At 35.5% G+C, this 554,152-nt stretch overlaps 1 long non-coding RNA gene across 1 annotated transcript; it reads right to left on the bottom strand.

Moving 5' to 3' along the window:
• Nucleotides 1–164,210: 164,210 nt before the first annotated feature.
• Nucleotides 164,211–494,956, bottom strand: LOC147916430 (uncharacterized). Its single transcript, XR_015552908.1, has 4 exons — nt 494,836–494,956; nt 171,956–172,049; nt 165,948–165,981; nt 164,211–164,615 (listed from the first exon to the last, which is right to left on the bottom strand). It is a non-coding gene; the product is annotated as an uncharacterized LOC147916430 (long non-coding RNA).
• Nucleotides 494,957–554,152: the final 59,196 nt, after the last annotated feature.

Genomic DNA, 554,152 nt, shown 5'->3' with positions numbered 1-554,152 from the left:
TGGTTGCATATATGAAAACAGCTTTCTTATCATAAGCCACACAATTTTTGCCTCACTATCTATACAGAAAGAAATACATAATATCATGAAATCTCGCTAAAGAATAGGCTGGGAGAGGATAAAAATATCTTCAAGAATTATAAAGCTTAATCTCCTCTGTGGTTAGTTGAAATAGAAATTGAGCAGCACTTGTGGTATCATTTCTTTCAGAATAATATAGGGAGATAAGCATTATTAACTCAAAGTTTAAAAATCTATGTTTATTTTTGGATGTACTATTATATAAAATACCATCTACAGTGGAGTACTAAAAAAAACCCAGATATATGATTTACCTTGAATTATCTATCCAGCTTTAGGAAAGAGCTATTTTCAAGTTCTGCATGTCATTTTAGGAAGGTTGGCAGTCCCAACATGGCTTGATGTAGCTGCAACACACTGGTTAAATGAATAGAGCTTGCTCATTAAATCCCGCTTCTTTCACTTACCACTTGTTTGATCCTAGGGATAATGGGGATAATAATAACATCATAGAGAAGATTTAAATGAGACAATTGAAATAAAGATTCACCACAACTCCGGGAGATGGAAGAAAAAAGGGAAGTGGTGGCCTACCAGAATCCAGGAACCAGGGCTATCAGATGGGGAATTTGGACTAGAAAGGGACAAGCTGTCCAGTAAGAGCTATGGCCACTAAGGAGTCATAGTTATTTCCAAAGATGCCTCCCAATGCAAAGAGAGAGGGGAAAAATTATCCTAGCTTCCTACATTCCAATTTCCCACCAATGCTTTCCATTGTCCCACTATAAATGGAAGCCAAGTGGCAAAGAAGCCTAGGAAATGTAATTTTTAGAGATGATCCCCCTGTGGTACAAAGCCCAGCAGTGAAGGGCAAGAGTTAGATCTGAAAAATATCTCACACCCTACTCTATTTTTTTCCCAACACAAAACTTCAAATAGAATCACAATGGCAAGAATTTGGTAAATGAGGACTATTTCAGATCTTCATATCTCTACACCATAAAAGAAGTGTTGCCAGTGAGAATGTCTATCTTTACAGTCCTTCTTAGTAAATTAGAATCATTTCAATAATAGTCTATTGAGCATTTACCATACACCAAGCATTTGGCTCAAAGATTAATAGCATGTTCAAGAAATACAAATTACCAGCTATTGCCCTTCGGAAGACTTTTGGTCTGACCGTCCCAAGCCATTATGCTTTCGCTAGAGGCTAGGACCTGGCTGGCCCCAATTGGGATTCCACAGGGATCGGGGAGGTAGCTAGAAAGGGGACTCTTTGGGGACACCAAAATTTAAATATGAGTTGGGCTAAAACTGGTATATAAAACTCCTTTTCCAAAGAATCAGGAAATAAAATCTGGAGGGTCATCAACAGTCAAAAGAGCTGGAAGCAGCCACTGAAGTTGAGCATTTATTCTCCTTCACATGGTTTACCTTTTGTTTGGTATACAGTAAACACTCGACTTGAGATCTGATGTGTTATTCTTGTTAGCTCAAGTGGAAACACATTGAGTACTAATGAAGATGAGAAAAGATAATAAAAGTCAATTGTGAGATTTTTCAATTTTGGAACAATGGAGTAGAAATACTTCTCATTTCTCCCACTAAGTGTAACTAAAAACCCTAGACATTGTATGTAAACACTCTTAAGAAGGCTCCAAAGAGCTGAGAGAAAAAGGAAGGCTGGCTGCAGACATTGGAACCCAAAGAACCACATGGTGGTGAGGTTCCTGGGTTTTCTCTTTGCCTCGGATATCTCAGACTTGGAACTGAAGAAGCTAGTAACCTGGAAACACTAACAGGTGCAGACAAAACAAGCCCCAACAAAAAAAGACCAGGAAAAGGGCGGCTTAGCAAACTAGCAAGATAAAAACTTTTAGATAATAACTGCTCTGCTGTGTCAGGTTACAGGTAGTTGGACACAATTGTATTACATAGTCATTTTATGCACTTTTTTTAAAGATTTTTTATTTTTAGAGCAGTTTTAGGTTCACAGCAAAATCGAGAGGAAGGTACAGAGATTTCCCATATAGTCCCTTCCCCACACATGCATAACCTTCCCGTTATCAACATTCCTCCACCAGAGTGGCACATTTGTTAGAATTGATGAATCTACATTATACACATCATCATCACTCAAAGTCCATGGTTTACATTATTATTTTCTCTTGGTGTTGTACATTCTATGGGTTTGGACAAATCTATCATTATGGTATCATACGGAGCATTTTCACTGCCCCAAAATCCTCTGTCCTCCACTTATTTATTCCTCTCCCCCTCCCCCAACCACTGGCAAGCACTGATTTTTGTTTTGCTGTCTCCATAGTTTTGCCTTTTCCAGACTGTTACAGAGGTGGAATCATACAGTACCTAACCTTTTCAGATTGGCTTCTTTCACTTAGTAATATGTATTTAAGCTTCTTCCGTGTCTTTTCATGGCTTTATATCTCGTCTCTTTTTAGTGCTGAATAATATCCCATTGTCTGGATATACCACAGTTAATTTATCCATTCACCTAATGAAGGACACCTCGGTTGCTTCCAAGTTTTGGCAATTGTGAATAAAGCTGCTATAAACATCCATGTACAGGTTTTGGGTAGACACAAGTTTTCAATTCCTCTACTCAAATACCAAGGAGCACAACTGCTGCATCGTACGGTAAAAGTATGTTTAATTTTGTAAGAACCCCTCAAACTGTCTTCCAAAGTGGCTGTACCATTTTTCATTCTCACCAGAAATGAATAACCAGCTTTTGCTTTTGTCAATGTTTCACATTTTAACCATTCTAACAGGTTTGTAGTGGTATCTTGTTGTCATTTTAATTTACATTTCCCTGATGTGTGATGTGGGGCATCTTTTCATATGCTTATTTGCTATCTGTATATCTTCTTTGGTGAGATGTCTGATGTCTTTGGCCCATTTTTTAATTGGGTTGTTTCTTTTCTTGTTCTTGAGTTTTAAGAGATCTTTGTATATTTTTGACAACAGTCCTTTATCAAATATGTCTTTTGCAAATATTTTCTCCCACTCTGTGGCTTATTTTCTCATTCTCTTGACATTGTCTTTCACAGAGTAGAAGTTTTTAATTTTTATGAAGTCCATCTTATCAATTATTTCTTTCATGGATCATGTCTTTGGTGATGTATCTAAAATGTCATTGCCACATCCAAGGTCATCAGGTTGTCTCCTATGTTATCTTCTAAGAGATTTATAATTTTGTATTCTACCCCTAGGTCTGTGACTCATTTTGAGTTAATTGTTTTCAAGGGTGTGAGGTCTGTGTCTAGGTTCATTTTTTTGCATATGGATGTCCAGTTGTTTCAGTACCATTTGTTGAAAAGATTGTCTTTGCTCCATTGCATTGTCTTTGCTCCTTTGTCCCAGATCAGTTGACTATATTTAGATAGGTCTATTTCTGGGCAGTCTGTTCTTATAGTTGTCTATTCTTTCACCAATACCACACTGTCTTTGTTACTGTGGTTTTATGGTAAGTCTTGAAGTCAAGTAGTGTCAGTCCTCCAACTTTGATCTTCAATATTGTGTTGGCTATTCTGGGTCTTTTTCCTCTCCATATAAACTTTAGAATCAGTTTGTCAATATCCACAAAATAACTTGCTTGGATTTTGATTGGGATTGCATTGCATCTATAGATCGAGTTGGGAAGTACTGACATCTTGACAATATTGAATCTACCTACCAATGAACATGGAAGATCTCTTCATTTACTTAGTTCTTCCTTGATTTAATTCATCAGAGTCTTGTAGTTTTCCTCACATAGATCTTATATGTATTTTGTTAGGTTTATACCTAAGCATTTCATTTTAGGGGGTGCTAATGTAAATGGTACTGTGTTTTTAATTTCTATTTAATTTGTTCTTTGCTATTATGTCAGAGCCCCCCCACTCTTTGAAGAATTAAATCCAGACACTTTAGTATCACAGTATAGGCCCTTGATAAAGTGGTTCCATATCAGTTTTCCTTTATTGGGCAACAAATCACTTCCAAAATTTTTTGGCTTAAAAAAAACCATTTATCAGCTCATGATTCTGAGGACTGGTAATTTTAGCTGAGATCAACTGAGCTGTTCTTCCACTGATCTCACCTGGGCTTACTCACTTACTGATAATTTGTCAGTGCCTGAATAATCTATAATGGCCTCACTGCATATTTGGCCATTGGTAGGCTTTAGTTGGGGTGCCTCAGTTCTCTGTATATCCTCTCAAGCAGTCTAGCTCAATTTATTCATGTGTTGGCAGTGTTCTAAGAGTGTGAGACCAGAGGTTGCAACACCTCTGGAGGCCCCGCTCCAAACTCATACTACATCATTTCCCCTGCATTCTGTTCGTCAAAGCAAGTCATTTCAAATTCAAGGGTTATGGAAATACACTCAACCTCTTCATGGGAGGAGCAACAAAGAATTTGGAGCCATTTGTAACCTATGATGGATCCAACCCATCCTTTCCAGACTCACATCTAGAAGCAAACTGTGCACATCAATTATCAGTGGTTTGCTGAGACTCTACCTGTGCCCTGAGATCATCACCTCCCACACACACACATGTGCACATACAAACTTCCTCATTCACATTTGAAATGTTACCCATACTGCATGCTTCAGTTCAAATGACACCTACTCTCCAAAGCTGTCTTTAATCCCTCAGGACAGAATTATTTATCATTCTATTCCCAGATACATCAGAGCACTTTAAAAACATCTTCTATTGCTGTGCATATTGTTTATATTTTACAATATATAAGAGTAGTAATGTGCATTTGTATTTCCCACTAGTTTGAAAGATTTTCCATATAGGTTAAGATCTTATTTTTCTTTGAATGCGAGGGAAAATTTAGTAGACACTTTCTGGCACACGGTAGGTATTAACGATTTGGGCAAATATATAAATAGACTTTTCCATACAAGAATCTCCTCAACAGTCCTTGATTGAAACTTTTCTTGCCTAACTAGCCTTGCTAAACTTATTTTACAAGGTTTTAGGCCAAATCCCACTCATTGGTCCTACATTGTTAATCAATCACAGGGAGATTACTCAAATGAGTATTTTAAAAATATTTCACAGTTTGTTCCAATTTGGCTGAATGTGATTTTGGCTTCTTCTGCTGGAGATGCAGTGACTAGGCCTTAAAATTATTTCTTCTCCTCCACAGCATTAACACCTTTTGTTTGGCATACAATAAACATAACCTGTGACCTCGTGTATTAGTGTTTTATGGTTTAGGTTAATTAAGCAAATTTTGCCAAAGAATAGTTATGTTCATTAAAAAGGAAACAATTTGGGGGCCAGCCTGGTGGCGCAAGCGGTTAAGTGCTCAGGCTCCGCTTTGGCGGCCCGGGGTTCGCGGGTTTGGATCCCAGGAGCGCACCGAGGCACTGCTTGTCATGCCATGCTGTGGTGGTGTCCCATATAAAGTAGAGGAAGATGGGCATAGACATTAGCTCAGGGCCAATCTTCCTCAGTGAAAAAGAGGATCAGCATAGGATGTTAGCTCAGGGCTGATCTCCCTCACAAAAAAACAAAGGAAACAATTTGGAAGAGTTTCCTATAAAGCACTTAAACATCAAATCTATTTTCCTCAAATCTAGTCTCCCACTCTGTTCCATAGTCCTAAAAACAGTCACTTTGAAGCATAACATACAGAGGTTAAAAGAATCACACAACTGCAGGGTTGAAAGAATCTTAAAAGTCATGTGCATTTTCTATACAAATGAATTCAAAGTAATCTATGCCTCTTTCTGGAGTGTCGACCATGGCAAGGCTCATTACCATATGTATCGAAGGTACAGCAGTGAATAAGCAATAATAAAAATGCCTAAGAGCTTGTAGATTTAATTTCAACCATACGATGTATACACAATGACTGTGAGAAAGCCTAGGCAGTGGGGTGGACTATAATAAAAGTACAAACATTGCTACATAGATTTACAGAAAAGAGACAGCTTTATGGTAGAAGTGGCATTTGAGTTGGGACGTGAAAGAAGGGGGATTTGGATTTGTATGGTTGTTGAAAAGGGAACTCTACAAGGAAAGAGACAAATCTATAAGTTTAAATATGTAAGAAGACTGTAGTAGATGAAGATATTCCAGAAAAATTTTCACAAAAATACTATTATGTTTTGAATACAAAGTTTTCTATGAACATATCATTCTTATGTTGAAGAATATATTAATGAAAACTATGTTAATAACAATCCGCATATTCAAGATTATATTCTCATAAGTAAATTCTTCTTATACCCACTCAGTCTCCTTTGCTTTCTGGCCCTCAGGCTCCAATCGCAGCAGCAGGGCACTAAGGTAGAAGCAAATTAAGTTTTCTTTAAAATGCTGTTAAGAGATTAAATGGAAACTGATTAGTTAAACCTAATGGAAAGAAACTAGTGAATTAGACCAATAAAATATTTTTTGTGGGGGAGGAGTATTTTAATAGGAATATTGTTTAGAATTGCCAGTGCATGGTGATAATAAAAAGCAGATTAATTTATAGTAGGTTTTATTGGCATTTTAAAATTATCTACTTTTATTGGCTGCACCAGGGGCAAATTGGTCCCATCACCTATGCTTGATTTGCATTGCAGCTCAATGCAGAAGACAGACTAGAAACTGTAGTATAGTCTAACAGGTGCTAAGCTAGCTGCATATAAAAGGACTATTGCGACTGCAACTACAAGTTCATAGCTTCATCCTTTTCCACTTCAGCTACAGTAATAAGGACTACACTGGTCTGCCTTCAATCTTTTTCCTTCCAGCCCATCTTTCATGATGCTAGAAATGTGTTCTTCTTACAACACAAACTTTTTATATTATTCTTGTGCTTAAAACCCTTCATTTCACTGCCTGTTGGGAAAAAATTTACAAAGTACTTTTATAATTAATAAAGCCTTCTATTTTCTGCCTCCTCTCTTTCTCCAGTCTTATCACCATGTACCCATGTGTACACCTGCACATACACACACACATACACACATGCACACAAGCACAGTTGTATCCTTTTCTCCAGCTATTTCCAGCTACTTCCAATTCCCAAGTAGAATTTACCATTCCTTTCTTTGTGTCCACCAATATAATATTTATTACGACAGGGACAAAATTTATTAACATGTGTGTATGTTCCTCCCTCCGCTTCTCCCAAACTAATGATGAGGATTTGCCAACTCAATCCTCACCTGTCTGGCGATATAGAATAAAAAGAGATTAAGAATGCAAGAAATTTAGTACATATCCCATTCCACCACATTTTCTCTCTTTCCTCTTAGCTTTGTCTTCATGGCAGAATAAGTAATAAAAATAGAATATCACCATTTTGCAAACCCTAGTGAAATAATGGATCTAAGCAATAGTCATCCATGACTGCTAAAATTATTATGTGAAAAGATAATGGGAAACTTTATAATGGGTGGATCAGGCTGATAGTATCTGATCCCACCACCAAATCTTAGCATCATACATAGGGAGACACCAGGCATTAGTGCCTCTTGATGTGAAGTGAGAGGCACTAGGAAACTCACAGCACTAGCCATGATGTATTCTTACCAGAAACATTAGATCTGAATCTGGTAGGTCGCTGTATCTAACCGCAAGTTTGCTGGAAAAACAGGGGATAAAGAAACCTTTTAAATGATAACAAAATGAGGCAGTCAGTAATTTCTAAAAAGTCGGTGATTCTACATAACAAATTACCTGATTTCTTCAACAACAAAATGGCAAGGAAAAAACAAAGAGGAAGGTGGAAGGACCCACAGTCAAAAGACATATCCTATACATGCTATGTGGGGATATTGTTTGTATCCTGATTCCAACCAAATCAGCTGTAAAAATCATCACCATTATCATCATTGTCATCATCAACATTATCAACATCAAGGAGTTTTAAGACAGATGTTTGATGATGATAAGAAATTATCATTATTTTTTAACAGTGATGTTGTGGATATATTGAAAAACATCCATATCTTTTAGAGATACTCTCTGAGGTATTAATGGATAAAAACAATAAGGTATCCAAGTTTACCTTTAAAATGACACACGGAGTAGGAGAAGTGTGTTGACATAGATGAAGCAACTTTGGCCACCTTGGTAATTGTTGAAGCAAATGAGAGATACTCACGGTTTCTTTCCACTTTTGCATATATTTGAAGACATAATAAAAAAAACTTTAGTTTTTAAAAGCGTTTTGAGAAGAAGGAGATTGTTGACTCCACAAATGGATAGGAATTTTGGGTAAATTTGAGAGCACTTTTAAGGTTAGTGAACAAGAATTCATAGTGACATACATTTATCTTTTTGTGTGACTCTCTGAAGCGGTACTAGACTCTGGGAGTGGGAGGTTGGGATGGGGGCACAAAGAAATTATACAAAAATAATTATGTATTTTTTTTTTATCCATTAGAGATATGTGATGAAATATAGAGCGGCAAAGGAGATGAGTATTGGTGAGGGTGTTAGTGAAATGATGGACCTTACAAATTCAAATAGATTTTTAAAAATGAAGTGATTAAAGAAGAAATCAATAGATTGGGGAGTGGGTAATGGAGTGACTACTAGGCTGGAAATCTTGTGAAACCAAAGTATGACCTCAGAAAGAGTGGTTGCATATACAATCTGGAGAGAGTGGAGAGTGTGGTCACAGAAAGAGATTCTTTCAACTGGTGATTTTAATAGTTTAGGTGTTAAAGGGAATCCAGAAGAGCCAAAATCATTTGAATCTATTTATCCCAACTTTCATTTCTAGGGATTTGACTTCCATAATTCTGCCCTTATTACGTGATCGATTAATCACTCCCTAATAGCTGTCCCTATATCCTCCCAAGCAAATAATCCATAGCAGGCGAGATCACTCTTCATAAAACATTGCTTTCATAATTTCACCCTGTTTTAACCGGGGGAAAGGGGTCGGATCAGTCAAAGAATAGCGTCTTTCCTGCCCAGAGGACCACTCAGAGCAAATATCTAATAAGTAAGCAATGATTGTTTATTAATAGAGGTGTACAAAATTAGGCTGAAACAGCTACAGTGAAAGAAAATCAGTAAAATGCGAGAATACAAGAACGGGAAAATGAAAGTAACGTCAAACCGGGTACTCACAACATCCACGCCTTTTGGCCGGGGGCGTCCCAATAGCACGGCCATGCCGGGAGTGCTGGTTGAGAGAAAGGATCCTGGGCGATGCGTCCCCTCCGCAGGTGAGGCTCCCGCCCAGGCAATGCTAAGCAAGGGTGTTTATTTAGGATTTCCCCGAGATCCCATATGGCAACATCTGGTATTTCTTTTCTTTAGATGTTAGGTGTTATCTAGTGTGTACCTGCGCTGTGACTGCCGGTAATATTCCGGAGCCGACACAGATGGCCAGTCTGTGCCTGCTCCCCACGCTCCTAGTCTTGAGACAAACAACTGCAGTTTGTATTGTGAGAGAAGGGCCGGTTCCCGTCACAAGCAACTGCTTTGTATTTTTTTAGTGCAGATGGTTTCTGAGGGTCATGGATCTGCCATCATGGCTTCACTCGTGTCAATTCACACCCCCTCATAAAAACTCTCAGTGGCTCCCTACGTCCAGATTATATTCATAATTCCCAGTCTATCATTCCCAGTACTCTCTCAACTGCCCATACTTTGTTCATTTTACCATCTTAGTTGCTAATTCCCATTAGCCTCAGTTCCAATCAGACATATACTCTTCTCATTTCTTCTTTTCTGTTCTTTTTCTTTGCGAGGAAGACTGGCCCTAAGCTAACATCCGCCGGCCAATCCTCCTCTTTTTTGCTGAGGAAGATTGGCCCTGGGCTAACATCCGTGCCCATCTTCCTCTACTTTCTATGGGACACTGCCACAGCATGGCTTGACAAGTGGTGCGTTGGTCCACACCCAGGATCCAAACCTACGAACCCCGGGCTGCTGAAGCAGAGCGCGTGAACTTAACCACTACAATACGGGGCCAGCCTCCTTTTCTGTTCTTTTTATTCTCCAAATTTGGAATTCCCTTTTTCCCTAATACCAAATCAATAACCCCATCAAAGCCCAAATAAACACATCATAACAAAGGCTGCCTGGGTTCAACTCCTATCTTCAGCACATGGTAGCTGTATATAACATGGTGATAATTATAGTGCCTATCCTAAGGGTTGCTGTGAGGATTTAATATGTGTAAGGCACTTTAAACAATGTTCAGCATTGCTCAAAAACTTTTTCAACTACTTACGAAAAGACCTCCTTCTGGTGATATTTCCTTATTTGACTTTCTTTAGTAGAGATATGTAATTGTGATACCTCTAAATGTTTTCACATATTGCCTTATATTTGTTTTATAATTACATGAAAGAAGAGTTGTAATCTCTGCTATTATTGTATTTATTGTATTTAAGTAGTATTTTGCACCATTAGCCACTTAATAAATGCTTATGATTAATTGAATACCAAATATGTAAATTGAATAGAAGGAGAACAAATAAATATATTAATGAATCAGTGAATGAATGAGAGATTAAACAAAGTAGCATGAATTGTAAAGTAAAACTTCAGCAGAAATGAATGATCTCAAATTCCCAACTTGTTCCACTATAGAATGCTAATTTTTCACTCAGGTTTCAACCTTAGGACTCCTGAGTTATGGCCTCCCGTTAACTACTCATTACTTTTCTGATTCAGAAAACCAAATCATATCTATTTTTCATCATTATAGTTGCTGTTTGTTTGCTAGTGAAGTTAATTTGCTATGAAAACTTTCAAGAAAATATACCATTTTATAGAGGTTTCAAAAGCATAGCTAAATTGCACAGAGCTCTTCTACGTACTGAGGATATTTTTAAAAGTAAACTCTGACGCAAATCAATGTTGACATTTTAAATGCTTAGCCATGTAAATATTTGCTCTACCTAAGATTCCAATCTATCTATATCAATGTAGTAAAACTGAATTATCTGAATGCAAACATACTTTGAGATTCTGCTAAAGAGTTTTTTGGGGAGTTGCTATTGTTCCAAAAGTAATATTTCCTCTAAACTTATGTTTAATATTACAATATCTCATTATCTGATTATTTTAGATATATATAAAGATTGACATCAAGGTGAAGTTCTTCTCTCTCTTTTCTTCTTTAGTGAAAAAATGTTATCAGTTTTTTTATTAAGATATAATTCAAAATCATAAAATTCACCTTTTTAGAGTATGCAATTCAGTGATCATTAATATATTCAGAAAGTAACACGACCATCACCACTATCTAATTCAAGAACATTTTTATCATCCTGTAAGAAAGCTCGTACCCACTAGCAGTCATTTCTCTATGGTCTTTCTCTGCCACCAGCTCCTTGGCAATCATTAATCTACTTTTGGTCTCTATGCGTTTGCCTATTCTGGACATTTCATATGTATGGAATCATACAATATGTGTCCTTTTGTATGGAGCTTCTTTTATTTAGCATAATGTTTTCAAGATTTATGAGTACTGTATCATGAATCTGTACTTCATCTCTTTTGAAGGCTAAATAATATTCTTATTGTATGAATACAGTACATTTTGTTTATTCCACTCACCAGTTGATAGACAGGTTGCTTCCAGTCTTAGGCTGTTATAAATAATGCTGTTATGAACATTTGCATACAAGTTTTTGAGCAAATGTATGTTTTAAATTCTCTTGGGTATATACTTAGGAGTAGAATTACTGGGTCATATGGTAACTCGATGTTTAACTTTTTGAGGAACTACCAAATTCTTTTTCAAAGTGGCTGCAACATTTTATATTCCTACAAGCAGTCTACAAGGGCTCCAATCTCCACATCTTCAACAAACCCAGCGGCATAGCGGTTAAGTTTGTGTGCTCCTCTTTGGCAACCCAGGATTCACAGGTTCAGATCCTGGGCAGGGACCTACACACTGCTTATCAAGCCATGGTGCGGCAGTTGTCTCACATGTAAAATAGAGAGAGATGGACACAGCTGTTAGCTCAGGGCTAATCTTCCTCACCAAAACAAACAAACAAACAAAAAACAATACTTTTTATTGTCTGTCTTTTTGATTATAGGCATCTTAGTAGGTGTGAAGTGGTATTAAGTCATGGTTTTGATTTGCATTTCCCTAATGATTAAGGATGTTGAGCACTTTTTAAAGAGCTTATTGGCCTTTTCTGTATCTTCTTTGGAAAAGAAAGCAAATCCTTTACTCATTTTTAAATTGGATTGTTTGTCTTTTTATTGTTAAGTTGTAAGAGTTTTAATATATTCTGGATACTAGAGCCTTATCAGATAAAGGATTTGCAAGTATTTTTTAAAATATTGGACCAATAAGTCTTCTAGTCATTGCCAAGAGCCTTTATGTGCATGTTAGGGCGTACCTTCAACACTCAGACAGATTATTATTCCATTTTGGCCTTCACTTACTCCTTGGACAGGGCCTGAAGGTCAGCTAGCAGTGAGACCTTAGGGCATTCTCAGGTCTTTCCCAGGCATTGTAGGGGTGGAAGACAATACCTCTACCCTCTAGGTCCATCTGACTGGTCTAAGAATTAAATTGACATGAGACAGAATAACAGGAGAAAAATCAAACAAAATTTAATAACATGTATACATGGGAGAAACCCAGGAAACTTGAGTAGCTTGCAGAATTGCCAAACGTGCCACCTTAAATATCATCTTCAGCTAAAGGCAAAGGAGGTTGTTGGGGGAAGTGGTTTGGGTCTCCAAAAGGGGAGGAAGGCAATTCACATGGATATGGAAAAGAAAATGTTTGGTAGACAGAGCTTTGATAAGAGTGGGCTTAGCAACGACCCTCACAGTCCACCAATACCCAGAGTTATCTATGGTGATGGCCTGTCCTGGGAATGGCTTTTTATCTTAAATTCTTTTAGTCAGTTAAGGGGGAAGGTCCAAGTTTCCTTCAGAGTCTTTTGTTCATAAAAATAATCAAGGCAAAGAGACACATTCTAGGGTGGCCAACTTTGAAGTTTCATAGTTTAGAAGCTGAGTTGGTAGATTGTTTCATCTCACTGAACATGTCTCTTAGTCCTGATAATAGATTAGTCCAGTTAAATTTATTTCAGGAGGCGGTGATGCAAGTGGGCTCCCAATGTTAGACCTATATTGTTTAAGCAAGTAATCAGGTATTTAATAAGAAGCATTTCTATGGAAACAAAAAGAAAAACAAGGTTAATGGTTGGAGCAAATTATAAACCAGTTTTTGAGTCCAGGGGGCAGCCATTCAAGAAGATTTCTAAATGTCAGGGTTGAAGCATCTTTTGCAGTTTGAAATGTCAGATGATGTCATCGGGTGTTTAGGTATCTTTTTGAGTGGCTTATGTAGCAATAGGAATGTTATCTTGGTAATTTTTACAGAGTTTATATCAAATTATTCACCTCTGGTTTACAGAGCTTCAGGAAAATAGGTGGTCTCAGTTCTCAGTGATTCCAAATGAAAATGATGGAAAGAATTGAAAATGTTAGTTTGGAGATTTTTAGCCAGATATTTCAAGAGACTAGAAGAATTCAGGATCCAGTTCAGTTTACAGCTAGAAAACCTCAAAGACAATGAACAGAAATAGAATCCAATATCCACAAATGTGTATTATATTTTTTACTGAAACATAATTTTTCTCTCTAAAATCACCCTCATTTTTACCAAAGATAGCCAAATTAAGACTAATTGGTTTGTAAAATAAGTCTAGGGGCCGGCCCGGTGGCATAGCAGTTAAGTTCACTCGTTCCACTTCAGCAGCCCAGGGTTCGGTGGTTTGGATCCTAAGTGTGGAACTACTAACCACTGATCAAGCCATGTTGAGGCGGCATCCCACATAGAGGAACCAGAAGGACCCAGAACTAGGATATACAACTATGTACTGGGGCTTTGGGGAGAAAAAAGAAAAAGAGGAAGATTGGCAACAGAGGTTAGCTCAGGGTCAACCTTACTCAAAAATAAAAAGTCTAGTTTCAATACACTTGGCCAAATTACTTACATAAAAAGAATAGCAATTGATCATATAGGTTCCTTTAAACCTGCTTTGCTGGAATTTTTTATAAAGAATCTCAGATTGAACTTTAAAGGGGTCCAGGCCCAGCCAAGGACTTGTCATCAGACAAGGCCTGTAATACCTGTAGATTTGGGTGAATTCCTCTCTTCTCTTAAGGTTCCCCAAAATATTTTGAGGTTCCTTGCACCTGCCAGAGAAATGGTCTTCTTTACTTACCTGGTATGGTTGCAGGGAACCCTGTAAACAAGGTACCAGTTCACTATTTCCAAGTGTCTTTATTCCATAAAGTCCAATCTTTGGTTGTTAAAGCTCAGTCATATCTGAGTTTATGTATGTTTCTCTTGAATATGATATTTCAGTCAAAGCCTTGATAGTATAACCAATGTTTCCAATTATGTCCTGTTATCAGGACATCAGATTCTTATTGAACTTATGCAAACAACTATATTGCCATGAAAATATGGCTCCAAAACTCACTAAGAGTTTCTAAATTCTGGAGAGATCAGGTAGAGAGAAAAAGACAAACGTTTCAATTCTGCTTACAAAGGTATAATTTACCAAATTGTTATCAGTCATAGTTAGCTTAAGAGAAAAGAGAAAAAGGTTTTCTTAAATATGAAAAAGAAAACATTTAAAAAATCAGCAATATTTCAAATGAAGAGTCATAAAAATTATAATCATCCTCATCAGTTCATTCAGTCCCTGTAATCAACTCTTGATCTTGATCTTTTGTTAGCAATTTCATGAAGTCATCAGTTTCTCTGTCAGAGTTCTGTAATTTTTTTTCCTAATTCAGTTTGATGATCTGAAAGTTTATTGGAAACCTGTCTTCTAGAGTGTCAGGGTCCTTTCCATGAATCTGTCTAAAGATGAAAACACTTGTAAAAGCAGAGTAAAACAAAACTTCTGTAAATGACAAAAGACTTAAAAATGGTAATTGACAAAGTAATTTGATTATTTATGTGACATACAACATTCCAAAATAATAACTAGAATTATGACTGACAACCAGGACACATCAGAATTTTAAAAATGTTATATAAAATGTAATTTTTAAAACACTTATATGAATAAGATTTACCCATATAATATCATAGGTCCCTATGAAACAATGTTTAGTTATCCATTTAACCATAGTGGCAATTAAAGATTTTCCTTGAATGCAGAGAATTAAATAGCTGTGAGAAAAACCTTAGCACCTGTGATTAACGACCTGATAAAAACAACATGGGAAACTTATTTTGATAAAACCATAAAATCCCTACCCTTCTGGTAAAATACTTAAAGAAAAAACCTTTCATAATCTCATTATCAAGAGTAGACTAAAAGTTCAAGAAAATTATCCTTTTAAGAGGGGAAAAAGCCAAATTCTAAAGTTGTGCCAGCTTACTTTTGATATTAAAACTTACTTAATTAAATTTATTTTAATCTTAGCCAACTTGACAATGTACAAAACTTTTTTCAGAATTCCCCTTTCATAAACTTTCTATAACTTTCTTTTTACATTTAGAATTTGTCCCAATCCTTCTTTTTTCCTTTCTAGTACTTTAGGATAAATTTACCTTTCCTAATAAAACAAAATATTTCCATTATTTATACCTTCTTTACTGAAAACATACATTTTAGTTTCAATACAAAGATGTTTCCCTTATTAATTTTTAGTAGCTTTAATCACAGTAGAATTTTAAACTCTTGGAAACCTTAGTTTTTAGTGAAAACTAAGTAAGCAAGCAATTGTGAACTGTCATTTACATTAGCATTCTCTGCTTTGGCAGATTTATAAATACTTTTTATAATTTCTAGAAACATGTTACTTTATAGTACAATCTTTTAATAAAACAAGACATGTTTACCAATAGACCCAAACAATTTTTAGTTTCTCTGTAATGAGAAGCCAAAAGTAGGTAAACCTATATTTAATAATTAATATCTAATATTTTATCTAATTTAGAAATGATATAGATCTTTAATGAATTTTCTATTATTTAAATTAACCTAGTAAAACTTCCAAGTTTCAAGTTACCAAAGAGATTTTGGAAGTTATTTTAAGTACACATGTGATAAACTGTAATTATTGCTGAAAGTTTATCTATAAACTCTTATCTCACTTACATCTAAATCATTTGCTCCCAATAGTTATGTTTAGATTACCCAGGAAAACTTCAGGAGACATTAGACAAAATCAACTATTATTTAAAGCTATTATTTTTGATGACAAATTTGTAACAGGGATAACATGAGCTTATTTGACTAGTAAACCCAGGTTTCATGTTTTCATCGTATCAGTGTTGTTAACTCTGAGGACATGCTTATTTTAATCAAACCAACAAAATTAAACAAGCTTTTATTCACCAAATATTATTTCATATCACATTGACTTGAAAAACATTTGGATTAGTTTCTTTTACACTTAGAAATAATTTGTGTAAGCATTTACTTTAAGCCAATTAAATAAAGCTCTTAATTTTGGCCATACCATCCAGAGGTAAAATATCACATGTATATAACATACATATAGACACACGCAGACAAAGACTTCACAGCTATTGTTTTAAAACTTTTGGACAATGTATCACACCCTTAAAAGTCTACACAAAGTGTTTAACAAAGACCCTCTTTGTAAGTGTGCAATTTAACCCTAGACCAATTTACCTTGGGGAGGGGTCTTTTATTAGCACCTGATATTAACCTCTAGTTTTTATCTCATATAGTGTGGACTCAGGCAATCCTGTTGACTTCTCTTTAGTATGTTTAATTAACACTGTGTGAAGGGCAGATTTATATGCTGTCTTACAATCAGGCAGGGGAAACATTCCCCAGTGAGACACAACGTCTATTCCCACGATATAATTTATAATATGATCATGTAAAAGAGATGCAATCACTTCATAAGAAGCCTGTAAATATATCAATTCTCCTATAAATTTCATCTTAATTCCATCAACTTTTATACCTCTAATCTTAGCTTTCATTAGGACTTTATTAATAGGTCTTGGTCTTATAATTTTGGAGAGGGAAAGCATTCCCAACCAGAGAGAATGTCCATTTTCAAAACACATTCAGGCCAGAGTTGATATAATCTCTTTATATAAAATTAGATCAAACATTCCAATCTTTATAATCTTGTAAACACTTATACTTTTACATTTTTATCTCAATTTAATTGTAGCCTGAGTCAGGGTCTTCAGGCTAGTCATTTTTTTTTTGCATTTCTTTTTTAATTTGGCCTTTTCATAGGTACCAATAAAACAATTACGATGAGAGCTCTCAAAAAAAACTTTTTCCCCCTGTTTAGAAGTTTTTCGAATTTAAATGATCCGTCATCTAGCAGTTGACGAGTAGGATCTTAATAGTGACTCAAACCAATAAGACTTCAACCATGGACGCAAGGGGCATCCCCAAAAGAGAGTGCAAAAGAAGCAGCTCTCACAAGATCCGGAAAACTCACTCCCAAAAATAGTCTAAGAAAGCAAAGGCCTTTGTTGCCCTGGCAGAGTGAACAAGCAACAAAAGTTGAAATGACAGAGGCCCTAGTGAAAGCAATTGGGACCCCTTATGACAAACTCCCCTGAGAGCTGACACAGCTGGACAAAGAGAGAGCATCTTGGAACCCCAGTCTATTCCACTGACTACCAGGATGCGTGCCAGTACATGCGTCCTCTAGGTGGCAGAGACTGGAGAGGTCACAGAGCCAAGCTCTCAAGACAGAACAAGACAAGAGAAAAAAACCTCATCTTATACGCACATTAACAGCTTTAGTTAAGCCTTGGGTCTCTCAGAGCCAAATACCTAGGAGGGAGGTACCATGAGGTTGGGGTTGTGTGTGCTTTACAGAGTACCTCATTGTTGCACAGACATTTTCTTGAAGATGGGGGGGGGACCTGTGTCATCTACCTCGTTCTGTAACCAACTTATCCTATCATGGGAGTCTTCTTGAGGTGGTGAGCACCCTAATGACTCTTAATTGCTCCACCCAAGCCCACCAAATATGTATCCTTTTTGGCTCCCAAGATGCCCTTAGCAACAGGTTTCACCTCATGCACATATTCCCAGACAACAGGCTTATAGATGCCTGCATCTTGCCCTATGATTTTTCCTTTTTGTGACAAATGACGTAGAAGACAGAACAAGGGAAAACAGTGACCATCTCTGGGAGGAAAAGTGTCCATAAACCAATGAGTACTCAAACCAAATTTCCCAGAGATGCTGACTCCAAGAAGCTAGCTTCACCAATATTTTCTCCTACTAATCTAAATTTAGAAAAGGAAACAAAAGTCACCACTCTTCCTTCCATTGGGCACTGCAGGCAGAGATCCAGGAGACTGATGTGATAAGAACTCTTACTTCTTGCTGGCTCTTGTCAGGGATCCAGGATCTCTCAGCTGCAGTAGTCCAGGAGTGAGCAGTGTCCAGCCAGTGAAGTTTTATCTCGTCCTTTTTGCCAAACTGTAAGTGAGGAAAACAATTCCTCTACCATCTAGTTCCTTCTGGCTGGTCTAAGAATTAAATTGACATGAGACAGAATAACAGGAGAAAAATCAAGCTAAGTTTAATAACGTGTACATCTAGGGGAAACCCAGGAAAACTGAGTAACTTGCAGAATGGCCAAAGCCACCATCTTAAATATCATCTTCAGCTATAGACAAAGGAGGATGTTGGGGGAAGTTGTTTGGGTCTTCAAAGGGGAGGAAGGCAATTCACATGGAAATGGAAAAGCAAATGTTTGGTAGACAGAACTTTGATAAGAAAGGGCTTAACAAGGACCCTCACAGTCTACCAATACCCAGTTATCTATGGTGATGGACCATCCTGGGGACAGCCTTTTATCTTAAAATCTTTTAGGCAGTTAGAGGGAAGGTCAAAGTTTCTTTCAAAGTCTTTTTTTCTTAAAAATAATCAAGGAAAAGAGACACATTTTGTGGTGGCCAATTCTGATCCCTCATAGCATGTACAGAGCCCTGCGATTACACACAGCCCTACACATGCATGTGGCTTTGTAGGTTCCCAGAAATACATTGGCGCTTTTCAAAGTTCTCTATGGACATCTCATTCCTCAGCTTTTCCTTTTAATTATTTTGGTCAGTTTTTTGTTTGCCCCAAGTATTATTGCCTCAGGTAGTGGTGATGATAAACAATTGCCACTGATTATTTTCAACAACATTGTCAAGGAAAAGATGGTTCGCACCATGAGAAGTCTGAGTCAGGTCAAATAAAAACAAGCCTTGCCAGTGGGATTTTCCAGGAAACCCCAGGAAATGCACTTGGGAAAAATTCCAGCTCCATTTAATTCCCTCTAAAAGATTCTAGGCTGATGGTTTTCACTTTGATAATGGACTGTTAGTTTTCTAGGCTACCACAGAGCAAAGAGAAAGGGGCCTGGGACTAGGCCATGTTAAAATGCCACAAAACTCACTTTTCTCACTGAGATTCAGTAAAATCTTGAATAAAGACTCCCCAAATTGTTGCAAGTCTTTGGTTAATTTCCAGAGTTTTTAAAAAGTTGATTTTGACCACTTTTGCCAGTGTTCTCATTGCTTTTATGGAAGAGACGGCTTTGGAGATTTTTATCCATTCCTACTCTACCCGTGTTTTGAAATTTAATATAATCTTAATGTTTATCCTTTTCTGAGGAAATTTTTACACAAGTGGGAAATCACATATTTCCTATGCACAGAATGTCTGTGCCCATTCAGTGGTATTATATGGAATCTTACGGGATCAAGCCATTCCCTTCATTGTCTTCTCAGAAGTCCCATTTCATATTTAGCATAATTTGAATTCCATGCAACAGAGACTGCAGGAACAATCATTTTCCTCTTTAGTTATATTTTTGCTTCTCGATTTTATCAGTCTGAGATTGTGTTATAATCCTGTGATGAATTCCGCACCATGAAAAATAAGACTGCAGTGGAATAACATAAATCAAAGAACATGTGATATGTTGAAAGTTGTATTTCTTATAACTGAAAATGCTGGCAGTTCTGATCTAATGATAATAAAAACACTGACTGCTGTATCTAGATTTCCTTTCCTGTGCAAAGAATGATAGTGATCAGCAAAAAATCCATTTTTCATAACTGCCTCTGTTGTTCTAGAGTTCCCTGCATTCTAAACAGCATAATAATCACTTCCCTCCGTATCTAGAAATCAGGTGCCGCGTGAGAGGGGTCAAACTGGAATGTGCCACACTAAGCAATAAATCCAATCACTTGCAAAGAGCTCATATCTTAGTTTTGATTAGATCAGGCTACAGTAATAAGTTTGCTGTTAGGAATATTCACCTTTCGCAAAACATTTGTCAGTGGAGGAATTATTTAGCTTGGAAAGTTCTATTAAGGAAACAAAATCACCAGTCATCAAGGAGGAGTAAGATCAAAGCATTGGTTTTACTGGTGGGAATATAGTTCACCTTGAACAGGGCGTGTATGGCTATGCATGAACTGGCTTGTAACAAGATAGTATAATGTCCTTTTAGAACCTTTTTACTTTTAAATAGTCCTTTTCAATTTGAAGCCCAAACAAAATATTTTTGATATTACAGTAATAAACCCTCGATCCAATTAAATCATTAGCATGTTTGATAGGCTGCCTTCTCATTTCCCCCTCATTACTTCAACAACTTCAGACTTCTTCTTGTTTTAACTGGAGATGGTACAAATGCAAGGATAAAGCAGTCATTTCGTAATCACACAGAACTTCTCATATATAGTATTAGCAATATTTCAGGATAAAATTCCGAATCTACCTATACTCAAAACATGCTTGATTAAATCGATCCAATCTCAAATTAGAATCTTCCTAATGGTAAATAAATCGTCACTGAAAAAGCTATTTCTTGCCACCCGGGACATGAAGAAAATGAAGTGTGCCGTAAATACATTACTTTATATTCAGCAATCTTGCTTTGAACAATCATCACTGCAGTCCTATATAAAGAATATTTATTATCTCAAGGAAATGTGTAGGTCATTATTCCTAGAATTGAAAAGAACAAAATAAAGTATCATTAAATCATTTCATGCTCTAAATGTTACCCGAAAAACCTTAAACTGCTTTGTTTTATTTTTAAAGCAGAGCTTCCTCAATTCCTCCATTTGATAGTTCAAATCATGTATAGACAGAGAGCAGACAGGATCTGTCTTCAACTTAAGATGAAATTTCCATTTTACATGTGCTGTTGTCAATGTCTAGATACTGAAACACATGCATCTATAGCACAAAGATATATTTGAAATTTTGACGACAAATAATCCATTTTCTATACTGCTACAGTGTGCCTTTTCACTACATCCATCACTATGTCTGCCTGTCTGTTCTCTATTTGCAAAGTGTCATATCTCTCATATGTTGAATAGTCATTCCACAGAGCACGATTAGTGTAGAAAATACCCCGTAGGTTGGCATTACACACTTGACATATTGGTTTCTGAAGTATTTATTTTTTAATTGAATAATTAAAAAAAGCTAAATGGAACCCTGGCTAGAGAACCATTAATGTTTTATTCATATCAGTACTCATCATTTTATTTGCACATCCATCCATTCATTCATTATTGCTATTTGTTTAATTTTTCTTGTTTTTGTTTTTTTATTTGACTACCAAATTAAACATTGATGCTACAGTCACAAGTAAGAAAGACATAGTGGCCTCACAGACTTTTTCATCAATAAATAATTCTGGGTGTAAATAAAGCCAACGAAAACAGAAGCACAGGTGTCACAGGAGCACATGCAGATCTCGAGTGATCTGGGAGGAAAAAAGGAGGTCTTCCAGAAGACATCTGGCCTGCATCTGAAGAGTTAGTTGAAATTTTCTAGACGGGATGTGAAGGGGATAACACACTGCTTTTGTAAAGGCAATTCGAGAGAAAGGCTTGCATGAATGAGAAAGAACAGAAATCCAGAAGGCAGAATATAAAAAGACGGAGCTGTAGAAGTTGGTATAGACCTGAGCCTTTTAAGCCATGTCAAAGACTACAGATTTTTCTTAGGGACGATGAGAAGCCAATGAAAGTTTGGAAATGAGAGTACATGAGCAAAAAGTGTTTAGACTATCACTGTGGTTGCAGAGGAAGGAGGTAAGAGTTTATGTATGACCAATTGGAATTCTATCATGATAATCCAGGGAAGAGATTATATATGAAAACAGTGTGGTAAATACTGGGTATGGAAAGAAGTGAAGTAATTGGAAACACCTAGGGCTGTTAGGAATATATTCTTTTCTTAGGATATCCCGGCACATTTGGTACAAATGCCTCTGGTGGGCTTAACCCTTTTATAAGCCTTTTATAACGATTATACCTTAACTTTTAGTGGGAATTAAAGCTGTAAGTAAAAGAGCAGCAGATGCAAATGGAATTCCAGCTCCGTTATTTGCTACCTACTGGCAAGTCCCTTAGCCTTTTGGAAGTAGTTCTTCCTTGGCTATATAGGAGGGGATCCACATCATCCAGCAGATCATACATACACAAAGGACTTTATAAACTGCAAATAGAATTATCACTATTATTAGCAGAAAGTAAGTTCAAGTAGGTTAACAGCAGTAATTACGCACCTGGAGGAAGATACGAGTGTAGAGATGGGGAATAAACTATGCTTAAAGAGACATTTGGGAAGGGGAAGTTTAATACTCCATTACACATTCTAAGTCACAGCCTGTTTACTGCTTCATATATTTGTCACATCAAACATCTGCAGAAATCCCGTTAGCCTGTATAAACCAGTGTAGAGGCTAGCCTTGCAACTATAATGCCAATATCTCTTCCTATCACATATTATGTGAACATCACAACATTTTCTTCCCCTCCTGTGAACACCAGAAAGCTGACCCAGCACTGTCCAGCTGCTGTATCTATAACATATATATTGTTTATGTCATGTGTCTAGGGCCAGAAAAATGCGTGTTCAGTGCCTCAAGTGTTCCAAGGTTAGTGAGCATACTTCTCATATTTTTATTTCCTGGCAACATTCATATATCTTTGATAATAGCAAAAAAAAACCCCTACAATTATCTCTAAATTAAATGACTGCAATTTCCTGGCATGAGTCCATATTTTCTGAGTTCCCAATTATGAAATAACCTAAGTAATTATGGATTGACTTTGAATCTTTTCATTTAAATCATTCTTTGCTGCAAGAGTAATTCTAAATGGCCACATACAGATATCCTCCTATTATTTGAGAAGATGAGGCCATTGGACTGTTCCTTTGGATTTAGATAAATTAAATCTATTCATTGGATAGATTTCAAAAGTAGCAGTGTTTAAATATGAGATGTCAGGCTGTGCATGGAAAGCAACTCTTTATTTTATTGCCAAAACCTTTATATCTTTTTTGATGGAGGTTTGTGTGTTTGCTTTGACCAGCAATTCTGTAAATCACAGGCTACAGGCAAATATGCCTTTGATCCAAAAAATATGCCAGTTAATGTCACTGGAGGTAGTTTGTTTTTCCTTCCCTGTTTGACTTTGCTACATTATTCATGGTCACCTTTAGTCCATCTGGCAACACTTTTCTTTTTTCTTTATTCCTGGCTGTACATACATGAGATATCATCACCAAGCCTGACTGTGGTTGACTAACATCCTCTAGTGCAAAAAGAACTACTGGTAGCTATTTGGTAGAGTCTCACTCTCTTGTCTCCTGACCACCCTGATAGCAGTGACAGGTTGCTTGGACAGCAGTGCCAATAAATCTACTCTACTTTGTGCTGATTTGGTTTGTCCTTAAATGTGATTTCTGTTTTTATTCCCAGACAACCATAGCTATTTAGTTTCCATAGAACTTTTCTCCAGATTATCATAACTAAATAAAGCTGAATCTTGCTATGTAAATGGTAGTATATAGATAAGAATTCTGGGCCATGTATTATGGCAATGTTTCCTGATCTTGCATCCCTGAAGAATTTGAGGTGTTTATTAACCGAGCTAATTTAAATGTCCTTTTCATTTTAGACTTTATTGCTAATGGGTTTTTTTTTGATTTTTAAATAAGTCATAAGAATCTATTTTTCTGTCTTAGTAAGTATGTTAGAATATTATTGACACACTTGCTCATGAATGAGGAGCTTGCTTCAGCTTTAACACTCTTACAATCTTATCTACTTATATAGATCTATGTAGACAGGCTAGGATGGTCAGTTGAACATTTATGGGCCTGCCGGCACATGTTGAAAGGAATGATTAATTTGCTATAATTTTTTCGTTATGTTTGTTAGTCAAATAGGTTACCATCAAAGTCTTCATGTAGTTACCAATTTGTCCTCTTTGCCGTAAGCACACAATGAAGCCTGAATCCCTCAGCTGTGAAGAACAAAAGTACTTTGTTTTTTGTATAGCATGATTTGTGGGGCATGGAGAGGCCCCATGCACTGCCATGATATGTCAATAATCACTATTCCGTTGCCAGTGTCTGGAATTTTCCCACTAGGAATTTATTCTCATTTCTTTTAACTTTATTAGTTCTTCTTTTCTCTTTAAATGTGCAAATAATTCTAGAGTAAATAAAGGAAATTAAACTGTTTTAAAATAAGGTGTGAGTGACCTGGGTCAATTTTCTTTCCCAAAGGAAAGGACAGTTAGAATGTTGGACATGTGTTATGGTGGTTGAGGGCTGAAATGAAGAAATAGGGGTTGAAGTGTCCCTAAAGGTCACTTGATTTATTCTACAATGTTTCCTGGCATCAGTCTGATTTCAACACCTCATCATCTTTCCATAAAACGAATGTCTATCAGTTGGACCCAATGAAATCAGTCTAGGTCTGCACTAGACTAAAAAAGTGAAAAGAAAAAAAAAAAAAGGTCCCAATGAAAGAGCTTGCCCTCAGCCTTTTTCGGTCTTCCCTGTATAATCTCCAATCCCCCCGGTGAAGATTTAATAGCTTCTTCCGTTAATCTATCATCTTAAAATTGAGTACAGTCATGGCCTGCATTGCCCTTGTTTCATTTCAGAGAATATTTATAGATTAGATCTTGTGCCAGAGGGTCCTCAAGCAATCTAGCCTGGGCAGACAGAGAGAGATTCTTGGGCATTGGCCATGAGGCAATGTTTCCTTCAACTGTGAACACATGGACTCAGCAAACTGCTCCTATGAGTCCAAGTGACTGTACAGCCCAGGCTATTCCATTTCCAGGAAACAATTTATGTAATTTATAACAAGGGGAGAAGAACAAAGTAAAGCATAATATTTCTTCAGTGTTTCCATCTTTCACTGTCAAGAGACAATTATGTTTGCTTGCAACTCTGTAATATCTCTGTTAGCAAATAGAAGAATCCCACTTCTTCAGGCATATCTTCAAATGATAAAGGAAAAGATGTAAGTAGACATTATCATTGTCATTTTGGAAATAAAAGAAGGAAGCAAGTCACTGAAAAGGAAAGAATAGTGACTAGGGCGTGGCCTCTGACCTTGCACGTGGATGGTTTGCTTGAGCTTTTGTAGTTGATTAAAAGACAACTCTCTGGCAGAAATCTGAAAAAGCAGTAGGTAATAGTTGATTACTACTTAATGTTATTGCAAATAGAAGGTTAAGGCACTTGGTTGAAAAGTTTCTTAAACTGATGTCTGTTGCTTGCATAAGTCAACCTCCCGTTCAGTGCCTTATTAAAAATGAATTAATTTGAGGCCTCATCACCACAAGAAAGTCTTCCTTGATCTTGGGAAAAAAATTCTAAAATAATTACTGTGTGCTAAGCAAGTACATTTATTGCATATTTCTTTCAACACTTCTGTTTATTTTCTTTCAGCATTTTCATCCAAACAAATTGTATGCTACTCCATTTCAGAAATTTACTTGATTTCCTTATATTTCTACAACATGATCAGTTTCATCTCTAGTGAGTTAATCATTAGTAATTTTGCCACAGAGTATTTTTGAGGACATTCATTATCACTCCTAGGCCAAAACCACCTGCTCTTTTCTCAGAAAATCTATGAAAAGATCTTTGTCCAGTTTTGCGCACTTTGGAGAAATTAAAGTCCAAATAGCCACAGACATAGGATTAATCTCTACACTGTTGGCTTTATACGTTAATTTTTATCTATGTGTATATAATATTGCCATTGGTCTGGGAGAATCACAGATTATGATTGACAAAGCAAGACCTAATCTTCCCTAATGTGAATGCCCACAAAACAGTTTGTACCTCTGTAATTACAGATTTGTAATGCTTCATATTAATAGTCATTTATGTACTTATCTCATTTCTCTCCTGATATGTAAAGTTTCTAGAAGACTAGAATGGGCTTCTTTATTAACTCTGTATCCATGTAGCACCGACTATGTGTGTGTGTGTATGCGTGTGGTGTGTGTATATGCATATTTATATATATTTATCTTTGATATAATAAAACTGTTAATAAACTGGAGTGAAGGATGAACAAGTTGGAACTCAGAAAACAAATATCTTTAAGAGGAAATGAAATATAAAAGCAAAAGCAGCAATTATACATCACCACCATTAACAAACTTAGTTCATAGTATCAGAAATTAATTTGAGTTTGGAAGAAACCTAAGGTTACGTAAATTTAAACAAGTCCAATACACATTTATTGAGTTCCTCTAGGGGTACACCTTTCCACACTTTTTATGTTTATATAAATATCTATAGATGCACATATATGCATGCTTATGTATTTTATTTTTACTAAATTGAAATCACATATATATATTTTGCAACTTACTTTGTTCTTTTAGCAATTAATAGCTGTCTTTCCACATCAGTAAATAAAGAGCCAACTATTCTTCTTAATGACCGTCATTTTCCATAATTTGTGGTATATCATAGACTATTGATGAACATTTAACCTGCCTCCAGAGTTATTGTTATGAATAAGACTGATGAGAATATCCTTTTGTGTATATAACAATATTCTCAAATTTTAGTTCTTTCGGATAGTTTCTTAGATGTGGGATTTCTGGGTATATGCAATACAATTTTAATATATCATGATAAATTAATTTCCATGGAGGCTATAGTTGTGCTTAATCATATGTTTCCCCATTGCTTATCAATATTTGGTATTGCTAATATTTTAAATTTTGTTTCTAATCTGATGGTAAATATATTCCATAGCATTCTAATTTGCATAACTATTACTGTATTAATTAAAATTTGTCCTTAACATAGTAACTCTCAGCACACGTTTCCCTTTCCCCACCCTTTTTCCCCAGGCAATAAGTAATGTTCTTTATATCTCAGCAATTATTTCTTCAATATTTGGCCGTGTCTATGTGAGTAAGGCTTTATGATCTTTTGCCTAATATATAAATGAATAAAGAATACATTTACATAATTAGTTAGTGACATGATAATTTCACTCTTTCCATCTTGTCTTCAAAGAGATGGTGGGAGTGGGAGAAGATGCTTGCTTTGTGTTTTTCTCATATATCAAAAAGTCTAAAGCATAATTCTGTGTACATGATTTCTATGAAATTGGAGGCTTGTTTACCTAACTTAGACAATAATCTCTTGGAATATCATTATTTCTGTCATAACTAATCTGCCCTAACTAGTCAAGAATATAGGAAAATAAATAACTGATAAAGTATAGTTTCCAAAGTGTAATCTATGTACATCTAAAACATACTTATGCATTATATTTCTATTGTGTATATTTTGTATGACCTATATTTTGTAAAATTGTACTTTTATTTTTCAGTTGTGTTGCAATTTTTAAATTATATATATGTGTGTGTGTATATATGTATATAGCAATATAAGCATTCAGTGTCGTTTTAATAAGGTTACACATTTTAGATAGTATTCATTTTATCTCCAGTATTTACGCACAAACACATTAAATGTAGACAACTACATTATATATCATTAATGCTCTCCATATAATTTTATTTTAATCTGTCTTCTGTGCTTTGCATCTCAGAATCAATAACTCTTTCCTCCCACATCACATGCCCTGTCAACGATCTTGTGCCTGAGTAATTTTAAATGAAATCCTATTTATCATGTCATGGTTGGTTTCATATACCCTTGCTGACACCAGGATTATTAAACTTTATTTTGTATGTATAAAATAAGAAAAAAACCTTTGAATGGCTACCTATTAAAATCAGCATTGTACCTATATTATCTTTTATTCTTTAAAAATTGTCTAACGAAAGTTCCTAAAACTGTTGGTACTGTTCTTCTTTTCTGCTGCAACTGATAGATCTTAGTTTTTAAAGTTACTTTTATAGAATGTGACTGTGGAGAGGATAAATTTTATGAGACAAATCAAGGGTGTGTCCAGGGATGATAGCAAACTGCCATTAGGAGCCCCCAACAGCTGGAAGGAACACTGGTACTGATGCTGGCTGGCGGCATAGAACCTCTGGTGGCATCTGTCCAATTTTAAATTGCAGTCATGGTTAAAATGTGAAAAATCCAGTCAAACAATGAGTGATTTTATAAACATAGTGTTAAATAATATCTTTAATAATGTGTTTTACCTAAATTCTTTCCACTCTATCTTCCCTCCATTGGATCATATGCACATTGTAAGTTTCCAAAATTCATCAAGCAAGGCTAAATTATCATTTCCATCTAATCTGCTTATACATCAGTCACTAATGTCTGAAACTGCATTTAGCAAACATGAAAAGTGCAAAAAAAGACTCCTAGTGGGAGCTGTTACCTCAAAATCTTGCTAGAAAATCTAGATTATGTAATAAAATGTAGAGGAATTTCCAAATGCTTCTGACCAGCAGATGTGAACTCAAAAAGACAAAACCATATAAACCATCTTTGAGAAGAAAATCTTCGATTACCTAGAGCCAATAAGCACAGAGTCTCTACCTATCCTTTCTTTTAGGATTCTTAGTTAGATTTTCTATTTCAACCTGATCTTCCTTTTTTCTTTAGAGATTTTTATCTTCCATGAAAATATGCCTAAACCTCCATTTTCATATCACATGTAATATAGAAAAAAGAAGCTATATCTTAATCAAGTAGACTTTTAATTTCTTTCTTCTAATAACTGGAAAATTTTCATATTATGTATCCTATACTGTTGAAGTTTCTGATATTTATTTTAATTAAGTCTTGATATTGTTATATAATTTTGTTATGTCATTTACATGATCTATTTGGGTATTTTTTAGGGGATGCTCTATTTTCTTTAATTGTCTATCTTGTTTTTATCTATGCATAAGAAATTTGGAAGTTTTTCCATTTTACTAATTGTTAACAGTGATCTTGTACCCAGTGGTGGAATGTCATATGAGAGGACTATAATCCAAATTCAGATCATGGAAAGTGTGACCAAAATAAATTGTAACAATTAAGTAATTTACAAACATTGATTTAGTACCTACCTTCTATCTACCGCAGAGATCACTTCCCTTGGCCTCCTCTTCTGCCCACCTCTTAAATGGCAGCATTACCTGAATTTCCTTGACATTCTAGTTCTATTCGCTCCACACATACTCTCTCTTTTATACTTTCCTGGCTTGTTCTCTCAAGCGGACACTACCATGGCTTCCATCCTTCTGCCAGCCTCCATGCCCCTTCATGTGAATCCATTGGAACCACCAGTACTCTGCTCTGCACTGTACAACTTCTTAAGAACGGTGTAGCATGAGATTGCTCCCATATTCCTTGCATGCTGATGACACCAGACTGGTGTTTGCTCTGCTATTGTGGGCAACAGCATCTGGCAGGCTTCCTACCATTAGAAATCTCTAGATGAGGAATGGTAGTCTGTGAGTTCAAGTATGTCTACAAACTTCTCACCTAGGCTTTTATACCACTTTCCCGAGAATTCTCTGCTTGTTTATTTTAATAGAGGCACAAGGGGAATGTGGCTTCTACAGCTCATATTCAGCTAGAGAAAGAGGTTTTGATCTCTCCTTTTGCCAGAATCCCAAATGTTTATGAGTGATTCTTTTCAAGTCCTCATCACATACTTTTACTTTAGGGAGAAGAAAGAGAAAGAGGAGAATAGGTTGTTTTCATGATGCTGTATTTCTCGGAGGCCTAAACGTCTCCCTTGCAGTCCCATTTTTAGGTTAACTGAACGGGTGAGGGTGAACAGGTGTCTGTCCTGTGCCCGTGCATCCCAGAAAGTTCTGCAGTGCTTAGAATATGGGAATATTTGTAGCCTTTTGTCATCAGATTTCAGCCTTCACTGAAATTTTGATACCAGAGGAGCATTCCATTTACCTCCTGTTATAGATAGGACACCGTCTTCCACACATGTTCAGAATCCTAAACGTCACAGTACCTGACTCCTCATAACTTTGTCAGTTAAGACACACTGCCATGGCTGTATTTCGCGGAGGTGTGTTTTAATATTATTTAATGCAAGTGCTTTTGGTGGCTTCCACTACATTCAACCTAGCATTATTGTACACATCAACAGTCTCTGAGAAGACTAAGGTGCTATTCAGAGAGATACTAGGAACACAGACTTAGCCTTCCTACACATTCCATTATTTTGACCTCATCTGGTTCCTATTGGCCACAATCTATCTAGCAGTAACATTTAATAACCGTGCATATTTATAAGAAGAGGACTTATTTCCCTAATTCAGAAGTGTCTGTGTATAAATATTTCAATCTTAACAAAGAATGTAATTATTCATTACCACATCGACACTGATTTCTCTTCCTTCCTCCCTCCCTCCCTCTCTTTCTTTCTTTCATTTATAAAAGTGACTTCCTTGTTTTGCAGAAAAGCTAGTGCCTGAGTTGTAAGAAGCTCTTCTGTGGTTTTCTTTTTGTTATTACATGGTTCATGGAGCAGAGAAAAGAGAAGTCTGAAAATAAAAGAATTTTAGAAGACCTGGTCCCAAAGTGCTTAACTGAATATGGCTTTTAAAATGAAGCCTAGAAAATATATTTCAAGTAAACTTATCTTTTGCTGTGATTGGTGGTTGTGGTGGGGGGGGTGGATAGTTCCCTTGCTAAATGGTTCAAAATTTATTCTCCACTCATGACACTCTGAACATTACACAGACTTTACTAATGATGCTATCCTTGCCTATTAGAATTTTATATTCTTAGGCAACGAATTGTAAAATCCAGTACAAATATAATCATTTAAGGGCTGAGAGAGAGAGATAGGGCAGTATTAAGCATTATAGTAAGACCAGAGCAAAAACATCCCATGGTATCATTTTATATTATAGGGTGATGTACAGAAATGAGAGAATGAGAGGTACAGTCAGCAAAATGCAGAAAGCATTAGGAAAAAAAGAAAGATGTTGAGAAAAGACAATAAAACAGAGGAAGTGCAAATGGGAGAAATGAAAACAAGGTAAATGCTAAGGATAATAGTTTAAGAAGGAGAATGAGAAAAGAAGGAAAAAAGAAAAGGTAAAAAAGTGAAGGAACAATAAACAAATAATAAACGGTAGAAAGAGTAGAGAGGAAAAATAGGAAGGAGAAAAGAAGGAAAGAACAGATGAAATATTGAATTTATCAAATCAAAGATGTTTTAATGAGATACAAATGGAAAGAGTGATATAATGTCTAACCTTTTTTATTTGGATTTATATCAAAACTGAATGATTCGGTATACTTGAAACCATTTCACATGGCAAAAATAAACAAAATGCAAACTATTCCAATTACACTTTTTATAAAGAAAAAAGTCTGTTTTCATCTTTTCCGATTCTCTTAGTATTTCATTTGTGTGTGTATATAGTGTGTGTATGTATATCTGTATTTATAGATTCGAAGCTGCTTCCAATAGTAATGTTCAGTTTTGTCTTTATATTCGACAAAATGGTTATTTAATTGGAATTTTCCCAGGGAATTAACATAGAAGAAGGCATAGATTAATATTCATTTTATTTCTATAATCTGAAGTTTTGAAAAGAGGGACCTGCCTGATTTGAAACAATTAAATGATTGATTAAGTTTTCCCAATAGAATGTAACCTCTGCTGTTAAAACTAAAATTTGCTTTATCAGGGAACAGCTGTCTGTAACCTCTATAATATTAATAGCCAAAGTGCAAAAGGAAATCACGAGAGAAAATAGCCTACAGGAGAAATAGAAACCTTTTATTTCAGTGAAGGCTGAGATCTATAGCTTAAATTATTTCACAAATGCAATCTAAGACATCTACATAATGACAGAAACAAAGCAAATTTCAAATGGTCAGAGAAAGTGTTGCAGAGGTTTTATGATTAGTTATAGGATGCATTTAAGGAGTTTGTTTTGTTATGTAATTAACACTTGCTAATGACTTCAAATCAATGTAATTAATGGGCCATTCTCTCTGCAAATTTGTTTTCTGTGCTGCAGAAAGAAAAACTAAGCCTCAGTGGTGAAAAAAGTAATTAAGGCGAGAACAATGACTATATAAAGGATAAAAGCAAAATTTGTCAAAATATCTCTAGAGCAAGTCCAGAAGGGGCCCAGCTCTCTTTCTGGATGTTGCCTTTGACAAGAAAAAAGGGAGAAAAGTTTTGCCCACACTCACTGGAGATTTTAATTTATTTCAGCAGAAGCACTTCCAAGATCACTGATTTGTAAAATGTGCCCAGAGCTGAGCCCTTAGGAGCACTTCCCAAGAACAACGTATCGTTTTCCCCTTTGCCAAATCTCTTTATTTATTATTGACTTCACACAATGCACTCATCCCCGTGGCCTCAGGACAGATTCCTTTTTTTTTAAGCCGTTAAAAGGAATCCCAGCTATTCTGTCTTAACACTGGAAACTGTAAGGAAGATAGTGTAAGGAAGGAAGATAAATCCATACACACAAACACAAAAGCCTACATTTTCGAGGAAAAACCAGGACTCCTCCTGGTGCTAATGTGGGAGGTGATGCATGTATACCCGCACTGTGTCTGACATCAGGGTTGGTGAACACAGGGGATGCAAATTTAAATTCTGCCTCCCAGACACCTGGTCCTCTGAATTAGCAGGTGTTGGTTGAGACGAGAAGAGGTGATTGACCAAATCCTCTTCCTCTGCCTGCCACAAGAACCAGCTGTCACAGCCACACCACCAGGCTGCCTGTTCCCATTGGGCCAGTGGGAATGGCTGTTGGGCAGAAGGAAGAACCATGAGAACGGAGATACGGTTTCTGTTTTGCTTTTCCATCTTAGTCCTTCAGATATTTGAGGAGAGTGAGTTCATGCCTATTGGTTCAGCATAGATCACTTCATTGAGCCCCACACTAACTTTGCCAGTTTTCTCTGGTCTCTAAATGCATCACTGGATCAACAGAGACTTCTAAAATTTTATCAGTGAAAAGGAAATTAATAAAATAAAGCAAACTGCAGGTTTAGGAAATCACACCATTCATGAACACTTGAAAATGAGGAGCTCCTAGGTCAAGAAAAGCAGCTCAGAAATGCAGCCGACTATGCTTGTCTACTATCTTGCTATCTCCCTGGGGATCTCTTGAGGACTGACCTAAATCCTAGATCAAAGGGAGTCAGAAGAAGAGAAGGAAGGGAGCCCCAAAGTTTAAGCCTTTGCCATCAGTTTTGAAATCAGGGCCCAGATGCAGCACACAAATGCATTGTGTTATGGGCTAGATTGTGTCCCCCCAAATTCATATGTTGGAGTCCTAACCCCCCAGTATCACAGAAGATAACTGATAGGATCTTTAAAGAGGAAATTAAGTTCAATTGATGTCATTGTAGGGAGGAGGTGTTAGTGGATGGAAAATTTCCAATAGGAAACATCAGGGATAAGAGAGGATTCTGGCTAAACCAACCTAACAGGATTCTTGCTGAAGGCAGGCCAGGGTGATCAGACATTACCTGGGGGTGATAAATGATGAGGAACCTCATCAGATATCCAGGGTGATCAGATATCGAAGTTGGGGATTTTTGCTAAACTGACTTAGCAGGATGCAGGATTTTTGCTAAAATTGGACAATGCAGAGACAAACACAGAAGCCCAAAAGTCATGGGCTAGTTGAGAGGAGAGGTAGGGAGTTAATTAGAGTTTGGTTAAGAAGAGAATCTTTGTCAGCCCTAATCCAATGTCCTTATAAGTAGAGGATGCCTAACTCCACTTGTAAACTATACATCGGCAAATTCTTGTTCAAGTCTGTTTTAGAAGCATTGCCCAGACACTATGCTTCACAGACAGTCAGTTCCTTTCATCATCAGGATAAATTTTCATTCCTTGGGACTGTGGGTGGGGAAATATTTGTAAAAGGGCTAAATGTGCCCCAGAGTAAGTTAAGAAAAACCAACACCGCAGGAACAGGAAACTTTGATTTAGGGATATAAGAACACGTGAATTTGGGGTTTAAATATGACCCAAACTTAGCTATCTCTGGTTTGGGTCCATAAGTGGAGCAAAGTGGGCTAGGTTTTAGCAATGCCAAAGATAGAAAGGACAATTCGAATGAAGGAAAATAAAGATTAGCCAGTGGGAAGCCACACATTGTTTGCAGCAAATTCAGGAAGAATTCACCCTTCCTGCCAATCACATTCTATTCTAAAGACCAGTAAAAATGCCTTAGGGTTAAGAAGTTTAGTGCCCCAGTTTTTTGTTTGTTTGCTTGTTTTTGTTTGTCTGTTTACTGTTGCCCGGTTTCTCCTGGGCACTGATACACTTAGCCAGTATTTATCTCTACACACGCTCATTAGTGGTCTTGGGAGTTCTCTGTCCTAAAACTATCTGGGAGTGACTCATGGTGTGAATCACTAAAGAAAATGGAGGAAGAACAAGTTCTGAGAGCTTCCTCCTGCTCCCTCCTTTATCCTGCCACCTCCATAAAATTCTGAGTGTAGGGACTTGCCCTGGGCACATCTAGCGTAGCACTTACTCTCCGACCTTGTCTGTGCCAAAAAGTTTAACATGCCTTCTTTTATTTAATCCCTAGCTTGGATGAATGGACAGGTTTTGAATTTAGACACACCTCAGTTACAATCTAGGTTTTGCTTCTTTCTAGCCGCGTGACTTTGAGCAGAAGATATAACCTTTCTGGGTCTCAATTTCCTCATCTATAAAACACACTTTATGGTATTGCTCTGAGGGTTGGATGAGATGATGTAGAGAAAATGTTTAGTACTGTCCTTGGCACATACTAAGACGGGCAAAGCTCAAAAGATATTAGTTGTGATGATGAATATGATGAAGATAATAAGGATGTATTAGTGTCCTCATTTTATGGATATAAATATGGATGCTCAGAAGACTTAGATAATTTGTCCAAGGTCACACAACTAGTAGGTTATATTACTAGAATTTTAACCTCGGTCTGCAAACTTTACTTTCTTATATTGCCTCTTAACTCATGGTTATTGGACTTCCACTATAGAGTAGTGATGATGCTAGCTCTGGAATTACAAAATAAATAGCTATATGAATCTCAAAACTAAAGGAACTTATATCTTGTGACTTATCCTTCTAAATACTTTGGCCACTCATGTGGAGATGCATATTACACTTTGATTTTTACTGTAAATGGGTACAATCATTTCTTAAGAAAGCTATACAATCATATTTTTATTTTACATTACTTATTTATTTTTGCTTTTATGAGAGGGTATGCCCTAAGGTATCATGTGAATTGTTTCTAGACTAAGCACTATATTTAATAGTACTGGGTCTCATTTTAAGCTTTCAGAGTTCCATAGCAATATTTATTTTGTTTTTCATAGGATGGCTTATTTACTTGATATCTTCAAGGATGCATTTAGTGGTATGAACCAACAGTAAGCACAACTATTGTAAACTCTACTTAGAAAAGCCAGGCAGCTATCCAAAGAGAATGAGCAAAAAGAAAAAGAAGAAGAAACTTTCCTATTGTTAAATATTAAAAACATAAAAATTCTAGCAACATTGTAACAAATGAATTAAAGGAAGGCAACTGAGAATTAAAACTGCAAGCTTGCCACTAACTCACCCACAGACACATTGCGGTAGTCTCCACAAACTGAGCAATGAGACATAATGCAATTGCTTCACTTTCAAGGCACAGGGAGTTAAGAGAAGCTCCAACCCAAAGTTATAAAAATAGCTGTTTTGTTGTTTTATTTTTTTCTTTTTTTTAACGAAGTATAGAAAAAAGTGTAACTTTATACTCACATTGTATTACTTTTATAAACTGAAATTTAAGAAGTATTATTTTGAGTGGAATAAATATATCTGGTGCCAATTTGATACTGCACTATAAGAGTCTTTGTTTAGTAACAAATTGGTGGTCACATGCATAGCAAAATGTGAAGCTCAGGACTGAACAGCTCTTTAGATAATTTAGCAAATAAAAAACAGAACTGCTCTTTAGTTGTCTTGATGATATAGGAAAACAATTGGGGAAATGTTGGGCTTAGATAATCTAGACACTTTGTGTCTCTGTGAGGATTACTCTACCATTTTCTTTCCAAAAAAAAAGAAGTGTAGAGAAATGAAATTTTCTAAAAAAAAGAAATGTAGTGAAATGAAAGTGGCTTTTTTTTTTTTTTTTGGTGAGGAAGATCAGCCCTGAGCTAGCATCTGATGCCAATCCTCCTCTTTTTGCTGAGGAAGATTGGCCCTGGGCTAACATCTGTGCCCATCTTCCTCTACTTTATATGGGACGCCACCACAGCATGGCTTGACAAGTGGTGTATTGGTGCACGCCTGGGATCCGAACCTGTGAACCAGGGGCTGCCGAAGCAGAGCGTGTGCACTTAACCGCTACACCACCGGGCGGACCCTGAAAGTGGCATTTTAGAATAGAAAGGATCTCAAAGCTGTTCAAATTTACTTAAGTAACAAAGCAGAGGTAAATCCCAGTTCTTTATTATTAGTAATAATTAGCCTGCAAATGTCCACCATAGATTGTACCTCAGTATCTCAAGAGTCAGTGGGAGAGAACCACTTGACAATAAGAAGTATTTGCACATATAAACGTGTAACCCTAGGTGCTCTGACAGATGTCTGTATAAGGTACAATGCAGGCACCAATGTGGGGTAGTCATTAATCCCAAAGATACTCAGGAAAGTATGACATGAGGAAATGACATTCCACTTCAGTCCTGAAAGAAGAAAAGATACATACCAAGTAGAAATTGGAGGATGCCAGAAGGAGTGGGATGTCAAAATATCTTCCAGGGAAAGGAGACAAAGACATTGAGAGACATAAAGAGGCGTGATGCACTGGGGAATCTCCAAATAGTTTAGAATGCTGATACTCCTTTAGGAATGGGTAGCAAAATACTGTGGGAGATAAAATTGAGCTGCATCACTATTGTTGGGAGGCAATTCTCCGTAGGTCTCTTGTGTTTCTGCACATCTTTCAGACAAAGGCACTGACTGTCTTTTCAAGGATGTTACCAAACAGACTTGGAGCAGAGATAAGTTTTGTTTGTTGCCCAGTGTACTAAAGATAATATCTTTCTCCAGGGCAAAGGTTTAGCACGTTTGATTGCAGTCCATTTTAAAAGAATGGATTTCTTTAATCTTGGGGTTCCTCGGGTCTGATACAAACCCACCAGGTGTACAACACCCACCTAGACCCACCTCAGTATTGGTTCCATGGGACTTGGGGAGCAAGGGAAACCATTATGCAAATAAGGCTCAAACTGTTTGCTACGCCACAAGGAATAAAATCCTTTGTCTCTGATCCAGAAGTCTAATGTCTTCTGCCAGTATCCATGAAACTACGGTAGACTAACTTGTCAGCCTCTAAGTAGGGTAAAATCTTAGACCCTTCACAATGCCTAACAATTTATGATCTTGAATTTATTCATTTGTTCAACAATATATTTTTAAATGGCCCTTGTGATCTTGCTGGTGTTCTAGGCTTCAGCGACAGAACATTTAAAGAAAAAAGTAGGAAAACATTTCCCACTTTCATGGATTTTATACTCTAATGGTATCAGATGGGGAAAAATCAGAGGGGACACCTCAATAAGTAAGATATATGATATGTTACATAGTGATTAGTGCTTTGAAGTAAGGGCTATGGGTAGAGAATTTCAAGGTCATGGTCGAGGGACATTAGCTTGCAACTTTAGATAAGATCCTTATGGAAGGCCTGACTGAGAAGGTGATATTTGAATAAAGACCTTGAAAAGTTAAGGAAAACTTTGGAAGGCTATTTGACAATTTCTTAGAAAACTAAACATACTCTTACCATATGATCTAGCAATTGTATCTTTGTTATTTATCCAATTGAGTTGAGAAGTTATGTCTGCATAAGAGCCTGCAAACAAATGTTTATAGCAGTTTTATTTATAATTGCCAAAACTTGGAAGTAATAAAGATGTCTTTCAATAGGCAAATGGATAAACAAACTGTGGTGCATTCATGCAAGGGAATATTACTGATAAAAGGAAATGATATATCAAGCCACAAAAGGACGTGGAGGAACCTTAAATGCATATCGGTAAGTGAGAGAGGTTAATCTGCAAAGTCTACATATATACTATGTGATTCCAAGTAGATGACATCTACAAAAGGTAAAATCATGGAGACAGTAAAAAGATAAGTGGTTGCCAGGAGTTCGGGGGAGGGAGGGATGAATACGTGGAGTACAGGAGATTTTGAGGGAAGTGAAAGTATTCTGTATGACATATAATGGTGGATTCATGTCATGACACATTTTTCAAAACAAGTAGAATTTACAACACAGAGTAAACCTGAATGTGAACATGTCACCTGTGGATTTTAGTTAATAATATTGTATGAATACTATTCATCGATTGTAACTAATACACCACACTAATGCAAAATGCTAATAATAGAGGAAACTGGGGGTAGGGGGGCTGAGGAGCTATATGAGGACTCTGTGTACATTCCACTTAATTTTTATGGAAACCTAAAACTGCTTTAAAAAATAAAGTCTAGGGGCCGGCCCAGTGGCACAGCGGTTAAGTGCGCACACTCCGCTTCGGTGGCCGGAGGGTTCGCAGGTTCGGATCCCAGGCACACACCAACACACCACTTGTCAAACCATGCCGTGGCGGCATCCCATATAAAATTAAAGGAAGATGGGCATGGATATTAGCCCAGGGCTGTTCTTCCTCGGCAAAAGGAAGAAGATTGGCATGGATGTTAACTCAGGGCTGATCTTCCTCACACACACCCACACACAAAAATAAAAATAAAAAAAATAAAGTCTATTAATTATTTTTTTAAAGGTAAGGAAAAAGCCGTTTGGACAGATAGGACAAGAGACTTCTAGTCAGAGTGGATGCAAAGACCCTGAAGCAGGAACATGCCAACATGTCAAGAAAGAGTGAGGAGGCCAATGTGACCAGAGCAAAGTGTAGGAGGAAAAGACCGGTAGCAAATGAGGTCAGGGCAGTAACGGCATCACATTGTGTAGATGGGTATGGAGATCTTGGCTTTTTTGAGTAAGAGGGGGAGACATTAAAGGTTTTTAGCAGAAGAGTGACGTAATCAGCATTAAATTTTAAATGGATCATGTTCGCTTCAGTGTTGAATATGATGTAGAGGAAGACAAGGGTAGAAGCAGGTGGGCTAATTAAAGTACACTGAAAGAGTCTTGGAGAAAAATGATAGTCATTTGGACATTTGGACCAGGATTTTTGGCCTGAGCAACTAGAAGAATGGAGTGAAACTTTACAGAGATTGAGAAGATGTGAAGATAGCACACTGGAGGGCAAGAGAAAGAATTCTGTTTTGATTGTGATAAACTTGAGATACCTAATAGACATCACAGGAGACATATTGAGTCGACACTTATATATTCAATTCTAAGTAGAACTCTGGCAAGAGATATAAATTTGGAAGTTGTCCAGTGTAGTAAGTATTTAAAGTCCTGAGACTGGAAGAGTATAGACAGAAAAGAGATTTAAGAACTAAACCCAAGGGCACATCAACATTTAGAGTCAGGTAGAAAAGAAAAATCAGCAAAATGTACTGAGACGGAGCTAATGAGATACGAGAAAAATCAGAAGTGTTCCAGGAACTAAATAAAGAAATTATTTCAAGGAGAATGAATAATTGAGTATTTATTTGAAATGCTGCTGCTGGGTCAAGGAGAGGATGGAGTGTTGTTATTGGTTTTAGTTACACGGAAGTCATCAATGACCTTGAAAATGGATAGTTTTGCAGATGTGTTGGGAAGAAATTTTGATTGTTTTGAGTTAAAGAAAGAATGAGAAATGAAAGAAATAAGGATATTGTGGATACTCAACATTTCAAAGGAGTTTTGCTATAATGAGATATGCAGAAATGGGATAGTAGGCGTAGAGTGATGTGGAGTCAGGAGAGGTTTTTGGTTTTTTGTTTTTTAGATTGGAGAAGAGAAAAACGACTAAAATGAAGTGATTGAGCAGGTTCAAGATTACTAGTGCACAAGTGGAAGGGTTGATCTTTGCTATGGTCAATTACCTGTAGTAATAGGAAGGAATACTAAACATATAGTGATGAATATAGCTAGATGGAGAAATGTCATAGTGGGAGCTTGTGAAAGTTATATTCTGGTTGCTTTTATTTTTTCAATGAAACAGGAAGCAAAGTTATTAAGGATGAAGTAGTAGTAGTTGTAAGTTTGAAGAGAAGGGATAAAGTAGGAAACATTTGTCTAGGAGAATGGGGGTATAAATGAGTATATATAGAATAATGCAGGACAGCATTAATGACCCATTCAAAATTTGTGATCATAAGCAGAAGTGAGACCAGTCATCATGGATAAATGCTTTCTTCTACAACATTCAACTACTTAGGTATAGGAATAGAGAATCCAAAGAATTAGATTTAATTTGGGTTGGAATTTTTTTCAGATAACTTGGAGAAATGAGAGAGGCACATGAATACTGCATGAATATGCAAGAGAGTGATTATAAGGATGGACCATGTATTAAACAGTAAACTAGAAATTGAGCATATATCAGTGATGAGGGACAGAGAAAAATGGTACAGTCAACTGATTTTAGGTCCTGGTGAAGTTAAGATATTTTTGGAGTTGGTGTATTAGAAAAAACTGGAAAGAAAAGAAGTGGTGATCTGAAATGGAATACTTTATATTGAGATTTTTATTATTGGCAAATAATTGACTTAGACTATTGGCGAAGTCTAAGATAAGCTATGGAGGTAACTGGCTGAGGTGAGATGGAGAACAAGTCATCAAAGAGGTCAAAGAAATGATGGGAAGTTTTTGGCCTGGCATTTAAGGAGCTTGGAAGTTGTCACTCCATCCTAATAACAAGTAAAAAGTTGAACAAACTGAAAATGAACAACTCTTCTTCAATCTCTTGGAGAATTGAGGTCATAGGGCAAATCACTGCCCTCAAAATTGGAGAGACAGACAGGTAGATACAGAGAATCACAAATTACTAGACCAGAGACCCACTATCAGAAATCTCCACAGGAACCAATACCCAGATAGGAAATCCTGAATTGTAATTGGTGAATTTTTAGAAGCTCAGTGTGGGCAAATCTGCAAGTTCGAAAACTCAAAGGGGGTCTAGGCTTAGGGAGATACACCCACACTGGTGTGAATTTTACCTCGAGGAGCTCTACCAGATTCTCACGGTGAAAACTGGAGAAAAATATCCTCATGCTTCCAGCCGAGGGAGGAGAAAAGTAGGCCTGGCATCAAGAGAAACTATTTTACTACAGCCTAACCTATTGGGGTTTTATCAGAGCCTAATTGACCTGGGGGAAGGGCAATATCCAATTCCAGCCTCCTCTAGCCATTGTGTCCCACCTAAGGGAGGGATGAGAATCTGAGAAGCACTTGTGAAGTTCACAATCCAAGGGTGCAGGCTTACTAAAAGACTGAGACTGAATCATAGGACTAAAGAATGCTTCTCCTCTCCCCACACTCTACCATCACATTACTAAAGACCTACTTACCACAGTTGCTTTTACCCAGTGCATCATGTATGATTTCAATAACAAAATTACAAGGCATACTAAAAGTAAAAAACACAGTTTTAAGAGACAAAACAAGCATCAAAACCAGACTCAGATAGGGCAGGAATGTTGGAATTATCAGATTGGGAAGTTAAAATAACTATGATTAATAAGCTAAGGGTTCTAATGGAAAAAGCAGACAACATGCGAGCACAGATGGGTGACATAAGCAGAGATTCTAAGAAAGAATCAAAAAGAAATGCTAGAGATAAAATAAACCGTAACAGAAATCAGGAATATCTTTGATGGACTTATTAGCAGACTGAATGCCTCTGAAGAAAGTTTTCTGAGCTTGAGGACATGTCAACAGAAACTTTCAAAACTGGAAAGCAAAGAGAAAAAAGATTGAAAAAAATGGAATAAAATATCCAAGAACTGTGGAACAACTACAAAAGGTGCAACATATGCATAATGGGAATACCAGAAAGAGATGAAAGAGAAAGGAACAGAAAAATATTTGAAGCAATAATGACTGAGAATTTTCTCAAATTAATGTTGGACACCAAACCACAGTTCCGGGAAAGTCAGAGAACATCAAGCAGGATAAATGACAAACAAAACAAAACAAAACTACACGTAGGCATAGTACATATACACTTGCCTTAAAAATGTAAACTTTGTAGTTGAAAGAAAAAACCACCAGTCTAGAATTCTATGTCCTGTGAAATTACCTTTCGAAAGTAAAAGAGAAATAATGACTTTTTCAGACAAACAAAAATTGAAAGAAGTTGTTGCCAGTAGATCTATCAGGCAAGAAATGTTAAAAGAAGTTCTTCGGGGGGAAGGAAAATGATAGAGGTCAGAAATTCAGATCTACGTAAAGAATGGAAGTTCATTAGGGAAAGAATAAGTGAAGGTAAAATAAAAACTTTTATTTTTTTATTCTTAATTGATCTAACAGATAGCAGTGTGTTGAAAATTATAATAGCAACAATGTATTTGATGATTATAGCTTATATATAAATGAATGACAGCAATGATATAGGAGGCGAGAGGAAAGAATTAGGAATACTTTTTTATTATAAGGTACTTGCACTATCTGTGAAACAGATTTGAAAGTGCATTTGGATTAGTTGTATTAGAGTATAACAAACTCTACGGCAATCACTAAAAAAAGTTAAAAGTATAATTGATATGCTAAGAACTGATGGGCTTGGATATTAGAAGTGACATCCACATGAATATTGAAATCTTCAAGAACAAAGACAGAAATTATGCTGGGAAAATAACTTTGAGCCAAAAACTTAAATACTCAACAAATGAAAGAAAATTATCTTAAAATCTGTTGGATTTACAAAACGGTAGTTGGTGGTGTAGTTTGATGACATGAGATTAAAGCTAGGAGATATTAGGAAGGAGCGAGAGAACATGATCTGGATGTAAACAAAATGTCTGTATTTTAGACAATAGGCAGAAATTGAGTATATGATTAAATTCGTATTTTAGGAAGATCACTCTGACAACACAAAACAGTGAGGGTTGGATTGGTGGAGCCTAATTCATAATGCATTATCTCTATTCTTCCAAAACAACACATACTCACCAATCTTAGGGATCTGTTGGAATTTCTAATGCTTTTTCAACTACAATAGCACATCTAGAAACAAATGTTGGCATATGTCGTACTTCACAGAATGGCCACATTTTAATAATCTCTGTCTGTTATGCCGTATCTGTTATAAGAAAGCAAAATGATTTCTATTTATGAAAGTTTTGCGTATATACGGTTTAAGCTTCAAGGTTAGCAGAAAACCTATAATAACTAAAAAATTATCTGATTATGAAATTAAAATAATTGAGATATTATATGTATTAATAAAATCAACATCATTAAGAAGTTGTCACTTAGAAATTGCTTAAAGAGAGAATTGGTTCAGAATAATTGGAGATATTTGAGGAAAAACAACAATTTAAAATTTGTTGGAAATCAACAAGAAAATTCTAATTCATTTTAAGACAAAAGTATTCATTCATTCATTCATTCATTTACCCATTTTTTTTATTTATTCAGCACACATTTGAGTGCCTTCTTTATACCACATATTGAAGCTGTGGAATAATGGTTTTTAACTAAAGATAGTAGCACCCACTTAACGGACATTTGGAAATTTGACTTGGGTCTTACAAACATTTGGTTGGGGAAATAAATGCAAAATATTTTATAATGCTAAGAGCATGTCACATAAAGAAGAACTATCCTGCCCCAAATGTTAATAGCACTTACATTGAGAAACACTGTGTGTACAATAAAGACCTTAACTTCAAGGGATTCATAGCTTAGTGAAAGAGATATAGAAATAGACCAAAACTTGTTATCCTAGATGGCAAGTGCTCTTATGTAGCCATTTATAGGCTGTTACAGGAGCACAGCCCAGCAGAGAAGCAAGAGAGACATGGAAGCTTTCTCAGGAAGATAATCTGTGAAGAACCATAAGGAGTCAGCCAAGAGAAGAAAAGTGACAAGTATTCTAGGCAGAAGACCTGCTATGGCAAAGGCCAGGAAGCATGAAAGAGAATGGTGAGTGTGTTCTGGAAAGCAAAAGTGGTTGGTTGACTTTTCATAGGGTAAGTGCAGAAATGGTAGGATGATAAAGTCTGAAGAGACAAAGTACAGGTCACAAAGTGACTTGTGTGTCACAGAAAGCCTTTAAACTATTTTAAGCTGGAAAGTGGCATGATTAAGTTACGAATTTTTGATAGGCAAGATTGTGGTGGCTAAATTTTAGGAGGTGAATATTAGTGATGGGGAGGCCAGTTAAGAGGATGTGACAGTAATCTGGTGAGGGTTTACCTAAAGCAATTGCAGAGAGGAAGGAGTGAAGGGAATGGATTTATGAAAACACCATAGATTTCCTTGCCTTATGCTTATATACCAATATACAACCAAATATACCAAAGCAATGCTTTTTCAAGGACATCGGGAAGGTCCATTTCCCCCAAATACATGTTTTACCGTTTCTTGATGTCTGAAATACCAGTAACACCAGATAAGTATGCTCATTCCAGCAAGTCTGTTTGGAATAGAAATCTATTGACTTGGATGAAGACAGTATATCAAGTTTAGCTAGTAGAAATAGGAAGTAGTAAATCACTGAATTTAGGGAAGTATGTACAGATCACCACAACCATATGGAAAACCAGGCAAGATAAAAAGGAGAAGACTACAGAATGCTTGCATTCTTGTGATTACAAAAATGAGATGAGCCAATATCAAAGTGGTCATTTGAACAAATGAAAGAGCAGGTCTAACTGAACCCGAGCTGCCCATTACTGTACTTGTAGTGACTCCAACCACAGGTTAAGAACATTATGGTAAAAAAATATATATATACATATATAAATTAATTTAACAGAAAACATGGGAAAATCTACACTGAAGGATTTTTTTCAGTGAAAAAAGAATAAGATCATTCTAGGATAGTCTTGGATGTGTTCTGTGTGTAGATTAGACAGATAGGGAGATAAAATGCACCCTTCTCTGACACCTTTGCCCATAGGAAACCATTCTGTGTCTGCATATTGGTCCACTATACCAGTTACCCATCAGGACAATCAAGTGCTGAGCCATGCCCATTTCTTTCAGAGTAACTCAGAGCTTTTTATGATCCGTGCAGTCAAGGGCTTTACTGTAGTCTGTAAAATATAGACTAACCTTCTTCCGAAATTCTTTGGAGCACTCCAGGAGCTGGCAAATAACTGCAGTTAGATCTCGTGTGCCTCTCCTTTTTTGAAATCCAGCTTGGAGATCAGGTATTTCTTGCTCCACGTAAGGTAAAAGCCTTTGTTGCAGCACATTGAGCATCACTTTACTTGCATAAGAAATTAGAACAATGGTCTTATAGCTACCGCACTCCTTGGCATCTCCTTTCTTAGAGATTGTAATATGTATTGAGCATTTCCAGTCCGTAGATCATTGTTTTGTTTTCCATATTTGTTGGCATACTCTTGTTAGGATGTTGACAGAAATGCAGAACGTATCATACAAAAAGTTGGGCTAGGTTCAGATGAAGGAGGGGTGAAAATTGGTGGAAGAAATATCAACAATCTAAGATATGCAGATGACACCATCTTACTGGCAGAGAGCAGCAATGACTTGAAACAACTTCTGACAAAAGTGAAAGAAGAAAGTGCCAAAGCAGGACTGCATCTGAACATCAAGAAGACAAAAATCATGACTATGGAAGAACTACATAACTTTAATGTAGACATTGAAGACATTGAAATTGTTAAAGATTTTGTTTACCTTGGTTCGGTCATCAATTTAAATGGATACTGTAGCCAAGAAATAAAAAGAAGACTGAGACTTGGAAGGGCAGCAATGAAAGAATTAGGAAAGATCATCAGGTATAAGGAAGTGTCATTAGAGACTAAGGCCAAGATCATCCACACCCTCATATTCCCAATTACTATGAGTGGGTGAAAAGTTGAACAGTGAAGAAGGCTGACAGGAAAAAAATTGATTCATTTGAAATTTGGCATTGGAGGAAAGCTCTGAGGATAACCTGGACTGCCAGAAAGATGAACAAGTGGGTCCCAGAGCAAATTAAGCCTTAACTATCGCTGGAGGCCAAAATGATAAACTGAGACTGTCCTACTATGGGTACATCATGAAGAGGCAGAATCCTTGGAAAAGACAATAATGCTGGGAAAAGTAGAAGACAGCAGGTAAAGAGGAAGACCAAATATGGAATGGATTGACTCCACAAAGGAAGCCGTAGGTATGAATCTACAGAAGCTGATTGGGGCAGTTGAAGACAGGGCACTGTGGACATCACTCATTCACAGGGTCCAGCAGGAACTGGAGCTGACTTGACAGCAAGTAACAACAGGATTGGGTTGGATCAGCGGAATTGTATGGGGCCTAAGTTTGGGGGAACTTCTTGGGACATGCAGACCTAATGAATTGCCTACTGACTTGATAATCATTCAAATAAATAAATTAATGCTTTAAGGATGTTGTAATACCTAACTTACCCTATATTGTTGGAGAATGAAGGAAAACCTGAAGGATACAGTGTACATAATTCAACCACTTAAATGCAATTACCAAAAAAAATAAAAAATGAATGCAATTACCTTTAGAGGAGGCAAGAAATTAATTAAATGTATACTCAAATGTAAATTATTAGTATCAGAGTCTTTTATGAGGAAATATTTTGATAATGGTAGATAAAAGGCCAGGATTGTTTTTGTTTCTTAAGATGAGCAAAAAAAAAAAAAAAAAAAAGTAAAGAAAATGAATAGGATTCAATCCTCACCTATATAATATTCTTAAATTACTGCTTATGAGAGAGAAATCCTAAGTTATTAGATAAAGCATTGATAGTAAGTCCTATCTAAGATTTGCTTGAGATGTAAAAATAATAATAACATGAAGAATACAGCAAATATTTGAGTGTGGTTTCTCTTTCTTATTTTTGGTGAAGAAGATTTGCTCTGAGCTAACATCTGTTGACAATCTTCCTCTACTTTTTTTTTTTTTGCTTGAGGAAGATTAACCCTGAGCTGACATCTGTGCCAATCTTTCTCTCTTTTGTATGTGGGCCTCTGCCACAGCATGGCTTGATGAGTGGTGTAGGTTCGTGCCCAGGAGCCAAACCTGTGAAAAACGGAAGCTGAAGCGGAGCACGCCGGACTTAACCACTACTTCACGGGGCTAGCCCCCTCTTATTTTTTATTACATGTAAAACCAGAGGGATTTTAATAACTGAAAATAGACATTTCATAATATTTTATGTAAATAATTCTAATATTGTTGAAACACACCAAAAAGATTGTTTAATATGTCTTGATAAGACATAGAGACATAGACAATATAATATATATTATGTATTTCATGCATATTTTGTATTTACATAAAAAGATTTTCTGCAAGAGTATTTTCTATAAGTCAGACAATATCTCTAGCTCATTTCTCTCCTTTCAAAATAGTCTTATATTTTGAATTATTGTAAATCTTAAATTGAAAAAAAAAATGCAGTTAATTCTTCTTATATATGGGTAATCAGCAGCCATTCCAACACATCAACTGAAATAAATGTCAAGGCTGCAGATTAATCATACAGTCAATATATGTTTGATTGATAAAATATTAAAGAAAGTTTTCCCTTTTGCACTTTTGAAATCAAAAATCTTTCAACATGTTCTATGTTTTCCATGGTTTCTCAAAGGTTATTAGAATAGCTATTGCAATCCCAGTCACAAGATTTCCAGGCCTCTTAGATATGTTAAACAGTTGAGCTTTAAGATCTCTTCTGGGGAATCTGGGCCTGAATACTTAAATTTATTTTAAATGTCTGGGTACTATTGCTATAATTTTTCTTATTGAGCCTTAACTTCCTTCTAATGATGTTTGGTTTAGCGTTTCTTATTTTAAAATCAATCTCCTTGGTTAAGAATTCTGAGGTTAGATGGGCCTGTCTTCTTTCTACTAACAGTATAAAACCTGACTCAAATAGTTGCTCTTTCACTTTCTTTTATTATCTTATTTTAAAAAAATGTATCTTGGGCCGGCCCCGTGGCTTAGAGGTTAAGTGCGCGCGCTCTGCTGCTGGTGGCCCGGGTTCGGATCCTGGGCACGCACCGATGCACCGCTTCTCCGGCCATGCTGAGGCCACGTCCCACATACAGCAACTAGAAGGATGTGCAACTATGACATGCAACTATCTACTGGGGCTTTGGGGAAGAAAAAAAAAGGAGGAGGATTGGCAATGGATGTTAGCTCAGAGCCGGTCTTCCTCAGCAAAAAGAGGAGGATTAGGACTGATGTTAGCTCAGGGCTGATCTTCAAAAAAGAAAAAAAACAAAAAAAAGTGTATCATAAGTTTTTTTATTATTATAAAATTGTAGGTAGGGAGAAATATTAGTACCAAGTCAAGGCTTGATGAATCATTGTTGATTTTCATACCTTGGGCAATATTTTATAATATCATTCTTTTATTGCTCAGTCTTGGCTATATACCTCATGATTTTTTCATGTATATGTTCTCTATAAACCTGTGCTCTTCAGAAAAGCTCACTGAACAGCCACATTTCTCTGCCGGCCAATTCCTCTTTATACCTTATTTGAATCATTAGCATTTGTTTAATCAGATTTTTTTTAAATGTTCTCTATCCCTTTTTAAAATTGATGTTTATGATATTGACCAAGACAGGCTTTAACATTCCCCTCAGCTGGACTCAACTTTAGACAGGCTTTTTCCTGAGTGGACCCCTGGTCTCCCTTTTCCTAGAGCATTTACTTTAGAACACCTATAATTGTAAATTCTTTTTCTGCCTCTTTGAGTTGTAAATATTTTTAAAACCTGTCAGTTTACAGCCCAGAAGTGTCTCTCTCAAGGACCAGGAAACTATCTCTTTGAGATGTAACCATCAAGGAAGATACGCCCCTATCTCCCAGTTTCCGTGGGTGGGTAGGAGACTAACTTCACGGTGAGCCTTGCTCCAAGTTGTAAAACTATCTCCTATCTACATTTACCTTGCCTTTGAGTAAGGACCCTTAAACACAGATAGCCTACAATCTCTCCCATCCCAGTTCTTAAAACTCTCCAGCCCTTTATGTCAGAAGAGTTGAGTTCAGACTGAGTTCTGGCCTCTCTTCCCTATTGCAATAGCCTCATGTAATATCTTCCTTGCTTGTTTAACTTTGTCCAGTGAAATTTTTGCTTTGACAATATCTTATTGATTTTTTAAAAAAATTAATAAATAATCTTCTTTAATGCTTAAATGGATGGACTAAATCTCTGACTACTCTTTGAATTCTCTGTTTTCCTGTTATGAAATTATAGAAATCATTTTTTCGTGATTTATCCCCCTTTTTTCTCCCTCACTCCCTTTTCCTTTCCTTCCCTCCTTCCATTATTCCCTCCTTCCTTCCTCCTTTGGACAAAGAATATTAAGTCCCATAATATTCTTTGTCCAAAGCTGTGCTATTAAAGCAGTAATAGGTTTGGGTGCAAAGTTCTTGTCTTTTGTGAATCCACTTCAGTCATTTCCCTTATTGGTCCACTTTGAGATGAAAGTAGTAATACCTACCATCTATTCTTTAGAAGGAAAGGGGCTTTTTCTGCCTCATCCTAGTATTTTGCTAAAGAATTTCTTTCCACTCCCAGAGGAAGCAGTGTTAGAATATTTGCAAACCATTTCTGAATTCCTCAGACTCATCCTCCTCACAGGAAGAGGAGGTCCTCACCAGACTGGTGCTATGGGACACATTAAGGTGAGCAATTGTTTGAGGAAGCAGTGCTCCTTTGTCTCTTTCCTCTTACTGTGTTGCATTTCTTGCACTTGGAACGTGAAACAGGTTCACTCTTGCATTTAGTTGGCTATATATATATACAGAGTTTGCTCTGCAAACTTGGCCTTTTGCCAGATAGAATCCTCCTAAATCTAGGCTTTCCTCAGACTCTAGATTAGGGACATTTTTGGAGAGATGGGGAAGGAAAGGCAGAAGTTCCACATTGGATCTAGACTTAAACAATGTCTTTACTATATGTTGGGATAACAAAACTTATACTATTCTTTAATTTTTGCATTCATTTTTGTGCTATTTCTTAAACTGGTTAAACACCATAGGGGAGAAGGTGTAGATATGTGAAATCACTGAGAGATGAAACAAATACCTCCATTTTCTAGGTAATGAAACTATCATCAAGGCAGGAAGTTATAAGATGAACTGCTTTTAGTAGAATTAGTAGCATTATTCTAGATCTAGATCATTTCATACCTAGAGTTGGATATACAGTGGTATGCATATTATTTTTACTCACTCTATCAGTGTTGAATATATTCCAATTCTAAGTCCAGATACTAGAATTTAAGTATTTCTATCATTAAGGTCCCTCTGCTCCAGGAGAAAAGAAAAAGACAAGAAAGAAGTAATAAAAAAGTGCTAACCTCATCCTTTATTTTCTTAGATATGTTGCTCCAAACTTCTGTAATAATATGGTGTCTAGTTCTCTTCTATTCTCATCTTCCTGCTTCTACCCATAGGTTTCTGGATTTCTTAGTATACAAGAGAGTCCAATGCAAATTAACACATACCTGCCTTGTGTAATGTGCAACTTCTAAAATTAAGTTTGACCCAGAGTAGCACAGATTCTGTCTGGAGTGTGAAGGCTTCTTGTACCAGAAATCTTTTAAACTATTATAGTTATACTATTAATTTGCTTCCTACTTTTTATCAAGTTTGACAGTGAACACACTTTGCTAAATCGACAACCCCCTTTCTTGTCTTCATCTTCCCGAAAGACACAGCTGTGGGAGGAAAGAGAAGAGGAAGGAAGAACAGCACAGTTATATTTATATTTTCTGTTTGGTACATCCTCTCTGCTTAAATAGATTTTGCCTTCCTGATGGGTATTTGCATTGGTTCTTAAAGTTCAGCCTCCTGGGGCTGGCATTAACGATTCTCACATAAGCCCTATTTTCCTAAGGCAATGGACAGAAGATTTCAATGAGACATTAGCATCTGAATAGGTCAGGAGTCCTGATATTTAGTGTGCCAAGGATTTGTGATATTTATTCATTTAATTATAAATTAAAAGTGTGTAGGCTGTTATCATCACTTGAGGTTCACGCGTAACCCAAAGTTTGCTGTCTTAAATAAAATACCTACCATATGTGTTAGCCATGCAGTAAAGATATATATATTTATCTTTTTATGGGAATGTAGTGAAGAGCTCATAACTTTGCTCTCTAGAGGTCAAATCAATGATTTTACAGACTGGTTGCCCACTATATAACCTCCCTTTCCTGCCATATATTTATGACAAAAACCTGTTGTCCCTGGATTTATGGCCTATCATTTTGTCTATATGCCTTTTACCAGCCTATCTGCTCCTTTCAGAAGCTGTCACATTTTAAGGTAATTGTCACCCGAAGTCCCTAGGTACTGAATTGAAACATGTAGGAGACAGCAAGAAGAGAGATTCATTTCTCCCTGGGTATCATTACATTATTGTCATCACTCCTGATGCCAAAGAGGGCTGTTCTTTGTCATATTTTGTGGCATATGGAATCTGCAATGAAGAAATATAAAAAAGAAACATGAGTGACCTCTTTTGCAAAAGAAAGGGGAAGATAAATTAAGCAAGGGTTAAATAATGTGCCCCCATTGCATTCATTCATGGTAAATATTTATTGAAAATTTGCTTCATGCAAGACACTCTAATGTGCACACCTTGAGGTAAAACTTGGTACCTGTGCATTAGATAATGTGTATAAAAAGGAGAACATATTTTAGATTCTACCCTCTTACTACTTGTGTAACTTTGGGCATTATACTTAAACTTGTTGACCTAAAACAAAGAGACAGCTAGTTATTTTACCACCAGAGTGAATTTATTTAAGAACAGCAAAGACTTGCAATTTGGGACATGCAGTCTATGGCTAACCACATCCAGAGAAACAAAATTGTTTTGTGAAGTTAGGAGGGGCTGTTATAAATGAAGAGCCCATTGGAGGAGACTGGGAGTTCAAAGTGTAGTGGCTTTTCCTTGGTTGAGTTAAGGCAGTCTCTCATTGGCTGAGCTATTGCTGGGCTAGGAGGAATTTCTTTCTTTCTTCCGTTCCAATAGTAAGTAGTATCACTTCCTGTTGGAGATGCAAGGTACATCTTCCTGTTGGAGTCAGTAGTGTGCGTTGAGTGACATGTGCATCAGAGTTCTCTCTTCTTGTTTCCTGACTCCATTTTAAATGAGGTTTCCACTTATTAATTTTGACAACCTCTAGGAGTCTCTGTCTCAAATCTATAACATGAAAATGTTGACCCTTGGCCTGCCGACCTCAGGGGATAGTTGGGAGATTCAAACAAAATAATGCATATGAGAATATCATAGAACCTCTGGTCCTTAATGAGGACAAGGATGCTTCATAAGTGTGTGTGTAATTGAAGAGACTATAAAACGGAATATGAGTTTACGGAAGTCAGCTTAGTGTGATGGTTAAAACCACAGATTCTGGGTTTGAATCTTGGGTTTGCCATGCACTAGCTTTGTACTCTTGAACAATTTATTTAGTTTGCCTCAACTTCCTCATTTGTAAAATTGGAATGGTAGTATATCTAGTTCATATTAATATTATGGGGAGTTTATCAGTTAGCCTTCGCTGCAAAACAAACTTCTCCAAATTTAGTGGCTGGAATCTGCTGGATGATTCTCCTGCTGCTCTTGCTTGGGTCACTCATATAGCTACAGTCATCTGGTGATTTCACTGGGGATATTTGATCTAAGAACTTCACTCAGCTATCTGGTAGGTGGTCTAGTCGTTGGCTGGCCTGTCTCTCCACGTGGTTGCTTATCCTCAAGGAGGCTGCTGTGGGTCCCTTTACCTGGCAATCTCAGGACAGCAAGAAAGTGAGAGCAGAAGCTGCAAGACTTCTTTCAGCCTAGGCACTCAACTCACAAGGTGTCACTTCTGCTGCATTCTACTGTCAAAACAAATCACAAGAGCAATGCAGCTCCGAGGAGATGGAGAAGTACACACGAGAGGTGTGACAAAGTCACATTACAAACAGGTGTGCAAACACAGATGGGAGGAATCATAGCTATGTTCTGCAATCTCCCACAAGGCTTAAATGAGATAATATTTGCAAAGTGCTTAGAGCAGAGCTTGGAACATAGTAAGCACTATATAAACATTTATTGAATAAATTATTAATACATTTTACTGGAGAATAAACATTTACACTTTCATATGAAAAAAGATTCTATAAAAAGTGTCATGTGGCTGCTAACATAAAGGATGACTTTAGAAGAGATGAAGAGCAATTCTATTTTTGATGAACAGAAAAACTTAACAGAGAAAATGGCATTTGAGCGTGGCCTTGAAGAGAAGGTAAAAATTAAATTGGCAAACCGGGTTATGTGCAGAATCTTTCCTCCTCTGAGCCAGAAACTCAGAGTTATTTTACCATCTTTAGCAATATGCCGACATAATTCCTCCTTTCTACTTTTCTAAAGGTAAAATATCAGGTTTTAGCGGAGAGGGAATCATGCAAATTAATGAGGTTGCTTTGACTGAGAAATTGTAGATATCCCTGCTCGCCCTGTTCTAATGCAGAATAAATTGCTCCAATCCCCTTGGGCTGATTTTCATTTGACTCCCTTTTTTCTTCCTATTTAAGCAGGTGAGGAAAATAATAATAAGCTAATATTTATTGAACATGTGCCAGACACTGTTCTAAGTGCTCTACATCTATTCATTGATTTAATTGTCATTCCAACCCTATGAGTTCAGCACTTATCCCTAGACGAGAAAATTGAAGCACAGAGAGGTTAAGTAACTTGTCTGAAGTTACACACGTAATATGTGTCAGCTACGTGATTCACTCATAGACAATCTGGCCCCAGTGCCCATGGCCTTGTCATGGCTATGATGGACTGTTTCTCTGCTGGCAACCCAGCTCCTTCATGATATAATAGATTCTAAGGCTGCATATTTTCAGATTATTTTTTTAAAACAAAATTAAGTTTCTAAACACCACCCAAATCTGAAAATCTATAAGAACTCTATACCAGTGAATCACAGAATATGGAACTATAGAAGCTTACAGCTGGAAGAGATCACAAAGCTCATCTGATCACCACTTTTTATTTTATTTTATTTATTTATGTATTTTATTTTATTTTTTTGGTGAGGAAGATTAGCCCTGAGCTAACGTCTGTTGGCAATCCTCCTCTTTTTGCTGAGGCAGATTGGCCCTGGCTAACATCCGTGCCAATCTTCCTCCACTTTATGTGGGATGTTGCCGCAGCATGGCTTGATAAGCAGTGCATCGGTCTGCACCTGGGATCTGAACCCGAGAACCCCAGGCTGCTGAAGCAGAGCATACGAACTTAACCGCTACACCACCAGGCTGGCCCCAGATCACCACTTTTTATAGTTAAGGAAACTGAGTAATGTTTCATTTATGATACATTAACTATAGGCATTGGCTAAGTGCCAAAGAATGTTCCTCTCTTTGCACATATCCCTATGTGAATTTAGAACCAGGGTATCTGGAAGGTGGAAGGATTCAACGATTGCATTTCGTTCGCTTTTTATAGACCACCTAGATAATTTCAAATTCTAATGTTTTTCTGTGAAGCTCAATTTCCCCAGCTTAACTCTTTCTGCTTCTAAAAATATTAAAGTTCATTTAAAATTTGCATACTAATGAACAACATAAACGTACATAAATGCAAAAAAAAATTATAAAATAAGATTACACATAATCCCAATGTCTAGAGCTAAGAGCTGGTAACACATTGGTTTATTTTTTTCGTATCTTCTGTCTGAAATGTTTTTTTAACAAAGTAGCTCTCAAACTAAGATCCTACTTTTCCGTTTAACCCACTACTCTTTTCTGAAGTCAGTAAATATTTTGAAGACAAAATTTGTAATAGGTCATAGTATTTTATTTTATGGATGTAACATCATAATGTACTGTCTTCATTTAATGACTTACTTGCCATATATTTTCCATGATCCTGGCTTGGGTGTGATCCTATTTCCGTCTACAATTTAATGCCTATGCAGATGTCACAGTCTCTATTAAATCTCAAGTTTTGATGCTTCTCAGAGCACCTTGATTGAGCCTCCAGAAATCAGAAGTCTTCAGAAACACATATAAGACAGCGAAGAAGTAGTATTTTGCATTTCAGCCTAGAGGTGAAATAACATTTTAAGATCAAATTTTTGGTCAAAATAGGGTGTTATTTTCTATATGAAAGCCTCATCAAGATCTCTGTACATTTGTCTTGTCAAGTAAAGTGAAGTTAACAAAATGTTGAGCATAGCTCAATTTGGATTTCAAACCAACTTCATATATTCATCCACTCTCTATTTTACTTGGGCTTTCTAGGAGGAATATTATATTCTTATATAGTCTCATGACTATTTTCTTTCTAGATAATTAAATTTACTCTTTCTTTTGTTAATGCTGTTTGGAAATTTTAGCATTTAGGCATTATATTGAGTGTCACTTATTAAGTAGCATTCTCCAAATGCCCATTTATAAATCGTCTTCTATTTACCATCTTTCAGAGCATCACGCACTGTTGATTTCCGAATTCCTCCTCCTCTAGGAAATCAGCCAGAAAGATTAGAAAACATCAATATGTTTTGTTTACTTCATGGCTCTAGGCTAGGGACCACTCTCAGCTCTCAGAGGCAGCATTTGGGTCCTTGCCATGTGGCCCCTTCCCTAATTCTTCTGACAGCCTGGTAGCTTACTCCTTCAAGGCCAGCAGGAGAGCACCTCTGTGCTTAAGGAAGGCATAAGTCTTCCATTTAAGGGCTCACCTTCAAAACTCAGAGAATCTCCTTTTAACCCAAAGTCAACCGATTAGAGCCTTAATTACATCCAAAAAGTCCCTTCATTTTTGCCATGTGAATTGAGATATCCCATCATATTCACAGATCCCACCCACACTCAAGGGGGGAGGGGTTATACAAGGGCATGGGTCATTGGGAGCCATCTTAGAATTTTAACTGCCACAGTACCCTTCTCAATCCTTTCCAATTTCTCTACCCTAGTCTCACTCATCTTTGGCCTTGACTGAAAATCAGGCATAAATTTGATCTGTGGTTGGTGTTGACAAATTTCAATGGCATATGGGAAAAGCATACACACGTGATTTTGAGTAAGCCCTGAATTTAAATCCTGCCTTCACTACTTATTGGCTACAGGGTAAGTTATTCAGCTTCTCTGAGCCTCCTGTTTCTCCTCTAAAAATGGAGATAATAACATCACCTCCATGGACTCTTAGGAGGACTAAGTAAGATCACCAATGTAGTATTTGTTACGTAGCAAAAGCTCCAGGAATCATGGCTATTATCAACAGTGCTATTATTATCATTATGCTTTTATTTTGTCATACATGAGTATTTTACTTATTAGTCTGTGATAACGGTGCTTACTTTACAATATAAATCTTAGAGGACGAGGATGGGATATCTATCTGTTAGTTTGTTCTGCTTGTATGTACTTTTGACTCTGAGAATTGATACTTTCTTTAAATCAGACTTAAAATATTAACAAACTAAATCAGTGGTTCTCAACCTGTTTTATTTCTAGAAACACATAACAGATGACATTCGCAAATGAGACATACTGATTATACCTAGGATTATAAACAATTCTGGGTACGGTAGCTGTAACACTTTGTCTCCTACTCTGAATTTGCATTTCAGAAAGCAAATGTCTGAGTGTAATATTATTGTAGGGCTACCTGGAACCCATGCTAATTAATGCAAAAAATAGTAAAGTAATAAAATACCAGTGATATTTCTCACATGTGATCCGGAGACATTCTTGTGGTGGAAATCTGTTGAGCTAGAAGATCAATTTTGGTGAACAAAATGTTTTAATTTGTGATCTTTTGCTTCAAATTAATGAGGATTTACTTTACGTATTGTTTAGAACTAAAGGCTACCCAAAGGCTAAATGCCCCAGCAGGGAAGAGTAGTTAGTAAATTCATTCATTATCTGTTTACGTTTTAATAATGAGTAAGCCTCTCTGCTTTTATCACAAATGTGAGTTAAGGGAGAATTGTTCATTTAGGCTGAGTTAGGCTTCCCACTGTAAAATGCAAGATTTGTGAAATTTTAAGAGAGTTTCCTGTATTATTAAACCAATGAGCCAAGGAGAGTCTATTCCCTAAACAATTAGCTTTCTTAAATGAAGTATAGAAAGAAAGGCAATCCATTAATTCATTACTTGTTCTTCCTGGGTGCAGACATTAGCTGGCATTAAGACTCTTTGAGTTGTGACATATGAGGTGTGATTCAAAAGGAAGAGACTGATTGCTATTAGTCACCTGGGAAATCAATCACAACCCTTTATAGTGACATCCTCATGTTCATGTCTCTTTATGGGGGAACACATTTTACCTTGAGAGTAGACAACTGTGGACTCAGTGGGTTTTTTTCTCCCTACCGTTCTTGACAATTTATAGCTTCCATTTGGAGTTCTCAATTATCAATATCTTTTATTAGCCATTGTTTGAGATATTTTACAGGAATATCCAGATGCCACACAAATGAAAACTGGCAATCTCTCAAATGGTGCAATTCTATTTCAGTGACTGTAAATCAGAACCTACGGCTACAATCACAGTTCATTCTGCTGTTGGTACATTGCTGCAGGTGTTATATGTGGCGGACCTGCTTTCAGATTACATTTATGGCCTCGGCCAGACAAATTAACTTGAGTAAAGAAAATGAAATACTTTTACCAGCTTAAAATTAATTAAACAGTGAGAGCCAAAAAATCTTATAAAATGTTCAATGTAATACTGAGACCTGTTGCCTAGAACACAGGATTTGGAGTCCAAAGTGAAAATGCTGTGTCTGTCACTTCTTGGGAGCTTGACTTTTAAATCATTAAACATCTGTGTGTCTTATCCCACAAAACTGGAATAGGAATCCTATCTGTGCATTAATGTTACATGATAAATAAAAGAACTTGTCAAAGTTTCTAGCACATGGAAATGCATATGGGAAAAGTGGTGAAGTTGTCAAGCACTTGGACTCTGGAATCAGACAACTTCGCTTCAAGACCCAGCTCTAGCACTTACTAGGGATACGATCTTGTCAAATGTCTTGACCTTTGTTCCTCAGTTTCCTTATCTATAAAGTGGCAACAATGATAATAACTACCCCATAGTCCGGACTAAATAAGTTAATATGTGGAAATCACTTAAAACAATGTCTGGAACATGTAATTAACTACATAGATGCTTGCTATTAGTATTATTAGTATTCCTATTTTTATCATCATCATTATTCAGTAAATCTTTGCAAAATATTTATTCCCTAAGTCAATCAAACACTAAGTCATAATAATGGAACTCTGATTTTTATTTTTATTTCTTGTGATATCTCATAGTGTCTGGCTCTTCTTAAGCAATTAAGCACCGTGTGGAAAAAATTATTCAAAGGAGAAAGCAATCAATATCTTCACATCTTTTAGAATTGTCTATTCTCTCCTATTCTTAGTCACCCCAAAGTATTCTTTTTGAAATAATAAATTCCAAATCAAATGAGAAAACATTTGGGAAACTTCTAATGTACCTGCTTGCAAACATATATGTGCACTCTACACTTGCTTGTGTGTTGAGAGCTTGATAGATATCATCTTGTTTAATTATCTATTAATTCTACAACAATCCCATGAAGTAGGCAGTACTATTTTCATGATACAGGACACAGAAAGAAAATGAAACGAAACAGTGGTTCAAAGAGTTTAATGACTTTCTGAAAGTCACACAGCAAGTTGACTATTTGAAGCCACATCTGCCAGAATTCTAAGCAGACATAATAGTTGGTATGCGCCAGGAAGGTTATCTCATTTGTTTTTGACGTGAGCCAGCTGTGTCTGGTTACTAGATGCCCAGGCCTGATTGGCTAATGTCCATGTTGTACTCATTGTTAATTGTTTCTATATTCACTCTGCTCTTAGTGGACAATCCTGCTAAACAGTTTTTGAGTGCCTGGTGTTGACTCCTGAGGGGGTCAGATAGTCAACTGTTCATTTCTCATAAATTTCTAAAAGGAGATTTCTGTAAGTTCTAAGATTTTGAGGGGATCACCCATTCTTATCCTATTTTTCAGGATTCAGAATGAAGGATCTCAAAAATCCTGTACATGAATTCTCTGAACTGGTGGCCAGAATATGTAGGGAAACATTGGAGACAAAAGAGTGGGGCAAATTAGCTCCAGGATCATTCATCATCGACTTGACATTAGAAACCTGTCATGACCAGAATCTCATCATAACAGTGATTCCCCAGTAGGCAGGCTTAGAAATGATTATAATTTACTTGTAGTGAAGTTGTCTAATTTCTGGGTAAACCCAATGAACCAATTGTTGGAAAACACAGAATATTTAAAACTCCCAGTTTCTTATCTTGAACTTTTTAAAAAGTTAATTATTTGAACTAAACTCATTTCCAAGAGAAGTATTGTAGTTGAGAATTGAGGATTTAAAATAACAAAAAACCTAACAATAACCTATTTTCTGCATACAACAGGTTTAAGTCTCCTAAGTGGCCTTATAAAAAGATCAGTTGTTAAACAAATACAACAGCAATGTTTTTTGTGGGTTTTTCTGTTTGTTTTTTTTGGTTTGTTTGTTCGTTTATTTTTTGTGCTCTCAAGCATTTATTCAGCTTTCAGTGGCCTGGAAAAATCAAAAAGCCTAAGGCCCACAAGATGAATAACCAAGATAACACTTTCTTTTTTTTTTTTTTTTTGTGAGGAAGATCAGCCCTGAGCTAACATCCATGCCAATCCTCCTCTTTTTGCTGAGGAAGACTGGCCCTGAGCTAACATCTGTTGCCAATCCTCCTCCTTTTTTTTTCCCTTTTTCTCCCCAAAGCCCCAGTAGATAGTTGTATGTCATAATTGCACATCCTTCTAGTTGCTGTAAGTGGGATGGCGCCTCAGCATGGCCAGAGAAGCAGTGCGCCAGTGCGCGCCCGGATCCGAACCCAGGCCACTGGTAGCGAGGCACGCACTTAACCGCTAAGCCACGAGCCCGACCCCAGGATAACACTTTCAATTTAGCATTTTTGCAGCTGATTTCATTTACAAAATAGCAAGGGTAAGAGCCTACATGCAACTAAGTACAACTCAAATGGCTCTAACTTTCAATGCATAGAAATCAATTGTAAGTTTGTTCTAGGTCTAAGTCACAAGTTAGGCATCCTTTGAAGACGTACATGACATTTTGTTTTAACAATATTCTATACGGTAGATCAGGCTAGCAGTGCTTGTGAAAATCTCTCAGGACCTGAATAGTGAGTGAATATCTAAACTAGTGCATTTTATTTATCAATCTACTCTTTCGTGCTTTCTCCTCTCCCTCCCACCAGTAGACACTCATTCACAATATCTGTAGTTTAATCAGAATTAGTTATATTTCAGATTCATGATATTGAATATGAATTAGTGGCTGTTATGGGCTGAATTTTGTCCCCTCCCTCCCTAAATTCATATGTTGAAGTTCTAATCTCCAGTACCTCAGAATGTGACCATATTCAGAGATAAGATCTTAACAGAGGTCATTTAGTATAAATGAGGTAGATAATGTGGGTCCTAATCCAGTATAACTGGTATCTTTATAAGAAGAGGAAATTTGGAAACAGATATGGACAGAGAGAAGATGATGTAAAGACACAAGGAGAAGATGGCCATCTAAAAGCCAAGGAGAGAGGCCTGGAACAGATCCTTCCCTCATAGGCTGTAGAAGAAACCAACCCTGCTGACACCTAGGTCTTAGACTTCTAGCCTACAGAACTATTAGAAAATAAATTTCTATTGTTTAAGCCACGTAATATGTATCACTTGATTATGGCAGTGTAGCAAACGAATACAGTGGCCTAGTCTTATAAATCCCTTAGTATTTATAAATCTTGGAAAAGAGAAATTCTAAATGCATATTTATTCTCATAAAAATTAAAATTCATCTTCTGTGTGCAACACAAATGAAGTCTAAAGTTATAAAATTGAATTGAAAACCAACACCATTGATTTTAGAATCTAACGACCTTTGCCAGCTGCACAGTGTATCAGATAATCATGAGTGCTACATAGAGAAATAAAGCAGGAAAGTTGAATAGGAAAGGTTAGGGGGAAGGGTTGTAATTTTAAATCTGAAGTAGGGAAGGCTTCATTGAGAATGTAACTTGAAGAAGGTAGGACACTAGCCATCCATAAATCTGGGGGAAAAGTGTTCTAAGAAGAATGAGCCACAAGAGTATGCATGGAGTGTACATGTCTTAGTAAAGTGTTCAGTGTGGGTCTGGGGAAGAATTGTAAATATAATGGCACTAGAGCATGAGGAAAGAGACATAGCAAGGTGAAGAATCTTTTGAGAGCCTTGTAGTTCATTGCAAAAATTATGGATTTAACTATTTGTAAGATGAGATCCCACTGGAGAGTTACAAGCAGAAGAGAGACACAATTGCATTTATATGTTAAAGGGATCAATCACTTTTGCTACATATTTGAAAACAGACTTACAGGGACAAGAGTGTAAGCAGAAGACCTGGTGAGGGATGAGGGAGGCTGGGACCAGGGCAGTAGAAAAAAGGTGGTCATAAATAGTCACATTCTGAATATCTTTTGAAGGACCCAACATTGTTTTATGGTATGTGGGGAAGAGAGAAGTCAAGAGTGACTCATATATTTGACCTGAGAAAGTAAAATGATGGAGTCGCCATTATTGAGGATGCGTAATACTGGGGATGGGGAAGGTTCAGGGGGACATTCAAGACATTGGTTTTGATGGGTCCAACAAGTAGGAAAATATAAATATGAACCTGAAGTTCAAACAAGAGAATGGTTTAAAGGAGCAATCAGCATATATGTATAATATTTAAAGCCTTGCAACTAATGAAGCTATCTAGAGAGTTGATGAAGTTAGAAAATAGAAGAGTTCCAAGGATGAGTTCTGGGACACAACAAAATTTACAAGTCAAGTCGACGAATTGGAATGAGCAAAGGAGACTGGGGAGGAATGGGCAGTGAGATAAGAGGAGAAACAAGAAAAAGAGTGGCCTGGATGAAAAGTTAGTGAGGCCAGAATGTCAAAAAGGTCTGATGATCAAAGGTATAAAATGCTAAGATGTGTCCCTCTTAGAATGAATTCTGTTATAATGTGTTTTTATCTCTATAACACTTTCATATTCACAGAATCTGGATTGTGGACATTTGTTCATTCATTCATTCATTCATTCATTCATTCATTTAGAACTGCAATGTAAGCTATCTCATCTGAATTGTCTCTGCTATTATCCACCTCAAACTGGAAACTCTGGTTATTGAGTGAGACACTCTGAAGAAGCATTTTAACTAGCTATTGCTGCATAATAGCCACAAAATCTCAGTGGCATACTCATTTAGGTAATTTATGCATCAGCTAGGCATTGACTGATCAATCATGTTCTGCTGGGGCTGATTCTCATGGGACACCTGTAAATAAACCTCGTTAAACCTGTGAGTTCAACCAGAGCGGGTTCTTCTCTTGGCAATAGCAGAGACACAAGAGAGCTAGCCCAACCATCAAGCAATTTTCAAATCTCTGCCTGTGTTACATATAATAACATCCATTGGCTAAAACAAGTCATAAGGCTATGACCAAGTTCAGGATCAATATGTGGAAAAAATGGAAAAAAGAGAATCAATATTTTTGAACAATAATTTGATGATAAGCAACACAACAGAAGCCAAGGAAACAGTCTTCCTGATGGACTAACGATTTTTTAATTCTGTTGAAGACAATATTACAATTTTAAGGAAATTTAATGTAACAAGTTAGGAAAAGAGAAAAACAGAATTAGAATAATTTCAGAATTGGGTAATTTCATAGAATTAAAATGTATTAGTGATAGCTAATTCTTTTTAAGTAAGTCATTTAATCTGGCCACACTCAAGCTGAGGGGAACTAGGCTCCAACTTTTAGGGAGAGGAATGTCAAACAATTTATAAGCATATTTAAAAACATCCACCGCCCATAATCATCATCATAAAAGAATTAAATTATTTACCTGCAAAATGATCATATTTTAAATGTTGCTTCTCCTGATGTTAGGAACTATGTCTCTTTCTTGACCATATTTGCCAATAATATAAGTCTATTGAGGAAATAACTACTGTAATATATATGTTAGTTTCCTTTTCTGAAGTTAAATTAGAGACAGTAGTCCTCAAAATTGCTGTAGATTTTCTTGGATATTCACTTCAATGATTAATTAGAAATTATATCAAATGAATACATTTAGGAAGCAAGCATTTTTTAATTTGTTTTTCAAGTGATAGAATATTTGTATCCATATAAACAAAAAAATGCAATTTCTTTTTTCAGGTTCAGGTAGAAGCTAAACTGTATATTTTGTCTTACATTAATTGTTGACCTGACTGAGATGTGGCTAAAGGATCTAGTAGTCTTAAAACCTTCCCTTTCTGTTCCTCTTGTAAGATCTCCTGAATTTCCTTCCTTTTGCCATCCTCATCTTTGCTCAGATCCTCTCTGACTGTGTGTTGTCCTCAATTCTACTCAGTTTAATTTTCATTTTATCCCTGTGACATTTTCCAGGATTAGTTTGGCTGCAATTGGACTGGTATATATGTAAAAGGAAAGAAAAATATGAGAGCAAATCTAAAACATAACTAATACTTACATTTTAAATCTTAAAATTAATTAGGAAATTCATAGAGGAATTTTGTAAACGATACCCACTTAATTCTCTCCATAATAAATTGTTTAGTAATGTAATCAAGACAGACACAATTACCTTAAGAAATTAAGAACCAACTTTTCCCAAGTTACTAAATAGATTGCAGTAAAAGTGGAAAATAAAATCCATATATTGTTAGCAATTTATTTTTATGCATTTCAGTGGAATATCTGTAATTTAAAGTGATGTTAAAATAAGTGCATTGATTTTATGCAAAAAAGAACCTAATTAAGTCTAATGTTAAATTTTTACCGGGATAATTTATGGGAGTAGTTAATCCATGTTTAAAAAAGAAAATCTTAAAAAGAAAAAAATCGATTTTTTATTGAATCTCCAAATTATTTGGGGAATCACATTTCCTATGCTCCTTCCATAGTGGTTTTTGTATCCTTGCTTTTTCGTGACACGCTATTGTTTCTTCAGAATTTTTCTCAAACATTGATTTAATCTCTTCACATTATGTGAACTGAGCTACAAAACACTCATTTCCCTCAGACCCCTCCTCTAATCAATGTGCACCTTCTCGTCCTATAGCCAGGAAAGGGCATCAGCATTCTGCTACTACTTCTAACCAAGGCTTCCATGCCATCCTTCAATAAGTGGTCTCTCCCTCTCTCCCTCTCTCTCAATCTTTTTCAATCTCTCCCCCTCTTTCTCTCTAGTTTATACCATAATTTGTCCTTCCTCAATGAAGGATATAAATAAAATAAATTCATCATCTTCTCAAAACTGTCACTCCTTCAACCACCTGAACTCAGTAACATCCATGTCTCCTCTATTTCTGCTGTCCAATCCTTAAATCAATTGGTCTCAAACTCTAGTATACTTGAAGGTTGCATGGGGAACTTGATGAAAATAATTCAGCCAACACAGGTAGGGACCTAGGTATCTGTCTTTTTTTTAAGCATCCAGGGTGATGTTCTATATACATATTACTTCTGTAATCCGTGCTATGTCACAGATCTCATGCTTTGAATCCTGTGTCTATACCAATAAACTTCTGCTCGCCTGCCATTCTTATTTCTTCTTTCCATATATCCTCTTTTCTAGCCTCACTATGACTTCAAGCCTTCTACCCATTCTCTGTTTCCTCTCATTCTTCCCTACTATCTCACGTGCATATTTTGGTGTCACTAAGTCTCATGGACCTGCTGGCTGATTATCTACGCTCCATGATCAATCATCTAATGATGACTGTAATGGTATCTTAGAAACTTTCACTTATCAGAACTTTTCTCTTGTTTTTTACTTGCCAAGCCACAGCTTTGAGTTATTATCTTGTCTACTAAAGGAAAATGTTTTTTTCTCATTATAATGTTATCAAATTTTGTAACGAAAATTTGGAAAATATATAATATAAAAAACAATATTTGTAAAAATTGCTTATACTCTCAGTAATAATTTCCTATTACTGATTTTCTAGTATAAAATGGGTAATAATTTCTTTAAACATTTTTGTTTTCTGAAAGGAAGTATGTTTTAGAAAAAGACCAAATACTCTTACTCTCATGGACTAAACATTTGTGTCCCCCCAAAATTCCTATGTTGAAATCTTAACCCCCAGTGTGATGGTATTGAGAGATGGGGCCTTGCAGGTGATTAGGTCATGAAGGTGGAGCTCTTATGAATGAGATTAGTGTCCTTACTAATCTTATTAATTAAAGCTTTCTTGTTCTTTCTGCCATGTGGGGACACAGCAGGCCCTCATTAGACACCAGAATTGCTGGTGCCTTGGTCTTAGCCTTCCCAGGCTCTAGAGCTATGAGAAATAAATATTTGTTATTTAAGCCATTCAGTTTATGGTACTTGTTACGGCAGCCCAAACTGACTAAGACATGTATGGAATGTTGACGTGGAATTTTGCTAACATGCAGAAGATCTTAAAAATGTACATAGATTTTTACCCAGTAATTTGTATCTGAGAATTTATCCTACCAATAATTAGTGGTCAAAATCATATAGCTCTGATGACCGGGTCCACTAAACAATTCTGTTATATATCCATCTGATCTACTGAAGTTGTATAGCAATCTTTTCATTCATCTTCACAGACTTTTGGATTCATGGCCTAAACGATTTTCACACTCTTTGCTCTCCTCAAGCCTGTAGTCTCAATCACATTTCCTCATTCTCTTTTCCAACTTTATTATGAAAATCAAGTCAATCCAATATGCACTCTGCCAAGCTCTCTAAAATCTATTAAACTTCTGCCTCTATCTTTGGAAATTTGCTGTGCTCGTCCCATATTGACCCTTCTGGGACCTTGAACTATTAACTCTTTATCTATTCTTGTTTTTATCTTTTTTTCAAAACTCCTAGAAGCACGCATAGGGAAAAATCTTCTTGACGTTGGCCCTGGCAATGATTTCTTGGATGTGACACCAAAAGCACAGACAACAAAAGCAAAAACAGACAAATAGGAATGAAAAGCATCCTTGTGTCAGTTTTGCCAATATTAAAAAAAATAGTACATGATATAACATATAATAAAGCTACTCAACTTTACAGCTTACCAAAATGAATACAAGAAGAAAAGAAGAATTATTTTTTAAACTATTAAAGAAGGTAAAATTATAATTTAAAATTTTCCTACAATGAAAATTTCAGTTTCATTTGGCTTCACCAGCCCCTTCAATCAGTTAAGAAGTGATGTCAATCTTATACAAATTCTTTCAGAGAATAATAAAACTGAAAGATTTCCCAACTCATTTTGTGAAGCTAGCATAACTGAGAACTAAAATAATAAAACTCCTATAAGAAACAGGCATAAATATTTGTGACCCTGGTTTAGGCAATGGTTTCTTAGACGTGACATCAAAAGTCCAAGTAACCAAAGAAAACAAATAGAAAAATTAGATTCCATTGAAATTAAAAACTTTTGTGCTTCAAAGGACACCATCAAGAAACAACCCACAAAATGGGAAGAAATATTTTCAAAACGTATATCCAATAAGAAACTTGTATGTAGAATATATAAAGAATTCATACAATAAAAAGGCAAATAACCCAATTAATAAGTGGGCAAATGATCCAATAGACATTTCTCCAAAGAAGATACAAATGGCAAACAAGCACATAAAAAGTTGCTCAGCATAATTAGCCATCAGGGAAATGCAAATCAAAACCACAATAATACCCACTTAACACTCTTTAGAATGGCTATAATAAAAAAAGATGTACAATAACAATATTGATGAGGATATGGGGAAATTGGAATCCTCATACATCTCTGGTGGGAATGCTTAGGAAAATAGTTTGGTAATTCCTCAAAAAAGTTATGATAGGATTATCATATGACCTTGAGATTCTACCTCTAGGTATATATCCAAGAGAATTGAAAACTTATGTCCACACAAAAACTTGTGCACAAATGTTCATATCAATGTTATTCATAATAGCCAAAAAGTGGAGACACTCAAACATCCATCAACTGAAGAATGAATAAACAAAATGTGGTATACCCATACAATGGGAAATCACTCAGCAACAAAAATGAACAAAGTATTAGTACATATTACAACTTAAACGAACCTTGAAAACATTATACTAAGTGAAAGAAGCCAGTCACAAAAGCCCACACGCTGTATGATTCCATTTAAATGAAATTTCCAGAATAGGCAAGTCTACAGAGACATAAAGTAAATTAGTGGCTACCTGGAACTGGGTCTAGGGATGTGAGGATGGTGGAAGGGAAACCACTGCTAATGATTACAGAGTTTCTTTTGGGGATGATGAAAATGTTCTAAACATACATAATAGCGATGGCTGCATAACTTTGTGAATATACTGAAAACCAAATTGTGCACTTATAAGCGTGAATTTTATGATATGTGATTTATATCTCAATAAAGCTTTTAAAAAATGAGAACTATTTGAATTGGCCCGTTAGAGGCCATTTACTTTGAAGAAAGATTTTTAAAAAAGTTTGGAGTGTAATTATAAACAAATTATTTGTATTTTTTTAATGCTGGTCCTAATATATACAAAAATAAGAATAATATTAATATTCCTTTGGGGATTTGTTATTTAAAGGCAGCTCATTATTCTTCAGAAAAAGCAATTCACAACATCGTCTTAAACAAATAGTGGAAAAAAGTCTTTTTTCATAATTAAAAAAATTATAGCTTAAGTTTATATCTTGCTAATTATTACTTGTGAAATTCTTTCACTCATCTCTCTGAAACCTAGACAACTAGTTAGAAACTAGACTTTGCTGAAGTGACACCTGTTCATTCCCAGTAATATTCGCTGCATTAAAAAAAGAAGAGACAGAGAGAGAGAGAGGCATTTTTTAAGGTAGATAGCAAGCACAAATTTTTATATTTGGGATCTTCTCTCCTAGAGCATTCCCAATTCACTTCTCAAGCCTTGTTCTTTTACCGCCCTCAATTCATATACCTCTGAGGTCTCATACCTGAAGAAAGCAAAATCTGTCAAGAAGAGGTATCTGCAGACTCAGATGCACAACCCTAATATGTGTTCTTCAATCCTGACTAGAACTTTCTCCCTATAGTAAACACCTCTCTAGTCTATGACAATCCTTTTCTAAGAATTCTCATCCCACTCACGCAGCCATATGTATATAGTGTGACCCCATCCTCCTGATCATAGGTGATTGTCGTGGATTAGACACATGATATGAGCTGAGCCAATTGCATTATCCATATCGGTTCCATGGAGAATTCCAATAAAGTGTGTTATATGATATTTCATGATTATTGCATGGTTCTCTGAAAACATATAGTATAGGTTCTTAACCCAAGCTCAGAGATTGCATAATCAGGGCCAAAGAACACTGGAGAAAGAAAGAAAAGAAATCTGCAATGTTGGACTATTCCAGGGTCTTCTTTTTCCAAAATATCTGATATTCACAGAATCCCTTCACTCTTTCTGGAAGTTTCTGTTCTCCCTACAGTGATACCTAGAGATAACTACTGATACCTAGAGAAGACTTCTCATCTTAAAAAAAAAAAATTCTCTCCACATTTTTTTGTCACCTAATTTTACCTTTTATCTCACCTTTTCTTCACTCCCTCTACATGATTACCTCTGTTCATTAGCCGAAACAAAGAAATCTTTTTTCAGACATAATAAGTTTTTCTGAAGTATTTGATGAAGCCATTACTTCACTGGTTTCCTTAACACCAATCTCTCCTAGTTTTCAGTTGTTCTTTTTTTTTTTTTTAGTCTTGGCATGTTCCATATTATTTCACTTCACTTTAATTCAATTTAATTTATATTCTGGAGAACTAGTATATTATGTGCTAAGCAACGTGCTAGGTGTCGAGAATATTATGATCAGTAAATAGGTCTTTCCCATCAAGAAATTCATTATCTAAATCGGAAAGATAATCTGTCTATAGGCAATTGGTTATGAGAGCACGTAAGAGGGATGCTTCACCACAACTGGTGGGGCCAGGAAAGATATTTCAGGCAGAGTTCTTAAAGACAAATAAGAGTAAACCATATGTGGCAAATCTGTCCACTATTATCCATATTTTTTCTTCCATGGCAATGGTGTTGTATCTGGAGTACTGTTGCCCAGCCAAAGGCTATAAATCTAAGCCCTTTGGAGAGCGATGCCATCATGTGATTAAGCTCCTGTCAAAGGATGATGAGTAGAAGTCATGCATCCTTCTTCCGGGAATTGTTCATGAAATTTGGAAGTATACTCTTCTGCAACTTTCTATCTCCCATGGACTGAAATGGTAATGATGACAGCAACCTTGGAAGCTATGTATCAACAGCAGAGCCACCATCAGCCTTGGACTCTGAATAATTGTGCAGAGAAGAGCTCCATCCCTCCATCTATCTGTGTTGAAACACTCTTCCTGGACTATTGCACGAAAATGAAAAGATTTTATCGTGTTTGAGTCACTACATTATATTTTTGGATCTATTTGATCTAGTAGTTTAGTTTATTCCAACTAATACATCACGCTATAGAATTAGGAAAGGCATTCCTGTCAAAGAGGATACCTAAGTTTTCCACTTAAGCAGAGAACATGAAGGAAAATATGGCAAGATATGAGGTTGAATTGAGAAGAAAGCCCAAAGCATGATGGACCTTATTGACTCTGAAAAGAGATAAACTCTACACATTAAGAAATGTGAAGGCATTGCAGGATTTTAGGAGGTAGAGTGATATGATTTAGATTTGACTGCAGTATATATAAAAGTTTGGAGGGTGTCAATGCAAGAGGAAGAAGGCAGTCAAAGAGCCACTACAGAAATTGAGGAGAAAATTGATGATAGCCTAAAGCGTTTGAGAATAAAGGTTCTGTTGTTGAAATCTTGAGCTACAATCCTGGCTGTACCATGTACTAGATGAATGACATTCTATAAAATGAAGATAATTCAGAACCTATTTTACAAGATTAATATGTGGACTACATATGGTAGTCTACGTAAAGTGATTAGACACAACTCTAGACAAATAGTAAGCACTACTGATGCACTGATATGATACTACTACTATTTTTAAGGCAGCAAAGATGGATAGGAGGACATTTTAAAGAAAAATTTACCTGGTAGCATTCACAGGACTTGGAAACCAACTGGCTTAGTAAGTGAGAGGGAAGAAATCAACAATTCTTCGCAGAATTCTAACTTAAGGATTGAAATAGATGTGGTGTGATTCTAAAACATAAGGGAAACTTAAGGAGGGAAATGGTTATCAACATTCCATTGTTGATACAAGGAGTTACAGTTATCAGTTATCAGTTAGATAAAAGGAAGTGAGAATTTGTTCCATGACTGCACAACACATTTCAGAATGGACTCTACATTATGGAAGGGGGAGGGGACGTGCCCCATATTTTGGTGACTGATTTGCAATCTCTGCTATAGTCTTCCTCATTGGCCAAGAAAATATCCAGGCACTTGCTTATTTTTTACCCATAGAACCAATTCATCCATCCCCAGGAGAGAGAACTCAAAATCACATCAGGTCACTATATGACCTAATCTTCAGGTGATGTGAAGTCTTCTCCATCAGGTCTGGTTACGGCTCATAGGCTGCAGTCTGTCAACTAAAATACTGGTTATCTTCCCACTCTTTGCGTGTACACCCACTACACAAAGATGGAGAAAAAAATAATATCCATTTACAAATTTGGAATAATGAGCAATATAATGTTTTATAGCAATGATGCAATCCTCCAGGGTAGGCACTTTGAAGGCCAAGCACCTGGAAGTGAGGAAGTTCGTTGTTTCTGTAGTCTGGGTAAATCTTCCTTGTTCATAGTCATTCATGCTGTTGGTTCCACTATCTGGAAAGTTCTTTGTCCATTATTCTCCTTAGGCATTTATGAAGTGGGTTTTGTGAAGTATGATTTTTTTCTCCTTATTTGTGGAATGTTTTCTGCCTGGAAAGTGAGTGTGCTATGGGTTATTTTACAACCATGCGCTATTTTGGACCAAGCCCACGGTTTTTCCCTCAACAAAAACTTAGTAGATTCTTGATTATTTGTTCTGTGTGTGAGTCACCATACTTAAAATTCTTTACTATACACAACTATCTGCCTTATTTCTTTGTTAACTGATCCATATGCCCTTCCTCACAACACACTTTAATGGGTGTTTATCTTGAGGTCATCTGAAATGAGAGATTTCTGTGATACGATGGTCAGTTTTATGTGTCAGTTTGCCCAATTATTCAATCAAACATTAATCTAGGTGTGGCTATGAAGAAATTGTGAAGATGTGATTCACATCTATAGTAAATTTGCTTTACGTGAATAAGATTATCCTAGATAATCTGGGTGGGCCTGATTAGAAGGAATTATTCTTAGATGTTCTTTGCTGTAGATCTAATATCCTCTATTTAAGTGACTCGATGGCGCTAAGCTTTCTTACAGTTTGAGGTCTACAAGTAGTGGACTGCTTAGGCTATGTATTCCCACATAACAAAATACCCAAAACTGTAATGCCTTAAAAGAACGATTTTATTTTGCTCAGGATTTTATAGGTCAGAAATTCCTGAAGTGCTGAGCTGGTGGTTCTGTCTCTGATACACATACCGTCAGCAGAGGTGTCTGGGGCTAGGGAATCCGCTTTCAAGGTGATTTCTTCACTTACGTAGCTGGCACCTTGGTGCTCCATCTTCTCACTGTCTTCCCATGTGAGATCTTAGCCTCCAGGTCTCTGTATGTGGATTGGGCTTCTGATGACTTGGTGGTCTCAGGGTAATTGCCTTTTTTACAACGCAGTTGTTAACAGCAGGCAAAGAAAACTGCCAAGTCATTTAAGACCTGAGTCAGGAAGAGGCAGGGTCACCTCTGCTTTATTTTGTTGGTCAAAGAAGTCTCAACGCCCATCTAGATTCAAGAAGGTGGAGAAATAATCTCCACATCGTAATAAGGAGTGGCAAAGTCACACTGCAGAAGAGCATATGAGATGGGAGATACTGTTGGTGACATCTTCGTAAAGTATAATCTTCTACATCTGCTTTTCCACACTTATAAGTTCCCAGACTTTGGACTTACTTTATTTTCCTTCATTTCTACTTTTTTTTTTATTTTTTGGTGAGGAAGATCAGCACTGAGCTAACATCCATGCCAATCCTCCTCTTTTTGCTGAGGAAGACTGGCCCTGGGCTAACATCTGTGCCCATCTTCCTCCACTTTATATGGGACGCCGCTGCAGCATGGCCTGACAGGCGGTGCCTCAGTGAGCGCCTGGGATCCAAACCCCGGGGCCGCCAGCAGCAGAGCGTGCACACTTAACCACTACGCCACAGGGCCGGCCCCCTCATTTCTACTTTTAAACTAATTATCTTTTATAACATGCTATTTACAGTTGTACCAACCAATTCAGGTTAATAACAAAATGGCTTTCCCATTTCTTCCCCATGAGCCACTGACTCTGAGTTGTCATTTATAAGTCAGCAAGAAAAGGATAAGATATTCACTAAATGGTAATGGAATCATTGGCTCTTCATATAAAATTGACAAAATTAGGTATAATTATTCATGTTACACACATAAAGTTCACAGAATATTAAAATTATTAAAAGAAAATGTACAAAAGTAGCTCTATCACCTGCAGGAGGGGAAGGGTTTTAAAAAAGCACAAATTATAAAAATAATGGATTAGACTCTATTAAAACTAGCAAAAGAGAAAATATATGTGAAACATAAAAATAGATTAAAAAACCTGTGACAAACTGGAAGAATATATTTGCAACAGACAAAGGAATTGTATCCAGAATTTCTTAAAATTATTATATATGAATGAAAAAGAGACTAATAACTCAAAAAATAATTTGGAAAAACATAGAACTAGGAAAATTCAGGAAATAAATCAAAATATTCCATCTTTCTCATAGTAAGGGGAATGGAAAAAATTTCTAAAAATTACCATTTCACATGTCTGAATGGAAAAAAAATGTCTGACAGTACGAGTGTTGGAAAGAATCTGAGATAAATGAAAAATTATGAAATCTGATGGAGGTGTAAACATAATCATAGTGGATAATAATTTAATAATCTTTTCTGAAAATAGAACTATATATTCACTAGATCTAGAAATTACTATTAGATACATGTATAAATAATTTCTTGTAAATATTTACAAAGATATGCTTGTTTTGCCAAAACAAAAAACAAAAAAGGAATGTAACTCAAAAATAAAATGTTGAGTAAAAAACAAGTATTAAAACATAAAAAATGATACCAAAAGCATAATTAAAAGATATATATCTGTAGATGTGGTAGAATGGCTGGGTTTATATTCTGGTTCCAGAACTTATGATCTGTGTGACCTTGTGCAATTTATTTAAACTCTCTGTGCCTTAGTTTCTTCATCGATAAAATCAGTTGTGTTGATGGTTAAGTGAGTTAATATGTGAAAAGCACTCAGGAGCGCTAGAAGAGTCCCTGCTTCGTAGTGAATGCTCGACAAATATAAAGAGTCAATACTTTTTAATCTTTCTCCTTCTGCTCCTCCTCCTCCTCCTTCTTCTACTTATTAAAATATGGACTAAAGAATATATAACAATTTATGATAGTGCTTGTCTCCAGAGATAGCGGTAAGTGAGACCAGGACTAATGTCTCAATGGACTTCAACTTAATCAGTAATATTTCATTTCATTTATTTAAAGATATAAAACAAATATTTGTTAATATTTACTTATTCCATGTAGTGGGCACAAGGATATTTATATATTATTCTGCGAACTTGTTTCCAAAAAAAAAAAATTTCAAAATATGATGAGGCATCTGAAAATTTTAAATATTTGTTTCATCATCAACTCTATTCTACAATAGTGGATATTTTATAAAAGAAACTTAAGCAAATAACTCATTAGAGAGCTTAGAAACAGAGTGTTCATATTTCCAAGTGCACAGGGCTGTGAGGCTACAAATACAGTATTATCTATGGCATTCTATATGTTCTGTTGAAGCAAGTATGGGAGTATCTAGCCAAGCTTGAAAATGGAAAGGGCCTGAAGTTAGCAGTTTTAGGAAAAACACAGTGTAACATTTGTTCCCTATTATCCTTTAAAGAATTAAAATAGCACAGAGAGAGGAACCTGCTCACGTCAGCAGGAAAGGCAGAGCCAAGCCAGCTGTGCCTGCCAGTCCTGCCAGAAACATTTATTCATTCTACTTGGTGAGCTTTCTCTAGGGTGAGGTGCCCTTCCATTCCAGAATTTAAGACACAACCCTGATTTTGATGATCTAGTCCTATTCTCTCTGTAAATACAATTTTATTTGTCAGACTTAGATTTCTTGTTTCAAATTTTAGTTTCAAAACTATCAACAATGTGTCTGTTGTAAAAAAAGTTTGCAATAATGAAATGGTTTGTTAAGATTATGTAGTAAGCAGATTAATTTCTCAAGCCTTAAAGAATGAATTTTGATGTGATTATTCTTTTAAAAAGATAAATCATATAGCTTAGTAGTTGAAAAAATATAGCCCCCACTCTCTCCTTCTATGTTATCTTACTTTATATATTAGAGTGACCCTGAGGCATTCTAAGTACTTTCACTGTTGCCAGAATGGAAAATGAGTATGTGGTATAAATGTTACCAGTGTTAATCTAAGGGGGGGTAGTGGTGGTTGAGTTTGTTTTTGTTAGGCATTTCTTACAACCTTTATTATCAAACATTTGATCAACTATAATTATAGAGTGCATTTACTCCCTCAACCAGAAAGAAGAACTCTAACTTGCTAAATAGAATAAAAAATTAATACTCTTAAACTGAATCTAAATGAGGTAAACAAGAGTATGTGTGTTCTGGAAAGGTAAGGTAAAAGAAAACAAATATGGCTAAAGTGGGCTTCCAAACCAACCAAGCCAGCGCTTAGAAAGAAACTAGGGGTAGAGACTACATCATGTTTTATGAGTTAAAGCTTTCAAGAAAAAAAGGCAAATGATTTTTAAAAAAATAAAACTAAAAGTAGCAATTGTAGCCATGGAAATTACACAAAATAAGTAGGGCTTTTACAACAATATTAAGCAAAGAGAAATACTAGAGAGAAAATAAATGAGAAACATAAAAATAATAGTGGCTCTAAAATGTTTAAGAGCTCCTAACTGTTTAATTCTCTTTTATAATTGTCTTTAAAAGACATAAGAAGAGATTTTGGCAAAAGATAACCATGTTAAAATAATAAATATATATGAAAAATAGGAAGATGCTTTAAAGGAAAGTACACATAAATCTTGAAGTTTATCCAAATAAAAGCTTCACAGTGAAAGGGTCAATGCACTTTTAAAAAGTTGAATGTCTCGTAAATAGTTCAGACTTATGATTTATGAATTGAAGTAGGTAAGAAGAATTATACTAGTAGGAAAAAATGAAAGCTTGAAGAAGATAGTGAAATAAATATATTGTAATGGGAAAACTTACAAATTGTGGAGACCAATAGAAATACGATAATTTACGACCAAAATGCTAAAAAAAAACTTTCAAAAATCCAAACTTATTAAACATTGCATAATTAATAGAGTAAAATCACACAATATTTGGATTTTTTAAATTTTTTGGATACAAGAAGCCATGAGATTTTGGTTTAAGTCTAATGAGTTTGTAACATAGGCTATAAACGTAGTCGAAGGCTGCAAGTTCAAAAATAAAGTGAGTAATGAGAGAAGAATCTAGTTATGTTTTAAGGCCCCAAATTGCTTAGAACCGATTAATTTGCATGAGACTAGAAAGTCTTACTTGGCAAAGTGATAAATAAGAGTTGGTTCACAATTCTTGAATAACTATTTGGTAATTCAAAATTAAGGGGGTGAAGCTCTTCTGTCCTAGATAATGAGGAAGAACAGCAGATATACAGCTGGAGTTACTTTATGATGACATTATTTCTTTTCTTTCTCATTTAAGATGAATCATATTCTGGTTTGAGAGATTGAGAGCTACTGGCTTCAGCAGGAGACTTCAGAGGAAATGAAATACCTGAGAGGAGACAACTGTAATAAGCGCTAGGTAGAGATGAGGTTAGGAGCACAGGTACAAAATAAAAGTGCTATTTGATATTGAGAGTGGGAAATGAAGGAAGAATGAATAAAAAGACACAGTACTGTCTCTAGTGGAAATTAATATGGAAATCAGTGTGAGTCATTTGATGAGACTTCTACTCTGTACTCAATTCATTTCAGCCCAAATAACTTTTATGGTGGATTTGATCCTGTGCTAGGCACTGGATTTGCCTTAGAGTTTGAAGTCTAAATTCGAATAAAATGATCATAGGGGCTAGAGCAGGTTAAAAAAAATGAAGTGGGCCAGATGTTAAATAATATAGAAAAGAGAATTATAACAAACTTAGAGTAGAAATGCCTTCTTAAGGGAATATTTGCTACTCAGAAGGAGCCGTTGTTACCAAGAGGCAATGTTGGCCCAGAGGTGCTAATAGTTCTACTCCTATCTTCTCCTCTCCTTTCTGCTCCTTTGCTCTCCTTTCCTCTTCCCTTCCTTTTCGTTGCCTTCCCTCTTCCCTAACCCTCTCCTACTTTTTCCTCATTTTATCTTCTCTTCTTTTTTGTTTCCATTTTTTCAGTGGAAGTCAGAAAGCTAGATTTTATGCAGTCTCCCAATTTTCAATGCTGCTAATTAATTACAAGTAAAGAAACCCTGGAAGGCCGTAGAAAACATGTCTGTCGGGGTAGATATAGTCCACGAACTGTCATTTTTAAAACCTGGTCTAAAGAGTTTAGTTGCCACAGTTTAAATTATGTAGTTAGTTCTGAATGGAGGACAATCCAAAACACTGCTGGTGATTTTCTTATTCCATTAAGACAAATCTTAATTAAATGGAGTGAAGATAATTCATGGGAGTGAATTTCTCTCTTCATTCTCTGATGACAGATTTAGAGAATGGTGCTTATGGTGGGTGCACCTGTTAATAATGTTTTACTCTCCTGACTATTAACAAAAGAGCATGGTCTTTTGTTATTCTCTTTGTTTAAATTACTGTGTGGCTCTAAATTGGGAATTGTCACAGACATATGATTAAAAGAATGAAGAAGTTATTCAGAATATCTTCAAAGATTTCCTGACAGTAAGATCAATTGTGCCAAAATTGCCTTTTGCAAAGGACATTGTGGAAACCCCACTGCTAGAAGCATCTGGAGTTAGACTGCACAAAATCAAAGACATTAAATTGTAAAGAAAAATCTAGCTTGTCCCCCAGGGTATGGCCTAGATAAAGCAATAGTTAGTTTTCATCTTTAATTTAGGTATTTCCAAGACAGGGTGATATTCATTATTAAAATCTTCATTTTAATTCAATCTATTTTAAACTGTACATTTAACCAAGCTGGTTACTCTAAGTGTGGACATATAATTTTATCCATTGTTATGAACGCCCTTTGAAATCTTTACCCTTTTGATTCATCTCATATTATGAAAAATAATTAATCATATTCTCAGTCGTTACATATCTGCTTCATGTCTAGAAATACAAAGAGTTTTATAATTTAACTTGATGTTTGCTCTTCACAAGGCTAGTTTTCATCATCTTTCTTTGGGTCCCTCAGTCCAGTACAGAACGTAAAGCATCTAGGGACTTAATAAATCTTTATCAAATTGAATTAATTAAAACTTAGCTTGTGAAGCAATCAGATGCCACTAGAAGCCATGTGAGTCTAAGGGTAGATCAGAGATGAAATAGAAATAAAGATACTTATATTTATGTTTAAATAAATGAAGTTTATAGAAATTAAACAATGATAAGCATATTTAATTTCTATTTACAAGTTGAAATTTCATAGCTCCTATTTTTAACTGCTGTATTACACTATTTATAATAAGAAAATAAAAATGTATGTTTAATTTCATAGCTTTTGGGAAACGGACACATCTCTGGTGATAAAGTACTACGTTTTTTGTTGTTTTCTTTGAATGGATCTTCCATTGTAAGCTCCACTTCTTAAAGAGGCATAAGGATATAGTAAAAAAAATTTAAAAAAAATAGTTGAAAAATGTGGGTTCTGATCCTTGTTTTATCGTGCTCTCTTGATGTGGCCTGGCCATGTCAGTCTCCTTTCTGAGAATTAATTTCCTAGCTGCCTAGAAAAATAATATTTACCATTTCTCAAATGGTTGGGATGTGGATCAAATGAAGAATTCATACAAAAGCAGTTTTACTATGCAAATATAAGGTGGTAGCTTTCCTCCAGAGCCTTATCATAAATATAATTGTGTACTTTTTAAGAATATCCATTAACTTGAACGATCTTTGAGTTCAGACGTGTAGCAGTCACAATAGACTAGGTTGTGCTATTATACGTACACTCTCCAAATTCCTGTGGCTTGAACAAAAAGAGGCTTTGTTTTTTGCTCATATCAATGCAAGTCATTGGGATTATATTCTGCATCATACTCCGTCTAGGCCCGAGGCTGATGGATCAGCCACTATCTGGAACACTGCCAGTATTCCTGATGTACTAGAACACTGCCTCCATGGCAAGACTGGACAGATTGGCAATTTAATGCTCAAGGTTCACAGGGCCTGAATTAGTTTTCAAGGGCTGCCATCACAAAGTGCCACAGACCGTATGGCTTAAACAACAGAAATCTATTTTCTCACAGTTCTTCCGGCTGGAATCCCGAGATCAAGGTGTCAGCAGGGTTGGCTTCTTCTGAAGCCTCTCTCCTCAGCTCGTAGATGCCTGTCTTCTCCCTGTGTCTTCAAGTGGTCTTCCCTCTGTGTGTGTCAGTGTCCTAATTTCCAATTCTTTCAAGGATGCCAGTCATATTGGATTAGGGTCTGCCCTAATGATCTCATTTTAACTTAATTACCCAGTTAAGACCCTGTCTCCAAATACAGTCCCATTCTGAGGTATTGAACGTTAGGACTTCAATACATGGACTTTGAGGGCACGTAATTCAGCCCACAACAGGGCCTCATCAAATGATGGGGGCCAGAAAGGAGGTGAACAGCATCAATGACTCAACAACTATCTTTTCACTGCTGTATTAAAGTGTCTGCCACACAGTTGGTATGTAATATAAAATAAGTTAATAAAGTATTAATATACCAGGCATCTTTCTTTCTGAAAATATATAATTTCACATATAATATATAAGTATAATTTTATATGTAATATACTTTGTCATCTACTTTAATCAAAGTATATTATATAAAGCTTTAAACAAAGACATGCAATAATTTTTCCCCCTTTGGACTAAAAGTGCTAAAATTTATCCTGTTTTTTTCCTCCAGTTGCGTGTTTCTCTCTTTCTTATTAACTGAACTTCTACCCACCTCTTCTCAAGTTCAATAGAACTTAAGCTCTCCATGTGTATGATTTCAGTAATTCAGCATTGATAACAAGTAATCTACTTATTTCAGAGAGAGCCCAGAACACAGAAACCATCAGCGAATCAATCTTACAGGGCTCACATGTTATCTGACTCATTAGAATGTGTGCTCACTCAACTTAGCGATGAAATGAAACTTCCTCAGTGAGGTTAGTTCCAGACACAGTAGCAGGGAGTTGTTCTGTATACTCACTATTCTATCTCAAATGTTAATATAATGTTGCATAAGACAGAGGATGTTAAAACACATTTTCTCATCTACGTGGAGAACTTTGTTGATAATTTGTACCATTCCTTAAAGAAATTAGAAACTTCAGGAAATTTCTTCAAATATATCTGTTGGAGGAGGTCATTGAGAGGATATGACTTCCAGTTAATTGGTTAGCTGGACCCTGAAGCCCCACCCTCTCCCTTGTCCTTGGAATCTATGTTCTGCCCACCATTCCCCCACTAGGAGCTGTTTCAAAGATGTAGCCCTGAGAGGGTAAGATGTTGTTGAGAACATCCGGATAGTATATGGGACTGAACCTGGTTAAGACCTCTATATAAACTTTTAAGATTCTGGTGGGCGGGTGCAGAGATCTACTTGTCTTGTGGCCCCCAAGACAAGTTTCATATGTAAGTTCCATTGCTTATTAAAACTGCCACCTACCAATCTGAAGTGATCTGCGTCTTTCTTCAGTCTTTCCTTGCCCATCATGTACAGGAGCCAGTTTCAGATTTCACCTGGGAAGCTCCCGAGTGTATGAACCAACAATATCAATGCAAAAGGCTCATTACCTGTCTGCAGCTCATTTACAATGATATCATTTTGGCTCCAACCATCAGAGGATGGAAATGGATATAGATCGGTTATTTTAGTAGTGGAATAAAAACTTGAATTTAATGGTTGTGTAATAACATTACAATGGCAAAGGCTGCAAACAAGACGTTCATTATTTCACATGTAAGACAAATAGCCTTGGCTTCTTTATATTACTAATTTTTATATAATTTAATTATTATACTCTCTTCAATGTGAATGAGAATGAATGAAACTCTATTAGGTTGTTTTATTTGAAATATTAGTCCTTTAATTTTATTATTTATTGTTGTGTATTTTCAAAGTTACAAACAAAGGTATACCAAGAAAGGAAAGTTTCTTTATTTCTATAAAACAATGTATTTTCTATCTCAAAATGGCACTCTGCATGCTGGCAGAAAAAGTAATCCAGTAAATGTCAAATTTTATAAGTCAGTTTTGAGTTTTGTAAATGATTTCAGATTTAAACTAAGTCAAATCTGGAATCCCCAGAAGGCATGAGAAAGTTTCACCTGCTCTGTTTTCAGGGGGCTTGCAGCTCTCATCAGGCCTTCTTTCCCTCGTTATGCCTCACATAGACTTCTTCCTCTTATTCAGAGGATAGATGTCAGAGTTAGGATTGGCATGAGACTAGCTACCTCCCTGGAGTTCCAGCAGTGTATACCGCAGACAGGACTTGTCTACACGGCTTGATATTTCCTTGACCTGAACCTACAAAGCTAGGCAAATATTATCCATTCTCTCAGAAGCATCCATTAACTTAAAAGGATTTCAGATTAGGCCTTGATTTGAGGTAGGAGTCAGGGTGTATGGCCCTCAACTACATTCGCTTTTCATGTAACTGACTTTACAACACTTTTCTCCTTCTCCTCAAAGAATCTTATTTAGTCTGGAGTGAGGTTGGGTAGACAATCTAGTAAAACCAGTACATCCCTCGTTTTTCTGTCTCAATGTAAGTTGAGGCTTTTGAATATAAATGTAAAAATGTGGTGTCATTGTTTTCCAGTTATGCTGTATTGTCCCTTCCTTGGGACAGTGGCTATCTCTGAATGAATGGAAGGTAGGAGAAGCGCCTCTGGCAACAAAGAGACTCTCAGGATTGAAAAGCAAAAGCAATACCGTAATACTGCTCCTCTACTCCTTCACAGGCTAGGGATTGAGGAGGGGGTATTTCTTTTCTACTTGGCAGCAAGAATTTTGTGATAGATGGATGATGGGCTTCAGAATCAGAGTTTGCATCTGAGTTTGCCACTTCTAAAATTCTTTGTCACATTTTTCTATATTTGAACCTACTGAAAGATTACAAAAATATTTACCTTTAAGTTTATACATAAATTAGTAACACAGTGGTTAACATATAATCTTTGAGTAATATATAGTTGCTGTTATTATCATGATCATCAGAACTATTTGCTATACAAAGTAGCTTTTAATATTTTTTCTACTTAAGTCAACTTTGTCTTCTATATCTACAACTTTAAAATGCTATTTCCAATGTCCTCATTTTACTGTTGTGAAGTCTATGTTTTTTTATTATCATGAAGCAGACAGAGTTAAGTAGATTTTCTTGAACTCAATTTCTTTTACATTAATTTTCTTCTCTTATTCTCATTTCATTTTCTGAAAGCTATGCTCTTATGGTTTAGATAGTTAAGTAGATTTCAAAAGCCCAATTTTCTTTTTATCAACATAGTACACTTGAATTCTATAGTAATGTTCTTTCGTCACTATTTTGTTTTAATTCTTTCCTTTTCTGTTTGACGTAAAATACTTTACACAGATGCTTTTGTATGGAATTTGAAAATAGTTTTTCCTCTGGTTGAAATGGTATGAAGCAGTGGGTAAAGGCTACGCTGAAATAAGATGATGTAGGATCCAGTCTCTGCTCTGTCTCAATACATTGTGTAACTTTGAGCAAATCACTTCACTTCTCTGGCTTCAATTACCTTATCTGTTAAACAATCAAGTTAAAGTAGATTATCTCCAAGACTTCCCTTGCAGAATCCAATTGTGTTCCATAAGGCAAACACTATGAACCACCTCTGTTTTAGGCAGTGTACTAGGCTTTATACATTTCATACATGATACCTCCTTTAATACTTACTCTAAGATATATGTGTTATTGTCTGCATTTTACAGATTAGTTAACTAAAGATCAGAGAAGTTAAGTGACTTGCACACAGTCATGCAACTAGTAAGCAACAGGGTTTTTGACTTGAAACAAGATGTTTCTGACTCCAAATGTTTTCGTTTTTATCTACTATTGCCATAGTGCTCCTAAAGGGAGAGAAATAAATGTCAAAAGACCAAGTAAATTGTCTGATTCAGTCATAAAAATTGGGAAACTAATATTTTATGAAAATAATTTCAGTTAGTGCTAGCTAAATGATAGATTTTTAAAAATCTTTTTCATGTGCCATAAATTCATATCAGTGGTACAATTATAATTTTGACAGAATTAAAAAATTATGTTCTATAATAATCTGTCCTAGAAAACCCAATTTTATTTACTACTAACAAACTACACTTAAGAAAGCTGAATGAAACTAAGAATGACTGTAAAACTATTTGTTCATACTGTGCTATGTGTTTGGAGTGAAGTTGGAAACTGGTGCAGGGAACGTTAAAGAAGCAGAGGACTTTAAAAGATGTGCAATTCCACAAATCTTACAAAATCCGGAAAGCGATCTTCACTCAAAATGCTCTGGTTCAGGTAGACTGCATGCCTGCATATGAATTGTCCTTTTTATATGTTATGCTAATATCTTATTTCAAGAAGAAACAAACTTAGTTTGAGTTAATATAAACTTCCATTCTTTAGGAAGATGAATAGAATTCCTTCTTGGTAAATCTTCTTGATACGCAGAGAAGTGGAAGAAGTGACACATGGTACAACAAAAACAACAACCACATGTACACACACACACACACACACAGTGAGCAAGGCACTAATAAATGATAAGCTTATCCAAAATGCTTGTAAATAGAATAGGCTGACGTCTGTGTGTTATTCATTAGAAAATAAACAAAACATCTACATTGAAGACAGACTTATCTACTTGTTATGCATAGACTTGGTTTTGTATCTAAGCTCCACTACTTATCAACTGGGTACCTTTGGAAAAGTTATTTAATCTCTATTAATAATAATACTTGCCTCATAGGCAGGTATTTATAGGTAAAGTGAGGATAAAATAAAATAAATTATGTGTAGCTCTTGATATAGTGCCTTGCACGTAATTAGTTTTGATAACTTCCAGTTGTGGAAGCTATTGTTGTTGTAAGCAAAAAAAAAAAAAAAAAAAGACAGAAGGGGCAATACTACTTTTTTAGAGCAAATGGAGTAACAAATGATAGAAAAATTGGAAAACTACATAACATCTATTTAGTCTCTGTCCTCCCATAAAAAAGAATGATTGCGAAACTGGAAGGAACAAAGGAAACGGTAAAGAAGACTTTGAAGCCAGTCATAAACGAGGAGCTAATAAGAGAGTCAGTGATCTCTTCGAGAGTCATCTTCTCCCTTTGCCACACTTGGAGTCTCATCATCTTTCATTTGAATTATTGATTGGTGCAATAGCCACTTAGCCTCTAGTCTCTCACGGGTTCCAATATTCCATTCATGCTGCCAACATTCACCAAAAATGAAATTCCACAGATCATATCATATCAGTCTCTATTTAAAGTCTTTAATGCCCTTTATTCCTACAGGATAGATATGGAGTGGTATTCACAGCACTTACCAAATCTCACTGTATTTAAATCTCCAGCTTCATTTCTCTCCACCCCATTTCTATTAGTCATTCATTGTACTTACGTCTAATTGGGCACTGTTCCTCTAACAGCATGATTCTTTTTTTGCTTATTTATGCCTTAGCATATATTATTATCTTGACCCAGAGTACTTTTCCCACTCCCATTTTTTCCTGATGAAAAATTCATTTTTCCTTCAAAATTCAGTTTAATATTACCTTTTGAAGCCTTTCTCAAATCTCCAAAGTTTAATTTAACCTTACTCTTCTCCCAGGTTCTTCTGTATATAATTCTGTTGTGAAACTTATTTTATTGTATTTGTTCAAAAGTCTATCTCCTTCACAATATTTTGAATTCCTCAAGGAGGGGGACCATGTCTTGTATTGATTCTTGAAATATCAATGTCTAGTGTGGTGTCTGGTCCACTTTATTAATGCCTGTTGACTGAATGAATAAATTAATAAATGAGTGTGTTAAAACAGAGCATTTGTAGACATATTTAAAGCAATACAAAAAGTTCACATTTTAGGAATCAGTGGGGTTCGCTAAAAACAAGTTTATAAAACTGAACTTGTTTCTTTTATATTTATAGTGGGTTTGTAACAGAGACTCACAGTTATCTTTCCAAATCCATTTTCTTTATTCCATAGTAATAGAATACCTAATTTTTAACTGGGCACATGGGCATACAGAATTAAAAAATGTACTTTCTAGCTTTCTTTGCAGTGAGATATGGAAACATGGCTAGCTTTTAGACAATGAGATATGTGGAAGTGTCATGTAGCAGATGCCAGAAGTCTTTCTTAAAACAAATTTGCATTGTACATTCTTCTTTGCCCTTTTTCTTTTCTCTGCCTGGAATGTAGGTGTAATAACTGGAGTTTGGAGTAGCCGTCATGAACAGTGAGTTGATCTGGAGATTGGAGGCCATGCATGATGAAGAAACAAGTTGGAAAAAACCTGGGATCTTGAGAACTGTATAGAGCAACCATAGATAACAGAGCAACCATACTAGCTTTGGACTGCCTCTCTCAAACTTTTATGTGACCAACAGATAAATTTCTATTATATTTTAAGCACTTTTATTGTGATTCTTTAGTACATATACTGTGAATTAACTGATAAAATTCAGGGCATAACCAAATATTCAGAGCTGAGTATACATTTTGAAATATGTGTATTGCAGAAATATTAAAGAGACTTGCTTAGTGCCACAGGGCTGGTAAGTGGTGAGATACAAAAGAGCATTTGGACTACTTGCCCTCTAGTTTTGTGACAACATGAACTTATATAACTGACCTAGGCCTTTGTGTCCTTATTTGTGGGGGATAAAAAGGCCATCTCAGAAGGTGGTCATAAATGAGATGATGAATTTTGAAGGTTTAAATGCTCAGTAAATGTTCCATTGCTTTCCCCACCAGAACTGTCTCTGCTAGATCTGTGAGAGTAGAGAAATATTATTGACACAGTTTATCAGAATTCCAGTAAGGCATTTGGTAAATTCTCTTGGATATGACATGCTTGTAGATAAGACAGAGAAATGTGTGTTAAGTGATGGAGCAGTTCAATACACACATAGCTACCCTTAAATGTGTTGTTTAACAAATGATTGTCACTTTGAAGGGAGGTATCTTGTGGCATGTCATAAGATTCTCTATTTAGCCTTATAAATTTTCATCAGTGACTTGAATGAAGAGAAGTTTATCAAATCTGTAAGTGATGGAGTGTTGGCAAGGGAAACAAACGTTTTAGGTGACAGAATCAAGGTTCAATACTTTTACCCAACAGCCTTCACTAGTAGACCCAAATTACCCAGAATCTTAAGATAAAAAATAGAAATTCTGAATTTAAAATAAAAACATCAGTTGCAGAAGTACAGGATTGGGACACCTGGCTTAACAGAAGCTCAAATTGTGTTTATTTTAGGCTTAATGGGAGCCAGTAGTAAATAGATAATGTTGTTATTTTTGTTGATGAATGTCTATATTAGGGCTTCTCCAAGTGTGGCTTATAGATAATTAAGGTCAGAATTCTTTGGAATGTTTCTTAAACATTCATATTCAATCCAGACCTATGAATTCTGAGGAAATGCATTTAAAATAAGTGTCCCAAACATTTCTTGGGAGATTGGGGCTTGAAATCTTGAAAATCATTGGTTTAGATGAGTAGAGTCCCACTTTTAGAATATTCTCTTCCATTCTGGAAACTGCATATTAAGAGAGACACAGTTAACCCTGGGTTCATCCAGAATCAGAACTCCATTTGTCAAAGTATTAAGAGGTCATGGCGCATAAGGAAACAAATGAGAAATTGGGAATATTTATACTGTGGAAGACTAGACCAGCAACGATCATAATGGTCTTCAAATATTGGAAGTGTTTTCATTTAGAAGCAGAAGGTAGAACTAATATTATGGAGTCAATGCTACAGTATTATCTGAGGAAGAGCTTGAATTCAATCAGATCAAATATATACAAATTTAAGACTACCATTTCCCTGAAATTATTCAGGGAGAGACTAGAAGAACATCTTTCAAGAGGACTTCTCATTTTGGCGAGATTTTATTTGAAGATATCTAGAGCTTCTCCTTTTTTGAATGACCTTGGTGGCTTCTTTTAGCTTTTTGTTTCTTCCAATTGCTCATTGATAGAAAACCCAGGATTTCTATGCTAGTGCTTAAAACAACAATGACAATATTTTGCTTCTAATTACCAGGTAATTTAGAATTGTTTGACCTAAAGAAACAAAACTGTGACCTTTTCAATTTACCTAGAAGATTTAGGTAATCACTAAATCCAAAGCATACATCCAATAAGAAACTTTATATATTGTTAATTTTTTAATTAACAAAAACACTAAATAGATATTTTAATTTGTCAATGAAAAGGTTATGAAATATGCCATATTTTCATGTGGAGTAGTTTTATACTGTTAAAACTATGTACTGTCCAGTGCACATATCGTTTGTATAGCCTTAAAACCTTCCTAAAATCTCAGTAAGAATACATATATCTAGATTTTGGAGGAAATGTGGTACTAGTGTTGACCTTAACATCTGTTCATAGAAAGACCCACTGCGAATGGATTTGGTCAGCATTTGCCAAGGAATTCTACATTGTGGGCCTTAGTGCTGAAAAGCGATATGCTGTGTCCACTTCCACAAGGGGTGAAATCATTGATTTGTGTAAGCTTTTTCCTCTTGGTAACTTCAGAACTGACTGAGCTAGCAAGAAATATAGAATCTATCTTACTATATCTTCATGTGATTGTGTTTATTGTCCTTGGAAGAAGATTAAAAATTAAGTGGGCACTGAGGTAAAATTTTTATCAACATTGTTTCAAAAATCAATTTAATTCTTAAAATACATTTCAACAGAACTCTTAATCTAATAACTTTTTACACTCTTAATGATACAAAGGAAATGATAGATCATAGATAATAAATCCCAAAGTTGTTTAATACTTCTTGCTGCCAATTTCATGTATTAAGCATTCAGCAGGTAACCATAAAAAATATATATTTTTAAACTGTCAATTAACTAACTGCTGCTCTGAACAGAGTGTGCATTGTTAAGAGTGTCCTAAATATACAGATGCTAAGTCCCTGCACTCATATTGCTTATAATATAGTTGAGAAGAGAAAACATTAAAGTGAAATAAATGGCACATGCCTCCAAAGAGAATAGATCTTTAAGCATAAATTAATGTGTTTAAAACAGGCTTTAAGAAGTAAGTAATAATGATAAGTAAGGATAAATTTTGAATCAGGGCTGGCAACTGTTTCTATTTTGAGGAAGTAGAAGGAAACATACTTCAGAAAGTTGAAATTAAGTAAATAAAAGCAGAAAGTTTAGGGGGCGGCTCCGTGGCGTAGCAGTTAAGTGTGTGCGCTCTGCTGCTGGCGGCCCGGGCTTGGATCCCGGGCGCGCACGGAGGCACCGCTTGTCAGGCCATGCTGTGGCGGTGTCCCATATAAAGTGGAGGAAGATAGGTACAGATGTTAGCCCCGGGCCAGTCTTCCTCAGCAAAAAGAGAAAGATTGGCATGGATGTTATCTCAGGGCTAATCTTCCTCACACACACACACACAAAAATGAGAAAGTTTAGTAACCGTCACATAGGGATTAGAGCACAAACTTGCAAAAATATTATGTTAGAGACAGAACAACTTCCTCACCTGGAAGATCTGCTGTAACATGATTAATGTCTTAATGTATCTGAAGAAAGATTATAACATTTAGGAGAAGTGCTGCTTGGCCATGGAGACGAGGAAAGGAAGGTCTCAGAAGCAAACGTTGCTGATGTATATACAAGCTCTCTCCATGGGTGAAAGGGAATGGGATCCATAGAATGATCCAGTCTGGGGCAGTCATGTGTATGTCCTAGGTCTGGAGAGGGACATGTTGGATTGTCTTAGCTTATACTTTTTATCATTTTACTAACTATTTTAAAATTTTTATTTTTATTAAAGTGTATATACACAAAGCCAGATGTCTATACAAGGTACTTTACAAAAGGCAAGTAGTCTGTTTTCCATCTTCCTTCCAGCCAGTTTTCAGCAAATCTTCCCTCTGCAGCCCCCTTCATCTCACTTTCTTAGCTGATTCCTTTGGCATTTACATCCACATTAGTTTATATTACTATTTCTTATTTACATCTTTATATGTAATCTGTTAACTTTCTATCAAGGATGATGTTGGTTAGCTCTCCTATACCTAACTTTGCCACATGCCTTTGCCTCACCCATTCTCCAGTGCAGTTATATTAGGATTTTTGTTTACATCATTACTCAGTCATTATTATGATATAGAAATATTAACAGCTGAGCAGTGTAACATAAGACAATCAACAACAGCAACACCACCACCAAACTCTTCTTTAGTGTTCACTCTGTGCAAAACAGTAATCTCATTATCTTTCTTCTACATTCTTATTCTTGGAGTTTAAAATTTATTTTTTCCTCTCTCTTCGTTAATTACTCAGCTATTTTTATATATCTATCATAAATGGCCTCCCAAGTATGTCTCCTCTTGGTACATTAAAAAACAAATACATCAAATACAGTACAATTTCATCTTTTTCTTGAATATCACTCCTGGAGTCTTCCCTCCTTCAGTTCCAATCTGGCTGTTGTCTGGGTCCACTGGGCAACATTATACTGGCAGCTACAAGCACCATCATCCTGTTGATTTCCTTCAGGTCTCTTCTTGGTAGCATCCCTCTTATGCTGGAGGTCCCATATTTTCCTTTTTCTTGATTTATTTCCTCATTTTGCTGGAACATATCTTCAAGTCACTTTCTGAGAAGTGATTTGAGGAATGATTTTTTGATACATCGATTGTCTGAAAATATCTTTACTCTCAAACTTCAGGGTTTGACAATGCCTAGAATTCTATGAAGAAATTAATTTTTCCCCCAAATTTGATGATGCTCTATTGTCTTCTCACTTCCACTGCTGCCGTTGAAAAGTCTAAAGCCAATCTTATTTCTGAACCTTGGTGTCTTTTTTTCTTCTCTTTGAGCCTAGTACTCTCAAATTCCAATTAGTGCTTTGATGTGGATCTTTTTCCATCTGTTGTGCTAGGCAGCAACTGTGCCTTTATATGTGGAAGCTTGGTTTCTTTGGTTCTGTAATATTTTGCTATATTAATTATTTGATAGTTCCTTTCTCTTTGCTTCTTTTATTTTAAAATTGCTATTATTTTAATATTGACCTCCTGTTATTCTTTTTATCTTTTATTTCCTACTTTGTCTTTTAATCTATTTTACAGAAGATGTATTCCAATTCACCTTTTGCCCTTGTAAACAATTTTCATTTTTACTATTATATTTTTTAATTCCCTAAATCACTTTTGTTCTCTGATGTTTCTCCATTTGTAGTTGTCTGTGCTTATTTCAGAGTAACAATATCTTCTCTTTGGTCCCTTAGGATATTAAATAAAACCTTTCAGAGTCTTCTTATCCTCTCTGCCCTCACTAGTTCCTCTGACTTTGCTTTTATTGTTTGTTTTAGTTTCTGTCTTTTACATCAAAGGATTTTCTGAAATGCCTATTGATCCTTGGTTAGATGTTTCTGTCTAGGACTGATACACTAAATCTTTGGAGTCTTTATTTGTGTTTTGGGGAAAAGGAGACTTGTTACCAGATAGCATTCATAGTAAGATGATCTTAACCTGGTGGAGATCCACATAACTCGGGGTTTGTTCTCTTGGGACCATTTTTCTTGATAGTGAAATCATCTTGTCTGCTACCTGGGAAATATACATCGGGCTACCAACATTTGTGAAGCTGACTAAGGGAAGCGAGCTAGATGCGACTGAATTTCAATATGGTACCTTCTACTCTCACCTGTACCTGGTTCCCCCCAAATTCCAGTCCTTCTAGATCAGCGTCATCAGAAATGGAATCCTGGAATAAAGTAACTACTTATATAGACTTTCAACCACTTCTCATATTTTTATACTTACTGCTCCTGCTTTCAGAGTTACGAGGTTCTTCCAACTTCTTAATATTTTTTGATTTCTAAAAGAGATCAGCTTGTTTCTTGGTTTCTGCATCTCATAATTGAGTTTCAACTTTATCAGAGCTGGCATGTTAGTCATCATTTGTCCATCTGCTTTATTTTTCTCATTTTTTTCTCTTTGCCTTGTGGGTTTTACCCTTCTTTGTAATTTAGTAGGGTTTTGGGATGGAGAAGATATAAATAAATCCTCAAAATCATGTAACAGAACGAGTTCTAAATAATTTTATTTCAAGTGTGACAAAATCAACTCCACCTCTTCCCAAGATATAATTTTAAGAAAAAATAGGAATCATTTCCTCTTCTCAGGTTATAAAGCAAGAGTCATTGACGTTTACTATCATTGCCCTGGTAAAGGTATAAACCAGGATTTGTACAAAGTCAAAGGCTAGCTTGTGAAATTATTCTATGGCTACGAATGTTCAAAGAGCTGGTTAAAGTTAAGAAACTATAATAATGATTTTCCTGATCATCCTTTATGTGAAAAGGGGATAAAGTCAAGTAGAAAATAAGGGCTCTTTGGTTTGAGTGCCCATGAGGGTCTTTCTTTAAGGCAGAAAAGGCATTGCCTGAGGACACATGTACGATAGCTTCAGAAATTATCATCATCATTGTAAACTAATTAATTTCTGTAGTTTTAGATAATTTTTATAAGCTTTCTACTTAAACCTACACTTAGAAACAGATGCACTCTTGGTGTACTGACAAATAAGGTTTTGCATATGTAACGTTCAAGGACAGACTGGGCTAACACAATTTCAACAAGGTAGATGTGGTGCTGAGTTGGAGAACAAGGTTCAGAAAAGAACTTTTAAAAGAGGGAAGTTGGGCAGCCAATATTTCAGACATATAAATGGTCCATAGAGGAAACAGAGCCATTGAAACGGAAACAGAGGCTCAAGTCAACATCTATTTCCACTATGGCTCCTGGAAGCTGAGTGTGTCAATCAGGAACCCTATGGCAAAATGGAGAGCCCATATGAAGATGTCTCATAAAATGTGTTCTACGTTACATATAGGGAACTTATTGCAAAGGTTTTAGAAGAGCCTGGAAGACAGACAGGGCTTCAATGAGGCAAACAGGAGTTAGCCACCACCATTCTTAGGGCATGGGGGACCCAGAGAAGGAGTGGCTGTTGGACTGTAAGAGCTGGGGCTGCCTGGCAGGAGCTGAAACTAAAAGAGGAGATGAATCTATTAATATAGATTCCACTGGAAGTGCAGAAGAGAGAGGGACAAATACTCTGGTATTTCCTTTCCTCCTGCTCTCCAATATACCACCAGTGCCTTCCATTGACTGATCCTAACTGGAAGCCAATTACCAGAGGATCCTAGAAAATATAATTTTCAGGACCAGGGCAGGGCATGCAATCAAGAGCAAATGAATTAAAATCTGGCACTCAGTAGATACTCAGAGTATCTATTCTCTTCATAGGTGTTGTACTTATAAGCCCAACAAATAAGCACTGGAGTGGCAGAGGACAGCCATGCTAACTTTCTGATTGGATCTTTTTGGACACCTAAATATCTACAGTCTTCTCTGCAGTGAGATCCTTAGTAAATGTTCATGTGCGACAGAATTATTCTCCCAGTTTGGACTCATTCTTGAGCTGTATATCTTTGAGCTTCTTCAATGCTTCTTGCCCTCAGAACTCCAATCTTGCTTCTCCCAAATTCCAGAAAATCCAGGTAATCTATTAGCAATTGACCAGAGATTAGTATATACCTTTACTTCAGGGTCTCTCTCCATAATGTAAAAGAGACAACAAGATATGCTACTGGAACTTCATTCTAGTGGGAAAATATCAACTTTTTTCTGCCCTTTTCTACTTACTTATTTGTTACAGTTCCACATCTGGAATACCAGCTGTAGTCAGATACCCCACCTAATTAAGCTTACAATAATTCAGTCGTTCTCAAAGACCCATCTGTCTTTCAAAGTGGTCGAATCTGAGAGTTAAATGGGCTGTGACATAAATCATTACTCTTACATCTTTAGTCTTTGATGGTGGTACTTATCCCTTTATTTTTCTACTGATATGTATTATTTTTTATTTACTGTTTTCTTAGATCGGATGAACTATAGTAGCTTGGCTTCACCTTCTATATCAATTCTTACTCAGGATTCTGCCAACTTCTTATATTATTTCCAGAAACCATACACTCTGGACCTGAGAGAGCCAAGCACAGATGTCCTCCTGGGTATATAGTGAGATGGACATAAGCCAAAATTGCATTTTTTATTCGATCTTCAACAATACATTTGTCTGTTTGCCCAAGAACTAGTATCAATTCAGAGTCAGTGTCCAATAGTAAATTTGGCAGGATCTTTTGGAGAAGGCCAGGAGATATACTCTTAGCATTTATTTGTGATTTCATTATAGGATCTTTCCTTGTGAGTACCTGACATCCTCTTACTTCAAAGACACCAAGTCTATTAAGGGATTTAATTCTGAAAATTCATTGAGAAGCTATGACTCTACTGAATAACTCACTCCAGATGTCCGCCCATCTCATTTGGAGATTTTTTTCAACTGTATAAATCAACTATGACCCTAGGGTACACTCTATTAATGTTATGGTCAAAGAGCTTGCCGTAAAGGTCACTGTACCTCTTAGCCTCCCTGGGCTGGCTTTTCAACTGCCTCCTTATCATTTAGGAGTGGGTACTGCCTCCTTATCATTCAGGAGTGGGCTGTGCCATGACTGTGATTATGGGTCTGGAGAGGAAGGAGCATGGAGAGAATTGGTTTCCTCTTGTATGGTGACAGGGTCTTCTGCAGGCGGGAATACACTCAGAGGAAACAAGAAACAGGACTCTATTGGTTGATTGGTTTTATGGGTACAGGGTATGCTGAATCCTCTGAATTCCTCTAAATAAATCTATCCCATTCTGATTTCCTCTTTCTCTGTCAGTACCATAGTCTTCACGTAATAATCCTAAAACAACTGTGAATTCACTTGATGTCAAACTTTGTCAATCTGTAAGATAAAACTGAGTATGCTTTCTAATTTTGAGATACATCTGTCCTTTGATATTGGAAGTTTGGAAGCTCTTTTAACATAATTATACTCTCAAGGCTTCCATCTGTACCTTGAGCCAAAATTATAGATATTTTGGAGGTTTTACCTTTTCTTTTCTTAAGATAGAGTTAAGATTTTCACTGCTCTAAAGACAGCTACCTCATCCCACAGTCCTTGACTTTCTGGTGAACTTTATGTTTTGGAAGTAGCAATGCAGCCCCTAAAATCTTGCCTTCATTTCAAGGAGATGATATAATCAACTGTTTTGTCACCATACACCATAGGGTTCCAGGTTACCATTCCCCACTATTGAATTTTCACTGTCTTGGGGTCAAATTAAGTACAATCAGTGTCGTAGGTTGAATAGTGTCCCCCAGAAATTCACATCCACCTGAAACCTCAGAATGTAACCTCATTTGGAAATAGGGCCTTTGCAGATGTAATTAAGGTAGGGATAGAGATTAGATCATATCGGATTAGAGGAAGCTCTAAATCCAACAAGTGTGTCCTTATAAGAGAGAGAAAAGGACACACAGAGACACAGAGGCCAAGTGAAGATGGAGCCAAGGATTGGAGTTATGCTGCCACAAGCCAAGAAATACCAGGAACCAGCAGAAACTGGAAGAGGCAAGGAAAGATTTTCCCTTAGAGCCTTTGGCGGGAGACTGACTCTGCCAACACCTTGATTTCAACCTTCTGGCCTCCAGAACTGTGAGAGAATAAATTTCTGTTGTTTTAAACAATGAAGTATGTGGTAATTTGTTACAGTAGCCCTAGGAAACTAATACAGTCACAAATTATGATTCTCTTTATTTGCCAGCGTTATATGTACTATTCTGATTTTATGTATTTCTGTACTAGTCAGGATTCTTAATTGCTAGCAAAACAAAACAAAATCACTTTCTACTGATTAAAAAAAGCAGTGATTTATTGAGGATGAAGACCACTCACAGAAACCTTATGAAGGCTTGGAGATGAAGCTCAGAAAGTAGGTAGAAAATGGGTGGGAGTCTAGGCAGTCAGAAACAGTCCAAATCGGTCCCCAGATCCAGTCTGGTGAGCCCAGCACTGTCACAACCACAGGACACCAGAGTGAAGAGCTGTCCCACTTCAGTGGCTCTGGATTCTCCATAACACCACTGACCCCACTGCCGCTGCTCCCCAGCCCCCAGACACTGTGGATGCTTCTGCCACTGCTGTAACGAAGTCTCCTCTCTCCTTGCTTCTTGGCATCCTTAGATGCAAATTCAGAGTCCTAGGGAGTCTTATTAGATTGGCCTAGCCTAGCTCACTTTCCATGACCTCGTTTGCAGTAAGGTAAAAAGAGACGCTGGACATGCAAACATCTGTCCTCAGTAATGGCTGAGGACTCTGCCTCCCACCAGATCTCATAAATGAGGGGGGCAGAGTGGGTTTGCACAGTCATAGAAAGGAGATCAAAGGTGGGGAGGTAAAATCAAAATAAAACAAAACCAAAACAGCAATAACAACAAAACCCCACAAATATGCATTACACATGTTTATCTAAGACCAATTCCATTTTCTCTGTAAAGAGAAGAAACTCCTTCCAGACTCTGTCAAAACTTGACATAATAGTCTTAATTATGTGGAGAAGGTGGGAAAAGTTGCATTAGGTTGTTACTCAAATGCATTCATTCCAGTAGAAGAAAGAAGAATGGTAATTATACAGTTTTTTGCATCTCATGAATTACAGGTTTATGAAACACTTGGAACAATAATATATTTACCTTTCTTGTTCATCCCCAAGAGATCTTTGTCAATATTTAAACATTATGGTATCTTTGTCAGTGTCACATTCAGAATTAAACTCAGGTGGTTAATTGGTAATTCTAATGAAAATGAAATTTTTATTTACATACACGTGAAAATATCAGGGAGAATATTAATGAAAATGAAGGGCTTGACACTACTATTTAAGAAAATTAAATGAGTAAAAAAGCCACTTTAAATGTCAATTCATTATACTATTTCAAAGGAAATTTATTTCGTATTGATAGAGCAATAAAAAGCAAATGCTGGGCCGGCCCCGAGGCTTAGCGGTTAAGTGCGCCCGCTCCGCTGCTGGGAGCCCGGGTTCGGATCCTGGGCGCGCACCGACATACCACTTCGCCGGCCATGCTGAGGCAGTGTCCCACATACAGCAACTAGAAGGATGTGCAGCTATGACATGCAACTATCTACTGGGGCTTTGGGGCAAAAAATAAATAAATAATAATAAAAAAAAAGGATTTCTTTAAAAAATACACAGTGTTAACATTGTAATAAAAATTACAAAACTCCTTTAAAAAAAAAAAAAGCAAATGCTAACAATGAGTTTAATAGATCATTTGAGATGAAGGAAAACGTACTATGGCAATTTCTTGTCATCTAAGAAAGTCAGGTTCACTGTTGTCACTGAAAGTACCCAAAAGAAACTTATTAACCAATTCAGAATAAAAATCAATTTCCGTGGTTTATGCTGTCTCCACTATTGAAGTTTGAGTACATATGACTAAATGGATTGTCTTCATGCTTGTCGTGTAAGTCACCAGTGTGGCATACATAATATTTATCAAAGATTTAGGAATTGGAAGAAACATAATATGTCATGTTACTTTACTCCATAATTCTGTTGTTGAATGAACTTCTGGTAAACTTTAGACAAGGTCAGGGATCTGGAGAGGTTTGGCAAATATTTTCAACATACGGGTTCACACAATTTAAAATTAAAGGAGTTCTCATATATTACCTTTATTTGAAATTAATCATTTCTGTTTTAAAATTGCATTTCTAGTAGGTAGTGCAGATCGCTTTGCTCTTCCTCCATTGTATCAAGCTTCTAGCATGTTTAATACAGGTGTTGAAAAACTATAAATTACATTTTCAATATTTCTTTATAGCTAAGGTTCTGGATGCTAAATGATTCCCACCAAAAGGATCTAAACAAAAGGAGATTTGGAAAACCTTAGTGAGAATGAGGCCATCTTCCTGCTCTGTTGACTGTTTTCTGCTGGTAGGCAAGGCCATGGAGGTATGGAATTTTTCTGCAGCAGTATTCCAGTTTCTCTTCTCCAGCTTCCTGGTTACAGAGAGGCCGTTATCATGTTCCAGGATCCAGCACAAGTTTGTATGTTGGGAGACATTTGCAATGGCTTCCTGATGTCTGGAAAGCAACCATGGCAGAATGGTCTTCATCTCCACAGCTTTAGTGGTGGCCTCGGGTAGGAGCTCCCTTGGCAGGCAAGTTCTCAGGGTTTGGGAGTCACTCCTGAAGTCCCAGACTAAACCGCATTCTTCCAACCCTTCCGGTGATTTTGTGGGCACTTATTTCCTTATTGAAATCCCTTTCTAAATAAATACATAGAGTAATTTAGTGTTTTCTATTTCCTGCCTAGAACCTTGACTGATAAAACATTTTGAAATAATCTCTCCAGATAATTTCATCTGTCTCCTAAAAATGAATTGTAGAACCAACAAAGTGTAGGCAGCTCAATTTGAAGGCCACGTCCTTGAGAGATAGCCAGTCAGATCTCCTCTCCCAGAAGAGTTTGATTTTAACTGAACCATAACTTCCTTACAGATGTAAAGACATAGAAAGGATGGAGAGCAGAACAAACTCTGTAAGTCTCACTTCAGCAGTGAGTTGGGGGAATCATCTCTCTGTGACCTTCATCCCGTACCTCCCAAAGCTAATCTTTCACTAATGCATTCATATTCCTGCTGCTCTTCCACCTTCGCTTGAAATCTGGGCAATAAGGAATCTGATATGTAATCACAGAATTGTTTAAAATTTCCAAAGACATACGAAAATCAGAGATGGAAAAAAATCTATTCTAGTCTAGTTTTCTTGTTAGACTTCATTATGTCTATCATGAAATGCTTTTTTTACTTTCTTTTGCTCCTCTCAAAATAAGGGAATATCTACTTTTCAGAGATGACTAGATTTTATTTAGAGATAAAGAAAATCATTGTGATAGCTTTCCTGTATACTTGTTTTCTGTTCCTTTGTGTTAATTTTTGTGGAGGTGATAATTAGTGAATTATTTACTCAACCAAAATATCTTCCCAGTAATCAGTTCAAATTTTACAATTATTACTAAGTTCTTCAACAATAAATGGTGGCAAAAAAGCATTTGGAGCCATGAAAAAATGTGCCATTTAATGAAATTAAAACTCTGGCTTTCCAGAGTATTATACATGATAACATGTTGCTTGAAGGAAGTCCATTTTACTGGGAATAAATAAACACTGGTGGGAAATAAATCTCTGTTTCAGATTTCGAATGCAGTTGTCTACAATATTGCACCTAAGGGTGAAAAACAAATGAGGTAAATGAATTTGTATGTACATTCCATGATTTTCCAGCAGTGTTATAATTAAGACTATAAAACATTGCCGTTAGCAAACAGCTATTGTGGGAATTCTTTCACACAGCCTTATGCACAGCAGCTGCGTTTTGTTTGTCTTGATTTCCTCTGACAATGATTGCAACTGTCTGCTGAGAGAAGGCAAAATGTATTTTTATATAGAATTGTTTACCAGAAAGACAAATGCTATCAGGATTAGCTCACCCGGATTAGTTTCTGAAAAATGGAGACACTACAGAGATTCAGAACTTGAGTTTCCTTCCCAGACAGAGAAAAACCATCCCTGTGTTTTGAAGGGAATCATTGAGGCTCTGATGGTCACTGGTCATGTATCTCAGAATGTCATAAATCATACACACAACTGCACAAATTCTGAGATAAGTGAGTGGGTTTAGTTGAATCTCTACATTGTCAATATCTCTGTCAATCTTTTGTATCTTATTCCTCATGTGACTGTATTTACCTCATTTTTAGCAAAAAAGCAGACAGCACCCACATCTTGTTCCAGCATTAACACTCCACATCCAACACTTGATGTGACAGTGGGAGGCAATTTCCCAAAGATCATTGACATATTTCCTACCAGATCTGTGTTTCCTCCTACCCTGCACACTGCTCCATCTCAATGTCTTTTATTGCCTCTTCCCTTTCTTTCTGACATTTAACTATCAGCATTTCCCAGTGCTCATTCTTTTTGTTTCTTTTCTTCTTCATCCACACTCTTACTTTGGGTAATTTTATCCAGTCCCATGGCCATAAATACCATTCCTATCCTTATAACCATCAAATTAATATTGCCAACCCGAGGCTCTCCCTTGGTTCTAGACTCCTCTATTTGATTGCCCAAGTATCATGGCACATAAATTTTAACATGTTCAAAAAAGAACTCCTGATTTTTATCTCCAAACTCACTCCCTTCCCCTGAGTCTTTGCTGTTACTTTTCACTGGTAGCTCAAGACAAAAGTCTAAGGTCATGTTTGTTTTTATTTTTCTTTCACAACCAAAATTCAATCCATCAACAAGTCCTGCTAAGATACTTCAAAGTATATCCAGAATCTAATCATTTCTCACTGCCTCCATCACTGCTACTCTGTTCAAGCTGCCGTTGTGTCTATCATGATCACTGTAGCATCTCACAACTGGTCTCATTCCTTCCATTTCCTCCCCCCACCCTCCTCACCACCCTCACTCACAAGACCATTCTCTGCATAGTTTTAAAATGTTTATCAGAGCACATTAAACTCAAATCCCTCCAATGATTTCCATAGCATTTTGAATAATCAGAAGTCTTCTTCATGGCCTAAAAGATTGTCTATGATCTGAACCATGACTACCTGAGTGACCTGGTCTCCTCTGAATTCTCCTGGTGCACTCACTCCCAGCCCCACTGTTTCTTGATCACTAAGCTTGCTTGGGAGTCTTTACATTTGCTATTCTTCTCTCGTGTCATCTCCTCTAAGAGATCATGCCTGATTATCCAGTCTAACTAGTGTAGGAAACATACATGCTTTGTTTCTAACTCTGCTTTCTTTGTCTTCATGTGTCTTAGGAATTCCTCTTCAGAATGACCTTTTTTTTTGCGTGTGTGTGAGGAAGATTAGCCCTAAGCTAACATCCGTTGCCAATCCTCCTCTTTTTGCTGAAGAAGATTGGCTCTGGGCTAACGTCTGTGCCCATCTTCCTCTACTTTATATAGGATGCCACCACAGCATGGTTTGACAAGCGGCATGTCGTCTGCACCTGGGGATCTGAACCCGCGAACCCTGGGCCACCGAGCAGAGTGTGCGCACTTAACTGCTACACCACCAGGCAGGCCCCCAGAAGGACTTTTTATTTTATATTTTCCTTTTTTTTGTGAATCTGCCTACTTCTCTCTCTCCCTCAATAGAATGTAAATTTCATAAGTACATATTCTTTTTATTGTTTGCCACTGTGTCTTCATGCCTAGACCACAGCCTGGCAACTAGTAGATGCTCAAACATTATTTATTAAATAGACAAAATTTCCTTTTACTGCCTTCTCTAAGCCAGCCTTCTCCTGAGTATACCAACATCAGTACCCAATTTAATCCCTTCTTGAAAAAGAGGATCGTTAATCCTTACTCACTTACCCTGAGCCACTGTCACTCCAAAGCCCCACACAGACACATCACCTGAACTTCACTCTCCTTTTGGTTATCTTCACTGTGCCAAATATTTCACTCTAAAGAAAAATTATAACTCTGAACAAGAAATTATTTTTAGTCGGATATTACAGATTTTGTTTGCATTATATATTGGTACCAGGAGGTGGAAAACAGAATATGTTCAACAAGCGTAACAGTTTCACAAACAAAAACATAGCTTTGGTTATAATAATTTTGTTTCAAAATGGTTCTCCTTTACTACTTTATTTTCTCTTTCTTCTTTGTGCTGAACATAAGCTTATGTTTGTCTTCATTTCAGTTACGTAGTGAAGTAAACAAAGGGAAAATCTATTACTATTATCAGTTTTAAGAATAATATATTGTTTTTACTTTCTTTTGTGTCCCTTGTCTTTTAATGTTTAGAATTTGGCATCTGCATAAATACTAAAATAAAGATGATGTGTTTTGTTCACATTTGCAGTCTTCAGAGCTGATCATGTTGTATTTGACTGTGCTCAATTAGTATTTTTGAATTGAATTAATTTGCCTTGCTCATAAATTTATGGACTCTTAAACATCACTAAATATTTATTACAATTCCACTATATTTATGACACAAGCTGTTTACTTGAGGTTACTTCTTAATACTTCTTTTCTATTGAATGATAGTTTTCATAATGATATAGATTAGCGTTCAAAGGACTTTGGACATTTTGTTTCTCTTTAGAAAGTGTATGATTCTGTCAAGTGTTTTCTTGCCAATGAGATGTCAAATATATGGAAAATTAGCATCTTTTTACTGTAGTTGAAACATAATCTCTATCATTTTTATAATGTTTTTCAGTTTACAAAGAATAGTTGCAAACATTATTTAACTTGTTGACAGTAGCACTTTGGGATTGGTTATGTTCTCTCCAAACAATCTCTAAAGAAATAGTCTCTGAGGAGCTAAGCAACTTCTCCAAGGTTAAACAGCTAAAGAGAGGCAGAATCAAAAGTTTAAGTTCAGTTCAATTGATTTTAAATCCCTAACTATATTTTTAAAAAATTTTTTAATTTTTTTGTGAGAAAGACTGGCTCTGAGCTAACTTCCATTGCCAATCCTCCTCTTTTTGCTGAGGGAGATTAGCTCTGGGGTAACATCTGTGCCCATCTTCCTCTATTTTTGTATGTGGGATGCCACCACAGCATGGCTTGATGAGCAGGGCGCTGGTCCATGCCTGGGATCCTAACCTGCAAACTCTGGGCCGCCAAAGCTAAGCATGTGAACTTAACCACCATCCCACTAGGCTGGCCCCCCAAACTATCTTTTTGTAAAATTCTAGAAGAAACTGTATTAACCATTTTTTCCCTTCATGATTGTCTCTCTGGTCTGGGACAGATTATAATGGGCTATTATTCTTCAAAATTCTCAGTATGATTAAAATTGAGCTCTCCATCAAACTCTTGCTCATAGGAGTATAGTTGGAAAACAAATGCCTAAGAGAATTAATATTTTTCTCCGCAGAAAACCCTAACCAGAAATATGAGAGAAAATCCCAATATGTAGATTTGCATCCAATTATAAACTTTTCTGACAGATGCTTAACTGTGTTCACCCTTATACTAAATGGAACGTGTGATATTCCTAGTCATCATAGCAGCACTTTATTTATTCTAAGATATGTCGGTATGGTAATTGATTCCCCAATAAATCAGAAGAAAATGAGAAATAAAAAAAATATTAAAGCATTTCACAGACATTATTGTACACTTCTATTCATATATATTTTAAATGGCAGAGATTAATTATAAAGCATACTTTCTCCCATCAAACAGCAACATGTGGGATCAAGTTCGCTGACATATCTGAGCTTTAATCAGAGGAAATAATTAGAAATTGCTCACTGTAATAACTTATTTCTAGTAATTTAGAGTTTGTCACAAATCAACAGAAACAGACCAAGAGAAAGGCAATGGAGATACATTATGTTCACAAAATGTTCATAATATTAGTAAAAGAGTAATGACTCTTTTAAGTACAGATGTAAAAGCAAAATTCTAATTATGGCTTAACTTTTCCACACGTTGTAAGGTGCTGAACCTCTACAACCTCTAAATAGTTTTCCAGGAAATGCTTCAATACACTAATTGGAGTTTTTGAAGGTTTTTAAGACACAAGGTTCTTACAGCATTACAGAAACTCTGGAAGGACAGAAGAGTTTCTTCATAAATCCACAGTATTGATTCTCAGTGTTTTGCTTGAACAGTTGAATGACAGGAAATATCATCTGTTATTTATAATTCCAGATGCCTTTCTCATGACGGTGTACTCCAAAGGGCTCTGCTGAGTGGTGTGATTAGTATGGAGCACAGCCGAAACTACTCGGCATAACAAATGAGAAAAATGTGTTATTGTGGTTTGGGAGGGGAAGTTATGAGATAAACAACAGCAGGAGCTTGAGAAAAGAGACACTGAGTGAGATTGTATGTGTGTATGGTAATACTCCTCCATGGTCTCCTCCAGAAAATCTTCAGTAAAATGACGGCCATGGCCAGGGTTGCTGCATTGAAATTACAAATAGACCTCATGCTTCTGTAAGAATTAGAGTAAAGAAATGTGTAACTGTGGTAGGACAAGAATTTGCTTCTATGGTAATAGTATGAGCCTTTGAATGCTGACATGCTCCAGTACCCTAGTTTACATAAAATTTCTGGGCTTTTCTGACCTGGACGATTCTTCCTTCCCTGCCACATACTGAGCCCATCCAATTACTGGTGTGCCTCCCTTAGAAACAATGAGAAGCACTGAGGGACTGTGTGCACTCTCTCTTTATTCTTAACTGTAGACACTTTGAATTGCTTTTCACAAAAAGTGAAAGTAATGAGTCAAATCTAAGTCACCTTGCTCCGTGATCATGATCCTCAAACCTGAACTCGCCTTTGTGGTCTGGCCTACTTTACCCTTAGATTGGACATTCTCTGGAGAAATATAAAAACGTGTGTCTCTGCTTCAGTTTTGGTAGGTGGGTAAAAACAGAGGCTACAGCTGGTGATAGCCAGAATCTGGAGTGGAGCTGCAAGTCAGATGAATAGAGCATATCGGTAGTGTTACCAAAGTCCATTGTAGAAGTGATAAAATTAGAACTATGGGAAGAAAGGAAGGCCTTATTGACTAAACTGTCATAAAGAAACTATAGAGAAACAAAGAAAAGTATATTTGCAATTTAACTGTCCCGTCTGATAGACACATACCAAAAAAGCAGGTGGAGAAGAAGAAGGAAGAGGAGGAGGAAGGGGCATAGGAGAGAAGGGGAAGGAGAGGAAGAGGAGATTGAGAAATCAGTGATGTTTAACTTTTAAATTTCACCGTGATCCATACCAAACTTGCTATGTGTTATATCATCTATAGGCTGATGACTCCCACATTTTATCTCCAACCGAAATTCTTCTCCTGAATTCTAGACTCATATACCCAGCTGCCTGCTCTACATCTCCTCTGGCATGTCTAAGTGGCATCTCATACTTAACAGTCCAAAGCTAAACCCTTGGTATTTTCTCCCCAATCCTTCTGGCCCACAGTCAATGAAGGATGTAAGCTGTGGGTTCCCCCCACCACTCAGATGTCCAAACAATATAAAGTGAATCACTGTGTTGTCGTGGACAGATATTGTATGCTTTTGTATGCTTTCCTTTCTTTCCCTTCCCTTTTCTCTTGTTATTCTTCTTTTCACTACTTTTATATTTCATTGAGAAATCGATTGACCTATGTGTAGAATCTTCTAAAATACCGGATGATTCCAGTGGAATGTAAACCATCTGAGGTCAGGGACTGGGTAAAATTTGTCCACTGCTGTATTTCTAATACCTAGAATAGTGACTCAAGGGCTCAATCAACATTTATTGATGGTTGAATGTCAGTTGAAGCCATATACTTTTATGTATATGTTTACAAATTGCTTTCCTTTGCCATTGGGAGATACACTGGATGAGGCCTGGATGACTATGTAAAATTTTCTAAGATGTCCTAAGTTTGGCATATTTTCAACGAAAAACATTTAAAATTCAAAGTAGTGTTATGAATATAAATTTTATATACTTTGATTAATGTGCATTTCTGACTTTAATTGCCAACTTCTTAACTAAAATACTATCCAAAATTATGTCAATACACTCTCTGAAAGAAGATGCAGCATAGAAAATAGGTTGAAAGGAATTTCATAGGTTTTTAAGATAAGAACACTGACATCTTACCTTTTATTTATGTATTTTAAAGTCACTAGCAGAACAACAATGAATAAATATTAATTCAGTTGCTCATCGCTTCCTTTTTTTTTTTCAAAATAAGACAGAAAAGTTAGTATTTTAAACATCCATGGCCCTGAATACTGGGGAACTAAATTCATAAAAGTTTGTAGCTAACCTGGAAAAAGGAGAAGTTACAGGATGTAAACCCAGGGTGAGCGATGCTCTTAGGGCAAGAATCAGTTGGGATATTAAGTTTGTCCTGGGTTCCAAAAATGCCATAGAGGATTCCCTCTGTACAGCATAGGGGTAGGAGAGTACGTAGATTGGAACTCCAGTGGAGGGTTACACCCTGTGAGTGTTCCTGTAATTCATGATTATTTTATTTTGGGACAAATTCGGGTAAGAAGTAAATTCCAGTTTCAGTGCATCAATCCATTTTTAACTTGATTTACATGTGAAGGCAATTTTCGCTGTCACTTAGACTACCCACACAAAGCTTTTTATGGTAATCAGTGAGAGTAGAGATAGTTGTTGATATTTGAAAATCAAAATTGAATTTTCTTATGATCTTCGAACAAGTGAAAAATGATGAAAAAGTCAACTTTATATTATTATGCATTAATCATTCTCTGTCTCTATTTTTGTTAGCTTTTCTTTGTATGTAAGTTATAAGTACAAGTAAAGGATTATCAAATAGTTCCATAAAGTTTATTAACCAAAACAGCAATTCCCTCTCTCCCATCCCACCAATACTATCCAGAGGCAATCATTTTCAACTCATGTAGACTAATATCCTTTACTTTTTAACTTTTCAGTTATAGGGCTTATCAAATTCCCACCATGGAAGACAAGGGAGAATTTAGCTTCCTTTTACCACTACTGCTCATGACTAATAATGCAGCTCTCAAATCTATAAGTTAAGCTACTTAACTTATAATTTTGATCAGATTAAGTTTTACCCTCTACATAAATATTACTATGTTAATGCTAGTAAGAGTTTATCTATGTAATACAATATAATTATTTTCCTCAACAGCTCTTTGTTAGCCCTGATATTAATATTTTTCTTGTTTTGTTTACTTATATTTTTAAAATACTTATCACTAATTCATCCATAGACTGTCCTCCAATTGTTTACAATCCCTCTCCTGTAACACAATCATAAGCTTCAGACATTCTACCAAGATTATCTTCTCTCTGGAATGCCTCTGAACCATGCCAGTTTGGGCTGGTTGTTCTCCAGGAATGCTGCACGGAACTTGCTCTTTTATTTTCTGTCACAATCAACTGGGGAATTCTCCTCAACTCTCTCTGCAGTTAGCTCACCTATTTCCTGGATCCCATGTCTTTTACTTTACTGGCTTATGGCATTTTTTTTTTTTCCTTAGAGCACCTGTTCCAGTAGATTCTTGAGGAAATGTGCAAGAGAAACAAGTTTTTAAACTTGATGTCCGAAAATGTTCCTACGCCACCCTTACATTTAAATTGAAAACATAGGTCTAGAATTTTAGATTCCTCAAAAATTAAAAGGCATTTTATTAATTCATTTTACCTTCTGATGTCATTATTATTAAATGCAATGCCTTTCTTATTTTTATCCCTTCAATAATATCTGCTTATTTATTTTATTTTTTATGTTATTTTTTGCTCTCTCATGAGGTATGCCCTTTCCACGATGTTTTGAAATTTCATGATAATATGCTTTGGGATGGATATATTTTCGTTCACATAGTGTTGGGCACTTTAAGGGAATTTTCCATATAGAATGCATTTACTTCATTTTTGGATGATGCCTTGAAATATTTATTTGATGTTTTCTTCTTTTCCATTTTACCTTGTTTCTTTTGGATTTCTTTGCTTTATCTTTCTTCTTTATTTTTTGAGATTTAAAAATATATATAATTTTATTAATTTCTTTGATATGTGTGTGTGTGTTTGTATCTTGAATGTGTGTATACATATACAATTTTTCCAAGAACTTTTGTTTGTTTCTTGATGATTCTTTTCTTCCCATTCTATTGAATAATTCATATATTTACCCATTTTAGAAAATCAATGATATAAAAAGGTTTACCATGAAAAGCATTGCTCCTTCACTTCTCACACATGTATCCAGTTTTCAACCATCAAAATTGGCACTTTTATGAATCCTACAGAGATTTTTATGCAAATTAACTTAAAATGTATTTTTCTCCTTTTTGTCACAAAAGGTAGAATATCACATCTCTCCTTGCTTTGCTCACTTAATAAAACTTGGATGCCTCATAGAAAGCTTCTTCATTCTTTTTTACGTGTAATCATTTATTTAATGAATTCTCTCTTAATGGACATTTGATTAATTCCCATCTCTCGTTCTGACAGTAATGCTAAAATGAATAACCCTGTTCATAGGCAATTTAATGTGTGGGCAAATATAAATATATGTTTAATGCATGAGCAAAGATAAATTCCCCAAAGTGCGATTTCTGGGTCAAATGTTATGCACATTTGCAATTTTGATAGATAGTCTCAAAGCTGCACATTGCAGTCAGTTTTGGATTTTGTCAATTTAACAGGTGAAAAGAAAAGCATCCCAGTGTATTTTTATTAAACGTAATTTTTCTTATGATGAATGAAGACTTTTTTTTTTAATGTTTGAGAGACATTCGTATTTCCTTTGCTATGATCTATCTGTTCATGCCCCCTGCCAAATTTTATTTTTGGTAATTGCTTATTTCTTTTACCAGTTTCTAGGTTTTTATAAATATACATTAAGTAAATTAGTTTTTGTCTCTGACATGATTTGCAGTTTTTTCTTATTTCTCGTAGTTTTGGAGGTTAGAAACCAGGATGCCAGTATGGTCAGTTCTAGTTTGACCCTAGGGCTCTAGAGAGCCCTTTTTCTGGCTTGTCGATGCTGCCTTCTCATTGTGTCCTCACATGGTGGAAAGAGTGAGAGAGTTCCCTGGGGTCTCTTTTATAAGGGCACTAATCTCCTTCATGAGGGCTCCATTTTTATGACCTAATCACCTCCCAAATATCCCACCTCCAAATAACGTTATATTGGGATTAGAGTTTCAATATAAGAATTTTGTGCAAGCACAAACATTCAGTCTATAACACTCCACCCTCAGCCCCCCAATTTCATGCCCTTCTCAAAAGCAAAATGCATTAATTCCGTACCAACAATCACAAAAGACTTTGCTCGTTCCAGCATCAATTCTAAAGTCCAAAGTTTCATCTAAATATCATCTAAATCAGACATGAGTGAGACTCAAGGTGGGCTTCATCTTGAGGTAAAATTCCTCTCCACTGTAAACCTGTGAAACCAGACAAGTTATGTGCTTCCAAAATACAGTGGTGGGACAGGCATAGGATAGACATTCCCATTCCAAAAGGGAGAAATAAGAAAGAAGCAAGGGATGACAGGTCCCAAATAAGTCTAAAATGTAGCAAGGCAAATTTCATTGGATCTTTAGGTTGGAAAATAATCCTTTTTCAACTGATGCTGTGCTCTCCAGGCCCTTAGGGTGCAATCTCACCTTCTGGACCCACTTGGGTGGAGCTTTTGCCCTTTGGACCCACTGAGGAGATGGTTCTACCCCTACAGCTCTGCCAGGCAGCGGTCACACCCCCAGGACTCTACTAGGTGACCCCTCTCTGACTTTGATCATCTGTTGAGATAGAGTCTGTCAGGTTTCACCACTGTAAAGTTACTCTTTTCCCCTCTTTCCATACTGTAGTCCTTGGAAGGATGTCCCTATACACAGCCCACACTTATGGAGTAGGGAGTTATTCTCCATCTGTCTTAGTTCAGGCTGCTATAATAAATTACCAAAGACTGGGTGGCTTAAGCAATGACGGAAACTTATTTCTTATGGCTCTAGAGCCTAGAAGTTGGAGATCAGGGTACCAGCATGGTCAAGTTCTCATGAGAGCCCTATTTCAGATTGCAGACTGCCAACTTCTCGTTGTATTCTCTAATGGCAGAAAAAGAGCCAGCTAGCTCTCTGGCTTCTTCTCATAAGGTCACTAACTCCATTCATGAAGCCTCCACCCTCATGATGTTGTTAACTCCCAAAGGCCCACCTCCAAATACCACCACATTGAGATTAGGGTGTCAACATATGAATTTGGGGAGAACACAAACATTCGGTCCATAGCACTACCTCCTTACAATTGTGTATCTATAAAAATTATGAAGATTTCTTTAGCATGAGAGACCTTTCATGATGCTTTTATCCACCTGCATAATTTTTGCTTTATCTGATTTGTTCTATTTCTTTTAGTTCTCTATTTTTAGATTAAGAGGCTTTCCTCTTAAATATAGTGATCTTTGGCTGTCTTTTCTAATAAGTAAGAGATGAGGAGAAAAACTAAAAACTAATTTTAAGGTTTGTATTTGGGAATGAAGTTTATTGACTATGGACTTCACTGTTTAGAGTTGCCTGGATAGGGAAACCCTGCATCAGTATCATTAGTTCTTTTTGTTTGCTTATTTATATGTTACTTTGGGATGACCAGACTCTGCACTCGGTAATACATTTACAATATCCTACCTAGAAGGTATGCGTAAGCTTGGCTACCAGCTTAGTGAATTTCTGAGCTGAGTATCTGAGGAAAGATGGGTAGAGTGATGACTCAGACTTCAATATACAACCAAGTTTTAATTAAATCCTATGAGATTCCAATCCTCAGTCTTTAAATGTGTGATCTCTACTGCAGAGATCTTTTACCCTGCTTTGCAGAAGGGGAATGAGACCTGGAGGTCTAGTTGCTTCTCCCCCCACCCTTTTTTTCCCATCTCATATTCAGAACTCAGGGACATGTCAATGTAACTATTAAGCAAATATCAACAAACCTATTTTTAAATCTGCCTTCACTCCTACATCCAAAATCTCCTGGCTCTGGAATCCGAAGGCTTTGGCTGCTTTGCTTTTCTTTTTTCTCTCATTTCTCCCAAACTGGCTTAGGATTCAACTTTCTTAGTTATATCAACCAGTTTTCTTTGTTTCTAGATTCTAAAACGTTGTTGCTGTGTGTTCTTGATTTCTTTGTCTTAGGGGGTTTGTGTCTTTAAAAATCCGTTACTGTTATTTTAGTGGAGCTTTGGGAACAGATGAAGGTAAATGCATGTATAAAATCTCTTACCTTTAATTAGCTAGGCTTTATCTTCATGTTGATATAATGGGGTTAAGAATATTATTCTCCATTAGCATCTTATAATATCTTTGTTTTAATGTCATCAGTAAAAGGGAGGAGAGGGAGCATGGGGCTGTCTTGTCCTGCAGCTAGCCTGGAGTGAGCTGGTGCTGCCAATCACCGGAAGCTGATATCTGGGAGTCTACATTCAGTCAGGAGGCAACGAGGTCTCTTTGGGGCCAGGAACAGGCTGGAACTTTCACGAGAGGGGAGAGTAGCAGGACTGGAGAAAGCAACAGGGAGGAAAGAAGCTTGAGACTAGAAAAAGTTGAGTGTAATTTTAGCAGTTGTCATGAGGAGGGACATTGGATGGAGGGTGCAGGTCAGTGTTTATGAGTAATTTCTGTGATTTTTTAGAGGTAAAGTTGCCTATTAGTGTCTCCAGTATTGCCTTTTTAATTAATCGACAGTAATGATCTTTATTATTCTTCAAGGTACTTGGAGTCATATTTATGTTTCTTTTTATGTGACTTTCTTGAAAATAGACTATGTGTTGTCCCATTTTCTAGTCAAGTAATGCCTATATTTTAATTATAATACACTTGCTTCTTCCAAAATTATTCTAGATAACATATTAAAAACGGTGTATATTTACATGTTATATCTGCAAATATAGTGTAAAATTCAAAACGGATAATAAATAGGTGGGAAAAACATCTGGCTGACATCATAAAACCTCATTTTGAGTAAAACATGATATATTGCAAGCTCTTATTTCCAAGAAAGGAAGCGTGATGTTCACGAAAATCTTATGGTGAAGAATGAGAAACAGACATGCTTTTGAAGGATATAGCGTTCACGGGCAGTATATTAGTTTCCAATTGCTGCTGTAACGAATTACCATAAGTGTAGTGGCGAACAACACAAATTTTTTATCTTAAGGAGGTCGGAGATCCTGACGTCAAGATGTCAGCAAGGCTGCATTCCTTCTGGAGCCTTCGTGGGAGAATCCATTTCTTCGACCTTTCAGCTTCTAGAGGCCACCTGCATTCCTTAGATTGTAGCCTCATCATCTTCAAAGCTGCAAAGTAGCATCTTCAATCTGTCTTTCTGACTCTGACCTCCTTCTTCCACTTATAAGGATCCTTGAGATGACATTGGCTCTACCCAATAATCCAAGATAATCTACCTATCTGAAGATTCCTAACTTAATGATATTTTCAAAGGCCCTTTTGCCATGTAAGATATGGCAGGTTTCAGGGCTTACAGCATCTTTGGTGGAGGGAGGAGGCATTATTCTACACATGATGGATACATGAAAGGTGAAAAAACTAATTCAGCCTAGGGAGTTGGAGAGTATATTTTATATGAATCTAGGTAAAAAATTCATGGCATAATATTCCATTTCATCCTTTCAGTCATCTGCTCATTTCTTTGCTCATTAGTTAAATCATAACAAAGAAGGGAGAAGAATATGCCAGGAAAAGGAAAAGGCATAAGAAAATATGACAGGGTAGCAGGAATGGGTGGTATATGATTGGATGAGTTGTGTACATGTGTGTTGTGTGTGTCTGTTGTGTTTTAGGCGTGGTGTTGTTAGAGATTTACAGAGGGTTATGATTTAGGAATATAGTATTCTGACTATATCTGGCTTTATAATAAGAAAGATAAAATTCTGCCAATTGTGGAGCAGAATTATTCTTAGTATTATTTTTTATTTACATACCCGGTTATAAAAATATTGGAAATATGTCAAAGCAATTTCCTTCTTCTCAGTACGAATTACAAAAAAGTAAACAAATGAGAAATTTTCCGAGATAACTCCTAGTCAAAGCATTAAATAAGACATTGTTGAGAAACCTTGACTAGGATCTGTTGATTCGATAGGAGTTGTAATTTTATGTATATTTTAACTTGATGTATGAGAGCATAAATGAATTAGAGGTAACAGTTACTCTTATAACAATCAATTTGAAGGCACTTATGGATTAATGTGCCTTCATTTCTAAAGCCAGTATAACATCTCACATTTAGGATGGGTAGCTGCTTATATTGTGCTATGACTTCGCAAATATGTGAGTGTGGACAGGATAAGATGAAAACAATATTCATCAGTAGTTATCTCTGATAAAGTCTTGCTTTCAAAATAAATATAGAATGTCTTTAATTAGGTTCAATAAAAACTCAATTATTGAAATGACTCTAAAGTTTGTTCCAATGCACAACAAGAAGTGGGAAATAATGGAGGAATGTTTACATTTCCATGTTTCCAATAGTGAGTAGTTTTATTGGGACTATTTTCCTCATGTTTATAGATAAATATGCATAAGTATAGAGCTTGCATATATATGCATATGCATAAATATAGCCATGTGTGCTTATAACATTAGTGGCGAAGAAGGAAGTCAGAAGTCACATTGGATGGAATCATGAAAATCTGCATGCAGAAAACTTGGGGCATCTCACCCTTTCTTAGTCATCTGTAGTCCCTGTTTATATTGCCAACGGCCAAACAGATGCAGACGTTTACTTTCTATTTTTCTTAAAACAGAGAGGACCTATAAATTATTGATGTTATTGTATAATGGTTGCATAACCAAAACAAAACATTTTTAGATTGACGTAGGTGTAAAATTCACTTTGTCACACTAACCAATAACGTTATATTTTGGCATTTTCTTCAGTATTCAGAAATGATACTTGATATTGCATACAAAATTGTTGTCAGTGTAAGGAGTTAATGAATCTATATTTGTCATCCTTGGAACATTTTTCATACGGTTAGTAAACAGTTGTGGGTGTTAACTTCCTCCTTTGGTTACATAAAGGTATTTAAAAATATTCTCTCATGTATATGATATTTCTCTCTCATTTTATTTTCCTCCCTAGTAATTAGGACAATGTTATCATCAGTTTACCTAAAGAATCTTTATTGTTGTATTTCTCTTTGCATTGTACTTTATTATATTACTGTATTACATTATTTTTCCTTTTTCCCTGACTTCATTCCATTTTTTTCTCTTCAATAACACAATATAAATGCATTATATATATAACATATTTCTTAAATATGTATGCAACCTTATAAAACATATAGTTTTCTTTATGCTGCTTTCTGCTTTTTTTACCATTTGAATTTATTTAAGAACATGAGTCTGTTCAAGATTTCCACTTTTTGAGATTTGGCATTTTATAGTGGTTCCAGCAGTTCATTTATATATAATATTAATAGTTATTTCTTATTTTTTTTAATATTAATTGTGTGTATTCTTTTCTTTTTTTCATTTTGGTTTATTTTTATCTTCCCTCTTCTTGTTTATTTATTCCATCCTAGAAGATTTTCTATGTTATTGATTTTTCCAGAGATTTCCATTTTTATCCTCTTCTAAAAATATATGCAATTAATTTCTGTTCATATTTATTATTTTCTTCCTTTCACTCTTCTGGCTTTTTTCATTGCTCTACACTTGTCTTCTTGAATTGAATATTCATTTGTTTTCAGTTATTTCATTTTTTTTTCTCATAAATGAGTTTAAAGCTACAAAAACACCTTTAAGGATTACTTTAGCTGCATTCTATACATTTAGTTTGAGTATTTTCATTGTAACGCATTTCTGAGTATTCTGTAATTTTCCTTTTGATTTCCTATTCAATATAAAGTTTACTTATTGATTAGTTTGTAAAGATGTAATTTTTTTATTATTATTTTTTGATTTTAAGTTTAATTACATAACGTTGGAATACAAAGTCTGTTCTGTTAGAGTTTTAGAATTCATGAAGGTTTCTTTTTGGACTAGATTATCACCAATTTTTGCTTATATTATGCACCTACTTGGAGTTCTCTGTTAATCAAGTGTAAAGTTTATATACATACATTCACACACATAAAATGTATTCATGTATGTGAGTTTATTCATTGTGATTTTAAAGTCTGGTATAATTTTGCTTAATATTTTTTTTCTGTATGATCTTTCAGCTTCTGAAAGGAATGCATTTAAAAATATCTAAATACAAATGTTGATTTATCTGTTTCTCCCTATGGATCAATAAGTTACTACTTTATTTTTGAAGCTCTATTAGTAGGTGCATATAATCATGGTCATTACATTCTATTAAGCTTAATATTCTTTTACTAGTTTAAGGTGTTTTTTATACTTTATGTTACTTTTGCCTTAAATTTTATTTGATATTGTGTGAAAGTTTTACTTGCTCTTTCTTGTGATTCATAATGGCCTGGTGTATCTTTTTCTGTTCCTTTACCTTCATCCTTTCTTCACCATTTTAAATGTCTTTTATTGCTCACAGTGCTGGATCTGTTTTAAAAGTTTTCTTCTAGTCTGAGACTCTGTGTTTTGATAAGTGAATTTAATCCACTTACAAAAATTGCAAACACGTTATAGCAGGTTATTTCTTCTGTCTTATTTTGTTTCTATTTACTATTTTTTAAAAATCTTATTTCGTCCTATCTTTCCTTCTATTGGTTAGATTAAAATTTCTTCTTCTGTTTTAAAGATAATACTGCCAAATTAAATTTTTTTGTGATTAGCTGTCACTTACTAAGACACATAGTCATGTTCACATTATCTTACATGTTTTTTGAAATTATCAACATCTTGACCTTCAGACAAAAACAAATGCATGTTTTAGAACACTCTGCCTTCTTTTGGTCCCTTAACCTGGGCCATGTTTTCTTCTGTAGTACCTCCACGGTCAGGCTAAATAATACAACTAGCATCCTGTGCTGGTTCGTCATCTTCCCAGCGCTGGAAGTCTATGAGGACTATGTCATTTGGGAGGTATTAGAAGTCTTTACACAAACAAACAAACCCAAGTAAATAAAATAATGTCTTTCATTAAAATTCTTAATTAGAAGTACATTTTGGATTTGACCAACAAATATAGGGACATATTTTCCAGAATATGTGTGTAAGAGATCACATGTGCTATTAGCAGAAGGAGGCCAGATGCTTAGAATTTTCATTCACAAATTTATTTTAATTATAATTTCAGTTTAGCATCTTATGTTATCCTTAACCAACTAAATAGAAAGAAACTGAAAATATGGACAAAAATGTGATAGGGCTTTGCCTAGGAAATCCATAACCTACTGGTCATACATATAATATACATACATACATATGGGTAGAAGAGAGTGCACAGGAAGGCAAACTTTACCTACCGTTCAACTGAGATAGGGGATTTCTGTGACAAAGAGTGCAATCATCATCTTATCACTCCTGTACCCACCATTGATTTATTTCATGCAATATGAATCATCGTAAGCATTAGAACTATTTATATAATGCTAGTATATAATATAAACACAGAATAAAATTATTAACATTTAGACCATCCAGACAATCTGTTGACTAGCATTAACAAACAATATCTCTAAATTGTTGTTAATGGTCCATAATAGTAGTGATTTTTCGTATTGATTAATATAAAAATCCACTAACCTGATCTTTTTAGATATATAAGAAAAAAAATATTCATCTAGCTTCCTTCCATTTATTGTTTTGTAGTGCATGAATTATTTTTATTGTATTTATTTAGTTTCTGTCTGACCAGCATTGCTTCCCTTCTCTTGTCCTCCCCCTTCCCTCTTAATTTGGGCACTGTTCCTTTTTCTTTTCCAGCAGCTCCAGGGAAAACTAATAGTCACATAATTCATTCTCTGGTCACAGTTGACTGGGGCTGAAGTGTATAGTTATAAAAAAACAATCATAGTTCTTCTCTGAGGTTGTAAATCTGGGAACTAGGAAAAGGAATCAACCTTCTGGTGGCAGAAACCATGGGATGTGAGGTTCTCAAACTATCTGTGCTCGTGTTTCCCACTGTGTAGCGAAACTGTGGAGAAACAAAACTGGCGTACTTTATTTTTTATTTTTTTAAATTTTTTGTTTATTGCAGTAACATTGGTTTATAACATTGTATAAATTTCAGGTGTACATCATTATACTTCTATTTCTGCATGGATTACATCATGTTCTCATGTTCACCACCCAAATACTAATTACAATCCAAAACTGGCATACTTTAAAGAGAGAGAAAAGGAGGGAGGGAGAGAGCGAATGAGAGAGAGATCTGCTGTCCTATCAAAGTTCTAGTCCCTGGTTCTAGTTATTCCCAAAACCCAGATATCTCTCTGCCATTCCTAGGGTTTATTTGTTCCTTCTTCTCATAGTCCGTGTAATAGAATAGTCTCTTTATTACCTAAGCTAGGTTAAATTCAGTTTCTGTTACTTGAAATCAACACTCTCTTGACTAGTATATGCTTAATCCTTATGCAGCAGAAATTTCAAACAGCAATCATGTGATGTTTCACAAAGGTAACACATGGTCATAGCTAAGGAGAAACAGGAAGTAGAGATTTTTGGTTAGCTAATTTGCGTAACAGACCAACTAAGTGGGCATCTATTTAATATAAGTGATCACCAATCTATAGGTTCAAAAGAAATCCCAAGGAAGGTAGGAAATCATAAAATAAATTCACAAGCACAACTGTGCTTGTGTGTGTGTGTGTGTAGTGCTTATGAGAGGCTTAATAATCTGCTAAATAATAATCGTTAGGGACTCATATTCTGACCTAGAATCATGAATGAAATCCTAACTTTCCATTTACCAGGAGAAAAACTTACTTCTTCTGTACCTCATTATCCTCAACCATTAAATAACAATTTGAGCACCTTTCTAGAATAGCTCTGTGGTTTAAATGACTAGATAGATAGATGGAGATGTGGATATGGATATAGATATGTATATCAATTAGAACAATGCCTTGGAAGAGAAAATGCTGTACAATATTACTTATTGTTTTCAATAACTGCTAAATGCTAGCTTCTGTATTTTCCTCTTATGTGAGAAGCTATATGAGTATCAAACAATTCCCATTCTGTTTTCCTAAAGCACACTTAGAAGTCCTATCAGTAATTCTTTTCTCAGCTACACCCTATCACCACCGTCTGAGGTGAACCTCTTTCACAACATTGGCAATAATCACCAAAATTGCTTTTTTATGAAGGTTACTACAGGGTATCTATTCATCTTATTTTTAACTTGGGTTTTTGTCATGACATTTTCTGCACTGCAGTGACTCGTGTGATTTATCCTTCTAAAATATATTAATGATGGGAGATATAGATATACACGTTTTGTGAAATTATAGAAGATAGAATCCGCACACTTAACTTTCAGTGTATGACGTCCAGGGCAGACAGAATTGATGGACGTGTAATAGGTTGTACTGAACGATGAAAACAGGCTAGTGCTAGTGATTACATTTCTCTAACCAAATTCAGAGTAAATAAATAGACTGGCAAATTCATTTAATAAATGTTATTTAAGGTGTACAATATATTTTGAATGCTCTAAACTTAAGTAACTTTATAATACAATTTTAGAAGGTCATCTTAGTTTCAGGGCATTCATTTTGTATTGATATATCGTTATATATTATTTTCTATCTAGTCAAAATATAGCAATAGGAAAAGATTTCAGCTTTATCACTGTACAGAATTTCCTTAATTTTACAAGAGTTGAAATAGAATATGAGTGTTTATGTGTGTGTTTGTATATAATCACATATATCCAAAATATGATTTTATGTCATTCCATGTGCACATTTATATATTAAGGACATGTATTTCTGTGAACTCATTTTAAGAAGTTTAACATAAATATGATTAAATTAAAAAAGCATTTAAATGGGCCGGTCTGGTGGCGTAGTGGTTAAGTGCATGTGCTCCGCTGCCGGCCAGGTTCGGATCCCAGGCACGCACTGACACACAGCTTGTCAGGCCATGCTGTGGCGGCGTCCCATCTAAAGTGGAGGAGGATGGGCACAGATGTTAGCCCAGGGTCAGTCTTCCTCAGCAAAAAGAGGAGGATTGGCATGGATTTTAACTCAGGGCTGATCTTCCTCACCAAAAAAAAAAAAAAAAAGAAGCATTAAAAGACTTTTTTTTAATGGAAGAAAATAAAAACTAAATAGAGAAAAAGAAACTAAGTAAAAAACTTAAGAATCTTTTGGGGAAGAAAAGGGAAGTAGAATCAAGGGGAATTCAACAAATCTATGAAAAAATGTAACATGATTAGTGTTACAATGTTTGGAGAAGGGGTTTATGGAGTCAAAAAATTAGAGCTTTCGTGGTCAGGATATTGATTGATCTGATTTATGTCATTCTCAATGTAAGATTTACAGTGAGTTTTGAATAAGGAAATTTGTGACTAGAGAAAATTTCATGAAAGGCCTGAGCAGATCAGATTAGCACCTCATAGATATAACGGTGGAGCCCCATTTGAGAGAGAGAGACTATTTTTAGCCCGGTGAAATGTGCACACGTCCCTACTTCATATTCTCAGAGTAAAACACTCCAAGACCCTTAGATCCTCTCCTTATAAGTAAGTAGTTTTCAAGTTTCCTCCTTTCAGCTACATACTCCCCATTAGTTTCCTTTAAGATTTCTTTTTTTTTTTAATGCTATATATAATCTGATTATTTTAGCTTGAAGTGATATTAGCACAGAAGAACTGCAAAATTTCCCTTTTCCTGTTAAAATCATGTAATTTTCAGTAAATTTTAAAACATTTAATTTAGAATATTCTTATTCAGCCAGATGTGTTTCTAACTTGCCCAATGTACTTGACATATCTGTATCACCTCACATGATAAGAAAGTGGAACAGTGTCTACAGACCTACATTTAAATACTGTCTGTCAACCTAATATACAGGCTGGGAGTGAGGAGAATTTGTGTGTGTAGGGCAACGAGAATAAGCCCAAATACTAAATTACGTATTTGTTGCTGCTGTGTCATAAAGCCTAAACTATCTGGTATGCTTATAAATTTTAAATTCTACTTGCAGGGAAGATGTGCTTCTAAGAACTCAGGCTTCACTGTGAAATTAGGCTTTAGAAACAGGATTCCACTATGTACTTACTTTTGATCCTACATAAGAAGATAATCTTTCTGTATCCTGGGCTAAATATTTCTTGAGTATTAAGTATTTAAAGCACTGTATTTCTGGGTAACAAGGAAGGATAGAAAATTGCTAACAGTTCTAGAATATTTTTATATGAATTTTTTGTCCCCTTTTCATCATTAAATTAGAAATTGACATGGGCATTGGTGATTTAAATTTTAACTGGCGAAGATATGAAGATGGTGAAGAAATAGACATAGGAACATAGGCTGAAAGGGAAAAAGAGAAGGTATAGTACATGACTTCAGGGTCTTTTAGCTCTAACTCTCCTTCTAGCATTTAAATTTTTAATTAGAAATATGGGGTAGAGAGAGCTAGAAGGGTGAAGAAGGTACTATTTAATTTGTTCGTCCCTAATAGCCACTACTGAAATCTCTTCAAAATGCATTCCTGTCAGTCTGCCCCCAGCATACCACCAGGCTAGATTCTCAAAGTTCATTTTGGTATGTTTGGGTGTTTTGAAATGCAAAACTCATTTTCCTATGAAAATATAGTGATGACATTATAATGTTGAAAGTGACTTAGTTTTCTAAGCCACATAATCTTATATACATAATCTGATATAGTTTAACAGTGGCCTAAAGAACACTATAGAACCTGGGTAAAATTTATAAAATTAATTCTATGGAAAGTGTATTCAAGTGCTGATCTGATCTTTGAAAAATATATCTTTGCCTCTGACTTGGCAGTGAGACATCTAGAATTGGCAGTTCCAATCAATAATCCATAGATTTGTATGATCTATAGATTTACATGTTTAAAGTGATTTAGAACCAGAAGTAACCATGAATGATTCAACTCAAAGGCAACTCATCATGTTGCTTCCTGCTACTGTGTCAAGGCAATGGCATTTTCAGTTGGCACCATTGTGTAACAGAAAACATAACTCATAGTTTCCAGGTGAAGAAACAAACTTAGAATGATTAAGTGACTTGCCAAAAATCATACAGGTAGAAAAGTGGTAGATCCAGGATCAGGGCCAGCTACATAATTTGAGGGGCCCAGCGGAAAATGAAAAGATGAGGCCCCACGTTCAAAAACCAGGAAAAAAAATTTTCCTTTCTTCCACAGTCTGTGTCTCTAACCTCCGTGGTGTTTTTTATTTGCTATTTGTTGTCATACTCCTTCCAGCACGGGGATGTTCATGGGGCAAGTGCGGCCTAGACGCACTCCCTCCTCCCCCTGCCACAGGCAGAGGATGGCAGAGGTTGCTCGGTAGGAGTGAATGGCAGAGATCCCACCTAAGAAAGGCAGGGAAGTGAGGTGAGAGGGAAGGCAGGACATGTGTGAGCCAAGGCTATAAGTCCCCAATACATACACGCTCTATTCTTCCATTCAACTTCACCTACAAAACACATATTCAAAGATCAAGTCACTAAGAATTGCAAGACAGCTACTGCAGAGCATTAACTCCCAGGTTTGGGGCCTCCTGCTGAGCGTGGGTCCCTTTGTGAAGGTTATATGCACGTGAAGCTGATCCTATCCAAGACACTAAAGGAGGTCATTTTATTTCAGAATGTTGTACTTCCCTCCACATTAACTGCCTTTTTCGGTGGAAGTATATTTGTGGAGTGGCCTTCTTACAGTGTAACATTTCCATGGAGAGGGCCTGAGGTTCGAGGTCTTAGGATAGAGAACTCTGGACAAACGGTTCATAGGTTTTGGCTTGTGAATTTACTCTGAAGTCGTGATCTTCATACCAAAGTGCATACACTTGACATTCTTGCCATCAGCTACAGTTGCCCCCTCTCAACAGAACAGCCCTTGTACTCTTGACGTCATAAAAGTCACCAGGCACAAAATATAGACCCACTGGGGACTTCCTGACAATTAGTTATTGAAAGTGTCAGAAGTAGTTTGAGTTTCATGTAGAATGCTTTTTTTCCCTCCACCAAGCGGACCTTGCCTCGTCTGGATTTGAGCACTTATTGGCTGGTTTGTTAAAATATATTAGATCCATCAGGCACCCAGTCCCTGCTGTAGATTTTAGTTATATTTGTACATGTGATGGGGCTTAGCTGCAAATTGGGAGGATGTGAAATGGAAATACTATTCTTATCAATCTTAATAGATGAACCAATTAACATACTTTCCCAAGAAGATACTAGTAAAATTTATATTGCTGTGTTTGTTTTATCAGTTAACATTCAAATTCTGACAGAAAGGATTAAGATAAGTCTGCTTGGTTCCATTGAGAAAAATAGGTATTTCTATTTTCTCTAGGAAACTTTTGGCTTTTGAAATATCAAGTATCTAAATATACTGTCAATTTACTTACCGATAGTTTCTCAGCTACCTAAGCAGTTTGTGCTCATCTTTGTTTTTATCATAAGGGTGACAGGCATTTTAATGGTGCTGGCTTGATCTAGACTGATAGTTAGAGCTTTTTTTCCTATCTCTCAAAAGCACTATAAATCTTTGTAAGTAAAGGAAGATAGTTAAGATTGACTGTGTTTTCCAAATTTGCTGGGATAGAATTTTCTAAATATTTTATGTGCTCAGGTATGTGTGAAAAGTTGCAGGACTGCAATATTTATTTTGGAATGAATTAAGGAGTCAGCTCCCTCTATGATTGATTCTAATTATTTCCATTTAATAGAGGTAATATAAATGTGGTACTGCTTTTTCATCCTTTCATCTTTTTTTCCTCTTAATTGCACAATTGATCAATCTTAGTTGTATAAAAGAGAAGGCTCCATTTTGAATGTCTGCTCTGTATTATCTTTGCAAATCCACCAAAAAATTAGAAGAATGGAAAATGAAGTGTAAATGATTCTCACTTCTTCAGATTTATTCAATCAGAATATTCAAGAGTAGGGAACCAATAATCTACAAACATAGTTCATTTCCTTGATGATTACTATGTAGTCAGCCCAAGTCTGGCATACCTTTTTATTCAAACACCCAGAATCTGTCTTCTTTTACTCTTCATCCCAAGATCATCACTTGATGGTTTTCTTACACCATTCGGGTATCATGTCAAATGACTCTTCTGTAAAAGAATTTTTCCTGAACAATCTAGCTAAATGGGTACCTTCATTCCATATCCTATCCAAGTCAAAATCCATTACCTTGTTAACTTCTTTTTTTGTATTAATTGGAAATTGTCTAATTTACTTATTTGTTAATGTGTTAATTGTAAAAATATTGCTGGAAGTTAAGCCTCATGGGAGATCTGTCTCTCATGTTCCTTGTTGCATTCCAATAACTAGAATGGATCTGATTTATAGTAGTTATTTAAGAAATAGTTAATGAAGAGGGTGATGTAAGCATCATGGTGGCATAAGACTCAACCAAAAACTGTCGAAATTAATCAATTAATTTAGTAAAGTTGCAGTATATAAATTCAACATACAGAATCAGTTGCATTTCTATATACTAATAACAAAATGCATAAAAAAGAAATAAAGAAATCAATCTCATTCACAATAACATCAAAAACAATAAAATACTTAGTAATAAATTTAATCAAGGAAGTAAAAGATCTGTACAATGAAAACTATAAGACTTGGATGAAAGAAATTGAAGAAGTCAATAATGGAAAGATATTTTGTGTTTCAGGGTCAGAAGAATTTGTTAAAGAATTGTTAAAACGTCAAACTACCCAAAGTCATCTATAGATTCAATGCAATCTCTATCAAAATTCCAATGGCATTTTTCACAGAAATAGAAAAAACAATCCTAAAATTGGTATGGAACCACAAAAGACCCTAAATAGCCAAAGCAATGCTCAGAAAGAACAAAACTGGAGCCATCACACTTCCTTATTTCAAACTATACTACAAAGCTATAGTATTCAAAAGAGTATGACACTGGCATAAGAATAGACACATAGACCAATGGAAGAGAATAAAAGCCCAGAAGTAAGCCCCACATATATGGGCAACTAATATTTGACAAGGAAGCCAAGAATACTCAGGGAGAAAGGATAGTCTCTTAACAAATGGTGTTGGGAAAATTGAACAACCACATGCAGACAAATGAAATTGGACCCCTACCTTACACCACTCACAAAAAATAACTTGAAATGAGTTAAAGACTTAAAGATAGGGCCTGAAACCATAAAACTCCTATAAGAAAATATAGGGGAAATGTTCCTTCACGTTGGTTTGGCAACAAGCTTTTGAAAATGACACCAAAAGCACAAGCAACAAAGCAAAATTCAGCACGTGGAATTACATCAAATAAAAAGTAAAAGAGGGGCCGGCCCCGTGGCTTAGCGGTTAAGTGTGCAGGCTCCATTACTGGTGGCCCGAGTTCGGATCCTGGGCACTTACGGATGCACCGCTTGTCCGGCCACACTGAGGCGGCATCCCACATACAGCAAGTAGAAGGATGTGCAACTATGACATACAACTATCTACTGGGGGGCTTTGGGGAGAAAAAGGGGAAAAAAAAAGGAGGATTCGCAATGGATGTTAGCTCAGGGCCGGTCTTCCTCAGCAAAAAGAGGAGGATTGGCATAGATGTTAGCTCAGGGCTGATCTTCCTCAAAAAAAAAAAAAAAGTGAAAGAAACAATCAACAAAATGAAAAGGCAACCCACGGAATGGAGAAATATTTGCAAGCCATGTATCAGATAAAGGGTTACTATCCAAAAAATACAAATAAATTATACAACTCAATAACAAAAAACAATCAAATAAAAAAATGGGCAGAGAAACTGAATAGATATTTCTCCAAAGAAGACATCCAAATAGCCAACAGGCACATAAAAAGATGCTTAGCATGGCTAATCATCAAGGAAATGCAAATTAAAACCACAATGAGATTATCACCTCACACCTATTTGAATGGCTATCATCAAAAAGACAAGAAATAACATGTTGACAAGGATGTGGAGAAAAGGGAACCCTTGAGCACTGTTGGCGGGAATGTAAATTTTTTCAGCCGCTATTGAGAAGAGTGGAGGTTTCTCAAAAAATTAAAAATAAAACTACCAGATGATCCAGTAATTCCACTACTGGGTGTATATCCAAAAGAAAGAAAAACAGGATATTGAAAAGATATCTACCTACTCCCACATTTATTGCAGCAGTATTTACAATAGCCAAGATTTGGAAACAACCTAAGTGTCTGTCAACAGATGAATGGATAAAGAAGATTTGGTATATATATATATATACACCAAATATGTGTTCATATATATATATATATAAAATGGTATATTTTTTAAGGAAATTTTATAAAGAAGATTCGATATATATACACCAAATATATATATATAAAATGGAGCATAATTCATCTATGAGAAAGAAGGACATCATGCAGTTTGGGACAACATGGATGGACCTTGAGGGCATTATGCTAAGTTTGATAAGTTCGACAGAGAAAGACAAACACTGTATGATATCACTTATATGTGGAATCCAAAAAAGCCAAACTTGTAGAAACAGAAAGTGGAATGGTGGTTATCAGGGGCTGGGGGTGAGGAAATTGTGGAGATATTGGTCAAAGGATACAAACTTGCAATTAGAAGATGAACAAGTTCAGGGGATCTAATCCACAGCGTTATGATTATAATTAACAATACCATATCATATACTTGAAAGCTGCTAAGATACTAGATCTTAAATACTCTCACCACAAAAAAGAAATGATAGTCATGTGATGGGCTGGAGGTGTTAGCTTACGCTATGTTGTTAATCATATTGCAATATATGTGTATCAAATTAACACACTTTACACCTTAAACTTACAAAATGTTATATACCAATATCTCAATAAAAAATAGTTACTGAATGAATGAGTGCATTGTATAGCTATATTACATTCTTGACAGTCACAAGCAATTTTTCAACATTCATCAAGGTAACTTCTTTGATTTCTCTGCCTTGAAAACAAATAGGGACAGCAAATGGTTTCTCTAACGTTTTCTCATCAACTTAGAGTTCTACATTTAATGTAAAATGAAAGCCAGATAAAACATGCCATTAAATGGAGATTGTTAGAACAAAAAGGGAAATTATATCATTTTATCACATTTCTTTATTTAATAGATTAAGAGATAGGTTCAGAATGAATAAATGCCTCATTTAAAGATACAAGAATCTATAGGAGAACTAAGCCCAAAACTTAGATTTACCAATTTGCCCACCTAGCAGTGTTTCCACAGCTTTCTCTTGTTCAACGAGAATTCTTAGCATTAGAAATCCAACTCAAACGAAGGGAACTTGCTTACCACACAAGAGAAAGACAGACTTCAGTCTCCTCTTGAGCCTAGACCTCTTACAGGGTTGTGCTTCCTTTCTCTCTCTCCATCCCTCTCTTCTCTGCTTCTCTCAATGTGTTGGCCTTAGTTTCTCAGACTGGAGATAAGCTTTTTTAATGTGGCTAAAGATAAGACCCATGCTCACCCTATTCCACAAGATCCCAGGCTGGTAATCCCAGTGAAAGACAGCCAACATTTTTCCCCGGGACTGTATCTACCTAACACCGTACAGGGTTGCTGACCGTCTCTGTTTGAGCGTATGCACTTCTCTGAACCCATCACTGTGGGAGATAGATTGGTTGATTAGCTCAGAGCTATAAACTCATTTTTGTGTCCAGGAGAACAAAGCGTATTAATAAAATTAGGAGAAGAAAAATTTATGTAAAGGGCATACAAAAATCATAGCTACCACAAGGAATTATACACAACTTATTTTTTTACATCCATGTGATTTTTTACATATATAAAGTTTATATAAAAGGAGTTTTCCAAATGCCTCCTGCTGGATTATTTATCTGCTCTAAACTCAGTTATTTCTTTGTATCTAAAATTTCTGATATTTCTTTCCAAGATTATCATATATTTTCTTGGTGATGTTTTCCAAGCTACGTCTCAAAAGAGAAAAAAGATTTGTATTATTTGAATATACATCATAATTTGAAAAGGGGAATTGAATACTTTGAAAGAAGACAAAATTGTAAAAACTAATGCTAGTCAACATTAATCAATTTTAGGAAAAGTTTTATCCATAGCTACTGTGAACATTTTTCCGTATTATTCTTAAAATATAACTTCTAGAGCAATTACCTAGCCTAAATATGTTTATGTTTACTTAAGACAAAAAAATTACTCTATGTGAAATGATAAACTTTTTGTTTGTTTGTTTTTGGTGAGGAAGATTCGCTCTGAGCTAACATCTGTTGCAAATCCTCTTCCTTTTTGGCTTGAGGAAGATTAGCCCTGAGCTAAGATCTGTGCCAGTCTTCCTCTATTTTGTATGTGGGTTGCTGCCACAATGTGGCTTGACAAGTGGTGTGAGTTCGCACCTGAGATCTGAACCTGGGAACCCGGGCTGCCGAAGCAAGTGACCCGGACTTAACCACTACCCCACGGGACTGACCCCAACTTTTTTTTAACTTTCTTGCCATGTCAGACCTCTATGCTTGATCCCTCTGCAAATATTGCCCTTCCCATAAGTAAAGGTATCCTCACTATTTATGGGGGAAGAAAATACTGATCTTCTCTCTCAACTATATCCCCAGCAAGGGATATGCAAGCTCATTAATTCTCCACAGGACAGTCAAGTCTAGTCATGACAGTTGATGAGAATCTGCTAAAGGTTTAGAATTCTGGAGGGAAGTAAATACAGCTTGTAGCTACTGCACAATTTCTGCTTTTAGGGATCCTTAATGTGTCACCTCCCTGCCTTGCTCCTTTGCCACAACCATGTGGCATTGGGAAGGATCTATACATTGCCATGTTTCAGAATCCAAAGAAAAAAATGACTCTAATACTTAGAAATGAAGTTCTGTCATGGAGGCCAGCCCAGTGGCACAAGCGGTTAGGTGCGAACACTCTGCTGCAGAGGCCTGGGGTTCCCTGGTTCTGATCCCGGGCGCGCACCTGCGCACCACTTGTCAAGCCATTTGTCTTTATTTCCCAGAAAATTTCCCAGATAATTCGCTATGGATAAATCTAGTCCTTTAGGGAAATCTCAACTCCCACTCACAAGGCTGAGGTCAGAGATTTTGCAAGTATATCCACAGCCCATGTTTGAATTTGAACAAGGCATCTCGTCCGGGCAAATAGAAAAAGGTGCCCCTCAGAAGACCAGATGCACAAGGCTCACAGCTCAGTGAGTAGATTCTACTCTGTACAACCAAAACAAAACAAAATCAAACAACCGAAAGGATGATCTTTCCTCTGTTGGGAGCCAGTCTTGTGCCAGGTTCAATTTCAACCTCTCTCTGTTCCCTGACAGGCTGCTTTTTTGCAGTGCACAAATTGCAGAGATGTACATAAGCAGCATGGGTATGGTTTTACAAAAGTTATCAGAACAATAGTTCAACATAGTACATTTTCCCACTATCTAAGAACTTTAATTAGAAATAATAGCACCTACTACATCATCATTCTGGTGTAGGAGCCCGGTCATGCTTTGCATCCCTAGTCCAGGTTGTTTTCATCAACTCTCCTGTGGTAGAAGGTGAAGAGCATATCAAGTCTGGAGATCTCTACATTCCAGATCCTCCAGGAGTTTGAACGGTAGCACGCACAACTCTGCAAGAATAAGCCACAGGATAGTCTAAATTCTTCTTTAGAAAAAAACATTGATCTAAGTGAAGCCCATGCAGGAATGTAAATCTGCTACTATAAACAGTAAATTGACAGTACTAAATATTACACTTAAATGTTTGATCCATGAATTCTTCTTTTTGGTTGTTTTCCTGTATTAAGGTCGTGCTTAACTCACAAAGATCTACTGAGTGATTTATCTTTCACTGTCCAAAGGGAAATGGCGCAAAGATCAATTAAAGTTTTAACACTTGTAAACAGAAATTTCTTTCAACTTTTAAATGACAGCCTTTATAACGTAAAACAACACCCACTTAGGCTCAGTTCCCACCTAGGGAATTTCCTATATTGGCAGAGAAAATCTTGATCAGAAACATGGTCAAGTAACATAGGAGTGGATTAACTAAGTTTCTTAAATGATCTTGAGAATAATAGAGCTCTGTTTCCTCTCTCCCTTTCTCTCTCTCCCCCACTTCTTCCAACGCCATTAGCTATGGAATAGTCTCTTCTAAATTTTGTCAGCTTTCATAATTGTACCCCTAAGGAAAAATATCCACTATAATCTTGAACCCAATAAGAAATAAGAGGGTGATCCCAATAGGTGGATTCAGTTGTTTCCGTATTTACAATATAATCAGAGCCCTGATTTATACTTGATCTCTTGGGAACTGATCCCCATAATGAGTGTGATTTGACATCAGTGGGATATAAAAGATTTTTTCCTAATGTGAATTCTGCAAATACTTTAGCAATAAAGCCCAATTTTGCCTTAGCGACATTTTGATTGATTAGAGTGCTAGAGGGTCCATGGAGAAAGGGATTCCAAATTCTCTAGCATGTTACTTTATGTATGACCTCTATCTGAAACTTAAAGAAAAATCTATTTGCGGATTTTGAATTTCCCTTAAAGTACAACTATTTTCTTCTCTTTAAACTGATGAATTCTGCTAACTACCAAATTTTAGCAATTTTATTTAGAATTTAATATTTTCAGCCATATTTTTCATATGGGTAAAATCTTGAGTAACAATTAGCTAGTTCTATGTTATGGATATCAAAGGAGGCCAAGTTGCTAGTATTTTAATCCACGCTTCAACTATTTAAAATGGGTATGTCACCTCTATTGGTATATCAATAGAAGTGAAGAATATACAGAACTTAAGAGACCCTTGATGACTGAATTAACGTTGGTGGTTGGATCCATATAAAATTACTAACCTACTTTTGTACAGAGAAGTCACTAGCTTGTTTTTTTTTCAATATTTATAAGACAAAGTGAATTATTATTTGTTAATGTAAAGCAATATTCAAAGAGCACCACCAAATTACATTTAACAAAACCAACTATTGAGGCTATGCCGGTTTCAGCAAATTGAATTGCAAGCAATTTTGGTAAACTCTTACTGATGTTTCCTCTGTTACAGTTATTTTCCTTGTCTATAGAATAACAATAGAAGAATTATTTTTAATTTGTTAAATAGAAATAAATAGAAATAGAAGTCCAAGCCTCAATTATTTTCTTGTATATCATCCACATTTGTTACTTACATAAATTTTTCATCAGCTGAGATTGTTTCATTTATTAATTTTGTATTTGTTTATATTCCGCTTTTATCAACTGGAATGTAAACTAACAGGTCACTTTTCTGCTCTATTTAACAAAGTATCTCTAGCATCTATTGCAACTTTGACACATACTAGACACCTCATAAATATTTTTTAAATGAAACAATGGATAATGAAGTATACTATATTCTGGATACAGAAAACATTCATTCATTAAATAAACTCATTTACACCTACTAGATGAAAACTATTCTTACAAAACATGAAAAATTATGTTATCTTGCAATAGACATGCAGAAAAAAATCAGACACACATGGGCTTAGTTTTCAACCATAACAGACTTATTTTACATGGATTAGAGTTTAGATTTCTGATCTAAGAATCAACAGAGGGCCGGCCCCATGGCTTAGCGGTTAAGTGCGCGCGCTCCGCTGCTGGTGGCCCGGGTTCGGATGCCAGGCGCGCACTGACGCACTGCTTCTCCGGCCATGCTGAGGCCGCGTCCCACATACAGCAACTAGAAGGATGTGCAACTACGACATACAACTATCTGCTGGGGCTTTGGGGGTAAAATAAATAAATAAAATCTTAAAAAAAAAAAATCAATAGAGGTCAGGGTGGGGGAAAAAAACCTGTTAGCGCTGGATAATCTGGTATTAACTCTGATTTGAGGAAATACAAACAGGATGAAAAATATCTTTTTTTTAAATTACAGAATGCTTTAAGAGACAATGAGAAAAGTATCACTACTTTGAAATGGTAAAATCACACCAAAAAAAAAAAAGGAATGTTATGACTTCCAACCTTTGAGAAAGGACTAAGAATTTATGTCTGCATTAAAATAAGGAAAAATAAAACAGTTTCAACTGAGATGTCTGGTTTACTTTCAATTCATTTCAAACCCCGCTGATTCAGTGAAACCACAGGTAATTCACATTCTCTTTATTAACCCACTAATGAACTAACTCTCCTATGAGTAACTGTTTGTATGTATATATTCATTCTCCTATCAGTAACAGTTTATATGTATATATCCACATAATCTCTTAACAGTAAATATCGGTCCTTCTACTTTCCAAATCTAGCAGTTTCATGCTAACTTGGTAGTATCATGAAAACAATGAATACATTTTAACATACATAATTATCCAAATAATCATTCACCATTCAGTCACTAATTGTCCATACGTTTATTGAGTGCCTGGTCTGTTGGTCATTGAAAAGTTGGCTATAAACAATAAATATAATAACCGTATCCTGCAACAAAATTCCAAATCTTACATATTGATAATTAAAATAAAACATTTCGTGTACTCTGAAATTTACTATATTCCTTAATGTGTTGAAATACAAATTAACTTACTTTAACTTTGAATATTTTGGATAAAACTGGCCAGTGAAATAATTTCTATGATCCTAAAAAAATTATTCTTCACTGCCTGCTCCTCAATTAATAAATATTTATTGAATATCCAGCAAAAACTACCTATCAGTACAACACAGATTTACATCAGTTATAAGTTACTTCATTGAGTGTAAACAAAAACTCTTTCCTTGAGGTTTATGATTTGCAGTGGGTTACTGAAAGGTATTATAAAAATGATGTCATTGGATATCATTACAAATAGGATTCTCAGGAGACACAGTTTGTATGTGATGCTCTAAGAGAGAGCGAGAAATCCACGGTATTTTCCAAGGTCATGTCTACTTTCTATGCATGGCAGGTACATTTGTAATATACCATAATTCTAAAAAGTGCTGGATCGAGGTTTCACCAGGTCACAATTTCATCACCCAAGTCAATAGCTGCTGTCTAAAGATTTGCAACTACAGCAGAGACACTGAAATTTGTTACAAATGTCTAATAGTTCCCATTCCAACTTCTGCCATATGAAAGGATTAATGCTGTGCCATTTAAAAAAAAAGTTTTATCTTGCATTAACTTTCTTGACGATTAGTGGAGCTTTAATCAAGCGGGATAGAAAGACCAACTATTCAAACTACTGAATCCTGAAAAGGTCACAGTATTGCAGCACACTCCCATAATTTACTGTCTCCTATTACACACTCTAAAAATGGTCACATTCTCTTCTCAAAGGCAAAACACTAACTATTTGACATAAAGTCACGATACTTACTGAATTCAGATCCAATTTAGGTCAAAGCTGATAACATTATGTTACCTGTATAAAAGCATTACTCTGAAGAATGTAGAACAGTAGAATTATATCAGAGCATATCAAATGTAGTTTACATCTATGTATCATTAGTGATGTGAAATTGAAAGTATTGTGTGTTTACAAATAATATAAAAAATGTTTTTAAAAATCCTAGATGGCACGTGTATAATGACTAGAATCTTTCACCATCCTGATGCAACAGCCATCCGAGAGATTCCCACATATGTCTCCTTGCTAAATTTGGCTTTTTCCAACCAAGACATTGGGGATTCTCCCTGGACCCCATTCTTGGGATAATGTCCCCTACTTTTTCTTACCACCATTGACTCTTCTCATAATGGTGTTCACAGCATACTCATACAATAGCGTAGTACAACTTGTGTGTAAGCGTTGTTAATTTCCACGTTCATAGGCATTTCTTAAGGACACACTATCTAGCCTTAAAAATTACCGTTTTATCTTTACTCCCAGAGTAGTTGATTTTTTTACTCTTCACTGGAGGATTTAGGCTGTTTCACCCTTCCATTCTCAGCGTGGCCTCTGATTGTAGCTGCCTTCTGTCTGCCACTTTGTAAACCCAAGATCAGAAGTTCAGTGCTTCCTTTACTACTTCCTAGAAACCTTTCATTTTAACTCTCTTTCTAAGAAATTATCATTCTGCAATTTAGTTGAGAAAAATACTTTTTCATATTTCAAATAATTTATGAAAAATATATTTGAAAAAGAATCATAAGTGTTCATCTTACATTGTAACCAGATTTTTGGTAGAGATAGATTTTGTTTTCAATTTTATCAGAGGGTCATGGGAAGGTTTACAATGAAAGGTTTCAGTTCCCTCTCACACCAAATCCTACTACTCTAAACAAACACTTTTAATCCTCTTAACTCTTATTTTTTTCACTGGCATATTTTTAAATAATATGCTGATATTGCTCTCTTTCTCCTTTCTTTCTCTTTTTTTTTCCCTTGTGGATCTGTCTCCCTCCAGTTTTCCATTCTCTTGCTTTAATCTGGAATATTTGATTTTTAGACTAGATGTACAACTACACTACTTTCTAAATCAGCTCATCTTTACTCTCTTTTGATGGATTCATTATTTTCTAGATCCCATGTTTCTTCTTTCCTACTTATCCCTGAATTTACTAGAACATATTTTAATATAACGTTTTAATGAAGAGGTGTATGTGATGATGCTTTTTTTCAAACTCTTTTCCTAACTGATAGTTTAGCTGAACATTGATCTGGCTCACTAAGTTTCCATGATGTTCATGCAAACCCTAAACATCACTAGGATTTGCCTAGCTGCACTAAGTCTTTTTCCATCATTTATCAGAGTGTGGTGGGGCCACTTCAAATTGGAGACTTGTATCTTTAAGCATTTTTTTTGTATTTACTCTGTTAATTATTTACATCTTAAATGTAAACTGTCTAAACTTAATATGCCACATTATATTTCTTCTGATTAGTTTTTCCATGCTACATATTTTCCTCATCTCTTTAAAACTTTCATATTATGTTTTAGGTGTGCATTTTATAAACAGCCTAGAGCTGGATTTTCATTTATTCCAATTTGAATCCTCTAACTTTAACAGGAAATCTTAATTCATATACATTTACTGGAATCACTAATATATTTTGACTTATTGCTATCTTTTTACTTTGTTATTGCTTATACGGTTAATTTTCTCTCACATGCATAGATACAAAAAATATGGCATGTGTGTTATTAGACTTCTAGTTCCATAACAAAATACAGACAGGGTGGCTTAAACAACAGAAATTTATTTTCTCACAGTTCTGGAGGCGGGAAGTCTAAGATCAAGGCGCCAGCAGAGATGGTTCTGGTGAGACCTCTCTTGGATTGCAGGTGGCTGCCTTTGTGTTGTATCTTCACATGGCTTTTCCTCTGTGCACAGGCACCCATGGTGTCTCTTCCTCTTCTTATAAGGACATCAGTCCTATTGGATTAGGATCTACCCTTATGACCTCATTTAACCTTAATTACATGCTTAAAGGCCATTTCTCCAATTACAGACACATAAGGGCCTTAATATAAGAATCTGAGGAGGGACACAATTCAGTCCATAACAGTGTGTATTATTTGTGATTTGCATTTCTCAATCAATATTATGTTTGCAACTTCTATCTATTGCTTATTGTGCTTTATAACTTTTTGTTATGAGAATATGCCTCAATTTATTTATCTGTTCCATGGTCGATGGATATTTGAGTTGTTTCTGGAATTTTACTATTACAAAGAAAATGCTATTAAGAACTTCCCTACGCATGTGCACAATGCACATGTGCAAAATTATCTCTGTGGTACATAGCTGCTGCTGGAATTTCTGAATCTTGGTGTATGTACACCTTCAATTTTCTTATAAATTGCCAAATGTCTTCCATATGATTTACCAACTTCACTCCAACCAGAAATATAGGAGACTTTTGGTTGTTCTATATTCAGTAAAACCCAATGATGTCAGGCTTTTAAAATATCATGACCATTATGGTGGGTGTATGATAGTATCTTATTGTGGTTTAATTTGCATTTTTTGGATTGCTAACATAGTTGAACCCCTTTTCATATTTATTGGCTCTTTGGATTTTCTGTCTTGTGAAGTCCTTGATTAAGTCTTTTGCCTATTTTTCTATTTTTTTTTCTTATTGACTTATAGAAGTTGTTTATTTAAAATATATTCTGCACATTAGTCCATTTTTGGTTAGGAGTTTGGAAAATATCTCCTCCCACTCTGGGGTTTGCCTGTTTACTCTCTTAATGGTGTATTTTAATCATGTGTGTAAATTCTTAAATTCAATTCAGTTGAATTTCTGATTCTTTTATTTTATGGCTAGTGTCTCTTTAATTACTCTGATGTCACAAAGTAGTTCTACAAGTTACCTTCTAAAAGCTTTATAATTTGGATTTTTATACTTAGGTATTCATATTGCCCAATGTTAATTTTTGTGAATGGTGGGAGGTAGGGGACCAATTTAATTTTTTTCCCAGTATGGATGCCAAGATATTTCAGCATCATTTATTAATAACTCTGTACTTTTGCCAGTAATCTTTAACCTGTAATGCCAAGTCTGCAATAAACCACATATTCATTCATGTGTGGTTCTGTTTCTGGGCTCTTTATTCTGTTTCATTGGTCTATTTTTCTATCTCAGAACCAATACTGTTTTGTTCTTTACAAACAATCCCGCAATCTGTTAGGTCAAGTTCTCCCAACATTTTGTTCTTCTTCAAGAGGGCTTTTGTTATTCCTGACAATTCATGTGTTAGAATACATATTAGAGTTGGCTTTATGCACACACACACATCCTGTTGGGATTTTGCTAAATTAATACATAACTTTAGGGAGAATTGAAAATTTTAGTGTATGGAGTCTTCCAATCCATAAACATTGTGGATAGCTAGAAATATTTGGATCTTCTTTACGTTCATTCAATGCACTTTAAAGTTTTCTTCAGACATGTCTTGCGTATTTGCGTTATATTTAGTCTGAGAAATTTTATGTTTTTGAGCTATTTAAAATGATATATTTTTAAAATTAGATTTTCTAGTTCTTTGATGCTGGCATGTAGACATACAATTGATTATTTAAAATATTGGTTCTGTAACAGCAATCAATAAGCTTGTTAATTCTGATAATTTACCTATATATTCTATTTGATTTTCTATGTATACACTCATATCATCTGTGAATAGTGAGAGTTGTGTGTCTTCATTTACAATTGTCGTATGTTATTTTCCTATTTACGTGTCTTACTGCTGGGGCTAGGACCTCTAGGGTAATATAGAATAGTAAGTGTTGGTACTGTACGTCCTTGTCTTTTTCCTGATTTCATAGAGAACACTGTCAAAGTTTCACTATTATAAAGTATAAAGTTTGCTCTATATTTTTCGTGGCTTCCCTAGAAGATAGAAAATGATAGCTGCCATATGGATAGTTGCAGCCCAAAACATATAAAAGAGAAACTGTCAGCAGCTATGGGTGTCACTCTTCTGCCAAAACAGTGATGTTGATATAATGTGATTTTCATTTCTGTATTCATAGTTTCTCTATATTTATTGCCATTGTTTCAAGAGTGAAGTATACTAGTTCATCAGTAGTGCAAATCCAAGTTGTATTAATTTTCACCCATATTTACTAATTTTCATGTTGAGTGATTTTCCTTAGTGTTGTAATGAAAATTATATAGAATCTCACATATGATAACATTTTTGCCTTTAAAAATCAATAAATAACTAGAGAACACACCAATCAATATCAAATTAATAAAAAAAATCTTTGGCTTTTAGAATGATGCCTTAAATTTTAAGCTAAAATATAAAATCAAATATTATTCCAAAGCAAATTGAGTAAAAGATATTAGTCCTGTAATACAGAAACCTACCACTAAGAAAGTGGTTCTCAACCCTGTCTATACATTTGGATCACCTAGAGAGTTTTAAAAAGTCCTAATGACTTGGTACAACAACATACCTATTTAAATCAGAATCTCTGGGCTTTGGAATCTGACATCAGTATTATTAAAAGTTCCCAAGTGATTGTAACACGCAGTTGTGGAGGGGAAACCCTGACCTAAGAGAATCACCCAGCTGGGACCAGGCCGACGCTGTCCATCCGGTGTCCCTAGTGGCTGGCCAGCACAATCAATCACCTTCCTGTCCTGTGCAGCCTGGTGCATTGATGCTGTAACACCATTACCTTTTGCTTCCCCATGACAGTGGTATGGAAAAGTCCTTCCCCTTTAATTTCATGTTCATCACAGATCAGTCTCCTTACCCTGCAGAAGATCTTCTCCTTTTAAAATCTTACATGAAATCCCTTTGTCCTATCTGAAGGACAATTCTGAATTAGTTCTTACTTAGAGCTAATGGCCAAGACCTGAGCACAATGATTATACACTCTGCCTACTTCTCTTGGGTGTCCTTTGAAGGCTTACCATTCAGATATTCTCAAGGCAAAGTTGAATATTTCAAATGATTTTTGGTGGTGATTTGAATAGACGTTATGTTATATAAGTGGCAGAAAAAAAAGCATTGCTTTTCAAATTGTGCAATAATATAAAATCATATACAGCTTAGTGTAAGGCCTTATTGGACATTTTTATTAGTTATCTGGAAGACAAAGCGAATAGAATCTGAGTAAAATCAGTAAATGAATTATGAAACATTATTATTCTTAAAGAGGACTAGTAACATCAAAGAGTTATAGAATTTAGTAAATGAACATGGTTGAATTCTCAAGTTAGGGTTCCTAACCAAAGGTTTTAAAATAAGAACAGAATGCTACAACAAAATAAACACTTTTGTTAAATGTTCAGTTGGGGAAAGAAATACTAAAAGATCTATTTTAAATATACATATTAATTTAATGGAAAAACCAGGATTGCAACAATAATGAACACCATTTTTTAGTTCTACATTAAAAACAAAACACTGTTTTGGAACCAACACATGATAAAAACTTTTGAATTAAATCATCAGTAAGACTATAGTGGAAATAATTTATTCCATTTTGGGTACCTCATTAAGAGAAATATTCAAATGAACCAAGGACACTATATTATAAGAAGATGGTAAAAAGTGTAATACATCGCTGTACAGTCAAATCTATAAATCTGTTTATAGCATAAAATCTACTTGCAAGGAATGGGTTGATTCAGTGTGGTCAATGTAAATGCAATTTGGATTTGGTCAAGAATGTCAGATATCAAGACAAAGAAAATTAAAATAAGATAAAGCCTTTCCAAATTTGATGTCAGACGTGAAAAGAAGTTAGTTTTTTTAAATACTATTAGTTCTTTGAAAAATATTTTTTCAAAATATATACGACTCTATATTACAGAATTTACACAAAGAGCAAAGTCAGAAGGTGTCCGATGACCTGACTAAAGACATTCCAAAATGACATTCCCAAAAGATATTCCAAAGATATTCTAAAATCCAGAAGTGGTCACTCCCAAAATTGCCCCTGGCTATCCCTCTGACTTCACCTCATGCTCCTCTTCCCATTACTTACCCCTTTTCAGCCATACTGGCTGTCTCAAACTCAACTAACCTGCTTGTTCTCTGTCTGTTTTTATTGACTTATTTTCCTAAAAACTTTATTGAGGTATAGTTTGCATACCATAAAATAGACCCATTTGTGTGTACAATTCAATTATTTTTAGTAAACTTGCAAAGTTGTGCATACATCGCCACAATTCAGATTTAGAATGTATCTTCCTCCCGAATAAAATCTCTTATGTTCTCTGCAGTCAATGGTGGCTCCCACCTCTAGTCCCAGGCAACCATTAATCTGCTCTCTATCTTTATAGATTTGCTTTTTCTGGACATTTCATAGAAATGGAATCGTATAATGTGTAATGTTTTGCAATTTTGTCTGTTTTATTTACTGCTGAACCTTACTTAAAACAGGGCCTGGCACATAAATGGCCCTCAATAAACATTTGTTTCGTAAATACAAGAATGAATCAAGGCAGATTTTGGGCTAAAATTCGTAAGGCTGCAATATCTAGTTTAGATATAACTTTTCTTGATTAACAGTTTTAATAGTTTAAAATTTCTTTACAAAAGGAATAAGAGAATGAGAAGAAGGTGAAAAGAAGAAGCCATAATTTAGAGTAATAAGAAGTACTGTATGGGGATAAATTTACGAATCTTGAATATTCATTAAAATATGCAGATTCAAGAAATCTTAAAGTTATCAATGCATCTATTTTGACTAAAAATTTGAGACTCTATAGCAGTTGACTTTTTATTACAACAACAGGGAAAGCTAAGGGCTGCAGGTATAAAAATGAATGTTCCCTTGTTTCACTAGATAATATATAGCCTAGATAAATAATTTCTATACTTCTGCTGATAAATATCTCAAAAAAATCAGCACATCTTCATAATAAGCCAATTCAAAGACCAGTAGTTTATTTTTGTCTTTTTCTCTCACTGATCATAGTTATAAACTGTAATTATAAATTATTCGCTATGCGGGATGGGTAAAACAATCCTTTGAGCTCTATTCTAAATCTCTTTCAATTAAATATGCCTCTTAAAAATGATCTTTTGTGTCCAAGATTGTTTCCAAAGTGTCAAAATTTAGTTCATACATTGGGGAGCTTTTTTCCTAAAAAAAAATCCAGGATAGTATTTTTTTTTTAATTTTTTCCAGTTTTACTGAGAAATAATTGACATATATCACCATGTGTTTAAGGTGTATAGTGTGATGGTTTGATTTACATATGTTGTGAGATGATTACCACAATAGGTTTAGCTAACATCCGTCTTCTCATATAGATACATAAAAAAAAAAGAAAGAAGAAAAGAATAAAGGAAAAAGATTTTTCACCTTGTGATGAGAACTCTTAGGATTTGCTCTCTTAACAACTTTTTTATATATCACACAGTAGTATTAGCTATAGTCATCATGTTGTACATTTGAAAAACGAAATTACATTCAGAACAAGACCAGTCACTGTGATGTTATTTTTAATACCTCCTGAACAATATTTTAGTTGTGTACAGTTCAGCTATTTTTCTGCTTTAACTTCTTATCATGAAGCCACTGGGCGAACAACTGGCCCATGGCTCTGATGAGCTAGAATTTGAATTCAAGTGAGCAGTTCACTGTCGTTTTCAGCAAATCCCTTGTATCACTTGAGAGAGATTAACAAATGAAATTTTTTTATTTATAATTTTTATTTTCTTTTTCAAATTCCGGACACTTCTTTTTTTCTTCCAAGCAGCTTGTCTATGAGGAAGACTGTGAGGTGAAAAAAGTTCATTTACTTTTACTATCATCTGAGGATTCTAGTTATTTGAACATGTTAGATACTTTGCTGTGTTATCTGATTTGAAAATATTTCTGTTTACAAAAAGTTGCTAAAATATTGCTACCCATGAGAGTTTTTGATAGACCTTTGAGAGTCTATTTCAGGGAAGGTAGCTGAGTGGTAAAGTGAGATAAACAATGGACGGGAGATTTGACTGCTTATGAGCTATAACTTAACTCATCTCTTCTAATATTGGTCGGACCACATAACTGCTTCAAGTTTTGTTGATTTTTTCACATTTTCTCTAGCTGTAATATACAGAATGCATTGACTATTGAATGTCGTAATCAATAGAGGAAGGTGACTATCATGATTACAACGAAAAGACTTGTTAGTAGGACATTGTAGAGGACAGAAACTAGAATTTTTTTTTTTTTTTTTTTTTTTTTTGTGAGGAGATCAGCCCTGTGCTAACATCCGCCAATCCTCCTCTTTTTTTTTTTTTTTTGCTGAGGAAGACGGCCCTGGGCTAACATCTGTGCCCATCTTCCTCCACCTTATATGGCCGCCACAGCATGGCTTGCCAAGCAGTGCGTCGGTGCGCACCCGGGATCTGAACCAGCGAACCCCAGGCCGCCGCAGCGGAGCGCGCGCACCCAACCGCTTGCGCCACCGGGCCGGCCCCAGAAACTAGAATTTTTGAGCAGCTACTAGGCACCAGGTACTCTCATGGATTTTTAATAAATGTTATTTTAATCAAATAATCTTATAAGTATTATTTCTAATATAAGATATGAAGAAAAAAAACAATCGATAGGTAAACTTACTGACATGGATAGACTAGTAAATAGGAGCTTTATCAATATTATTGATATCTTCAAAGAATTAGTTTTTGGTTTCATTTTCTTCACGAAATAACTGTTTTTAATGTATTGTATCTGTTCTTTATTTTTTCTTTCCTTTTGCTTGCTTTGTATTTAACTCGTTTTTTATTTTTCTAATTACTTAAGGTGGAAATGGAGCTCATTGATTTTAAACCAGGGGTTGAAACACTGTGGCCAGCAGGCCAAATTTGAGCCGTGATTTGTTTTTCTATGACCCGTGTGCTAAGAATGGATTTTATATTTTTAAAGAATTATTAAAAAAACATAAACAACTAAACGAAGAAGAATATGTGACAGAGACTGTAGGTGGCCCAGAAGCCTAAAATATTTACTATCCAACATTCTACAGAAAAAGTTTGCCAATCATTGGCAAAATTTAAGTAATTTTATTGTAAATTTTATGTAATTATCAATATTGCTGATGTTAAATCTACTATCTTGCTATTTGTTTTCTATGTGACTCATCTGCACTTAGTTCTTTTTATCCTTTTTCCCTGGCATCTTTTGGAGTATTTTTCTGTTTCTGTTTTGTCTTTATAATAGGATTATAACTGTAAGCTATATCTGTAACTCTCGGTTTTAATTTTTCGTAATTGCCCTTAGGTTAATAATATTTATCACTATTCCCTTGGAAATAGTATTTTATACTCACAAATATTGTAAAAGTCTTACAAAAGTCCATTTCGCCCCTCCCACCCTTTGTCCTATTGTGGTGATATATTATGTTTCATCATACTAAGAACCACACAATATATTATTTTTGCTTTAAACCATCAGTTAATTTTATTAATTAATTTCTAAGTTAATTTTAAACACTTTAAAAATTAAAAAGTATTTTATGTTTGCTCATATGTTTACCAATTCTGTCACTCTTCGTTATTTGTACTGATCTAAATTTTCATCTGGTATTATTTTTCTTATTCCTGAAGAACTTTCTTTAACATTTCCTGTAATAAAGTTCTGCTTTCAGTGACTTCTCTTTGCTTTTTTCTTGTGTTTAAATTGTCTCTCTGCATTCCATTTTTGGAATATTTTTGCTAACCCAAAATTCTAGGTTGACATTTATTTCCTTGTAGTACTTTAAAGATGTTGTTCCATTGTCTTCTGGATTGCATTGTTTCCAATGAGAAATTAGCTATAATTCTTAGTTTCTTGTAAAAGAAACAAAAACATGTTTTGTTTCTTTTACAGTGCGTGTTTTAAACTTTTCTCTTTATCAGTGCTTTTTAACAATTTTATTATGATGTGCCTAGATGTTATTGTTTTATATTACTTTTACTTTGGTTTCATTGAACTTTGTGTGTCTGTGGATTTATAGTTATTAAATTTGGACAAATGTTTTTCTATCTCTAATATTTTTTCTATCCACACATGTTCTCTTCTGTCTTCCTGGGGCTACTTGGTACTTTTCCAGAAGTTATTGAGTCACTACTCATGTTATTTTTACTCTTTTTTCTCTCTGTGCTTCGTTTTGGAATGTTTCAAAAGCTATGACTTCATTATCAGGTTGACTTCACAAAGTCAAGTTCACTGATTTTTTACCTTCTTCTACACTGTCTCATGTGATTTTAAACATTTCCAGTGTATTTTTTATTGCAGATATTTTTTTATCCCTAAATGTTTCATAGTTTCTTCTAGTTCAATCTTTATTTCTGAAATAATTTTCATCTTTGTAATTTATTACTGAGATCTGTCAGTTTTTATTCTATATGCTCTTATTGCCTAATCATAAGATTTTAAAGATTTTTAAGTTAATTTATGTTAATATCTGTATTTTTTGTTATTCCTTTTATTTTGTTTATCTTTCATAAAGTGTGTCTTGCTTTCATGTTTGTTTGATTTTTTATTTTGATGTTTAAAAATTTTTTATTAACTTTTATTTCAAAGGTTTCATCTTTTCTAAACATTTCTTTAATCATATTTTAAAATTCTAGATCACATTTTTCATTTGCTTTGTGAATATGGCTTATTATTATTGCTGTTCAGAATATCAATATGTTAAGTTTTTAAAAAATATTTATAAAGATTTAAATTTGTGCATTTTAAGATCTCATGTTTAGATTATACAGCTCTTGTAGGCTATTAAGAAGGAGATTTCTGAAGTAACTTTCCCAGCTTCCTAGCTCAAGGTGCTACCTAACCCCATATCTGTGGCCAACTATTTGTTTCTCAGGGCTATTCTGGTTCAGGAATATTTTCTACCTGTAGACCCATGCTCCAGGATGAGATAGTGTTCCTGTCCTCAAAACTGGGTTCTTTCCTTCCACGGGTATGGAAGCCTGGGGAGTGCAATACTGAGATATTCTGAAAGGAGTATAGTTAGTGAGCATCATCCAACTGCAATACCTTTGGGATATACTTCAATGTCCACACCAAAGGCAGGATCTTTCAGTGCCGCTGCCAGCTAATGATTGAGGATAGTAGGATTAATAGAGCTGACCCATTTCAGCCCAATGTAGGACTTATCTAATGTGCAATCTTTGTCAATCTCTAATGGTCTAATCCTTGCAAGTCTAAATCCATTGATTTATGAGGCTTTCTCAGAAGTACACAGCACCACTAATTTTCTAACCATTACTTATCCATGTCTGAATTTTTACCTCTCATTCTTTAGTGTTGGCATTTTATCTCTAAATAGTCTTTTCAAGGTCCTGATCTTCTTCATGGGTTTTATCTCAGAGAGTTGCACACTTTGCTCAAGCAATTTTTGGCTTGAAAATTGTCCTAGTCTTATCATAGGAGCTTCTTTATACATATGTTGTTTGGTTAAAATCTACCATTAAATACTTTTTTTCTCCATTTCATTTGCCATTTTAAAGTATTCATTTCCTATACCTTTTGTATTTTTCCAGTTTGAAAATGTCTATTTATTGACTTTATATTTGAATGATGATGTTTTTGAGAAAAATATTTTTGGATACTTTCTTTCCTCAAACTTGTCTTCCAAGTTTGAATAATTCTGTTCTATCAACAGTGTTTTATCAACAATATTTTTCAAAATTTTCTTGTAATTCATGTCACTTTAAATTTGAATATTAATATCTTCACTTATGCTGTGGTGGAATCATGTAATTTGGTTTAAAATCTTATTTGGATACGTGCTACTGTTTTAACTAAGAAATTTTATTTTCTAACTATGATGATTGGTTTTGAAAGCAAGCTTTTGAGAGCAATTCCTCTCAAATTTGATTAAAGAATTTAGTGTGCAAATATTAACAAGAATTCTCAGAGGCAAGAGGCTAAGGTAAAACAGATATTATAATCTAAGTTAGCAATCGTGTTTAAATCTGCCCTCTTGGGTTGGCTTGAAGAGGAAAGACTCATATGAGATTTACTCTTAAGATCCAAGGGATGTGGAAGGAAATCTGTTTAGTTAACATTTTGACAGGCTTTACCTAGAAATTTTCCAATTTTGTACACAGGCTATTATGCTTAATTATGCTGACTCTTTTTCACTTTTATCCTCTTTGTGCCTTCTAAAATCACATACAATCTTTCCTTCCTTTCCCAGACCCTTTGAAAATGTGCTAAATGGTAAATATTTTAATTGGCAAAAAAATATTATTGAGAAAAATCCCACCAGATAATTATTTACCAAATACCTACTAAAAAAAAAAAAACCCACGGCAATTTATTGATTTTTGGGCAGTCCTGGTGGCTAGGATTTTGACATACTTTATTTTATTTAATCTTCATACAAATTGATATCTCCAGTCTAAGAAGAGAAAACTGGTTCACGTAATTAAGTAACTTGCAAAGCCTCTTACATCTAATGAATAGCTGGCTTTGTATTCAAAATCAAATTTACCTGGTTGCAAATATTATGCTCTTTCCGTTATGCAATGTTACCTTCAAAGAAGAATAGGACATGGTTCTTGTCTTCAAAGAGGTTTCAGTCAATGGAACATTGCCAAAGCAATAAAAATCATTATTATATTTGAAAATGTACAAAGGCATAAAATATTAGCCTTACACACTTCACCTTTCAGTATGCTGACCCTTGATTTTGACTCACTTTTTCTCATTCTATTGCTGAAGTTCTTAATAAATGTCATACTTATGACTTATTTCTAATATTTTCCTCTCTAGAGCATCATATCATTCCCCTGAGGATACTTCTTTTACGACACCTATAAATGATAACTCATGAATAGCACACTATACACAATTGAATGGGGTTCTTGGGCAGTTCACAGATTGATTGATAGAAAATACATCATTTTTCACGGGATAAGTGAAGCAGCATAATGGATAGTTGTCTGGTGAAAAACATTTTATTTTACTTTTTATTTTTTAAACACTTAAATCAGTGCTATGGAGTCATAAGGAGTGTAGTGAAAAAATCACCATGGAGTCAATGAAGGTTTTAAACAAGGAAGTGACTTGATTGGATCTGAATTTTAGAAAGGTAGGTGGAGAGAAGGGACTAGAGGAAGGGAAGACTATACGCAGAGAAGCTATTTCAGCAACAATTGTTATCTTCTGGAGAGAGATGAAGAATGCCCAAGGTAAAGCAATAGTGAGGATTAAGAGGAGAGGGCAAATGGGATGAACAATAAGAACGTAGAAATGATAGCACATGGTGACAAATTAGATCGGTAGTTCTCAATGTGTGTGTGTGTGTGTTTGGTGAATTTTTTAGAAAGAAACTGGTTAAGAAGCAAGTAAAAATTGTACGTTGTACATAACTTGAAGTCAACTTTGTTCCTATTGTGTAGCCTAAAATAATTGAAGCTGCCCATAAGAGTGCTAGCATACTATGTAACAGAAGTGCCTGCCGTGAGAGGGAGGAAAGGTTGATAACAGCTTGATGGTGTCTAGTGGGAGATTGAAAGTCAGATATCCAGAATGATTCTGTGGTTTCCAACTTCAGTGTCCAGATTATACGGCTCACACGTACTAATAATAGGAAGATTAGAGGAGAAATAGGTTGGTGGGAGGATTAGCAACTTGAGTAATTAATGGATTTAATGAATGAAAACAAAGAGCCAATTATTATAGAACTCTTCCAGCTGTTAGATTTTCTTCTGGCAAGCAGGATGCTCACTTTCACATAATAGAAGAGGCTTCTGAGGAGATGATATTTTAAAATCTTTGTGATTCTTTCCTAAGCCCGTTATCATCAGGCTTGTAAAGCTATTTTATGACGTCATTTTCCTTCGGAAATATATACTTTTGTCAATTACATTATATATAATTCTTCCACACTGTTCCTTCAGCAGTATAGTGCTATAATTCTTAAATTATAATTGCAAATTGCCTAATTTTTCTGATTACTTTTTTTGTGTGTTTGTGAGGAGGACCAGCCCTGAGCTAACATCCAATGCCAATCCTCCTCTTTTTTTGCTGAGGAAGACTGGCCCTGGACTAACATCTGTGCCCATCTTCCTGTACTTTATATGGAATGCCGCCACAGCATGGCTTAACAAGCCATGCATTGGTGCACACCTGGGATCCGAACCAGCGAACCCCGGGCCGCCACAGAGGAGCGTGTTCACCCAACCGCTTGAGCCACCAGGCTGGCCCCTCTGATTACTTTTTAAAGTAATATTTCCTATTCCATATGGTGTGTTGAAGTAGTCCTTCTTCTGGGTGTAAGGAACAAGTAGGTTTTTTTCTCTAGAACTTTGTAAAATTTGGAAAGGTGTACCAAGGAATATTTTCAAGTATCTTTATAATACTATTTAAAAATGATACTTCACATCATTTTTTCGTTAAGACTGAGTTCTGTTTTAATATGGATTTTCAAAATACATAGGGAAGGCAATGGACAATAACAACTAATGATGAAGCCTGAAATCCATTATGTGAGCTATGGTGTTATTTATTGACTTGATTAGCTGGGATTGACTTCCTTTCATGTACACCCTTGCGTTTTCTATAATCTCAACCATCAGGATATAAAAGAAGCATTCATTCAGATTTTTAAACATAATACAAATTATACCTAAGGGAGTGTAGACATAGAATGTAAGAAAGTGAGATGTGATAATTTTGATTATTGAAGAGAAGACAAAGAAAAAAGTACATGTTTTTCTGCTGAAGCCACATCAACTACATTTCTCAGAATTCAAAGACACCTTAGAAACCTTCCAGTCTTTTTCCATTTAAGAGAACAGAAAATTTAGATAAGGAAATTTATGCTGAGAAGTAATCATTTCTAGCTAAAATCTTTCACTCGATGCAGAGATGTCCTGCTTAGAGTAGATGTTCTGGAATCACAGAGAGCAGAGTCGGAACCCATCTCTGCTACTTACTTGGTCCCCGGACCAAGAACCTTAGTACTCTACTCCAAATTTATAATGTTTTTGAAGTTTTTTTTTTTCCTGAGAAATAAGTGAAAAATGTACACAGAGCACCTATAAGGAGGGTATAGTAATACCTTGGCTCTAGAGAGCTATAACTATTATTACTGTTTTTTTTCCCCCCCCAGAATTTGGGAAAGTTAGAAGTTAAAAGAAAGTGATTTTGAAGTAAATTCCATAATTGGATCAAAGAAACATACATTTTTGCAGATTAAAGAATTGCCTACGTCTGGATCATCTGGAGACTTTCGAGAAGGGTTATAGATAGATACCATTTGGTACCTATCTAGATTTTAAATTATCATAATCATTTTTATTGACTTATTTGCTGCTCTAATTTATTAAAACATCCTTGAAGACAGGGACTATGTCTTAGTCCTCTTTAGAAGGTAACACTGTGTAGTGGACATAACATAGAATTTGCAAGTAGTTGGCATCCCTCTCCCCAGATCATTGATAGGGGTGCATGTCCCTTTTGATAGTGACAAAATCTACTACTAAGGGAGAATGTGTTTTCAGACACATACTTTGAAATTTTGGTTTCTTTTATCAGCTCAGTATCCAATATAAAAATTCATCATATTTTCTGACTTTCTGCATTGTATCAGCTATTTTTGAAGTGATTCAGTAAACTCTGGTCACAGCCTTTATGTACACTAACATGGATATTGAGGGTATGTCTCTGTTACCAAGGAGCTCAATAATTTACTAACTCTCCTACCTACACAGGAATCAGGAGTGAGCAGGGAGTGCTGGAGAGAAGACTGGATAGACTCTGGGACATCTTCATTTAAAATAAAGCCAATTATAGGAAAATTACAGCCACTCTTAAAATTTTCCTTAGAGTGGATTTGTGTTTTTCAGAGGGTAAGAGATACAGCAGTGACCTACAGCTTTTAAAAACTTCAAAAAAATAGCAAAAATCAATAGTAATAGTTTATTCATAAGGCAAACAGTGTAATTAGTTGAATCTGACACTTTCTGTGCATCACAAATTTCATGTTCCAATGAGGACTGGCAGATTAATTGCACAGAAACTTGATTCAACAGATTCTCTTTCCGGGAAAAATTGTTAAAGAGACAAACACCTCTTAAATGCTTTTTTTGTTGATTACTTTTAAAATTAAATTGTTGATAAAATGTCAATATAAATGCATTATTAATTCATTTTTTATGTATTTTTCTGACTATGCTTTTCAAAATATCTCTCCTGGTTACGTATTTTCGTATTCATTTTCCTACTTCTCAGGGAAACTCGTACTAAAGAGTATTTTCAGCCAATTTTCAAGTATCTATTAGCCCATAGTGTGCACTTCATTCAATTTACCCTTTTTTTAAAAAAATAAGTCACAGATTAAATGAAGCTGTAAACATCTTTGAAGTATAAATGATACTTGGAAAGTAAATGAAACGGAGAACACTTGAAGTAAAATATGGGAAGCCTAAGAGGTTAAAAGGTGAAAATTAGAAATTATTTATGGCCATTGTCCTGGGTAAGCCTCAGAATCACATCCTAGAAGCATCAAGCTCTTGTTACCATCTGGCCCTGCCTCTAAAAAGTCTTTCCTGGCTTGATGTAGTCTGCAGACCTATCATCATCAAAACCTGAAAGCACTTTCAGCACTAAGTTACCGCCTTTGCAGATCATAAAAGAAGATGGACTCCTACTTAGCATCTAGATTACATTTGCTCTAGTTTCAGAAGGTCTTACTGCAGGGTTACAGGAGGAATAAGGATCTAGTTACATCCAATAAACTTCATACGTTATGGCTGATTCTAAACGCATCTGGCTCTGTTATACTCACTTAAAGCTCTGTTTTATTTTCAACAAGCGATTGTTTATACTGGTCCCCTTGTAGCCCATGGTGATGTTTTATAAGGTGTTATGTTACTTTTGTTTATTTGAGTGGATATTTATACATATACTCTTTGGCTTCAGGTATTTTCATTTTGTTGTCAGAAATTTGGCATGCATATACAGAGAAGTGCTGACGAGTCACTGAACTCATCTATTGCTCAGAAAGATGATGATGGGTCATAAACCCAGACATTAACACAAACAGCTAGAAGAGTTCATTCCTTTCAGGCTTGATCCATGAATGTTTTTCTTATCTGCAAATGAAACAGGCTGCAGAAAGGAGTCAGATTAATAAGCCCTTGCACATCATATTTACTTGTATCATTGTTATGCCACTGAGTAGAACAAAAATCAATACAATTGCTTATATTTACTGAGTACTCACTCTATGCAGACAGTCCTTTAAATGCTGTGCGTGAATCAATGCATTTAACCCTCAACACCACCCTATCAGGTAGATGCTAGTATTATGCTGATTTTGCAGATAAGGTAACTGAAGCATACCAAGTGAAATAATGTGCTCAACATCACACAGTTGGTCAGTGGAAGAGCTGAGATTCACGCCGAGAAAGTCTGGCTCTGGAATCCATACGTTAACTCCTGTGCTGTATTGTCTCTCAATATAAGCTGACCTCAAAGTACAGAATGATTTAATTTTGAAAGGATGAATGCTCAGCTTAAGAAATTTGTGAGCATTGTCCATCCATATCAAGTATTACAAACTTCATCTGATTTATAAAACATCATAAAATTCAGGGATTGGTAAATCTGAGAACTAGTTCTGGGAAAAATGAGAAAAGAAGCCATACAAATTAAAAGAAAAAGGATGTAAAAATTGATAATAAATACTACAATCATATACATCAATCGAGATAGATTGTTTTATAAAAAGTTCCATGCCAAATTGACATAGAATTATAAAAAGTAGTAGACAATAAATCACGGAAAATTTTTCAAAAATATTAAAATACTACATTAAAAGCCACAATGCCTTTACACGTTCACTGGTGAAATCTTTCAAAGTTTGAAGAGAAATATAGTTATCAAGTTACATTATCTGTTCTACATCACAAAAACAATGTGAAATGAGCAAATTCGTCATATGAAGTTAATATTATCTTAATCCCAAGCTTGGTGATAATTTATGTAAAAATAGAAAACTCTAGGGCCAGCCCAGTAGTGTAGTGGTTAAGTTCCTGTGCTCCACTGCGGCGGCCTGGGGTTTGTGGGTTCAGAATCTGGGCACGGCCCTGCATACCACTTGTTGGGCCATGCTGTGGCGGCCTTCCATTTGCAAAGTGGAGGAAGATTGGCACAGATGTTGGCTCAGGGACAATCTTCCTCACAAAAAAAAAAAAAAAAAGAAAACTCTATTCTAATTTCACATATGTACATAACAAAAAATTTAAACAGAAATGCTAACAACTACAAGTAAACATGACTCAACATTACCAAAAAGAATTTGATCCAAGAATGCAAGCAAAGGTGATATAATGAACTATATTAGTTACTAAGTTCAAAAAAACATAGTATCAATTTAATATATGCCAAAACTAAAATCTTGAATGACTCATCTCAAGTTTTAAAATTGAATTTAATAGTATTAGACAATGATGCTTATTTAACAAAATATTTAAAATCAAAATTTTTACATTCCCTTTATATTCAGGAAAAATAATTTCTGCTTCACCATTATTGTTTAATATAATCTGGAAATTTTGGTCTGGTCAATGATATAAGTCAGAAAATAAAATCAGAAGTAATAAATAGTACAAGAGAAGAGATAACTATATTATGTAGAGATGAGGTTATTTTGTATCCCTAGTAACTCCGAAAAGCATCGGATTAAAATTAACCCGAATTTAGTAATATAGTGGATAATTTTATCAAATTCAATATGCTAGCAACTACCATGGATCGTGGGCAAGCAGAGATGTGAGAAATCCACATCATATCACAATGGACAGAGAAGGCTTCTTGGAGGAGAGTACCCTGGAGCCGAAACTGGAAGAGAAAAGAATGAGCTAGTTGAACCAGGAAAGGAGGGCTTTCTCAGTAAAGGGAATGTAAGTGAAACTTGGTGTTTGACTGGATCTCTCTTTTTTTGTTGTGAGGTTTTTGTAATAGTGCTGTCATTTCTCTGACTTTCCTTTGGTATTCTTTCCTGTTTGTTCTTACACATGACATTTTATCAAGTTCTGCACATGACTCCTATACCAATATTCTAAATTATTTGGATTTAATAAATATATTTACTTTGTAATTAAGTACTTTGAGACATTGTGAATTTCTCCAAATGTAAGTTCAAACAAGATTTTTCACTTTCATTTTCATCAGGGTCCTGGATGAATGTATGACAATCACGACCATGAGTGAACAAGGGCAACCCAGTTATTCTAAGAATAGTTTCAATTCAATTCTGTTACTCACGGGTAAAATTTCTCCATTTTGCTTCCTATTTGTGACAGAGTTAGGAGTGAAGGGACTGAAGACAGCTTCACCATTCTTGTTTCTATTTTTCCCACTTCATGTATTTGAATCATGAGCAACACGATTTTTCCCCCATCACATTCAGGCAAAGAGCAATTTATGAAATAACAGAAAACTCTACCATTTAAAGTAAAAAGTATGTGCACACACGTGTGTGTGTGTGCGTGTGTGTGCATGTATGTGTGTATTTTAGCCAAGAAAGTGAATGACAGTCCAATTCAATTCCAGAAAGGAGACAGTTCTGGGAACCATTAAAAGAAATCCAAGTACCAAGGAAAGCCTGCAGCACAGTCACAAGTTTCTACCTCTATTATATTTGTTTTGGGCCAAATGGAGGTGTTATGGACTGAATATTTGCATCCTTCATAAATTCATGTGTTGAAACCCTAATCTCCCACTGTAACTGTATTTGGAGATAGAGCCTGTGAGGAGGTGATGAAGGTTAAATGAGGTCATAAGGATGGGGCTCTAATCTTAAAAGAAGAGGAAGAGACACCAGAACTCTCTTTTTCCACAACATAAAGACATAGTGAGAAGGCAGCCTTACACAAGGCAGGAAGAAAGCTCTCTCCAGGAACCAAATTGGCAGGCACTTTGATCTTGGATTTCTTAGACTTCAGAACTGTGATAAATAAATTTCTGTTTTGTAAGCCACCCCATCTATGGTATTTTGTTATGGCAGCCCAAGCACTCTTATAGAGATTGTAGTACTTGTGAAGCAGGGTGCTACTGTAACAAATACCTAAAAATGTGGAAATTGTTTTGGAACTGGGTGATCAGTAGAGGCTGAAAAGTTCTGAGATGCATAGTAGGGAAAGCCAAGATTGTCATAAAAGGACTATTGGTAGAAATATGGATGTTAAAGGAGATTCTGGTGAGGGCTCAGAAAGCAAAGAGGAGTGCTAGAGTGATAGCCTTCTTCTTGGAGAATACATAAATAATCATGCGCAGAATGTTGGTAGAAATATGGATGTTAAAGCCCAGTCTGGTGAGGTTTCAGATGTAAATGAGGAACAGGTCATTGGAAACTGGTGGAAAGGTGATCCCTGTTATAAAGTGGCAAAGAAGTTGGCTGAATTGCGTTCATGCTCTACTGTTTTGTGAAAGGAAGAACTTGTGAATGATGAAACTGAATGTTTAGCAGAGGAGATTTTTAAGCAAATTACTGAAGGTGTAGCTTGGTCCTCCTTACTACTTATAACAAAATGCAGGGGATAGAGATGAATTGAAGAGGGATTTGCTAAGCAAAAAGGAATAAGAACTTGAAGATTTGGGAAATTCTCAGCTTATCCTTACTGCAAAAAAATGAGAAAACTTCTTCTATAGAGAATACTAAGGGTGTGACTGAATAACAATTTGATAAAGAGATCATAGATAAAACTCATGGGCTTAATCAGCCATCTCAGCAGAAGCCAGGAATAGAGATAGGATTACATCATCTCTGCCAGTTGGGAAGTTCTCTTCTTCCAGAGAAGATGGAAGGGAATCAAGGAAAACTACGAACATGCATTTCCCTTCAAGAGTGACCCTGAAGTCCGTTTACAGATTGTCAGAACTGCCACTCCCACCACAGGCCCAGAGGACAAGGCCGCTTCCTCCTCAGTTTCAGAAGGCAGATCCCTTGCAGAGACCAGTGGGACTGCTTCACAGAGCCAAAGCGGCAAGGCCACCGGGTCAAGCCGGAGAGGTGATGCTACCACGCCAGTGGGCTTGGAGAGCAGAGCATTGGTCCAAAGAAGATTATTCCCCAGCCTTGGTATCTTATGGAATTTGCCATGCTTTTGAACTTGCTTGGAACCCATAACCCCTTCCTTCATTTCTATTTCTCCTTTTTGGAATAGAAGTGTCTATCCTATGCCTGTCACACGGTTGTATAGCACATAATTTGTTTGGTTTCACAGATTCGCAAATGAAGAGAAATTTTCCCTCAGGAAGAATTGTATCTCACCCGTATTTGATTTAGATGATATTTAGATAAAACTTTGAACTTTAAGGTTGATGCTGGAACAAGTTAAGTCTTTGGGGATTTATTGGGATGGAATGAATGCATTTGGTGTGTGAGAAGGACATGAATTTAGGGGGGCCAGGGGTGGAATGTTATGGACTGGATGTATCCCACCAAATTCCTATGTTTGAAGCCCTAGCCCAGAATGTGATGGTATTCGGAGGTGGAGACTTTGGAAGATAATTAGGGTTAGACGAGGTCATGAGAGTGGAGCCCTCTCCACTAACGATGAGATTAGTGCCCTTATAAGAAAAAGAGACACCGGAGTTTCCTCTCTCTGCAATGTGAGGATGTAGCAAGAAGGCAGCAGTCTGCAACCCAGGAAGAGGGCCCTCACCAAGAACTGAATTTGCTGGCACCTTCATCTCAGACTTTCCAGCCTCCAGAACTGTTAGAAATAAGTGTCAGTTGTTTAAGTCTTTTGTATTTTTTTATAGCAGCCTGAGCTGACTAAGATACCCCCCTACAAACTCAATGGACAGAAATGATTGCACTGATGGACAGACCTGAGATCATAGAAAAGATAAGGCTTAGGCTATAATGAGGAGTCACCAAGATTTCAAATCCATAAATATTTGTCTCTAGAGTCACTTCTAAACTGATTAATTTACCTTAATTTCTTTTTTTGTTAGTTCTCATAGATACAGCACAGACACATACACACACACACAGAGAAAGGAGAGAGATAGAGAGAATATTATTTAATTCTTCAGAGAACAGTGTGTGTGTGTGTATGTATGTGTATACTATATATATATACAGTATGTCAAACATTGTACATTATAATCAAACAGATACCATAATGTAATAGCATTATCTTCTTTTTTTGTAGATAATAAACCAAGGCACAAATATAAAATTTACACAAGATTCTACTATTTGTGAGTTAAATAACAAGAACTCATATCTAGTTACAATACCAAAGCCTACAACACTGAATGAAATTACACCATATTGCGGCCGTCACATCACAAAAATCTGGGTCTACAGAAATTCTGAAGAATACATTTGGATAAGTAGTGGATTATTCCCCGTGAATTCTCTAATAAGGCTCACTTGGCATTTATAATTATTATTAATAGTAATTTTGGAAAAGTTGGTTTACAGCCTTCTTTTTTTAAATTTTTTTTTTTGTGTAGGAAGGAAGCATCTCATTGAGTTAACCAGAAAAGAATGAATATTTGCTTAATGGTATTGTGTATGGATACCAAAATATTTGTTTGATTGTATTGCGCATGGAACTGAAAACACACGAGGAATGGAAGCATTATAAGGACAAGATGCGTGTATGTCTTTCATTTGTGATGTGTGCTCATGGCTCTCAGCTTATCTTCAGCTCTGCTCATGACTTCTGCTTCTTCACCACATTGGCTCTCTATGACCCCACATAGTCCCCATTGTACTTCAACCCTCTCAAAGCATCTCTCCAGCTTTCTCCCCTAATACTAATTGCCTGGTTGTCTTGATATTTGCTAGGTCAAATTTTAAAATTAGATAGAATACAACTAGACTATGTGAGTTTTATGTGTTCTGTCCTATCTAGGACTCTGACTGTCCTATGGATTGGCCACCTTTGATTACATAGCTCCTCGTCTCATCAATGATGTTCAGAGAGGGGAGGGTTAGTGTGGAAAAAAGGCTGGGATAATATCTATTCATTCAGTTATTTGTCCAATAAAAATTGTTGTGTCTTAAGCTGGGTTTAAATCTATTCATTCTGTTATTTGTCCAATAAAAATTATTAAGTGCCTATTATATACCAGATACTATTCCAGACTCTGAGTTGCAGCTGTGGTCAAAACAGACAAAATCTTGCCCTAATGTTGGTCATATTTAAGAGGGAAGAGACACACAACAAACAAATGGACACATAAATATTCAATATGTCAGGAGGGAATAGGTCCTCTGGAAAAGAAATAAAACAGGATACAGGTATTAAAAGTGATAAGGTTGCCACTACTGTTAAGGTAATCAGAGAAGACTTCTCTGATAAAATGACATTTGGAAAGAGACATTAAGGATGAGATGAAAGTCATATAACTATCTGGGGGAATGGCGTTCTAGGTGTCCTGTGAAGTGAGCGTGCAAGCAAAGTTTGAGAGTCAGTAAGGGACACCAGTGTTGGAGCAGAGAGTAGCAGAAAATTGATAAAAAATGAGCTCTGAAAGGTAGAGGGGCCTTTCGGCTGTGGAAAGGACTTTGGTTCTTACTTGTTTTAGATGGAAACTCATTTGAGCATTTGAACAAAGAAGTGGCATCAACTGATTTATGCTTTTCTTTAGAAATATTACGATGGCTGGTTGTGGGAATATTTAGCAGAGTGGCAAGAATGAGAACAGGGAATTGTTCTCTAAAGTAGTTGTGGACAATGCAGGCACCAGGACTGGTATATGCCTATTTCAATTACATAGAAAGTTTGATCAAATCCAGCATACCAGGTGAAACAACCTACTACACTTAATATTTATAGAGTAAACAAAAGAGTTCCTGATTTTTAGAAATGTATATTTTAAGAGGCTATTAACAGTATCAGGAAACTTGTGTATTCACGGAGAACACTTCTGTATATTTATAAAGTTCAAAAATTACCAATGCTATTTTTGGTTAGTTCCTTTTACAAAGAGTTCTGTGTGCACTAAAAGTATGACCTATTCATTTCCTACTCATTAAGAAATCAATTTTTTAGAGCAAATGTTACAAATGAATATTTAATTTAGTTGCAATTAAGAATGTGTATTTACAGAACATTTCTTGTTAATTAACACAAGCTAGAATGGCTAAACACAGAAAAATTTGACCTTCTACTCTAACCATTCACTTGGCTCTGCATTATTTTCAAAAGCACCAGAACTTGATCCAGACTGGTCATGTCTCCCTCTGTAAACGCATCTCTTCCTAATGAGGTTTCACTCACCAGGTGGTGTGCCGCAGGTTCAGTTCTTCACATTTCTCTCCGAAGAGTCAATTACCTAAATTTCCAGCTGATGCTGAGGGAGGTTTAGTATCAGAAGCCATTCTGATAACATGCTACTAACAGTGCCTTCCTATTCCTACTCAAAATCAGGAAAAATGAGTGACTTTCCTCCGAGTGAGGTGTTTAGTACAAATATATAAACACAATATGTTTCAATACATGCTTGAGCACTAGCCTTTGGAATAACAAATCAGAGGAAAACTGCATCCTAATTTAACTAGCCCTTTCTCACTTTTTTCTCTTTGGGCTTTTCTTCTTATTAAAAGCCAAGATTGACATCATAGATGCAAATTGTGTTGTACAAACTTTACTAACTAGTCAACTAATTTCTGTATGCATATGTTTGCTAAAGCCAGGTGAATACAGAACAGATATGCCATGCTCCTGGAAGCTTAAGGAAATCACTTGTGTTCTTTTTCCTGATCATAATTCCCCAAAGAAGAGGTTGTAAACATATTCTGTCCGTGTTACATTTCATCAAACAATACCTAAGCTGCCAAGTCCCAACTGTAGACTGTGATGGTTTCCCAGGTGACTTCAACTCTTTAGAAATAAATAACCTGCCATTTAAGCCACTAGCATTGCTTATAATTTTTTTTTAAATTGAAGTCATTTTGCTAAATATAGAGTCATGAAGAAATAAGATATAGTTTCATCTACTGTTTTATCACCACCGAACAACGTTTTTGGGATTTAGAAATTAGTCTTATACGCTAACCGTGTATAAGAGTATTAATAGGGCCATAGTTATATTCTTAGTAATATTATACATTAATGTCTTGAAGAGGTTGGCAGAGGATTGGTACCTAACATCGTTAGAACTAGTAAGTAATTATTCATTGCAGATTTATGCCATAATGTACTTAGCTGACAACAAGCTGTTTTCTTAAATGTTAATTAAAGACCTTCTTAATTTATGAAACTTTGTGCTGTTTATGTACAACAATGAACTAGATCACTTATATTACCAAATAAGTTTCTCTGAATAAATCAGGTCTCAGTAATGATTATTTGCATTTTTGTTAGTGCAGGATAATTTAGGGAACACCATGACTGAAGACACTGAGTAGACGGTCCAGAAGATCACTTTCAACCTGATGATTATTGAGAAGCTTTAGTAATAGTGTCTCAGGGTATGAGAAAACTTGTATTTCTGCTGGAAATTATTTTTTGTGAGAATCAGTAATGATTTATATCTTTCATTAATCCTAATTACCCAAGGCATACACATTTTCAAATATATGAATGAATTACGTAAAAGGGACCTTTTTTGGAATGTTATATAAGCATTTTAGGAATATAAACTTGGTGGACACTAATATGAATCTTTAGCAAGAAATAAAGAGTTCAATCAATTTCCTATCTTGGAAGACTCAAACAGGAACAATGGTTAATTATTTTCTATAGGATTCTGGTTTAAAATTATAGTAGGAAACACTTTTCCAATGTCACAACATGCAAGCACTATCTGTCTGGTGTGGTGTGTGTGTGTGTGGGTGTGGGTAACATAAATTGACTCAATGATGTATCTTTGTTCCTAGTTTTCACCCTCGTATAGAAGGTGTGATGATTACACATGGGACAAATGGAAGTGAAATCACATTTCACAACTTAGAAAATGCTTTACGCTCTTATGTTCTATGGTCTATCAGATTTAAGATAGCTGTATTTCCTTATGTTCATATTTATTTTGTTAGTGAAAAGACTTTGGGGTTTCATTGTACAGTCTCTGTGATCCAAGTGCCATGCTTCTGTCACACAGCTTTGCACAGCAGCATAGACAGTCTGTGATTCTTCATTTTAATCAGCACCTAATGAAGACTAGAAAGGTATTAATGGTACGTTAAAACAAGACTTGGTTTTCTTTGGTTCCAAATTAGTCAATTTTTAATCTTTTGTGATTTTTTTTTTTTTTTTTTTTTTGCTGAGGAAGATTCGCCCTGAGCTAACACCTGTTGCCAATCTTCCTCTATTTTGTATGTGGGATGTTGCCACAGCATGGCCACTGACGAGCGCTGTAGGTCCAGGCCCAAGAACCAGACCCGGGCTGCCGAAGCAGAACACGCCAAACCTAACCATTAGGCCACTGGGCTGGCCCCTCTTTTGTGAATATTTTGATGCTCTATTTTGAATTGCCCTTGTAATTCTTGGAATTATTTTCATCTTTTTTTTTTTTTATTGCAGTAACATTGGTTTATAACATTGCAAAAATTTCAGGTGTACATCATTGTACTTCTATTTCTGCATGGACTACATCATGTTCACCACCAAAATACTAATTACAACCCATCACCACACACATGTACCGAATTATCCCTTTCACCCTCCACCCTCCCCTTCCCCTCTGGTAACCACCAATCCAATCTCTGTCCCTATGTGTTTGTTTATTGTTGTTATTATCTACTACTTAATGAAGGAAATCATACGGTATTTGGCCTTCTCCCTCTGACTTATTTCACTTTGCATTATACCCTCAATGTCCATCCATGTTGTCACAAATGGCTGGATTTCGTCGTTTCTTATGGCTGAGTAGTATTCCATTGTGTATATATACCACAGCTTCTTTATCCATTCGTCCCTTGATGGGCACTTAGGTTGCTTCCAAGTCTTGGCTATTGTGAATAAGGCTGCAATGAACACAGGGGTGCATGTACCTTTGCAAATTGGTGTTTTCAAGTTCTTTGGATAAATACCCAACAGTGGAATAGCTGGATCATATGGTAGTTCTATCCTTGATTTTTTGAGGAATCTCCATACTGTTTTCCATAGTGGCTGCACCAGTTTGCACTCCCACCAGCAGTGGATGAGAGTTCCCTTCTCTCCACATCCTCTCCAACACATGTTGTTTCCTGTCTTGTTAATTATAGCCATTCTGACAGGCGTGAGGTGATATCTCATTGTAGTTTTGATTTGCATTTCCCTGATAGTTAGTGATTTTGAACATCTTTTCATGTGTCTGTTGGCCATCTGTATATCTTCTTTGGAGAAATGTCTGTTCAGGTCTTTTGCCCATTTTTTAATTGGGTTGGTAGTTTTTTTGTTGTTGAGATGCATGAGTTCTTTATATATTTTGGAGATTAAGCCCTTATCAGATGTATGGTTTGCAAATATCTTCTCCCAATTGTTAGGTTGTCTTTTCGTTTTGTTGATGGTTTCCTTTGCTGTGCAGAAGCTTTTTAGTTTGATGTAGTCCCATTTGTTTATTTTTTCTATTGTTTCTCTTGCCCAGTCAGATGTGGTGTTAGAAAAGATGTTGCTAAGACCGATGTCGAAGAGCGTACTGCCTATGTTTTCTTCTAGAACTTTCACAGTTTCAGGTCTTACATTCAAGTCTTTAATCCATTTGGAGTTAATTTTTGTGTATGGTGTAAGGTAAGGATCTACTTTCATTTTTTTGCATATGGCTATCCAGTTTTCCCAACACCATTTGTTGAAGAGACTTTCTTTTCCCCATTGTATGTTCTTGGCTCCTTTGTCAAAGATTAGCTGTCCATAGATGTGTGGGTTTATTTCTGGGCTTTCGATTCTATTCCATTGATCTGTGTGTCTGTTTTTGTGCCAGTACCATGCTGTTTTGGTTACTATAGCTTTGTAGTATATTTTGATATCAGGGAGTGTGATACCTCCAGCTTTGTTCTTTTTCTCAGGATTCCTTTAGCTATTCAGGGTCTTTTGTTGTTCCATATGAATTTTAGGATTCTTTGTTCTATTTCTGTGAAAAATGTTGTTGGAACTTTGATAGGGATTGCATTGAATCTATAGATGGCTTTAGGAAGTATGGACATCTTAACTATGTTAATTCTTCCAATCCAAGAGCACGGAATATCTTTCCATTTCTTTGTGTCTTCTTCAATTTCTTTCAGAAATGTTTTATAGTTTTCGGTGTACAGATCTTTCACCTCTTTGGTTAAATTTATTCCTAGGTATTTTATTCTTTTTGTTGCAATTGTAAATGGGATGGTATTCTTAATTTCTCTTTCTGCTACTTCGTTGTTAGTTCTTGGAATTATTTTCAATCCATTACAAAGTTTTACCACGCATTTCTGCATGAAGTATATTTTCCCCTATAAAATAAGGTCACGTAATTGCCCACTGGCCAGTTTCAAAATCCCATCATATTTGCCAATATTTGCACTATCCATGAAATCTTCATCTAATAATATGAATTCTTTTTTTAAAAACCATGTTATTGAGGTTTGATTGACATATAAAAGCTGAACGTATTTGATGTATACAACTCGATAAGTTTGTATGAAACTATCACCACCATCAAGGCTGTAAACATATCCATCACCTCCCAAAGTTTCCTGATGTGCCCTTTATTATTATTTTTATCCTTATTGTTGTTATTGTTGTGGTAAGAACACTTAACATGAGATCTTAGCAAATTTTAAGTATATAATATAGTATTGTTACCTACAGGCACTATGCTATATGGTAGTTCTCTTAAATATAGAGGCTTTTAAAATTATTTTTGTCGGAAGATTTTGGACATTTTTAGGGGAAAATTTTTACATTACAGATGAGGCAAATGAGTTTTCCTATCTTTGGATATATCAAGGCATTTTTGTTGGGGGAGGTGAATTCTGTTTATTTATTTGATTGCACATTTTGTGTTCTATTTGGTTACACAGTACAGTACTTTAAAATATAATGTGGTCGTGGTGAAGATTCTATAAGCAAGTTTGGTTTGGATATGTTTAAACAGCAACAGCAGCAGCAATAACAATATCAACTAGCATTTATTGAGAGATTACTAGTAGTCCATTAAAAATATTAACATTTAGTTCTCCAAGCCCTGGGAGATGAAGTGCAGTTATCATCTGTTTCACAGATGAAGTTATCATGACAGAGAGAAGTTGAGTGATATGACCAAACTGACCCAGCAAGTGATAGAGCCCCAATCCGAACCAGGACCCATCCGCACTCTAACCTTTATAGAATATTTTTTCCTATTTCATTATAAACTTCTGGATTGTCATATTATTTTATACAACAAGGATGTGTAGACTCCAAACTTTTATTGCTTTTTTTAAAAGTAAAAAAAGGAATAAAAAAAGATGGAAAACATTACAGAGCGGGAACGTGCTAACTTTACAAACAGCCAGCTATGGTGTAGTAAGCAAATACCTGACCTAGAGTTGAAAGACGTAATTTAAATGTTTACTATAACTCTTATTATATGAAATCTTGAGATTTCTGAGAGTGCTAAAGAAAGGGTAATAATCACCCCTTTATGGGATTTTTGTAAATACATATATAATATATACTTTAAATGGAAGCTTTTTATAAATGTGAGAATACATGACATATGAACATAACCATTGTCTTACGTTATCTATGTCTTATCTAAGACTGATATCAGACAATTTACTTGACATATTTTCGCCATCCTCCTGTTACACATGGGTACTTGAGTGATACACACATTGGGTTAGAAATGTGATCTGGGTGATTTTGCCAGAAGAGCTGCATGCTCTGCCATCATCTCCCCTCCTGTGTCCCCTGATATTAGTGGCATGCATTTGGAAGAACCTGCAACAGATTTTAGTGAAAGTCTAGTTAAAATAGTCTATGATACATGAAGAAATAGTTCTTAGGGGAAAAAAAAGTTACTTGCAGCAAATTTGATTAGTGCCAGAGTGAAGATTGAGCCTTGGTCTGACAACTAGTCCAAGGGTTCTCTCTAAGTGCCCTCTTCTTGGTTGGAGCATTATCAGGCTATGAACAAGAAAGACATTAATTGGCCTTTATAAGATAATAATAATGAGTTACTTGACAGGTTTTCTACAGAAGAAAGCTATTATCATTTATGAGTTAAAAGTTGGCTTGAGATTATTGAAAATATCATAGAATCCTTCCAAGGGCTTCCTTGCTTAAATACCATTATAAACTGGTATGGCAGAATCATTCATTTCTCTTGAATCGTTACTCTATAAATGCATTCAATGAATATAATTATGTCAGACATTATTTTAGATGCTTTACTAGATGAGAGAGAATGACAGTACAGGGCATTAACTCAAGGTGGACTTTCATTTTTAAATCAGATCTGTGTTTTTGGTCTATTTCTACCACCAACTACCTGTGCAAACTTGAGAATTATAATTAACTCCTATAAGTGGATCCAACTTATTGCATCTGTACATAATTTACTGAGGGCCTATTGTATGTCAGGCATGTTTTCAGCATTCTTTATGTAAAAATTCATTTAATCCTATAACTGCCCAGCGTGGCAAGTATTTTTACCTCTGCTTTACGGATGAGAAAACTGAGAAAAAGACAGTTAAAGTAACTTACTCAAAATCACACAGCTAACACATGGAAGACCTGGGATTTTAACTCATGTATCTGTCTCTAGGATAGGTTTTTAATCATTACATTATACTCTAGCCTCCCTACATTGTACAGTTCTACCATTTAAAGATTGACTGAGATAATGCTTGCAAAGCACATTACACAACACATGTCTCATTTTAAGGGCTGTATAAGGGTTATTATTATTATAAACTAAGGCAATCTCACTAAGTCCTATGCATCATCGGAAGCCAGATGAAAAACGTATAGGACGAGATGCGTTCTATGCCTTAGTTTTTATTATAACAGTGTTAATAATCTATGTTTAAAGAGCAAATAGAGTAAGCAAAACATGATCTTTTGTCCCAATCAGCTTATTTATTCCCTCTGCTGCTTTTTCTATCACCATTTCATTGTTCATTAACACTTTCACCATAGGGTGAGCGAAGTCAGGGCGTCTTTGTGGAAACCAATCATTTAATTTGGCAGCACTTATAAAAGACATAGATTTAAAAGAAGGAGAACATGGACATGAAACATATTGTTTAAAGTTAACCTCAGGAGTTTAAAGATTCCCATTATCTATACTACCTGTTTCCCCGGTGGCCATATTTGACAGAATCTCTGTCAGTCTCCATTCCACTTCATTATTCTCAGCCAACTTTGACTATAACCTGTCAAAGATATCATATTATTTTGATGGTTTCATGAATAGAAAATTCGGATTCAGAAGATGCAAAAATCACCAAACCCATCTAAGCATTTTAGAAGTTCAGAAAACATTTATCTTTTGATCTGTTTTATAGCTTTTCATCTTTGCAGCAGTAGTTCTTTATACATGGCCACAATTGCTGCAGAATATTAATTACCTCTAGTTTGTGGTGCATTCAAAAAGTGCCATGATGCCCATATTATGGGCTGGAAATACATATCTGCATTTTGCTGATGATTGCAGCCTGCTATATTCCAAGTGGGTGATGGGAGTGTTTTAGGGTTTCAGTGTTCTGTTTATTGAAGATCAGTCTGCTTGGAATGGGAGAAAAAGTGAGTTAAATGTATCTTCTTTAGTTTATTCCCCAGACTAAATATTTGTCAAGAATGGCTTATCTTACTAACAGCAAAGCCAGTCTCATCTCTATATATGCATTTGCAAATAAATGAATAAATAAAGTTTTATAATATTCTCAACAGGGGTTCCCTATGGTTTCTATTGAAAACTAATTAGCTGAATTTAGATTTTCAATTAAGGCTAGACTAGAACTATGCAGGAAGCCACAAAATGTTTTAAAAATTACATGATATTCATATAAAAGTTATTATTTCTTTTTTATGTTGGTTTCTGGGGTAAGCTTGCTATAATATGGTTTTAAAAATTATGTTATAGTTAAAAACCAGCTACTGCATTCTGCAATGGTTTCAATGGGGAGAGAGGAATCATGGTACAACTTACCTCTCTTCCTATATAGGGTTCTAACCTTTGTAATATTATTAGTAAAAATCATTAGTAAAGCAGAAAATAGATATCGGTTTGTGCATCTAAATCTTGAGGCCACTATGCTCAGATGTGCCTGCTGAAATATGACTGAGAGCAGACATTGTTCTCTCTTACCCGAGTGGTTACATGTGAAAGGATTTCAGCCCTGATATATACTCCCATTTACAAGTGAAACAGAGTGACTGTGTGGGTCTTTCTGCTAGGAAGAGTGGAGACGTCATGCGTGGATATGCCTCCCAGAGGGGAGAAAAGGTCAAGAGAGTTAGTTGTGCCTAAGCCAGAAGAGTAAAGAATTGACTAGAAAACAAAAAATTAAATCAGAGGACTTATAATACTGCTTTCAAGACTTACCATAAACCTGTAATAAGCAGTGTTCTATTGGATTAAATGTAACAAATAGATCAATAAAAGAAAACAGGGAGTGTAGAATAGATCCCAATTACATGATCAATTTATTTTTTTACTAAAGTTGCTAAAGTGATTTAGTGAGAATAGGAAAGTTCTTTGAACATATGGTACAGAAAAATTTAATATCTGCATAAAAATAAAGCTTGACCGTATTTCATATCAAAGACAAAAATTAATTTGAGATGGATCACAGATCTAAATGTAAAAGCTAAAAGAAGCAAGCTTCTAGAAGGAAAGAAGGGAATATCTTCATGATCTTAGAGTAGGCACAAATTTTTTTGACAGAACATGACTGTAGTACATAGATCTGACAAGAGGTTTCTATTCTGAATATATAAATAACTCCTACAATGCAATGATAAAAAAGACAGCAATTGAATAAAAAAGGCAATAGATATATTTAGGCACTACACAAATAAAGACATATAAATGATTCAAAAGTACATGCAAAGATGCTCAATATGATTAATCAACAGAGAAATGCAAATTGAAACCACAATAAGATACTCCTTTCCATCCACAAAAATGGCTAAAATTGAAAAGCCTGACAACACTATGTGTTTGTGTATGTGGAGCAACTGGAACTCTCATACGTTGTTAGTGAATGATAAATTGCACAACCACTTGGGAAATCATTCTGGTAGTTTCTCATATGGTTAAACATACATCTGACCTATGACCTACTAATTCCATATCTAGGTATTTGCAAAAGAAAAATTTACATATATCCAAGAAAAGACTTATACAAAATGTTTATAACATCTTTATTCATAAAAGCACCAAACTGGAAACTACTCAAATGTTTGTCAAGGAAAGAATGGATAAACACATTGTGTTAAGTCCATACAACATAATTATATTCAGGATCTTCTTGGGTAGCTCCAGTTGCTATAATAAAATTGACATTGACTAAGTAGCTTAAATAACAGACATTTACTTCTCACAGTTCTGGAGTCTGGGAAATCCAAGATCAAGGTGCCAGCAGATTTGGTTCTTGGTGAAGGCCTTCTTCCTGGCTTGCAGATGGCCGACTTCTTGCTGTGTCTTCACACGGCAGAGAGAGGAAGCTCTGCTGTCTCCTCCTCTTCTTATAAGAGCACTAATCCCATCATGGAGTCTCCATCCTCATGACCTCACCTAATTACTTCTGAAAGGCCTCACCTCCAAATATCATAAGATTGGGGGTTAGGGCTTCAACATATGAATTTTGGAAGATTCAGTCCATAACACTCAGCAACAAAACAAAATATGCTACTAAAACATGCAACAATATGGATGAATCTCAAAAACATTATACTGAGTAAAAAGAAACATGTACAAAGAGTATGTACTTTATGATTCAATTTATATGAAGTCCTAGGACAGGCAAAGCTAAGATATGGTAAAAGAAATTAGAACAGTGGTCTATTAGGTTTAGGGGTTTGGGAAGAAAAGGGGCACAAAGCAACATTCAAGGGTGGTGGGAATGGTCTATATATTGATAAGAGTGTGAGTTACAGGTCTATTTATTTGTCAAAACTCATCAAAGTCTACTCTTAAGATCTGCATATTTAATTATATGCAAATTATACTTTAATACAAATATTATCCATTCAGTGAAAAATTTCTATGGACAATGAAAATAGTTAGGTAAAAAAATAAAAGCACTAACATTCCTGATACAATCCATCACCCACGGTAACCACAGTTTGCCTTCAAAATACAGCAAGATTTAGCCACTTCTCACCACTTGTACTGTTATAACTCTACCAATACAATATCTTAGACTACTTCATTAATCTCTTGATTTGTCTCACTATTTCAATTCTTACTCCCCTACAGTTATTTTACTCTTCAAGCAGTGTCAAAGATAAACAAAGCCAGATACTAGTTAAAGCGGTAAGGACAGATTTATTCAATAATAACTATTGCAACAGGGTAGAGGGTCCAGCGTGAACTAGACGCCAATTTGTGTAGAGATGACTGGGCATTTTAAAGGGAGAGTGAAGGAATAGGGAGGGGGATCAGCAGGAGCCTGAGCAGAATCAGGGAAGTGGAAATTCTCCAAAAGCAGGAAGGGGGATTGGTTAATGTGATTAGGCCATTTGGGCTCGCTACCTAGCATTTACCGAAGTTAGGCTATTACCCTCCCAAAGAGACTGGGAGACAGAGGCCCTATCTTCAGGTGTTGGCTGGAACAAACAGTAAATTCTTTTGGCAGCCTTGAGCTTTCCCAGACAGGAAGTTAAGGGGGCTGGAGTCATGCTTCTAGGGAAGCAGCTTTGAGCTGTTAGAAACTATGGTAGTGTTTGCTCAAGTCGCTTAACCTTTGTGTATGTGTGTGTGTTGGGGGATGGAATGGAATCATTTGTGCTGAGAGTCTGTGCTTTTTACAGGCCAAGGTTGAGGTCTAGGTGAGAAGATGGATCAGAGCAGTCTGCCCAGAGTCTGATTAAGTCTTTGTCAGCAGCCAGAGAAATCTTTTTTAAAAAAGGAAATCACTTTCTGTCTTACCTTACAAAAAATTCTCCAGTGGCTTGCCATAACCCTAAGAAGAAGAATTAAACTCCTTAAAGTGATCTGCAAGGATTTAAACGATCTTCCCCAGTCTGTCCATCTGAAATCATATCCAATATTCTCTCTTTGATTATTCTGTTCCAGCCAGCTGAACTTCTTTATATTTAGTGAAGATACCAAATATTTTACTATCTTAGGGCTTTTGAATTTGTTATTCTCATTTCCTGCAACCTTCTAATCCATATCTTTACATGGCTGGCTCATTCACATTCTTTAGGAATACTCAAATATCTTTCAGAGAACCTTCCATGAACTCCCTATGTAAAATTGCACCCCACCCTAAATCACTGTCTATTTGATTTTATACATGGCACTTTTCATTCTCTGGCAATGTTTCATATATTATTCACATATTTATTATTTAGTCCATTTTCCCCTCACAATGATAGACACTCCTAAGGACAGGAATGTGTCTTTCTTTCTCACAGCTCTATTCTCTGTATTTTGAAGTGTGCCTGGTACTAGTAGGTACTCAGTAGACACATGTTGAATAAAAGAAAGAATTAATTAATTTTCCATATGTGGTTTTATACTTTTACCTGAAAATATTAGCGTTGCTACATAAAAGTTTGATTTCACCTCTAATTTCAGGACAGCAACTTGCTAGCCATTCAGAAAAAGGGACTATTATTGGAGAAGTTGGCTTAAACCTACTCCCAAAGTTTCCGCTGGCAATTTGAAGACATTTTGGATAAGACATATTGAATCTGATAAAATCTAATAAAGAATTAAAGCACTTTTTGATTAATAACACATTGATTAGGAAAATAAGCAGTGATCCAAACATATAAGAATGGCTGGCGATGGAGAACATTTAACTTAGCTTTGCTCAGAATTTCAAACTCCTTTCCATTGAGTCAAATTTATACCACCTGCCCAGGGTTTTTTTTATTATCTGATATTTCCTTGTTTAGTAAGTTAATAGAGCTCTTTTGCCTACAGAATGCCCATGTTGGACCTTTCATCAACTTGAAATAAGGTAAGCACTTACTTGAAAGAAAAAAGAATTGCCATTTGATGGTGGTGATAATGACTTTTATATGTTATATTTCTGTAGGATTAATGATTAGATGTTCATCCCAGGGACATGGATGCCTCCTGAATGATCATTAATCTCCAGGATATCACCTGCACTTTGATTGTTACCCTTAAATTAAATCTTTGGGTCAACACAGAGGACAAGGCAACTGATCATGATTCTCTCAAATTCAAGCATCAGATTATGTTCTGATAAACAATTCTAGTCATAGAATCTCATAATAAATGATGGCAGAAAAATAAATGGATGCATTTTTTTACAGCCCTGGACCAAATGATTGAGAAGTCTTGGTACACTTAAATACCTAAGTGGTAACACGATACGTAAGCCAGCCCTGGTGGTCTAGTGGTTAAGATTCAAGGCTCTCACCTCCATGGCTCGGGTTCCTTTCCCAGCCAGGGAACCACACCACCTGTCTGTCAGTTGCATACTGTGGTGGCTGTGTGTTGCTGTGATGCTGAAAGCTATGTCACTGTGTCATCTATGGTGGACAAATTTCAGTGGAGCTTTCAGACTAGGCAGAAAGATCTAGCCACCCGCTTCCAAAAAAATAGGCCAGGAAAGTGGAGAATTGTCTAATATAGCAACAGAAGATGAGAGGATGGTGCAAAAAGACCAGGCAGGGTTCAGCTCTGCTGTACACAGGGTCACTAAGAGTCAGAATCCCTAACAACAAAACATGATATATAGTCAGGTATTTTTAAAATTTTCAAAAATTACTGGATATACATTTTCACCTCTACTTAATCTTAGGCTTTAATAAAGATTTATCCCTAATGGGAAATATGTTTGAATGGTGAATATAAGAGTAGAGTTGTAGGGTACATAAAATGGGGAAAAGGTGGGAGAAAGAAGATGAGGTAATGTCATCTTTCTGCAAGTTCTCAGGGCTAGAGGATAACAGACAACAGGAAGGAAGGCAAGGCCATTTCTCTATATAATAAGCAGTGGAGAGTCCACACACTAAAATTACGCTTATGAGCTTCATATGCAGGCCATAGATGGCAGTGAGGCAATGAAGTTTCATTAAATCTAAAGTAATGTCATTAAGCTTTCTTGAGGCAAAGTACAGTGGCAGTGCTTTGATTCATGTTAGAGGCAAAGTTGTCTCTAGGAAATCTAAACTAGCAGATTAAAAGTAATTTATGAAGTAAAATGTGTGTTTCTGTGTTCATACAAAAATAAAAATAGATATAATTGGAGATAAACATGTGTGTGTGAACAAAAACAACTCTCCAGAAGTACTTTGAAGGAGGTATAAACTATGACTCTACACCAACAAATAAATTAAAGCAAATGGTGGGGCTGGCCGGGTGGCACAAGCGGTTAAGTGTGCACACTCCGCTGCGGCGGCCCGGGGTTTGCCGGTTCGGATCCCGGGCACTCACAGACGCACCGCTTGTCAAGCCATGATGTGGGGGCGTCCCATATAAAGTAGAGGAGGATGGGCACGGATGTTAGCCCAGGGCCAATCTTCGTTGGCAAAAAGAGGAGGATTGGCAGATGTTAGCTCAGGGCCAATCTTCCTCACACACTCACACAAAAGCAAATGAATAGCTTTTTGAAAGTGTTTTCTAGAGTTGGAAAGGAAGGCATGGACAAAAGACAAAAAAGGAGTCACTTCACTGCGTAGTGAGGGAGAAAGTGGAGGAGAAGGATAAAGCAGAGGGGAAGCAAGTATAACAAGTAATTAAGATAAAGATGCCAAAAGAGGGAGGAAGTTTTCTGGAGCCTTAGGTTAAAGGATATACTAGTAATTCAGAAAACAACTGGAAATCAGACGATTTTCACCATGATGTATAATATGGATTACTACTTGACTCTTCAATAATCTTAAAAGTCTTAGTAAAATTTAATGAATCGTCCACCATCTCATTGGTCATTGAATCTGTTTTCTTTCTTGGTTCCTCCTCATTTCCTGAACTTCTTAGAGTTTCCCAAGTTGGAGGTCCTGGGCTTCTTCTCTATTTAACTCACTCTCCTAAAATTTGGTGCTCTAAAATTCAGATGCATGTAACCAACTCTCTACAATATCTTTAAATGACTATCTAAGAGACATTTTAAAAGTAGAAACACACTCATAACATTTCTACCTAGTGTACTCCTTCAATCTTTCCATTGTTGTTCACCATAGGCAATTGCGTTATTGTATTTGCTCAGGCTTAAACACCTAGAATTATACTTGAGCTTCTTCCTGTTTATTGTATCTCGTGTCCAATCCATCAAAAAATCATGTTGGCTCTCCCTCCAGAATATATTTGTAATTTGACCGCTTCTTACCACCTTCACTGCTACCTTTAGTCTAAACTACCCTTATCATATCCCTGCATTATTTTAATATTCTTCTGGATGTTTTTTTTTTTTTTTGCTTCTACCTTTGTACTCCTACAGTATGTTTCAATAGCCAGAGAGGTGCTGTTAACATATATGTCAAATCAGGTCATTTCTCTGCTCAAAATATTCCAAAGTCTTCTCACCTCACTTGGAGTATGACTCACATTCTTTTCAATGGGTGGAATCTGACCACCATTATTTCTTTAACTTCATCATCTACTATTCTTCCTTTCTGGCAATCTGCTCCAGCCTTGTTATTCCTTGACCACACCAGGAATATTTGTGCCTCAGGGCTTTTGCACATGCTGTCTCTACCTTTTGAACGTTCTTCTTTCACATTTTCAAATTGTTCACTCCTTTGCCTTCTTCAGAGGTTTTCATGAGTTAGTCAGGCTGTCCTTGAGAGCCTATTTGATTTGTGAGTCCCTACTCCTACCTCTATCCCCAGATCTTTATCTCCCTTCTTTGGTTTAATTTTTTTCCAGAATGTTTGTCACCATCTACATACCACATATTTTATTATTAATTTTATTTGGAGGTAAGCTACTTTGTTGTGATATTTGTTAGTTCCCTGCTGTTTCTTTAGCAACTAGAACCTGACTGGCACTCTGTGCCACAGTTTTTCCTTAAAATAATATAGCCAAATCACTCAAAAGGACTTCATCCTTTACCATTAGGCAGAGATCGATTATTTGCAAAATTTACAAAAATAGATGCCAACAATATCATCATTTAGCCATTTAAAATTCCTTACTAAATTCTTATTCTTTCACTTTTTAAAAAAACTTTCCTCACTCTCTAACATTTTCTACTTTCAATCAATTTGTCAAAGGGCAATAAATATTTCAATGATCAACTTGATATATATTCATGTAAATTCAAATAAAATAAAAAATGCAATATCATTTTTACCCCATCATTTGATCAAAAACTAAAGGTAGACAACTAACTGATGAAGGTGTTATTGGTAAAACAATTTTGGAAAATAAAACATTATTTTGGTACATTATACATTTGGTACATTGAGGTACATACTTGATAGTCTAGCAGTTCCAAATCTAGGTGTATATGCCCAAAATAAACTTTTGGCCGTGGGAACCAGGACATATTTACAAGTCATTGCATTGTTTATGATAGCAAATAGAAAAAATTAAGTGGGAACTGTTTGAAGTTATTTATATTTTTCATTTATAATCATTTTCCTTCCTAACCCTGCCACATTTCCCTGAGGTAGGGTACATTTGCCAATACTATTGATTTCAGGCTTTGCTATATGATCTTACATGACCAATGGAATGTGAACATAAATGACATCAGTTCTATTAAACCTTTTCCTTTAAACTATCTGAGGTCAATTATCTTCCTTTCTGAGACTCAGACTTGTTCACATGCAGTATTCCTGAAATGCCTTGATTTGTTTACTTATAATAATAATTGCCCAATTCATGTTTAACTAAAATATGGAGAAACTTTTCTGAGCTGAACCAGATCCCCTATTATGTAAGGCTTCTAAGAGATGAGCATGCAGAAAAGACAAAGACAAGGAAATAAATGACTTATTACCATGCAGTATTTAAACCCCAAATTCTAGGAAGCTAGGGCAGATCACCTCGAATTCTCATCTCTCTTCTTCTCTCTCTCCCTTCTCTATTTTTTTCTTTGAAATCTTTGAAAAGTAGAAGTCTGAGACCTAAACACTAAGCTGGATAAATGGCTTCCTTGTTCTTTTCTATCTTAACTCAAATATAATCCTTGATATTCTGTGTCTTACTGCCCAGATGGTGAGATAAGGTCATTTTAAGCAAGATGAAACCAGTCAGTGAATAGAATAAACACATATTTGTCTCCAACACCAAAGAAGAGATGATCTTGGTGGCTCAGCTTAGGCGGCTGTAACAGCCCTTTGTGTGATCAGCCAGCCTATGTAAGAGAGAAAACCAGAGACAGGGGCAGTTACCCCACCACAGGCAAATGAGTAGGAGGGATCAAGAGAAGCCTTGAGTCATCTCTGATGTATAACTGTAACTATGCTTATTCCTAGCTCTTTGGGACTAAATACATAGTTAACAAAATATCAGTCAAGTCTGGTAAAGTTACTTCAGCTAAACAACTCATTAGATTAGTAAAAAAACAGTACACCAGGTGATGAAAAAGGAAAAATTCTGTAATGACGGAATCTTTCACTGTTTAATTCTTTTCATCATTTAAAAATAATTCAGGCATTTAGGCCAATAAAAGACTTGAGAAAGTTCAGTAGAATAACGGTGTTAATCAATCTTTTATAGGCATCAGATAATCAGGCAAATAAGATACTCAATGTAGTAGTCTAAGTTCTCACAAGAAACAGAACCACTAGAGATATCTATATCTATATCTATATCTATATCTATATCTATATCTATATCTATATCTATATCTGTATATCTATATCTAATCTATGTCTATGCCTATGCCTATGTCTATATCCATATCTATATCTATCTATATATCTCTATCTATATGTATTTATCTATATATCTCTATCTCTATAGATCTATATCTATCATAAATTTATCATAAGAAATTGACTTACGAGGTTATGGAGGCTGAGAAGTACCAGGATCTGTAGTCAGCAAGCTGGAGACCCAGGAGAGTTGATGGCATAATTCCAGTCTGTGTCCAAAGGCCTGAGAACCAGGAAAGCAGATGGTGTAAGTTCTAGACTGAAGGTTGACAGGCTTGAGACCCAGGAAGAGCTGATTTTTCAGTTTGAGTCTGAAGGCAGGAAAAGACTGATGTTCCAGCTCAAAGATAATTAGGCAGAGAAAGTGAATTCTTTCTTACTCTCCCTTTTTGTTCTCTGCAGGCCTTCAGTGGATTGGGTGAGGCCCACTCACATTAGGCAGAGCAATCTGCTTTCCTCAGTCTACTGAATCAAATGTTAATCTCATCCAGAAACACCCTACAGACCCACCTAGAATAATGTTAAACCAAATATTTGGGCATGCCTGGGCCCATTCAAGTTGACACATAATATTAACTATCATATTCAGGAACCCTTGAAAACAAAACTTTTTAGGAAGCCTTATTTCTTGTGTTAAGAAATCGTCAATTTCTAGTTCCATCACTGCTATTTTTACCCTAAGTTTTACTTCCAACATGATATATTTTCTTCATATGATTTTTAGTGCTTACAAAGAATATATTATGCACAACAAAAGAACAAAAGGAAATAAAAACTACGTCCTAGGGTTAGCAATATTTAGCCCCGCCATATATCAATTCACTTGGATACTTTGGGAAGTTTTATTAATCTTTTCAGATATTATTTAGTAGCATATAGTTTTTCTTGATGGCCTGAAATTTCGTGACTGACGCATAGAGAGGAATGTACAAATTGGGAAATTAGCCTTCAGTATTTGCCTTTAAGACTAATATCTAAAGATTGCCACAATCTGTTCCTGATTATGGTTACTTCCTTATTTCCTGGTACAATCCTTCCAAGAGTCTCCATGTCTCTCAGTTTAGTTGTCTCACTGCCTTTTACTTTTGATCCTTGTCCTCGCTTCCTTGGAACACACTTTTCCAGTATTTGGCGCTTCTCACCACTGAGAATCATAATGGAAAAGGCATTTTAAATGGGATGAGAGGCTGGATTTGTGTTTCAGCACCACCACTACTATCTGTGTAATCTCGTGCATAAACATCTCTTAAGTGGATGTAGTATACATTATATATGTTTTATTCTTTAATCAGAATAGATTTAGTTTATAGTAAAAACTTTTTAATCATAAACCTGCAAACCAGTACTGAGTCTGTGGAGGTAGAAAAAACTTCATTATTATCAAATGTTACAAAATCGTTTTCCATGTTTACATTTCCATCATGTTCTTCCAATTTTATTGTGAATCTTATTAACTCTATATCCTGAAGGAGCTAGCCAGGATAAAATTTTGAATCATTCTAAGGTTCCCCAAAAATGCCACCAAAACAAAGTTGATAATTTGATTAATGAAAGATAGCAATCCTTGGCAATGACAATAATGAAATAAATCACCTTAAATATACAATTTTATCTTAAAAACCATTTGAGGAAAGGGCTGGCCCAGTGGCATAGTGGTTAAGTTTGATATGCTCTGCTTCAGTGGCCCAGTTTCCTGGGTTCAGATTCCGGGTGTAGACCTACACCACTGTTCAACCATGCTGTGGTGGTGACCCACAGACAAAATAGAGAAAGACGGGTACAGATGTTAGCTCAGGACTAATCTTCCTCAAGCAAAAAAAATAGGACCACTGGCAAGAGATGTTAGCTTAGAGTGAATCTTCCTAAGAAAAAAAAAACTATTTCGGGAAAATGTGTTTTTCTTAATTTTCTTAATTCAGTCTAATGTTTAATTAGCATGAAAGAATTCAATATAAGTTCAATAATAAAAGGAAAAAAGATAAAGAACAAATTAAATTCATCTGGAAACATAAATATGTTTGGATTTATTGTCCAATGAGAATCCACAGAATGGTGACTATATCTACTTCTATGTACAGTTTTGTACCTGCCATATTAATAGGGCTCAATAAATGTAGCAATAAAATTCAGTTTATATGAAAGTGTAAAGAAAGTTCTTGGAGCAGAATCATTTGATTCTATACCTTAAAATTTTACAGAATACTGGGTGTATTATATTTCCAAAATGGATTTCAAAAATCAATAGTGCCTTGAATTTTAAAATGGTCTTCCATGAATTCATGCATGAGTCACTTAAATAATAAAGTCACCATATCAAGCATTTCATTTATAAAGTAGCTATTTCTACAGAGATAGAATAATCAGAACTGCACTACTGTGAATTGCTATAGCACTAATGATGGTACAGAACTCAAGTTTATGTAGATAAAATGGATTCTGGCAAAAAATAAAGCCACAAAGAACTATGAAAAGTAAAAAAATATTAAAAAAATTGTAGTTCAGATACATATTTCTTGTAGCGCCCCTGAAAATATGACAATACTTAGAAACTCAAGATTTAGAAGAAATGGTCTCCATGTTCATAACCACTCGCACTGACATCTCATCCCATAGCAAACAGACATGGAAGTAGAAATTTTTATTGCAAATATTTATTTAGAGAATAGAAAAGATGATCTACTCTAAATGAAATATAGAATGAAATAGTTTATTTATAATTATCTAGTTGATATAAAAACAGTATTAGTTGTATGCAATTATGAAAATCATAAATTAAATCATTTCCAAATGATTTTATTTTCAAATAATTAAATTTAAAAAAAAAATCTTTAATATTAGTCTGGCTCCAAAAATGACATAAGTAGATGACAAAATTCATTATTAAGAGATAACATGATTTTGTAAAATTAGATCATAATATCATTTATAAAGTTCATCATGTTGGTTTACGTTATAAGAGAAATACATAATATTTCTTTCAATATGACATTTCTTGATTAACCAAGCATAGAATCCACACAATTGTTTCAAATCAAATGAGTTTCCTGAATACTGGAAATTATACTTCTATAGTACAAGAAACAATAGACTTGTTTTCCAGTGAGGGTGATTCTCCAAAGACAGTTATTGAAATTTCCTTTAATTATTGAGCTGAATAGGTCAGAAAAACAAGCTGATTTTTACTCCTGTATTGTGTGCATACTTGTTATTCTTATTTAAAATGATATAAGTATACCTTAGATGCTCTGTTGATTGCAATGGATTTCATCATAATTGTATAAATCAATGTCTAGTCTAGTGAATAACCATAAGTAAACATAAACCAACTAAAATTCTTGAAAAAATACATAAACTTCTGGCCATTTACCTAAACAGCCTTGGAACACATACCTGTAATTCTTCCCTGCCTTGGATCATGCCCTTTTCTGTCTGGCTTTGCTTCTATTCCACCTCAATTTATACGTGAAATCCCCTCTGAATTGTTCTCCGCTTCCAGGAGCTGATTGTGCTGCTTCCTTCTATATCACTGCTATGGATATTTGATCATAACATTGTTTTACCATCTATCATGTTATACTGCTCTATTTTGTTTAAAAATCGGACTTTCTTAGATTTGGACATCTTAAAGGCAGGAATCCTATTGAATTAATCTTTGCAACCATGCTGCACAGCATAGTAAAGGAAAAATAGGGTTATCCAACAAATAATGCTTAAGTATTTTATTTGCTAGATTTAAGTATCTTGTTAGATTTATATATATGTGTATATAATGTGTGTATATATATGTGTGTATATTATGTGTATATATATATATATATATACATATATATATATATATATACACAAGGAGTAGAACCTCACCAAAGCTATTTTTAATTTTTTTTTCCCCCCAAAGCCCCAGTAGATAGTTGTATGTCATAGCTGCACATCTTTCTAGTTGCTGTATGTGGGACGCGGCCTCAGCATGGCCGGAGAAGCGGTGTGTCGGTGTGCGCCTGGGATCCAAACCCGGGCCGCCAGTAGCAGAGCGCACGCACTTAACCGCTAAGCCACGGGGCCGGCCCACACTGAAGCTATTTTTACTGCAGATGAAAGAATACTGAAAAAGTTTTCTAGAGCCTGAAACTTATATAAATTGGGAAATCTTTTTAATGAAAAAAAATGTAAAATTATAAATACAAATGAATTAAAATAAGTCATTAGAAGATTCTTTGAAGCCATTCCTACTTCCAGGTGGACACACTAACTATTCAGGGAAGGGACTGAAAATCATATAGATATAGTCCATAAACCCAACTAAACGTATTTCCAACTTTAACCTCTCCTTAGCTGATTGCCGAAAATGTCCCTGACCACTCCAAAGACACTTAGCACAACAGGGAATGTGATGAAGGAATGGTTATAGCTGAAAGACATAGCATTATTAAATGATTTAAGTTAAGATACTTTTGCAAAATTTACAAAAATCATATTTTGTGTGAACCCATTGCTTGACCTCTCCCAGGACTTTGGATAGGGCCAGTGAAGGTGAAGGGACATGAAGCTTCACCTTCTTTAGCTTCACAATGCAACCACCTCTACCAGACAAGAGGGTAAGAGGCTTGTATTCAAGTTCCAGTTTCTCCACTTACCAGGGTCATTAAGTTTTTTTTCAAAGTTTGGTTTCTTTTTCTATAGATGAAAAACTCTAAAGTCCATTCTGGTTTCGGAATTCTCTATTACATTATAATACTATCATAATATTTTACTATATTTTCAAATTAGTTGATTCCTACTCTATAGATGAAAAAAACAGGCTTATAGAAATTAAGAAACACGCCATTGCTGTAGAGTGAGTAAATAGCAGAATCAAATTGAGAATTTAAACCTAATGCATTCAGTACAGAACATACTGCCTTCCATTAGTCAAACTGGAAATTTTATAAAATTAAGTTGCAGAAAGAGTCCAAACCAATGCAATCAACTTTTCCAATTATTTCAGGAAACTTAAATACACAAAGAAAGATAATCATTCTTTGTCATTCAAATAAATTAAGACTTACTAGCAAATACAGTTCTCTGTAGACATTTGAAAACTAATGTCTAGAAAAATTGTATCATACTATTCTGTAACATACTACTTCAAATGATGATAACGTGTCAGCAAAGTAATCTCATGCTACAATTGCTGATGTACATTGTCATTTTAAATTGTTTACACGAAAGTATAATCATTTGTTTAATTTCCTGTGAGTTGTCATATAATCTATTTTTAATTTCCAGTATTATAAATAATGATGAAATTAGAGATAATGTTTTTAAAATGTATCTCTCTAAGCCAATTTTTTTTTCTTTGAAATCGAAATCCATATATCAAGCTGTTTTCCTTACTTCGCTACTTGGCTATAGTAAGGGGACTGGAAACCCGACGTGTGATAACCAATGAGTGATATCCCATCTCTCTCCTTGTCTTCTTCCAGTATACCTTCTCTTTTTCCAAGAATGAATCCACCACTAGATTTTTGTAAAATCTAAAGACTGGAAAGTTATTAGAATTTCTCTTTCCATTAAACTCCATATGCAACTAAAATATGTTATTGATTTTATTTCTTATATAGCTTTCAAAACCATCACCTTCTCTTCATATCTGCAGCTTCCACACTAGTTAAAGTCACTATCAGATTTTGGTTGGTTTCCAGGAAGTCTTGTATTTCCAGGAAGTCTCCATTCTCCAAAACTTCAAATTATAGCCCACACTTCAATAATCACATTTTTGAAACACAAATATGATCACTTTCTGCTTAAAATCTTTCATAGTTTCTCATTTCTATTAGGCTGAAGTAAATATTCTTACTTATAAGTCTTTACATAGTCTGACTCCTCTACACCTCACCAGCCCTCATCTTATAGCACCACCCAACACGCTGTCTGCACCACTCATAATGGCTTTGTTCCTCCCATTCACCATTCTCCCTCCTACTTCAAAATGTGTAGGTACTTTGTTCCATTAATACTCTCTTTCATCTTGGCAAAGAAATCAATTAATTATCATTCAGCCCTCAACTAACCACAGAAACTGAAGTAAATAAAATGGAGACGAAACACAAATAGTAAGAAAGATAAAGAAATCTAAATAATAGGATTTTAAATGACAAATAAAATAAGAAAAAAGTCACAAGCCTGAAGAAAAAAAAAAAAAAGATTGAGGAGGAGTGTTATTAGCAAGATGGCAGGCCAGGAGTTCCCCAGTTCTAGTACCTTCAGAGAAACTGATTTGGCAACTTTCCACAGATGACAATGCCTTTGTGAGAGTTCTGGAACCAAGGGATGAGGTTGTGGCACTTGGTAGAGCACAAAAAGAGAGAAAAGCCACATTAGAAAGGGTAAAAGGAACAGTTTCACTTTGTCCACGTTGCCCCTCCTCCAGTGCAGCGCCTTGCTGAGAAGGTTCCTTTTGGCTCGAGATTTCTCTAGTAGGGTAGGAGAAACCAAGGTGAATGTCCAACTTCCCCAGCTTTTGAAGCACTGCCTGAGAGGTCTTTTCTGTCTTGCCTCACACAGAACACTGGGGAAATGGGAATGCCTGGACCACTTGAGGACAGCAGGGAACTGAGAAAAGGGCGGAGAGTCTCAGCTTCCCAGTGATCCAGCAATCCCTTCTGGGTATATATGCAAAAGAGTTGAAATGAGGATCTCAAAGAGATATTTGTACTGCCATATTCATTGCAGCGTTATTCACAACAGCCAAGATATGGGAAGAACCTAAATGTCCATTGACAGATGAATGGATAAAGAAAATGTGGTATATGCATACAATGGAATATTATTCAGTCTTAAAAAGGAAGGAAATCATTTGCAACAGCAAGGATGGACCTGAAATAAATTATGCTAAGTGAAATAAATCTGTCACGGAAGGGCAGATACTACATGATTCCTCTTATACGAGGTATCTAGAGTAGTCAAAAGTATAGACGTAGAATAGAATGATGGTTACCTGAGGATTGGGGGAGGGGGATATGGGGAGTTGTTGTTCAATGATTATAAAGTTATAACTATACAAGATGAAGAAGTTCCAGAGATCTGTTGTACACTATAGTGCCCGTAGTTATCAATAAGGTGTTGCGCACTTAAAAAGTGATGGTATGTCACTTTTGAGATTAGGTTATAAATGCTGCTTCAGCTTCTGTCATTTCCTCATATTCCTTCTCTCTCTCAGATCACTTGCTCTGGAGGAAACCAGCAGCCGTGTCTGGAGGACACTCAGGCATCACTGTGGAGAGACCCACATGGTGGGAAACGAAGGCTTTCAGACAAAAGCCAGCAAGGAATTGAGTCCTCTCAATAACAGCCCTGTGAGGGAGCCTTCTTGCGAGCAGATTCTCAAGCTTCAGTCAAGATTTTAGGTGATACAGCCCAGTTACAAAGATTAACTGCAACCTCATGAGATCTCAGAAAGGACCACTCAGCTAAGTTGCTTCAGGATTCCCAACCCCAGAAACTTTGAGATAATAAGTACTTGCTGTTTTAAACCATTAAGTATTGGAATAATTTGTTATGTAGCAATAGATAACTAATACAATCACTGTGGTTGCAAAATAAAAACAGCCATAGACTTTGCATTTCCATTTTTAATATGGGGATGATAAGAACCAACAACACAGCGTTTGAAGATCAACAGATGAAAAACCTTTTATTTTGTGAACAAGATCAGCCCTGTGCTAACATCTGTCAATCCTCCTCTTTTTTTGCTGAGGAAGACTGGCCCTGGGCTAACATCCATGCCCATCTTCCTCCACTTTATATGGGATGCTGCCACAGCATGGCTTGCCAACCGGTGCATCGGTGCATGTGATGAAAGACATTTTTAATTAGAATATATTTATTTTAATTTTAGCCCACACTTCTTGTTTTATTAGAGTCCAGTATATTTCAAAAATATTAAAGGAGGAACTTGAACCAAAAGTTAATTGACTAAATGGTTTGCATTTTGAAAGTTTTGGGGTATTTTTTGATCATTTGACCTCCTTATAGTTCCTGGCATGGGAGACTAGGCCTGTGGCAATGCCATAAAATATCAACTTTCACTGTCACCCCAAGAGTCTGGCAGGTCAGGCTATAGAAATCATCTTGAGCAGTTCCAGCACAGCTCAATGACAACACAGCTTTTCCATTTCTGTATTTTTTTAATCCTACCACTGTGATACCATCTCTTTCTTGTTTTCCTTCATTAATTATAAGCACTATTTCACCTTCTGCTGGGGTTCACATAGGTTTTAATTGTCCTCTACATTCTGTTCATATATTATTTAAGTATTCAGGTCTTTGTAGAATCAGAATCAAATCCAGGTTCATTCATTTACTGTCCATAAAGATCCCTTCCATGTAACAACCCTCCTCTGCAGTTTTTTCTCATGATCTTTGTATACATAAAATCCAACTCCTGACGTTCATCTTCAAAGACTAGCAAACATAGGTGGAAAATACCATGGTGTACATTTTTCTAAATACATATTTATTATAAAAAACTCATCTAGCTAAATTCTTGTTCTCTGCCAAAGCAGCAATTTGGTAATCTTTAAATTTGTGCTACGTGGTAACTTTGCCACTGAAGCCGTGGAGCACAGTTTTCTAATTTCACCACCCTCTATGGTATGAATTTGGTGAGTCATTTACACTACCATGTGTCTCCAGGATTTAGAAGTTATCTTTGGGGTTAATCTAAATTTGTAATGATTTATTTACTGCTATTTATCTTTATATTTAAAAAAAATGCATAACATCCATGGATTTATCTACAGTTTTGTTTGTACAAGTACCTAATTCTGTTATAGGAGATTCTTGAGAAAAAAATAACGGAACTTGAGAAACACAAAACCATTCAGCATGCTCCAGTGACTGTATACAGAAATTTAAAAATAGGCTGCAATACACACTTCAATGTCAAAAATTCATTTGTTTGTGAGTTTTGTCTCTCAGAGACCTTTGATCTGAATCCTATTTCCCATCTTGCAACTTCAATCTGTATAATGTTGATTCATTATTTTCTGACATGTTGCTTCCTAGTGAGCAGGTGGAACTCTAAAATGACATATAAAAGCAATTTCTAATGGCATTTCCAACACATAAGAGGCAATCTATTTTTCAGTGGCTCATTTGAATGCAGAATCTCAGGTTTGAGACTCTGAATTGAAGATTTCATAAAAGTGTACACTTTTTTTCAACTTACTACTCAAAGAGGTTTTGATAATTTAAAAAATCTGTTCTAAGTATGTGAATGTAAGTTTTTACTAGAATTAGGAATTATTCATAAATAAGCTGACACAAAGTTTGGGAAGCCATTACTGTGGCCTGAGCATGTTTATCACTTGATAGTGAACAATACTGAATTTCATAACCTTGTCCAGATTTCACTTGTTACAGAGAATGTGAAACATAAGGCAAATCACACTTGATTAAATATCAAAATAAAAATGGCGATTATCATTTAGTATGGTTAAGGAAAAAAATACTTAGAACTTGGAAATAAGGCAAAGGTAAGGTAGCATGTACTTTCAATGTCATACTTGGTCATTGTTTAACAAGCCCACCTAAGGATTATTTAACTTCCTGGGAGAATGTGTCTGTGTTTGATTTTGCCATTTACTCTTGATTAGAGCCCACACTCTATGGAATTAAAAATTAACTTGTAGATTTTTGTCTGACAGTTATACAAATGATTTCTTTCTGATAGAAATAATAACCTCAAACGTTATGGTTCTGATTTCATTGCCTTCTAGGTTATTAACTAGTTTTATATATAAGGTCACGATTTTGTTCTCATGTTTATTTATTTATTTTTATTTTTATTTATTTTTTTTGGTGAGGAGATCAGCCCTGAGCTGACATCCGCCAATCCTCCTCTTTTTTTGCTGAGGAAGACGGCCCTGGGCTAACATCTGTGCCCATCTTCCTCCACTTTATATGGGACGCCGCCACAGCATGGCTTGCCAAGCAGTGCGTCGGTGCGCACCCGGGATCCGAACCAGCGAACCCCAGGCCGCCGCAGCGGAGCGCGCGCACCCAACCGCTTGCGCCACCGGGCCGCCCCTATTTTTTGTTGCTTATAAATTGCACATTTCCACAAGTAATATTTGAAACAGCTTTACCACCTTGCTGGTTTCTTCATGAATAAGTTAAATAAATTTTTGACAATTTTATGAAATATGTTGAGTACGGTTCACTAAAAATTAATAGATGATCTCCAGGTCAGGCTACTTTTATATAAGAATCTTTTTTAAAAAATTTTTTTGAAAATTACAATCTGGCATTTTCAATCCTAGTCCAGTAATTAAATCTGTTTAAATTTGGTGCAGCCTTTCTGAACTTTTTATTTTCACCATCGAAAATTTCCATGCAATATGCATGAAATTCCATAGTAATAGTAAGGTAAATTACCTAGAATATGGTTGAAAATGACAGTCTACTGACCCTACAATCTTTGTGACACGATTGTCACCATTGTAACTAAATGTGTTGGTCATCACAGTGAATAGATTTCCCCTGCTATCTGAAAATTTGCTTTACACCACTTCGCTTTTAAGAAAAACCTATATTAGAACTTGTTTTTGCTAACCGAAAGAAATCTAAAGAGGATTTTCGCTTTTATGAGAAAAGGTGAAAAGCCAAAATAGCGTCCAGCATTTGTTTTGCGGCCAGCCGTTGTAGAGACAGCGCGCATGGGGAGCAGCGAGAGTGGTGCTGACAAGCTTGTTTGGGAAGTACATTCAGTATCTCAGCATCAAGCCACCATAGCTTTGAACTGTGTCTCTGAGCATCTGTACTTTATCTCAATTTGTTTTGGTAGGTTCTTTTCATTGTCTGCGAACGCTCAAAACTTTTTTCCCATATAAATTAATGGTAATTGCTTCTTCGCTTTACCCCATTTTGGCTCACAAAAGGATTCAGAGGAACATTCTAATTTCAAATAGCCAGGAGAAACCCATATCTCCTAATGCCTTCCTCACCACCTGCCCTTCATCCGATGTCATCTTACTAATAATTTTTATAATTACCCCCCACATGCAGCTACTACCAGTGTCTCATTTGCCCCAGCAAGCAAGTTACAAGCAATCTTCAAATATATGAGGTTGCCAGAGGTTACCAGGAATAATTAGTACTCCTCGTACTAACTACATTTTTAGTTTCGTGACGGGGAAAAGATAGATGCTTAAATGAGATAATTAAGGAGAGAATAAATTAATGGACTATTTACAAAAGTATGGTCAGGATTAAAGGAAACCAATACAGAGTGTTGGAGCACTCCAGGATTAGCGATAACAGGGAGCCGTTACCAATCCTAGGCTTGAAGGAACAATGGGAGAGAATGGTTAACCTGGAGAGAGCTAAGGCTATAACTAAAAGGAGCTTGATTTTGATAGAAAAACTCAAGAACTGCCTACCTAAAGCCCAAGGGAGTGGAGCTATAAGGGCAAATAGAGAATATCCAGGACAATTCTCTACTATCTGAAATTTGCACGAATTTCCCTTGTCAAACAACATGTCCTGATTTTTATTTCAGGTCACCATTACTAGAGATGATCATCTAAGCTCAAGCTATAATTTGATAGCTCTAACATTTGAACTATGACTACGTGATTCACAACCTGTCAATTCTAGAATGAATAACATTTGATTAAATTTTTGACTAAGTTAAGATCTCATGTATTGCATTGTGACCCTAGTATAAAAGAGCTGACAACTATAAAAGTGGCTGACTTGGCAAGAGTCCTTCCCCTGGAACCCCACATCTTAGAAAATTGCAGTAAACAGAAAGAGCAGGGCAAAGCTTCCTCACTGCTTTTCTCAGACGGGAACAGAACTTACCAAAATAGTGAGATATTTCCTAGGTTGATTTTATGAAGGCCCTTGGTAGATTTCTGTTTCCTGGATCTTTTGTTTGTTTGCCTTTTGAAACTTCTTATTTTATAGGAATAATTTTTCTTTCTTACAATTTTAATGATTGGGATGCTCACTGATGTTAATGAGATACTAGTGGGATAATAATGGAGTTGTACCAAAACTACCTTAAATCCTGTGGCAAAATCCCATGAAATGTTTTTAGTTCTTTCTCCTTTTTCACACATATCTTCTCATATGACCCATACTCACACTATGCATTCAAATCTTCTGGAGTTCAAATGACCTACAGTTGATCAAACTCAGGCCTGTACCACTAAGAAGTCTCCTAGACTCCAAAATACTCTTGAACCCATAGTGTATGCAAAGTGAGCAGTAGCCCACAATTCACACATGTAAATATGCCTTTCAGGATTTTTTAAAATTGTTCATGAGAATTCTGGGATGGCAAATTATATGAATTAGAGAACTCTGAGCAGAGGCATCTCTTCTAATGTCCCTTTACTGGTGTTATACTCCATTCCCACTCATCCCTCTAGCACATTACCAATAAATAAGCAAATACATAAAACAAAACAGGGATGAACAACTGTCATCCGTGTACTCACAGGAAAATTTGGACAAATATGAGAGTGCTGTTTCCCTGAAGATACACTGAATGCTTTCTGTATCCTTTGAATAAACGCAGCATACATATGAAGGACAAAGTCCAAGTTCTCTTTCTAATCAGCTGACTAAAGGATTGGTCTAGATTGTGGGATTCTGTACTGCGTTTCTGTAAAATTGTTTCTTAAGGTATTTATATTTGTTTTGAGAACTAATAATCTTTGAAGTTTGATTTTTTTTGTATTTTTTAAGGAAATGCTAAGGTACCTTTACTGATGCTCAAAAGACAAAATTCAAGATTCTAAAAGCTCTTTTTGGGTTAATTTGGCCAGAGTCATGGCAAAGTATGATGCTTTCCAATTTGAGCAGAATACAACAAAGACTTTGCCATGTTGCATGTACTCCCACATATTCTTCTGGTGTCTCCTTTGCTGGTTGCCGCATCATGTGTTCAATGCACAGGTGAAGGAGTGAGGGAGTGAGTGCACAAGCTTTCCTTGAGGCAGTAGGAGAGGAGGACCCTTTCTCCCAAAATAGACACACCCACCACCAGCTGCCAAGTGTATCATCTTGCTTTTCTTAATGTTTCACTTCCGTGGGGAATAATTCAAGGGTAGTTTATGGACAGAGGAAGCAAAAATTTTAACCAACTCTTTTAATATTTGGTTGTTGGTACGTGATATTTTGTTTTATTCCCATTAAATGTGAATTTGAAAAAAAAAGTTAGAACTAATATATAAGGACCTGATGCTTCACACAGAGCACACTGAGCTTTGCAAATAGAAGAGCAACTCTGAGCCCAACTTTGAAATTCTCATTTCCCTTATGCAGACTAAATTATACAGGGTCATTAGAAAAAGCATGTCTTCATCAAGGCTCTTTTGGTAATGCATAACAGAAAGCCATCTCGGCTTGTTTGTGTTTTACAGCTTTATTAAAGTACTATTTACATACCATAAAATTCGTCCATTGCAAGTGTACAACTGACTATTTTTTAGTAAATTTATAGGATTATGTCGCTATCACTGCATCCAGATTTAGAACATTTCTATCACTTTCACGAAGTTTCTATGAGCTATTTTACAGTTTATCCCCACTCCTAAACCAGGCTCCTAGCAATTGCTGATTTGATTTCTGTCTCCATCAGTTTGTATTTCCTGGATATTTCTTATAAATGGGATCTTCTGTATCTGGCTTATTCCAATTAGCAAACTGCTTTTGATGTTTATCCATGTTGAAATACACATCAATACTCCACTCTTTTTAATTGCTTTTTAGTGGATCATTCTCACAAACATAGAAACATACTATAATTTTCCTAGTCTTAAAAACAAACAAGAAAATACTCTTCTCTTGACACCATAGTCTGTCCAACCATTGTTCTCTTCACACACAAGTCTTCAAAAGCGACATCTACACTGTTGTCTCCACTTTGTCTTTTCCTTTTTCTCGTAAAACCCTTCCATTCTGGGCTTTTCTCCCATCTGTCCAAGACACTGTTGTTTCCACAGTCTAGAGTTGATTAAATCTCAATTTTTATTTTATTTTATGAATGTATTCTTAGTACAATAACTAGAAAAAGTCCTTTTTAAAATGTAAGTCTGATCTCTTTACTCCTCTGCCTAAATTCCCCCAATTCTTTACCATTTCACTTAGGATAAAAGTCAAAACCCTCATGATGGCCTACTGGTGTGAGCTCATGTGATTCTCTGTTCCCATCCCCTCCTCCTGGTCCCTTTGAGCATCCGTAAGAGCCTTAATGGCCTTCTTGCTATTTTTGGAAGACATCCTTCCAAATGTCTTTTGGAAGCATCCTTTCGGAAGTATCCCTTTTGGAAGCATCCTTTAAGCTTCCACCTTTCAATTTGCTATTTCCTCTTCCTGGAAAGAAAGTCATACAGATATTCTCATGGCATGCCCCGCTCTTTCTTCTTATCTATGAGGATTTCCCTGAACACACATTTAAAATAGCCCATCATTACCTGTATTTTTCTCCTTAGCACTTATCAACTTCTCACAGACTATATGTTTTACTTATTTATGTCTTATTTTTTGCCTCTCCCACCATTAGAATGTATACTCTCTGATGGCACATATTATTAGGTGCTAAATAAACGTATGTTGATTGAATGAATAAATTTCAATCAGTTATTTTTTTTCCAGTAAAAAGATACTATTGAGAAAAAAATAGATAAAATCCTGTGGGAAAATAATAATAGGACTGTGGAAGATTGTTTTCATTAATGGCACTGATTTTTCATGCTTCCCTATATCCTTCCCTTTGGTGGTTGCCATCCCACACTGACTCTGTGCTTGACTATAGCTATGGCTCATAGAATAGTAGCCCGCTTGATATAAGCAGATACTAGAAAAGTACTTGTATGCTCCCATCTTCTATCTTGCTCTACTGCCTTCTCCAGCAGAACATCCTCAGATAGCCTGTTGAAGGATGAGACAGATAGCAGAGCCGAGTCAACACAAAAACCCCAGCTCAGGCTCCATACATGTGACAGAGCCCAGTCAAACTCTGCAAAACTACCCAGTCAAACCACAACTGAGAGAAATTGCATGTGTGAGCCAAATTGAGCCCAACTCATAAAAACAACTGACTAGACAATCCATAGATTGATGAGTAAATATAAATACTTATTGTTATATGACACTAAGGTTTTACGGTTTGTTTACTACACATAATTATAATGGCAATAGATAGTTGATACAAGGATGATTTTACATCAGAGTATCTGAGATGTAACTGAATACACCAAATATTGAGGTAATGATGCTGACTCAATAGATATGAGGATGTAAAGAACTGAAATAAAATATAAATAGAAACACATAAAGCACAATCCTTAAAGAGAGCTTTGAGGACCTTGTGGTTAGAAAGAAGGAACAGACTACAGCATTACCTTTAAAACAACTCAAATCTAAAAACTGAAGTATCTATTTTTAGATGTAACTTGTCCAAAAATATATATAGAGAGATATAAATATTTCTGCTGGGAGATATATACTAGGCCTGAAACGGATTGTAATGTAAATATATCAAATTAACAACACAAATATATTTTTCCATTACAAAAAGCATAGGAATTCAGCCTTCAACTTAAGTATTTCTCATACCATTTTATGTTAAGAATAAAAAATATGACATTTCTTTATGAAACAAGGGACAATTGTAAAGATGATGGGACTTGAGACTTGAATTGATGATCTGATTTCTTAATCAAGGAAAGAACGTATACCCAAATCCCAAATGTCTTAAAGCAGTCCTATGGATAGAGAATTGTGACTATAACAGCAGCATGTAAACAATGTCTTCACTAGAAATATCTGCCAACAGAGTCCTAATCTTACCAAAATGGCCCAGATAATGAGCTATCGACTATGGAGAGAAAAACACAAACCTGTGCTTTAGGGGATTAACATTTTTCACATGCAAACAAAAAGAATCTCAAGCTAATCAAGTACATCTCTGTTTGATAGGACAGATTGCTCATTTCTCATAGCAATATTCTGCTAATGGATGACAAGAGATGAATGCTTATCCATGATCCAAACCAACATGTCAGCTAAATTAGGAAGATATCACAATTAGTGTGATTTGATCTCCATATGAAAGTTAAACAGGACAGAGACAAATGACTAAGATCTACAGAAACTGGGATCTGTGGAATTGCTTTGAAGTCTGCTCATTGGCTCATTTTCTTGTTAATAAAGCCTTTAGCATCAAAAGATTCGGGAAGCTCTATGTGAAACTAAAATCTTCGGAGCTGCAGATGGCCCTAGTATTCTGCTTATATGGCTTTGGCATCCTCTTCCTTTATTTGTAATTTTTATGAATTATACCTAGCATCAAGTATTAGAACAAATTAAAAATGCGTTAAGGTCCTAAATTTTAACCAATTTACCATTTCCAGTCAAAATGATGATACAGGTAAGACTTGCCTATAGGACTCATTCAGAGTTTTCCAACTCTTCCTTGGTATGGCTTTTCTCTATTTTCATTCCCATAATAGTTATTTCGTGTCGTTTTTTAAAGTCTTACACATTTCAAATAGTCTGATAAAAAAATCCAAACTAATATGTTAGGATTGACAAGGGACAAATATGCTGTTTTTTTAGATGGTAGTTTTCTTTTTAACATATTTGCATTTTGTTATTGGACTCTGATGGGTTAACCTGAAGCATAAGTATTTTGGGTTGTACAAGTACTTTGATGAGCATAACAACTTTGTGGCTGGGAGATGTTTTTTGTCCATTAATCAGAATGTGTAGCCATTTTGGAGACTGGGTAATTCTAGGCAATAGACTAGCGGGTATGACTCATTCCTGGTAAATAATGCAGTGCCTTGCGTGGAGGAGGTGCTTTAGAAGTAAGAATATACTGTCGTAATAATAGCATCATCCCAATACTCTTAGAGAACAACAAATAATGTTTAAATTTGTCCTCCCTTCATTTTTTCTCATTTCAACATTTTTCTCCTCATTAAATTATTAACACTTGTTTGGTTTATTAACTTTTATCATTTTGTTTAGTAGACATGTATTAAAGGAAAAGCTTAGAGTTGCCATAAACTTCCATGAAACTAACTGTCATTTCATTTCCAAAATAAAATCATTTCCAATATACCCCATTTATTTTAGAAACGGCTATTTAAAAATAAACCTCCAGAACAAATGGGATATATAAAAAGTGAAAAAAAAATACAATAAATTGATGAATAAGGATAAAAATAATTCAACTTTCATATACCTATGTATATTTTAATCAATTGAAAATTTATTGAGATTTCTGATTTGCTCACTTTTGCATAAATAAAAGTACTTTGATGGTCTAAGAAATGTATGGTAATTTATAAATATGAATTTTGATTTATAAATACATAACTGTGATATTCTGTCTACATATGACAGCTTATTATTTGAATTGATATTCATTTCTGGATTTCTACATAATATAGTGCAATCACCTTTTTATAATTCAGCACAATGTGCTTAAATAGATTCTTAAAATGGATAGTGTTTTGCAGAAAAAATAATCTTACCAATAAAACAGAGATGTTCACATTATAAAAAGTTGTTTTGCAGTACCTCCATTGCCCTCTGAAGATATCTTCTCTTATCACTTCTTTAAAGCTTTCTTCCAATATTTTTCATTTTTAATAAGTAAACTCTTATTTTTAAAAGTAATTAAAATATATGAGTTTGTGTGTGAATGTATATTTCAAAACTCAAAAATATGTCCTCAAACCAGCCACTTTTAAAGAGAACTTCTATAGTGACTTCAGACATATGACTAAGTCCACACTTACTTAAACTCACTGTTGGAATGCTCCAGAAGGACAGAGTATATGCAAATTGGAATAGAAATATGTGCTAATTGGAAAGTATAAGAAAAAATAATTTCTTCTGTCATGAGAAATTAATATTTCAACACACTTTTTAAAAAACGTTCTTATTGGAAAATAATTTCAAACGTGAAAGTTGGAGGAATAAAAATATTGATATACTCTTTACCTAGATTCACTACTGTAAACATTGTGCACTATTTGGTTTTAATTGAACCTTCTTTTCTCATTTTACTTGTCTGGTGTTTGGTCATGATTAAATTCAGTTTATATATTCCTGGCAGAATATTATAGCACAAAGCTGTGTCCTTTGTGCGTATTACATCTGGAGACACATTATATCCATCTGGTGTTTACCAGTGGTGTTAATTGGTCAAGATATTGTCTCATTTCTCCATAGTTTAGGTAGTATTTTTACCATTGTAACTACTAAGCAATCTTTCAGGAGACAAATATCCTTCTCCTCATCAAAATTTTACCCTAGATTTATCATCCATCCATGATTGTTTTCTGAACGAATTTTTTAAATGATGGTTGCAAAATGACGATTTGCCAAACCCGTTTCTTCCTTGTTAATAAGTTAGCACTTGGCATTCTATAATCAAGAGGTCTCCCTTTTTTCTTTATCTATCTATATCTACATCTACATCTACATCTACATCTACATCTATATCTATATCTATATCTATATCTATATCTATATCTATATCTATCTATCATCTATCTATCGATCTCTATTAATCATTTATTATCAATATAAACTCATGGAATCCTATTTTGCCAATTGTTTATAATTGGTTTCTCTAGCTAATGATTTTGGTGTTTAATCTGGTGTCCTAGATTTGGCTATAGGAGCTCCTTTAAGTTAGCTTCTGCATCTGTGTGACATGTGCCCATCATTTTTTGAGCATTTCTATTATTTCTGGTATAACAAAATACACCAGGTGCATTTTGTACTTAGCCTGCCACAAAACTGAAAACAGCAAATTCTTCAAAAAGCCCTGGTTCCTTTTTTTTTTTTTTTTTGTGAGGAAGATCAGCCCTGAGCTAACATCCATGCTAATTCTCCTCTTTTTGCTCAGGAAGACCGGCTCTGAGCTAACATCTATTGCCAATCCTCCTCCTTTTTTTCCCTCAAAGCCCCAGTAGATAGTTGTATGTCATAGCTGCACATCCTTCTAGTTGCTGTATGTGGCACGCGGCCTCAGCATGGCCAGAGAAGCGGTGCCTCGGTCTGCGCCCGGATCCAAACCCAGGCCGCCAGTAGCGGAGTGCGTGTACTTAACCTCTAAGCCATGGCGCCGGCCCGCCTGGTTCCTTTCAGTTGGAAATAATATTAGAGACCTAGATCTGAGTGCTAGATTTGCTCATTATACTGTAAGAATTTGCCCATTCAGTGGACAGTACAAGGAAAACAATGCATATATATTAATATAAACTATATACATACATATACAAGTGCACATTGTTAAAAGATGAGTTTTTTTCAAAAGGCAAATTCATATTTCCCATCATATATAAAATGAACACATGTCAAAGATTTCACTTAATTTATTAACGAGGACACAAGTAGTATATTACAGTTGGTTCAAAGGAGAATTCAAAGAGCAGAGACATATAGGAATAAGCACCCTTGAAGTCATTTTACACATGGATGCAAAATGCATCTGTCAATAGGACAATAGACAATTGCCTTCTTTTGGATGCAATGAATTTGCATTTCTGTTGATAAGGATCATTCACATTATTATCAGTTTTCAACAACTTACAGCTTTGAGAAATAGCTTGAAGATAAAGGTGGGGATAACTTGAGTGAATTAGACAGGACACCCACTAATGTATTTTTTGCCCGGGATATGCATATACACATGCCATGTGCGCACACACACACACACACACACACACAAGTATTTCAGTACCCTGAATTTCTCCTCTTTAGATTACATTATCTCCAAACATTCAAATTCCCAGAAAACAAATTTAATAAAAAGAGCTTTGCAGATCTCTCCCCACACCACACTTCCAAACCGTTCAAGACAGTGCATAATATATAAACACTGTGTCCATAAATTATGTCAATTAATTTCTTTTACTCCTCCTGCAGAAAACACAATTGCATTTCTTTGCTTCGGTTTTATGTATTTTTCCGTTTTCTTTCCTTTTTCCTTTTACTGATTTAATTTTGTTTTTTGAATATGTAGAACATTAGCAACGCTTCCAAATTCAAAACTAAACAAAAAGGTATACTCAGAGAAATGATGTCCCCTCCTTTCTCATATCCTGGTTCCTCACTTCTTGTCAGTAATCAACTTCACTGTTTTCTGATCTTTTTGTAAAGATTAGCAGATATATTTATGTCCTCTTATTCCCCTTTATTTCTTACATTAGCAGTAATATGTTATATATGCTCTTTGGGACTTTGTTTTTTTTAATTTAGTAATATCTCCTGTAAATCATTCCACATCATTTCATAGATATCTTCCTTATTCTTTTTTTCTTTTTTTACAGCTGTATAATATTCCATTGTGTGGATGTGTCATAGTTTATTCAACAATTTCCCATACTTGGGTGTTTAGATAGATACCAATATTTTATAATTACAAATAATGCTGCCATAAAGAACTTAGAATATTTGCATTTCTGTAATGTTAAGGTATACTGCAGGGCAAATTCCTGGAAATGAAATTGCTGAATCCAAGGGTAAATGAACACATAGGTTTTTAGATATTGCCAAATTCACCTCCGTAGAGATTGGATTATTTTGCATTTCTACCAGCAATGTATAAGATGACCTGTTTTTGTACAACCTAACCAACATAGTAGGTTGTGAAGTTTAGAAAATGTTTGCTAATCTGATGAATAAGAAGTGATAGTTCTCTATAGTTTACCTTGCATTTCTCTTATGAGTGAAATCAAACAGTGTACCATAAAGACTATTCTTAAATATCTTTTTGTAAATTTTTCATATACTTTGTCTATTTCTATAGATTTTTGATCTATATTTATTTTATCTATTTTATCTTATTTTATCTATTTTAAAAGTTTCTGTAAATTAGTGATATTAGCTCTTTTTCTGATATATGTTGCAAATGTTTTCTCACAGTTTGCCATTTCTTTTTACTTTGCTTATATAATTTTTGTCATTAAATTTTTTTGTAGTCAAATTTATCAATATTTTTGGGGGGTTATTTATTCATTTATTTATTGAGATAACATTGACTTTATAACATTATATAAATTTCAGGTGTATATCATTGTATTTCAAGTTCCATATAGACTACCTCATGTTCACCACCAAAAGTCTAGTTTCCATCCGTCATGGTACTAATGTCCCCATTTCCCCTTTTCACCCTCCCTCCACTCCCCTGAACCTCTGGTAACCACCAATCTGTTCTCTGTATCTATGTGTCAATCCTTCTTTTTAAATTGTATTTGGTACTTGAGTCATAATTAGGAAGACTTTTCCTCATCCAACTTGCTTTTAAATTGATTGTCTTATGTTATTTTGCAAAGCAGATATCACCAATTTGTAAACTAAGGGCCCAAAACCAAGAATTATTAACATCAAGGAGGAACAGTTGTTTGTTGTTTGGAAGAATGGACCAAAGAAGAATTTAGGTTATCCTGAAGTTCTCTTCTTTGGAATAAATGATCTCCAAATATTTAAATTCCCTATTCTTAGAGGATCATATTAGTTTTGAGCTGCATCTCAGAGTAAGCCAAGAAAATCCCTATTATAAATCATTAGGCATAATTTCCTAATTTCTTGACTTCCTGTTGTTCTATCCTCCATCAAAAAAAAAAAATTCTTTGGCAAATAATAACATTAAAATTGAGTCTCAATCTATTTTTTCTTCTTAATTCCTACTCTGCTCAAGTTATCAACCCACTATTCAAGTTGGATTAGTTTGCACTTTCTTCTCTAACACAATCTTTATTCTTGCTAAATTTTCACTTGCAATTTTCTTCCTTCTCTTCTTCACCAATCTAAATTTCCTATGAGAACCAAGTTATCTCTATCTTTATCTATAAAAGCTTTCTTAATGAAAACATATGATAACTAGGCTGTCTAATTTAATTTAGTAGATGAATTTCTAGGAATTCATGTATCACTTAGCATATGTACTACTGATTTTGACTCTTAAGCATATACTGACCTTTATTGGCATTTTAATATTTTGTTTTGTATTATTTAAAACCATTCAAAATAGAAAGAGATTTTCTTGAAGGAAGAGAGAGTGTTTTATAGTTCCTATGGGGTAGTGGACATTTGCTAATTTTCATTGTCTGAGAACAATTCCTCTCCAAGCTCTCCCTGTACTTCATTGGAAGCTAACTTCCATCTTGGGGTAAGCATGACAGTCTGGTATCAACTAATGGAATAATCTCTCTTAGGGCACAGAAATAGGTACAGAGAAGGTCATGGAAACCCTAAATCAATCTAATTAGATTAAAGCCCAGGACTTCAGTGTGAAAATTGGTAGCAAAAGCATGCTCTTTCTCTTACATAAGAATGAAGAAGAATTGACCCTAGGAGTTGTTGCAGTCAACTTGGGTCCAAAAGTGTAGATATTTGATGAGTATGCCTCCTATGCTAAGGCAGAGAAGCCCAAAATAGAAAAGTATTGATTCAAAGCCAGGACTACTTCTGGAGGTCCCATCTCCATTTCTAACTACTTACCTTTAGAAAATTAGATATTAGGTTAGTACAAAAAGAATTTGATATTGAATTAAAAGTTTTCTCCAGCCAGTGTTATTAAGCATTGCTATTGTTAGTTAATACTATGATGTATTAAAACACTGGGCTGTGATTTTCAAAAGCATACTTTCAATCAATGCATAGAATTTTCTTTGAAGCTTTGTGGAATAAAAATTTATTCCAAAGAATCACTGGACCTAGAAAAAAAGGTATATTATTTTTGGTGAGGAAGATTGGCCCTGAGCTAACATCTATTGCCAATCTTCCTCTTTTTGCTGAGAAAGACTGGCTCTAAAAAAGGATGGTTGGCTCTGAGCTAACATCTGTGCCCATCTTCCTCTATTTTGTATGTGGGGTGCCGCCACAGCATGGCTTGATGAGCAGTGCATCGGTCCATGCCTGGGATTTGAACCAGGATTCAAACCTGTGAACCCGCGAACCTGTGAACCTGTGAACAACCCTAGGCTGCCAAAGCAGAGCACGGGAACTTAACCACTACACCTCTGGGCTGGCCCCAAAGAAAAAGATATTTTTAAAGATAGTTATTGGAGAAGTACGTTCTTAAATTTAGTTTTTAATTAACTGAGAGTATAGTGTTGAAATTCTCTTCCTCTCTCTCCCCATAAATATATGTAGAACTTGAAAAGAAATAACACATTAATATACAAGTTATCAAATTTACATCAGTTTTTAAATTACCCTATTATCCATCAACCTACAGGAAATCATTGATGAATCAAGACTTTATTATTTACTGAGCCAACAGCATCTAAATTTTTGTTCTCAGAAATTTTTTTAACTTGATTTAAGATTCTCTGGCAGTAGAATTAACTGGCAGAAGAATATTAGCAAGAGACTTAATATCAATTACTTCTAATACGATCTGATGTTTTTCAAGAGAGAATTGTGCTAATTATGATTATCATATTTTTGCTCCAGTTGAGGCCAATCTTACTTTGCTATTTCTCCTCTCTGTGTACTTTACACAAGGCACAAGCCCCCAAAGAAAATCTTGCTTGTAACTAGGGCTGATTTCCTCAAAGAAATTACACCAACTCCTGATTTGAAGTATTCAAATTATTATATCTAAGTTATCGTGAAGCTTCAAGCTAATTAACTGGTAAGAGAAAATGTGTCATGGCCTTAAGGGAAATTCTTTGATCAAAACTATTTCTTTAAAGTCTACCTGTGCTGCAAATGTTTCAGTAAAGGAGAATTAAATATGCTATTGCCATTACGCATGTCTCATAAACAAATGCATGATTAAAAATTCAAGTAAATCACAGAACTTAAACCTTCAGAGGCACAAGATGAGGCCCAAGTAGAACAGAAAATTTGGAAATACTTCAACAGAATCATGAATTCTGTAAAGCACACACACTCGAATATCTCTCTTTAGTATTGTGGTAACCTAGGCGCCTGGAATAGAATCTGGCTTTTTGCCAAAAGAGCTTTTTCATGCTCTTGAAATGATTAATTTTCATACATGAAAGAAAGCAAAGAGAACATGATTTCCAACCTTGGAAATATACCATCAATGAATAGAAGTTTCTACACTTTTTAAATTAAACTTTGTAGGACGCTGATACAAAAATGTATCAGTAACAAAGATCTAATCTTTCAGAAGAGTTTTGGATGACACGGAAGGGAAAGCCTGGGTAAAGTGACACTTCACCAAAAGGAGATGACTATTTTAGTTTGAATTCCTTTTCTCCATAAATGTAAATTTTAGTTGCCAAGTAATGCTGACACCTTTTGTGAATACCTGGGATAGACTCAGGGCCAGGTCTTCTTATTTCCCTTCTTGTTCTCTTTTTGTCTCCCTAATTCCCAGGGAAACAGTGAAAACAATCACTTTACTTAAAAAATGTATTAAAAACCAAAAAAAGACTTTACATACACGGTGTTTTGAAAAGTTAGCTAGCCTTATGTTTGGCTCTTAGAAAAGACCTAACTAGAAAAAATAAAGACTATTTTGATAGCATAGTATACTTTTATTGTATTGACTTAAAAAAGAAGAAAGCCTATGAAACTAAAAATGTTGTTAGTTTTGTTGTAGTAAGATGTCGTCGGAGTTACGCTTCATTCTTTTGGATACCTATTCCCATATCAGAATTTAATATAACCTCTAGTTCTTATTAGGTTTTTGATTTTTTTTTTTTTTTTTGTCCCTGAGTCCCAAGACCTTTATTCCATTACCTCCAAGTGTATAAATCAGTGTTTTCAGTACAGGGAATTGTGAATTACTTTTTCCCTTTTGCTTCTCAAAGTCCTGATTCATCCTCTTGCTGATCTTTAGACACTGAAGAGGATATATACTCATCATTTTTTTCAGAAAGGCATGTTTTCATGGTCCTCTTTTTATTTTTCTTCTCATATTTTTTCAAATAGTCTGGCTATAAACTCTCTCTGTTTCAGTTTCTTCTTCTGTAAAATAAATATAAAACTGCCCCACAGGGTTGATCTAAGGATCAAATGATGATGTATAAATTACCTAGCACAGTGCCAAGAACAAAGTAAGTATTTTCTAAAAATATAGTTATTATTTGTAATATCAGGTTTTAGAAGATTATTTGAGATTTGTAGCTCTAACCAAAGTGTACCTCTAATCTGGGACTCCAAGAAGATGAGCTAATCTACTTAAGTTTTTAAATAACCAAATCTTATTTTGAGTCAATTTTTAAAAATTTATTTTACATTAGAATTTTTTCTAAAATGTACCATATATATTTTTTCTTTCTAAGTCAAGCAAGATATAGAATAAAATGATTAAAATTATTCTTCATGATTAAGTCTTATATGAGGAGTAAAAATTATATGTCTCTTAGTAGCTGCTCGCTGTATGCCATGCCCTATATTAAATACTTTGCTCAGATTATCTCACTTACCCTTCTCAAAAAAGACAAGTTAGGTATTGATAATACATTGATAGGAAGCATAACTGAAGGTCAGAAAGGTTAAGAAACCTTCTCAAGGTCAGATAGAGAGAGTGAATAGCAGAGCTACATTTTAAATCCAGATTTGCCTGGTTTGAAAACTTGGGAGCTTAATTACCATGAGTAACATTTGTTAAAATTTGAAATAAATAGTAAACGTTACTATTTTTGTGACATTTTTCACAAAGTGCTTTCATGTCTATGATTTTTTGTGGACAAATAGAATTATGTATACTTCATTTGCATAATGGGAGAATTGCACTTAGAACAGAGTTTATGTCTTGCCAAGTTTGTACGTCAATTGGTAGACATATTGTCAATTTTACTCAATATACTATGTGGTCTAAATGAGAGGCAGAATGTGTGAGGATATATGCATCCAGTTTTCCTTGAAGTGAATGAGAAGCAGTGTAGATCTGAGTTAAATTGATTCTTACTTGGTGTAAAAAGTAATTGTAAACTTGGACTGTATTGATACGCAGTGTTTGGGTTAAGGAAGTCTTTTGTTCCAGTGTATAAGAGTAATATTTACTGCTGTTGGTACAATTTTCAATGGCGCACAGCGAGTGAAGGCAAATTAAGAGCAGTGTGAATAATATAATAAAGTGTTTGTAGCACCTGTCATTGAAGAAGCTTTGCAGGTGCTGAAGATACTCAGCTTTAGAGGAGGTGGCAGCGTGATTTCTGTTTTCAAGTATTTGAAGATCTGAAACCTAGAAGAGGAATTGAAGTTTACGTTCCATAGAGCTCCAGAAATGAGGTGGAACAATTGAACAGAGACAGACTTTGATTTCAGGATAAGGAAGAGTTGCCTAGCAGAGCTATTCAGCAGTGTAATGAGTTGCTGATATAATCGGGAGGGTCACATCCCTGAAATGTTTTGTCTTCCCAATAAAATATGCTGTAGGTTGTATAAAATTTAATAGTGTGTAAAATGTCTGCTTTGGTACAGTTTTGATTTTTTTTCATCCTGAACATCAAATATGTGCTCATTACTCTCAACTCTCAATTCCCTGTAGAAATGGAAGGTAGGTAAAACACATTAATGAAATCTAGAGCAAATCCCCAACTCTCATTTAAACAATTATGTTTCAACCTTCTTCCCTTATCAAAATCTTCCAAGAATCGTTAACAAGCAAGCCTACCAAATTGATTTACATTTCAGAGCTTCTTCATTTATCTGGTTTAAGCAAGATTGGCAGTGTGGGAGAAATAAGCAACAGGAAAAAAACAGACACAAAGTTTGCAGACGAAGTTTTTAAAGGGTTAATGTGTTTGAATATTGACTCTCCATAGAAAGTGTTTACATCTTCATATTTTCTATACTAACAGATGTTTGCACAGCTTCATTGAAATTATTTTGCCTGTTTTCCTCTTTAAAAACAGCTCTCATTTTCTTTCATCTTTCCCTCCTCTGAATACTCTTAGATTTCCACGCAACTAGCTTCAGCAGGTGACCTCATGTGTAATTTAATGAGGAAATTGTCAATTCTTTCATAAAGAAAAAATGTTAATTTCCACACTTATAATTTAACCTTCACTTACGTATCTGTGTCTTGAGTTGATTCATACTCTATGCCATTGCCACTCAACGAGTGGTCCCAGAACCAGCGGCTTTGCTGTCACCTGGAACTCGGTAGGAATGCAGAACATCACCTCCCATCTCAGAACTGACTGAATCAGAATTTGCATTTTAACAAGATTCCCATGTGATTCCACTCCACGCTAAAGTTTGAGAAGCAGCTCTCTATGCCTATCCTCAGGTGCTTTCAAGTCTTCCAAAGCTTCAATTTCCACCTTTATGCTGACTTGTTTGTTAGTTCATTCAGTCATTACTTCATTAGAGAAATATTTTTTGAGAACCTATTATGTGCAGAGCACTATTCTAGATGTTAGGCACACAGCACTTGAAAGTATAAGCAAGACCTTGGCCCTCAAGTAGCTTATGTTATAACAACGAACAAACACGCAAAGAATAATAATTTCAGATATATGTTGTGCAAATATTTTTCCCAGTCTGTCATTTGTCTTTTCATTCTCTTAACGTTGATTTTTTTTGAAAAGGAGCAAAAGTTTTTAATTTTAATGAAGCCCAGTTTACCAAATTTTTCCTTTACAGACTGTGCCATAGTACTCTATCAAAGAAATCTTTGCCTATTTCAAGGTAACAGAGTTTTATTTCTTCTAGAAATTGTATAGTTTCAGGTTTTATATTTAGATCTAGAATTCATTTTGAGTTTTTTTTATTTATAGTGTGAAGGATGCATGAAGGTTCACCTTTTGTTTTGTGTATGACTATCCAATTAATTCAATACCATTTATTGAAAAGATCTTTTCCACACTGAATTAATTGCCTTTTTACTTTTGTTAGAAATTAGTTGTCCGTAAATATGTGGCTCTATATTTGTACTCTCTATTCTGTTCTTTGATCTATTTCACTACTTTTGCATCAAACTGGATTCTTTTGATCACTGCAGCTTTATAACAAGCATGCCACTATGCATGGAATCAGGAATCAGGTAGTGTTAGCCCTCCAACTTTGTTCTCCTTTTTCAAGAAAAAGATATTTTTGTTTTAGCTATTCCATGCCCTGAACATTTAGAATTATAGAATCAACTTGTTGATTTCTACAAAAAAAAAAAAGCCTATAGGAATTTTGATTGGTATTGTGTTGAATCTATGCATTAATTTACGGAGAATTTATGTGGTAAAATATTGAGTCTTCTGACTCATGAACAAGGTATAGTTCTCCATTTATTTAAGACTTTAATTTCTCCCAGCAATGAGTTGCAGTTTTAGTGTGTATGTCTTTCACTTATTTGGCAGATTTATATGTAAATATTTCATGTATTTTGATGTCAGTGTAAATGATATTGTGTTTTTACTTTAAATTCCTGATTGTTTGTTACTAGTATACAAAAATACACTTCATTTTTATATTGATCTTGTATTCTGCAATGCTGCTAAAGTCATTTATTAGTTCTATGAAATTTTTTTGTAGATTCTATCAGATTTCCTACATAGATGATCACGTCCTCTTCAAATAAAGACAGTTTCACTTCTCCCTTTCTAATCTGGATGCTACCTTTTATTTCTTTCATTTTTGCCTGATGACACTGACTAGAACCTCCAGTACAGTGTTAAATATATATATATTCATAAAACTCACTAATAAGAAAACAATGCAATTAAAAAATGAGCAAAATATTTAAACATTTTACTGAAACAACTGCCATTCTAAGTGTTAACAAGGATGTAGAGGAACCGGAAATCTGATACATTCCTGTTGGGAATACAAAATGGTACAATCACTTTGAAAAACTTGACACTTTCTTAAAATGCTAAAATGTACCCATGATGTGATTCAGACATACTGCCTTCAGGTATTTACCAAGAGATTAGAGAGCATATGTCCGCACAAATACTTTTACATGAATGTTCAGAGCAGCTTTATTTGCAATAGTCCCAAACTGGAAAGAACCAAATATTCGTCAACAAATGGCAGAATAAACAAACTGTGATATATCAACACGATGGAATACTACTCAGCAATAAAATAAACTATTGATACTGCAAGAAAGTGAGTGAATCTCAAAATGATTATGCCATTGAAAGAAGCCCCAGACAAAAGAGAGTGCACACTGTGTGACTCCATGTATATAAAACTAATCTATACTAACAGGAAGTAGTTCAGTTGTTGCCTGTGAGTGGGAGGAGCCAGAGAGGGATTACAAAGTATCAGGAGGAAACTTTTGGGAGCAATAGATATGTTCATTATCTTGATCGTGGTGATGGTTTTCTCCTATATACACATATACATATATTCACTTGAAGTTTACTATTTGATGTTTGATGAAACCATACATATGTTTATATATAAAACTATGAAACCATATATACACATTCATAAATGTGTATCCATATATACATGTGCACACATATACATATATGCATATATATGTATACATTTTGTTGTTAGTGCTGGCGAGTTGATTCTGACTCCTAGCAACCCTGTGTACAGCCGAGCTGAACCCTGCCTGATCTTTTTGTTCCATCCTCTCACCTTCCAGCACCATATGAGACAATGTTCTGCTGCTATTCGTAGGGTTTCCATGGCCACAGACGTAGGTGCCCAGGTCCTTCTCCATAGTCAGTCTTAGCCTGGAAGCTCCACTGAAACCTGTCAACCATGGGTGACCCTGCTGGTATTTGAAATCCCCATGGCGTAGCTTTCAGCGTCACAGCAACATGCAGCCGCCACAGTACGAAAACTGACAGACGGGTGGTGTGGCTCCCTGACTGGGAAACGAACCTGGGCCACAGTGGAGAGTGCTGAATCTTAACCACTAGACCACCAGGATCACTGCATATGTACACGTATAGTTTCATATATACATATACATGGTTTCAAACATCAAATTGTAAAATTAAAATTGGGGCAGTTATTATACAAAATATTCTCATTATTAGATGATATAATATGGAATAACAGATTTGGGGAAGCAGGGAACTCTAGGCCAATGATGAACTATTTTGGTAAAGTCTGAAGAGTGAACCTGAACTAATGTTTTGTTACAGAGTCCATTTTGGTTTCCTGAGCCTCAGATCTATTGCCTACTGAATATGTCCTTTTGTGACATACTACAGGCATCTATAACTCGTGTTCATATTTGAACTTGTCATCTATCCCATGAAACTCTCTGCTTTCTCCATATTATCTTGTTTAGAGTTATGACTAGCCTTGTAATTGCTCACACATTCATGTTGCTGTAATAGAGTTAGGCTAGGCAGTAAATATTGTTTGAGGAGGGAGTCAAGAGAAGAATTCTTAAGTTATCCTGGCATTTCCTCACTCTGTCTCACCCCACATCAAATCAATCACTAATTTGTGTTGATTCTACTCTGCAACATCCTTCAAACCTGTACGCTATTCTCCATGCCATTTTCTCCGCTTTTAGTTCAGAACACTTTCCTGCCTTTGTTGGAGTACCAGCTTCCTGATATCCCTGTCTCCTATTTTTTAATTTCTGCAATCAATTTTCTGCCCTGAAGCCAGAATAATCTTTTCTAAACTGCAAATCTAATTATCCCAAGAGCCAAGAACAGTGCCTGGTACATGGTAGGCACGCAATAATTATTTGTTGAATGAGACAATGGATGAATGCCATTCTCCAGATTAAAATTCTTCAGTAGTTCAGCACTGCACTCAGGTTAAAATTAAAATTGTTAAGTATAGTCCAATAGGTCTTCCCAATCTAATTTCTCCCACCACCCCCATCTAAAGGTGAACAGTATTTTTGAACTAAAGCACTTCCCTGAATGCACCCACTTTCCTTTGCCCCTGGACCTTGCACTTTCTACTTTCTCTCTTCTTTAAGGGCTTGCTCTACTTATATTTCAGAACTCAGCCAAGAACTCTCATTAGGGGAATTCCTCTGCCCCTACACACTCTTCAGGTTGTTTAGATAGCGCTATATGTTTCCAGGACACTCTGAGAATGGAGAGCTCTATCCTGGTGATTCATAAATCCCCAACTGCACACATTTCCTAGAATGCAGAGGCTAGGCCTTGTTTATTGTTCCTTTGGCATTACACAGCCCCTGAACCATGGTGAGTATTCTACTAAAATTATTTTAATAAAGAAATAGATTCTTTTTACCCATTTTTTAATCTCTCTAGTGTGAGACTGGTGGTAGGGAACAAATTTGAGTTTGAGAAAAAATTTATTTTATACTTACCTATGGACTCATAGAATCTTTGCAGTTATACACGGAAGGGAGAATCTCCTAGTCCAATAGTCTAATTGTGAAGGTGAAGCAACTAGGGCTCAGAAAATAAATTGAACTAGACTTATAACTGAATCTGTTGTGTGGTATAGTTCATTCCAGTGCCTTAAACTGTTATTCTTTTATTCATTTAATCATTCATTCATTCTTTTAATCATTTATTCACATATTCAATTAGAGTAGGGCATACTCCCTGAATTATTTAGTAATTCTTTATAGCATAATGATTAAGAGCATAGATTCTGGACCCAAACTGCCTGGGTTCATTCCTAGTTCTACTATGTAATACTGTGTGGTCTGGAACACATTGTTTAACCACTTAGGTTCCTCTGTATTTACAATGGGGCTAATAGTAGTAGGTACTTCATAGAGACCTTATAGATTAAAGGTCATTAAATGCATTTAATATAAGTTAAGCATCCAGAGTGCCAAGTATTCTATAGGTATAAAATACTGCTGTTTACTTATTTAATACTTAGGAGCAGCCATCACTTTTCATAGCTGTCATCCTTTTTCCCATTCCTCTCATTTATTTTCTCTCTAGATATAAAAATTTAGGCACCTAGATGGCTCACAAAACATGTGTATAGGACCTAAAGGGAGGCATTTTCAGCTGAATTAATCCAAATTCTCCGTATGCACTAGATGTAGAATGATGTTATCAAATGGGAAAGACTGTTAGTAGAAAAGCTCATCCAGCCTTTTTCTCCATAAAAACCTATGAATACCATAAATGATACCTTCACAGCTGAAAATCAGAAGGCATTATAAACACTTACAAAGCAAGTTCAGAAAACGTTTTTCTTCTTATGGGAACAGCAGTTTAAAAGGCCTACTGATGCTCATTATAATAAATAGTTAGTAAATGTTTCACCAAAAACATTGACCTACAGTCTTAGCAGGTGCTCAGTAAATGTGGTAGATTTTGCTTTTAATAACCATTTACCCCCTTGTAATATCTACATATGTAGTAAGGAAAAAGACAGCATTAAACATTTTGCTGAAGAGACTCACGAGGCTGTGAAAAATAACATGAATGCTGTAGTAAAATGTTTTAATTTCTCAGGCATGAACACTGAAATTTAAGTTTTATGTATTTATGCTTTTAAACCACAAAATGCTTTTAAGAGAATGCCATTTTTAGGTAAGGTATTTAAAAGCCTTGCCACTCTATAATTTTAAGAACTATACTAATGAATATTTGAATAGACAAGAGACACCCTGAAAGCAACTAATATCTCAGTTATTGTTTTATCTTACATATTTAGGATTTATAGCACAAATTCTTCCAAAAAAGAATGTAGCAGGTTCAGTTAAAATTTTAGGCAAAAATAAAGTGCTTTTTACACAAGTAGTGCATTCACTTGGTTAAAAAATGAAATAATATACAAATGTTTACAGTGATAATCCTCATTCTCACCTCTGTCCCCTCCCACTCCACTAACTATAAGTAGTTAATTTTACTGACAGCTCTGTTTCCAAGGAAATATGACCTTAAATAATCACAAACTTCTCCCATTTCTTTCACAAAAGTTACCATAACATATGCATTGTCTGCATATTCTTGTTTTTTGTGTGCTTATTTTAGATTTAGTACTGTGAACCACCTAAAATTACCCAAGTACTATTATATTTGACTCACCAATTTCATATGGCCTAACTTAATATCTTGGAGATCTACTCATATGGGCACGTGGAGAATTTCCTATTTTTCTTTCCTTCATGTTTTCAACAATTGCAGAGCATTCTGTTGTAGATATCATAGACGACTTAATCAGGTCCATATTAACGAACACCAGGTTGTTACCAATCCTTTGGAATTATGTTAAGGATCAAACTCTCAAATGCATTTTAATCATCTGCAATAATATCTGAAGGATATACTGTTATAAATGGAGTTATTGGGTCCATGGATAAATGTATTTGTAATTTTGATAGAAACAAGTAAGATTATTTTAAGTTTCTCTATCAATTACTACCTCAAGAGCTAAAAACTGAAGCTGCAGCACAATCTTAGCGGCATCCCTCTGGCCAGCACTTCCAACTCTTGTCCAACACCTTCTGGATGGAGCTGGAGGTCTCTAGGTTATGCTTTATTTGACCTAATATAGTGTGAGATCTTTTCTTGAAAAGGGAGCCGAAATTTCTGATAATCTTTTTCTGTTCATGTGTCTGGTTTGAAATGAAAATTTTCTGAACTACTAAAATATTTTCATCAGGGAATAGTTCATAAGAAACAGTTTTCTTCCTATCCTGGCCGCATAGGAACTCAGGCATAAACAAGCACTGCCTAAATTAGGTGTTTGGGGATCTGCTTTTAGCAGATGAGGGAAATTAGAATATCTTTGTTTACATATAAAATAGTGCATCAAAATCTGTTAACTATGTTTATATTGTCAATTTTAAAGTAAAGTCATTTTCCCTAGGTAATGATGAGTTCCTTTAAAATTATCACAAATTCTGACTAAATGGGATTCAAATTAATAACCTCTATTCAAGGAACAGTCAAATGATAACCACCCACACTATTCTCAGATTGAATTCTGAAGTATGTCTTCAACTTATAAATTCTATTGCATAAGATTCCAAGACAGCCTTTATTTTTGTTTGTAATGGTGGCTTTTTTTGCATCTATCAATGGGTGGGTATTTTATTTACTTTTAGTCCCTATTCTCTTCCACACAAGGAGTTGCTACTGATATATTTGTAAATGGAACAGAAAATAATTAAAAAAATATTAAATTATAATTCCAGAAAATGAATCTTCTTCAAACTACAAGGACTAAAGAAACTAGACTTCTTCAATCTTGTTGCTCTACGATGCTTCAATAACTTAGCTCAGGAGGGGGACATTTACGTTGCAGGTATCCATGTTCTAAGCAGCAGGACGGAGAAAGAATTGAAGAATAAAAAAAGTAAAACTTATGCGAGTTCTCTCTTAAGAAAATTTCATAGAATCTGCTACATGGTAATTTCCACTTACCTCCCACTGACCAGACTTAATCTTTTGGCCATACTAATAAAAAGGGAGGCTGGGAAATGTAGGTTTGTTGGTAGGCAGCCATCTTCCTAGACAGATATATTCATATGGCTGAATAGAAGAAGTAAACTAATATTGGGGTACAACCAACAATTTCTTCACCATGTCCTTACACAGTTTTTGAGAAAATATTACATATATGTAACAGTATATTAAGGCCAGTATATTTAATCCCAGAAAATGGCATCTCAAAGTAGTCATATAACCCCAAACAAAAAATATATATCTTCCAAAATAAAATGTCTGGCTAGCAGTCTCTGAAGTTCTGGCAAAATAAGGAAGATAAAATAAGTGAAAATGTTAAAAAGATAGAAACTCATAACAGCACCAAAAATTAGCATGTTTAGTCAGTCAAATTCTTTGAGTCCAGGAAGACTTTCCATTAAAGAAAGAGCTTCACTGGGAGACAGATGTGGCATGCTTCAACATATTTTCTTATTTGATTCCTGCCACCTTGAACTAACCAGGAAAACTTGCCATCATTATATAAGGTTTTGAGCATTTAGGTTCTGCTCTTAGCCTCCAAATTCTCAGGCTAGAATTCCCAAGTAAGTCAAAGTGGTGGACCCGTCTATGGCACAATGCATTCAGGTAAATGAAATCCTGACAAGTAGAACCCTATAGAATTCAGTTAAAGCCTTAATAGGTCTACGTGGTAGGGACTGTTGGTTTTTAGCGTGTATGTGTGTGTGTGTTTGCTGAGAGTGTGGTTATTTTTGTTTATTAACTTCACATGGTCATAGAATTATGCAGTGAGAAAAGGGAGAAAGTCTACCTCAGATCAGTAAAGATGAATGCCTGATAGATACTGTTAATTGGACTAGAAGCTATGCATATCAATTGATTCTTCAGATAACTATCTAAAAAATGAGATTTTATTATTCATCCATTCAAGAATATATTAAGCACTTTTGCTAGACACTAGGTATACAGTGGTGATCAAAATGCTGTGATCCCTGCCCAAGTGAAAGATGTCATCTCTTTTGTTGGGCAAGACATGATTTATCTACTACTTCCTCTTCATTGCTTTACAAATATTGGCAAACTCCTGTACTAGATAAAACGTTTTTGGTTTGAAAAAAATAAACCACCGTGGGGTCTATGTCACAAACAGTATCCTATGCATGAAGATGTAGTAACACATGCATGAGGATATGGATAAAGAAATCCTTTTGATATATTTTAGTAAAAGCATACAGAGAAAATTGTAGAAAGCTGTATGATGATTTCACTAGGATGGATACAAAGATATAGGAAACAACAAAGAGAGAATAGATTGAAAATCAATTCTAAAGTGGAAAAAGTTGCTTGGATTCAGAAAAGTGTTTAACAAAACTCAAAATGAACTAAGTACATAAAATATATATTGGAAATTATAGAAAATAATTAACACTGAAGAAAATAGAACGATATATGTGTAGGATAAAATTATGAAATTTTCTACAAAACATTGTAAAGGAAGTATTAAAGAAATGATTAAATGAGATATACACAAAAAAGACAGAGAAGACAAAGTCAACATAAGACACATGTATACCTAAATGAGTTACAATTTGAATAAAACTTTAGCAGTTAAATAGACCTGTGTTTGTTATATTTTAGGCAAAATTAGTAAGAGGCACTATCATCATTATTTTCATTCAGCATTACTTGATCCGTAAAAAGCCAGTGGAAATTGATGGAAAAAACACTTAGAATTACTAAGTTTACTAAAGTGGCTGGTAATAAGATTAACACAAAGATATGCCAAAGTAACGGCAATGAAAAACCTTTCTTATATACGAGTAATAGTAGAATAATGAAAATCATAATTCTATTCATAATAGAAAAAAATTGTTAAATAGCTATAAATTCATCTAATAAGAAATGAATGAGTTTTATATAAAGAAAATTACAAAACATTAATGAACTCTCTACTAGAATATTTCAATACATAGAAAGATATTGCTACCTACAAAGACCTATAGCCATGAACTACCCTTTCAGATTGGACCATGTAGATATCAAAGTCAATTCAGAGCCCACACCAGTTTGCTGTGCTCCATTTACTTTTGAGTAGGTTGTATTCACAGTAATGGGTAATCTCTTTTACCCATCCTTCTGCTACTCCGATTCAGGTTTTTCACAGCCAAGCCTGGAAGAGTGAAGGCATCTGAGAAGAGGTAGTAGGGGTATAATGCTGGGACTTAAAATGTATATATTTTTCACTTAAAAAGCCTCTTATTTCCCCCTCTGAAAACAACTTCCTCTAAGTAGACGCAAAACAATGTATATATCAAGAACCTAAAATTGGAATTAGACAGACCTTTGCTGGAATCATGGCTCACCATTCACTAATTTCACTATATGTAACATTTCACGTAGGCTCTCTAAGCTTCAGTTCTTCCTCTGTAAAATGAGGATAACCATACATATCAAAAGTATTGCCTAGAATCGTTGCTATTGAATGTCACAATTATTAGTACTTTGTTTTTTGATAAAAATAGATCTATGTAACATAGAAATCTTCTTATTCACTATTCTTGATTTCCTACTACCAATTTTGTGGTATTTTCTAACTTTTCAGAGGTAACGCTCTAAATCTGAAGAAAAATGTAGAAATGGAAGAGTCACATGTAATCCTAATTCATCAACATCATGAGAGAGTCCATTTGTTCTGTAGGATATTGGATATGCCAAGGTTTATGCAGCGAAGCAAGAACAAAATAGTGCCAGTTGATAATTTTATAATCCTATCAAAATATGATACAGTCTGTATAGTTCTGTGTTTAGAATATGTGGTACCAGACCAAGTGCATCATGTTGATGAAAAGACTCTTATCAAGCTTTAATTCCAGAAGCACTTACATCTGCTTATAGCAGTTGGTTTAATTAGAACCAAGATTCATAGATTTAATTACACACTTCTATAAAATATGAGCTCTGTTAAATCTAGAAATACCTGAAGCAAAGTGTGTGATAAATAGATGGTTGAGATATGTTATAAATCTCACCTAAAGATGAAGAGGTAAGAGAAATAGACAGGACATTGGCATCAGAAGCATTACCAGAAGAAAGTAGGGTATGAGGGCAAGAGAATGAGGATGTTAATTGGTCAATGATTGAGGAAGAGCAACAACTGTCTCTGATAAGAAATTAACCTATATTCCTCAGATTTCTTTAAGGCCTGGAGAGCTACACTCAGATAGGAATGGGAATCAAGCCGTGGGGAGTAAGAAACAGTTAAAAGGGGTACAAAGAGGGTTTTGATGCTGAAAATTGCTAAATAACCTTGAAAAGTTTCATTGCTAATGGACTGAATTAATTATAGTGTGGTTCCTGATTAAGGGATCTGTGATCAATTAAAGATTAAATAAGGACCATCGTGGTTACATGATATTGACTTTAAGTTGTATAACGGTTAGACAGAGAGCATACTGTTAAAATATATACATATTTAAAGGAAGGCTAAAAGCAACGAAAACATTTCTCACTGAAACACTATCCCTCCGTATTTCACACTAGAATGTAAGTATCTTGATGGTAAGGGCAATGCAAGTCAATTCATCTTTGAATCTGCAACACTGGACACATTGAAGGTGCTCAATAAATGTTTGATTGATAACTAAACCTATGAATGAATGAAAAGTAACTGAAAGCAGTTATTTATGCCACTCCAGACCTGTGGCATTTCTACTTTGAAAGGAATTGATTATTCCACTTTTTAACCACAAAGCACTTTTCTTCTAGATGCCTCACTATGTTACCACTACTACATCTCCAATCCTTTGACCCTTCTCCTTATATTGCTATATATATTCACTTCCTTATTTATTGTAGATTGCATGACCTTTCCATATCCATTATTTTCTTATGAATATCCTAAATTCTCTTACTTGTTGTGCTTGATTTCAAGCCCCTTGATCCAATAACCTGTCCTCAATCTAACCAAATAGAGTTGAATCTAAATACCCTTTCCTGTCTTACCCCCAGATTAAAGTTGTGAGAGAAAACTCCCCTGCCCAGATAGATTGATGGTTATAGTCTCCAACTAGATTCTCCATAGCTGCCTACCCAGTATGATAGCCACTAACCACATGTGGCTATTGAAGTTTAAATTAATTAAACTGAAAAACAGTTAAAAAGTTAGTTTCTCAGTTGCATGGGCCAATTTCAAGTGCTCAATAGCTTCATGTTTTAGTGGCTATAGTTTTTGACAGCAGAGATATAGAACCTTTCCATCACTGCACACGGTTCGATTAGACTTCACTGCTCCATATCATTCAGCAATTCCTTTCTGTCTCAAGCTTTCTCCTTCTGTCTCCAGTGTTTCTCTTAAAACTTCTCCATCCTTTCCAAATATCAATTCACTCTCTATTGCCATCACTTGGGGTAGATCTTTTTTTCAATACTTCCTCAAAAAAAAAAAAAAAAAACCCAATAAAACCATCACTTATAAATTTCCGTCTCTTCTTGTCCCAAACCTACAAACTTAAGTGCATTCACAGCCAGCACCTCCTTCGGCCTCAAGGTTCTTTCAATGTTTGTTTGTTTGTTTAACTTTCCATATCTTCCTGCCTTCTTAGGACTTAAACATTTCAGTTTAAATGTTTACTTAAAACATTAAGTAAACTTAATACATTAAGATACTTAAAACATTTCCCATTTCTCTATTTCATCTTCAACCCTTCTCTCTTTACTGGCTCATTCCAGCAGTATTTTCATTTTTAAAGTTCTTCTTTTTTTTTTTTTTGAAATAAAACAGAAATGTTTTTGACTTTACATCTATGCCAATACCTACTATTTTTTCAAAGCTTTACTCATTCTATCCCTAGTATAATAAGAATTGCACACTCCCATCCCTACATCTCTACCAAATCTGCTCCTACCTAGGTGACTAATAATTTCCTGGCCATTGAATTCAATATGCACTTTTCAGTCCTTCTCTTACTTGACCTGCAGGAAATATATAGTTTCCCATTTTTCTCATTCTTCAAATACTTTATTCCCTTGGAATCCATGACATCAGACTTTTAAAATTGTACTGATCTCACTAACATCAAGCTCTGTGAAAACAGAAAACCAGTATTTCTTGGCCATTACACTGGAAACAGCTGCTGGTACATACTAAGCACTCTATAAATATCAGTTGAATTTTAAAGTTAAACATATATTTCTTTGTAGGTAAATTTTTTCTAGAAATTCCTAGAGGGGGACTTCCAAATCACCACTTAACAATGGGCGGGACTTCAGAATAACCATTGGAAAATTATCAGACGTGAGATCTCCTTGATAGGACATAGATTTTATCCACTTGCTCAACTCCTCCTTCTTTGGGAGAGAAAAGAGTAGTAAAGCACACGACCTAGTCTTTAATACCAGTATATACTCCCCCTTCTCCTTCTCTGGCAAACAGATACTGAATCTCTTTCTTCTGTAATCAGAATTTTATCGAAACTTAATCTAAATTGCCTTTTATGTGCTAGACTTTGTTCTAGTTGCTAGAATACACTAAGAAGAAGTAAGAATTTACTGCAAGTAGGTTACAGGATAGAGTGAGAGACAGCCAATGGACACACAAACAAATACATGTATAAGAAAAGGGCAGGTATTAATGAGTGCTATGAAGAAGATGAAATAAGTTGCTCACAGTGGCACTCAGAATTGGTGGCCAAGGAAAGGCTCTATGAGGAGGTATAATTTGAATTGAGACCTGGACTAGGAAACGGAGGCAGCCTTGTGGAAAGAGCTTGAGAAACAGGAGCAGCAAATTCATAGACCCTGAGATGGCAACACGATTTTCATGATTAAGGAGCAGGAAAAAAAATGCTAAAGTTGCTGAAGCATAATGACTGATGGTAAGAGAGGAGGAAAACGAAGTTAGAGAAGGTGTCAGAGGCCAGATGAAGTTTTGGCCATTGTTAGGGAGTTGAATTTTATTTTAAGATTAATGGGAAGATTTGTGGGGGTGTTCACTGGAGCTGTGTCAAGCTCTGCTTTATATTTTAGAACAATCATGCTCACTCACATTTGAAGAGACAACAATGGTAGCAGGGAGATCAAGTGATAGGCTATTGTTATGTTAGATGTTAGGATGATGACTTGAACTATAAAATCAGTGGCTGAGATTTTGAGAAATGAATATATTTTGGAGGTATAAATAGTATGACTTGCTAATAGAGACAAATAGAGACAAATAGAAAAATTTTTGTGAAAATAAATAAAAATCAAAGGTAAATCAACTGGAGGAATGATGGTATCATTTACTGAGTCAGAGAAGACTTAGATGGGGAATAGTTTCAATGAAAAGAGATTAAGACCTCTGTTTCCATCATGTTTTATTAGAGATGATTATTAAGCATTAAAATTTAGTTTCTATATATAATAAAATATATAATTGTGTATATATCATTGCATACTATATTTATATATTTTAATATATTTTTATACATTATATATTTATTATATATTATATATTACTTTAGTAATTATACTATTGTGTATATATATGCAATTGTATATTACTATATAAGTAATAATATATAATTGTATACATATATAATTGTAATATATGTAATTGTAATATATATGTTTCAGGAGCTCAAGGCTCAGGGGAGAGGCCAGAATGGATATATAATTTTAGAATCATATTTAAAGCTGTTGAACTGGATAAAATATTTTTGAACTGGATGAAATAATTCAAAAGTCAGAAAATATAATAGAGTGCAGATAAAAAAAGGTAGAGCAATGAAAGTAGTGCCCTAGTTATTATAATATTTAGAGGCCTGTTAAGGACAAAAGCCAACAGTGAAGGCCAAGTATAAGAAGGAACCTCATGGGAAAAAAAGAAGGAACCTCATGAGAAAGCAATATCTTAGAATTCAAGGGAAGAAAGTATTTAAATGAGAGAATTTTCATCTCTGTCAGTTGCTGAAGAGGGTTTGAGTAAGATGAGTCAGATAATTGACTATTGGCTTTTGCGAGAAACTATGAGATCTGGAACAAAAAAGGGAAGGCAGAAACACCTCTTGCATTACAGTAAGAGGGAAGATAGAATATGTGGTACAGATATCAATGGCTTGTTGGGATTGATGAGAAGAGATCATCTCACCTGATATATTTTTCTATGAAGTGTAGAAAATATCATTACCTGATATTTAGGAGAGCAGGAAGTGATGAAGAGTTAACAATAAGAGATTGTGTAAATGGTAGTTGCAGATAGTGGGAAAATAATTTTTAAGGAAAGAACTCTAATATTTTCTAGTAGTGTAGATCATTTGGTATTTGTGGTCATAACTGCAAGTGATTTCAGTCAACACTTCTGTATATTTTTCTTCAGCAACTTTTGGCTACACAGAAATGAGATCCTGGATTTAACTAAGGTTGTAATTCTGTCAGGTGTGAAAGAAAAAGGAAAGTTGAGGAAAAAGTTATAGGAATTTGCAAAGGAATGAAGATAGCACAGGACCATGGAAGCTGGGATGGGTTAAGAGGGAATTGATGGCATGAGATCTTACTGTTTACTGTAAAAGTCATTGTGTTTACAATTGTCAGAGTGGAATAATAGTGCAGTGAAATGAAGGATGGAGATGATGGCCGAAAAGTAGAACATTTCAAAATGAGACCTTGATATAATTAAGGGGGATAACAGTGAGGAGAGTTAGGTGGTTAGCTGAGGAGCTCAAGTAACTTGAGCTTTGTTGAATGGACCTTAATGTTCAAATCACGGTGGATGTTGATCTTAATAATGGGGCAGTGGAGGGAGGGTTTCAGTGATCCAGGTGTAGGAGTCTCTAGTGAAGGATGGAGAAGGACTGAGAAGTCAGGACACGTGCATAGACAGGAAAAGAAGTGGCTTATTTGGGTTGGGGCTAGGGAACTATGACTAAATTTCTGCCTCATTCTTAAAAAAACGGTCTCAAGTTTTCAGAAAAAGATGAATACCTACACTGATGTCTATTATTACTTACAATCTGACGATATAGTTTAACAAAATATGTAGAATTTCAGATAAATGGAAGTAAGCATTTAATTATTTTTTCAGTCTAAGTATAAGTAAACATAGGGACTACTCAGGAATTCAGACTCTACTTTCTTGATGTTTTCTTGTTAATTGATGGTTATTATGCAGGCATCCCTCTGATTTCCACCCTCACTAGAAAGCTCTCTAAAATATATAAGTGCACCTCTCTATCTTAGAAAGCATGAGACTAAAATATGTCTTTAATAGTTGAGGATGCTGCAGTGCCTGTGATGATCATGATTCTGAGCATAAATTTATTTATATAAGGGTATCATAAAGAATCTGAATCAATATAACTTCAAAATTGTTTTCCTTAAAATATATGCTGTATAGATTTAAAAAAACCACAACAAACAACTTCTCATTACCACTTGAGTGATCCTGAACAAAAGTCGACGTTATTGAGCACTCCTGTTAATCTTTTAAATACATTGCCTTTAGAAATAGAAGCTTTAAGAAGACCAGAGCCTTTTAAAACCTGAGCAAACTAACGAAATTTCAAGTGCATTCTATTAGAATGTACCAATCACAGCACATAAGGATGAAGAGTTATTCTCAGCTCTAATCTTATGACATTTTGTTTTGAAGCAACTTAAGTTATCAAAATATTATTATATTTTAATACGATAACAAAATAACCTTAATTTTAATTCTGAAAGATGATAGTGGTACCTGTGTGATGCCAGTGTTATGTGTATGAGAAGTGCTGGTCTAAAGATGGTGGAAGAAATTGGGAAAATACATGAGGGACTGGCAAACTCATTTTCTTTTAAAATACAGATCAGTTTGGCTACTTTGACAGGTTGAAAAAATACTGTCTCTAAAGTGTTTTCAGAGTGTTCGATTTCATTGCTTTTTTTCATTCCTTGATTTTCTCTATCTTTAGACTTCTCCTTGAATTGACACCATAGTAATGCCTTATATTGTTGTAACTGCATTTCTTAGTGACTTCTTTTTATTCAAATGTGTTCAAAATTGTAGTTCGTTGAAAACTTTCTCTGGATTAATTTTTCTTCTCATTATATGAACTTGAACAGAATAAATCTTTGAAATCTTTCACCTGGAGAGTTAACTTCACCCTTTCATACTAATCAATTTGTTGTACATAAAATAAGAACTTTCCAAAGATAATTGGATTTTTTCATTGAAAATAAAAATTAATTTACCTTATTATTAAACCTGGCTTCTTACTCACCCACATATTGATCCCTACAATGTGTCAAGCACTGTATCAAACACTTCACATGTTTGTAAATTTATTCTTTGTAGATACTGTAAACCAAAATAATTTTTAAATTACCCAATAAAGTTTATATTAATAGCTATGTTGTAGGTTAGAGAAAAAAGGTCATGAATATCTTTTAAAATTGTTTGAAAGTAATTTGTATTCATTAAGAAAAACAGTAAAAACTAGGCAAATTAGGACATTACTATGTCCTAAAAAATAACAATACTTCTTTATTGGATTAATAAGAATGCTTCTGAAACAGAGTGAAGTGATTACTTCAAATTCTTGAATGTGAAAGTACTACTCAGAAAAGAGATAATTAAAGTGGAGAATGTATTACATGCTACACACCTCTTTTTAACTTCAGCATAGTTCTCTTGATAATTTGCACATCAAGAGTATTCAAATATTTTTAGACTCTGATCAAATATTTATCTTTTACCAATTTTAGAAAGTATGTATCTCAAAAAGAAGAAACAACTCCACCCAAAGGAATAAGTCTCCATTAACTGAAACAGATAAATTGAAGATGAATATAATACTCCAGGAAATCTTAACTCAAGTGGTGTTAAAAATCTTAAAGTACAGAGCCAGCCCTGATGGCCTAGCAGTTAAAGTTTGGCACACTCCGCTTCAGCGGCCCGGGCCTGGTTCCCAATCGCAGAACCACACCACTTGTCTATCAGTAGCCATGCTGTGGTGGTGGCTCACATAGAAGAACTAGAAGAACTTACAACTATACACAACTATCTACTGGGACTTTGGTGGGGAAGGCAAAGGAGGAAGATTGGCACAGATATTAGCATAGGGCAAATCTTCCCCTGCAAAAAAAAAAAAATCTCAAAATACAAAATCGTATTAAAAGTATATATAGGGCCAGCCCCATGGCTTAGCAGTTAAGTGCACACGCTCCGCTGCTGGCGGCCCGGGTTCGGATCCCAGGCGTGCACCGACACACCGCTTCTCCAGCCATGCTGAGGCCGCGTCCCACATACAGCAACTAGAAGGATGTGCAACTATGACATACAACTATCTACTGGGGCTTTGGGGGGAAAATAAGGAAATAAATAAAATCTTAAAAAAAAAAGTATATATAAATACAAGGTAGATCAAGCATTGATTGTTTCTAGAATAACATTTAATGTGTCTTTACGTAAACCTTTGAGTAAGCCTGCCTACATGGGCTGCTGCAGTGTATTGGTAAGGCCCATGCCCTTTGCTGTACCCCATCCCTCCCTCTACCCTCAGCAATTCAATCTCCGGAAGCAGAAGATAAATGAATGAATGAAGCCAAGGGTTTTTCTCTCTGCTTCTATGTTCTTTATCCAAGCTGAGAGAGCCAGTGCCTCACTTCTTGATTTCTTTGAGTTCACTGGATTTTTGATTTTCAAATTCCTTAAATTATATTATACTTTATTTCAGTAGATCATCATTATTTACATATTTCTTATTTTCAGATTTGCCAACTTCCTAATATTTATTTGTAACCCCCAAATCAACCTTTGTGGTGCTTTTGTGGTCATTCAGGAACATGCGTAGAAGTGAAAAATTTGAGTTGCTGGATGCCCGTGTTCCCAGCTGAGGTCAAACAATACAATGCTTTGCCTTGTTTAACTCCTAGATTGGAAACAAGTGTCCTTTTCATGATCTATTTAGTGCCCTGCTTTCCACATTTTTGTGCTTTTTGTTGGTGATTTTGCTTTTTAAAATGATCCCCAAGCATAGTGCTGAAGTGCTGTCTAGAAGGACAAGAAGTCTATGATAAGACTTGCAGAGAAAATATGTGCGTTAGATAAGCTTCATTTAGGTATGAGTTGTATAGCTGTTGGCTGTGAATTCAATGAATCAGTGATGTATATTAAACAAGCTGTCTCTAAACAGAAATTCATATAAAACAAAGTCATAGGTTGATCAGTTGACAAAAACATGGCTAGAGACTTGCAGGAATCTAACCCTATATTTCCCCTGGGAACAGTGGTTCAGTATTTGCTAATTCCGTGTTCACAGTGACTTTATAGAACATAACTACCAAGAATAATGAGAATCAACTCTATATTGTTATATATATTACTATTAATAAGTGATACTTCTCTTTTATTTTACTTTCTAATTCCTTTTAGATTATTAGTTCTTACATTTTATGTAGTCAATTACTTTACTCATTTTATGTATTAGTTATTTTATTGCTGTGATTTACTCTCATTGTTATAAGTGTTTATTTTTATATTTGAATTCTTATCTATGTAAAATCATTCATGCAATGGAAAACTGGCTGAGGTTTTTGGTTTTTTTTTTTTTTTTTTGGTTAGGAAGATTAGCTCTGAGCTAACATCTGTTACCGATCCTCCTCTTTTTGCTGAGGAAGATTGGCCCTGGGCTAACATCCATGTCCATCTTCCTCTACTTTATATGTGGGATGCCTGCCACAGCACGGCTTGATAAGCAGTGCATAAGTCCGTGCCCCGGATCCGAATCCACGAACTCTGGGCCGCCAAAGCAGAGCGTGCAAACTTAACTGCTGCACCACTGGGCCAGCCCCTTGGCTGAGTTTTGAATTGTCTAGTGTGTATATAGGTAGGAAAAAAACCCACTGATTTTCATGGGGTGCCAGAGTTCCTTGGAAGGAAAAAATAAACCCTGTTCAAAATCAGATTCTAGTTATATACAGATATGTTTAATGGAATTAAGGAGTAGGAGATAGGTCCTAAAGGAAAGTAGACTACTGAAAAACAGAATTTATAATACAAAAATTGCTAAAGATGAGGAAAGATGTGCCTTGGCCTTAGTATCCCTATATTGTAAGGGACCAGGGATTCAAATAACAGTATAGATATTTGCTTAAGCCAATCCCAACTCAACCCTCTGTCAAGTAATATTCCTATATAGCTTACAGAGGAGATGTTTATGAAGTAAAATTGAAAGAATGATGACTTTAGCAGTCCAGAAAATTCTATGGTGGGACCATCCCAGTGCCATGTAATAAAACTATAAGAGCTAAATCTCTAGGGTGCATAGATGTGTTAGGCATATGTTGTGAAACACTTCAGATCTTCTTGGAGCCTCCTGTCTCTTGTTCCAGCCACCACTGCCGTAACTAGCTAAGTGAAGGCATTGATCAGCGTCCTGAATGTTCACCTGACAATACAGCACCAAAACCTTTCACCTCCCATTCCAGACATTCCTGTTGATGTTGTTAAAGAAAAGCCAGAGCCTGACAGCAGTTAAAATGGTAAAAACACAGTTTACTCAGGAAGCATTGCAATAGGGGAAAAGAGACCTAAGTATTGAACTGGGCTTAATTCTGAAAACAGCATGGACAAGTAGGAATTTATAGCTAAGGAGCAAGGTAGGGGTCAGTGGATGGAAAATTACTAAGAGGAAACATCAGGGGCAAAGTGGGAGGATTTCTGACTAAACTGACTTGACAGGATTATTGCTGAAGGCAGGCAAGGGTGACCAGATATCACCTGGGGTTTGTGGGGGTGAGAAATTTGATCAGATATCGAGGGTGATCAGATATTGAGAATGGAGAATTCTCCCTAAACTGACTTAGAAGGATTCTTGATCTTGAGGTCAAGGCCCAAGAATGAGGCCTAGTTGAAAAAGTGCTTAGAGAAGCCTGACTAAAGTTTAGTTAAGGAGAGAGTCTTTATCAACATAAAGGCTTTGGATACCTTAGGACCCTGCATGGACCCAATGTTTTTCAACCCAGAAATATGGAGAAACTAACTGTCTATGCACTGAGACTTTGACCAATAGAAAATAAGAGCTGCTGGATATATTTGCCATATCATTTCTCCACACTCTCCATCACTGTGGACTGTTCTGAGATATAGTTCATGTGATATCAATGCTTCTAAGAAGATGCCAAATAATTAGAATTAGTCACCTCTAGTGGCCTCAGGTTGGCTTTCCCTCTTTCCCTGTCCTTTTCTTTTTTCCTCATTCTTGCTTCCTTGGATTGCACTCTTAATGAGATAGTGTCAAATAAGCATTTGCCTTTGAGTTGGTTGTGTGAGAATCACAGGCTAAGATACTCAGAACTTTTTTTGCCGCAAGTTACATAATACCAAAACCAGAACTATCTGGTGGTGTGTAGGTTTCAGAAATGACTCAATTCAGGGCTCAAACATCATCATCAGACAAGATTTCTTTCCAGTTCTTGGTTCTGCTTTGCAATTCTTTGTCTTTATTCTTAAGCGTCATGTACAACAGAATGATAGCGTTTATTTGGTTCTTAAATCCTAGGTCCCAGAGAAAAATCAAGAGATCCTTTCACATGATATCCCGCCAAAAGTTTTTTTTTATTTCAATTCCTGGTTGGGTCATACTCTCATCACAAAATCACACACTTTTGTAATATTAGCTAAAGTTTCAGTCATATTCTCATTCTGTGAGTTAAAAGTGGTGTCAGCTTCACTTGAACCCTAATGACTTGAGAGTGGGGCAAATGGTGTTTCCTGGAGGGAAATCCAAGTTTGTTTTTGAGTAGATGCTGCAAAATCAGCATTTGTTCTTTACACAGGACACAGCTGTTCTGTTGCAGAATATGTACCACAAGAACTAGAAAAGACGTTCTCCTAGTTCGAACAGCTTCTGAAACAGAAACATCTACAGACATCACTGTAATTGATGAAGTACAGAAAAAAAGACACTTTTAGGTAAATCAAAATGAGAGCAGACCATTATTACTATGTGCATAGTTGAACAAGAGCACAGGGGCCCAGTAGATTGGTGCATTAAAGAAAGGAGAAAAGAAATATCTGTCAACAGTCAAGAGAGGTGTTGGAAGCAGCAGTGGAAACAGATGTAAAGTAGAGGCAATGTCACCAATACGGATTACATGTTTTAGCAGATCCCATTGACTCTCAGAGATTAAAAAAAAAAAAAACATAGATGAGCTTAAATTTGGAAAATGAAAGCTATTGAGTTAGTGGATTTAGGCATAAACCTTATTTACACTCTTACTATCACCAGATTCAATTCATCCATTCAATTTGCTAAAACTTAGCAAAGGCTTAGCTTTCATTTATTTTTATTTTACATTTATTCTTATTAATTTGTATTTTCAAATTTTCTTCTATATTTTCTTTCTTACAGGGTTTGAATTCCGGATCTCCTCTTGTCTGTAATCATGAAAAAATTATTTAATCTCTCTATCTCAGTTTGCACATTTGTAAAATGAGACTAATAATATCTATCTTATAAGATGGCTTGGTTAAGAGAAAGTGCTTTGGAGGCAGACTACCTGGATGCAAATTTCAGCTCTATTATTCACTAGCTGTATGATCTTGGACAAATTATTCTCAAATATTCAGTGTTTTTCTTTCATAAAATAGAGATCATAGAAGTATCTACTTGGGGCTGGCCCAGTGGTATAGTGGTTAAGTTTGCACACTCTGCTTCAGCGGCCTGGGGTTTGTGGGTCCAGATCCCGGGTGTGGACCTACACCACTCATCAAACCATGCTGTGGTGGCATCCCACATGCAAAATAGAGGAAGGCTGGCACAGATGTTAGCTTAGGGACACTCTTCCTCAGGCAAAAGGAGGAAGACTGGCAACAGATGTTAGCTCAGGGCCACTCTTCCTCACCAAAAAAACAAAAGGTAACTCGGTGGCTGATCACATGGATGGGTAAACAAAGGTCCAAGACAGCAGGGAGCAGGATGAATTTGGCAACTGAACAGCAGCTAGATAGTGCAGAGTAAGGAGGCACGGTGAAAAAGAACCATGAGCAGGTAGCCAGCCTAGCATTTATTGATTTCCCCAGGAGAGATGTCAGCAACATGGCAGAGTAAGCTGTTCCCTTGTCTCTCTTGTCTGCTCTTCCAGCTGGGAGAGCATGTGACTGCTCTCCCAGCTGGAAGGCCCATAGCACTGCTGCAGCCCCAAAGGTGGGAGTGCACCTTGATGTGACAGGTAACAGTAGCCCTGAGCCCTGTGTGATTGCTTTCCCATCTGCTGGGAGAGCCCACAGTGCCAACACGGTCCCAGGGAGTGCATCAGGCTCAGATCCAATGAGGAGGCCCCTCCCACCAAGCACAACGGTTGGTGAAACCTAGGAGGAGGTGGGGGTAGATCTGCATACCTCGGCCAATGACTTCCTGGCTGCCGTGAATGCCCACAGTGCTGCTGTGGCCCTGAAGTGGGGAGCATGGCTCAGAGGGACTGTGGGAGCAGGTGGCAGCAGCCCTGAGCCCCTGCATGATTACTTTCACATTTGGTGGGAGCCAATACACAAAAATTAACTCAAAATGGATTAAATACTTGAAGGTAACACCTGAAACCATAAAACTCCTAGAAGAAAATATAGGCAGTATACTCTTTGACATCAGTCTTAGAAGGATCTTTTCAAATACCATGTCTACTCGGGCAAGGGAAAGAAAAGAAAAAATAAACAAATGGGACTTCATGAGACTAAAGAGCTTCTGCTAGGCAAAGGAAACCATAAAGAAAATGAAAAGACAACCCATCAACTGGGAGAAAATATTTGCAAATCATATATCTGACTAGGGGTTAGTCTTCAACATATATAAAGAACTCATACAACTCAATAACAAAAAATAAACAACCCGATCAAAAACTAGGCAGAGGATATGGACAGACATTATCCAAAGATACAGATGGTCAACAGGCACATGAAAAGATGTTCAACATCACTAATCATCAGGGAAACGCAAATCAAGACTATGAGATATCACCTTACACCTGTTAGAATGAGTATAATTGCAAAGACAAAAAACAACAAATGTCAGAGAGGATGTAGAGAAAAGGGACCCCTCATACACTGCTGGTGGGAATGCAAACTGGTGCAGCCTCTATGGAAAACAGTACGCAGATCTTTCAAAAACTTAAAAATCAAAATACCATATGACCCGCTATTCCGCTACTGGTTATTTATCCAAAGAACTTGAAATCAACTATTCAAAGAGACTTTTGCACCCCTATGTTCATTGCAGCATTCTTCACAATAGCCAAGACGTGGAAGCAACCCAAGTGCTCATCAACTTATGAATGGATGAAGAAGATGTGGCATATATATACAATGGAATACTCCTCAGCCATAAAAAAAGACAAAATCATCCCATGTGCAACATGAATGGAACTTGAGGGTATTATGTTAAGCAAAATAAGCCAGACAGAGAAAAACAAACACCATATGATTTCACTCATATGTGAAAGATAAACAAATACATGGACAAAGAGAACAGATTAGTGGGGAAGGGGAGTGGGGGTGGACATAAGGGGTAAAGGGGCACTTATCTATGGTGACTGACAAATAATAATTTACAACTGAAATTTCGCAATGTTATAAACTATTACAACCTCAATAAAATTTAAAAAAAAAAGAAAAAGTATCTACTTTGTAGGTTGTTACAGAAATTAAATAAATTGATATTAGCAAAGTGTTTAGAAGAGTGCCTAGCATGCATAGGTACTATATTGCTTGAAAATCATCAATACACATTTGCTTTCATACATCACAAATTATGCAATGTTTAATTAATGGAATAACTCCCTTTTAAAAACATACAAATTAATCGAGGAAATTCATTATAGATACTGTTTTTGTCACTTATCTGTGCAATATAGACAATCCTATAATGTAATATCTCTATTATGTATTATTTGCGGTCAGGTTAAAAAATTGGTAAAATAATTTAGACTAAAAATCAAGACATTACTTTGCATTGTGAAATGAGTGTGCCTCTAATATAGAAAAATGTTAGATTTGTTCTGAATGCCTGCATATAGGAAAATTAGTAATGATTGGCGATAAAAAGAAGCCAGATTTCAATTCAATAAAAGTGTGATCTTTCTTTAAACCTGAGTATCCAATGATACTATGAGTTTCCTTGACAAATAGTGAGTTTGCCCTCTCTAGAGGAATGCAAACTTGTGCTAAATTCCATGCAGCTATTACTGTGGAGTCCATTCAAAAAACTGTTGGATACTGGTTCAATAACTGTTTTTAAACCTTTTCTATCCTGGAATATTATGATTTAAGTTCATTCCAAATTTAAATGTCACACCTTTGAAGAGAAAGAAATCCAGGATGAGGGCAAATAACCATGTTTAACAAAGGAACTGAATCTAAAACTAATTCTTAAAGATTGATGTCAAAGCAAGCTCTCATCTGGTTTTTGAACTTTTTGAGTGATCTGAGCCACACTTTAAGGTAAATGAAGCATTCAGACACTTTAGAAGGATAGCTGTGTCAATCAGATGCTGCTACTCACCATTGAAGGCTTTTTTCTTCTTATGCTTTGCTGAATTTCTAAACATGTCTCACGTTACCTACACACCTCTAGCGATTTAAACCTGTTTCTTTGTGACATGCAAGTAAGGAAAGCCATTTATTTTTTCTTTAAACAGAGCTGCTCATGGGGTGGGAAAGCTCTCACAGTTTTAATTTTCTTTTCTTCGTTTACACAGAGTCGTAACATGCCTGGAGACTTGTAGGCTTCCCATGGGCTGCAGACACAGAAGGATAATAAAAGCAGCTTTATGTTGAGCTGCTGTACAGTTATTTTAAAGAAAATCCATAAAAATCTCTTCTTCTACTGTTAATGCATTTTACTCTTTCTATTGAGTTTTGTGTTATTTAAGATCTAGTGACAATAGGCAACTGTAAAATAAACTTCAAATACAAAATAAATATAATATGCTTATCCATAAAAATGATAAACAATGTCCAAAAATGTCAATAATTTCAGCAAGATACTACCCTTAACAAAATGATAAAACATTTATAACAAAATGATAAAAGTGAAAACATGATAAGGGCCAATGCAAATTAATGAGGGAAATGGGTACTGAGGTTGAGTGTCTACAAATGTGCCAGTTAATTTACATACCAATATTCACTAAAACCCTCCAAATTTATTATACATTAAATAACTGTTGAGCACCACTTATGCGCTGGGTGTGGGACTCACAGCAGTAAGCGAGAGGCATGATCTCTATTCCTGTGGAGGTTCTAGGCTATTAGTCTCAGTTGTCCCATGGTGAAATATATAATCTCAACAAATCAGAACCATTATCCTCACTTTCCAAATAAGGAAACTAGGGCTCAGAGGAGTGTTGTAATTTTCCCTATGTAACACAGCTATTAAGTGGCAGATATCAGAGGTAAAATTTAAATTCATTCTGGGGGAGATTTCAGAGTTTAACTTCTTTCATTTTTCCCTTAGTTTGGGGTTTCTACTTCAGCATCAACGTTTTCCTTTATAATGTTTTCTTTTTCGATTCTGGATTAGACAAAATATGATTCTTTTGAAATTTCAGAAATAAGTTGCCAATATATGATTTTTCATGAATATTTTTCCCTGAAAAATAAGAAACTACTAGTCAAGTCAATGTTAGATAAATTAAAAATTAAAGATAAGATGAGGAAGAGAAGTTGGGTTTTAAATATGTGTTGACCTACACTGAAAAATCATAAAAATAGACATGTAAACTATGGCCATTGTAGAAAAAGACAGGCCTGTATAAAGTTAAGAAGGTGACAAATACCTCTGTTTAGCAAAAAATTCTGACCCCTCAAAAATTCTGACCCCTCTGACCCAAAGCTACTCAAGCTTACAATCTCTAAATTGTGCTCACATTCAGCAAGTGAGTTCTAAAATACAGAACATAATTCTATCTATTTATGGATTTGCAAAGTTCAACAGTAAGTCAGCCAAAAAAAAAAAAAAAACCTAATAACTGCATTGTGAAGGAAACTATGTATATGTGTGTATGGATGGATGTACTGTAGGAATTTGGAGTTAGTTTTATTTTTATTTGTTTTGTTAACGAAAACATCTCAGCTTTACTACATTTAACTGAGTCAAGTGTATTTCTTTTGAAGCATGGCAGAATATGCTAATTAGGCATAAGGATTATTTTGAGCCAAAGGCAACTGAGAAGAAGCAGATACAAGAAAAGCTCCCTGCCTTCCTCCTATTTGCCTAAACGCAGAACATAAATTTTCAGAGATATCCCACCTCTCTTCGCTACCAGAAAGAACAAAACTGTAGATAACTTTAGACCCCATCAGCCCGGAGAGGGCACCAGCAGAATCCACATAAGAACCTTTACTAACTAGTCTTTATCTTCCATTAGTTTCCCGTATATTTTTGCCTTCCCACAATTTGCTGCCCTTAGAGACTCAAGGCCCTTTTCCTTTGTCTTGTTACTTCTCTAAAAATTTATTGTTTCTATGCTAAAATACTACACAAATTCAAGTTCTAACCAAACCTTTGAGTTACTCATTTTTCCCTGGGTATCTCCCATGTATACATGAGGTATACACGTTAACAGACTTCTGTTTGTTTTTCTCTTGTTAATCTGTCTTGTGCTATAGGAGTCCCAACTGAGAACTTAGAAAGATAGAGGGAAAATTACTTTTCCTCTCCTATATTATTTATATTTAACTGACAACTATTCTCAACAAGTCTTCAGTGCTGTGTCAATATAGATATCATTGTTTCTCAAAAATTCATCATGAGCTTTATGGTGCCTTCCAACTCTAGATACTGGTTAAAAGAAAGACATTCTCAACATAAACTATGAAAAATAGGAACAATTCTCATGAGTACATGCTGACATTGATATTGCCTCTGAGATTTTAAAGATGAAGTGAAATATTTGTTACCATCTGGTATAGTTTCCTTTTTAGAGCATATTTTCTTATTTTAGGTTATTCACCCTTTCCTGATTCATGCATGCACAGAAATATTTGTTTAACATATTAATGAGCCCCTCCTGTCTGCTAGGTATTGTTTTTTTGTTATAGACAAGAAATAACAACAACTAACATTTACACAATGCTTATTATGTTTCAAGAGTTACACATATAAAATTCATTTCCAAGCCCTGAAGAATTCTATCATTTAGAAAAGGAACAGACAAGCCATTGTGATTCAACATGGCATGTAAAATAGATATCTGTGTAAGGAAAAGGTTTGGAACAAAGAAAGGAGTGATTAGCTCTCTTTTGAAAGTTGATTTAGGGAAGGTTACATGGAGAAGATTCTCTATTTTTTTTTTTTTGGCTTACAAGGAAAATGAGAGCATTCTCAGGCTCAAAACAGAGAAATAACATGCCATGTTTGAAGAACACCATGTAGTTCAGCATATTTGTTGCATAGTATGTGGGGAGGCTAAGGAAGGAAGAAGAACTTTTGAGCTCTACTTAAGTAATTCAGGTTTTTCCAAAACTGGTATGGCAAAGGTTAGCCATTAAATGATTATATAGGAAGATGACACATTCCAACTGACATTTTATAAAGATCATTCTGCTCATAATATGGTGAATTTAGGCAAAAGTGGGTGCAGGAAATCAAAAGTCTACTGTTGCAACCAGGCATGAACTGGAAATCATCTGAACAAAGGAAGTAGTAATATGGTTGAGAGAAGTAGCCCATTTTAAGGTGTTAAAAAGGTATATTTGAAGGAACTAGTGATTGTTTGGAAACGGGAATAAACAAGAGTTGGATGCCAACTATGTGCCATGCACTGTTCATGGCAAGAAAGGGAAATCAAATGAACAAAGGAAAAACAGCACAAAAAGAAAACAAAGAGTAACGTGGTAAATTGACCATATCAATAATTTCATTGAATGTAAATATACTAACATTCCAATTAAAAGACAATTTGTCAGACAGAATAAAAACAAAAAATAGGCTGTATATATGAGATTCACTTTAAATATACAGGCACTTTCAGAGACTGGGATATTTAGATTTTAAATGTGGAAGAGATCGATATAAAGCTAAGTTCTATAGTAGAAGTACTTAAGTGGAGAATGATCAGTATAAGATGGATATATTTTTTGAAGTTTTTTATTTGTGACTTTCTTTTAAATATTTCCTTCTACATGACTTTGTATTCAACTAAAGACATTGGTTGCCTTTGGGATGATTAGTAATCCAAAGATAAAGGAAAAGAAGAAAGAACAGTTACAGTTGTCCAAATACAAGGTTAAATAAAGAGTTGAAATTCACATACCTCCATCACAGAGAAGCAGAAGCCAGAAGGACAGCGACTAGAAAGGATCAAACCACACTATGGCTGACATCTTCCAATGAGGTCCGGTGACCCCACTTCCCTTTCCTTTATCAGAGACTATATGGAATTAATTATACTAGAAATATTGAAGCCCCTCACTCCAGCCTGATTGACATTCTTGAAGTCTTTGGTCACTAGCCAAAGCAATGTAACATTATATGTTAATATTTATTGAAAGTTAATTTTCAAAATATAAACAATAATATTAGGTCATCAAAATAAAAATAAATTTTATGACAACATCATTCAGACTTTACAAATGAACTGGAGTAGAAAAATCACTGGATTGAAAGTCCAAAAAGATTGATTCTTGTTTTGGTCATGCTAAGCGAGTTCTAGAAAATCTCTAGGCCTCAATATTCTCATCTATATCTAAGAAAGTCAGATAAGAAATTCAAAACCTTTAAATGAACTGATTGTTTATAATGAAAATTAAATGACCTGAAACACCCAGGCAAATATAATCAACTGATCTTGGACAAAGTAGCAAAGAAAATACAACGGAGATAAACTAGTCATTCAACAAATGATGCTGGAACACTGGATATGCACTTGCAAAAAAATTGAATCTAGACACAGACATTATACCTTTCATGAAAATTAACTCAAAATCGGTCATAGACCTAAATGTAAAACACAAAACTTTAAAACTCCTAGAAGATAACATAGGAGAAAATCTAGATGACCTTGAGTTGGCAACAAATTTTTTGGTACAACACCAAAGTCATGATCCATGAAAGAAATAATTGATAAGCTGGACTTCACTAGAATTAAAAACATCTGCTCTGCAAAAGACATTGTCGATAGAATGAGAAGACAAGTCACAGACTGGGAGAAAATATTTGCAAAAGACGTATCAAATAAAGGACTGTTATACGAAATATACAAAGAACATTTAAAACTCAACAGTAAGAAAACAAACAACACAATTAAAAAAAGGGCCATGCCCGGTGGTGCAAGCGGTTAAGTGTGTGCGTTCTGCTGCGGAGGCCCGGGGTTCACCGGTTCGGATCCGGGCGCGCACAGATGCACTGCTTGGCCAGCCATGCTGTGGCAGCGTCCCATATAAAGTGGAGGAAGATGGGCATTGATGTTAGCCCAGGGCCAGTCCTCCTCAGCAAAAAGAGGAGGATTGGCAGATGCTAGCTCAGGGCCGATCTTCCTCACACACACACAAAAAAGGGGGCCATAGATCTGAACAGACACCACACCTAAGAAGATATACAGATGGCAAATAAGTATATGAAAACATGCTCCACATCGTACGTCAATAGGAAAATGCAAACTAAAGCAACAATGAGATACCATGACACATTGATTAGAAGGGCCAAAACTGAAAACACTGACAACATCAAATGGAACACTGACAGCATCACATGGCAGCAAAGATGTGGAACAACAGAAACTCTAATTCATTGCTGGTGGGAATACAAAATGTTAGAGCCACCTTGGAAGACAATTTGGTGTTTTCTTACAAAAGTAAACATACTGTTACCATATGATCCAGCAATCTTGTCCTTTGGTATTTACCCAAATGAGGTGAACACTTATGTCCACCCAACAATCTGCACACAGATGCTTATCGCAGCCTTATTCATAATTACCAAAACTTGGAAGCAACCAAGATATCCTTCAGTAGGTGAAAGGTTAAACTGTGGTAAAACCAGACTATAGAATATTATTCAGTATTAAAAAGAAACGAGCTATTAAGCCATAAAAGACATGGAGGAAACTTAAATCCTAGTAATGCACATTACTAAGTGAAAGAAGCCAATCTGAAAAGGCTACATACCACATAATTCCAACTTTAAGACATTTTGGAAAAATGAAAACTACGGAACAGTAAAAGGATCAGTAGTTGCCAGGGGTCAAGACGGGTGAGAGATGGATAGTTGGAACACATGAGATGTTTAGGGCAGTGAAAACAATCTATATGATACTATAATGGTGGGTATATTGGCATATGTCAAAACCCACCAAATGGACACCACCAAGAGAGAACCCTAGTGTAAACTATGGACTTAAGGTGATAATGATGTGTCAATGTGGGTGATAATGATGTGTCAATGTGGGGTCATCAATTGTATCAAATGTGTCAACTGGTGCAGGATATTGGTGGAGGGGAGGCTATGCACGTGTAGGGCTAGAGAGTATATGGGAAATCTCTGTACTTTCTGCTCAATTTTGCCATGAACCTAAAATTGCTCTAAAAAATAAAATCTATTAAAAATATCAAATAGTGTAAATATTTTTACAAAATGGATTTGCCAATGAACAATTGCTTTCATTCTCTAATTTTAGAGCTTCACACTGTCTACGTACGAATTTTGCTGCCTTTTACTATGATTAATCTCACTCAAATTCTGCCAGCAAATAAGCAGCAGCCACAACATCTTAGCATGATACGGAGTGCCATGTTAGATTTTCAATTAAATATAACTTAAACTGAGGAAGAAATTTTTTTTTTTTTTTGTGAGGAAGATCAGCCTTGAGCTAACATCCGTGGCAATCCTCCTCTTCTTTTTTGCAGAGGAAGATTGGCCCTGGGCTAACATCCATGCCTATCTTCCTCCACTTTATGAGGGACGCTGCCACAGGATGGCCTGACAAGCAGTGAGTCGATGTGCACCCGGGATCTGAACCCAGGCCGCCAGCAGCGGAGAGCACACACTTAACCACTACGCCATGGGCTGGCCCCAGGGAGAACTTTTTATTAAAAAATTATATTTTTTAATTTCATTATGATTAATATTATTCTGAAAAAATATTTTAAAACAGGACAGGTCTGGGGCCGGCCCTGTGGCTTAGAGGTTAAGTGCGTGCGCTCTGCCACTGGTGGCCCGGGTTCGGATCCCGGGCGCGGTCGACGAAGGGCTTGTCTGGCCATGCTGAGGTGGCGTCCCACATACAGCAACTAGAAGGATGTGCAACTATGACATACAACTATCTACTGGGGCTTTGGGGAGAAAAAGAGAAAAAAAGGAGGAGGATTGGCAATGGATATTAGCTCAGGGCTGATCTTCCTCACAAAAAAAAAAAAGAAAACAGAACAGGTTTTCAAATAAAACTGGAATCTTATCTAAAGACTGTTAGAAAATATTTTTTGTTTTCTCTGGTTCATTCACATGACACTCCCTTTTTATTCTTGAGTATTTTAATGCTAATTTCAAACACTATGACAAAGTATATTTAAAAAATCTTAGTTTGCTTCATGCTTTATTTTTTCACCTCCATTAAACCATAAAAATAATCCTGTTGTGTCCATAGATTTGTTTCTGTTCTTCAGTTTCAGGTGAGAGAAGAGAAGTTCAGAGGCTCAGTGACTTTCTCAGAGCCACATTATGAGTACACAGAATACAAATACAGATTCTTACACAATCTGACTTTGGCTCTCCTGAGTTCCTTCTACTTCGGTGCTATACTTAGTGGCTTGAGTTGGCTTTCTTGTTAGGATTCCCACCTGTATGTTAAGTGTCATATCGCCATTTCTTCTTCATTTGTAATTCCTTAATGGAAAAAAAGAAGGGTGGCATTAGGGAAAGAGAATAAAATTACATGCACCTGAAAAACAAGATTCTTTTTCCTTTTGAATTTCAGATTCAAGCCTTTTACTTTTTATCCTTCTAGGGAGAAAAAATGATGTAGATTTAACAATCTAAACCCATGACTTGAATTTTCCCACAAAATTGTTCTCTTCTTCGAGGCTCAATCCCTCACTGTCATCATGTATTATATTCTAAGACAGTAGTTTCCAAATATTTTATGATTTTGTGATCATTTCAATGAAAAAAATCTGAGTACACACCTCAAGTTCATGTGTAATTACCTATCTATAAATATTATACATGTTCTACTAAAATAAATGTTATATATATTATAAAACGTACACAATATACATCTTAGAAGCTAATATTAAATTATTGGCAATGTACAAATTTGATAATGAGCAATTCTTAAATAATGAGTGAAATGTGAATCGAATGTAAATTTATATATGCATCAACATATTCCTCACTACTCAGTTGAAAACCAGTAGTCTAAGAAAGTGAAATAAAGTGGTATCAATCAAACCCAGAGCCATATTAACTATTTAATTCAGATAAACACAGATTTATTCATTACTTACATATGTACTACAAAGCAATGGGTTCCAGATTCTGGGTGGAATAACTGAAGCTTTTCTTCAAAAGCTTACACCTAGAGGGGATTAAGTCAAGTACATAAATATCTATTATATGAAAATTCAGTAAGAGCATATGAAAGAATCAAGCATCGTGCTGTGGAGATAGAGAGGAGTTCTAGGCTGGGAGGGGATCCTCGTTCTCTCCCTCTGTCGCCCCAGGTGGTGATAAGAAAACTGCTCTTTTCTTGAGGGTGAGTTTGCAAACTGCATCAAAGACAGGTAGGGCTCCTTTAGAAGGGAAGGCTGTGCTGACAGCAATCATTGCCATTTCAAAATTACAAAGGGAACAGGAGGATGGGATTACTTGCCAAAGAAAATGTTTCTCTAGACTGCCTTCTCAAAGTGCATGCTAGGAGTCAGGGAAGGACCTGTAAAATACAAGTAAAGCATGCAGTCTCACTGCTTTTCCTCTTCACATACTGCACCTCGGTTAGAGTACCAACACCCACATAGCTCATGCTCAGGACACCTAGGGGTTTTGGAAACTTACATATTTCTGACTTAAAGATAGAGTTGCATTCTTACTTTATGAATACTGACGTTAAAAAATTTATACATCTTAAAAATGAGTGTTATATTCTTGGGCCTAGGGATTTTGACATTCTGCCAGAGTCTGTGATGAAAGCTGTGAATTATCAGATGGATAAATGCATAACATCTTGACTGACAGATCGTCTTTACTATCTAGATAAAATTTAACATTGAGAAAGGGAACAAGATGCTTCTGGTTTCCTATTGATCTGCAAAAACCATTAGTGTAATCAAATTGTGAAATATTTATATAGATCGGAAGATGTCTGGAAAAGTCAGAATGCTGCTCATGGGAGATTTCAATTATCTAAATATTGACTGTGTAACAGCTATACAGAAAATGTAAGATTGTGTTTCTCAGAGAAAATTCCATTTGTTCATAATTCAATTTGATGAACAACTACTCTGGCAGAATAGAAGGAACCAGTCTGTTATATATTGTAGGGCTCTCAGCCAGGAATTATTGATAAATAAATACAAAACCAGGATCTTTGATTTTGTGGTAATAACCATGATACAGTCTATAAAAAAATATTCTGTTACAAACCTGCAGATTATAAATGCTGTTTCATTTTCTCGAGTTCTTACACTAAATTTGCTGCCCAGGAAAAGCTACATTCAGCTGAGCTCCTCAGTCAATTGTCTCTATGTTTCCTAATTTTCTGTGAGGTACAGTGTGGGGTAGGTTAGAAGGAGGGAAGAGAAGAGACAGAGAGAGAATGAAGAGAGAATTTTCAAGTCAAGATATTTAAGTATGAAGTCACTTGAGTAAAAAATAGTCAGTCCTGCTAACAATTTTCCTTGAGCTGAGATTTCTCTGGGTGCTATCAAGCATCTTTTCTATGCTTCCCTTTCCATCTTCTTTCCAGGTATAAACCTGAGACTCCTGGCTTTTCACATTTAGAACTCTTATTAGAAAATATACCAATAGATTTATTTACTTCATTTTGTGAAAGACTGATTTGTCGTAAAGTATTCCCCTATAAGGATATTTATATTCTGGTTACTCAACAAAGCACTTAGCCAAAGGAAGAAAACTGTAGAAATGGAAATTAGACATTAGAATCAGAGAGAGGTATTTAGAATAATAGCAAAAAATGAAAGAAAGGAGAAATTGAATTGGAGCAGAGCCTGATTCAGGGCTGACTTGCTAAGCAGGTGTCCAGGGCATCAACAGATAAAGAGGATTAACTACATTGTTGGGAGTTGTATGCAACCTCACTTATAACAAGAATTATGCAAATTAAAACGACACTGAGATGCCATTATTCACTTATCAGATTTGTGAATATTCCTAAATTGATAACACACTCTTGGCAAGGCAGTTAGGGAATCAGAGACCTTAATACGTTGCTGCTGGGAGTGTAAAACAGTACGATCCCTGTAATCAGAAACATAGCAATATCTATCAAAGTTTCAAACACATATTTTTGACCAAGCAAATCTGCTTTTGGGAATTTAGTCTACATATGTGGTTATACATATGCAAAATGACGTAAACTCAAGTTTATTTGTTGCAGCATTTTTTTTAATAGCCAAAGAATCAAACTACCCAAATGACCATCAAAAAGAGAGGGCTTAGGGGCTGGCCTAGTGTGGCCTAGTGGTTAAGTTCGGCATGCTCTGCCTCAGCGGCCTGGGTTCAGTTCCCAGGTATGGACCTACACCACTCGATGGCAGCCATGCTGTGGCCGCGACCCACATACAAAATAGAGGAAGATTGGCACAGATGTTATCTCAAGGTGAATCTTCCTAAAGCAAAAAGAGGAGGATTGGCAACAGATATTAGCTCAGGGCGAATCTTCTTCAGCAAAAAAAAAAAAAAAAAAGGAGAGGGCTTAAATAAATTATGATACATTTATATAACAGATGATATGTGGATGAAAACCAATGAGTAGCTATCTGTGCACTGATATGGAAAGTTCTCCAAGATATCTTGTAAGTAAAAAATCAGGTTCAGAACAATGTGCATAGTGTACCACCTTTTGTGTAGAAACAGACAGAATAAGAATCTGTATCTATGTCTCCTTGGATATAAATAAACTCTGAAAAGATACATAAGAATCTAGTAACAATGACTTCCATGGTGAGGGGGAAGAGATAGACAAAGGAGCAAGTGGGAAGGAAGGGAGACTTTTCATTGTGCACCATTTTGTCATTATGGATATATTACCTACTAGAAAATTAAGTGAATAAATATTTTATCAAATTGTTGGAATAAAATTGGAAATGTGGATTCATTTAATTTTTGCATCTACACAAAATGTAAATTGATATAATTCCCACTATCTAAACAATAAATTTTAGTTACAAAAAAAGCATTCAAAGAATAAGATTTATTATATCAGTCAGGGCCCAGTCGGGATAGGCTAGGTTATGTTACAGTAACAAACAATCACAAAATCTTAGCGTTTTAGAAAACAAGTTTCTTTCTTTCTCACTACATGCCTGTTGAGCATCTGTTTCTGTTCTTTCCCACATTGTCTGCATTCCAGGATGATGTTGATGGAACTGCTCCTCTCTTGGAGTTTTCATGCCAGACAGAAAAGAGTGAGGTGGTGAACCACAAGCTCTTAAAGTTTTTTTTATAAGTGATACATATTACTTATTACTTAGCAACATTTGTTGGCCAATGCAAGTTGTATGGCCCCTCCTAAATTCAACAAGACAGGGTATATAACCTTCCCATGAAAGAGGGGTGTATCTCAAGTCACATAGTCAAACTTTAGTTAATGGAAACGGAACTATAAATCTCCCCTAGGTAGGAAATATTTTGAAAAATAATACCAATTACCATATATCCTTTGTCATTAAAAGATCTTCATTTTCTCTTTATCCTCACTCAATGCATGCAGAACCAATCCTAATGCTAATTCTAATGTTAATTCTAACCTTGTATAATAAATCTAAGCTTTAAGGAATCTGCCTAGAGTTCCGACATATCTCATTGCTCTCCAGATAGAAAGAGACCTTGAAATTATTAAAATTGCCAGGACAAGATTTACTTTGGTTATAAGTGAGTTGGTCCTGTTTCAGTTTCCAATGTGTTTTAATAGATCACATCACGTAGTTAAGCCCTCCAATGTACTGAAACATCACTAGGAACATGTGCCATTCAATAAAGTGAGATCTATGTGAAAGAGGATATTTAATTGTGGATGAACAAAGATTTTTTAACCAACTGAATGAATAAACGAAACTTGCATTTTAATAATCATTCCCAAATATGCAACTTTTTCTCACAATGAAATAACTGATTGAATATTATCCACAAAATATACTTCAATTAAAATTTTAAACTCTAGGGCCGGCTCCGTGGCTTGGCGGTTAAGTGCGCGCGCTCTGATGCTGGCGGCCCGGGGTTCGGATCCCGGGGGCGCCCCGAGGCACCGCTTCTCCGTCCAATGCGAGGCCGGGTCCCACGTACAGCAACTAGAAGGATGTGAACCTATGACATACAACTGTCTACTGGGGCTTTGGGGGGAAAAAACTGAATAAATAAAATCTTTAAAAAAAAAAAAAAAAAAAAAAATTTTTAACTCTATTACTTAATTCCCTTTAGTCCCTCTTTGGTTATTCTCAACCACTCTATACTTTATTCAGATAAATAGGACATAATATCTTTTGTAAAAATTGAATACCATTTGAATTCTGCATCTTTCTACAAAATTATATTATCTGTTGATCAGTTAATCAGGTAACATCTATGTGGTTTTTATTACCAATAAAAAGCATAAACCATTTTTGACTCTAATAAAATCTTCATTGGGGACCAAAAAGAATCCTAAATGAAATGAACATTTTTCACTTTAAATCATCACGTAAGAAGGACTACTTGATCAAAATTTGAAAATAACCAAAGACTTGAATTTCATTTTAATGCTACTTCTTAAATTGTCTGTGATTGAAACTGAGAAGTGAATGAAATTGCATGACTAAAGTAGATAAAGTAGGGGAAATGGTGTGAATTTAGGCTTAGAGGTAAGATTTGACAAGGCATATGGAATAATGAGAAAAGCAGTCTGGGTGAAGTAAAGAGATTATGATGATAAGTATTGAGAGGCAGGTTTGGAAAAGTAAATTAGAATAAATTGTGGGGGACTTAGATATCCAGCTAAGGGTCCTAATGGAAATGAGCAGATAGAACAAGTTTTCAAATAGGAGCTGAGAGAAGGAATGTAGAGGGAACACGGAGTGAAGCAGATTGGAAGGGTATGATTGGAAGCAGAGAAATCACCACTTCCATGTGAAATAATTAAGGATGATAAGGAATCTAAATAGATAATGTCATTATGAAGAGATGCAAGAGAAGAATTTTAAGCAATAAAAAAATATAAACTAACAGAAATTGAATGAATTTATTTGAAATAAAGAAGAAATGAATTTAAACTGACTGATTTGGAGGCCAGGAAAATTAGAGAATGGGGGACTGGGAGGATCAGAATCCATAGGAGAAAGAAAATCGAAAGTCAGGCTTGAAGATTACAGTGGGAAAGGTATGTGTATGTATATGCTTACATGCAGGAAGGGATTTCAAAAGTTACCTTTACTAATTTTGAAATTAGATATGAGATTATACAAATTAAAATGTCAAGTAGATATTTCAAATTTAAGAGACGGGCCAGGGAAATTTTGTTTTCTTCTTTGCTGTCTTCTCTTCTCCTCTCCTCTCCTTGCTTCACCTCACCTCTCCTCTCTTCTCCTTTCCTCTCCCCTCCTCTCTTTTCCTCTTCCTCTCTTTTATCCCCTAATCATTTTGACTGTTCTGTGTTCACTTGAAAATAATGTTCTTGTTGGGTGTAGTGTTCTATAAATGTAAATTAGGTCAATTTTGTTGATAATGTTTTTAATGCCTCTATTTCTCTAGAATTGTGTGTGTGTATGTATGTGTGTGCACAAAAAAAATGTTATAAGAATATTAGGCACAAAAATGGTTATATTTGTAATGTTCTGATAAATTCCTGCTTTATTAATATTAAATGACCTTGTTTATGCCCAGTAATATATCGTTGCTCTGAAATCTACTTTGTCTGGTATTAATGTAACCACTTCTTCTTTTTAAAACTTAGTGTTAGCATGATTTGTCTTTTTCTATCCCTTTCCTTTTAATATATTTGTGTCTTTATTTTTAATGCAATTTTTTTTAAGGCAGCACGTGGTTGGATCTTACTCTTTATTATTCTGTCTGACAATCTCTGCCTTTCAATTGACATGTTTAGTCCATCTACTTTTAATGTGATTATTGATATTTTAATCTTGTCAAGTTTAAATCTACCACTTTGATATTTGATTTTTATTTGTCTCATCTGTTCATTGTTCCTTTTTTCTGCTTTTTCATGCTTCTTTTGGATTATATTTTTATGATTCCATTTTATCTCTTTACTTACCTTATTATCTGTAACTCTTTTTGTTGATAATTTAGTGGTTGCTTAATTATACACTTTTAACATCATAGTCTATCTTTTATGTATACCATACCACTTCAGTTAGTATCTAAAAATTTCTACTAGTGTACTTTCATTTTTCCCCTTCCAGTGATTATATTACTTTTGTGTATATTATAAACCACAGACTCTATTGATATTATCTGTTTTTAAATAGTTAATTATTTTTTAAAGAACTTTAAACCAAGTCATGTATGTTTACTCACATACTTACCATTTCAAGTGCTTTTCATTGCGTTGTGTAGTTCCAGATTTCCATCTGGTATCATACTTCTTCTGCCTTAAGTACTTCTTTTAAGATTTATTGTAGTACATGTCTGCTGGAGATGAATTCTTTCAACTCTTGTATGTCTGAAAAAGTCTTTATTTTACTTTCATTTTTAAAGAATATTTTCTCTGGGTATAGAATTATTGTTTGATTATTTTTGTTTGATTTTTAATACTTTAAGAACGTTTTTCTATCTTCTGGCCTGCATTGTTTATCATGAGAAATCTTTTGTCATCCTTATCATTGTTCCCCTGTATGTAAAATTTTTTTTCTGGCTATTCTTAAGATTTTTTTCTTTGTCATTGATTTTGAACAGTTTGATTAGAATATGTCTTGGTGTATTTTTGTTGTTGTTTTCATGTTTCTTTTGCTTCAAGTCTGTTGACTTTCTTGAATCTCTCCATTTACAGTTTTCATCAAATTTGTAAAATTCAGGGGCATTATTTTAACAAATATTTTTTTAATTTCCTTCCCTTCCTTTGGGGAGTCAATTTGCATGTACTAGGCTGCTTGAAGTTGTCTCATAGCTTATTGATGTTCTATTCATTTTTTTAAGTCTTTTCTTTCTGTATGTCATTTTTGATAGTTTCTATTGCCATATTGTCAAGTTAACTAACTTAATTTTTGCAATATCTAATCTTCTGTTAATGCTATCCAGTGGATTTTTCATCCCAGTCATTATAGTTTCCATCTCTGTCAATGAGATTTGGTACTTGTTAAAACATATCTTCCATGTATCTACTTAATATGTTTCATCATTCTTATAGCTTTTTAAATGTGTGGAATGCAGTTATCACTGTGTTATAAGGCTTCTCTGATAATTCTAGCATTTTAGCATTTGTTTCAGTTCTGAGTTTGTTTTCTTTGATCAAATTTTCTCCTCATTATGAGTTATATCTTCCTGCTTCTTTCCATGCTTGGTAATTTGTTATTATATGCAAGATATTGTTAATTTTGCCTATTGAGTGCAATTTTGCCTTGAATGCTGGGTATTTTTGTAGTTATATAAATTTTCTTGAGCTTTTTTCTGGAACTTGTTTTCTCTGCTTCTCCTAGTTATTGTGGCTAACCCCTGACCTGAGTTACTGAGTTTCTATGTACTAATGCCAAGAAACTGACTATCATTGTTGACTCTATTGGAAAAATACACATGGCTGAGGAGGTGGGAGGAAAATCCTTAGAAAAGGAATATTGTGGCCTAGAGAGGTGTTTACTATAGGGACAGAGTTCTAGTAAGGATTGAGGAAAACACACTAAGGTCGTGTATCTGAGTCTTTGTGTAGGGGGCTGAAATACTCTCCCTTAGACATTTTGGTTTCCTTAAGATGTGAGACCTCAGAGGTATATGAATTGAGGTGGTAAAAGAACAAGGCTTAACGGGTGAAATGGGAATAATCTGACAGCAAAGAACCCAGAGATGGGAAACTGCTTTCTGTCTACTTAACAAATGCCTCCCTCCTTTTTGTTATTCAGTAAATCTCACTGCAAATGAATAGATGTCATTTCAGTAAAGCTCTATTTCTAACTGTCTGTCTAATTTTTCAGAGAAATGAGTGAATTTCATGAGTAATAATTAGCAAGTGGCAAAAGTTAGCTATTACTCTTTTAATAATGAAAAAAGATCAAATTTTCTTCAATTATTTGATTTAAAAGTCCTGTCGATTGCTCTTTTTTAAAGAGAAATGAGCTGTCTTCAGTCAATGTCTAAAAAAGTATTCTCAATGAGGGTGAAAAGATGTTAATATTAGTCTTCTCAGTGTTGTCTGTATTAGGTCCTATATATTTTTTTGTCTTTTTCTACAATTTACTTATAAGTATACATCAAAGTATTATTATAATTTTTCTGCGAGGCAAAAAGCCTCTAAAAGATCAGTTCAAATATTCTCTCTTGGTAGAATTATTTATGGGAAATATGACTGTTAGAATAGAGAGACAAAGAAAGAAATATCCGATTAAAAGTTACTAGGCTCTTGACTGACAATCTTCTTGGTGAATTGGTTACCGCTTTCTCAGAACAAGATTCAGTCTCATTGTTGTTCATAATAAATTACTTACTCATCTAAATAGGAATACAATTTTGTTCCCATGAGTAATTGATGAGTTTTCTCACTCAAGCACTTCATTTTGTAGACCAAGCTTTAAATGTTTTTTTATTCTACAGGTCCTAGAAAAAGGGAGACATTAGACTTCTTAGAAATCTGACCTTTTGTCTAACAAAAGCTCTAAGTTTTCTTTGTCATTGTAGTTGAAAAATATAATGTATTATGTAACAGTGAAATTGAATCCAGTTTCAAATGTAAGAGAGGAACTTATTAAACAAACTAAAGGTGAATCTTTTTGTAAAAGTAACAAATTCTTAGGTCAATCAAATGAACTTTTTGGTAGTCCAGACTGGGTAGCCTCCTGGTATGGCTTATTGGAAGAGAGATAAAGTATTTGAAGAATCTGAAGGTTTTGTTGTCATTGTTTGTTTATTTCATTACTGTTTTCATTCAGTTTTTTTTTTTTTTTAAATCTACGACAACATGGGAACCCCAGTCAAGCCCATGGTCTAAATTTGATTCACATAAACCTGTGTTCACTAAAGTTTTATAAAATTACATATCAAAGTATTTAAATAATTGTACTCCAATATTTTACAAATCAGAGAAACTGATTTCTAACAGAGCAATAGTGAAAATGTTATGGTAAACCAACTTACAGAGTAAGAAAGGAAAACAGGAAAGCTATTACACAATAATCTTACACAAAGGCTTTCAAAGCTATTGTGTGTAGAGGAAAAAATGTCCAGTATGGAGGAAAGGGGTAGACCCAAATGGTTTTGGTTTATCTAATTTCAAGTCTGATTTTTTGTTAATATTTCTTTTCTGATTGGATATCAACAATCACCCTTTTAATCGTTTGGTAAATTTATGTATCTAGTCTTTTTTTTGCTATTTTTAAAGCAAATAATTGACTTTTCATGATAATGTAAGCACTATGAAGACAGAAATTTTTCACAGTTTTGGTGACCATTGTACCCCTTGGGTCCAGAACAATAGCTGATTCATAGTAGATTTTCAATAAAATACTTGTTACTGAATGTAGACTAACTTTATTCTACTGGAAAGTCATGGAAACAGTCTGCCTGCTACACTTTCAGGAAAAGGCAGGGAGAAAAGAAAAGAGGATTTCTACCAAGCTCATAAATGTCTTTAGTATGGAAAATCTATATGGTATGTCTTTGTATACTCATAACATAAAAACCTCCAGGAAAAAAACATAATAGTTTTGAACATAGAAGATAATCAATAAATATTACTGGTGGATGTTCTTCCAGTAGTTCATTCCCAAAGTTGAAACACACGGAGAATTTGGAGTGCTTTCCTTTTTTGTATGCTCCAAAAGACCAATTCAAGAGCTAACTCCTTCACACCGTTCCTTCCCCACAGGTTTCTGTAAGAGAATAAGACAATCCAGGGACTAGTAGTTTCATAATGTGGTTTTGAAGGTGATTGGTGTGGTATTTTATAGCTTTTACAGAAATAAAGATTGCTTTGAGTGTGCCCCATTAGGAAATAAGGCTTATCTTCTCTTTTTGAATCACTTTCAGCAGAGTTTTTGCAAAAATAAAAGGCTTGAAAAATATTTATTTGACTGAATGAATAGTAATGGTAGTTTTTTGTACAGTTAGCCTCACCACAATAGACTGGGGGAAGGTGATAGAGGGATGCATTCTTCACTACCATAGATAGTCCAAGTGTCACTTTTATTTGGATTGAGGTTATTGATTTTTGGATCCCTATCTAAATATGAATAAACCTAAATTTTGAGACAGTTTGACATAATAGAAACAGATCAGGGATCACTATTCTTCAATGCCTGATGTACCATGTCTTGAAAATCATTTTTCCCCTTTGTCTTCTTTTTTTAATTATTTTCAGGAGGAAGGGTTTATCTGGCCCCTATTACTTTATGTTCACTAGAAGTAGAAGTTGGAAAGTCTTTTTGAAGACTGTTATGCACCAGGTCGTAGCAACACCTTGCAAAGCTCGAGTAATGTTCTCCAACATACAGCAACCAGTGGTGCTCTTTCTCCTGTAGCCAGGATTCACAAGTCAGGAAATCAAAGGATTGAAAGAGGAGTGCCTCTTCTCAGTGTTATCTATATTGATGTTCTAGAAAAATTTTTATTTTCTCTCTCTATAACTTTAGGCTCTGCATGCCCAAAGGAGGAAGGCTTCCACTGGAGGAAACATCTATGGCTTCATTAAACTGGATTTGAGACTGCCCCTGGGCTACTGTGGACTCTTCATGTCAGTGAATAAAGAAGCAAAAAAGGGGGTTACTGCACTGGTGGTGAAGATTGATCTTTATTACCATGTGTGGAATTTGTTTCTTCTACACAATAATGATGAGAAGGAATATGTCTGTAATGCAAAAGATCCCCTGGGGTGTTTCTTAGTACTCCCATGTCCATGATTAAAGTCAAAGGAAAACTACGGTAACACAATTCAAGCCGGTCTGATGATGGTCCATACACTTCAAGAAGGAAGGTTAGGATCACTCCCTATCAAGCAAGGAACCACGACAAGTCAAGGTACCTGAATAAGGCAAAAAAATATGGAAAGATAGTGGAAAAGGCAGCTATAAATATTGGCTACAACTATGGAACTAGTTGTACAAAGAAGAACTGTAATAGCTATGAATGTTTCTTACTTATTCTGACATGGATATTTTTCTCTTTTCATTCCCCTACCATCTATCACAAGACGTATTAATAATAATTACCCTTAGATCTCAGAATTAAAATTAACAAGATATCAAAGGGGAAGTGTGTCTCAGCTAGATAAAGAATGAACATCACCCACAAACAAAAGGACTTTCTGTTCTTTTGTGGGGAGATAGTTGGCATATTTCCAGTTATATGAGAGAAAGTTGCAAAAGTTAGCAGAAGTATGCTTTTGCTGTTGTCTTTATTTGAATGTTAAGTATTGATAAAGGAGATGCATATGGATTTAAGTTGACAAAGAATGGACTATGGTGGACTTGTATTGTGTCAATTTAGCTAAGCTGGGACTCCATTTTCCAGAATTCCTTTCCCTGCATTGTTCACTGCTAGTGCGGGCCACAGCAGACATTCCACACGAGATTGGGAAGGTAGAAGGGCAGCAGCAGTCATCTTCTTGTTAGCCAGGAGAGGTCAGTGCAGGCATAAGAAGCTGTTGAAGCTCATGCAACGTGTTCATTATCTATCTGCTGGTTTCCCTTGTTGGTGGGGGGTAGTAGCCAGGCCTTCAGTGACATCATATCATGGCAGATTTTCTCCTTTAGATTCTCCAACTCCTGGTATGTGTTTAGTTAGGTAATGAAGAATGCCAGCATCTCCTGTTAAACACTGCCATTTGGGGGGTGGGGTGGGAGGGGGAACATTTGTCCTGAGCTAACACCTATTGCCAATCTTCCTATTTCTTTTTTCCTCCCCAAAGCCCCAGTACATGGTTGTATATTCTAGTTGTAAGTCCATTCAGTTCTTCTATGTGAGCTGCCACCATAGCATGACAATGGACAGACAGGTGGTGTGGTTCCACTACCAGGAAGTGAACCTGGGCTGCTGAAGTAGTGAGAGCACTGAACTTGAACCACTAGGCCATCATGGCTGGCTCAAATACTGCCATTTTTGAAGTTGGAGACTTGGAGGCAGTGAAGCAGGTTGTAATCTGTCTTCATAGGTTCCAGTTCAGATGTGGTTTCTAGTCCATCTTCACAGGTTCTAATTTGTTCTTGTTTCCTACACTTCACATCCAAAAAGCAAAGTAGAAAACCACTGAAAAATAAAACAGAGTATTTGAATATTCTATGGTACTGAAGTGACAAAATTTAGAATTTGGGACCTGCTGCCCCCAAGGAAAAAGAGTTCTTTTAAACACCATACGTTCTTTGCTGAAACTTCTAGAGTTAGGTGAACCAGATGTAGACAAAGCTTACAAAACTGAATCCTAGCCTTGTCAGCTCAGCTCCTAAGCGGATTATTGTGATGTTACCCAAATCTAAGTGCCTACTGGAAGGTAAAGTGAACTATCCACGGAGGAAGATAACATCGTTCAGATTCTTGGAAACTTTCACGCACATACTCAGTGTTTAATCAAGAATTGTGAGACTTAGAAACAAAACCAAGAAAAAGGCAGATAACAGAAACAGATTCACAGATAGCCCAGTTATTGGAGAACATATTTTAAAATAATTGTGACTGTTGTGTTCAAGAAAGTAGATTACAGGGGCCAGCCCTGTGGCTTAGCGGTTAAGTGCACATGCTCCACTGCTGGAGGCCCGGGTTCGGATCCCGAGCACACATCGAGGCACCGCTTGTCAGGCCATGCTGTGGCAGTGTCCCACATAAATTGGAGGATGATGGGCATGGATGTTAGCTCAGGGCCAGTCTTCCTTGGCAAAAGAGAAGGATTGGCATGGATGTTAGCTCAGGGCTGATCTGCCTCACAAAAAATAAATAAGTAAATAAATATTTTAGGATTCTAAAAAAAAAAAAAAAAAAGAAAGTAGATTACGAGAGAGAGTTTCACAATTAAGGAAACCTTATTATCTATTAAAAGAATTAAATAAGAATTCTATAACAGAAAAAAAATATCATAATTAACAATTATGATCTTAGTGAAGGGTTTAACAGAGAATTGGGCATACTTAGAGAGGGTTAATGAGTAGGATTATAGGACAAAGTAAAATGTCCAGGTGGAAGTTTGAAGAACTAAGAGGATAGAAAATACTGAAAAAAGTATAAGAGACCTTTCAGACATGGTGAAAACCGCTAACATGCATTTGGAGTCAAAGAATTATAGAGCAATATTTGAAAGGTAATGGCTCTGGGAGAATCTTTTCCCAAACTGATTACAACCATTAAGCCAAAAATTAAAAGGATCCTGCTCATAGTCCTGTGTAGGGTGGATTATGAAAGCAGGGAGACCAATTTTGTCTATTATAAAGGTCTAGGTGAAAGATTATGTGGCTAGGTTAGTTGCAATAGTGTGAAGGTGGTGAAAAGTAGGCTGGATCTGGGTATATTTCAAAGGAGAGCAGGAAGGATTTGCTGATAGATTAGGGTATTAGGTATAGAGAAGAGGATGACATCAGGCTGAGCAATTGGAAAAAGTGAACTGCATCTACTGAGACGGGGACAATTACAGGGTGATCAAACTAGGGTTGGAGAGGATGTGAAGAACGGTGAGAACTATGTTAAGAATAGACAGCACTATTCAAAACCATTGGCCGCACAGTAAAACTATACTGAATAAAGTTTCAATCACAACCATATTGCATAAAATTTCAAGTCCCTGTGGTCATAAAAAATAGTCAAGTAGATAGAGAGTTCAAAACTATATTCTAAGGTAATGAATTAGAAGCTAGCTCACTGAAAAGTCATAATCTCTCATCCTGTGGAAGTCTGTAAGTGAGCTTTGAATTGTGTTTGTTTAAAAATGCCATTGGGGGCTGGCCTGGTGGCATAGTGGTTAAGATCACGTGCTCCACTTCAGCGGTCAGGGGTGTGCAGGTTTGGATCCTGAGTGAGGACCTATGCAACATTGACAAGCCATGCTGTGGCAGGCTTCCCACATATAAAGTAGAGGAAGATGGGCACGGATGTTAGCCCAGGGCCAATCTTCCTTAGCAAGCAGAGGAGGATTGGCAACAAATGTTAGCTCAGGGCTAATCTTCCTCACCAAAAAAAAAAAAAAAATGCCATTGGTTCTCTCTTACTCTTAGCTGGTCAGAGAATTTAGCTGGTTGAAATTAATCTCCTAATAGCATTCAACACTGAAAATTATTTACCCTTATCATTATTACGATATTATTCTGTTGTCTCTTGACATTCATAGTGGGTGAGAAATCTGCTACTAGTCTAATTGATGTTTCTCGGTTGGGTGACTGTTTTAATTTTGTTTATTCTCCTTGCACTTAATGTTTTGCAATTTTATTAAAACCTTCCTATGTTAGATAAGTTTTATTTTTCTGTTTTGAGGTTGGAATAATTCTTAAATATTTTTTCAATTCTTGAAAATTCTTAGCTATGACCTTATCCCAGTTCTCTATGTTCTCCTTCTGGAAATCCTATTGGCTACATGCTGCAATATTCCATTCTAGCTACCAAAACCGTTGAACATTTTATTACATTTTGTATTTTTAAAAATAACTTGGTTATCTAATTCATAAATTCTCTAATGTTTGTCTTTTCTGATGTCTAATCCACTTATTGTTTTTTATTTTAATAACTATATACTTTTGTTTCTAGACCTTTTCCAAATTCTTTTGTTTAAAGTTATTTTTCAGACTTTTCCATTATTTTGTATCTAGGGATGTTAATCCTTTCATCTGTTGTATCTTTTGACTCTTCCTTATAGGGTGTTTGCTCCTCATATATGGTTTTAATTTTTAATGTGATTTTATCTTCTACATGTGTTTTTTAATTAGTGGGAGTACTATGAGCCTGAGTTTAAGAAGAACTTCTAAAGAGTCATTTTGTGATAACAGAATTAAAGACAAAACTGATGAACAAGCTCAGAAAGAATAGGAATTAAATGGATATCTCTTCATGGTCCTGAAGAGTTAATCACGTTCAACACTTTTATTGCTGTACTTTTTGTTATATCTTTCCATTCATGCTTCAAATCCCAGGAAATATAATAATATGAACCTAGCATAAGTCACATGGTCACATCTAAGCCAGAGGAGCATAAAAGCTCAATTAATACTCCAAGTAAGACTAAATAAAACTAGAGAAGGGAAGTATGGTGACCAACAGTGATCTTTAAAAAACAAAACAAACAAAAAAGAGGTTTATATTGCTTATCAAGCATAGTTTAAGTAATGACGTCATTGTGAATAACGATAATGTTTGCATCCTCTTAATTCATAGTAGGCAGGAGAATCATTATAACTTATATTCTTTAGAGAATCAATTTTGACCAGGAAAAATAATGGATGCATATGTATTAACTTACAAGAAAATTTAATATTTCAATAGTCTAATTAGAAGTGATGATGTCCTGAAAAAATTAAGAATTCATTATAGAAATGTGCAGATACCAAAACACTTGCACCAGGTATAAGGTTGAGAAAAATATCACTGGGAGGGGGCGGAGGGGGGTGGTTATGATTTGATATAGGTGGTGTCTGAGAAACAGGGACCCACTGAAATTGTCTAGATGTCGAATCTGGATGATATCCAGGACAGAGGAGCGACTATTTAAGTTATGAGACTTAAAAGAAAAAACAGTTTTGTCATCATTTGTGTGTGTATGTGTGTGTGTGTGTGTGTGTGTCTATGAAAGTGAAAGCAACAGAGATCGAGAAACAGATAGAAAGACAGAAAGTAGTAAGTGTGTGCATAGATTTTGTTGGCGAGGGGAGACTGGGTGCATTGGCCAGGGAATGAGCATTAGATTTGGATGTATTAAAATCGGGGTTTTTATAGTATATTCATAGGAAATCTAACAGGCATGTCAGAATGAAAGTCGAGAACTTTGCTGGCCAGTACAATAACTACTAGCCATATATGGCTATTAAAATCTGGTTTCTCAGTTGCACTAGCTACATGTAAGAGCTCAACAGCCACATGTGGCTAGTGGCTGCTGTCTTGGACAGTGTAGATAGAGAGCATTTCCACCATTTTAACAAGTTCTATTGGGTATAAAATTAAGGATAGAGTGCAGGAGAAGAGATTTAGACTAAGATATTGACAGAGATCTACTTGGAACAGAGAGAGAAAAATGAACAACTGAGAGTATAGCAAAAGAAAAGAAGAGAATAAAGAACAAAACTTTATTGAATGCCTATTTTATAAAGATAGAAAAAGTGCTTTGTAAAGTTATTAAAAAGCAATACATACAATTGTTATTTCTATTACTTACGCTTAAAAGTTGCTAGAGGCAGAGGAGTCAGGAGGAGAGAAACAAATATCTTGATCAATTTAAATCCAGTGAAAATAGACAATGGATGATGAAAAATTGAATCAAATTGTTATTTTTAGAAGTCTAATTTTAAAAGTTTAAATTCTGTGTTTTTATTAAGTATATTCAGGATGAACCCTGAAATCTCTTTTGATTGGAAAAAAATTCCTGAAATTTAACAGAGAAGAGAGATCTATCTTTTCATAGTCTTCATTTTTGTATATTCTTCTCTGCAATGTCAATAGAGATTCGAGACAAAATCCTCTATAGATCTTGGTATTAATCCAGTGATTAAGAAACTACATCTCAGGGGCCAACCCTGTGGCATAGCGGTTAAGTGCGTGCACTCCACTTCAGTGGCCCAGGGTTCACCAGTTCGGATCCTGCACGGGACCTACTCACCACTCATCAAGCCATGCTGAGGCGGCATCCTGTATAGAAGAGCTACAACTCTGCAACTATGACATACAACTATCTACTGGGGCTTTGGGGAGAAAAAAGAGGAAGATTGGCAACAGATGTTAGCGCAGGGCCAATCTTCCAAAAAAAAAGAAATTATGTCTCAGATTCTACAACAAGGCAGCAAAGCTGATTTTCATTTTTCAGTGAGATGATTCTCAGGTTCCGCAACTATTGGGCAGTTATAAAATACCAATATGAATTTAAAAATCTAATTTAAAAACTAATATTTTTATGTTTTACTAAGAAACTTTTAAAAATGGTTTATAGCTCATTGGTTGATAGATTTTGCTTTATTAAAGCAAGTAAATTTGACCCAAATGTGAGTCTGTGTGTGTGTGTGCTGCTTTAGTTAGGAAATTAATTTGCATTGTTAAACTATACTTTAAAAATGGATAAGCAAAAACTGGGGATTACAAACAGAATAGAAATTAAAATAGTCATTATTTCTGATGCCAAGATGAGCAATAGATATGCTTTCAGTGGTATTTTTTGGTTTTTATCTTCTCTGTCCATCCATCAATGCTAAACATACAAAAAGTTTCCTTTTTTTTGGTTACCAAATTGTCATTTAAGTCTTTATTTTTTTCATTCAATTCTTTTGATGCTGATTCTAAGGTATTTCTTTTTCTTTCTTTCTTTCTTTCTTTCTTCCTTTCTTCCTTTCTTCCTTTCTTCCTTTCTTCCTTTCTTCCTTTCTTCCCTCCCTCCCTCACTCCCCTCCCTTCCTTCCTTCCTTCCTCCTTTCCTCCTTTCTTTCCTTCCTTCCTTCCTACCTTCCTTCCTTCCTTCCTTCCTTTCTTCCTTCCTTCCTTCCTTCCTTCCTTTCTTTCTTTCAAGAGAGTACGTCCCAATCTCCTGGACCTCTTTGAACTTCTTATGTAAAGTTTATGCCAAATCTTTTCATTAGGTAGCTGAGGTCACCTAAATCCTGTACCAGATGTGGTGTGGTTATTGCTGTCAACATGATTTATATATAGATCAACTGAAATATTCATGCTCCATAAACTGTCATATTCCCTTGAGATAGACTGTCTCAAAGTGTACTTTCACATTTTATATGTGGCCTAATGATCCAGTTACCTTAACTGCCCATTAAAATCTTGAGCTAAAATAAAGAGAACATAAAATACTTTTCCAACTGTTCATTCATTTTTATATAGAATTAGAACTCTATTTTAAATGAGCAAAACATGCACTTCATATAGCCTTCATGATGTGAACAAAAATTAAGACACAAAGTACCTTGATTATTTTTTTGAAGGGATCTTTAGATTTTCTTATTCTAACTCTGATTTTCCTTTGTATGTAATTAAATTAATTCACCCAAGTTTTTTTGGCTTATTGGTGATAACTCATGGCTCTGGGATCAAAGCCTTTAACTTCTGGCATGAGAGATTTAGGTTCCTCCTGATGGTAACAGATGTAAGATAGAGATCCCAGCTGTGGGTGCATGTTCTCAACAGACATATATGAATTTCCCTGAGTGGCTTTTCTTTTACAGGAGACTCTCATGAACTCTTGACTACTTCTCTTAAATTTAGTTTGTTGACTCTTGAAGCTAGGCTTAATATTATTCCTAACTTATTTTCAGTAATCAAGTTTACTTAATGCATCTCTCCAACAAATTTTTATCCGGAATTTGACATAGCCTGCATCTTTTTTTAAAGGAACCATGGGTCTACTCACAGGCATTAACTTTTAAATTTATCTTAACCAAATGTATCTACTTTAAATGGAAATAATATAATTTCTACAATGTTCAAAGTGCACATGAGAGTAATACAGAAATTCCATAGTAGATGCTTAGAAAAAGGGCATCTCTTGCTAGTAGAAGTATTACATGCTTCCTCAACTCTTAGGTAACAAAATACAGTCATGCACTGCATAACAATGTTTCAGTCAGAAATGGGCGGCATATATGACAGTGGCCCCACAGATTAGTACCATATGGCCTAGGTGTGTAGTAGGCTATATCATCTAGGTTTGTGTAAGTCACTTTATGATGTTTGCACAATAATAAAATCACCTAATGACACATTTCTCATAACATATCCCCGTCATTAAGTGATGCATGACTGTAGTAAAGGATTTAGGTCCCCCCAAAACTGTTCCTGAAAATATTCCCTCCTAACTGATAAAAATGACATACCTCATTCCCTTTCCCTATGTATTCCTATTTACCATTAACTAGAATAATTTAGATTTCTAGGTTTTCCAAATAGTGTGTACCATTTATTAACTAAGTGGCCTTAAACAATCCTTACCAGGAAAATGGGTCATTATACCCAACATGCAGAGCTATAGTTAAGAGGATGAAAAATGACAAGTTTATAAGCCACTTAACCAAATCCCTGAGGATATGAAGAGGTGCATTATAAATGTCATCTTTCTTTCCTCCCCATTAGTAATCCCACTTTGGGGCAGATATAAAGTTGTGCATAAGCTTAACAGGAAACATGAAAAAGTTGTTGCCCTGAACCACACCATTCATGTCAGCTCACTGAGGTTTGAAGACATCTTCTGGTTATCTAATAGATTGTAGACTCCTTGATGGCAGATGTAGTGGCTAACTTGTTTTGTAGTCAGGAACCATCTCCTAGCACAGAGCCTTACACACATAAAGGGAATAAAATACATTCTTAGAACTAATCAGAGTAAATTCTCATGCTCAGAATGCTTTAGATAGTAATTTATATACTTAAAATTATAATAAAGAGCAAAGCTATGGATAAACACACAAAGTAAGGGCTTCTCTTCATCTAGAATGATTGTCTTAAATTTCTATCTCTAGTTTAATTGTCTTCCTGACAGCCTCAGGAGTGTCATCTGAGACACACCTATTGTGCAGAAGCTTTAGGACTGGGAAGGTAAGTGTGGCGCATGTTCCTCCTCTGCTCCCCAACAGCACTCTTACCTGAAACTGGTGAGAGTTCACAATCCTCCTCTCCTCAGCACTTCAGGCAACCACCAATGATTGTTTGGGTCTGTCTCACGTCCTAAAGGATCAAATTTGAGTTGCATGTGATGTATCTGCAAATTATTATCTCTCAGGAATCTAGTAGCTATAGAATTAAATATCAAGGGAGGCATCATTATGTGCTAAAAAGGCAGCCTGCTCAGGTATCAAGAGACCTAACATTTCTGTACCAATTTCATCACCTTTAAGATGAAGACAATTGCCACCATTAGTTTCCTTCCAATTATAATGTCTATGATTCCCTGACTAAATCCCCAAAATGCACCTCAGTCTGGCTAAGTGCCTGTTTACATTGGAATGCACCTTTTTATCCAGAGCAGTCTCCGTAAGGCATTGACCATGGAACAGGAACAACTGAAGCCATTCTTGGGTCATATTTTAGCTTAATAACTCAGCTGATATTTGCTTATCTTAAAGGCCCATTGTATTAGCCAGGTTTCTTCAGAGAAACAGAACTCATAGGAGATATATCTATATATATCTATATAGATATATAGTAGATAGATAGATAGATAGATAGATAGATATATTTATTATGAGGAATTGGCTCAATAATTATGGATATTGAGAAGTCTCACGATCTGCCATCTGCAAGCCGGAGACCCAGGAAAACACTGGTATAATTCCAGTCTGAGTCTGAAGGCCTGAGAGCCAAGGGAGCTGACGGTGTAAATCCCAACCCAAGGGGAGGAGAAGACTGATGTCCCAGCTCAAACATGCAGGCAGGAAAGGAATGAATCCTCCCTTCCTCAGTTTTTTGTTTTATTCAGGCCCTCAATGGATTGGATGATGCCCACTCACATTGGGGAGGGCGATCTACTTTACTGAGTCCACTGATTCCAATGCTAATCTCATCTGGAAACACCTACAAATAATGTTTAATTGGAGCACCCCACGCTCAGTAAAGTGGACACATAAAATTAACCTTCACATCTATTAAGAGTCTATATACCTAGATACCAAAGAATGTTTTACTAGTAGCTCCATCCAGGAACAGAAAGGCAAATTAGTAGAAATTGGACCAGATCACTTAATGTATTTTCTCAATTATTCTCTAATAAGGAATTAAATCAGCTAGTACATAGTTCACGATCACAAAACTTTGTGAGGCTCGGTGAGCTACAAAATCTGCAAAAGTCACTTGTCCTACCCATGTAGAAACTAGATACTTTAAATGGGAAGGTGAATCATGTGTACATGAAATATCTCGTGGAAAGAACTAGAACAAAGGATAATATGTTACCCCCATATTCTTGATTATCCTATCTGATGAAAACAAATAGAGAATATTGCATAAGTCACTCCTATTTTAAAAATTTCCTAGGATCTAAAATGTCAAACAGAATGTCTTATTTTATTGAACACATTCTGTGATTGATGATAGTAACTATTTCATGTATAATCCTCAGAAAATATTATCTGTCTTGTTTTCTTAGGCATGGAAAAACTCATCGGCTTGTGACTATTTAATAGGATTAATCTTTATATTAATTGCATGAATTTTGCTGATAGCCACATCCTCAGAACTTAGTGAAAAGGCAGGGCTCAGGGAGATGCTACATGAAGAGATACCAGAAATACATCTTCTCAATGGGGCCCTCCTTCCAACTTGTTAGGTTGTCTCAGGGTGAGTTTCTGAGTTTTCTGCTACCCTATGTATACTCTAGATAAAAACCCTTGTCATGTCCTTTAAACTTTGTGATCATTGCCTTCTTGACAGTTCAACAGCTAAAATCCTCTCTAATTTCCCATGAAAAAAAGTCAGAAAAGTTTTTCTATGTCTTTTGCCACCTGTATTGATTTTACAGGAGTAGCAAAATGAGAATGAACTTCTTTCATCTGCTTACGTGACCTGCTAGTCTGCGAGTTCACATACAAGTTAACTCCCTGCAAATGATAGAGTTTCTAAGAGGAAAGTGCAATACTTCTTAACCTCCTCAACAGGCGGGCATCTCTTCTAAGTTTTTGACCATTTGCTTCATTTCTCAAACATGCCTTGAATACTTTCTCAACACCAGGCACAGAAGCAGGCAATGAAACTACAGAGTTGAATAAGGCATGGTATGGTCTCATACTCAATGATTTTACATTTACATTTTACTCTTATGGGCTTTGAGGAGTTCATTGAAGGAACTCTTTATGAGATTTTAAAATAAATTTAGATAACTTAGAAGTACCAATACTAAATTGGAGTTTGGGCTGGGAGCAGCACTAAAGTCTACTTGTCAAGGGAGCAGACTAATGAATAGTTCAGGGAACAAATAACTAGGCCTGAACAGAGGCGGTAGGCTTGGGCATAGAAAAGAGTTATGAAATTTGAGACGTTTTTTCAGCGTTGAATCAACTGGAATTTGGTGATGATTTGAATATGAGGAAAATTGATTATGTGTTTGTAAAAGTCTACCTAGGTTTTTAAGAGTAAACAAATATGATATATTCATGGACAATAAACCAATTAATTATTAATCATATAGAAAACAAGTTTAGCTTTCTATTGATTGTTAGCAGTTTGCAGTGGCTTCATATAAAAGTTTTGTCTCCAAGAACCTGCTAACAGGCCACTGAGATCCCTACTACCCTTACCATCCTCTATGAATATCAAGGAGGCATTTACACATTGGGATTAAGTCTTGTTACATGGGAGGCATAACATGTAGAGATTAGGGTACCCAGAATCATTGCCATTAACTATAGACAAAAAGTGAGCTGAATCCAAAGGATGGAACCCAGAATATGAAATACAATAAGAAAATACCGGGGCAGAAGAGAGGCAAGAGCATTGGAAATGGCTGCTAAAACATTTGACTAAACTAAAATTTTTGACAGGACTGTTTTGAGCAAACGTTCTAATAAGATGTGGATTTTGACAGCAAGTAAACTAAAGGACAATGTTTAAAATCATAATTTTAGATATTTTTTTGAAACCTAGCACTATCTATTTGTGTGTGTTGATGGGAGGTTTCCAGTGGCCATTTTTTTCTCTATACTCAATATATCTTTATTGTTATTATTCACTGAAGTAATGTTAATAAAAACAACCTGTTGAGCGATGGGTTTATCTGATGCTTTTGCTGACGTGGATTTAAACGGGGATTGATTTTGTGGGATGGACTGGATAAATACCTTTGATCCCTCCCCATCTCCCACATTTTAATGTGTTCTCAGATAGGCTGCAGAAAGGAAATGTGAGCTCCTTCACAGGAATTTTTAACTTGGATAAATACCAGTGGTTAATAAATAAAAATGAACTGACATTTGTTACAGAACCCCACTCTTATTTATGATTTTTGGCTTTAGTTCAAAAAGCACGTGACTTGCTCCTCCTGGGAAGATGCTGTCTCCTCTAAACTGCAGCTCTTATCTTTCTTTCCCTGATGTGGGAGGAATTTTCTGTGCTACAACTCATTGCAAAATGTGCAGCTCTCTCCCATTAACGTCTGTTTGAGTCTCTGTCTGCCTTACTGCTTATCAGGGCTGCCTGGTGTATTTCCAAGATGAAGAGTTGTGGTTTCCACTTGCCATTTATTACAAATAGTGAATTTAGGTAACAACACCTCTAAGGGGCCAAGAGTTCCAGAAATTTTGCCTTTAAAAAGTTTTAAATATTGGCTTCAGCAGAATATGATATACGGCAGGACTTCTCAAGATGGAAAATAATGACAACTATAGACCTAATTCCCTGGGTATACGCTATTGGGCTTATGTACATTTTTATACTTTCTAATGTGGACACTTTGATGGATTGATTATATTGGTGGTTCTAGTTAATGGCCTTCATGTATATAACATTTGCCTTGTAACTTTTAATCACCTCTGATGGTATTCAGAATGCAGTACCCTAAAATATGGTACCTTGGTATAGTGATTATTTAAAATGAAGGAATTTGAGAAATGACAGGTGCAGAAAGGACTCTCTGACCTCTCCCTTCTCCCCTGAAGCAGGTCATAAGACTCTCTTGTGAGAGATGTCCTCCCTATACCCAGAGGAAAGATGCATACAGGATTTGCTAAATTTCCAAAAATTTATTACTCTTAGTTCACACCCTTTTGTCCTGTCACATTTTTTCATAACTTTCTACTTTTCACCAAACCTAGTACAAAAAGCTCGGGTTTAACCATTTCTTTGGATCATTTCTTTCTGAGGTCTCCTGTGTCACAGAAAATTTGTATTAAATAAATTTGTATGCCTGTCCAGTTAACAGAGTCCCAGGCAGAGAACCTAGGAGAATAATAGTAAAAATAATTGTTTCCTCCTCTACACCTCATACTTGAAATCTGGGATAGCTATTACTTTAACTAACAGATTGAAGTACAAGTGATGGCATGCCATTTCTGAGATGGGGCCTCAAAAGGACACACACATTCTCATTCTGTCTATTCAACCCCTGTCTGTGAAATGATGAACTCTTGGGCTAGACTGTTGGAGGATGTGTGATGGAGCACAGATGCAAAATCTATGCCAAGGTCATCCTAGATTAGCAAGCCCTCGATGGATCTGCAGGGTGCCCACAGACAGATGAATAAGCTTAGCCAAGATAAGCTAAGCCTGAACCAGATCAGTAGCACCACTCACCTAACCCATTATATCTGGTCATATCTGGTCCTGTCCAAAACACCCATGGAGACATTTGGTCTATGCCAAAAGATCCATGGTATTTGCAGGACCATTTGGTCCTGTCCAAAATGTCCATGAGACATTTGGTCCACACCAAAAGGTCCTTGATATTTTGTCATATTTGGTCCTGTCCAAAATATCTGTGGACACATTTGGTCCATGCCAAAAGGTCCTCGATATTTGATACTATCCAAAACCATTTGGCATGGACCAAATATGCTCATGGACGTTTTGGACAGGACCGAATGTCAAGGACCTTTTGGCGTGGACCACGTGTCTTATGGATGTTTTAGATAGGACCAAATATCTGCTAATCATTTTCTGGTCAATTGTCATACAGCACTGCTGTGTAAAAGATAGCTCATAAAGAGACAATATTAATAATGAATCCTAAATATCACTTGAATCCCATGATGGTATGGGCCTTAAGAAAGCTGACTTTACATTTTATTTTAAGTTTTATATATTAATAACTCTATTGCCAAGGTCTAGAACTTCATCCTTCCTCGATTTTATTTGTCTTTAAATTTCTCAAAGCAAATATAAGGGTGGAGTATGGAGAGCCCAACATATAAATAGAGTCACTGTTTGATTCCAGGATCTCTGGTCCCATGGGGATGCCGTGCCCTTTGTTGAAGCATTGGCTTTCTTGTCTCCAGGGCTTTAGTGTCACTGCTAATGCCCTGCTTTTCCTGTTTTCAATTCACAATATTTATTCTGCTGGATTATTTGATAGCCATCAACTTTTCAACAAATCATTACTAGCTAAATTTAGCCCAGGGGAGCTCAGAGACTTTAGAAACTTTCTTGTTTATTCTACATTAATTATACCTAGAAAGTCTCAAATGTTATTAGATTGATAATTCACATGTGCAAAAGTAAACACTAGACTATATTTGAAATTTTGAATTTAAATTATATTTATTATATTTTCAAGCTAATATAATTGAGAGATATGGCATTATACTGTTTAGTCAATCAAATTTTACTGAAGAATTATATGTGAGATACAGTGTCATTAGGATAGTTAAAAAGTTAAGTACAGGTATATAGTCTTCTTTTAGAATAAGGAAATCTAACCCTCTCAAAAGTTATGGCCTAAATGATTCTGAGATACTTTATTTCTTAATATATGTTTATCCTTACATGTTCTATGAATGGAAAAATACCACTTGTATATGGAATAATAGAACTTCCACTCCTTCTAATCTTGTAGCAATGGATATATTTTGGACCTGGATTGCTATACATCACGTGAATGCTCAATAAATACCTGAGTGAATGATTTCAGTAAGTTTTATTCTATTAGGCATCAAGTTTAACTTTTGGTTATACGAATACCATTACTAATGTAATCTTTGTGGTAAAATCTCCTCCATCTGTACCACAGAGGAGAGGAAGGTTAAAGGGACAGGTTTTATCATGTTTCTAACTGGTTTTTCATCCACAGGTCAATTTTTCTTACTTCAGTAGTCCACATTAAGGTGTGTGCCAATGCCCGTTTGGTGATTTTTGTGCAAAAAGGAAATACAAGTCCATAAAACCATCATCATGCAAAGTAAATGTAATATACTGTTTATTGGGGAAAAAGTTACATGCAGAGAAGTAGCAGGGCACACGTAATCCCCCAAGCTTTAATCTTCCGACAGAGACATGTGCTTAGTCTGATAATATTTGAACTATACATACTATGGAAAAGGTTCCAGCAAAGGGACCTCACCTCCATAACTGTTGATATTTATAGCAAAAGAAGATTAAGGAACATATAAGCAATCATGGAATCATAGGGCTTTTCAGGATAGGAAATGGCCTTGTGAGAAAGAAGCTTTCCTTGCTCAGCCTGTTCTTCCATTAACCTAAATAAGGCCAGTTTGAATTACCTTTTTAATAAACTACAGGATAGGGGGAGAAAACTAGCTTCTAGAACCAATTGGATTACTCTCTCTTTGATGACCATGGAATAAAGTTCCCCTTTTGTTTTGTAAATACAGCCTTGACCATCACGCATGAAGTTATAAAAGCACATTACTTAAGATTTTAGGTAATTGCCCCAACAGCAGATAGAGATCTGTGCTATCAAGTATTGAAATCGGGTGAGAGGGATAAGAAAAAAAGTAACCGGGGGCAAAACCCTAATATGTATTTCTTATTATATCAGAATATCACACTGGACATGTCACTTAATTTTCTCAGGCTATTTCTTGATCTCCAGCGTAGGAAGAAGAATGCCTGCCCTGCCTGCCTCATAGAGCTTTGGGAAGAACAAAATGAGATATGTACATAAGAGCTCCTTGAAAACCATACAGTGCTTTAAAAATGTAATGGTTATGGCTATATCCATAAAATCAATATCAACTGCAGAAAGTCCTACCCATTTATATCCAGATATAATTAATTAAAATTCCCTGTGCTTTAGTCCATAGAAATCCAAAACAGTCTCTAGGATTTTTCCAATACCTGGGGGCTGATTACTTCTTTAATCCTTCCTCTGCACAGACCAGCTCATTTTCTGTATGTCTCGAAATTTTGACCCTTTTTCATTTTTCACAAAGCAAAATAGTAAACCAAGTCATACAAAGCATTTATGAGTGCAGTAGGCTTTAGTGACTATTTGGTTGGGATGACTTCCTCTATAGGGAAAAGTTTACACTACAGCAATCAAATCACTTAAATTTCAGCACCATTCATCCCTGGTCCTTCAGTGTTCCCAGTACACACTAAAGAGGAAACTCTACTGATTATTTCTTCATGTAGTCCTGTATCTCATACACTCTCTTCAGCTCTTTTCTTTGATGGTCTCTTTTCTCTCCTCCAACATTTCAGAAGCAGAATAAATTGATCTCCTACTCTCATAAAGACCACTTAGCCCATATTTCACGAGAGATTTATCAATGTATTTTCCAAATACATTTTCTTCTCAAAAATAATCATTACTCTAGCTGTTAACAAAATATTTGTTGAATATATATATTCAACTTATATATTCAATAATAGGAATTGAAAACTACAATGTTTCTGGCATATTTTCCAATCCTCACAATAACCCTATTAGCTAAATCATTATCCTCCTTTTCCTTTTGAGGGCAATGAGTCGCAAAGGTATTAAAATAATTGCCATGTATCAGACAACTAGTAAATGGGAGAGAATATTTCAATGTTAAGCAGCCTGATTCCTAGTCTTTGCTCCTAATAATTACACTAAAGATTTTTGAAGAATTTAATGGACTTTGAAGGAATTTTAGAATGAAAATTAAATTTTTGATCACAAAGATGATTAAATGTGATATTTGTGGAGCAGAGAAAAATGTATTAGATCCATCTCAGAAGTAGAAGATGTTTACTGCACACCAGAAATATTTCTTAGTGCCTCTTTAGACTTAGAAATTTATTTTTACCATTGCTTTTGATGGGGAACCCGGACATGGGATTTAGTACTTGGCTCTATTTGATCCAGCTGTGGGAGAGTTCTTCATTCAATCCTGGACATTGCTTACCTTAAGAAAGATTGTCCAGTTGATTTACTTATAAGAATTTAAGGATTTCATTTTAAAAATTTTCTCAAATTTATTAATAGTTTAAAATATAACTAATAAAATTAAAATTGTTTTATTTAGAGAGAATTAAATTATCTGCATGAATGGTAGTGTCGGGGAGGAGGCAATTCCCCTTTTCCACCCTTCTTGTGTTTTTATGGCTGGACTAATAAAATTGACACAAGACCAGATTAACAGGGGAAAAACTCAGTTTAATCTGTACTTATTGGAGATTATAGAGAAATGATGTTCAGAGAGTGAACAAAGCAGGCAGTACATCTATCTTTTACATAAAGAAACAACAAATTTGTGAGGAATGACAGGACAAAGAAACTTAGGTTTGGGATATGTAATTGGTGAGAAATTTAAGCAGAGATTAGGTGTGAGGTAGTAAATTAACAAGGTTTGTTTATATAGGCTTCTCAGCCCTGAATTCCCTAGCTCTGGTGATAAGGATGCAGGGAGAGTGCCTTTCACTCAGGAGATTTATTTCCTGCTTTCAGGGGGAATAGAGAGAGGAGGGTCAAAATACTTTTTTTTTTGCATTGACTGCATCTCACATAACTTTAATTCAGAATAATCAACATATCACTGTGGGATACTTTGGGGTGGCCTGCCCTGGGCTCCAACAGGAGACATATCTGATCCTGAAAATTATGGCCTTTAGGTTTTAAAATGCTTAGCAGCTAAACTTCCAAGCTATGTTATATATATGTTAAGAGTTTGCATAAAAATTTAAAGGCCAAAAAAGCTGACTGTAGGGTAAGGTCCTTAGTCACACAATTGCTTTGAGGTTTAATTAGTACCACAACTTATTTTTTTCTAATTGATCTAAGCTACATAGGCAACTAAAATAAGCATAAAACTTCCCTTGTAGATATGTGTGCTAGATCCAATGATGAACCAAAGGATAAACATAAAGATTTTGCCATGTGCTTCATTTGAGAGTAAAAAGATGAATTGAAACACTTTGAAATAGAAAACCTTTATGTATATTTGCTTTTTTTGGTCCAGAAAGTTTACAGAAGATATAGAGCTTTACTCTTAGTTGATCTGAATTTAATAATGATGCTTCAGCAAAAAAAATCTATAATGAAGCTTGACTTTTCAATGATCAGCCCTACAACAGTGTCATTAAACTGGACCCTGGCTAATATTATTTATGTGGAGAGGCTGGGTAATGCATATGGTCAATGGCAGATGTGTGCTTTAAAATGAGAAAACGTTTACTACTAACTAATAAGTTTCAAAGCAGTAAAAATTGGTACATGATGAATAACTGCTGAGGTAAGGGCATACTTCACAATTGGAACCTAGAGAATTTGTGTATTTTTTAGCTCACAAAAGTCATTTCAGATATTAACAAACTTAGTACTGCCTTAAATATTTTTATAGAACCAACATTTGTGATCACCAATTTTCTTCAAAACAAAAAATTCTCTCTACATAAATAAAAAAAAGAGCTTATAGAAAAAAAACAGTGTTAAATTTAATAAAATAAATTCTAGGACTATTAAAGAGAGAAAAATGTTCAGATCTGTCAGAGATTTATCATGTTCTATTTCTAGAGCTTGAGAGAAATCAAAGAATTTTCACTGGGTACATTATTGACAAAATGAAAAAAAAATTTTTGCATCAATGAAAATTGCATACATTTCATTGGTAGAATTTCTATCATTAACATTTCCAGGCAGCTTGTTTGTTTTATAGTCAATAGATTTTAAATTAATATAAATAATTAGAAGGAAAAGACTAATTAGATTATCATGGAATAGAAATTAGCTTTCCTTTAAACTTTATCTATGTTTTAATTTCCATTTATTTATGCAGATAATGGATAACTAAATGGATATACAGATTAGATAATATGAGAATAGAAGTTTCTGGTTCACAACATTAAATATATATATATTTGAAATAATATATATGGATATACATTAGGACCATATATTACTGTAAATTAGGGTTCAGAGTAATCAATTTACAAAAGAAGAATTTTTCCTTTTAGATTAATTTTTAAACTCTTGTTTCAAAATAAATGTCATCACTTTTATGCCTCACTGACAGAAGTGTATCTCAACCAGATCTTCTATACGGGTCTTCTATACAGTTAGGGGCAATGTTTCCTCATCTGAAAGATAGTTTAAGCAAGTAAATTTGATATCACTTGAAAGAATAGCTATAGCACTCTCTGGTTTATGATCAATGCAACTAAAGACCTTAATAAATAGGTATTTCACAAATGCTTGTTCTGTGAATAAATGGATATAATTAGGCTACAGAGTTTAATGGGTAAACTGAAATATAGTCCTGCAACTAAACTCACCAGACTCAGTGGAAATGTTACAATTCTTTGTGGTATTGGATGTATTCTGTCTTTAGAGACACTAGTTGGCATTTTGAAACAAATTAGAGTTTTGTAATCCTTGTAATCTCATGGGAGATTTATTTGTTTGTCAGTTCTAAGAACTGAGCCCTAAATATAGAATGGGAATATTAATTCCTACCCCATAGGGGTATGTGAGAATTAAATAAGATTATCTTATTTAACCTAATATGTAATATTCGTATTTCTCACGCATATCAAGCACCTACTATTTCAGGCATAAAATTAATACTCAGTAATTTATAGCTATGCTAATTCAATATTATCAATTAATAACCAGGTGTCTGATAATTCAAATATGTGGGAGCTATGATTCTGTGAACAAACTTTGGGGACCCCTCTCCCTGGTCTAACAGGGAAATCCAGCAAGCGAGCTGCATAGGCTTAAAGTCAGTACAGAAATCCACGCCGTACTGAGAAGCAGCTGTGCAGGCCACCTTAAGCCTATGTTAAAATGACTTTGCAACCCCATACCTCACGATGGAAGACACCCGCTAGACAGATCCACAACAGGAAAAGATAAAGGGTACCTCACTCTCACATTTCCCAGCTGCATTTCTTAGAGATTGAGGGACAAATAACGACCCTGGTCCTTGCCTCCCTCCACATATAGATAACACTAACATTACAAGCCTTGTTTGATGTATAATCAAAAAATTCATGTTGAAGTATATGAATATTAGATGTGTAAGCCCTTCCCTGCACATACACTGCTTTGTTAAAAAGTATATAAACTGGACTCAGATCTGCAGACCTTGGGGCAGTTCCACAGAATACACTGTTGTACTGTTTCCTGGGACTCAAGTTCCTCACTTGATTATTGAATAAACTCCTTCATTTAACCTTTACCTAGACTCTTTATTCAGTCGACAATTCTATAACGCTTACTAAAACAAGAAAGCTAGCTCAGCACTGCTCCCTTCTGCAGATCTTTAGAAAGCGTGTTATTTTTGTTGGTTTTTCATCATCCAGTAAAAATTTTCAGCTTCCTCTGGTTTGGGGCTATACAGGTATTGGTATCTTTTTATGAGACTGTCAAAAGTTACTAAATATAGATGATTCTTCTCTTGGGATAGAAAGGCAATGTATGCATGGCCAAAGAAGATGTGGTCATAATTCTCTCCCATTACTCATTTGGGGATAAGGTCTGTTTATTTGTTGTGAGGGGGTGGTGTTATCAAGGATTGCATTTGAATCTACTTTGTGTTGGGTTATACATTGGCAGTGCAGTGTAGTGAGTAAAAAGAAAACTGTAGGCCCATCATTTACAGTTTGACCTTAGGCAGATGATAACTTTTTAGTTCCTCTGTTTGCTTATCTCTAAAACAGGGATAATATACCCTATGGTATTATAAAGATCACAATGGGACAATATAGTTTGTGTACAGTGCTTAGCGTGACAATAGTAAACACTTTATAAGTATTAACTACAAATATTTTAAATTAAGTAATCTTTGGGATAGTTTTTTAGTATAATTTTTGTACTATACAACTGTTAAAATGATAACATAGACAATTATTAACATAAAAATTATAGTATATTAAGTTTAAAGAGTAGATTTTAAAACAGTAAATGGAGTATAATCCTATCTTTACATAACATATTTTGTATAATCCTGTATTTTGCATAATATATATAAATACACACATTGTATAATATGCATATATTCTCAAGGAAAATCTGGAATTATATAATCTAGATAATAATGGTGATCATATACAGGTGGGCAGAATACTTTTTTGTGTGTAATATATTTTCAATATAAAAGTATAACTTTTATGATAAAAGTTTTTTATATTAAAAACAAGTTAATGGAGAGAATTTTAAGCAGCTTTTCCAAAGGAATTACAAATATCTGAGGTTTTCATTCAAGGTCCCCCACTGGCAACCACAGAAGACATCAGGAACTACCGTTGAAAATAATTCTCCCAAAAATGTTAAAATCCTCTAGCAAAATGATCTTTAGCCTCCCCCATTTAGTACATGGTGAATCTCCAATGTGAAGGCAAAATGACTTATTAACAGCTCAAAAGGCAACCAATTTGATTTGCATATAAAAACCTTACTTGATGGCTTCCTGACTTGCATTAAGCTTGGTAATTTCTTTTAGGTCTTGGGCCTGTGGATTGTGCTAATATGCAGAAATAAGCTAAATGCATTGCACAGATGAGTGTTAAAAAGCAAAATTCAACTGAGTAAATTTGAAGATGTAATTGGCTTTATTAAATGATTCATGAATTGGACAGCGTCCCATCTAACAAATAAAAGGGATGTCCCAGGAGCTGTACAAAATGGAAGATTAAAGGCAGAAAGGGAATGGGACAAGGAAGTCATAACCAAAAGAAAGAATTATTTTAGGGAAGGTCACCTGCCTTTGGGGGAAGGGTGGAGGTCTATTATGCAGATTACCTCACTACTGTTGATCAGGAAATTCCAGACTGATTGGTTTAAAATTGCACCCTTGGGAGAAGCTGAAACTGCAATGAAGTCTTGGTTCCTTGATGTGGGTCTTAGCACAAGTGACTCCATTTTGGGCCTGTTGCTTCTCTTTTAACAGTAATCATCACAAGATTGTTTATTTGTTTGTTTGTTTTTCCTATGCCTCTTTGTAGACTGTGAGTAGGAATCAGAGGAAAATGCCTTGCTGATGATCCCAAAATATCAATTGAAGGAGGTGAGATATTTTATGAGATAAAAGGTGAAGGTGCTATAAATTGTACCAAACCACATATCATATGACACCCTTTTAATTAAGAATATTCTTAAGACATGTATTGATGTCTAGGTCAATTTATTCTGGGAAAAGAGTAAATTTCAGATATCAAATCAGTGGTTGGAAATTACAATGCAATACATGGGCATTTTTTGTCTAGTCATTTCTGCTCTCAGCATCTTTCCCCGGGGGCAGTGTCTGACTTCTATAGAATGATGCAGGTGTGTATTTATGCTTAGCTGGACTCCAGACTTAACAATTTTTGCTAATTCTTTTTCTTTGTATTTGCACTCTTTGAACTGAGGGGGCCTATCTTTCCCTATAGTCACAAACTAAGCTGAGTTTAGAAACAAGTCATAGCCTCTAGATAATGAGGAATTTAGATATCACTAGCAAGTTGCCACTTCTCAGATATCCACTTATTGTAATGTTTCCTTGCTTTTCCATGACGTGGTAACACCACATTTTGTTCATGTAGAGCAGCAACTGTTTTTGATAATAAACACTGTTCTGCAGATTGCTCATTTTGGAGGGCAGTCAAATAAACTTCATTTAATTACTCAGTGCTGTCACTTCAACTCCATATGAATTATCAAACATAGCATGACTAAAGAGCAAAACGTTGACTTCTAGTCGCCAAAAATTTAGGCTTGCACTTCAACAGGAATGTTTTTCTGAGAAGATTTCTTACCAAATTTTTGTTTTTTCCTTTTGCTCTTCAGCCAATATAATGCAGTAAATTGACAATCATTGCAAAACTGGCCATGGGAACAACGTATTTTTTCTCCCTTTGATATATAATATGAAAGATATATATATGAAAGAATCATCTATTAATTCTTGCTCTTCTATACCATTATTAGTAGACTAATACTAAGTATTAGACAGAATTAATGAATAATACCAGAGAATGCATATAAGTAATATGCATGTCCTGTTTTCAATTTAGAAATTATTATTTATTTTCATGTAATTTCTTTCTCTTTCTCTCTCTTGAGAAAGATTAATTGCCTAGTATGAGCTAGGCAGTATGACAGACGTTGAGAAAGAAAGATGAAAATAATAAGATGCCTGAATTAAAAGAGTTCAAAGTCTGGGTGTAAATTAATCATTCACACCTTAATTACATTACAATTTGATGAAGGCTAGAGTAGAGATGTTAGCATATTATGTAAGCACATGTGATAGAGCAAATAACTCTGCTTATAGAATTATGGAGGTCTTCATAGAAAAAGTGATATTGGTGATATTTCAATCCCAAATAATTTTGGCTCTACATTAGAACATACTATTTCTTACCATCTGCATTGCCTCCACTGTCATCCTAGATATCATCAAATGTTGACTAGGCCCTCATAATAGCTCCTCAACTGGTCTGCCTGCCTCACTCTTGCCTCTGGAGTCCTCTTCACACAGCAAAATGAAAAATAAGCCATGCACTAGTCTCCCAAATGAGTAAAACAATGAATGTCTCATTCAATATTTGTTGAATAAATGAATGAATTAATGAGTGGGAATTTGCTAAACTAAGCTGATGGAAACATATGTAACAGATCAGACATGTGAAAGTTGAAGGTGAAATTTAAAATATTTATCAAACAATGTGACATGACCTCTGACTGATCATAATGGACCTCTGATCAGTCAGATTGGACATTGACCAAACCATCGTAGCAGTGAATACCAGTTGAATATTAACTCAGTTGAGAGGAATGATGTCTTTGGTGATGAAGACAAGTTCTTTTAGGTAGAGTTGAATTAAGTGAAAGGGAATATGGAGGATTAAATGGAGAAGTCAATTGGGTCCCAAGTTTGGAGATCTTTGTAGGAAATTCTAAGAGATCTGATTAGTAGCCATTTTCCTCTTCTCCAGAAGGCTAATGGATTTTGACTTTTTTTTTTTTTTTTTTTTGGTGAGGAAGATTAGCCCTGAGCTAACATCTGTTGTGAATCCTCCTCTTTTTGCTGAGGAAAATTGGCCCTGAGCTAATATCTCTGCCCATCTTCCTCTACTTTATATGTGGGATGCCTGCCACAGCACAGCTTGATAAGCGGTGCATAGGTCCATGCCCAGGATCTGAACCCGAGAACCCCAGGCTGCAGAAGTGGAGCATTTGGACTTAACCACTACACCACAAGGCCAGCCCCAATTTTGACTTTTTAAAAAAGAATTTGCTCTTTACTTTCACACATTCAAAATACTCACATTGGAAACACAAATTGGGTAAACTCTTTCTCAGTGGTACTGGTGATTATGGCTTGAAAAGTCATATTTCTCTGCTGTTATAGTTAGAAACTTTTGGATTGACAGTAACAGAAACCCAACTGGCTTAAGCAAAAAGGAAAACATTTTTATAGGTTAGGAAGGTGCTTCATAGAACTCAAGGACAGAGATGCAGTTGGGTCTCAGAAACAATTGAAAATAAACCAAGTCTCTGACTTTCATATTGCTTCTCATTGTTAGTCTGCTTCATCTTTCATCTTCAGACAAGCTATTTTCCAGAATAATAGCAGAAAAATAGTGCCACCAAGCTCTCATGGGTTTATATGTCATCTCTTAGTGCAGAGAGTCAGAACTCCCAACTCTAAATTTACATTTCTATGGAATGTCACGATTGGCTCAGACATATGAGCTTCCTGACCCTGGACTAATTAGATATAGCCAGGGGGAAGTAAAGTAAGACGGATTGAAATAGGCATCCTATCTGGCTGGACAATATAGGAAGCAAGGTCACATTTTACAAGCCCATAACATAGAATCTACCATCATAACCTCCCAGAAATGAATTGACATAGATAGCTACTATAATTGGACAGTAAACTTCTAGGTTTTCTCTTCAACCTCTGGTAAAATGTCTTGCATTTAGTAGATGTTCAATAAATCTTTACTGAATTGATAGAGTTTATCATTGCTCTGCCACTAACTGCAAATGAGGGCAGTACTGGCTGATATCACAAATATAGTGGGTAGCTATACATTGTAATGCTTCATAACAGAAACTTCTTGTCATATTCCCTGGTTTCTAATTCTGCATTTTCTTCTAAATGGATATGTAATAACCAAGCAATTCCCCTCTCTATACCTCAGTTTTCTCTGCTATGAAATGGTCAGGAGTAGTACGTGAGATGAATCATGAGACGCACTTGGCAGGCTGCAAGTGTCCAATAATTGCCAGCTGGTGTTATAACCGTCACTGGGTATTTTAGTAAAAAAAAGAAAATAGGAAGCCAATAGAGTTTTAGTTTTTGCTTAAATTGTATTGGCTCTTATAAAGTCTTAGTAAAACTTTGGCTTTTACGAAACCATTGAAATGAATACAGATAATTTTGAAAGAATCAAGTTGTAGTTTTTGTTACCTTTGAAATTTGGGGGCTAAATTTACTGATTAAATTTTTTAAAAATCCCCTAACTCGGAAAGTGCACTTTGAAATTACAAGTGTAGAGACTTGAAATTGATCAGGTACTAATACTTTGGTGAGGGGGATGAGATTTGTGAACAACTTTTATTTTTAATGCTGCTGGGTTCTTTTTGTTGCTGTTCTTTAGTTGTGTTGTGTTTTGTTTCATCTTTACTCAAATGTCTGTTTGGGGACAGTTTATGCTGGGGTGCACTACATCTTTCCAGAACTCATTTTCAACTCCTTGCACTTCTCAGCTGAAAATACTCAGAAAGATCAATAGAAGAAACTGTAACTTTTACAAGGAAGAGGTTTTTATGATTCATATGTCCCTTTTCTTTTAGAAGAGGCTATTCTAAAAAGCTATTTTGGGATTTCTATTCTCAGTGCACCACAGTAAAGTAAACTTTAGGAAAGTTACAAAACCACCTACAGTCATTTCTTTTTCAGAATCAATAACTCAAGTGCTTCGACTTTTCAACAACAGAAATGATACCCAGATCCTACAATGCTAATACGTTATTACCTTTGTGCCCCATCCAGGTGAATTGATGAGATCCTGGATATCTTTACTTAAATGTCTCTGCATAAAATGTGTTGGAGATTGGATAGACCCAAGGTCATTGGACATTTTATCTGGTGGACTTTGGACATGTATCTGTCTGATTAATCTGTCGAACGCAGTATGCAGCATTGTATTACATATGATCAGGCAGTTAAGTGTTTTGGGTCATTAGGAAAAGACAGATTAAATGAACACCATGCTTTTGGAAACCTAGGCTTTGAATGAGGAAAGATAGATGAATTTCAAATAAGTATTTTAATTAAGGCTTGAATAGCTTCTAACATTAAAAGGAAGCCCGACAGAGGTGGGGCCCAGGCAAGGACTCATTGATTTGTAAAATGATGGCACATAAAAGAGAAAACACCCTTTGACAACTTTCAATAAATGTCTCAACAATGTGTATTTGGCAGGATTTGGTCAGAAAAATAATTAGCTGGAGATATTTCAAAAAGGAAAAGATTTTAAATTGAAATTAGTGCTTACAAAATTACTGGAAGGATGAGGAAATCTGCAGCTAGCCAAGTTTTTTTTTGCTGCTAGATTTCAAGGAATCAGGAAACTGTAGGCATTTTGGAACAGCTCTACTCCCTGCACACCTAAGCAGGTTGATTCCCAGGAGACCGTCCCAAGGCACTGCAAAATCTCATGTCCTTTAGAATCCATGTATTGCCCAACATTGCCTAAAGAATGGTTCTGCTTTTCTTTCTCCTTTCATACCTCATCTGAGTCTTCTCATGCTCAAACATAAATAGGAATCTTTCTGGCAAGGAAGTGTGTAAATGTAGTTTCCAAATATCTAGTCCCTGTAATGCAGAGGGGACCAGAGAAGGTGATAGAAATGATACTAAGATGCCAACAGACATCCAACCATAGACAGTTGAGTTCAAATTTTTTTTATATTCATAAAGAATTTCTGACAAAGTTGTAATGAGCATTGAACAGATAACATTTTTGAAGATTGCATGTAGGAGAAATGACTATTCTCTTTACTCATATCTCCCCCGTCTATGTTTGTAATGGCTTTTGTTATTTGTGCCATTTTTCTGATGATAAAACCATTGGTTTTAAGTTTATTACCTATAAGGTCTCATGTCCGTATTTCATATTTCTGAATTTCCATAGATTCATCTTTAAAATGCAAATAATAATGTTAATCTCATGAGAATGTGATAAGTATTAATCATATCAATGCCTATGAAATATCATAAATAATGGATGATGAATAATTTTCCAATTGTTTCTGTAAATATCCTTACGCTATTTTTCCCATTTATACTTTAGAAATGAATAATGTAGAAATCCAGAACACACGTGTAAAGTCAAAAATTGGCATGTGAAGTATTTTTGATTTTAATGTCTACTATTTGAATGAGAAAAGAATAAAGAGGACAAATAGAAGAATAGTGTTCAATGACTGAAATGTAGATAATGTAATGTAAACCACTAATACAATACTCAGAGAGGCCTCAGCTCATCCTCTGCTCTTTTTCCTATAAACATGAATTCTCTTCTTTACAATCATACCAGAAAAATTCATGTCTCGATGCTTGTTTGTTTAAAATAAAAGTCCTGCAATAGGCAAAGCAAGGGTGTCTTATTAATGCAGAAGTACACATCTCTATCCTAGCTCAGTAAATGACTGTCAATGGAGGAGATTAAGAGGTTGCTATAGAAAAGGCAATTTTGATTTAGTTGTGGGTTCATCACTAAACAAACTAAAAGGAATCAAAGATTAACAACTCCCAGATTTGCTGGATGATAATGATCTATAACTCTCTATATAATAATGGATGATGTGGATACAATATAAGTAACAGTGGGAAGTAAGCATTATAATGCAGGCTGCATTATATTCTTAGCACATAAACAGGCAGTCAGATTTGAGGTATGTTTACACACTGATAGGATTCCTGTACTTATCTGGGAAATAGATTATTAGAAACAGATAATTGCCTCTGGAAGAATAATAGTTTAAGCATTTGGATTAGTCTCATGACAATTATTGTAACATTCATCATCATTAGTTCGTTTTATGAATAGCATAAGCCTAATGCATTAGTCTTTTTTGATCTCAATTCTAAATTGGACTGCAAAATTGCCATACTATTTTCTGTTTTTACTTGTCTACAGTAGCCTTTTTTAATAATGTGACACAAAAACTTAGGTGTGCCTGTCCTAAAATATCTAATTGGACTGACGTAGGTCTTTTTTGTGTTTTTTTTTTTTAATGAGATAAACGAGCATATGTTTAATGATATTATTGGACCTATTTGTTATTCCTTAAACTAAACTGGAGGAGAAAATAATTCCATTACTAAAAATTATTCAAGTGTTTATAGAAACGAGCTAAATAGCTCTGAAGAATATAGAAGTTAGCAGACCTGGAATTTTTTCCCAAAGGTGTACATATATGCTTGAGTTCCCTGAAGTGGATGGGTTCACTTTTGGTGATTTTACCTCAACTTTTCAAAGGAGTTCCTGAATAGTAAATTTGAAGGAATCGTGATTCTTTACAAGAAATAATAGTGGGTAGAGTTTTAAATACAATTGACTCTCAAGCCTCTTATTTAATTAATATTTCAACAAAGATTCTAAAATGTGTATTAGTCTCCTCCCTCGATACTCCATTTCACCAAACGTTTACCAATTTCCTCATATTTGAGAATAATTCCAACTATGACCTTGGATTAGTCTTCTTTTTAAATTTATCACTATCACTTCCTTCACAAGGAATCTATTCTAGAATTGACTATCTTATTGTTTATTAACCTAGTCCTCAATGAATATATATACCAATCCTACTTTTAAGAGGCAGTGTGGTGTAGTGACTTAACGTTAATATGGTGACGAAAACACTTGGCTGGGAAGTGATGTGTCTAGAATTCACTAGCTGAGCGACCTTGGACAAATTACTCAAATTCTCTCCCCAAGTGTAAAATGAAGAAAATAACAACATCTATCTTACAGGAGTATTGCTAGGATTAAATGGGAAAATGTGTATAAAATATTTAGAATAGTGTCTGACACAAGTAAGTGTTCAACAAATGGTAGTTTTATTATTATAACATTACATACTTGTATACTTTTGAAACAGAACGTATTAGAGCTATATTTCAAATACATATTGAATTTTTTCAAAGAATTATTTCTCGTAGAGTCAAAGATCAGTGACTCATCGACTTGAGCTCATGGGGCTCAAGTATAAGAATCAGTGGAAGAGGAAGAGGCAGAGTTAAGCAAATTCTCCATAAATCTGTGTAACCTACTGCTCATTATAAGTGTGATCTAAATGACATGCACGTGAACTATACAGTCAAATGCATCTCAGCAGGGGAAATAAAAAGACTGGAATCACTGATTTAACCATGCTTTTTAGCCCTCATGGCTATTTGTGTCTCTGATTTTCTGAGTAAAAAAGAGAAACATAATAAAATATTTCTGAACTTAAAGATTTATAGAAATGTGTTAAATCTACATTGTTAATTCACACAAATGAGATTTTTGTATCAATATTTCCTACATGTCAGAATAGGGCTATTATTTCATAATATTACAGGGTGCTCATTCATCAATTATATTTTATGGAATGCTGCTTGATATTGGGAGTTAACTTCAGGTAAAATATTTCGACTCAACTGCACCTTTCTTATCGTCTCTTTCCCCAATATCACTTTATTTTCTCACCTATAACTGAATTAAAAAGAAAGTCAAATAGAAGTTAAAATCATGGATATTTATATACCCATTTCAAAATTCCATTTTTCAATTCCAAATGCAAAGTGTTTTTATCTGGGAGTTATTATAAACTACTCTGATTTCTTCAGATTATCATCAAACAATTGAGAAGAAATAAATGCAACATCTTCAATATAACAAATATATGGACTTATCTCAAAAAACTTTTTCTAAAGAGTCAAATTAACTTTTTTAATATAGACTTTTTAAAAGCAGTTTTAGGTTCACAACAAAATTGTGTGGAAAGAGAAGAGAGTTCCCACTTACAACCCCTCCTCTGCACCCCTATGACAGCCTCGTTCACCACCAACATCCCCCACCACAGTGGTACATTTGTTACAATCAATGAACCAACACTGACACATCGTTATTACCAAAGTTCATAGTTGACATTAAAGTTCACTCTTGGTGTTGTACATTCTATGGGTTTGGACAAATGTATAATGACATGTATTCACCATTATAGGATCATACAGGATAGTTTCACTGCCCTAAAACTCCCTTGTTCTTCACTTATTCATGCTCCCTCCCAACACATGGCCACCACTGACCCTCTTCCTGTCTCCATAGTTTTGCTTTTTCCAAAGTGTCATATAGTTGGGATCATACATATGTAACCTTTTCAAATTGGCTTCTTTCACATGGTAATGTGCATTTAACCTTCCTTCTTGTCTTTTTGTGGCTTGATAGCTCATTTCTTTTTAGTGCTGAATAGCATTTCGTTTTACCACAGTTTATCTATTCACCTACTGAAGGACATCTTGGTTACTTCAAGTTTTGGCAATTATGAATAAAGCATCTCTAAACATTTTTATGCAAGTTTTTGTGTGGACATAAGTTTTCAACTCATTTGGGTAAATACCAGAGTGTGATTGCCAGATTGTACGGTAAGAGTACGTTTAGTTTTGTAAGAAACTGCCAAACTGTCTTTCAAAGTGGCTGTACCATTTTGCATTTCCATCAGCAATGAATGAGAGTTCCTATTGCTCCATATCCTCATCAGCATTTGGTGTTGCCAGTGTTTTGGATTTTAGCTGTTCTAATAGGTATATAGTGATATCTCATTAATTTTGCTTGTTGTTTTAATTGCACTTAATAACTTCCGTTAATTTTAGCTGACTTTAGTTTTAATTTTAACTGAATTTAATTTTAATTTCAGTTAATAATAGTTATACAGTCATAACATAATTGCTGTGTTTTTATTCCCACACCAATTTTCAGTTGAAATACGAGTAGCAGAAAGTGGATAAGACTGTGCTTACAGATTAACTGAAGCAAATAAGAACAATTGTCCTAGAGTTTACATTTGTTAAAAGCTAACTCTGCCAAGCAATGTTCTAAACCCTTTAAATATATTAATAAATGACACCTTTATGAGTATTTTAATAATTACTCTTGGCAAGCAAAGTAGTAAAGAACATGAACTCTTGAGCTAGACTACATGGGTTAACACTTTAACTTTGATTTTATTAGTTACATGACTCTTAAGGCTTGAATTACATCCTCCAAAATGGTATGTTCAAGTCCTAACACCTGATACCTGTGGATTTGACTTTATTTGAAAATAAAATCTTTGCAGATATAATCAAGTTAACATAATGTCATCAAGGTGGTCCCTAATCTAATATGACTGGTGACCTTACAAGAAGAGGAAAACACCATGTGATGAGAAAGACACACAGGAGAAGGCCACGCAACAACAGTGGCAGAGATTGGAGTGATGAAGCTGCAAGCCAAGAAATGCTAAGCATTGATGGCCACCACCAAAAGCTCAGAAGAAGCAAGGAGAAATTCCCTTGAGTCTCAGAGGAAGCATGACTTCACTGACAACTTGATTTCAGATTTCTAGACTCTAGAACTGAGACAATAAATTTCTGTTGTTTTAAGCTACCCAATTTGTGGTACTTTGTTATGGTAGCTGCAGGAAACTAATACAATGTCACTGAGCAAATCAAATGGATTCTGTGTAACTCAGGGCTCTTAAGTAGGGGAGATGGAATTCAAACCCAGACAATCTAACTCCAGAACTCTTGTTCTAAATCATTCACCACTATGGATTTATGCCATACTAAAATCATCCACATCCTACACAGTGACAAACATGGCCATAAATAATTTAGAGCAAATTAAAATGTATGTATAATAATCACTTTTTCTAAACAGTAAAAATAAATGTTTTTCTATCTGCCTGAACTTGGCATAAACTTTAAAACTTGGAAAGAAAACCAATATGCTTGGGTGACATAGTAATATGGCATTTTAGCAAGAACACTTCAATATCTCCTCCAGTAGAATTTAGCCAGTAGACACGAACCATTAGAGATAAAATATTGGCATGGTTTATTTTCTCAAATATTTATAAAACTTAATAAATCATCAGATATGCAGAAAATTTACACTCTCATGTAATATATATTAAATAATTACAACTACTCTTCAATATCAAAATTTAAGTCATCACTTAGACACTTATGGAATGTTATGTTCAACCAGCAAAACTAATATGATAGAAATATTTGGGAATAGTTATGCCTTTATTATAACTACAAATGAATTTATTTTTCCTTCTGTTACCCCTCACTTCTCCCCAGCCCTTCCTTCAATAGGGAGAGTTTATTCCTTTTAGTTGTCTAAAATTTGCTTTTGTGGGTTTGTGGATGTAGGATATTTAGTTCTCTTTTCTTCCCCCACTCTGTACAGCAATCTTAAGGTTTTGTAAAACCTTCCTTAGAGTAGAAATAACCATGAGGAAAGTTGTAGCATGCTAGTGATTCAGTATTGTAAATCAAAGTACAATTGGTCATAAGGCCACACAAACTTAGTTACAAACTGATTTTCCCTTGTTAATTGATTTTATGCCAATCTGGAGTTTAAATACTATGGATCAGGAATTGAAATTAATTTGAATGACATCTTTACAATGTATGTATTGTATTAGTGCTTGCTGTCCTATTCCTAATATAAAGTATCAAATATTTTCAAGTTTGGCATTATTAGTGTCATAGGCAAAATGATTAAAACTAATCAACAAGGAAATATGCAATAATCTTCTACATATATTAGGTTGAACTGTCTGTTCTTGGTTGACTGTTGAAAAGTATAAATCTGTCTTTAAGTAATAACATGGAACATGTGTCTTTCAGATTCTCCTAAGAAAATAAAACCTTGAACTATTGTTTGTTTAACTCATCGAAATTCTAGATAAGAGAATTGATTTAATGGCAGAATGCCTGAAGGGATTCATTTCTATAGGTGTCCAAATGTCATCCTAAGATCAAGCTAGAATATGAAAAACCGGAACCCTGTTGCTTGATCCTTAATTAATATTGTTTATAAAGAAATGGGCTTTAGGTTTATATTTTTGACTTACAATGGAGGGTGTTATGAGAAAGGACTCTGTGAAACTCACATCCATATCTGTCATTGCCAAGAACACCATACACACTTGATGAAGACTAACAGCAACATATGTCTTAGAACTTAATTCTAGGATAAGCTGCTTATGTTCTAAGCACTGATGTTTTTTCTTCATACTACTACAAATGATAACAAAATTACTTTCTTCATTTACTATGTATTAGGCACTATTTTTTGCTATACATGTAATAATACATTGAATTTTCACCTATGAAATAAGTACTATTTTCATCTCCTAGACTAGATGGTTGGGTGATTGATTCATATTATATTTTTTTCAAAAAAACTTAAAGCAACTTAAAAACACACACAATATAGCAAGGTGAAATAAAAGATAAAATTAGGGTAAATTAAAAAAATACATGAGTGAGAAAAAGAAGACAAAACCATGCTGTGTATTTCTGTTCATTTTCAAGAGGTGGACAGAGACTGGCTAGTTATCAAACTCCTGTCCCTTTTCGCTTTACTCATGGGTACACAGCTAACTACATTCCTCAGCTGCTCTTGAGTAAGTTGTGAACACGGACTGAGGTTTGATCAATAAAATGTGAGGAGAAGTGAGGTATGGTAATTCAAGACTGAGCCATAATAGCCTCCCTTCTTGTCTTTTATGCCCCCTTTTCCCCAATCTGTTGGCTATGTATTGATGCCCAGGGCAAATTTCGAAACCAAGAATTGCAGATGGACAAACTTTTGTCAACTTGGGTCCTTGAAGGTTGATGCACAGAGGACAGAAGGGGAAAAAATAGAGCTGAAATTGCCCAAGAGATAAACCAACTAGAGGCAAAAGCAAAGTTTATTAAAAGTGATTCTTGAGGAGCCGGCCTGGTGGCATAGTCGTTAAGTTCGCCTGCTGCGCTTCGGTTGCCTGGGGTTTGCAGGTTTGGAGCTGGGGCGTGGACACACGCACCACTTATCAAGCCATGCTGCGGTGGTGTCCCACATATAAAGTAGAGGAAGATGGGCACAGATGTTAGCTCAGGGCCAATCTTCCTCAGCAAAAAAAAAAAAAAAAGTGATTCTAGAGTGTGGAAGGTTCAAAATCATATAGCCTGGCTACTGACTAAAGGAATGTTACGCCTAATTTGGGGACATCTTAAGAGCACCCAGGAGTAAAGGTGGATGGTCAAGTTTTCAGGCAATCCTCAGGAGTGCTATTTCTCTCAACTTACCCTTTGTTGAATGTTGAGAGTCAGAGGTTTTATGTTTTTCTTCTTGATGAGTCCCTAAATGCAGATATCCTATGCTTCTATTTAAAGGCAGAACTATGTGCACATAAATGTCAACGGGGAGGGTATTTGGAAAGTTGAAGAATCTAAGTCTGCGCTACAAGAATCAGTAGGGGGCTGTGGTCTGGAAGTTATATAGTATATTAGTTTTTTATTGCTGTGTAACAAATTACCACAAAATTAATAGTTTAAAACAACATTCATTCATTAGCTCCTGGTACCGGAGGTCAGAAGTCCAGCAGAGTATGGACAGGTTTTCTGCTCAGGGTATGACAAGATTGAAATCAGATGTTGAGGGGGCTGAGTTCTTGGCTGGAGGCTTAAGGGAAATAAGTGCTCCTCAGCTCATTCAAGTTGTTGGCAGAATTCTTTTCCTTGTAGTTATAGGACCAAAGTCCCCATTTCCTTGCTGGCTATCTGCCAGCGGCCATTTTCAGCTCCTACATATGGTCTAAATTCTTTACCACATGATCCCCTCCATATGCAAAGCTGGCTACAGAGAATCTCCTTCAAATCTTCCCTTTGAATCCATCTCACACTTTGAATCTCTGACTTCTCTATCTCTGACCTTTAGACTCAGATTTAAAGAGCTCATATGATTAGGTCAGGCCCATCAAGACTTAGGTTAACTGATTTGGGAACTTAATTTCATCTACGAAATCTCTTCACGGCAAAACCTAGATTAATGTTTGACTGAATAAGTGGGAGAAGTTGTGGGCACACCAGGGACCAAGAATTTTGCAGACTATCTTAGAATTCTTCCTACCACCACAGCATGGTGATGGCAAGAATAGTTGGAAGCTGGAAAAATATAAAGGTAGTTTTTCGTAATGTCAATCTGTGAAGTATGAAGCACATTTGGGACCTACTTTTAGCAATTGTTGAGGATCAGTCGCTATGAATTCTCGAATTCTCTATGTTAATCTGATTCTCAGCCTTATTGTTTTCTTAAACTTATCTTCCTTTAACATAAATTCCATCATTACTCATTCTATCTTTTGTATTATATGTAGGCAATATCATATCCTCTGTGGAAAGAGGTTGGAGAATAAATACATTTTAAAAGAAGACTCTATTTTTATGATTCCATTTTTTTTCTGAGATTATATAAAAATGTTGTGGTCTTACCAAGAGGAAAATAAGTGATATAAGGAAAATTGGAAAGGAGTGTGTATTAGGTAGTTTCCCTTGGAGAAAAAAATACATGAAGGCTGTTTAGCAAAGGATAAAGATGGGGCTTCTCTCTAAAAGCTCTTTGAAAATGATATAAATAATTACCTAGTCAGTATAATTTAGCTATTGGTTTTACTGGAGGAAGGGGTTTTACCAGAAAGTCATTTTACTTCTATAGTCCTAGAATTTTGTTAAAATAATTACTAACTGTTGGGTAATGATCAAAGCTGCATTAAATTAAAGATTTGAAAGTTTATATGCAATAGTTTTACAGTGCCTAGAAATTATGTCAATGTTAACAGAATAAGAATGAAATAAATATGAGGTCTTTTAAAAAATGTACTGGACATATACTGTGTAGCTTTCAAGGGAAGGGCAGAAGAAACACTATTTTTGAGTCCTTGAAATGCTCATTTATTCCAGAAAAACACTGAAATTATATATCAGCTTAGAGTGCCTAGTGTCTTTTTCAATTTAAAAATCACAAAACAGCATGCCTCAGTGACACTGCTCTACTGAAATTAGATACTGTGAAATTTTCAAGTTGAAGGAGAGTTTGTGATTGATGGATGTGCAAAGCATCATCTTTCCATAATGCTCAATCTTTCTTCATTTGGGAGTAGAATCGTTTTAGCAAGCATTATGCTCTGCTGGTAACTTTAGGGAAAAAAAACAAAAAAACAAAAACTGAACTTAGGATCCCTACAAGTAGTCACACATTTTTAAAAGTAAACACTCTGCAGAGGAAAAAATCAATTAGATTTTCCAGCACCTCTATAAACAAAGGAAGTGCATAACTCCCCTAATAATATCTTGGTTTTATGTAAGTGTGTGTGTTTGTGTGTGTGTACGTGTCTGTGAGAGAGAGAGAGAGAGAGAGAGAAAACGCATGCTAAACATATTGGTTTATGTGTCTGTAAATGAGGTGAATACTGAAAGAACATTCCCTATAGCATTTCTTTTTTGGTTCAGCCATTTGTCAAAATGATGGCCTTCTTGTGTGGGTGATGTATTGCTTTTCTTGGGAAGATGGACTTAGGTACAAGGAAAAATTTAGGCTTTGATATGCTACATAACACTATTTGGATTTCTTTGGAGAGCCAAGCAGAAAAGAAAATATAAGGTCTAAGGAAAATATCTATTCTTTAAAAACAATCCCCCTCTTCAATTGAAATGTAAACATATCATAGGGGAAAGGTCTTTTTGGGAAACATCAGACCTTCAGAGAGTTATTTATTTCTTCTATTTCAAAGTAAATGGTCACTGATAATACAATTTCCTCAAAGTAATGACAGAGAATGCTTCAGGTCCTGGGATTTCTTTTTTAAATTTCCCTTTTATGATTGATAATTACATTGCAAACTTAAAATATAGAAGGTGCCATATGTGTACACACATTTATTGTAAAGACGTTTGGGGGATTTTAAGATAATTAGGGTGATACACAATGGACACTGGAGGCAATGAAAAGCTCAAGAAAGGCTCGGGAATTGGTGACTAGGGCCTGACTGTGAGCTCTGTCACCAGCTATAAGGCTCTCAGCAAGCTGCTAAAATCGTTAGGACTCAGTTTCCCCATAAGTCAAGCAATGCAAATAATGCCTCATGCATAGGGATTTTGTGAAGGTTCAATTCACATAGTCAACAAATAATTATTGAATGCCAACTGACTCAAAGACTACTATGAGTACCAGGGAAGCAGAAATGAGCAAAACAGATAAATTTCATTGTCCTCAGGAGAGTTATATTCTAAGAGGTTAAATATGATGATAAATACCAAGTCCTTAGGAAAGTCCTCTGGCATATAATAGTCGTTTAGTAAGTGGAAACTATGATGATTTTATTAGTTTTTAATAAGGGTATATCTTACAATGAAAAAAAACCTAAAAATCTATGTAAAATTGTGAAAAAATAATTTTATCGAGACAGAAAAAGCTTTTTTACTTGACGCAGAAAAAGCTTCAAGATTTTAGTTCCCATTCCAAGCCAAGGATCTTCTGAAAATCATGGAAGTCTGGGTTCCTCATTTTTCCCCAGTTGTGATAGTTTCGCTGTAAATCCATCTGAATGAGTAGCACCAGATGAAAAGAAGTGATTGCACATAAAAAATGGGAATGAAAATCTTCTCTATTTCCCTATCACATCTGTATTAAAATCATGTTTCAATGGCCTTTTCAACACTGGAGAGAAATATACATATTAATTTAGGAGGAGGCAAGAAAGATGTCCCATTTGCTACTGCAAGAAGGTTAATAGTTTAACACAACTATGACTCTCCTGTGAGAATTAACTTAGAACGATAGAGTATAATTTTTCATCATTATGGATATACAAGCCTGGCCTCATTAATCAAGGTGAGATGAAGCAGATCACTTATTATTAGTGCAAATCTTGGGTTTCAAATAACTAGCACTTTAAATATGTTCTGTGTTTGGTCAAGTTGGAAAGGCTCATTTTAAATTTGAAAGGCTAGACTACATGTAAATTATTAGCATTTGTTAATAGCACTTGAGAAAGAGAATTTGCTTATTTTATATTAAGAAATGTTCAAGGAGATAGAGCAGAGTTTACATTTAAGAGACTAGAGTGAACAAATGTCCTTGGATACATAAAGATAATGAGGATCATCCAGCATTAAACACAACTAAGCAAATACATAGTTTCTACCGACTGAGATAGATCACAATATCACATATTCTACTGAAACAATGTTAAGATTGAACAGATGCAGACAACAAACAAAGATAGCTTTTTAGGATCTAACCTTCCAACAAAGCTCCTCAAGTTGGCCCTGCCTGGAAGTTTGCTGTGTGCCTGTTGTGTTTATTTGTGTTAGCAAGTACAGTGAGATGAACTCTTTGGTAATCCTAGGTTATATGCTCTTCTTTGTTAGTGTCCTTCACTGGTAGTAACTTGGCTTTTAGAGGGAAGGATTACTTTATTAAGTCCCTAAGGCAGGATTTACCTTTTTAATATCAGTAAAGCCAAAAATAATACGTTGAATCACTTACCGTTCAAGTAGAGCATAAGATACATAAACGCAAGGACTTGTTTCTATTGGTTAACACACTGTCCTCAGTACTTAGTCCAGTGCCTGGTATAGTTAGCACTCATTAAGTGCTTGTTCAATAAATGAATGAACAAATCATTCTTCAGAATAAAGTTATTCCAATAACAACTACCACTTATTAGGTAATTACTATGTGCCAGGTACTGTATAAGCATATTACACGTCTAAACATACAATAAATTATTAATAAAATTCCCATAAAGTAGGTACTATTATTATCCCCACTTTATAAATGAAGACATAATGGTCCCAAGGGATCAAGTACTTTATCAGTTATACATAGTAAGTGGTAGTGCAACAATTCAAACCCAAGTAATATGGTTCTAGATTATGTGCTCCTAATCACTGTACCGTACACTGTCTCTAATTTAACAGGAATTAACCCATTGTTGTTATCTTCTAGCTAATCTTTCAATCTTAGTATTCCACAGGCTTTGTTTTCAAACTCCCTTCAGATCTCATTTTTCATGTCCAACCTCTCGTCTAGTGTAAAATATTATACTGATTACTCATAATGTCTACTTGCATGTCTTATAGATATCACAAACCCAATAACAGAAAACTCCATGTTCCCTTTTCTCAGTAAAAGGCACCAAACTCCATGAAAATAACCTGGAATTCATCCATGATGCCACAATACCTCTCACTCCTCTCATCCAATCCATTATTAAGTCTTTTTAATTCTCTATCCTAAATATACTTTAGCATCTCTCATCTCACCATCCTAATAGACGCCACCATCTCTTCTTACCTTAACCTCTTACCTCTTATCTTATTCTGAAAAACCTCCTAAATTGGTGTCCAAGCATTTTCTCTTGCCTCTTCCAGTCCACTAACCATTATGTAGCTGCACTGATCTTTAAAAACACAAAGCAAACAAACAAATAACAAACCTGATTTTAATATTTTCCTGTTTAAAATCTTTTAATGGCTTCTCCTTGTTTTTCAGATTAAGTGCAGGGTCCTTAATGGAGCCTAAATATCCCTGCATGATGTGTTCCTACCTCTCTCTCCCAACTCATTTCTCACCTTTGCCCCTGGCTTTCTATCTCAGAATCCTCTTGGACCATTTTCAGTTCCCCAAGTTCAATGCTTCCCTCCACTGAAGGACCCTTGTACTCACTCTTCCTTCTTACTGGAATTCTGATCATCCTCTCAACCTGACCCTGTCAATGCCTACTCATCCTTCTTTTCACTAATTACACGTCACTATCATAAAAAAGTCCCTCCAAACTCCAGTTTATGTTATGGCTCCTGTTACACACCTTTATAGAACCTAGTACTTTTCTTCCAAATAAAAATCATAATTTTAATTTAATTTTATGTTTATCTTCTCTACTAAAATGTCAGCCACATGAGCGTAGGGTCAGGTCTTCCCGATTCATTGCCATGTAACAGAGTGCCTGGCTAACAAAGGTGTCCGAAAAAATATTTATTAGATGCGTGATACATTTCTAACTGAGAACAAAATAGGACAGCAGCAAGTAAAATCTATACAATTGTTGCTGAATGGTTTCTGAATTAACTTCAGTAATTTTCAAGTACGCTTCTTCATTGTTTTTAGCCCGTCTACGTAGTTTAACTAAATTAAACATTTATGTTTCAAACCACAGACATTGAAAAGAAAGAAAAAAAAAGGAGAGAGACCCACACTTTTGACCTTGTGGACAAAAAAGAGACGGAGATGGCACCTCCTCCCCCTGAAGTCCTGTTTCTGTTTCTGAAGTAGAAATGTCCTTGTTCTCTCTCCAGCTGGATGTGGGAGGTGAAGACTTTTCAAGATCCCTCTTAGACCAACTCTTGGCGGCAGTCAGTTCTCTGTGGTTGCTTTGCTTATTCTAAAAGGAAATGTTTTGAGTTAGAACCAGGTCTCAGAGTATCAAGTTAAAAATAAGGTGTGATCGTACATCCTCACCCCACGGCTCAAACATATGCCACATAACACATACACAGTTTTTCTGCCCATGTTTCTATCCTTGGCATTTTGCAAAGAGACAAGATTATATCGCAGATGAGCATGAGAGATGAGAGATATTGTCACCGCTATACTGGAATGTACAATCTGCCATAGGCCTCAGAGGATCTTCCAATTTAATTCTCCACCTAATTAAGGATTAAAGAAGAGAAAAATAAAAAATTCATCACGGCTGCCTTATGAAGGAAACTACAAATGTTTCTAATTCATAGATGAGTAGATCCATATCTACTTAAAATTCCTAGGGGCAAGACTAAGCTTAGAACAATTTCAGGCCTAAGCTGACTTGGGTTCCTTCTCTCCACCGTCCTCTAATATATATTTTCCAATAACTAAAATGAATATTTTTGCAGTGATGCGTGCAAGCCTCAAGTGAGACAAGTGATGTATAGGTTGATTCTGCCAAATCACATAACTGTGTGTTATAACCCTCTTTCAACTCTAACGTCCATCTCCCAGATTTTGGGCAGAGAGCAAAGTGTAAAGAGGGGAAAATATCACCCAGTGGGATATAACTGTTGCATCTTATAAACATAAACTTAATTGTTTTTGCCATATATATATATAACTTGAATTACCACTTACCTTTAACAGACTCAGACTCAAAGTGACATTCTTTATTAATACTGAAAAATATTATATTGAGAAGACTGGAGCATGATGGTTAAAAATCTGGGCTTTAGAATCATATTGCGTTTAAATCTCAGATTTAGCCCTAGTCTCTCTATGCATTTGATGAAGTTATTTAACCTTCAAAATTCCATTTCCTTAGTGTAAAATTATAATAATGGTATCTCTCAGAGGATTTTTGTGAAGATAAAATCAAATAACACATATAGAGTATCGAATTTCATGAATAATGTAGGGACTCAAAGAATTTTAATTATTATTATTGTAGAGACTAAACTACTATAACTATTGAGAATTCATTGTCTACTATCTTCAAGAAATCCTAGAATGAAAGTTTTTACTGCTAAAATGCATGACTTTAACCTGAAGAGATTGTTATTTCCAGTTCTCTGCCATGATTGAAGTGTCATCTTCTCATTTGCTTTTTACAAAAGAAGTAAAGGGAACTCATGGAAGTTAAGCAGCTTTTCCAAGGTCAGCCATAACTAGAACTAACATCTCCTGTTTCTGGTTAGCATGCTTATCATGACACCAAGGTGGTCCTCATAATGCACATTATGATTATCTTTATTATGACAGTAAAGAATAGAACAATATGCTCTTTTAAATATTACATTCTTTTCAAGTACTTTTTTCTCCATAGCCCTAGAAAGAAGGTAAGAGAGGTATTATTTTACTGTTGGATTAATGAGAAGTAGAAGTCTTGGGGAAAGTTGAGCATCCATTGAAGGTCACATAGCCACTTGATGATCAAATTGGAAGCAGAACCCAGTCAGCCGTTAGGGTTCTCTCCACCCCTATAGGCTGCTCATGGTAACACGAGGCCTTTGTCTAGAACTTTATACTTTTCAAGGCCCCAACAGGCATTTTCTCAAATGACTTGCCAAAAGGCCATAGTTCTTTATAGTGGGGACTTCCTTGCGAATTAAGTCCCAAATAGTTCAGAAACAAAAGGCAAAAAGTGCCACAGTAGTTTTCAATATAAATACATGTATCCCAGGCCCTGTCAGTTTCTGGACCACTGCAATGTGAAAGAAGGTTATTAAGCTCACTATTTTGCTCACCAAAAGTCATTAGGATGACTGCATTGAATTCTCAATTTTAGACTACATCATTATGTAGAAATCATTTAGAGTGAGTGATTTTTCAAAAATTTAAATATAATCTTCATTTGATCATATTTATATGTAAAATCACTTAAACTATGCCTGTTTCAATCTATGAAATAATTTTCTTAAACAAGTAGGGTGTTTTAAAATGTCTCTATCAGTATAATTATCTTTTGGCTCTGTGACTCTGGAATTTGATGGTAGTACTGAAAGAATAAAAGGAAACTTGATTCAGTTGTGAATTTATTCTTATTACAGGCAAATATCTTTCTATTACACACTTTCAGTAGAGGGGTAAAGTGAATAATTCCTCGATATCTTTAAGTGACCAGATTGCTCAATACCATAATACATTTGGACATGAAACCAAAAGTATGTGTGTGCTGTGTGTGTGTTGGGGGGATTGTTTATACATATACACATACACATACATACTCACAATTCTTTTTTTAACTCAAAATTTGGGACATAAATGTTTGGGATTTTTTTTATAAGGACACAAATAATAACTGCTTACTTCTCCAAAATAAATTTAAACAGAGAATAAGACCACTGCAATCATCATTGTTAAATTATTGATTTTAGAAAGTACTTCATAAATATATTGCTGAAATATAGTTCAAATATAGTTTTCTAATGGAAACAGAAAAATAATTGCCAAGAGAATAAATTGATTTAAAAAAAAGCAACAACTAAAAATTGTTATTTTGGGACCAAGTCACTGATTTTTTTTTAGCCTCAATTGGCAAAGTGTGTAAGCAATACACTATATTCTATGAATTATGTTCTTTAAATAAATAAATTTGTAATTCATGCCTTAAAGTTTAATTTATTAGAATTTTAAAATCTGAACTTCACTTTCTATAACAATGATTTGAAAAAAATCACACAGTTCTCAATAAAAAGTATTTTTTTCTTTGCTTTTCAACTGCAATACCAAGATCACTTGGCAATTCCTCTGTTTCTAGTCTGCACCTTCAGTTCTCACACCATAGTATTTTTAATAATTTCTCTTGGCCTATAGTTCATATTCAAATTTAAAGCTTTCAATGAATTCTTCTTTTTCCCTATTTACATCTTCTAAATTCTAGCGACTGTTAATAACACCCTCATTAGATCTAAATTTTATGCAACTTCCATTAGTACTTTCAATGTTTCTTCAAGAAGCCATCCTCTTTAGCAATTTATGTTTTTTTCTACATAGCTTTCACAAGCTTCAAATTAACCACATTTTTATTTTATCGAATACTGACTATGAGAAAATAATCACTTTTTGTAGAGATGTTTCTAAAAATTTTTCCTTAATCCATAGATTATTAGAGCATCCAAGGTATTTTAGAAGCCATCTAGTCAAACCTATGATAGAGACTTTTTCACCTGCTATAGCTCATTCCATCCTTACCACTTATAATGTATTTATTATTAATCTCGCTTATACCAGAGATAACTGAGATCACAGAGAGTTTTCCTAACTTAATAACTGTAAATGACTCTCTTATTCCAAATTCTATGCTACTTCTATTATATCTTACTGCCTTCTTATTGCTTGAAGGTGAACATGCCTCTGAACATGATACCCTAAGCCCAAAAAGATTAAAGTAATTGATCAAGATTCAGGAGTTAGTTTTAAAGATAAAGATAAGATTAGTTGCCAGAATAAAAATCTCCAAGTCCAGCTCCTAACAAGTATCAGGCGTCATGCAGAACAGAGGAGAACAAAGACAAAGGACACACATTCCCTGCTCTGGAGAGGATCTCAGTCTGGTGGGAAATATTATTATACCATTAACAAAATATGGTACATGAACAGTGGAATCTATGGGATCAGAGAAGAGAGGGACTGCTGATGCTTAGGGAAAGGTGGGAAAGCTTTCACACAAAAGGAGGCAGTTTGAATTGGGTCTCAAAAGCAAGAGCATGAGTTATGTAGACAGAAAGGGAAGAAGTATATTTCAGGAAGAGATAATGGCTGTGCAAGCAAGCAATTTGACAGCAATATGGAGATGAAACCGGAAAAGTAATTTGGGAGTTGATTTTAAAATGCTTTACATGCTGTAGCGCGAGCCAGGGATTTTGTGCTTTAGGTAATGAGAATGGAAACCATCACAACACTTTTCTTTGCTTTTTTTCCAGAGAAGTAACATTTTCCAGTTCATAATTTGAAAGATAACATTGGCAGCATTGTGAAAGATATTAAATAACATTAATATTCATAAAATTAGAAAACCTTTACAGGAATGAATCCCTAAGGGATATATAGCAAATAGTTGAATTATTTTTTTAGCTCTTATCCTAATAAACACCTGAGGTGCATATATATGTATTTAAAATATTTATAATATATATATTTTTAAAGTATATAGTTTATATGTATAAATATAGTTTTTATGCATTTAAAATATTTATTTTTAGTTAAATCTGTATTTTTTATATAATGGAAATGTTATTTTCCTAGAATATATATATATAACCTCTTAAAATATATTTTCAATACCTAGTACTAAAAAGAAAAAGACTTTAAAGAATATTGGGTATCATATGTAACCATGTATATATGATTCATATATTTCATAAGTTGTAAACGTTTCCTTGTTTGATATGGAGAGTCGGGGCATGTCTTTAAAATCTTGCTTATTCAGTAGCCATTGCTCTAACAAGTAGGTTATTCTTTTATGCCAAGCAATTAAGACTGACATAACTGTCTCAGTGACTCTATTAATAATTAAGTATAATTGACATTTCCTTTAGGTTGAATTCTAGATCAGATGCTTGACTAATATTTAATATAGCATATCCCTTTAAAGATATGAGAAGAGCAGTACTGAGTCAGACTAACAATCCACTCCGGCTAGCATTCAGAGTCTGACATCTTCGCCTTATTTTTTTCTCCTTGACATCAAGAGGTGAGTCCCCTCACCCAAAAAAATAAACGTTCAAGCTTGCCTTGTACCACTCATTAGTGATGTGTCTAACCACCTCTTGAACATGAATGTAAAGTAGAACTGTAGTTGAGAATGCTTGGGGAAGAACAGGTAGTTGCTTTCAAGCATAATGGCAATGGAATGGAAATGGAATAATTCATAGTCTCTATGGCTCCACATGCTAGAACTAGGACCAAAGACAGGAGCAGAGATATTCAGTTTGCCATAGGGAAACTTGTTAGAGATATTGAAATTTGACTGAAAGTATTTAGCGGATGGCTAATGAGAAGGAAGTTATAATTTGGTACGTGTTTCATAAAGAGAATTAAATGTTAGATGGTTGGACTGGGACAATGATTGTCAAGTGGAGAGAAAAGATTTAAGGAAAAATAATGTATGTATGGTTCAGAACATGTTTGCCGAGGTTATTTTGATATTCCTAATCCCTCCTTTTACAACCAGTTCTGAACCACTAGAATTAGTCTTTGAATTTTCTATTTCTCTTAGAATTATTTTATTCCCTGACTTAGAGTAATGCATTGCATTAATTTAAAAAGTATTGTTTGATTTTTTTTTCTCATATTTGGTTTAGGTTTAACATTTTAGCAATAATATTTGGGGTTTTGGGGAGAAAAATCAAAGCTGTTCTCAAACTCTGAAACTACTGCCCAAATATAACTTTGGTAAATTAATGGTGCCCAATTATGTCTACTCTCAAGTCTTCATTTTCTCAACACAGAGCCTTAATTTTTCAGGTGTATCCATGTGCAAAGCTTACAAATGGGCATAATTATAATTTTAGGAAGAGTCTTTAATTTTTAAAATTCTTTATTATCCCAATAAAATTTCACTTCCCTTCTGGTGCAGAAGACAAGAGTTTTAAACTTCGGTCACATAAATTGAATCTTTCCCCATAAGTTGTCTAATTTCATTTGTCTCTAGGTGACCGAGGCAAATACTAAAAGAATCATCATTTTTAGAACAAATGTTTAATGATGACACTTGCATTCTGCCATATGAATTTCCCATAAAGAAAAATCAAGGCAGTCCTTTTAATTAAAGTCTCAAGTAATTAACACTGTTTAAAAGAATTAAACCAAAAAAGACCCCTGAAAATGAGTTGATTATAAAGAAAATATTCTTTTGTATTTGCCATATGAGCTCTGAATTACTCCAATATCATGAATACTGAGCTTCATTATTGTAATTCTTCAATTAAAAATTTATCATCCATTAAAAAGTGTCATAGTCTTAACATTCATCACTGGTTATTCCATCAAACAATACACGATGAAACTATTAGGTTAAACAAATTAAAATTAACTCTACAAAAAAGAATATTTTATTTGCCTAGGAGTTAGCATATAACAACTTCCTCTAAATTTTAATCTCATTAATAAGACTGAATCTCCAGTAATAGGTTTTAGAAAAGATTTGTGCTAAATATATAAGACTATGTTCAGTTATATGTAAACTATTTATAAGCCATGGGTTTATTCTATTACGTGTTTACAAGTGTGCACGTTGTGTCTGTGGTGTTAAACGGCCTACATGTTGGCACGGTGACTTAAAGAGCTACCGAGATGGAGAAGCAAAGATAGAATGGTGCTCCCACTATGCTGCCGGGGTTAAAGAATTCCACTATAATAGAGCTGAGGATTTCCTGATGTGCCAGGTTATAGTTTTCTGCAAAAATGTAAATTATTGGTACCAGCTGTTCTCTTCCTCTCCTCTCTTCTTCTATTTGAGCAAAGGTTTTTGCATGAGTTAAAAATAGCATATTAATCCATAAATTAGTCTCTAGGAATCGTCTGTGTTGACAAAATTCTCTCTACAATTTTCAAAGAACATATTACACCAATAGACACTGAACTTGATGAAGATATTTGAATTTTAATGCAGATTAAAATATTTCTTGACTTTCCAGCTATGATAGAGAAAGGCAGCCATATAGCATTAATTGTAGTAGAAAACTGATGAAAGCACTTGTTATTTCTGAACCCTGCAGAATAGGTTTATGCTCAGCACCATGCATAAAATTTAAATAGATTAATAGTGCCATTTGGATCAGAGTTATTTAGCTTGACTGGAAATACTTTGCTTTCAATGTCAAGGATCCTGTGGGGGAAGTAGAGGTATGGAGACTGACTTTTAAGAGCCAGGTCAAGGGTGGGAGAGAGAAGGATGTATCTTTCTTACATGCCGATAATCTACCTCTTCAATTCTGGTCTTCCTGGGTGTCACTTGCTGAGATTCACAAAGGATGTCGCCACACTTCCACACCTCTATTCTATTCTTTTCCAGAAGTTTTAGGGCCCCTTTAATTCCATAGTACATTCTTTGCGTCTTAAGACAATTTCATTTTTTTAACTTTTTATTGTAATAATTTATGCACATTTCTTTTATACTTTCCTTGTAAACTCTCCTGAAGACAATAAAAATGCTTAATTATCTTTATACTGCATAACACATTTGTTTCCTTTGTACATAGTTGTTTCTTAATATGTAGTTGAATAAATTCTGTGAAATGGGGGATGCATTCATAACGCATTGAAGAGATGTAATTGAAACAATTTGGGAACTCCTTGAAGGTACATCAGAGTTGATTCTGAAGTCAGTACAAACACTTCATGGTGAGGAAAGGTGACTCATCACCACAGTCATTAGTACAGTTTAGGTGAAAATGTCAAAGAGTTTTGGGTGCTAAACTACTTTGGTAACATCTGTTGCCTACTTTTGAGAAAAAAAAATACTAGAAGATAATGAATGAAGTGAAGAATTTTTTATTTCACCTCAGAATGACTACTTTCGAAATTATGGCAATTACTAATTTCTATGTGCTGGTACTTGGTACCACGGCTGGTATAGCAGAAATACTGGATTTAATATTCCCATTACAATTACACAAGGAAACCTATCGTAGTGGACTGAAAAGAGAGTAAATGTCAGGGTTCAAATACTGGCTTCTCCATTTATGAAATATCAAATATTTCTCTGCACCTTAGTTTCCTTATCTGCAGAATGAAATCAGTCACATATTCTTTACTAGATACTAAAGAAATACAGATACTTTGAAGTCCTTGTTAACAAGGACTTAAGAATGAAAGAAAGATTGATATGACTGCAGACCTGCATTAAAATTAGACTGACCTTCAATTCATTTTAGATACGTAGAACTCGCCTTGTGAAATGAGAATATATTTGAGGGTTTATAATACTAACCCTATGATGTTAAATTGAATACAATAAATTCATATAAAATTCATAGCAATAAGTAAGCACAAGTTTTAAAATAAAAAAAAGCAACAAGTATTTCTCTTATTTCAAATAACCTTGATTATTTTTCATATAAATCCATTCTACTATAATCTGGGATGATACACATGGATTTGTTATGTTCAAGAATTATTATTATAAACCATTTTAGATATGACAATGATAGTTATGTTAAGAAAAAGTCCCCATTTTTATAGGTACCTACTAAAGTGTTATGGATGAAATGGTATGGGAAGTAGGGTTTGTTTTAAACTAACTTAATGGGAAGCAAGGGCAATGGGGTGCATGTTGATAAAAAGAAACTGGCCGTCTATTAATAGTTGTTGAGTCAGGGTGATGCATGTATGGAGTTTATTATACTATTCTCTGCTATTCATATGTTTTTGAAATTTTTCATAATAAAAAGTTGAAAAGAAAAAGAAAAGAAGAGATAGGACTAAATTTGATTTATGAATGATTTGTTTCCGTGGCAGCACTACCTGAGAACCTATATTTCTCATCTGAAAGAATAGACATTCCTAAGAGCAGTTAAGGCTTCGCCACTGTAAAGTTAAGTAGGGGTGATCCAAATTTATAAGATGGAAAATTCCTGAATAAGATAGAGGCATCTGATATATGCCAGCATCACAGGGATATGAACCCCTTAGCCTGATAGGGAGCAGCAGAGTTCTAGTAGAAAGTAACAACCATTTGAGCTCCAGTTTAAACAAGAACAGAATAGATTTTAAGAGTGAAACATTTCAGGTGTACATCATTATACTTCTATTTCTGCATAGATTATAAACCAATGTTACTGCAATGAACAAAAAATTAAAAAAAAAAAAAAAAGAGTGAAACATTTCAAGACCTAGGAGACAGAAGAAATGGTTGGGCCTTTCATCTAGTCTCCCAACATAACAAATTATTGCCTTGATGAGATAGAATTAACAAATACCTTAAATACATTCCCATGTAGCTGTTTGCTTATAAATATCTTTAGGAGCTCTATATGCTTAGTGTAACTGTAAACTTCAATTTAATTTTTTCCACATTATAAATGTAATGATATATTTTCCACTAGAAAAATATAGCTACTTAAATGCAAGGTAAAATTAATACACCTAGTAAGTGGTGGAATCAGGGTTTATAACTAGGCAGTTGTAACTACAGTATCCTCACTCTCACAACAGCATGGCGGATTAAAGACACTAAGAAAGCCTTCTGCTCAAATTATCTAGATGCAACATAAAAAGTAAACTCTTGGATAACAACAAATGAGTTAAAAAGTCATGGAAAGGATTAGCCCTCCTGCCATAAAAAAATATGACAATATAGATGAAAAGCTCCATCACTTTAAGGTAGACAAAGCTTGCTCAAAAAAAAATTCTCCATAAAAGAAAAAATATTGATAAATTGGACTTTATCAAAATTAAAATCTTTTGCTCTTTGAAAGATATAATGAAAAGGAAAAGGTAACCCTTACGTTAGAAAATATTTGCTATTTTACATGTTTACTAATATGTTTATTTTCAAATAATATATGAAGGATGGAATGAGAGACTAAAATGTCAGTTATAGAAATAAGACAAGCATCTTTGTGTTTTTCATCTAAACTTTTAATCCCAGAATACCTATTTCCAAGTGAAGGCCTACCCAAAATCATATTTTAGAAGACTAGAATCTACACATTTTAAAAATTGTGTTGCTTATCTTTTTAATATTGATTTGTAGGAATTATTTATATATTCTGTATAAAAGTCGGTTTTTTACATTTATGTATTGATATGTGTAATTTATGTACTGCTAACACTTTATTCCATCCCTGATTTGCTTTTTCATTTGCTTAATGGAATGTTTGATTAGCATAATTTCTTTAATAGTTCGATTTATCAATTTGATAAATTGAGTTAAACAAGCACTTCACAAAGAAATATGTACAAATTACCATCAAACATATGGAAAGATGCCTAATTTCATTAGCCATCATGGGCATGCAACTTAAAACTTCATAGCTTTCAAATGGGTAAAATTTAAAATTGATGGAGTGGTAGAGCAATGGGAATTTTCACACACTGCTGGTGGGAATGTAAAATTGTTCAAGTATTTTGTAAAAGCTCTGGTAGTTTCTAAGGTAAATATACCTCTCCTATTACTCAGCCGTTCCTTTCTTAGGTACATACCCAAGAAAAATAAATGCGTATGTCCACAAAAACACTTGTAAATGAATTTCTATAATACTTTATTCATAATATCTCAAAATTGGAAACAACTCAAATGTCTCTTAATCAGTAGATTGGCTTTACAAACTATGTAATATTCATAAAATGTGCTACTATTCATCAATACAAAAAGAACAATGCACTGATATGCCTAGCAACATGAACAAATTTCAAAAACATTATGATGAGTTAAAGAAGCCAGACAAAAAGTATATACTGTACGATCTCTTGTATATAAAGTTCACAAGCAGGCAAAACATTTATGGTGATAATAATCAGAATAGTGGAAAAGTGGTTGCCTCTGGAGTAGTGAATGGAGAGAGGGATTGAATGGAGAGAGCACTAGGAAACTTTTTAGGATGATGGAAATGATTTGGGGGATTTTAACACAAGGTATACATTTGCTTCATCATTCAAAACACTTAAGATATGTGCATTTGACAGTATATAATTTGGGCCTCAATTAAATATTGTTAGTTTTTTTTTAAATTAAGCTTTTGTTTTTAAAAGACTGGAATATAAAATGGTTTGTCTACTAATTACATAGTTTAATTGGCAGTAGCGTGTGTATACATATTTTCTCAAAGATCACCTAATATTTTTTAAAAGCATATGTTAGAATCACATACATTTTAGATATAGAAGAAAACTTCAATATCACCTACTCCAATCCCATAATTTTATAGATATGGAAAATGAGGTGCAGAGAAGTTAACTGATTTGAACCAAACCAAATATTAAATTAAAGTGGGATTGGGGCTCTTACCAATTTCTTGACTTCACCTACCTGTTTCTGTTTTCATTATACCATGCTGTCTGTTTTGATACAAAAAAAAAAAAAAAAAGGAAAGGAAGGTGAGAAAAAAAGTTGCTGATTGTTCTTTCTTAAGATACAATTTCACATATATTTACAGCGATTTCATGAGAAATGTGTACCTTGGGCCTTGATGTTTACTTGCAAGATTGTTTTAATCAAAAGTGAAATCTATGATAATAGCAATCATTTAAAATGAGTATAGAGATGGAGTCCAAATTATAAGCAGAGATTTCCACAAAATGAAAATGTTTTGCTCTATTACCTGTGAGAAATGTATATTCCTTTCTATGCTTTCAGATTTTCTGGTATCGGACATTTGTTAAATCATACCTTTGTGATAAAAGCTAATTTCATGCTCAGCACGAATCTCTTATTGAGTATAATTGCATTATTGTAGTGAAAAGTACCGTTTCCAATATAAACAATAGCACGTGTACGCTAATCTACCTAAAATGTTAAACTAAATAATGAAAAAACCTATGAACTTTCTAGAAGGAAATGATCTGGATTTAAGACACATAATTTCTCAAAATAAATAATTCATAAATTGTTAGAACTTTTTCAAAAGAAAAATCAAAAATTGTTTTGATTTATATGCTGCAAAGAAGTTAGAAAAATTTTATTTAATATTATTCAGTAATAAGTAATTCATAATTTTAAATTCTAAGAGCCTTAGAGAAATAAGCTTTAAATTTTCTGTATCTGTTATTGCTAGCATCTCTTGTCCATTATTTGAAGTCAAAAGGTGTTCCTCTACTGTATATGCTTAATTTAAGGAATCAGTAAAGCAGATCAAACACTTTTTTTTTACTTACAAATGCACTGATTATGCTTAAATGCTTCTTATACCACAAAAATTTTATTCTTTCTCCCATCTTTGTTCCTATTCATCTGCTAGAAATTTCTTTAGTCTTCTTTTTTTATTTTTTCTATTTTATTCCTTTAACTGATATGATTAATACCTACCAATCTATAATAGTCTTTCTCATATAATGTAATTCAGATTCTATCCGATTTAAATATGTTACCAATTTCATCTTAACTAGATTTTAAGATCCTCAGGGTAAGTGCTCTATTTTTTATTTCCCTGGCATCTTTTAATTGCTCCGTGTTGCAGGCTTTGCATACACATTCTACTTGATCTTACTCAGCAATTACCAATTCTCATTGATGAGTAGTTCAGTGTAGGAATAATGTAATTCTGGAGCAATGGATTTCCCTCATGAATGTTTCTCTAAATCTGTAATTAACTACTTTCTTTCTGTGGTTCACTCTTGGTCACTGCTATAATCATGTACTGCTCAAAAAATATTATGCTATAATGTGTCCTGCATGCTTATTCATTGCATTTTAGTATTAATTAACATGATATTCCTATATTTGATTTAGGGATATTCTTATCGGTAATTTTATTGGAATGTTCAGATACTTATAGCATAAAGTTGGTTAAAAAATAATCCACCTGATGTCTTTAATAAAATCAGACAAGCAAAATTGTCAAAAGATTCAAATATGATAGGCAAAAATGTTGCTTGTTCACTAAACATAGAAAGAATCTGAAAAGTTATAAAATTATAGATTAGAGCTAGATTGCAAGCAATCACCCTTCAGGTTAAACTAGATAGGTTAATTCAGAGATCAATCTAAGGGAAAGACATTACAAATTATGAACTACAATTGAAAAATGTAGTATCAGTTAGGCTCCTGATAGAAAATATATGGTACACTCAAATCAGGATGACTTGAAAATGTATTTACAAATATACAATTTATAGAAGGGGTCCATGCAAATGAGGGGTCCTGAAGCTAAGCTTTATTGACTTTTAGGTTATTTCATGTTTGGAAAGAAGTCTGTGTGTAAAGGAGGCTTCCCATATTCCCATGTCTACCTGCGTGGCCTCCAGTGAAACTTAGTTACATGACCAACACTAACTGCAAGTGAAGACCTTTATTCCTTGTCATGATACGTCACACTGAAAGTTAGGGTTTTCATAACAAGGAAGAAAAGAGCCTGCTGATGTTGGAGTAGGCAATGTACGCCGCAAGAGCCAATTTTTGATTTTCACAAATTAATTCCATGTATTTATTCCACAAACATTTACTGAACCTTTACCATGGGCCAAGTACTGTTCATACATTTTTATTAGTAGAAACAGCATCTGGATCTATTATGCTATTCCTAATCAAATTGTATGTTTTTTCTTATTGGCCTTTCAATAAATAAAATATTTATGATTTTTATACATTCAAATTAACTAACATTTATACTAAAATTAACTAACATTTTTTTAAAAACACTTCATTTGTGGCATTAATATTGTTAGCAATAATTCTAAAGCTGAGGAAGAGAGATTAAGAATTTATCATAACTAGTTTGCATAAAATTTATTGAAGCTTCTGTGAAATTGGAAAGAGGTCAAAATTATACTTCCAAAATAGAAGTAACAGGATCTGAAAATGATTAGGAAGAGAAGGATGGCAAAGATGGTTCCTCTTCTATCCAGCTATTGGTGCATGTTGATATCAGTATTACTAATCAATTGAAGATTTAAATAGGAAATTATAGCATATCAATTTAAGGAAAGAAAAGAAGAATGATTAAATATATAAATTATTTAGGCAAGGTAACTCAGTAGTTGGAAGAATATGAATTTAATAACTGTGATCTAGTATAATTTTCAGTATAGACATATCAATTAGTACACTACTTCAAACCCATAAAACAAGCTAGGTAATCTTAAACTGAAGTCATTGGTAGAATTGTGCTAAAGAGTAAAGAGGAGAAGGAGCTGCTCAGAAGAGAAGTGCTCATTTGGTTTTAGATATGTTGATGCTGGATTCCCCAAATATCACCAGAACAACATGTCGATAAGACAGAGTTGAGTTTATTGCTTATTGTACTAAGGGAGAGCAATGTCTCACAGTCTTAGCAGCATCTTAAAAGAAAAAAGGGCAATGCTGGCATATTTATGAGATTTCAAAGACTAGTTGAAGCTGAGTCTTTCAATTCAAGGATGGAGACCTGGGGTAGGGGGTTTGGGGTTGGTTAGGACTGCATAAGGATCATAATATAATAATTACTGATTGGTGGACACAGCAAGGTGAGGATGTTGCAGCAAGGGGTCAAAGAGTCGTAGGGTATAAACTGCCCTTCAAATTTTCTATTGAAGAGTTTATAGGTCTTTCAGAATTTTCCTGGAATGAAAAATAACATTATTTGCAATATTTCTTTTCCTAGCCAAGAATTTTCTGGAAAAGTAAAGTTATGTTGATGAAGATAGGAGAATAGTAAAATCATTTTGTTGCAGACCATAAGTTCTGTAGGTAGTTTGCATTCTCATAGATATTGGTTCTAAGGATCCGTCATGTGCTTAAACTGAGATATATGAAGATAGATCAGAAGGTTAGGAAAGAGGAGAGATATCTGGGCTCCAGAGTTTCATATGTAGCTGTCAGCATAGAGAAATTTACCAAAACAATGAGCATAGAGCAGCTCTTTGCTGAGAGTCATAAAGGATAAAAATTGGAGAGTCAAGAATGCAACTCAGGGAGGGCAAATTAAAGCCAAAAGAGAAAGAGCAAGGAACCTAGGAAAGAAAGAAGAAAACAAAAGAGGATAGCTAGAAATTAAACTGAACATTTGAACATCCCATCAAAGGTTATGAAAACCGAAGACGGAGTTTCAGTTCCTCTCTTTCTTTGTTCCTATTGGGTCACAGGCACCAAGACATTTTTTTTTTAGGGTCGAAAGACAGTTCTGTACTGCATAATATATTAACACTGTTACAAAATATAAACTGGCAGAGACAGCTGGTCCTTTAGTCAAGAATATAGTGGTAGAAGACAACCTACTGTCAACTATGATCAGTTTAAAAATTAAGAAAATGGAAAACAATTGTCCTTAAAGTGACGAAACCACCTTATGTCTGCACTAAGCACTGAAGTTAAAAGTCAGATCAAAGATTAGTCAATGAATAAATCATAGCTTGAAACTCTCCTCATGATTAATCCAATTGAGGCAGAGTTAACTAGTAGAGTTCAATTAACTTAATCAGGGATGTGAATATTTTATATAAAGAAAATTAAACAGTTTTTCCTATAAAACTCAGCTCTTTAATAACATGTTTGTCTGGTGAGTATGTGCTCCTGCTATATTTGAATTTAGCTGTGTATTACTTACAATATAGAAATGTAACATTCACAGTCCTTTGTAAGATGGTTAAAATCTAGGAGGTAAACAATATTGAGACTATAGTATCCCAACATTTATTGAGTATTTATTATATGCTAGGCACTTTTATTTACATAATTTGAATATTCCTGCAAACTGACGACTGCCAGATCCATTTTTGCAATGGAAGAAAGTTAAATTCAGAAGCTTAATCAACTTATCCAAGCTGTCACAGGTAGTAAATGATGAAATAAAGATTTAGGTCTAATTCCAAACTCTGTGTTTTTGCTGTTTCATGTAATTTATGTGTGTGAGCTTCTCATTTTCTCAAGAAATAATGATCCCATGTCATGTGCCTAAATTATGTGACAGAAATTGGACCAGGTGCTGGGTAGGTGAATGATTGGATTTTCCTAAGAGGATATACCCCAATTAGCACTTTGCAGGGTAGCAGAGACACAAAGTCAATGAAATACTTATCTTACAGTTTTTACCTGAAAATGACATGAAACAATGCCAAAAAATGTACAAGAAGCTGAAATCACTATACTAATTTAAAGATTTAATATTAATATTGCAGAGTTATGAGTGAAGTTTGCCAAGCCTACACATGACTTATATGGGACTTGCATACCTGCAGTTAATGCCTATTTTTCCCTATCCAAACTGTGACTCAGGAAGAGGTCTACCTAAAAAGAAAAGGATAAGAACAAGGAGATGAGAGATGTATGACCTCCATCCTCAAGAATGAAAAGAGAAAGAGAGAACAAGAGGCCTTTTTCTATAAAGAAAAAGAATTATAGCCTTGGGGATAAGGATTACGATTCTTTTCAGCATTTTTGAAATCCCTATTACTTTGCCATTTTCATTATAGTGGCTATTTTTCTGTAGTGTATTTCTATAGTGTTTTCACGTGAGCATCTCATTCAACTTCCATACCTCTCACCAAGTACACTTAGATACTAATACATTTCTTCTAGTAACAAAATCCTTCTTTCCCTTGGGGAACCAATTTCATCTGGCTTGAGTAGATCTCATCCTACTCCTCTAAAAGTAAGAATGGTCACATGACCTAGGTTTGGCCAATTACAATAACATTTTCACCTGTCTACGTAATTGGCACAAAGGCTCATGACCCAAGACAGGTAAATCGGAGTTCTCTCTTAAGCTTTTTATGTCAAGTTATGGATTTTTTATTTTTCTTTCTGCAGTTGCTATTAATTTGGAAGGATGTAAGCCAAGGTGTACACTGCTCACCATGTAGAACAGGGGTTTAGCCTTCGTGAGCCATATGACCTTTTTTTTTAACTACTCAACTTTGCAATTGTAGCAGGAAAGCAGTAATAGACAAAATGTAAACAAATTGAAATGGTTGTGTTGCAATAAAACTTTATTTACAAAAACAGGTTGCAGGTCTGATTTGACCAATGAGTTATAGTTTGCAGATCCCTCATAAAGAATCCATGTGATAAACAGACAGCTCATGATTGCATCTTTTGATCACCTGAATCTATCTGCATCCATAATTGGTGCAAATTGATGTAATCAGAGCCAAGTATAGAGAGACTCAGGGGTCTGATAATATTATTTGAGATCTGTATTAGTTACCGTTTGCTGCATAACATATTACTCCAAAATTTAGCAGCTTGAAACAACACACAGGCGTTACCTCTTAGTTTCTGTGTGTCAAGGATTCAAAGGAGGCTTAGCTTAGGCTCTTAGCAGGCTCAGAGCCTCTCATGAGGCTCAACTGGAAGATCTGCTTCCAGGCTTACCCACCATGGTTTTTTGGTAGGCTACAATCCCCCGTGATCTGTTGAGTAAAAATCTCGCTTCTTCCCCAAGTGGTGTTTCCATAGCCCAGTATCTGGTTTCCCCCAGAGCAAGAGATGCAGTGAACAAGAAAGAGAATGCCCAAGACAGAAGCCATAGTCTTCCAATCACCTAATTTCAGAAGTGAAATACCATCATTTCTGCTGTATGCGATTGATCACACAGAACAACTCTGGTACATCGTGGGAAGGAACTACACACGAGCATGAATTCGAAGAAGCAGGGATCATTGGGAGCCATCTTGGACTCGGGTTACCACGTGATAGCAGATGCATCCAAGTTTGGCTATGTTTGAATCCTTTCTTACATTTTCAAGTTAAAGTAATAACTATCTTTTCTTTAAGCATTTTTTTTGTCCCTAACAGTGATTAAAATTTTTGCCTGTCTTATTTTATAAACTCTAAAAACTTTCAAGCTGGGTATGGTCGTTTGAAGAGAAGAGGATATCAAGGAAGAGAAGGGTGAGATGGAGGACTGTTGAAGGTGTATTATTCTCTACAAGTAGTCATGTGGGGTGGAGGGCATCAAGAAATGGAGGTTTTGGCAGCTCAGAAAAGAAGAAAACTAAGCTGAATTCCTGCTAGCAAAAAGGACAAATAAAAGGGTTTTATATTGAGCTATCTCTGATCAGAGATGAGACAATGGAAATAGAATTAAATAAAGCCCTATGTCAGGTAAGTTTATTTTCCCACACAGACTTAAAGAGCAGAAAATAGAAAGGATCTGGAGAAGCACAGTTCAGACAAATTGTGCAAGATAATGAGAATTCACTGGGATCCAATAAAAACACTGAAACTACTCGAGAATATCTGTTTATCGGAAAGTTCGTGTATGAAAAATGTATGTTTATTATTATGATGTAAAACACATTTGCTACATAATAGCTACAGCTACTCAGTGGTAGAGATTTTCTTAAGAAATCTGAATAAATCACACCAACCAGTCCCAGAATAAAATACAGTTGTAGAATAAGGATATCATTAGGATTTGTCTTATGGCAATAAATCATTTTAATAAAACTGCTGTTAAAAATGCAGAAAGAATATCATACGGTTTTCAGGTTTTTTCCCTATGAGTTGTTAAAGCGAACTTCTTAAATGAACTAGATTTAAAAGGATTCTAAATGACTGAGATATCAGAATTTTATTGTACTAGGAAGTGAAGAACTTTATACACATAAATAAAATCGAGTGCTGCTAATAAAATTAATACCAGTACAATTTTTACCAATTAATGTACAATTTTACAATTAATACCAATACAGATATTTACTCCTAGTTTTATTAAGCATTACAAATAAGAGGACATATTTATAAACAGTCTAACCAAAGCTAAAATGCTTCTGAATTCTGCAAAATTCTATATGCATTGTTTGCTCAGATAAATATCAACATACCAGACTAAAATGGAAATGGAAATTTTATGAAATAATAATAATGAAATAATAGAGAAAAATATAATATCCAATTTACTAAATAAAATACAATTTTAATTGAGCACAATATAAATTTTATAAAACCAGCAAAGTAAAATATTCTTGATGTAATGGTCCATCATTATAAACATTTTAAATTCTATTTGCGTAATCCAATTCCTCTTGTTCACATCAGAGTAATTTTATGGTTGATAGGTGTTCTTGACTCAAACCACAGTTGAAATTGCATTATAAGAAGAAAGTGTCTTTTAATATAGTGGTGAATGTACTTTGTTGAAATACACACATTTTCAGTGCCACCTATTGGTAGAAAGAAGAGATTTATATAGAATTATTTCTTTTACATATTTTAGTAACAGATAATGTCTGAATAGTAAACAAAATATACCTAAAGAGTATGAAATATTTTGGAGTGGTTTGATAAATTAGTCTTAGATTTGCTCTTTGATTTATAAATTGAGAAATTGCTGGCAATTTAAGTAGTTGAATGAGTAAAGAAAATAACAATTTTTGCATAAGTTATAAAAATTATTTTAATTTTTATGGTTTTTACATCTTTGCACTGAGAAGTCTAATACAAAATGTAGATGTGAATTTGGTTGATTTGTTTTAATTTGTTTCGAAAAACTATAACTACTGCTTGATTTCACATCCATGGATTTTTCAAACAGAATATTGTACTGCTTTGTTAAAATATTATATTTACACAGAAATTGGAAATATTCAAATTAAAGATAAACTTTACCTAAAAATTTGGAGATCCAATGAGAATTTCTTTGAAAATTTGAACATTTATTGACTATTTATGATTTATATTATATCAGAAAAATATCATTCACCATGCTATTAAATAGAACCCAATTTACATCTTTTGACACAAAATTCATCTTCTATTTATTGCTATTTAAAAAAATTTTAAAGGCATCCTGATAATGCATACAATAAAATATCAAATAAAATGCAACAATAAATTATTGGTAATGACACTTGGCAGGTAGGACTGAGGAGACTTCTTTTTCTTCTGTTTTTTGTATTTTCATAATTTTTCAAGGAACATATGCCAGCTTCAAAATTGAAATAAAACAATATTATTAAAACTAACTAATAAACCTCTAATAGTTTAATAAAAATATATACAAGGTCTAATAATGAAAAAATAGTTTGTGTCTTCCAAATTAACCAGTACTGTAAAAACAGTTTGATGTTTTTTTCCTGCTGGATTTGATTTTTACAAAGTAATATAGAATTATATTTTCCAAATTTCTTATGATCCAGTGACATGTAACAACTGTTTTGTTACTTTAATTAATAGGAGGGAAAGTCTTAACCTGTACCATACCTCTACCTAGATTAGAAATAATGTTGACGATAAAGGATGGGTTGATTTTCAGCTGTGCTCACTGGCACCTTAGTGAGTCCCTGGCGATTCCCCAGGAAGAAGGGAAGAAGGAATGGAGGCGGGATTGGAGCAGGTGGGGCTCTGGATCCCCCATCTCTGCTTCTGCTTTTACTTGGTCAACAGTGGTGAGTTTCATCACTGTCCTGACCAAAATCTCCCATGGAGTGTGCAGACTCCAAGCAAATATTTTTGTGGAGCACTTTCTATATACACAATTTGGTTTTAAAATATGTTACAACATCATGGCCCGTGCTCATTAAGATTTAGAGTAATGGGTAGAAAAGAGGTACTTATGTATTCGTTTATTTTCCGATTAGTACACATAAAAATTCTTCATAGTGTCCAGGCACCTTCACTTCCTGTTCGTCATCAGGAACCATCTTTTCATGTGCTGTATTTTCAAATGCAACATTCCTGGCTACTTTCATATTTCCAATCACAAGAAAAAACATAGCAATGCAGTTATTACTCACAATCCTGTGGCCTGTCAGAACCTATTTGTGTTGAAACAATTGGGTTTTCTGGCTTCTGCAGTTTCCCAGTGCCATTTATTTAATGCTACTTACATCCTTACTCATGACCCTGCATCATCCATCATCCATCATGCCATGCATGACTATTGGCGTCTAATGGCCCTCTCGAATCCAAGTTTTACCTAATGTAAAGGATAATTCATTTTCTGGTCATGTTTAGTTTACTATTTGAAATGTAAGACTGTAAACATAGAACAATACATTGTTCAACCATGTCTTCTCTTGAACTCTTTAGGCCTTAATCACTATATTCCTAAAATGTAATCTGTTGATGTTGACTGCACCCCTGTCTTCCACATCACATCACCAACAACAGGCGTTCTTTACCTGTGTGTACCACCGCTCCTCCCCCACTGGCATCCAGGGTAGTCACCCCAACACTTCCATGTGTTTGGTACCAAGTGTCAGTAAGGCTTCTGGGAATGGCTGAACCTATGTTCTTTAAGGATTTTCAAAACCTTTGCACCAAACCTTCCTTTCTGGGGATGGTTTTGAAAACTCTCAGAGAAGATAGGTTCAGCCAGTTCCAGATAGGTTCACCCAGAAGGCTGCCACTTGGTACAGAGGAGCCCATGGAGGAGTTAGGATCTCTACCCTGGAAGTAAGTGGGGAGGAGGTAGTGGGCACATGGTAAATGATGCCTACCATCAACCTCACTGCCCCTAGGTGATTTGAGGCATCGTGCTTATAACACAGGCAAGTGTAAAGCTCATGTCCACACATGTAGCTCGAGCACAAGATGAGGCAGAGGACAGTTAGTGGCCCAGAGCCCTCAACATATCTTGTTTCAAATTTAAGTGAGCTTCACCCAAAACCAGAGTGTTAGCACCATTCTGGTAGCCCAATCTTGTGTGATCCTGTGAAAGAAATAGTATGCCATCCGGGATGAGCACTTGGTTCATCAGGCCTCCCTACTAGAATCCAGTCCCAGCCGTAGGGCCACAGGGTAACTCTTCGAGGTACATCCTGGAGCAAATTAGTCATTGTCCAACTCCGCCTTGAAGGGGCTGAAATAGGAACTGAGTATCATGTGGATCTCAGTCTGACCTCGGAGCATCCTGCCCAGTGGCAGTGCCACCCAACTAGTTCCATTCAATTAAGTGATTCCAAAGCTTGATGTGTCTTGAGGGACAAGACCAAGGCAGAATCCTTGTTGCCCAGATCTAAGGCCTCTATTCACCCTGTCCCATTCAAGTTGATATGGTAGAGTTTTTCACATCAACACTACCCCTACCAGCACAGCTCTGAATGTTAAGGAAGCTGCAGTCTATTTGAAATGCCGTATCTATGTCCTGGATGCCCCTTGCAAACTTTACCAAGACTAAACCCCTGTCAACTACTCTTCTTACTTACTACTATTCCGGGTGGCCCCCATCTAATTCGTTAGGAACAAGGGGGCACGTGTCTTCTTGTATTCTATTATCTTTTTCTGTTTTGTTTTTATTAAACATTTTATTTTTTAGAACAGTTTAAGGTTAATAGCAAAATTAAGAGGAAGGTACAGAGATTTCCCACATACACCCTTGCCCCCACACATGCATAGCCTCTCCACTATAAACATCTCCCACAAGAGCGGTACAATTGTTGCCATTGATGAACCTATGTTGACACATCTATATTACCCAAAGTCCACAGTTTGCATTACAATTCATTCTTGGTATTGTATATTCTATGGGTTTGGACAAATGTATAATGACACGTATCAATCATTATGGTATCATACAGAGTACTTTTACTGGCCTAAAAATCTTCTGTACTCTGCCTATGTGTATCCCTCCCCATACTTCCCACCTCTGGCAAGCACTGGTCTTTTTACTTTCTCTGTAGCTTTGTCTTATACAGAATGCCATATAGTTGGAATCATACAATATGTAGTCTTTTCTGATTGGCTTCTTTCACTTAGGAGTATGCATTTAAGTTTCCTCCTTGCGTTTTCGTGGCTTGATAGTTCATTTCTTTTTAGCAATGAATAATATTCCATTGTCTAGATGCACCACAGTTTTACCTACTGAACGACATTTTGACTGCATCCAAGTTTTGGAAATTATGCATAAAGCTGTTATAAACATGTGTGTAGGTTTTGTGAGGACATAAGTTTTCCACTCCTTTGGGTGAATACCAAGGAGTATGATTGCTAGATCATATGTTGAGATTTATGATTTAAGATGTATGTTTAGTGTTGTATGAAACTGTCAAACTTTCTTCCAAAGTGGCTGTACCATTTTTCATTCCCACATACAATGAATGAGAGTTTCTGTTGCTCACATCCTCACCAGCACTTGGTATTGTCAGTGTTCCAGATTTGGCCATGCTAATAGGTGTGTAGCAGTATCTCATTGTTTTAATTTGCATTTCCCTGATGACATATGATGTGGAGCATCTTTCCATAACCTTATTTGCCATCTGTATATCTTCTTTGGTGAAGTACCTTTTAAGAACTTTGGACCATTTTTTAATTGGGTTCTTTGTTTTCTCATTGTTGAGTTTTAAGAGTTCTTTGTATATTTTGGATAACAGTACTTTATCTGATGTGTCTTTTGCAGATATTTTCTCCCAGTCGACGTCTTGTCTTTTCATTCTCTTGACACTGACAAGTTTCACGGAGCTGAAGTTTTTGTTTTTAATGAAATCCAGCTTATCAATTATTTCTTTCATTGATTGTGCCTTTCGTCAATTCATCAATTACAATTCAGGTTTTCCTATCCTGGCACTGGTTCCCACTGAGGTTTCTGCTCATGAGTCTCTGCTTAGTAAGCCATGACTCCCTGTATTTGCCTGTCTGTCTCTCCAATCTTGGGGCAGCAGTTTGCTTTTCTGTTTGTTTTGTCTTCCCCTCTCTTATAGATCCAAGAAGAGTTGTTAAATTTTCAGTCTGTTCAGCTTTTTACCCGTTAAGACAGAGCGGCAACTTTCAAGCTTCCTACATGTGGAACCAGAAAAGGAATCTATTCATAGATGCTATGTCTTGCTCCATCTCTGGATAAATTGTAGATAGCATTCATGAAATGAAAGCTTTCCTTTTCAAAATAATTACATAAAATGATGGTTTCAAAGCCTATTTTGATAGTCATAAATTGGACATTGATCCTGTTTTTCTTGTTGTTTCTTCTGTAATAATCCTAATTCTTCTGAAAAGCATGTGGAAACCTCTGGTAAAGAAAGGGTCATGAGCAAAAATGGAAACAAAAAAAAGCCCAAAGATTAGTATTCAAAACATTAATAATTAACACTATGGTCTTCCTGTGTCTGTTTTACTATTGGACTTCCATAATATTGTATTGGAATAACCACCGCTCCAGATTGTTTATCTTTTTCCATACTATGTCCACAGAAATTTGGGATTCATCCTTCTAAGAATCCTGTGAAACAAATATAATGATATCCACTTTAAAAATAATGAAAGTGGACAGGTTCTTAATTTTGTGGTGGTAGAATATTGAGAAAGTTAAAGTGACTTGAATTTATGTCCCAGCTCAGACACATACTAATGTGTGACTTTTTGAATTCATGTATCCTCTCTAAACCTTAGTTACCTCATCTATAACATGTAAATCCTGATTAAGTTTTTGTAAGACAATGCATGTAAGGTGTTGAATGGTGAACGGTAGATGTTAACTAATTGATAAGTGAAACTTCTTTGAATTTCAAAATTACATATGTATTAAGTAATAGAATGTAGATTCAAACACACTTTTTCTTTTTTTTTTTTTTTTTTTAAGATTTTATTTATTTATTTTTTTCCCTCCAAAGCCCCAGTAGATTGTTGTATGTCATAGCTGCACATCCTTCTAGTTGCTGTATGTGGGACGCGGCCTCAGCATGGCCGGAGAAGCAGTGTGTCGGTGCGCGCCCGGGATCCGAACCCAGGCCGCCAGCGGCAGAGCGTGCACACTTAACCGCTAAGCCACGGGGCCGGCCCTAAACACACTTTTTCTAAATTTCATGCTGCAGAGGCCATGTTGGACCTGCAAATGTAACAAAGTTGAGAGGATCAGAGTATATATAAATCTTTTGTAAATGAATAATATTTAAAGAATAGAATTTACATGACTCACTGATAATGTTGGTCTTGTGGATGCCTTGGGAATGAGAATGAGAATTGAGAAATTGCTATAGGAAGTCCACGAAATGAGATATGGTTTGCCTTTTTTCTAGATTTGTTTGTTTTTCACTTTTTAATCTCTCCTATTTATTTTCTCTGCTTGTCCCTGTATTAGATCATGGGAACCATAATATTAGCACAGGAAGAGATGGAGAAGAGGACTATTCTGGTCCTGTATTTCCTAACCTTGCCCCCTTAAAATCAAGCCCTAATTTAAAACAACAAAAAACAAAACAAACAAAAAAGCAAACACATGACACAAAGTAAATATCTAAATATTGCCTGCCAAAACTTGCACATTTCTTTTCTTTCTTTTTTTTTTTTTGTGAGGAGATCAGCCCTGTGCTAACATCTGCCAATCCTCCTCTTTTTTTGCTGAGGAAGACTGGCCCTGGGCTAACATCCATGCCCATCTTCCTCCACTTTATATGGGACGCCGCCACAGCATGGCTTGCCAAGCAGTGTGTCGGTGCATGCCCGGGATCCAAACCAGCGAACCCGGGGCTGCCATAGTGGAACATGTGCACTTAATCGCTTGCACCACTGGGCCGGCCCCCAAAACTTGCACATTTTAAAAGAGAGCATCATGAAGTATTCATTGATCAACATTTACACAGCAGTTTATATTTTTTTCAGAAGCATGCAGAAAAACAGAATGCATGCATATTTAAAAAGACAACCACTACAAAAGGGTATTTTTCTGTTATTATACTTATTTACATTAAGAATGTTACTTCAGAGTAAGCTTCTTTGACGTAAAGAAGTAGACCACTTGGGCAGAAGGAGGCCTAGAGTTACAGGTCATCTTTTATATGGAGAATATTCTAATGACTACAGACCAGGAAATTCTCTTAGATACACCCCCCTCCCATATTTACATCCCTTTCCAAATTTAATCTTAAAGATAACACAGGTGAGAAAGTGTAGAGCTGTGCATGGAGTAAAGATAAAACATGGAAGAAATCCTTGTTTAATCCCACGGTGAAAATTTTCAGGTAATGAAGAGACATTTATCCAAACCATCTGTTGATTTCTCAGCCTAGCCTTACACATACAACAGAGCTTTTCTTTTGCATGCAAATGGAGATTCACACACTTCAATACTTATTGAGGATGGTTTATGCTTTAATAGATGTTGATGCGGCAAAAGATGTGTGTGGACTATTCTGACAAATGTCTTTTACTGAAAATGAGTATAGATATGTAGATAGAGAAACAGATATAGATTTATAGATGAATTCTCTCACTCTTTCATTCTCTCTCTCTCTTTCTCCCCACACTCTTAGTGAGATGGAGTGCTACAAATTCTGTTGAGTTTTGGGCTTTTGAGAATGCTGCTCTGAGGAGCGGAAGCCATCCAAATCTGACATAGTCAAATCTCCTGCCAGATCAGATCATCCCGGGATGGAAATTCCCCAGGTCAAAGCAGATAAGCACAGCAGAATAGATTCAGTTGTCGGTTTGTGACATAAGGATACTGCCTCATTTGAATAGACAACTAACCTTATACAGCTAGAGGGGAGATGACTAAAAGTGATGGAAATGGTTGGGGCAGAGAAAACAGTGTCTCATTTCTGTCTGCAATTAATCAAAAAATATGTCATTAATTAAGGCCTCTTTCCAACTTTTTTTTCCCATAGGATTCTGGATACTTATCTGTTTGGTGTTGTGATAAACTTAAAAATAAATACTGATGTTAAGAAGGCAGTATAATATGTAATGTGTATGAATATATACATAAAATAAATCAAGGATTTGTTTTTTATATTAAGGAAGGAGGGGACATCTTATATCATAAAATTTTATTGAAAATCATAAAGATGTAAATTCTCTACAAATAAATCAATGGATTCAATATGTTTTTTATAACAAAAATAAGGGGAAAAACTCATACGTCCATCTACAAAGAATAGATTAATAAATTGTGGTATATTTGTAAAATGGAATACTAAGGAGCTATGGCAATGAATGAACTTTTGTCACACACATCAACATGGATACGACTTTTAAAATAAAAATAAAATAAAAGATAAAACATAGCATTGAGTGTAAAAAGCAAATTAGGAAAAGATATAGAGTATTATTTCATTCATATAAAACAACACTAAACAATAGATTGCTTACAGGTAGATACATAGAACATGAAAAAGAAAAGCAAGGAAATATAAGTATAAAATTCAAGATATTCTTATCACTTTCTCAAAAATTATAAAACTTTTTATGTTATCTTTTGTACATGTGAGATATTCCTCTCTCTCACACACACACTCAAAAAAGTGGTTTGCTGGAAGGATAACAGGACATATCGCGGAAACTAAAGAAAGGAAGTACAATTCTATGGAAAACTGGAGGAATATGCTGCTCTTGGTGGCCGTTTTCATCTTCCTGACCCTTGTCTACACCTACTGGACCATGTGAGCCTAAGATTTCCCCATAGTCAGTGAGGCTTCCCCTCAGCTCCATAGTCAGGACCAAGCAGGCCCTTCAAGCCTCAGGAGGACCAAGGTGCAGGGGCATTTCTCCCCACCCAGACACTCGAGCACAGGTTCCTGTTGGCCCAGCCCCTCCTGTCTCCCCATCCTGTTGTGAAGCCTGGATCTCCAGAACAACATTGTGCTGGCTCCTCCCTTAGCCCAGGGGAAAGGCACTAAAGAACAACCAGGCTGCTCCTGAAAAAAAGGAAACCTACCCATGCCACCACCTCCTCACTTAACATGACACAAACGTGGAAGCTGGGCATAGGTTTTCCTCAGGGACTATTACTGAGGATCATTTCCAAAATTAGGGAAGGTGGACTAGATAGGCATCCTTTAAAGTGTCCATTATAGGCTTCTGAACATCAAAGACATATTTTCATAGAAATTGTTGGCTTTAACTACCAACGGGAAAAATTTGACTTGGAAATTAGTTATTAGAGTGGGTCAATTATAAATTGTTCCCAGAATGAAAATGATTGCATTTAGAAATGTTAGCCACACACCAATGTCTTTCTTAACTGCTACTCGTAGTGTCAAAATGCTCACAGGAAGATCTAAAAGACAGTTAGAGAAGGCAAGAGTTCACATACTATAATGCAGGAAGATTGCTATGCCTCAACTACTACTGATTTCATTCCCCAGTATTAAGGACATTGATTGATTACTGTATTCATTCATTGATTGATTCATTCAATAAACACATATTGGACCATTATATTGTTAAGAAACGAGGGGGACATCTTATAACATAAGCTGAATAAGAACATTAGATAAGACCTTAGTTTTCCATCTGTATAGACCACTGTGTGAGTGTGTGTGTGTGTGTGTGTGTGCGCGTAGTCTGACTTTTTGTTAGCGTAGTATAGTAGCTAATAATGGAGTAGTCATCCTTGGTGCTTTTCTCCCTGTAACCCAATATTAACCTTCTAAGTAAATCTTAAATCTATTCTGGCAGTCCTGGACATACGCTGCTCCAATCTCCCTTATGAGAAAGAACATGCCGTTCAGCTGGAATGTGTGCAGTTAGCTGGCAGCCTCTAGCTGTAGCACCTTCAGGATCTGTCTCATCTCTCCTGCCTGGGTCATATTCTTCCTGGGTAGTCCCAGCCAATTATTAAGTATGGTGAACGTACTAGGACCAGGCTATTTCCCAACGTGGGATTGTTAATGGGAAATCTTTGCTCCAAAATCCCTACTGAGTTGGCCAAGACTTGCAGATTTGCATCCTGTCTGAGGCTTGCACTACCAAATCCCACTTCTTTTCCACTTTCCTTTCACAGATGTCATTGCTGCATTATGGCCTGAAGGTTTTCCCTACTCAATTCTGTTTCCTGTCACCCCTTTTTATTTTTCATAGGTTCTTGGACTCCTAATACTATCTCAAGGTCTGCTTCCCAGAAGCCCCAACTGATGCATCCATCCACTTCTTTTTATTATATTCAAGCTGGGATCTTCTCTTGGGTAAGTTTCTGATATAGACTTCCAGATGATCATCTTCTATTCACTTTCTGCCATTTCATTCTAAACTCCTTCTCACAAGGCAGTCAGTGTCATCTTTTATACACGTGGTTGTCAGATCAAGCCCAGCCTATACCTCTCCAATGGTTTTCATTTTTTTAAGATAAAATCCCAAATCTTTAATACTTCCTAATTGTCCACATGAATTAGCCCATGCCTATATCAGAAGACGTTCATCACTCTCTCTCACTCACTGTAATTTATTTACTGTCCTCGTCTCATTCTGGGACTTAATAGAGGCTAATTCTTCTACTTTGAATACTTTCTTTTTCCTCCTCATACTTACTCTCTTTACGTAGAAAATTCAAATTTATCCTTTAGACATTTAAATTTATCCTTGAATCTCAAATTTATCTTAAACACATTTTGAGTGTTTAAAAACAAAACAAAACAATAATAGCAACAAAACTTCCCACTCTCTTCCTTCCTCAATAATTTGTTAGATCCCTCTTTTATATGCTTGCAGAACTTTACAACTATTTAGCAATTATCATAAAAGTATCTAAATGATTCATTTTCTAATTATTCACTTAATGTCTGTCTCCTCAGTTAGAACAAAAACTCCATGAAGGCAAGGATATACTTTCTTATCAACTCATCACCAATGCCTACGATAGTGCTTTGTGAATATGTGACCAATACATTGTATTTGAGTAAATAAATAAATAAAAAGAAGCAGTGGTTCCTAATTTCTGTTGATACTGTAACCAAATATATGTAACCCTCCTTGACTTCCAACATTTTGTATGATGTAGTTTTAGGAAAAATTGGAATTCTATATAACTCGGGAAATAGCACACTCAAATTGGACAATTTGAGTAGATTGTATTCAATAACTGTTTAAAAAGGTGTGGGCAGGATTTTAGGAAATTGACTTGGAATAATTCAGTACCCTGGGGCTAGGCATAGGGGGAGTCATTTTCAACCCAGGTCAGAAGGGACAAATGAAGAGAACCATTTCCAAAACCCAGAGAAAGTAACTGGAGAAATCTGCTCTACAGAAGTTGTAGCTTTTCATGGAAGACTGAAGCCAACTCAGCAGGCAGAGGGTCTGTGGAAAATGTAGCACACCTCACTTTCTTCCCATTGTCACATCTCCTGTACAAGCCTCCTGTTGATCAAACCCAACTGGAAGCTAGAGAACAGGGAGCCTTGTTAATTCAATGTATATTCATACCTTAACCCTCATCTACTTCAGGGCACAGAGCAGGAGGAGAAGGTGGAAAGTGTTTCAAAACAAATGGAAGATGTTCAGTACAAACACCAACTCCTATTAAAGATATTATCTGTCATTATGGCCAGATTCACATGTATTTCCTATTGAAGATAATATTTATTGACTTCAATTATGGCAGAGATATTTACCTGAGTAGTTCATTATTAAATTTAAATTATTTTCAATTGCTATTTCAGTATACATTAAGTTCCAATAATTTGTGATAATACTGTAGTAACCATTAACCATGTTGAAAATGGCTGCTTTTCAACTTAGCAAAGGGAGGAAAATAGAAAAATATTCTCATGAATTATAGATAAATAATTCTTATTTTATTGATTACCCAATACAAATATCCAGAAGCAAAAATGTGATAGTACCACATTTGGAAGAATTTGAGAATATATATTTGGCTTTTTAATTTTTAAAGATCTTTTATTCTTTTTTAATACAGGGGAAAACGGCGTGTTAACAAATGTTTAAATGTAGAAGCGACAATTTAAATAGTTCTTGAGATTAAAATATAATAGTTGCCCTCTGTCTTCGTTTGGATATAAAGAGAGCAATACTTATTTCACTGTAGCTTTCTTTTTCTGTGTTTCTCTCTGATATTTTATTGAGATCCACCTTCTCAAATGCCCACTATGGAAATTTGGGGCCCCTTCCTGAGGAGACCACCATATTTGGGTCCCCATAAACGAGAGGATTTTAAATGTTCTTGACTAAGATGTATTAAGAAACATATTTTCATTCAGCATACACACACAAACACACTTCCACTCAACACAGTTTATAATCAGTACTTACATTCACTTTGTAATACACTCTGAATTTTCTATTCTGTGCTACTTTATTATTTTACAAACTTTTAAAGCATTACGCTTTTAGGCAGTTTGAAAAACGGAACTAAGGACCTAGGTTTGGAAAACTTTGTTAGTGCAAAGATTAATGACAGGAAGGAGAAAATATTCTTTAAAACATTTATTAAGATTTATTTGTACTTATCTCTGATCTCTCTCTTCCCTCCACCTCTCACTACCTCAGATTCTTAGCATCATCCTCTTGAATGTATAATAGTCTAATCTACTTGTTTTTTCTGTCTTAGGTCTAGTCACTTCATTTTCACAAGCAGCAAGATTTTTGAAAAATGGAAATCTAGTCACGCATCTTACTCTAAACCAGATCCTAAGGGGATTCCTTTGTGGCTTCATTCCTGCAACTCCCCATTTTCATCCTTTCTTCCACCCACACCATCGATTTATAGTTGCCAGATGAGGCTCCTTTAAAAAAATTTCTTACTATAAGCATTGGTTAGGATTCAGTCAGGGAACCAGAAGAACTATGAATGTGGGGAATAAAGCATTTATTATAAGGATTAGGCCTTACACAATTGTGGGGAAAGTTGGTGAAGTAAAGTTCTAGAAAGAGATGGTTGGAGCATTAGAGAAAATTCACCAACCAGGGACCAGGAAAGAAAACTGGTGAAGAAGTCTATGGAATGAATTCTTTATGTACTTTGTGGTCGGTCTGAAGTTACCCTGGTCAGTAGTTAGATAGTCAGGAAAAAAGCTCTAAGTGAAACAGAAAAAATAAATAAATCACGCACAAACTAGAACCCTTGAGAATAAACTGGTCTCCTCAAGAACAAATCAGAACCTGCCTCTAACTCTAATGATACATGTAATCTGCAGAAGCTGATGCCCTTTACCCCAGAGTTGCACATGTGTCTGGCCCAGGACTTGGAGAAGCTGAAGGAAGAGATCTAATGACAGGTAGAGGAGCTATGGGTCTATGAGCACACCCGTGAGAGAAGCCAGTGGATCAGCAACAATGTGCCAAGCTCTGGCCATGCATGGGGACTTGCACTCACCTGTAAGTAATGACTACTACTTCACTTGTACCTTCCAAATCTCACTAGAATCCTTTGTGTCCCATCTTAACCATACAGGGAAGGTGATTCTAGAAAATTTGGCTCCTGTTTAACTAAATTGACATAGCACAAAGCCACCACACTCTAGGTTTGCTCTTTCCTCTGCCTGGAGAGTCCCATCACCTCAATTCTGTCATCTAATTGAGGCAACACCTCCTTCCCCACAGAGAATCCTTTTCTAAATCCACAATTTATTTTAAATTTCTCTCCTCATAAATCTTGTAACAAATTGGAAAATGTCTTTCATAATATTTATTATATTTCATATTTATAAATTATCTAATTTTACTACCTTAAACTCCACTCCCTTAAACTTAGTGCATAAAATTCCTCAAAAATTATTCATTGAAGAAATAAATGATTGGCACTTATCACATCCTACCCTTTATGTTGGTTTATGTATCTGTCATCCCAACTACATTATACTCTTCTTGAGAGAAGGGTTGAATGGATTATTGATGTCTCTTTATTCTTAGCACCTACCAAACACTGGAGATGTTTTATATGTTCAGTCAATTTTGTTCAACAAATGATTTTATATACATCACTATCTTTCCTTCCAACAGTGGAAGGAGTCTTCCCTGACAGATTTGTATATTTTCCACATGTTCATACTGCTAATTGGTCATGTAGTCAGAGGGCACCCAATAAGTATTGGTTGACAGTGCTTCAGAGATTTATATTAAAATCAACATGTGAATTATACGTGACAATTCCAGATGCCTGATGTGTTCATGGGCAGATATTTCATGAATGACACAAGAAATTTTAATGTATTTGTGATTTTACTTGTCAGAAAGGCAAGTCATTGATCATTTTTATAATCCCTGCAATGAATGACTCTAACTTATACATAGAGGCAGTTACAGTTGCTGTCAAAAAATATGATGAATCATTTAAGAATTAATTTCAGTTAAATGTTCACAGTAAATTAGATCACTTTTCTATTTGGATATCTGTTTTGCCTCATCACTTTTATAGCTTTTCTTATCTTTTTGTGAGGCATGTAAGCTCTCTGCCTACAAATTCGACTGAGTAAAACAGACCATTTGAGACACACTCACATGTTCACATCTTAGGGAAAAAATATCATTAAACAATTCACCAGTTGAATGCAATTTAGCACCATGCACGTTTACTCATTCTAATGCATTGTGTTCTGATTTCTAACAACAGAAACCAGAGGATTTTCACAGTCAATAACAATTTACGGATAAAAATCAATCCATTTTACTTGACTGGATTGCAAAACATCTTACAAATATTTATGTTTTTAACTGTATTTTTTTCCAAAGCAAACACCTTTAAAATCTCAATTGGATTTGTTTGTAAAACATTTAAAGCTATTCTTCCTCTCTTACCTCCTTTTTGTAGAAATCTTTGTCCATATTTATATTTCTTATGGACTTTCTTATTTTTAATTTTTCTGTTTATATTTCTTAATCAAAAATCTTTAGTATCCTTTAAGAGAGGATTAAACAACTTTCATTGCTGACTATGACAGACTGTATTTTATCAGGCCAGTCTCCCTCTGAAAGCAGCAATTATAAATGATGTATGAAATACAAAACAAAAACAAAATCTTTGCCTGAAACCATCAGAGAATAACCAAGATAGTCCTGAGTGGCCAAATTTCAAAAGAATGGAAATAATTGAAATTAGCTGGACAAGACATTTGCTGATTCTTTAGTGATGCAGGGCCCAGAAGTTGAATAGAAAGCAGTGGCTCAGGATATTTGTCAGCCTCTTGGGAGTGGGAGGCAAAAATTGGAGTTCTTGGCTGCCAAGGCAGCTAGGGATTAGGGAACCAAGATCCTGGAGGAAAAGGAATCATGTGTGTTCTGCTCTATTTTTCTAGCACTTGCAGATTTGAAGACAAATGGAAGGAGAGGTCAAGAAGCCAAGTATAAGGGGAAAGCTCTTGACAGTCTTGCCATGCTGAGGAGATAAATTCTGAGTTCAGAGCCAACCAAGGAGAAAGGGCTCCAGTAAATACCCCCGGCTTTCAACTCTGAAAGACACTCTAGGAGTAAAAGCAAACTGGAAATAGATCAGACCTCAATAATTTAAAACCCCACCTCAAATCACTAACTCTCAGATTGGTGCAAGAGAATCTGGCCCTACTTATTAACTTCTCAAAAGAAAATAAAATCCTCTCTGGTGGAAGATTACATCATCTAGAGTTTCTACAATGCCTTCTTATATAATGGTCTAAAATCACCAAGGCATTCCTAGAGACAGAATCAAAAAGAAAGATGGAAAAACAAACATTTAGGAGAGAAGTCAAGAGGGCAACGTAAGCAGACTCTAAACTCACCTCCTGCCACGGACACAGCCAATTTACAACTACTCGTGGAAAAATTACCACTGAAACAGAACTGAAAGCTGGATAAGAGGAACTCCTGAAACAAAGAACAACCCTAATTGAGGTGGAAGAGGCAGAAACTCCTTTCTGGAGAGGAAAAATGCCACCTTCACAAGCCTCAGCACCTCACAGCCACCCAGGAGCAGCCCACAGGTACGCAGCCCTCCCTGGAGGAGCAGGGCCCTGAGCCGGGGAGCGCCCCCACTTTAGGCACTTTGTGGACCCAGCACAATTGAGATGAGTGGCATAATATCTGACTTTGCCTGCTACTAAAACATTGGGGAGTACCCCCAGAAAAGCTGCTTCACAAAGAAATTAAAAACAGCTCTTAAAGGGCCCAAGCGCAAACTCACCCATTTCAGAAAGCACCCAAAAATCAGCAGAAAGAAAGGTGCACAGTGCTTTGGTGAAAAGAGACTCAGCTGATAGGCCCTGAGTGCATCGCAGTGAAAGGTGAGACCTCTCCAAGGACTGGGACATTGGCCGTGGCCATTGTTGTGGCCTGGTGTGGGCATGCTGACACAGCATGGAGTTCTCCTTGGGTCCTGCTAGCCCAGGTCTGCCCCACCCACTAGAGCACCGATTTAATCCAGCTCAGCCAGGTCAGGCAGCCCACCCTAGAGACTGGCCCCACCCAACAACAAGCACTCAGGCAACTTGTGGGCCTGCATAGATTGGTGCGTGGATTCTCTGCAGCCTGACAGCTGAGCCAACTTCAGTGGGGCAGGGCGTGCACAAGGAGCAGGTGGAGAGTGTGGGGCAGTGGTGGAGTGTGTGGGGCTCCCACCATGGAGAGACTGGGTCCACTTCGGGAGGTCAGGGCGTGCACACAGGGCAGGACTGTGTTGACTGTGTGTGTGAACCCGTGGGCAGCAGGGCTTGTCAGCTGCAGAAGACTTGTGCTTCTCAAAGACCCACATAGGGGGTTTGCCCCACCTTCCAAAGCCTGAAACAATTGGGTGCTCCCGTGCCTGAGGCCAGCCCCACCCACCTGCAATCCTCAGAGAGCTGACAAGAGACCTAAAGTCTGGAGGCTTATAGCAATTGTAAGACCCTGAGCCTAACAACCTGCCATGCTGGGGGCCCACTCACTTAAAAGAAATACTGCAACACAAATGTGGTATTAGAACTAGCAGCCAACTGTGCTGGGGCTCCCCACACCTGATAAAGAGACTGAAGGGCCCACAACAACTACAAGCAGCTGAGCATTACAACAGCTGGCCAGGAGCATAACTCGGCCTCCTTGGGCACCTACAGGGAGAGCAAACAGGCCACAACAGAAGGACGCACGTAGCCCACATAGGGTTCACCCCTGGAACATTGAGAACTGAGGGAAGCACACTGCAGGCTTCCTAAGGCATCACTTATATAAGGTCACCTATCCAAGAGCAGGAGATATAGCTGACCTACCTAATACATAGACACAAGCACAGGGAAAGAGGCAAAATGTGGAGGCAAAGGAATACATTCCAAGTAAGGGAACAGGACAAAACCCCAGAAAAGGAACTAAGTGAAACAGAAATGAGCAACCTACCCGAGAGAGAGTTCAAACTAAGAGTGTTAAGGATGCTCACTGATCTGGGGAGAAGAATAGATGAACTCAGTGAGAATGTCAACAAAGAAATGGAAGATATAAAAAAGAACCAATCAGAAATGAAGAATACAATACTGGAAATGAAAAATTCACTAGAGGGACTCAAAAGCAGAGTAGAGGATACAGAAGAATGGATCTGCGAGCTGGACGAAAACCTAGCAGAAATTACCCAAGCTGAACGGGTAAAAGAGAAAAGAATTAAAAAGAGTGAGGACAGTCTAAGGGACCTCTGGGACAACATCAAGTGCACTAACATCTGTGTTATAGGTGTTCTGGAAGGAGAAGAGTGAGACAAAGGGGCAGAGAATCTATTTCAAGAAGTAATAGATGAAAACTTCCCTAACCTAAGGAAGGAAACAGGGATCCAGGTACAGGAAGCACAGAGAGCCCAAACAAGATAAACCCAAAGAGGCCCACACCAAGACACATCATGATCAAAATGTCCAGAATTAAAGATAAAGAGAGAATCCTAAAAGATGCAAGAGAAAGACAAGTTACATACAAAGAAAACCCCATAATGCTATCAGCTGACTTCTCAGCAGAAACCTTACAGGCTAGAAGAGAGTGGCACGATATATTTAAAGTGCTAAAAGGAAAAAACTTACAGCCAAGAATACTCTACCCAGCAACATTATCATTCAAAATGGAAGGAGAGATCAAAAATTAAAGGAGTTTGTCGACAATAAACCAGTGCTACAAGAAATGTTAAAGGGACTGATTTAAGGGGAAAAAAGAAGACCGTAAATAGGAAAAATTATCTATTTCCATGATAAGAGGGTAATGGATACAAATGCACAAAAAAGAGGTTAGATATGATATCAAAAACATAAAATGAGGGAGGAGGAGCGTTAAAGAGGAGAGCTTTCAGACAGAGGTCAAACTAAAGAAACCATCAATTCTGTGTAGAAGGAGAAAGGAACCGAGAAGGACTACTAAAACATTGAGAAAAAAAAAAGTTAAAAAATGGCAGTAAGTACATACTTATCAATAGCTACTTTAAATGTCAATGGACTAAATGCTCCAATTAAAAGGCATAGGGTGGCTGATTGGATAAAACAACAAGACCCATATATATGCTGCATACAAGAGACACACTTCAGACCTAAAGACACTCACAAACTGAAAGTGAAGGGATGGAAAAAGATACTCCACGCACTCGGCAATGAAAAGAAAGCTGGGGTAGCAATACTCATATCAGACAAAATAGACTTTAAAACAAAAACTGTAAAAAGAGACAAAGAAGGGCATTACATAATGATCAAGGGAACAATCCAACAAGAGGTTATAACACTTGTAAATATCTACGCACCCAATGTAGGTGCACCTAAATATATAAAGCAATTATTAACAGACACAAAAAGAGAAATAGACAGTAACACAATAATAGTAGGGGACTTTAACACTCTACTTACACCAATGGATAGATCATCCAAAGAGAATATCAATAAGGAAATATTGGCCTTAAACGACACCTTAGAACAGATGGACCTAGTAGATATATACAGAGCATTCCATCCAAAAACTGAAGAATACACGTTCTTTTCAAATGCACATGGAACATTCTCCAGGATTGATCACACATTAGGCCACAAAACAAGTCTCCATAAGTTTAAGAAGATTGAAATAATACCAAGCCTCTTTTCTGATCACAACGGTATGAAACTAGAAATCAACTATAGGAAGAAAATCAGAAAAGCCACAAATACATGGAGATTAAACAAAATGCTACTGAACAACGATTGGGTCAACGAAGAAATCAAAGGGAAAATAAAAAAAAAAATTGAAGACAAATGAAAATGAAAATATGACATGCCAGAATTTATGGGATACAGCAAAAGTGGTTCTAAGAGGGAAGTTTATAGCAATACAGGCCTATCTCAACAAACAAGAAAAATCTCAAGTAAACAATCTAACAATGCACCTAAAGGAACTGGAAAAAGAAGAACAAACAAAGCCCTAAATCAGTAGAAGAAGGGAAATAACAAAAATCAGAGCAGAAATAAATGAAATAGAGACTAAAAATACAATAGAAAAAATTAATAAAACCAAGAGCTGGTTCTTTGGAAAGATAAACAAAATATAGAAACTTTTAGCTAGACTCACCAAGAAAAAAAGAGAGAAGGCACAAATAAGTAAAATCAGAAATGAAAGAGAAGAAATTACAACAGACACCTCAGAAATACAAAAGATTATAAGAGAATACTATGAAAAGCTATGTGCCAACCAATTCGACAATCTGGAAGAAATGGATAAATTCTTAGAATCATACAACCTTCCAAAACTGGATCAAGAAGAAATAGAGAATTTGAATACACCAATCACCAGTAAGGAGATCGAAACAGTAATCAAAAACCTCCCCAAAAATAAAAGTCCAGGACCAGACAGCTTCCTGGTGAATTCTACCAAACATTCAAAGAAGACAATACCTATCCTTCTCAAACTCTTCCAAAAAATTGAGAAGTGGGGGAAGCTCCCTAACTCATTCTACAAAGCTGACATTACCCTGATACCAAAACCAGACAAGGACAACACAAAAAAAAGAAAATTATAGGCCAATATCACCGATGAACATCGATGCAAAAATCCTCAACAAAATACTAGCAAATTGCATACAACAATACGTTAAAAAGATTATACACCATGATCAAGTGGGATTTATTCCAGGTATGCGGGGATGGTTCAACATTAGCAAATCAATCATGGTGATATACCACTTTAATAAAATGAAGAATAAAAATCACATGATCATCTCAATAGATGCAGAGAAAGCATTTGACAAGATACAGCATCCATTTATGATAAAAACTCTGAATAAAATGGGGATAGAAGGAAAGTACCTCAACATAATAAAGGCCATATATGACAAACCCACAGCTAATATCATCTTCAATGGTGAAAAACTGAAAGCTATCCCTCTAAGAACAGGAACCAGACAAGGATGCCCACTGTCACCACTCCTATTTAACAGAGTACTGGAAGTCCTAGCCAGAGCAATCAGGCAAGAAAAAGAAATAAAATGGATCCAAACTGGAAAGGAAGAAGTGAAACTCTCATTGTTTGCAGATGACATAATTTTATATATAGAAAACCCTAAAGAGTCCACCAAAAAACTTTTAGAAGTAATAAACGAATATGGTAAAGTTGCAGGATACAAAATCAACATACAAAAATCAGTTGCATTTCTGTACACTAACAACGAAGTAGCAGAAAGAGAAATTAAGAATACCATCCCATTTACAATTGCAACAAAAAGAATAAAATACCTAGGTATAAACTTAACCAAAGAGGTGAAAGTTCTGTACATTGAAAACTATACAACATTGCTGAAAGAAATTGAAGAAGACACAAAGAAATGGAAAGATATTTTGTGCTCTTGGATTGGAAGAATTAACATAGTTAAGATGTCCATACTTCCTAAAGCCATCTATAGATTCAATGCAATCCCTATCAAAGTTCCAACAACATTTTTCACAGAAATAGAACAAAGAATCCTAAAATTTATATGGAGCAACAAAAGACCCCGAATAGCTAAAGGAATCCTGAGAAAAAAGAACAAAGCTGGAGGTATCACACTTCCTGATTTCAAAATATACTGCAAAGCTATAGTAACCAAAACAGCATGGTACTGGCACAAAAACAGATGCACAGATCAATGGAATAGAATCGAAAGCCCAGAAATAAACCAACACAAGTATGGACAGCTAATCTTCGACAAAAGAGCCAAGAACATACAATGGAGAAAAGAAAGTCTCTTCAACAAATGGTGTTTGGAAAACTGGATAGCCACATGCAAAAAAATGAAAGTAGACCCTTACCTTACACCATACACAAAAATTAACTCCAAATGGATTAAAGACTTGAATGTAAAACCTGAAACTATGAAACTGCTAGAAGAAAACATAGGCAGTACGCTCTTCGACATCGGTCTTAGCAACATATTTTCAAGCACCATGTCTGACTGGGCAAGAGAAACAATAGAAAAAATAAACAAATGGGACTACATCAAACTAAAAAGCTTCTGCACAGCAAAGGAAACCATCAACAAAACTATAGAAAACATCTAGACTGAAGCATGAAAAGAAAAAAAGGATAAAGATAAAAAAAAAGAATAGAGCATAGAGGCACACCTTGGAGATATCGCGGGTTCAGTTCCAGACCACCACAATAAAGTGAATATCACAATAAAACAAGTCACACAAATTTTTTGGTTTCCCAGTGACGTAAAAGCTGTGTTTACCCTATGCTGTAGTCTATTAAGTGTGCAATAGCATTATGTCAAAAAAAACGATGTACATACGTTAATTAAAAAATACCGTATTACTAAAAAATGCTAACCATCATCTGATCTTTCAGCAAGTTGTAATGTTTTTGCTGGTGGAGGGTCTTGCCTCAATGTTGATGGCTGCTGACTGATCAGGGTGGTGGTTGCTGAAGGTTGGGGTGTCTATGGCAACTTCTTAAAATAAGACAACAATGAAGATTTCCACATCAATTGACTCTTCCTTTCACGAAAAATTTCTCTGTAGCATGTGGTGCTGTTTCATAGCATTTTACACACAGTAGAACTGCTTTCAAAATTGGAGTGAGTTCTCTCAAAACCTACTGCTGCTTTATCAACTAAGTTTGTGTCATATTATAAATTCTTTACCGTCACTTCAACAATCTTCACAGCATCTTCACCAGGAGCAGATTCCATCTCAAGAAACCGCTTTCTTTGCTCATCCATAAGAAGCAACTCCTTGCCCATTAAAGTTTGATCATGAGATTATAGCAATTCAGTCACATCTTTAGGCTCCACTTCTAATTCTAGTTCTCTTGCTATTTCCACCACATCTGCAGTCACTTCCTTCACTGAAGTGTTGAACCCCTCAAAGTCATTCACGAGGGCCGTAATCAGTCTCTTTCAAACTCCTGCTAATATTGATATTTTGACCTCTTCCCATGAATCCCAAAAGTTCTTAATAGCATCTAGAATGGTGAATCTTCTCCAGAAGGTTTTCAATTGACTGCCCAGATCCATCAGAATAATCACTATCTATGGCAGCTATAGCCTTATGAAGTGTATTTCTTAAATAATAAGACTTGCGAGTCAAAATTACTCCTTGATTCATGGGCTGTAGAATGAAGTTGGGTTAGCAGGCATGAAAACAACATTAATCTCATTGTACATCTCCATCAGGGCTCTTGGGTGACCAGGTGCATTGTCAACGAGCAGTAATATTTTAAAATAAATCTTGTTTTCTGGGCAGTATGTCTCAACAGTGGGCTTAAAATATTCAGTAAACCATGTGGTAAACAGATGTGCTGTTATCCAGGCTTCGTTGTTCCATTTACAGAGCACAGGTAGAGTAGATTTAGCATAATTTTCAGGGGCCCTAGAATTTTTGGAATGGTAAATGAGCATTTGCTTCAACTTAAAGTCACCACAACAAGAGAGTCAGCCTGTCCTTTGAAGCCAAGCATTGACTTCTCCTTTCTATCTATAAATGTCTTAGACGACATCTTCTTCCAATATAAGGCTATTTCATCTACATTGAAAATCTGTTATTTAGCATAGCCACCTTCATTAATGATCTTAGCTAGATCTTCTGGATTACTGCTACATCTTCTACATCAGCACTTGCTGCTTCATCTGTCATTTTTATGTTATGGAGATGGCTTCTTTCCTTAAATCTCGTCAACCAACCTCTGCCAGCTTCAAACTTTTCTTCTGCAGCTTCCTCACCTCTCTCAGCTTTCACAGAATCAAAGAGAGTTAGAGCTCTGCTCTAGATTAAGTTTGGCTTAAGGGAACATTGCGGCTGATTTGATCTATCCAGATCACTAAAACTTTCTTCATATCAACAGTAAATCTGTTTCACTTTATTATCATTTGTGTGTTCACTGGAGTAGCAATTTTAATTTTCTTCAAGACTTTTCCTTTGCATTCACAATTTGGCTAACTGTTTGGCACAAGAGGCCTAGCTTTCAGCCTATATTGGCTTTTGACATGCTGTCCTCACTAAGCTTAATTATTTCTAGCTTTTGATTTAAAGTGAGAGACATGTGACTCTTCCTTTCACTTGAACACTTAGAGGCCATTGTAGAGTTATTAGTTGGCTTAATCTCAATATTGTTGTGTCTCAGGGAATAGAGAGGCCTGAGGAGAGGGAGAGAGATGAGGGAAAGGCAGGTTGATGGAACAGTCAGAACACAAACAACATTTATCAATTAAGTTCACTATGTTATATTGGGCGTGGTTCTCAGTACCCCCTAAAAATTACAATAGTAAGATCAAAGATCACTGATCACAGATCCCCATAAAAAATATAATAATAGTGAAAAAGTTTGAAATATTAGGAGAAATAGCAAAAGGTGGCACAGAGACACAAAGTGAGCATATGCTTTTGGAAAAATGGCACCAATAGACTTGCTCCACAAAGGGTTGCCACAAACCTTCAATTTGTAAAAAAAAAAAAATGTATTATCTGTGAAATGCAATAAAGCGATGTGCAATAAAAAAGATGTCTGCCTGTAACAGCTAAATGCAACTTCATGAAAGATCTAACATATTTTGGTCCGAAATTTAAGAAGCAGAGAACAAGAACAGGGCAGAAGCAATATTTAAAGAGAAACTGTCTTGGAAAACTGACATAAGACATTGAGTCACAGAGTCAAGAAGCTCTAAACAGAAGCTCATTTCAGCACTCTTCCAGGCATGTGCCATGTACTCTGCAGCATCCTCTCGTGGTGTTTGATATCGTCACTTATGCAATTCCTTTTTTATCTCCCAGGACCTCCCTTCCAATCCCATTTACTGCATCAATGTATAGATAATGTGCACACAGTTGTGAATAAGAAAATCACAACACAACTGACCAACAATGCATGTGGCTGCTTCTCACTGTGGACAAGAATTGGTGCTTTGAGATAAAGCATGACATCTTCTTTATGTAGCTAATTGTATAATAAGCCACTGTGGCACAGAGGTAAGAGGAAAATTGATTCCTAACCTATGATAGTAATTAGCTTTTATGCCTGAGAATAAGGATTTATAGCAGCTCTTAACAGCTGCCTGAAGCCAGTGGGAAAGAATCTTTAGAACATCTACTGTACGAGAGATTTATCTGGACCAATCAGAAACTTGACTCTGTGTGTGTGTGTGAGCATGTACGAAATGTATTATTTCTGCCCACATCTCATATCTCTACGTTAAGTGTACCTATTTATTAAGAATTTGTATACTTAGAAATAAAGAGAAAAAAGTAGATCTCCCAATAGGAGATTTTTAAGGATTTCCTTTATATACAGGTATCTTCAAATGTATCTCGTATATTACATGTGTTTTGTAATAATTGAATATCCTCATGGAATGCATTGTTTCATGATTCTCCAATTACTGGATATATGATTTCTCCAGCACTATTATTATAAGTTACTTGAAGACTCCCATCACACTTTCCTAAAGTGTTGGTACTTTTTCACCATTCCTTAGGAACCCATTATATACCTCTTTTTCAGAAATGCCTTTAAATATGGTTCTTCTCATCTCATTTGGAAGCCTAATCATGAAAGGTCATTTAAATGCTCTGATTTTGGCTGAGTTTTGGCCTTGTTCTGTCTGACTTCTCAAGATCAGTAGGTGCTAACAATCAAATGCATTTGCTTGATAGTGTGGAAGAAAATAAGCGGCCCTACTCTCATTCACTCTTGTAATTCACAGCTAGGCACCCTTACTTAGCCAAGTATTCCAAACTGTGTTCTCAAGTCCTTGATAACCTCTTGCTAAGTCATAGGTTTGAAATGCGTCCTCTGCCGGGCTTCCTTGACAGCAGCTGTGTTCAGGTAGAAGTCTCCATTTGCGACTCAGTGAGGCTACTAATCCCCACCAAGAAGACATGTGAGCTCGAGTGTAAGAGCAAGCTCTTTCAGAATCCACGTAAAACATTTACTTAAGATTGCACTGCTGTTGTCAACTCGATCTGTCCTTTTGCCCATTCTGAACTGTGTTTGGTTTTCAATATTCACTCTCTGACACAGTAGGATGAATTGTGCAACACCAGTAAGTATATAAAAAGTAAACAAAAAACCTTCAATGCAGTGCCACTCTCCTGGAGTTTCTGTCCAAAGTTAGCATTAGATTTTGGAAATAATATTAAAATATTTTTGGAAAGTAGAGAAGATAAAGAACACTTCCAACACTCCTTAGCACTTTGTGTGCCTCCTTTCAGTATTGCATCTAAAGGAAAATATAAAAATAACTGCATCTCCCCTTCAAGGAGTTTATAATCTGATAGAGACACAATGTAGTAGATAATCACAATATAGTGAGACAGAGTGCTACATTTGGGCTAAGCCTATTGTGCTGTGGAAACATAGTAGGGACATTTTGGGGATTCAGGGATGTCACAAATATATTGAATTTTATAGGGTGGGTTGAAGATAAATACCTGAAGAGGAATGAAAGATATTCTATGCAAGGATACAGCTTATGAAATGCCCAAAGGCAAGGAACCCCACTATTTTATTTTATTTTGTTTTTTTATTTCATTTTTCTTCCTTCCCAAAACCCAGTACGTGTTTGTATATCTAGTTGTAAGTCCTTCTAGTTCTTCTATGTGAGCCACCGCCCCAGTATGGCAACTGACAGACAGGTGGTGTGGTTCTGTGACCAGGAAATGAACCCGGGCCACCAAAATGGTGAGGGTGCTGAACTTTAACCACTAGGCCATCAGGGCTGGCTCAGAAACCCACTACTTTAATGAAAAGAAAATACTTGGTTAAGTACAGAAAGTGCAAGATTTGACAAAAGAAGAAGCTACTGTAGAAGTAGACCAGATTCAGAACAAGTGTTATCCTAATATACTAATTAATAGGAGTTTTATCTGCCAGGGAAAATGTGGGAATTGCAGGCTTGGATTTGCCTTTGGGAAAGAACATTAAGTTGACAATGTGAAAAATATATATTCATATTCACACACACACACACACACACAATTTTACATAATTAGGCAAAAGTGATGAAGAAGTGACAGTTCCAGGCTTAAAACTAAAGCATCTACTTTCCCATATTTTATTTTGAAACTTGTTTTTAACTCTTTGAAAATGCTTTTAGCTATTTTAATTAACCTCGCCAGAAATCTATGAAGCGGCTACCTCTATTATAGGTATAGTATTATCTTCATTTGGCAGAGAAGGAGCTGGAGTTTTGGAGAGGAATGACTTGTCTAAGACCACAGAGGAAGGAAGAGACAGAGCAGGGTCTAAAGTCTCATGATTCTCAGCCCAGGGCTTTTTTTGCACAAAATCTCACCACGGTAAAGAATATTATCCAGGTATCTTTAGAAATACAAATGAATCATCTGACCCTTAAAGAAAAACCACCCAGTCTTTTCCCTATATTATAACTTATTCCCTCAAAAATACTATTTCCCAGTGTTTATTAACCAGCCCAAATCTCTCTGTCCTGTGTGTTTTCTCTTTGTGTGTGTGCATATGTGTGTATTTTAACATCCATTTGGAAAACAACTACACAGTGAAGGTCAAAATAAACTACCCATGTTTCTTGTAACTGTAGTAATTTCAGGGTTTTGTCCCATAAAATAAATCAAAACAGAAATGTATTGGCAAGTATTATGCATCTTGAGGAGGTTATTAAGCTGATGTTTCTATGCGTCTAGTAAATCTTTTTGTCAAGATCTCCTTCTCTGAAATTTCAAAATTGCTTTTCAATTCTCATTATACCAGAACCATTTCTTTAAATACATTATCCTCTGACTTTCATCAATCAAGCAAACTTATGCTCCTTCTCTGGTAATAAAGTAATAATTTAAAAACTTTATTTCCATTGGATAAATACATTAAAAATTATTTACATACATATTCTTTACAGGCTGCTTTCATTTACCTGGATTATGAATCTATCTCAAAACTATATAGCAGAATTATGATATACTCTGCCTCAAATGGAACAATAAGTTTAATATATTTCATTTGTGCATTTTGAATACTTTGGATGCTCTTTTCCTTCTAAGCTTTATTCTTTGAAAATACAGTTTTCACAGTTTCCCAGTCACAGTAAACTTATCATTAACTGACAACTGAATGACAGATTGCCCAGTTAGAGCACTAATTGTGATTTTTGCCAAGAAGAAAAATTATACACAGGAGACAGCACAGTATTAAAAGTGGAGGATCTGAACCCAAAATGGAATACATGGTAGCATATCTTGGAAAGAAGCTAATGACACTCACATATCCACGATGATGAGGTCTCTAGGGGCACAATTTTATCCCAGGGAGAATGTCAAAATGCCATTTTAGACTCCCAGTTCCTAGTCCCCATGAATTATTCACAGAGCTTTACAAAACAATGTGGTAATATGGAAATACATAATTAATAATTAAGAAATGAATAATGTGTCAGATATCACAACAGCCCTAGTGTGTAAACATTATCTCCTTACGCCACGTAAAAGCACATAGATAACATATGTGCACAGGATTGTCGTTTACGACCCCAAAATAAGAATTATGGGTTGGATTATTATTTGGCTAACAACATATTCTTCCTAGATATTGATGTTAAGAAGAAGGAGAGTTCTCCTTTTTCAAAATTTGATCTCAATAACAAAAAGTGATTTTTTTCTGCATGCACCGGTTTAAATGTCACCTGAAGCAGCTTCTCAGAGTGGCCCATAGCACTTAATGAGCCGTGAGACAACTGCCAGATGGTTTACATGTTTGTTCATTATGAGACACAACCACAGTTTATTAACAAAAAGGAGAAAAAATAAAACAAAGTTGGCTTTAAAGCAAAAGATGAGATAGAATGCCAGAAAATTTTCATCTAGGATAATCATCGCTTCTCTATACATTGATTTTGGACTCAAATGCCCAATAGTTAATTAGGGAGTTAAGTGAGGGTGCCAATATTTCTTCTGACTAGATATTTAAGTGGTGGACTTTAATGTTTTAATATATGCTGATTTTCAGCCAATCGTGATCAATCTTCCACATGAATGAACACATGTCATTATCCTTAAAGGTATTATGCACTGTATAAAATTAGAGCAGATCTCAGCGAGAATACAAGCAAAGAAATGTTTTTTTTAATCTCAAGAGTCTGTTGCATCAGACTCATTCTTACTTAATTCCAAGAGTTTGGGATGCTTGGCAGCTGTAATTTTTTCAGTCTCTCCAGCAGTAGAAAGCTGACCTTAGGAACTGGATTCTCCTCCAATAAACAGGGAGGAGGTCTTCTCAGTCTTCTGTAGTCTTCTCAGCATACAGAAACTTTTTATTTCTTGCATTTTTCTTAATATTGCTCTTCACGCTTTCCCGCAAGGGTTTAGAGGTGTTCATTTTTTTCAAGGGCTTTTATTTGCCCCAGGAATGGGAGACCATAACAGAACATATGCTAGTAATGAGTTAGCAGTAGATTGAATACTCAGATTATGCCAAGCCCAGTGGAAACTCTCATTAAATTTTAAAGATAATAGTAGTTAGAAATTCTAAAACAGATTTTTTTAAACTTCTGTGTGTCTTGAAAATTAAAATGTTTTGATTTGAAAGAACTCAGTCAACATTTTAATAAGAAAAAGTTGTTTTGATGGTTATAGTTTTGGAAAAATGGTTTTGAAAATCAAGAGGTGAGGGCTTCAAGGAGTACTTCATTCCCTCAACAAATATTTGCTAAGAACCTAGATGTGCCTATTCTCTTATGGGGAGATGTAACAGTCAGCAAACAAACACAAATCCTCCTCTAGGGAAATTTCAGGGTGGAGCGTGTACAACAATAAATAAGAAGACATAACATATATGATGTCTTGAGGCAAAAACACTATGAAGAACAATAAAGCCAGGTAAGTGGATGAAGAATATGGTGAGAAGGTGCTATTTTATAAAGGAAATTGAAGAAAAACCTTTTTGATAAGGTGGCATTTAAGCAAAACCTAAAGGAAGTGAAGGGTGAAACTTGCAGATATTTGGGGGAGTAAATTTTCAGCAACAAGTGCAGAAGCTAGTGGTGGGGGCCTGCTTGGTATGTGCAAGAAGCAGCAAAAAGGTCAGTGTGACTTGAGTAAGAAAAGGGGAGAGTGTACAGAGTAGCCAGAGTGAGAGCATCAGTAAAGTAAGGATTTTTAATATTATTCTTAGTAAAATATGAAGCTGCTGAAGGAGTCTGAGCCAGGTGGTCACTCGGTCTGATTATGCTTTAAAAGGGATGACTGGGACTGCAGGGTAAATATGGGGCAAGAGTGGAAGCTGTGCAACCATTTAGAAAATTTGTAGAGGTCCAGAAAGAGGATGGATCAAAATATGTGGGAGGAAAGTTGAGACCTGGGCGGATTCTGGATATATTCGGAAAGAAAAGACAGAAAGGATTTATTGATGCATTGGATAAAAGAGGTTGGAAATGGAAAGAAGTATAAGATGAATCCAAGAGTTTTGGCTTGCACAACAGAGAAACTGAAGGTACTGAGAAAACTGGAGGCACATACATCTTATTTATCACAACATTTTTCATAAAAATTAAAATACAATTGAAAAAAGAATGTCTATCAGACTTTCTAATCACAATGAGAAGAGGAAATAAAAATGATTTTTCCCTGAAAAGAGGGACTTTTACCCCCAGAGACGGAGATATGAGTAACAGGGTTAGGCACAAGTGGATGGTTCTGAGAAGGATCCTCTTGTTTGTTTCACTTGAAATAAGTTTGGGGAAATTCTAGAGCAGAGGGTATTGTGTCTCATTTCCCGTGTTATAGCCTGGAGGGATTCCAAGACTCTTAGGGAAGCCATGGGTCCATCATGGTACTAAAGAGGGAAAAGAGTGATAGTTCAGTGAGTTTTGTAAGCCCCAATCGGCTTGGTGCTATAAGGACACTAAGTGCAGAAGGACTGATGGAGACCAGTGAGCTTGAAGTGGTCTTAAGTTTTTGGTGAAGAGGTTACATAGCTGGTAACTGGTACGAGAGTAGGATTGTGGGTAGAAAATTAAATTAATCTCATTAAAAATGTAATGGAGGCTAACTTTTTTTAAAGAAAGAGACATACAAAGTCGTTCCTTCAAAGGCACTCATCAAGGTAAGACAGAAGACAACTTTTGAAGACTTACTCCTTATTGACATTGTTGAGTTTACCAACAGTGGTCAAGATTAATTTAAGTCTGCTCTTGAGCAAAGCAACAGTTCAAGAATCAATAAAATTGTAGAAAGTGAAAGAAGTAACTAGCATCTCCATGAGTTTGGTCTAAAAATGAGTACATGCTCCAATGGTTAATGTTTATTGAATGCTTCTTTGGGCTAGATTCTCAGCTAAATTCATTACAAGGATTTTAATGTTTGTTTCTGACAAGCCAATGATAGAGGTAGATTTATTATTTCCTTTTTACAAATGAGGAAATTAAGGCAAAGACGGGTTAGATGATTTTCTCAAAGTCATACATCTGATGAGGGGTGGACTTAGTTTTAGAACCCAGGAAGTCTAATGACATTTGTCATCACAGTAGATGGCTTCCAGTTAACAGCACTATGAAGTAAGAATCAAAATTAACCAGTTTCCAGATGAGGAAACAGAATACCACAGAGATTCAGTAACTCGCTCCGTCATAAGTAGTGGATCCAGGAATTGAACATGGAACTGAGCAAATCTAAAGAACACAATTTTAATCCCTAGCTTGACTGACTCTATGGCATTCAGAACACCTCTCCTTTTCAGAATGTGTTCTAACTTCTTAGCTACTTTTCAGAATACTTACAAAGTATCATGAGGGAAATGCAGAAAAGTGAGAAAAATTCTTAATACTATCATTCCTACTCTACATGTAATGGATTTAAATCAGTGCCTGGACAGAATACATTATATATAAATGTGGTTGTTGTTGGTATTACTATTATTATTATTAATTAAAAAATTGGCTTCGCTCAGTATTTCAGATGGTGTTGTGTTTTGTTTTTTTCTTCTCAAAAACTCCCTGAAATTCTGGTATTTTAAAAATACCACAATGGAGACAAGTTTCTTCCTAGAGGATTATCCAAATACACTGTTGATTACCTGTTGCATCTTGTTTTAGGAGAAAGAGCACAGGCTTTGTCAACAAAATAACATTCAATATATTATTGTCTTCCATTTCCTCTGTATACTCTCCTGAGTCTTGGCAATGTCAACTTCTTTCGTGTGTACTGCTACTGTAAATAAAATTTAGAAAATACAATTTCTTTTTTTTTTTTCTTTTGGTAAGGAAGATCAGCCCTGAGCTAACATCTGCCAATTCCCCTCTCTTTTGCTGAGGAAGACTGGCCATGGCTAACATCCATGCCCATCTTCCTCTACTTTATATGGGACGCCGCCACCGCATGGCTTGACAAGCAGTGCATCGGTGCGCACCCGGGATCCGAACCGGCGGACCCCAGGCTGCCGCAGCGGAGCATGTGCACTTAACCGCTTGTGCCACCAGGCCGGCCCCAGAAAATACAATTTCATATTAAAGATGCTTAACAGGACATGTAAAAGTACATGGTGACACTCATTTTATTATGTTCACATGTGATCATAGCAAGTTCCATAAATTTGTCTCATTTGTATAAGGTTTAATAATTAGAGAGATCATGAATCAGAAATCATTAGCTCTTCTTGTATCAAGTCTGATTATTAGCTTGGTCAGTCATATAGTGAATAGCTGTCCAGTCTACTGACTCAATTTGGTTCTATAGACAGGCCGGGAGTGTGAACAGAACTTGAATGCTTAGATGAAGGAATTACAGTAGCTGTACTTTTGAAAAAGCAGCCTTTGGCAGCTGGAAATGGACACCCTTCATACTTTTATAACAACACAACAATATTCAATGTGATTTGGGATATTGTTTCTTGGAAATAGACTCAATATACTTTTGCTTCCAAACTAGAAAAACCCATCATTTTTTAAAGACATGTAGTGGCTTACTGTGTCTAGTAAACTTGGCCTTCTCATTGACATTCTACTTTTCTTTCCACTTGTATCCAGCTTGTTACCAAGTGCTGCCATGATCACATCTCTGGCATTCCACAATTCCTCTTCACTTCCACAAATATTTTACTCAGACACTCCCTACCTTATCCCATCACTTTAGAACATTCTACAGAAAAAAGAGTTGGGAGAGTATTCTCTCTCAAACACCACAGTTGTCATAACTTTTCCCTTGTTCAAATATTTACGTTTGATTTCCATAATTTAAATTTAAATTTATTCATTCAATCCTTCAAGCAGTTGTTGAGTATCAACCATGTATGAAGATTGCTTGGAGTCCTGAGGATGCAAAGATGAGCACAGTTTGCTCCAACACCTATAAAATCTTCCAATCTCTTATTTGCTTTTCAAAGTCTTTTATCAACTAACCCTTAATATGAATGAGAACGTCCAGAACAGTCCACATCTAGTCATTGATGAAAGCCTTTAAAGTTGGATGTAGATTTTATCTCTAAATATAATCATGCTTTTTTTTTCCTGAACACTTCCATTAATACAGAGACAGTCCTAGTCAATAGATCATGGGTGCATAGTAAACTTCCTCATAGAATCAATTGCTGTCTTAGCTACATCATTTAAAAGTAAGGACCATGCAAGTGTCCTAGACTTAATGCTCTGGGAAGTTAGCTCAAGTCATTTATTTTCCATTCAACCATATACAAAGGGGAGCAGATGGTAAATATTGATGATTCCTCTGCCTCATTTTCAATATTCTTTCATCAGTCTAGGAGTCTGTCATCTGGTTGGTATTTGTAAGTTCTTCTTGTTGAATCTGTCTCTGCCAAGAGGTCTCTGTCTGCTTGCTTTGGATGTAATAGCAATTTAGTAGAATCAGAGCCACCTCCTTCCTGAAATTGCCTTATTAACGTAAGGAAACTTCAGCTTTTTTTTCTTAGATTTCCATAACCAATATTGCATCACATTAGTTTGTGTTTTAGTGTGTTTTTCAAGCATTTATGGGTATTTTTTCATCATCTTTTAAAAATTTTGTTTATATGTCGTAGAACACCATTTCTTGGGAAAGCAAGACAGCAACCTCAATGTCTAAACCAACGGAAACTAGATTTATAGTGTAGCCTAGGGAACAATGAAATGTAGATTAAAAGTAGTGAATTTCTTGTCCAAAAATAGTATTTTGCATTTTCTACATTCTTTTTACAATCTGTGTTTCATAGCACTCTTACACATCTAGATAGAACAACAAATCCTCAACATCTCAGTTTTCCCATTTTCTTCCCACCATTTTGACAAACATTTATCTGAAGTAAACACTGAAAATAATTATAACAATAATAAATATGAGAAAGAATTTATTGAGTCATTGGACATTTATTGATCTCTGATGAGTTCCTGTGTCTGCTGAGGTGAAAAAAACATAGAGCTTGTACTCGAGAGTTTATAGCCCAGCTGGAGAAATATACATGAAAACAAGCAAATATAAAACATAAGACTATCATTTAGGCCTATACAAAGTGCTCTGGGAATATAGGAGTCTCTATTCTTGCATGCAGAGAGGATAAAAGTTATGGTTATAATATGTGAGTGCAGATGAATATATAATTATGTAGTTGGAGGAGAGATACAAGAAAGTAAAGATGACTTCTTTAATTCCTAAAAACTTCCTCCCATCGACATGCTCTCTTATTGGGTTACCATTCTCTATTTTTTCTTGACTGTCAATATTCTTGATAGAACAGTTCACTTTCATTGACTTTTGTTACTTGCTAGTAACTGGATTCTTAAGAATATTCAATCAGGTTCCCATCTCTAATATTCGTCTGATGCTACTATCTCAAAATATTACCAATAACCATCTTATCAGCAAATCAAATAATATCTTATTATCATTCATCATTGTTATCTTTTACAGCACAATACTGTCAATTTCTCCTTGGATCTGGAAATCTCATGACTTTTAGATTTAGTCATACTGTACTCTTCTTCAATGATAGATTTTCTTCTATCTTCATCAAACTTTCCCCTGTGTTGCCCAAGTTTCTCAATTCACTGCCATCCCATTCCACATGTTAAAACGTTGCCTCCATAAACATGACTCTAACCAGTTTTGACATCTTCCCTTAGTCTAAGTCAGAATGGTGGCCTATTGGAATGCTCCAAATCTGTGACAAATGCTATGGTCTGAATGTTTGTGCCCACCTAAAATTCACATGTTGGGATTCTAATGCCCAGTGTGGTAGTATTAGAAGGTGAAGCCTTTGGGTGTTGATTAGGCTGCACTCTCATGAATGAGATTAATGCTCTTATAAAAGAGACCTTACAGAACTCCCTAGTCCCTTCTACCACATGAGGTTATAAGAAGACTGTGATCCTGAAGAGAGCCTTCATGTGACCATACTGGCACTCAGATCTCAGACTTCCAGCCTCTAGAACTGTGAGAAATACGTTTCTGTTGTTTATAAGCTACCCAGTCTGTGGTATTTTGTTACAGCAGCCCAGACAGACTAAGAGAACTTAGTTCCAAGACTCTCCAGATTTGTCCTGACCTTTATAAGCAGTCAATATTTAGTTTAATTTTTCTTAACCCCACAGAGTTACTCAAAATGCCAATAAATACCTTATAATATCTCCCTTCTTTGTTTTTACCTTTGTGATTCTCTTCTCCTACTATATTGTCAAATATAAAATCTTACTATACCATGAAGCCTTCTGTGGAACAGTCAAAAGAGCACTTGCACAGATATTAAAACATTTTTTCTGTTTCTCTCTTATTAAGTTCATTGCTTTTTACCTTATGCTGTAGGCATAAGGTTTCTATGTCCCTCTCTTTCTTTTGCTGAGTGGAAGAAGAATAGAATGTTTCTAAAGCTAGACAGGCTTATGCTGAAACCCATGGTCTACATTTCCAGTTAAAAGATATTATACAGAGATGTTCATTTTTATCCTTCTTCCCTTACATTAGGGTTCTCAAATCCAACTGAATATTAGAATCACTTGGGTACTTTAAAAATACTGAGCATAAAATTATACAGCTGATATTTCAATAATTGATCTGGAGTGTGGACTGGACATGGGAATTTTTTAGATATCCAAGGTTTTCATAATGCTGCTCCAACGCTGAGAACACTGATTGAAAATTAGGTACCAACCTTCATTTTCCAGTTCTTTCACAGTACTTAGTGCAATAATTCTCACAGCTTTTGATAGCTTAATAATTATTTGTTGAATGAAGGTCTGTGTTGTTCCACGTTGGTAGTTCACAGATGTGCCTGAAAGAAGGAAAAACAAAGCCTAGAACAGGGCATCTATTAGAAAGGCAGGAGAAAGAGATACACACAGAGTTGTTGGTCACTTTAGAACAACCTATTTAGCGTCAGCAAGCAAAACTGAAATAAACTTGAGGGTTATTCAGAGTTCATTTCAATGATTTTCAAATCAAAGAGTAAAAAGATGAATGTTTATCTAGTAGGAAAATTTGGTTTAGTTTTATAGGGGCCTCAGAGGTGAAGGCAATGTGTGTCTTTTGCAGTGAGACCTTGGCTCTGACTTCTGAGAGTGTATTCAAGTGCTTAACACGCATTTCTCAGGTTCTTGCTATGGCAGGTAAATTCAAACAGAACCCAAGAAAGCTTCAGGAAATAAGAGACTCAAAAATATGCAACAATAATCTTGGCTTTGACATTGGATAATCCAGTTAAATTCTATGTTTCATCATTTGTTTATGCAATATGTTAATACTTATAGAATTCTGTCTATATTCCAGACTGCACTATGATGTGGAATTAAATGATGAAGAATATATAATCTATGCCCTCAAAACACATATAGTCTGATGAAGAAGATAAATGAGTAAAGAAAGAAACTAAAGTATAAAAATGCAAGGTGATGAATGTTGTGCATTGAGTATACACAGAGAGCAATGAGTTCAGCCATAGAAAAGTCAAGAAAGCTATTTTGCCAATGAAAAGGCTAAAATTATGATCTCCATTCTCTCTTATCTTTTGTGATTCTCAAAGTTTACTATTTTAACTGTCTACAAATTGAATTTACAAAAATTTTCATAGGAAGTAGGAAATGTGATGTTTACAGTGGGCTAGCAATGTTATCATGCAGCCATGTTATAGGTGAGAAAGGATCTTGGGTGGCATTAACAGAGAAAATTATGGAAAAGATGAAGAGGAAGAAAAACAATTATAGTTGGGCTCATTTTATTTTCCAGAAATGGTAAAGTTAATAGTTTGGGAAAGCTTTGGCAAAGAGTATTGAGGTTTTTAAATGCTGGTAATAGTTAGATCTGAATGTCTAACGAATTATTTAGAGCAAATTGAAAAAGTTTAAATAATCACAAAACACACAGGGACAAATATGCACACAGAAAAACAAAAAGCAATATTGATCACATTTTAGAAATATGAATCGTACACTCAAGTAACTTGAGAAGATTTAGAAACTCCTTGTGAAAAATAGAGATTAAAATAAATTTGGGCCGGCCCCATGGCCTAGCGATTAAGTGCGCGTGCTCCGCTGCTGGCAGTCTGGTTCGGATCAGGGGCACACCGACACACTGCTTCTCCAGCCATGCTGAGGCTGCGTCCCACATACAGCAACTAGAAGGATGTGCAACTATGACGTACAACTATCTACTGGGGCTTTGGGGGGGAAAAAAAGGAGGAGGATTGGCAATAGAGTTAGCTCAGAGCTGGTCTTCCTCAGCAAAAAGAGGAGGATTAGCATGGATGTTAGCTCAGGGCTGATCTTCCTCACAAAAAAATAATTAAATAAATAAATAAAATTCAATTCAGATAATAACCACTTACAGGAATATTTCACTGGTTTTCTCCCCAAGAGTCTGTTTGAACTCTGCAATTATTGCTGATGGGGCAAGATGTGTGCATGCTCTGTTTGTTAGATTTTGGACAAAGTCAAATTAATTCTAGAACAGAAGCTCCAAATTTTGATCACAGAAATACTTTATACTCTTAAAACTTGATGAGTATCTCAAAAAACTTTTATTTTGGGGACTATGTCTAACAATATTTACTGTATTAGAAAGTAAAACAAATTAAAAAATATATTTGCCAATGAATTTATTTAAATATGACAATGATAAACCCATTACCTGCGAATATAAGTAACATATTTTTATAAAAATGTGTTTTCTAAGCCAAAAAAATATTGAGAAGAGTGGTATTGTATGATATTTCTGTATACCTCTTTAATGTCTGGATTCTGGATTAATAGAAGACAGTAGATTCTCACATGTGCTTCTATGTTCAATGCATTTCAATATGTTTGGTTATTGTCTATAAATAAAATCTAACTCCCACTGATATATAGTTAGAAAAGAGCAATATTTTAATAGCCTTTGTTAGATAATTTTGGATATTTTTCCTTGATACTACACTAAAACTCAACACGCAGTAGTTCCTTATAGGTTATTTGCAATGGGGATTCTGAACATATTTTAATGACTTTTTCACATTTTGTTACAATTAAAAATTTATTATCCCTTTTGCACTTTGCATGAATCTTTTACCCATGTATAATTTTGTGACATCATTAGTCGATCGTTTGGAAAATGTTGGTTTATAAGTCATGTCAAGTATTCCAAATGTTGACACATTTCGTTATACAATATAAAAATATCACATTTGTTAATATAATCACCAAACTCATCATAAAATCTTGAAGCTGTCAGGCTTACTTATGATGAGGGAAACAAGTTTTCCAAAATTCTAACTTTTGCTTGAAGTCTTGAATTTTATCATTGGCAGCAAATCCTGTCAGTTATTTTTCTTGAAGTGACAGGCTTACTTGATTACTTTTTGACAAAATATCTGCTCAGTACCCAAATCTGAATAACGAGTTTGTCTGTCAGTTGTTCTTTAAAATAAAAATAATATCCTCTGAAAAAAATGGCTATTCAGGTCACACTCAAACATTTGCAAAGTGTGTTTCCCCATACAAAGGCTACTGTCTTGATTCATACTAAGCTATCAACAGTTTTACAAATCATGTTTTTGCACCATTAGTGCAAATATCAATAAAGTGAAAAAGGCAAACAACATCTTACTATTACTATGAAAAGAGTTTTAACCCAGCAGACTCTCTGAAGATGCCTCAGATACTCCTAGGGGTCCACTGACCACACTTTGCTCTAGACAGATAAATATACAAATATAAAGCACAAATTCAGGAAAAAATTGCATTTGTATATGCGTGTATGTGCGCATGTGTGTGTATTTACACATATGCTACGGACTGAATTGTGTCTCTCCAAAATTCATGTGTTGAAGTCCCAACCCCCAATGTGGTAGTATTTCAATATGGGGCCTTTGGGAGGTAGTTAGGTCATGACAGTGGAACCTTCATGAGGGGGTTAGTGTCGTTATAAGAAGGGACAGTTCTCTATCTCTCCACTATGTGAGAATACAACAAGAAGGAAACAGTCTGCAAGCCAGGAAGACGGCTCTCACCAGAACCCAAGCATGCTGGCACTCTGATCTCAGACTCCTCAGCCTCCAGAGCTGTGAGAAATAAATGTCTGTTGGTTAAGCCACCCAGTTTATGGCATTTTGTTATAGAAGCCCGAGATGACTAATACAATATGCATATACTCAAAGTTATGTTATTCTCATTTATTAATAAGCATGAATCTTACTGAAACCTGAGAATGTGTACATAAACAGAATTTGTAAGATTATTCTGAAGTATTTTAGAGAAATTTATTAGGAAAAATTTTAATTGGCCTCTATTCAAATCCTTCCCACTGGCTTGATAGAGAAAAATTGGTTAATGTGTATCAAGATATGAAACAAACAAACAAACAATAATTTAGACAGATTCCCATAGCAATGAGTGCATACTTCAGGTAAGACAAAATTTAAGTAACAAGACATGAGAATTTGGTGGGCTAACTGTCCAGACTAGGGTGGAAACAGAAGAAACTAATAGTAGATGATAGGAAAATAGATATTTTTATCAGAGGGAGGGATATGAAATTGAATTTATTGGAGAGAGAAACACTGGCAAGAATTTCTTTCAACAATAAAGTTTTGAGTGTTCACTATGTGCTAGACATCATGAAGGATAAAAGGATTACAACTGTAAACAACATTCGTCTACCTTTGACCTCCTAGAATTTTCAGTATAGTGAATACTGCAGATAATTGACAAGCATTATTATAAAATGAGATAAGTGGGCTGTCACTACAGAGAACTATTCATGAACAGTTACTGAAGAGTGGTAATCAGTGGGTTTTAATTGACGAAATGCGAGGCCAAGATAATGATTTGGTCAAAAGTATATAAATCATTTAGGAAAGAATAGAGTCTCCAGGCTAGGAGACAAGGAATAAAGAAATTATTATACTCTAAATAAGAGATTACCAGAGCTCTGCACATACAGGAAGGACTGAAAAAATAGGAACATCAATATAGCAAAGCAACAAGTTGGATCCCTTAATTGAATATGAGCCCTGGGAGAAATAAAGGCTGACTTCTCTGTCAATGTCCTACTTGATCTCCTCTACTGTAGATTAATTTCCCTTCCCCAGCAAACTACATTCTTTTGCATGCCTGCTGAAAAAAAAAAAAGTGACTTCCCATCTCACTCCACCAACCAAAACCTAATCCTATCCTCCACTGTGCACATGTGCTCCTTACATCTGCCTTAATTTTGACAGTTCTTATGGTGTATCGTATTTATTTGTTTATGTGTCTATCTTAGTAGAGTTTTCATAGTGAACTTCTATTATAGCAATGTTTTTAGCAACAGCCAAACTGTTAGGACTGACATCTTGGCCCTTTGGAACTTGTTGGGGAGTTCCCTGTCCCTCTTACAGTAGGGTAGAGAAATAATTTGGAAGCATAGTTAGTACACTCCTAAATCCATTTGCTCTGCATACACTACAGCTTTATAGAAACAGATTTTAAATGACTGTTGAAAATCACCAAAATTTTTCAGTAAATATAAACATTCATTTTTTTCTGAGTTGAAAACATTTCAAAGAATTCAGAGTTTATGTACATAACAGATGGTTCAATTTGGTCTACAAAGTTCAGTGTATCTAGGGATAATTGGTCATGTATAGCAAGGTAATGCGACTGAATTGCGATTGAGTACCATACATAAATAAAACATATATGTAAAACTGTTCCAAGCAATGCTTAATTGTTCCACCTGGAATAGCACACAACACTTGAAAGTGTTCTGATAGTACCATTTGTCTGCTAATTCATTTAACATTGACTTTTTGCAAATTAGGATCATATTTCTGCAAACTAAGCCAAGTTCCTGAACTAACTCAATTCTTCCACAACTTTCTAGTAAACAAATGAAATAAGCCAACCCACATCTAGACAAATTAAAGATAGATGCAGAAAATCAACTAGTGGGGCCATCTTATTACTACCTTCCTTATAAGGAATAGCAATGAGAGATTACTTTATGCTTATATATTCCCTTAATTCTTTTAGATACTCTGATGCAGCACAGATATAAAAGCTCATATTTTCAGATGGTGGATTTTTGACAAAGGTTAAAACAGATTGATGTCAAAATAATCACATGGCAAAGATAACCTACAGCAGGATAGCAGGATCAATGAATAACTCTAAAACTTTATGAGCACTTTAATTACTTTTTTTGTGCTCTATTGAATTTGAAACTTATACAACAGTCCTATGAGGTAGGCTAGATATAGTCTGTATTTTATAGATAGACAGCTAATTCTCAGAGAAGTCATCTATCTAATGCCAGCCAGCACTTGATAGCGGATTCAACTTTAAAATCCATGGATTTTCAGGGCCGGCTCCGTGGCTTAGCAGTTAAGTGCTCATGCTCCGCTACTGGAGGTCCTGGTTTGGATCCTGGGCACGCACCGACGCACTGCTTGTCCGGCCATGCTGAGGTGACGTCCCATATACAGCAACTAGAAGGATGTGCAACTATGACATACAACTATCTACTGGGGCTTTGGGGAGAAAAAGGGAAAAAGGAGGAGGATTGGCAATAGATGTTAGCTCAGCAAAAAGGTCTTCCTCAGCAAAGAGAGGAGGATTGGCATGGATGTTAGCTCAGGGCTAATCTTCCTCACAAAAAAAATCCATGGATTTTCATTCCAAATTCAATGTTCTAATCTACAGATCTCACTGACTTTTCAAAATAATAAAAATAATTTCAAAGGAAAAGATAAAATTACCTCATATTTTCAAGAGTTTAGCTAAGAGAATTTATTGGAGTAAACAATCTAGGAAGTAAAATGAAGCATTAGTGGATGGGCAATAGAGGAGTATTGGAAACAGCAAGAGTGAACAGAAAATAGTGGAAACAATAATGATGAAATGATCTTTAGGAGAGAGTTGAGTGTAATTTCTGAAAGCATTATGCTAAATTTGCCAGGTCAACGATTTTGATTCTTGTGTAGGAAATTATCTTCACTCTTTTCCAGATTCACAGCTGCCACTCATGGCCAGTCATTTGTCAAGTTTGAGTTTTCCATCCTTCTATTGAAAGTGTGTTTTCGGTGTCCTTTAAAGGAGGCAGTATGAATAGAGCGTGCAGTGGAACAGGCAGGAACAAGGGATTAAATTTTGTCTGGGTTCCAATTCTGGCCTCTCCACTTAACAGCTGAGTAAACTTGGCCCAATTACTTAAATACAGTTGCCTCTCAGTTTTCTCAGCTATAGACTAAAAATAATAATAGTACCTACCTAATACAATTGCTGTGAATATTAAGATAACACATGTAAAAATTAAGAACAATGTCTGGCACAAAGAAAACAATCAATTATAGCAGTTATTGACTTTGTACGTGCAACAGAAATATCAGACTACAGTACAGTAGCTAGCATATTCAGGTTGTAAGAATGTAGGTATTTGTTTGTGCAAAAAAAAGGAAGGAAAGAGATGTAGATGTGGGTAGTGCATGCTCTAGGTAATAGTAGGAATGAGGGAACGAGATGACATTCAAATGCAGCCATGCATCGCTTAATGAATGACAGGGATATGTTCTGAGAAATTCATTAGGTGATTTGTCGTGGTGCAAACATCATATACTATACTGAAGGGGAACAAATTTTGTCACCCCAAAATGTGTCTCTTTAACATGGGGACTATTTTAGGCTAATTATTTTTAAGAAACAAAAGACTCAGAAATTTTTTTCTTGCTACCTTCCCTTTAACTGCCTGAAAGAATTCAGATTAAAAACACCTGTCTCAGGAAGTGAGCTATTATATTAGCATAACATGAACTAGGTGGTAGATGGGGAGGACCCTAGAAAAGCCTGCTTGTGAGCCAGCCCTCATGGCCTAGCAGTTAGTTTGGTGCGTTCCAGTTTGGCAGCCCAGGTTCAGTGGTTCCCAGGCACGGAACCACACCACTTGTCTATCAGTAGTCTTGCTGTGGCAGCAGCTCACATAGAAGAACCAGAAGAACTTACAACTATTTACAACTATGTACTGGGGCTTTGGGAGGTGAGGAGAAAAAAGGAAGAAGATTAGCAACAGAAGATAGTATAGGGTGAATCTTCCCCTACAAAAAAAAAAACAAAAGCCTGTTTGTTGGGCTTCCCTCTGTGTTCTTCTGTTTCTGTGTGGCCAAACACTTGTTTTCCAAACAATTCCTACATTCTTCCTTTTCACCTACCTGTAAATTGCCTTCTTTCCCTTTGAAGTCCCTGAATCTCCCCACCCCCAACATCTTCTTTTGTCTTTAGCTGAGGATGGTATTTAAGGCGAGAGCTTCAGCCATCTTGGTGATTTACTCAACTTTCCTGGGTTTCTCTTATGTACACACATTATTAAACTCGTCTTCGTTTTACTCCTGCTAACCTGTCTCATGTCAATTTAATTCTTAGACCAGCCAGAAGAACCTGGGAGGATAGAGGAAAATTTCTTCCTCTCCTCTAGTTCTTACACACACCTAGATGGTACAGCCTACCATACACCTAAGCTATAGGGACTAACCTTATGGGACCACTGTTGGTCCCATATGCAGTCCATCATTGACCAAAACATCAATATGGGGCACATGACTGTCCTGGGAACTTTAAAGCAGAGAGAAAAAAAATTTAGGAAAGCAGAATTCTTGCCTGGCAGCCATGTAGGAAGTTGAGCTGATATTAGGAATTAACTTAAGGAATATATTGTTTCTTGCCCTTTTAGAGAACATTCTGTGGAAGGAATTCTTAATGATAAAATGTACTGTGCATATACATGCATACACATAGACATACATAGAAGTTACCAAACTGAATTTAGTGAGAAAAGATGTAAATCAATTCTCTCTACCTGCACAGCTTTCTCAAGTATCTGCCCCTCCTTACAACTTCTCTTCTCAACTTCTGGTTATTCTGTCTACTTTTTTAAAGTTATAATTTATCATTGTGACTACTCACATAGTAAAAAAAATGAAATCAGTTTGAATTAAAGAAAATTAATCCAAGAATAAAATTGTGATGTATTACCAGCATAATATTTTAAATGTGACATTCTAAATTAAGTAATGTGTCTATTACAGATCTATCTCCAAAAATTGAAGTTTCATTCTTCTTTTAATACCCGCCTGTGGTACAGATGATGGCAAAAGAAGAATCTCAAAATATTGCACTTCTTAAAAAAAAGCACTTGATGAATGTGAAGGATATGAATCAAAGTCAGTGGTACTTATTCATTTGTAAGGACTACAGTTTCAATTAATTATCACTGCTATCAGAAGATGATTTTTATAATTGGAAATGGCTACTGTTAGGTCATAATAAGGAAAGAAAATCTTTATTCAGATGAAATGCAACTTTGTTCAGTTATAAAAACCCATAGAAAGGTTTTTTAATTAAGGCATATTATCATCACATACACAGTAAAATATAATTAAGTTTAGTCCCTCATCCACAGTATCTACTTTTAAAAGCTCAACTCTGAATGATGCTCATCCTTTTCATTCTCCTCCACTACATTCCTCCTCCTTCTGGATTTTGACCTATGGGTCTTGGAACCATGCAAGATATATTGAGATCTTTGATCTCATTAACATGTTTTGCAATTCATTTTTTCTGTTCCCATCTAGTTAAAATAGATTAGTACTGATAGATATTAAGTTACACAGCCCAGGTCAGTGCACTAAGATATTGCAAGTCAAAGCAGGCATTTAATTCTTGATTTCATTTAAATAATTATTTAAAGATTGGAACAAAATAACCTTGAGAGGTTAGTCTATTTCTTGCATCTTAGGCAAAATTATTACTAAAAGGTGCATGATAATCTTTTTCACTCATATGTAATACCCAGAAAGGGACTTTAAACTCTATCTTGGCATTTTATTCTAGTCTATAAAAACACTCACTATTGTCTTAATCTCAGACTTAAATCTCTAATTTCATTTTATTTCTTCTTTGTCCTTAGAAGTAATTGGATGATTTTCCCTGCAACATCTCATATTTTAAGCTCCTCTTCCAAGTATTTTATTTTCTTCTATGCCTCCTTAGCATTCTCAACTCCACTGCAAAAGAGTAACTTGTACAGATACCATGGTAAATTTCAATAACATCCTGGTGCCAAAGATGAAAAAAATATCTGACTGACAAATATTTATTTAATCCTCAATTGCACCCTGTTGTTTCAGTGGTAAAATCATGCATGACCTTTCTTACAAACGCAAGAGAGCTGGGTTGGATGGAATGGTGATATTTAAAATGCATACTTTATAAAATATATTTGTTAAATTCTTTGTCTCCTTGTGTTCTTTTTATGTTCCCTTCCTCACATCTCTAATCTTTGAAAACTTTGTGTCAAATTTAAATTTTAAAGCAAATATTAATGAAATATTTTTTTGTAGCAACTAGCCTTAGTCTAGGGTTGAGAAGGTTGGAGTGGAAGAAAGACAATATTTGAGGACAGTTTTGTTTTTTGTTTTTTTTTTTGAGGAAGATTAGCCCTGAGCTAACATCTGTTGCCAGTCCTCCTCCTTTTTGCTGAGGAAGACTGGCCCTGGGCTAACATCTGTGCCCATCTTCCTTTACTTTATATGGGATGCCGCCACAGCATGGCTTGCCAAGTAGTATGTTGGTCCGCGCCCGGGATCTGAAGCTGCGAACCCTGGGCAGCCGAGGTGGAGCATGCAAACTTAACTGCTACGCCATCGGGCCGGCCCTCGAGGACAGTTTTTATACTTAAACATGAGAGAGAAATTTTCTTGTACACGTTTTCCCTGTACTTTAATTTTTTTTCTTTTATTCTCATACTCACTTGTAGAGTCATACTCACTCCTTTTCAAACAACTCCATTCTATCCAGCCTAGTAGCCATCTAAAGTTGCCACTGTCCCTTGAGAGATAAAGTTAATTGCCATACCACTGTAAATTGCAAACTTCATAGCATGGTCTAAATCTTTGCAAACTTCATAGCATGGTTTAAATCTTTGCCAAAATAATGTTTTGAACAAAAACATTGTTTCAGAGCTCAGCATTGGCGATGATCGGAATGTTCAGTCCTTAGAATTCAAGGAAACCTAACTGTCAACGTGAAATTTTTCACACCATGGAAGACAGGCCATATACAGGCCAAACCTGACTCAGAGAAACTTACAAACTTTTATAATAAATTCCAAATATATTAACTTTTATATTTCATCAATCTCTTTTACATCCCAGTACAATTTTGTAAGCAAAAAAAAGAAAACAAACTGGGTCATAAGCAGAGGGAACCTTACCCTAGAGAGTCAGATTGTTGTGCCTATCTCTGCCCTTCATCCAGCCTTATCTCAGGTTCTATTTTAACCTTATAGCTTTTGGCATTTTGTGTTTTTAAGGATCCAATCATAAAAAAGGAAGATCCTAAGCTTTATTAAACATCTTGATACTCTATGCCAAGACTCAAAAACTCCCCTAAAGGTGTGTAATTTTCATTTTTATCAAATAGTCCCAGGTCTGGAAGTGCATTCCTTTGACAGAGGTGTTTTTCTACCTAACTGGCTGGAGAGGAAAGTAACTGTGGCAGGCATATCAAAGTCATCTAGCCTTACAGATCAGCAAGTAGAGAAAGAAGAAAGTTTGCCTCAGTTTTGCGGTATCTGTATAATTAAGAACAATATAACTTAACAATAGAGGACTCCTAGGAGATTGCTGTTCTCAATCTTAAATTGGAACTAGCAGCTGATTTATTGAGAAAAGAAAACAAAAAATGTTGAAGGATAAAAATCTACGTGGGCAAATTATTCAACCACTTGATCTATTGAAGCATTTGCAAGATATTTGTTCAAATAAGATTTATTCATTTTTCATATTACTTTGCTAAGAAATATTTACTTATGTATTTGTAAGATATTTTGAACCAAGGATGCTATATCCATTTAATTCAGTTTTAAAGGATGAGTGTCTAATAAATTGTTTATATAAGTAATGTATTACATAATGTTTCAATTTTCAAGTTTCAGGACATTGTACTTTAAAATAAGCAAATAAAACAAAAACGGCCAGATTTTTTATTAGTTATCAGAAAAGTTTACACTTGTAAGAATTTAGAGCTTTATAATTTGCATAGTAAGCAAACCTGTTTAAGTGATTTTTAAAAAGTGGTAGTTAAGCAAATATTCAATTTTTTTATAGAATTTAATTAAATCTTTACATCCGTACATACAACTTTAAAATAATTTATGGATACATTTTTTATCCTTAATATACGCTGTCTCTCACATTTTATTTCCTTAGAACTCTCTTTTATGAAAGAAACAGCAGTGTGAAAAGTTTTTTTTTTTTTAATTTAATTGGATCCAAAGACTATGGCATTTTGGTGAACTTGCTTCCTTAATGTGGATAACGATAACATTTCTTTTGTGTGTGTGGAAGATCAGCCCTGAGCTAACATCCATGCCAATCCTCCTCTTTTTGCCGAGGAAGACCATCCCTGGGCTAACATCCGTGCCCATCTTCCTCTACTTTACATGGGACGCCACCACAGCATGGCCTGACAAGTGGTGCATCGGTGCGTGCCCAGGATCCGAACCTGAGCACCCTCGGCCCGCCAAAGCAGAGCGCGCACACTCAACCACTACGCCACCAGGCCGCCCCAATAATGATAACGTTTTTGCATGCATAAAATTTTTTGAAGAGTAGTCAAACAGTCTTACCAACAACTTTTAAGATTAAAATAAGATTTAGTTGTTAAATAAAATAAAATCTAAGTTGCTCAGAAAACTCTAGATTTACAGCAGACTAGCAACCAGGTCATATATGAATTTCATATACCGCTTCTTGAAGTTGTAAATTGAAGAAACCTAATTCAAATTGCTTGAGGAAAATATGTTACTCTGTTTATGTTAAAAGCTGTGGGCATGACAACTTAATGGAAATTGCGTTCATTGCTATATTGCTTCAAGCTCCTTTAGTTACAAAGCTGAAGAGATATTTAATTATAAGTTCTAATAAGAATATCCATGTGACTCAAGGAAAGCATAACTTTTTTAAGAAATTCAGATATATTCAGGGAATAAAGGAAGATATGTCTTTCCGTATTCTTCAAAAGTATGACTATTTACCTTATAATTTACAAAATTGTAATCAAATTTGTAATCAAATCAAAATTGGATCTAGTCCTACTTTTCGTATGAAAGTATTGAAATGTTTGTTAAGTGATTAAACAGTTTTTCCATTGCCAAACTAGTTAACCAATTAATTGAGATTTCTCTGTTATATCCTCTGTGGGAATAATGATGTGAGCTGGCCTTACTGACAAATTCTAATTCTTCTGTTAGAAATAAAAACAGAGAGAGAGCAAGAACACTGGCCAGGGATGATAATGCAAAGAGCGAGCTCTGCTAGTTGACCCAGGAGAAAAGTACAAGAGATGCCTCAGGAAGGAAGTTGCTTCTTCAGAACCTAAAACTGAAGCCCAGACAGGGTCTCTTGACTGCCCAAGATAGCTACTGACTCTCCAGAACTGATCCTCTACTACTCAACGGAAGCAAATGATGAGAAGCAAAAATTGCATTAGCTCTGATGTTTTTTTAAAAAAAATATTGTTACTCCTGATAATGTTAATGAGTTACATTAAACTTTAGAGCCTTAGCATATTTAATACTCTAGGACTTAGTCACAGCCATTGCAAGTCTTTACGGGAAGAGCATCCGTTATAAATGAGAATGATTTGAACTTGGCAGTCAAAGTGAGTAACGCAAGGGAGTACCGTTAACACCCAGGACAATTAAAGTCCTGGCAGATACAGTGGGCCAGTGCACGAAAGCAATAAAACAAACACAAACAACAACAACAATAAAACAGAACCCCACAAAAGCTAAAAATCTCCAGATAAAGAAGCTCTTTGTCAATTAACCGTGTTATCCCCAAGGCCTTTCTAGAAGAATCATGTGTTTTAAGAGAAAGAAGGTTTGACAAGAGAAAAGGGACTGCACATGGAGCTTGCATAGCCTAAAACTAGAGGGCTATTTGATCAAGGCCACTTGAATGAAATTAAATGGTTGCATTTTCATTAATCCATAACTTATCTTAGAGCAATTGTTTTCTTAGAGTGGCTTGATGTGTCAAATATTATTATTTATGTTATTATCAAAGTGACTTTTAATTCAATTCAATTCCTCCTCATACTTTCTACTAAAAGATATTTTGAGTGCATTCCTTTTGAAGAAGATAATCTCCAGAATTTCTATGCTTCTCTCTGTGACACTTTCTCCACGTTTACATGGAGTCATTCCTTTAAGATTTCATGCAGGGGCCAGACCAGTGGCGCAAGCTGTTAAGTGCCCAGGCTGCGCTGCAGTGGCCCGGGATTTGCCAGTTCGGATCCCCGGCGCGCACGGACGCACCGCTTGTTAAGCCATGCTGTGGCGGCGTCCCATATAAAAAAGTAGAGGAAGATGGGCACGGATGTTAGCCCAGGGCCAGTTTTCCTCAGCAAAAAAGAGGAGGATTGGCATCGGATGTTAGCTCAGGGCTGCTTTCCCTCACAAAAAAAAAAAAAAAGATTTCATGCAAAGATGTTTCTTCTCAATCTTGACATTCATCTGCCTTTCTGCATCATGACATCCATGTTGGCTGATACTATATTAACATGCAATTTCAAATTTTCAATATTCTTGTTGTTTTCACCTTAAAGACACATCAAAATTAGTATGAAGTTTACTTCATTTGAAAAGTCTTTTGCAATACTCTGCTTTTTAAATATAAATAACTTGAAAAAGAGGAAGAATTTTCCCTAATTAAGATTTTTTATAAACTTTTAGGTGATTATTAGATTCTATTAACCCAAAGCTTAGAGAAAAGTGCTGAAAAGCCTGTGTTAGGTTCAGGCTGGCGTATGGCCTGCTTTTTCCTTTCTGTTCTATTTCCTACTGCACCACCCACGTGTTAGCCACCTGTACACAAAGAGAGAGCATTCCAGAATCTTAAAACTCTGTAATTTTGGTAAATAGCCTGGAATGTATATTCTCTGACACTTTACATTCTGTATGAATGACAACATTTTTCTCTTATTACTAGAAGATCCTCTATTGACACTGAAAAACTGTGTTTGATGACAAAAAAGAAACTGTACATTTTGTAAGCCATGGAAGAATATCCAGATGGCAAATGACACTGAGTGTTTTATCAGCAGACTGCCTTTCTCTGACTGGAGGCCAATAAAATGTACTTTGAGAATTCTAGGTAGTAAGTGGGGGATGAAGGGCTAGGAAGGCAGACTGCCAGTGAGTAAGCACTAGAGACTTTTTCACCCTGAACAGCTCATTAGTAAAGGGCTTCTGGTGGTCCTCTCGTGAAATTTAAACGTCGCTTTAAATATGAGAAATGTACTGAACACAAATTAAGATCAATAGATTAAACATTGAATTGCATAAAAGAATTTTAAAAAGCATTTAGAAAAAGTTATGTTATTGCAGATATGCATTAGGTTTAAGATGACAATGCGGAAATTCCCCAAGGTTGTTTCAGTTTTGTGTTTTTATTGTCAACCTCTTTAATTTCCAGTCTGCATTTAAAAAAATAATGGAGGAAAATTTTATTTTTATGATACTAAGGGAACAATTTCTTGTCACTTATTAGCTGCATAAACTTTTCAAACTATGGGAACTTACCGGAGTCCCTTAATTTCTTTGAATCCATTTCCTTATATGTAAAGGTGAGGGCTAGAATGGCTCCTAGGACATAGTTGACCCTTAAGAAATGTTATTTCTTAATATTATTTAAGTACGTTAAGACTTCTTGAGAAAAATTCATTTTTTTTATTTTTTGCAACATTTTATTTGAAAAACTTTGTACCTTCAGAAAAGTTGGAAGAATAGGGTAGGTGGAAGCATGTAAGACTACAGATAATTGGCTTTTAACTTACAAAAACATCAGTGAACAGATGAAGGGTATAAGAGTGTTCTTTGTATTTAGGTTGAACCACATGAAACTGCTATTTTTATAGGTTAAAAATGCTCAAATATCTGCATTTTCATATGATTTAATCTAAATACAATTTATACACCTATAAACTTCACCTAGATTCACCAATTGTTGCTGTTTTGCCCATTTATATACCCTCTTTGCAGACATAAAAAAAATATAGATATAGAAGTATAGATCTATTTATCTATGTAGCTATTTATTTACCACCTGCCTATCTAGCTAACCATCTATCTATCATCTATCATCCATCTCCCATCTATCTCTCTATGCCAACCTCATTATATTTCACCCCTAAAGCATTTAACTCTCTCTCTCTACACGCGCACACACACAGACACAAAATATTCATGATATTTCTTGTCCTTTTTTAAAGACACATAATACTCCATGGGGGGTGGGGAATGTACCTAGATTAGTCAACCAATCTCTGGATGAAAATTAAGGATACTCTCATTATTTTGTTATTATACATAATTTCAAAATGATTAACATTATGCATAATGTTTGTTGTTTATTTTGTTTTGGTTTTTGTTGTTCTTTCTTGTTTTAAATTTATGGAATTCACTTTTTGGAAGCAGAATTGTTGAGTGAATGGCTAAACACACATGTATTTGTGTTGTATACTGCCAAATGTCTTACCAAAGAGGAACATCATTTTAAATTCCCAGCCGTGTAAGAGAGTGCCTGTTTCCTCACAGGGCCACACGTAATGTGTTGTCAATCTAATAGACAAGACAGAGTATCACAGAGTAATTTTGTTTTGTGTTTCTCTTATTTTAAGAGAAACTAAGTATATTTTTGATGGTTTGATTGGTTGGTTGGTTGGATAAAGGCCATTTGTATATATGACTTAAGAGTTTTTCAAAACATATTAAAAAGTTTAAAATTTATCTTTTCTATATTGCAAATACGTATTCCCAATTTGTCATTTTTTTTTTTTACTTTGCAGATGATGTCTTTTTCCAGGCAATTTATTTTTGCCAAGGAAGATTAGCCCTGAGCTAACGTCTGTTGCCAATCTTCCTCTTTTTTAGCTTGAGGAAGATTAGCACTGTGCCTATCTTCCTTCACTTTATATGTGGGTCGCCGCCACAGCATGGCTGATGAGTGGTGTATGTCCACGCCCAGGATTCGAACTCAGGCTGCCAAAGCTGAACGTGCCCAACTTAACCACTATGCCATGGGGCTGGCCCTGGCAATTTTTTTTTGTGTGGTCAAATTTATCATTTTTCTTTATTGCATATCCGGGTTATAAAGAAAGTCAGTCATATTTCCTTCAAGAATTTCTATGATTTCATTTTCATATTTTGCTCTCTTTTCCAATTTGAGTATATTTTTAATTTTCAATTTTTTCTAAGGTACAGCTACAATCTTATCTTTTTCCAAGTGCTTATCCAGATTATTGATAACTATTTATTTAAAAGTCCATCCTTTCTCTAGTGTTTTGAATGCCACACTTCACATATACTGAACTTTCCTATGAACTAGGTCTATGTCTGAACTTTCTTTTCTGTTCCAAGGATCCACCTCTGTACACAGGTGCCCATCACATACTTTCTTTTTTTACTTGCATCTTTGTACTATGTTCAAAATCTAGTAGTGCTATTAACAGGGCTCCCACAATGCTTCACATACACCCCCACCCCTAGTTTCTTCTGTGCTGTACTAGCATGCTAATTTAATTTTTTTTAAACTTTAGAATCAATGTATTTAGTTATAAGGGAAAAAAAAACAACTCAAACAAGCAAACATTTATTACTTTGGCATTTTGTGATGTTAAAAATATTAACATGCTATACCACTTCTGGATATTTATCCAAAGAACACAAAAATACCAATTCCAAAAGATATATGCACCCCTATGTTCATTGTTGCATGATTCACAACAGCCAAGACTTGGAAACAACCTAAGTGCCCATCAATGGATGAATGGATAAAGAACATGTGGTGTGTATATATATACAGTGGAATACTACTCAGCCATTTAACAAAAGATGAAATCTTGTCATTCGCAACAATATGGATGGACCCTAAGTGTATTATACTAAGCAAATTAAGTCAGACAGAAAAAGCAAGATACCGAAAGATTTCTTTCATGTGTGGAAGATAAAAAACAACAACAACAAACAAACACATAGACACAGAGAATAGATTTGTGATTGCCAACGGGGAAGTAGGGTGGGGGGAGGGTAAAAGTGATAAAAGGGCACATGTGTATAGTGACAGACGGCAATTAGACTTTGGGTGGTGAACATGATGTAGTCTTCACAGAAATCAAAATATAGTGATGTACATCTGAAATTTATATAATGTTATAAATGGATGTTAACTCCATAAAAATAAATTAGCATGCTTACATTAAAATTATATCTTCATTTGTTCAAGTCTTACTTGTTTGTCTTTTTGTAGAGTTTGCCAATTTCTTGTTTGGATAAATCTTCTCCCCTAACGGATTCTTATGTTTTCCTGTAGCCTAGATATTTTGTGAACAACTTAGCTTACTATAAGATCCTTGACTCTTAATTTATCTGCTTTTAATGTGTGATTGAGAAGTTACAGAAAATCCAGTGTTCTTTCCTTTGTAACTTGGTCTATTTCTTTTCTTTATGTTTAAAGTCTAGTAATTTTATTAGCCTGTCTTTCATAGTTTACTGTTCCGGGACATTTTTCCGAGGTATATGGTGACGTTTGTCAATATTTAAATTGAGTCATCTATTTCCAGAAAGTTTTTGTAGACTCCAATTTTAAATATTACATCTGCTCCATTATTTTTGCTTTTCTAAGAACTCAAATTATATGTACAATGGACCATCTTTCCTGTTAGCTACATCAATTGCTTTGTCTGAATATTTGTACCTTTTTATTTATTTCACTTCATTCTCAGAGATATTTTCATGTGTTTTTTCAATGACCTGGTATATTTTCAGGTAAATCTATTTTGTCTCAGCAAGTTATAATTTATTTTTGTTTTTGTGAGGAAGATCAGCCCTGAGCTAACATCCATGCCAATCCTCCTCTTTTTTATTTTTTGCTGAGGAAGACTGGCCCTGGGCTAACATCTGTGACCATCTTCCTCCACTTTATATGGGACGCCACCACAGCATGGCCTGACAAGCGGTGCCTCGGTGCGAGCTGGATCCGAACCCAGGCCGCCAGCAGCGGAGCATGCACACTTAACCGCTACACCACGGGGGGCCCCGCCCTCAGCAAGTTATAATTTAATCTACCTTTCTAAGATTTCTCTTTCTTCCATTTCTTTCCTGAGTTATATCGACTCTCATTTCACATTTTCCTATTTTTTTCCACTCACATTATGAATCTTGAATCATATATTTAATTATTTTTTATATCTATAAGTGCCTGATTAAAGGTATTTAATTCTATTCTAGTGTCGTGTCATAGTTCCCGTCTGCTTGTTGTTGTTTGGTAGAGAGAATTTTTATCAGCTGAAATATTTTGATCCTTCTTCTTCTATTAGTTTGCTACTTTAGGTTTATTTTTAAATGTCTCCATACAGTTTTATGTAGAGCGTGGTGAGGGGTTTGGTTGCTGCAGCAGACATTATTGGTGCTCTGCTCAGATCTCCTAGGATCTCTTTTGCTGATTAGGTATGTCATTCCTTAGGTGCCCGGGCTATTGCTGTTAATGCCTCACACTTGCAGATTTCTCCGAGGGATTGCTCTTGGACAACTGAAGCTTCATCATCCGGATATGCCTAGGAATTAACTTCTCCGCCATGATAACCCTGCAGCGATCTGCACAGATCTACAAAAGTCCAGGTCCCTTGTCTTAAGGTACAATAAAGTCTATGGTTCAATCTATGTTCCAGAATTCCTGTAGGATAGGATGAAACTACATTGCCTGAAATGACAGCCTTGCTTAGCAGCTTCCCTTCGGTACCATGCTTTTTTCCTGTCTGCCTCCATTTCCCTAATGCTTTTTTCTCCCAGTTTATTCTAGGGCCACTCATTTAATATCTCACTTGCACACAGATTCCCATTTTGGCCATTTCTTCCAGGGAACGTGGCCTAAGACAGTCATTTACTAGCTTTTGTTGTTGTAATTGTTGTTTTATTCAAGGACACCTTTTTGGAGGGGCTGGTATGTCTTCTGACTTTGTGATTTAATTTTTGTTCTTCACGACTCTTAATTTCTATTTTTTAATACTTTTTCTTTACAAATCCAAGGAGTAATTCACCCAAGTCATGTCCCCTTAATCTAAGCAACATGCCACCTCTGTTCTTGTACACTTTTAAGGCCTTGCCTTTGAATTCCCCAGAAACTGGTCTTTTGACCTATCAGGTCTCAATTCTATTCCTAGTATTTCCCAACTCATGGTAAGACTTTCTCTTTCTAGGGCTGATTTGCCTATTATATCCTTAGGACTTTCCCTGGCTCTTTTTTTTTTTGAGTCTGTACCCATTGTGGGCTCTGGAGTCGGTTGCATTGGATTTGGGTATATTTTTCCCTATCTGTATGTAATATTCAGTTATTTGGTGTTCTCTGTCTCCTAGTTTTGTTGTAGATCTGTATTTTAGGTAGATTTATTTCTTCTTCTTACTTGTGAGTGTGTGTGTGTTTTTTTTTTGTTTTTGAAGGATGTAGGGAAAAGTTTGGATTTATTCCCTGTTTAATTTATTTATTCATAAAAATCAATTTCAATAAATGTGCCCCCAAATCCAAAGGATTGAGTGAGTACCTTCGGGTCACAGAGAAATTAGCAATGAATCTCTTTAGTAATTTTCTAACCAAGAATGCAAAAAAAAAAAATTAACCTTCTTCAGACTTTACCTCCACGGCTTCTATAAACTGAAATACATCTATAAGGAAACCACAAGACTCTGCCAATTTGAAATGAAGTGCACATATCTGCCTTATCCATGAAAGAACAAGCAGGGTTTTCTCCACTGCAAACAATTTACTTGGAACCAAACAACTTCCTTGAAATATCTTTCTACAGGAGAGGAAATTTTCCAACTGGAATTCCTTAATCTGAAAAGGGTTAAAACTTTGCCTTGTTGTAGGATAGCTATTTATCTTGCCAATTTATTAGATTCTTAGAGCAACTATTTTAAGTATCTAATTTAAATTTTCCATATTCATATTTAATTATAAAATAAATCAGATGATTATAGCTAATTCACAAAGTTTCTCTGACACTATCTATTTTGCTCAAATGAAATTAGATACCATATTTAAAGTAAATCAGGCAAATTTCATGTATGTTTAATATTCAAAACATATCACCTAAATAAGTAACACGATTTTTAGAGCTAACTTGGGAACTTTTTTGTCTATAGTTTCATCATTTTCTATTTTTCATTGATTTATGTAATTATGATCTTGTCATTGTGATAAGAAGCAATAAAAAGAAATACTCTGAATTGAAAATCACTATTATAAAAACATTGCAATTCTGTATAAAATATGAGCCTTTAGATTTTTAAAAAATAATATATGTAGTTTTGTCATTTATCCTTGGTAATGTAATATGTAGTAATTTAATATCCTGATAATTGTCAATGCAAAATAACCAAGAACCATTCTATAGATAAGAGAGATAGGTTAGTTGTTTGTTTTGTTTTGTTTTGTTTTGTGAGGAGGACTAGCCCTGAGCTAACATCCGGTGCCAATCCTCCCCTTTTTTCTTGAGGAACAGTGGCCCTGAGCTAGCATTCGTGCCCATCTTCCTCTTTTTTATATGGGACGCTGCCACAGCATGGCTTACCAAGCGGTGCATTGGTGCGCGCCAGGGATCCGAAACTGCGAATCCCGGGGCCGCTGAAGCAGAGCACGCACACTTAACGGCTTGCGCCACCAGACCAGCCCCAAGAGATAGGTGAGTTTTACTTGAGCCAAAGTGAGGATTATAATCTGGGAAGGCCTTTTCCAAAAGGAAGAAAGAGGCCTCGAGAAACATGGTTTTCGGTACAGTCTTATACATTTTTAGAACAAAGAACATACATAGAACACTCTGAGGATACGTATTCATCAAAGTTTCAAAAAGGTGTTCAGTTGCAAATTAGCACGTCAACATGATCCGATGTCTGGGAAAAGGAAATAATACAGAGCATCACCAACAGGGCGTAAGAGGGGAAGTATGCCTTCTTATTTTGAGTGTGCATTCTTTACTTTAATGGTTAAAGCAGATGTACAATGTGTGTTTAATAGGCTGTAAATCAGCCTTCTTTAGTCCAAGCTGAATCAGTTTTTGAACACGAATAGTTACCTATATACCTCAACATGTGAAAATGTCTTATAATAATAGCTTCCTTTATACAGTGTAAATTTCATGTTCACTTCTACAGATCCTACAAGAGTATATGAAATAGAGTACACACTTAAAAGGTATTTATTGAATGATGGAATGGATACCAAACCTCTTAATCTCAAATTCATGTGCCTGACCTCAATAAGCCAGTCATTGAGATACCAGCTTGGAGATGGAGAAAGCCTTTTTTGAATTGACCAAAAAGAGAAGGCGGGCTGATAGGTTCTCTCAAATTTGCCTTAAGAAAAAAAGAAAGTTGGGGGGGGGGGTTGCGTTTTATAGAGCTAAGGGGCTTGGGAGGAGGAGTTTTGGAGAAACAAAGGGGAAATTCATGTTCCTTTCACTCTAGATATGCCTTTGGGCAATCTGACTTCTTAGCTTCAGTGGCAGCTGGGGGCTGGTTATCTGGTGATCTTTAACTTCCTTGAAGGCATTCTTTTTCTTCTGCAAAACAAGCTCATAAATCCTTGTGACCCTTAGGTTACCCCTCAGGTTAAACAAGAAAACAGCAAATTAACAAGATTAACTTCTTTTCATCTGAGTCTGTGTTGGGAACAAGGTCGAAGGGTAATCGTATTCTTATTGAATATTTATAGTAACCCTCAGGTACTGGGCTTCAGAATGGTACACATTTTAAGTTGTTTAAAACCACATTTTACCTCTTCTTGGACTGCCCTCCCTATTCCTCCTCTTTACACAGTTAACTTCTCTTCACTCTTTGGTTTTCACTGTAAGCAACACTTTCTCAAGGATGCCTTCTCTCATTTCCCTGACTAGGACAACTCATTCTGGCTCTCAATGCACCCTGCAACTCTCATCAAGAATATTTGTTCACAATTGCAATTTTACATTTGTTTATTAATATTTCATTAATATATATTTCTCTGTACTAGTTCTCTAGGGCTGTCAATGGTTTAAAACAACCAAAACATTTACATGTTCAAGAGGTCAGAAGTCTGAAATCTAGGTGTCTGCAGGGTTGTTTCTTTCTTGAAGCTTTAAATTGTTATTTATTTATTTTTTTCCCCCAAAGTCCCAGTAGATAGTTGTATGTCATAATTGCACAGCCTTCTAGTTGCTGTATATGGGACATGGCCTCAGCTTTGCCGGAGAAGCAGTGCGTTGGTGCACGCCAGGGATCCGGGCCTGGGCCGCCAGCAGTGGAGGGCGCGCACTTAACCACTAAGCCACAGGGCCGGCCCCTCTTTCTTGAAGCTTTAAAGGAGAATCTTTCTTAGTCAGTTCAGACTGTTATAACAGAATACCATAGACTGGGTAGATTAAACAACAAATGTTTATTTCTCACAATTCTGGAGGCTGGAAAGTCCAAGATCAAGGTGCCGACAGATCCCTGTCTGGTGAGAGCACTCTTCTGGATTGCAGATGACCATCTTCCCATTGTATCCTCATAAGGCAGGAAGAGAGCTGTATGTAGCCTTTCTCTTCTGATAAGGACGCTAATCCCATCACTTGGCCCATACTCTCATGGCTTCGTCTAAACCTAATTACCTCCCCAAGACTCCACCTCCTTATACCATCTCACTGATTAGGATTTCAACATAAATTCTGGGGGGACACAAACATGCAGTCTATAACATTTCACCCCTGGCCCCCCAAATTTATATCCTTCTCAGATGCAAAGTGTATTCATTCCATCTCAATAGCCCCCAAAGTCTTAACTCATTACAGCATTAACTCTAAAGTCCAAAGTCTCACCTAAATATCATCTAAGTCAGATATGATTCATCCTGAGGCGAAATTCCTCTCCAGTTGTGAACCTGTGAAACCAACCATGTTATGTGCTCCCAAAACACAATGGTAAGACGGGCATAGGATAGACATTCTTATTCCAGGAGGGAGAAATCAGAGAGAAGGAAAAGGGTGAAGAGACCCAAGCAAGTTCAAAACCTAGCAAGGTAAATCCCATGAGGTCTTAAGGCTCAAGAATAGATGTCTTTGGCTAGATGCTCTTACCTCCAGGCCCCTTGGATAGTACTGTCACCTCCACATCTTGACTGAGCCCTGCCCATGCTGCCACGCTCAGCTCAGTGGTGGCCCCATCCATGCTGTCACTCTCCGCCAAGTCCCTCCCACACTGCAACTCTGCCAGAGTGTGGGGCACACTCCTATAGCTTCTGTGGGAGGTCATCTTCCCTGTTGAAATCTAGGCAATGGCCTGGATGATTTCTGAATCACTTTCAGGGCCATTTTACCCTTTTCTTGAAGAATAGCACAAGTTTACAGCTGAATAGCTTTATCATCCCATCCTGTAGAATCTAAGTCTGACAGCCTTTCTTCATTCTGTCTCATCTCCTTTCCCCTCAGTTCAAATTGGCAATTTTCCCACTGGGGTGGCTGATTAAATCTGTGGGTCACCCCCATACTAATCTCCTTATCAAATGTTTGCTTAGCTACACTGTTGGTGCTCTCTTCAGAATATGCTTTCTCATTTCTTATGATATGAAGAAGCCGAAAATTTTCCAAATCTTTAAGCTCTGGTTCTTTTTGCTGAACAATTACTTCTTCAATTCATTTCTCTCTTCTTGCATTTTATTAGAAACCAAGCCACTCCCTCAATATTTTGCTGAGAAATTTCCTCAGCTAAGTATCTAATTTCATCACCTGCAAGTTCTACCTTCCACAAAAATCAAGAACACAAACGCAATTCAATCCAGTTCATTGCCGCTTTATAACAAGGATCACCTTACCTCCAGTTTCCCACATCATATTCATTTCCACCTGAGATCTCATCAGAATAGCCTTTGTTGTCTATATTTTTTACCAACGTTCTGTTCATGATTATATTTTTATTTTCTGAGAAAACAGAGGCTTTCCCACCAGCTCTCGTCTTTTCTTTCTGAGTTCTCACCAGAGTCACTTTTTTTTTTTTTTTTGTGAGGAAGATCAGCCCTGAGCTAACATCCATGCTAATCCTCCTCTTTTTGCTGAGGAAGATCAGCCCTGAGCTAACATCTATTGCCAATCCTCCTCCTTTTTTTTTGCTCAAAGCCCCAGTAGATAGTTGTCTGTCATAGCTGCACATCCTTTTAGTTGCTGTATGTGGGATGAGGCCTCAGCATGGCTGGAGAAGCGGTGCGTCGGTGCGTGCCCAGGATCCGAACCCGGGCCGCCAGCAGCAGAGTGCGCGCACTTAACCACTAAGCCACTGGGCCGGCCGCAGAGTCACTCTTAAAAGTGGCAATCTCAGCTTCTTCTAGCATGCACCTCAAAACTCTTCCAGCCTCTACCCATTACCCAGTTTCTAAGCTGCTTTCACATTTTTAGGTATTTGTTACACAGCACTTCACTTCTTGGTACCAATTTCTGTCTTAGTTAGTTTGGACTGCTACAACAGAATACCACAAACAGTATATTAAACAACATAAATTTATTTCTCATAATTCTGGAGGCTGGGAAGTCCAAATTCAAGGTGCCAGCAAATCCCTTGTCTGGTGAGAACACTCTTCCTGGGTGCAGATGGTGGTCTTTTTTGTTATATCCTCACATGGAGGAGAGAGATACTAGTCTCTTTCTCTCCTTATAAGGGATACTACTCCCATCATTTGTACTCCACTCTCATGACCTCATCTAAACTTAATCACTTCCCCAAGACTCTACTTCCTAATACCATCTCACTGGGGGTTACGGTTTCAACATACAGATTGTGGGGGGAATATACAACTTGCAGTTCATAACACAGTTCCATGATTCTCTCTTAGCTTCCGGTGCCTTGCTGGCAATCCTTGGCATTCCTTGGCTTGTATGTGTACCCCTCCATTGTCACATGACCTTCTTCCCTGTGTGTCCTCACATGGCCTTCTTTAGGGCTCACCTAAATCCAATCTTAACTAAATACATCTGCAAAGATCCTATTTCCAAATAAAGTCACATCTGGGTGGACATAAATTTGGGTGAAACAATATTCAACCCAGTATACTCTCCCACCACATTTTAAAGTGTACATGGGCAGAAATAGAGTAGGTTTGGGGTCACCATTGTATTCATATCACCCGTTTATGTAGATAATAAATATTTGGTAATAACTAACACACATTCCAACTTTATCTGATTACAAATGTGCTGTGGTACTTGTGATAATAGTAAGTAGGCAGAATATGAGTCTTCCAGTACAGTAGTTTCTTATTGATAAAAATTACTGAATAACTTCACTCTAATTCCTTGTCATTTTTCAAACGGAATCAAGAAGGGGAAAGGGGCAGAACTAAAACAATACATTTTTGTTTAAGAGGGAAAATGTGATGTGCATGCCAGAGCTCCCTAGAATCACAACTTCCTAAACTAAATATTTTAACCGGCCTGAGAGACTATTACAATTACTGTGTACAAAGTAGATAGTGTAGGGATTTCAGAATGCAACTCTTTTCTTCCCTTTATGTATCTGGGCAACTTAATGGTTCTGCTATCTTTACAATGCCCATGATAGTGCCTGATAATGCATATGTGGCAAAAGATCCCAGAGAGCTGGGATCATCACAGTAAAGATTTGAGATAAAATCTTAAATAAAATCACTTCATATTGTTTTGAGGACCCTTGCACAATCATAAAATTATTTTTTTAGGCTAGACAAGGAAATTGAATCATGAAATCCTAAGTCTTCTCTGCCTTGTTTCATGAAAAAGTTTATTAAATGTGAATGAGTTTTACCAAATATACTAAGAGCTAAAATCCTTTATGGACTTTCTAATAACAGATTTGTCTTCAGATCACAAGAAAAATCTTTTAGCCAAGGCATTAACATGAATAATTCCTGGATATTTCTATAACGTAACTGAAATAAAATATGGATTACCAATTTTTGGGGGGGAAGAGGAGGGAGATTTACTGCCAAAGGCACAAGGAGACATTCTGAAGTGATAAGAATGTTCTGGATCATGACTGTGTGGTGGTTATGTGACTGTATACATTTTTAAAAACTTATCAAATTGCACACTTAAAACTAGTGAATTTTGTTATACATAAATTATACTTTATAAGCTAATTTTTTAAATGGTTAGTTCTCATGTTTTGCTGGTCACCCAAAGACATATTTAATTTCCCTAATGTCTGATCTTGACTCATATAATAACACAAGAGCTGGTCTGACGATTTATGTTTTGCTTTGTGCATAAGGCTGTTCTTGATTAGAGTAGGCAATCTCTCAATAACATCTGCTATTTCCTGAGTAATTATCGTGCAAACACACTAAGGTGATGAGCACCATCTGTGAGAAACACCATTGGTAAGGAGCAGTACAAGCTGAGCCTGAACTCCAATATCTATCTGACACTTTGGACAGCCTTCTTATGCAGAAAAGTCCAAGCCTAAAATATGTACTTTGGCTGGTAATGAAGGACCTTAGTTCTAAACATCTTTTTAAAGAAACTGATATTTCTTAAAAATATTAATAATATTCAAGTGTCTTTACAGAAATTTTAATTTATTTATTACTTTTATTTAAGAGGGCTAGTGTCTTAACTCAGTGGGGAGGTTAAGAGAAGCATGGATATAGTAGTGCAAAAAAGTGGTAGTTTATGTCTGATATATTTTTCTTTTTTTTCCTAAAGATTTTATTTATTTATTCCCCCCCCCACAAAGCCCCAGCAGATAGTTGTGTGTCATAGCTGCACGTCCTTCTAGTTGCTGTATGTGGGACGCGGCCTCAGCATGGCCGGAGAAGCGGTGCGTTGGTGCGCACCCGGGATCCGAACCCGGGCCGCCAGCAGCGGAGCGCGCGCACTTAACCGCTAAGCCACGGGCCGGCCCCTGATATATTTTTCTTTTATACTCAGTTATCTTACTAACCTAGAACATATCAAACATCTTGAATTCATCAGAATCTCCAGGGGAACCACATATGAAATTTCACATGATTAACTCCAATTATTTTTCAATGAACTAATGTAATTCTGGCATCTGCAGTAGCATCATTGATGGTGATCTGACTATTAGGTTGAGTAATGCTAAGTTGTTATGGACTGAATGTTTGTGTCTCCCCTCAAAATTAATATACTGAGTCCTAACTCCCAAAGTGATGGTATTTAGAGGTGAGGCCTTTGGGAAGTAATTAGGTCATGAGTTGAAGCCCTCATGAATCGGATTACTCTCCTGATGACAAATAAAAGAGAGAAACTCTCTCCATCATGTGAGAACACAACAAGAAGACAGCCCTCTGCAACTCAGAAAGAGTGTTCGCACCAGACAGTGGATCTGCTGGCACCTTGATCTTGGACTTGCCAACCTCCAGAACTGTGAGAAATAAATTTCTGTTGTTTAAGCCACCCAGTTTATGGTATTCTGCTATAGCAGCCTGAACTGACTAAGACAGTTGCACAAAGGCCTGCTCTGTCACCAGAATATTAAGAAGCTAAGTAACTGTGGGCCCTGGATCTTGCTACTTTGTATTCACTGTGCTCTAGTTGTTTTCATAAATATTAGATTTTTGTGCCAAAAGCATGGGACTAAGCAATTGACTTTTCAAGATTAATCTAAGAGAAAACATGTTTACTTTGATTCATAAACTCTTCTTCAAATGTGACCTACAATACAAGGTTTATTTTCTGTCTATAATTGTTTTGGTTCAATAACTAAATTCTATTTAAATTGAATCTGTGACTACTCATATCTCCCAAGATACCTTGGGAAGTCTGAAACAACTTTCTTTAGATAGTCTATTTTACTGAGGCTATCCTTATAAAGTGATTTTTACGGATACAAACCATTCTTTACAAAGAGGTCATTAGGTTTGAACTCAAGTAGAAGATTCTGGATTAAAAAATCATACTGCAATGCTATTGTGTTGCTCTTAGTTGTTCAAATGCTTTAATAAACAATTGTTCTAATAGAGGCTGCGACACATAATAGACTCCACCAATAGCTGCAATTTCATATTTACTATTGTTATGATAGTCATAGTCCTTGAATATAAGAATAAAACTTTAGTGCTGGTGGCCAGAAATTCTATGCAAATTTCCAAAGAGGAAGGGAAAACATCTGTTTTAAATGGGTCTGATATTATATAGTTGATTGAAAATTAAATTCCTAGAAATGTACTAACATAATCTTACTGGCTAATGCATTTTCTTCAGCCAATTGAAGTCAATTTCTTTCAGTCTTGAATTTTATTGGAAGTCCTATTAATTACAAATTAGTACATCACATGTCACATAGAAGACCCCTGATGTGTGGTGGGGGAGACACAGCTCTGGAATGTAGAGCTTTGTACTTAACTTCCTTCAAATTATATAGAGAGACAGGTTTTGGTTACTTCAGTTGACAATATTTTATTGTAAAACATAGAGAAGTTAAAAAAGAAGAGACTATTTTGGCAGGTTCAAGAAGAAGTGTAACATCTCTCATGGGTCTTCATATTAAATGGGAATTCCACTGACCCAGTGGCAACGCCTTTGAGCCCGTGATCAGGCAGTCAGCCTCATGCATGCATTCAAGTACCCTCCTTACTGTGGTGACACTTCTTTGCTTGTGAATCAGCTTGTCTCTGGCTCTTCTCTCTCCACCTCTCCTTTACCTGCTTTTTCTGTAGCTTCTGCTTATCTGCTACCAAAATTTACCTCTCTGTGACCTGGGAGATCAGGTCAACACACATTCATGGAAAACATCAGCAAGACTCCACAAAGGCAAGTGTCTTAGTCCGTTCGCGTTGCTATAATAAAATACCACAGACTGGGTAGCTTATAAAGAGAAACTAATTCCTTACAATTCTGGAGGCTGGGAATGCCAAGATCAAGGCACTAGCGAGGTCACCTTCTGGTGAGGGCATTCTTTCTGGTTCATAGGCGGCTCTTTATCACTATGTCCTCACATGGTGAAAGGGAGCTAGCAAGCTCTCTGGGGTCTCTTTTATAAGGGCCCTAATCCCATTCGTGAGGGCTTTACCCTCATCACCTAAGCACCTCCAAACTGTCCCAACTTCTAGTACTATCATCTTTGTGAGTTAAGGTTTCAACATATGAATCCTGAGGGGACACAAACCTTCAAGCTATAGTAGTAATTATTCCAGTACATAGGACTTGTAGTAGGTGACTAAGAGATTGGGAGAGAAATATTTTTAATAAATAAAAAAATGATGGAATAACATTTAAAATATACAAGGAGTTCCTGTAAATCAACAAAAAACAACAACAAAAATGACAGAAAAGCCAGTATAAAAGGAGAAATAGAATGTAAAAAACAGAATTTTTAGAATGAGAAATGCACATGACTAGCCTTAGTAGTAATTAAAGAAAGGAAAATTAAAACAACTAGATAGGAGTCCTTACCCATCAGACTGGCAAAAAAATAAAAAATTTAAAAATGTTTATAATACCAATTATTGGTGACAGTGTGGGATAACAGGAATCCTCATGCACCGCTGGCAAGAGAATAATAGAGTGAAGCCATTATCTAACGGAACCTAGCAGTATTTATATTGATACATATAAATCAAGTATATGTAAATTCTATCACTCACCAAGCCTACTCCTGGGTACCAGGGAATTTTGCCCAGGTCTATGAAGGAGCTCACATGAGGCTATCTATCATCGTGACATATCAGTGGTAGAGATTTAAAGCCATCTAGGCATCTATCAATAGGCAAGTAGATGAGTAAAAATTGGTAGATGCATGACATTGAGTAGATTCAGGGAAAAATTTTCAAAACAGTCAAATACAAAACAAGACTGATTAAACAATTTCTCTTCTTTACAATTTTTTCCCAAAAATTTAAAGCTAAAAATATTGCTTGGCCCTTAAAATATTATTTAATGGTATAAAGGTCAAATATATTGAAACAAGAAAAAAAATTAATAAAACCTTTATTCCCTTTCAGTGGGGCAAATGCCCTCCACTAATCTGAAGTTCAATATCCAGAGTCACCAAAACAAAAATTTGCAAAGGTGTAACATACTCCATTGCTGTGAAATTTACTTTTTTTTTTTTTTTTTTTTTGGGAGGAGGACCAGCCCTGAGCTAACATCCAATGCCAATCCTCCTCTTTTTTGCTGAGGAAGACTGGACCTGGGCTAACATCCATGCCCATCCTCCTCTACTTTATATGGGACGCCACCACAGCATGGCTTAACAAGCGGTGCATCAGTGCGCACCCGGGATCTGAACCGGCGAACCCCGGGCCGCCACAGCGGAACGTGCGCACTTAACCGCTTGCGCCACTGGGCTGGCCCCTGTGAAATTTACTTTTTGATTGAATCTCAAAAGTATTTCATAGGCAGTCAACCTTTGATGAGTAATCTACTGTACCAAAAGAAATACTATATATTCCTTCATTTTAGTCTGTTTTTGTTTTTTTTAAAAAAAGGAGGATTTGGGCAGTGCAATAATTTACCTGAAATACAAAATATTTAAACATCTTTTCTCAAATGCATTTATGTTATCCCCCAAACCAAAAGCCCCAAGTCAGTTACCCCTTGAGCTGTGTAGTCTCAATGATCAAGAGGCTGTATATAGTGTGAAATCTACATTTACAAGGTGGCCAATTTCACACTTGAACAGTTAAATTGTAAAGAAACATTTGTCTACATTTGTTCAACAGTTCATCCCTCTGACATACTAGTTAGAGGAAGCTGTTCAATATATCCAAAGCAGCGTGCCATGGATTATTCCAAAGTAGCCCCAGTATGGTATAGGACTAGGCAAAATTGTGCAGTAGGAAATGTCCTCTTCCCACATTCCAATGCCTATAATACCACCCCATTCACTTGCCTTGTTGATTCTCTGTATTTGGCGTCTTTGACCCATCTCATTTCTTTTCTTTTTTTTTTTTTTTTAACTTTTGGTCTGCGTAGGACATGGACAAAGCTGGAGTAGGATGGCTTGCAACTAATAAATTGATATTTCTACTTAGTTACAGGTACCAAGGCACAAAACTAGATGTAGGTTATAAGAGGAATTCAAGACATGCTGGTGGGTGGGTCTAATTAGTTTGATGACTGTTGGCAGGTGGTCACAGAGTGGATGATTACCCTCTGGAAAGTTCAGCAAAGAATAAGTATGTTCCACGAATCGAAGGACCATGGATTAACAAATCCAGGGATTGCAAATCCAGGAGTAGGCAATGTACAGAGGCCCAGGTTAGCAAGCTAACAATCAACTTTTTAAAGATCCAAGAAACAGATCCAAGTCTCAGGGCTAGAGGTCAGTGGAGAATTCCAGCCCAGAGTTGTTGAGGAATTAAGGAAACCTGGCAATCTCAGAGTAGGACTGGCCAAAGCAAGACAGGATAACAATTTACTGGGCATATATTTCAGGCAAGTATTCAGAACCATCAGGACTGAGTGCCATCACTGAAAACCAATGTTTTAATCAGGTAAACACAAAATATGTGAAGTCTAGAATGCGTACTATTGCTATGGAATATATTTCATTATTGAATTCATAAACTCTGCTGTACAAAGCTCGACAGGGACAAATGCCACTAGAGCTGCTTAAGTCCTTGGTATTAGTGATTAGAAATAAGTCAAAAGGAGGAATAATGTATAAGGTTAACTATATGGTGTGACACTTGAAATATTGATTGACGTTTCCCTTCCCATGCCAAACCAAGGGCATGATTATTTCCAAAGTGTTGATTATCTTGAATTTGCAGTTCAGGGTTAAGGAGGCCAGTTTTCTGGACTACCAATCAGTCAGAGCTTCAAAACCAATAACTGATAAGATGTTACAAGAAAATGACTTCCAATACATTTGCATTTTAATAAAAGAGATCTTCAGTACTCTAGGAAATTAATCTTTAAAGTTGTAACTATCAGGAAGTAATGAAGATATTTATGGGCAGGATATCTTATTGAGGGACCCAATATATCTGTAGCATAGATAACCATCTTATTCTCTTAAGTGTAAAGTTAAGTTTGTCGCGTATCTTAATATATGAATAAGAACAGAGTTGAAGCTTTCTCCTAAATTCGGTCATTTTATCACAAACACACAGAAAATTTAATACCAACTCTTCATTCCAATTTGAACTGGAGTCTAGCTCAGATGCCATGCTTCAGTTGCTTTCTTTTGATTTCTGTCATACATAAATTGATCTCTCAATTTTTTTACTCATAATTTTTAATAATATTCCTATATTATCCTGTATTATGATTGTACATTTATATTTATATACCCAGCCAGAAAATGATCTTTTTGAGTATAAAAATTTTATGCAATTTTTCTCTACGTTGCTAACAAGTGGTATGCTAGTATTCAGTTCTCCAATAGAAACAGAAAACTCTGATTTGTGGCACTTGCCAATTTCTGAGGTATAGATATTCCCACCACGTGACATTTTCAGCGACCATCCTGGCTTCACTGAACTGAATATAGAGGTGGGAAGGGATCCCTACAGTTGGATCTTGGAGAACCGATAAGATCTGGCTCCAGCATTCCAGCATTTTTTGAAATAATACATACTGAGTGCTTATGATGTGCTAAGCATCATGCCTTGCAAGTATAATTTATTCAATAGGTATCCAAGCTGCATATATTCAGCCCTGTTTTGTTTGCTAATGAATTTAAATCCAAAGGAAAAATATATTTCAGAAAAAGTCTGAGTAAGCAGAATTTAAGACACAAGTTAGAGGCAGTACAATATTATGGCTACATACAAAATCTCCAGACTTCAGCTGCCTGGATTTGAAAATTGTTTCAAATATTTAAGAGCTATGTGATCTTGGTCAAAGGATTTGTAATGAGGCTAATTATAGCTTTTCTATCACAGGATTACTGTGTGGAATGTATTTATATATTCGAAGTACCTGACACAGTACCTAACACATAGTAAGCAATCCATATCTGTTAACTATATTATTTTACTTTAATATTATAATTTAAGAGACATTTAGGGGTCACACACAGTAGAGATCCCTTGTTTTAATCACGAGAAGTTTGAAATAAGTGGTTAAACATGGATGAGGATTTCAAGGGAAGTCCCTTTCTGAGATGTGGGGAAATACATATTTTAGAAAAGTATTTAATCAGAGTCATAATAAATTTTTTTTTTAAATAGAATATAGATTCTGCTGTTTCATCAAAGATAACAAATAATGGAAACATTTACAAGAGGAAAGTTTGTTTCTTTCTTATCTAACAGCCTGAGTTAATGCAATCCAGGGCTGATATGATGGGGTCCCAAATGCATTCTACTCTCCACTATTCTTAAAATATTGCCCTTGTCTACATGGTTTAAGGTGGCTCACTACCAAATCTAGAACAGAGAAGCTCCAAGAAGTCAAGTAAAGAGCAAAAATAGGGCAGGATGGAGAAGGTGCATAAATTAGCTCCACTCACATCTCATCGGTGAGAACATATTTATACGGGCACATCTATGGCTGCAAAGTAGTCTGAGACACATAGGCTTTATTCTGGGGCAGCCATGTGTTCAGCTAAAATACAAGGCTTCTATTACTAAAGAAAGAAGAGGAGAATGCATGAGGGCAGAAGTAGAAGTGTTTGCCAGATGTGCTAGTCATCAGTGATGCCTTCCTTTTGCTCACAGGCAAATGGGTCAGGTGGGGGTTCATGAAAGGTGAAAGAGTGTGCAATCTTCTGGAAGATGATCCAGATATACACTAACAGCCTAATTCCTTTCATCTTCCTTCCAAATGACCTTCAGAACCGAGGTAATCCCTGATTGTACCATTTTAAATACTGTAATTATTTTGCCTTGATTGCTATTCTTACTTTAAACGCAATTTATACATCCTGGGTTGACAATGTAGCTAAATCCACTCAGGTGAAGTGGGAGCTCTCACCCCTCAGAAAGTAATGAACCTTATCATGGGCATAATCCAACTGGTTCAGGCGCGGCAGCTATTAGCAGATGTTCCTTTTGGCTGATAGATTGACGGCTCTCCTTGATTCTCCTCATCCTGATTTTTTTCTACAATGCCTAAAGATCACTGTCTCCAAGGATACATCACAAATAAGGAAACAAGATTCACAGAAAGGCATCAATAAAATATATGCATTTTCTCAGTCATGATGTGAGAGGAATACTTGACATGTTTCGGAATATATGGCTGAGGGCAATGTTTTATGGTCCTGAGTTTAAGATGTTTAAAGCAAAAGTAGCTGGCCTCAGAATTAGTGTCATAATTTTGTGCTGCTTTGAAAAAAGGGAAGAAGAAAAATAAATCTTAATTGGTAGTTTGTTTTCACTTTGTTTTGTTTTATTCTGAAAGTTTCTTAGACTTGTTTTTTCACTCAAGCTCTATCAAAGAATGTCTGAAAATAATTATCCCCTCTTATTAATAAGTAATATCCTTAAATGTGGGGACTCGTTTACAATCAACCAATTATTTCAGAAGTAGGCTTTTAGCCATGTGGATTACATAATGAATAAGAAATAATTGTTCTTAAATAAAAAACTCAGATAACTTTATTTTTATTCATAATTCTACAAATCTTACTACTTTTCATATGCTCTAAGGATAATGATATTGTGTTACCCATTTTGAGACTGTAGCTAAATTGAGTAGAGGATGATCTAATTCAAACCCCACTTCCCATTCCCAATCCTTTTGTACGTAATGACCGAGGCTTAGAGAAATATAAAGAATGAGCATGTGCTTTAGAATTAGGAAAATTTAGAGCTTGACTCCTGACTTTTCTCTTTTGTAGCCATGGGAACTTGGACGATAGGTTTGTCCTTCTTTGTCTCATCTCACCCTTGATCTCCATTCACTTCCTTATATCTCCTTTGGATAGACTCAACTGGGAGTCTCGTGTCTGTTTGCATTCAGCCAACGGTAGTCACCTTCAGAAACAGGGGCATATCATGCTTTCTGGGGCCTGAAACTTTGAGTACTCCCTTGTAGAAAAAGAACATAAAATTATATGTACAAAATTATATAGGAAAGTGAATATTTATTTACATTGGGAAAAGGAATCATAACAAATTATATATTTTATGAATACGTAGGACAAATTCTTGAAGAAATGTTCAAGACAAATACCACAAATATCACAAAATCCAGTAAAAAAGCATATTTTTGTATTATCTCTTCAATATTTTTCCCTGCATTATTTTTCCTGTGTACTTTTCATATGACAATGATTTTAATAATAACATTCTGTCTAGAGATAAGAGAAAGATAATTCTGTATTTATTTTTGTATGATTGAACAAAACATGTTTGTTTTTTGCCATATATAGAATTTAGAAAAAGTTTCTTTTAAACTCACAGATTCTTTTTGGCAATATCATGTAAATATTTAGGATTGTTGTCAAACATGAGAAAATATCAGGTTGTTTTTTTTTTTCCCATGTATTAAGTGTAAGACTTGGAACATTTTTCCAGGTAGATTTCAGTATTTTAGCCTTGTTGCTCCTTTTAAACCTTGTTGCTCCTTCTCTACCTATACTTCCTGTCTCAGGTGTCCTAGGCACATTCCTATACAATACCACCTCTGGCCTTGAACTTCCTTGTTTTGAAAACAGGTGAATTGACACAGAGACAGGAGGAGGATTTCTGGAAGCCATTCCTACAGCTGCAAGACTAGCAATGACTTAACTATACAAAAAAGGTACTGTGAGCCATATAAATATATCCCATGAAAAAAACATCTGAATTTATCCCTAGCTCTATTTCCCCTTAACTGAGTCCCCAAAATGCCAGTGGCCTCTCCAATACACCCATTAGGAGGGGAAGAAAAATTAGAGAGAAAAAGAGTTCTTAATAAGTAGTGATTGAAAAAATATTACTCTTCCAAATTTTGCAGAATCTGTGACATCTAAATATATTGATAGGTTCCTGTCCAAGGCCTTGGAAGGGACTCATGCCAGAAAGTGACCTGAAGCATAAGCTTTATGAAAAGTTCGAGGCACGTGCATCTCAGGTAAGAGATGTGCAAATGGGAGAGGAGAACGTTTGGTGTATTTCTTCCCTGCTTCCTTTCTGGTCTGGGGTGTGACTTCTGGCAGCGGCTGTGTCCTTCTCTCACTATCACTCTTGCTGGGTGGCCTCTCTTTCACATCGTCTCCAGTTCCCACTGGAGAGAGAGATTGGGTATTTATTCCATTGTGTCCATCCCTGCCAGGCTGCGGGTTGGCAGGGGCTGTGGTTCTCTACCTAAGGGTCCGCTGCCTGTAGGGCAGCCTTTCTCCCAAGGGTACAGCTTTCACTCCAATAACAACTTAATTCCCTTGCCCATTCAGACCTAACTGAGATAATGACTTCCTGCTTTCGCCAATTCTGGGTTCTTCAATATCCCTTCTTGATTTCCTTGATTTGCTCACACCTCTTTAAGGATTCCCTTCATAAAGATATCTTAAATCATCTGAGTTGGATTCTATTTCTAGCCACATCTTGACTCATGCAGACAAGTTACTCTAATCTTCTTAAGCATCAGTTTCTTTAACTGTAAAATGGACAAAATAAGATCTATTTCATAGAAGTGTGAAGATGAAATGAGACAATGCATGCAAAATATACGCCACCATTTAATTTATACCATTTGATAGCTCATTCAAGCACATAGAGACAAAGAACCTCAATCTCCCAGTATCATCTAATGTCAACTGCATAGCACTTCTCACACCATTTTTTTTTTTTTTAGGAAGATCAGCCCTGAGCTAACATCCATGCTAATCCTCCTCTTTTTTTTTTTCGCTGAGGAAGACTGGCTCTCAGCTAACATCTATTGCCAATCTTCCTCCTTTTTTTCCCCGCAAAGCCCCAGTAGATAGTTGTAGGTCATAGTTGCACATCCTTTTAGTTGCTGTATGTGGGACGCCGCCTCAGCATGGCTGGAGAAGCGGTGCATCAGTGCGCGCCCGGGATCCGAACCCGGGCGGCCAGTAGCGGAGCGCGAGCACTTAACCGCTAAGCCACGGGGCCGGCCCCCTCTCACACCATTTTTTTAATTCACAATATTATCGTGACAGTATTATTGAAACAACATTTTATAAAATATAACAGACGCAAATTTTTAGAAAAATACAATTAAAAAATCAAAACTATACAAAGTAGAAGCCCTATTTTTATTATTAGATTCAGTACATATACAATTATATTTCAATAAATATAATAAACATAATGGAGAAGAAAAGAATTTAGGAAAGAAAACAACACATTCACGGAAAGTGTGTGCACTGACAACTAGCATAGAATGAACCTATCTAGTGAGGACCAGTAGCAAACAGCTGGCAGACCAGCATCACTCCGTAGCCCACACATCGAATAGCACCGTATTGCAGCATTTTATTCTACGTGTGCTTCATTCTGGTTGAGGATATCTGTAAGGATCAATTTCTTTGCACATCAGCCAACTCCCTTTCTCTCCCTCACTCTGTTTTTCTGTCTTTATTATTTTTTTTGCTTTTGGTTATTTTGAAGTAAACTCTCCTGGCAAATTCATCCAAGTTCAGATTTCTCCTAGGAATTTTTTACTAGAAATGGTTTATGCCTTTATCAAATGCCAGCTACTAACAGCAGAATATGTGTCTTATCAATACACAAATAACCTGATGATAAATCAAGAAAGTTCCAATATGCACAACACAGTCTGCTTTCAGCACAATCCCCATATTCTACTTTATCTTCCAGTGGTAGAACAAGAATTCCTGGTATATTGCTGCATGTTTGCAAAAATCACATGTTCTAGTTTCTGACTTTGGTTTCTAATTCAGAGTTAAGTTTGAGCTCTCGTAATCATTTTCCTTGTCCAAAACTAGTTCTGACCATTTTTCGTGTGATATAATAAAGAAGAAAGTCAATTTCCAGTGAAATTATATATGTGTGTGTGTGTGTTTTCCTTCTAAACATTATATAGGGAAAATGGAGAACTGGGCTCCACTGGTAGGTTTTAGCCTCTTAAGTATCAACGTACTTATTTTTAATGGAAAAGGTTAGGAGGGAGAAAAAAATAGAAAGATTCTTGAAGGGAAAAAGAGAAGTTTCATTTGAATGCATACAGAAAGTGTTGCCATGGGAACCCTGCTCAAAGTGTGAAAAAGAACATTCGTCCTGCCTGTTATTGGGAAGTCCATCACGTGCTGGCAGCTGCAGAAAACCTGCTCTGATTAGCGCAAAATTTTAATTTTCCAAAGGGATTGGGTATGGATGAATGGCTTAAAGAGAGATAAGTCATCTCCAAAAAATCTATAGTCATTGTCTAAAACTCTGGTCCTGATGACAGCATTATCCATCATCTTCTCTAATTAGTGTCATTTTCTGAACATCTCCTGTAACTACTACAGAGAAAAGAAAATGTTTGAGAACATAGAATCCTTTTATAATCCCTTTATTCATTGTTATTTGTTTTAGGCCGACTAAACTTAATATATATCATTCATATCAAATTCTTCTGACTTTCTAGTAGTATTTACAGAGAACAATATAGAAGTTCTGCTTTATATTAGAAATGCAGTGAATTTTACTATCTGAAATCCATGCAAATAACAGAAAGTGGACAAAGCTATAGTCTTACACTGTACATTAGTCCAGAATTGCAAGGTATTTTATGCTTTGAGGAAAAACTATTAATTCCCAGTCAATTTTTGTTAATAGAAATATGTTGGAATAATTGCTTCTTCGTAGGCAGTAAATGTAATTCTCCATTTGACATGCAGTTTAGCATAGTTGAGGATGGGGACTGTGGAGTCAGTCACTTGGGTGAAATCCTGGCTTTTCCAATTACAAGTAGTATGCGATCTTGGGCAAGTTACTTAACCTCTCATTGCCCCATTTTTTTCATCTTTAAAACATAAATTATAATGACAGTAATACTCTATAAGATTGTCAAGGAGATCAAAAATTTTAATACAGGCATTGGCAAACTTTTTCTTTAAAGGACTAGACAGTAAATATTTTAGACTTCATAGGCCATATGTTCATTCTCTGTGGCAACTAGTCAACTCTTCTCACTATAAAGTGAAAGCAACAATAGAAAATATGAAAATTAATGGGTATGGCTGTGTTCCAATAAAACTTTATTTACAAAAACAAGCAATGGGGCTGGATTTGGCCCATGAGATGTAGTTTGTCTGATTTAATATATAAGGTGCTTAAAATACTGCTTAGTTCAGAACAAGTGCTAAATAAGTGTTAACTATATAGGTTACGCTGTGAATTTTTGTTGTTGATATTAGTATAAAACGAACCGAGCACTTTGAAACTCTCGCACTAAAACGAATAGAGCACTTTGAAGTTACCAATATATCCTCAATATTAGTAATTCAACTGAGTCATAATTAATTCAGGAAGAAATTTTCAAGGCATGCAAATGACTCAGAGTTTTGAACTCCTCTGTGCAAATAGAATATAACACTAATAAGGAGATATTACTGTGGAGATTTTCTACCACAATAAGAATAAACAGCACAATCTTATTGTTATAAAACAGAAGAAATGCATAATTAAAATCACTAAGCAGAATCAGTTGCTCTGTAAAGATTTTTAATGTACCTTTGCATTAAATAAATAATCTTAAAGAGCAAGGGCAGGGTGGGCAACAATAGAAATATCTGATTAGTTGAATTGAGATAGAATTAAGACTTTGAAAAAAAGTGACATTTGCTTGAGAGAAAAGTATCATCAAACTGTGATCACAGATGATTATACAAAATAAGTTTTAATGTCACTGATAATTCTACTTGCGCCTGCCTTTCATAATCAAAATGTGGAAACCACTTGAAATTGTAGCCATGAAGTGGCAGGTGGTGAAATTTCCAATGCCTATTTCAATGGTACTAGTAATATTTTAGTTTTAAAGCTTCAAGATTTAAAGGACTAAGGTGCCATATTTTCCCTCCAGAAAGTAAAATTATGGACTGTTCCTTAATTAGGTAATATCCAGGCTGCAGTTTACTGAAATGGTCGTGAAATAACTGTCCGTTTCTCAAATCATTCCATCTCAAACCAGCACCATCCTCCAAGTTTCATTTGCAAATTGATCCATCAAATGTTTAAGTTGTGTAACAGGAAAAATACTTCAAAAAGAAAATGAGGATTAGCACTGAGTAGCATGTATTATTTTTCATGGACCAAAATTTATTGACTGATAAAGACCCCAAAAGAAACGTCTGTAGTGGAAGATTACATTTTCTTTTCATCAGGAACAGTTGTTTCTCTAAATAATTTGATTGCAAAGCCCCTAGTAACCTATGTTCAAATTGATTTAACTAATCATGGAAACACACAAAAACTTTTCTTGGCCTTGCAAATTTATGTTTAACTCATCCCACGCTGTCCGAAGATTTGAAGTTGAGCTTTCTATAAATTGTTTTTTAAGTCATATCTTACAAATTTTCAGTGATGCTCAGTTATAATGATCATCATATTCTTCTACATGAATAAATTTAGAACTGCTTTTGAAAATCTGAAAACCTTACATGCCAATTTTTATGTTTTCAAAGTAACCACTAGCTCTAACGAAAATATTCCACATTATTTAATTATTTTGGGTCCATAATAGTAAAGTATAATCATCTAGTAACCAAAAGACATGGACAACAGAAAGCATATATTTATTAATTAGCATAAATTTACATCCTGTTTTACCTGGGACAGATCCTGTTTATGTCAGTTTCACTTTTAGATCTCTCTTTGACTCTCAAACATATCCCAGTTTGGAAAAGAACGTATGTAGATCCACTAACATTCAATCACTTATTTATTCCTAAATGCTGGACAAAGATTTTAGTACCCACCACATTCCAAGCACTTTTCTAGGCCACATGTGTTTTTTGCTTTAATAAGTTTATGAAAAATCTGTATTAATTGTTGAAGAATCCACAGAGGCTTCTACTTTCCCCAGGGTATTAAAGCAGCTATTACATGCTATTACTGCACATAAGTAACTGCCTTGGCTTCTGACACTGATGGACTTTATTGGCAAGTTAAGTAGTCCTGACTGAAATTAGAAAATTAAAGAGAAATAATTGTCATAGTTGGCTAGCATATGACCCTGACATCAACAGAGCATCAAAGTCTAGAGCAAAATTAAAGATTTCCAGCCTTTTACGTAGCTGTGAGGTTTCAGCTACCAGGCATTGCATATTAATATGAACTCCCAAACAGGGATAAAGATAAGGTTGCACTTGTAACACAGAGGTAAATGGAATTAAATTCAACTTTACTAACCAAGACATGATGAGGGCAAAGTTGGAACAGGGAATTTGAAATTACCTTTATGGAAATTAAGATAAGCAGACTGGCAATAATCCAATAAACATTACCTAGCACAATGCCTTGTCCATTAGGTATTCCCAGATGAATTTCCGTATTATTCTTGACTGGTTCACGTGTTTCCTCACACAATACTTTACTTGATCCTCACAAAAATCCGGAAATGGATTCGGCCAATATGATTCCCATTTTCAAGATGAGAGACCTAAGATTTACAAAAGTAAATATATTGACCTTTTTAATGGCAAGAAGCCGTGTGGCTCATAGGACAGGCAAGCACACAAAATGTAAATTAAAATACATTTGTTCAACATATTCCACATTCAGCTGCTCAGGATTAAGCCTATTCCTGTGATAATGGTGTTGCACCTCTATCTGCTCTCCATTCTTCAGAGATTTTATTTTTCCTACCTACCATGATGGGACTTTACATCTTCAGTGCCCTATTCCTTTTGAGTTTTGCTAGATGTCCATATGGATGGAAGCCATTATCTTTTTAAAGCCTAATCACAGAAATGACATTCCATAACTTCCATATTCTATTTGGTAGAAGGCAGTCAATAAGTCCAGCCCACTCTCAAGGGGAGGGGATAATACAAGGGTATGAATACCTGGAAGTAAGGATCATTAGATGCCATGTTAGAGGCTGTCTACTGCATTCTCATCTCAAACAAGCAAAGGATTCCAGGTTCATTTCATCCGTTTCGGGAAAGTACAGCTGCAGATTGAGAAGAGGGTGGAGGTGGGAGCAATGGCCTTGCGTAGAAAGCTAAAATTCCCTAAGAAAATGGCCTGCCTCATCTGACGATGGGAGAAATGGCAATTCTGCAGATGCTTTCGTTTTGGAACAACAATGGTACTTCTCTCAGACTGTACTAGAGAAAGAAAGAGCACTGGGGACCTTCCTTTTCAGAGGCTATCGAATCTTTGGTCATGACTCTTAATCTGGAGTGACCAGGAATTCAAGGGCTGTGAGACCCATGCAGAAACTATCTACCAAACCTTTTAAATTATATTGCTAAAAGCTGGGCATACATTGTATTTCCAAAAGAGCTTTAGAGCCTAAATTTAAACTGCTGCACTATAAACCAGGTGAATCAATCTGTTTTTAACTTGAGGCATCCAGACTTAAACTAATTTAGAAGACAGTCTTATCACCAAAGGAAATATTTCCCTCAAAAAGTTATAGATATTAAAGGCGGGGCAAGCATCCCCAGTGGGGGATTTTCCTGGGACCATTACTAGTATTAATATTCTTAACTTGAGGAACCTGTATTTGCTGTAGGTTTTGATCTTCGTGTCATAAAGAATTCTCAAATTGACCCAGTCTTTTTCATAAGTTCCAGCTAGGAATCATCACCACCAATTCCTGGTTCTAGAGAATTATTAATATCTTCAGCTATTAGGCCCAGGTTTAGGTTAATCAAGACAGGTTTGGGTAAAGGAAGAAAAGGGAAAGGGGAGATAAGAAGGAGAAAAGAAACTTTAAAAAGAAAGAAAAGGAAAAACCAACACCTCCACTAACAATGCCATAAACATTGTCTTTTTTAAACCAAAAGAATGTCATAAAACTGTCTTTTTAAATAAAACATTCCCCAAAATGGCATATGATCTAGTCATAGCCATATCTACAAAAATGATACCTGTGCATGAAAATGTCCTTTTTCAGATTTTTCACATAGCAAAATCCTGCCTTTAAGACTAAAGTTAAATACCATCTGTTTATAGGGAAGGAAGAAATATTCATCTACCAATCTAGGTTCTTCTGGCTGGTCTAAGAATTGACATGAGACAATAGCAGGAGAAAATCAAACAAATTTAATAACATGTATACATGGGAGAAACCCAGGAAAACTGAGTAACTCTCCAAAATGGCCGAAGCCACTACCTTAAATACCATCTTCAACTAACGACAAAAGAGGATGTTGGAGTAGTGGTTTGGGACTTCAAAGAGGAGGAAAGCAAATGGAAAGATGGAAAAGCAAATATTTGGTAAACAAATGTTTGCCACACCTTGTAAAGACAATGAGACATGGAGGGGACTTTGATCAAATGGGTCTTGCTAGGTTCCTCCCTGTCTACCTTACCCAGTTCTTACTATACTATAGTTATCTACAGTGATAGCTCCTTCCTGGAACAGGCTTTCTATCTTAAATTCTTTTAGGCAGTTAAGGGGAAGGTCAAAGTTTCTTTCAGAGTCTTTTGTTCTTAAAAATAATCAAGCCAAAGAGACACATTTTGGGGTAGCAAATTCTGCTCCCCTCCATGATCTAAGAAATCTTCAGTAATATCCTGTCCTCAGACTTCACAGAATCTAATACTCAACATTCTGTGTCAATGCTTGTTCCAGAGTTTACCCATGGAAGCTCTTGATTATCTCTCCTCACATTCCATTCTTTCCTCCTCACTTCTTCTAAGAACTAATAATAACTTTTGAGAATAACAACATCTGATAACTTATAATCAGCAATGTGCTTAATACTTAGATTATTTTATTAAAAATCTTATGATTCAGCTGATATTAATTTATTTGGCCCTTTATTTTCTGAAGAGGAAAGAAGCTTAGAGAGATTAGGGAACTTGTACAAGTCACAGGGCTAGGAGGTTGTGAGACGGGATTGAATCTCAGTCAATTGGATTCAAATGGGTAAGGAGCTAAGGCAATATTAGTACCTTAATATTCACTGAGAACACTGAGCCTTTCCCCAGATGCTAAGTACAATGAACTATTTCAAGAGGACTGAGGTTTCAATCATGCGTGCATAAAATGGGCTTAAATATAACTATTGTTTATTTCCTTAACAAATAAGCAGAACTAAGTAGTGATATCTGGTTTCCAGGGATGGGGCCTGGGTCTTATGCATCCAAGCGTCTCTAGTGCTTAACAGACTGCCTGGCACGTTGTAGGAGGTCAGATTTTGTTGAAAACATTCTTAAAAATAGTTCTTATGTACACACAAAATAAATATATTTAAAAATTAAGATGGTACTATACATATGTTTTTTTTTTTAACTTGGCAATACTTGGTGAAACTTTTCCCCATGTCCTCATACGTGATTTTTGATAGCAACATAAAATTTCACATAAGGATATACCATATTTCATATACTATATGTGCTATTATATTGTGGTATATTTGGGTTGTATACATATTTTTTGTTAGTAAAATATCAAAATAGTATCTTTCCGTGTATATTTTTGTTATCCCTATCTTTAAATACACTGTTAGAAGTAAAAATAGAGATAAAGGATATACACAATTTAATAATTTATATTACTTACTTCCAACTTGCCTTTCAGAAAAACGTTATTACCAATTTAAATTTATTTCAATAGTTAACCTATTTTTTGAGCAAAAGCTTAATGATTTGTTTCATAATATACTGGTTAGTAATGCCAGCCACTGTTGATCAAGTAGCAAACTAGACACAATCCCTGCCTTTAAAACCAAAATGTACTGGACAGCCATCAGTGATATTCTCTACAGTAAGTAAAATGGAGGATGGACAGTGTGGGACACAGTGTGCTGTGAAGGTGGGGGAGAGAAATGGGCTTGGGGAAAGGGGATTTGTAGGGAGAAGAAATTGATAAACTCATCTTGAACAAATGGACCTGAATGCCTCTGGGAATGTAAAGGGAATAATTTAGTGGGCTATTGGATCTGTTGTTTATGGAGTGTGGTCTGGATTTGAGATATAAATTTGGAAGTTAAGAAGTTAATTTTCAAATTTTTTAGTATAGAATTATTGATAACACTTGTAAATGGACATGTGTTTGTGTTATTCCTCACATCTGATTAATTTGTGTTTTTCTTCTTTTTTTAATGATTAAAATTCAAGGAAAATAATTCTAATGTATGGATCTGTGATGAAACTAAACAATTTTTAGAGTTATCTATTGTTTCCTATCTACAATTTATTAGTTTCTGCTTTTAATTTTCATCTCCTATTTCCTTTCTCAAGTTCTCTTTATATATTTTGTTTTTTCTCGAGTCTTATTTTGACTCTTTAGTCCATTTATATTTATTATTTATTATGTCTGAAAATAATGCTATCACCCTTCCTTGTGTATCCATTTATTTGGTAGATATTTTCTTTTTCATTCATTCATTATTTACAGTTCTCTGATGCATTGTTTTAGGTGTACCTTCTATACAGTATGCAGTGAAATTTTATCGTTACCCTAATTTGACATTTTAATATATTTGAGTGTTTTTTCATAAATTGATGTATTCAGGCTAACTTTTGTCATCTTCTATTATACTTACTGTTTTCTTGCCAACAGTTTTAATTTGTGAACTGTCTCATTTCATTAGATCTACCCACTATTGTGACAATGGACATGATCAAGCTCAAGAGTGCAAGACCTTCTGCTGATGAGCCTCTACATTTTAATTTCTAGTCATTCTGCCCTTTACAATTAAGTAACAACAATCTGATTTTGTTTTCTCTACCATGTTCTTTCTTGCCTCTATAATTTTTTAATGTACATTTTACCTACAAAAAGATCCCTTAACTCCGAACCCTACTGATGTTAGCATGACTAATGTTTATTTTGTAAATATTTCTTCAGTTCCAATTACTGTGAGGTCAATTCCCCTGACCGCCCTCCAACAGGGCTCTATGTTCTTTGACAGTGTTCTCCACTAACTACTCTGTGCTTATTTATACTCTGCTTTATAATTAACTGCTTATGTCGATTTTTCTCACTGAACTGTGATATTCTTGAGTGCATAGAATGACTATTACTCATGTTGGTCTTTCTAGCAACTGGACATTATTTGACATTTAATAAAAACATAATAAATATGCATTAGTATTGTTTGAGTATATTAATGGATTATTTTTGTTAATTTTATTACAGGTTATTTTTAAGATTTCCAAAGTATTTTTCAAACTATGTTTTCCCGAAAATTAGCAATATTATAAAGCAATATTAGCATCCCTTTGGTATATCAGGCAACTTGAATTTTCTCCCATTTCTACCTTCTAGGCTTTGATGTTATAAACTTTGTAACTATAAAAATTTCTTAGAGGGGCCAGCCCCGTGGCTTGGCGGTTAAGTGTGCATGCTCCGCTACTGTCGGCCAGGGTTCTGATCCTGGGCGAACACTGACGCAACGCTTGTCCGGCCATGCTGAGGCGGCAACCCAGATACAGCAACTAGAAGGATGTGAACTCTGACACACAACTATCTACTGGGGCTTTGGGGAGAAAAAGGGAAAAAAAGGAGGAGGATTGGCAATAGATGTTAGCTCAGGGCCGGTCTTCCTCAGCAAAAAGAGGAGGATTGGCATGGATGTTAGCGCAGGGCTGATCTTCCTCACAAAAAAAATAAAAAATTTCTTAGATGTAAATGCATCTTCAAAATTAATTGCCTGTGATTTCTAATCATGTGTTCACTTATTATGACTGTAGTTTAGTTTTCTTTTCCTTGTGTTTTGAATTGCATCATTACATACATTTTCCAGAAAGCTTAGATAGGTGTGAGCTGTATCATCTCTGATCATTCTTGAAATGGCCTTTGCACATGAAATACAGTCTGGCTACGTATAAAATCTTTGAGTTGAACCTTTTTTCCTCCTTTACAATTATGCAGTGGCTGCTTTATCATCTTCCAATATCCAGTATTACAGGGAAATTTTATACCACATTGATATTTATCTTAAAGATAGTTTTATTTATCCTTTTTAAATTAAAAATTATTTATAGAAAATTCATAAATATGTTTTATTATTAAATGATTCTAGAGTGAGAGAACCCTTGCTATCTGAATGTACATATCTTAGCCAAAATATGTTTCTAGAAAAACTTATCATTATTATTTTCTCGTTGTTGTGCCTTCACCTCTAGGTGTATATCTATAATTCTCAGATGAGATTGGCACTTTTTTCTCCTCTTCTACAGCTTTCGTCTTATGGTCATAATTTCTATCTACCACTCTTCTGAATTTTGGGGGCCGCAATTATGAAATTTGTTCTCTATATCACATTTGACAAAGTATGCATTGCTTTTCCTGCTCTTAATTCTGAAGATCTCATTTTAGATATTGTGATTTTATTGTCATTTTAATTCATATTTATCTTGGACATCAGTTGGTTCCTTTTATTGTTATCTTCTTGGATCATGTTGAGGATAATTCCTATTACCACTTCAGATCATCTCCTTTTAGCTTGCATATAGTCACAAAGTCACTTCTAGTTTAAAGGGAGCTGAGAAATGTTTGTTTTGTTGATTTTTTTTGGTGGGAAAATATGCAACCAGATAAAAATTGGGGGTTACTATGCTATGGAAGAATAGATGAACAGATATTAGGGGAAAAACTAGCAGTCCTTGTCAGAGCTTCCAAATACAGGGAGAAAATAAGTTTGTAATACAGAAAACTTTATCGATCCAACCAGAAGTAGGAAAGGAGAAAATGAATAGGCAAACAAATAGGAAGATTAAAAAGCACAAGCTAGGAGGTAAAAATAAGTCCCTATGTTCTATCAGTAGCATGTGTCGGTTTGAGTCTTCTAAAAAGCAGATGCCTAGATAAGATTCCACACCCAAGAGACTTACTTATGAAATTCCCAAAGAATAAGAAGGAAGTTTTCACAGGAGGTTAAATCTGAAGACTAACCCATGTGAAAGGAGCAAGAAAAGAAAGGATTGTGTTGGGAGAGATAGTCTACAGTGTACTTCTGAGAAAGTCTTGGTCAGGCCATTGGTGATATCTCAAGCAAGAGTTATCCATTGGAGGAGTCCTGTGTTGGGCAGGGATGGCTCAGCTACAGTATACTGTACCACATGTGGTCATTGGCTGGGAACAGTCCAGGGGAAGAGTGACCTTGAAGTGAATACCATGGTGGATCCTAATGTACAGCACTTGGAAGCTGTCGTCAACCACATTGCCCACAGCAACTTCTCTTCCAGTAAGTCTCCCCAGTGACCACCATGACTGCCATACACACAATCAACAGAAACAGAATAAAATAATCTATTAAAAGACACAGTTATAAGTTTTGCTAAACAAATCTACTTATATATTTATATGTAACATTAAAATAGGTAGCCCTAATAAATGACGCTGAATTATTTATATAAAGGGGTTTAAAATACACCAGGCAAACATTCACTAAATAAGGTAAATTAGTAGTAAAATATCATATATCTTGTAAGGAGCATAAATGTGGGTACAAAGGGTACATAGTAATAAAGGGAGAAATCCAGAAATGGTATTTATAAATAAATATTTTATAAGTATCTTGCAAAAAACTCCTCAAAATACATAAAGCAGGAAGTGATAGAATCAAAAATAAAATTAAGAACACCATATAAGAGAAGTTTTAACATATTTCTATCAAAAATGGATATATCCTGCAGCAAACACTAGCAAAAGCTATGAAATATGTGTGTGTGGGCATATATGTGTGTGTTTGTATACACATATAAATATATACATACCTTACCAACACAGGGAAATCATATATGATTTTCAAGTATCAATGAATTCTTTAAAATCTAGGTTAAAATTTAATAAATTTCAAATAATTTTATCATATAGATGAGTTCTCTGACTATGATGCAATTAAACAACTACCCATAAAATTATTTTTTAATTTTATTTAGCAAATATATGAAATATATTTAAACATTTTTATTTTAATGGAAAAAGTGCACTTTGAAATTACTATAGAATACTAAGGAAATGACTATAAGAAAAGTAAAATATTATGAAGTGAAATATAATGAAAGTACTACCTATCAAAACTTGTTGAGTGCAGCTAAATCAGTAGAGATAAATTTATGACCTCAAATGCATTTAAAAAGCAAGTGGATAACTTATTAAATGAAAAATTTAGAAAAATAGAAGTAAATTACACCTGAAGAAAATTGAAGGACCTATATACAGACGGGTAGAAATTAATGAAATAGAAAACCAAAGAAATATTTATAAGGGATCCACAAAACATAAATAGGAGAATTTTTTGTCTCAGAAGATTTTGACTTCATAAAATGATGTAACTCTGAAGTATGATGTAACTCTGATGTCTGGGTCATTTCTTTACATCTTGAAGCAACAATTTTGATCCCACTCACCTATAATGCAGCTGAGTAGGGCAATTGAGAATAACAATATAATTATCTATGCAATTGCTTCATTAAGCACGTGTTGCATTATACTATCTTATTGTGTTATATTTTGTTAGTTTCTATTAGTAATTATCTGCACAATTTCATTATTTGGTGGATTTTTGTGTTTGCTTTTATTTTTTTCCATTAATGTCCAAAATTGTGTATTATATGAACCCTTTGTTAAGTACTTAATAAAATGGTTGTTGGGTTTTTGATTTAGAAGATTTATTCTATGGAAGATTTGTCAGGAGCCAATTATCTTCACAAAAAGGAACAAACTGCAGATATCTAGAAGCTAGATTGTTTGGATCTTTAAGGATAATCATTTTTTACTTTGCCAAATTGCCTAATTCTCTCCAAAGTAGTTGTACAGTTTTACACTTTCATTTAGAATGATTTTGTGTGAAATTTCTTCAAATATTATTACATTTCTACTATGGATTGTTATTTTGCTAAAGGAGAACAATACAGGAAAAAAATTCTATGTTTTCCTTAAGTGTTTTATAATTCTACAATCTACCTATAGATGCCTAGATTCTGCTGTAATTTTGAAATAATCTTAGAGGTTATAGACTTATACCAGAGTAATTATAAAAACAAGAATAATAATATTTATTTCAGATTTCTATACTTTATGTAAAGCAAAATTTTAGTACTTCATGTATTGAATATATCTGGATAGGCTACATTACACCATGCTAAGAAACATCTCCAAAATATTAGTGGCTTTCCACAAGAATGATTTATTTTTCACTCATGCTATATACCCTTTGCAGATCAACAAAGAGACTCTTTTCACTACATCAGGAGCCCAAGATAAAGGAACAGCTACCATTTCAAATATCGTCCACTTCTATGTTGGAAAGAGAGATTTTAATGCTCTGAGCTTAACAATTAGAACAATCAAATGACCCACATAATCATAAGAAGGCCAAGAAATGGTCCTGTCCTATGCCTAGCACCAGACATATTTGGTTAATAGCTCTACGGACTATCAGAGTATCCCTTCTTGTTATTGGATGTTTAATTCCCTTCCCATCTTACTCACAGAGTAAGTTTCGTTCAAAAATTGAACTATGTTGAAAGTTTAGCACCTCTGAGAAATAAACATTTGCTTCTACGTGACATCTGGATGCAGCACACCATGATTTAAAAATACAGTGATTTAAAAAACTACTAATCTGTCTTTTATGCATCCGATATACAAAATCTGTGTTAGTTATCTATTGCTGAGTGACAAATTACCTGAAAACTTAAATCACCGTTTATTATCTCACTGTGTGTTTTTGTGAGTCAAGAATCTCGTCATGAGTTAACTGGGTTCTCTGGCTCAAGATCTTACAAGGTTGCAATGTATTGACTAAGACCATAGTCATCAAGGTTTCATGGGGGGAGGATCCACTTCTGCATTCACTCAGTGATTATTGGAAGGATTCATTCCTTTTGAGTCTTTGGACTGAGCGACTTGTTTTCACTCAAGCTGTTGGCTGGTGGTTTCCATTGGTTCCTTACCATGTAGACCTTTCCGTGAGTAGTTATAAACATAGCATCTGTTTTCAACAGAGCTAGCAAATGAGAGTGCAAGAGAGAGCAAGCAAGATGGAAGACTCACTCTTTTATAATCTTCTGTTGGAAGTAATATGCAAACACTTTTGCCATCTACTATTTGAAAGTCATAAGGCCCAGCCCACACTGAAGGGAAGAGGATTTCACAAAGACATGAATATTTGTAGGGCACAGATTGTTGAGAGCTACTTCGAAACCGCCTACCACAGTTGTAGAAAGACAGGATAACTTCAGGTAAAGCTATTTGGAAGGATAAAAATGGAGACACAGCAGTTTTTGGTTCATAGAAATTCAAAAATTTGGCTGGGTAAATATTGCAAAGACCTACCCCTGAGATGTGGATTGTTCACTAATTAGACCACTGATGTTATTTCTGGGGTGTGCTTCTCAATACTTTGTTTATGGTGGACCAGACCGTGGTAACATCCCATTGCCCATAGAATTCTTCTTTCTCTGCTACCACATCTGAAGTGTTGGAGAATATACTATTCTTGGGGACTGAGCAACTTTCTGAGCCCACTTTGTGTGCCTAGAAAGTTGAGAATCCAAGGGCTGTTTTATGTTTTGAACAAATAATTTTTTATCCCAGATTCATGATTTCTTTTACAGTACAATTTTCTGAAAAACTTAATACGAGTCATATTCCAGTTTTTGTGCGAAAAGCCACACTTACTTTCAACTTAATTGCAGATACTGGGTCTCCCCTCATCCTTTCCTCCAGCCATTTTGTCTAACTAAAAGTATTTTAGGGGGAGGGCTTTAATCTATTTAGAGGTTTTAACAATGAGTAAACTAGTCGCACGTTGATTTGATTCCTGCAGACTGGAGGATATCTGATTGGTCTCCGTTGTTCAAAGGAACCCTCAGTTTGTTGTTACAAATGGAAGATAAAAGAGTTGCCTCTGTGACCATTGCAAGTCTCCATATTTCTGTGTTCTCTGTTCTCTTTAATCTCTGTTTCAATCTGTGCTCATTTCTTTCTTGTAATACCTTGTCAAATGTAGCCAACAGCAACTAAAATATGCTACTAACTTTCTATTTTTCAACTTCCTCCCCTAAAGCTACATTCTCATTAGGGGCATTGTCTACTTTCCATGTTATTGCAGGAGGCAATTTTAAGAGATTTTGCACTGCATAATAGGGATCTTCATCCTTCTAGCATCTGATAACAGCTTCTTCATTGTCCACTAACAAGTCCCTATGCTAGCACCACATATTTAGGGTTTTTTAGCAGAATCACCCACTTCTAACTATCTGTATTTGTATCAGTCATGATAGGAGAGGTTTACATGATGATAAAAAGAAGAAAAAAAAACTCAGATGCTTAACTCAACAAAAGTTTATTATTCTTCTATTTATGTTCATCATGGGTTGTCAGAGGGCCCCAATTGTTAGAGTCACTCAGGGATACACAATAACAGGAGAGTAACCATTTTACATGTTGTCAGTTGCTAGGATAGAGAAAAAGATAGCTTTGTTGCGTCTTGTGCAATCAATTAAGTGTTCTGGCCTAGAGATATTACGTGCCACTTCACAAGTTGTATAACCCCGTACAACCACAAGGATACTCTGAAAGTCCATCTTATCATGTTCCCAGAAGGGGTGAGCACCATAAATAGTTGGTAAACAATACTGATAACTACCAAACATATATTATCTCATTTAATTCTTATACAAACCATGGAATAGGAATTAGTTACACTATTTTAAAGAAGAAGAAATTAAGCAGATAAAGATCAAGTAACCTGCTCAATGTCACACAAGCAGTAAGTAGTGGGGCAAAGACCAAAACCCAGACAACCCCACTATAGCTTTCTTAAGCACTACTCTATGATAACTAAGAAGGGTGAGAGAAAGATGGAGAGAAGGTGCTTGAAATTCTATTAGATTAAAAACAAAGTAACAATTATGCTACTATTGCAGACATGCTTCTTTTTATTCATTACTTCTCTAACCTCTTTTCATAATTATTCTAAGTAATCTCTGGAAACATTTTTGACCTTAGCCCTTCTAAAATAGCTTCCAAAATGTTTAGTTTATACCTTGTGCTTTCTGATATTTTGATAGTGAGCCAAAGTGAGTGTCAAGTGCTACTTGCTTGGGAATCACACTCTTGCAAGTAATCACCATTTGTACTCAAATCTAATCATGAAGAAGAGCTTTTATTGCTATGAAGTTGGTGTCTTTAGCTCAAATAAGAGAACCTCATAGGCACTAATCATTATTTGATTTCCTTTCTATTTTGTCTTTCAATCAGGTATTTAAGGAAACTAGAATGGCTTAAATCAGGAAAGGACACTTTTTCTGCTAAATAAAAATATTTATAAAATATGGAAACTAAACCTGAAGGGTAAACAAATTAGGATAATAAAACATGACCAAACATTTATGTGGAAAGCATAGAAATGACAAATGACAGTAATAGGAAGTTCCTGTGATAAAAATTTATGAAGTACAAATAAAGAAATTTAAATGAAGCTCAAGTGTAACAACGTAAGTAATAAAATAAAATCTCTATGAGCTACTAAATCGCTGCTACATTTGCCTAAACAAATATAACAAACTTTATCGGGTAGCTTACAGAAGCTTTAAAATTTTGTTCTTTCTATGTACTTTTAAAAGAGCTTTATTTCCTGCTATATAAAATGTCATCAAAGTTAAGGCTCATAACATCTATATTTAACTTTCCAGTCGAATTGATGCATTCAAGTGTCCTGGTGCCAAGTTTCTTGCACTGTTCAATAAATCTGTCATAAAGGAGATGATCTAAAACGCGCAACGGATGCATTGGTCTAATCAGTTGCAGCGAAATACCCCGTTTAGTGTCTTAAACATTTCAATGTCCAAAAGCATTGGCATTTAGTAGACCAGAAAGCTGACTCACAGGAATGTATATTTTTTAATGCAGTGAAAACAGCACCTATAAGCATCTTTCAATATATGGTAGTTACTGTGGACTACATTTTATATGGTATAAAATATTTCCCACGAAAGACATACCATAAGCATTGCACAAATAAAACTAGATGCTGTGCTCTTAAGATAGGGAGCTAATACTCTCTATAGCAGTGTTATAAAACATCACATTAGAGAATAATTGTATTGAAAGGTAACTCACAATGTAACAGTTTTATACTTTCAGATAAATCCAGAATCACTACTTTAAAAGTCTTATGATGAATGTATGGTTGAGTGAAAATCAGGAAACCAGGACTCTGTTCATAACTCTAACACTACTTACCTGGGTCACCTCAAATACTGCATTTCAAAGCTAGCAAAGTAGTGAGCTGGGCTACTCTTTAGTGTGGTCCTTCTCATTGTTAAAATTCCTTCTGATAGGAGAATTTAAAAGTCATTCAATAAACTATTGTAGGATTAACAAACTTTACCAGGGAATGCTGCTTTCACAAAAAGCTAAGTGAGTCATGTTATACCAATATTTTGTTTTGTGTTGTGTCATATAATTCTTCTTCTCTCCTTGAAGAAATGGAACAGAATGTTCTTGTTAATCCTCTAAAAAAAAAAAAAAACTTGAATAATGAAATAGAAAGGATGCTTTTGTCAAAATATCGTTTTCGAACAGGTGAAAGCATGATTCCCGTACAAATTCAAATGACCACACGTAAAAATGTATTTACATTATTAAGGAGAGAATCAGTGAAATGGACTATTTACAAGCATGTTAAAAAAAAGTTAGAATAAGATTGCTAGTTTAGAAACAAAACTGGTTAATGTTTAACAAGGCAAGAAAAACCATCATCTTTGATGTTATCTTCTACATCAGTCAGAAATATACACATTAATATGTACCTTGGTAGTATCTAGGCTCTATCAAGTAGTAAATCCCAAGGTTAAGCACATTCTCATTCTCCTAGAGAATTAAAAATTGCTTGGGCAGTAAAAATAATAAAATGCTAATACAGACAAACAAATTACTGCTGACTAGAGCATCTGCAGAGCACCTAGGTTTAACTGACCATATGTTGAAAAGAAAATTCACAAAATCTGGGGCCTGAGCTTGGTAAGAGACTGGATTGGAACCTCAGTACAAAGCCTGGATCATCATAAGTCGACCTCTGGAGTAAAAACAATTCCTCACTGGAGAGGGAGATTTGGAATACATGCTTATATCAACCTTGACTCTGGTGAAGTGGAAAAACAAAAAGAATTTCTCTGAAGATTTCCCAATGACAATCCTATACCCACAAAGATTTGGGCCAGAATTCATATAATGTAAGAGGCCAAAAGGAAATATGAGAATTAGAGGTTGTTGTTACTCTCAGTGGTTTGGCAACAACATCCAAAATGTCTTCTTTGGATGAAACTATTTTAAACTCAGTCCTTAAAGAATTCCCATATAAAGAGTTACAAGTAATGAGTTCATAATTTTAAAAAATAACAAAATTTTTTAAAAAGCCCCTATCAAGAGGAATAAACAAAATCAATTGACTGCAGACTCAAACCAGCAAAGACTGAAGATAATATAATGAACAAAAACGATTTAAAATATGCTTGTCTGATATGCTTTAGAGAAATAAAAGTAGGAAACAGGCACATGAACAAAGAGCCTATCAAAATGACAAGACAAATTTGAGGTAAATCAAATATTATTTCCAAAAATGAAAAATCAGTAAGGCATAGCTGATGAAGAAGAAAAAGTAAACACAACATACTGGATAATAGAATTTGATGAAATTACACAGAAGGCAGCACAGAGAGACAACGAGAAGAAAAATTTGAGAAACTGGTTAAAAAAACATGGATGATGGAATTAGAAGTTCTGATCTGAGGCCAAAGAGGGTACCGGAAGAGATATGACAACATTAAAGAACATATAATGGCTGATAATTTTCCTATAATTAATGATAGACACTCATTATCCGAACCAGGAAAATCATGTATCCCAAGCAAACTAGATAAAAAGATATCCACACCTAGACACATGTTAATAAACTGAGGACCACCAAAGATATTGAGAGTCTTAAAGGAGATGAAAATATACGACAGATTACCTACAGAGAAATTAAAATTAGACAAATTAAAATTAGACTGACAATTGACTTCTTAACAACAGGTTTAAAAGCCAGAAGATAGTGGGATTTATTTTAAAAGTGATAGATAAAAATATCTGCTAACAACCTAAAATTCCATAACATGGTAAATTTTACTCTATAACAATAGTCAAATCAAACAGGTCAGAAGAATAAAATTAAGAAATTTTACTACCAATTGACTCCAATAAAGAGGTGTCTAAAGTGTATATGTGAAGAAGAAAGATAACCACAAAAGGAAAATAACCATAGCATAAAGTGGAAAATTTTCTTCAGAGTTAAGCATACTAGTAAGTCTAAACAAACACTGACTATATAAAAATACAATGTCTGATTTGTGGAGTTAATAAAAATAAAGATAGAATTAAGTCTTGGATATGATGATGCTTAAGGCAGGCCACCCCAAAATATACCATTTTGGCATATTAGTTATTTTGATTTAAAGTTACTTAAGAAACAGCCAATGCAGGAAGGACACTCTGACTCTCCTTTGTCCGCCTTAAAATGGGAGATAAATCTCCCATGTGAAAGGTACCCTCTCTGTACCAGGAGAGAGACATCCTTATCACGAGAGACAGGCAATTCAGGGCCAAGAAGACTTTATAAACAAACCTTGTGGTTTCTTCACTAATTTACTACCCCAAGCCCAAACTTCTTTGTCTTGTTAATTCTTCACAAATTTGTTGTTTCTTTGTCTCAAAGTTATAACAGCTGCCTGCTTTGGTCACTTCTCTGAGCCTCATATCTTTGGGGTTCCCATATCTACTAAATTAATTTTCTTTTCCTTCTGTTAATCTGTCTCATGTCAATTTAATTATTAGGCCAGTCAAAGAACCTAGAAAAGAAGGGAAAAGTTTTCCTCCCCCGGAGGTACCTAATATTAATGAGGAAGAAGTGAGAGGAAATTGCTCTAAGAATTTTTGTTGTTTTGGAAGAGGGTAAAAATATCGATCAATTTTAGAGTTTAATTTGAAAATATACGTTAAAATGTCAGCTGTAAATTTTGAAAAAAAATACAAAGTTTGAAAACCATTAGAAGGAAAAAATAGAATGAACAGAAAATTCATTCAGAAGAGTCAACAAAAGGGTAGAGAGTGGGGAGGACATATAGATATCTGGCCAAAGAAAATGCAAGGCCCTCTGGAGAAGGGCACATTCACCCCAGGCCTTAGCAACCGCTACAAAAAAATTTATTGCATATATAACATCCTCATGGACCAGTCTCTCCATAACTTGTCTTAACTTACATCCCTCAGTAAGATTCTGCTCTTTCTTTTCAGGACCCAGATTGGGAAATTATATAGTTTTTCTCAGATTTCTAAACTTTCTTGAATCACAGTGCCCTTAGTGTCTCAGTAATTTTTTTCACAGTGCCCCTAGGCCGGAAGAGATACCCAAATAGTTTACCACAGAATGATATATCAGCATGTTTGGTGGAAAGTTTTCAGAGGAAAAGTGTTAGAGCTGTGGACAGTGAAGTGCAGGGTTTAGATCAAAGGACAGGAGAAGAAAGTCTTGAAAAGCTAACTCCCAAGATTTTCAGAGTTGCTGGGATGGCTTATGACTTTCTAAAATGAGTTTGCCCCTGCATTCCCCTAGTAGATACACTCTTTCTCAGGATATTAGCAACAGATTAGATTGATTATTTCTTGAGAGAATATTAGGCACGTTAGGAGAGGAACAAGATTAGTTGTCCCCATGATCATCACAGATAACCATAGAGAGATTGGGGAGAATGTGGTGCCTTTAGTCTCTCTGGAATGGCTTAATTGTATTTTGAAAGCAGTCGTTTTGCAGGTTAGTGAAATCTATCACGCACATTATATATTTCGAGGGAAACCATCTCCCACAGATCACTATAAAAGGAAAAATATAATTTCATTATGTCTCAGAAATTTACTCAGTATTAAATAGCACTTCATACCATTTTCACTTTTTTCCCCCATAAATTCCCTTGTTTAAATAATTTGCGAAGCAAGTTTGATTCAAGGACCATGATTCTTAGGACGGGTGTAAGTTTTACAGAGCTCCGATGAATGATTATTCAGCCTACACTGCAAAAATGAAGATAAGTTTTGATAGGCAAATTAAGACATAATCACCAATGCTGCTCCTTATTTAAAGATATAAAAGAAACTCCCCCTAGAGTTGTCCTAGAGACTGCTGCTTAAATTTATTTGATTGTGATAATAAATGACTTTAACTAGGGAGAATCCTCTTTGATTTTTAAAAATAGCTCTGGAGAATTGGCCCATGAGGAAACAATATTCACAGTACATATTTTTGTGGATTAAATCTTGGCAGAATCATCATCAAACTTGATATTTATGTCTCTTGATCGTATGCCACATAATGAGCATTTTGTGTATATAAATTTGGGTGGCTGTCAAATTGTTTTCTTTCAATTTGAAAGAGCCATATATAGACAGATTATTAGGATCTTCATATTAAGGCACAGAAGGTTTGCGTTGCCAAGAAGCCACATCAGGTTTGAAGAGGAATGTGTGTATGTGTGTGTGTATATATATATGTGTGTGTGTGTGTTTGTGTGTGTGTGTATATAAACATAACTCAGAAATTAACACATTCATTCATTTACTGATTGACTTGCTCATTTATTTGGCAAATTGTAAAGCAATGGATTATTGTAATCCATCATAAGGAGTTTGGACTTTATTCTATTTTTGGTGAGGAAGATTAGCCCTGAAGTAACATCCATTGCTAACTGTCCTCTTTTCGCTGAGGAAGATTGGCCCTGCCTAATATCTGCACCCGTCTCCCTCTACTTTACATGTGGGACACTTGCCACAGCATGGCTTGAAAGGCAGTACATAGGTGCATGCCCAGGATCTGAACCTGAGAACTCCAGGCCGCGAAAGTGCATCATGCGAACTTAACCACTATGCCATCCGGCCAGTGCCAGACTTTATTCTTTAGACTAAGTCCCTGAAAGAGCTCAAGCTAGAGAATGGTATGGCCAGATTTTCACTTTATGGGTATTTGTCTTACATTTGGGTGAATTACGGGAGAGAAGGACAAGACAAGAGTCATGGAGACCAGTTAGGAACACATTTCAAAGTCTGAATGTGAGATGTCATGATCTGAGCCTGAATTGGGACTGAGGTACCAAAAATATGGAGGAACAAACCTCTTTGAAGAAATATTTAAGTGTTAAAATCAATAGGAATTGGTGATTGATTGTATGTAGAGGGCATAGGGTAAAGTAGAGGTGATGGTCATGGATGTTGCAAGTTTCTTGGGGATGGTCAATGGGTGTTCTTATCAGAGACAGAGATAGAGAACACAAAAGAAGAAGCCATAGAGTAAATATTCCTTGAATACAACCACTTCTCTCCATTCTCCCTACTACTCACCTAGTCTTTCTTTTAAAAGTATCTTTGTGTTTTTTCTAATGACAAAGCCATACTAAAATAAAGTGTTACAAAAATAATTAGAAGTATAAGAATAATGTAGAAAGCAAAAATTCTCCTTAGTGCTCCTCCTATAAGTTCTGCCAACTGTTTGGAGCGTATTTGTCAACCTTCTTTCAAAATGTACATAACTTGTGAGATGGGAATGAGAATGAAACTTTATTTTTGTCTCCAATGCTCCTTTCAAAATTTACATAGTGGGGAAAGTTTTTCCCCCGTCACCAGATGAGTCCCAGAAGTCTCCATGAATTTATTGATGACATTTAGGTAAAAGAAAAGCTTAGGGTCACTCTCAATTTTAAAACATAGTCTAAACTAACATAGCCCATTATATTAATTGATATTTCAATCTTTATTCAAAAATATATTCAATCTTACTACCCTTCTTGGGCCCAGCTACGGTCTAACAAAGATTGGTGGTGCCTTTAGGGAAGGAACTGTGGTTGCCTTCTTCCCTCTTTCCCTCTTTTCTCCTTTCTCACTCACCAGCTGTAGTTACTAACCACTTCCAGGACGCAGTATGGAAAGTGAGAAAATGTTAGAGCGGCAGACAGCTCATACTTGACTGAAATGATTAAGAAGCTGGCTTCACGCTCTCCAAGCCTGACTGAGGATGAAATATACCTCTCTCTCTCATGAGAAGGTTGCATGGCTTCCCCATGGGCTGCCTTGCTGGCCTCTCTGATTTCAGCCTCCAGGAGGAAGGTGGTGCTTTCTTTCCTTCGTATGCCACTCCTCTTTATTTGTCAGTAGTCAACTTCCTTCAGATTCGCTTTTAGCCCATTGCCCTAGGGTTTTCACCGGCAGGAATCAATCTGTCCCAGGTGGCAATCTCTCAAGATCCATGTCTGGGACACAGGAAAAATATATGCATCCTTTCCCCACAAAATTCCAAGTAGCCTCATTAAAGATGCTCTCAGCAGATTTGAGGTGAGAAGTACCCACTACTAATTTTTCTTGATTGTCTGTGTGAAACTCATAGAGGAGCTGAAATTCTTTGCAAAAAAAATCACACAAACCCTCTCCCAAGCACCATTCTTGAGATTACTTTATACCCTCTTTAGGAGTTTATACCTCCCGACTCTTTTAAAGCACTCTGGCAGGAGCATCAGGTGAATTTTGGTGACCATTTTTCTTGTCCAATGAACCATTGGAAACACAGGGTGTAGAATTCTCTGCCTTCTTCAACAAAAGCCATCGGAACAAGAGTCTTTAGAAATATTTTATTAACCATTTTGGCTTTTAGTTATAGGTGATACATTACATGAAATAACTAAGGAAAAAGACAATCCAGGATGAATACATTTTAGAAAAATATGTATCTCCTGGTGAGCTCTTAAGTTTTCAAAGTGCTTGGGAATTTTTAGCACATTCATAGAGTGTATTAAAAATCAATTTTGAATTTAATGAAATTGAACTGGAAAATAACAGAGAATTAAGGTTTTTGTACTCAGAGAAATCATTACATGCAAATTGTGGGTACCTATTGCAGAATCACTGGGCACAGCAGGTTGCTGAGTTACAGCTTGGATAGAAGCACAGCTTCAACTTTACAAATGCAAAGCCACACTGCTGAAAGATAGCACCTAAGAATTGTAGAAAATTTTTTCATTGATTAAAAAGCGAGTAACATAGTTAAGCCAGCACTTAAAAAGTGGTTTAATTTTCATCCCTTAAAAAAGAACTTCTTATTCATGAGATCTTAGTTGCTTTCTCATTTCTTTCTTCTAGAAAACAAGATTGTAATGAGTGCTATTAATATTTTTGTCTACTGAAGGGTTTAGAGTAGATTTGAACAATATGCAATGATTTTGAACAATATAATATAGACAGGAAGAAAAACAATGTCACCTTGTGGCAAAAAGTGTCATTCTTATTCATTCATTGACCAAATATTTGCTTAAGTTCTACTATGTGTGGGGCAACATGGATATGATGTGATAGATTGCAAAGGGGCAAGGCTGGTTAGATTAGTAGGAGGCTGTAACAGCTTACTAGGAAAGCCGTTGTGGTGGGAATAAAGATGATTTCTGAGTGAAGAAGAAAAAAGCATTGTGGCAGTATCTTTAGAGGGTTATTTTCATAAGAAAATCTATTGTGCTCTCTGGCTTTAAAGATATGCTTCTGTTTCATAGAACATAATAAACACACCATAAGTAAAATTTCTGAAAAGATACGTCCTGAGCCAGCCCTTGACCCACCTGCATCATATCAGATCTCTTTTAGTTTGACTGTTTGTTGAGCCTTAATGACTTCCTGAATGTTTTTCTGTCTCTTGACCATACAGCTAAGTTTTCTGTATATTGTTTATCTTTGATTGCTCTCCTGAAAACGAACATCTTTTTATTGGCACTGAGGCCCCTTCTTTTGAACTGTACTTCCCTAGGGCTCACAGCCAAATACAGCCATGGTCAAATGCCTTTATTTTTCTACAGGGTGTCATGCAACCACAACTGTGGTTAGTTGCAAATACAGAATCTACTCTAGCTCATTTGAGCAGAAAAAGTCTTATAACAGGGTGATAAAGGACATAGAATTTTTAGAAGAGTTGAAGAAATGGATTCTAGGCTTGGCTGATGGGAATGACTCTCCATGTGAAACCACAGACTGGGCCTCTGAAGAATCTGCTCTTACTGTCACATCAGGAAGCTGTAGAGTCAGGAAGTTTGGGTCATAGTCATGGGCTTCACGTCCATGCCTCCTCTGCTGTTGTCCATATCTGCAAAATGGGTGCATTGTAGCCTACCTTTCTTCGGCATTCGTGGGGGTAGGTCTGATTGGCAGATCTTAAATCAAATCCGCAACTATAGTTGAAAGAGTATTAGGAATCTGGGACATGCATTCCTATCTTTCCAGCCTTTTTAAGTTCAGTAGGTTGAAATAGACTTTGTTTACATCCAGTCACAGTATCAATCATACTGTGGTTAATCTGCAGATTAAATATAAATGCTAGGGCACATGGGGATTCAATATTATCTTTGTGTATGATTAAAATTTCCATAATGAAAAAATAAGAAAAGGGAATAAATAAGATTCTTAAAATGCTACTTTAGTCAGGTAATTGAGAACAAGCAAAAGGATATTGCTAGTCTGTCAGAACATAACTTGTCCAGTAAGGCAAGACTACCAAGTCCCTTCTCTGACAGATGTGATGGGTATGTGGTACTAGAGACACAATGATGAGCCTGAAAGACACTACATCCATCATCAGGGAACTTACAACTAGTAGAGAAGTCAGATGCTAAATCAGCAATTAAAAATGTTAGGAATGTCACAAAAGCGAAATATTCTATTCCGTGAAAGCATACAAAAAATATCCTAAATAACCTAATTTTAGATGGGGTTAGGTCAAGGAGAGCTTCCTGAGGAGATTGTGTTAAAGGTAAAGTTTGAAGGATGAATAGAAAATAAAGAGGTGGTTTAAGTTTAGTATGACTGTGGCAGCTAGAATTTGGGGATCAGTAATGTGATATGAGTCTGGGCTCTTGAGAGGAAACAAGAGTCAAATCATGCAGCCATGTTAAGGGTCTCTACCTTATACCCTGGCTAATGGGAAGCCATTGATGGGTTTTAAATAAGGAAACAATAGAACATAATTTGTGTCTTCAAGATTTTATTTTGTCAATTGCATAGAAATTTGTTCATAAATAAAGTGATCATTAGGAATCCATTGCAACAGTTCAGGAAATTCAGGTGGCCTGGACTATGGGTGGAGAATAGATGGAATGAAAAAATTTTTGGAGACAGAATCAGGAGGTCTTAATGTTTGCTGATTGTTAAGAATGGAGGAAAGAGATGTGTCAAAGATGGTTCCCGGGTTTCATGCTACACCAGTCTGATAAACAAAAGTCAGACATAGGAAACACTGGGGCAAAAATAAAATTTATTGGGGCAAATCATAAATTCAGATTAGAATCTGTTGAGTTTGAGGTGTCTGGGTATAAAAAATATACTTTTCATACTTGTAATTATAAAATTAAATAATGTATGTAAAATGCTTGGCATGATGCCAAGAACTCAGTAAATGACAGCTATTACTTACCTATGTGGATTAGATTAGCAGTTTAGGGAGATATATTTGAGTTGTCAGGATTAACAAGTGGTTACTGAAGTCGTGGGAGTAAATGATACTACACAGAGAAAGGATGTAGAATAAAAAGAGGAGAACACCTAGGACTGAGCTTCAAAGTCAGGAGGAAAAGAAGATGCCCATCATGGGCTAGCTCAAACAAGGGGATGCCGATTTCTTCCATATGACTCTCCTAGTTAAAATCTGACAATTCCATGTGCATTGGATTCCAATGCAATTCCAGTGCAATGACTCCAAATTCATAGGATTTCCCTATGAATACCATGGAAGATTATCATCCAGATGTGTGAAGATCTGGCCTAGACAAAATATGAGAAGTAACACATTCCATCTGCTTCAATTTGACTAGAATCCTGTTAATTATACAAACTCTAACATTAAAACAACAAAACAAAAATGAAAAATCACCCATATACACACACACAATGACACACTCTGTGGACAGTTTCAGTAATAGTAATAGTCGTCATTTGCTGAGTTCTTGCCTACTAGGCACCATGCCAAGCTATTTATATCATTTTATAATTACAAGTATGAGAGTCATACTTAATCCCCGATTAGAAGATGAGGCTTAAAGCAGCAAAGTGCCCTGTTCAAAGTCACACAGTAAGCGACAGGCTTAAGAATCAAAATCAGATCTGACAACTCAAGCCTAGAACCTCTTCCACCTTCATTAACTGCTTTACAAAAGAGAAACCAACCATGCAGATGTGTAAAGGTCAGTCACCATGCGATGTTATGCAAGGATGCAAGGCCACAGTTGAGAAATATCACATATGCTGAGAGAATCCCAGTGGAGCCCAGGTGTGGCTTTCCTGTCTTCGTGCATACATTTACTCCAGGTGCCTTTTATTTTCTAGGCCTTGGAAAGAGAGCAGTGAACAAAAAAGACAAATATTTGCCCTAACAATGCTCATTGTGGTGTAGGGGAATATATTAGTTTTGCTAAACATAAGCCATCTAGGTTTGTTTCATCCTGGAAGGTTTCGTTTCACCTCCAGGAACTGAGTTGATCAACACAGTGACAATTCTTCTGTCTCCCTTTATCATGTCAATCCATTCTCTGTCACACAATTTCCACTACTGCTAGCCCCTTAGGACAGCACATCTGTGAAAGATTCTAACATTCTGATTCAGGAGGAATGAATGAAAGTTGTTTTTTCGTTCTTGGCAACATGGGTGTCCAATATAGTGCCCTGGGAGGAATATACACCAGAAGAGAGACATTCTGTCCAAGGTCCAGTATTTGGATGCCACTCATCCTCACCATATTATTCTAGGGGCAATAGAAACTAGCTTCAGCATGGCTCTAATATTTAACCTTGCTTTCTCCCATTCCTCAGTTTTGATAGATGTTTCTTGGTCTCGTCTTATCTGCTTTCTCTGTCCTTGGAGTTTTCTAGGTCTTGCTATTATCAGTAGCACTGTGCCAGAGCCAACTCATGCTGATTTGCAAGAGCCAATTGTTAAAGTTACAGGAATTTTGTGAGCCAGTTTTTAAACACAGCCATTATTAAAAATTGAATTTTATAAACTTACAATTAAATAAATTATTCTAAAAACAAAGATAATAAATATTCACAACTCATCGTTTCCTAATTATTTTACATTTTACTGTTGTTTGTACTCTTGAAATTATTTACATCTACTGTATCTATATGGTGGGATTACTATAATGGTGTATTATTACCCAACTCTTCCCAACTCTGTGTTCAGTGACATCATATTAGTAGCTCGAAATTGGCCCTGGTGGGAGAGTATTTACAGAGTGGAAATCAGTCAAAGGTACCAATTAGGGCTTGATTGGTTGTTTTGTTGATTGTTTACTTAAGTGAGGGAGAAAATGTTAATAATGCTAGTTTAGTTTAAAAGTGTGTGTATCTCTAGCCATTATATTACTAATAGCACAAAAAATTCAGAAAATATTTTTCCAATATTTGAAAACTATTATCTGATTCAGTAGTTATTTACATCATTGAGAAATAAGTGAAGTTGTGACATACATACATGATGATGAAAGTAGTTTCAGTTCAATGAATATAATTTATATGAAGGTCAGGAATAGTTTAGTATTAAATCACATATCACATTTAAAGACAGCAAAATTAATGAGAAGAGTGGATCGAGATGGAATTCCATTTGTCAAATTATGGTTGAATTGCAGTCATAGGTTGCCTGCAGATACATGAACGTGGCAAAAATCAACAAAGCATTTTTGAATCAATTGGCTATATGAAATTTACAATAAAAATATTGCATATTTATTACTATTGAGTCATGCATACACCCTTTATACAGATAAAATTTATGACAAACTGTAAGTGTGTATGTGTGTGTGTTGATTGTTAAAATTTATGGTCACACTACTGCTTATAAATTCCTCTTTGCTATTGATGACCTGTTTGGTCTCAATTTTATCAGTTTTATCCCGAGCAGACACAAGTTTGTACTGTTACACCAATTTCCATATGGAATTTACTAGTTATCCTTCCCGGTACTTAAAGACTTTAGTTACGTTCACTATCCAACAACTGTTTATAAAACACCCAATTACAGGCAGTAGAGTGTAGTGGATGAAAGTAAAAACTCTGTACCCAGACTCCCTTGGTTAAAATCCAGACTTGGCCTCTTACTAGCTGTGTGACTTTAGAAAAATTCAGTTTCTGTGGCAATAAAATGAGGAAATTATTAGCATGTATCTCATAGGGTTGTTAAAATTAAATGAGTGTGTACACAGTAAATTTCTTAGAACAGGACCTCACTAACTGAAACATTTAAGGTGTTTTCTCTTTTTACAATCATGATTATTATTTCTTAATATTAGGCCTGTAATGTCCTAACGATTAGGTTCTTTTGCATAGCTTTGCCACAGCACATTGGAAATCAGTCTACCCCATATCCTAAGCATGCCTCCTACTCCCCTAGAGAGTAGTGGAAACCTTAGCCTTGTTATACCCAGCACAAGGATTCAATATTTGCTCTGGAAAATATTTATATACAATGGGATTTCAGACAGGAGCTCAAGGTTTGCAAAATGTCTTTTCCAGAAGCTCCAGGTGTACAAGAAATCTTCTATACTGGTCTTTGACCCAGATGACAATTGGCTCCATCTGCCTAATCCATGTGCTGTTGATAGTTGAATGAGGACCCTTTATTGTATAGAGACCTGGTGTGAGACTCCACTGGGCATGTCACAACAGCTAGGCCCTAATCCCATTTTTACCGATTCAGTCTCAGTCTTAACCTCTGGCTGAGGGTGGGGTCATTTTAAGAATGGGCTAAATATGAATGGGATATTTGGGGAGTAAAGTACAATACTTGTTAAGATATGGTGAGAAGACATTTGAATAGAGAATTTTATTCCTTCTCTTTCTTCATTCTTTAATTGTTTTCCTCTCGTCATTCTTTCTCTCCTTTACTGTCTTCGGCCAGATATTTGCTAATTGCTTCTAGCATTAAATGATCTGATTTCTAGTATTCTTCTTTTCTTTCAAACTCTTCAGTTACCTAGAATAATCTCTATTTGCCTCCAATGTATATGTTTTATTTATGCTCACTTCACACAAAATATTTATTTCTTTTATAGCTATACATATTCTATATGTCTAATATTTGCTATTTTTCCCAATGGGAAAAGGTACTGAATAAGAAATCTCAGTATAACGGGAAAAATTCATAATATTCACGAAAGCAATAGGAGAACATATGAATTTACTCACGATAAATAAAGTAGTAATTTATAGAACAGATTTGTCCCAGAAAATACAGATAGTAGAAATATTATTTTTCATTAAAATAGCAAGTTTTCTTTACCAAGGGCTTTTTTTCATGTAATATGCCATCTATAAAAACACTTAGATATCCTTATTGATATAGATCTAATTTCTGATGTAGCTAAGCTCCATATTTCTTCCAACATAAATCTTTTGATGCTCACTAAAAGCTCTTTTGAAAGGAAAAAAAAAAGGCAAAATATTTGAACTAGTAATTTAGATTTTTTAGTTGAAATCTATTTTATCTGTTACTTATTTCCAATCTCACTGACATTTTTAAAGCTTTATACAAAAAAAAGAAAGCCTATTGGTAAATATCTACCATCTCAAATTCAATGAAGATTATAAGTAGAGTACAAGATAGGATCTTTCTTTTATGGAAAAGAAAATACATAGTCCTCAAAGCTCCAAATGCAAGTTACTCAGAAAAAAAAAGAAATAGCAGATTAGTTGGGATTAAACCCTAACATGATCAATTACATTCAAAACTAAAAAAGAGAAAAATATAGGTAGAAAAGTGTGTGTATAATGCTGGCTAATGAAAATTTAGGTATTCCAAACATTTTGTGTTAGCTGTGATGAAAACAGATCTCAAACCATTAAATCCCAAGTTACTATTTAGAAATTTGTTCTGTGTCTTCAAGTTATGAAGAAAATATAATCCTGAAGATGCCATATATACTTATTTCTGGCAAGGCCTTTGGTCCCATATTGCTACATTTCTAGTTTTCTATCTTGGTGATTTGAGTTGGGAAATAGACAAAACTTAAATATATGTTTGACTCCTATAGCTTAATACCTAGAGCTGAGTCAGGTCTTAGTATCTAAGCTGGTCGACACTTCTCTAACAAAAGAGACTTAATCTAAGAAGGTTTCCCCTGTTAACTTTTATATAATATTTCTTACTTCACTCACTAAACTCTCTCTTCTTTCAAGTAGGATGGAAAAAAATGAGTGCAGTATTTTCCAAAAGCATTGTTGTCTCTCTGAGGATTTTTTTCTCCACATGCAGAGAGGCTTTCTAATCCCCTTCTAAACTGAGAATCAAGTGCTTAGATTATGTGACCAATAGATGGGAGGATATTATGTGTTAAAAATATTGAATATTCAACAATTGGAAGTAAAAAAGCAAGCAGAATAGCACAAATGAAAAACAGCAAATTACTAAGCAAATCTAGAATGTTGCTGCTTCAAAACAAACAAAAACAATGATAACAACAGAATGACAGAGTTTTGATTTCTGAGTCTACCATGAGAGCCTCAGCCTACATGTGCACTAAAGCTTTGGTTAATGATTTTTATTTTTCATAATTCTTCTCAGTGTGAAAGCCGGAAAAGTGTTTAAAAATAATTTGGGACCAATATTTTAAAAGTCAATGTAATTACAGGACCATGGAATACTTCCTCTCACCCTATATCTTACCACCACTAAGGACCTATTGAAGCAATTCCTTTTACCCGGTTCATCATGACTGGCTATCAAGAAAAAATTACAAAGTCTACTAAAACACACACACACACACACACACACACACACACAATTTGAAGAGACAGAGCAAGCATCAGAACCAGACCTGGCAGGGATGTTGGAATTATCAGACAAGGAATTTACAACAACCAATGGATAAAGTAGATAGCATTGAAGAACAGATGGGCACTGGAAGCAGAGAGATGCAAATCCTAAGAAAGAATCACAAGGAAATGCTAGAGATCAAACACACTGTAACAGAAATGAGGAATGCTTTTGATGAGATTATTAGTAAACTGTAAGCACCTGAGGCAAGAATCTCTAAACTAGAGGATATACCAAAAGAATCCTCAAAAACTGAAAAGCAAAGAAAACAGAGACTGAAAAAAACAGAACACAATGTCCAAGGACTGTGGGACAACTACAAAAGGTACAGCATGCATGTAGTGGGAATACCAGAAGGAGAAAAAAGAGAGAAAGGAACAGAATAAATATTTGAAACAATAATGACTGAGAATTTCCCCAAATTAATGTTAGATCTCAAACCACAGATCCAGCAAGCTCAGAGAATATCAAACAGGATAGATGCCAAAAAAACTATACCGAGGCATATCATTTTCAAACTACAGAAAATCAAACATAAAGAAAAAATGCTGAAAGAAGCGAGAGGAAAAAAAACACCTTATCTACAGGAGAACAAAAATAAGAATTATATCTGACTTCTCCTCAGAAACCACAGCAAACAAAAAAGAAAACAAAGTGTAATATTGAGCGCTGAGAGAAAAACACCCACAAACTCAGAATTCTGTACCCTGTGAAATTATCCTTCAAAAGTGAAAGAGAAATAGACTTTTTTTTTTTTTTTTTTTTTTGGTGAGGGAGATCAGCCCTGAGCTAACATCCATGCTAATCCTCCTCTTTTTGCTGAGGAAGACTGGCCCTGAGCTAACATCTATTGCCAATCCTCCTCCTTTTTTTCCCTTTTTCTCCCCAAAGCCCCAGTAGATAGTTGTATGTCATAGCTGCACATCTTTCTAGTTGCTGTGTGTGGGATGTGGCCCCAGCATGGCAGGAGAAGCGGTGCATCGGTGTGTGCCTGGGATCCGAACCCAGGCCGCCAGTAGCGGAGCGCGAGCACTTAACCACTAAGCCACTGGGCCAGCCCAGAAATAGACTTTCTTAGACAAACAAAAATTGATAGAATTTGTTGCCAATAGATATATCTTGAAAGAAATATTAAGAGAGGTTCTCCAGAGACAAGGAAAATAACATAAGTCAGAAATTCAGATCTATATAAAGAAAGGAAGAGCATTGAAGAAGGAATAAGGGAAAGTAAAATAAACCTTTTATTTTTCTTATTCTTAATTGATCTAACAGATAACAGTTTCTTCAAAATAATAGCAACAATGTGTTCAATTATGTATGCCTCTATATATTATGTGTATTTTTATAAATATTTATGAATGCTTATATATAAGTAAGGTGAACGACACTATGATACATGGGATGAGAGAGCAAAAATAGAATTATTTTGTTATTATAAGGTACTCACACTACTCACGAAGTGGTATAGTGTTATGTGAAAGTGGACTTGGGTTAGTTGTAAATGTATATTGTGAACTTTAGGGCAAGCACCAAAAAAAGTGAAAAAAAAAAAAAAAAGAAGTATAACTGATATGCGAAGAAAAGAAGAAAAAATGGAATCATCAAGAATGACCTTACCACGTGTTGGCAAGGATGTTGAGCAACTGGAACTTGCATACACTGCTGGTAGGAATGTAAAATGATATAACCACTTTGGAAAACAGTTTAGCAGCGTCTTACAAACTTAAACATATGCTTACCATATGACCCAGTTGTTCCACTCCTAAGAATTTACCCAAGAGAAACCAAAGCTGTACACAAACATTCATAGCAGCTTTACTTCTAATAGCCCCAAACTGGAAACACATCCATTGACGGGTGAATGGATAAACAAATTGAAGTTTATCCATATAATAACTACTCAGCAATAAAAAGGAAAGAACTAGTGATATATTCATAATATGGATAAATCTCAAAATAATTATGCTGAGTGAAAGAATTCAGACAAAAAAGGCTATATGATTCCATTTACATAAAATTCTAGAAAATGCAAACAATCTATATTGCCCAAAAGCAAAACAATGCCTCTTGGGAAAATGGAGGTAGAGTGAGAGGGGAAAGATTAGAGAAGAGTACAAGTAGACTTTTGGGGATGAAGGATATGCTCATTATCTTGATTCTGATAATGTTTTCATGGTATATACATGCGTTGCAACTCATCAAATTGTACACTTCCAATATGTACCGTTTATTGTATGTAATTTATATATGAATAAAGCTGTTAAGAAAGGGGCGGGAGATGGCCCTGTGGCCTAGTGGTTAAGTTCGGCATGCTCCGTTTCAGTCGCCCGGGTTCATGGATTCAGATCCCAGGTGCAGACCTACACCACTCATCAGCCATGCTATTGTGGTGACCCACATACAAATAGAGGAAGACCGGCATGGATGTTAGTTCAGGGCTAATCTTCCTTAAGCAAAAAAAGAGGAAGATTGGCAACAGATGTTAGCTCAGCGTGAATCTTCTTCAGAAAAAAACTACAAAAGGCAGAGAAATAGTGTAAGATAAAAACAGGAACAAAGGAAAATGACAATAAACAGAAAACAGTAACAACAGCAGGTATTAGTCCGACTATATCAATAGTCTCTTTGAACATCAATAGTTAAAATGCATCAATTAAAAGATAGAAATAGATGGATCAAAAAGCAAGACCCAACTATATGTTGTCTATAAGGAATCCACTTTACATATAAAGACATATATAGATTAAAAAAGTAAATAGACAGAGAAAAACATACCATACTAACACTAATCAAAAGACAGCAGAAGTAGCTATATTAATTTCAGACAGAGAAGACTTCAAAGCAAAAAAAGGTCTAAGGGATAAAGAAGGGTACTGCATAATGGTAAAGGAGTAAACTCTCAAGAAGATGTAATAATCCTTAATGTGTATGTGCCTAACAGCAGAAGGTGAAACTACATAAGGCAAAAACTAACAGAATTGCAAGGAGAATTAGATGAATCCACTATCGTAGTTGGAGACTTCAACACCCCTCTGCCAGAAATACACAGATCCAGAAGGTAGAAAATCAGTAAGGACATAGTTGAACTCAACAACACCTTCAATGAACCGAATATAATTGACATCTATAGACTACTTCATCCGACAACAGCAGAACATACATTTTTCTCAAGCTCACGTGGTACATTCACCAAAATAAACCACATGATGGGCCATAAAACACACTTCAACAAATTTAAAAGAATAGAAATCATACAATGTCTGCTCTAAAACCACAATGGAATTAAACTAGAAGTCAATAAAAGAAAAATATTGGAAAATTCCCTAATATATGGAAATTAAACAGTACACTTCTAAATAACACGAGTCAAAGAAGCATGTTTAGCACACTATGAATACTTGGGCTGGGGTGTTGAGGTAGCATTATATTGTACAGAAGAAATTTTTTTCTTTCCATGATGGAAAAATGATCATTGTTGGCCATTGTTAATCTTAGCCAGGCTCAAAAAATATGCCATGCTTTCTTGGTCCAATATTTCAGAGTCCTGCTCTTACCCCGCTAGATTGCCAATGTATAATGTAACAAATTTGTTTTTCAATTCTGCAGCCTACATCACACTTGCTTTAAAGTTCAAAGCCCATATATTTATTTTTATTTTGCCTTCAGCCTGATTGTCACACAATACGCCAAGGTAACACATCAAACTTATATGATGTATGGATTTTCCTTTTGTAAGGTTTGATAAGGGACCAATACCACCTCTTTTCGATCACTTCCAGTGACAGAGGAATTCCTGAAGTAATCCCTTCTATTTTTAACTAGTTTTAATGAATAGATAGTTATTTTAATACTCATGCCATAAAAATGATCTGAAACTTGGAAATAGGCAAAAAAAAAAAATTACTGAATGTTCTGTCAGTTCAGTACTAGTGTGACTTTCTATTGTTTAGGCTATTTCAAAACTCTGTGGGGGCAGAGGTTAACTATTAAATTTTTGTCTAGTAGAAATGAAAATAATTTCTGTTTATTGGAACAGATAGCCCCAAGTTTATGGCTCTGGTAGACATTAATTTTTTATGTAACCCAGTGATGTGATACTAATTTGCCTATAAATAGCTAGTTTCTCAAATGGTCTTTGGATGAGTTTTTACCTCTTATTGTTTCCTTCATTAATTAATGCATTGAATAAAATCTTTGAAGTGTTCATTTTATATGAAAGCCATGATTTCACTTCTTGAAAAATTATACTCTGACATCCACTGTGGTCCAGATTCACAAAGATTTATTCTAAATAACTGGTTCTCCATTTTATCATTCAATTAGAATCACCTGAAGAGCTTTTTAAAGCACAGATTGCTGGACCCCAGAATTTCTGATTCAGTAAGTTAGGTAGAAGTCCAATAATTTGCATTTTTAACAAGTTCCCAAGTGATAATGATGTTGCTGATACTGGGACCAGATTTTGAGAATTATTGTCCTAAATTTACCATTTACTGTCTAGCTCTGCAATATTGTCTTCAAAATGATAAACCTCATCTATCACGATACTCTTTGTATTAAGATTTGCGAAGTTATATGACTATTATGCAAGGAATGTTATATGATCTTGTGAGTTATATAATTTTCCAATCACTTTGCCACATAGCAAATCAAAGTCAAATCCCCCCTAAGAATTTTGTATCTATGTGTTGAATGATAATAGCAGTTTATTATTTTTAATATACCAAAAAAATACAGAACATGTAAATTAACAAGTCTTGTGTTTTGACTTCCTTGTTGTGTTTTCATAATTCTGAAGACCTTCTTTGTACTTACAGGAATTCTTTATCTGCTAAAGAGCAAGATAATCAGATACTATTAATTTTTATATTGTTTTAGAACTAATATAATCCTATTTTGAAAATAGGGAGATAAAAAGAATTTCTATTCATGGCAGGATCTCCTCTCCTGATAGAGGAATTTTAAAAAATCACCTGGGATTTCTGCCCAGAAGGAGCATTGGTTTCCAATAAATTCTCTATTACCAATCACCTCTTAATATTTTCCAAACTTCACTGAGCAAAGCATCACCAGGGGGTACTTATCAAAAGCATATATTCCTAGGCATCCCCTCAGACCCTCTAAATCAGAATCTCCAAGAGAAGAGTTGGAGACAATCAGTGGTTTGATAAAGTCTCAGATGATTCTTACTGTCAAGGAAACTTGCAAGATACTGAGGTACGGAAAGGGTGATCCAGGTTCACATGTGACTAACCACTTCCTGGAGACAGTTCAGTGGTTCCCAAACTTAGCTTCACTGGATTTTTAAAAAATACTGATTCCTCTCACTCCTAGATATTCTGATTTAATTGGTATAGTTGCCACTGGGGCATTGGGGTATTTTAAAGCTCTGCATATTACTCTAATTTGCAGCAAGATTTGGGAACCACTGACCCAGTTAGTAAGACTTGTTCTAACACATCTCTGGGAGTTTAAGAAGAAGAAACTTTTCCGGCCTCAGCATCTCTAAAGATTATTTTGTAGCACCTTATGAGAAGAGAAAAGATTAAAAAACTCAAGTCTATTCATTTTCTTAGAGCAGAAGAAGATAGTGCTGACACTGACTTTTTGGTTGGTTTGTTTGCTGTTTTTACATTATGGGGACTAAGGAGTATTCAATGCACTGCTAATTAGTGGAATCTTTCACAAAAGAGGCAGTGAACTAGCAATGAGAAACCCCTTCGTGTTTGTTTCAGCTCTATTGCTTAGTGCCCTACATGAAGGTCATTCTCTTCTCTGGGCCTCTGTATCCTTATCTTTAAGATTGGGCCACTACTTGTCATGACTTTCTTCACAAAAGTACTGTGAGTCTGTGAGTGTGAAGTGTTTTGTAAAGTAAACAGTGCTAATGATATGTAGTATTATCATTCTCTTCTTGTGGCAACGATACTACTAATATAATCAATTTTATTGTACTCATCACCTTCACATCTTTTTTTTCTTTTAAAAATGCTTCCTGAAGTAAAACATGCATACCCAAGAGTGACACATCATAAACATAGAGCTAGATGAATAGTTTTCAGAGTGAAGTGTTCTCAGTCAATTTAGTCTCTTAAGTGTTTTTAATGTTTGCGTGATTAGTATTTATTTCATGATCATATTTATTATTATTTAAATATTTGATATGAAAAAAGTAAAATATTTGTCAAAAAGTTTCCTAACCTCCTTCTATTTTATTGTCCTTTTGACAGGTATTAATAATTTACTCTTTATTGAATTTCAGCAAGTTGCTTTTAGTATATTTGCCCCATTGGTTGGTTTGTTTTCACTAAATGATATTAACAAATATAGGGTAGTTTAGTTTTTCCTGCATTTGGACGTTATATACGAAACAGATTGGAAATAGTTCCTTGTTGCTCATGTGTCTTAGACAATAAGTACTTGGATTCCATAAAGATAAAGAGTTTTCTTTATTCATTTCTTTTCCCAGAGTGCCTATTTTTCCCAGCTTAGATTTCAGAGTTATTCAAAAGTTTTCACAGATCTATAGAAAAAGGTGACAGTGACATTTTCAAATGACTCTTGTACAACTTCCATTCATGATACTAGTGCCCTAACTTTTTCTTTTTTTTAAGCTTACTACACAATAATAATGCCATCTTCCCTCAACATAAGAGAAAACAAAGTTGGGATGGATAGATGGATGGACCTGTGGAGTTCCATTTCACTTCAGTGGAAAGCTGAGCAAAAACGGCCTTAAATAAATGTTCTGAGTGATAGTATTTCAACTGTTTTAACAATGCCCTAGCAAATACCATTGTTTTGGGTACACTAATCTACCCTTTGAAATCACAGAAGTGAGAAAATATTTATTTTTTTATTTCTTCTGTTTTCTTGCTCTGGGCCAAGATTTTATTAATGAAAGTATCAAATCCCATTTGGTTGGCATTATTTAATTGATTTTTAAATTTCCCAGGAATCCAAAGATCCTCACTTGGGCCATGCCAGAAATATTCTCTTTATTTTCATCTTTTCAGTGGACTCTGGGAATTAAGAAGTTTATTAGGCCTCTGAATTATTTCCCAGTCTCTAGTTCAGCTCAATATAGTACTCTGCAACAGCATCGTGGCTCAAGGCCAGTTAAATATAAGCCATTATTGTGTTTTCTGTTTGCCGTTGTCCCATAGGCCCTATTGAGGAGAGATAACTGTTATCTGGATCAAGATTCATCTATTCACAAGAGTATTGATTTAATATTCCTTTTGAACACCCACATCTCACCAATATTTTGCACAATATGATAAATGCTCTTATAGGAAAATTACAGAAAAAACACATAGGAGAGGCTGCTGACCCACAGTTGAGGCCCATAGGAGGGATTTCTGGAAGAAATAACATCTGAGCTTGAATTGTTGTCGAGGATATTTCCTAAAATCTGAAGACAGATTTTTCCTTTAGTGCATCAGAATTAATTGCCACTTGGGCAGTAAGGAATATTTTAAATATCATAAAATATCTCTAACTTTCTAATTTTGAATGCACTTCTTTTTCTTGTTTAATATAACTTTTCTATATCTCTTCTATAATCAAAATAAAATAATTTAAAAACCAAAACAATGAAATTACCATGATTTGACTAAGAAATATTAGCACAAAAATTGTTGACTGGTTTGTAATATATATACATATGCATATGTGTGTATATATAACAATATTTGTATAACAATTCAATTAATTTAATAAAAATAATCACTATTAATACTAAGATTTGCAAAGGAATATGAAATGATTCTGCTTTATCTAGTGCTTTATAATAAAGAAATTTACTCATTTAAGTGTGACAAATATAACAAATTAGTTAAGATTTTGTTAATAATGTCTTAGTCTGCATATCTGAATAAGATTATGAAGAAGAGTCATTGATTTGAGAGCACACAAAGCTAGATAAATTGAATAATTTAAGCCTCTGAAAAGCAACAAATGCAGTTCTAAAAGCTATTCAAATTATTTAGAATTATGAACTGGTGAAGGGATCATACAAAAGACAGCTTACTTCCTCTTGGCCACCAGGACATCCAATGGCCAGACACGAATGACTTCCAGAGGGTTTCAAGGAGAGCAGTAATATGGATCGCTGTGAGCTAGCTGGACATGTCAAAGGTGTCAGAAAGCAAGTAAGAGTACACACTACGTCTAACAAAGAAGTGAAAGCACTTTGTGGACTGAAGAGAAATGAATGATAAGTTTGATTTTTTTTCGGAAAAAACAAGTCCAAATAGAAGCCTTTTTAGAGAAGGTTAAAAAATATAGTCAATTACTTCCATTGACTGAATTCACTAGATAACTGACCAGATAGTTGATTTAGACAATTACGGCTCTTGTTGTTTTGACTTGCCCTCTCTATGCCTCAGTTTTCTCATCTATAAAACAGGGAATGTAATAATATTTAACCATAACATTGCTTCATAATTAAGTAAATTAGTATGTGAAAAACACTTAGAACAGTGGCCACCACATCGTAAGTGATTCCAAGTGCATTAATATTCGTGAAATGATTTGGCTTTGGTGCCTTTGAGGTCCAACAAAGTTATTTCTGCCATAAAGTTATTGTAATTGCTCCCCTCTTCTTTATTCTCATGCAACTATTTCCCTTTCATTCCATTCCATTCTATCTATCCGTTCATCATGAGTTTTATTGTGTAGTCCCTGTCCCCAGCCCACCCTCCATGGCTCCTTGCCCAAGATTGTTTCCCTAGCAGCCTCAGGGGTTGTGTCCCTTTCCTTTGTCCCAGCTGGCCAGACATTGCACCTCTACCAATTGTCTTCCACTTGTTCAACTTCAGTGGAATATATATTTTTAATATATTTGCCCCATTATTGAATATATTTTCTCACTCATTAAATATTTATTGAGCACTCATTAAATAGATTAGACGCAGGACATACAGCAGTGAACAAGAAAATTTTGGCCCCATCTTCACAAACTTACAATCCACTATCTATTTAGGAATTAGTCATCATAATATGAATATCTTCAGTGTGGTAGTTGTTACTAATGAGTATGTATAAAGTACTAATGAATGCATAGAAGGAAATCTCTAATATGCATTAGTTGTTTGGAGAGGTAAAGAAAAACACTGATGAAGAAAGGATATTTTAGTTGCTATTGAGAAGTACTTGGTCAGATGAAAAGTTTGGTGGGAGGGAGAGTAGGAGATTCAGGGAGAGAGAATGACCTATTAAAAGTCCTGAAGTAAAGGAGAGAATGGACCTTTGAAGTAAAGAAAGTCCAGAAGTGCTGAAACGCAGAAGCTAAGGGAAAATGATACAAAATAAGGCTGGCATAGCAGGATCCGGGTAGAGAAATCCTTCTCAAACTACTTGATATGAAGGAGCAACCCTTCTGCCTCTAAACACAAACACACACATCTTTCAGGGACCAATTCTTTTTCAATATATAACAATGAAAAATTTTTAAATATTTATTTTTTAAATTATTAGATTCAACAGACATGAAATTACTCTGTGAAATTGCTATAAAAGCATCTAGATCTTTTCTCTTAATTTTTATATTTATCTTATCACAGTTCATGGACTCACATGAGACTGTGGACCACACTTTAAATAGGAGGGGTCAGCAAACATTTTCTGTAAAAAGCCAGGGTGCTATAAATTCTTTTCTACAACTGCCTAACTCTACCATTAAGGCTTGAAAGCATCCTTAGATGAGCAGACAATTGGTCCTGTCCAAAATGGACATTTTAAATGGGGCCAAATGTCCTGCAAGGCCTTAGATATTATATAAATGAATAGATGTGGTTTTGTTTCAATGAAACTTTATTTGAAAAACCAATCTGGTTGAATTTGGCTGTAGTTCACCAACACTTGTTATTGTCACGGAGAATGAAGAGGCTTTTAGATGCTATCCTAAAGGGAATATGAGAAGAATGAAGGATATTAAAAGGAAAATAACTAAAATTTGATTTAATCTTTACCGTGTTCACTCTGCATAATGAAATGAAAAAGAAAAACTTTCTAGGAGACAGATGAGATATTATGAGAAATACGGACTCAGGTGATAGCATTTGCTACAAAACAACTACCTAAATTCAAGAGATGTTTAGGAAGTATAAATTGATATAAGGTGATCAGATGTCCCAGTTTTCCTGGGACTGAGGGGTTTCTCAGGACACAAGGTTTTCAGTGTCAATATATGGAATAATAAATTACTCCAATATTTCTGTCTTGAAAAAACTTGGTGGACCATGCTAATGGATACCTGTCATTATACATTTGTTCAAACCCATAGAATGTTCAATACCAAGAGTGAACCCTAATGTAAACTATGGACTTGGGTGATTTTGATGTGTCAATGTAGGTCCTGTCAATGGTAACAAATGTACCACTCTGGTGGGCAATGTTGATAATGGGAGAGGCTATGCATGTGTAGGGGCGGGAGGTATATGGTAAGTCTCTGTACCTTCCTCACAATTTTGCTATGCACGTAAAACTGCTCTAATAAAATAAAGTCTTAAGGTAAAAAACTTGGTGGAAAGTAGTGTCATTAATTAAAGTAAATAATAAAGAAAGAAATGCAAGTCAGGGAGACGTAACATTTCAGTTTCAGTTTGGAATTCACAGATTATCAGCTACCTGGGAAATAAACCTTGGGAATGAGCCATAGATAGTTGATACATGGTTCTGGATTTCACAAAGGAATACTAAACTAGAGATAAATGCTGGAAAGTTAACAGACTGTCAATGCCCACCTGCCAAAGACCACAAGAAATACACATGTAATCAAATACAGTTGGGTTTGTTGACTTTTTACAGTGAAGAAAACCATGCACCCTGGGGCCCTGTGGAGTATGTCAGTGAGAGGGTGTTAGGAAGGGCTTGAGTTAGGAGTTGGAAATTAACATCCTTAAAGATTTAAAGATTAATTCTGGTTTATATTTTAAAAGATTTTGTGTGGAGTGATTTTGGACAGGGTACAAAGAAATATGTTCCGAATTGGGCACTTTTAGAAAGCAAGGCAATTCTATGATTGAGTTCCCTAGCAATTTTTATCTAGGAGGAGGGAGGAATGGAGCAGGGCTAGAGTTAATTTGTGAAGAAGAAGCAGTCACTCATATTAGCCCAGAGAGGGAGATGTTTGTTCCTTTTTGTGGGTGCACAGTGTTCTAGCTTTGGTCTGCACTCAAACATGATTATAAAATTCTTTTATTTTTGTCTCATTCCATCAGTCACCCAGTAACCTTGTTTGATGTTGGTATTCTATGAAATTGTTTATGTTAAGTAGGGAACACTGTGGCCTAGTTTTTAGAACCAGGATAAATATCAGTTGACAGATGTCAGGGGTTGTTCTTTCCTTTCTCAAAACTAAAACTGCTATTTAAAACAATGAGCATCTCAGAGATTTCCTAGGTGCAGTGTCCAGATTGCAAGGAGAAAAGGATATAGAGTAGACTCAATTATAACATCAGTGCTTTGAAATCTCTGTCTCCCCTCCCTTCTCAACCACTCCCATCCCCAGCCCCTCAGATCATCTTTAGGTCCTGGGGTAATCTAGAAAAGACCAACAAAGTTTTGCCTCTAGTAAATTAAGAAATTTAGTTGATATGAAGGCAGAATTCCACAGGGGATAGCAATGTGACATCTCAGGCTCTTTTCAAAGGCAGTTACATTGTTTAAAAAATCAAAGGATCACAGAATCCACTTCTCTCAACATTTACAGCAGGAGAAAAGGCTTCTGATTGCTATTTCTGAGTGCACTGAAAGGAGCACAGAGGGCCAGCCCTGGTGGCCTAGTGGTTAAGTTCAGCACACTCTGCTTCAGCAGCCCCAGTTTGGTTCCCCAGCGCAGACCTACACCACTGGTCAGTGACCACGCTGTGGTGGTGGCCCACATACAAAATAGAGGAAGATTTGCCATAGTTGTTAGCTCAGGGCAAATCTTCCTCAAGCAAAAAAAGGAGGATTGGCAACGGATGTTAGCTCAAGATGAATCTTCCTAAGGAAAAAAAAAAAGGAGCATGGAGAACATTTAAAATGGTGATTGTGAAGAGTGCGAGAGAAACCTGACTAGAGGAACACAGTAGAACTTCAACATATTGTTAAAGAGCAAAGTGAAATTAATTATCATGCATTTGTCATCGCTCAGCTTAGAGGCTCTTCCGTGATTTGACCATTCTCTGTGGGCTCAGAAGTATAGGATCTTAGAAGGTTAACACCTTTGGCCCTCATTTTCTATCTAGCACTGCCTGCTAATGCTGATCTCCTGTTTCCAGATTTAATTTCAGATATCCCTACAGACAGGCAGCACAATATTGTTGCTAAATCACACATTTAGAAACCACTTCCCAGGGTTCCAATCCTGTGTCCATATCTTTCTTGATCTTCGACTTTGGGCAAGCTAATTAATCTGTGACTCAGTTTCTTCATCATTTCTTCATATCTCATTATGAAGATAATAGCCTCATAAGGTTGTTATAAGAAATAAACAATTTACTACATGCAAATTTTCTTAGCATGTCATAAGTGCTCTTTAATCATTTACTATTACTATCATTTTTGTTGTTGCTTGTATTATTATTGTCATTATGATTATCATCATCCTCAAAAATTAATCTTACCCAGAGAGAGTTCTTGCCTTTGTCCCAGGTAGGGAACCTCTAAACCCTTGGACTTTCCCAAGTGATAGGAGTCTTTGTTATCTATAGTGGGCCCATCAAACCACATTTGATAATTTATGCTAATGATTCAAGATGGGCCAGCCACATCTGGTAGTCTTAGGGTGAGGGCTGGCCATGCACAGAGACCAACCATATGATTACAGAGTTGGAATGTTGAGGCATGTGATACCAGCCCGGCCTCTGGGGAGGAAGGAGACTGGAGATTAAGTTCAACAATGTGGACCATAATTCAATTAATCATGCCAATATAATAAAGTCTCAATAAAATCTCTGGATGCTGGAGTTTGGGTGAGCTTCCCAAGTTGGCAATATTCCATTTATGTGTTGCCACACATCAATGCCAAGAGGGAAACGCATCCCTGAGGACATGGAAGCTTTGAGTTTGGAATCCTGCCAGTCCCAGATTCTACCCTGTGCATCTCTTCCTTCTGCTGGTTTTGATTTGTATCCGTTGGCTATAATGAAAGTGAAATATTAAGTACAGGGCTTTCCTGGGTTCTGTGAGTTGTTCTAGAGAATTATGGAACCTGAGGGTGGTCATGGAACTCCCAACTTTGTAGCCAACTGATCAGAAGCTTCGGTGGTCCTGGGGATCCCTGAACTTGTGGCTGATGTCTGATCTTTGGGGCAGACTTGGCAGTGTGGAGGGCTGTGTGCCCTTAACCTTGAATTTGGCTAACTCCTTGTGGAAATAAACAAGTTAATACATGCAAATTTTCTTACTCTGTAGTGATTACTGATTAACCATTAGCTATTACTGTTATTTTTGTTGTTGTTTATATTATTATTATTTTCAGATTCATACCCTAGCAAAAAAATGATATACACTTGAATTTGCTCATTTGTTAAAATCACTGCTCTTCTTCCCGCTTTCTGTGATGCCTTGGCCTCCTGAGCTTAGTTGTTCTTGATGTGACTATTCCAGTCTCTACCTATTCCCACCGTTCTTCTCGCATCCTACAGTCTATTGTCCACACAGCATTCAGAGTTACCCTTTAAAAATATAGGTCAGACCATATTCCCTTCTGATCAAACATTTTTAATAGTGCTCCATATAACTCACTACTGTATTCACACTCTTCACCAAGGCCTGCAAGATCCTAGGTAATATGGCTCTCACCCCCATCAGTCCTCATCGCATATCATTTTCTCACTTTCATGCTTCCCTCTAGCCAGCTGAACTTCTTACTCTTCCTCAAATGCATTTCCTAATTCCTGCTTCAGTGCCTGTATACTTACAATACCTTCTGCCTGGAAAGCAGTTATCTCAGAACATTTCTATGATCCTTCTTCTTTATATAATTTCAATCTCTATTAATATGTCACCTTCTTAGAAAAATCTCAAGTATGTGTTGAATAAATGAATGAATGAATAGGTAAATGTGTACACGAAGAAAATAGAGAATGATTGAGTGAATGAATGAATGAAGAAATTCAGTCCAGTCCTGATAATGAAATTTGGCATGTTCAAAAAAAGCTCTTTGGAATGAATACATTGATATTATTAAATTCGTGTCAGCATATAATGCCTGCTTTTTTATGTGAAAGGAAAATTCAGTCAATACTACAGCCTGAGGCACTGGAAGATAGATTTGTCACTGAGGTGAGAAAACAATCAGTGGAGAAATTCAAAGCACAGGAATAAAATTTTGATATTGTAAGGGGCATGATCAGTATGGGGGACTTTAGTTGCAAGTTATGATTAAAATAATAGCTCTCAGTTCACATTAGTTCTAAGTGCAATGTTATAGAATACATAGTTATGTACATATGTACACATAAAATTTTGCATGAAATTGTGTTTTAAGTTACCTTAATGTACATTATACAATAAACCACATTTTTAGAACTTGTAAAATATAAAACAGAATAAGACTTTGAATCTTTAATGATATTAATTTCTACCTATATTATTTTTGAAACTATTCTTTAAAATGATATAATTAGAATCTTAAGTCAACCAAGTTTCTACTGTATGTAAAGAATATTTAAGTAACACTCTTCTATAACAGTGAGATTGCTTTCATGTCATTTTGCTTATACAGAAATTGTTTAGCATTATATTGAATAAATAATCAAAGTTAATTAAGCATTTTATTGGAAAAATATTGAAGTTCCAAAATATGTATTGGTAACATGCTTATAAGAAGGACTTACAGCTGCTGTTTTATTTTTGCAATGTTTTGTATATTTTTTCCTTTTTAAATCTTTCTTAATAAACATAACTAAACTTAGGTAATAGAAATTATTCATTTTCCTTATGAAAACAAAGAAAGAAATATGCTAATTATGAACAAATTTAGTCCTTGTGAATGTTTACTATAAGCTTGAGGTTTGAGATAATAGAATACCTTCTTTTTAGGGTGACAGACAATTTATTTCAGGAAAATAATATTTTAATGTTACATTTTCTATTTTTTCAATTAAAATAGCTCCATTTAGTCTCATTGAAAAATAACTTTTCTTACAATTGATATTACCTTATCGCTAAATAAAAGAATATTCTGTCAATTAGAAAATGGGTCCCACTTTAAAAAATATGTTATCTGAGCATATTTGAAAAGTAACAACATGGAAGCAGCTTTGCCGATATGTTAGTAGCCATGTACCTAATAATCTCAAATCTATGAAATTTATCTATCATAACTTCAATCTATGGGAAGCAAGACTGTATTGAAAAACACAAAATTTGTTATTGGGTTTGTGGGTAAAAATTTTAGTTTAATATCTACAGTATTTAATATATATCTGTAGAAATACATATTCTTTTAGTTGTGTAGACCCCACAAATTTTTATTTGAAATAGAAAGCAGTTACAAATGGTAATACTATTTAATTAAAAATAATAAATGTCCGTACGTACTTTTACAAAATCTTAACAACATGAAATTTATAGGAGGAGTAGTGAAGTTTCATTTTCACTCTATTTTTGATCTATCCAAACTGCCTCCCTAGAATTAACCTTTGTTATGAGTTTCCTGTGATTCTTCTAGATGTTCATTCATCCATCCATGCATTCATTCATTAACCGTTTATTAAATGAATATGTATTGAGCACTTACTATGTACTAGACACTTTTCTAGCCACTGGGGATACGGGAGTGAACAAAACAAAATCTGTCATGAATTTTACAGTATAGATAGATAGTTAATAAACCAATAAAAATGAACGGTGATGAAAAATGCTATTAAGAAAAAATATAACAAGCTAAGGGGACAGAAAAAGTTGGGGGCTGATTTTCTTTTTTTTTTTCCTGTGAGGAGATCAGCCCTGTGCTAACATCTGCCAATCTTCCTCTTTTTTTGCTGAGGAGGACCAGCCCAGGGCTAACATCGTGCCCATCTTCCTCCACTTTATATGGGACGCTGCCACAGCATGGCCTGCCAAGCAATGCGTCAGTGCGCACCAGCTGGCGAACCCCGGGGCCGCCGCAGAGGAGTGTGTGCATTTAACCGGTTGTGCCACCAGGCCAGCCCCTGATTTTCTATTAGAGCCCAAGTCTTTTGAAGGCCTCTCTGAAGAGGTAGCGTGTGAGCAGATACTTAAACAAAATGAGCCCCATGAAATTTAAGGGAAGACAATCTTATACAGAAGGAACATTAATTGATAGATCCTACAAGCTTGAGTTGATGTCTTACTTTTTGCCAGTTACTGTGGGAAATAACGGAAGCAAAGGTAGAAGATCTGGACCCAGCCCTCCGTAAGGTCACTAGGAAGACACTTACAATGCCATTTGAGTATTGCCACAATAGGGGATCTGTAAGGTGCACGTGGTAGGCTAACTGGATTGGGGCAGATTTTCTGGAGGCAGTAACATTTGGTGGCTACAAGCAAGGGTTTTAGGGCTCAAGAGACAGGATTTGAATTTTGGATCTGCTACTTTTTAGCTAGATCTCCTTAGGTAAGTGATTTAACTTCTTGATGCTCCTGTTTCCTCTTCTCAAAAACGGGGTCAAAATCAATACCTAACTCATTAGACCATTGTGATGATTAAATGAGTTACTATATGAATAGCAGGACTGTGTCGGTACAGATTGGTACAGGGCAAGTACTCTATAATGTTAGCTGTTACTGTTATTGTTAGTAGTAGTAGTAGTGTTGTTGTTGCTTGTCTTTACACCCCACCTCTAAGACTGTAACTGGAAGACTTTTCACATTAATTTTTTTTTTTCAATGTCTTACTTTCCCTAGGAAACCTCCTAGAGAAACAACATGTTAAGATCAGAATCAACGTGTGTGGTGATGGGTTGTAATTAGTATTTTGGTGGTGAACATGATGTAATCTATGCAGAAATAGAAGTACAATGATGTACACCTGAAATTTTTACAATGTTATAAACCAATGTTACTGCAATAAACAAAAAATTAAAAAAAAAAAAGAATCAACGAAAGATAGGTGAATGGTGGACAGTTTATTCAGTTAGCTTTGTTCCCATTTCACAAAATTATAATGGCTGAATTCATAGAAAAATGGAAGACAAAAAAATAGATAAGTATCTTAGCTATGTCATCTTGTCTTTCCTGTACATGTATTTGTTGCAGTGATGTCACTTGGCATTTTTTAGTCAATGGGATTAAATTCAATGGAAAATCCATTTTAAAAACTAATGTTATTTCTTTGATAAAATAACGCTCTAAACATTTTGTTGTTTCAGAGAATGATGTAACATAAATTAAATCTTGGCAGTGATTTTTACAAAGACTGGGCCTTAACCTCCTGTTTTTCCGTAATTTGATTATCTTTTTCTTTCATTTAATTTCTTTGAAAGGTTGCTGTGAAGTTGTAAAGTATGAAAGGAAAAGAGAGTTATAAATTTTTGTAGACTTCCATGGGTATAAAACTCGGATGGATTGACATCCTTTTAAAAAGACCTAAAAGTGTTGCCTGGCATGAAGAATTGACCCCATTAACAGTGTGCTGTAAAGGGCAGAGATAAACTCTCATAAACTTGTAGGTTCAGCAGGAGAAGCTGTGTGACTATAGCCATAGTAATAGAATGATTTAGAGGTTGGGTCCCATTGGCAAAGTGCCTGCAGCTCATAACATGAATATCAGTATGACATGAAGTCATAAAAAGGGTTTTCACTCAGGTTCATGGCTAAGTACCTCACAGTGTTCTCCTCCATCAAATCCCTCTTTCTTTTACCATAGTCACGTATCCCAAACGTTACCTCCCTGTTCATCTACCGTATCTCTTCTGTTCAGCTCCTCCTTTCTCAAACAGCCCTGAGCTCCGCCTTCATTCCACTTATTGACATATAAGTGGGTTTGCGCTGAGTGCATTTATACTTTTGGAATCTTCTTTAATGGCCAAAATATTTGTGTAATAAGAGTAAATATATGGTGCATGTGAAAGAAAATGCTTTAAACATATCAATTCATTTAATCCTCAAACAGCCCTATAGGAGTGGGTAGCATCGATGAGGAAAGTTAGGCATCGAGAGCCCAAGTAGCTTGCCAAAGCTCAACAGCCAGGGTAAGTGGTGGCGCCAGGATCTGAATGCAGTCTATCCTAAAGTCCTTCCTTTTAAACGTTTAGTTTAATAAGTTTTCTTCTAGAACTGATTGGTATTAATTTTGCTTAGATCCTTTGATGCTACAAAGGAATCTTAATAAAATGCTTTGATATTTTAACCTGTATTTTTTTAATATGCAGCTTTTTAAGTGGGTCACATTATGACCCAACTACACCTGATATGCACTATATCTGTCTGACAAGAATAAGAAGCTAGAATGCCTCAGGAAAGCTGATCTTTGTAAATTTCCCAAACTATACACCAAGCTAAATCATAGCATTCAGCTGCCTTCCAGAGCTCTACACTTGTCATCACTAAAGAATAAATTTCATGAAAATTTCCATAGAGAATTAGAGATTCTTTTCAGGATGTGCTACCAAAGCTGAGTGAGCATGCCTTTATATGATAAATTACTATGGAGTCTCTAAGTAGTGCATTGCAGCTGAGTGTGTATGCTCTGAAGTCAAGAATACCACCTCTCATTAAGGTGGAGGTCCTTGAGCAAGTGACCTTGTTTCAGACTCAGTCTCCTATTCTGTAAATTGGCGAACCCAGTTATACCCACTCTTAGGGCATATTTTAGAATGAAATATGGTAATACATGTAAAGATATGCGGCATGAACTAACTACTCAATAACTATTAGCTGATAGATTATTAACTTTAGCAAACTGAGGTGACCCATTTCCTTACTCACTGTTTGATACCAGAAACTCTTGCCCATATTATCTTACACTTTTGGTCAATAAGGAATGGGAATGACCCACTCATTCACAATCAACAATACACAATTTTAGTTAATGCTGTAGATTGATATCTCAGGCCTTCGGGATTTCTCAGGGTAGGGAAAAGAAAGAAGAAATAAAAAAAGAAGACGCTATTAACCTATGATTTTGAATTGAATGAAAGTTAAGTGTAAGTACTATGTTACTGAATTTCTCTGCGCCATTTGGAGTACCATTTAAATTTATTTTGTTCGTAAGACATATATAACATGGCTAGAAGAAAGGTTGGAATTATACTTATTTATGGTGGTAATATACTAATAATTTGTTATTCTAACATATACGTGTGTGTGTGTATATCTAATCCACTCAAAATAGATTTAATAAATTAGATAATTAATAATTAATAAAAACATTGTCTACTAAGTTAATTGTTAAATGATGCTTCTCTTGGTTTTAATGACATACTATTTGAAAGACTCATTAATTCAGACCCTTCTAGGTCTGTATGTGAGATTTAGACCTGGATTTGGGAGATTCTGAAATGCTAAACCACAGAGGACAAGCCATTTTCACAGCATTCACATGAATATATATTGGTCTAGGTCAGTTAGATTTATCTCACTCTGCTAATTAGCCCCTGAGCCAGAGTGGTCTCCTGTTAGCTGTAGGGGAGGAAGAAATATTCCTCTACCCTTTTAGGATCTTCTGGCTGGTCTAAATTAAATTGACATGAGACAGAATAACAGGAGAAAATCAAACAAGTTTAATAACATGTATACATGGAAGAAACCCAGGAAAACTGAGTAACTCACCAAAATAGCCGAAGCCACCACCTTAAACACCATCTGCAGCTAAAGACAAAGGAGGATGTTGGTGGTAGAGGTTTGGGACTTCCCTTAAAGGGAAGGAAGGCAATTCACATATAGATGAGAAAGCAAATGGTAAACTAATCTTTCCCATGCCTTGCAAGACAATGGGACATGGAAAGGACTTTGATCAAATGGGCCTTGCTAGGTTCCTCCCTGTCTACCACACTTAGTTCATATTATACCGTAGTTATCTATGATGATAGCTCTCTCCTGAAACAGGCCTTCTATCTTAAAATATTTTAGGCAGTTAGCAGGAAGTTCAAAGTTTCTTCCTGAGTCTTTTGTTCTTAAAAATAATCACGACAAAGAGACACATTTTGGGGTAGCAAATTCTGTTCCCCTATGTAGCCTACAATAGACATACCAATGACACCACATTCCAAGGATTTCTCACATATCTCGTCAGTACCTCTAACATTCTTGTCCAGTGCTTAGACTGTCAAACATTTTCTAGCACCTAGACTCTCTCCAGTTAGAAAAGAACATTTAAACTTCAATCATTGGCTGCATCTCCTATTACTTTTACAGCCCCAAGTTGTAGAATAGCATAACCTTTTTTTTTTAATGCATTGGTTATGTTAAAAAAAAAAAAGCCCACATGCCTAAAATGGCGTCACTTGTGCCAAAAGTCCATGATACTAAACTTAGACTTAACACCTGATCTAATGGCAGTTTTAGCCTCTCCCAGAAATGTCACCTTAATCAACCAGTTTGGAATTTTTTGGTCAAGCACCAGTAAGGTAATCTGTCACATGGGCCCTCTCCATACCTCAGAAGAAGAAGAGCCAATCTGCATGATAAAGACCCTCGCTATTCCCTTCCCCTCAGAAGAGATGGCCTGACCTAGAAACAATCCTTTCTTTTCTTTTACTAGTAGCTCTCTTGCTTCACCCTTCTTCCTATAAAAACCTTCCATTTTGCACAACCCTTTGGAGTGCCTTTCAGTTGCTAGATGGAATGCTGCTCAATTCATGAATCACTTCATAAAGCCAGTTAGATCTTCAAATATACTTGGTTGAATCTTGTTTTCTAACAGATTTGGTGGCAGCAGCAGGACCACAGCAAACTTCTGATGGCATTTGAGACAACGAGAAACACAGGCGTGGTGTTCATGAATCCCATCTTGAGTTCACTGTCTTTCTCTCCATTTCCAAGGGCCGTTGGTAAATTTCTCTTAGTTGAGCTCTGCTCTTTTTGCATGTGAGTTCCCAATCTAATTGGCTTTCTTTTACAAGGAAAGCCAGCTTGAACCGGTAGAGGATTCTACTGGGAGCCAATTTTGTTGGCAACATTTCTACCTAGAGCCAAGCCCCTAGCTTTTCAGACTGTAATTCCCTGGGTGAAAAGCCCCAGCCCTTAGCTCTGTCCCTGGATTCTATGCTGAGAACTGCTAACAGTTTAGTCTGCAGCTCCCCATCTGTTTGGAATCAGCCCCCAGATTCCATGTTGGGAACTGCTGGTGGCAGCTACAATTCTTCATTTTGTGTGGAATTAGTCCACAGTCTCATTCCACGGGGTTTGCTGGTCCAACCCTTTCCCTTGGTCCAAGGCTCCACAGGACTTGATGATGCACACAGTGCCTTCTTTTGGCCAGGATGCAGGAACATCTCTTGGTTTCTGTCTATATAAAAGGTGCACAGGTTTGTTTGTCTTGTTTTGTGTAGATAAAGGCTAGCTAAATAAATGGGATCCTTTATATCAAAAGAATTGATAGGGCCACCTTCTGGCACACCTGTTTACTTTATGCTAAAGAACTATACTCTCGGAAGCTGCAGCTATCTAGAAAAATGGCAAAGGAGGCAAAATCTCACTGGAGATAACCTAGAGTTGCAAGGCCTGTCTGAATTGTTTTTAACACAACTATAAACAAAAGCACACCAAGTTACGTTAATAGACATCCCCGTATCTACCTTCAAAGGAGGGCCCCTGTATGGGCCTCTCCCAGAGTTGATGAAACTGATGGATTTTCTGGTAAATTGCTACATTATTCCTTTAAACATCCAAGGGGAAAGTAAAATTAAAAATTAATGGAGTTGCTTAATACTGAAAGAAATATTTACTGTTTGTCTTAACTGAAACCTGACAAGATATTTGAAAGGATTTAATAACTTTCTGATCAGAAATTTGGCCAAATCGGAAGCTGATGTTCGGATCCTGACAAGAATTTTTTTAGGCCTTCTCCCCTAAGCTACAATAAAACTATATACCTAGAGGGAAAGACGCTAATTAGAGAAAAGGTAGTTGGTTGGGCTTGTCAGTCCAATTCTTTAAAGAATTAAAAATGACTGTCTTAGTTTTACAAATCTAGTCTTTACAGGACCAATGGTGTGGCTCTAGAAGTTAATACCTTTTTCTACCTCTTTGTGATGCAGTTTTTCTATCCCTATCTTTCCTAGGACCAAGGGCCATTCTTTAAAATGCAAACATTTCTTATCAAAAGGGGGAAAAAAAGAGGGAGGAAATATTTGGAAATTGAGCAAATGATAAATCTTAAGTGTCTTCTCTAGAAATATTATTAACTGTAAAGTCTCTATTCGTATCTGTCTATATGTCTTTCTGTATGTCCCTCTTTCTATATATATATGTTGTAAATGTGAGATATGTCTCTAGCTCTGGATGGTATTGCTGAACTTAATTTGTAAAAGAGCTCTATTTTATTGGGTTGAAGGTCAAGTGCTTCTAAGGCTTGGATATTTTAAAGTTCTCAGAAATATAACAAAAACTAACCCAAATGCTTTTCAAGTAAACTGTGTTTTAATAGTTATTTCATGAAATTTAATTAGTAACCCTTTGATATTTAAAGAATCTAAAGACTCCATTGAACCAAAATTTTAAAGATTCTCCTCCTTGCATAACCCTTAACCTATTTGCTGAAGGTCCAAATCTTCCCTTCCCTTTCCTTATTATTACACTTAAGGATTTTTCTCCTTCTCCTTCTCCTTCTCTTTCTCTTTACCTCCCTCCCCGCTGTAACACCAATGATAATAAGTACATATATTTAGTGCCTACAATGTGCAAGTAACCATGTTTGCTTCTGCATTTACTTTTATTTTATTTTATCCTCATAACATCCATATGAAGCAGAATATTATTTTCTACCATTTGAAGAAACCCAGGCTTCCATGTTCACAGTCCTCGTATCCTACTCTGACCAAGGAACTCATTTGCACACAAAGAAGTGAGGCAATGAGCTTTTTATGGAATTCACTTACATATCCGATCATCAAGGAGCAATTCACCACAAGATGTCCACCAGCTGGTACACCGTTCAGCAATCAGCAATAGGGCCAAATGCTATAGAAGAGCAGGAAGATGCACTGAAGGGTGCATCAGCTGGTGGACATCTTGTGGAGCTGAGATGCTATGAATAGCATGTATTGTGTGTTCTGAGCTAGCAGCCAATGTATGACACAGCTCTTCTTCCATACTCAAAATTCATAATTCCAGAATCCAAGGGGCGGAAGTGAAAGTGGCCCCTCTCACTGTTATTCTTTTAACTGCTTACAAAATTTTTTTCACTTATTTGTAACTATGGACTTTGAGGTTACACTCTAGGCACAAGGAGGAATATATCAGGAAGGTGGGGCTCCTTTTAGGCACCTGTTATTACTGCCATGTCCAACGGTTAAAGCACCTGGATTACTTTAATTACTTCATTCAGGAGAGGCCGTCAGGGCTCAGAAACCTCCAGATTGAAAACTCAATCTCCCCTTCAGGTAAAGCATCATGACCAGCTGAGATGACAGATGACGAGGAAAGGAACATTGAACAGTCAGTGAAGTTATAAAATCTATGTATTGCCTTATGTGTGGTTGTAGAAACAGGGAATATAGCATCTTCTCAACCCTTTCTAGTTGTGTCATTTATATATTTGACTTAATTTTCCCCCTTTTTGCCCCTATTGTGTTCTACTGTTTTATATATGGTGTAATAGTGGTGGTTAATAACTCACAGATGATAGATATCAAGACAGGATTGTGATGGAACTAGCAAAATCTAGAACTGATTACATTCAACGATTAGACATTGATAGGTGCTATTGGAGGAAAGAGTCAGTATGTTTACTTTTGAGTAAAGGATAGTTGCCTAGTGTTAGTGGGATCATGATACAATTTTTATTGATGTTTGGAAATTTAAGTGCAGTGGAAGGTGTATGATGATGTTAGGAAGGTAAGGAGTGGCTACCATGAACATGTGTGGCCACTTAACATCTTTGAACACCCTCCCTAGTTTTTGATAATTTCTTACACTATGTGCCCCAGCTTTCTATGGTGGAAACCAGAAAACTTGCTTTCTTGGCCTTCCTGGAAGCGTTAGCACAACAAATGTCTACATGGATTGTGTTATGGTGTGAGAAATCCCCATTTTAGTGAGTGTGAAACATAGGCAAGTAGCTTCATACAAACAGATGTAGATGAGGCGTCAAAATCCACCTGTGTGACCTACAGCAGCAGCCCCAGAATCAAGTGTGCAAGATGGACACTCTATGCAAGCTATTGTGTGGGTGCCCATCAGTAGCAGCTGTGGTGTTCTTACTAGAACATCTTCAAAATGCATTTGAGGATTCTGGCCGCATAACTTAGGAGCCTGACCCTCTGGTCCTTCCAGAGATCCTGCAATCTATGTGATATCCTCTACTACAATCCTATTTTCCTAATAAAATATGTCTTTATTCTACTGTTTGCAACCAAGAATATCTATTGAAACTTTGAGCAATAAAATAAATTTTAAAAATATTAAAATAAAAAGCATAAGCTATGGTAGCTTTTCAAGGCCAAAAGGAAGGTCAGGAGATGAATCAAGTGATGATCACTTTTAATAACTTTTACTGCCCTCTTTATAATCCCTTTTCATTCTGGAATTGAAAAAAATACAGATACAAGAGAATTTCCTTTCAATTTTATTGAGAGGTATGATGGGAATTACTCAAGGAAATAGTGTTGTGCCACTCAATACACAGAATAACTTTGTAAGCAAGAAGAGTATGAACCTATAAAGAATAAATATAGTGACGCAGCAAAAGGTCAGAGAAGAAAGAAAGATGTAATGTAGGCAGAGCAAGCCCTTTCACAGTGAAAATTATTGAGTGATTGAGCAAATAAAAAAGCAATGAAAGAGTGCCCTGTTAGGTCAGCCAGAGTATTTGTTATTGATGCTGCAAAGGTCGTACTTCACTCATAAGTATAAATATTTCACAAGGTCAGGACTTTTTACCTTTGATTTTGTTGGGATAAAACTGATTATTTAAGAGAAAAACAAAAACAAAAAAATTCAAAATAGAAATCCATTTTTAAAAATCAAAGAGGTTAGCAAGAGCAGGCAGAGTTGATAGAATTCTGAGATGGCAGAAAGGTTTTACAATCAATAAGAAAAAAGAGATTTTTTTTTTTTTTTAGCTTTAAATAACACTTGAGTTAAGTTCAACTTGAACAAACACAAAAAGTCGGTTTCAGAACCAGGTCTCAATCACTAATTCATTCATCAAACATTTATTCAACATTGTATATTTCCCTGGTGTGATGCAAGGCACTGAGGCTTAAAGACTAATGAGCTTCTTTCTGTCATCAAATAGCTACAATTAAGGGAGAAGACAAAAATCCCATCAGTGAATTCAGAGACATACTTAAAGTGCTGTAGCAGAGGTAAGTGCTGGATGACAGACGACGTGGGGGTCCTGGGGATAGGGGTGTCTGAACGAGACTAGCTGGGTAATGGTTGGTCTGGGGAAGAGAGCTACAAGGGGCTGGTATGAAGAAAAATTTCCCATAAAAGTTAACTGAATTAAGAGTCCTCTCCTTCTCCACTTCCTAGCTTTTCTTGCCTATCCTTTAGTTCTTGACTGTACATCTTTGTTATATCTGCCTCGAGTTCTTGGAGCTCTGTGCATTTCTTCTCTGTAACGTTTAGCACACTGGCAATTATGTGTCCTCCTCTGGTAGAGTATAAATTTCAGAAGAAAAGGAATATGTCTGTCTCATTCACCTGTCTATTCTCAGCCACTCTTACAGCCCTTGGCATGTAATAGGTGCTTTATTTGTTATGTTAATGAATGGAATAATTCATTTTCCTTTCAAATTCTAAATTTTCAACCTTTAGGCAAAACCTCTTGGTCTTTAATTGCTGTGTGACTGTGGGAGCTGTGGCTTCTGTATGTGCCCTTCCCTCTACAGCAAGTTCTCTTGTCCTTTGTAGGAATCCGAGGTATAGTGTGGTATATTTGGGAGTAAATTTAGCCTTAAATGGAAATTCATTTATTATTGTTTAATTTAACTGTAGTGCCATAATGATTACAATAGATTTTTTCCTATTTCTTAACTCATTATATTTCTAATTCAATCCTTTTTCAAGTCACTTTCTAAATAATAATGCTTTTTTTTTATCATCTTGTGAACTTTTCTCCTCTCTCAGGATCTCTCTCTTTCCCTTTATCTCCATGTTCCATTTATGTTAGATGATGAAGGGTTAACAAAATGGAAGGAATGCTAAAAGAAATTGATCAAACTAGAATCAGACCTAAGTATTCATTAGAATTTGGAATAAATAATAGAACTATTATTAAAATTAGATTGTATAATAAAATTAGCATGTACAACCAGATAATATATAATGTATTGTTAAATAAATAATATTTACCAACTGCTAAATATTTGGAGAAAGTCTTTAGTTATGTTTCTAAAACATGTCATGCAGCAAACTGTAGTACATGGGTTAAAACTTTGAATCTTGAGTAAAACAGCAGGGATTGGGGGAGGCAAGTAGAACAGCTAAATCTTTTCTCTAATTTATTAGTATCAAGAATAATACAAGTGTACATCTTATTCTACTTTTCTTTTTCCTGTAATTCTTCCTCTTAACAGATCAAACAAGCTAACATTACTCCTACAAAATGTTTATGGTTATGAAAATATAATTTTTTGTTCAACTAAATTGAATCATTATTCTGGCAAATGTCTGATTTCAACAGAAATTATGCTTTTGTAGTATGTTTTGTAGTTTTTCAGCATATTAGCTTGAAGATAATTTTCTATATCTTAGGTAATTTAAAATGCAAGACTGATATTAAATTGAGTAAATGAATTGATACTCATTGGATCCCTAGTTAATTTCTATGTAAGATACCATACTGGAACACTCATTACTAAGCACAGTTTTAAGTTTATATACTTTTGTTCCTTATTTTTATATAGTAGAGAGGCTTTTTTGGGTCATGTTAATGAACGTCTTTGTTTCTGCCATTGTGAGAAAGTGTAAAAGGAATGTGAATGGCTATAGAAGGCTGTGTTTTGTGTATCATGTGCTCTGCTCATCTGCAAAATTGTTTCAGTATGGCAGACAGTTCTCAATTTTCCACTCCCCAGGTGTCTCAGTAAAGTAGAAGTCAGTTCCTTTGATTAGAATTTATAATTAATATGAGTTGTTAAGACTATGCCAGAAGCAATAGTAACAGAGACACAAAGACACAAACGTATGCTTTTTGTCTTAAGACAGAGGTTCTCAAACTTTGTGGTCTCCAGAACTCCTTACACTCTTAAAACTTAGTGAGGATCCCAAAGTGTTGCTGTTTTCTAAAGTGAGAATTATAACTATTGATATATATTATATTAGAAATTTAAAACTGAGAAAACTTTAATACATTTATCTATTGATTCATCAGAAAATAGCAACATTGAATTATTACATATATATGTATGACATAAAAATCTTATTATCAAAATAGTTTTAACATCATTAATCAACTGAGCAAGTATCACTGTCCAACAGTGTCATTTGTTCTGGAATATGGAGGAGCATAAGTAAGGACAAAATTTATAAGTGGAATTTTATTTGTCTCTATCCATAATACACAAGTCTGAAAAGAAGCCATGAAATGTGTTAAAATTTTCATGAAGGTTGATCAATATTGAGGTTCTTGTTTCCTTACTTTACTAATTAATGCCTTACCTAAAGTATAAAAGGCTATTTTTTACCTTCTGAGTCTTAAATATTTGTTCAAGAGTCAAAATTTCATGATTTTACCTTTTAAAAATATTACCTCTTAATAGTCCTTAAAAATAATACTGTAATAAACGTTTAGTGACATGGAAGGATATTTGTTATATAATAAGTTTAAAATGTGGGTTACAAAATAGTGTTTACATTAGGATACCACTTTTAAAGTTTACCTGCCGAAATAAACGCATGCTCCTTTCTTCGATCTTTGGGTTAATTTGTGATCATTTACATGTACATATAAATGATATACAATACCATACTTTACATCTGTTTGCAAAACACAATGCAATTGAAATTTCCATATCTCTAAAGTTTTACATCTTGCTGTGACTGTCGACTTCTGCTGAATTCTCCATCACACTAATTCCTTGTGTGGTAGCTCCCTTATTTAGGCTTGAAGTTTAGTCCATCATGGAGCAGAAAATGTTTTCCTTAATTTCCTCAAAATAGTCTCACATGATTACATTCAATGTAGTAGAATTTATTCACAATTCAGGGGCCATGGAGGGTGGCTGCAGTGCCACGCAGCACAGAAATGGGAACTAAATATAAATCATGCGTGCCTATGAAATATTTTGGCCATTCCCACCAAAGAAATCTCTAACTTGCCATATTTTTTCCACAACCTGGGCAATTCTCATCAAGTTATTAAGGTTTATCTCTCTCTTCTTTGCCTTTCATCACTGAGCCTCCACATCCCTTCTTTCTTGGACAGATCTCAAAGCTTCTCTTACTTTATAACTTCATCTTATCCTAGCCCATCTTGTTCATGCCTTGGGATCTTCTTTCACAGCCCAAAGGAAAATCAATGAATGATGCTGATAATGATGATGATGATGATGATGATGAAGATGTGGACGATGATGATAACCAATGCGTATTGAACTCTTCTTATGAGTGAGGTACTGGCTAATATCTCACTCAATTTTAAAATCAACTCTAAGAGTTTGTCCATTTTACAAATGAGGCCAAAAGATTCATTAACGTGTCTAAAGGTACAAAGGCAATAAGATCAAGGAGCTAGGGTTTGCACCCAGGTAGCCTGCCTCCAAAGCCCATCATCAAGTTTCATTTTTTTCTAAAGGAAGACAATTCTTGTCCTCAATTCTCAAGTGCAATTCTGCCACCAGTGTTTAAAATTACATTTTTTTCTTCCACGTTACATATTTTTCCTCTATACTTGGAAGCAATCAAAATTTTTAACAGAGGTCAATAGTGATTATTGATTATTATTTTCCCTTCTCCATATTTTCAAAATTTTTCTATAGTAAAATACTTGATTTTCTAATATAAATAGGAGGAAACATCTTTAAAAACTAGATTAAAGCAGTTTGACTGAGGTAAATTTTATCCAGTAGAATCTCTTGAGTCAAATATATTTGATGGTATGGAAGTATTTAGACAAATCTTTGTCTACTTTCTGGCCTCCTGGGTATACTTTTTTCCATACGTGTAAGAAAACTAGTTTGAAAAAAAAAACACATCAAACTTTACTCAACTTTTTACATCACAAAGTCGGAAAATCAAAGCTGAAAAAATCAATTAACTGTTTGATCAATACACCACATTTTAAAATCCATAATCCCTATTGCCATTGTTAAAATGGTTCAGGAGCTCCACAAATAAATGCCTGTTTTTAATCCAGAAGAGATGATTATACTACATCTTGACTTGTAGAGCCTCAAAAAATTATCAAGTATTCAGCTTAATTTTCTTCCCCTTCCATGGGAAGACAAACTATTTTAAAGTGAAAAGAAATACCTTCAACAAATACATGTAATTTATGATCTGTCTCAAAGAAGAGAAGAAAGGTTGTCAAGGGTGTCTCTGGTCTAAAATCTGAACACTCTCACTCTCCACACTGGCTGGAAATTGTGCAATAGAATCACAGTTCTCTTCTCTCTTCTCTCATTCTGGACTACAGCAGGCACTAACAGGCAGCACATACCGTCCTCCCCCAACATACAAACATTAGTCTCTTGCCCATTAATTTGTTTTTTCATTTCTATATAGTGAGTCCAAGCCTGTATTTATGATACCATTTCCACTTCAAATTATAGATACTAACACAGTGGTGTTTTGAGGCTTATCCAAAATAATAAAGAAAAACACCAATTACAGAGCCTGAAGTAAAATACATATCATTCAGATGAACTTAATTATTCATATAATTCTTGCTGCACATCTCTTGATGAAACTAAAATCTACTAATGGTAATCAATTGCAGTTTTAAATCAAGGAGCTATGGTGGTTTGTGAATTATAGGTATTCATATTTTTTCACATAAGCTATTACCTTGGATAATTGAGACCTTAATATGTGCATTGGAGGCTTAGAATATTTTTGTTTTATTATTTTAATCTACTAGGAAACTAAAAGAAGCAACATAAAAAATAATGACATCATGAATGTGGATGCTGGATGCCTGCCCAATTCAAAAGTTTAGAAAGGGAATACTAATACTCTAGAAACTTAGGTGAGTGAGCAAGAACTTGTTAAGAAGAGTGTAAGATAGTCACTCAGAGAGAAGAGAGAATCTTAGTTGTCAGGGTGGATGCTGCAAAGAGAACTGTTGATGTCCCCAGTGATAACACTGACTGCTCATCATTTATAGGAACAGAACTACATTAAAGGCAAGACCTCACTGATGCTAAATTGGATTTATTTAGTAAGAAATGAAACTTTATGGGCCATGTGGGAAAAACTAACAGAAAGAAAGCATTGTTCTCTGAGAATTAGAAAATGACAGCAGAGAAATGGCTCCACAAATTTGCAGATCTGAGGAAACATCTCCCTTGGGGTCGTCCTTAGCCTGAACCAGTGGTGGGGAAAATGCACACTTGAATTCTGGGGGAAAAAAACAAGATCTGAGAGAGTGGGAATGAGAGAGGGCTGCACTGAAGTATGACAAAGAAAATGCATACTCTGGAACGGGTTTTTCTCTTCTATTGCAGTAACAAAAGCAGAACAGGCAATGAGATTAATACCTCCTTCTGAAGTGAAAAATAAAATAATTTAAGAAGTCAGAAGAATCAGAAACCTAACACAAACATGTTAATAAGAAAATCCCTCTGCAACAAAGATTTGTATTTGAAAGATCATATGATCTGAAAAATATCTTTTCTGTTTTATGTCTCTAGGGGGCCCATAAATATTCTGATTTTCTGTAAAATTACTTTGGTCTTTGAATTGCATTAATGTACTTGGAAGGATAGAAAACCACACATTAGACATAAAGCGAAATATATTATTTTCTGACTTGAGATGGAAATTAATTTTTCCACAAGATACAACGTTTCTCCCAAACTACCAATGATTAATTGATATTTATTTAATGTTTTCTAATAATTTCAATATTTAAATTTTAGTAGCTTATAATCCTTTTACTTAACTAAGTGAATATGTTCTTTAATGTTAACAAATGATTTTTTAACAGTAATTATCAATCTAAAAAATACTTCAAGAATATACCCTACTAGAAGCACTGAACTATACTGTAGGAAAAATGACATAACTGCTTTTTCCTCCTATCCTAACTTTATAAGCTGTAAATACACCCATTTTTATGACGGGCAGATTATCAGTTTTGACGTAATCTGCACCAGTAGCTGTGAACCTCTAGCCTTAGGACTCTCTAGGCAACTCTTTAAAGATAACTGCAAAAGTTGTTCTAGTAAACAATTCTTTAATATTGCCTAATGTTTAATTATCTGAAAGTAACTTTTAAATAGCATTTATTGGTAAGCTTTCATTATCTATTAAGAGTAATCGTCAAAAATAGTCACATTTTCTTTTACCTCCCCAGAAGCATAACGTAATTAACCTGACTTCACATGAACATTCCCTGGAGTTTCTCCAGAAATATAATTTTAATTTAGATTCTTAGTTTCTGTTTGTCCAAATTTTCAAGGGACTTATGAACTTGGTGAGGTGTGTGTGTGTGTGTATTCTCCCTCATTTTTGTTCTAAAGGAAGTCCTTCAAAAATCTTCAGAAAGCCCTTGCAGCAACATTTTTTCTCAAAATCAGGCTACCTTGCCTTAATCCTGTGCATGAGATACACCTTCAGTCTCAAGATATTCTCAATTCTTCCTCCTTCATGAAATGAAACTCTCCCATTGCAAATCACAAAGCCGTTGCTGGGACATACACTTTGACCAAGGCAGGAATAATCTCTCTAAAATATCCTACAGGATTTAATACAAAATAAATTTTAGCAAAAATGTCCTCAATTAAACTAGAACTTTAGTGTATGCTTAAACTAAGAAAACAGTTCTATCTATAATGTATTGTCTGGTCTACAGAGATTTTCGTCTCTAAATTGCTTGTCTAGACTGAGAAAGATGGACATTAGCCAAGCTCCATTCGGAAATTTCTATAACTCATAATCTATCTTTGTGCTAGATACTATGGAAGTTGTTAATGAAGTAAAAACACTCTCAAGGAGTTTACAGTCAATGATCAGGTAATAGTCAACTGCATAAATAATAGAATAAAACAAAATTGATGTAAGAAAGGTGGAAATGTTTAGTTCTATCTGTGGAGCAGGGTCTCAGAAACTCTTCCCAGGGAAGAGGATACTTGGTCTGTGTCTTGAAAAGAAGAAGGTGTTACCTGGATTGGCAAGATGGGTAGTAGGGGAAGAACGTGATAACTGGAACACATATTTTGAGTTAAAAAAAAAAAAAAAACCTTGATTTATAGAACACTCAGATTTGTACTTAAGAAAAGTAAATTCATTTGGTTTGGCTAAAGCATAGGTTGTAAAGCAGCAGGAGAAAAGGGAAAAATTGTAAATGCTGAACAAGTTAGCTCTAAGCAGATGACGGATCCTGGAGGGTCCTAAATACCATATCAAAGAATTTGGACTTTGTCCTGAGCAATGGACGTCCATAAATATTTTTATTCATGAGAGGAAATTAAGCTTGTATTTCAGATAGAACATTTGTCTGCAGTGTAGAGCAAGAATTGGAAAAGGGAGTGCTATTCACAGACCATTTGCATCCACGGTCCTGGTGAGAGGTGATGAGTGTACCATCTACAATAGCAGTCATGCCAATACAGAGGAGGAGTTCAATATGAAATGAGTAAGGCAGCAGAATTTACAGGACTTGATTATTGACTGGGTTTAAGGGAGAAGTGACTATTTAAACTATATCCTTGAAATAGAATTTGGCTGACTGGGTGAATAATGGTATATATTTGGGGAAAGATGATTTTATCCTTTCATTCACGTCGTGTGTGAGGTGTTTCGAGGCTATCTACTTTCAAATATTCTCTATACTCTTGTTTTACACATGGCCAGCATTCACAGGACAAATGTGTGCAGTAATTACAGATTGGTTTAATAAACATTTATTGAGCACCTATTATGTAGCAGGTAGTGTTCTGGGGATGCGATGCTGAACAAGCCTTCCCTTAAGGAGCATTTGGTCTATTGCATTAGACTAAATATGATATTCACAGAGGAAGTTGTCTTCATAGGGATGGATGAGCATTTTTGTAAATCGTAGAAAGAAAAGAGGTAAAACAGGGAGAGAAAGAGAAAGAGAAGTGGTGAGCAGAGGAAAATTGCCAATGGAGTCTTGGTGAATATTAACCTTTAAAGGGCATCACAGAAGCAAAACTGTAAAAGTGAAGAAAAATGTTTAGAGAAATGAAAAAAAGAGAACAAGAATTTTAAACTAGAAATTGGAGTCTTAGAATACAAGGAATGAGAAAAACCAAGAGAGATGATCAAAAAATGTTAAATTTTAAAGAGAGTCAAGCAACATGAAAGACAAAAATAATCTATTGGACTTCAGCAGGCCCAGTGGTAACCTTTTAGAGAGCAATTTCAGTAAAATAATAGGGGCGGAAGCTTGATGGCAGAGAGTAAGAAGCAACTGGAATGTGAGGTCTCCCATTTTGAAATAAAGACAGCAGACATTCTCTTTTTAGCAAGAATTTTGCAGTGGAAGAATGGAAAAAGCAATGCAGACACAAAGGAGTTTTATTTTTAACTTTGCAAAGACGTTTTATGGCATGTGTAAAAGCAGTGAAGAGGGGCAGAGAGAAGTTAAAAATACAAGAAGGTAAAGACTGATGAATGGTGACCTATTTTAAGAGTAAAAGAATAAAAGCAGAAAATTTTTTCAAAAGCACAAGTTGAGGAATTTACTTTGAACGTGAGAAAAGAGACTACTTTTTTAAGACTAGATGAAGTGATAAGGAATTAGCTAGATAGATGATTCGATAGATAGATGATAGATAGATAGATAGATAGATAGATAGATAGATAGATAGATAGATAGATAGATAGATAGATGATGGGGGGAGAGAGAGAGAGATTGTCTTTAACATTCCAAATTAAGTTTCCACATTTTAAATTGTTTATATGGGGAGACGGTAGATCTTGTTCCCAGGTTGAGAAAATAACATCCCCACTTGCTTTCACTAGCTAAAATTCATCCTTTCCCTAAATGTTTATTTGTTGTAGGATCCTTTTGATTACTGAAAAGATTAGCTGTTATAACCCTCTTAAATTGAATGACCTAGCAACCAGCACATTATATTGGTCAATTGCACGTGACTTTAAGGGTGACTGCATTTAATACACTAGCATAATTGCAAACCTGCTCTTAATAAATTATTGCTGACATCCGTTATATTGAGTTACTTTATGCTTGTTAAAAAAAAATCAACAAATTTTGCCAGTAAGACAACTCTCCTGTTATATTTTAAGTCTAGTGTCTTTTTAATTTTTAAATGCAATTTATTTTCATCAGGATAGTATAGATCTTTATAACTCCACCAGGTTAACTAAAAGGCATCTCAAACTTAAATATCTTAAGCAAACTATTGATATTGCCTCCATCTTCTATTTATTTCAGAAAATAGCACTAGAATTGACCTTTTTCTTAAGCCACAAAACAAACAAAAGAAATCTTGTAATAATTCTTAACCCTTCTCTTTTTACCACATTTATGTAAATCCATCAGCAAATCTTGCACCCAAGAGCTTCTCACCATCTTCAACACTATGAGTAAAGGCCAAGCCACCATTAACTCTCACCTAGACTATAGCAATAATTTTCTAATTTACCCTCATCCTTCCAATCTTTACCCTAGTTGATAATTCACATTTCAGTTGGTAATTCTTTTTAAAACCTATTATATAGCATTCCTCTTGAAACCCTCCAATGGATTCTCATGATAAAGGAAAATATAAAGCCCTTACCATAACCTGTAATGCCCAGTATGAACTGATCTTTGGCTCTCTTGAACATCATCTCCTACCTTCCTTCTCCTTAATGACTGCACCTTCTAGTACACAAAACATGCTTTTATCACACGGCCTTTCCAATCATTGATCTCTCCGCCTGGAACAATCCTCCCTTATGACTTAGTTGTCATCTATTAATGGAGACCTTTCCTGACAAGCTTTAGAAAATAACTTCCCATTAACTTCTATTCTCTTATCTAGCTGTAGTTTCTCTTCTAAGCACCTATCACCTGACACTGTTTCTCCCTATTAGAATATAATGACACTATTATATTATAATGACTAGAATACCTGACACTATTTCTCCCCATTAGAATATAAGGTCCGTTAGGACAGGAGTTTGATCCATTTTGTTGACTGTTGAATCCCCAGTACATTGCAAATGATAGTTATTCAATCAGTATTTGTTGAATAAATGGATAAATGAATGAAGGAATCTCATTCTCTGGAAATCTGTTTGCTGATTTTCTTTTCTTGTCAATTTGAGCAGGTGTTGAAGAGAAATAGTAGTGTGGAGAGGAAATAGCATTGGGATAGCTTGCTCACTCATCACCTGTGATTACTTATATTTTAAACTGGATTGGATTATTTTGAATAACTGAAAATGACCAGAAAGCTATGGGGTTTGCTTAGAATATGATTAAGTGAAGTGAAAGCAAAGTAGGAGAGAGATAATTGAAGACACATAAAACTATGTCATGGATATACTAGGTTCAGAATGTTCAATAGCCTTTCATGTGTTGATAAAAATTTATGATGATCAAAATAAGTCTCAAGATCCATAAGCTGACAATTTAATATATTTATAATTATTTCCTAATATTACGTTGTCATATTTTAAATGCAATACGTGAATTATAAAATAAAGCTTTGTGTACTTGCTTACTATTTATTTGAATGTTGTTTTTATTAATGACAATTCAAAACCTGCTTCACTTCATAAAAGATCACAGATAAATTGATTGGTTGCCTACTGAATTTCTAGGGATAATTAAATTTTCCAAATTTTATGAATAACTTTGCTTTGGGTTCAATCCAAGTTATACCCCTTATAAATTGTATGGCCAGGGGAAAAGTTATTGAGACTTTTTTCATCTATTAAATGGGGATATTAATATGCTTATTCCATGGATTGCTATGATGATAACATGAAATAATACATCTAAAGTGCTTAGAACAATGCTTTGTAGAGAATAATCCTTAAATAAATTTTATCTATTATTAATAACACTGTGTGATAGGTATTTGTGGTATGTACATATGCAGAAATGTTATGGAACAAATGTTTATGTCCCCTCAAAATATATATATTGAAATCTAATTCCCTGTGTGATGGTATGTGAAGGTGGGGCCTTTGGGACATAAATAGAACATGAGAGTGGAGCCCTAATAAATGGCATTAGTGCCCTTACAAGAAGAGACCAGATTAAAGATTGCATACTTAATAAATGTCAGAGCCAGAATTAAAACCCAAGCAATTACACTCCAGAGTCCACATTCTTGGTTTTCATGTCACCTCTAGAGAGGCAGCAGGAAATATGAATTGAGTTTGAAATGTATTCCACACAGTTCACAATGTCTTCTTTCATGAAACATCCTCTCAGTTTCCAGAACACAACTTTCTTGGTTTTCCTGTTACCACTTCTCTAAGTGTCTCCTAAGCAGGTTCCTCACCTATCCCTCCCTAACTGTTGCCAGCCCTCAGTAATGAGTCTGTTTCTCTCCCCTCTCTGCAGTTTCTCCCTTTGCATTAAATATCTTCATTTCTATGGATTTAAATGACATCTTTATTATACATGGTCTTTATAGCTACAAATAACAGAGTCCCCAAGTTGTATTAGTTTGAATAATAAAGGATTAGGTGAGTGAAGCAATCAAGTCATGAAGTTCTGTTGTAACTGACATTCTTTTGGTCTTTATCCCATGGTTGCAAAAAGGCTGCCATATCTTGAAGCATTCTATTCTTATACAGTACTTCCTGAGCTGCAAGCAAGAAGGAAGGCTGAAAAAATGTTTTTCCTGATGTCTCCATGTAACAGGAAAGATGATATTGACAGAAGCTTTCAGAAATAGTTCTCATGTTTTATTGGCCAGAATTGGGTCACATGCTCATTTATAGACCAATTGTTGTCAATGTGGAAAAGTTTCCCATAATTCGATTAAAATCAAACTAATTCATCCCCTGGCCTTGAATCAGTTCCTATATAAATTTGGAGTTCTATTAGATGCCTGTTCTGAGGTCATTTCCCTCTTGTTTCTTTACAAATAGAACTTTTTTTCCTTTTCATGTATCAAATCAAGATTCCTAGATCTATGAGAAAGCAGACCCAGCCCTTGGTCTTGGGGTGAAGTTATGGTTGATTTTTTTCACCAATGAGAAGAAAGAGTAAAATTTTCTGAAGGGCTTTTGAGAATGATTTTGCATCTCTCATAGGAGGAAGGCATGTGCTGAAAGGGACTCTGTCCCATGCTGCTCCCTATTTTCCTGGGTTTGAACATGATATGACAGTTGGAGCTGCATAGTGAACTTTCAGCTATGAGAGGAAGATTAAACACACACACACACACCCCACACACACACGCACAGATTCTTAACGTTGAGTCCCTGAACCAATGCTTTTACCTTTACCTTGACCATAGCAAGCCTTTACCTTCAGAATTCTCACTATACGAGAAAAATAAACTCCTATTTAAGTCACTATTTGTCAGGCATTTTGCTACTTACAAGGATAGCGTATCTAATGATACACCATCTATATGCCGTTGGCTTTCTAGTCTATACTTCTCAGAACTCTGTGAGCTGCCACATCTTTGGCACAGGATGACTCCTTGTTAAACAAGGCATAAAAGAACTTGATCTCTGTTTAAAAAATTCCTCCCTGGGGCCGGCCCAGTGGGGTAGTAGTTAAGTTTGCAAGCTCTGCTTCAGCGGCCCAGGGTTCAGATTCCAGTCCTGGGCATGGGCCTACACATCGCTTGTCAAGCCATGCTGTGGCAGCATCCCATATGAAGTAGAGGAAGATGGGCACAGATGTTAGCCCAGCGCCAGTCTTCCTCAGCAAAAAAAGAGGAGGATTGGCAATAGATGTTAGCTCAGGGCTAAGCTTCCTGGAAAAAAAAAAAATCCTCCCTGATGTCTGCAATTGGATGTTTCACATCGAATGTATTATGGTCAAAGCTGGACTCAATTTTCCCCCTGCTTTAGAACTTATTTCTCCTGTCATAATTTGTAAATAAATGGGACAACATCCACTGTGTTAAGACTCTTCAGAGAAACAGAACCAATAGGATTTATATAAAGAGATTATAAGGAATTGGCTCATATGATTGTAGAGGCTGAGAAGTCCCAAGACCAGTAGTCGGCCAGCTGGAGACTGAGGAGAGCTGATGGTATAGTTCCAGCCCAAGTCTGAAGGCCCGAGAAACAGGAGAGCTGATGGTGTACGTTCCGGTCCAAGTTCAAGTCTGAAGGCAGGAGAAGACCAAGGTCTCAGCTCACAGACAGACAGACAGAGAAAGCAAATTCTCTCTTCAGCCTTTTTGTTCTATTCAGGCCTTCAATGAATTGGATGAGGCCCACTTACATCGGGGTGGGCAATCTGCTTTACTCAGTCTACTGATTCAAATGCTAATGTCATCCAGAAACACTCTCACAGACACACCCAGAATAAAGTTTAAGCAAATTATCTGGGCCAGTGGCCCAGTCAAGTTGACACATAAAATTAGCCATCAAATTCATCAAGGTGCTCAAATTGACACCAATGTTCGTCTTTCATGATTGTCTTTGGACAATCCCATTGTACTGAATTTAGAATTTATTTTCTATCATTATGTTCCAAGCCATGCATTTGGATTAATGCTCCTTCTTCGCTTTCATCTACTGCTACTTGCCCATCATTACCCAGTGATCTCCAGACACCCATGGAAAGCAGTTTTGTTTTGTCTGGCTTTGTTTTTGTTTTTGTTTTAATATCTGAAGGCTATGTTCATTTCCCACTTGTAGGCCTCTGCATGATCATTTATTCCGTCTGGAATACCCTTTCTGCTCTTTGCTGGGCTGGTTCCTTCTTTTCCTTTAGGTCCTTCCTTGATGATCACAGTTAATTCAGGTTTCTCAGTTATTTGCTATCAGAACACAGTATTTTTTTTTCACTTCATTGTATTTAACATGGATTACTGTTATTATTTTAAATTAATTTAACTGATGCTTTTAAAATACATTAAAAAGCAATTAGATGATAATTATTATTTAATATGTATTTATTGTGGATGTTTTGTTGCTGAACAATAGGCGAGGTATAAACTACCAGTGACTTAGAGAGTGCTTGCCCTTCTCAGTGGCATTCAAATTTAAGTTTAAATGAAAACTGCGTTAGGTATCTATTATTACATAAGAAATGACCCGAGGACTTGGTGACTGAAAACATCAAACTTTTATTATTTCAGTTTCCATGATTTAGGAATCTGGGTGTGGCTTAGCTGGGTGCCTCTGGTTCAGGGTTCCTCACAAGGCTGCAACTGGGGAAGGATCCTTGCAAGCTTTCTGACATGACTATTGACAAGATTTAGTTGCTCATGAATTTTTGGACAAAGGCCCTTTGTTCTTCACTGGCTGTTGACCAGAGGCTTCCCTCAGTTTCATGCCACACAAGCCTCTCCATAGGGAAGCTCACAACATGTCAACTGGTTTCCCTCAAAGCAAGCTAGTGAGTGAGTGAAAATGAGTGAGCAAGATGGAAGCCATAGGCTTTTTGTAACATAAACTAGAAAATGACATTCTATCACTAGTGCCATATCCTGTTTCTAGGAAGTGGGTTTCTAGATCTGGTTCACACTCAATGGGAAGAGATTACACAAGGAATGAATATTAGGCTGTGGAGATCTTTGGGGACCATCTTACAGGCTTCCTACACCAAACATAATTCTTCAGAATTCTAGACTCAGTCCTTATGTTGTGACTTCTACCTAGTGTTTTTTATTCTCTAGAATGTAAGTCCATGAACATATATTCATATGTTTGGTTAATACTGTACCTCTAGCTTCCTGACTATTGCAAGTCCATATTAGACACTAGCGTGGGTGGAATAATGCCTCCCCACAAAGATGTCCACATCCTAATCCCATGAACCTGTGAATATGTTACCTTTACATGGTAAAAAGAGATTTTGCAAATATGATTGTATTAAGCATTTTGAGATGGGGGCCTATTCTGTATTATCTGGGTGGGCCTAATGTAATCACAAGGGTTGATGTAAGAGGGAGGCAGGAGGATAAGAGTGAATAGGAGGAGATGTGATGATGAAGCAAGAGATTGGAGTGATGCAAGGAAGGGGCCACTACCCAAGGGATGCAGGCAGCCTCTAGAAGCTGAAAAAGAAGTGACTTTAATTATACTTTATAATAATTATACTTATACTATTAATTAATTATAAAAACTGTATAGTAGTTGAGGGAACTAAAAGTGAGTAGCCCAAAAAAACAAAATAATGGAAATTAGACACTATTTTTACCAAATACTCATCGAAACACGACTTAAAACATGACCTATGAGCTTTCCAATGATTGAATGACTTAGTAATGAAATAAATAGACTTCAAATCTCTTTGAAATCTCAGAGTCTATGATATCATGATTGCAATTCAATAGTTCATAACTTGAATTTTTCTATTTCTATAACAGCTTTTAAAGTTGTATGTATTAGTGTCAGCTGAAAATGTATCTAAATTAAAAACCATATGCACACATTCTACAGAATTCTGTGCTATAAACAATTCAGCTCAATGAAGTACACTTTAATAATTACATTCTTCTTAGAGAAAGGTAAACATCTTTTAGCATTTCTCGTTATTTTGTACTTCACTAAGGATAAAGAGAGATTGAGAGAAGTATATGTTTAAATTGTATCCATATGCAAATGTAATGTAATACATTTTTTAAATCTGCTGAAAATACTTTTGCAGTTTTAGATAAATTCACTGAAGTTCTTGAAGTACACATTTCAGATATTGATCTTGTAATTTTAGCTTAAGGGACTGTGATGACTATTTTCCATGTTTAGAACTCCATGTTATTTACACTGCTTTTTCAGAAGTAAAATTATATTTATTGAAACACTTATAACGTGCACCATTACAGAGGTTTATGTTCTAAAAGCATTCATATATTAGTAGAATTTTACTTACAACATATTCCAAGGACTCATAAAATTATAGATTTCTTTCGAGCAAAACTAAAGGGACAACTGAAGGGAATTAAAAAAAAATAGTCTGTCAGTTTCTAATATTGAGGTTTCTATCAAGCGTCTACTATGAAATGTCTTTGTAAATTAAAAATGTTTATAATAATAATGCATCAAAAGTAATATTTGTTTGATTACAGTTTGTGTTGAGCAAGTCATCTTCTTTAATTTATAGAAATAGATAAATCACTGATGCTTTCCAAGAAACCGCTCTCTAGAACTTTAAGGTTATTTGTGGTGGACTGGCAACTTGCAATCAAGTAGAGAGAGAAAAAAGCTTATACCTTTTTGCTGTCTGAAGTATCATATAAGATAATGATATATGATTTCCCTCTCTCCTCATTTTGATCCATGATTTGAATTTTTATGAGAGTAGTTAATAGTTGGGGCTCATTTAAAAATAAGACAGAATTTCACAAAGAACAAACAAATTAAAAGCACACACATACACACACACACAGAGGAAGCCTTGAATAAAATGTGTGTGTGTGTGTATTTTAAAGTTAGAGAGGATGGGGATGAGTTAAGGGGAGGAAGATGGTGATATCTATAACAAGTTGAAACAGTTGACTATAGGTCCTCATGGCTCTTTCAGAACAACAATCTAGTTTTCACAGTGACTTTACCCACTGTTTGCTTCCCTTTATTTATCCTTTAATAAGACGAGGTAGTATAAAGCAAGTGATCAAGTGTGATGACACTTGGAGACACTGTTTGAATTTGAATCCCAGCTCCATTCCATTTAGCTGTGTGAAAAGGGACAACTTAACCTATTCATGCTTCCATCTCCTCATCTCTAAAATGGGATCAATAGTTCAGAATTGTACATACATATTATTGAAGACTTGGAAGTTATGAAGATTTAAAATGAGAATTAAAAGTACATTAAACGTTAATGTGCCTGTGCATAGTAACCACTCAATAAATATTAGCTATTATTACCTTTATGGTCCAAATATTTATCCTAACTTTTAGGAGGTATCTTAGAATCTTTTCGCTTAGTTATTGAACTACTTTTTTTATTCTGACAATTTTCCCTCATCTGATTTTATCACTGAATTTCTTAATTCCATGTTCTTTCTCCTGAAACCTTTCTCTTTATGTCCTGTTGTTGGATTTATTTTATTTCATTTATAAAACATTTCCAAGATTTAGTTCCTTTTTTTGCTATCTAGCAACTGAAGTCCAATCCTATTCATGGATTAATCCACAGAGCATGATTCTTAGAGCAAGGCAATACCCCACCTCCCGCTACACATCTAGAAGTAGATGAGACATTGTCTTTTTCTGCCCCTTGGAAACTAGCATGTTGGAAGAAACTGGGCTCAAGCAATTATATATTTCCTTATATTTGAAGGGAGAGATGTGCGGATATAAGTACAGCTAAGGGCTTTTCATGGCAAAAGGTAGCAGAGCCCGGAGTCTATCAGCTACAGTGGTGGGAATGCAGTGGCTGTGATTTCAGAGGTGTCAACCTCACCAATTGGATTCCTGAGAGAGTCATTGGTTATGTTCTCTGCTGCCAAGGTGCCATTAGTTTCTTTGTTTCCAGGCTTCCTTCTAAATCTTTGAAATGTTTGGCGTGCTTTCAATAAATTCCTTTTTGGTTTATGTGATTCAGAGTTAATTTCTGTTCTTTATAACCAAAAACTTCAACTAATATTGAAATTAGTGCTGGGAATGGATGACAGATAACAAATCCTTAGGGAAATGGGAGAAATATATGACTTATTTGGAGCATAAATGGGTCTGAAGATAGTAAAAACTCCATTATTATTCCAGGTTGGGAATTTCACACCACATGGCATACAGCGATGATTTAGCTAATTAAAGTCTCATCTGTAATCGCCTGGAATCAAGTACCATTGAAGGAAAAGCTTTGGGGTTGAATGAGTTATAGATTCTCTAAGTAGAACAAAGGGTATGATGAATTCAAGGCTGTAGGGTGATATGACTCCTTGTGATGGGATTGAAAAGATAAAAAAAATACATCAATGAAAAAATATTAAGACCAAATCCCTAAATTCTTAGTTCAAAGTGTGTAGACTGCGAAGATGGATACCAACAATTCCTCTCATCATCTGCTCCACTCATAAAGAAGAGGAGTCATTTCCTTTCTCCTTGAATTGAGGCTGATATTGTGACTGGTTTTGACCAATAGAATGAACTGAAAGCCACACTGTGGATTATAGGGTTGGGGCTAAAGAGGACCTGATAGCTTCCTCTTTCAATTTTGGGAGTCAGTTCCATGGAAAAAAGCCTGAGTCAGATCTTTGAGTGATGATAGAATTCATTGAGACAGAGAGGCCCAGCCAGTCCCCCAGCCACACTAGCCACTTCAGTTGAGGTTCCAGAAACATGAGTGAAGCCATCTTGGATCCTCCAGCTCTAGTTGCAGCTCTAGCCAGCACCATGTGGAACAGAGACAGGCCATCAGTGGCAGGCTGAATAATAGTTCCCCAAAGATATCCACATCCTAATCCTTGGAGCCTATAAATGGCAACATATATGGCAAAAGAGACTTTGCAGATGTGATTAAATCAAAGATTTTGAGATAGGACAATTATCCTGGATTATGTGGGTGGGCCCTAAATGTAATCCAAGGATCCTTAAAAAGGGAAGCAAAAAAGGTCAAAGACACAATATTAGGAGATGTCCCAGTGGAAGCAAGAGGTTGGAGTGATATGAGGAAGGGGTCACGAGCCAATGAATACAGGCAGCCCTAAAAGTTTAAAAAGTCCAGGAGATGAATTCTCCCCTCAGAACCTCCAGAAGAAACCAGCCATGCAGAGCTGAAACCTTAAATTTAGCTCAGGAAAATTGAGCTGGAAGAGCATAAATCTGCATTGTTTTAAGCCACTTAGTTTTTGGTAATTTGTTACAAAAGCAATAGGCAACTATGAGGCAAAATTAGGCAACTAATACAACATCCATGCTGAATCCTCTCCAAATTGCAGAATAGTGATAAATAATGAATGGCACTGTTTCATTGCCACTAAATTTGGAGATAGTTGTTAGGCAATAATAGATAACTGGAATAGAGTGTGTGGGAAACCAGGGCTCCTTATGACTGTGCTAAAACAAATTACCAGTTAGAGCCCCAGGAGTAAGGTAAAGAGAATTAATGTAAAATTTTATTCCATAGATTTACAGTGTTAATCGACTTTAAAGGGTTACCAAGCTTTTTATGTTAAACTTAGTACCCTGTCAGGAAATAGTGGAAGTCTGAGAACCAGAATAGAGATTTAGAAGAGGATTTGGAGCCTCTGAGTACCAAAAGCACAACATCCATTGACTCTCCTTTGGCTAACAAAGCAAACTTTCCTCACTTCTCTGACCAGGCAGAGGCTCTCTCATCTGGAGGAGTTACTTTGCAATGCTTCCTATCAATAACTTACACTGGATGCAGCACACTCCTAGATGATATTAACAAAATCAACCCAAGTAGAGATACATACAGCAAAACCATTTCAGGGATTTGTCAATTGAGAAAGTGGCTGTAATTTGTGTATTGTATTTGGGAAAAAATTCTGAAGTATATGAACAAAAAGAGAAGAATATAGTTTTATATTGAAGTGAATTCGGTTATTACGTAGCACTTAACAAAATTACTGCTTCCTCCCATCTCCCGTGCTGTCAGTGTCATGTGTTTTATTATATATTATATAAAATGACAATAACTTGCTACTATTTTTGCTTTAGACAGTCAATTATATTTCAAAGAGATTAAAAATAATTTTAAAGTCTTTTACATTTACCTTCATTCTAATCATTTCTACAGTTCTTCGTTTTTGTTTTATGTGCCTATCCAAGTTTCTCTAAGATATACTTCTTCTATTTGAGGCACTTTCTTTGTAGTTCAGGTCCACTGGTAATGAAATCTCTCTTCTTTGGTTTGTATTTAAAAAGTCTTTATTTCACCTTCATTGATGAAAGCGAAGTAGATCTTCATCATTTTGTACCAGGGCTACATCAAGTCTTGGTCTGGGCTACAATTTAGTCCAGAGAAACCTTGATTGTTAATCATTTAAACTAACGACATCATCCTAATATGCTGGAGAGAAAAGGAAGTAGCAGGTATCCTGAAAGTTATGATGACGCATTCGTATATCAAAAGGTGGTAGACGAATCATATGAATATACAGGAACCTGTTACCTCAGGGAAGTTTGTGGCCGCCCAGTGGAACAGTCAAAATATCCATTGCACTTTGCATATCCACCACTAATAAAGGTGAAATCAAGTTACTCTTTGGGCTTTTTTTAAATTTTGGAAATAACGTGACATATTTTTTTCTTTGATCCATTTGATTTATTCCAGTATATAGTAGGACTTGGAAAAAGAGAAGACTCTCCATGTCATTCAGACTGCAGTAAAAGCAGCCCCGCCTTTACGTCCTTATGCTTCTACTGACACAAAGATTATCTGAGATCTAGCAGATCTCGTGCTGTATGAGGCAAGAGGAGTCCCCGCAGAGCATCCTTGGCTCTTGTAGCAAAGTCATGCCTCTTAATAGACTATTTTCTTTTGAGAGATGGCTCTTGGCTACATGCTGGGCAGATTTCTGGACCAGGGGCTCCAAGTGACCACACAAAGTAAGCTGCCCATAACGTACATGATGATATCTATCTAGCCCAAACATCGAGCACGCCCAGCAGTAATCCATAATCCACAGTAAAATAACGTGAAATATGTGAGACCAGACACAAGCCAGTTCTGAGACCACACAAATTTTATAAACAAGTTGCTTTCACTCTTAGCAGGCCCTCTCTGGCTGTCCTAACATCTAAGATCTCTCCCACAACATACACCTCTGACCACATGGGGAGCTCTCCAACATCATATGACTGAGAAGAAAGAAATGTGGATCTCATGGATTTCGTGTTGGCAGAAAATAAAATGAAAACATTTAATAAAACGGTCTACTCTGATTTAAAATGTCTACGAAGAGGTTGCCCTGGAAGATTGTATAATCAATTCAAAAAATTCTTTCAAAAAGCAGAACTTCAGGTGGTATAGCTCATCCTCTATTTCTCTTAGCAGAAAAAGTACCTTACGGTAAGTCTCTACATCAATGTGCTGGCAGATGCTCAAGTCTGGCCAGATAGCCAGGGGACTGTAAGGAATGGGAGATAATTAAGGTGCTATATGGGAGACAATATCATGAATGGCCAAGAATGTTGCCCTGCATGTTGGGAAATATATGATGAGGGGTGAAAATAAAGGAGAAAGAAAAGGAATATGGATGATGAAAACAGGATTCTCTTTTAGTATCACGTTCTGCTATCATAACCAGTGGTAAAATTTAATAGAAGACCACTACAGCAATATACACAAAGGTTTACCAAAGGCTCAGATGTCTTAGGAATGACGTTTTGTCTCATCTCAAAGCTAAAACTCCTATCAGTTGAGGGCAGAGAAACATAAGAATAGTGATTAGACAAGGAAAGTAATAAACACAATCTCTAGCTTCATAATCAGTTGTAGAAACAAGTCTTATTCCTACATTCCCTTCCTTGTTTTGTCATCTAAGTATTTACATATTTTTAAAAATCTTTACTTAGCTTACTTACTTTTCCTTTCCCTTTTCTTCAAGTGTATCCAGAACACATTGCTAGTAGTTAATTTTACAAACTAGTTCTTAAAATGCAGCATATGGAAGCAAAAACACATGAGAATTAGAGGTGTAATGGACATCAGGCAGGGATTCTGGGCTTGTATCTGCAGTTACAACTGAGATTTTGATTGGCTTCTTTGATCAGAGTGTGAGTACATTTTCATCTATACCAGGTGAGGATTCTGGCTCCAGGACAAACTTCTGTGTGTGATTTCTCTGCCAGAGCATAGGCAATTACAAAGACTTTGCTGGCAGGCTTTATGGTGGAAAGGTGCCCATCCCACACCAGACTTGGTACACAGTCAGTTCATGGCAGTCTCTGAAGGGAGGTTGAGTCAAGGACTCCGCCACCCCACTCCCAGCAGACCATGCTTTCATGCGAATCTGCATTCCTAGCCCAGGCACCTCCATTTGGAAGTCTCCTTATAGGGGTGAGGAGGATCAGCTGAAACACTGTTCCGATGTCTTTGCTGAGACCTCCTTGTCACCAGGCCTTGAACTTGAAGACGCTTTTCTTCACGCTGACTCAGTACTCAGTGTGTTTCCACTCCCAGACCCTCCCCCTCTTCCTTCCTCTGGCCCCCAGGTCCATAAAATGGCAGGAGCCTTATGTTTGGGGCTCCCTCAACGGTGAGACAATCCCCCCCTCACCCTTTCTGTGCTGGTACAGCTATCTTTGCCTGATGCCATTCCATGGGGATAAGTGGAATGTTGAGGGAGCTGGTGCCTTTCCTATTTGGCCTCTTGTTTGTACTACCACAGTAAGAGAATTAAGGCTCAGTTGTTACTTGCAGTTTGGCTCATTGTCTTAACTGACCACCTGCTATCCAGCAGCTCAGACTTTTGTCACGGGGAAGTCCTATTTTAAATTCCTTTTGAAGTACAAATGAGATTGAAGTAAACAGATGGGTGCGGACAAATATGTAGACTAAAATTGGGCAGTTCCAATGTTTCCAAATTCCCATCACCTGATTCTTTTCCTCATTGGGGTTAATCCCTCAATTTGTAAGTACTGGTGGTAGGTACCGCCCCTTCTCTTCACAGAATGGATCGTTTCTATTGATCTATCTTAAAAGTCAATGATTATTTCCTCTGTCATCTCCGTTCTGTGGTTAAGGTATCCAGTAAATTTTTAATTTTAAGTATTCTACTTTTTCAGTTCTAAAATTTCCATTTGGTTCATATTTTCTATTTATATTCTGAGATTTCCTATTTTTTTATTCATTATCAATTTATATTCCTTTATGTACTTGAGCTTAGTTACAATGTCTACTTTAAAATTCTTGTTTGTTACTTTCAATGTCTTAGTCATCTTGTCGTTTGTTTCTGTTCATCATCTTTTCTCTTACATATAGATCACATTTATCTATTTCTTTATATGTCATGCAATTGTCTCATACTTGATTAAGAATTTAGTTCATTTATACTTCTCTTACCATGTCTGCTGTATTTCCCGAACTTCATTACTTTAATCCATATACTTAAGTATAACTGCAAATACATGTGTGTACATATATGTATTTATGTACGTATGTATATGGGTGTGCATGTGTGCCTTATATCAGAAATAAGTGTGTGTACAGTACATATTTTAAATTATTCTTTAGTTAAAAACCTCTTAAGTCAATTTACGTAATTGATTTTAATGTTCATTGCCATTGCAATTAAAATTACTACATTTTGCATTTCATGAATTCTACACTTTGTTTCAGTTATTAATATTTCAAAGACTCTCATTTTTTTGTGTGTGAGGAAGATTAGCCCTGAGCTAACACCTGTTGCCAATCCTCCTCTTTCTGCTGAGGAAGATCGGCTCTGGGCTAACATCCATGCCCATCTTCCTCTACTTTATGTAAGAGGCCACCTCAACACGGCTTGATGAGCGGTGCATAGGTTCCCACCTGGGATCCGGGTGGACCTGCCAACCTGGGGCGACCAGAAGCAGAGTGGGCGAATTTAGCTGCTACGCCACCAAGCCAGCCCCCAGAGACTCTTATTCTCTTAAAGCCGCATACAGGAATGGTATTTTCTGGTGTGTGTGTGTGTGTGTGTGTGTGTGTCTACGTATTATATTTGAAACTATCAATGACTTAATCCACGTTCCCTAGCAAAGCCTGAGACAAAGATTGAGTGCTGGTGTTTTACACAAAAGGTGCAAATACAGAGCAACAAGTGTGAGGTAAAGAGAATTGAGGCTGGGTAAGATGGGAATCAATGCAAGAAGATGCATTACTACTCTGGCATCTGCTAGTAACAAATCTAAAGAGACAGAAGTCTTTTTAGCAGTAAATCTCCTTGTTCACCCTGGAAATCTCTAGTCAGGCTCTTTGGCAAAGCCGTGCCCCTGAGCAATCCGTGGGAGGGAGGAAGCAGAGAGAATTTATTAGCCCAGCTCCCTCTTACTGTGTGCTTATCACTGGTGAAAATTTTCCCCCACGGAAACTTAGGGCCCTGCTCACGAACATACACACGTACATACACTGCACAATTCCCGGTTTATTATCCAGCTCTTTGGGCTGCTCCAGATGCCAGATCCTGCATCGTGTTTTATGGCCTTTCTTCCAAATCTGGAAGTGAACGGGAGAACTCGAAACTCCAGATACATAACTAGCTGGTCTGGCAGCATGAAAACAACCCAGGAAGAAGGCCAGAAAATCTGCGGGCAAGTGGGGAGTTGGCTGACGGTAGCAGAACTGCCAATAGGAGCTGAATTGGATGGCAGCTGCTGAAGAAATTCACACGGTGTGTCTGATTTGATCTTCTGGTTGCCTACACATGTTAATGATAATGAAAGGAGTATGGAATTCTTACATCACAAACATTTTTTTTCTCAGAAGTCTGTACACAGTGCTTCATTGTGTTCTGGTTATTAGTTTTCCAAAGAAAACTTATGGGCCTCTTGATTTTTTCAACTTTAGGGAATATGTTAATATTAAATGAGAAATAATACTAAATAGAAAATCATATCAGGTAATATACATTGAAACATTGTATAATAGACTCTATTTTAAGAGTTTTGCTAGCACTAAACCACTTAATAGCCCATTTAGTAATGCATTCAACAATAAGGGGTAGTTACTATTATCATTCTGCTTTTAAAATGGAGAAACTGAGGCCCATAGAAGATGAGAAACTAATCCAAAATCACACAATAAATAGCAGAATGTAAACAGAAAGGTGTAGGTGTAAAAATAGGTTCTTAACCCCTATCCTGCTACACTCCAAAGATAACTTTATTAGGGCATGCTTAATCATGACCTTCTATAATTCATTTTGTTTCGTTTGTGAGCATATTTTATTTTGTATGTGGTTATTCCAGTGATTTTCCATCTTTGGTGTTATCTTTTCTTTTTTTTTTTTTCAGGAGTGTGTATAGCTCTTAGTTTGGGTCTTTTTAGTCCATTATTCCAACAGGGCAGTTTCCTAAGCTTGCAGATGTTTTTTTTTCCCATAGCATTTATTACTTTCAATGGAGATCTTAATACTACAGTAAGAATTATATTTATATTTTTATATTCTTTTTCTTCTTGTTATATTTTTGTTCTTTATTCTTGTTCCTTTCTTTCTTTTTCTGTCCTTGTGCTTATACATTATGTTCTGATCTTCCTCTATAGAGTCCACTTCTTTTTTGTTGTTGTTTTACTGAATTATAATTGACATGCAGTATTATACTGGGTTCAGGTGTACAAATCTTGATTCAACATTCGTGTACATTGTGCAATGATCGCCACAATAAGTCTAGTTATCTCGGCCACCATACAAAGTTAATACACTATTATTGACTATAGTCCCCATGCTGTACATTACATCCCCATGACTTATTTTATAACTGAAGTTCGTACTTCTTCATCCTCTTCAAGCATTTCACCCACCCTCTAACCCCCTCCCCTGGCAACCAATAATCTCTTCTCCGTATCTATGAGTCTGGTTTTGTTTTGTTTTGTTTGTTCATTTGTTTTATTTTTTAAATTCCACTTATAAGTGAAATTATGTGGTATTTGTCTTTCTCTATCTGGCTTATTTCTCTCCACTTCCTTTTTCATGCTGCTTTCTTGCTAAGCTTTTCTTCTATTACTTAAAAAAGAATTCATATTCAGAGACAGGCTGAGCCTTAGGGGATTCAGTATAATTCTTTTACTCTATTAATTTGTCTTATTTTTTAAAAAAACTTTACTGAGGTACAATTGATATACAGAGAACTGCATGTATTTAATGTGTTCCATTTGATGAGTTTGGACATGTTTAAACACCTATGATACCATCACGACAATCGAGATAACAGACAGATCCAACACTTCCCAGAGCTTCCTTGTATCCCTTTGTTTTTTTGTCATTGTTATTTTTTTGTGGTAAGAACACAACATGAGATCTACCCTATTATCAAGTTTTGAAGCCCACAATACTATATTGTCAAATAAAGAAACTATGTTAGACGATTTGTGTTATTTTATTTTTTTCTCATGATGGACAATAATTTTTATGGTGTATGTGGATTTTTTTTTTCCCATTTACACCTTTTGAATGGTGAGATGTCTGTCCAGGTACAATTCTGACAACAGACTGAAAATCTTTCTTCAGTGCATATTCCACCTCCACCCGCCCCCCCTCCCCCGGCTTTGGTCTGTTTCCGTGCTGATGCTCTTCTCTGTGGTACCAGCTTTAAAGGGGTTAACATACAGATGCTATTATATCTAGAAGTCATCTATCTACTCTAGAGCTATTGGACTATGGTTCAGTTCTTTCCTGTTTTTCCCTTTAGGTCTTTTTCTTTCCTTTTGAATAGTTTTTTTGGATATTTTATTCATTTATCTAACAAAATTTTGTTGAGTGCCAAATATTTCCTGGTACTATTTATTTGATGAGTAAAAATCTCTGCCTTCATGGAACTTACATTCTGGTAAGAAGAGACTAATAATGTAAAAAATGAAATTTTTAAATGTATAATGGTGACGAGAGTTGTTAGTGAAAAATAAAGCTGGTTCAAGGGGGAAGGGATTGTAGAGGAGGGATTTTTACTTTATATTGTGTAATAAGAAGGGGCTTCACTTAAAACAATGACTTTTGAACAAAGATCAGAAGGAAGTAGTTAAATATGAATTTAAAAGAAAGCTTATCAGGTAGTATTAAGACATTTCTATTTTAACCTAGAAGTAACTTAAGAAACAATTCTATAATTCTTAATTAATAATTTTGCAGAAATTTCCATCTTATGTGATTTTTCATTATGTTTTAGTATTTGAAAGAATATAATTTTGGTTATAATATTTATATTTGCTTTTTTCATGTATATTTTAAAATTATCCACGGGAATACTCTTACTATAGTTTTTACTATCAAATGCTGAATAAATTATTGATAGTCAGTTGGTTAAAGAACATTTTCCCACTACACAACTATTAGAATGACCAAAATTCAGAACACTGACAATACCAAATGCTGGGGAGGATGTGGAGTGACAGGAACTCTCCTTAATTGGTGGGAATGCAGACTGGTACAGCCACTTTGGAAGACAGTTTGGCAGTTTCTTACAAAACTAAATATACTCTTACCATAGGATCCAGCCATTACACTCCTTAGTATTTATCCAAATGAATTGAAAACTTCTGCTCACACGAAAACCTGCACAAGGAGGTTTATAGCAGCTTTATTCATAATAGCCAATGCTTGGAAGCAACCAAGATGTTCTTCAGTCCATGAATGAATAAATAAACTGTTGTACATCCAGACAATGGAACATTATTCAGCGCTAAAAAGAAATGAGCTATGAAGCCATGAAAAGACATAGGGGGAACTTAAATGCATATTACTAAGTGAAAGAAGCCAATCTGAAAAGGCTACAATCTGTGTGATTCCAACTATATGACATTCTTGAAAATAAAAAAACTATGGAGACAGTAAAAAGATCAGTGGTTGCCAGGGATTGGGGGGAGGGAGGGGTGAATAGACAGAGCACAGAGGATTTTTAGGGCAGTGAAAATACTCTGTATAATACTACAGTTGTGGACACACATCATTATACATTTGTCAAAACACATAGAATGTATAATACCAAGAGTGAACCACAATGTAAACTATGGACTTTGGGAGATAATGATGTGTCAAAGCAGGTTCATCAGTTGTAACAAATGTACCACTCTGGTGGGGGATGTTGATAGTGGGGACGTGTGGTTATGGGAACTTTGTACTTTCTGCTCAATTTTACTGTGTACCTAAAACTGCTGTAAAAAAAATAAAACTCATTAATTAAAAAAATGAATATTTTCCACTCCATAAGAATATATTTTTTCAATTTAATTCTTAGGACATTATTCTTTCTTATATCTCTACTGTGTGGACATTATTAATAAGATTTTTCCTTCATTATACTTTAGCAAGTACATAGACTTTAAAACTACAGTGCTTTGCACTGCCTTAATTTATTGTTTTTTCTTAAGCTGAATGAATTAAAATCTGGCTTTTTTATGACATACATACCTTTTAAATATCTTATGAAGTTAGTTTCTGTTATACTTTTACCAGAGTTTGAGATGCTACATATTTTGAAGGAATCAATGATAAAAAAAAAGATGTACACTCTGTTAATGCATTAGTAATAGGTCTATTTCAAAATTTATGGGGAAATAATATTCTTAGCTTTAAAAATGTTTTGATTATATGTCACTATAGTCTTAAGAGGGAACTTACACGTATGAGAATAATATTTCTTTCACTGATACGTAGAGACATAACTTCCAAGTGATCCTCAGCCTGTTTTACTTGCTAAATGTTTCTAGCTTTTTAAGTACTTGTGAATGGATACACAAAGAAATGGTTTAATTATTTTAAATGGAGCAGAAAATATTTGAGCTACAGAACTACATCGCTCAATAGTCATTCTATCTGGAAAATAAGATTGTAGAGTTTTGTAAAGCAACACTTACAAAAATTAAAACATTTCAATATTCATGGATCTCTGCTGTATCTGAATATGTTAATAGTTAAATATAGACTATATTTCATAGTAATTTGTGTACATATCTACTTGTATTTATTAAATCTGTCAAAATTAATGTACTTCTGTTTGGATACACCATTTTTTTAGCTCTAGTAGAATTATGTGGTTTGTTGAGAATTGTAGTTCTGTGACAGTAGTGACGAACATTGAACCCAACTAAGATTGCTTAGCTATAAAAAAGTGACATTCTTGGGAAGTTCAATTATTTTTTATCTGTCTCAGTCAATTAAAAATATAATAATAATTGTTGACCAAAGGAATAATATATACATTTAATTTTACTATACTTTGTTATCTAGGACATTGCATAGCCAGCTTTTGCAGGATAATAAACCATACCAAAACATAGCGTCTTAAAACAATGTTTATTTAGCTCATGATTCTGTATTGGCGACTTGTGCAAGGTTCACTCACATTTGACTGATCTCTCCATGACAGTGAGTCTACTGGGGATGGCTGGTATATGGTGGCCTCCAATGGGGCAATGGTGACAGCCAGGATGGCTGATGCCTCTTTCCACGTGGTCTATCATTTTTAACCAGCCTGGTGCAAGATTGTTCACAAGAGTGTTGTGGGGTTCCCAGAGCGAGAGAATGAGCTTGCAAGGCTTCTTGGAGCCTGGCTTAGAATTGTCATAAAATCTCTTCCAAGAACTTCTATTCATCCAAGAAAGTCACAAGGTTACCAGGTTTAATGGGAAATAGATTCCATCTCTTGAATGAGCAGCAATGAATTATGACCATTTTTATAATTTAACACAGATATTAACCTGAATTTCTAGATAGGCTATAAGTACACACAAATGAATCAAGCAGTATCCCTATCAACTAGAAAATATCAGCTCACTTCCCCACATTTAATATGCGTACTAAAAGAGAGTAGTCAAAATTATTAAAGACCTTACTACTCTATTAAACATAATAAGCAACAATTTTTGTCTGATATGTGAAGGAAGTTTTATGATACTGTTTAAACAGATAATTAAAAGTCTTTAAGAAACTCTATTAAAAAAACAGACAAATTGTTAAATGATTATATGATAAAGGCTATACTGATTTTAAAAAATACATATGATCAATAAACTCACGTCTATGGGCACATGTCTTTTTACCATTCAGTGTGAAAAACATAGTACAATGCATTTGTCTACCATTTCTGAAAAGGAAACCACACTAGCTGAATTTGCTTAGTTACTTCAAATAATTTTAGAATGACATATGGACTAAGAGGTTGTGGAAGATGGATACATAGGTTAGATAGATGCTAGATAGATAGATAGTTGAAGGCAGAAATAGTCAGATGGACCTCCATTCAATGGTTATGTGATCTTGCACAACTTGCTTAAATTCTCTGTGCTTTGGATTCTTCATCCGTAGAAGGGAAATAATGATAATATATTTTTAAGAGATCTGTTGGTGATGATTACATAAATGGATACACGTAAAGTGATTGAATCAATGTGTGGCACGTAAGAAGTGCTCATTAATTGTTAAATATGATTACTTCACTTATAGTTTTGTTTGCTGTTGTTGCTGTTGGATAATGGATGGATGAAGAAATGTTATGAATTGATGAATAGATAATCGTATAATTATGTACCTATGGAATCTTGCCTTTTCTAAAAGCCACATTTTTTCTTCTTTTTTAGACCCTTTGGAATGAAGTTGTTTTCACCATATTTTATACATTTTTCTTCCTTCTTAAAAAGGGTAGAGGGAACATAATTTAATCTGTACTCAGGTCATCGCTGAATATAAATGAACACATTGCATTATGTTAACAGTTAATTTTTATATTCATTAAAGGAGGAACCAAGGGATTATCTCCTAAGAGCTGAAATGTTGATTCTTAGGACACAAAATTTCCAGTTATTTCTAGAAAAAATTATTTTATAATATCTTTGGTTTTAATTAGATTGTCAGATAAATAGCATTTTAAAGTATGTATGACATAATATGAATTTTCCTGCTGTAATCTAAAGATGAGTCAATGTTATAAATTTGTATATATCAGTTAATGAGCACAAAATTTCTATCTGTATTTATTTTTAAGGCACAAATATATTACTTTAAAATGTTTTTAATGAAAATTCTCTGCTATGTAATATCAAAAGACAAAAACAAATCAATATCTTGCGTTTTTATGAAACATAATTTTAGTAATTCCAAGAGTTTTATTCTGATTTTTTAAAAACATGGCAGGGTGTTTAAGTTTCCTATTGCTGCTGTAACAAATTAACACAAAAAATTGGTGATATTCATTGTAATTTCTACTTTTCTTCTATTCGTTTATTCATTTAATATTAATTCACTTCTCCATTTATTCACTTTTATAAAAGTATTTCTTAGGTGATCTTATATACTAGAGACTATGTTAGTTTTATTCCTTCATATTAATTAACATATAATAACTCTGGACTATAAGTTTATGTTTATAAATATTAACAAAAACTAGTGCTGATACAGGTTAGTCATTATCTAACTCAGTGGTTTTCAACGAGGGCAATTTTGCCACCAACACCACCACCACGTCCCCAACCCATCCAGAGAACATTTGAAAATATCTCGAGTTCTTTTTTATTGTCGTGACTTGTGGGGAGGGATGCTACTGGCATCTGGTGGGTAGAGGTCAGGGATGTTGCTAAATATCCTTGAATACACAAGGCAGCCTTACACAACAAAGAATTATCCAGCCCAAAATGTCAAGTGTACCAAGGTTGGGAAACTCTAATCTGCCTGGTATATTTTCAAAATTTTCACATGCATTACACAACAAATCTAAAGCATGTTTCTCTTGAATGTATAATATATTTGTGCATTTTGTCCATCAACCAGTGAAAGCCATTTACTAGTAACTTGAAACATCTATTATCCACAGATGTGAAAATTTGCAGAATGCAACACATTTTTTAAAGTACAGTGGAAGAACACAGTCATACATGTATGTACGTATAAAGGTAGGTATGTATTTATTTATTTATTGTAGATGTCAAAGATCATGGTCAATAGAGCTGAGTTCATAGTGTAAACAATGGCCTGTTCTACTTTGAAGCCTGCTTTTGCACTGAAAATATGAAAATTTTGTCCCATAGCACTATAAGATTGCTTGCTGAAGAAGCAACCTTGAAAAGTTATTGAGTACTTCATGCAGGAAGTCAAGTAATGTAACGGAACCACATGAGAAATTATGTAGCTTTCAAAATTTGCTACAGAATTTTAAAGAGTATTTTCAAGAGTATCATAGCCCAACCTCAGCAATGCATTTTAGCATATGACAGAGTTAGTTTGCACTTTCCAAGCAATCCAAAGACTCAAAATACCTCATTTCTCAGTTTAATTATATTTTCCCTCGTTTCGTGCTCAGTGTAGAAGAAAAACAGCTGGTGTCCATCCTCTGAAAAAATCTCTTCACGCTCTTGAGTTCTGTTATTAAAAACACTTCCAACTTCTTTTCTTTAAAATCACTCACTTTCTCAAGGCCACATGGGAAGTTTGACATGTCCTGTCTGTGAAGATTAGAGCTGGAGTTGATATATAAGAAAGCCCCTCAGAAATTCAGCTATCTGATTAATCAGTAAAGAGCTACCTTCTTAATTGAACTGGTCCCTTTTATTAAAAGCTCTACTTTTTAAAATGAAATCATTTCCGAAGCCAAGAACATTCTCTGTAGATGTTGTTTCTAGTGGAATTGAAACACTATTTCCTATACTGTACTAGAAAAAGAGGAGTCCAAAAGTATAAACAATAACCTATAATAGAATATCAACGTAATTTTCATCATAGGAGGTGTAACAAAACTGTAACAAATTCGAATATATATAGACAATTTAAATAAAATTGACTAGCATTTGGATATAATCAGTCATGGGCATGAAATGCTTTTTAATCAGGTAATGACTTCATTAAACATGGTTAATCACACACCACCTTGAACTCATTTTCTAAACATAGAATTAATTATTCAAATTATAGCAATTAAAACACACCAGTCAATGGCTGGATTCATTTTTAAAACTACCTAGGCAAGCTTGCCAAAAAATCTTCTCATCATTTGCAGGAGGGTGTATTGAACATCTAATTAAAGAAAATAGACTTTTGAATCAAACAGTACTACAGAAATAAAATATAGACAACATTGGGTAGTTATTTCTTAGCCAAATCACATGATAGAGAAATAAATAGGGCATAGCGAATATACTTGAATCTTTAAAAAACAGCTCCTTTAGTGTTTATAAATAATTTACCATTCATTTTTCAAATATGGTATACTTGTTTCTTTATCATAGGACAATACTCAATCCAGATAAAATAGAAATACATTTTCCTTACCCCACACAATATCAACAGATATGTATAGAACACCTACTCAATGCATGGTACTATGATAGGTACACCAGATAAACAAAAGAAGTACAACCTACTTGAGAGATTTTAAATCCAGTTTGGGACTCTAGATATAAAATAAGGAAAGCCACAGATAACACGCACTAAACATAGTCAACTAAAGAGGCTGTTTGACTTCCTGTTTTGAGGTGTACATTTGGAAAACATAATTTTTTGCAGCCCAACTGAAGAAATTAAATTGAACTCTTTCATTGCACTCTCTAACATGCTCATTCTTGACCACTCTGGCACTGAGTAGAATAGTTTATTTTCCTGACTATGCTTGCTTATGCACTCACTAAGTAAAGATTTTGCATGGTCCAATAAACATTTAGGAGGTAGAATGGAGCATATTGCCTTAAATTCATTCTGTGTGTCAGAGTTCTTATTCATAACAATTTAAAAATAGTAATTATTTTGTGTAATTGCTTTTTCAAAATTTGGTGTATCATTTAATTATCCCATACTTACTTCAATATTCCAACTGCTAATGGACAGTATAGTAATATATATCCAGAATTGTAACAAAAAAATTTTTCAAACATTAATTTAAAGGGGTTGGCATACCTGTAGATGTGTCAAGGTACGTCAGTTACTTTTACCCATCAGTTGAAACCCATGTGTAAAGATTTTATGTGAAAAGAATTCTTGCAATTTCACAGACTGGAGTTTTGTTGTATAATTCTTAACAATCTTCCTTTCGTTACAGAAATCTTTTCCTTATTAAAATGACCAAATAAGCTGGCAAAAATTATTATATTTACTTCTGAGAAAGTGGTAACTCAGTAACATCATGTAAATGTGACAATAAAATATATAACTTACTTCTAAGGAACATCTAATTTTGATGTATCATTTGTAATTTAGGAAATAGGGCAGAAACATCAACATGTCCTCCTCATCACAGAATTTTCATTTATAGACGTGAGCTAGTCATACAATGTGCTTCAAAATGAACAGCTGTTACTAAAGGAGTTAGAAAGAAAATTATAATAACAATTTCAGCTTCATTCCATTTTTACCTTATAGCTCAACATCAGATATGAATTTTCTGGGAATTAATATGCTCCCTGTGTCATTATGAAGCTGTATTTACAGCATATTGGAGTAATATTATTGACCTAGTAATTTAGTTTAATGGAAATTATGCCTCATTATCATAAATTTATAAAGTAAAACTTTGAATAATTTTACTGGAAATTGTTTCTGAAATAACATCACTATAATAACTCAACAAGAGGAAACAATATGGAAGTTCCATCTTCTTGCCCATGTAAAACCATATTTTAGTAAAGCTAGCTGACATATCTTGATCTTTTCTTTGAGGCTAGAATATGATAACGACAAATGGTAACTAAAACAAGCAATAGATATTTAAAATCCTACCCTGAAAATTAATGAGTTTTCATATATATGTTTGTCACACATAATAAAATGCATTTTATTATCTATCCACTGAGTATTGTTTAGCTGCACAATCAGAATCAGGATCTGAATGTAACTTGGTGAATGCATACAATGTCTTTCCAGATATATCATTGCCTTCATATTCCATTTATGCACTAGGATATGGACATTTAATGTTTATTTATTCATTTACTTATTTATTTCCATTTGATTTCATGATAGTCCATGTTTTAAGGTGGAACTCAAATGCTGCCTCTTCCATGCGGTATTCCCTGTTCTAGTAACAAAACCAGTTTATCCTTCTCTAGGTTTTGCCATAGTACTTGGCCCCTGTCTTGTTAAATGGATCACTTTCTTTTTTTCATTATCATGATTTTGAGTTTACATATATATTTTTCCCAGCAGTGGTTCAGAGGCTGACATTTCAAGACTCTCTGGAGCATAAATTTTCAATGTCATTTAAATCTAGGAATACTGCCTTATTGACCCCACTGTTGGAAACAGATGCACATATGACTAAGTATAACACAATATGATCACGGCAGAGTATATGTGGGAATATAGGGGAGGTTTACTGGTGGTGGTCATGATGGAAAGTTCCAGAACAAAGGAGATCTTACCTGTCCTGTCTATATCATCCTTCCACTTCACAGAAGGATAGTCACTGGGTTAAAGAAGCTTCATTGGTAATTAAATCATATGTAATCAGATGAACCCAAAAGAGCCACAGAAATTTCAATATTGAAGGTGTTAGATTTAGTTAGAGTTCAAAGTATTGAAAAACTTAGGAAATTTATTGCATTCTTCTACCTTTTCTTATTTTAAAATGCCTTAATTTTACATATTTTCTGTTTTTCTTCATTTGTCTTCTCATGGTTCTTTTATTTCCTAGGTTTCTGTCATCAACAGATATAAGCTACTTATATTTACATAATATCAACATTCTTGATTGATATAAATTATGCAGTGCAATTAAGTGTGTCTGCAATCTACCATAACCCAGTAGGTAAGTTACATTTTAAGGAAAAGTAATTTCCTCAAAATGTAAAATATAGATATTGTGCTAATAAAACTTTACAAAATACTTTTAGATATCATGTTCATTCATTTAGTTGTGTAAATCTTAAGAATAATCAAATGCATAAATGCAGCAGAGAAATATGATACAAAATTATGTTATAAAATTATTAATTTTAACGAATACAAATCTTTTTTAACGGAAAACGTTTTCCATTTTTTAGATATAATAAGCACCGATAAAATTTAAAATACTTTTTAACACATGATTGAAAGCTTCAAGAATAACTGAAAATGACTTTATATCAAAATGTCTAAGATAATATTCTAACAAACATTGCCAATTCATTTTCTCCCGTTCTTTCAGGATGTGAGTTAAGATGTACAAGAAAGAACACTGAGAAAAATAAAATATAGTTGAACAATAATAAAAAAATAATTAAGAATTTTTAAAAACATTTTAAAATACAATTTGACATCGATAAATGTACAATAATCTCACAAAGTTTGCATCTGAGTATTAATTAAGAGAGACAAGTCATCTAATCTGTCAGCTTCATCCACACGTTTTAAAAAATTTTTATACCCACTTGCTGACATAGGACATCATTGTTTAAATCCTGACTTGCTTTTTCCAGCAATGTCAAAGACCTATAATAACCATAAAATTCTGAAAGAGCTTTATTACATTTGAATAATTCCCAAAATTGTATATCTTATTGAAACTGAGTCAATTGTATGTATCATTGAAAATCAAACTTTTCAGAAAACAAAAATCAAGCTGCTACACTTAGTAACTACATACCTGCATTGTAAAACATCATTTTGAAAACCAGAAACTACTTTTTAAATTTTAAAATAAGCTGGCCTCATTCTGTGATAAATTGAAGCATTAGTCATTTCAAATGTTCCTTTCCTTTCAACACACTAGGAAAATATAAGTGATTATTCAAGGCACATCTTTAGGGAATCACATTTGTGCATTAGAGTTTTTTTTTCTTCCTCAAATGTGTTTGAATCATTGTGCTAAAACGCTTTTCACATTTTCTAGAATTTTTTCTCATTATTTTAGTCGCACATGATAAAGTTTATATGTGTTAGATAAGGCAAAATCTTTTTTTACTTTACCTATTAGGAATTTTATCTATAAAGGGCCACTTACTGAGATGACTGTGGATTTTCCATCTTTGCTTATAGTTTAACAGAGGATATCCTTCCATTATATTTATTATTTCTAAGCTTCAGGAGGATGATGATGGAGCTCATTGACCTTCCCCTCCCTGATTTGGTGGGCAATAAATAGACATATATTATGGGCTAACTCATGTCCTCTCAAAAGTCGTATGTTGACACCATCACCCCCAGTACCTCAGAAAATGAATATTTGGAGATATGGCCTTTAAAGAGGTAGTTAAGTTAAAATGGGGTCATTAGGGTGGGCCCAAATCCAATATGACTGGTGGCCTTATAAAAACATTAGGACACTGACAGGAACATACAGAGGCACCATATGAAGACACCAGAAGACGATGGCCATCTTAAAGCCAAGGAAGAAGCCTCAGAAGAAACAACTCTGCCAACACCTTGATCTCAGACTTCTAGTCTCCAGAACTGTAAGAAAAAAAATTTCTGTTCTTTAAGCCACCAGTCTGCATTACATTGTTATGGCAGCCCTGGCAAACTAAAACAAATGACAAGGAGGAGAAAAAAGTCTCTGTGTTCAAATGTATTTATGGGAATTAGCCAATGGAAAACCTGTTGGGCCAATCATCCATTAAAACAAGATAGTAATGCATAGCATGATGGACCATTGCAGAACTGATAAGGGGATACTAGGCCCTTAACAAAATCAAGTCTTAATTCTCCAGAGACTTAAAGGATCATAGCTATATCTGGGTCAAAGGAGGGAAAAGTAAATAATTCAGAGACGTCATAACCCTATTAAAAACTAGCCTAGAGGGAGAAAAAGGAATCCTAAAAAGGAATTATGTAATGATTTATCATCATGAAAAATGTTCTTAAAGATGTTTTTTTGAATAAATAAGGGATCCAAATAATATGATAATAAAGCAAGGCACCTCAGCTTTGCCCTTACCACTTAATAATACCCCCATATTTTTCCTTATACTTTGCTTTTTCTCTCTGAAAGGACAATATAATGAAAAACACACTAAAAAATAACAAAAATAAATTAATATATATTTTTAAAAAAATTAATTGTCTTTAGGAGTTAAGAATATCATTCTGAACCCCATTGCTCAATATTTTCCAAAACTTCTGTTAGTTCTTTTATGTTTAGAATAAATTCACTAATATTTGAATAAATTTATTATAAAATTGAGTTCAACTTGTATTAATCATGAAGTTTTGAAATGTTTAACTCTTCTATAATTTGGACAGAATTTTAGTAGAATCTGTTACATAAGTTAAAATTAACAAGATGTAATTTCACTGAAAGTATTACAGGTCATAAAACCTTAAATAAAAAAAAAAAACAGAAGCTTGATTTAATTAAATGCTGAGCAACATGATTTTATTTTTAATTTATTAACAGAAGATTTAGAATGTTCCTAATAGTCATCCAGGAAACAGAAATGACTCAAGATATTTTAACAAAAATGGGATTTAACATAGGAAATTACATGCTTATAAAACATATGAAAAGGTGAGTGCTGATTGAAAAGGAATTAGGAAATGCCAAAATCACAAGAATCCACTACTGATGAACCCAGCTGCTACTAATACTCAAGCACACGATCTGAAGCTGCTGAAAAACCTAGGCCTGCTGTTTTCCCAAATATTTACCTACCACTCCCAAAGAAGAGTAATGGATTCCCCTATCCTCTGTCTTCCAAATCTCCTTCAAATGTCCTGCAATACAGGAAGGGGCTTAGAACTTTGAAGATGATACTGAAAATCAACAGACAATATCTGGAATACTTATCAATAAATCTTACAAGGGTATTAAGTCAAAGAGAAGTGTTTACCATAAAATATATAATGTTTGAATTTCAATATTATTGTGCTCTTATTAGGAGAAACATATGTTAGCTGACAGGTATCCCAAAGTGTTCCAGTTCTATGACCATGCTTGTTTAATATTTAAATATATTATAACTTGAGCCTTTATCTCAATGTAAGTTGGGAGAGCGAATATTACCTCTACTATCTCAAGGTTTGAGGACAGGTCTTATGATTATATTGGTTCCCATTTGCTTTTATCTTCCAATTTCACTGAATTATCAATCACACTTATGTCTTGACTCATTTCACTGGTTTCTCTTCTCTGCTCTCTGTTAACCTAAACTTAAAACTGTCAAAGTTAAATTACACAAGACAGAGTTAAACAGACAAGGAGGACTTATTCAAGACCATTGCAATAGGGATCAAGACTAGCGCAATAGGAGAGAGAGATTGAACTCAACTCCACTGGAACAAAAGGCAGAAGAATTTGTAAGCCCTGGGGTGAGCTGGTGGAAAAATTCAAGAGGACAGTGGTGGGGGGGGGGGTGCTGTCAGTGTGATTGGGCCATCTGTGTTTGTTAATTGACACTTATCAAAGTTAGGCTCCTACCATCCCACAGAGGTTGAAGATAGGGTGCTAACTTTCTTGAAGATTACATTTCAAAGGATGGCTTCCAGGTCCTTGAGAAAGACATTCCTGTGCTAGAAAACTGGCAAGAAGCTGGGAGAACATTTATATCTTAAGGGGGGCAGAGAAGTAATTTACAATTGCAAGTTTTCTAAAGCAAATGCTCTAAGAAAAGAGATCAGGAGCCTAGAGTCAGGAAGGAAACTATCTAAAATTTAGTCAAGTTGAGGGAATCTTGAAGACCATCTTGGTCAGAACACACAGCATTCAAGGGTCAGGACTAGAATGAGGCACCCAGGGTGTAGAATTTAAGGAGTCCCAGGTGCCTTACCTTAGTCTTGGTCCTGCTGCACTCTATAGACTACTTTTTGTGGCAGATTTATCTTCAGATTTACTGAAGGTTTGGGAATATCAAGATGTGGTGGGAGACTGGAATTATATCCCTGTTTCTAAAACATCTTCAGGTGAAAAGGGTTGAGTTAATCATGCTCCTTAGTTCAAATTGCATTCTATCATCATTTGTCCATGGAAGGCTCCTGTTAAAGACTGAATTATGTCCCCCTGAAATTTATATGTTGATGTCCTAATCCCCTAATCTAATGTCATGTAATTGTAAATGGGGCCTTTAGAGAAGCAATTAAAGTTAAATGTGGTCATAAGGATGGGGCCCTAATCTGCTAAAATTGGTGCTATAAAAGAAGAGGAAGAGACACCAAAGATCTCTCTCTCTGAAGGAGCATAGAGGAAAGGCCATGTGAGGACATAGTAAACAGGTGGCTGTCTGCAAACCAAGAAGGTAGTCTTCACCAGAAAATGAATTTGCTGGCACCTTAATCATAGACGCCTAGCCTCCAAAACTGTGAGAAAATGAATGCCCATTATTTAAGCCACCCAGACTATGATATTTTGTTATGGCAGCCCCAGCAGACTAGTAACAGCCTCTCTCTTATGTTTCGGGTTATTTCAATTTTGATTACTCATTCCTCCTACCCTTCGTCACCACAAACCACTTCCTATCCCTTTATTCTCTAATCATTTTGGTGTGTTAAACAGATCTTTTATTTCACTGCAAATTTGTAAAATATAATTTTTGCATGCATATAGTATAATTTACAGAAATGATACCATTTTTATATCTTATTATCCATCACATACTTTTTTTTCACTTGATACACTGTTGTTAAGACCTATCCATGCGGCTTTGTGTAAATCTAATACTTTGCTTCTAATTGCTGCATAATATTCCACAGTCTGCTTGCAACATGCTTAATCTACGCATCTTCCAGAGGTGACCTGTAGGTCGCTGCCTGTAGACAATGTCAGATAAGTATTCAAGTACACAATTGCTGTCTTGTACTTTGTCCTCAGCCTTCCTTCATTTATTTTGGCTTCTTTATAACCTGAGACCCTTTCTTTGTGCCCTAATCATGTCTTTTCCTGCTTTTCCTTATTCCCAGATCCCCTTTTGAATAGCCTCTGTTAAAAAAGTATAACTCTCAGGTAAATTCAGCCCTACTTATTATATTCTAGACTGTCAACATTATGCCTTAGGGCTTTGCACTTAATACTAAAGGAATCAATTAATGTAGAAAGTAGGCTTCTCCTAAAATACAAATTCAGGCAATTGTAGTTTAAAATGGCATTTTTTTCCTCTGTGTATTTAAAGAACAAAATTTAAAATAACAAAATTTAATTTAAACTTAAAATAACAAAAATGTTTACAGGCTATACAGCATGATTGAGAATATATTCTATTTTTACCTTTTACCTATTACTCTCTCCCACTCCCCATTCCCTATGGCTCCCTCTATGAATTCAGCTTTAGCTGAATCCTCCTGTGGAATAAAATAGGCAATTTTTGTGTCCTGTTTAATGTTTCAATCAAATAAGGCAGTGTCATTTTAAGTGGGCATTGCAAATTCCAGGCTTCACGTTCAATTAAAAGAACTGAAGAAGAGGCTCTTTTCTCCTAACAGACTAATGCAGAGGACTACAGGCATTTGGATTTTGTCCTGTACTTCACTTGCCATTGCACATTATCTCCCGGCAACAGCTGGTGACACACAGACACTGTGCCTCTAGGAAAGTCCTCTTTTCCCCCTTCCATCTGTTTCAGTCCATTTACTTCCGAAATAAAACACTGTTTTAGCTGGTCTGCTTACAACATCTTATCCACAATGTAATTTAAAGCCCTTCGGTTAGAGGAGGCCGACTTTGCATTTTGAGGCTAGTTTTACTTTAAAAACTAGCTGAAGCTGGAGATCTTCACAGCCTGATCATCAAACAGAAATTTTTTTACGGGTAGAGAAGAAAAATATATGATGCCTATGTTGTCAAAAGAAAGTAAGGTTAATGTGTAAATATGTTTGAAAATAAAAAACACTGATTGTGTTTCTGAGGTTGAATTTAAACCTCAGTGACCAATTTTTATTTTCACTGGAGAATAGCAAGGATTTTCCATTTTTATAGGGGCTACTAGATCTATGTCTCCGTGCTCCACCGCTCTTGACCGGGAAGTAGCAGTGGACGCGATGAGGGTGGGAGCAACCACGTCTTCTTTTGCTGCTTCTTCAAGCCTTCACACCTGGTCTGAATGCCCAGATCATGACTATACTAAGATTTCTTCTTTCCTTTCTCTCTTTTTTTAAAAAAATTTTTGTGACCTCCTTTTGCATGTTTGATGAAAACGCAAGCCCTGGAGTCAAACTGCTAAAGTCTGAAGCAAGATCACCATTTTATGTGTGACATTGGGCGAATTATTTAACATGTCCTGAGTCTCAGTTTCTTTATCTAAAAAGTGAGGTATGTATTTTATAGAGCTGTTATGAGGATTAAATGATATATTTCACATAAAGTGTTTAACACAGTGCCTATCCCATTGTAAGGGATCAAATGTAAGCTAACATAACGACTGCAAAAATAATGAGATGTTCTTTTCTCTGGGTTATTGTGAGTCTTCTTCGTTTTCAAGAAAGGAGAACTTCCTTCATTATTCTTTTGAATTAATCTCTTTGTTTTGGGTTAGAGGAAATGAAAATAATAAGATCTTATCCCTAATATTGATGTTTTAAGAATTATACTGATTTCCTCTTAAATTCATTATTGCAACAAAGCTAATTTTGTTCTGTAAAGCATAAAATCAATGTTTATATTGATGCTTTCTAGTGCATTAATGTTTTTTTGTTTAAAATTTAGTGAAATTTTTTATTTTTAAACAGTTTTTTTGTAGTTTATATATATGTATTTTGCTTATTCTCAAGTGAACACTTTTCGTCTTTGGATTGGAAAGGTAGGAAGCACATGTTAAATTCATTCTTCTTTTCAGTTGTTTCTAAGTTTAGGTATTAATTTTCTCATAAAGCAATAAAATACATGAATAATAAGCTGCATTTTAAAATGTATTTATTCATTTTCCACTTTCAATCAGTAAAAGTGGCTTTACCCATTGTTTGTCATAGGCCATTATGAGAATTGTTATTCTGCTCCACTCTGAGCTACACTGTCTCCTCAAATCACCAAGTGGAAGTCTAATAAGGATCTCAAAATTAATTGCCAAAATGAAACTATTGATTCCACTACTCATCAGAAAAGCACCCAATTTGTTCATCCCCAGCTCTCAATACCGGCACTATCATTCAGCCAGTTGCTTAGGCAAAACAAACAAAATACTTCATTTGTTTCCTTCAAACTTCACATCCAATCTCCCAGTAAGTCTTGTAGGCAGTATATTAAAAATATACTAAAATTCAAATTACTTGTCACCATCTTCATCTTCATAAACCATAATCATCTTTTGAATGATCTACTGCAATGGCATTTTATATTAGAATAGGCTGGTTTTGCTTGATTTTTTCTTTTTTTGGAGTGGTGGACAGAAAGTTCATTGATTTTTATTGTCTTAGAAGACATATAATACACAAAGCCATTATAATTTTTAAGTCACATAAGCAATACAAAAGTATATAGAGAAAATATGAAAATCCCTCCTCTCACCCTGCCCACTCCTTTACCAGAGGGACCAAAGTTAAATGTTTAATGTATATCCTTTAAGTCTTTTTTTCTTTCCTATACCACTATATCTGTGGCTCTTAACTAGGGTGATTTTACCCCCCATGGCACATTTGACAATATCTGGAGGGGTTTTTGCTTGTCGACTTCAGGGGGTTGCTACTGGCATCTAGTAGGTAGAGTCAGGGATGCTGCTAAACTTCTACAATGCACAGGACAACCCCCACGACAAATAATTATTTTGATAAAATGTCAATCATTGACATTTTGAAGACTTGCGCTTTTCTTGTGGTGGTGTTCTTTTTTTTTTTTTTTATAACAATTCCACATTTTAGTATATTCACAAAGTTGTGCAACCAATCAATTTTAGAACATTTTTATCACTCCTAAAAGAAACCCTACAACTATCAATCCATCTCTTCTAATCCTCCCAATCCGAGGCAACCACTAAACTACAATCTGTCTCTATAGATTTGACTATTCTGGACATTTCGTATAAATGGAATGATGCAATATGTGGTATTTGGTGACTGGCTTCTTTCACATAGCATAGTGTTTTCACAATTTATCAATGGTGTATAGCATGTACCTACATTTTATTTCTTTTCATTGCCAAATAATATTTTATTACATTGATATGCCACATTTTTTTATCCATTGGTTGATGGGAATTTGGGTTGTTTCCATTCTTTGTGTATTGTTAAAATGCTGCTATGAACATTTGTGTACAAATTTTTTTGTGGGCATATGTTTTCATTTCTCTTGGATACATACTTGGGAGTAAAATTGCTGAATCATATGGAAACTCTATATTTCAGTTTTGAGGAACCGACAGACTTTTTCCAAAGTGAATGCACCATTCTTACCAGCAATGTATGAGTTTCATTTCTTCACATCCTCCTCAACATTTGTAATTTGATTATTATGCTATTGTGATTATAGTCATTGAAGTGGATGTGAAGTAGCATATTATTGTGGTTTTGATTTTTATTTCACTAATAACTAATGACATTGCGAACTTTTTATGCATTTATTTGTATGTCTTCTTTGGAGAAACATCTACTTAGATCCTTTGTCCATTTTTAAATTTGAGTTATTTATCTTTTTATTATTGAGTTAAAGAGTTGTTTATATATTCTAGATATGATTCCTTTAGAGATATATGATTTGCAAATATCTTCTCCCATTCTTTGGGTTTTTCTTTTTTTCGTTTTCTTGATGGTATCTTTTGAAACATGAAAGTTTTTAATTTTGATGCAGACCAATTTTCAATTTTATCTTTTGTGTTCTAGAGTTAGCATATATATCTCAACTCATTTCAATGAGATAAAGAAATGTTGCTCCTATATAGTTTTATTTCCTCTTCCCCAACTGTTGTGTTCCACCACTGTGATACATATTGCATCAATATATGTTACTAGCCCAAAAATACATTGTAACAATTACTACTTTATATAATTTTTTGTCTCTTAAAGAAGTAGAGAGAAGAAAGGAGAGTAAGCATATATAAAGTTCAGCTTTGTTTCCACCTACTTCCTTTGTGTATTTTTGTCAAACATTTTACATTTCAATGTGTTATAGCTCCAACAACACAATTTATAGGTATATAGGTAGACATAGATATAGATATATGCAATTGCTTTTTAAACCAGTTAAGAATAAAAAGGAGATATAATATGCAGTTTTACTGACTTTTATAATTACTTAATTACCTCTACTGATATCCTTTGTTTTCTGTTGTTGTTCAAAATAACTGTGTAAGATCACTTGATTTCAGCCTGAAGGGAATTTAGCTACTAATTTTATTGGGGTTCCTTTGTACATGACATGTAATTTTTCTCTTGCTGCTTTCAAGATATTCTCTTTTTTTTTTTGGTTTTAACATTTCAGTATATGTCTATGTGTATATTTCTTTGCTTTTGTCCTATTTGCAGTTCATTGAGCTTCCATGATGTATAGAATAATGATTTTCATCAAATTTGGGAAGATTTCAGGCATTATTTCTTTGAATATTTTTCTATTCCTTTCTCTCAGTCTGTAACAAATTAAAATTATGAAGGTCAAACAGAAAATATGATAATAAAGGATAATTCATGACTAAGTGAGAACAGAAGCAGAAGTTATTTCAGAATTTCTTAAAGGAGGTAGACTGGCGGACAAAGGAATAACGTGCTGATGAGTTTGCACAAAGAAGCTAGCATGCTAGTAGCAAAGTAAAATAAGCCAGGTATTGAATAACTGTGATTAATTAAAACAAATAACATAATAAATTTATCACAGTGTTATTGGGTTATTGTACCCTGAGGAGATAGAAAAAGTGATTATTTTAAATCTATAAGCTAAGGTGAAATACATAACCAGCTACTAGGTTACTATATTAAATCCTCCTCTCAACCAGCTAAAAAATTTCAAAAGATAGAAAATAAGAGAATTGAGAAAAATTCATCAAAAATTTAATGAGTAAGAATACGAAAACTGTAAATATCAATTTCAAAATGATGGAAAGTACTAAGAAGGCAGAGATTTCTCATTTTTCTAAGCTTTTAGTATATAATGTAACTAAGATCAGATGAAGAAAACGATTCATTCTCAATTTCCTAAAGAGTGAATTATAAAGTATTTAAAGGCTATACTTAAATATAATGATATGATCATTCTTTAGTACCTAATATTAGCTTTTTTATTTAATTCAGTTGAACAAACAACTATTGAATTTCTAATATGTTCAGGCACTATTAAAGGAAGTGAGAAAAAGAGAAAGAAGATGAAGTTCCCTCACTCAAAGAGCTAACAATTTAAGAAAGGATACAGATAAAAGAATAAATATGCCATAATCAAATGTCATAAGTGTGACAATAAAACTATCCACAAAGTACAGTATCAGTGAGTGTGTTTATAGTTATCATTAAGATTTGGAGATGCTTCATGAGGAAGTAAGATGTGAACTATGTTAAGAAGAATAAATACGATTTTTCAAATGCACAAAGAAGGAAAGACTTTTCCAAAGAAGTAAAGAAATATGTCCAAACAAACAAAATCACAAAAAAGTTGAATGTAAGTAAGGATTACAGTGTGGCTGAGAACAGAATGCAAGTAAGGATTACGGTGTGGCTGAGAACAGGAAGCAAGATAAAGAGATAAGACCAGGCCGAATAGGAGATCAGAAGACAGACCATGAATAAGCTTTAGTAAGACTTCCATAGTATATTAAAAAATAGAGTTTAAATGCTGAGAAAAACAGAGAACCATTAAAACATATTCCATAGCAAACTGACATGCCATGATTATCATTTTTAAAAACTTCCTCTGGAAACAGCACATGGAATTATAAAAAGTGAAACTGAAAACAGTGGCCCAGTCAGAAAGCTAGTGACTTAACTGGGAGAGTTATTAACGATGATCTTGGATGAAGCTTTAGAATTTTTGATTGAGAGAAGACAAAGAGATGTTAAGGTGACAGAATGGAAAGAACTTGTTGACAAACTGTCTGTGAGGTCCAATAGAAAAGAAAAAGTTATAATTACTTCCAGTTTTCTGGTTTGGGGTTTTGTCTTTCTCTAAGGGAAGGAATAAAAAAGAGACACAAGTATCTTACGGATGGATGAGAGAGATAATGAGCTTTGTCTAAAATATAATCTGCTTTACATATCTAAGAAAATCAAGTGAAGATTTGATGGGAGGAGTGAGCAGCTCAATATGCTAATCTGAAGTTCAAGGGAATTATCTGGGCTAAGATTTAGATTTCAGTTGGTCAGTATATAGGTGACAGACATTTGAGGCTAAGGGAGAGAAAACCAATTATTCACAAAGAAAGAGAAGAGACCTAAAAACGGAACTTTGGAAAATATTCAGCACATAATAGAAGGGTATTGAGAAAAAGGAACTATAGACAGAGGATAAACAAATGAACAAAAAAGGAGTGCATGGCATACCAGCAGCCAACGAAGAATTTTATTTCAGAAAGTACAAGTTACATAAAAGCATCAAATGCTACAGAAGAAATATAAAATAAAATAATAGACTTATTTTTTTTCCATTGGCCCTATCAATGGAAGGCAATTTTAGTGGATATTAGAAACCATAATGCAGTGTGTTGGAGAGAATCTGATGTTCAGAAATGGAGTCAAAGAAAGTAGACAGGCTTTATAAGAAGCTTGGTTGTGAAAGGAGAAAAATATAGTAAGGAAAAAAATAAAGATAGGGAAAAAGGAGTCAAGAAAAAAATTATTGCATGCCATGGATCACAGAATTGGAAATACAAATATAATGGTAAAGGGAAATAATTAGGAAAAAGGATAAGGTAGAAAATGTGTAAGATAAAGATGTTAGAATATTATAATTATAGATAGTATTCACTGAAAAAAATTAGCTTAACACAGGAATAGGATACATTTTTCCACCATAACATGGATCAGGATGAAAGACATATGTCAGCGGTGGGTAAGAAGTTGAAGGATTTCATAGCCTCTATTTCCTCTGTGAAGTAAGAGGATTGAGTTGTGTTGAATTACAAGGAGCCAGTGGTGCTGGAGTTTGGGCTTCCAGAAATCACTAAAGAACTTTACCATCAATTGTGCAAAATGTGGAAAAAAAACCCAACAACACACAGATGGAAAACATTTAAAATCCTTGTCCATCAATGACAAGGCTCCAGTAAAAATTTCTAACAATACATATATGATGATCCTTATGAGCATAATTGTGTGATGTCCTCAAGATGTGCTCAGTAGCTCAGGTATAGAAGCTAAGAGGATGGATTGTACAAGTGCATTTTCCAGATGAGTGCAAAAGAAGGACAAAGAAGCAATAGAAAACTCTCTTTTGCCATACATGACTTTTCTCCCCCAAGAGATTTACAGTTTAGAAGAGAGAATCCAAATCATTGATTTACAACCTGCTGTGGAGTAATTTCTACTGAGAAGCATCAGATTAGGAGTCTTCGGAAAAGAATAGCAGTGACGTGGGCCCCTAGGAGGCCGAGTTTCAGGTATTTGGTAGGTGGTGGAAGGTGGAATCCCTGGATGTTGACTGAGTGTGCCTTTAGCTCAGGTCTTTAGTTGATTTGTAGCAGAATGCAGCACCATCCAAATCCTTAAGTATAACAGACGTGAAAGGAAAATGAAAGAAGAAAGCTTAGCTCATTTAGAATAGTTATTAAGAAGACATGTACCTAGGCCAAGTGGAGAGAAGAAAAGGAAGTTTCCTATAGCTGCTTCAACAGGAATAGGAGTAAGCATCATTATGTCCTCCTAGCCTATTTCAGAGGTAGAGAGTTATTTCACCTCTGCTCTGGATTGTTCTGCCAATGGGATTTCACCCTGCCTTTAAAAAAAAATGCCCTTTTTATTTGCTTTTCTCTTAGCATATAAAACATTGTTGTTTTTTCAGCCATGCTTTTAACTCAACTATTACCAATATGCTCGTGATTCCCAAAGCTGTAATTCCAGTCCTGATACCTCTGAGACTCCAGTCCTGAATTTAAGACAGTTTACTTCCTCTACCTATCTCATATATTTACTCAAATTCAGAATGTGTCAACTGAACCTATACTCTCAAATGTGTCCCTCCTCCTGTTTTCTTATCTCACTGTTCAATAAAGGGCATCACTATCCATCTAGTCATTCAAACTTGAAGCCTGCATGTCCCCCTAACTTCTTTTCTCTCTCAATTTCCAATTGACAACAAGTCCTATCCATCTCCTTTTTCCATTACATCTTCTATAGCCTCCTTGCCACTACCTAGAGGAGGCAATCATCCTTTCCCATAGCCTCCAATCTCTCCCCCCTTCCAGCTATCCCTCACACTCTCACAGAATGAAATGATCATTCTCAAGTGCAAAACAGATTATGCTATGTGCTCAGTAGCTCACAGTGCCCAGTATAATAAATGTGAAATTCCTTAACATGGTCCTTCATCATCTGGTCCTTGATCAGTTTTCAAGATTTTCTGCCACATGCTGGACACAGTTACTAGTGGTTTTGCCTAAGTGAGAATAAAACAGACAAAGAACAAGACAAAAATCCTCGCACTCGTGGAGTTTACATTTACGTGGGAGGGAGAAGAAAGATAATAAATAGTAATAATAGTGGTAATTGTTATGGAGAACATAGAGCAAGTATAGGGGACTTGGAGTTTGGATTTTGGAAGAGATTACAATTTTATGTGGAGTGGGCAGGGGAGGTGTCACTGAGGTGATATTTGTGCAAGGTCTCGAAGTACATGTAAATTGCAACTTGCACAATTTCTCTTACCTTATACTATTTTCCAAAGTACTTCTCACCCTGAGAGTGAGAAGTATATATGTATCACATATATAAACTACTTATTTATTATGGTTATCTCCCCCACACCTAAATGGCAAGCTTCATAAAATATACAGATTTGCCTTGTTCATTGATTCCTAGTTCCAGAAATTATAACCAGCACATATAGTCTCTCAATAAATATTTGATGACTATATGTATCACATTGAATTGAACTTCAGCCACAGTTGAAGAAAGCATTGTTAAAACAAATCTAGGCAATACTCAGACTCATATATTACAAAATAAAAGTTTGCCCTGTAATCCCATTGTGAAAAAATTCAAACAGATTCTTGGCTCCATATATCAGTCTCACAAGTTAATGCCAACGTGTAAAGCCTGAAGCAACAGCAGCTGGAACAACATATGCAACTTTGCTCCCTGCTGGTTCAGAGGGATAGAAACAATACAGAAACAGAAACGAGAGCAACAAAGATTATACAAATATCCTGGCAGCAGAATTTACTTTAGTTTATAGTGAGCGCTAGTACTCTAGCGCTACTTTCACTCTAATGTGAAAGTAATTTATTCTAATGTTACAGCAGAATTTCAAGACTGAATATCTTCCATTTCAATCTGTTCAGACATATTTCTGAAATACCTTTCCCTCTTCTAGTGATATTTCAAGCCATAATTTATTGATTGCTAATTACATCCTGGACATATTTTCATATTTAATCTTCATGAAATTCCTACAAAGTAGATTTTATACTTCTATTTGATACAAGGGGGAAAAAGGTTAAATACGTTGCCTCAAAATCACATAGTAAATGACATAGTGGTGATTTGAAGCTGCGTCTGCCAGGATTCAAAGCTCATGCTTTTACCCAGTGTTTTATCCTGCCTTAAACTGCAAAAAGAACAGTATCATATTAATATATATAGTGCAGAATTGTTTCCTTCTTAGTTTTTTAAGACAGGAAAAAATGTTACAGCATTCAAAAGAGAGCAAACTTGGCTTCTTGCTTTAAATTCTATATTTTTCAGGAAATTAGGAGCAACTTAACTTTTTCGTTTCTAATTTGAGGAAATTGAAAACAAACGTTTGAGTTTGTTCCTCCTGATGAATGCCGGTCTGCCAGAATTGTTTCCTCCCATATGAAGTACAGCTAGCAAAAAGGCTGCTCAGACAGGGAAGCAGTCCCCAGCCTTGGCTTCTACTGTATGTTCCGAATGCTTTAATCGAACTTAGCATTCTGGAAGCTTGCTTGTGCCACTGATAACTTGTCGCATAATTGCTAACACAGCGGTCAATGTAAGGGTCAAAATGAAAAACATATGTTTGATATTTTCAAGGCTGAGAAAAAGTTGAACTTTTGTGAATACCACTCATCCACACATAGCAACTGTAATAGCTTGTCTGTCTGCTGTTTAGAGACAATTACATATTGATTCATCTACCTTAGCAAGTCTTCCTAATGGAGAATTCAGACTGTCCTTTCAAGTAAAATTTTGTGCCTGTGTTTTTACCTAATTTAGACAACCTATTTTAATGAGTAAATTTGCATAAACATGTCATTTGTTTCCCCTTGTAATCTTTTGGGTCAAATCCTCTCTTTCCAATCCCTGTCTCATTTATATGGTCATCTTACAAACAGAGAAAAAGTTGTTTTTGATGAAAGTTGGTATGCTGGTAAATGTTTAGCAATTGGTTCTTTAGGGGAAAATAGACCTGATTTGTAGCATCTGCTAGTTTTTTGATGTCAATACTTCCACAATGGCATATTTCATGATATAAAATGACATCACTGAATGCAGAAATGGGAAGAGATGTGCAGTAATATACTGTTATATAGTATTTCCACCAATTGGAAATAATAGACATAACGTCAGGATCAGAGGTAGTACAATACAATAAAATGATTAGGAAGTGATGAGTTCTGAGTGTTTATTACTTTTGTTTTTGGTATAATTTATTTCATTTTGAGTTCATACAATTTAATTGTTCAATAAAGTCTTGCGTCTTTCCTGAAAATTTAACAATTTTCTTGTGTAAGCTCGTCGGGGTTAGCTTCATTGCACCACTGCATTATAGTTTGAAACTTCATTCAAGATATTCGTTTTGTAGCAAATAATTTCAAATCTATTTATTGGATTACTATGATATGCTAAGAACTGTGTGAAATACAGCAACTATTAGGCTGGATGGGGATTCAGAAAAATCAGAAGACATAAAAGGCCATCTCAACTGTTTTCTGTTACCCACAGCTGGTCGCAAACAGCACTTCAGAGTTGTTAAGAAATTTTCTACTAAAGTTACTACTCCATTTTTTCTTTTTGATCAATTTCCCAGTTCCTAGTTTTGAACGAATAAAAAGTCATCTAAACTCTTCCTTGTCTGTGAAATAAAATTAAGTACTTTTGTTTCTGTACTGATTTATTATTGTAGAAGTCACACATTTTACTTGTGTTCATAATAGGTGACATTGTCTTTCAATGATATTTTATCAGATATTCACTATACTTTTACAAGAACAGGAGAAAAAAGGCTCATGGTTTGTACTGATGTTAGTCCTAAAACTCAACGAATTAATATCAAAATCATGGTTAATAACTGAGGAGTAATTAAATTAATACTATGAATCATCATGGAAAGGAAATGCTATTTAGTTACTAAACTTAATCGTCATGAGTCCCAATATACTCAGTCATCATTTCATAAAAACTATGTGATACTTTATAAATATAAATAAATTTTTTAAAAGACAACTTGAATGATCTGCTTGACTCCCTTTCCACCACAGTTATCTCTTTAATTAGTTAAGTAGTAAACAACTGCTAGATATGAGACTCTGGGCTGCCTTTTGAGAATCAAAGATGTCTGTCCTTTTTCAGAGAAACCACAATATCCCCCCTTATAGGTTCAATTCAAGGTATACTCTGAGTCCAGCTCTGCTCAGTCAGAGAAAGAAGGTTTGGAAGCCAAGAGACCAGAGATTCAGCATGATTCTCCTCTGTTCCCACATCTGAGTTGCAGTTGTGAGACTTTTTCTACCCTGATCCAACTTCTGGCACGTATCCCTCTTCCAGAAGCAGTCTCTGTTTTCTTCTCTGAGTCTGAATCTTGTCCTGACTTTCTGTTCATTGCCTTTATTACTTCAGGCCTGATTGTCTCTCTAGCCACAAAGGCCTTACTGATATCAATAGTTTGATTATGATAATTTCCTTCTATTCATTCATTTAATATTTATTTAGCGTCTTCTATGCCAGACACTCTGCTTAAGACCAATTATATAGTGGTGAGTAAAATAAACCGTAATGTTTGCCCATCTCAGGTCAGACTTATTCCTTTTGCAACCAAGATTGGTTCTACCAATAATTATTATGATAGGTTAACTAGGAATCATAATAGCAGTTGCATGGTATAATAATACACACATACACACATGCAGGCATGTATGTACACACACACACACATACACAATCACTAGGAAATTGTAGTGTAGGAAATGCACTACATTTTCCATATTCAGTTAGATATTGATTTATAGTAACCTTGAGCATGTTCAGTTTACCTCTACAAGAATGCCAATAGGTTGATAAACATTAATTACATATTTTCTAAACTTGAATTTAGACTTTAATTTTTTTTTTCTTTTGGTGAGGAAGATTGGCCCTGAGCTAACATCCGATGCCAACCCTCCTCTTTTTGTTGAAGAAGATTGGCCCTGGGCTAACATCCTTGCCCATCTTCCTCTACTTTATACGGGACGCCGTCACAACGTGGCTTGACAAGCAGTGCGTCTGTGTGCGCCCGGTCTCTGAACCTGCGAACCCCGGGCCGCTGAAGCAGAGTGAGCGCACTTAACCACTATGCCACCGGGCCGGCCCCTAGACTTTAATTTTATTCAGCCCTAATATATTAATAGAATCATTATTTCGGTAGTCATTTTGGCAATAAAATCAGCAGTAGCATGTATTTTAGAATTTTTGCCACTGAATAACATTAAGGCAATGACTTCCTTAAGCAAAATTTTAAGGACTTTTACTAGCCTATATAAATAAATTATGTCTATTATAATCTTCTACAGCAGAATATATATGTGATCTAGACCAGGGATCAGCAAACGGGTCAAACCCATGGGCCAAATACTAGCCCCAGAGTGATTTGGCATGGCCCTTGAGCTAAAAATCATTTTTATAAGGTTGTAAAAGAAATCAAAAAAGGATATATGATTGAGAGCATACATGGTCTGCAAAATCTAAAATATTTACTACTTGACCCTTTGCAGAAAAAGTATGCCACCTCCTGATGGAGACTTTGAATCAACATTCTTACTCAGTGATTCAGGTATCTTATATATCCAAATGCTAATAGGATGTTGTTAACATCTATTTTAGAAACCTTAGTTTGTGTCTAGAAGTTTACAAATGCAAATTATTAGAAATAGTAAAACGAAGGATAATTCCCTTGTCTTTCTTGCTGATATGTTTGATATATAAAAGTGCATGCTCTGACATTTGTGCATTTTTGTATCTAGCCAAACTGAAGACCTATGGACACTTAAAAAACAATCATACATCCTCTGAGTTACTAAGAAATTTCAAAAACTGTCAGTTTTTCTTGGAAAATTTTCACATGATAACTCAGTCCAATGAGAGCCTATTCATACCATGTCATTCCTTTCATCTTCGTTTATACCATGTTGAAAGTTTAAATGTTTTAATGAATATTTCATTTATTTATTTCTGTGGCTAACAGAATGTGGCTAAGGGCCTAGAGAATCATTAATAATGGAAGGGACTCCCTTGCTTTTGTTAAGCTTCCTGCATCAACCTGGCAAAAGTATAATAAAACATATGCGTCTCACCATAGGCATTTAAATTTAACCTACTCAGTTTTCTGACGTAGCTAGAAGTAGTAAGGAATTCCAAAAGTCTAGAGACCTTGATGGAAAACATTTCCTCTTGAGATTACTAAAACATAAATCTTCACATTAATTACAAACATGCCTAACCACAGTCAATTACTGTTCAGGACCCTAAGATATAAAGAAAACAGATTATAGTAAATCTTGAAGAATTATTCTTTACTAAAGTTGATAGAGCAGCCTACTCTCAAACATTTCAGAAAAACATATAAATATGCACACATATGCACATGTCTATGTGCGTGTGTGTGTGTGTGTGTGTATTCATCCACTATTTTGAACCCTGGATCATAGTCTGTACCATCACCATGACCACTATATGCACACACTGACCAACATGGTCTTACCATTCCTATCAACTTTAGACAAATTTCTTTTGACTATAGGCCCCTGGCTTCACTTTTCTCAGAGCGTTTAGAAAACTCAAGATTATAAATTTTTCTTGTTCCTTCGATATGTAAATCACCTCATGGTCTTTTGCCAGTTTTACAACCCAGCAATGTCTTTCTCAAGGACCAGGGAGTCATCCCTTTGAAATGTAATCATCAAGAAAGATAGTGTCTCTATCCCTGCATCTCTGTGCAAGGGTAGGAGCCCTAACTTAGATAAGCACCAATTAGCAAACACAGATGGCCTAATCACGTTGGCCAATCTCCCCTCTAATGTCCTCTAGTACTTATCCATTATATTGCTCCAGCTTTTTTTTTTTTTTGCGAGGAAGATCAGCCCTGAGCTAACATCTGATGCTAATCCTCTTCTTTTTTGCTGAGGAAGATTGGCCCTGAGCTAACATCCGTGGCCATCTTCCTCTACTTTATATGGGATGCTGCCACAGCATGGCTCGACAAGCAGTGCATTGGTGCGCACCTGGGATCCAAACGTGTGAACCCCAGGCTGCTGCAGCGGATCGTGCTTAACCACTTGTGCCACCGGGCCGGCCCCGCCCCAGCTTTTAAAAATCCTCCAGCAGTTTGTTTCAAAGAAATTGAGTTAAATCTCTCTCCTCTATTGCAACAGTCTTGAATAAAGTCTTCTTTGCCTGTTTAACTCCATCAATGCAATTTTTCTTTGACAACACAGTCATACACACACAGAGACACCCACACACAGAGTGAGAAGAATGATTAAGCAAATATAGTACCATTAACTTTTGGAGAACCTCAGTGAAGGGAGAAGAGGAATTCTTTGTATTATTTTGCAACTTCTCTATACCTTCAGAATTATTTCAAAATAAAAAACTAAATAATCATGCAAAAATATACATGAAATGTTCTAGAATATCTAACAAACTATTTGAATGAAAATCCAAATACTCAGTTCCAAAAGCACACACAGGATACATGTTTTCAATAGCCATATCTAAAACAATCCAATAGCCACACCAAGTTGGGATGTATCTGTCCACACCACAAACTGCTAAGAAAAACACTGAGAAATAATTATGGTGTAGCATTACACATAAATGATTATGCTCAAGAGGCTGGAGGCAAATTTTGTTCTTTTGTACAAATGTAAAATTTCTTTCAACTTGAAGACAAATTAACAATGTTAACTATTTTACATGAAATTCATGGGCAGAGATCAAAGGACTGTGGAGACTTAGACTTAAGTTTTTCTTATCAGTTATGTAGTCCAGTCTCACACTCAAACAGTAATTTGCTCCATGATATCCCTAGAAAGTGACCATTGTGTTCCTGCATAATTACTCCTAGGAGCAGGAATCTTGCCCATTCCAATTTTGGACTTTTTTAATATTAAAAAGAAATCTTGCCTTCCTATAATTTTTACTCATTTGTCTTTGTTCCATCCTTGAAAAACTTAAAATTCTTCCATAAGCACGTCCTTTAAATATTTAAAACAGCTTTCATCCATCTTCTCAAGCTAAATATTTCAACCCGTCCCCTTGAACCACCCTGGCTTCTACATTGGTGTTGTTTTTTTTTTAATAGAATACAACATTAAAAGTAAATAGAACAGTTGAGACATGATCAGAAAAGCACCTAACACTGGAAGTGGCCAAGTGACGGCAGTCACATCTAGCTTCTAGGGACGATAGTGACAACAAAGCTAGAGGTCAGGTGTCCAGCATAGGTCACGGTGATGGGGCAAGATATGGTATCTGTGGTTCAAAACAGTGGTTGTGGTGTCCTTACTAAACTCACTTTCTAGAGCAATTCTGTGGTCCTCTCTCCCACCTAGCCTCCTTCGTTCCTACTCATTTTACAAGTCTCATGTCCCAACCTCTCCAGCAAATCTTTCAGTCTATTCCTTTGCTGCTAGAATCAGCCAGAGACAATTTCATTTGCTTAGTTCTAAGAATCCTGACTGATATTGATGTTTCAACTAATCACCTGATGATTGAACATTTATTCTATGAATGCAATGGCTGTGCCTAGTGCTATAAATATAAATGAAACACGGCTCTGGCCAAACTGTCATAATCTCCCTTAAAACGAAGGGTTTAACATTGTCACTCGTTGGGTTGTCATTCATGGATTTATTTAAATACCTTAGGTTTGTTTCTAGTTTCATCTTGTATCTTGGAAACTTACATTTCAGATGTTTTAGCCACAACATTTGTGCACTACAACATCAGAGCTCCAGCGAGAAACACTGGTTTTTTTGTCTTAGAGTTAGTGTGATGAAGGTGGAAGTGTGTTAGCTGTCCTAATGTGAATGCTTATGGTTGGATAGGCAGCAAGGAAAGAAACTAGGCCTAGTAATTTCTGGGGTCTGAGCTAAGAATTTGATCACAGAAAGAGAATAGTCTGAGATTCAGTTATCAAGCGGAGATCAGAATTGGGGACAAAAATTATATGAAGTGGGGCAAATATCGGACATAATTCTTGAAATTAATTCCGGCCATTTTGTCACTTAATCAAAGGCCATAGTCATTTTTCTGATTTTTTTGAGCTGCCTCACATATTGAGTCCCAATACTGGAATAATGCAGCTATGTTTAAATATCCCAGACCTTCTGGGAAAATTCTGATTCTAATGAATGGCAGCTGCATTCCACTCAATGTGGTTAAAGTAGACCTAAATTGAATGGTCGTGCATTAAACTTAATCCTAATTCAAGGAGCATTTCCTAATTCTAGGATGTTGAAATGAGGTCACTAGATTTGAGTTTATCTTATTTGAATTCTCCTTGATTTTCTGGAATTTTATCATGTTCTTATTTCATTCAAGGTGAAAGTTTGCATTTTTTTAACCTTTTTCATTTTTGAACAAAACAAGCCTAACCAGGTAAGTTTGAACTATTTAAGGAGGTGAAAATAGTAGCACTGGCCCACCCACCAATAAAAGTATCAGTCATGTTCTTCCATTAAGTTTTAAGTCAACTAGAATCTATCTCATATACTATTGAGTTTAGCTAATTAACCACTCTTAATTTTAAGTCTTCTAGACAGCAAAGCTTTTGGAAAGCAAAACAGACTTTGAAATCACACTGAACTATCTTAGATATTGCTAGCTGTGAGACTTAGGGAAAGTAACTGAACCTCTCTGGATTTCAGGTTCTCGGCCATTAATTGAAATTATTTATGCCACCTCATAGTGGAGTTGACGATAATAGATACAATGATGAAATAATCAATGCTAACACAGAAACTGGAACAGAGGAGAAAGGTAGGAAACACAATGATTGCCCCTTTGCATGGGTCTTCTCTGCCTTTCTCTCATTTTTGCTTCTTTATTCATTTCCATCCCCACTTGTTCCTCTCAGGGGAGCTTCCTAGCTGTAATTCACACTTGTTAGTGGGCAGGCAGTGAGTCTGGAAGTCATGGTACTGTTTTAAGAATTCCAGGAGAATTGATATATTTAATCATTTCTGTGAAATAGCAACAACTTTACTAACAAAATAAGTATATGTAAGCAAGTTCCTACAACTAAAAAGTAACACATATAAGACTTTCTTGTAATCGTATTTCTGACATTTCCATTAATATTATTTAGCTTTTTGTTTTTTCTCATTTATTTTGTTTCTTGCTAGGTGTCGAAGATAGAAAATATTGAGCAGGGAAACTTAAAATTGAGAAATTTTATTAATATATTTTTTTTTTATGTACTGTCGAATTAGGAAAACTTGATGTTATTTGACTTTTGTGTAAGCTGCTACTCAATGTTCCACAAATACGTAATTTAAGATACAAACGTATGATTCTATAACACCTTGATTTGTCACAAAGTCCTCCTGTGTTGAAACATTTTCCAATATCTGAAACATGTCTGTAGACTCTAAACTCTACTTTTCAAATTGCATTCCATTTAATAGATAATATATTTGCTAAATATAAAGAATACTGTTGGACATGCTATTTTTTTCCTCTGCGGCATTTAACTTTTCATTGTTGAGCAGAAAACTCTAAGAATGTATAAACTGAACTCACGCCGTTAGCCTGATCCCAAAGGCAACAGCTTCGGATATATCTGCCATCTTTCTGTGTTGCTTTAGGATCTCATTACTAAGCAGATCTTCATCTCAAGGAAAAGATATGCACTTTCTCTTTGCTCTATAAATTTTTTACAGTCATTCTTCTTGCTTCCAACTGATAATCAAAGTATCTCAACTCTATTTCAAAAGGGTCTCTTGAATCCCACTATACTTTTCCCATTCTTACTGCCTTAGTTCAAGCTTTATCAACTTTCATATTAACTATTACAATATCTTCTTATCTCGTTTCTTTTCCTCAAGTTTGCAAATCCACATTTCTGTCTTTAGTGAGTAGAGAAAGTCAAAAGTTAGTTCATGGAAGACCTTGTATGATTCTCTAGACGTTATTCTTTAAGCAATGGAGAATATTAAAAGAAGGCAGATTGTCTAAATCATGTTGCCATTTCCATCATAATAATATTTCCTTAATCATTATTGATTCTATCAACTTTTCTAACATGAAAATGAGAGTTGCTGGATTATTTAGATACTACAAATCTTTAAAGCTGATTTTATACCTATATCCTCGTCTATATCTGTTTTGCATAACAACTTATCAAAGCTCCTCCATGCAGTGATACAGTGAGCATTTTATAGCGTTTTACTTAGCACATTATAGTATACATATGTTATTTCTATTTTTAAAATAAAATATGCTTAGATCTATGAACTCTTCAAAAATACCAAAAAATATTGCTTAAGAAATTACTAAAAAAGAATGTCATGAACTCTGAAGAAACAGTTTCTAAAATCAGAGTTATTCTGAAAGGCCCAAATAAATTAATTTTACCTAAAATATTTTAATAATATGCAAGATAGATAATAAACTGAACTAACTTTTAAAGGTGTCTGAATCAAGGGAATAAGTATAGACAAGTGTGCAAAATTAGACAATTATGCTGTGTTTAGCTATACAATTAGAAAAAGACAACAGTTGGCATCGAAGAACATAAGGGAAAAGTCAGTGGTTAGTATATGTGCAATAAAACTGGAAAGAAATGGACAAAGTCACCAGATGCACAGGTATAGATTGGGACAGTATTCAGGGCATGGGAAAATACAAGGGTCAATAAGCAAAGTTTGCTCAATGGCAACCCTAGCTTCATGACTATTAGTTAGCCATTTTGACATTTAATAGATGATTTAGCTTCATTCAACAAATCAAATACAAAGGATAACAATGAATAAATAATTAGATTTGATTTTTATAAATCTATTCGGTGGTTTTTCATGTCAACATAAAAAAAATTCTATTCATGACAGTCATAGAAGTAGATTCCTTAATAATAAAATAATACAGTTTCAAAAAAATTCTAATGGAGAAGTTAAAACAATTATCCTTCAAATCAAATTAATGTTAACCAAATATTTTTAAAAATATTAAAATGATATTCAATAAAATAATTTATACACAATATCTATCTGCTAGTAGCTGTGATTAAGTATTAAAAAAATGATAAATTAGAAGTGCACGTACAAAATATTTAAATCAATTTTGTCATAAAACCAGCAATTCCACTACTCGGTAGATATCTGAAGGAAATGAAATCACTATCTCAAAGAGATATCTGCACCCCTCTGTTTATTGCAGCGTTATTTGCAATAGTCAAAACATGGAAACAACCTAAGTGTCCACTGGTAAATGAATAGATAAAGAAAATGTCGTGTATATATATACAATGGAATGTTATTCAATCACAATAAAGAAGGAAATCCTGCTATTTATGGCAACATAGATGAATCTTGAGGGCATTATGCTAAGTGAAATAAGTCAAACAGACAAAGACAAATACTGTATGATCTCATTTATATGTGGAACCTAAAAAATAAAAATCGAGTTCATAGAAACAGGAAACAGATTGGTGGTTACCAGAGGCAGGAGGAAAGGGTGCGGAAAATGAGTGAAAGTGGTCAAAAGATACAAACTTCTAGTTATAAGATGAATAATTTCCCAGGAAGGAATGTACAGCATCATGACTATAGTTAACAATACTGATTGTATATTTGAAAATTGCTAAGAGGGAACATCTTAAAAATCCTCATCACAAGAAAAAAAGAAATGTGACTACGTGAAATGGATGTTAACTAAATTAATTGTGCTAATTAATTGTGGTAATTAATTGTGGTACATATATCAAATTATGTTGTATACTTTGAATGAATACAATGTTATATGTCAATTTGATCTCAATAAAGCTTGGAAAAGTGAAGAATAATACTCTCTCCCATAATCAAGGTTTTAGTCTTTATACACAAGCTTTTGAGTTAGTTCATAACACCTGTAAACCACATATGGGAGGACATTCTGCCTCACCTTAACGGAAGCTTACAGCCAAAACCAAAAACATATTCTGATTTTTTCAAGGCTAGCAACATAGATGAGTGTAATAAAATATATTTAAAACATTCTACCTGCAATACTTTCTGAACTATTGTGTTTATCTTTCTTATGGCCATTGTTAACTGCTATCTCTCCCTGTGTTCTAGCCTAAAATATTTGAGATAGCTTGAGGAATGTGTATTTGTCTGAACTGTTTTTTTTCTAAACAAGAATCTCTCTGCTCTTGGTGCTTTGCAAGTTTCTAAGGGATAATTTTAAGTGACAGTGGGAAACAGTGTTTACTTACTGAAAAAAAAAAGTTGGCAACATTTTTAATGCAATGTACTTGTAAGCCAAGATACATTAGAATTCTTTATGGACAAAATGTGTTAAGATATAGAGTGAAATATACTTACAGGGAATATAGGAAGGCTCTGATCTCAGTTCTGTTTTTAGTCTAGTGTTGACATGCCTACATCTACAGTTGGCTGAAATTGCCTCTGGTTGGCAATTACCATGCCTGCCTCTAAAAGTATAAAAAGATCAAATTGGCAATAGTATGAACTTCTGACCCCTAAAAGTCATAGTAATAGCTGAAGTTCTGTGCAAGATTTTGCTAAACAATGGGAGTTGTCATTTTTTACTTAAATGTACACAAAAACATACACATGAGTTGGATTTTTTTTTCATACAAAAAGTTGGGCTACCATGTTTTTTTCTGTTTAAATAACATGAATGACTATCCTCTGGTATCATGCAATAAAGTAGCTGTAACGTATTTTGCCGATCTTGCACACCTGTGATTTTTTTCATAGCTACCTAAGATTTCCTCTCATACGTAATTTTGTTAGCTATTCTCCTTTTGGTAGACTATTTTTGCTATCACACACAATGCTACTAATTATACTCTCAACTCATATTTTTCACATTGAGATGTTTCTATAAGACAGAAATCTAGAAGGAGAATTTTAGGGAAGCAAAGGCTATGCATATTTAAAAAGAATCATAGTAGACACAGTGCTTTTGCTCTCCAAAAATCTACACAAATTTATACTCTCACTAAAAGTTGATGGGAGTGCATATTTTTCCACTCTCTTGCAGAATACATTATGTATTCTTGCAGAATACATTAGTAATTTATCTATTAATACCCATGAGATATATATAAAGTATTTTGTTATTGTTTCAAATTGTATATCTTTAATTATTATTTAGGCTGAACATTCTTTATACACTTATTGAGCTTTTCTATGTTTTTTTCCCCCTAGATTCTCATGGCATATAATTTGTGTATGAGTTCTATTAATAAATTTGCTTTAAAAATATTTTTCAGAAGCTAATTTTGGTGTTATACTTATTGGTAAATTTCAAAGGGTGGAAAATAAGTAACAATGTCTTCACATTACCATCTTTAAATAGAATTTTCTGTACTCACTCATTGCAATTCTGATTGTTTTTGCTTTCTAAATATTGAAGCTATTTTTTTAGGTTGCCTAAAATATAAAGAACTTTTGACCTTTTTGGTGGAATGTAACTTTTAGACTAGCTGTAATGTAATTTTAAAATAGAATAATCACCTCTCACCACTCCTTTTCAACATTATACTGGAAGTGTTAGCTAATGCAGTAAAACAAGAAAAGGAAATACAAGGTATACAGAATGGGAAGAAAGAAATAAAGCTGTCTTTGTAGATGACATGATCGTCTATGTAGAAAATCAAAAAGAATTGACAAAAAAAACTTCTGGAACTAATAAGAAATATGGAAATTCACAAGATACAAAGTTAGTATACAAAAGTCAATCACTTTCCCATATACTAACAATGAGTGAGTGGAATTTGAAATTAAAAACATGATACCATTTACATTAGCACTCCAGAAATTATGTATATAGATATAAATCTAACAAAATCTGTGCAAGATCTATACAAAGAAAGCAATAAAATTCTGATGAATGAAGTCAAAGCAGTAAATAAATGGAGAGATAGTCCATATTCATGGATAGGGAGACTCAATATTATCAAGATGTCAGTTCTGTCCAACTATTTTAATAGATTCAAAGCAATCACAACAGAAATCCCAGAAAGTTATTTTGTGTATGTAGACAAACTGATTCCACAATGTATATGAATGTGAAAAAGACCTAGAATAGCCAACACAGTATTGAAGGAGAGCAAAGTTGAAGGACTAAACTACTTGACTTCAAGACTTACTATATAGAGATATAGGAGTCAAGATGGCAGCGTAAGCAGACTCAGAACTCACCTCCTCCCGTGGACACAGCCAATTTACAACTATTCGTGGAAATATTACCCCTGAGACAGAACTGAAAACTGGATAAGAGGAACTCCTGCAACAACAGACAATCCTAACTGAGGTAGAAGAGGCAGAGACTCCCTTCTGGAGAGGAAAAAGGCTTCCTTCACAAGCCGCCAGCTTCATGGCCGCCGGGAGCAGCTCACAGGTCCGCAGCCTCCCTGGAGGTGCTGGGCCCTGAGCCGGGAGCACCCCCACTGTGGGGATTTTGTGGACCCAGAACAATAGAGACCAGTGGCATAATATCTGACTTTGACTGCTACTAAAACATTGGGGAGCACCCCCAGAAAACCTGGTTCACAAAGAAACTAAAACTGGCTCTTAAAGGGCCCACGCACAAACTCACCCGTTCCAGAAGCATCCTAAAATCACCAGAAAGAAAGGTACACAGTGCTGTGGTGAAAAGAGACTCACCTAATAGGCCCTGAGTGCATCTCGGTGAGGAGTGAGACCTCTCCAGGGACTGGGACATTGGCGGCGGCCATTGTTGTGGCCTGGTGTGGGCGTGCTGACACAGACGCCATTGGAGTTCTCCCTGGGGCCAGCTAGCCCAGGGTCTGCCCCACCCAACAACAAGCCCTCAGGCAACTTGTGGGCCTGTATAGATTGGTGACTAGATTCTCTGCAGCCTGGCAACTGAGCCAACTTTAGCGGGGCAGGGTGTGCACAAGGAGCTGCTGGAGAGTGTGGGGTGGTGGCGGAATGTGTGGGACTCCCGCCGTGGAGAGACTGGGTCCACTTGGGGAGGTCGGGGCATGCACATGGGGCAAGACTGTGTTGACTGTGTGTGTGGACCTGTGGGCAGCAGGGCTTGTCAGCTGCAGAAGACTTGTGCTTCTCAAAGACCCACATAGGGGGTTTGCCCCACCTTCCAAAGCCTGAAACAATTGGGTGCTCCCGTGCCTGAGGCCAGTCCCACACAGCCGCAATCCTCAGAGAGCTGACAAGAGACCTAATAGGCTAGAGGCTTACAGCAATTGTAAAGCCCTGAGCCTAACAACCCACCACACTGGGGGCCTACTCACCTAAAAGAAATACTGCAACACAAATGTGGTATTAGAATTTGCATCCAACTGTGCTGGGGCTCCCCACACCTGATAAAGAGACTGAAGGGCCCACAACAACTACAAGCAGCTGAGCATTACAACAGCTGGCCAGGAGCATAACTCGGCCTCCCTGGGTGCCTACAGGGAGAGCAAACAGGCCACAACAGAAGGACACACGTAGCCCACATAGGGGTCACCCCTGGAACATTGAGAACTGAGGGAAGCACACTGGAAGCCTCCTAAGGCATCACTTACATAAGGTCACTTATCCAAGAGCAGGAGACGTAGCTGACCTACCTAATACGTAGACACAAGCACAGGGAAAGAGGCAAAATGAGGAGGCAAAAGAATACATTCCAAGTAAGGGAACAGGACAAAACCCCAGAAAAGGAACTAAGTGAAACAGAAATGAGCAACTCTCTGTCAACCTGACAGAGAGTTCAAACTAAGAGTGTTAAGGATGCTCACTGATCTGGGGAGAAGAATAGATGAACTCAGAGAGAATGTCAACAAAGAAATGGAAGATATAAAAAAGAACCAATCAGAAATGAAGAATACAATACGGGAAATGAATGAAAAATTCACTAGAGGGACTCAAAAGCAGAGTAGAGGATACAGAAGAACGGATCTGTGAGCTGGACGAAAGACTAGAAGAAATTACCCAAGGTGAACAGGTAAAAGAGAAAAGAATTAAAAAGACTGAGGACAGTCTAAGGGACCTCTGGGACAACATCAAGCGCACTAACATCCGTGTTATAGGTGTCCGGAAGGAGAAGAGCGAGACAAGGGGGCAGAGAATCTATTTCAAGAAATAATAGATGAAAACTTCCCTAACCTAAGGAAGGAAACAGACATCCAGGTACAGGAAGCACAGAGAGCCCCAAACAAGATAAACCCAAAGAGGCCCACACCAAGACACATCATAATCAAAATGTCCAGAATTAAAGATAAAGAGAGAATCCTAAAAGCCGCAAGAGAATGTCAAGTTACATACAAAGGAAACTCCATAAGGCTATCAGCTGACTTCTCAGCAGAAACCTTACAGGCTAGAAGAGAATGGCACGATATATTTAAAGTGCTAAAAGGAAAAAACTTACAGCCAAGAATACTCTACCCAGCAAGGTTATCATTCAAAATGGAAGGAGAGATCAAAATTTTCCCAGACAAGCAAAAATTAAAGGAGTTTGTCACCAAGAAACCAGTGCTACAAGAAATGTTAAAGGGACTGATTTAAGGGGAAAAGAGAAGACCACAAATAGGAAAAAATATCTATTTCCATGACAAGAACGTAATGGATACAAATGCACAAAAAAGAGGTTAGATATGATATCAAAAACATAAAAGGAGGGAGGAGGGGGGTTAAAGAGTACAGCTTTCAGACAGAGGTCAAACTAAAGTGACCATCAATTCTGTATAGAAGAAGAAAGGAACAGAGAAGGACTACTAAAACACTGAGGAAAAAAAAAGTTAAAAAATGGCAGTAAGTACATACGTATCAATAGCTACTTTAAATGTCAATGGACTAAATGCTCCAATTAAAAGGCATAGGGTGGCTGACTGGATAAAACAACAAGACCCATATATATGCTGCATACAAGAGACACACTTCAGACATAAAGACACTCACAAACTGAAAGTGAAGGGATGGAAAAAGATACTCCACACAAATGGCAATGAAAATAAAGCAGGGGTAGCAGTACTCATACCAGACAAAATATGCTTTAAAACAAAAACTGTAAAAAGAGACAAAGAAGGGCATTACATAATGATCAAGGGAACAATCCAACAAGAGATTATAACACTTGTAAATATCTACGCACCCAATGTAGGTGCACCTAAATATATAAAGCAATTATTAACAGACATAAAAACAGAAATAGACAGTAACACAATAATAGTAGGGGACTTTAACACTCCACTTACACCAACGGATAGATCATCCAAACAGAAGATCAATAAGGAAACATTGGCCTCAAACGACACACTAGAACAAATGGACCTAGTGTATATATACAGAGCATTCCATCCAAAAACCGAAGAATACACGTTCTTTTCAAAGGCACATGGAACATTCTCCAGGATTGATCACATATTAGGCCACAAAACAAGTCTCCATAAATTTAAGAAGATTGAAATAATACCAAGCATCTTTTCTGACCACAATGGTATGAAACTAGAAATCAACTATAGGAAGAAAATCAGAAAAACCACAAATACGTGGAGATTAAACAAAATGCTACTGAACAACGACTGGGTTAACGAAGAAATCAAAGAAGAAATCAAAAAATACCTGGAGACAAATGAAAATGAAAATACGACATGCCAGAATTTATGGGATACAGCAAAAGCGGTTCTAAGAGGGAAGTTCATAGCGATAGAGGTCTATCTCAACAAACAAGAAAAATCTCAAATAAACAATCTAACGATGCACCTAAAGGAACTGGAAAAAGAAGAACAAACAAAGCCCAAAATCAGTAGAAGAAGGGAAATAATAAAAATCAGAGCAGAAATAAATGAAATAGAGACCAAAAAAAACAATAGAAAAAATTAATAAAACCAAGAGCTGGTTCTTTGAAAAGATCAACAAAATTGACAAACCTTTAGCTAGACTCACCAAGAAAAAAAGAGAGAAGGCGCAAATAGGTAAAATCAGAAATGAAAGAGGAGAGGTTACAACAGACACCTCAGAAATACAAAAGATTATAAGAGAATACTACGAAAAGCTATATGCCAACCAATTCGACAATCTGGAAGAAATGGATAAATTCTTAGAATCATACAACCTTCCAAAACTGGATCAAGAAGAAGTAGAGAATTTGAATAGACCAATCACCAGTAAGGAGATTGAAACAGTAATCACAAACCTCCCCAAAAATAAAAGTCCAGGACCAGACGGCTTCCCTGGTGAATTCTACCAAACATTCAAAGAAGACTTAATACCTATCCTTCTCAAACTCTTCCAAAAAATTGAGAAGGGGGGGAAGCTCCCTAACTCATTCTACGAAGCTGACATTACCCTGATACCAAAACCAGACAAGGACAACACAAAAAAAGAAAATTACAGGCCAATATCACTGATGAACATTGATGCAAAAATCCTCAACATAATACTAGGAAATCGCATACAACAATACGTTAAAAAGATTATACACCATGATCAAGTGGGATTTATTCCAGGTATGCAGGGATGGTTTAACATTCGCAAATCAATCAACGTAATACACCACATTAATAAAACGAGGAATAAAAATCACATGATTATCTCAATAGATGCAGAGAAAGCATTTGACAAGATACAGCATCCATTTATGATAAAAACTCTGAATAAAATGGGTATAGAAGGAAAGTACTTCAACATAATAAAGACCATATATGACAAACCCACAGCTAATATCATCCTCAGTGGTGAAAACCTGAAAGCTATCCCTCTAAGAACAGGAACCAGACAAGGATGCCCACTGTCACCACTCCTATTTAACATAGTACTGGAAGTCCTAGCCAGAGCAATCAGGCAAGAAAAAGAAATAAAAGGGATCTAAATTGGAAAGGAAGAAGTGAAACTGTCACTATTTGCAGATGACATGATTTTATATATAGAAAATCCTAAAGAATCCACCAGAAAACGTTTAGAAGTAATAAACGAATATGGTAAAGTTGCAGGATACAAAATCAACATACAAAAATCAGTTGCATTTCTGTACACTAACAACGAAGTAGCAGAAAGAGAAATTAAGAATACCATCCCATTTACAATTGAAACAAAAAGAATAAAATACCTGGGAATAAACATAACCAAAGAGGTGAAAGATCTGTGCACCGAAATCTATAAAACATTTCTGAAAGAAATTGAAGAAGACACAAAGAAGTGGAAAGATATTCCGTGCACTTGGATTGGAAGAATTAACATAGTTAAGATGTCCATACTTCCTAAAGCCATCTATAGATTCAATGCAATCCCTATCAAAGTTCCAACAACATTTTTCACAGAAATAGAACAAAGAATCCTAAAATTTATATGGAACAACAAAAGACCACGAATAGCTAAAGGAATCCTGAGAAAAAAGAACAAAGCTGGAGGTATCACAGTCCCTGATTTCAAAGTATACTACAAAGCTATAGTAACCAAAACAGCGTGGTACTGGCACAAAAACAGACACACAGATCAATGGAATAGAATCAAAGCCCAGAAATAAACCCACACATCTATGGACAGCTAATCTTTGACAAAGGAGCCAAGAACATACAATGGGGAAAAGAAAGTCTCTTCAACAAATGGTGTTGGGAAAACTGGATAGCCACGTGCAAAAAAATGAAAGCAGACCCTTACCTTACACCATACACAAAAATTAACTCCAAATGGATTAAAGACTTGAATGTAAGACCTGAAACTGTGAAACTTCTAGAAGAAAACATAGGCAGTACGCTCTTTGACATCGGTCTTAGCAACATATTTTCAAACACCATGTCTGACCGGGCAAGAGAAACAATAGAAAAAATAAACAAATGGGACTACATCAAACTAAAAAGCTTCTGCACAGCAAAGGAAACCATCAACAAAACGTAAGACAACCTAATAATTGGGAGAAGATATTTGCAAACCATACATCTGATAAGGGCTTAACCTCCAAAATATATAAAGAACTCATGCATCTCAACAACAAAAAAACTAACAACCCAATTAAAAAATGGGCAAAAGACCTGAATAGACATTTCTCCAAAGAGGATATACAGATGGCCAAAAGACACATGAAAAGATGTTCAAAATCACTAACTATCAGGGAAATGCAAATCAAAACTACAATGAGATATCACCTCACACCCGTCAGAATGGCTATAATTAACAAGACAGGAAACAACATGTGTTGGAGAGGATGTGGAGAGAAGGGAACTCTCATACACTGCTGGTGGGAGTGCAAACTGGTGCAGCCACTATGGAAAACAGTATGGAGATTCCTCAAAAAATCAAGGATAGAACTACCATATGATCCAGCTATTCCACTGTTGGGTATTTATCCAAAGAACTTGAAAACACCAATTTGTAAAGGTACATGCACCCCTGTGTTCATTGCAGCGTTATTCACAATAGGCAAGACTTGGAAGCAACCTAAGTGCCCATCAAGGGACGAATGGATAAAGAAGATGTGGTATATATACACAATGGAATACTACTCAGCCATAAGAAACGATGAAATCCAGCCATTTGTGACACCATGGATGGATATTGAGGGTATAATGCAAAGTGAAATAAGTCAGAGGGAGAAGGTCAAATACCGTATGATTTCCTTCATTACGTGGTAGATAATAACAATAATAAACAAACACATAGAGACAGAGATTGGATTGGTGGTTACCAGAGGGGAAGGGGGGAGGAAGGAGGGTGAAAGTGATAATTCGGTACATGTGTGTGGTGATGGGTTGTAATCAGTATTTTGGTGGTGAACATGATGTAATCTATGCAGAAATAGAAGTATAATGATGTACACCTGAAATTTTTACAATGTTATAAACTAATGTTACTGCAGTAAACAAAAAATTAAAATAAAAAAAAGACTTACTATATAAAGCTGCTGTAATCTAGATAGTGTGCTATTGGAGAACAAATCGACTAATAGATCAATGGAACAGAATAGAGAGCCCAGAAATAGACCTGCATAAACATAGTCAATTGATCTTTGATGAAGGAGCAAAGACAATACAATGGAGCCAACATAGATTTTTCAACAAATGGTGCAGGAACAACTGGACATCCCCACATGCAAAAAAATGAACGTAGACACTGACCTTACACCCTTCACAAAAATTAACTTAAAATGTATCACAGACCTAAACGTGAAAAGCGAAACTATAAAATTCCTAGAAGACAACATAGGAGAAAATGTAGACGATACTGGGTATGGCGATGACTTTTTAGATATAACACCAAAGGCATAATCCATGACAGAAATAATTGATAATCTGGACTTCATTAAAATTAAATGCTCTGCAGAAGGTAATGCTAATAAAAAGACAAGTCACAGACTTGGAGAGTATGTTTGCAAAAGACACATCTTATAAACAACTGTTATCCAAAATATAAAGGAACTTTTAAAACATCAATTCTAGAACCAACATCTGAATTAGACTAAATCAGGTTAAAGAAAGTAAAAGGACTTCTATTGTTTCTAATATTGAATACCCTCCCTGTTAGTACTGAGTTGTATATTTAAAAGGCATTTATGATCACTTACTATGCAGTAGGCCTAGCATGCAAGTAGGAATTCATTAACGCTCATGAATGGATAAATAAGTCTGAAGTAATACTCTATGCTTCTATGGTGACATACAATCTTTTTTTCCTTGAGACACAAAAAATAACTGGTTTCTTAACAAAGTACAGTGGTTCTCAAAGCTTAGCATTCATCAAAACTACCTAGATGACTAGTAAAACCACAGACATCTGAACCCTACCTTCCCATCATAGCAATAGAGTGACATTTTGTGATTTCCTGTTTACTTTTCCCTGTCAAACCTTAGTCTGTTGCCTTAGACTGTTGGCTCTATGAGAACAGGGACTATATCCATATTGTTAAAGGATTTAACAGCAACACCTAGCACTCGGCGCACTATGATTTTTAGAAATTATTTATTGATTAAACAAAACATTGTATTTTAAAGGATTAAAAATTATGAAATAAAAAAAATCTACATAGGGATTCTGATTTGTCCTTTAGGTAAATGTGTTTAAAAAGGCAGCTTTACCATACTGAGCTTTCGTTTAGCTTCAGGAAATCCAAGATACATTCATTGAACATTTACTGTGTAAGTAACTAGCACTTCACTGGGCATCATGGTGGTTGTAAAGAGGCTAACAAAATAGCTAATGTTTTCTGTGCATTTAATTTATGCCTGGAGTAGCTCTCAGAATTTTACATGTAGTATACAAATTATTCCTCCCAACACCACCACTATGGGGTAAATATTATAATTACGTCTGTAGAGATGAGGAAATTAAGATTCAGAAAGTCAAGTAACTTGCCGAAACTAACATAGTAAAAAATGGAGCTGGATTCAATAGGCTTTTATGGTCTGGGTATTACAAATATTACAAATATGAAATATTTATTAAAAGACTATATTTTAAAGACCTATGATAACTATAAATCCTATAGCAGTTCAGAGGGCACAAGGTCAGTAGGACTGGGGGGATTAAGGGAGTTTTCATAAACTCTTTTAATTTAAGCCTGGAAGCATAAGTAAATCTAGCAAATTATAGGAAAAGATGAGAATTTTCTAGTATAGAGGTATATGAGCAAAGTAATAAAAGTAGAAATGATTGTTAAGGGCTTTTGCAACTGATGTGGATTGGTCTGGAAAGGCAAATTTTATATCCTGTCAGAGAGTAGGCATTTGCTGGGTTTAATTGACCAGCATCCATTTCCTCTTCTACGGATAAGAGCACCTCAGTTTTCAGGCAGGTGTCCACACTTCCTTGCTCAGTTCATACATTTCGTAATCGATTCTACTGTAGGAGCTAGGTGCAAGGAATGTGATTCAAGCCTAAATCAGTACTGTCCACATTGCTCTATTAAATGATGGACATCTGGCATCTTTTGGTCCTATCATAATTCTCTCAAACATAGTCATGCATATATAGATGTAAATAAATTAGTCTTGGAGCCATCATGGGACCATAAGTCCCAAGAGTATCCTCCCAAGAACGGAGTCAACAACGAAGAAGAAGAGCTGTGAAATGAGGGACTAGAAATGAGGCCCTGGACGTGCTGAGTCTCCATGCCAGTCCAGTTTAGAAACTATACTTTTTTTACAAAGAATACATTCCTTTGTTTTTTAAGTCAGTTTGATTAGGATTTTCCACTACAACTGAAAGCACACTGCTGAATACAGATAATAACATGTGAAGAAAGTAATGGAAAAAGCGTAAATAAGAAACAAATACATGGTGTGTCAATTTATGGCTCCCCCATCTTCTAGATGAGCGGCATTTTCATGGTATTTAACTTCTCCCTGAGTCTGAGTTGATTCATTGCAAAATGAAAATAACCTAATTATAAAGCATTTAGCCCAAGCAGAATTAACAGTGGGGGATTAGATGGGGGTAAGAATGAATGTGTACTTGAGGAATTCAAATTTGATAAAGTGTGTTACAATGGCCTTAAAAGTGTTGCTCAAAGGAATGACACGACTGCAGGGGTTAGTACATTCGTTTGAAAACTATTTTGCTTAAAGAACTTCAGGAAAAGAAGCTAGGAAGCCCTATTAGTAATTAAATGTGGAGATTAGGGTCCGTTTTAGGATATTGAGCACAGGAACAGGAATGAAAAGACCTGCCTGAGGCATATTTCAAAGACCGGAAAAATAATTGATCCTCTAGTTGAATAGAATAAAATAATGTATTGGCTTAGTTCTACTTAAAGCTAACATTCTAAATGGCTATTATATAAGAAAATAACAGTTCAGTTCATGGTTCAACAAAAAATTAATATTTGAGTTATATTTAGTTTAGAAGTTTTGTAAATCTGTGCTTTTCTACCCGGTTTGTAATTCACAGTTCAGCTAAAGACCCTGCGAAAACATATGATGCTTTGCCGCACAGCCGAGAGCTACAGAATAGAATAACATATTCAAGTGAAATATTAGATTTGTATTTGGTAGAGCTGTGCAGTGAGAATGTAGAGAAGTTGAGATCAGGTTGAGAGTAAAATAAATCAGACATTAAGAATTTGAAAGTAACACTAACCTAAAAATAGTTATAAGTCTTGCCATGTTTGTGCGCTGGAAAAAAAAAAAAGTAATACCTCATATCGTTAAGTGTTTCTCCAACCACAAACCATGTTTACAAACATAAAAAAAAAAAACTGAAGAGTTGGAAAATGATTAATACATATTATAGAATAAAACCACAGGTTTCTGGGAAATAATGAGTGGAGGGAATGACTGAATTATCTACAATAATAATTCTGTCTGTAATATTGATTTCGTTATTTTCAGTGGGTTTTTGTTCAACTTTCTCCTCCTAAAAAGATAGCTCAAATTTTGAGGAATAATGTGGGTGGAACATTGAGTGCATTCGTGTTTCAGAGAAACACAGATTTCTGCCTCTGATATTCCTGCCATGATAGTGAAGTGCTTGGTTTCCATGTTACTTTATCCTTTCTACCAACAAGAAAAAAAAGATAATAATCCTGAGCTGATTTACAGGTTTGTTTTTTAGCAGCAACTAATAAAACATAGGCTATAAAGCATTTGGAAGATATAAAATTTGGGGCTAATGCGTAATTACATGTCCTGAAGATACCACCGTGCTACAAGGACAACTTGAACGTTCCAGGTGTTCACAACCGAAAAAGGCTAATGACGCCAGAGCAGCTGTAATTCATGAAAAAGTCAAAGGTCTAAGTTCTACAAGCCAGAGAAGGACACAGTAAACATTGTAGGCCTTTATTCACTATTAAAATATGCAAAAATTAGATAGCCAGGGCCTCAAGCTACAAATCCTATGGCACTGCAAAATGGATTGCAAATTAGTTATTTAGCTTTTGCTAGACTATCAGGAGAATCAAGGTATAATTTACACTAGAGAATTTTTCATTTTAATTTTTCACCAGGATCTGTGAAAGCCATATAAGCAAAGCAAGAAGAAACAAGTTAATTGTCAGCCCCAATGTATTTTACTACCCCTGCTCCTTCTGTTTTCAGCTTTTGTGTGTGTGTGTGTGTGTGTGTGTGTGTGTGTGAGGAAGATTAGCCCTGAGCTAACATCCAATGCCAATTCTCCTCTTTTTGCTGAGGAAGACAGGCTCTGAGCTAACATTCGTGCCCATCTTCCTCTACTTTATATGGGATGCCACCACAGCATGGCTTGAGAAGTGGTACGTCAGTGTGCGCCCCGGATCCGGGCCTTCGAAACCTGGGCCGCCTAAAGTGGAGTGCACGCACTTAACCGCTACCCTACCAGGCCAGCCCCCATTTTCAGCTTTTTATATTTGCTTCATTGATACAATCCCGTCAATGCCTTCTACCAACCCAGTTCCTGAGCCAATTCTGATTAAACCAAGAAACATAGCAGTGCTATCATCAGGGGGCCTTTAAAATCAAATCAGGTGCTCACTTTACAGTCTATGCTGTTGCCTTGTTTAATATCTCACACGGTCCCTCCCTTGATGGAGACTTTATTTTAGAAAATTCATCTTTATTGAGCCTTTATTCCATATTAAACTCTATCTTTGTCCTGCAAGCTTTCTTAGCTTCCAGTGTAAAAAATATTGAGTTAAATCTTATGCCTCATTTCATGGTTTCTAATCATCACTCACTAGTCACCGTGAGACTCCTTTTTAGTTTATTTTTTTATTTTTTTCTTCATCCACCACCTCCTTCGTCAACCTCTTCCCCAACTATTAAGCAGCAAGTGGCTGCTGCTACACAACTTGAGTACAGAGGAGTATGCGAAACACAGGAGTCTTTCTGAGGCACCTCTTTGTATCCCTATGTACTGTGAAGACAATTAATGGAAAACTATACACAACTCAAATAGGCAGGACTCTTAATGGTACAGATCCTTAAGGAATGAAGTCTGGGGTCACCATACCAGTCAAGAAACCATAGGCATCCAAGGTGCTTTCTGAGGCCAAAGGAAATATGAAATTGGTAGTGGGAAATGGAAATTATCAATACCAGCTACAAGTTGCAGCAAGGAGGACTGGTAGTTATAGCTGTGTCTTCTTTGTTTGTGTCTGTGTGTGTACGTGTATACTTATGTGTGTGTATATGAATAAAAGCATTTATATATGTCTGTATATGCCAATTGTTATTCATTTTATTTTTCCACTCCTGTTCCTTTATCATTAAGGAGAAGATGTGTTGATATGTTAAGAGTGGTTAACCTTCGTTTCAGTATTTAAATTAGAGGATACCAAAGTTAGAGAATATCAAAGGGGAGTAACTCAGAAGAATGAACATCAACTCGAGATATATAAAGTAAGACTTTGCATATCCTCTTTGAAGGAGTGAGCTAGAGTGTTTTGGGTTTTATGAAGGACAATTAGATTGAAATCTATTGCATTTATTTGGAAGTAAAATATGGCTAAAATGATGTGTATGGATACCAAATTGATAAAGTGTAGACTATAGTGGACTGTTCTCTGTGACTTGGTTATGCTGGAAACCAAATTTTCAAGAACTCCCTTTCCAGTATGTCTCTGAATAAAAATTGACCAAAAGAGAAACTTGTGGGAGGTTTGGAATGCATAATAGCAGCAGTGGCCATAACTCTTAGGAGATACTCTTAGGAGATACTTGCCAAGTTCAGATGTGGTGACTACCAGATTCAGAGAGATGTGATGAATTCCCATTTGTCATTATTGTGCTCTCCTCCATGCCCACTCTTCTTCCTAAATGCTAGCTGTGTTGAGCAACAGTGCCCCTAGGCTCACCACCATATACTTGGCTGTGGATCCACAGAGACGGTGCTACATAGAGGCAAAGATTTCCGCATAACTCTCTATGAACTCCTCACTTGTGGTCCCGCTTCAGCAGCCGGGTGGGTTTGGCTTCTCATATTGACTGACTGGCGACATTGTGCTAAAGCTGTTCCCCATGAATTCCAGATTCTTATATCTAACTGTGTGCTAGACACTTTGGCTTGATGTCTATTACACATCACAATCTCAAAATGGACAATGCTCAATAAATGTTCCATGATTAATCATACCACATAAAACTTGCCCTCATGTAATCTTCATCTCATTAAATGGTAACCTTTTCCTTTTAGTTTATTGGTGTAATCCTTGACTTCTTCCTTGCACAGTCTAAAGTTCGCCAAATCCTACTGGTTATGCCTTCAAAGTATTTACAGAATTAGACCATACCCATTTAACTCCCTGATTTAAACCAACATCATCTTTCACCTGAATTATTATAATCAACTTCCTAACTAGTCTTCTGACTTCTGCTGTTGATATGTATTGTCTATTTTCAGCTAGGTATTAAGAGTAATTATTTTCAAATATATGTCAGCTTACAAGACTCCTTTGTTCAAAATCCCTTAATAGCTCCCTTCTTCAGATTAAAAGAAAATATCCTTATGATTTCCTACAATGCCTCATATTAGTGGCTTCAAATGAAAAGACTCCATACCCTAGACAGTATTAAAAAAATGTTTAAAGATATTTTTTTATTTCTCAGTGATTCAGTGGGCAGTTATTGGGAAGGAACCAGTGATATTCGATACCCTGAAATTCATGGGACAGTCTTGCACAATAAAGTTTTCCCCTTATCTGTACAACTTGAATCCCCTATTCAACATTATTCTGGGTAAAAAAATCTGTTTATAGTTATCTGAACTAAAATTCATTTTACATGTGATCACAAAGACTTCCTTGTGACTTTAAATATTCTGGTGTTGCAGGAATGAAACCACCATATTAATCAAGGAAGATTTGTACTTTGTTTTGTTTAAGTATTGCAAAGAAATACTGTATTTTGAAAATCACCTTATCTATGGCAACAATGCTTGCAATATTTAAATCACATATGCAGTACTGTTGTGTAATATGCTATTATAGCACTCTATGGTGGTCCATGGTGATTCCTTTTATATATCCAAACATTAAACTCCATCATTATATCTTCAGGCATAATTATGTCCAAGCAATTGAATATTAAAATACATATTGTTTTGTTATAAATTAATTCCATTTTAATTATCCTCTATATTAAAATTGGGCATTGATTTTTTTAAAATTATAAGTATAGATGTATATTAAGTTCCTTATCATTTAATAAAAATAGTAGTATAAAATTGTCATTGCAACAGGATATTAAGCCTAATAAAGTAGAGATTCTTGATCTATATTAACTGGTTCTCCTGCTTCCTTCCTTATCTCATTTTTTATTAATTTTCCTTTTACTTCCTCTACTGCAACCACAATGATCTCCCTGTTGCTTTGCCTTGTCACCCTTTTCCTCCCTCATGACCTTCACACATGCTTTTCCCTCATCCTAGAAAGGTCTTTACCAATATATGTGAATGGTTAATCCCTTTATCACCTTTATATCACTGCACAAGACCTAATCAAGTGAGATATTTCCTGACATACTATTAAAACAAAACCCTACCACACTCTATGCCCCTTCCTTGCTTTGTTTTTCCTCCTTAAATTTGTTACCTTCTCATGTACTGCATAATTTTTCTTGCTTGTTTACTTTCTGTCTGTTTTCATTCAAGAGAAGTAGGCTCTCTTCATAGAAGGACTTTTGTCTATCTTGTTCACTTTTGTTACCTCCACCGATGAGAAATCTGCACAGGTCAAGCACTCAGTAATCATTGTAGAATAAAAGTATTGGAATAAATGATTGCTTCTTGGCATTCTATGACATTCTATGATCACTCTCAATGTAAGATTATATATATCTCTAAATTTGGGAAATTCCTGAGCAATATTTGTTCCATTTATTTCATTCTGTGACCCCATTTAAATAGATGCTGACTCTTATGTTTTAATGTCCACATCTCTTAACTTATTTCCTACTCTTGCTTTGTCTTCTTTCTTTCATTAAGTCTACTGTAGTACTCCCTTGTCCTATTTCCTTCACTCTAATTAGCTCATTGCGTTTATGTACTTTGCTATTCAGTCTCTTCACTGAGGTTACTTTAAGTCTTTCCGTAGTTCAATCCTAATTATTCCAATTTTTTAAGAAAAAATTTTGTTGTTGTTTCTGTTTGTTTGTTTTGTGAGGAAGATTAGCCCTGAGCTAACATCCGTTGCCAATCCTCCTCTTTTTGCTGAGGAAGTTTGGCCCTCGGCTAACACCCATGCCCATTTTCCTCTACTTTATATGGGACGCCTGCCACAGCATGGCTTGACAAACAGTGCATCAGTCAGAGCCCGGGATCGAAACTTCGAACCCTGAGCCATGGAAGCAGGGCACGCAAACTTAACCACTGCACCACCAGGCCAGCCCCCTAAAAGTGTTTTTGACATATAGAAAATGCACAAATTATAAGGCATATAGACTGATAAATTTTCACAAAATGAACATATTGTGTTACTACCACAGGATTCAACAACGAGACCATTATTAGAACTCCTAAAACACCCCCTCTTTACCCCTTCCTATTTAGCTTCCTGACTTTTATCACCAGCAAATAGTTTTGCTTATGTTTGTAATTATATAAGTATAATAAGAGAGTATGCATTCTTCTGTACCTGGCCTCTTTTACTTAATATTATATTTGTGTTCCAAGTAACTTTAGTTCATTCCTACCCCTTGCTGCATAGTATTCCATTTCATGAATAATATAGTTTAGTTACACAATCTATTCTTAATAGGTGCTTGGGTTATTTCTAGCTCTTGGCTATTACAAACAGTGATGCTATTGACTTTCCTGTATATCTTTGGAGTAGTTGTAGACAGTGTTTGTTGAATATAGAAGCAAGAGTGGTACTTTCGGATCATAAGTTATTCACATGGATTCATGCTGGATCATAAGTTATTTATATGTTCAGATATAGTAGATAATGCCAGGCTAGTGTTTTAAAGAGGTTGTGTCATTTTGCCCTTCCACCAGCTATGTATGAAAGTACCAAATTGCTCCACATCCCAACTAATATGTGGTATGGCCAATTTTGTTATTGCTGCTACTGTTGTTGTTTGTTTGTTTTAATTTTAGCCATTTTAGTATGGGCATATCACATTGTAGTGTTAGCTTATATTTCCATGATCGCCAATGTTGATAAACACCAGTCACTCAATTATACTCTTTTGTGAAGTGTCTGTTTGAATGTTTTCCCATTTTAACATTGGGTTACGTATATATTGTATTAAATTGTAGGAATTGTTTATATATGTTTGATATTAGCCCTTTATCAGACATTTGTATTGCGGATGTCTTCCACTTTGAGTATTTCTTTTTATTTTCTTATTAGTGTCTTTTGATAAATACAAGTTCTTAATTTTAATGTAGATTAATTAACAGTCTTCCTTTATGTTTAGTGCTTATTCAATTTTTTCATTTATTCTTTTTAATTATTGAAGATTTCAAATTCATTTTTTACAATATCCTCTCCTATCATTCTGAGAATGTTTATATGAACTGGATAGAATCTACTAAATTAGGTTTTATTTTAACCCTGGGAATTGATCACTGGAGCTACCTACACAGAAGATTTGACTGGAAGATTTAGGATTTAACAATAGTAAAATTGAGTGACAACTTTTAAAGTCCATTTCTGAATTCTTGTCATTTGAAGACTATTTAAAACTCTTCTCAGTTACTTTATAAGAAAGGTTCCTCTCTCAACCACTAAGAAATTCTTTGTTGAAGCTACATATCAGTCATCATATATTAAAATTCTTTATTTACACTTTGATATTAAAATGAAATTAAAACAAACACATTGGTTTTCAAGTCTGCCATTATTCTTGAATCCCTGCTAGCCTCTACAATGAAGCACACTTTTTGAATGGCTAGACATTTATTTGTTCGAATCTTATGAAATTGCCATTTTACAAATAAATCTATAAAATATTGGCAACTTCATAGGGTTTAAACTAATATATAAAGTCCTCTGCTTTTTTTTTTCTTTTCCCTAACTGATTTATATTATCACTGTTTGTATCTAGTTTCGTCAACTAAGCTGACAGTATAAACGGAAAAGAAAGTGTATTTTTACTATTGATATGTGTGCAATTTTTGATATGACTTGGAAGTCAAGAAGGCTGATTCATAACCGATTATAGAGAAAAGGAGCTAGTTCTTTTGACCTAGGAGGTTTCAAAGGGATGTCTACAAGGTAATTTTTCTTTCTCTCTTAAAAAATTTTTCCTCCCTCCTTTACTTTTCTTCCCCATGTAATTTGTTACTTGTTTCAGTGTTAAAATAGGTAAAAGGAATGCTAAGTTATTGAAATTTTAGAGGTTATAAAATCTTAGCGAGAACCGCCTGTATGTTGAGATATAATTAAATCATGTGGCATTGCTTGGTGATCATCACATCAAGTATGGAATGCACCATGAAGATTTTATTCTTTCCCTGTTTACTTGTTTTCTGTTCCATAATGCATCTCTCTCTCTCTCTCTTTCTCTAGTTGGTGCCTTTGTTATTTGTTATTTTGGCCATAATTAAAATATGTAAGAGACCAGATGTTATAAATGCTATTTGGTAAGAAGACTTGGAGACTGTTCAGAGCGTAGGCTGAAATTTGATTATTATAGTGGAGAAATCTTTTCTAAACTTACTTCAAAATCTAGAAGTAGTGAGGAATATTGAAAAATTTGATGATATTAAATGTATTTTTATATGGCAAAATCCTGCACATGCAAAATAGAAACGCTGGGAAAATTTTTCAACTTGTAAGGAAAGCATTAACTTCCTTAATAAATAAAGAGCTTATAAAAGTAGATAGGAAAAATATCAACATCACCATGGGAAAATAAATAAGAAAGAAGCACCAGAGTTTATAGGGGAAAAAATGCAAATGTTCTTTAAATATATGAAAAATTTTAACATCATTCATAGGGCAGATGCAAATGAAAATTCACACAGATATATTTCTCTTATACTGCTGTTAAACACACAGAACAGCACAACCTAAACAATTATCAGCAACATTACATACATATCCAGTCTTTAGTAAAGCAGTCTTATTCCTAGGAATTAACTCTCAAAATACACTTGCAAAAATATAAGAATAACATATTTACATGGTTAATCCCTGCAGTCCTATTTGTTATGGGAATGGATTGAAAAATGACTGATTAAAGACAATAATAAAAAACTAAGGCAAATCATCCGTAATGTAAATCATCCCAATGGAGTATCATACAACTGAGAGAAAAAATAAAAGAGGAAGATTATTATATACACCACAATGAGTGATATTCTCCACCATACAATGTTAGGTAAATTAATCCAGTTACAAAAGAATCTCGCTTTTTATCTAAAAAATAACAAGTGTATACGTGTGTGTACATATATTCATACAGTTATATTTTAGAAAATAAAAAATTGAAATATAAATAAAAAATTTATAAAAGGAGTTTTTGTTGTGGGAGGGAAGAAGAGAGAGAAGACGGAGATGGAAGTTAGGCTTCTCCCAAAGTACTTTGTTTTGTCAACTTCCTCTTGGAATCATGTAAATATTTTATGAAATTATAAAAGATATTTAAATCAAAATATAGAAAGCAAACCCTTAAAAATCAAAAGGAACATGAATGTAATGAATTCTCTTTTCTTAGTATTCAATGTTGAAATTATTTTATACATTTCTTTTATCTCTATTTTATAAATTTTGGAGGATTAGATGGACTAGAAGACAGAAGAGTACTGGTTTTCTTTATTTTAAAAAACCTACCCCATATATACATGGTAGTCATTATCTGAGGATAATGAGATAAAAGTCAGTGTCCTCTTGACAAAGAACTTGCATTTCAATGGCAAAAATAGACATACATTACAATATTATGTAAAAAGTAAAACAGCAAGAAATGGAGAGCAATATTTCCCACCTCTATGCTCCAAAATAGATGTTGCATTTTTCCTTTTTTCATTAATTTTCTGTGCTTAATTTGTTCACTTCTTTTTATCACAGTTCCAATTATTACCCAGCTGGTTTTCCATCATATGTATTCCATACAGTAGAGAATACTGTATTTTCCACTATTTACTATGAGGAAGCTGGGGCAAGTAGGTTAGAATGAACCACCTACTTAAATACAGAGTTTTTGTTTTCTTGCAAGAGAACTCTTAACATATGCAATCAGAATATATGTGCAATAAATGCACTTTAAATTTATTCATCTGGGAAAAGAATGATTCCAATAATGGAAATTTCTACTTAAGTAGGATGAAAAAGACCTATTCCAGTTATCTGTTACTATGTAATAAATCAAAAATCAACAACAGCTCTCCTCTGCTGTACAGAACACCAGTTGCAACTCAAATCAGGCGGGAGGATCCATTTCCAAAATGGCTTACCCAGTGGCTGGCAAATTGGTAGAACTCTCCATGGTGCTGCTAAGATTCCTCATAGCATAGTGGCTGAATTCCAAAACTGACTATTTCAAGAGACATAAAACGGAAGCTGTTAATTCCTTAAGAACTTGGCCTGGAAACTGGTATATCATTTGTACTATATTCTATTGGTGAAGCAGACTCAGATCTGACCAGATTCAAAGAGAGGGAACATAGACTCCATTTCTCTATGGAAGAAATATCAAAGTATTTGCAGTTTTTGTAACACCACAAAATTATCCAAACACTTGAGAAGATCTTCTACTTGTAAAAATACATAAATAAACAACAATATATACATTCACACATACATATATACACACACATACAAAAACAAAACAAAACAAAGCAAATCTCAGTGTATTAGCCTACTAAAGTTTACTTCATGCACATGTCACAGTCCACTGCCAGTTAGTGAGAGTCAGGGGAGGGCTTCACGCTGTAATATCAAACATGAACACAGGTTCCTGTATATATAATATGACATATTCTTAGGCTTTGTCCTCTTCTGCCATCAGCCAGTATTTGGAGAAAGAGAAGGTAAGAATGGAGGATGGTGAGGGAATTTTTTAAAATGCCAGTCTAAAAAGTGACATGAATCACATCTCATTGGCTAAAACTCAGTCATATAACTCTACCTACTTGAAAGGGAGGGTAGGAAGTTTGAACTACCTATATGCTCAAGAAGAAATAGGTTCAGTGAGCATCTTGACAATCACTGACATACTTTTTAAATTACAACTGTGTAGTAGATGCCTATATAAATCACGAATTTCGTGAACCACAAATTCTTTCTATTAAATAAATAAAACTGCAGATGCACTTTAAATTGTGCTAGTCCAATAGTCTGATTTCTCATTACTATTTCTCATGAAACTTTTGGTTCTAGCCAGCTGAATGTCTAGCTCAAGCTCTAAGCTTGAGCTTAGAGCTCTCTGAGAGTTTTGAACTCCTGGTACGTTCAATAACCCAAATCCTGGAAAATTTTACCTTATCTCATATTTAATTCTATTTCTTCAGCTATTCCTTATTTCCTGGTTTCTGATCTTGTTCACTCTCTGTCATCACACATTAAATATAACGCCCCTGATCCTGGGGCTGTGCTAATATTAGCTCATGTTGAGTTGAACTTCTCTCTTTAACTAGACTTACAGTTCTCAAAGTGTGGTCCCCAGATCAACAGCAACAGCATCACCTAGGAATTTGTTAGAGAGGCAAATGCACGTGCACCATCCCAGACCTACTAAATCAGAAAGTCTGGGGCTGGAGCCCGGTAATCTGAATTGTAACAATCCCTTGAGGTGACTCTGATACAATTAGGTTTTAGAACGACTGAACCAGAGTATGCAATTTCCGCTCTTTCTATGTTCATAACCAGCCCATCTACCTAGTTCCTACCCACCTGTGTTCTTGTTAGCCTGTGTTCCTGCTGTTTGCCCAGAAAGCAGTCACAGTATAACTATTAATCTATTTGCCTAATTAACATTAGTTCTGTTAGGAAATAAATTAAGGAATTTGCTGCAGCCTATTTAGTACCTAGAATAAATTCTGAGATTAGTTCTTATGTCCTTAATTATATTGTTGCTATGACAAAAGCTGTCTAATTTGTTTTTCACATTTTTCCCTGCGGGCTTTAGTATCTTGTTCTTTATTACTGGACTAAATACCTAATTGCTTCTCATCTTAGAAACTTTTCTTGGATGGTTATGTAACGTTTCTGCATGCTCTTGATTCGTACATTTCTTCATTTATATTGGTGAGCATAATATGATAATCTGTCATTTGTATATAAAATTATTTAATATTGTTTATATCTAAAACCACAGGTATTAGAGATGAAAGTACGAATAAAAATCCGTAGTCTATCACCATTAAGGTCTTAAATTGCTCTTGTAGTATGAGTGTTTTTCACTTAAAATGTATTTCTTAAAGTATGTAAGTACTGGGATACCAGCACAATATTTGCCAGATAGTGATTAAACACATTGCTCTAACATTTCCCTTGCATTTCTTGGAGGGAAATTTAACAGCGTTATGTATAATGGTGCTTTTGCTGCTAACACGATGGGGGATCCATTTTCAGCCAGAGACCAGGGAGAAAATGGCTCATTTCATCAAAGAGATTTAAAATGCCTCGCCTATCACCCAGTAGCAGAGGCTGCTGATTACAGTAGGAAACACACACACACACGCACACTTCTCAGGTTAGAGAAAACAAAATCCCATAGCCATTTCCTTCCAAATGTAAAACAAGTGGCTAGTTTTAAGTAGAAAATAATAAAAAGAAATGAGGTCTTCCATAAGAAGTAATTTATAAACACTCAGTACTTACAGGACTTGGACAATGATGAAGGACTTGCTGTGGTTAGTAATGAGTTCCTTAAAGCAAGAAGTGGACATCCCAGCACAGATGTCTTAGAACAGAACAGGGGCAAACGTTTTGAAAGAGGATCCTGGCTCGACATGAAGGGATCCAGCCCTGTTATTTGTGTCCTTAATCAGTGCCTTAGAAAAGCATATTACTACAATTTTATAACAGAAATCTTGGTATATTCTTCAATTTGGTATATTTTATATGTAGAATCAAATCTACAGAACTTTTGTGTGTGTGTGTGTGAGGAAGATCAGCCCTGAGCTAACATCCATTCCAATCCTCCTCTTTCTGCTGAAGAAGACTGGCCCTGAGCTAACGTCCGTGCGATCTTCCTCCACTTTATGTGGGACGCCGCCACAGCATGGCCTGACAAGCGGTGGGTCCCTGCGCGCCCGCCGGGGATCAGAACACGGGCCGCCAGCAGCAGAGCACGCGCACTTAACTGCTACGCCATGTGGCCGGCTCCTACATAACTTTTTATTGTCAGAAAATGTGTCACTCTTAGCACATTATTTTGTGGTCTTCTTAAATTCCCAAGATATATAACTTCTCCAAGTATTATTGATGGACTCTATTTTGCTATTAGTAGTTTAATACTTGGCAAGAAGAAACTCTCAGAAATTCTATTTTAGCAAGATTTTTATTTGCATTTAGAAAATGCAAAGTAATTGCCTCCTTCCTTCCATACCATGAGCTAACTCAGAAGGTCTACTTGTGAACAGACAGATATAATCTGTGCCCTTGTGTATTTTGCATTCTAGGGGAGGAAACAGTCAAAAACACTGAAAGCAATATAAAATAATTAAAGTTATTAAGGAAAAATATAAGAGTCTGAGATAGATAATTAGAAAGATGGAGGAAGAAAGGTTTAAATTTGAAAAGCTAATAGAAAAAATTTTTAAAAAGAAAAAAATTGAGGTAAAATCTAAAATAGATAAAGGATTCAATTATGTGAAAGTAGAAAAAAAATATTCAAAAAATGAAATTGTTTTTACAAAGTCATAGATTAAGAAATATGCTTTAGGTGTTAGAAGATCAGAATGATCCTATAAGAAGACCAGTGTGTCTGGAGCATAAGTGAAGATAAAGTGACAGGGGTGGCCTTGAGTAGAGACAAACTAGATCATATAGATCCTTTTAGGTCAGGTAAGAATTTGGATCTTATTTTAAGTGGAATAAGAACTCAATAGGGAGTTTTAGAAAGGGAAGTTACATGACTATATTTACATTTTCAGTAGATAATTTGGAATGATATGTGAAAATAAATGGGATAAATTTGGGTTATGGATACCAGTTACAAGGCTGGGGCAATAATTCAGACAAGAATATTTTAGACCTTAAATATACAAAATATTCATATGTCAAAGATATCTCAGTAAAGTACAGTTTTGGAAATTATGAATAAAGCTACTATCAATGTCCATGTGCAGGTTTTTGTGCAGACATAAATTTTCAACTCCTTTGGGTAAATTCCAAGGAGTGCCTGGATCGTATGGTAAGAGTATGTTTAGTTTTTTAAGAAACCTCTAAACTGTCTTCCAAAGTGTCTGAACCACTTTGCATTCCCACCAGCAATGAACGAGAGTTCCTGTTGCTCCCCATTCTCACCAGCATTTGGTGTTGTCAGTGTTCTAGATTTTGGCCAGTCTAAGAGGTATATAGTTGTATAGGTTTCAATCCCAGCTTAAAAATGTTAGAGAGTACAGTAGAAGTGTTTGTGGGGAAGGAGAAAAGTGAAGTTTACAGAGTAGTTTGGAGATAAGCAACTGTTCTAGACATTGCACTAGTATACATGTTTCCCCATCATGTCTCCTGGTTAAATTTTATCCATAAACAGAATCCATTTGATGACAAGTTTAACAAATTTCTTACGTTATAATTAATGTACTTGTTAAAATATACTTTCTAAAATTTGGAGTTCTCATTACTATAAGAAAAAAGGAAGAATGAATTTTTTTTTGGGGGGGGGGAGATAATTGGCATCCTTGCCTTAAGAAGTATGTATCTGTAGAATCCAGGAAATCAAAGTAAAGTCAGCACATTAAATTTAAAGGGTTATAAAAATTTTTAGCTGAGGAAAGTATGTGACCATTCTCTCATAGAGACAGGAAATAATTTTCTCCACACATTCTCATAAAAGAGATGCCTATGACATGTAATGGAATTGTTCTTAATCATTACTGCATTGATTTTCTATAACAATCTTGTAATGTCCTTCAATAAAAACTAATGGGATAATCTAACAAAAAAAATTACTCTGTGGTTAAAACAATGAAGGGGATAAGGTTTTAAAATGTTTTAAATGAATGAATAAATGCATTATTGCCCCTAATATAAAGGTAGAATTATCCCTGAGCACACATAGTGATTATATTTTTTGGTAATGACCATGGAAGTTTACAAGAAATAATCTATATTTTATTGGTTCACCTTGAAGTTTAATGTCACATATGTATCTTCCCCTTATTGAGAATTATTTTAATCTCTTTAATTTGTAAGACATGCATATATTTATTTCTATTACAGTTTTATTGTACTTTATAACTGCTACTTATGATTATTAGTATATTTTCATTTAATAATACTTATTAAACAGTTAAACAATATGTATTGTATCTTTTCTCAATAGTTAATATATTTGACAACCATTTTAATGTATATATTTCTCCTCTTCCTTTCATAAACCAAATTTAATTTAGGATATAAATGTGTCATTTATATTTTCATTCCAGTTCCTACTTCAGTAGGTAGCATATTGCATGTGCTCGATTGCTGCTTGTTGATTTTGTGAGAAATTATGTATTACTGTGCTTAAAAGATATGTTATTTGCATTAATTTAGATAATGCTAGTTGCCATAAAAAATAAACAACAATTTTCCAGTGGTTTAGCAAACTAGAAATTTATTTTTCTTTTATGAAAGTGTCCAACACAGATGTCCTGGTTGGTTGTGAGCATCTTTCACCTGTGTGGTGATTCAAGGACCCACATTATGTCCATCTTGTGGCTCCACACCTTTCAGCCTTTTGCAAAGGAGGAGGAGATTCTCTAGATAATTAAGCCCTAATGTCCTAAAGGCTCCATTTTATATAATGAATTAACTTCTCTCCTAGGCATCTAACCCGGTAGTAGTTTGTGGATCCTGGGGAGATCCTTGATTAGTCAATCAAATCATTTTCTGTATTCTATGGTTTAGATAAGAGCCCCAGGTGAGAAAGACTCTCTCAGAATCCTAGGCATCCAGGCTGCAGAACACGCAAGAGGGAATGGAGGAGGCACATCCACTTCTTCCAAGGCTCAGACAACAAGTGAAACACAAAACTTCTACAGATTACATTGGCAATAACCTGTCACCTGGTCACAGAGAGGTGCTAGAGCATATGGAGTCCCTGGCTGGGCAGGCTTCTTCCAGTGGTGACTACACTGTGAAAAAGGGAGCAGAAACTTGGGGGCAAATCTCATTGTCTCTACTTCACTGTTTTGTGTACTGTTCTAAGTTTAAAAATAGTACTAATACCTACTATTTATTGAGTATTTTCTCTGAGTAAAGCCATACACTAGTTATATTATGTAACTTCTTAACAAATTTTACAAGACAATTAATATTTGAACCCAGATCTACCTGCCTTCAAGTTCCATAGTTGCTACTTCCTACACTGATTTGCTAGCATAATAAGAAGCCAACACAAAATTGAGAAAAGTATATTCACTAACTCTTATTTCCAATGAATTTAAGGAAAATTCCAATAATTTGTTTTACTGAAAGGACAATTTGGTCCAATTCATTAAACACTAATGTCTTTGGGAGTGTAATTTAAGAAAAAACAATCTAAAAGTTGATCAAGAGGGATAAATGATTTAAAGCACCGATTTGTGAGAGAAATGTTCATAGTAGGTATTCTTTTCATCATTGCTAAATAGCAACAGAAAGCTACTTAAAAAAATTAAAGCAATATTCAAGAATATAAAGTAAAAACATAAAGCCCCTCCCTTTTCATTTTCTGCCACGCCCCCATTTCCTACTCCATGGTGGAACCACTGTTAATGAGGTGTGTGTATCTGAGTGTACATTTAACAAAAATAGAGTAATTTCATGCATATTATTATGCAAATTTCTTATTTTAAAAAAACAGCATATTTTAAACTTTACCAAGTCATGGTATATATAATTCTATAACATAAACATATACGTAAAAAATGTAATAATTTTATTATTTGTGGATATTTAAATAGTTTTTATTTTTATGTTATGAAAGTGTATGAATTTGTATCCAACAATATATCCTTAAATGTTTCCATGCTATGAATATAATTCTGTATTATACATATATCAAAGTTCATGTAATAATTCCCCTATTGATGGGTAATTAGTTTCTATATTTATGTAATGATAATGCTGCAATAAGTATATTTCTAAATATATTTGTTGCAAGATGCATGCATTTGTGTTTGGTTGGTTCCAACAAGTGGATTTTGTGAGTCAAGGTACAAGTACCATTTAAATTTTTATAGATTTAGTCATAGTACCCGCTACTAAAAATGCTGTCAATCTCATTCCACCAACCCGCAATCTATCTCCACATTGCCTCTACTCTGGGTATTTTTGTTCTTCTTAATTTTCACTAATCTAGTTGGTAAAAACGATGATATATTTTTGTTCTTTTAATTTCATTTATTTCTTTACTTGTGAGGTTGAACACATTTGCACTGACTATTTACAATCTATTTTTCAGGACTGACTTCATACACTTTTGACATCTTTCCGTTGGATTGCCATGTACTTATTTTCAGTGTTGGTACAAAGGACTAAATAGTTACTCTTTTCAATATGTTGTTAATATTTTTCAAAGTTCCTCACACATTCTTTAGCTTAGTTTATTTTGTAAAATTTAACTTTTATGTATTCATATTTGTCAGTATTTTCCCCTTATATGTTCTGTTAAGCTTAGGAAAGCTTTCCACACTCCAAGAATATAAAAAGAGATCTTCCGTATGTCTTCTAGTACATTTTAGGTTTCACTTGTTCTAACTAGTTCCTTAATTTCTCTAGAACCTAATTTCTATATAAGAGGTAAAATAGAATCCATCTTTATTTTTATTCTAATGAGCCATTGCTTATCCTAACTCCATCCCTTCCTTCCTGATTTGAAATACTATATTCTTTTGTACATAGGTCTGTGTTTGGACTCCCCATCTTGTTCGTGTATCTATTTGTCCATATCTCTGTCAGGGCCACACTGCTCTAAAAGGTCTTACATTATGTTGTCATTTGATAAGATGTGTTCATCATTATTGGTATTCGTTTTTAAAAAATGACTTAGATATACTCATGCATAGATTCATTCAGATACATTTTACAATCAATTTGTGAATTTGTAAAGTGGAGTTGTGGTTATTACTACAAGGAATTTTTTAACCATCTTGGTGAGAATTATCATGTGGCTAATGTGGTATGTATCTGTTTTTATTCAGATTTATTCAGGTTTTCTTTCATAGCCTTGTGAAAAATTTGCATAGTTTTATTCATACATGTCTCAAACTTTTCTTGTTATGCAAACATGCTACAATTTTCTATTACATTTTCTATAGAATAATAATTGTATACAAGAAAATAATTAATTTTGGATTGATCACATATCTACCTTGTAAATGTATGAATTTGCATTACTGAGCTCCTATTATCTGTCATATACCATGTCATGTGCTTTTCTGGCATTTTCTCATTTAATCCTTACCAAAAAACATCCCAAAAATACTATTATCTCCATTTGAGAGAATGGCAAACTGAGGCTGAAGTGGTTATTGTCAGATGACTAGCAACAGAGCAGGAAACAAATCAAATTCAAGTCTATCTCTCTCCATAGCCTGAGCTCTTCACACTAGGCTGTCAAAATTCTAGTGATTTTTCAGTTGAGGCTCATAATTTGTTAGTAGACAATTATTTCATTTGCAGATACTTGTGATTTTTATTTTTCTTTGTAACATTTCTATTCTTTCGCTTTTCTTATTGCATAGGCTGGAATTTCTTGGTTTATTTTCTACCAGAAGTTTTAATCAACTTTTTCCAATATTCCAATATTTCAGAAAAAGCAGATTTGTTTGCGAACATTCCTATTCATTACAAATAGAAAAGCATTTAGGAATCATCTCAAAATTTCAAATGTTAGGAGAAAAAAGGTTTATTAACAGCATCATATTTCAGTGTACAATTTGATTTTGAGTTAAAATTTTGTCTCAAAGAACAAATCAACAACCCCACTAGAATCATATTTTTTTGGCTGACTCCACAGACTTTGATGACCTCCACAAAGGTAGTCCCCCCTCGGGATAATTTTGTGGTCTGGTGCTTAGTTTCTAATTTCTGTTTTTAGGATAGTAGAGAAAGATTTAAGATTTACCTGTCCTCTAAACTCCCCCCCCCCCTTTTTTTTTGCTAAAATCTGATTTGGTATCTTTTAGGCAACTATTAAAGGTCATTTTTGGTTTTGCCAAAACTGAGAAGACATTGTTAGGAAGAATCTGATATTTTGAGTGAGTACTCTGCATCAAGATTATTGATAAGCACTTTCCCTTATTTTATCTAAGTTATTCTTATTTAATCCTCACAAAAACTTTATGAGGTTGGTATTATTTTTCCTATTTCTAGATATCAGACTATTATCTGTATACTCCTCAGTGATTTAACTCCCCCCTTTCAAACGTTACAGCTGGGACCTGTTTGCTTTTCCCTCATTTTCAGTTCAAATATTATTTCGTGTATATGTAGCTATATGTATGAAAAGCAAATTTATTTGTTTGCAAGTATATTTGGATAATGTTGCTGAGAGAGCTTAGGCTGCAGGTTAGACAAATCTTGTTTCACATATTAACTCTTTTTCTCAGTCAGTGGGCGCAAGTGGCCTAACTTCTCTGTGCCCGAGTTTCTACAATGGTAAAATGGAAATAGTCATATTTCTATTATAGTGGTGTTGGAATGACTAAATAAGAGAACCCGTGATAAATGCTAAGTTGCAAACTCTGGCACAGTTTATATCAATGTGAACTATTGTTAATAATATGTATTCAATACATATAGTCAAAAAATGAGTAGAAATATTTACTAGTGTTTTAAATCTTGTTTCTGAAATATGTCTCTTTAAAAACTGAAGAAATTTTGAGGAAAACAGTATTTTGCTATAACTATTATTTTACCAGTTCCAACTTAAAGCAATAGCAAAACTTATAACACTTAAGAAGAAAGAGAATTAAAAATCAAGAGTATTCCAAAATCAGAGTTGTGGAATAAAGCAATGGCAAATTCTGGAACTTATGGGGATTTCTCATCAACAAAATATTGAAGTTTTACTTTTTACTGCCTAGATATCTAACGTATTTAGCATTGCTTAGAAATGTCTCAAACCACAAAACTCTCTAGCAAATGAAATAAAGTCATTCTTTTTTTAAAATGTTTAATGGCTCAGTGCTATTCAATATGTATATAATCCAAATTTCATTTAGTTTTAAATATTTGTTTCAGAAAAAATATCTCTGCCACAGCTATTCATTCATTTGTGCACTCTTTCTACACATATTTCATGTCATCTAACTGGAAAATTGAGATGCATTTTAATAAATTATTCAGATATAAATTGCTATTGCATTTGAAGCATAAAAATGTAATTGATCAGATGCTGCCAGAATGTTACATGGGGTATAGAAATTAAATAAATAAAATTTGTAATTGGTGAAATCTCATAAAAATTATCTAGATAAATTGAATATATTAGAGTCTAAAAAATTACCATCTGAAATCTATGTCATTAAATAATTTATTGTCATATGTTTGTCAAACAAGCAAAATTTTCTGGCCAATATTTTATAAGTATTAGAAAATTTCTTGGTGTCTTTGTTTTAAAGCTTCAAGATTAATATTTATCAAATTTTCTCATATATTCACTGCATTCTGACATTTGTATTGGAATAAAATAGCCAAAAAAAACACAAATCAGAAAAAAAAAGTAGGAATTGTGACAGACACAGATATGAGCCACTCAGATTTCCCTCAAAAAACAAAGACTTGCTGTCCAGCTGCAAGGAACGTGGGTCAGCTGGAGACCTCCAGTTATCAGTTCTTCAGAGCCCACCTCAGCCTTCAAGGTCATGCTACTCTTGGAGCAATCCCCCGGTGATGACTGAGCATGGTAGTGGTTTAAGAGCCCAGTGGTGTCCACCCAGAATGTGAGACTTTTCTAGCAGGCAGTCTTTCCTCTAGAGTTTTGTCATGCTGAAATAGACTTGTCAGGCTGCATCTTGGTCTGAGGGCTCCCTCTGCCCAGTCATACTTTTTCTCCTTTTTCTTAACAGATAACACTCCCCTGTAAATCTTTTGCATTGCTAACTACTTCTCAGCTTCTCCCTCCCAGAGAATCCAATCAGCTCAAGAATTGAACCCAAATGTTTTGCCAACTACGTTATTATATTTGAAAAGTGAAGTAATATTTCCCTAAAACAATATGCTTACCATAGCACCTAACCTAAAAACTGCTTGAGTACAACTTCAATTTTTTTCCCCCTACACTAGTGGAACTACACCAGCTTTAGTCATTGGCATGCTTAGTTTATATCTTCACGTATTGTTGATGACCAACCTTTTCCCATTACTGATCTTGCATTACTTGCAAGCTGAACACAGTAACACGGGGGCCTCCAGAACACACACCTGGTCCAACCTGAACAATCAGATTGACGTGTCAAACTTTCACATTAGCATTTCAATGCAGTAAAAATCACTGCTTGTTCCTCAGTTGTTCATCACTCCTCCCATCATTCTTTGTGTTTTCTGTTTCTTCAGGTACCTCAATAGGGTGGGTGTACACTTGGGGAGAGAGAGCCAACTCTTTTTATTTGGTAGGTTTGACACTCTCAGTTTGGAACACAACCTTATTCTAAAGATAGCCACCTCCTTCCCTTCTTTGCAAGAGAAGCTTGGTATTTGCATAGGCGAAGCTAGATGTTTGCATTCAGAGTAGTTGGAATATAAATCCCTGTGATCATCACAAAGATAGAAATGTTCCAGGAACAGAATGTGGTGGTCAGGAGGACACGCATTTCATTGCATATCCCCAGAGATGAAGGGAACCTCCACCTACCATTTGAGTCACAATAAAACTAAATACTCCAGACTAAGTCTGGTTCGGTAATTGTTCAATAATGGTGACATGGTCCTGACAAATAACTGGGTTGCATTGAAAACGAAATTGATATGAATAACCTGAAAACATGTATTCTTTTATTTTTCCTGCATGTAGGCATTCATTTATCCATTATAAAGTATTTCTGGATGCTGCTTATATGCCAATATGGAGTAGTTAATGTTGACCTTGAATCCTTCTAGAAGGTTTTAGAAATACTACTGTAGATGAAGTAGGAGTTAGGCATTTGATTGTAAATAATAAAATAAAGTAAACGTAGCTCCTTCCTTCATGGTATGGTGGAGATTACAAGCAAGTAAAAGTGTGGTGAGGTCAGTGCTATTGAACAGAAAGTACGAGATGCTCTGAAGCACATATGACATGCCTTAATCCAAACGGGGGAATTTGAGCCATGGATGGTTGATATGTCAGTCAGCCCTGGTGATCTAGTTAAGATTCAGCGCTCTCACTGGGTTCAGGAAACCACACTAGTTGCCTGTTGGTTTTCATGCTGTGGTGGCTGCATGTTGCTGTGATGCTGAAAGCTATGCCATCGGTATTTCAAATACCAGCAGGGTCACCCATGGTGGACAGGTTTCAGCAGAGCTTCCAGTCTAAGACAAACAAGGAAGAAGGAACTGGCCACCCACTTGCAAAAAAATTGGCCATGGAAATCCTATGAATAGCAGCAGAGCATTGTCTGATATAGCACCAGAAGGTGAGAGGATGGAACAAAAAGACCACAGGGTTCAGCTCTGCTATACAGTGGGTCGCTAGGAGTTGGAATCGGTTTGATGGCACTATCAACAAAAATGGCTGATTATAGGAAGTGTCCACAAAATTGAGAACTCAAGGATGTCAATGTAGGAGATAGAGCAAGTGTAATGTGTAGAAAAAGAAGTAAACTGTTCCAAGCTGAGGGAGTAGCATGTTTGAAGGCCCACAGGTCAGAAAAAATTTTTTCCTCTCCCCTTTCTTCAAGCATTGGAGATTTCTCTAAAAGTCCTGTAGATAAAGGGAAAGAAATGTTATGCACAGTTAGATAAGAAACAATCCAGTCCTTTGTTGAATTATCCTTTAGTGTGCATTGCTTCTGTAGAATGATCATGTAGTCTTCTGTGCCTCCTGTGTTGGAAAATGCCTCCTCAGACTTGAAGTGCTAACTCATGTCAACTCCTTTATGAAGACTTTCCTGAAGTTCCAGCACAAGTTTAATCACTTCCTCCACTGTATTTGGAAGGATAACATGATTTTATCACAGTCACTGAACAGTTATATCCATGAACTCTTGCTAGAGCAGAGTTTTTAATGATGTAAAGGATGTAGCATAGTGTTACACAATGGGCAGATCCAGTATCACCTCAGGCTCTAAGCAGAAAGTGATTTTTCATCAAAGGGGACTTAAAACCATGACAATAGTGGGTGAAAGATCATTGGTCCTTCCAAACCAGACACAAAATGCTCAAGTTGGAGAGGCAGAAGCTATAGCAGCAGCTGGATGCCATCTACATGGACCAAGTAAAGCAGCTAGCAATATCACGCAACACTTACTGGAGGAAAATACATCCTGAAAGTTGTTACATGAAGATTATTATTTGCATAAACAAGGACAAAGGTGTTCTGTGATTTGTCAAATAAGCTCCAGAAACAGAAGCCAGTATCAGTTTATGCATCTTGATATCCACAAACAAAAGCATGCAAAAGCACGTTGGTACTACAAATGAAAATATATTTTGGATGAGGACATTTTTTGTCCATACTTGTTAAGGATTCTCAATTGCTTCTGCAAGTGGGCAACTGATGATTTCACATTACATTGTTTACTATTTGTTCTACGTAAAATTGTAAAATAATTTTATACACATATATTTTTCTAATTACAGAGTTTGAATCTAGTACAAGCATAATTAGAAAAAACGTCTTTTTTTTCTTTTTCTTCAGAAGTCCCTCAAAAAATCAGATAATACAAACTAGCATTGTTCATGTCATCCTACAGTATCCTTTTAGATCCTGATTCATTGCTCAACTTGGGTAAAATCTGATAAGTAGCCTCTATATAATATTCTAGCTTAAGTAGGCCTACTTCTGTCTTGGTTTTCTCAATATATATACACAATATTGTCTTTTGTTTATACCTTTTCCCAGGACTTTTGGTCATGTAGGAGTGTAGATACACATATATACACACATATGTTCGTGTGTGTGTATATATATGTATGTATGTATATATAATATGTAACATATATATAATATTTTATTTCTCATGGACTGGAAGATTGTGAGATTCTCATTACAAGGGACTTCGTGTTACCTAATTTCATAGGTCTAATATAGTGTCTTTCATACTATTTTGATAGGTGAATGAATAAATGAATGGATGGATTCATGGCCAAAAATTATGTAGCATTGTATTGCAGTTGTGTTTTAAAGTATAGCCTTAAAATAGTATCATTAAATTATATCTTCAGATATTTAAGTTGAATTAAAGAAAGCTATGTTTTCAGAGGTAATCAGTGAGAAATCAAGCTTTGCAGATGACCCTGGGGGAATCTCTGACGGTGATGCAGAATGGCAGCTGACAGAGCATATCATGTTAGCCCACTCACATGAGAGAGTATAAAAGACTGCTTTGTCTTGCCATATCTCTATCCTTGAGGACTGTTGTATGATGTTTCTTTGGCAGTAAGGACAGGAGGTAGAGATTAAAGCAATTCTATAAAGAAGACTGTAGCGAAGGTGACAGAGTAACTCATGAATACAATTCTTTATCCAATAAATATATCTCAGAAATATCTGTAAATATGTTTTTCATGGAATATTTTCATAATTGAATAGTTCTATAAATTCATTAAGAAAGCTTACAAAATGAATGAATTCCTTCTGTGAATTCCCTTGGAAAGTGAACAATCAACTCTTAATTTACTACATATGTATAAAGTTTTCCTTTTTTTCTTTTTGTGAGGAAGATTAGCCCTGAGCTAACATCTGGTACCAATTCTCCTCTTTTTGCTGAGAAAGACTGGCCCTGGGCTAACATCCGTGCCCATCTTCCTCTACGTTATACGGGATGCTGCCACAGCATTGCCTGACAAGAGGTGTGGCGGTCCACGCCCGGGATCCGAACCAACAAACCCCAGGCCACGGAAGTGAAGTGCACGAACCCAATTGCTATGCCACCGGGCCGGCCCCTTGAGTTTTCTTAAGAGAAGAAAATCATGTATATTCAAATATCTTCTGTGGGCACATGTTTCACATATCTACAAAGAAAAAATATAAACCAAAATTAAGACATTAGATGAAAATCAATCTCAGATTGTCTGACAATGAGGAAATAACCCTGCTTGTATAAAATAAAATACTTACAAAAGCATGTTAAGTGGAGTGGTTATATGTATAAACAACACAAAATGTAGAACAACAAAAATATAATGATTTACAAACAACTTTCCTCTAAAGAGATCAAAATGCTCTCTAGTGCGTTATCTCATTTAACCTTAACTTCCTCCCTGCTTGGAAAGCAACTGAATTTATTGCCTGTAAAATATTATGAATTCCCAGTTCCCTCTATGTGTCCTGAAATAGAAAAGCTTAAATCAGACAAAAACTTTACAAGCTTGCTTAAAAGCTGAATCTAGGCTATGGATATTATTAACATCACAAAGTCTAAAATCATTTCTTTTAAAACAAGAACTCCTGTAATTCAGGTGTAGACTAGATAGGATTACAAACAGTCGCATGAATTTCTTTTTTTTTTTTTTAATTTTTTGTTTATTGCAGTAACATTGGCTTATAACATTGTAAAAATTTCAGGTGTACATCATTATACTTCTATTTCTGCATAGATTACATCATGTTCACCACCAAAATACTAATTACAACCCTGTGTTCATTGCAGCGTTACTCACAATAGCCAAGACTTGGAAGCAACCTAAGTGCCCAGACGAACGGATAAAGAAGATGTGGTATATATACACAATGGAATACTACTCAGCCATAAGAAACGATGAAATCCAGGCATTTGTGACAACATGGATGGACATTGAGGGTATAATGCAAAGTGAAATAAGTCAGAGGGAGAGGGTCAAATACCACATGAATTTCTTGATTAAGACAACACAGCTTTTAACCAGGCCACAAACCAGAAGCAAAGAACATTAGTGATTTAACAGACCACTGCATTAGTTCAGGTTCACAATATAATGGCTCCATTGTCACTCACCTCAGTCCAATTCTCCTGAGTCCCTGCCCTATTCCCCTCCCTGGTCTACCAATTTCTACTCTTAACTCCATAGTCTCCACCCCGCAGCCAGTCACCCTTTTAAAATGAAAGTTATAGAATGTTCATCTGGAATTTCTGTCATAGACAATAAGACATTATAAATATGATACAGCAGCGTTGGGGACAAGACCTCCCTCTCTTAGTGATGTTATCGTCCCTGTCCCTTTCCTTTCCTCCACACGCCAGGCATGAGTCTGGTGCAGGGCTTCTGCACTTGCTCCCCCTCTGCCTGCATCTCTTGTCCCCGGAATTCACAGAGCTCTTCCTTGTCCTCACTGAACTCAGACACCTACTCAAAAACCACCTGCTCATAAAACTCTTCCTTGAACATCATATTTAAATAAGAATCCACTCCTTCTCCACAAAGCCAGTCTCTAAACCTTGTATTCCTCCATTTTTTCCTTTATAGTATTCAACACTCTGACAATAACTTATATTTTTGCTGTATGCACTTATTGGTAGTCTCTCTCACTGGAATTTAAGTGCCATAAAGGCAGATAATTTTATTTACTGCTGTGATTAGAATAATGACCAGTCCATAGGAGGGGCTCGATATATATTTGATGAAGGAATGACTACATCTAAACAAAATTTCTGTCATTATGTCCCTCAGAAATATTTCATGTAATTAATGGTAGAGAGATTATTAGTTAGACATTACTATTCAGAATTTTTCCAGATAAGTTGGCTTCTCAATATAGAATTTTTAGAAGCAAACGGGATATGTTATAAATAGTAACATGAAGGGATGAAAAAATCATTTAGCACTATAAGATATTTTACAGCTTCACTGAAAATGATATTAACTCTTCAGAATTCACTCCTGAAAGAAAAGATTTGATTCTGTCACAATATATTCCCCCATAATAATGGAGTTTAATTTGGGGAGGAATGAAATAAAGTGCTAATTTTTAAAAGTATGGAAACTCCCCCAAAATGCTTTTCAGCCAATACTTTAAAATATAATGCATTCGATTTCAGCGAACCTGGATGTAAGATTAAGAAGTGCAGCCACACACTCAGAATATTTAATGTAATAAAGAATCCTTAGGATCCCCTGGCCCAAACCTTTCATTTTAAAAGTGAATAAGTAGAAGCATAGAGAGTTAGCATGGCTTGTGGAAAGTTACACAACTGTTAAGTGATAGGTTAATACTTTAACAAAACATGAAAAATCAGTGCTTTTTCAATAATGTTTAGGTTAAAAAGATTTTCAAAACAAAAATTTCTGACATAACGTCTTGTACATGTCCTGAAATCAGTTGAAAGTCCCTGATGTATTAAAACTATAAATTCCACAGGAAAGAAATTCCACAAAGTCTTGCATTTTAATGCCTGTTTTTCCAAAGTGCCCCATAAATATTTTTCACCAATCTTTCACTATCTATTTATATTCCACCAAGGTTTTTCAAATTTTTTTTAATAAAATATATCATCATATATGCCAAATTAATGTTTCCCAAAAATATTATGTCCACTCTGTAATTTAATTGAGTTGTTTGACAAATACACAATGCTACATTATTTTTCTCAGCCTGATTTGCGGAAACAAATTTATATGCATAACTTCAAATTTTAGAAAATATTTATTTTATAATGATTTTTTAAAATTTCAGATATTGTATTTTCATTTCTAGAATTTATTTATTTATGTTTTTGATTTGCATCTGTTATTCTTCACTAAGCCTAAAGAAAAGGAGACTTTTCCCATCCATGTTTTTCTTGTTGTTAACACATTAGCAAAGGCCTTCCATGTACTTCTGTATCTTAGCTAGAAGAATTAGTGTACACATTAGTACGCCTGGGAAGACATAGTGAGGGCTAACTGCTTCTAGAAAACCCCAAAGAAATAAATTAGTTAAATAAATAAAAAATAGAAATTTTATTAATGGCACAATAAATATTAAAATAATTTAACTAGAACAAAATCCATATTTTGAAGTAGTTTTTCTAAATTTTAGACTATATTTAAAGCTTTTCTAACTAGATTTTAAAAACGTCATGAGTAACCTCTTAAATGATTATACATCTATATATTTAACAAATATTATTATTTTACCTACCTTCTAACATCAATTCTATTATTATTCAGAAATACTTGTCTCCATGCTTGCCAATATTAAAATAGTTTCCATAAAATTTTAAAAAGTATATTGAGCAAATTATTTTTAAATAACGATAAACAAATACAAATGATACACTTCATATGACTCTGGTCATTCACAGTATCTTCAGTGTCTTTGACAAGGAAACATTGCATAATCTCTAACTTGGCTCCGCTAGAAAGAAGCGATTGGCTCCTCTTAAGCGATTCCTTGATATCTGGCGTTCAGGATCTACTGGTCTGTGCTAACCCTGCTTCTTCCAATAAAACGTCCTACTCCCCGGGTCACACAAGCGGTAAATGTTCCAAACTCGGCCTATCATGTCGCATAATATCTTGACTCAGTGACTGGTTCAAGTGAGAGCTCAAAGCCCATGAAGGACCAGTCAGCTTCCCTGTTCATCTCTGACTGATAGGTTGGGAGTATTTGAGCAGAGGGCTGTGTGTCCTGTTGCCCATTGCGTTGAGACAGCCCATTTGTGTTAGTAGAGAACAACGCCAATCCCGATAATATTTAAACTTCTTTTTTCTTAGTCTTCCCTCATCTGTTTTGACCAAGGTTTGTAAATATGAGCAATAAAGGCCCCATTTGATTATACCAGGATAAAGAATTTAAGCTTGTGAATTGTGAAACAAAACGGAGTCACTTTTATCTAAGAGGTTTAAAATGGAGCTGGGAAGCCATTAAGGAAATGAGCCTTATGCACGTCCTCATCAAGCAGAACATGAACTTTTGAACTGAGTCAAGACACAGATATTCTGAGAATGCTGGGAGAAACCTGCAGCTCATCACAGGGATGGACTTCTGCGTCCCTTTAGCAATTAATTATGTTTAGCCAAGATTATCCTTCTGCTGGCAACACTGACTAACATTCTTTGCAATGCAAACCACTCTCTTTTGCCTTTAAAAGCCTCTGCCTCTTACTCCCAGAGAGACACTATTTGGATTGCTTCCCAAATCTGTGTAACCCAAATTGCAACTCTTTGATCCCAAATTGAACACCTCTGCCTCTTATTTTGACTCTTTATTTTTAGGTTAACAAGCTTCCCTGAATAAGAGAATGAAGTCCAACAGCATCTCCAGTTATGACTCTCCAGCCCATTCTTAAGACTGCTCCCCACTCCTAACCTCTCATCTCAGCTCCCTCCTCCTAGTGGACAGAATAACAGTTTCAAATTTGTTGATTCTAGGTCAGGTCTCTCTCAATGATGATTTACAACCATTCACTCGCTTCTCTCTTTTAATGACAAATTCCCTTATTCAATTATCATTAAAATGTAGAGGTGTAAGACATATACAGAGACATATTAATAGAATGGCGTGATGTTCAAAAAAAAACCCAATTTTTCCCTATATTCTTAAAATAACCTGCAAGGTAAATTTTTGGAGATGTGCCAGCGTTAGACGTCAGTCATTAATAGATGGAATAAGAATCTCTCAGGTTGCTTATTTCTTCTTGTTACTACCTAAAACTTGTCAGACAACAATTTGGATCATTTTTATTCAGTAACCTTCCATGAGCTTGCATAAATAAATAAACAACCACTTTGAAGTCTCTTTTCTAGAGGAAAATGTCAAAAATTATCCCCCTAATTTTTATTAACTGAAAAGAAAGACGCATGTGAACAACAACAAAGAAATCTCTTGTGAAAGAGAAGAGAAAGAAAGCACTTTTGTGCATGGTACTTTAAGAGAATGATCTACTTTGCATTAAACTTCCAAGTAAATTGGGTTTTATAAATTATTTTTACTTACATTCATGATCTTAATTTTTGCATATTCATAAAATACAGAAAAAGATAATGCTCCTGATAATATATGTGGATAGTTGGTGCCTTTAAAATTAGTCAAACTATTCAAAACAGATCGTGTATCTCTCTCTTATATTGTATGATTAAAGCAATTACGTGTTCTCCATAGTATTGTCACAACCCACTGGTATATTAGGATTAGTTAAAACTAGTTTGTTACACATCAAAATATAGACATTTTCACAATAATTTATTTTGAATGAATTAGAGGAAACTCAATATTATCCCTGTAATGCCTATCTTGTCATTTGCCTTGCTATATCTTTTTTCCTGTGTGGGTGAAAAGGACGAAGTAATGAACAGTGTCCTTGGAATTGAGCGCACTCTATAATCTGCCTTTTTTTTAGCCTCAGCCCATAGAGAGGGACTCTTTTTGGGACTTAATGGTTGTTCTGAATATAAATGATTGAGGAACTTTACTTCTTTTAAAAGAATAATTTTGGTTTCATCAAAATATGAATTCTTCCAGAGCACTGTCATGCATATAAATGCCATGTGTTATGGATGACTTTTTATTAAGGGAAAAAGAAGGTTGAGAATCAACTCACTAGACTGTCACTTTTATTTACTCAATAAATCTTTACTCAGTTCTTGATATGTTAAAGTCACAAAAAATCTGTTAACTCTATTTCTAATTTCTTCTAATTAGTAGAAGAAATATGAATCCTAAATGATACATTTTTCACCAATATCAGAGCAGGAATTAGAGCTGAGTTCATTTCCCAGTACTTAGATGTACCTCATTACTAGACAAATATTTAAAAAGACTGCCGGATCTCTTGTCTCCATGGGCTTGCATTAAGGAAGAAAAATTGATCTAACAAAATAATTGTATAATGACATTTTGAAAGGTAGCATATGAATTGGGGGTATGCCATCAATTTGGAGGCTGTTAGATTAAACAAGGCTTATTTTAGCTTCATTTATTTAGGCTTCTTAAACCAGTCAGTTGTAAAATTCAATCTGATTAATGTTAAGCACACAGCCCAATAGCGAAGAGAAGTGACTACAGAGCTTCTGTTAGGGATTTTTAAAGCCCAGTGGCTTAGAGATAATTATATCCCTAATTTCAAAGTCTATATTATTTTGCTTTTAGTTACTATATATGTATAAATGTGTAAATATACTATATATGTATATATTCTTTAATATGCACATACATTCCCTAACAGCAAACTAGTATTTTCTTTTTCTTTTCATACTAATACACTTCAAAAGCAATTGAGAAGAATTTTTTGGAAAAAAATCTCATTAGGTTAAAATGATATATTACCTGTTTGATTATGTATTAGGTAAGATACTTTAGAAAACAAACCTCTGGTTTTGCATGGTAAAACTTCTCATCTGGGAAAATAGAACTATCTTAAATATCTCTCTTTAAATGAGTATTTAATATTCTAATGAAAATCCATCCTAATTCTTAAAGTGGTCTTATCAACCGCCAAAATTAAATATAGATGATGTAATAGCAAAACAATATATGAACATTCTTAAGTACATGAAACTATTCAGTAGTTAAAAAAAAGAGACGCTTTCTGCAGAATGAAATAAAAATGCTTTTTTCCCTAAAGGCTGATTTACTACAAGAAAGAAGAAAATCTCAAACAACTGTAATTTGTATAATCAATGAAAATCAAAAGTCATTATATTTTAAAAGGAGAATAAACTAAGGTCACAAATATTGCTTTCAAGTGGAAAATTTAGTTGCCAAAATGTGTACTTCAATTAATACAATAATAAGTAGTTTAGATACTTTAAAAATTAATCAATTATCTTTTAAAACAGCTTAAGATACTTTCCCTGATCTAGGACAAAAAAATATGGCTGAACAAAAAAAAGAAGAGGTATTCAAAAAAAAGATCTAGAAGTTGGAACATTTTCTGGATTTTAAGGATAAATTAGAGCTCTGGATTGTGTGTGTATGTGTGCGTGTGTGTGCGTGAGGAGACATATTTATAGTCAGAGAATTTTTATGTAGGAAAATAAAATCAAATTGCTGTCAAATATCTATGAACCATAAAATGTAAGAAAACAATGAAATATGTGTCGTATATTCTAAACACAAACTCTATGGACCTCAAATTTTATACCAAAATAAAGTATTCTGTATGAATTAGAAAATTTTTTAAATAAATTCTCTGATATTCAAAAACTCAAAAAATATATACAATTCCTGAAAATTAAGAGAATTGTTTCTGAATACCAGTCAAGATTACTAGTTTCACTAGTTATTAGTAGTTTCACTATTCCAATGAAAGCAAAAACAAAAAACAAAAGAAAACCCAAAAATCTTTATTTCCTAAATTTTTCCTGGCATGGTAGAACCTACGTTCTCTGGAGATATATCCCAAATGATTAAAAAAGGTGGTAGGGGAGAGTAATGGATAATTAAACACACATACACAGCTATGGAAAGCTATTCCACTTCACAGTGCCTACGCAACCTATATACCGAAGCTCTGCCTGTTTTGTCTTGAGCGCTCTGTGGCGCCAGCAAGCAAATCAATGGTCTTCTCATGTGGAACTCTACCCCTGGGAAGAGAAGTGATCTTTAAAATCTCAGGTTAATAAGGAAGGATCTCACTCCTATGCACCCCAGATCTGCCTCAACACATCCCAAAGCAAGATTCACTCCCTAACATTTCAGTTAGAGGCCTTGGACTTGCTGGACTCAAACTCAACAGCCAATCTTAGTAATGCTACTCAGGGCAGCCTTGATTTTTTTCATATTGTCTTTTGCCTCAAAAGACCTGACATGACCATAATGGAATTTTTGAAGACCTCAAAATATAAGGGCAGGATTCTGTCCTTGGTGTGAGGAGAATGAACAATCTAAAACAAATCCATGAGTATCGAAGGGATTGGACAAATCAACCATGTTTGGCCCCACTGCCAATACGCCCACATGGATTTGGTCAGGCTGCCTAGTTCACAGCCAGGGTAGTGGCCTAGGCCCCAAATCCATGTGGGATTGGAGAAAACAGACAGGATGTATCACACAGGGGCAAAAAGGCACTGGCCCTCTCACCATCCAGCTGCATGAATCCAGAAAAAGGGAGAAAAGATACAGACGTATTCCATGTCTTCTTACCACACAACTGCAGGAAGCACAAACCAGAGCCCAGGGCATGGCATCTTACCTTTAGGATGAGGGACCCTCACCCTGTGTGGCTCCTCAAACCTTGTAAGACGTGTGGAATGTCAGGGCTCCAACACATCCAGATGGCCTCGGATCAAATCTTTGTAAGACAATTTTGAAACTAATACATACTTTATTCTAAATAAATTTTAATTTAAAAGGAAATAAGAATTTCATTTACAGACTATTTTAAAGAATAAGGGTAAGTAATGAGAATTTTACATTTTCAGAGCTTAGGTGATATGACCAACTTAGGGAAAAATTACACAATTGGACCACTTCGTATTAAAAGAAAAGAATGAAGTAAATGTTCTCTGTTTACAAAGTATTTAGCATTGCAGAGACCAACTTCCCAATAAGTAATGGTCGTTGTCATTATTATAAAGTAGTCATAATGATTTTTAAATAGTAACAATGAACCTAAAAGAAAGAATTCAGGAAGGAAATAAGGAAGAAGGAATTTATAAATATAAAAAGAGAAATAAGAAAACAAGACAAATGTGGAAAAGATAAACATAGTAAAGATTTTTTCTTTAAAAACTCCAAGAAAATAAATAAAGCTCAGGAAAATTTAATCAAGAAAAAAAGGCAAGAAAGCCAAAATAAAAATCAGAATAAAAAATTTAATGTAACCATAGATGAGAGTGAGTAAACATTATAGGATGTTGTAAAGTACAGCTCTTTACAATATATCAAAAGACTAACACAACGTAGAATTTTCAATTGAAATACCTCACTGCATATTTTCCACTGTATTTGCAGTCCAGAGAGCAGACCAGGATCTGTTCTCAGGCCTCCCCCTCCACTGCCCTGAACAGCGCAGGTACAAGATGAAACTGATCCCAGCGGGTGCAGGGTGCAACAACTGGTCCAACCCTCAATTTCTGCTTCACCTTCCCGTATGCCTAAACAGCTGAGCTGAGCTTCCTTTCACGACCTGTCCTGCATTGCTAGAAGACGACCTTCACAAATTGAGAAGGAATCATAACATTTCAAACAAAGTTACAGATTCCTTTCATTAAAATTATTAGAAAATACTCTGATTCTTCAATTTCATAGATACATTACTTATTTTGAGTATATTTGTTTAAATGTGAAAATTGCTACAGTTTAGGATTTTATAATGTTAAGAATTAAAATGTACAGATATAGATATTGATATAGATCTATAAATATATAGTTATAGGCAGCATTTTGTATTTTTCAAACCTTATCTTCATGGTGATTGATTGAGGTGGGAAAATCATCGTCACTATTGTTTATATGTGTTGCGGACACAGGTACCCCTTTCTAAGGAAGGCCTTGTCACTTCAGCTGCTAGGAATGCTGTTGGCACATGTGTTTTATATGTCAACCCCTTTAGGGTTTGCCTCAACTGCAGAAAGCCGCCCTGACCAAGGGCAAGACCCTTTCCGGTGCACTCCACATCCATTTTTGCCCACTGCCAGACAACTCTGGCCATTTTAGCTCCAGCACTCCCGGTAGTGTTGGCTGAGACTGTTGTCAGGTCTGCATCGCAGCTCAACGTCTACCTCTGCCCAATCCTGCTTCCTTCCTCTACTTTCCAGATGTTGATCCTAAGGGATCTCCCTAAAAAAAAAAATCTGCTCATTACACACAGTATCCTAATCTGTTTGGGGAAGAGTGTCACCTGCAATATTCAGTAAAAAAAGAGTAGGATTTAGAGAGATTCAATAATTTGCTAATGTTAAAGCATGAATTCATGGTTAAACCAGACATCAAAGTAGGTCTTTTGACTATTTCTTATAAAAGATGTCTGAAAAAAATTAGAAATTTAAAACAAAATTTTGTGCTGCATATGGTATAACTCAGAGCCAGATGCAGATTCTCAAGAAAATTAGTCCATTTCTAGGAACAGAGTAGCCTGTAATGAATCCTTATACATTTCAGATGAATAAAAATGAGAAGCAGTACATGTATATACTAGCCTTTCATTTAAAAAAAAATGAATTTATTTATAAACGTTTTCACTTTTTGTGGTTAATTTGAAATCATTTTATAAAATTTCCAACTGATCCTAATACCTCTGTGTTTTCAGTCTCCTCTATAAGATACAAAGATACAAGATTCTGCATCTTTGACATCACCAATCCATACCCACAAAACACACAGACACATACTCGTATACATGCTTTTAAGAAGAGTTGAGTAACTTTTAAAAATTCATTCAGCTAAAGAAAAATGCCAAAAGAAGAGGAATTATATGATGTTGAAAAAAAAGACAGGATACAAAGCTTGATAAGGAAAAGAAGGAACTAGCAATGACTAGTCAGGATGGACTAATTATTTGGAGTTATGTGGTTCTGGGGCTAGATATCAGTCAGAGTGTTGGCTCACAAAGACATAATCCACTCTAGCTTATTTAAGCATAAAAGAACCTCTTGATGGATCAAATAGTCAAGCTTGTACATAAAATTGCCAAAAACAAAGCCGAATCCACAGGCTGCTCCAGTAAGACCTAACTCCTCTGCCACTGAGCACAGATCCTGCAGCTTGCAACACTGAGGCAGGACACGGGATGCCAGAACCTCTGCTTCTACTTCCCCAGACAGACAGACACTCCTGTGAGGAGACAGATGCCATGTCACTCTTGTATTTTCAGTTTGATAAGTGAAGACTAAATCACATGACAAGAAAGGACTGGAACAATGAGTTTCCAGCTTCTAACTTAAGAGGGCAAAATTCGCATTACGGGAAATTTCATAGATATTTGGAAATTTGTTCCCAAGTTGGCCAGTAATCATGGCAAAAATATCTGCATGTACTACCCCCAATTTTCCTGCTATTTGGTGTCTGAAAAAACAACGAGAACAACAACGGCTTAAATAAGGTTAAGCTATTTGCTTAAACCTACCAAGCCTTTAACATGTACTTAATCATTCTGTGCTAGGCACGTGGGAGGACTGGCTTGTCACACCAGAGGTGGCATGCTGGGGAATACCACAAAACAAAGATAGAGAGATGGCGACTTTGCTGGAGATTTGGGACTGCCAGCCATGCTTCACAAAGCAGACATGATGTGGACTGAGCTGGAAGATAGGTTTTCGGCAAATTAGAAAAGCAGCATGGCGTGTGTGTGTGTGTGTGTGTGTGTGTGTGTGTGTGTGATATGAGGTTGTAGAGGAATAGGAACAAAGAGCAGAAAGAAGGATTGTTGAGAATAAGGGTAGGGCTTAGTAATGTGAGGTTAGTGCTTGATAAGAGGTAATGTGATCCATTCAGATTGAGAAAGGATGAGTTACTGAACTAAAGTTAAAGCAGTTATGGTAACGGATTGTTCCTCCAGGGTATGATTCTTTCCATCTTAGGTTTTCAAGATGAATCGAAAATTATACTGCCCTTTACATCAATGTGATTAACTGTAATAAAAGCTTTGATTTTCCTTTGCAGAAAGTCATGACAGACCACTTAGCTTTATAACACTTTACCACTTAGCTATACCCCAGCGCCAAGTTTACACCCAAGGATGGCTATGGGGTCTCAGGAAGAGTCTAAAGAGGGCAGAGAATGCCAATTGGTAAGGACTATTCCTATCTGCTGAGATAAGCAGTGAGGGAGGGGGACGTGGAAACTTTGAAGAATGAAAACATTGTGGCTGAGAGAGAGCAGCAAATAAGAAACAGTTGTTTGAGGAGAAGGACTAGATAGAAACATTGAAGGAGATGATGAGGTCATGACACAGTCAGCAGTGAGCAATTTAGACTTTAAATTGAGTGAAACTACCAGGTTAATAACTCTTGCACACTCTGGGTATTTACAGTTCAGTTTCAGAGACTTCCAGGAAAATGGATTTCTTTTTCTCCCAGAGTTTGAATGAAAGTCTCTACTTCTGAGCACTAAGAACTTAGGACCTGTGTTCAAAGATTAGACACAAGTTAGTGACCAAAATCGTCAAGTTCTATTGGAAATAGTGACCATCAAAAAAATAGTTTAACCTTTCAGAAGAAATGAACACCTTTGGAAGCGAACATAAAAATACCTTGTAAGAAAGAAAAACCAGGTTAGAGATTTGGGGGCACAAAATGGGAAAACAGGATAAAATCAGCAGCAAGGAAAAGCATGGCATAATGAAAGGTTTCTGCACAAAATTCAGAACAGTAGCCCAGTTAAATACAGCATTCAAGATGACAGCATCACAAGAGAAGTGCTGATAATGAAAATAAAAATTGAAAAATATACGAGAAACACTTTAGATGTGGGAATATAGACCAAAACTCCAAACTCCATTTATAAGCTTCCAAATGCAAATGTGCTTCATACTTGTTTTCTAGTATTTGGAGTAGAAAATATTATTATTGAATTTGCACTATAATTTTAGGATCTTTGCTACTATTTTTGTGTGTGCATGAGAAAGATTAGCCCTGAGCTAACATCTGTTGCCAATCCTCCTCTTTTTGCTGAGGAAGATTGGTCCTGGGCTAACATCCTTGCCCGTCTTCCTCTACTCTACATGTGGGTCACCTGCCACAGCATGGCTTGATAAGCAGCGCACAGGTCCATGTCCAGAATCTGAACCCATGAACCCCAGGCGGTCGAAGCAGAGCACACGAACTTAACCACTACGCCACCGGGGCCCTCTTTGCCACTATTGTGTCCTTGCAGAACCATGTTCCTAAAGTGTACGGTAGGCAAGTCAACTTTATCTGATCTACATGTAACCGTAGATTCCAGGACAAACTCTCCTTGCATAGAATTTTATGTGATGATGTGTCTCCATACTTCATATAATTTGTTTTGGACTTTAAGTAGTCCCAAACTGTTTTAAGGTGATTATTATAAATTTCTATGAAAATAAGTTTAATTTCCTTTTTTGCCAGGTTTTTACATTTAACTTTAATAATAAAGCATCTATTCTTTTGCACAATAGCAATTTATGGGGCAGGATAAGGTAGTCTGTGTCCTTCAACCTCTTTGTCCCTCTCTGCAGTACAGAGGAGCAGAGGAGATAGCTGGCATTCAAGGTTTGGACATGAACTACTTATTGAACACTTATGTGCCAGGTGCTGTGTTCTTTGCCGGGTAATAACACTTTAAAGTTATGCTGTGAAATGTGATCAGTATTAACAAGAGAGACACTTGTTTGTCTGATATATTCTATCATGGCAGGAAAAAAAGGTGAAAATCCCAGACAAATAGGACTTGGTAAATCGGATTGAGAGAGCAGAAATGAGAACTGGAAGCAGAGAAAACCAGACCCTGGAGGGAAAGGGTACCGACAGAAAGCAGAAAGGACAAGAAGGAAATGAAAATTCCAAGCAATTATGAAAAGGAGATTTGTCACTAACTGAACAAAATAGAAAATTTAAATGTGTACGTGTGCCTGTGCATACGTATGAATAGAAAATACACATTTGCCCTTTCTGCTGGATTCTCATTGTTTATAACACAGATGGGATGTTTTCTGGTAATGGCCTGAGCTTATATACATCCACAGCAATTCAGAACATAAAGATAGGAACACACAAAAAGATACCACTCATTGAAAAATGGAAACTGGAAAAGTGTGGAAAGGAAAAGTTTAAATCTTTAGCACCTAAAAACTTTATGACTCCTGTCTCTTATTTCTTACCTATGTCCTAAGCCAATCTTAGCTCTTCTTAAACACCTAGGAATGTAGAGCTCTTTTGTTTTCTTCCTTAAAGTACCCAACAGCCTCAATCCTTAGGAAAATCAGGGCATAAAAACTATCCTCCTTGCCCCAGGTTTGAGAAGGCAATGACAGGCACTTCTGCAGTGACATGAGAGACAAACCCTTCTCCACGGAGCAGGCACGAAGCCCCCTTGGCTGCCTTCTGGGGATTTTAAACACCTGGACTGTGCTCTCTCTTTCCAGGGCACCTCCAAGTGCCCAAGGAGAGGGGGAGGTTCATCGGGTTCTTCCACCACCTGGTTGGAACCTGGGGGATTACAAATGGACCATTTTCTCTCATCTTATTCAGACAGGACAATATTTAATAGTATGTAAATTTAAGCAAGTTTCTTACTCTCTCTTTGCCTTAGTTTGTTTCTATAAAAAGTAGGGATAATTCCTGTTCATAGAGGGTTTTAGAGAAGTAAATAGATAATACGTGTAAAGCATTTCAGACTGTGCCTTGAGCACTCAATATTACCTATTGTAGGGAAGGAAAAATAATTTTTTCTCTACCTGTAACCATGGGCCCTCTAGGACCAGTTCAAACTGATCCCATCTTATCAAGAGAAGGTTAAAGTTGTTTTTCAGGGGCAAGTCACACGACCAGAGCATGCGCAGAGGAGAAAATCTTGACCTGAAATAACATGTGAAGCCAAAGATTCTTCCCCCACAGAACCAAAGGACCAGGACACAACCAGCACTTGAAAGTCAGACTCTCATGAGAAGAAAGGGATCCATTGTCTAGGAAGATCTGGTGTTAGGCCAGATCTTGCACGCCGTACTATAAATGTTTAAAGCCCCCCAATCAAAACTGGCCCCACAAGTGCTTCCACATACCAGCCTGTTCCCACTAACCTCTTAAGTTTTGCCCCCAGCCCTGGACTGGGGAGACAGATTTGAGAGACTTGCCTCCTATCTCCTTGCCAGTCGACCTCACAATAAAGCCTTTTCTTTTCTCAAAAGCCAGTGCCATAATTATTGGCTTTTTATGCACATTAGGCAAAGAACCACATTTTTGTGTGGTAAAATACCCTTCTAGGTTCTCGGCTGAGACACCCTCTGTAATAAAAGACAGATTAACAGGAGGAAAACAAACAGAAGTTTAATAACATGTATACCTCCTGTATACATGGGAGAGACCCAGGAAAACTGAGTAACTCCTGGAAATGGCCCAAGCCACCACCTTAAATACCATCTCCAGCTAAAGACAAAAGAAGGTGTTGGGGAAGAGGGAGGGAGGTCAGTTATGGGAGGTTACCAGGAAAAGCCCATTAAACAAGGTAAGGTTGCTATGCAGATTTAAGTCGTTGCCTTCTCCGTTGATAAAAGTTTCGAGAGATTTATAGTTATCTTTCTCTTCCTGGTACAGAGAAGGAGATAGCCTTATAGATGGAGATTTCCCTTATAAATGTAAATGTCTCTTACAAAAAGGTAACTTCTATTCAGTTTTCAGGGCTTCTCCTGTGTCTGCTGTTTCTTAAAAATAGCCAATAACCAAAATAATCAATATGCAAAAGAGGCATATTTTGGGGTGGTACATTTTGCTCCCCTTCAATGTAATCATCATCATCATCATCATCATCATCATTTTCATCTTATTATTGCCCCACAGATTTCTGTGTCTACTCCTCAGAGCTTCCTTTAGAGCAGCAATCTCACCTTATACCCCTGCAAGCTCTAACTTTATCCCCCAGTGCATAAAAAAAGTGACCTGACGGGCCGGCCCCATGGCGTAGCGGTTAAGTGTGCATGCTCTGCTACTGGCGGCCCGGGTTCGGATCCCGGGTGCACACTGATGCACCGCTTGTCAGGCCATGCTGTGGGGGCATCCCATATAAAGTGGAGGAAGATGGGCACAGATGTTAGCCCAGGGCCAGTCTTCCTCAGCAAAAAAAGAGGATTGGCATGGATGTTAGCTCAGGGCTGATCTTCATCACAAAAAAAAAAAAAAAAAGTGACCTGAATATGCTATAACCTTTTGCAAACACAGTCTTAATTTACTCATTCTTTCCTCTATTTATTCATTCAACAACACCATATAGGCAGGATACTGTCTGGTCAACACTAAAGTTAAAGCTGATTTTGTAAAACAGAAAGAAGACAAACTCTGTTTCCACTTTTCTGCAGAGCTGCAAACTTCCTATTAACTCCTTCTTTATGCTTTAGCTTTACTTCCCAAAGACTATTTTCCTAGACAGTATGATCATTCTACCCAGGATGATGTGTGTGCTATTACTTAAATCAGCTATTATAATCAGTTATAGAAGGTCCCTATAATTAAGTATAAATTTTAAAATGCCAAATGTTTTTAGTCTTAATAGAGTAATTACAAACTTTTATTGATATATTTGTAATACTCTCACCTAGACTTTCTAACTTTCCCTCACAATAAATCTCTAAATTGTGATAAACAAAATATCCCTTCACAGAAAAAGAAATTCAGACTATGGGAATTAGATGAGATGGTGCCAAGTCTTCTAGTTAGCAAGAGGCAGAACCAAGACACAAACTTCTGACCTTGAATCTCATTTAAGGATTAAAAGCCTGCCAATGTAAGATTTTAAGTAGTGGTAAAACATGGTCTCCCAGACATGATCAGGACTAGAAGAAATTGAGCAAGGATAGTAAAAAATAGCAAGATTCCTAACTGAGGCCGAAACATCTTCTCTAGAGACAAAGCAAAGAGCTCGGGTGGCTAGGACAGAAAAAGTACACCAAGAACACAAAACAAAGTTATCATCCAAGCATATGATCAAACAAATGTGAAATGAGTTAGCTTTCCTCTTCCAGGTTGTAAGAGAGGCATGCTCAGTTTACCTCAATCAATACCGGTTTAATATAAGAATAAACCAAAGAAGAGGAAGAATATAAATCTAATTACCTTACTTCCCAGTTTTATATCTGCCAGGGATTCTGATAATCTGTATGAAAGAGATCAGAATCCTTAGGATGGTTTACAAACCTTCCAAAGTATAAGCCATGATTTCATCTCCAGCCTCATTTCTAGCCATTTCTGTTGCACTACTAAGCTTATTTCAGCTCTTTAAAGGGGCCATGATCTCTTGTCTCTAAAGACAATTTCGAATTCAAAGACAAAATGAGAGGATCTGACTTGGTCTAACAATCCAGTACTATGCGAAAGCTCTGCTTATAGGCAATAAGTAGCAGATAGATAGTGGTCTTTCATCCTGGTGCCATTCTGTTCCACTGTAACTCCAGGTGATCTGTGATCACAAAACTACCCTCAGTCCCTTCCTTCAAAAAGAGTTTGTGAGAGTGGAGTGCCCAGCTCAAGATGAAAAATTACAGCAGAAGGTCCAGCCAGAATGCAGAGCAGACAAGTAAAATCATCATTAGTAGCACCTAAAGGTGCAGTCACACATCATCATATAGTGCCTTAGGACTGAGTCAATGAATTGTTAATTGTTTTATATAGGTTAGTAGGTATAAAATAGCCAAAAAATGAACTTAGCTTAATGCCTTAAATAAGCAACAACCATTAGCAAAGTCATTAATTAGGGTTATGTTTACCTTTTTATCATCAACTCTAATTATTTGTTTGAATTGAGATCCTGTTATTACCAGTCAACATTGCAGGCAGTAAAGGAAAATATGCTTCCGTTTCTCAAGTATGGATTGAAGAATTTTGCCAAGCTGAACTCTAGTCTGACTTACTATTTTAATAACAAAGTTTCTAAAGAAACGTTTTTCTTTACAACAGATAGAGGAACTTCATTAGTGGATTTGCTAATTAGTCTTTGGCTTTAATAGATAAATACACTGAAGTAGGAGGACAGACTAATCAGTTTTGCTAAATGAGCATGGTTACCTTCCATTTCAAAAACAGTTGGGCTTGTAAGGAGATATATTATTTCTAGTGAATAATCTTTGGAAAATAAACTATAGCATGACTACTACATTTCGAAATTTCACATCACTGTAACCATATTAAAACCAGACCACTGGATTGATGATGATAACAGCTATTACAATTGTCCCTTTCAAAATAATCATTAAAAATATTGAAAGTTACTCTTGCATATAGTACTATTTTAATTGTCCTAAATACAACTGACAACTATCATTAAACCAATTTGGCCAGCCCGGTGGCTTAGTGGTTAAGTGCTCACGCTCCGCTGCTGGCAGCCCGGGTTCGGATCCTGGGCACGCACCACCCACCGCTTCTGCGGCCATGCTGAGGCCGCGTCCCACATACAGCCACTAGAAAGATGTGCAACTATGACATACAACTATCTACTGGGGCTTTGGGGAAAAGAAAGGAGGAGGATTAGCAATAGATGTTAGCTCAGAGCTGGTCTTCCTCAGCAAAAAAGAGGAGGATTAGCATGGATGTTAGCTCAGGGCTGATCTTCCTCACCAAAAAAAAAAAATTTGTTTCATGGCTTGGGACACTCCAAATAGACCATGTATTTTAGAGTTAGTGTGAACAAATATGACTTAATCAACTAACTAAAATAGTTTTATACACTGATTTTTTTCACATTGCATAAATTAATACACATTGATTATATATTATATTAATTATAATTAATATATAATAAGAATATATTTTATATTATATTTATAGTTATATTTCTATTGTCTTTATAATTATATAAAATAATATAATATATTATATTATTAATATATATAATTATAATCTATTGATTATAATTATATATATTGATTATATATTATCAATATGTATTAATATATTTATATTATATAGTATATAAAATATTATATTACATATTGATCTATTTTAATAGATTTTACTACTTTTTGTGCTATTATATTATTTTCGCTTTCTCATTTCTTCAGTGCATTAGCCAAGGTACCATCAGGAAACACAAATATTTCAATGAGCAAACTTACAAAGGAACTCCACTTACCGAGGAGTGGGCAGGGATAAGGAAATAAAGAACGGTGAGACACCCAATGTAGCAATGCAATGCCATTACTACTCCTAGGGCTGAAGGGACAAGAAGAGAGTTATCAGAGCCCACTGAGAGCCAGAATGTTGGAGGAGTGGCCAGCTGGCATGCAGATACTGCCAGAGACCCTTAAAGAAGAAAGGAAGAAGCAGGGAAGAAATACTATGGTCTTCTACTTCATTCCACTACAATCTGCCAGTGGCTCCCATTGGCTTGACCCAACCAGAGGGCAATTATCTAGGGAACTTTGAAGATACAGTTCACAAAGCTCAGCCTCCTAGGGCAGAGCATGGTAGAGAAGGGCAGGGAGTGGACTGGGATGAAGCAAACACAAAATTTAGCACAATTAGTAGTATAAAGAGATATAAGTATCACCGTGTGAATGAAGTTTTTCTAAGTCTTTTTTATTATGGAAATTCTATTTTGCATTATAAAATAATTCAAATACATTCAAGTGATATGAAAATGTCTTTATGAATTCTCATATAGAAGGGTATATAAGAAGCTTTAATTTTTAGCAATAGGAAACGATGGTATAATTGAAATAATTATGATTCTCTCTTTGTGTCTTCAGGATCTGCTTAGTATGGTCAAACATATACCATTTCATCTGATGAAAGTGTCCTGCTAGGCCTCCTTGATTTATGACTCAGTGGCTCAGGTCACATAATCACCTAGTTTCCAACAATTCAGCATTCAGTTTCCATCAGGGTGCTGGCAGTGTGAGAACTATTTCTTAAGAGTTGTTATTTTCTAAAGAACACGTGACCCTAAAACAAAATCTTGTTGCTCAGTTTTGGCTATTGATAACGGCTGACTAAAAACAAGGAGAATAGCTAGAGAGAATATAACGTATATTTATTAGAAGGCATCAAAAAATTGTCAAAGTAGTGAGGAATTATAGGACAAAGATCTAGAAGAAAATTAGGAGAGATGAGGCTGGCATCCATGCTTGCTTTTAACCTGAAAACTCTGGAGAAGAGGAGAGGTCAGGTAACTGAGCAGTGCTTTCTACAGACAGACCAGAAAGACAAAGATTGGAGTTTAAACTCACAAGTAGAGAACCCGTGGAGAATACCCTGCGAGTCTTCATGATGTCTGAGGCCCAGATTACAACTGTCTCAATCCCTGATTGGATTAAATTAATCCAGGATGGCTAGTGATTCCAGGCTACCCACCAGCTGGTATCAAACACAAATCTTCTCTACAGGAAGGCAGTAGTGCCCAGTGATTCATCTTATCTCTATCGATTTTACGTGCACCGTCTGGTTCTCAATAAAAAATAACCAGGCATGCTGGTAGGTAAAAATGCAAGTGATCACAAACTCAAAATAATTTAACAATAAGAGAATCATACCATGCAGTTCTTTACTTTAGTCATCATTTTATAGCACTTTATGTGTGCTAGTCCATATTATAAGTACCCCTCCCAAAAAAACTAAACTCATTTCCTCATACTCCTCCTATCCTCATAACAACCCTAACGTAGGCATTATTACTTCCCTCATTCTACAGATGGGGGCTGTGGTAGACATAACAGTACCTCACAAAGATGTTCATGTCTTAACGCCTGAAATCTGTGAATATATTGCCTTACATGGCCAGAGAGACTCTATAGTTCTGATTAAGTTAAGGATCTTGAGATGGGGAATTACCCTGGATTATGCAGTTGTGCTCAATGTGATCGACCACAAGTGTCCTTATAAGAGGGAGGCAGGAGGGTAAGAGTTAGAAAAGGAGATGTGATGAACAGAGCAGAGGTTGGAGTGATGAGAAGAAGGGGTCATGTGCATACAACACAGGTGCCCTCTTGAAGCTGGAAAAAGCAAAGAAATGGATGACACCCTAGAGCCTTCAGAAGGGATGCAGCCCTGTCAGCACCTTGATTTTAGGACTTCTGCCCTCCAGAACTGTGCTACAATCAATTTGTGTTGTTTTATGCCATTAAGTTTGTGGTGATTTATTACAGCCTTCTTCCTCCTCCTCCCTCCTCTTCCTTTCTCTCTCTGTCTCTCTCTTAATCAGTATAGAGAGATCCAAATGGTGAGAATCTGAAGCTTCCTGCCAAAAAAACTTTTGAGTGAGTTTGGAAGAGGAATTTCCAGCTTGGTCAAATCTTTGGAGACTGCAATCCAGGCCAACAGGCCAACGGTTTGACCACAAATTTGTAAGAGACCCTGAGCCAGACAACCCAGCTAATATTTTTGTTTTAAGTTGCTATATTTTCGGATAATTTGTTATGCAGCAGTAGATAACTAATACAGTCTACTATTGGGATAATGATTTTAGATGTGCATTATATCTCCTCAATGTATCCTACATGTCACTTTTCATTTTTCATCTCCTCTGTTTAGTTAATTTCTGTTTTCTTGTTTATTCTTCAACTGTGTCTACTTTATCCTTTAAGTCTTTATTTCAAAAAGTGTATTTTTTAATTTATTGATTAATATTTGATTCATTTTCTAATTAGCTTTGTCTTTTAAAATAATTGTTATCTAATTTCTAGATGTTTTGCATTTATATATAAAATATACCTATTTAATTGATATCCAATATCTTGTATTTGATTTTAAAATATACGAACTAAATGGGCCCCGTTTCTAATAGTTGTCACTGTTGTTTCTCAAACATGTTAGTTTATTTCCTTGTGAGTCGGCTATCTTTGTCTGCTATCTCATATTTTCTTTACCTTAGTCTTAGGAATCCTAAAGGTCAGAGTTAGGGAAATTTCACTCCAGAAAAGACTTTTTTTTTGCTTGTGATGGAAATCAAGGGTAGTGCCAATCTGGGACCACTTTAGCCTTCTTTGAAACTCATAGCCTTAACGTAAGAACCTCAGATTGAATTCCACCCCTTGGCAGATGGGCCTGTTGTAGTGCTGACTTTCCATCGTCCCTGAGATACCACCTTAGGTGTGAGTGAGGAGAGACGATCCTTATAGATTTCCCTCACTTTCTGGAAGTCCACAAGTATATGAAAAGGAAGGGTTTACTGAAGATTAATTGTTTTATAGTAGGAAGCACTTCACAGTATACAGTCCGCCAAATTGCTGAAAGCAAACACTTCTATGTTCTTAATTACTTCAAATTATTCTCTCCTGTGACTTTGCTTATTTAATTTATATAACAACACCCCATAGCTGGACACTCAAGTTGTTTCTTTTCCTTTTTACTTTTATAATAACACTGTGATACACATTTTTGTGCATAACTTAAAATATACTTGATTGCTTTCTTGGGATAGAACTCTACAAATTTAATTACTGGATCAAAATATACATAATATTTAAAGGTTTGAAAATATATTGTCAGATTGTATTCTAGAAAGTGTCTACCAATTTGTACCCTCACCAACAGAGCATTAAGAGATCATGTATTTAATTTTAGTATGATTAATATATTCAAATTATTTTTTTTTTTGGTATGTGAGCTCTAGCATATAGAATTAATTAATTTCATAGGTGAATATGACAGAGAGAAGTTAAGAGGTGTTCCTGTATTACATAAGTAAAACTCTTCAAGGATGCCCTTTGTTTGGTTACTCAGAGAGGATCATGGAACACCAGACAGAAAGTGTATAAAGAAATATGACAAAATGGGATCATGAAATTAACTGCAAAGAATGAACCATACCAATTTTGGAGATTTTCTGAGAGCTTATCCAATTTAAAGGATAAGAAATCTTCATAAGTTAAACATCCTCTAAATCACATACACTTTTTTGAAAAGTAATTTTACCAGAAAAATAATCTGTACAGGAGTTTATTTCTATTAACTAAGGTAAAAGGGAGGAAAAAACGGTTTTATTAAGAAAACCACTTTTATTTGTATTCCTGCTGACAAGGCCAAAACCAGCAAACAAACACAGTAGGTTTCAGCTGGCTAAATGATTAACTTGGCAAAAGTAGAAGCTGCTGACACTCTAACAAGAAAAGATTTATTTGCAAAAGAGCTGTCGTTGCCTCTGCAGAAGATTTTATAACTGTATGCTATGTTTCTTTTCTAAAAAATATCCATTAACTCTGAAGTATCTCCAGAAGTTTGGAAGCTCTTAAAAGGACTGAAGGTAATGCAAAAAAATATGTAAGGCAGTATTTTTAGCTTCTTTCCACATGTCTTTCTGTAAGCTATCTACTAAAATGAGATAGTATTCACTTCAAAATCTTTATAAGCATAAAAATGGTATGCTTTTCATTTCAATTTTTTTATTTTTATTTATTTATTTATTTATTTATTTAATTTTATTTATTTTATTTATTTCCCCCAAAGCCCCAATAGACAGTTGTATGTCATAGTTGCACATCCTTCTGGTTGCTGTATGTGGGACGCGGCCTCAGCATGGCTGCAGAAGCGGTGCGTCGGTGTGCGCCCAGGATCTCAACCCGGGCCGCCAGTAGCAGAGCGCACGCTCTTAACCGCTAAGCCATGGGGCCGGCCCTCAAATTTTTTTTAAATTAATTTTTTATTGCGGTAACATTGGTTTATAACATTATATAAATGGCAGGTGAACGTCATTATATTTCAACTTCTGTGTAGACTGCATTGTGTTCACCACCAAAAGTCTCATTGCCATCCATCACCAAACATATGTGCCCCTCTACCTCTTTTGCCCTCCCTCACCTTCTTCCCCTCTGGTAACCACAACTCTATTCTCTGTGTCTATGTCAAGCTAAAAAGCTTCTTCATGGCCAGGGAAAATATCAACAAAGCAAAAAGACAACCTACCAATTGGGAGAAGATGTTTGTTAACCATATGTTTGATAAGGGGTTAATATCCAAAATATGTAAAGAACTCATACAACTCAACAATAATAAAAGAAACAACCCAATTAAAAAATGGGCAGAGGATCTGAAGAAACATTTTCAGATTCATTTTGATCCATGCCCATGTACAAAACGTGGCCTAAACAAATACTCAATATTCTAGAGCATATTTCTGATTCCTTTTATTCATGTGGTAGGCGTCTTCCTTTACTTTTATGCTCTTGCAATCTTTGAATTTCAAAGTACTGTCATGTGCCACATAACGATGTTTCAGTCAGTGACAGACTGCATATATGACAGAGGTCCCAAAAGATTAGTACCATATAGCCTAGGTGTGTAGTAGGCTATACCATCTAGGTTTGTATAACTCTAAGATGTTCGCACAACCAGGAAATCACCTAACAACGCATTTCTCAGAACATATCCCTGTTGGTAATTGATGCATGACTGTACTATAATATCATAAAACAAGTCACACAGTCATTGATACCTAGCCTAGAATTTAAATGTTTTCTTTACCCCCTTTCTTTATGATTTTAAAAATGTATCCTAGGATTAACTGCCTCTAAAAGTAAATTTCAGTGGATAAAAAGGTTGATTCATACTTGTGAAAGTGTCGCATAATTTTCCTGCTTTGAAGAAGAATTTTGTGTCCTAGACACTCATATTTCCTTGACTGCTATCACCCAGTAAAGCAGTATCTCCTCAATTGTTATCTGAACACATGGCCTAGACACATTGTGATTTTCTTTCCTTTGTAGCATTTATAGTACTTTAAAAATACTTTATTATTTTAAAATAAAGAAACAAACTAAGAAAGTTAGTTGAAGAATCTTAAACAATAAACACAACTCTTATACCATGAATCATGTGACTATTTGATATTATATTTAAAAACACAAATATTCCTTAATCTGACGTATTAAAGTTGAGTAAAGGCATTCTACCTTAAGAAAGGAAGGAAAAAAAACAGTAGAATATAGTTGTAAACCTATTGTGCAGACAAATAAAACATTCGTTCACAATGCTCCTACTACTTACTTATTTTAAAAGCTGGAAAGCTTATTGATTTCCTTAAAGAATATCTTTTGTCATTAGCTGAAATTTTAAATTAAATCAGAATGTATTGAAATAAGTTTTAAAATGAAAGGTAGAGTACAAGCCATAATGGAAAGAGTCGCACACAGATTTTAAATATATACTGGCTTGAAAGATTCTATTAGTACTGTTTGGAAACGTTTTTCCCTTGGATGAAGAAAAGAATCTTCAAAGATAAAATAATTTTGGTATTTTAAATGAAAAACTCATTTTAGAATGGTCTAACTAAGAATTCTTTCAATCAGATAACTGATTACCAGTGTATGCAAAAATAAGTTTTTATTATATCTCAGTATGAGATTGATAAAACAACAGAAGCCATTGTGATTAAAACATCACACAGAAGTGGTAGTATCTCTTCATTATGCCTCTTGGATATATTCCCAGTCTCTCTTCAAATAAAGTTCTCTAGTCCTTTGGGTTTGAAAATGTTGCCTCATATCTCATATCTGGGTCTTAATTAAAATGTCTCACTTTTTTGTGTGTATTAACTAAGAACAATAAAGAAAATTTTCCATAAGATTCCATGGTTGACATCAGGTCCTAATCAATGGACATTTTTTTCACTTGGATCATTTTGTCCAACTACATTAGAACAAAAGTTTTCAGAATTGATCACAACAGCCATGGCATATTGCAGTTTTTTAAAAATAATGACTTAAACCCTAATAAAGATTTTTGGAAAAACTTAAACACTATTGTATAAGTACACAGAATCTATCAAGGATGTAAGTGTCATTGTTCAATTATTAGATATGTGGAAAGAAGAAAAATATTTGTTTTTTTTCTTCACAATTGCTATGTTTTCTACTAAAGTCCATGAATTAATAGGAAGCAGTATATCTATTGATACACTATAATATTAAATTAGATGCAGTTAGTCTAACTTTAGTGGGGAAAAATATTTATATTCACCATATAAAAAAGGAATTTCTCTTTGATGTTCTTCAAGTATTATTATATAATGAAAATTGTTCAAGCTTCAAGGAATATCTATTATATCTATTGTATTTGATCTTATGAAGAAGTCTTCTCCTCACCTTCTATCTTTAATAACACCATAGATTCCAATCATTTTCTTTCTCTTTACCCTTCAAGACTGATAGGTACTAATCCTTTATATTATCCTCATAATGCAGCCTTTCTGATTCCAAATTACTTTGGTTACTTTAGTTACCCTTATCCATAGTTTCTCAAACTCCTAAAACCATCCTTCGAATTATGTAAAGCATTCCATTGGTGAATATACAAAGATCACATGGAAGAATCATATGACGATTACTTTTTTTCCCTCTGAAATACATTTTTCTTTTGATGACCCAAATCATCTTTTCTACACAGAAGTACAAA

Source organism: Ceratotherium simum, chromosome 8 (assembly GCF_057802395.1).
Source record: "Ceratotherium simum simum isolate JZ-2026a chromosome 8, ASM5780239v1, whole genome shotgun sequence".
In the NCBI taxonomy this organism is placed as follows: Eukaryota; Metazoa; Chordata; class Mammalia; order Perissodactyla; family Rhinocerotidae; genus Ceratotherium; species Ceratotherium simum.
This window is presented reverse-complemented; position numbering and strand designations above follow the sequence as displayed.